We start from the raw sequence: 487587 nt of genomic DNA, 5'->3' as shown, positions 1-487587 counted from the left end.
CACTAATAACTCAGGGCCAGATGTAGGTAATCCAATTTTACAGACTCTAAAATACCGAATTATACCTATTCGGTATTTTAGATTCGGAAAATGGGATGTAGGTAAAAATAATCGGTAAAATATACAGAATCAGTAAAATTCGGAAATTCAGACTCGGTATTTACCGAATCGGAAAATACCGATTCGGTATAATACCAAATCAGTAACACCCATTCAACCCTATGGGCCTCCAGGCCCATAGGAATGCATAGGAATTACCGAATCGGTATTTACCGAATCGGTAAATACCGAATCTGTAAATACTGATTCAGAAATACAAAATACACCCAATTGAGCCTGTCAACTAATCAGGAACACCCACCACACCCCACAACAAAGCACCAGAGGAACCAACCAATCAAATGCAGCTACCCCACCCCACAACCAGGAAGTGGCCACAGCCAAGCAGGTGCAGAGCAGCTGAACAGCATTGAGAGCAGTGAGACACTGATGAACAGGCTGCCCAGAGCTGAGCTGAGCTGCAGAATGAAATCACAGGATGCCCAGAAGGATGGAGCTGAGCGCAAGAGAAAACTCAAATTCAGCACAGCTGAACTGCAGGTGCTGGTGGAGGAGGTGGTGAGACACTACACCCAGCTCTTTGGCAAGCAGTCTCTGCATGTTGCAGAGTCTGTGAAAAGGAACACCTGGCTGTGGATCCAGTCTAAGGTGAATGCCATCGGGGTCACAACCAGGGACATTGATGACCTGAAAAAAGGTGGTATGATCTTCGGATCATAACAAAAAAAACTGGCAGCCCACAGAAAAGAAGCTGGTGCCACAGGTGGAGAAAGGAATTGTGCACCTGCACTTACAGACATGGAGCTGATGGTGAAGTCCACCCTGGAGCTAGAGAGTGTCCATGGGATAGGGGATGCTGACAGCTCAGCCAGAGCTGCAAGAAAACAAGGTAAGTTGCATGGACTTAAATCCCCACCCCTTTCCCTGTCCCCCTTCCCCAATGTGGTTCTGTGCATCACACTGCAGTACAGGTTTTAGGATATACCTGCAATGCATCATGGGAGATGTAGTCATAGAAACATACATCAATACAGTCATCACAATAAAGAACAAGGCATGCCACACACTACATCCAGAAGCAGTTAAGGACTATGCAATTGTGTGACATGAATGTGATTTAATAATGATACACAGGTATACATCACCACTGAGCCAATGTTCATATCTGTCCACAAGAGAGTCATTGCGCAGTACAGCGCAGGAAAGGGAGGAGAGGGCACCAGCAACAGAGCGGAGTGAGGACGCAGCCAAAGGTGCAGGTCAAAGCACTGTACTGTCACCCACACCCACAGCGCAGGCAGCAACAACACCAGAGCGACCCACCACACCACAGCCTCTGTCACCACTGCTGTTTGACTCACAACAGTTGGAACTACTAGCACTGTCACCCACAACAACCTCAGAGTCATCTGTACTGGTAAGGCCAAGGAGGCATGATGTGCCTCCTCTAAGGATTTCGGAGACGTCCGATGAGGATGATGGGGTGGGTGACACACACACAACTCCACTTGAGGCAGACAACGCTGGACAGCAGAGTGCATCTGGAGCTGTGCGTACCGGTGCCAGAGGCCGGAGGGTACGGGAGAGAGGTGATGGCCAGGATGGAGAGGGGGTCTTCTGTGGTCTTGAGGCCACCATGGTCTAAGTCCAGCGCCTGCAAGCAAAGGGCATATTAGCAGTACAGAGACAGGTGGGCAACTTGAATACCAGGATGGGCAACATAGACCGGGGAATTGGCTCCATGACAGAGAGCATGCAGTCTTTGGCAGAGGGAATGAGGGACATGTCACAGTGCGTGATTGATCTCTGTGAGAGACTAGACTCTGACCACACAGAGAGGCGCCAGGATCGACAGTGCATGCGCCAACACACAAAGGCCATGAACCGGCTTGTCACAGCAACCTCCCTGCTATCTCGGCGCTCTATCTCCATGCAAGATGGCATTGTGCACTGCTGCACGGATTTGTCGAGGGGGATGGGGAGGGTTACCTCTGCCATGGAGCTACTACTCACAAACCAGGCAGCCACTGCTGGGGACACAGGTGTCGGGGACACTGAAGACTCTACCAGCAGGAGTATCTGTAGCACTCCTGTTCCTGACATTCGAATGAGCAGCAGGCGCCAACCTGCTGACCCAGGCTCCACTGCCACTGTTGCCACCCAGCCTCATGCATCCCGCACTGTTGTGCGTGGGCGCAAACAATGAGGATGCCCACAACCACAGGACATGTCACGGTGAGGCAACCTGTGACCACCCAGTGGGGTATTCAGACATTGAAGTACCATGGTGTGCTATCAGTAAATTGCCGTAGTGCCCATTAAACTACGTCATTCAAATACAAAGCCTAGCTGTGTCTCCTTACTTACTTAGAAATAGCTGCGTGTGATCTCTACCCATCTCAGTCTCCCCTCTGTGGCTTGCGCTGCTCCTGCTGCATAGGGCTCTGGCTGTTCAGTTCCATCATCAATGTCCTCATGATGTGTTATTTCCACTTCTGTGCCTTTCTTGGTGGCAAGGTTGTGCAGCATTGCACAGGTCGCAATGATTTTACAGCAGATGATAGGAGTGTACTGCTGTGCTCTTCCACTCTTGTGGAGGCAGCGGAACCTGCTATTTAGGAGTCTGAATGTGCGTTCTACAACGCTGCGTGTTGCTCTGTGTGCCACATTGTAATGCCTCTCACTCCCAGTAGATCGATTAAGGTAGGGGGGGAGCACAAAGGAATGCACAGCATAAGCGCTATCGCCTAGGTTGAAAAGAGAGTGCCATTAGTTACATACTCATCATACATTCATCTGCAGTTACTATCAGGGTGTGTCACAGTTGGTTACCTAGCAAGTATCCTTCCCCAAATTCTCCAGCAGCAAGGCATGTGTAGATCCCACTGTTCTGGAATATGTAAGAGTCGTGGGTGCTCCCAGGGAATTTGGCCACAATGTCTGTTATGATGTTTACCGCGTTGCATATCACCTGAACATTGATTGAGTGTGTTGATTCCGCTTCCTGTATATGTATTCTGTGGCTGCAGGTGGGTAGATTGTGATGTGGGTGGCATCTATACAGCCTATGACGTGAGGGAAGTGTGCCAGTTGATAAAAATCAGTTTTGGTCTTCACCAGTTCCGCTTGTGTGGCAGGGAAGCTAATGTAATGATGCATTCTCTGCATCGTGGCCTCCAGGAATTTCCTGAAGAAACTGGATAAGCAGCTCTGGGACACCCCACATACTGCAGCAATGACACTCTGGTAACTTCCAGAGGCCAGGAGGTGTAGGCTACACAGCACCTGCACATGGGGTGGGATGTAGTGCGCCCTTGGTGTTGGCTGCTCCAGGAGTGGGTGCAGGTCCCTGATCAAGTCCAGGATGGTTTGTGGGTCAAGCCTATACCTCTGCAATATCTCTGGCTCAGTGAGTTGGAAAAGCGTAATCCTCTGCCTGTAGACTTGCCCTTCTCCAGACCCTCTCTCCTGCTGCCTGTAGCCTTAGCCGCTTGCAATGACGTAGAATGCCGCCATTCTGGTCACAGTGTTGCATTTTGCGTCCTTTTTTATAGCCTGCACCTGGTTACCACCTGCTTTCACTCCATGGTAAATAACAACTCTTAAATACCGAATTTCATGAAATTTGGTATTTTTTAGCTTTGCTACATCTCAATGGTCAGTTTTTACCATTTCTTATTTACCGATTCGGTAAATAGGGATTCAGTAAATAAGAATTTGGTAAATAAGAATTTGGTACTTTCCGATTCGGTAAATTCCGATTCGGTATGATACCGACTTGTATTTACCGAATCGGTCTATTTTTTACTCCTACATCTCAATAGCCCAATACCGGTCGGTAACGGCCGAAATTCAGCCTTTTCGGCCGTTACCGACCGGTATTTGCTACCTACATCTAGCCCTCAGTATATAGATTTAAGTATTTACAAATTCTTAGCTGGAGTAAGGTAACAAGCAAGGAAATAACCTGGAATGGCGACTTGGTAAAAGATATCTGTACCAGACGAGCTCAAAAGGAAGTTTTTTAAATTCAGCATTTTCGGCCGTTACCGACCGGTATTTGCTACCTACATCTGGCCCTCAGTATATAGATTTAAGTATTTACAAATTCTTAGCTGGAGTAAGGTAACAAGCAAGGAAATAACCTGGAATGGCGACTTGGTAAAAGATATCTGTACCAGACGAGCTCAAAAGGAAGTGGCAGCATGGTATTGGCAAATGATCGAGAGTGGAGATAAGAAATCGAGGCCGTTCACAGAGAGCTGGAAGAAGGACATGCCGAACGACGACCTCAAATCTCTTGGGAAAGTATCCATGTCTACTCTTTGGTCGTATGTGAAAGCTGCCCCATTAAAAAGAAACCACCTTTTTACTGTCCATAAGGCACATTGGACGCCATTGAAACTTTCCAAACTGGGGACAAGAACGACAAAGAAGTTCCCGAAGTGCGAGGAAACCAGCGCAGATGAGGTACATATGTTTTGGCAGTGTCCTTCTATCAAGCTCTTCTGGGACCATGTGAGTAATACCATTTCTGTAATTATGGGTAGAGAGGTCGGGCTAACAGCGTCCACAGTCATTTTTGGGGTGGCGAGAGAAACAGAAAACCTACTCCTCTCAAGAAATCAGAGGGCACTCCTGTTTGTTCTGATCCATTTGGCGCGAAGGGAGATCTGCGTAAAATGGATCCTTCCCACTCCACCCACTAAACACGAATCAATTAGCTCAGTTCAACATGTCTCAACTCTTGATCGGACAAGTAAAAGGGTTAAAAAAACATAATTCTGGGATTTATGGGATAGTTGGTTGGCAGCCTTTACCCTCTCCCCTTCAGGGTTCACTTCGTTTTGTATTAACCCAATTTTTGATCTTTGGGATAAACACACCTAGAGCTATCTGTTTACCTAGGCGTTGGAACTTTATTTTTAGTTTTTCTTCTTTATTTTTCTTCCTTTCATCTTTTTTCACTTTTTCACTTTTCCTCCTTGTTTAAGGATAACACAATGTACACACTCATTGGTCCAATGATTACAAATTTGCTCATATGGAGAAATAATAGGAAACCAACAAGAGCCAAGCGTGAAAAGCTTACAAAAGAGGAAAAGCCCTGGTTATTCTCGATCAGTTTTGTAGGAAGTAGTACCCGGGGGTCTAACCCACCCACCCTTCAGTGAGAAGAGACCAGGCCTTCACTTTCCTTCATAAGAGACTGTAATAATCTGTTTGACCAGGGTTATATTCTTGAATTAAGATTTGTGTAGAATGAGGACTATAAAAACAAGCATTGGAAATGCAATAGGTCTCGCATTAGAAAAGTTAGAGCTATTGGTGTTGTAAATGTTTTATTATTTTTTTTGTGTGTAATTTCTCCAAATAGCTACATTGATAGATTTGTAATTTACAATGCCAATATTTCTAATTTTTGTGAATGTGTCACCTATAGCATTTGGAATGCCACATGATTTGTATAGACGTGATTTTATTTTTTTTGTTATGCCACCTTTCTAGAGAGCAGGAGAGTGCAGCAGGGGATAGAAGCAGAGCCCTGCAAGCTGAGCGTCCTCCCGGGTGAGTGTGAGTGAGTGTGTGTGAGGCTGAAGGTGTGTGATGGTGTGTGAGGGTGATGTTGTGTGAGTGTGATTGCGGGTGGCGTTGCATGTGTGAGTGGCGTTGCATGCGTGAGTGGCGTTGCATGCGTGAGTGGCGTTGCGTTGTTGAGTGGCGTTGCCTGGTTGAGTGGCGTTGCCTTTTTGAATGGCTTTGCATTTGTGAGTGGCGTTGCATGTGTTAGTGTTGTTGCATGTGTGAGTGGCGTTGCATGTGTCAGTGTCGTTGCATGTGTGAGTGGCGTTGCATGTGTGAGTTGCGTTGTGTGTGTGATTGGCATTGCATGGGTGAGTGTGGCGTTGTGTGTGTGAGAGTGGGCTTGCGTGGGTGTGAGTGGCGTTGTGTGTTTGAAAGTTGTTCTGTGTGGGTAAAACTGGTACTGCATTGGTGTGAGTGGCGTTGCATGTGTGAGTGGCGTAGCATGTGTGAGTGGCACAGCATGTGTGATTGGCGTTGGATGTGTGAGTGGCGATGCATGTGTGAGTTGCGTTGCATGTGTGAGTGGCGTTGCATGTGTGAGTGGCGTAGCATGTGTGAGTGGCACTGCATGTGTGAGTGGCGTTTAATGTGTGAGTGGCGTTGCATGTGTGAGTGGCGTTGCATGTGTGAGTGGCGTTGCATGCGTGAGTGGCGTTGCGTTGTTGAGTGGCGTTGCGTTGTTGAGTGGCGTTGCGTTGTTGAATGGCTTTGCATGTGTGAGTGGCGTTGCATGTGTGAGTGGCGTTGCATGTGTGAGTGTCGTTGCATGTGTGAGTGGCGTTGCATGTGTTAGTGGCGTAGCATGTGTGAGTGGCGTTGCATGTGTGAGTGTCGTTGCATGTGTGAGTGTCGTTGCATGTGTGAGTGGCGTAGCATGTGTGAGTGGCGTAGCATGTGTGAGTGGCGTTGCATGTGTGAGTGGCGTTGCATGTGTGAGTGGCGTTGCATGTGTGAGTGGCATTGCATGTGTGAATGGCGTTGCATGTGTGAGTGGCGATGCATGTGTGAGTGGCGTTGCATGTGTGAGTGGCGTTGCATGTGTGAGTGGCGTTGTATGTGTGAGTGGCGTTGCATGTGTGAATGGCGTAGCCTGGTTGAGTGTCGTTGAGTTGCGTTGCCTTGTTGAATGGCGTTGCATTTGTGAGTGGCGTTGCATGTGTGAGTGGCGTTGCGTTGTTGAGTGGCGTTGCGTAGTTGACTTGCGTTGTTGAGTGGTGTTGCGTGATTGAGTGGCGTTGCGTGGTTGAGTGGCGTTGCGTGGTTGAGTGGCGTTGCGTTGTGGAGTTGCGTTGCATGTGTGAGTGGCGTTGCGTTGTTGAGTGGCGTTGCTTTGTTGAGTGGTGTTGATTTTTTGAGTGGCGTTGTATGTGTGTGTGGCGTTGCGTCGTTGAGTGGCGTTGCATGTGTGAGTGGCGTTGCGTTGTTGAGTGGCGTTGCTTAGTTGAGTGGCGTTGCATGTGTGAGTGGCGTTGCGTTGTTGAGTGGCGTTGCGTTGAGTGGTGTTGCTTGGTTGAGTGTCGTTGCGTGTTTGAATGGCGTTGCGTGGTTAGTGGCGTTGTGTTGTTGAGTGGGGTTGAATTGTTGATTGGCGTTGCGTTGTTGAGTTGCGTAGCATGTTTGAGTGGCGTTGCATGTGTGAGTGTTGTTGCTTTTGTGATTGGCGTTGCATGTTTGATTGTGGTTGCATGTGTGAGTGGCGTTGAGTTGTTGATTGGAGTTGGAGGTGTGAGTGTCGTTGCATGTGTGAGTGGCGTTGCATGTTTGATTGGTGTTGCATGTGTGAGTGGCGTAGATTGTGTGAGTGGTGTTGCATGTGTGAGTGGCGTTGCATGTGTGAGTGGCGTTGCATGTGTGATTGGCATATGTGAGTCTTTTGCATGTGTTAATGTTTATTTTAATGTAATGGGTGTGCGTTTTTTGTGTATGTGTATTGGTATTATAAGTGTTTAGTGAATGTTTTTAAACAGTGTTTTATTTGTGTTATGTAAAACTGTCGTACGCTATGTATTCCCTTTACGTTTTTTACGTAAGGGAGATTAGCGCTCTAGTCTTTTTTTTATGGTGATGTAATGTTTACAGTGACGTAATTTGTAGCCAATCGCAGCGCTACGTTTTTTGACGTAGCGTTGCGTTTGACGTGCGTCAACGGGGAAGTTTCCAGATTGGTGTGAATGTTCGTGCGGTAAAGGCGTGTTCTTCTTCCGTTGTTGTAGCTGCGTCGTTTGACAGGTAAGATATAATTTTTATAACATTTACTACATGAATGTGAATGTATTATTACTTGTGTGTATATACTTATTAGTAGTAGTGTTTTATTATGATGTATTATTGTTTTTTTTGTATTGCGACTTGTGTATTTTCTCCCGTCTACTTAGAATATACTTTTGTACTGTTGTAAACGATAGATGCTGTAATAATTGTAATGTTTATAAATGTTATATATAGCAATTTATATTTTTGTATGTGTTATGTGTTTTAAATTTTTAACGTTGTTATATTTTTGGTATGTACTTGTTTATTATCTTTGGCAATACAAGAAGTTTTTGAATGGGAAAGTTTTGATTATGTATTTAAGTAGTATATGGTTAAGTGTATTCCTTTTATTATGTATTTTTTGTATGTATTGCTATTCGACCTTTAGCATATGCGCGAGTTGGTGCAACATACTGTTTTTATAGTCAAAAATCCATTTTTATAAAGATGTTGAGTGTATTGTGTTTTTATTGGTTTTTCCCTTGATATCTGTTATTTTAATTAAAATCAAATTTTTATGAATTTATTAAATATATTATTTGTCGAAAGTGCTTACACTAATTGTTATCGTCGAATATTTGAATGTAATACGTCATTCTTGTGGCACGTTTTTGACGCTAACGTCAGTTACGTATATCTTCCGTGTGTATTTGCAGGTAAGACCAATTATTGTTTGTTTATGTAATGTTTTATGTGTGAATTTTAATTCTTATATATATATGTTTTAAATTTTTTTTCTGAAAGTGTTGTCTCGCTTTTACTATGTAGCCAACTGCAGTGCTACGTTTTGTGTTCAACGTATTATGTATGCACTGTGGCTGTTTGTGTGTAGTTTGTCTGATTTCTATACTTTAGTGACTGATGTGCTACGACCGACAGGTAATTGCCTTTTTTGTAAAAATATTTATAAAGAGTGATTTTTTTTTTGCTCCTTAAAATTGTATAAGTTTTTATTGCTGTGAATGTAATGTAATTTTGGATTTTCCAATTTTTTCGGTCGCACTTGCCTTGTGTTTTCTTGTTATTTATGCTATTACTGGCTCGTCTTTAAGTTGATTGTTCGCCATGCATTGACTAATGTTTGCTAGTGTCTTCCTGGTATGCAGTTCCTGTAGTTTCGTTTCGCCTGAGCTCGCACTCTGATGTTTATATTTTCTCCGACTTGGCTTGTTTTTGTGTGGTTTTGACCCGTATGTGACTAGTTTCGCCGCTATGCTTTGGCCTTTTTTTTTCTTTTTTTTTATTGTTTTAGTTAAACGTATTATGTATGCACTGTTTATGTTCTGTTTGTGTGTTGTTTTTTTATTCTCTACATTTCACTGAATGAGCTGCTACGATCGACAGGTAATAACTATTTTATTTTCATATTATTAAAGAGTGCCTTTGTGAGTTGTTACACTTTTGGCTATGAATTTGTTTTTTGTGATGTGAATCTAATTATTGTTTGGGGTCTTGCTTTGCTCGCACTTGGTTTCTGTCCGGCTCCTTTCTTTAGAGTGTGTTTTTTCATGTTATCAATGGCTGCTATTTAGTTCGTCTTTTTGTTATGCATTGAGTTATGTTTGCGCGTGTCGTTTTGGTATGCGGGTCCTGTAGTGTACTTCCGTCTGAGCTCGCCTCCTGTAAAAAAAAAATGTATGTCGCTGTTGGCTATTTTTCTTTTGCGTTTCGCCGTACGTGTTTTGTGTCGCCGCTCTGCATTGTCCTTTTGTTTTTCACATTTAATTATTTTTATTGGTAGTATGTATGCACTGTTTATGTTCTGTTTCTGTGACGTTTGTCTGGTGAGTAATGTTGTAGTGGTGATGAGTGGTGGTGATGAGTGCTGCAGTGTCGTTGTAGAGTGTTGTCCAATGATTACCACCACAGCATAACTCTGCACCACAACAGTAGCACTGATCCTAACAACGGCATCACTGAGGTCCATTAATGCAACACGCAGCAATAGCACATTATCATTCTGCACCCCCACTGTACCATTGAGCAACATCAGATCATCACTCTGCACCACTAGAGCCGTATTTAGCACACCCACAGTTTCATTCATACATACTACTGCAGTACTGTACAGCACCAAAGCATGCTTGTATAGCTGTAATTGTGTGTGCTACGTTAAAAAATGTGTAGAAAGCGTGCACTTACGGCCGGTGGTGTGTGTGACTGTTGAAAGCGTGGACTGATGCCTGTTTGTGTGGGTGTATGCCTGGTGAAAGGATGCACTGATGACTGTTGTGTGTGTACGCCTGGTGAAAGCGTCCATTGATAGCTGTTGGTGTGTGTGCCTGTTAAAAGCGTACATGTTCTGATTGTATGACGTTTGTCTGCTGAGTAATGCTGTAGTGGTGATGAGTGGTGCTGTGGTGGTAAGTGTGATAGTGTGTTGTTATTGAATGATGCTGTTGTGGTGGTCTAGAGTGATGCTGGTGTGTTGCTGAGTGATTACAATCTTGACGACGGCGCTTAAAGTACTCTAGCATCCTGTAGTTTTGTTGACGAAAGCCTTGGAGTCTGTGGCCTGTGTGTTTATGTAAATGGGATTGAAGAGTGGTCCGAGCAGGACCGACGTATTGTTGGGGGTTGGGGGGGTTGGGAGGACTGTTTAGTCAAGTGGATGTGAGAGAGGCTCTGTCTTTGAATCGTTCTTAAAAATCAATCTCCCTTCTCACCCAACAGGCCTACTGTAAACGTTTGCATGTATTTATTGGTCCAAAGCATTGTAAATGTTTTAATAACGTAATACCAATGATGTCACGCTGTGTAGAGGGGGGGGGGGGGGGGGGGAATAGTAGGCCTGCTGAATGGGAGTGAGTCTGTGTCTTTTATTTCGTTTATAATGATGTCAAAATAGAAAATGTTTTTTAGGTGCAAGGCTATAGATACAATCGCAAATTTTTGCATAGCACGCTGTAGGGGGGGGGAAATAGTAGGCCTGCTGAATGGGGAATGTGTACGGCGAAGTAGTTTGTAATTCGTCTGTGATTATTTGTTTTTGTCGACGATTTCATTTTCAAGTCTTTCGTTTATTGTGTTGTGAGAGCCTGGCTGTGTGCAGGGACAGAGAGGGGAGGTGCTGGCGTCTGGGGAGGGGGAGTGTAATTGCGAGCCTGGCTGTGTCCGGGAAGAGAGAGGGGAGGTGCTGGCGTAAATGTTTTTTAGGTGCAAGGCTATAGATACAATCGCACATTTTTGCGTAGCACGCTGTAGAGGGAGGGGGGGGAAATAGTAGGCCTGCTGAATGGGGAATGTATACGGCGATGTAGCTTGTAATTCGTCTGTGATTATTTGTTTTTGTCGACGATTTCATTTTCAAGTCTTTCGTTTATTGTGTTGTGAGAGCCTGGCTGTGTGCAGGGACAGAGAGGGGAGGTGCTGGCGTCTGGGGAGGGGGAGTGGAATTGCGAGCCTGGCTGTGTCCGGGAATCTGTGTGCAGGGACAGAGAGGGGAGGTGCTGGCGTCTGGGGAGGGGGAGTGTAATTGCGAGCCTGGCTGTGTCCGGGAAGAGAGAGGGGAGGTGCTGGTGTTTGTGGGTTGGGGAACAGATGTCAAAGGCTGTCGAATTTTGTTAACAAAAAAGTCTTCCGCTCGAGGCAGAACAGACAGTTTCATGGAAGACAAGCAGTGCTAGAGTGGTGGGAGAGAGAGTGGGGAGTGGGCAGATCGGGAGGGGCATCGTGAGGGGAGAGTGAGTGGGTAGAGGGCGGAGGTAGAGGGCGGAGCAGGAAGAGCTGCTCTCGGCAGGCTGGGGAAAAGATGCTGCTGGGAAACTGATGAGAGGAGGTGCCGTGAAGAAATGCGACACGGCAGGCAGGGGAGGGGGCGGAGCGGGGGTGTGGGAGGGGTGCGCCTGAGGGGAAAAGACATGCAAGGCAGGCGGCTGGGGGCATGTGCACGCGCTTTTAATGTTAATGCGCATGCGCATTGAGCTTAAATTTCACGGGCACTGCAAGGAATCCCCACGATTCCTTGCAAGTTGGTTAAAGACTGTTTAAGCCCCCATAGTCTCGCAAGCTCGATGCGCATGCGCATCGACAGGCGAGACCTAAAAAACAAGGATAGGGGTTCAGTTGTTACTGCAGTCGCTGTTACACATATCCTTGGGACGATCTTAGAAAGGCACAAAACCAATACGCTTTGCAGAGAACGGGAGGATAAAGTGGCATGGCATTCCGGTTTAAACTGTGTCATTCGAGAATTCCATGAAAAATGAAAGCTCAGAAACATATTCTTTCATGCAGTCTAAACTTACACGATAGCTTAACTAAAGTGGACAGCAAAATCAGTCTTTATACCCCTTACACATGGAGCTGTCGAATTTGAGAAATTATTCAGATCAAAAATTATTAGCATGTCTAAAATAGAATGCAAAGGCACACTCAACAGTATCAAACGTAGTAAAGTCTCTAGTGGGTGTATTTTAATGAGACGAACTACCTTAGAATACCGAGACATATTCAATCTTCTGTAGTTACTTCAAAAACATTCCAATTAATCCAGTTTTTAACCACTCATTAGTCATTTGCTAGAAACTACCTATATGGAATGTATTCCATTAGTCAAACCTATTGTGCATTTAGAAAATTCACGAGCCACAGGCTGTTAAAATAAAAATTATACTTTATTGCTTTACAAAATGGTTTAGACTCTCATAGAGAAACAATACTTTACAACATACGAGGATATTACAGAATCCTCGTATTAAATACAATTGGTGGATGTGCCGTCCATGCAGAGGAAGTGAGTTGCCGGCAGGAATGAAGGAAGCAAAGGAACACACATGAGCAGGCAGTGCTTCTAATGCTGTGTAGAATAACATATGACAACACACGCATGTTGAGGACCACAATACCTGAGGGCTGCAGTGACAGGGATGGAAGAGCGGAAGCATCCTGAAGAAGGGCACCCTGACTCCAAAAATTGTAGTTTGGAATTATATAAATTCTGGACACCAATACCTGACCCTTGCCAATGGGCATTCGGAATTTCGATGACTTATTCTTAATTCTGATTGGTGAAATAGAACTTTGCTTTTTTATACCGCTATTGAGCATATTTGTATTTTATATTTTGGAAATCCCGCTCAACTGTGTCTTTAATGTTTCCAACATTAATCTAACTCTAATGGTGAATAAAGGATCTCCGGTTAATGGCCTTTGGAAGCAGAGACCAGCTAGGCAAACTGCAAGGCCAACGACTTTGTTCAGGAATTTTAGAGAAAGAGTAAAAAATATCTTCTGAGAAATTTATGATCAGGTTTGAGAGCTGGTGTCACCAAAGGATTATAAAGGATTGGAGGAACAACGGGAATGGGTAGTGTTTAAGACAGCAGCACTCTTACTCTATGTGATATAATGGGCAAATAATCTTGAAACTACTTTTGGACCATCCAAGCATCAATGCTAAATAATTGACGGGTGGTGAGATTCAATCCAGGGACACCTGAACAAGACTGGTTTCACCATCTGTCACAGGAGGAGGCTATGCCCAGCTCGTGTGCAAAATATTCTCCAGTGATTGATTTGTAACTCTTACAAACACAGCCATGCATAATACCTCAGGACATGGGAGTAAGAAAGGAAGTTTAATTGGAAAAGCACTGGAAAAACATTGGAAAAGTAGCTCCAAGTGGATTCTATTGAGCTGATCAGGCAAGGGTTAAGAGGAAAGGGAAAGTGGGGGTGTGACAGGTCTACAAGGCTGGTCCCCACTGCTATCTGCACAGATTACAGAGTGCAAGTTGTGCAGGGAGAACACCTTAGCCCATTGGTTGTTTTAGAAACACAAGTAGAAACAATAAAATCGTTGAAGGCCATGAGAAAAACACAAATTGTCAAAATTACACAAAGTACTGTGGACAAAGCAACATCTGGCAGGCCCTTAACTGCATAGTGTGGTCATGTTATAAACGTTCTTGCAAGTAAACTGCATCGAGCTCTGTGTTACCGGAGCAGTGTAGCTCGCGTACACTCAGCATAATTAGTATTGCAGTGCTCTTATTACTTAAACAGTCTTTATAACACTGTAATTCTGCAGCACTCTGGTTGTTAATAAGTCAGTATTCATGTGACTGATGTGGTCTAGTTATTGCGCTTTAAATAGACCTGTTGCGTGAGCTTGCTCCAATTATGCCGGCAGTGTATGTGCTACTGGAGTTATATCTAGGTTATAGTCTCTACAAGAAAAAAGGAGTTCCCTAACAATTGCTCGGCCAGCACAGCTAACACTGAAGTGCTTTCACTGAATGAGCCATCGTACAAAAACACTGAAGCGCTCTGACAGTGGGTGTATCTCACCCTTGGGTGCTCTGTGGTAGTGTCTTCTATGTTGAGGTTCTCCAACTGTCATATAGTTACAATGTGCGTTTGATCTCCTGCAGCTTTGCTCTTACCTCTTCTCCCCCTGTGATTCCACCTTGTGAGCATCTCTCCACCATGTTTCTGTTTTTTACATCTCGACTTGATCTTTTTTGCCTTGTGAACATCACTTTTCCACACACCCTGCCAATATCTGGCACACGTACACCAATCTCAAGGATGCTATCTAGCACAACCTTTTTGGAGCTTAGCCAAGGTTCCAGGGCCAGCCTGGTGGAGGGCCACGTGATACTCCATTTTGGGGACCAATCTTTCAGTCATGCCTGGACTCCTGAAGCTGAAAGGCTCCTTGTCCTGAGACCATCCACAGAGATTGGTTCTGGCACAGTCTTTCGTACCTCTTGATCCCGTCTATGTAACAGACATGCTTAACAATCAGTAAACAAATAGTGCCCCTTGCCAGAACCTGTGACCAGATTTTACTGCACGCTTGTAGAAAATGTACTTTGCATTACGCTGTGTCAGTATCTTTTTGTTTGAAGTCTGGTCTTCATCATGCACACACATCTGTAGCATAATGTGAGTAATGTGTAGATACGAGGGTGCAGATTTGACACACTTACATCTCACATGGGGCTAGGCATGCCAACCAGTTAACAATCGTAACAACATACCACAGCAAGGCAATTTTGTGTCCAGATCCAGCTACAGCCAGAAGTCCATTTAACTTGCAATGCTTGGCATTTAACCATATGCTCTCCTTTGGCAGTACTAATGCTTGAAAATGTGCAAGAGTGTTGGGTAGAGTACCAGGGTGCCAACGGTAAGCCTTTAGGGGCCACAACGGGATCAAGGATGATGACGTTCAACATGATACTTGAGTTTGCCACCATAGTTTAATCCACAGGTGGATTTGGGCTTCTGTTGACCCTTGACTCCAGACTACCTTATTGAAAAGGTTTCATCCAGGGACCAGTGGTCAGAAGATAACTTCCTCCGAACTACCATAGTCACTCTCCACCATGTCAGAGTCCTCATAGTTAGGGACCACCAAGGAAAGGGCCCTGAGAGTTGGGCCTGGACCCTCAACATCAGCATAAGAAGGCTGGGCCACACTCAGGCGCACACTGACCCGCTTGTAGCCAGGACTGGGCTGAAACTGCTTCCCCTCTGGTAAGGGGTAGTAACTGATGGCAGTGTATTCGTTCTGGCATTGGGAGGGTGGCGCCTCCTCTGGTCGAGGGATCATCAGATCTTCCAAGTTTTTATTGCTGTAGAGAGTGGGAAGGGGTGCCCGCTTGTTGGCCTGGTCCAGTGGGAATGGGAAACCTCCATAAAGGTTCACATGTTCAGAGTCCCTGGGAAGAGGAGGAAGTGGTGGAGGAGGAAGGGGCCGGTGTGTGATCTCGTAGCGCTGATACTCTTGAAGTGCAGGAGGTATGTAACTTGGTGGCCAGTACGTTGTTTCGGCAGGAGGCACTGGAAGAAAAAAAAAAGAGAGAGTTACTTTAATGGTACCTTTTCCTTTAACATCCATTTGATCTTATCCTGCAACCAATTAGTATATAACAGAGGTTCAAGCAGGGGTCTGTGGGTGACATTCAGATGTAATGTGCAAGCTTGGTGTTGGTCCCAAAGGTGGCAATCGTAAGGGCACTGAAGGTTGAATTGTCAAATGTGTTTTGCAGACAGTGCAGGATGCTAGAAAGGAAAAGGCTCTCTATACAGTTTAGAGTTGCTGCATAGTCCACTGCTTTGAGCATAGGTACTTGTAGGACATGAATGCTTACTTAGGAGAATATATATGCATTGGCTGTAGATTCAGAAATGGCTAGGGTAGCTAAGCAAGGAGGTGTCAGATAGGAGATGGACTAAGATGGTGGCAATGAGGTGGCAATCAGGCGCTGAGAATATGTAGGGCTGCACTGCAGCCTCAGTAATGAGTAATAGAAAACATGAGAGCAGAGTGAGAGGAAGCGCCCTCCACCCACAATGATCAACGAAAGCCACATTTTACTAACATATTAGTTTCAGAGAGAGAATCATTGATTTCTCTTCTGATATTGAGTTGTACATTCTACATCTCCGATAAACCACGTCTTGGTTACCAGTGGATGTTGACCTCGTGTCAAGTCACTCACAAGAATGGTGTGGGAACCGTTTAAACTAACTTGTAGCTGACAGTTCAAAGGTCACAGAGAGACCAGGGACTGGCCAGTGTTGACAACCGTCACTTCCTCCCTACTGGTTCACTCTTGAGAAAAATGTCTTCTAGGTTTGCCCATGAGCAAAAATATTTATTTTAGAAATTCACTCTTTTGTGAGAACAACTAGATTTTGCTTTCTAGAGCAATACAATGCCTGCTTTAACTGGCTCCAGGCTGGGTCAAGTTTGATTTATGTGGCCCTGGCATTCTGTAAGAATATCATTGGCTGGCAGAGATTGCCTTATAGGCAATTACATCTGAATACAGAACTTCAGCTGGCTTAAAGCTGCTAAAGACATGGCAATACAAATATACTATTCGGTCTTAGGCGGGAGTGGCTTTCAGACTGCCAATCGTCCTATTGTATTTGCACCGAACTGTGCTAATGGCGAGAACACGCACTACTTTTGGAATTCTCCTTCCTAATCCTACAGGGGCTTACTTTTTCATTGTGGAAAGTTAAATATTCAGAGTTCCAAATTGATGAACACTATACTTTTACGGCACAAAACGAGATGTGAAATAAGCTTGATTTAGGGTAGGCAAGCTCTGCTCAGTTTGTGCGCCTTCATTGTTCGTAAACATGTTTTTCATGTGCAGCTGTTCAGAAAAAATACTGCAAACTATCTGTGTGCCACATAGCAGTCTGGGCCAATGGCAGTGCGAGCTGTGAGTCACAGCGCATAGCAGACCTATGGCAGACAGAGTGAGGCAATGACAGATGCCTGACCAGAGCAAAGCAGGGTGTACACGCTGTGCGTACGCCTGAACGCTAGTCCAATGACAGAACCAGAATTGTGGAACGTTACGCGGTCTTTCAGAAACCTAAATATGATTATAACTTAGAAGAGGGGCAGAGGTCTAAGGAGCACACAGAGCATGCACAGACATCAGTGGCGGCTCCTCCACTATGGCGGAGGAGCGTCATCCCACTGCTTTGAGCAGTGCAAAACACAAAACATAAAATGATAATAACTTTGTGTTATTATCATTTTATTTTCTTCATGCAGCTTTGCAGATGGATAGGTGTGCGGGTCTGCTGCGCTCTGGGAGCAGAGCAGGGGAGGAGTGGTTTGCCCACTCCTAAGTGTGCAATGACTGTTTGGTTGGCCCTCTCGCGCAGCCCAAAGCAGTCATGCGCACTTTCCCTGTTCTCCATGCAGGCTGCATTACAGCCTACATGGAGAACACGCCCACCGCTTCAGTCCCTGGCAGAGCGCCGTGCCATGCCGCTCCGACCAATCACAATGCTGCATTGCAGAGCAGTGATTGGTCAGGTAAGCCTGGGTGCTTACCAATCACAACGCTGCATTGCAACGTTGTGATTGGTCAGTGGGGCCTAGCTGTACTTCCTGTTCAGCGGAGAGCAGGAGTAGAGACGCAAGACCGGTGCAAGGCAACCCCACCGTGCAATTCCCCCTCCCCGCTACTCCCCCCCACCATACCACCCACGAGCCATGCCGGCTTCCACTGACAAAGTTAAGTCAACAAATAAGAGGGGGGACCAGCAGCTTGTTCAGGTCCAGTGTCCGTGCTCCACAAATCACTGTTAAATCATAAGGGACACTGTTCCACGTTGAGGGTGCAATGTGTCACCCAGTCAGTAAAAAGAAAGATTGAGAGTAGAAAAGAAGAGGCAAGAAGGAGGAAAAAGAGAGAGGCAAAAGTTCATCCCCAGTATCAAGGATCCAATCCCGAAGGGGAGAGCCAAGTCTTGCCTCTTAGTTGCCCTCACACACCCCAAAGGATGTCATGCTTCATCATCGGGCTTTTGCTCCTCGTCGGGCTGGCGCTGCGATGCCCGATGGTACCACGAAGGTTCACTTTCACAGAGATCTTTTAAGAGAAAAGCTGTTAAGTAAGTGCGGGTGTGTGGGGTGGAGCCGGTGGATAAAGTGGTGTGGTGCGTGCAGGGGTAGATAAATAAAAATACCTGGGGAATCCACTGGTGAACATTTTAATAGTGTGGTGATCCTGGTAGGCTAAAGAACCAGAAGGCTGGGAGAGGGTAGGTGCTAAAGAGCTGGCACCCGACGCAACCCCAATAGTGTGCGGGCATCCAGCGGAGACTAGCCTTGGGAGACTGCTCCCTTTTACGTGAGGGTACCTACTGTGCTTGGGCATATCTACAAGTCGAGATTGCCGACCACACAGTAGGGAAAAGAACCCTGTGGTCAATCCCAAGCCACCCCTTACCCATGTGGGTAACCATCTCTATTCTGGAACCCCATGTTATGTTCACATCTACCACATCAGTCAGGTCCTGAAGAAACGCCATTGATCGTTCAGACACATAAGGCGTGTAACATGTCGACCTTTTGTTTAGTTACACGGGCACATCAGGCCTTATAGTAACTCACCAACCAGTAAACTCGTCTTTTATGTTTTGGAGCATCAATTGCAGGTCTCTACCTAAAAATAAAGATCACATTTTTGACTTACTAAATTCTGCTCAGCCAGATGCTCTGTTTTTAACAGAAACCTGGCTTGATACAAGTTCCGGGCCTGACGTTGCTAGCGCCCTTCCCCCTGGCTATGTCATTGCTAGAAGAGATCGAGATACTGGGAAAGGTGGTGGGATTGCGGTTATTTTCAAGGCTACACATTCATGTCAATTGGAGGCCCTTCCTTTTCCCGACTGTGAAGCCGCTTTGTTCAAACTAACGGTCTCTCCTCAATTGAGATTATCAGGTATGCTCATTTACCGCCCCCCTGATAAATCTACCCACTGGCTGTCGTCGTTTGCAGAACTTGTTGCTCCATTTGTTCTGAAGTCAGCTAATTTTACCATCTAGAAGATCCCCGCAATAATTTAAGCAAAACATTTCTTTCCGACTGTGAGGCTATTAATTTAATCCTGTGCAATCAAGGACCCACCCATCAGGCCGGTCACTTACTTGATCCCATTCTTTCTAACATTCTGCTTGACTGCAGTGTTCCTGCTCTCCCTCTTGACTGGTCGGACCATTTTGCTATTCAATTTAGCCTAGCTGTAGAGAGGGCTAAGATGCTGGCTTCTCCTGATATGGTAGGTAGCCATAGAGCATGGACTAAGTTGAACATTTCTTCTTAAAACAAATCTATCTTCGTGTTTGCAATGTTAATTCATCAGCAAACCCTCAGCAGTGCTAAATTAGTAATAGAATAATTCCGGACCTTTAGCGAGATTTCGTTCTTTGACACGCTGAAGGGAGGGCGGTTTAATTGTGATTATCGATCTCGAGTATTTCTGTAGTTATATATTTGTTCGTTTTATCATCACTTTAGGCCACCGACCCATATTCAAACAGAGGTTGGGTTTGACCTCAGCCAGAGGCACGATTCATCGTAGGGCAAGCAGAAGCCCGCACTAATAACCAGGTAACACACAGAATTGCGGTCTCACTTACTGTGATTAAAATTGAGGAGGTGGCAGACCTTTTGGGGTTAATATATGTTCTCCCTCTCTTTGATTGACTAGGGTTTTCAACCTGGGTGAGGAAGGAGCTATGACCTTGTCTTACAGCATCTATTAAAGGATTTTACTACGTGCGGGGCACTTTTAGCCTCCCTTTAAACAGAGGTAGGAGTTGTTCCTTTGTTGGTCCTTTAGTGAGCGTGTTTGAATTTTTGGCGCCTTGCTTTTATTAGGGATGTATCTTCATTGTGCTCCCTTTATGGCCCCAAGTCTTGCCTCATAGTTGCCCTCACACACCCCGAAGGATGTCATGCTTCATCATCAAGCTATTGCTCCTCATCGGGCCGGCGATGCAATGCCAGACGGTCCCCCGAAGGGTCACTTTCACAGAGATTTTTTAAGAAAAAAGCTGTTAGGTGAGTGCCGATGTGTGGGGTGGATCCGGTGGACAAAGTGGTGTCTCTCTTTTTCCTCCTCCTCTCCTCTTCTTTTCTACTCTCAATCTTTTTTTACTGACTGGGTGACACATTGCACCCTCAACATGGAAAAGTGTCCCCTATGATTTAACATCCTCCACTGACAAACATAAGGATTTCCCGTGCCTGCAAAATAACCAAGAGAGATAAGACTTGACTATTATGAGTTTGAGTGTGTGATAATTGTCACTTGAGCAAAGGAAAATATAAGAGTAGATATTGCTTTTGAGTGTTGCTGGAGTTTCCAACACCATTCCCCTGAGTTAGTAATTATGGGCATCTTTGCGATGCCGCGCAGTCAGACCGCCAAGCGTTATCGTGGCTGTCAGGAGACCACCTGACAGGCAGTTGGCAGTCCAACTGCAGCATTACAATGTGACCGCCATGATGGCAGTCGGAAACTGCTCCATACCACAGCTGTTTGTGCTGCAGCCGTTAAAAAGGGCTGCAGCACAAGCCACCATGGTATCGAGTACCTCCTACACATTCATGCACCGTGTGCCATGCACCAAATGGTGCATGGCACACAGTGCATGAAGGTGTGTGGGGCACCACATGTGCCCCAAGGACCACTTTGCTGTGGCCCCTGTTTGGGGCTCCTAAAACCAGTTTCCAACAGCCTTATCATGGTGGTCTATCTGATATGAAAGGGCTGTAGAAAAGGGGTATCGTAAACCGAACAGCGGTGTCTGCCTCGGCACTCTTTCCTGTCTGGACTGCAAATCCGACTGCCAACCCATAGGGATCTGAGGTTCTGGGGAAGGCGGCGGTCTTCCCTTCGATAGCTTGAGGTCCAACCGCTGGTACTGTAATCCGACGATCGCTCGAAGGGCTGTCTGCCAGTGGGACCGCCACCGATGGCCTGTTTGTGGCAGTCCCACCAATATCAAAATCAGCCCCTATGTATTTGTATTTGTATTTATTTTATTTGTAAAGCGCTAACATTCATCCTGAAAGGACATCACGGCGCTGAGAAAAAGTTTGCAGGTGATTTTAACGGCAGCACTAGTTGAGAATTATTGATCTGACCTGGGGAAGAGGAATGTCTTTAGTTGTTTCCTAAATGAGAGGAAGCAATCAGTTGTTCTGAGTTTGGGGGGTAACTCATTCCACTTTGTTGCGGCAATGTGAGAGAAGGCCCGTTCTCCCATCTTGACAGTCCAAGCTCGGGTGATGGATGCTCTACCTGACGTCATAGATCGTAGGTTTCTAGAGGGTTTATGAAATCTGATCATGTCATGTAGGATGATGGGGCCTGTATCGTGGAGTACTTTGTGTGAAATACACAACAGTTTAAAAATGGCTCGTTGTCGCATTGGAAGCCAATGAAGCTCACGCATACAGTTTTTGGCTGAGTCGTATTTTCTTTTATTACAGATGGCTTTGGCAGCGGCATTCTGAACCATCTGTAATTTGGAGAAGAGGTAATCTGCCATTCCCACAAACAGGGAATTGCCGTAGTCCAACCTACTCATCAATAGTGATTGGACTAGTGTTTTCCTGCAATCTGTCGGAACCCAAGGAAAGACTCGTCTAAGCATCTTCAGAAGGCCGAAGCCTCTGCCGCAAACTATGGAAACATGGGATTTCATGGATAAGTCCCTATCCAGTGTTATTCCTAGATTTTTGGCTTTTGCAGTAGGGTTGGGAGGCAAGCCCAAGTCGCTCGGCCACCAGCTGTTGTCCCAGGCCTGTGTGCCTCTGCCGAACAATAGAATTTCAGATTTGTCAGCATTTAGTCTGAGACAGTGGTCCTGCATCCAAATTGCCAACTCAGTCAAGCAGTTCGTAAGTCTGGTTTTAGAGTCATCTTTTTCATCAATGGTGACCATCAGCTGGGTGTCATCCGCATAGGAGCACATTTCGACACCCCACTATTTGCTGATGGTTGCCAATGAGGAGACGAACACGTTGAACAGGGTTGGGCTCAACGACGCCCCCTGGGGAACTCCGTATTTTATAGGTCACGGAGGGGATGTGTAGTCACCCAAGCGAACTGATTGGGTTTGATCCGCTAGGAACGATTGTAACCAACCTAGTGCTTTGTCTTGGATTCCTTTCTCTGCCAGGGTGTTCAATAATTGATCGTGAGGTACGGTATCAAAAGCCGCTGATAAACCAAGGAGTATCAGAGCGACTGTTTTACCTTGATCCACCTTGGTTCTAATACTGTCTGTCACCGCTAGGAGTGTGGTTTCGGTGCTATTGTTTGTCCGGAACCCTGTCTGTGAAGCGTCCAGCAAGCCATTGACTTCCAAAAATGTGGAAAGTCGTCTGTTGACCAACTTCTCCAGGACCTTTGATAAATAAGGTAACTGGGATATTGGTCTGTAATTGGCCGGATTGTTTACATCTGCCCCAGCCTTCTTTACTAAAGGGGTAACTAGGGCCTGTTTCCATGATTTTGGGAATTCGGCAGAACTAAGGGAGAGATTAAGTGCTCTAGTGACTTCTGGACATATTACAGGGGTTAGCTGGGAAAAAATGTAATGTGGGCATGGGTCAAGTGGTGAACCCGACTTGACCTCAAGCATGACTTTTTCTACCTCTTCTGTAAAAGGGCCAAAACTGTGACAGATGGTATGTGCAACGGTTGGTACATGTTGTTCGTTTTTTACCGTCCCTGGTTTTGGAAAGGAGGCATAGATGGTATCAATTTTTTCACAGAAAAAGTCATTACATTTGTTACAGTTCTCCTGTGAAGGAGTAAGATGTAAGGAGAGATTGGTTGAGTTGCATAATTCTCTGACAATTTTAAAAAGTTCTTTAGAGGAATTTTTATTCTCGGATACTCTGCGTGTGAAGTAGTCCTTTTTTGCATTTCTGATCGCTCTATGATAGAGTGTTTGTGCTTTCCTGAAGCTGTCTTTGGTCTCATCTGTCTTGGATACTCTCCATTTATGCTCAAGGGAGGTGCAATTTCTTTTTAAGAGTTTAAGCTCAGGTCCGTACCATCTCTCTGATTTTTTGTTGCCAGGTTTGTGACGGGATTGGGTGGTCGAACAATGTTCAAGTGCATTTTTAATGTTTTTTTGAAGGAGGTCTATTTCCTCATGGATATTAGTACTTGTACAGGAGGGATATGAGAAATGATTTCTGAATTTATCAGGTGTGAAGGATTTCCAATTTCTCGTGTTTGTTGTAAGTGCACTGTGTTTTTTGGTCTGGGGGATGGGGAGGTTAATGCGGAAGGTGATCATATAAGGATCGGTCCATAACAATGGTGTTAAAGGGTCAATGTCAATGGATTCGATATTAGAAAATATCAAATCTAATGTATGTCCTGCAATGTGTGTTGGTTGGTGGACTCTCTGAGATAACTGCAAGATAGCCATATCTTCCACTAATAGGTTCGTCAAAGAGCTGCTGCTGTTGTCCAGATGTATATTAAAATCTCCAAGGAGGAGGATGTTCTTGTTCTTTAAACAGACAGGCATGATTTGTGTGAGTATCTGTGAGCTAAAATTTAGTGTGCAGCCTGGGGGATTGTAGATTAAAATGCCTCCGAATAGCACATTGGTGTTTATGGACACCGTAAATGCCAGAACTTTATAGTTTTCCACCGGCACGATACTCTCTTGCCTGCATGAAAGGTGGTCTCTGAACAGTAGAGCTACACCTCCACCCTTTTTCTTAACTCTATTAACATTCAATATCTTATAGTCTGGGGGAAGGGCTGTGACTATGTCTGGGATATTGTGGTCATCAAGCCATGTTTCAGATAAACACACTAAATCAGGTTGATGTTCATTAAGAAGGTCCCAGATGTACGTAGAATGTTTGGGTAGTGATCTTACATTCATATAGATGCATTTAAGAGGAAATGTGGGTAGATTTAATTTCACAGGGTTCAGTTTAAGGGTACTTTCCCATCTACAATTGTGACAGCTAAATGGGCCGAAAGTGTCCATCGGACCCATGTGAGCACAATCAAATGTATTAGTGGTCGTCTTACCAATCAAATCCAGCAGTTCGCGGCTTGTATAGGTAATGTTTCCACCCGAGTCTGGTGCCTCACTAATAGTTTGGGCAGGGGTCATGGCCCCTGGCCCCGGTCGGCCGTGGACGGGCTTGCCTTAGGCGCGCCTTCGGCGCGCAAACGACGCGCCCGCTGCTCTCGTCCACTGCGCTTCCTGGGATTGCACATTTATATATGTGTGTCGGAAGATGGATGGGTGGGGGGCGTGGCCTAAAAAGTGGGCGTGGCTAGCGGCCTCGCCGCTGATGGCGGCGGCAAGATTTCCAGGTGGACACAGGTCCCAGAACAAGCAGCAGGTAGTTTTAAAATCAAATACCAAGTTACAAAATCAAATAACAGTTTTAAAAGATGTGCAAATTGCTGTAGTGCTTCCTCCCGGCTTTCCACCTCAGGAGAAGTAGTTTTAACAAGCGCTCGCAGGCAACGCTCTTAAATGCTTATGGGTGGGGGGCGTGGGCTAAAAAGTGGGCGTGGCTAGCGGCCTCGCCGCTGATGGCGGCGGCAAGATTTCCAGGTGGACACAGGTCCCAGAACAAGCAGCAGGTAGTTTTAAAATCAAATACCAAGTTACAAAATCAAATAACAGTTTTAAAAGATGTGCAAATTGCTGTAGTGCTTCCTCCCGGCTTTCCGCCTCAGGAGAAGTAGTTTTAACAAGCGCTCGCAGGCAAAGCTCTTAAATGCTTATGGGCGGGGGCGTGGCCTAAAAAGTGGGCGTGGCTAGCTCTCAGTGGATTTTGAAATGGCAGGCTGAAACTTAATACCCGGTGCTTCCATGCGAGATTGTGGTTAAGATATTTGGCAACAACGAAAGAGTCAAATAAACAATTGCAAGGGGAGGGTGGGATGAACATAGAGGTTCTTGAGGGAACCAGCATGAAATGTTAATTTTGGGGCATATTGTGGGAATGTTGTTAAACACATTTTCCTATCAATATTTTCTCTCAGGCTTGGTTTGGTTTGTTCTCATACTTTTTTCGTAAATATTATTTTATTAAAAAAAAAGCCACGGTGTACATTTATGAAACTTCTTAGTCAGTTTTCTGGTTCAAATACACATAAGAGATGGAATTCTAAAATTGGAGTATATGTGTTTATCAAAATTACAAAAAAAACAAGTCAAGGGGATGAATGTGGCAGTCTGTTGGCACCCCTGGCGTTCCCCTTGCTACCGCTGGTCTCAGGGCTCATGAAGGCAGCAGCAAGACTTAAAAGTTCTCAGCACTCTAAAAGTCCTGTTTATCATCTGTAGTTTTCACCCCTTCACCTGCACCTTACACCACTACAACAAATAGGATGCTATGGAGGGCTTGAGAGTGGAACAAGAGGTCAGTCAAAGAGTGACAATCTTGCAGGGTGACAATTTATGGACAATGACTTTTAAAATGCAGGAAAGGGGGCAAAATTCAGGATAGGCATTTAGGCGAATAGCTCAATTATATGGACACAGCTGCAGAGGCTGAGCAATCATACAAAAGAAGTAAGCAGCGACGGCTCGTGGAGGGAGTTACGGTGGGGCAGGAGGGCGGGGAGGGGGAGGGGCAGGGCGGAGGTTGCTAAAAACCGGCATATGGATAATTGCAGGTAAGTAAACAATTTAATTAATAAAACGAATTTCGTAGTGCGCCTTGCATCGCAAAATGCAATGCAGTGCGAGCTACGAAATTCGTTTTATTAATTAAATTGTTTACTTACCCGCAATTATCCATATGCCGGTTTTTAGCAACCTCCGCCCTGCCCCTCCCCCTCCCCGCCCTCCTGCCCCACCGTAACTCCCTCCACGAGCCGTCGCTGTAAGTAAGTGCATAGCGGTCACATGGAATTCAAAATAGGTTTATGGTTTCTGATTCCTATTATAGATAGCCATGTTGAGTAATCATTCATATGTAAATTGACTTATCTAAAGACGAAAAAAAAAAAGACAGAGCAGTTTTTTCAGTGACGAAGAGATCTGTCTGTGGACTTAAATCTGACCTTCGTCACAACTGCGAATTCGTAGATTCGACCATACTGCCCCCATTTTATTCCTGGAGTCATGACATTTTCACAGCTTTTATCAAAAGGGTGCAAAGAAAAAAGAGGGTCCCATAACGGGCATAAAATCCAATGAATTGCATTTTATATAGACTTTTGTATTTCATGTAGAGAGAAAATCATCAGTCGGAACGTTACAACATTTGGAAGGATTATATATTTTGGTGCGCAGATGATTCTTTGGGGTATTGTAGGTAAGTAGGCAAGTATTTTATATGTTTTAAGTGTTTTTAATTTAGCCATATCTGTGGCCGTGATAGTACTGTGGTACTCCAGAGGTATATAGCAATGACAAGTCATTAGCTGATTGTCTAATGACTGCCTTTACAAAAGTTAAAGGCAGCCATGTTGTTTTCAGTTCGAGTTTTCCTGTATTCTGCGTTATGCTACTCAATATAGATAAGTAGTGTTTGGAATTTTTCCTCACACATATTAACACTTTTTAAAAGTGGTGATAGGTTGGGAAGATTACTTATAAGTTTATATATATTTTTGAAAAATCGGGATCACTGCAGGAGTACCGCGGTAACAAAAAAAAGGAAAAAAGCGCAAATACACTATAAGGTACTATATTTTAGTGCTCTCCGTATTTTAAAAAAAAATATATAGAAACATATAAATATTTTGATCTACCTATTATACTTTACTAAAGCGGTAAAAGTTAGGGCAAAAATACCACTGCTAATACTTACCTACATCGGAAGGCATAACACAGGCAACTGTACCTACAAGCAACATCGCTGCATTTAACTTTTCTAAAGCCAGCGATTATAGAATCAACTAATGACTTGTAATCACTATGTACTGTGGTACTATTGTGTAATATCCCCACATTTCACTAAAATAACACAACATCTGATATCCCTAACTTTAAATACCTTATAACTTATAAATTAGTTACGCTTTGCACCTAAACTACACAAACTTTTCATGTGGGCACTATAATATGTAATCCTGAGACATTTTAACAAAATGCGACTGACTGTTTTCTCAGAACGGAAAATACAAAAGTGTGCAATTAAGCATGTTTTGGGACCACCTTTTTTCTCGGAACCCCCTTGACTAGAACCACACAAAACGTCTACTCCCTCCACAATGACAAAGGTGGAACAAGTATGCTAAATTTTGAGGATATTCGGCAAACCGGTCCAAAATTATTAAAGGAGAAAATATAAAAAATCCATTGGTCAATAATATATAAACATTTATGAACAAAATAAAGGAACACTTTACTACTCAAATAAAGTGGTAATAGGTTGTTAATCTCAATACAACTTAATACTTAATACCTAATTATACGTAACATCTCAGCCATAAGTCAGCAAAATGCTGACCGCACAATAATGGAAATTTGTGATAAAAACAATATGGCTGATTTTTACCTTTAGTAAAACACAGCCATGAACCAATCACATTCCCAGTTGTGAGCCCCATGTATCGTGGTATACCATCAATTAAGCACGGTACATCATAGCACAATTTTATATAATTTATATAATTTATACATGGAGAAGTGGAGAAGTGTGGCTCACTGGTTAGAGGAGGCAGATCTGGAAGCAGAGGTCAGCCCGGGACCAGGGTTCAATTCCCGGCTCGGCGGGGTCTTGCGTCCTAAAATGTCCATGGACTCGACAATTCTCGCTCTGGTGCCTACTCGATTCATGGGTTCACACTCTGCGACTCTGGGCAATAGCTTGCTTAATCTCCACAACGGCCCCTCGCGGCGGGATGCCTGGCTTTCACCTTGCAGATACCCTGCCGGGGTTATCTCACAGGGGAATACCAGGACGGGTTCCCTAAGCAAGCGCTTAGAAACCGCTCGGTGATTTGCGCTATATAAATTCCTGTACATTTACATTTACATACATTTAACATTACTTACACTATTAACTTATACAACCAGAAAATGTACATGTGCATGTTATAATATATATTTTGCAGCTATAAAATTGACGTTTTTTCACACACTTTAACTCTATGTTTCCTTTAAATTACACACTCTACTTAATGCCACTCTAATGCATAACATTTAACTTTACAGCACTACACTGTACTCTATTTAAAGTATGCCACTCCACTTTGACACTCTAGTATACACCACTATATTGTACAGTACATTAGTCCACTCTACTCTACCAGACTCCATTGAATGCCACTCCAATCTACAACACTAAACTCTACATTTTTATACTGCTCATCCCTGTCATCTATTACATGTTGTGTATGACAGTTTCTGGTCACCGCTACAATGTACTGCTCACAACTGTACACCATGCACTGTACGCAACTATAGTTTATGCTATTCCACTATATGCTTATCGACTATGCCCCACTTCACAATACAGTAGTGGACTGTGTGCTAGATCAGAAAAATTTGTTAAAATCAATATATATTTATTATCTTCACAGTAGCTATCCCTTAGACACCTTAAGTGAAGGGAACAGCATGCCTTTCTGCTGCCCCATTACATAGCTTTTTTTGCTTCATTTCCACAACACCTCCAATTTGTTACAGTAAATGGCAGCCATTTAATTTCTAACATTCAACCAAATCAGAGCGTTCGCAAGACCTGCGGGAGCCTCTCGCTCCTTTGATATGGTGATGGCTCATGGGAAATATGAGCCTCTCAACCCATAACAAGGCTCTATTTTTGATGTTGTGCTCTGGCAGGACGCCTGTGGAACTCTTGTGAGTTCAACTGCAAAGATATGCAATTATTTTTCACAATTAATATCTCAAAAACTACTGAACTGATTTACATCACATCTCAAAAAGCACAATCTGTGATCCAAGTTATAGCTTTATGATGAATTTGGTGGAATTCCGATCAGTTTTTGCTAAAACTTTTCTTAAAGAAGTCAATGGAAAATGCATGGAAATTTTATGTTTTGGGACCCTCCTTTTTTCTCAGCCACCGCTGGACGGATCACCCCAAAACTTTCCAGGAAGGAGCTGAGGTGGATGAACTTTTTTTTGGAAAGTTTTGTGAAGATTCATCAGACGGGGCGACAGTTACTAGCAAACCAAAAAGTACTGTCTATAGAAAAACAGACCTAACTACTTGTGACCATCTTCCTGTACTCTAAGGCAATTCTAGTTACTGAATTAAGGCAGTATCTTTTATTTTATTTAAAAATCTAGGTACGATTTTGATAGTAAACCACAATGAAATGCAAAAACCTACTCCTTCCTACCCTCCGTTCCTCCCCGCACACATAGCTGGAAAGACACCGAAAACAGGCCTTAAAATGAATATACACACTAGAAAACCTTGGCTAGCTGCATTATTTTCTCCAGGGAAGAAGGCAAATTTAGCTCAGAAAAGCAACAGTGACTGTGCTGACTCGGAATAAAATGTAAAAAAGGTATTTTTTCTTTGACACTTTCTCTTTCCTTTTTTCACTTTGATTTCCCTTTCCTTCTCTTTTTTCTTTCCATTTCCTTTTCAAGTTAACATTTCACCTCTTTCACTTTCTCCTCCCTCTTTCCTTTATGGTTATGTCTCGGGTGTTCTGGCTGCACAGGAAGAACTGGTAAAAGACAGAGGAATGGAGGGGCCTTTAGCATTTTATGTTGAGCCTGGCACTTGACTCTACATTTTAAATTCTATCTATGTGACTTGCTCTATTAGGAGTGGGCTAATTTCTTATGGAACGGTGTTAACAGTAGACCAATTCAACCTTATTTGAAATGAAGTAAAAACAAAAACAGTGGTAAGACAGTGATAATGTTACAATGAGAATAGACACGCTCACCGAAGTCATCACCTTCCCAAGTGCTCTTCACAATGGACTCATTGTCGGAGGTCGAAGGTGGAGCTGGTGGGAGGTTGGGAGCGACACTGCACACCACCGTTCCGCGGGCTTTCTGAGTGTTTCCAGAGCCAAAGGATGTGAATTCGGTTGCGTCCAGCTGTTTACGAGAGCCAGCTGCATTCAAATTGTTCTGCGAGCCAGTCCTTATAAGATTCAACTCAATAGGTGGTCCACCACCTTGCGTATCAACACCAATATTTTTGGAGAACTCATTCTTCAGGATAACGTCAGGGTCCTCCTTGGGGACAGGCTTATGGGCCATCTTCCGACGGCGTAGGTGCTTTTTCAGGATGAGGAAAGCACCTACCAGGATACCAAGCCCCAGGACACCAGCCACAATCTCTGCAATCTCGCGAGGCCCGGTCACCATGGTGTCGCTTCTAGTCTCAGGCAACTGCCTTACCTCACAGGTCGGGCCCCCATACCCATATGTACAGTTACAGTGTGGGGAGGCATCACTGTCGCTGTCCTCACAGTGGCCCCCGTTCATGCAAGGAGACTCTGGACACCCTAAGACATCATCCTCACATCTGCAGAGTAAAGGTTGGGAAGGGAGAAAGAGGCGAGAGCACACATTAGCCTTCTCACATCAACACACAATTAATTACATTCCGTCAATAAAAATTCTTAAATTAGCGGGTAGCAAAGAGTTTTCATGATAGCGTAGCAAATCAGAAGCTTCTGGGCAACAGTGGACAGATCCTGACACTACATGACTGGAGACCTCCAGCAATAAACACTTCTATGCAAAACGCCTTAAGCTGGTCTTAGCACATATCAACTTCTCCTTCTTGTAGGTGGAATGTAGAACCAGCAAAAGACAGTGAGACAGAGAATGCATGTCAACAGCACCGAGAAAGGAAACTTGTAAAGTGATTGTGAGCAGTGTTCGAGGGAGAAGAAGAAATACATGTAGACCGACAAAACAAGCATTATCAAAGCCAACAGGTCTCACTAGTTCTTAATTTGAGCCGGGGTTTCAGCTGGTGCTCAGCACCACTCGTTTTCGGGAGCCACCAGACTTTGACCCAGAGCAAGAGAAAAGAAAACACATTTGAAGGTAAGAAATAGGAAGATAAAGGCACAAAAAAGTGACAAAGGGAGTGTCTGAGGGTGGATGAAAGAGCCAAGAACTAGAATCAAGACTATGCAACCTTGATATTCGTCTCACTCAATATTCAATAGCACTGGCGGTAGGCTTCTGAGAAAAACTTTGGGCCACAGCACTTATTCTTTTAGAAATTAAGCACTTGGTCTTATTCATTTAAACTAATTACTCTGCCAATACTGTGCAGCATTAGCAAGAAAAGGAAGCTTATGCATCATGATGCTGTTAGTAGCTGCATAATTCCATGTGTGCATGTATACATTATGAAGCATACTTGCATACAAATGTTTGCTTGCAATGGCAGAATGATGTTGGTGATTTTTTTAATCTACCATATCAAGATGGCAGACACAACTTGGAGTGGTAGATTAAAATAAAAAATAATTTTTTTACATGCACGAAAGCATTTTTTTCTTCTAGGAGCGGTTAGATAGCAAATTGCATGCAAGACAGTGCCACAAGCTCATGGGAGGATACAAAAAGAGAAAGGGCTATACTAAGGAGGGACTACAAAGTCTAATGACCAATGAACGGCCACCATGTACAAAGGACAGGGACAGGAGCCAATTGAAAAGAGCGGGAAGTAGGCAGAGCTTTATGCACATATCCTGAATACAGCATGTCTCGAAGAGACAATGCAAGCGCTGCCTAGGCAAGACCTAAAAAGTAGTTTCCTGAATGTGAGCAGAAGGAGTATACAAGTCCCATACTGAATTCGTTGGTATCACAATGCTATGTATCGCACCTCATAAATAACCATAGGCCAGGTTATGTTATTTATTCTGTGCAATAAATAGCGCCTATTCTGAGTTTTTGGGGAATAACATGCGGATTTGGTCCTTGACACGCCGAAATCCACAAGGTACAGTAAATACTGTGTACTTTGCCCCTGTTCAATTTCGACAGGCTTGACCTGTAGAAATGTAGAGAGGAATTAGGTATTTAATGCACCAGGTGATTATTGGGTGTATTAAATAACCCCCACCCCTCAGAATTTCACCCCACACATAATCAGGGCCAAGTACCTTTTTTTGTGTGTGTTTTACAAAGTGAATTAATACTACAGCACAACGTATGCAGGGGAGGATGAGTGCATCGTCCGAGGAAGGCACTCTTTGAGAGGGAGGTGGCTAAGGAGGAAAGTGAAGCAGCAGGCGCATACACTGCAGAGGGTATAGGTGACTCCATGACAGAAGAGGTACATAATATTGTCTGTAGGTACAATTGTGGGAAGGGGATTTGTTGATGCTGATACTTTTGGCCAGTTTCACAATGATTTTGGGTATATTACTTTTGATAATTGGGGAAAATCCCGAACATCTGAGGAGTCTAGGTGAATTGTTGGAAACATGAAGTTTTGTTAAAATTTGACGCTGGGGTGTAAAGGGCTTCAGCTGAGGATTTGCTGACTTTGGGACCACGTTACGAGTGGGGTATTTTTATTGATCCCTACTCAAGTGTAGGTTTGTGCTCAGATTGAAATCACAAGTTTTCAGGTAATCACCCCATCCCTGCAATGTTTCCCAGAATAATTTTGTCAAATCAAACCTGCTGAAATTCACTGAGGGCAAACAGTAGGACAGGCAGATTTTGGTGTGCAAAGCACCAAGTCTAAATGTCACCGCCAGCCATATTGTGATGCTTGTATTTAGGTACCTTTCCGCGGTGGCGATGCCGCCACGGAAAGGCATGCGGTCTTCACTCTGGGGGCCCCCTGCGGGCCCCCAGAGTGAAGGAGAGGTGGGGGGTGCACACAGGAGGTACCTGTGGTACCCCCCTTCATTTGCATTTACAAAGTGGCAAGCACCGCGCGGTGCCTGCCGCTTTGTAAATGCAAATGCTGAAATGCATTTTTAGCATTGTGGCGGGCGGTGCAGAGAGCACCGCCCGCCACAATGCTAATAATACAGGATGTGCCCGCCACTGTGGCGGGCACATCCTAATACCACCCACGGGACCCCCGCCCTTATGGCGGCCGGTCCCCATTACCACGAGGATGGCGGGCGCCATCCTAATGACCCCCTATGTCTCCATCCTTTTCTGCAAGATCTATTTGCATTAGAACTGCTCTGATTACATTTACAAGTGTCTCGAAAATGCTATGTTACAATACTGTCCTCAGCTAAAGTGTAACATTTCAGTGATTTTTAGGGTGTTTAAATGTTTTTGGGGAAGCCATCAGGATGTTGTGCTGGTGAGATTTCTGGGACCTGGAACAAGAGGTACTACAGCTCCCTCGCCATATCCTGTTAATCCAAGGATTACATTTTTAGTTTGTATATGTTCAGAATTAAAATCTTACTTTCAGCACCACCCCGACAAGACAATGGTTTCCACTCTTTTGTGTGATGTAGCGCGTGCTCTTTGGGAAGCTGGATCTCACTGGTTTTGACATTCAAACGTAGGCTCGTAGGACTAGTAGTCATTCCTTTATTTTTTTAGAAGAGTATCTAGAGTGAAACTAGGTTACCAGTCATCCATCTTTTTTTAAGAAACCGGTGGAGCAGGAAACATGTGATATAACCTGTCTAATGCAAATTTAAGGCACCACACAGTATTCAGTCATTGCCACTGAAGAATTTAGCACCTCACAGAAGTTACTGGAAATCCTTATCACCCACTGAAGGCCTTCGGAAAATATATGCAGAATTTATTAGTAACAATTGCGCTACAGCTGGGAATCCATCAGCTTTTCTGCAACTTTTCTAAATGCAGCCGTACTGGCTCACAACTGTGCTATTAATACTTCAGGCAGTATCTGGGTGTAGCTGGGGTCCTCTACGTAAGGACAGAGGTGGTTTTGGCCATAGCAATGGAACTACCAGCAGTACCATTAGTAGCCTGTGCGAGGCCCACAATAACACCCTCCAACAGTCGACAAAAACATAAAATCTTGGCAACCCACAACTATGCAGGGGGTACCAAATTGGTCCTAAAAGCAGAAAAACAGTCTAATTCCTAACTAAAGGAGGATGGCAAAGTAACTACTTAAGGTCGTAAAAATCTTTGCACTGTTCGCCAGTCACAAATATTGTGTAAAGTATAAACGGGACCCCCAAAACTACTATGGCCAGCCTTCTGGTCTCACCTAGGTCCTTGGTGCTGGCTCAGGCATTTGCAGGTGTATCCGCTGTGAGTTGGGGTGCAGGTGCCACCCCGAAGGCACGGCTGGGAAGCACAGCTGTCTCGGTCCAGCTGACAGTGCTGACCAGTAAATGGCGGGGGGCAAATGCAGCTGTAACCTGGGGAGAAAGGTACAAATGGGTCAAAAAATGCAGGGCATTTACGTAACATATGAAATGTAATCAATTACGGTACATAAACTAGTCATGGAGAACCCATGGAGTTATCCAACTCACTGGTGTCCAGTCAGCTGCAAAAAAGAATACTTTGACTCATTACAATTGCATGATCTATGCCCGCTAAGAGGGCGATTCCTTGGGACCTGGGGAGGAATGAATTGCCATGTGGCATTTATACTGTTAATAAATAACATGTTCATATGAGCCTTTAGCAGCACCTACATGTTTCACCACATAAAGGATATCATTGGGATTGGGAGGGTGTCCATGCGCTTCTATATGGGCAGGTTTCTTCAACCTCGCATTCTTGGGGGTGCACCTGGTCTCACCCGTGAGTAGCAGGGGCCCCACCATCTTTGGCTTTCAGGAAAGCTATTCAATGATATGACATCTAGTGTGCTCTCTAGAGGCTGCCATGAGTTTCAGTATAGTGGCAGCTGGTAGCATCCCAGAGAAAAAACTGTTGGCCTCCTGGTCTACCGTTTACTAAATCTAGATGGAGATTGCAGGAAACCCAGGAGTAAGTGTGGATGGAGGTGTGCCTTCCAATGCCAGAACTCGTGTCTCTCTAACAGCCTCTACATCTCTCATATTTTTTGTAAACTAGGTCCCCTATCTAGTGCAGGGGTTTAGCCCCTATTGGTCTTAGGCCCTCACACCACACCACCCCATATGCCATGTGTTTGTTCTGGGCATCTGCGAAATCAAAGACCAGGCACAAAGACTTTCGAGAACATGGAGGCTGGCAGATGCCACGAGTGAAATTAATGCCCTGCCTCTTCCCCCGAGTGCCTTTCTGAGGATGAAGTGGGTTTTAAAAACCATTGTCATTGAGGTCCTCCAGTGACTTTTACCTCATTGAGCAAATATTAGAACGAGGATTCAGCAAATGGATGCCCTAGTCCTTGAATGACACTACTAGGTACCAAGAGGGACCTTTTACACATTCGACTCACTGGGTCGACTGTACAGGTCGGATTAGTGGTAAAATTGATATTTAAGCCTCAATAACCAAAGAGCACATAATCAAAATCCTTTCCCATTTGTTTCCGTGTGTAGAGCGTGCTCTGATATTCACACACAAGCACACACATCCACACACTCATGTGGAACCACCTTTAGAGGCCTTTGCAGAGACAGGTGTCCCAAGTAAATCTGTGCCATCTATAGGTGTGAACCTTCTCTGTTTTTCCCTGTGGCACACACTAAACACCTTTCCATACTCTCTGCTCTTTTAGGCTTGTTCCCTTCCCCTCTATAACATTGTCCCGACCCAGGCTCCCTCTTGTTGGGAGCTCTTCTGCTTTGGTGTGCCCCCTGAATATCAAATACTGTGGCATGGAAATACTGAGGACAAAATATTGAAACTGAGGGGTAAGTAAGTGCAGATTTTTATACCTAACCCCACATATATGTACCTTGAAAAATTATACATTTTCAAGGTATGTAGATGTGGAATTAGGACAGTAAATCCATATTTACCCTTTAGGGACTTACCTTTTGATATTTTGGTCTTCTATATTTTGTCCACAATATTCTTACATGACAGTATTTCTGTCTTCATTATTCAGTAGTACAATCCTCTGTAATCAGAGGGAAGGAAGCAGGAACCATTGTAGAGTCATCAAAACTGCACACAGTCAGCCTGTGGGGCTGTTCTTCTACCTTCCTCCAGCCTCCAATTCCACTGTTAAGGGGGAGAAAATCTACTGTCTCCATAGGTACTTCCATCATTTCCTGCCAAAGAGCAGCTCTCCGCCACTTTCCCCAGACCAGTTGATGACAGCCATGCTCACACTAAAGCTTGACTCGCACCATGCTGCCCGGGTTGCTTGCCTTCATACTCTGCCTTCTAGTCTTCGAGGCGCCTTTTACATAGAAGTTTGTGCATAAAACAACTTTTACGCCTCAGCGCTTGTGGGATCAGATCTTCAGGTGAACAGCTTATCCTGTCGTCCAGAAAAAAAGCTTGTTACTTGGCCTCAGTTCTTTTATCACTCAGCCCCAAGGCGCAGGACTGTTGTTTTCATCATGACGGGCCATTAGACAATGGGCCAGATGTACAAAGCATTTTGAATCGAACCGTTTGCGCCTGGAAAAATGCCTTTTCAAATGTACAAAGTACAAATTGCGATTGAGTAACTTGTTACCGAATAGCATTTTGCATTTGCAATTCGGTATTTGGAAGGCACGTGTTTAGGGTGTCTCTTCCAAATACCAAATCAATACTTTATTACTGTTTTGTGACTTAATTCTGGCCACAAAACCGTAATACTTTACCTCCAGTTTAAAACTGGTTGGTAACCCATTTGTAAAGCGTAAGGGGTCCCTAAAGGATTCACTTCCCCTTTGAGAATGTAAATATTATTTTTTTTAAGAGCACTACTCTAGAAAAAGGAAACTTCAAGGTTTCCTTTGATCTCTTTAAACACATTCCGTTTTCCTTTAAGGGAAACGAGTTGCATTTTTTAAAAAAAATGTTTTAAATGTTTGGTGTATAAAAGAGCTGTTACAGACATTGTGTTCTGCTGACCTCAGCAGGCCACCATTCCTGTGATAGCTGCGATTCCTAGTGGGTCTCAAACTGTGAACTTCCACATTAATATCAAGAGTTAGAACACTTTGCGACCCACAACGAATGCCTGAATGAAACTCAATGACTTTCATACATTAGGAATACTGATTGTGATTCGGAGAGAACTACAATTAAGAAATCGCTATGCCTAATGTTTGTACTTCTGGTCCTAAGTGAGATTAGTGAGTTAAATAGGCTAATGACTGAGAGAAATCTGTTCTATTCATTCCAGGACACTAACAACAACAGAAATAGGAGCATCCATAAGCAAGATGTTCTAACGTGTGGTGGGACAAAAGCACATTCTTAGATCTTCAGATCCACCTTTTGCATGGCAGACTTTTATTCTAGGAGATAATGACATCTACGACTTTATGCTGCCATTCTTGGTTTCATGTCTCATTTACACTTGTATGTTTTAGATATTTTGTTTGCCAGCAATTCCATTTTTGGTTCCAAATTGAATTTAGAGCTAGGAAATCTAAATATTTCCTTTTTCCCGTTGTCACTGTTTTTAGGTATCACCTGCGATGGCTCAAGTGCTGCATGAACGCTCGCTTGCGAGAGATATTGTATCCAACAAGGAGCTTGCAACCCACCCCTTGCTTAAATTTCATTGGATTTACTGTCAATCTAATTTGATGCTTTCTAAGTGGACAGTGCATGCTGGTTTCACTTAATCTTCTTTCAGCTGGAGAATGGGCCTAGCACTGATTGCTTCAGCTTCATTGCTGTAAATCCATGTGTAGCTATGCTTTACTATGATACATGTACTTCAAAGAAGCTCTTTTCTCATTTGAAATAAATGTTTTTGTGATAGCAGGATTCATCTGCTTTTATTGTGACAACTGATGCTACCTCCTTACAAATGTATTTTCACTAAGATATGAATATGGGTGCAATTGTTTTCTTTATGAGATAGGATTTTTTGTCAAACGTTGTATTTTTTGTTCATGTCTGGGTAGAGTAACTGATTTGCTCAAAATCACAGGGGTGTTGTGCTAAGACCTAACAAGCATTGGCAAAGCCAATGGGTATCGCCTTTCACACTATTGGCTCTGTCATTGGCTTTTGTTCATGCTGTACAGCAGGTCATTGTTAACTTTGGCACTTATTTGTAGCCATGCTGTATAGTATTGTGGCTACTGTGCAGCATAGCTAAAAATAATAATAATAAAGTACTATAATGCATCTGGCACTAAATTACTTTAAAAAAGAAAAAAGCACATTGACGTTGGCTGCCTAAGAGCATTTTTTAAAATTAGTTTTAGCCACACTGCAAAGCATTGCCAAAGCCAACAGCTCTCAGAGGATAGACCTATTGGCATTGCTAATGCTTGTTGTATCTTTCTCTTCCTCCTTTCTTCATTTTCTCCCTTCCTTCTTTGTTCTGTGGCAGAAAGTCTTTTTAAGACCTGGTGCCCACCTCTTGCAAGCACCGACACAAATTAAGTGACGCATTCCTCAAGATGATAGAAGTCGATGGGCCTCATTTATGAGGCCGTGCGTCACTATTACGCCGCCGGTGCATCACTTTTTGTGACGCACCAGCAGCATAAAAAATGTGCCTTGTTGCACCATATTTACAAAGTGACGCATCTAGGTAGATGCGTCACTTTGTAAACCCCTGCGCTACATTATACCTGCGCCAGGTATAATGTTTGCAGGGGGGCGTTCTGACGCTAGAAAAGGTCATAGAAGTGACGCAGTGAAATCTATAAGATTTCTCTGTGCCACTTCTAGGACGCAAATGCGTCAGTTTCTTACGCCTGCCTCACAGCAGACATACGACTGATGCAAGCCCTTTCACATGGGGCTTGCCCCATGTGAAAGGACACATTGCTGGAGTTGCGTCACTTTTGTGGCACACTCCAGCAGTGCGTCACTTTTGCGCCATACAGATACGTCAGAAATACTGACGTATCTAACTCCTTGTGCAATGATGCGTCATACTGTAAATATGACGCATCATTGGTGTCGCAAGGAGGGCTCAATGAAAAGTGACGCATCGCTGTTTTCACGCAGCGATGCGTCACTTTTCATAAATGAGGCCCGATATCTTTAATGTTCTTCAAGGGCTTGCAGCCTAAAGCAAACTATGAGGCAGCTTGTTTCCCACGTGCAAGGGAAGAACAGAAACTCCTAAATCACTTGACTCGCACATCAGGCGCAACTCTTACTGTGTACTCGGGACCAAGACTTTCCAATTGAAACTATTTTATTGTTAAGCTTATAAAAGCGTAATAATAGGTACAAATAAAATAAACTTAGATTACAATTTCTCTGTGATGTTCCATATGCATTATTAAAAACACATTATAAATCACACCCCACCATGAGCAAAAGAAAACAAATTATCTGTAGTTTTTTATGCCCCTACACTGCCTTTCTGCATTTTTCAGCAAGCTACATGAGCTCCTCTTAATTGTCAGGACATGTTAGCGTTGCTGCGTAATTTCGGTCCTGAAGCCTTTTATGTACTAAAAGCGAACAATCTAATAAAACCTGAGACTTTGTGCCTCCACGCCCCCTCCGCCCCCTCGCCCCGCCCGTACACGCACAGCCAAAGGGCTCTGGGTGACACTTGCTTGGCAGAAAGAACACTTCTGTCATTTCACAAAAGTCGTGGCTCTGGGTGGACTTTAGCAAACATTGGCACCAACACTAGGACCAAGTACAAGGGATTTTGAGAGGCACAAGGCAGCTGGAAAGGCGCACTGGGTAGGCAGACACCCAGACAAAGACAAGCATATTGAAAAGGAAATACACACTCATGGAATTACACTGTAGATGTGGTGACCGCCATAGGAAAACCTACAACATGCAGAGAGATCAGATACCGATATCAACAAGTAGATATGTTAAGGGTAAATGATGTATGATAGAAAACAAGCAGCACAGTATCATGGCTAAAGGGCACACACTTGCATTGAGACACACAGCCCACTTGAATGGTCCACTGACATTGCAATTGGGGAACACAATGATACATGCAAGAGGAATAAACAAGGAGGGGGTTCAGGCACAAACTGGGACAGAGACACTGGGACAACAACACTGGGACTAACACTGGGACAAAGAATATACACAGGACACACTCAGATAAGGAAACAATGGCATGCATATCCAAGCAGCTACCCATGAACCCTCTTATTACACTCAGATGGGCTGCATGGATGGTTGTATGACTCACTCTTGTGAAGGAGCCACAGAAAAAACAACAACCAAGCAGGCAACAATCTGCACGCATGCACAACGATGCCAAGAGGCCAATGAAATAATGTACACATGGAAAAGCAAAGCATAATGCAGCATTACAAAGGACCTACACAACAGGTGTGAGAGGTCCTTAGATGGCCTAGCTGGGCACGCTCGTGTGACAATCAGTCCATGAGGCATTCCTACTTACGGTACAGATGTGAGAGGTCCCTATATGACCTTTCCTGGAAATGCTTCCATGCACCATCAGACCATGATGTGCATCAGTTTGGGAAGTCCCTAGATGGTCTGGCCCGGGCGTGCTACCATGAACTATCAGATCATGATGCTCTCATGATTACACTGCAGGTGTGGGAGGTCCCTGGATGACCTGGGAATTCTCAACCACATCATCAGACCATGAGGTAACCGAATGCTGTCAATATCCACCATCCTAGGCACACGTCAGACTAAAGAGTGGGTAGTCATAGGTCACCAGCAAACTATTCTGATGTCCTCAGAGCAGCAGTACAACTAGGGATATGTCAAACTGCAGCACTTCACACAAAGTTCATGAAGTTCGGTGGAAAAGTTAACAAAATAGATTGAGATGTAGGAAAAACGTCTGAAAATTTACTTTGCATAGCATCTCCAGCAAAATAAGGAAAATACTTATTTAGTTGAAAAAGAAAAAATCATACTAACTGACTTTTTGGGAGGATATTCCTGGACAAAAATGGAGAATTTCACTAGATGTGCAATTGATAAAAATGTGAATAATTTCACAGTTTCACGAATTGTAAAATTATGATTTTTCTTTTTTTAGCAGCTCTACCACGAAAAGTTTAATTTCTTTTTTTTTTTATTTCAAAAGATTTTATTAGAAGAATTTTTACAAAATGGACAGAGTAGGCCGAAAAGAAGGCAATACTGGTCTGCTGTAGTTACATGCATGGATAATGATACATACTGGCTTGCTGAGGCGCTTGAGTGATGGTGATACATAAACAGCTTGAACCTTGGCGTTACATACAGGTACATATGCGTTGCCCCCGTCGGGCGAAAGAGATAGTGTATAGAGGTAAGTAGGACGAAAGACGAGAAGAAGAAAAGGAGTAAACGGACACAAGTGTGGTGTATTGTGGGTTGCATGACAACAGAGTTTACTGACGGGTGGCGCCGGGGGGGGAGGTTGGGGGAGGGGGCCGTGAGGGTGTCAGGCAGTGTGGTGCGTTCACTGCGGTTTTTGCGAGTCAAGGTATTTGTCCAGTGAGAGCCACATCTCATTGCCCCGTCCAACTTGTGATGTTTGATTTTTTGTTATGTTGTCCGCACCCCTTAGGAAGGTGACCCAGTTGAACCAGACTCTAAAAGTGGCCCTCCCAGTGTCCTCCAGTTAGAGAGGATTGTCTTGGTTGCCGCCGTGAGGAGTAGGTCAATGAGGCTCCTGTCATTGGCTGAGTGTATCTCTGGGGCCATGAAGGCATTTGTTATGCTGAGGAGGTCTAGTTGAGAAGTGTACCCTGTTACATTATAGACGAAATCTCTTACTTTCCCCCAGAATGTTTTAACTTTCGGGCAGTGGACAATCATGTGCGCTAGGTCTCCTTTCTGTTTCTGACAGTTCCAACATAGTTCGCGGTCTATGAGCCCGACCGCTGCTAGGCGAGCTGGGGTCCAGTACGCTCTGTGTAGGAGCCAGAATTTTGTTTGTGCCAGTGTGGTGGTGCCTTTGTTCCTGCTTGCCAGGGACCAAAGGTGAGCTTTTTCTCTCTCGCTAAAGCGCCCGGCGTTGTAATGTTTCCCAGTATTCTATGGCCTTACTGTTTAAACTGGATGTTTTTGCCCTTAGCAGTTTATAACGGTATGACGTTTGGTGCCCAAGTTTGTTGAGGTTTGTCAGTTATTGGTGTATTGTTGGGACTTCTTTGCTTAGTCCTGCTTTGGTGATTGCCGCCTTAATTTTAAGAAAGTTATATAGTTCTATGTCTGGGAGGTCGTGTTTTAGTTGTAGGCTGGCAAAGGTGGAAGGGGACCCGCGTTCCTCTAGTTGGGATGGGGTGTGGATACTCCGCTGGAGCCAGGAGGTTAAGGTAAGTATGCTGTTCTTGTATTTTATTTTTGTGTTGAACCAAGTGGATTCCCATTTTGTATTTTTTATGCTTTTTTTCATTCTTTTGTCTACTTGCAAGAGGGCGTTTTTGGTGTCCCTGAGAATTGTGTTGCTAGCTTCTGGGTGTTTGTTAGCCGTGAGGAGGGCCGCAAGGTTTAGGCCACCCAGCAGGGCTCTTTCTAGTTCCAGCCAAGCCGGCGTATAACCCTGTTCTGGCGTGAGCCAGTATATGCCTTGTCTGGCAAGGCAGGCTGTCTGGAAGGTCTTAGCCTCATAGATGCGGCGCAAATATCCCTCCCCAGTGCTGCGCTGTCCATTGGAACTAGTGCTGAATGGACGTCCAATGGTCGTGCGCAGCACTGGGGAGGTAGTGCTGCCGTCGGCCAACGCCCCGACGCAGCACTTAAGGGGTTAAAGTTTGTGACGTTGAGCCCCCCCTAGGTCCTTACTGAGCCTAAGTTTCTGGAGGCTAATCGTGACTTTTTTACCCCTCCAGAGCAACGTGTTAATCATGGTGTTCAGTTTTTTGTGAAAATCCTCTGTGACTGTTAGTGGCAGCATGCTCAGCAGGTAGTTAACCATAGGGGTTATCATCATTTTTATTGTTTCTACCCTTCCCCACCAGCTGACGTACTTGGAGGACCCCGTGTCTAGCCTGTCTTTTATTTTGTTTGTTAATGCCTTCTCGTTGTGGTCAAGTGTTGACTTGAGGTCCCTGTCAAAATAGATACCTAGGTATTTTAGGGCTCCCTTTTGCATGTGTAGGCCCGAGGATCCAAACACATCCCTGGTAGTGTGAACGGTGAGTGGCTTGCATTCGGACTTGCTTCTGTTAAGCTTGTACCCTGCTACTTTGGCATATACGTGGATGGTATTCATTAGTGCATCTATCGAGGGCTTGGGGTTCTCCGTCATGACGAGTATGTCATAGGCATATGCTGCTAGTTTGACCGTGTTGCCTTTGACCTTCATCCCTCTTATCTTGGTGTTGTCTCTGATCATGGCCAGTAGGGGTTCTAGTGTCAGTAGGAACAGTGCCGGGGACAGTGGGCAGCCTTGTCTGGTGGCTCTTTCCAGAGATAGGGCCTCAGATGTGCACCCATTCACTACAACTCTGGCTTTGGGATCCTTATATAGCGCCATCACCATTGACCTATAGTTCTCACCTAGGCCGAACTTCTGCATGCATTGGTCAAGGAAGGGCCATGAAACTCTGTCGAAGGCCTTTTCTGCGTCTAACGCGATCATCACTGCTGGATTCGTATTGGTAGAGGCATGGTTTATTATGTGGCATAGGAGTCTTGTATTGTCTTGGGGTAGTCTATTTTTAAGGTAGCCCACCTGCGTTTTGTGTATGAGGGTTGGGAGCTGTGTGTTAAGTCTCCCCGCTAATATTTTTGCGTATATCTTGCAGTCTACGTTAATTAGAGAGATGGGTCTGTAGTTCTGCGGGAATTGTGTGTCTTTCCCTTCTTTGGGAATGACTATGATGTTGGCCTCAGCCATTGAGTTTGTCATTTTCCCTCCTTTGATGCAGTGTGCGAAAACATCTTTCATTGTGTTCCTAATTAGGGGGAGGAAGTGTTTGTAGAATTTGGCTGTGTAACCGTCCGGCCCCGGTGCCTTGTTATCCTTTAGGCCCACTACTGCCATGTCTATTTCTGCTCCTGTAATGTCTAGCTCTAGAGTTGCGCGTTGAGCCTCTGTTAGCTTTGGTAGGTTAAGCTTGCCTAGGAGGGCTGCTCTCCCATCTGGGTTTAGGTCTTTGTCTTCTTTGTATAGTTACTCATAGAATTCCTTAAAAATCCTGAGGATCCCTTTGTTGGATGTTTGAGATGTCTTGTTGGCGTCAGTCATGGCTGAGATGGCATGTTGTCTTTGCTTACTTTTAAGGTATAAGGCCAGGGCCTTGCCTGATTTATTCGCTGAGCAGAGGTTTATGGCTTTTTACCCGTTTATCCATGTACCTGCTCGCTCGCTTAAAATCTTATTGAGCTCATAATTTTTCCTCGTCAGGGTCGTCAGTGTATTTCTGTCGGCTAGGTTGACCCTGTGATGCATCTCCAGGTCTTTGATCTGCCCCTCTAATTCTAGTATTGTTTTGTTCCTGTCCCTATTCATTCTAGACTTGATGCTTATTATTTTCCCCCTTATTGTGGCCTTCATAACATCCCAGAGTACTCCCTTGTCTATGTCTGGCTTGTCGTTGATTTCTAGATAGTCTTTAATGGCTTCCTCTATGGCGGCAGCGTTAGCTGGATCCCTAATGACATCGCTGTTGAATCTCCATCTACAGCTTGTTTGTTGGTTGTGACGACCGCTTAGTTTTAGGCTGATGAGGGAGTGATCTGACACTGTTCTTGGCGCAATCTCTGTGTGTTCTATAAGGTGGGTGTGAGTGACTGAGATCAGGATGTAGTCAATTCTGCTATATGAGTTGTGGGGGTGAGAATAAAAGTCTCTGGCGTCTGGGTTTTGGAGTCTCCATGGGTCCCTGAGGTGGAGTTTGGTGCATAGGTTCCTAAGTATGTGTTGAGACTGTGTTTGGTGTCTGGTTCTTTGTGGGTGTCTGTCTATGGTTTGATCTAGTACCTGATTGAGGTCCCCTGCCACTATCAGGAGCTCATCTTGGGGGAGACTGCCAAGTTCATCCCCCACCTCTTTCCAAAAGGGCTCGTTCTCTGTGTTTGGGCCGTAGATGTTGGCGATATGTATAGTTTCCACCCCACGCTTCAGACTGGTTATTAGCAGGCGCCCATCGTCGTCCGCATGGTACTCATGTAGGGTCAGTCTGGCTTTCTTATTTATTAGCGTTATTACCCCTCTCTTTTTGTGAATGGCTGGCGAGCATAGGGTTAGCCCTACCCAGTTCGCCTTTAGGCGCTGTGCGTCCTCTTCGGAAAGTTTTGTTTCCGGAAGGAAGCACACATCGCTTTTTAGTTTAGTTAGGTAGTCCATTATCTTCCTTCTCTTCATCGGGTGGTTGAGCCCTTTAACGTTGAGTGAGGTTATTTTTAGGTCTGAGAGTAGCTGGGAGTTGCTATGTATTCTCATGATTTATGCTACTTATCGCCCTTACTTGGTGTTGTCTATGGGGGGTTGCCCCCCCTACATTTTGTTCCACTCCACCCTCTCCTGGGTGCCTCCTTATGTGCCCAGTCGGGTTGGTCTGATAGTCGTGCTGGCTGGGTATGTATGTCTGTTAAGAATGTGAGAATTAGAGAAGGAAAGAAATAGAAGTATATGCTCTGTACTAGCCCGCCCCTCCTCCCACCTCCCCCCGCATTTCAAAAGTTGGGCATGCATCAGCAACGTTCCCTCCCCCATCCCTCCCCCGAGGGTTTCTTCATGTCCTATCTAGGGTCTTGGCCCCAGGCTTGACCAGGGATCATTAGTAAAGGATATACATTGGTCCATACGGAATGTCTTGCGTTGTTGGGTTCCCCCTGTCCCAGGGTGAATGAGGTAGGCGTGCTACCCTTGAGGTAGGACCAGTGTACTGAGTTATTGACAGGGTCCGCCCCGGGACTGAGGACCGTCTTCTTTTGCCAATTTAGGTTTTAGATAAACAACTATACAGTGAGGTAGAATGGTTGCTTGAGGTCGAGTAGTTGATCTAGTGATTTGAGTTCTCTTGTGTCCATGATTATTGCCCTTTGCAGGAGTGGTCCGTTGCACTCGTGTTGTCCGATGACGCTCTTCTCTTCGCAGTGTCCGAGCGTTGCGCCTCCATATCCTCCGGTGGAGGGCCGCGGAGGTGTCTTCTTAGTTCGCCCGGATCGTCGAAGATCAGGGTGTGCCCTTTGTCAACAATTCTCAGTCTTGCCGGGCCTGCGAAGCTGAAAGTGATGTTGTCCTTCCTCATTCTTTCCCTCAGTACCAGGAAGCCTTTTCTTGTTTCGACGGTTTGGCACGAGAAGTCTTGTGTAATTAATATTTTGTTGTCTTTCCACTTCAGGGTCTGGTTTTTCCTAGCTACTGCAAAAATGGCCTCCGTTTGCTGTGACCTAAGAGGTCTACAGATGATTGGGTGGGGGCCACGTGCGTTTTGGAGCTTCATCGCTGGTACACGATAAGCGTTGTCCAGTTCGAAGTGTCTGTCAAATTTAAGGCCCTTGATTTGTGGGATGAGCTCCTTAAGGAGGGCTGAGCAGGGTCCTGGCTTGTCCTCTTCCCATTCCGGTACGCAGAGTCGTCTTATGTTGCCTTATGTTGCCTCTTCTTGTGCGGTCGTCTTGCTCAGCCAGCTGCTTCTTTAGGCTGCTGGTGGCTTTGGAGACCGAAAGTAGAGCTATGCTTGACTGAGTGTTGGCATCCTCGATGTCGCTGATTCGCGATTCTGCTGTGTCAATCCTGCTGTTTGTGTTGCTAGCTCTAGCTGCATGCTGTCGATTGTTTGTTTGATGGACTTAGCAACCTCATTACCTTTGTTGACTTTCCTGACGCTTGTGTCCAGAGTTGTATCATTTTTAGGCTTCAAGGGCGAGTCTGGAGGGTTATTTTTATATTTCTTTAACTCATTGGGTCCTTTTCCCTCTTGGTTTGACATTTCGCTGAGGCGCCTTATGGCTAAGTAGCTGTCTAGCCTGCCTCCTTTCCGTTGTGCTGCCGAGCTAGAGTGCTCTCCCATGGGCCCGGTGGGGCATTACTTGTGTGCTGGCAGTCTAGTCTGTATCTGCTTGGCTCTCGGATGGACCTTGTTCTTGTTTTTGCACCTGCCAGTTCCGCTTCAGGGTACCAGCAGGAAGCCTTGAGGCAGGGTTATCTTTCCCGTTCTATGCCCTTTGCCTTGTTTGCTTTAGTTCTTTCGTGTCCTGGGTGATGTTGTGGGGCGTCCCTTCGCCTCACTCGTGTGTGTGTGCTTCTTTGCCTTTGCTTTGGGTGAGCGCTGCTGTGGGAGAGGCCCCTGCCTGTTCGCGCTACTGGTTGCGTTACTCCGCAAAGCTTGCTCTGCGTCAGCGTTTGCCCTGCTGTCTGGCCCGTTGGTTTGCATGCGTGCTTCTGCCTACCGTGCTTGGCGCCTGTTTCCTTCACAGTGCTGTATGCGCGCTGGATGTATGGCCTTGGATGGATGTATTGCAGCCGCGATGGCGGGTGCCCGCCTGCATCTTCAGTTTTGAATTCACCTCGGTGGTGGTTCACTTTTCGGCGTTAATGCCGTTGTCACACGCTGGCACTGATTGCACTCGCTTCTCTGGTCTGTTGGGTACGTTTGCCAGCTTGTGCCCACAGGGACGATTGCCCGATTGTGTGCTCTGTGCGTTTGCACGTCGATCGTTCGATCGTGCGCTCCCGCCAAGATGACTGCTGCTTGTCTGAACCTACAGTTTCATATTCGTCTCGCTAGTTGTTGCACTTCTCCGGCGTTGCTGCCGTTACCTCCTGCTGCACCTGATTGCACTCGCTTGCCAGGTCTGTTAGGTACCTACGCCAGATTGTGGCCACAGTAGCGATTGCTCATTTGTATCTTCTGTGAATTTGCTCGCCTATCCTTTGGCCTTGTGTAGGTTCTCGCCAAGATGGCCACTGCCTGTGTGCACTATCGGTTTCGTTTCTGTTTTCGCCGTAGTGGTTGATTCTCTTTTCCTGCTTTTGTCGTTGCCACCTTCTGCCCCTCGTTGCCCTCACTCGTCTGCTCTGTTAGGCGTGTTAGCCTGCTTATGGCCTGAGTGATTGTCATTCTTTTCTGTCCTCTGTGATTTGCTCGTCGAGCGTATGATCTTTGTGCGTTTGCCTGTCAGTCGTTGGTCCTGGGTGGGTGTGCCCACGCTGTGAAGGGCGCTGCCCGTGTGCCACCTCCGCTTCGTTTGCAACATATTTCTTGTTCCCTCTTTCCCGGCGTTGCACTCGCTGGTAATCACTTGGCTGGACTGTGCTAGCTTGTTGTTTGCTGGCTAAGATGGCCTCTGCCTGTGTACACCTTCAGTTTTGTTTTCGCCGCGAGTGGTTGTTGCCCTTTTCCAGCGCCTAATGTTCTCGTTCTCCCCCACTCCTGGCACTCACTTGGTCTGATAGCTCAGGGGAGTTGTTTTGCTGCCGGTTCCTCTCTCTCTCTCAGACGTCTGAGCCCTTTCCTTGCTCGGGCTAGCTCCGGTGCCGCGCCATTTTCTCGCCCCTACGCGCCTATCTTGGTCTGGTGTTGAGGCTGTTTCTTGGCTTTGCAGCTCACCTTGGCTTTGGTTGCGTACACCTGGGCGTGCTCCTGGTGTTCCGATGTCCTTACTTGCTATTTGTCGGTTTCAATTATGTTGTTTCGCTAATGTAATCGCGGTTGTTTCCCTCGGGTTGGTGGAGGTAATGGACTCAGGCGCCCGTCTTCATTGCTGTCCAAGCCACGCTGCCGAAAAGTTTAATTTCACATACAATTAAAGATAGCAAGAAATGAATTCAGTCAGAGGACCCGACAAATTCAACGTTTTCAACAGAGCACCTGCAACATATCAGGTCATATACCCTGTTTATGTGCAATGTTCAATTACACACTCATTTACGCACACAAAATTATATTCACAGTGATACTCAAATATGCAGGTAAACAAAAACATAGTTAGAAAACCAAAGATATTTAGAACAGATGCAACAATTGATATATGGAACAAAAACACACAAAACACATTGGGCCAGATGTACTTAGGGAATGGTTTGTAATTATCAAATAGTACATTTTTGCCATACGTCGTTTGGTAATCGCAAACACCTATGTACAATTGTGTATTTAACACATTTTGCGATTCTCAGTGGGTCTCAAATAGACCTACCTCATTAATATTCATGAGATATCTCTCGGTTTACGACCCATTGGGAATCATAAAAAATCACAAGTATTGTGGCCTGCTAGGGTCAGCAGACCACCATGTCAGTGAATGCTTTTGTGACTTTTTTTTTTAAATGCAGCCCACTTGGGATGCATTTAAAAAAGAAATGCCTGCCTGCTCTTAAAAAATGCTTTTACAAACATTCACGTAAAGGTCCCTTTCCCATATGTGAATGGGATACGACCTACTTGAAGTAGGTGGTAAAGTGTGAATGCTTTGTGACCCATACCACTGCGACTGCGTATTAGGAAGGGATGTCCCAAACACACCTTTCCTAATGCCGAATCGCAAGTTCGATTTGCGATTCGCTAATAGATTACCAAATAATTGGGCCTTAATACATTAGAAAAAAACATTTTCAATTCACAAACAAACAAAAAAACTTGTACATCTGGCCCATGGCATATACAGTTTATGCATACACACCTGTATGCACAAATGCACACGCAAACACAAATATAAAACTCGGAGGTAGAGAAACCATAGATATTTAGATAGTCATGTACAGACATATCAACACAAGATAAACAAAACGAGAGAAAAACACTAACAAATGCAGGGACAAAAGACATATGTACACAAACAGAGCACACAGATATGAATAAAAAGTTCATAAACCTACCAATACACAAACAGATTCTCAAAATGTCATACCCATACACAATGTGATGTAAACTTGTAAGCAGACACAAATAAGTAGAAGCTTAAACATTCAGTGATACTATCCATCGATAATACGCACATACGTGGTATACTATGTGCACACTTAGGTGCATAATTACACACAGACTCCAGGGGCTTGATGTACCTAGTGATTTTATTGTTGCAAAGGTCAAATTTGAGTGTTTGTGACCGCAGAATGGCTTTTTTAAATTTGCAATTCCCAAATTGTGATTCAGTAACATGTTGAGCTTTAGAATAAATACAGAATCAGAATTTGGAAGGAGCGTGTAAAAGGCATCCCTTCCAAATGCCGATTCTTTAGCTCATCTATTAATGTTTTGCAATGTAAATCCTGTAACAAAATATGAATATTTTATCACCAAATCAAAACGGAAGATAACCATTCGTAAACCGGAAAGGGTACCCCTACCTTTTGTAAATGTCGACAAAAACATTTTATATGACAGACAGTGGTCTCTGGGACCATTGCCTGCTCCGAATTTTTTTTTTACAAAAGTATCCATTTTCTGTTTTAAATATATGCTTTTTTCCCATTAGGAAAACAAATGCACAAGAAAAAAATATTTCTTTATTAAAAAGCGATCATAGACTTGGTGGTCTGCTGATTCCAGCAGGCCACCATGCCTGTGACTCTATCCAATCGTAGAGGGTCTTATTTTGTGACACACCTCATCCATGTTAATGAGGTAGGTCGAATTGAGACCCATTACAAATTTTGTGCACAAAGCTATTATTACATAGGTTGGCTCACTAAATAACAATCCATTCGGTGGACATCAGTGTGCAAATTGCACACAACTGTACCAAATCCAGGTTAGTAGATTTCTAATAAGAAACTGCAAATTGCAAATAGTTATGGATGCATTTTACAATTTCTTGATAAGAATCTAAGTACATCATGTCCCAGGTCCGCGGATATAGAAACAGATACATAGACACAGATCTAAAAAACACACACACAGGCACCGAAACATACTCACGTACGCTGCTAAAGTCTGCACACCTTGACTTGTTCCCTTTACACACACAGCAAACCAACAGTAACACTCTTCACATAAATGTCTGTCAGGGAGCTGTAATTAGACAGCCCTTTTGAATCCATTTAACTTTGCTAACAGGGACCTTTTGAGGCCTGAGGGGGTTGAGAGCCTGTAATTGCCACTCAGCCATCAGGGTGTGGGCCACTGAGCCCCAGGCATGTCAACAGCAATCTCCAAACAAAAGCAAGGCATTTTAAGAAAAGCCATGTGGTTTCTGAGCTCTCATGGCACCTACAGTCCCTATTTATGATACCCCATCCCCAAACAAACACAAAACCTTCCACCCTCACACACACACTTTATCCTCAACTGCATTAGTCTGCAAAGTTGAAATGTGACCTCTGTCTTTAAGTGACCGGCTCTGGGGTCAACTCTTCCCCTGACCTTTTTTACTGCTGCATCCCGGTAGAAAACTGCATACATTTGTAGATTTTTGCAAAGGGAAGAACTAAGATGAAAGAACGCACTGGAGGGAAGTATAAGGTTTGGACTAAAAGGCAATTCTTAACTATTTCCCGGCTAGAGAGAGCGCTTCAAAGTGTGAGATACCACTCATAATGCTCCAAGGAGAGAGAGGGTGCTAAACAGTGTGAGACACTACACCCATGGCTCCAAGTTCCCTCCCAATGAGAGAGTCTGTATTTCAATTCTTTAGATTCAGTGAGGAATCAGCGTTCTAAGAGATGCCACGCTCTTCGAAGCACTTTTAGGCCACCTTAAAGTGATATTTGGCACTTTACAAAATTCCAAATGAATTAAAAATAAAATCAATCAAGAGAGAGACTGTGCTCAAGGGTGAGACTCACGATGTTGGTATGAAAGGTCACACTATCCAGATGGTAGAGTATATTTCGGGGCCTATTTATGAGGGGGTGTGTGTCACTCTTGCACCACGTAAGGTGGTGCAAGAGCAACACAACCCTTAAGTCAGGTTTATGAAGCCACGCAAGGCCACTTTGCGTGGCCCAGAGTGGCTCCATAAATCTGGAGTAAAGCAGCGCAGTGCAAATCGGCGCATTGCCTGACTCGGCCTTGCGAAGGTGTTGCAAGGGTGTTCCCACGCAACTCCCGTGGTTTTTGGCACATTGCCAGACTTACCAGAACTGGTTGACCTGGGAATACGTCAAAAAGATATGCCTTCTCAGGAGAGGAGTAATGAAGAGAAAAATCTGTATTTATCTTCACTACTTCCTCTTTCTACGTGTGCTGTATCTTGCAGCACACATAGAAAGAGGAAAATGCCTCCCAGGATTTGCATGCAACACAAACACCCTTGCAGTGTGGTGCAAGGGTGCCTGTGTTGGCGCTAGGCTGCCAAAAGGGTGCCAGTGCAGGGGAAAAGGCAGGCATGCATTATATTCCCTCAAATATGGAACATTTCTGACCTTTCCCTGTCACACAGAGCAGCTCAGCCAGGTAACTCGCACTGCGTCACAACCACGTAAATAGGTTGTTGAGTTTCTTTGCTTTAAACAAGTGTTGATATTATCCTTAAAGATGCTTCAGTGCATACATAGGAACTATGGAAAAGGGAGAGACAACTCCTTCTACCACATGGGCTACATAAAGAGTATTGCGCATATTCTACATTTCACAAATAAGAATAAATGTGGATATCATAATATATATCTATATATCCGTTTTTGCTGTGTAGGCTTCAAATGCAGGGAACAAGAGAGAAGAGGAATAATTATTGAGGGTGATTCTATGAGAACAGCAACAACAGTTTCAATACTTTGAGTATCAAAATGTGTGGCTTTAACACGAGGGAGTGGGAAGTGTTGACAACGTGACCGTCAAACTGTGAGCCCTACTACTTAAACCATCGATAGATTAGGAAGATAATATATATTCCATCCTGCTCTTTTTTTAAGTCGAAGCCTACTAGACAGCACAGCTGTCTGGTTTCAAAGACATCATTGGGACATGCTGACAGCTTCCCTTGTAAACCATCTACCCATTGCTTACCGTTGGCTTTGTGTTATGTGACTCGCATCCACTTTAGTTTTAGGCTAATTTGCATGTCTTTGACCCTCCCATGGAGCATAGTCTGTTTACCACTTCTCTGAATGGCTCCTTGAAATCAACCACAAGTGCTTGCTTTCTGGGAACTCTTTTTTCATTTTTCATGAGGGACTCCACTAGAGTAGATGTGTTTTCTGGTGGTGCATTTCTTTGGAAATGTTTCCTGCATTTTACCTTTCTGCTTGACTGTTTCTTCTTATCTCTGCCACTACCAGTTCATTAATCTCTACCCCTGGAAGAACATTGTTCTGTCTACGAGCTTGTTTATTGTGGTCAGTGCTCTTTACTAATAGCATAACTTAAATATTCCTCTTTCTCAATTTCACTCCCATGCAATAGGTGCTAGAAGTAGGGCAATGAGGGTGCTGAAGCAACCCCAAGATAACCAGAGTGAGAGGATTTATGTGACAATCTTTCTGGGTACTAGGGGTTGAAAAGGAAGGCTGCAGAATGTTTTTTTCTAGCACACAACAACATTTTAATACCAGTAAATGAACGGTACAAACATTTCAGAACATATCAAAATTAGGAAAGCACAAATGAAACACATTTTTGTAATTCTGAGGTGTGGTAAAAATAAATATTTTAATACGATCAAAAGAATACACTAAGGGATTTTCACACATTATTGTTTGTGGACTGTATAGTTTTATCAGAAAAACTGTATAGCTGTGCAAATGTAATGGTAATTTCAAACAAAAAAGTGCAGTCTGTAATGGCTGTGTGCTACCAATTCTAGTACACTCCACTCTAAGCCACTCCACTCTACGCCACTCCACTCTATTTTGCTCCACTCTACAACACTGAACTCCACTCTACGACACTCTACACCCCTCCACTCTATGACATTTGACGCCAATGTATGCCACTCCACTCTACGGCACTTTAATCCACTCTACTCTACAATAATATACAACACTCTAGTCTACTCTACTCTACGACACTCGACTTTATGCCACTAGACACTATCCTACTCCTCTCTATGACACTATGCTCTATTCTACGCCACTCCACTCTACTCCTCTCCATTCTATTCCACTCCGCTCTACTCCACTCTATTACACTATAATCTACGTCACTGCACTCTATGCTACTCCACTCTATGTCATTCCACTCTACACCACTCAACTGTATGACATATTTCTCCACGCTACGCCATTCCATTTTACAAAAGTCACTCTACGCCACTCAACTTTACTCCAATCTAAGCCTTTCCACTCTACACCAGTCCACTCTATGCCACACCACTCTAAGCCACTTTACTCAACTTTACTCTACTCTACGCCACTTCACTCTAATCCAGTCTGTGCTACTCCACTCTATGCCACTCCTCAACACGCTACTCCACTCTCATCCATGACACTACTCTGCTCTATGCCACTCCAGTTTATGGCACTCTACTCCTTACCACTCTATCCTACGACACTGTACTCCACTATACAACACTCCACTCTTGCTCTCCACTCTACAACACTCTACTCTACTCTATGACAATGTTCTCCATGCCACTCCACTCTATGACACTCTACATCACTTTGCGCTACTCCATTCTATGCTACTATATTCAACAACACTTTACGCCACTCTATGCCACTCCACATATCTTTATTGCACGATATGGCTTTCCACTCTTCACCACTCTATGCCACACTAGTCCACTCCATAACACTCCACTCTAAACAACTCCACTCTACACCACTCTCCTACATGACACTCTCGTCCACTCCACTCCACTTAACACCACAGCACTCTATGACACTCCACTATATGACACTCCATTCTATGCCACTCTTCTCTACTGTATGCCACTCCATGCCACTTTACTCCACTCTACTCTACTCCATTCCACTCCACTCTACTCCATTCTATGCCACCTTAGTCTGTGACATTCTATGCCAGTTTATGACACTCTATTCCACTATACACCCCTTCTTTTCTATGGCATGTTAACCCACTACACTCCATGATACTCTACTTCACTCTATGCCATTTTACTCTACTGCACTCCACTTTATAAAACGGCTCCATATTACGCCACTCCACTCCAGTCCCCTCCACTCCTTGCTAAGACACTCTACACCACTCCACTTTACCACACTCTACAATAATCTACACCACTCTACACCACATCACTTCACTATACAGCATTTTAAGCCACTCCAGTCTACATCACTCCTCTCTATGGCAATCTCTATGACACTCCACTCCACTTTATGACAATATACTCTACTCTACTCTACACCACTCCACTCTATGACACTCTGCTCTACTCCACTCCACATCACACACCACCATGTAAGCACTTTATGGGCAAATGTTTAATCTCTTTAGCATCAATTTAACACACAAACACAACAATAAGCAATAAAAAGGTGACCTTTTCCAAGGGCCTTTAACTGCACTGCAATACTCCTTGCTGAATAACTTTTGATCCGTTTGTGCTAGAAACAATTTTTTGGTTAAAATCTACAGATTAAGCAGAAAATGATGGATTAAGTGGCAAACGAGGCAAATCCATAAATGTGCTGAACATGCAGCTGCCACAAAATCACATCATTCCAATGGCCCTAGTTACGACTCACTGAAGCAGATGCTCTTCTCCTGCCTAATCAAGATAACAAATAGCATATTACGCTCCAGGTATCTGCATATATCGTTAATGCCACGAAACACTAGCAAATGTGGTTATTTACAAACGTGTTCAATCATTAAACCAATCGCTTTTGCTCTTAAGATCTAACATCCACAAATCAGACAGAATCTGCAGACCCAACACCAAATCTTGCCTCTGTCTCCCCTATGCCACTTGAAGGAGGTTGATGAATGCACAGTTTAAGATTAGAAAACATAAAAAGCAGCCATCTAAAATTAATGTAGTGACTAGTTTTTGTCGCCCAGAACATACCTCCTCCGTGAATCTCAGCACAAATGCCGCCATGTTGGCAAGGGTCGCTCACGCAGGAACCTTCATGGGCACAGCACGGCTTGATGCCCACTTCCTCCACAATACCACCAGTCTTCTCCTTTGCACCAAGCACAATATCTTCCCCATCAATACTGACAGCAGTAAGGCAACCTCTCAATGCCTGAGAGACCCTCCTGGGCTGCTGTTGGAGAAGGCCCCCGATGATCAGCTCTGCCTCAGAAGAGGAGACCTCGCACGGTTCCACGAGGCGCCTGAAAGTTACACTGCCTGAGCCATCGATAAGTAGACGGAAGGACGAACGCTCCACCTCCAGTAACACCGAGTGCCACCTTCCGTCACTTACAACAGGCAGATGGGGTAGTACCTCACTGACGTTGTCTTGGCACATGAACTGGAAGTTGGGGATGCCATTAATGAGCTGAAAAGTAGAAAGGAACACATATTAGGTGCAACCATTTATGCAGAGTAATCAGCGTGCCCTAAAGATCTTCTTCTCTTATACCTCAAGTATGCAACTCAGGAAACAAATTAGATGGATGAATATGCATGAGACAAATAGAAGCATTAAGAAACATATTCTGACATCAAGTACAAACTTAAATACAAATGTATTACATTCAGAAATCAATTTTGATTGAACTCAAGCCAACATGTGTTTCGTCCAGAACAGGAATGGACTTTATCAAGGCTCATCAGTATTGGATTATAAGGCTCTCTCGCGCTCTGGGAACTGTAGAGTTTCCGAAAGGTATGTCACTCTTGATTCGGACACCTGGGTTGACAGGGTGCAAAATAACATTTTCACTCTATTTAAACTATAAGTTAGACTAATGTGTTGAAAACTCTTTGTACGTATAGTTATTAGTTTAAGGATGCGTGGAAGTGATTACTGTTGCCTTTTTACTCTGTTTACTACCAATACTTGCTTGAATTTATGTTCTGGTGGTTTTCCCCACAGGCTCCCAACATAGACTAAGGAGTACATGTTCATGGTTTAAAGTAGAAAAACATTTTAGTCAAGAGCCAAAACTACTCCCTATATCCATTACAGGACAAGTTTTCTTTCTTCTTATGCTCAGGCACAGCACAAGAATGTTCAGCTCTCCAGGCAAAGTAGCACTTTGCCACCTGTGAGCTCCCAAGCCACTTAGTAAAAGGGTGCTTTGGGGACCTTTATTTTTTTGTCACCTTATATTAGAGATGTACCTTGCCTTGAATGGGCCTCAATTTACATGGTCATGAACCATCTACTGTTGATGGATTACTTGCGTCAGAGCCGAACTCCAAAATTCTATTGCACTCCAATATTTAGATCACCCCAAAATGTACCTCACGCAGCTCGGCTCCTGCATACACTTGATCTTGAAATAAAGGTCACCATACTTAAGGGTGGGCGTAAAATCCGTTTCGCGGGCGAATTTGCGGATTTTCCGCGATTTCGCGATCCGCGAATCTCGCGAAATCGCGGTAAAATCCGCGAATCAGCGGGGACGAATTTTCAGCCAAGCAAGGGTTACAGCAGCAGGTGCAAAAGTTGAACCTAATTTCTTTGTAACCTTTTACAAAAGGGTTACAAACAAATTAACTTCAACTTGGACACCTGCTGCTAATAGCTTCCTGGCGCCTCGTTGCCTACTTGCAACTATTCTCTGACCCTGCTCTGACCCTTGAAGCAGGGTCAGAGAATAGTTACAAGTAGGCAACGAGGCACCTGTCCAAGGAATTAAACCTCATCAGGAAGCACTTAGAGATATAAAAAACAGAAAGAAGGGAGAGGATGGCAAATACACCCATTTTGAGTTGTCAGGAGGGGTTAAACTAAAAGAGACCTTTTCAGCACAATTTTCATATGCATTTTGCTAAAAATAAAAAGCTGTATGTTCTGTAGGGGCAACTCAGGAATCTGGCCCTTCAGAGATGCGGCCTCTCTTTCTTTCTCTCGTTCTCTCTCTCCCTCTCTCTTTCCCTCTCTTTCTCTCTCTATCTATCTATCTATCTATCTATCTATCTATCTCTCTCTCCCTCTCCCATAAACGACTGCATGGGTAACTTCGCTATGCAAGCGGCTCGCGAAGACGCAAAAATCCCCGCGAACACGCAAAAAACCCTGCGAACACGCAAAAAACCCGCGAACACGCAAAAAACCAAAAATTCGCACAAATTCGCGAATTTTGCGGATCGCGAATTCACAAATCCGCGGATCGCGAATTCGCCCATGCTTACTCAACATCACACCCAACCCAAATATTAACACGGTCTGCTCAATAACTGAGGTCGATATTGGAGAAAAGTTAAAGGGTATTTCAAAAATCTCATTTAGCAAGTGGTACAGAAAAATTATTAAATGCCATGAAGACATGAAAGCAGGGCACATAATCAGAACTCTGAATAATCCTATGAATACAGCAAAATCAATAGAGAAACAGATAGCCTCCCTAGAGGAAAATCAAAACTCATGGTTCACCTCGAAACCAAGGGGGTTTGAATACACATTTCTAACATAAGTTATGAGCAAAAGCTGCAAACTCAAAGTGGTCTGAATCGAGATAACACATTCTAAATGAATCAGAAATTGCCAGGTAGAATTAATGTTAATTAGAATTAACCCACCTCTTCAGTAGTCTCCAGCAGCTTCTACGCTGTTGCTGTCCAGAGATGCTCATTATGCTACATTAGTCAAGCAATAGCTCATACACTAGTGTCTTCTGTCAGGCCCATCATCAGAAAGCTACGGCGGAAGGCCTTCAAAACGATACATACAGTACACGAAGAAAGTTCCATTCATGTTACACGCTCTTGAAGGAAATGCAGATGCAGAAGATACCAAGCTTCACCAGCAGTTCTGTTCTACGGCTTTTCCAGAATTTGAAGATATTGCTTCCTACCACAACTCTAAGGACAGTCTGTCCACATCCTCGCACTTTGATCTGTTAGTGTGTCACCATCAGCGTTCAGAGCATGCTCTCAAATTCATCAACACTTCGAACTCAAAGGGAGCAAAATTGCTTGTATCCCTGGAATATTCAAGTGAGGTATTTTGGGCCTTTGTTCAAAATGGCCTTGAAGGAAATGCCCAGCCCCTCAAACTAAATAGGGTAAGCAAATCATAGCCATTGAAACATCTTCATGTTAGGGGGGGGGGGGTGTGCTACTAGCCGTTTCCAGGTTAACAATGCTATGCTATTCTATCCTGTCAGTATTTGTAGTGAGCACTTCTGCGCTTTGTATGACCTTGTAGCTCTTTTGATGTGTGGGTTTTCTTATCTGTATAGTTTGTGAATTTTCATTGACCAAAGTCATATTGGTCTATTTGCTCTCATTGTGTTAGTTAAATGAAGATTGGTCTGTTCAATACAGATAGTAAGGGTTAATTGAATTGCTTAATCAGAGCAAAATATAATGATCTACCTGAATACGGCTACCTGATCCTAGTAGTTATAAACGGAGAGAGGTTTCAAGTTAACTGAAGGTGGAGGTACTGGCTTTTGTTATCTCGGTGTTACATAGTGAAACATTAACTATGGTATAATCAGGCCTCAAAATTCTCTATGGTGGTGAGATGCTGGAAGGGTTGACAATCTCAAAGGGCATAGCTTTAATTGGAATAGATTCTGAGTATTTGGTTAAGATTATACGATTTACTAATGTCATCAAAGGGTAAAAACAAAATCATAAAACCACCAGTGCTTTGGTATGTCTGGCATAAAGGTGGTCTTCCATGCATAATGATGTTACTGGTATATTGAGGACTTCCTCAGCATCCTTGGCATTATTGTGGCTATACATCACATAATGATAACCATGCGAGGTATAGTGGTGATTATTGGAGTAATGGTAGTACTAACATATTGTGGTCAAGGAGGCTGGATTATTGTATATATTCGTTACATAATTACAGCATCGGTATTTAGTGATTGTTATCTCTGGCATAACAATGTCCCACGTATAAGGTGAACACTGCTAGCATTTGGTGGCTATCCTTGGTTTCTCGAGTGATTCCCTGGAATAAGGCAGGACATCACTGACATCTGGTGGCTATCACAGACTTACTTTGGGCAACCCTGGTATGTGATTGTGATGCTTGCAGCATGTAGGGCATACTTCGGCCTTATGGAACAGTAGCAAATGTGCTGTGACCTTCCTGGAGAAACACTGGACAGTCCTGATCTATATTGATATAGCATATTGCATTGTTAGTTGATTTGTTGCCTGAAGTCTATGATTGTATAGTTGGGCCCCAAGGATATGTTTGTTGTCTGAAAACTGTAGAGTTTATATGCAACCTAGGCAGTAGCTTGAAGGGCTGAGCCTAAGATTTGTGTACCCTATATATAACTCTGAGATTGTGAGCTCTGTACACCTTTTCAATTTTAAAACTCTGCATCATTCCACATAAACTCCCATACTAATTCACAAGTGAGAACCTTCGTAGAAGGGCGGAATGAAAAGTAAAAGGAAGATGAAAGAAGAGAGACATAGTGGCATAGCAAGGGTTGCCAGTGCTCAGGGCAAGTATTGTGCCCTGTAACCCAAGGGCCATTAGCAATGCTTGTGCTTCCTGAAAGCCATGCCAGAGATGTAAATTAGCCAGACTCTTCTTTTTAACTCAGTTCTCACAGGACCATAAAGACAATGGCTCGGAAAAGTGTTGGCAAATGGCAGCAGAGTCACCTCAGTAAAGTCGGCAACTTCGTCAAAGTCCCCTCAGTCCCCCAGATCCACCAGCGTTCAATCTAGCACGCCTGGAGCTGGCAGATCTGGGGAGTCTTTAATGCCCCTAAGAGTCTTAATGAGCTCTTAATCAAGACACAAACCTTGTCAGGCGTCGATGAGGCCACAAATTAAATTGGACAACGTCTGATTTCTCTGCTCAAGGACCCCACTAGGCCTCGCTAGACCTCTCCTCCACAATGGCATTGGGAGGAGAGGGAGATTGCCACCACTCCTCCCTGGGGGGACCGTTAGAACTCCCTGTAAAACCTGTGGCTTCTTGTCCAATTCGTTGAATAGTTTTGCTCTAAGATGCACTACATTGGGCCTTTGTTTACCTTTATGCAAGGTGTGATCACCTTTTTCACTCTCTCTGCAATACAACAGTCATTTATAACCCTTCAAATTCAAAGTTCACCAGCCATCTCTAGTATGCAACATTAGCTAAAGTCAATGCTGTTCTGCAGGAAGTTGCCCAAGTTGACTGCCTGGAGGGCTGGCTATGGTAAGAGAGAGTGGCATATGTGTATGCCTACAAGGAGACCCATTTGGGTGAGGTGGTTAGGCCAGCCAAGAGACTAGGTCAGAATGGAGGCAACCTACAGTTCAAGCCCAGATCTGTTTGGGGGCTGTCTCCGCACCACAGACTGGGAGGATGTGCTTTAGATGGAGAATGAAAAGATATGCAGGGGACAAAGATTGACTACAGCAGGAGATCCTGGGAATTAAACTGGCTGGTTTGCTTCTGGATGAATGGTAGTGTTAAATGAGATCAGATCTGAATGTGGTACACTGCCTTTGGCTTCAGGGGCAAGCAGGACCCCATCGCTAATTTAAATAGAAACCTCGGTCGGGGAAACTAGGGTGAATAAACCGGAGGAGGGCTCAGAGAAAAGAGATTGTTAGGGGTGAAAACAAAGCAAAAGGGAAGGCTGCTAAAATGTGGTTTTTTTTACAGACAGCCCAGGACTAAAGCCAAAACTGTCCAGAGACTCTGTAACTCCACGCCTGCCAGCTGTGCCAGGTGCTGGCAAAGAAACAATGGAATCATTGAAATGCCCGGACCCTGCAACAGCAAGCGTTGTATCCATTGTGTAGAGGTGTGGAGCCTTGCCTTGAGTAGGGGTGGCCCAACTCTGACAACTACTGTAAGAAAAAAAGTGAATGTTCTAGGAGAAAAAAAAATCAAGAAGGAACACTCTGTGGGCTTCTCAGACTAAGCATACCGGGAGAGCTGTGTGTACCGGAAACAGGAGAGGACATCCGGCAGCATCTGTCCGCACTGGCACACAGCTGCATCAGGTGTGGACTGCTGGGACCAGCGAGGAGGCACACTTTGGCTTCATTGTGGCGGTGCCAGTTTCATCCAGCTAATAAATACTTGCTGAAGAGTGTGCGAGTCTTCACATACTACTAAGGCGCGCTTCAACACCTCATCAGGGGTAGAAAGCGCTATATAAATTTAAACCCTTCTCTCTTCTATCCCTCCACTATCCTTTTTCAATCCAGATAACAATCCTACATGTCCACCGACTCAAATTAATTTCAAATCTCCCTATACTAATTTACCACTAATCCTCTCTGGGTTCCGGAGTAGCATGCTATTTGCCGAAAAGCGCTTTGAAGCATCATCAGGAGTAGTAAGCGCTATATAAATACAATTACAATTACCCTGAATACATTCATGTGTTGAATATGTTGTAACATACTTAATGCATGTCAACAAATTGAAAGTATCAACACATAATGATTGTATGTTGACATATTGAAGGTATAAATGTGTCTGTATGTACCTAATGTGTGTCCAAACACTAAACGCATTTATGTATGTGCACGTAATTCATGTTTGTGCATGTTAAGTTATTACAACTGTGCAGGGGTTGTCATACAAATGAGTATGTCATGAGGCCAAGAGTAATGAACGAGTACTGATAAACTAATCCAGAGCTGGTGTGGTATAAGAGAATGCTAACTTTGTGTTGCTGAGATTATAGGCCTTTGAAGATTTATCCGGAGACCCCGAAATATGTACAGCACTCCATTTACTCTCAAAACAGACTGCACAGCAGCAGTTCTACCATCAATATCATCATTAAATGTTTTCCTTTGCTCTCAGTTATTTATTTATTTATTATTCGAGTTTATTGCCCCTTCCGTCTGGCTTCTCAATATAGTAGGATAGGATGTGGGGTGGGGTGATTGGTGGGGGCAATTATTTTAGCCTTCCTTGCGCCTAGAATGATGCAAAACCAAATCAGATGAGAAGATACCTGGAGAAGTATTGGTATTTATAAGGGTTCAATCAAATTCATATTCAGTTTCTGGCGTTGTTCCAGAACTAGTAAAAATAGAGGTTGAAAACTCTATGTTTCTCCAAGTCTTTTTTTTGTCTTTTTGCTTATTACAAAACAATACTGTTGCAAGGTACAGCCAACACATGTTTCGCCCCCTGTGGCCTGCAAGCTGGGGCTTTTTTAAGGCTTTATGTCTAAGAGAATGTAAAACGAAATTTGTGTGGTGTCAATCATCCAGTATGGAGCTATAGTAGTGACGATAATCATGCGGCCAGATCCAATTGAAGAAAGCAAGCAGAAGAAGGATAGTTCTCTGAAGGGTAATATTATTTAACTCCTAAGCGTCCTCGTCCATGTCTGTCGGTCTTAGAACTATCCTTCTTGTGCTAGCTTTCTTCAATTGGATCTGGCTGCATTATCACTAAATCGGATGAAACTACAGTGCTGAAGGCAAGCTTTGAGATTGAACTCTCGTTATTCAAGGCCGCAGACAACCAGGAACTTTAGGGAACCTAAAAATTACTTTCATGTTTGAGGTGGTGGCTGGAGTGAAATCCCGAGGGAGGAGTTTGGAAGTATTTAGCTAGATAGATAGTTAGCACGAGCAGTGATGTTGACTTTAGGTATTTGATCTGCTGGTGCAGCAGACAAGATATGTCAAAAGAGATATACAAGGACCTTCTCTTGCAAAGAAAATAGAACTTGAAATGGTAGGAGTTTTGAGGGGAGAAGTCCCAAGCTTGAACAGCTAGACCTGCTTTTCCAGGATATAAGCAAACCAGTCAAGCACTGTGCCCTTAATCTTAGCTTGTGCAGTGAGGCAGCTTAAGTGCACCATGTAGCCGACTTCATTGTAAGGTGCCAAGAGTTCTATGGAAAAGGAATCTTAGGACACTGCTGGCAGGTTTTCAATATGTGGGGAGTTCCACATCTGGCTATGACTTACAATGAAGTGCTTGTTAATTGTTTGTGGCTGTTCCGATTTATTTTAAATATATACGTTTTGCCAGGAATAGGATACATAGGCATAGATGCATCAAGCTAAAATCCGCTCACAAAGGGGCAGATTCTCAGAATCTGCCCCTTTGCGACCGGTATTTTTGCATTTGGGATGCATCATCCCAAATGCAAAAATAGCAATTTAAGAAATCACAAAATTGTGATTACTTGCATTTAAGGAATCTCAAGTTGATTTGTTAATTTGTAGTCCCTCCTTTCATACTCTTGTGACCTCCCGCAAGGAATGCTTCTATTACATGTGATCTTACTCCATGTTCTTTTTACAGTTTCTGAGCACTCTTTTAGTGATTTTTCTGGAGCTCCTGTTGGAGCCACAACAGCAGCGCACTTTGTTTTATTGATTATTTTGTTATGCTTATGTTGTTTTTATAGGCATTCCTTTGTTGCTTTTTTATGTTGCAAGGGTCTGTTCCACCCCCCTACCTGGCCTCTGTCTTTATGCGACTGGGGGACGAGTGGCTTATTTGCACCATTTTACTTCAGGCAACTGCATGGGCCCCGTGCTCTGTGTAGGTGTGGCTGCCATGGTTTGGTTAGTCGAAGAAGCTCAGGAGCTGCACTTGTTGAGGAGCGGGCTCTCAGCTCCATGCTGCTTCATACAGCTCGTGCTCCAGGCTTATTATCGTTGCCTGCTTGCATGCCACTATAGTTCTCTTGTGAAGCCATGACAGCAAAACTCTTTTATTGCCATGTTCTGTTTCATTGTCAGTTTCATTTTTACATTAATACCACGTTTCTTTCTCTTGACCGTGCCAACTTTTTTTTTATGTTGCAGGAGTTTGTCCCACACCCTTCTCAGAATTAAAACTTTGTGAATAGTACCGAAACGAGGCATTATTATTTCATAAAAAAAAACTACTACCACAGTTCCTTCCTGTTAATGGGTGTATCTTTTCTTAAAATGCAACCCCCAAGATATACCGGAGGTATAGTGAAGGAGCCCTATTAATAAAACCGCTACAGCACAGCAGAAGTGCAAGCTCCCTGCACATAAAGCAGCTACAGCTCAACAGTAGTGCAAGCTTGCCACAATAAAACCACTACAGCAACAGTGTAGGCTCCCTGCACATAAAACCACTTAAGCTCAGCAGCAGTGTGTGCTCCTTGCACAAAAAAACCACTCCAGGTCAACAGCAGTACGCACTACCTGCAAATAAACCCACTTCAGCTCAGCAGCAGTACGCACTCCCTGAACATAATACCACTTCAGCTCAGCAGCAGTGCACGTTCCCTGCACATAAAACCGCTCCAGCGCAGAAGCAGTGCAAGCTCCCTGCACATAAAACCACTCCTGCGCAGCAGAAGCGCAAGTTCTCTGCACATAAAGCTGCTACAGCTCAAGGAAAGTGCAGGTACCCTGCACATAAAACCACTACAGCTCAGCAGTAATGCAAGCTTCCCACTCATCAAACACTACAGCTCAGCAGTGCAGCGCTACTGACACAAAAAATCGATTCAGCTCAGCAGCAGAGCAAGCTTCCTGCATATAAAACCGCTTCAGCGCAGCACTACAGCTGCCCACACATAAAATCGCAACAGCAAAGCAGCAGTGCAAGCTTTCCCCACACAAAGGACAGGTGCAGCATGGTCAGCTCTGGTACAAGTTTCGATAACAGTGCTATAAAAGATGTTTTAAAAGGGTAGAAAATTATACTTAATGCCACACAATACCATACCACACAACATAATTACACTCCACTACATAATTACACTGCACAGAAATCTACTCCATGCCACATAGCAACATTGCACATAAATACACTCTCCACCATACAACATAATTCCACTCAACATAATTTTATTTAATACCACATAATTCCACGCGGCACAATTCAGCTCCTCAATATTCCATTCCACAGCTCATAATTAGGGGTGGGCGTAGTTCGCGAAGTAACGCTACGCGAAGCTACGCGAAGTGCACTTCGCATTACGCGAACTTCACGTAGCACTACGCGAGCTGCATAGTAGCATGTTCGCACTGTGCAAGATGCGTTTTCAATGATTGCACCGTGCGGACAAGCATCCGGCACTGTGCAATCATTGAAAACGGCATCTTGCACAGTGCGAGCTGTAGTTTTCTGCTGCTCGAGTAGATTATTACTCGAGCAGCAGCTTTCTCAACGCGAACTGGTAGTTTCTCATTGAGAGCGGTCGCGAGCATGCGCAACCACTCACAATGAGAAACCTGACCTCCTCGCGTTGAGAATCTTGCCGGGATGTCATTTTTCTTGCTCACAGTCACGAACATGACGTTAAGGACCGCGAACAAGCAAAAAATGACCGCTGCACTATGCTACGCTGCACTACGCGTGTTCGCTCTGTGCTACGTGCAGCTCGCGTAGTGCGAAGTTGCGCAAACTTCGCAAACTCCGCGAGCGTAGCGTAGTGCTTCGCCCAGGGTTACTCATAATTCCACTCCATAACACATAATCCCACTACACACCACATACATCCAATCCACGTCACAAAATTCCACATAATGCCACATAATTCCCCACCACGCTACATATTTTCACTTAATATATGCCACTCCATGACACACAATACCACTACACATAAGTTCACTACACTTAATACCACATCATTAGTATCCACATAATTTTATTGCACACGAACGCACTGATCCAGCATTTGTCATATTTGTTCACTTCAGGTCGTTCACCACAGTTTCTTTACCATAACTTAAAAAAAATCCTAACCTCCACTTCTTTTGGTGTCTTCTGCGTACACAAGCGCAGCCTCTTTATGCGCCCAAAACCTTCTCTCCACTTTATTCTCTCTTTCTCAGACACTACTCTATCTGCAGTTCATTCACCACTTCATACACAAACTACCTATCACTCTCCATCTTACTTTCTATTTTATACAGCTCTGACCCCTATCGAATCACCATACCACATATTTGCAATACACAAATACGCTACACACCACAAAATTCTCCTCCACACAATTCCACAACTAACAATCCCAATTTAAACCACATAATTCCACTACAAAGAACATATATCTACCCCCACTACAAACAAAAAACATAGGCAAAAAGCATTATCATTTACAACATCAATTGCTCTAACTTTCATAAATGCATGACTGATTGCAGTGCAAATGCTTGTTATAGAAGAGATCAGTTAACAGGTATGAAGACAAAGGGTGGAACACTAAAGATTAAGAACAAATAACTCCTTACAATCTTTCTTTCAAGTTTCTCATAAAATCCAGATGCTTAACATTGAATCACACTCCGATATGTTTCTGCTTGCAGATACCTACGCTAAAAATAAGTGGGCAATTCAATCTCTTGAATATCACGTTCCTCTAAAGCTGTATACTCTGGTGTTTCTGCATAAAAAACACACACGTCTGTAGCATTGATGAAAAGTACATTGTTCACCAATTTTACGTAATGAAATAAAAAAGGATGTGTTTTTTTTCAATATTAAATCAAGTAGCTATGAGATATTTTGAAGACGAGAAGAGTTTATGTTTTGCAAATTTGTTCTAATCAAACCTAACTTCAAAATGCTATCACAATGATGGGCAGAATTCTCGAGTTTTTGTTTTTTTAAAGATTTGAGACATTCACAGAGGATTGGACAGGAATTCGTAAATAGTTTTTTAATTCACACGAAAGGGATTTCAAAAATATGTTTTGCGTGAGATAAACACTGCAAATTACAATTTTCAGTCTAAAGATGCAGAAAAAGAAGTGAAACATCCAGAGGATTTTTTTACTCGTTGTGGTGATAAAAAACACACACATTGACTTGTAGCAGGACCTACAAAAACGGGTTGTAGAAATAAATACTTTCCAAATGTATAACTGGACAACAGGTTCATAACTTAGCAATTCTGATGTGCCAAAAGTGTAACATTCAAACTAATCCACTGAATGCATTACATTTTTGCACCTGTCTGATCAAGGTGAATGTGGAGAAATATACCTTTGATTACTGGGAAATTGTAAACTCGATTCTTGTGGCATTTTTGCAATTTTATGCAATTGTGAACAAAAAGTACTTTCAGAACGTAATGCCTGAACACTTTCTTGAAAAGCATCACATCACACTGACATTGTTTCCATATTTAGTTTTAATATGGTGCCTCACAATATATTTTATTGTGCTAGACGTTTTTTCCATTGCATTGATACGTAGCCTGATGATAGGATGTACATATCTGACAACTCTTTCTGCATCCTTCTATATATTCTTTTCTCATGCACAGTTTTATGTTACTTTTGATTGCCATTCTTGTTTTTCTCAGAGACATCAGAAACAGTGGTTCTCCAGTATACCTATAACCTGAATTGTACAGAAGAAAATGCCTCTCTGATTCCATGTTTCTCCGACAGATTCTACAGCACCTGGGACCTCATTTATGAAAGTTTTGCATCGCTGCAATAAAACAGCGATGCAACACTTTTCAGTGCACCCTCTTTGCAACACCATGGATGTGAGGTATTCACTGTACGGAGTTTCATGTCACAAGGTTTGTCAGATACATCAGGAATCCTGACGTATTGGTCGGCACAAAAACGGTGCATTGCTGGAGTATGTCTGGAAACAGACACATCTCCAGCAATGTGCCATTTCCCATGGTGCAAGCCCCATGTGAAAAGGCCTGCGTCACCCCTTACGCCTGCTTCAAGGATTTGACGCAGTGAGGCTGTAGAAGTGGCACAGTGAAATCTCATAATTTTACAGCAACACTTCTACGAGGCTTTTCTGCGTCGGAACACCCACCCTGCATACATTATACATGTTGCAGGTATAATATAGCGCAGGGGTTTACCAAGTGATACATATGCCTAGATGCATCACTTTGTAAATATGGCCCAGTGTGGCACATTTTTTACGCTGCTGCAGCATCACAAAAGGTGACGCAATGGCAGCGTAAGGAACTCATAAATAAAAAAGGCCCTTGGTTTCTATAGATTTTCTTGTGACCAGTTTGCTGTGCAGTTTGTAATTGCTATGCCTGTATCTGTGGTGAAGCAGTGTGAAGGGCTGTAGTCTTGTTGCAGGTTCCTAGGTGTGATTTAAGGTCTCCCAACCCCATTTAATTACAAAGAAATCATGAATAAAAAATACATGCATATATACAAACATAAAGGAACCCCAGTCAGTCCTCTTCACCCATTTGTCTGTTCAACTGTCATTCACATTTGCTTCCACCTACCCCAGCATAAAGCATGGGGCAATGAGTCAGCTCCCTTCAGGCACTGGACTTTCTTACTCTGTGAGTAATGGTATTTTTGCTGATCGCAAGGGCAGATTCCCTTAAACAGAAGAATTCGTCAGAGCCTGGGCTTTTGGGCTAAAACTTTACTTTCCCAATGTGTTTCCCGTGTAAATCTTAATCCTTTATTTTTTATTTTTCAGTTTTGCATGCTTAAAGTATGTCTTCATGTTACAGTAAGTCAGAGCCTTTAGCACTTTTACTATACACGAGTAAGAATCATATTTTCCTGTGATGTCATTAAAAATAAAAAGGCTTTCTACCCCTGTCTGCTAAGAAGCCCACATGTCATTTTATTAAATTAAATACAATAGTTATTTTTTTCAATTTTAAATTTTTATGAAAGCATGTGGAAATCACTTGAGGCAGCAGCATGTTTTTTTTCCTGACCTATATTTGAAATAAAAAGTTAACCATTGTACCAACTTGCCTTGGCAAGACCTATTGTCTTTGCTAACACCTGATTAGCTTTGTGATGCTTGTTTCCTGTGTCTTGAGACAAGACTGAGCTGAAGAAGGCAGGTGATAGACCGGTTTGGAGATGCCTGGGTTTTCTGGCTGGAGTGGATGCTATTTAACTATTGGACGGTGTGATCAATAACAATTGAACAATGAAGCTATATTTCTGGTTTAGCACCAAGTCTGCATTAGAAAGTAGGACTGCGTCAAGCCAGATAGGAATAGAAGCCAGAACGCAGGCCAGCACAGTGCTAAGGCTAAAGAGAGTGGTCTGAGAACGTTAATCCTTCTTAAAATTTGGAACTCAATGTGTGCAGAGTTGCACACTTGGTTCATCGGAAAGTGCAAGAAGAAGCTGAGCGATTCGGCTGGTGATGCTAGCCTCTGGGCTTCAAGGCAAGCTTGTCCAATCTGGACTGATTTTTTATTCTTTCCAAATCTTTAATACTTTCCTCAATTTCTTTTTCCTACCTTTCTCTCTCTGCTCCTCGTGGGATCCAAAACTATCTTCCGTATCACATCATACTCCATTGCATACATTTTGTCTGAATCACCACTCAACATTTGCTCACAGAGAGCCTGAATGGGACATTTTTTAACCAACATGTTTCTTTTGGTAACCTATTTACTCCCCTTAAGACATGTTTCTGAAAACAGTCATGTTTTGTCATTGCACTTGGCAAGATAGGTCTCTAAAATGCCAACCACCTTAGGGCAAGATTTTTTCCTTATGAAACTGTGTCTCAGCCCTCCTATTTCCAGCATGAAACTGAAGGGTGCTATTGGACGCCAAAATCAGCCTCGGAAGGATGGGATGAAGCCAAACCTTAAACCGTACACTGGGAATGCCACTGTATACAAACAGTGTGGCAGTGTAAGGATTGTCTTTTAGTCTCATTGATCATCTAGATGACTGTGTTAGTATGGTACCGTGGATGCTGTGCACAACTTGTGTGATCAGCAATGCATTTATCATTTTCCTAGCATATGCTGGGTACGGTGGTTTAGTGGACAATTGCATTCAATCCAGAGATTGGTTGTTTGACCTCGTGCTCACAGGTTTAAATCCCAGTGGATACACTCTAGCTTTCAACATTCTGTGGATGATAACATCTGCTCTATTGAGTTGGACAGCAATAAACACATGTTATTTTAGTGGCAAGATACTTTCAGGAGGAACATCTGCTTACAGATACATATGTTACGTAATTAATGTATTCTTTTGTCTCAGCTGACGGAGGCCAAGGATAGGCCAAAGATTGGTGGGGAAGAAGGCATTGACGTTGATCACAGGCTATAAAACAGCCCAACATTAGCAGAGGACCATTCATGAAACTTTTGATGCAGCAGGAAAATTTGGCATTTGCCTTATTAAGTTAAGGGTGACTCCTTCCAGCTCACAATGAGTGGTTCCGGGGTTCAGTGGCAATGGGCCTGCACGCCACTCTAAAGTGGGGGTACCTTGGTCGCAAATGTAAAGGTGTGAATGGATCCCAAAACCTGAAAGGCTAAAGGAGGTATCCCTTCACGTGGAGAACTTGATACTAATATAGGATGAAACAGTTAATACAGCCATCTCCTTCTATGCCCAAACCTCAAGAACGAGTTACTTATCTAGAGTTCCAAAAAAGAAGAAGAGCAGCCGGGTCATAGAAGACTGCACAACCTGGGCTAGTCACGCGGTATAACGATACTGCCCACCTCAAATAACCAGCTGCCCCTTGATCATAAACATAAACATATATACTGATTGGATGAGAGGCAATATAATCTAATAACAGGTTACAGAATTTAGCACAGAAAAAAAGGTCATCAACATTGAGTCATTTCCGAAATTTATTTAAATCGGTATTAACCGTGTGGGAAGTACGGAGCTGTGTCCGGATAGCGTCCTAGTATCTTCAAGTCGAAGTGATTCCCAAGTCTCGACTTGAAGGCGCTAGGACACTATCCGACCCGGCTCCGTACTTCCTACACGGTTAATACCGATTGAAATAAACTTCGTCACGGGACTACGGAAAAAGTCTCTATGTTGATGACCTTTTTTTCTGTGCTAAATTCTGTAACCTGTTATTCGATTATATTGTCTCTCATCCAATCAGTTTATAGAGTTACTTATTTACTTGAGATTGCACGCCTTACTCTGGACCTTCATGAAAGAGTTGAAATGTCTTTTTTTACTCGCTCCCTTCCAACCACCTTTACTCTCACTCAGTACCTTGTCTACTTACCATTAAAGTCTTTTTTACATAATCTCCCAATGGAATTGATTCATTTACCTTCATAATATTGATCTTATGCCAACTGCCTGGTCTTGCTTTTGTTACACGACCATCCATCTTGCCATGTCCTTTTTTATACATATCCGTATAAACCTCAGCATGGATTCACTTGCCAGAATCAAATGCTCCACTGCCACCCTGGGCCAATGTTTGGAGTGCAGGAAGAGCAATCTGGGAACAGAGTGGCGTGTATACTTAATCCTGGCACGCTATCTGGAATATGTATTAACCTGGATCAATACCTGACATACATTTATCCTATCAAAATGTTAGGGATTGTTGTTCCCCACACTATAGCTGTGGACAATGTTATTGTTATCCAGCTGCAAAGTATTCATCTTGGTGTTGTTTATGAAATGCACTTTCCTGCTACTTTTTCTTTCAGAAAACAAAACCCTTTGCATTGTTGTTGAGAATACTAATATCCTGGTATTGTGTCTACAACAATTTTATCCTACAATTGTGGCTTGCTCGTGCATACTTTTCTCCCATATCGAGATTCTCATCTACCGGACTCAGTCAAAGGGGACACACTACATCAGAGTGCTGCATATGGTGAACATGTTATCTTGGGAATAAATATGATTTGCGGATCATTTTTATTTCAGGTACTAACTCTTCTATGTAGAGTTTCCTTTTTTAAAGTGTCCATTTAATATTTATTTATTTATTTTTTAAACTTGTAAGGCGCACCAGCTACCCAAAAAGGGTTTCCCGGCGCTGAGATACAGCACAGAAGGGGGCAAGGGTTTGCAGGGTCGTTCATGTTATTGCTCGAACAACCAGGTTTTGATGTTCTTTCTGAACCTAGCGTGGTTTTCCTCCTTGCGAATATAGGGAGGGAGTGCGTTCCAAAGGGTTGGTCCTAGATGAACAAAGGATCTGCCTCCCATTCTTGCAAGTTTGAACCTAGGCACACAAAAGTTGACTGCTGATTGCGACCGTAGGTTGCGTTTGGGAGTGTAGGGATGGGCTAGTGCTAGTCGGTATTTTGGTGCAGTACCTGCTTTTATTCTGAACATATAGTTCAGGGCTTTAAATTTAATTCGGTTTTCTACCCTGAGCCAATGCAGATCACGTCGGTAGTTCGAGACCCTGGTAGTTTTAGGAATTCTACACAGCAGCCTGACAGCAGAGTTCTGGACAAGCTGCAGCCGCCGAACTATGGCTTTATTTGAGCCTAGGTACAGGATGTTACCGTAGTCAAGCCGGGATGTAATGAGGGCATTGACTACGTTTTTTTGGGTGGAGATGGGCAACATCCAAAGGATTTTCCTCAGCCACTACATGATGGTAAAACAAAGGCCGACGACATTGCTGGCCTGTTGTTTCATGGAGAGGGAGCTATCCACAATGACCCCCAGATTGCGTACCTGTGTGGCTGGGGTTGGGAAATTTCCCATCTGGAATGGCCAGTGGGAGGGGTTCCACAGGTCATGTTTCCCCAGAAGGAGGATCTCTGTTTTTTCTCCATTAAGCTTTAGCTGGTTTCTAGTCATCCAGCTGAAGATGTTTTGAAGACCTAGTTTGAGGGGAGATGGGGATGAAGGGCTGGATTCAGACAAGGAGAAGATGATCTGTGAGTCGTCGGCGTAGGTCATGAGGGTGAGTCCTGATTTGTCCGCTAGGTCAGCCAGAGGGTCTAAGATAAAGATTAAAAAACAGTAGGCTCAGAATGGATCCCTGGGGCACTCCGTGTGAGGCATTAAACATTCCGGAGCAGGCGGAGGAAAATGTAATTTGGAACGTCCGTTGTGTCAGAAAAGACCTGATCCATTCAAGTGCCATACCACAGATTCCATTTTTTCTTAACGTCATTATGAGTCTTTCATGTGATATGGTGTCAAAGGCCGCGCTCAAGTCTAAAAGAATGAGAGCGACCGTTTGACCATCATCATGGAGTTTCCAGATGTTTTCGGTGACTCTCAGCAGAGCCGTTTCTGTGGAGAAACCAGCTCGAAAACCTGATTGAGACAGATGGAGGAGGGAATTATCTTCAGAAAAGTGGGTTAAGACCGAGTGGATGTGTCTCTCCAGTAATTTCGAAAAGACAGGGAGCAAGGATATAGGTCTATAGTTTGCCAATATTTCAGGGTTTGCTGTGGACTTATCATGGCATGTTTCCAAAGAGCGGGAACTGTAGAAAGTTCCAAGGAGGAATTTAACGTATCGACGATGATTTCAAGGGAGGGGGCATCCAGTTGTTTTAGTACTTTAATGGGGATGGGGTCACGAGGGGAGCCGGATTAGATGGTCTTAAGGATGGCCTTCAGTGTGACTATGGTAATAGGAGGCCAGTATTCCAGGGTATTCTCAACTGTGGGGACATAGTCCGTATCAGCCTGCGGGGTGGGATCATTATTATTGCTATTGATATCCCTAATTAGTTTGTCAATTTTGTCCGTGAAGAATACGACAAGATCCCGACATTGTCGTTCATTTAGCGGGGAAGCAGTAGCTGTAGTTTGCGCACCCGCTAGTTCCTTGACCGTTTTAAACAGAGTTTTAGGTCTGTTTGTTGCTTCCATAATGGTGTTGAAAACATACAAGGCTCGCGCTTTCGTGCAAGCTGTATGGTATTTGTTTCTGGCGTTATGGTATCTCTCCTTTTTGTCGTGTGCATAGTCTTTCCGCCACTGGCGCTCTAATGCCTTGCATTTCGTTTTCTCAGTTTTCAATGAGTCGTTGTACCATGGGACTGGGGGTCGATGGCTATTTCCCTTTGTGTGAGGGGTGGGTAGGCAGGAGTCAGCGGCGTCACTAAGCCACTGTTGTGTTGCTTTTGCTATGCTTTCCATATTATGACCTTTTATGGGGGGGTTTCGCAGAGTACCTTGTGGAGTTGTGCTATGTCGAGTGTTTTCCAGTTTTTCCTAGATGTAGCTGGAAAAACAGGCTGCACAGAAGTAATGGTTGGCAGTTTAAGGCTGAATTTTATTAGGTAGTGGTCCGACCAACATATGGGGGTGGTATCGTGCCATGCTAATTCGGTGAGATTGGTAATAATAGGGTCGAGTAGGTGTCCGGAATATGTGTGGGTCCGGAATTTAGTAGTCTCATGTTTAAAGCTATTAGGTCTTCAAGCAAATTGGAACATGTGGGGTTAGATGGATCCTCTAGATGTAGGTTGAGGTCTCCAATTAATGAGAAGTTTTTTGAGGCTACATAAAAAGGTGTGATGTAGTTAGCTAATTTGGAAGCCCATTGGGTGCAATTTCCGGGGGGCCGGTATATCAACAGGCCTGATAGCGTAAAATTGGGGTTCAAGGATATTTTTAAAAAGGTAGCTTCACAGTCTGGGAAGTCAACTGGGTCGAGGCTACATTTCAGCTCTGTTAAAAATTATTGCAATCCCACCTCCAGTTTGGTCCACTCTATCTTTCCTAACGATTGCATAGTTGGAGGGGAGGGCAGTGGCTATGTCGGGGCCTGCACTATCATGTAGCCAAGTTTCAGTCTATTTGAGAGATTCAGGGTGGTTGTGATCAGGTGTGAGTTTAAAAACAAATAGGCGAAACAACTGTAAGAAATTGGGTTACTATTTAAGGGGGTTTAAGGGGGGTGAATCCCTACTCAAGCAGCAACCACAGTCCTTGGCAGGGTAAAATCACAAGCAAGCCCCAAATTAACCTGTGCTAAACCCTCTGGTAGCAGCCAGGCTTAACTTAGAGGCAATGTGCGAAGTATTTATGCAGCAATTCAAACAGTACTAAAGTGAAACACAAGACAGTAGAACTTCCACACCAATTAATAAAAATAACGTAAAATGTAATAAATAATTTACAATCAGTAGAACTGGAGATGTGCAATTTTAAAGATTTAAATGAAAATAGTGCAATAAGCACACTTTTGGCGCTCCTCAACAGGCTGTGTGCCGGGGCACAGCCATGCGTACAATATGTGTGTCATGGATTGAAGTGAAGCCGTTTGTGTCATGCATTTGTACCTTGCATAGCCAGATGAAGGAGGGCATTTCTTACCGCGATTGACATCTTTTTTTTTTTTACAGTTTGTGAGGAGTGTCGGTTCAAGCAAAAAGTGGGATTTTAAGCATGAAAGAAGCATTTAGGACATGGATATCTTTTGCTGAGAATGTGTGGTATGATTTTAATTAATCTAAACACAATAACATTCCCTTTTTGTCGTTTAGTGGTAGAGACAGGGTGGCTGGACTATTTTCTCCAGCGGTGATTGGTGCAAACTTACTCATCAATATAAGGCAGGGGAGGTTGTGTTGTGTGCAGGAATGTCCCCCAGGTCTTCTGGAGGGATCACACAGCTGTCAGCACGAGCCCAGCAGGGGGGATAATGGTGCTGGCTGACGCTCTCAGACATGTCCTGACTTCCATCGCAAGCAGCCTGGGGCAGAGAAGGAGCAATTACTGTCCCTGTGAAGACAGAGATCAGATCCCTCTGCCCCGAGCGCTGGGACTCTTCACAGCACAGTTCAGGATGAGTTTAGAGGAGTGATATGGGCATGTCACTTCAGTGGTAAGAATTAACTTCTGTGCCCCCTTGTGCAATTTCATCTGGGACATCCCTAACGAGTCATTCAGTTGTGGTCTTGTATTTGCACACATTTCTGTGCAAGGGACGTGGAGCAGGGGCACATAAGGTGAGGAAATGTGCTCAATGGGTGATCAGTAATTGTGAGACAACACAAGATAGAGGCGTCACACACTACATGGGTGTCAATTTAAAGTGTGTGTGTGTATAGTAGCTTGGTCAGGACAAGCGACATGTTTTAATTCTCTATAGAAATCTATTACTATTTTTATTATTTGCCTATACTTATATATGTGGGGAGTTCTCCACTTGAACTGCAGAGGCTAATCACATGTAAGTATACATTTTAGTAGCAAGTGTGGGAAAAGGGCCAGCCCTACATTCAAAGAGGATGGGATTAGGGAGGAGTAAGAGGGCGTTTAGGGATGGCTAGGGAGGGGTTGAGGGAACTTACCTACCCATACATGAGTATGCCAACTGCTTTACTTTGGGGGAGTCATGTAATTTACACTTTTGTAGCAAGTTTATAATCTGTGTTTGTGAATATTGAAAGTAGTAAACTCTAACCGTACTCAAAAGCGTACCATATGTGTGTGAATCAGGCCCTGCATGTACAAAAACAGGTTGATTGATGACGATTATAGCAGTGATGTTATCATTGATGCCATTTAACATGTTAGGAGTGATGTAATGTGTTAAGTCATATGCAGTGCATGGTGGGGGCACAAGTTATAGTTAGCCCAGAAAACTATAACTGGTAAGTTTCACTATGTTTGTGTTTTTTAAAACAATAGTTTTTATATTATTACAAGGCCTAACTATACAATCACTTTAACCTTTGTTTTCAGTAAATATCCATCTATCTATCTTTCTATCTATCTATCTATCTATCTATCTATCTATCTATCGCCCTCCCTCTATCTATCCATCCATCCATCCATCATCCAACTATATTCTTTCACTTAAAAAAAAGGTTAAAGTGACATGATACCGGTATATTTAGGTGAAAATGTCACCTGTGCATACGGTTTAAAATGAACAAAATCACTGAAATTCACCAGTTATAGTTATCTCATGTAACTAATTCTAATGCCGTAAAGTAACTATAACTCGCACTCCTGCCATGCAGTGTTGCCATCAATCATGTCATTTCACATGTTGCAGGCATGTTATCAATGATATCATACAACTAGTCATTAGTGATGTAATATGGAAGGTAATTAGCAGCTTAAAGCAAGGGTGCAAGTTATAGGTATGTTAAGGCACGAGTGATTGATGCTTAAGATAACTGTAACTGTTAAATGTCAATGTTTTTTTCATTTGAAATGGTATGTTTTTACTGACAATTTCACCTAATTATAACTGCCCTTTAACCTTTGCTTTTGCTTTTTTCTGTGAATTTCGAAGACTTTCTTTAACAGGAAGTGACATACTAACACAATTCACTTTAAACGTTGTTGTTTTCAGTGAATTTGTATGTATTTTTAATGTAAAGTAAAATGTCTAAAGCTGTGTGCAGCATGGGGTTGGGCGCTGAAATCCCCAAAGTCAGTGCCAGGTGAAGTTGGGCAGAGGCCCTTCCCCGTGGCCAGATCTTACATCCAAACCTCCATGGGTGCCCTGTTCCCATGCAGTGCACGGCCTTCAGCAGTGCTGGCATGGAGTTGTGTGCAGGGCATGAGCCCAACCCCCTGCCAGCCAGTTACTGCTCGCAGGCAAGGCCCAGTGGCCACGCCCCGGCTGTACACAGCTGAAGTTCATGCTCAGCCTGGGGTAGGCTGCCTGCTGGGCAGTTGGCAACAGGGCCTGACTACAGCCTTGCAGCGTGGGGTTGGCTGTCTGCGGTCAATCCCACCCCCTTTTTATCAACCCATGCACGAATTAGTAACAAAATATTACTTTATGTTAAAAAAAATTGAAATTCACTGGGGAATAAAAGGTTAAAGTAATGTTTAATTAGGTGAAAGGTTCATTAACAGCATAACATTTTAAACTACAAACCACAGAAATTCACCGGTTATAGTTATGGTAATCTCAAGTATCTACAACTCATGACCTAAGGTAACTACAACTCGCGCCAAATTTGGCAGGAAGCTAGATCTTGGTCTCCATATTATGATTTTTGTGATTGGTGTAGATCCGTTCATTAGTTGTTGATAAGTAAAGTGTTCAAAATATGTATTTATCTTGACCATTGGGTCTGCGATGTTTCAAAATAGAGTTTTCTGTTTGACCCAAGGAGTTTTTTCTCTTTGGCCAATTAGGTTCTGCAGGAGTTAGACAGCAGTGGGAACGAGTACTCTATTTATGGCTTCCAGCAACATGAGAAAAATGTTGCTGACAGCCGCTGCAGGACACGGGTACTATATATATATTGAGAGAGAGAGATGGTACATAAAGGGTAACTGACTAAAATTGCCCAATATTAAAATAGAGGGGTTCTGATAACAAAATAAACCCAAAGCCAAAGGCCAAGTGGTTTGTGATATCACAAGAACCCAAAATGGTAATACAGGACCATATTATATTACACGTTAACTGTAATGTATTTTTTGTACTATGTTTTGGGGGATTTAACTTGACAAATGTTTTGTTTTCAAAGTGCAGCTAGCAATTGATTGAAATTTGAATGTTTGTTTTGTTTACCTTTCATGAACACATTTTTGATAAAGCAAGGGCGAATAGTGACGGCTACTGGATTTATGGGATTCTGCTGCTGAATTGTTGAATTATTTATTGCATACTAATGGTTTACTGAGTTTGCCACATAATTTGCTGATTTCTCAAACAATGTTGTTTGCAGCACCTATAGATTAACTAATACAACCAGAGAATGTGCTGCATAATTTAGATATCCTTGACACATAATTCTAGTAGCTTTGACAACAATAGAGATCTGCAGAGTGGTTTAGGGGTTGTTATTATGATGATGAAACCAGTATTCCAGAGGGAATCGTGAAACATTTCCATATTCACTGTTCCATTTGCCCTACGTCTCCTTTTCATACCTTGTTTGCCCTCCACAAGCCATTCAATTTTTTGTCTTTGAGACCTGAATATAGCAATCCTCAATAAACATTCCAAATGCACCAAGTTGTTCATTGGCTCTCCTCCGTGTCCAATTCCTATATCTCAACAACCACAGATGTGAATGCTTACCTCCAGTATCCCAGCATTGGTCCCATTGGCTGAGATGAGTACTGCGTGGGACTGATGGGTCTTCAGCTGGAAACGAATCATCCAGTCCCCTGACCCTGGGGGAGGATGGTACCGAACAAAGCTGTGCCCGTTAAATCTCGCCCCGGTATCTGGGGAGAGGAAAGACAAAAAGAAAAAGACTGTAAAGGAGAGTATTTAGTGTTTCTTGTGACAATAACTGAGGAACAAAATCCTATCACCATTTTGCTCAGGGTGGTGAAACCCTGGCACCTGAAGGGCACACCTTTGCTGTTTCATTTGAAACTAAGGTTAGTGAGTCACCTTTCCTAGATTCACCAGGGAGCCACAATTAAATGGTGGCTAATGGCTCATCAGCCAATCATCAAACGGTGCATAGCAAATTACCAAAAGCTGGGTGGAAGAAGCAACTGTCATTGACAATGCTTATAACTGACAGAAGTGAGTTATGATGCACTATAAATTAAAAAAGTTCTTATTAGTAGCATTCTGTTATTGCCATTTCAAAAAATCTTTTTCTTGCTTGTATAAACATAAAAGATGTTGTGCACAGCATTAAAACTTCATTAAAAAAAGCGGGTAGATAATATATCTCAAGAGTTCAGTAATAAACCCGGTAGTCTTCAGCCATAATAATATTAAAGTTCTAGACAACAGATATGTGAAAGTAGTCCCACAATCGTTCCCATATCCTACAATATTGGACAACCACTGGCTCAGTATATCTTTTATCTGGTATGAAATATCTATTCATGTGCTTTGTCCATGCCCCTATCTAAGGGGCTTGTCAAATTTCGAATGTTTAGCAATATCTCTTTTGGCTAATATTGTACCCAAGCCAATCAAAATTCTCTTTCCTGGGAGCCATCGGTACATTTTAATATTCCTAAAATGGTAAGCGTAGGAGAAGGGTCTATGGGCCATTCAACTACCTTAGATAACATCTGAAATATGGCATGCCAGTATTTCTTACTACCTGAAATTTGTAAAAAATTTGAACGAAATCAAACGTTTCAGAGTGACATCTGGTGCAGTCAGGTAAGAGTGGTTCTGCCAAATGGGCACCACCTGTTTGGAATGGAATTCACCCTATGTAAATAATTACTTTGGATGAGGTGCAACATAGCCAATAGAGATCATGAGGTGCCATTTTGCATTCTTTCTCCTCCATTGGGCCTAGGTTGCCCCCCCCCACACCCCCCCCCCCACCCCGCTTAGACCAGAGGTTTGCAAAAAGATTGTGGGCATTAGAAATTAAGGAATGATAGAGCTTCGAAATGTCTTTCCTGTCTAGCATGTATGCTATTCATTTTGCCTCCAATGGCTTGTATTCCCTGAGGCCGCTCACGTCTTCTCTAGAGCATGCATAATTTGTATTTTAAAACGGATACATGTGGAGGACAACATTCTTCCTGCAGATTGGCAAAATATTTATGTGGTCCCCTTTCCATAGGTTACCCACCAATTGAGACACATTTTTGATCCCATTTCGAGAAGCCAGATAGTCTGGCCGGGTGAAACTGGCACATGCACTGGCATAATGAGGTCTCTTGTGCCAACATGTTCCACCATCTGTTCCAACGGAGGGCTCCGGACCAGCACTCAGTAACTACTCTTGTAATGATTAGAGGGATTTAGGTACTGGAGCTACACAAAGACACCAATAAAGCCCTTCAAATAAGTCTGTTTCAAGGAGGAATGCCGGGTAAATCTTGAACCCTTGAAGCCCATCAATTACATTACATATGATCAATTGGACAGCCCAGTGGTGTAAGTGAATATCTGGAATTTCCAGTATTGCTTTGTAGACTGAGCAGGTACATTCATCAAAGGAAATTCGGGGGTATTTGCCTGTTCAAAATAAGGTACGTATGCTCGTTTGCAGAAAAAAAATAGAAGGATTTCATATGGAAAGTTTTGAAAGGCATTAAAGAGTTTAGGAAGTGCTAAAATTACTAACATCAAGTTGGGTCGCAGGTGCTATGTAAACCAATGTCTTTCAGGCATTCTGTTTGGATGCACAGCCTGTATTGCCTACTGACTGCATCCATCCCTTCTCTGACAGGAATTATTGTTGATTTCTCCAAGTTGATATCCAAAAATAAGTCCTCATCATAGAGTTCAAGAATCCTTATTAGCCTCTGACAGGCGCACCTACGGCAATGCAAAAAGAGGAGCATGGTGGCTGTGTACAGAGACAGGCAGTCTTCAATATCCCTTTCCTAGGAAGACTGAACCGAAGCAGCAAGCCTGATCCAGGTTGTAAGAGGCACCAAAGTCAGGACAAATAAGAGGGGCAACAGGGGTACCCAACCCTGGTGCCTCCAGAAATTATGAAAGGTGGCGACTCTAATGCAGGCATATACAATTTTGTAAATGATTTATATACTGGCTAGAAAATGGGGGCCAAATTTCATTTGGGTAGGTATCGGCTGCAAGAACAGAGGACTTCTCAAAATCCACCAGCATAAACTCACTGGGCCCAGAGATTTTGTGTGATTGGCCAGAGCCATCTGCGCCCATGTGATGCAATGCATAGGGATCAGCTCAGCAAAAAAAAGTTTTTTTCAGTGCACCAATGATGTGATCATTCGGTCAGCCTCCTCCCAAGTGCATTGGCGAAGATCTCAATTTCAAAGTTAATGACTGAAATCAGGAGGTTAGAAGCGCACCGACCTAGAGGCCTATCAGGATTCGACAGAACAGATATTGCAGCCATTTTGAGGTCTTCGGGTTTTGCTGCACATTTTTAGTAGCTGTGGGGCTAGCAGTGAGGTGCATCTCTTATCATATTTATTTGGGAACCAATTGGGTCCCAGTGTTTCTCCAACCTGCGTACCAGAACACACATCCACTATTTCCTGTACTAATTGGCCAAATTACATTAAGTATTATTATTAGTGAGCTATCAAAGGGATATTTCTTATTCTATTTTGAATGAGTTGATGTTTTGGGGGCAATCAGGATGAAGGAATTCCTTGACAATGAAATGTCTACCACACAATGCCACTGGCAAGGAATATGCAAAGGACATGTACTTGTCATGTCTAAGGTAGCCTGGAAGGTCTTGTCCATGCACCTATGGCATTTGGTTTCATTCAGTGCCAATGAATATAGAGCAGTGGTTCTAAAATCGAAAACGAATTTGACTCTAAAGTGTTGTTTTAGGAGTTCTAGAGCCATCCTAGAATCAAGAACTTGTGCTGCTCAAAACCCTTGTGCTGGCTTCAGAGGGGAGATATAATTGTGATTTTTGTTCGGACAGCCTAGTGGATCTGAAAAGTCAGTAGGGCTGTACACTGTAGATACCTTGTCCTATTCCCAGTCCTGATGATGTAATGTCATTCAATCATAACGTAGGCAAAATATTACTACCCAAATCTTGACACCAACATGTCAACATGCAAAGGTTTGACAACCTCATTATCAAGGATATGCACCAAATAATGGGACTGGAGATAAAACAATACAATTGCACAGAGCCAGTAAGTGTACAATTATGAGTCAGACAGAGCGGTACTGCTGGGTGGGATCCTTCCCTACTGACCAAGAGAGCTCAGGTGTTCCTGCACATGGAGTTTCCAGGAAAAGGAACACAAGACCCAATTTTATGGTCTGGGAAAATCTGTCAGCAATATTAACTTGGGTCACCCTGTATCTGTTTCCTCGCACCTAAATATGCCAAGATCAAAGAAATGTTTTTTTTAGAAAAATTGCTGCCAATGCAATGAAAACATTATGCTATGTTGAGAGTAAGTATGTGTAAAGACATTTGTATAAGTATGATTCAGAACAGTTTTAAAGTCCAAGGCCATCGTTCATGAAGGAAAACAAACATTTTCTGATTGAACACTCCCGTCCTCCATGACTCTGCAGCGCGTAGAGACTAATGCGCTTTTTGCTGCAAACGAACAAAATGCTATTTTGTATAACCATGGTATTCCCCCATAAGTATCACTCTACTTTAACTGAAACCAGAAAATAGGTTTGAGGAGGCATGTTTGGAGCTGCATACTTGGCAGCATGTGACTACCCGGTGACTCCTCAGGAAGGGAAACATATGAAAGCTTTCTGTAGATAATTGCAAGACATCCTGCGAAGAGGCACATTGCTGCGCCGCAGTTCTGGATTCACGCCCAAAGCTTAAGGCTGTTCCTCATTTCACATTGTCTTCTGCTTCAGTGACAAGCTGAAGGGTTCTCTCTTCAAGGTTAGACAATTCTTTACTGTTAACTGTTGGATTTTCTAATTTGTATTCATAAATGAACTATTGTTAATAGTCACATCTTTAGCATTATACGTTAAAAAAACAGCCTTTTTCTCTTATGAGCTTAGACAGTCATGTACCTGTAGAAGGACCATCTCTCACTATTCAACCAGATAAATAATGATTTATTTATTTAGTACTCATTCATGCATTTAGTGTATTTAACAATCTGCAGGAGATTGTGGCAAGAGATTCAGTAATTTACCTCCCCCCATTACGGGACAGTCTAGTTTAGAACCTGCTTCTCCTGCATTCAAAGTCATCAGTTGGACGTTACAGACACGTTCCTATGCCACTTTTTTTGTCTGTGTGAACCTCTTTATATAAATTAGTCATTATCTAATTATGCCATTATCATCCGAATAAGCATATTTTGCTTACACAATTAGGGTTGTTAAACAATGAATGGATATCATTTCTGCTGCATTTGAGGCCCTCAGTAATAACAAGATGAGAGATGCTGGGAAAACTACTAAGTTGTCCTAGTTGTCTATTGCAAACTATTCATCTTGTTTGTATGTGTTCCTCCAATCAACACTCATCAAGCGCCTAACATCCAAAAAGGAAAGTTACTTCATGATCTCCCGCAGATGATCCTGTGACCTCCAGAGGAATGTTAAGTTCCATTGCTGCTCTAACCAGTACATTTTGTAAGGGGGTTATGTCATCAATTCATAATGACCTCAATGGGGAGTTGCATTGTAAAGTTGGGGTACCCGACTCATAGATGCTTGTGTCTGAGGGTGAGACATGAGTAGGAAGTGACCGAGACATCTTTCTCTTGTACCTTTCAGAGAATACCTAATCTATATGTTCTTTAACTGGATAAATCTCTTGATTGTTCGAGGGTCACTGAAATGATGTGCATGACGTCAGTGACTGTCTTTTTCCTCTCTAGATCGCCCTCCGTGGGAGTCTTTATGAGGAGAAGACCCAGTCACGGTGGAAGGGGGACCTGCTCTGGCCATCTTGCAATGTTGTTTTGTTCCTTTTCAGCATTGGGGTATCCTAACTTGCCTTGGAGATTAATGACTCCCAAGTCCTTTCTTTGCCATTTATCTTGTGAAATTCACAATCCTTTACAGAGCGTGAGGATGGTTAACATCCCACACACAGCATGTGGGTCGGAAGCTGCCTTCACCCTCTCACAGGAGAGCCACTTCATGAAAAGTGAAGACATTGGGAGAAAAAAACCTTCAAATGGTATCAAAGGAAGGAGGAAATGTTTCACGTATTTAAAAAAAAACATCACATGAAGCATTTTGAATTCTGAGGAAAAACCTGACAACATAGAGGATTTCAGAGGAAAAACCTTACAACGTGTGTGAAAACCTCATTAGGTGTTATTTGATTCTCTAGGCATGAGACGGAAAAAAGAACTGAGGATGTCAGGCAGCTGACAGTACAAAGCATGCTGGGATATGGAAGAATTTTCAAAAAACGTAATCCTATGTTTAGGAGATGTACAATATGTGAGTGCAATAAACAACTGAAATAGGACTAAACTGACCTGCATCTGCTAGAGGGGTTGACTCGATGGCTGGTTCAGCATTTGAGAGGTCAAACCAGGCACCATGAGATCTATCTTTAGTGAACTCTGGTATCCTAGTTGTCAGGTGATTCTTTTATAGGGAAATAATTGTGTGTAGGACAGATCTGGTTCCTAATATTTCACGTACATCTTTCGCGCAGTTTTTCTGCAATGCCCTACACTCACACCTCTTTAAAAAGAACACGCCTTCTGTGCAGCTATAGCTGTACATTCCCACCACCTTGCTGCCTGGGAAGCCACACCTCACCATCAGATTGAAGGGTATTATACAGAAACCACAAGTCCTTCCTCTGCCGGGTGACGCAACATCCATAACCACAAAGTGTTCCCGGTAAATCCAGAGCCATGAAACATGGTTTCAAACCACGCCCAACCGCATGCAACTTGAGATTGAAAGTAACTGCACCTTACCACCCAGCATCTTACAGACATGCTGTTCCCTCAAGCAACATAGGCAAAGCAATTCATTAACACTCTTCGTTTACCACACCTCTCTGGTTCCCTTTTCTACCTCATAAATATTCATTAAATGCTCATTAAGTTACTCATTGGGCAATTCCGCAGGAATCTTACATTGTAGCAAATAAATAATTAAATAAATACATAAAGACAAATATATAAGCTCCACTTTGCTCCTTGGGTAAGAGGGAATGGAGCAAACAGATTTCGTTCCACGACATAATGGCATGGTTTGCACCTGAGCAAAAATGGAGAAAAGGCTTATGAAACCATTTGCAGCACATGCCTCTATTAGGGATCATTTAATATGAGTCACATAGATTTAAATTTCGAAATCCCAATTCATAAATAAACATTTATTTAAAAATATGGGAAACTGATCTTTCACTGTTTTTGCCATTTGTTCAGAACAAAACAGAACAAAACTGATGTCACAATGAGGGACGGGTATTTCTATTTTGACAACTGGATGAAATTAATTTTCATCTATTTCTTACAGATTAAACATGAACAATAGTGTGACATTGATATGGTCCTTGTTTTGCTCTGTTTGAAATATCTATCATATGCTCCTTTTCATTTTACATATGCAGCAAAAATGGTTCAAATCATTTTACCACATTTTTGCCCCAGTGCTAAGTTTCTTTGAGGCCTTCCAGAAAGCTTGGCATAAAAGTATCATTTCATGGCTTTCGTGATCTAAACACTGACTTGACGGCTACAATTAACATCAGAAGGCTCATAGATCTGATTGGTTGAATTATTTTGGCAGTGTAATGATAGTAGACAGATTTCTCACCGTTACACGTGCAGATCTGCTCCAGGCTGTGCCGTGGCGTTATGACGCTGAGCCGGGCGTTGCTGTAGGTAGACAGGGTGTACGGGTCCAGCTGCACATTTTCTTTGCAGGAGCTTCTTGCACAGTCTAGTCCTTTACAAGGCAGGTGAGCCACCTTCCGAACGCGCAGGCCAACCGCCTGCTCCAGCTCGCGAGCTGATGCTGAAATCTTCTCAGCCAGGAGGTGAGGCTCCAGGAAAGAACTGCCTGAGCCTCCAGCCACCAGGAGGAGGTCCACAGCATGAGCGCCGTCCACCTGCTGCAGACTCACCATGTGGACCTTCTGACGCGGTACAGCCAGGATATTTGACAGGAACCGCTGCAGGCTGCGCCAGTGGTCGCCAATAAACTCCTCTGAGGAAACATGGGTAAATCGCAGCTGGAGGGACCTATCTAGGGCCTCTTGGCTGAAGCACCAGACCTGGACCTGGACGGTGGCCAAAGTGGTGAAGGTGCCATCGCTAATGCTCACTGTTAAGTTGTATAGGCCTTGAGGGAGTCCCTCACCGGCGATGATCTTTCCGTCCGCACTGCCCACAGAGAAGAGTCCTTTCTGTGGTTGATCAGGCCCCAAAGTGTACACCAGAGCATCATGGGGGTCACGGTCTGTAGCATGGATTTTCCCCAATACCCCACCACGGAACACTCTCTCATTGGTTGTGATATAGATCTCCAGAGGCAGGGCTGAGGGTGGGTAGCGGCTGGGTTCAGTAACACGAATATTCACAAATGCAAACGAAGAGAGAGGAGGAACCCCACTATCGAAGACCTAGCAAGATACAAAATAAGTTAATAATTAAATTCACCATGTCATGAAACTGGAAAAAACACTCCACTACCTTCCTAGGCATAATAGTGACAAGACATTACCTGTTTTGTGTGTGATGGAAGTTTACACTACTGTTGCCTATGAGATGTGTGTGCATGTATATGTATTTGGTTTTTATACATACCTTTATGAATTTGTGTGAATGTGCAAATAAACTGCACGGCTGTCACCTTTGCTATGTATGTTCAGTGTATGTGAGGGAAACTCACTGCTGCTGACTGCACGGTTCTTTTTCGGTGAGAACAGAGAACTGCACGGTTGCACCCTGTACTATGCCTGCTCTTTAACTGTCTAAGGAAAACCTGCACTACAGTGCACCAACTGTTCTGTATGAGGAAAGGACATGTTCTCTCTCTCTCTTTCTCTCTACTCTCTCTCTCTCTCGTTCTCTCTATTTGTGTGTGCTTATGGGTATCTGTGTGTATGTGTGTTCTGTGTGTGTGTGTGGAATATATTCTTGCATCTGTGCTTTCTCTGTGCTTCCTTTACTTTGCTTACTTGTGTGTGCTTTTTTGCTTGCACGTTTGTGTGTCTTGCTTCAGTGTCTTTGTGTTTTAGCTTGCATCATAATGATTGTATTCTACCCCAGAAATTGCTCCTACAGATTATTAAACACTACTTGAAGCTGTACCTGAATCTGCAGCAGATAGTTCTCCTTGAGTTTCCTCCTTAGGGTCGATGACGTAGTCAGAAGCCCATTGGAGCCAACATGGAACGCATTACCATCGTTTCCTGCCACGATCTTGAAGCGATAAGGAGGGCCGTTCTCAGGGGAATCTCTGTCAGTCATGACGAGTTCCAGGACGCTTGTGCCAACTGGCGAAATCTCCTAAGATTGGGAAAGATTAAAAATTAAGCCTCAGTGGGATTAGTTGAGCAGCACAAGCAAGACTCGCCCTGTGCCAATGTCCTGGCTCGTTCGCCAGAAGGCCATGGAGAGGCTTTGTACTATTAAGAAACATCTCAATTTCATTGCACATAATCATGTGCCTCAGTCCTCCTTAAGCTTCAACCAACAGTGCGGCTTTAGTGGGCTCGGGACTCGCAGGCGGACTGCAGGCCCCAAGAGATTTCTGCAAAATCCAAATATCTGAAAATCCAAATAAATATTCTAGTTAAAGCAGTGGTAAGCTTCTGAAATCTCATAAAGAGTATAGGATATTCCATTCTGTTTTGCATTTGGGTGGTAACTGCAGAACTGGTGTTGTCTGCTGACTCAGCTCCATTGTGGATCTCTTCTACTGCCACACTATGATTGGCTTCTGATTGTCACTGCTGCATTTGAGTCTAGGTGCTTTCTCCAGTAACACCGTGAATTCCATACCATCATTGTCTGCTTGGTGTCACTGCTGCACACGTTTTTCTGATCCCTCGAGATCTTACATAATGTTGTATCTGATTGGCCATTTGGGGTCTCTGTGTGTTGACTGGCTAAGCCATGTGAGCACATGTACTACCTTTATGGGGCAGAGATCTACAGAGACAGAGACCCCTACAGCGAGCCTCACACAGGCACCTACAAGACATCTCAAAATGACACAAATACACCAAGAGGTGTTTAACATCCTGCCATAGTAAAATGCCCTAACTATTTTTTAAGAGACCCCCTCTCCCTTCCATGCCATCTTGAAGGGTCGCACAGACGGAATTCTCTCCCTGCCTTCGACATGCCTGGCAGACTGGGTCTATTCCCTCTAGTGAGGTGGTGGAGATTGCTGGTCAGTCTCACCTGCAGCATAAGACTATAGTTGAGCTGGAAGAAAGTTGGTGGGTTGTCATTGATGTCCAACACTCGGATGCTGACTGCGATGTCACTGAACAGAGATGGCTTCCCTCCATCTGAAGCCCGCACCGTCAGGGAGTAGTTGGGAATCTGAAATAGGAAAAACACGTGATATTACCAGAAATAACATGCATGTAAATACAAGTACTGTGCATGTGTGTGTGTTATATATGGTGAAGATATGATATATATGTTTTTGTTTCGAGTTTTGAAACTCGAATTCAGAAGTTATCAGTTTTCTAGCATTTATCAATGACTAGAACTGGAAAAGCCCTTATGACCATAGACTGTGTTTTCCGTAAAAGACCATGGCTTACCTCCTCCCTGTCCAGGTGCTTAGCAACATGGATTTCACCAGTATTTGGCTGGACAGTGAAGTGACCATAAGGATCCCCTCCGACTATAGAGTATGTGATTTGGTTGTTCGTAGGTCCATCCTGGTCATCAGCCGACACCTACAGGAAGAGGAAACAACATTTCACGTCAACAAAGGACGCAAGGGTGAGGAACTCTCAAAGATTGCAGGTCAATCTTGCAAAACGAAGATTTAAAAAAAAAAAAAAAGATCCAAAGTGATCCCATTCCTGGTGAGGGAACGCCAATGTTAATTTAAAAAGGATTATCCCACTTTCTGTCTCCAAACCACATGCACAGGAGCAGAATAAAAGTACAGGACAGTAGGTATCATACAAAGTTTTGCATTGGGATGAAAAGAGAACAGTGCTTTTTTGCCACTAATGTAAGTCAAGATAACCAGTTGTCTTGCCCACACTACATTCAACAGGCATCATGAGAGGATAATTATTTTATAGACACCTTCAGAAATAAAGTTTTCTACATGGTCCCCCTCTGGTTTTTTACCAGGGCCAATGGTAGTAATTGTGTTGTGTCACCCCACACTGCAGACAAACGAGAACAGCCTTGGCTGAGTCAGTTTACTGTAAGGTTCTTACCACCTGGTTCTGTGCTGATCAGTCTGCTGGGAGCGAAATCTGCTTGCTACCTGGACTATTGTTGACTATATTCCTTCTTGGTAGTTACCTCCATATGATAATGTCAGATGCTGTTTGTATATCAATGTTAAGCACTGCAAGCGTGTTAATCTCAGATCAAGTTTGCATGCCAAAGACATATGCTGCTCAGGTTACAGTGATACCGCGTGTGCATCAAACTCCGATCTCGATCATGCACCATAGTAAAACTGCACTTGCACGTGCAACTTACATGCTGCCCCTGTGCCAATATCAGATTCTGCATGCGTGTTGCTGGCTTACCAAGAGAACGACATCTCCAATGGCGGCATCCTCGCTGACCTCCACGCTGTGCGACTCCTCGGCAAACAGAGGTTTGCAGTCGTTGATGTCTGTGACATTAATCACCACTACAATGACATCACTAAGTGACACTGCATTGCCTCGCGTGCCCTCCACGGACAACGAGTGCTGATGGCACACCTCAAAATCCAAACTATCGTTTAAGTACAGTACACCTAAAAATAAAGTATAAAGAAAGAGAAGGCATCGGTAAAGAACCAAGGAGTAACAAGCATTAAATACCAAGTGATGTTAGATAAAAGCCTACCAGGCAATATTTCTGTTCACTTTCCACTCTATGTCAGATTCCATGTTAGAGAGAACATGGTGTAATCCAAACAACAATGTAGGACTACCTTCCCCATGTCAAACTTCAACCACAACAACATAGGAGCAATCACCACTTAGTCTCGACAAACCAGCTTCCAACCCACTTCGCTTACCTCTGCCATATGCTAATGGAAATTGTGGAGTTTGCAATGCTTCTCCCTAACACTGACTAAATACTATACTACATCATCTGGTATGCAGCATGTGAAAAATGTTTAATGCCTGGGAGCATCACGTGACTTTATCATAGCTTTTGCCTCTATGCTTGATACGTAATGCACCACATTATCAAAGTTGAACTTTTCAGCAATAGATGTGAATGGTCCAAACAATGAAGATTAATGTGGGTTATCAAGGGCATTGGCCAGGGATCTCGAGGTCAGAGAGCATTGGGCTGGGGCTCAGGGCAGGAAATAACTGGTATGGAGAGGTAGGCAAGGGTTGTAAAGAGCAGCCACATGTGAATTTTGGTGAGTAGTAGTCGACTGGACAGAACTATAATGGATTGAGGAGGTCGATGACATTGGCAAGTCTAGCAATCATTGAACAATAGGTCCTGGATAGAATCCTGAGCAATCATAGAGGAAAGTGCAATGACTAGAAATTATTGATCAGTTGGGAGATGCTGGTGATTGTTGGTTTGATTGGTGAGCATTGGACGATAATGGCCATGGGACAGTAAATCATGAAACAATTGGTGACGAATCACATGAAAATAAAATGGGGCAGGCAAAAGAATAGGAACCGGATGGAGGATTGGAAATAACTAAGGGGGTTGGTTGAAGAGAGGAAATGAGAAACATTTGTATGAATGAAGGAAATGAAATGGAAGAACATGGGTAGTGGCATTTGGTGGGTTTATGTAGGATATTGTGGTGACATTCCTTACCTGGTTGCCCTCCATGTCTCACTTTTGCCCGAAATTTCTTCTCTGCCTATATTTCTCTATGTATGAACAGGGTCACCAGATAACTTGGTAGGGGCTCTGGTTGAGGGTCAAATAACTATCAAGGTCCCCATAGGAATTCTTCTCGCCACTGGCTAAGTTATGCGAAGTATCATTCATGCAGTGATTACTTGTCTAAAGTAATAAAGGAATTAAAATGGACAAAGGCCTGGAGATTGAGATAGGACATCCTAACTGTGATTCCATGGAGATAAACTGCCTATTAGGCATTTTAAGGCTTGAGCGCAACCGCTTCTTTCAGACTTTCTTAAACATATAACCACGCTGTATCCAGAATGGGTCTGGTTTATATTCACGAAAATGTTATATATTACTTAGTTTGAAAAGAAAAGGCATTGAAGGGAGCTAATTGAAAGCTGGGTAAAGTCAGCAGATAGGAAACATACATGTTGAATGGGACAAGTGTTAAAAATTCGAAGCACCAGCAAGTTGGCTTCCAGAGTTTCAGTCAGAGACATAACAAGGTAATTAGATACTCTACCTGTCTTTGTATCCAGTCTGAACTTCATCTGCTCATTCCCACTGATAATCTCATATTTTATTTCTGCACTCTCAGTTCCTTCCCTCATGATGTTCACTAGGTTCAGCACCTCTGACCCGAAGGCTGCATTCTCCTGTACGGCAACACTATACTCTGCACAGCAAAACACTGGCCGGTAAGTGCCCAGGTCCACGATGGAAATGCTGATGGTGGCAAATGATGAGAGTGGGTTTGGGACGCCCTGGTCCATGGCACACGCCGTAAGCTCAACAGTCGAGAGCTGCATGTCTTCGAGAGGCTTCTCAAGGTGGACAACCCCAGTGGTTTCCTCAATGGAAAAGTGGCCGTTGGCAGAGGTGCTCAGGGAATAACTAACTTCTGCATTGATGCCTGAAAGATAATAAGGAGAAGGAGATTCGTTGGCAGTCAGGCAGCACCATGGGGCAGACTTTATTATAGTGAGACAAGATGTACTCTTCCCTGTTCCTCACCACTTTTCCCTTCAAGCACACAGCGATAATTGGCAACCATTAATCCAGTGAAACCTTTTGCAGTTTATCCCTCTACAACTCTTTTGATGTCAACGACACAGCATTTTTGCTTTGTTATGTTCTGGTCCTATATAGCGGCAGCAGTCTCTCTGCTGCAAAGATCTAGCCAATTCACTCAATAGTTCCAGTTGCAATATGTTTTGTGTATTTATTAATAAGCTCGTCTGCTAGTTATGCTAACTATCAAAATAATATTTTACTTTAAATGCAAAAGGAAGGGAAATTAAAGGCAGGACCATTATGATTCCTAAAGGAACGTTTATAGAAAAGACAATATCAACTTCTCAGAAAACAAAACAGGGTACATTATAAAAGGCTGTCCACTCCCACCTGATGAGTGCTGTCGGGAAAGAGCTGGTGTGATTACTTGGCAGACACTGTACTGTTGCTACCTCCAATCACATATAGTCATGAAGATGATCAGTATACCTTTTTGTGAAATGATTCATATGTCTAGAAGAGCCTGCCCCACCTATTAAAAACATATGGAAGCCTAATGTAGCATAGAGCTCACTCCTATGGGGATGTGTATCCTCCCCAGTACCAGGCAACTTCCAAAGGATCAGCATATCAGCTAAAAAACACATCTATGAATCCTGGCAAATGCCAGAACGGTAAGATAAAAAAGCAAAAATCCACTACATTATTTTAGAAAGCAAAAATACCTGCAGTGATTAGTTATGAGGCTTTCAAGACCAGCTAACTTTCCATGTACCAATAAATATAACTAATGACCTATAATGAAACAAGAGAACTGTCCCATGATTGTGTCATAGTAACATTGGTCATTTACTGTGCTTATTCTAGAAAAACAGCAATGCCAAAACAGTCTAAAATCAACCTGCTATTCTTCTTCTTATTATTATAACTATCATTATTATTGTTATCATCATGACAAGCATTATGCAATAATTCTTTCAAAATGTTCGGAGCGGTTTAACCTACACCAAATTCCACCCATCCACATTCAAACAAAGATCCATTTCAGAGGGCCATTCCCTAAAACTAGTATGAACTTGTACAAGAGCAGCAAAGATTTGCGCAAAAGCAGGGTAGCCTTTCACAAGAATAGCACATTCTTTTGCCATGAACATCATTCGCTGAAGATCAAAAGTATATCCCACAAAAGCAGCAGAACCATTCTCTGGATTAACCTTATTTCAAATCTTTTGTGTACTCCAAATGTAAAGGTGTTCGTTATGTTTCGTTGAACCTTGACATTTTGCAATTATCAGTGCAAGGAACCTTAAGCTTTTGCCTATAAGCCCTTTTGTTTCAGTTTTGTTAACTACTGTATGTTGCACATGTGTTAAGTAGGGTACAGGCTTGAGCCCCACTTTGTGTACTGTTGTGTGATATTCATCCTTATTCCCTACAAGTAAATATCAGACCTCTGTCTGGCTGGACATGTCAAAACCAATATAGTAAACGACTGAGTCTATATTTATTGTTCTTGATATCTCTCTTAAAAGGGACCATTGTTGTCAAAAAAGGAGAGTAAAGGTGAGCTAAATCACAGCTCGCAACAAAGTGAATATTGAAACACAACAGTACAATAAAGAACTCCAAATTGTTTGCAAAAAATATTATTATTTGCTTTTTTTGAGTTTTTCACAAAACATATTGAAAATACATGTTTTAAGGGCTGTCAATGTGAGGCACAATTGTAAAGTGACAAGTATTTCAAAGTGACAATGGGTGCCCAGTGCTGATGGTGCAGTGCATATATACAAGAGTGAAGCTATATACAAATATGTACAAGTTTATGACAACAGTGGTACTGTCTCGTATTCAATTAAATTCTTTTGGTTGATACCAGTATTATATTTCAAATGTATTTAATGATTCAAACGAAAAGCAACCAGCCAACATGTGTTTTGTCATATGCGGGAAGTATCCTGTGACTTCTTTCCGCATCCGGAAATCGAGACAGAGCCAGTGTCTTCCCTGTCGTCAACAGATGCTCTTGAGTTTTACAACCAGCACGGCGTACCCTCCCACTCATCCGCTGGCAGACACTGGACAGATCAGTATACTTTTCTACTGTATTTACAATCGCCTTGTTCACACATTGTCGCTGTGACACGTCGTATTAGGACGTACTACACCCACGTGGAGGTCCATTTTTTATCTGCGGCCCACCGGCCCCACTGAAACCCTTTCCGAAGGGTCTCGCCTGACTGGGCCCCCTTCGGTTTTCCTATTCAGAACTGTGACCTGGACCCTAACTCCACATTGACCCCCTGGCCCGGTTGGAATTATCACCGGCCTCGCGACACCGTAGTTTAGTTTTACATAGATATACAGGTTTGGTGCTGTCTTAGCGAAATTTCTCCTCGTATTAATATTTTCATTCAGTACCGCTTTTAGGACTTTGCGCCTGAGTTGTCCCTGATGAAGTCACGGGATACTTACCGCATGTGATGAAACACGTGTTGGCTGGTTGCTTTTCGTTTGAATCATTAAATACATTTGAAATATAATACTGGTGTTGACCAAAATGAATTTGATTGAATACGAGACATTACCACCGTTGTCATATCCTCATCAAGTGTACCCAGGACTGCGTTCCCATTATTGGTGTGGGTTTTTCGACTCACAAATTTGTAGGGGTTACAGGGTACTTCCCCCGACCTGGTAGCATGGTACACACTTTTAGCATAGTACACATAACGTGAATAAGTCTGAGCGCCAATCTTCCTTTCTTTACTAAAAACCCTACAGAGATAAACAGGTCTCACAAGGACCCCGAAGGACCCAAAAAGATTTTTTTGTTTAATTTTCAGTGGGATCTGTGGCTCCTGATGATTTAAAAAAAAAAAAGAGAAGCAGCCCCTGGGTGGGCATGTGCAAAATAAAGGAGGGTGGGTGCATAGGCCCCCCCTCCTGTGACTTATGAATGCCCCGGGGACCTCCACCTCTGCAGGGCTTATGTACTGATACTTGGGGTAGCCTCGTGGAACTCCTGCGCCCCTGGGCAGGCCCACCAAACAAAAAAGGAGGAGGCCACTAATGGCCTTGGGACCACCACCTCTCAGTGCCAGCTCCTGCTACGTCCTGGGGTGCCAACCCCCGGGAAATAGCTGTTTGCTATGGCTTGGGGGAGCTTTACCGCTCCCGCCAAGCCACAACAAACACTCTGCTCCCAGCAAGCGAGAGCATTGATAATACTCTTGCTTGCTGGAAGCAAAGCACAATTGCTTTCAGATATGGGGAGCTGCCTGTCCAGCAGCTCCCTATATCTGAAAGCAATGCTAGCTCCCGCAGGAGGCGAGGATGCAGCAGAGACCGTGGGGGCCTTCAGGCTCCCCCGCGGTCCCAGTGGCGAGTTGGTGCCTGAGGGCACCTATAATAAATGTGGTATTTAGACCATATATATTGCAAGCTATTAATGTTATTGAACATTTGACATGCTGTGTCATATTTTTACCACATCCATGCTTATAAATATTAAATAGAGTCTCCTCCATCCCCAAACACGACACTTGCCTTCATCTGGATCCTTGGCAAATACCACAGCAATGGGCGTCCCGAGAGTAGTGTTATCAAAGACAGCAACGGTGTAGTGATTGGTAAGGAAGACAGGTCCATTATCATTCACATCTTCCACAGTCACAGTCACATTGCTGTGACAGGAAAGTCCTCCTCCATCAGTTGCTTTGGCCAACAAATGGTATTCTTCCATTGTCTCCCGATCCAGCTGTAAGAAGGTGGTCAACTTTCCTGGAGGAAACAAATAGAAAGAATGCAATGGCTATTGGGAAGAAGATAGTCATAAGACCATTTGGCAATAATTGATAAACAGAAGACATTATTTGTTTTGTAAAATCCCAGGAGTCATAGTTAAAAGTACATGTGGTTATTGAAATTCCAAAGAAATTCATAGCAAAGACATATTGCGCTCAATTACTCTTACAAAGTTATAGTTATACCACTACAGAAGGAGATAAAAATCAATGTCCTATCATGTTAAGAAATCTTGAAATGTATGGAGTCTGTATGAATATTAAATTCACTGTATGTAATAATGTACAAAATCTACATGATATTTAGAGCATCACACCAAATTTCCTTGCAATGGCTGTGTAACCCTATTATTAATAAGTAAACATTTGTGAAAATTTCACTTGGAAACAAATTATATAAATTAAATACTAGCTCTTTTTCACCATATTAATCTAGAGAACAAATCCAGAATTGGGATTATTTATCACTGAAAGATGCGACAACTGAGCATCACATTAGAATTCTCACCTGTGTAAGGGTCTAGTCGAAACTTCTCAGCCCCACCACCATGGAGGGTGTACATAATCTGGGCATTACTGTCTACGTCAGCGTCACTGGCAGATATATAAAGGAGAGAGCGTGCAGTTGGGGCATCTTCAAGAACCCTCACTTTGTAGAACATCTATGAACGAGGAAAAACATCATGTTATCCCGCAATCACATCACAGCTCCACAATTAGTTACCCGTTTAATTTCCCCTTACTTCTAGACCCTGTCTAATTTTCTCCGCTTTCATCCAGTGCCTGTCCCCTTCACACTCTCCACAAACATGCCAATTTTTATATTTCACTGCTGCTGCTTGGCCAATTTTTTCCTCATCACTTATACTGGCCTAACGTCTTGCCACTGTATGCATTTCTACTCCTTTCTACTGCAGACCAGCTTCATCCACTCTTCGCATACATCTCCCACAGTCCCATGTGAACTTGCCTATTTGTGTACTCCATCAATGCACCCGCACATTTCTGACTTTGTCTTATCTACTTGTGGTACTTCCATCAAACAGGTAATTAAAGCTCACATGGAAAGTCAATTAACACCCTTCACACCTGTGCAATGTTTACTTTCTCTTGTTCACCTGCTTTTTCCTTTTTTTGCATGAGCACAATTGTCTGAGCCCAAATGCCTGTCAACGTTTTACATCAAACTTGACTTTCATGATCCCCACTCTGTGTTATCCTCGTGCTCACAACATTCCTCTTCTGCAGGGCACAAATACAAACGTAAACTTCTACCTCCTCTGGCACGCTTTTCGGCAAGGCTCTATTTCGCCATGACTTATCCATGAGTAATAATTTAAGTAGGTTAACATTCAGCCCGGTGGAGAATTTAATGCTCCTCATATGGTGCCACCACCCACAAACGACCTGTGCTCCCTCAATGGCATGCTCTCCAAAGCCCCCAGCAAAACCCCTGTGCTCACCTGAAGAGTGGGCGCATTACATACCATGTGTATTTGTAAAGTGCGCCTTCACCCAGCAGGGTAACTTGGCGCTGAATAACAGATGTTTATTGTTACCCAACTCATGTGGTACCAATTTTTATTGTTTATTGACCTTAGAAGAATGAAAGGCTGAGTGGGCCTGAAAGGCTGAGTGGGCCCGCCTGGATTTTAATCTGTGAACATGAGATCTAAACCAGGCCCTTAGTCCACTAAGCCACCTGACCCGGCCAGACCCGACCTAGACAAAGGCTGGACATAGCAGAACAGACCACACTCATGCAATGGCTGGTTTACTGTCAAACATGAAAGACCCCTTCTGGGCTCAGAGGTCATACTTTTTACTAAACCAGCCCACATCACGGGACTCAACCATTCAATGCTGCTTAAACAGGGGTTAAATATTAATCTCAGGCCAGTTTGCCTATGAATGTCCCGCATGCGCGACATCACACTCACCTCCTGGCATTCAGGGCCATTATCATTGATGTCGAGAACAGAGACCTCCACGTCGGTTGTCACTTGGAACTTGCCGTCCGAGGCTGTCACCTTCAGGAGGTATTTCTCCACTGCTTCTCTGTCCAGCGGAGCCTTGGAGGAGATCCTCCACTCACCTCCTACCAGATCAATGCCGAACTGCCCCAGCGGATCCCCCTCTGAAAGACACCCTGAGTTAGCTAATGAGTCATTCAATTAAGAGAATGGCAGATTTTCATGACTTCTTTCAGTCTATAAAATAGCCTTTTCCTTGCAAACAAATCAGCACTTACAGATTTGGAACAATTTTCCGGGGTCAAAAATAGCCACTTCTAAGTACATGAGGGCATTCTTGAAATTTTTTTTAAATTATTGTATTTGTTACATTTGTATTTTTAGGGTACATGTGCCTCTAAAAACAAATCAGAATTTAAAAAAAAGTTTGTTCTTTTTAGTCAGAAATCCAGAACTTTCAGTTAATCATCCTTTGCAGCATTCATAGGGTGAACAGAGCTCCTGCATTACATAGTGTTATTCATAGAACTGCTTTTTAGGTCGAGCCTAGCGGCAGCGGGCATGCACTAATCGCTCTGCGAGGCATGCTGTATTAGGGTATGCACTAGCAGCTCCGCCCACTATACGCCCATATTTGTCATTGGCTTTATGCCATTGTCTTTCATAAAGGCTGGCTTCCGATTTATTTTATGGCTTGTTAGTCCCTCCCTAGTACCGCCTTATCTCCATGTGTTACTGCCCATAAGGACTGGACCTTTAACTTGGCTTGGTACACGGGCAGCTTTATCTTGTGGGCGAGCACTATTTTGATAATGGACACTGATAGGGACAAAGGGGGCTGCTTTTTTTTGTATATGCATGCTGAGCGCGGCACCCGCTTTAGAGCCTCTGGCTCAGTTTGAATGTTTTTTTTTAAAGCTTTAATGTTGAGCGCGGTGCCCACTTCAGGGACACAGCGCTTTATTTTTTTATTTATTTTTTATTTAATACTGAGCGCGGTGCCCGTTTCACGGACACCGCGCTCTGCAATGCAATAGGTGTTGCTTTTGCGAAGGTTTGAGCTGTTGGTATTGTAAATGACAATACCTTTTCATTTTTTATAAACGGCATTGCCAATGGCTCGAAAACTCGCGATTGCACGACCTATTGCATTGTAAATGCTTGTGTAACAAGAACTACCTCTTTGCATGTTGATGTTTGTTCGCTATTATTGGAATTTGGCAGAAAGAAAGACTGGATATTTTGCATATTTTTTTAAATAAAACAACAAACTACAATTGACTAAAACAATAAGATCGGAATTAAAGAGAATTTGTTGTTCTTTGCATGGAGGTCGTTTTTAATAACTCTAGGCAAGATTTCATTTTAATTGTACACGTTTCTTAGGAGCTTGTGGTGGCCCGTGATTAAATGGGGACTATAGGTCAGATTTATAAAGTCCTTTTGCATCCTCTAACAGCCTGATTTATAAACCACAATTATTTTTTTTATTATGTGTGAAACCCAAATTGTGATTCGGTAACATATTACCAAAACGTGATTTGGGTTTGCAACTAAATAGCGATTTGTTATTTAAGGAGACGTGTCTAGGGCGACCAGTATTTTGCTACCAGAGATATGTATATCTGGCCCTATACTGCCACATTTGATAAAATTGGTTTAAACTTGGGAAGGCAGCTTTTCCTTTGCAGGATATATCATGTTAATTTAAAGGTCACGCACGAAAAACGTAGTTATTCAACAAGGCAAGGAATACTCTTCTTCAGACACAAAAATAAAGTAATTCAAAACTAGAATGTGTCTCGTTTGGGAAAGGAGGTCGTAGTATACGTGAGATTACAAGAGACGTTCGTAGCAGTGGACATTTTTGTATAGACAACTGCCTCTACCATCCTATAGGACTGGGAAATTGTCTTACGGTGGCACTAACTGCATATTCCATGACATTTGCCGCAAGCTAAATAAAACTGCCACAGGTCACTAATACACCATTTTGAATGTTTTCGGCTTAAAAAACGGAAACAACGAATTAAGTCCAATTCTAATCACATATTTAAATTGGAAGAATGTTTTTTCTCTTTCTTATTCTAGTGTTACTACCCCAAGTTACGAAATTGTGTATTTGCCTTGTAATACTAGTTCAGAATAGCTCACCTGTAATGTAACAGGCGATATGTTGATTGTGCTCCGAGATGTCAGCATCAGTGGTTTTCAGACCTACAATGAATTCACCAGGCTTGCCATTTTCAGTCACTGATCCCCGGTAGGTTTCCAAGGTGAACTGAGGTGGGTTGTCATTGTCATCCGTGACCGTCACCTCCACCAGTGTCTGTGATGATAACTGCACTTTCCGACCATGGTCAGATGCCACCACATGGAACTTATGCATTCGCTGGGTCTCACAATCGAGCTCTCTCAGTGTCGTGATCCATCCAGTCTCTCCATCAATGGTGAAAAGCCCTTGCACATCATCAGAGTCTGGAGTTAAGCTGTAGGTCACTTCTCCATTGCTCCCAACGTCTTGATCGTTGGCAGTAACCTGGATGACAGTGGTTCCTGCTGGCATATTTTCCATGAGGAAAGCCTTATATGGATTGGCTTCAAATATAGGATGGTTGTCATTGACATCCTTCACCTGAATACTCACAGAAGTCAGTGCAAACAGATCAGTCTCAAGGTGTGAGCACTGAGCCAAAACATTGATTTGATACCACTTGGTGGTCTCATGATCCATATTCTTACCAACCCTTATAGCCCCCGTTTGCTGGTCTAGAGTGAAGACTCCATCTTTGTTGCTGTCAGGAGTCGTTCCTTTGACCAGGCTATAGATGATAGGTTCAACTGCTAATGCTTTCACCAATCCTAACTCAGTTCCAGCAGGGAGGTCCTCAGATGCGGCAAAAGTGTACAGAGGTTCTGAAAATCTCGGCAAGGACACATCTTTGGGCACCACTTGAAGGTGCACAGGAACTGAAGAGTCCCAGTAGGGAGAAGCTCCATCTTGGGCTTTGACTTTAAAATAAAAGACTTTGTTTTCCAGACCTACAAGACTTTCTTTGGTTGTAATCATCCCAGTGGAGGGGTGGATCTCAATCAGCTCTTCTGTGGCCCCTTCAAGTGTATCAACAGAGTAGTTTACATCAGCATTCAGGCCTTCATCAGCATCATAAGCTATCAATTGAATGACAGGGGATCCGATGCTGACATTAGACTGAATTGACAATGTGTACTTGGGTGCCTTAAACTGTGGCGGATTATCATTTACATCTGTAAGGATTATTTTCACTGTGCAGAAAGCCACCTTGCCCCCGCCATCTCTAGCCATGACTTTGATGTCAATGACTTTCTCAGTTGGGTTTTCTCTGTCCAGTTTCTGCAGGGTGGCAATGCGTCCTGTCTGGTCAATGGAAAATTTGTCATATGCCAACTTGTTGATGATGGTATAATTAATGGAGCCATAAGGACCGTCATCTGGATCCACTGCCAGAAGGTCTATCACTGTGGTCCCCACATCTGCATTTTCTGTGAGTTCCACTTCAAATATGTTCTGTTGAAAAGTTGGGCTGTATTTATTGGCACTGGTGGTATTTATATAGACCGGTACTGCCGTTCTATGAACTCCATCTGAGGCAGAAACTCTGAGGCTGTAAAAACTCTCCATATTCTTCTTGCACAAGTTGGCAACTGAGATAATACCAGATGTGTTGTTGATTGCAAAATGCCTGCGGTCATTGCCTGACAGGATTAGATATTCCATCTTGGCAAGTCCTCCACTGTCAGGATCAAGAGCCTGGACCTTAATGATGGTGTGGCCACAGGTAGCTAGCTCATTCACGCTGGCTTCGTACTGGGGCTGCCTGAACTCAGGGGGGTTGTCATTGACATCAGATACCTTGACCGTCACTAGGGCCTCGCCACTCAGAGCCCTCATTCCATGATCTCTAGCTTGAACCCTGAGATGAAACTGCTGATGCGTTTCATAATCCAGTTCCTGAGTTGTTGATATTTCTCCAGTGTCTGGATCAATATGGAAGAACTTCAAGGAACCGTCCAAGCCATTAGGTAAGATTTGATAAGAAAGCACTCTGTTTTTCCCTGAGTCTGCATCTGAAGCATTAACGAAAACAACAGGAGTGTGAGCAGGTAAGTTTTCAGAGATAACAGCACTGTAAACCATCTGAGAAAATATAGGTGGATTATCATTAGTGTCCTCCACTTGAACTTCAACTGTAGCTTCAGAGAAGGACCCCATTGCGGTGTCTGTGGCCCTCACAGTTAACACATGCTTTGTCCTGTCTTCATAGTCCAAAGAACCAATAACACTCAGAACACCTGTCTTGAAGTCTATGTTGAACAGTTTCAGTGCATCTTTGCTTACAAGGTTGTAGATCAAGCGTAGTCCTTCTGGGCTGCGGGCCTGTATGTGAAGGATAGGCGTATTGGCAATAATATTTTCAGGCACTTTTACCACGTAATAAAGATTTTGAAATATTGGATTGGATTTATTTCTCACAAGGATTAACACCTGTTCTTCTCTCTGCAGGGGAGGTTTTCCTCTATCTTTAGCAATAACTTTCAGGATATATTTATTCAGGGTTAGGTAATCTAAGGGTTTCTTGATAGATATATTTCCTAGATTAGGATCGATCCAGAAGTATTTATAGTCCTCTTCCAAGGAGTAGGTTATTGCTCCATTATCTCCAAAGTCTTTGTCGGTGGCAGAGACCTGCAAAATGACATTTCCTTGTTCAATGTCCTCCTGCACTGATATCTGATATGGCAGATTCACAAATTCTGGAACATTGTCATTGACATCCTTAATGTGGATCTTGACATGGCTCCAAGTCAACCTTGGGGGGTTTCTGTTATCCTTAACCTCAACAGTAACATCATAGATGTCATGCTCTTCCCTGTCAAATGGCACACCTTTCGTTCGAATCAACCCTGAAGACTGGACAATTTGGAAATGATCTTTACCATTCAAGAGAGAGAAGAAAAGAGGCTCATTTAGTCGACTACCTGAAACTCCAAGAACCATCAGAGTCTCAGCAGTCAAAGAATTTTCCATTAACTCTGCTGTGTATTCTTCTTGATCAAATTTTAAGTCTGTTTCATGTGCTTCTGAGAAATATATTTTTACTAAGCTGCTACTTTTAAACAATCCATCAGAAGCCCGGACTGTGAGCTCATGATATCGTTCTAGACTAGTTGAATTGATGACAGAGATGAGACCAGTCAGTGGATGGATGAAGAAGGCAGTATTAAGGTTGCCTTCCAAAATACTGTACGCCACCTCTGAATCCGCATCCTTTGCCTGCACTGTCAAGATCTCCATACCCTGGAAAGGTGGCAGCCAGATGGTGACCTCATAGTTGTCTTGTAGAAAAACAGGTGGGCAATCATTGACATCAATGAGATGTATGGTGATTTTTGCAGGTCTAGATGCAGACAGCATTGGTGTCCCACTATCGTGAACTTGTACATGAAAGTGGAACATGGGGGTCTCTTCATAGTCAAGTTTGGAGGCAACTGTGAGAGTTCCCATACTGGGATCTATTTTGAAATATTCCCTTACCTCCGGCTCAACAATTTCAAATACAAGCAATGCATTGGAACCTCTATCAGCATCTGTAGCTTGTATGACCAGAGGTTTGTTGGCTTCATCCATAACAATGCTGTTGATACGAGATGCCTCACTAATCCGGCCATCATAGTAAGAGTCACGGAAGATCGGGGCATTGTCATTCTCATCAAGGAGGTAAAGTAGGACAACCACATCTGCCAGGCCACCCGCCATGTTAGTGCCACGTATTTTCAGCTGATAAGAGGAGAGCATCTCAAAATCCAAGTTCCTCTGAGTGGAAATGAGGCCTGAATAGGAATTTATGGAAAAGGCATTGTCTTTGTTCCCAGATCTTATTTCATAGCTGATGGCTGACAAACTGGTTGCAGAGACCAACATAACTGGTGTGCCAGCTGCTGTGTTTTCCTTGAGCTCCTGAAAGTATTCAGTAGATGAAAATTTTGGAGGGGTGTTGTCCGAAGCTTTGATGTGGATGTGGACTGTGCTGGTGTCCCAGAGCTGCGGCGCTCCCTGGTCTGCCGCCTGGACAGTGAGTACAAAACGTTCCTGCCTCGGCTGCTCCAGTGTTTTGGAGAGGGTGATTGTCCCTGAGAGTGGGTCCACTGAGAAGAATCCCTCCAGGTTTCCTGCAATGAGAGAAAAAGAAAACAAGTCATGAATGTTTGACTCATAGCTTTGTCTAGTGGTTCTTAAACGTTTTCCCTCTGTGGAAACCCGCTTAATCATTACTGAAAGCCCGGGATCCCCACTGAATCATTATTGGAATACAGTACATTCACTGAGTCATTACTGGAATCCAAGGACACCCGCATAAGAATTTGCGATTATTTAAACCGCAAAATAACACACTAATGATACAGAAATAAGCATTTATCAAACAAATACACAAATGAGTACATTTTGTATTTTATCTGGAAAGAAATAAAAAAAAACATTTTAATATTAATGGGAAGGTTGAAATGTTTCTAAATTCAACTGAGGCCACTCATCGTTGACACTCCATACTATGGCCCATATGTACTAACATATACACACAGAATCGGTAAAACCTCTTGATACATGAACCTATAATCTTTTTGATGCCCCTGCACTGGAACCACAATTTGCAGATACTAACTTAATAATTAGCCTCCAATTTCAGAGTCTTTCAATTCGCAAAATGTTTTAAAATTCTCAATTTTACATTGTACTCTTTATTTATTTATATTTAATAATCTGTTAATATTATTTAATTGTCTACGCAGTAGCTGACCCCATGAGTAGAGTTTACAGACGCCCAGGGGTCCGTGGACTACTGGTCAAGAACCACTGGCATAGCCATTTCCCCAACAATTTGTAATATTTGTGCATAGCCTATACATAGTATAGTTCCGACATACAACAGCAATGCCATTCACTGCTCATATGATTAGGCTGCCCCTTCAATTTTCTACCCCCATCAACAGCCATATTGGTTAGATGAAGGATAACCTCTATAAATGATTCAATTCTTGGCCACTTTCTGAAGAGATTTTGTAAAAGCATACATTCTGAAATCTCCTAAAACTCTCAGAACCCAGTCATATGAATTGGCTACTTTGATATTTGTGAGGAACTAAACGAAGGTCCAAAACTCATGAACAAAATTCACTGGCATGTAGACAGAAGTCACCACCAGCAGCCCACCGATGAAATACCAAATTAACAACAGCCTGTGAAAGATCGATCTGCTAACAACATGTTCACCAGATGTTAGGGCAATTACCTGTTGTACTTTGGGGGGTAGAGTTAAGAACGCCTTCACCCGACCAATTAGTCGTCTGCTACACTAAATGCCCATGCCCTATACCCCTGAATTGCTTCTTTCTAAACTCCGCTTTTCCCTCCACATGTATGGTTTTCTATCTCTGTACTCGCTCTATTGTCTACTTCTTCTATTGCCATTACTATTTGACATTTATATGGTGCATAATCTGCCATTAGTATGGCTCTACAGAGCTTACGTTCATCAGGGAGAGGCTTTCTAAATGGATCCGAGGTTTCTGAGACCGCATGGTCATGGATGGTCAGTAGAGTGAGTGAGTAACCAGTCCTGAAAATAAGGGGAATCCACCGGATCCCTTTTCGGGTAGCTATTTATGGTCAGGATCCACAGGGAAATATGCCAAATTTGTTGTGTCATTTTCCAACGGTGGGAAATAGTTCAGCAGTGCCCGCATGTTCACTGTATTTCGTTCGGAGCACCAACCGGTAGGCAGCGAGGACTTTTTTATTTCCAGTCGAGCCTCCAAATGCCAAGGAAACAAATGCACATGTCATATCACTTCACGAGTAGTTTAAAGAACAATGACTTACAGGCAGGATTTTTGACTTTGTTCAACAGCCTATTTGTTAGACCTGGCATTTCTTGGCATGGTTACCCCTGGCTTTTTGCCTCTACCTCCTCTATTTTTGAGGCTGTGATGGATTACGTTTTGCCGACTTAGGGGCATATTTACAAGGGCTTTATCTAATGAGATGTAAAGTGAGCGTTCCTGACATACACTACATGTCAGGACATCAATAGCGCGGCTTCGTGCTATCAGCAAGGATGCCCTAGCATTTTAGCAGAGGTTAGCTTTTGGAGAAATGTGCTGTTTTCTCCAAAAACTAACATCTGCTAAATTCTTGACTTAGCCACCCCTAACATAGGGGGTGGATTGTGCTGATACGATCCTGTGGGTCGTATCAGCAAGGTTATCGCCCTTTGGAAAACCAGCGATGTTCCCTGCAAAAGGGAGATAACCTCGCTATCTCTGGAATAATTATCGCCCTGGACTAACGCGTTGTTAATTACGTGCTACCAGGGCGATAAAAAGCAGAGATGGCCTGCAATAATCTTATTATCGCTAAGCACGGCCAGCGATAATTATCGCTAGTCGTTGCTAATATACCCCTTAGTGCTTTGGGCACTTTGCCACTGCTCATCAGTGTCAAGGTGCAAGTGCTCCCTGTATGAAGTGTTATGGTAATTGGTTGTCCATGATTGGTATGTTTGCCTTGCTAGTAAAGTCCCTAGTAAAGTGCAATATGTATGCCAGGGCTGGTAATGCAAATGCTACTAGTCAGCCTGCAGCACTAATTGTGCCACCCACACAAGTAGCCCGAAAAAGAGATCTCAGGCCTGCCACTGCAGTGCCTGTGCGCAGTTTGTGAACTGACAAGTGCACCCACTTGCCAGGCCTTACCTGTCCCTTTTTATGCATATTAGACGCCCCTATCGTAGGCCCAAGGTACCCCCCTGGGTAGGGTGCAGTGTATGTGAAAGGTAGGACATGTGATGAGGTGTGTATCATGTCCTGACAGTGAAATACTGCCAAATTCGTTTTTCACTGTTGCAAGGCCATCTTGCCCATAGGACTGAATGGGGAATCCTGTGTCACATGTTTCCAGCATATCTTCCCATAGGCATAAGATAGAGGGATGGAGTTTAGTGTGCCTGAACTCAGAATTTAATAACACATCTTTTTGTGAAGATGGTTTTTGAATTGTGTATTTAGAAACCACTATTGTAGAAGTGGCTGGTTTCTTGTCCTAACCATCCTGCATGCCTCTGCCTGGTTGTGTATTGACTGTCTGGGTTTGGATGCAACAGGGTTTGGGAAGTGTCCTGACACCAGAGAGGAGTAGGTGAGACACCAACAGGCTGGCCTGCATTTGGTGTGGTGGGAGGAGTAGCCCCATGATGCGAAGAGGGCTGTGCTGCTGCCACAAAAGAATGGCTCCACCTCCTGCGGAGTGTCTGAGGCCCAGACCCTCACTAGCAAAGAAAGAAGGTGTGAACTGGCAAGAAGACACCCAGAACTGGTTTGGACCGGGCTCAAAGCCCCCTGAACACAAAGACTTCAAAGGCATTTAGGGGTATAAATGTGAGAGCTGAAACCACTGAACTCAACTGAACTCAAGCCTGAAAAAGGATTGAAACTACTTTGGGATCAAGAGGAACCTCTGCCAAAGAAGAACAGCTGAAGAGACTGAAGAGAAGGACTGCCCTTGCTGTGTGTTCTGGCGCTGGCCTGCAGTTTGCTGATTTGACTAAGGAGAGTACAAGGAACTTTGTTGTGTGCTGTGTCTCCCTGCTTGGTAGGACTTTGCTGTGTGCTGTGTCCTGAAGTAACTGGTCTCCAAGGCCAGAGAGGAGCTGGCTCCCTGTTGTGGAAACTCAGGAACATAAAAGTTTCCAAGTGTGTCTTAGTGACCCTGTAATTAGCATACAGACACAGGGTATGGTGCAATATTGACCGCACCTAACTCCTTAGTTGGATCTAGTGATTATTTTGGGTGCCTGGGACCTGAGGCGCAATACCCTTCCTTCTCCTTATGGAACACTCCACAAAACACTAATTTAGCATACAATGATCCGGCACTCCATTTAGTGATTAGAACATATAACAATGCATCAATTCTCAAAAGAACAGAAAAAGCAGGTCATGATGGGACTTCTTTATTAAAAAAATTATTTTGTTTTCTTCTTTCTTATAAAACGTGTGAGGTAGCCAAACACGAGGTAGCCAAAGCGTTTCGTCCTTACGGACTTCTTCAGGGCAAATTTTGTTCCTCTAATGCGTCCTTTTTAATTATTGAAAACGGAAAACTCCACATGAGAATGGAAAATATATATGTTTTTCCAATAGTTTTCCTCAATAAAGTAATGGGGAAATCTTATGCGCAACAATAATCAAGCCAGAGATCAAATTCATCAGGAAATCATGATGCTATATTTGTATGTTTCAACCTTCTAGTCCAGCACCCTTGAAGTGAAACGATCCAACGTCACAGCGGCATTTTACTTGCTGTGTGCTGTGTCCTGAAGTAACTTGTCTCCAAGGGCCCGAGAGGAGCTGGCTCCCTGTTGTGGAAACTCAGGAACATAAAAGTTTACAAGTGTGTCTTAGTGACGCTGTGTGGTGTGCTTTTTGCAGCCTGAGACCTTCGTGAGAATTGCTCGTGACTTTGTGCCCTGAAGCAGTCTTGCGCTCTGCTTCGATTGATAGCATGACCAAAAGTGCTGTGATAGTTATCGCCATCGGCCTGGACAGTAGTCCCAAGGGGGACCGTGAGAAATCACCGCCGCTGGCCCGAGCCTGCCTTTGCCAAGGAGAGACCTATGAACCTCCACCATCATGGGTCTGAGGTCCTTTGCCCAAGATCAACGGAGTCGTGCTGGGAGCCGATCAGCTGCAAGGCCGTTGCCTGGTAGCCCGACTCTCACTGCGAGGAGCAGCCGCCACCAACCCGAAGCCGCACAGGGTGACGCCCAAGACGCGAGGAGAGAAGAGAGAGACTGCACCACCACAGGTAACGCTCAGCGAGCGCGAGTGTGACGCCGCCTGGGGCGGAGTGCGTGCTACGAGAGACTGCTCTCGTCCTTTCCCATCTTTGTAGCGCCAGCCTCCGCTCAAGTCAGCACTTGCCGAGGAGTGGCAGTACCGGGGTCGGATTGTGGAGCTGCACTGTTCCTTCATAACAGTATTGGGGGCATATTTTGTCCGCGAGTCAGCCAAGAGTGGCATAGAGACCTTCACTAGCACCGCAATTGGTGCCGAATTGCTTTTATGATCCGTATTAGTACTTGCACTACGAACTGCATTATTACTTGCTTTTAAGATCTGCTTTAGTACTTACATTACGGACTGCATTATTACTTGCTTTACGAACCGCATTAGTACTTGCATTAAGGACTGTCTTATTTCTACATTACGAACTGCATAGCATTGCATTAGGACTGCATTAGATCATCATGAACTGTTCATTAATACCGCAAGAACCTACAAGTGATTGTTGGCCCAAACTCTGGACCATTGAAATATTACGAATACGCATATGCTGGATATTTTTATCGTTTCGTCTCATCGTATTTCTTCTTGATAAAGATACAGCTATTTTCCTAAATCAGTGTGGTGTCTATTTGTGGTGTTATCACTGTGTTACTGGGAGTGTGGTTGCAAATACTTTACACATTGCCTTGGAGATAAGCCTGGCTGCTTGTGCCAAGCTATCGGAGGGTGAGCAGGGGTTATCTAAGAGGGTGTCCCTCCTTTCCCTGACTAGAAGCAAGGGTCCCTATTTGGACTAAGGTACCTACCTCAGCCAACTAGAGACCCCCAGTTCTAACACTATGAAAGAGATGTGTATGTAATGTAAATATGCAAGGTTTTAACTGTGTGTATGACTAATTGCAAAAATAATTATTTAAAAGAGACCTACTCATTTTTTTTCTAATTCTATTACGGCTCTGCTCGGCCCAATGTAGGGTGTCAGAGCACTTTACATCACACACAGAGGCACAAAAAAATCATACAAGACAGGGGTTTAAATCAGTGTTCAGGAAATCTAACATAAGACAATGAGGGTTATATGGTGTAGGAATCATCTACCGTCCACCCTTGCAGCCATATGTTAAAAGTGAATGGTCGGGAGAAATACAAAGTCAGGATATAAAATGTAAAAGAGTGATTGTGGTTGTCAGTACTATCTAGCCTTTATTACTTGCCAAGGAACCCTTCTTTATAATCTTAGAGAACAATAGATTGAGAAAGAAAAAAATAAGGATCTAAACCCATGACTTACAGTTTTCATGCCGTTCTTACATGCTGGTAAATATATCATTGGCTGTTAGAAGGAATGTAAATGTATAAACTGGAAGCAACAAAACGATTTCAGTGTCAAAACAGTAACACACTGACCTAGCTACCTAAAATACAAATCTGTGATCTGCATGTTACACAATGTACTTTGTAGGAGGAACATTTAACCTTTGTTCTACTTTATGAGTCAAATATGTAACTGAACAAAACACTCAACTCTACAAGAACTGTGTTAACCCCTAGAGATCTCTTACCACTATTATAATTCCCTCAATATTGCGGGGCATGCAAAGATCTCTGTAGCTGGTGTCTCAACTACTGTAGGATATTTTAAAATGCAGCCTCTTTCTAATCAATTAAGTAAGCTACAATATATTTTCTGTCACATATGACAATGTCAATTTCTTTGCAGCAGATTAAAAAAAATGTATACATTGAATGACTAACTCTGCGTTTCAAGCTCCACCCATTACGACTCCACCCCCTTTCCTCTGCCATACCTTGACCCCCAATTTATGGCTTCCTAGAGTCATTTCTTCTAATTCCAGCATCTAATTCTAGCACTATTGAGAACAGACGGCCCTGCAAACTTGCTTGCATATTTCTTGGCTGCTGGGACTTTGGGGGAAAAAGTATCCCTTGTTCCTTGCAAATCACTGTTTGGTGTTAATGGAGCAGGATTTTCGCAAAGTAAACCTGCTCGGATTAAACCTCTCTGTGAGTAAGGTATTAACAAAAGACGCGGAATTAACTGAGAAAAATATTAACATGGGGTATTTAAAAAGAGAATCGTGAAAAATGTTCGGGAGGAAATTACAAATGATTCCTGTAGGCCGTAAAGGATTTCTGCACAGAAGATAGCAGGGAAGAACAATGTTAGATGTTTTAAAGGGGTTTGTTTTTCTTCATAATTATTAAAGCTGCACTAAAACGTGAAGAGTGCAGAGTAGATAAATGTATTAATGAAAGAGCCTATGTCAGTGATACTAAGTGCAAAAACATTCAAGAGAGAATATTTGCGCTTATATTAGAAAAATAAATAAGGTGATGGAGCTTTTCATGTGAATCCTTAGTTTAAACCATATTTATTTTTTACTAGAGAAAAAGGCACGCTTTACAGAGGAGGCCTCAAACCACTGTTAGGTTTCATTTGCTTTTAAAATGTAGGCTTGCTGCAAAAATAATTGTTTCCTCTACTTAAGGATGATGACAACAGCATGTTTCTAACAAAGAACTTTTGAGAGCCAGGTGCAATGGAGATGGTATGACTGAACGCCCTACGTTTCTGGACCAATAAAAAGTGTGAATGATCAAAATTAGAAACAAAGTTAGGAATGGACTTTATAATTTAGGGTATAACTACTAGTGTTAGATTCTATTCAATTAGTCGAATGGTTTTAGGCGTTGGGAGTTTGGATTTGAGGGAGAGCGGTGTTGCGGTTTCCATTTCTTTGGCTGGCTGATTGATCCGATTCTGACTCATTGACTTTGCTCCTCATTACTTTGTGAGTTTGCCCCAGCTTTCCCTTCCAGCCAGGGGGTTAGCTCTTCTGACTATTAATGTAATGTATGTGGTCTTGTAAAGCGCACTGCTGCCCTGAGGCGTCGTGGCGCTGTAGACCGCTGGGGAACCCGTCCTGGCTATCCCTGTGAGATGGTCCCTGCTGGGTATCTCCAAGGTGAAACCAGGCGTCCCCGGCGAATGTGGGGGGCCGTTGTGGAGATGAGGCAAGCTAATGCCCAGAGTTGCCGAGTGTGATCCCTGGTTAGAGTAGGCACCGAGGCGAGAATTATCGAGTCCGCTGACCCTGGTCCATGACCCTGCCGCGTCGGGAATTGAACCCTGGTCCCGGGCCGTTCTCTGCTTCCGGGTCTGCCGCCTCTAACCAGTGAGCCACGCCACTCCACGCTGTGCTATAGTTCTTCTAGGTTTGTATGATTACACTGTAAATGACATGATCTTATTTCAATGCTCTTTTGTCTCTTCTCTTATCCACTCACTCATGGTTCGTTAAATGAGATGTTATTGCGAATTGCTTGTTCTCTCTCATGTGAAAATCTGTGATTCTAAGCTGTATCGCATGATTGATCATTCACATTCTTATAAAATAGATAAAGGCACGTTGATAAGTAATCAGAGTCTGTCATTATTGATTAATATGGTTAATGTGATTTATATTTAGTATTTTAGTTGTTTGTAGAATATTACCTTTGTTGTAGATCCTCATGAGGGGGGTATTATCCTTCTTACAATAGTCAGTCCCTAACAACTTTCAAAAGGTTCATCGGAGGACCAAATTGTTAGAGGTATGGTCCAAGTTTTGTCTTAGCGGAAAGTCAGGTGAGTTTGAAATTAGTCATTTGTGTAGAGAAATGTTACCCCCAGCTTCCACTGCATCAGTGTCTGAGTGTCATTCTCAACTGCTGTGATGTAACTGGCCTCGAGGCATATTCAGTCTTCAAACTGCAGAGAGAGGACACAAGGAGCAATGACAGTCTGACTCCCCCGTGTCTTCGAGGCAGTCACACCTAACACCACACCTCAGTGCCACCACTACCTCTATGTCCAACAGCTTACTCTACCATCCAGTTTTACAGAGACGTTCATACAGTTCTCCAGGCTAACTGACTGTGACCCACAAGTATGACTGGATGTGCGTCCAGCACCCACCATTTTCAAATGTGAGATGGATCCGATACCAGAGTAGTGTCAGAGCTTCAGAAGCTAATGGCAATCTTGGAGCCTGGAAAGCTCCACCCTCTTTGTTTTGAACAACAATGACCTCGGAAACCAGCCACTGAAATGTAGGTGGGTGAATCTTGGTATTTAATTTTTAGCATCAAAACTAAGCATGGGCATAACTGGATCAATTCTCTCTAGTTTGATTACTCGTAATTACTGCCCAATTACTTGTAATTATAAATAAATGTGTGGGAAGCGTAATCCAGTATTTAGCACTATGTTCTTAGTACAAAATGCATCCTTGCATCCAAAATGGGCCAGAGGATGCATTGTGTGCTTAGAAAACAGTACTAAATGCTACAGGACATGAACAGCAGTAGCCAGACATCGCTTGATCTCTCTTAGTTCATTGTTCCATGGGTCTCTAGTGGGGTAGAAGGTGTTCTGAAGACCCCAATGTGAGCAACAGTCCCTCTGATCTCCAGCCCACCTGCACTTACCGCCACCCACTGTCCTCAAACATTAAAGATGGTTCCGAAACCGGAGCAGTGTCGGAGCTTGAGAAGCCTATGACCATCCTGGATCCTGGCAAGCTCCACCCCTATTATTGTTTTTAATGACCTTGGAAGCTTACCACTGGAATGTAGTGGGTGAATCTTACCATTGTATTATTGGCATCAAAACCAGCCTTTAGTGAAATGAGCAATTGATTCTATTCTCTACGAGTGCGTGCAATGTACATTTAGCTAGGAATCACAGATATGCATTTAATTCCTCTTGTAGAAGCTCCTGTTTGACACATGGCGGTGCTTTGCTTTCAATCAATCATGACAAAACTGGATTGCTGAAAGAACCTTGGATGTGCTCAGGCAGGGAGTGGCAGTAACGTGCTTGTAACAGCACTTGACAACTCACTGTAAAGTGTTTTTGTATGTTTACATTATGCATATTTAGCATCTGAAGCATGAGGAAATACCGCAAAACCACAAGCTGTTCTGGTCTTGTGCCAAAACTGGATTATTCCCTCGGGGGAAAATACTTAAAGTCAGCACAGGTGCAAATTATGGAGAAATCACCTTTTGCCCCTTCTATGCTACTTATGATTCACAGCTTACTACAAAAAGATTTGATGAAAAACCTTGATATCTTACTCATCTGACAAGCACAAGCTCACAAAGGCTCTTGAAGCCATGTCCCAGAAAAGAATAATGATAGCTACTTAGACTTACATGGGAAAGAAAGTATGGGGCATATTTACAAGCCACTATCGCCACAGAAACGTCACTTTTTATGATGTTCCTGTGGCAATAGGGGCTTTGCTTTATTTACAAGGCAGCGATAAGCCACTTAACGCCGCCTTGTAAATAGGGCCCCCTTTCACGGCACACTTAGCATGAAAGGGGTGGTCAATGGGTGTTGAGGTGGGCATTCCGCCGCGACAGCCATTGATTTTGACGCTGCCTCCTATTTACATGGGTATCGTAAATAGGAGGTAGCGCCAAAATTAAGACCAGGGAAAACCTTGTCTGAACATGGCAAAACACGGAGAAATGCTTTATTTCTCCTTGTTTTTGCTGTTTCTAAGTGTGCTGCATTCTGCAGCACACATAGAAACAGCAAATTGCCATGAATGATTGTTTATGTGCAGGAAGGGACATAAACAATCATTAAAAAAATGATGATTTGCAAATTCTGTGTGTGCTGCACAATGCAAAACAATCATTCCTTCAATGCAGGCACCCTTGCACTATTGTGCAAGGGTGCCTGCATTGGCACCAGGCAGCTGAATTTGGTGCTAGTGCAGGGAGAAACGCAGGGTTATGCTGTATTATTGTAAATACAGCACATCCCTATGTTTCTAAAGTGATGGAGCGCGGCGTTAGCAATTTTGGAGCTAATGCAAACTCTGTTACTTTCTTGTAAATATGCCCCTTGTCTCTCTTTGCAGATCCCTTTCAGAATCGCTTTCTGTGGCACTTCACAGTCAATATACATTTGAGGAGCACTTAATGATGCGTGTGGTTAGTTATTCTAGAGCTCTGCTGCGTATGGGATTCAGGTCATGCAGACTCCTGGGCCTTCGTACGCAATTTACAAACGACAACCAGGCAATAATGGGGTCTACACTGAACATATGAAGTTGTAAGACACATATTGGTGCATCCTGTGGGCTATTCCGCACAGTATTCATTCCACATGTGTTTTACAAATATGCCTCTAACAGCGCTCTTAGACAGCATCCTAGTAAGAAACTGGTGAGTAACCACAGGTTGTATGGAATAAAACGCTCACGACCATATATGATGCAGGTGCTTCAAGGTTCTGTGACCCTATTAAAAAAACTCCTTTTGTCTTCTAATGCATCTATATTGTCACAGAACATCCAGTGACCTGCAACCTCGGGCAGGTGTAATTTACAACATAAACTCGTACAAATAACTGCAAAAACGAGTTAAAAGGGCCAGCTCCACGCTCACCTGTCTGTATGGAGTATCTGACCTCCCCGTTCACCCCTTGGTCTTTATCCAAGGCTTGGACTTTTAGGATACTGGTTCCTTTCGGGGTTGAGATGAGGACATCTTTTTCATATTGAGGGATCAGGAACTGGGGCGGGTGGTCGTTGCAGTCCTCCACGTTGATGACCACCCTCACAAAGTCCCGCTTAATGGGCACCTCCTGGTCCCGCACCTAGGATTGGGATGGCATAGAATAATGAACAAAAGTGGCAGATATGCTATGGAAGTCCCACCCTGCTGCCATCAAATGGCAGATTTCATCTTCACCTTCATCGGAGCAAGACAAACCTACAGACAAGCATTGCATCTAAAAGGCCTGTCAAATCTGGGGAGAGCCAGGTATGTCCTGATATGTACCTGAATTTCTGCCCATTGCTGTTAGCCGTTCATACAAATGTATCCATTAGAAAATCTACACATTTCTCTAGGATCCAGGCCAAAACTGGTCCTGAAGGCTTCAGCTTTCCACTTAGCCATCGTAAACAACCTAAAACACACCCTTTTGACTTGAGTGGCATGCATTTTAAGTTTTTTTTTATTGTTATACAGCACGGGACTTTCTGTATTTTCTGTATTATAACATGATACCTGTGCATCGAATACATTTGTGTGCGCATTGGAAGCATAACGCCTACAAAACATGCCTGCTCATTTTCTAACAAGGCCCTTCCATGTACTCAAGCTAATAAAATATGTGCCTGGTCGTCAAACTTTCTGAGGCTCCTGTTAACTAAAAGGAGAAAAGAACATTTCCAGTTTCTAAAACACGAAAGCTGAAATGTGGTTATGAGGAGATATGACCTTACATCTTCCCTCTAGAGGAAAGGAGAGCAGATACCGTAACAGGATGCTATCTATAAGTTATTCTTAAGTGTCCTGTAGCACTACCGGAGCTCACTCCTCACTCCAAACAGCTTCATGCATAAGAAAATGCTATACGTTGTCTGTGTTTGGAAGAGGATTAGGCACATGGACCGGTTGATGTAGAGATGTTGAAATAGGGAGTTCCGACTTCAGGCATAATAAGGAATCAGCGGGGCCTTTCATGACTTGGCATATATAAATGAAGTAATGTAATTAATCTGTTAGACGGCTGCACATAATTTAGATTGGTTTAAATTAATGGATTAGGGATGTGTGATGAAATGTGTTGGAAAATATCTAACCTTTGCCCTTATGTGCATGTGACTTACTGAGCTGCTCACAATATTTACAATCATTTTAATTCAAATGATGTGTAGATGAGTGGTGTATAATAAATCTATACTACTATTATAAAGAGAGAACTGTGTCCTTTCAGCCAGGTAAACTCGAAAAGTACACCACCAATCCAAACACCCAATACATGTTTGAAAACGTCAGGGCAAACAGAAGGACATAGGCTATATAAAATTAAAAAAATAAACGTTATTTACAAAATTTATATTAAAAAAAAAGTAGTCCCTTCAAAGTAGCGCTGGCCGCGACGTGCGTGCTCACGTCAGGAGCACTGGGAGGAGCGGCGTCCGAGGAGCGGTGGACATGGCGCGGGGGATGAGCGGTGACCTGAGGAGCAGCGGACAGGCCAGTGGCGGTGCGAGCAGTGGGGAGGCGGACATGGCGCGGGGGAGGAGCGGCGGCGGACAGGCGGTGAGGAGCAGAGCGGCGAGGAGCGGTGAACTGAGGAGCGGCGGTTGAGGTAAGGCTCCAGGGACAATGTCGGGGCAGGCGGGTGCCGGGCCAGGCGGGGGACGGGGAGTTACAACAACACAGGTGGTGAGGAGCAGAGCGACGAGGAGTGGTGAACTAAGGAGCGGCGGCTGAGGTAAGGCTCCAGGGACAATGTCGGGGCGGGCGGTTGTCGGGCCAGGCGAGTTACAACAACACAGATCGGCTGATGAAAGGCAATGTCGGGGCAGGCGGGGGTCGGGGCAGGCGGGGGTCGGGGACTAACAAGGTGACGGGTGGAACATTTTGCAGGTAGTACTGTCCAACCTCCATTGACTCAGGCCAGTCGGGAGTCGGGCCAGGCGGGAAAACAGATCGGCTGAGGAAAGGCAATGTCGGGGCAGGCGGGGGTCGGGGCAGGCGGGGGATGGGGCAGGCGGGGGCACGGGCTGCTTGCCAATGTCGGGGCAGGCGGAGTAGGGGAAGCCTGAATGCTCCCGGACAAGGTCGGGACGGGCTGCTACTAATGTAATAAAATGAAATACTATTCTGCGCGTCCGAATTCTGTAGATCGGGTGGGGCTATATTGTATCACCTGGAGATAAAATATTGTCTTGCAGGTTTTCTTTGACTCCTAACACTTTCGCCTATATGAGTATTAGTCAGTGAGGAGGGTTGTGAGATACCTGCCAGTTCTTCTTATCCCGTAAAGGTTGCACTTTCATTTTCGGGTTTAGGAAATTAACTGGGTGTGGCTCTTATAATTTGGGGGTGACACAACACTTAGCCAAGGGTATTGGCACAGAGGCATAGCTACCAATAGTGCAGCAGGGGCATTGGCACCTGGGCCCAAGGTTTGAGGGGCTATCTGGACCACAATTATGGTTGTGTTTTGCTACTAAACAGTAGTTGGAGTCCCCATTCCCCATGCTTGCATGAGGGCCATGGCACCCTCACCAGGCTACGGCAGCAGCTGGTGCATCTCTGCATGGGAAGAGTACAATGGGATGTTTTATTCATGATATACCCACCTATCACTGTTCGTACATCAAAATATAATTGCCAAAAATTGTCGGACATAAATTGTGTATCTTATAAATAGTTTTCAAAAATATCATTGATTGTCTATTATTAACTCCAACAAAGCAATACTTTTGTCTATGATACTTAAGACACAATGTTTATGCCAGAAAATGCTCTTGCTACGATATTCTACGACATTTCTACCACACAGTAACCTGACATCACCCAAGAAGCAAAGATGGTAAATGTAAAATGCAGTTTGCAGCCATTATTCACCTGTGAAGGACTTTGGGGTACTCTTTGAAGTAACAATAGCAGTGCTACCCAAACTTTTTGGAATCACAGCCCAATGTTTAGAACAATAAACTTTTGCGACCCGACTAGCTTTAATGGACAAGAAGTGGGCGATTTTCTATAGTAACTAAGTATTGTGTGCTAGCGCACTCTCATTTACAGACAGCACATTTTCCATTGAAATGGCCACTAAATTTGCACAGACATGCAGTTTTACTGATAAAACTAGATTGCACATAAATGATAATGAGTGGAAATTGGGTTTTAGTGAATATTTATCATTTGTGCATCACCATGTAAAGTGTCTTGATTTGTTTTGATCCTATTAGAGTCTTTGTTTTCATCACAATTAAGGGTTACAAAAAATGTGCGTCTGTTTTAGCTTTCTCAACTCAATGTGTACAGTTCATTTACATATACTTACATTTTGTTGTGTGTTGCAAAAAATAACATCCTACAGACCTTCCCTTCACATTCCCAGTCCCCAAGCAATATTGTAACATAATTCATGTTACTTTTCTTTCTCTGACTGTAAAGTGAGAGGAGTTTGAATAAAACAATCCCCATGTTTAAAAAAGAAGCAGCCGTTTGTCAGAAGATAGAACCTAATATTGGAGCTCCTTCTTTGAAGCTCAGCAAATGTGACAAGATGACTACGGAATTTAAAGCCATATTTATTTATTGGTTGGACTATCGCTAACCCCCAAAGATCTACTCGCCACCCACCAGTGGGTCATGACACACAGTTTGGGAAATACTAAACTATATAAAGTCTTTGACCAAATGGCCTGAGATTTCTTTCCTCATCCCACAACCCTTATTACGAGTGGCCTGTAAATGGTTTGATATTTTTGTACCTGGTGAAATCCAACTCCACATAGTAGAATTTATTGGGTGCTATGAATATCACCTGATTACACATTTTTGTGGAATTACATGAGGATGTTGGAGCTTACTGCACCGGATTCTGCATGTGCTGGTCAAGACCTGGCATTTTTCCCACTATAAATTTTGGAAAGTTTGGCCGATTGGAATTTATCAGGGGAAAACTCTGAGGGTGTGATAAATATCACACAAATCGTAATTTTGATCCCTGTGCAAAAGGTTTTGCATAGGGATAGGAAATGGACCCCAAACTCGTAATAAAGGCCCATGTGTCAAGATACCTAATATTTTTTTCAAAATTTCTTTTCAAAGGAAAACATGTAACCGTTTTCCTAGATGTGATTTTAAGTTGAAAATTTTACTTGCCATTATGCTTTACCTGCTGGAAAATACAACATACAAAGAAAAAAAGAGCATACATCACATACGTATTGTTTGTGTGTATCTTAAATTACTGAAATAATTTGGGGTCATTAAACATTGTGATTGTCTGTAAAAGGGTATTTCGCAGTTTCTAAAATATTTTTCATAATTAAATGGATTGGAAGGGTATTTGCTTTCAAATGTTGAAAACATGTTTGGGCATTTTTTAAAAACCCTTCGTAGTTTAAACATTTCTGAATTGTTAAAAGATTTCAAAATGACTTTCATACATGTCTGAAAGGTTAAGATTATTAAAAAGTTACATACGTTAGTAAACAATTGCAAAACGTTATGATAAATAGTTAAAATGTAAAAAAAATTAACAATACCTTTTAACAAAGTTAGTATTATTAACAAAAACTTTAATAAAAAAAATATGGATTTAATAAAATGCCATTTTATTTCCGAAATTGTTTGCAATTAAAATAAGTCAATATTGTCGATTAAAATGGTAATTTAAATATGTGGTTTGAATAAAATAAAAAACACAATCTAATCCATTATAAGTAAAAATCAAGCAAGAACTCCTTAGATGAAAAAAAAAATGAAATAATTTTTTTCTTACTTGAGGAAAAGAGTCCTGAAATTCAACCTACTGCAATGCCTTCATTTAAGGAGAACTATTCCAGTGGAACACATTAATGAAAACTGTATTTTTTTAAATTGAGGAAACTATTCCAGAAATTCATCCTACTGCAATGTCTTCATTGAAAGAGAAATATGCCAGTGCCCATACAGAAATATCACAAGCAGGGGAGGTAAAGTTCCTGTCCATCCTTTGACCCACGGAAAGACATGCAAGATATTTGTGCAGGAACCTGACCAATTTCTGAATCTCTAGAAGCTTTTTCCTTACCATCATTGTTAAGATGTGGTGCCTTGCCATCTCGAAGTCCAGTGTTGCTGCAGTAGCCAGCACCCCACTCATGGGGTCCAACTGGAAGAGCTTGGCACTCTCTGGATCTATTGTATCCTGAAGGCTGTAAACCAGCCTCGTTCCACTATCTAGATCACTTGCGCTAACCCGGAGTATTTCCTGTCCTGTGGATGTGTCCTCCGGGACTGTCACCTCGTATTGCCTTTCCAGGAATTTAGGGCGATGCTGGTTGATGTCAATTACGTGCACATAGGCCTGTTGGGCAGAAACAGATATAAGAACTCAACTATGTTGCCAATTTACTTCAAATAAATGCCTACTGTACAACAGACTCGATAAGTTTACTTATCTGGTTCCTGTGACATCCTAAATCAGTGGCCTTTTTCCCCGTATTTCTTTCCTTTCATTAAATCACAGTACACGCTAACCACAAGCCATTACCCAAGCAGTCAAATCACATTAACACGCACCTTGTTCAAATGTAGGCACCTTCTCTATCACACATACAGGAGCCAGGTTTATACCTGTACGCCTCTGTCTCTGTAAAGTAATACCTATCAGTACAGATAAGGTGCTATGTAGAATCAAAAGGAAATAAAGAAAAGGTACAGCTAGGGCCTGAATTAGAGTTGGGTGGTAATGGAAAATTCTTACCAGTGGATTTTCCTTTCTTCCTTGGAGGATTATTCATTATCATCCAACTCTAAATCCCACCTTTCATTTATGAGAAGAACATTTTTTGTGTCTTATTATAAACAAAAGCGTTTTTTTCTTTCATTTCAGCCCATCTTCCTTCTGTAGACCAGGAAAGAATGATGCCGAAATGGCAATATCTCCAGGAGGCAAGTGGGCGGAGCTCGCAGAGAAAGGATGAGTGAGCATCCAGCTCTTTAAATTTATCTGAAGTCGACTAAAGATCAAATAGAGCTAAGAGAAGAAAACAAGTAAGATGCACTAGGCTACATTTTGGTAACCTTGCGGTATTATGTTAATTTCCAGGTCATTTTTCAGTCCTTTTCTGTGTACTATCACAGTTTTGTGGAAATAGCTAGTGTCACCCTGTTACAGTAAAGAGAGGAGGGGAGAGCGAAAGAGAAACCTAAAGGGACACTGAAAGGGACAGAGAAAAAGTCGTGGAAGAGAGAGAGAGAGATAAACAGAGAAAGAGATATATGGCGGACATGCTGAGCGTTTGAAGGCACTAAATAAAGCACCTCTGTTTTAGCACCAAGATTGGGTTTCCGCTCTTCATCATTCTTTGCCGACAGGAACAAGTTGGTGGCGCCGTGGCGTCTGGCGAGAATTCTTTTATATATATATATATATATATATATATATATATATATATATATAGAGAGAGAGAGAGAGAGAGAGAGAGAGAGAGAGAGAGAGAGAGAGAGAAATGGGTAGACGAAAAGTGTCAGGTTCTGGCATATTGTGCCTATTTCTGGAGTTCGCACTTAAAGTACTGTACCCTGTTCGGCGGTGTGCTGTCCATGAAACCACCTCTTGGGAATTGTGTCAGTGTGTTCGATTACAGTTCCAGGGGCTAAATCTGGAGTATTTCCTCAAGCCCTAGACATCCAATCTCAAATGGTGTGGCTCATTTTGGAGGAGGACTTATCTTCAGAAGGGGACAAGCAGGCAGCCCAGAGGAGGCCACCAGAATAGCGCCTGGTCTGACACTACAGCACACACAAGGAGTGATAGCTACAGGAGAAAGACAAGAAGAAGACAAAGAGCAAGAGAGAGTCAGAGACAACGGTAGAGCTATATAAATAGAGAGATGGGAATGATAGGAAGATGAGAGAGAGCACGAGATAGGAGAGAGATACAGAGATGAAAGAGAAGATAAAAGAGGGAGAAGAGAGAGAGAGATGAAGAAGAGGAAGAGATATATTGAGACACAGCTAAATTAAAAGAGAGGGGAGAGAAAGGAGAGAGCCGTAGGGATAGATAGAGATAGCAGGGGAGAGCACGAGAGATAGAATGAGAGAGAGTTAGAAGGGCAGAGAGAAAGAAATACTGCAGGAGGCGGAGGGGAAATGTACAAACCTAAGCTAATGTGCTCAGGAAGATAGGCGACAAAAGGTTTAGAATACAGGCATTCAACGTACACGGTGAGAAACACAAGAAAAAATAGATAATTCGTATGAATTGCAGAGAAAAAAAAACAGAAGGTTAGACACCGTGTCGGATCATTGTTCAAAGACAACACTTAGAAATGGGCCATATTGATGAGTTATGAGGTCCTTGTGAGCTCTCACATCAAATGTTTCTTCAGTTCTATGAATCTAGAGTGTGGGAGTATTTTTTCTAGGGGTGTGTAGAGAGTTGTTTCCTAGAGTTTGGTAAACCAGCCCTTGCCCAAAGGTGTACCTTCTGTTCAGGGGATGAAAGTGCTGCCTACAGCAGCCATCAGCTACCATCTACACACAAACTTCCCGGCCACGCCTTTTGAGATCCCAGCCAACTTTCAAGTAGACGACATCCATGCCGGGAAGCCAACATCAACAAACGAGTACATTCCAGGAGTCGAAAAGGAATGCTGGCAGAACCTGCCGGGAGAACCTACTCTCTAATTCCCACAACCTGCTCGCCTGTCTCAAACATGACCAATTCCTCCTTATGGCTGCCACGACCCGTGTGCTTTGTTCACAGGTGCCCTTCATTACTGCAGTAGTAGCAAAAACCTAAGTGTTCTCCTCACGCCTTCAGCATAGCTAAAAAGACACAGAAGGTTCTGTGTATGAGGAAACAAAGTGGATCCTGATCAATGGCCAATGGTCAAATCTTCCTCAGACACACCCTGGCCTCAGCCGTGAAAACAGTCATTACAAATGCCGGTGTACTGGACAATGCAGAGTGGACAATTGGTCTTCTTTGCTTCAATTGGATTACCTAGGAATCCCTCACAACAAATGATCTAATAGTACAATCAGTAGACATTTTCCTCCATAACCACAGTGCCAGTAGTAGGAAAAGCTCCAGGGAGGTTTTATCAATGCCACAGAATACTTCGATGCACGTCGACTTTCATTAGCCACTGATGCAAGGGGGGAAGGAAAACAAACTGCAATAAAGTGTAAAAACCGAAGAAATGTCCAACTCAGTGACAGACCTAGAGACCATGTGCTGCTGTCTGGTGGTAGGGCGTTTTCAAAGATAAACTGGCTACATTTCAGTTGTTCCATGCTGTGTTAAAGAGGTAAACTGATATTAATAAAAAGAAACCTTTGCCCAGACAGTGTTAATTTGTATCAAGCATTGGGAAACTCACTGTTCCTGCGTCTCATGTGCTACTGCCTCATGTGCTACTGCTTGGGAAAGAGACCGCAGGTGTGGGCTCCAGCTGTAAAGTAGTCCCTGAATGCAAGCATGTAAGTTGAGGTGGAAGAATACACCTCAACAGCGAGTAGCATTAGGTGAGAAATAAATGCTCTACTGAGCTGAGGCAGAATATGACTGAAAAACTTCCAAACCAATGGCTTACAGGGGCTAGTTGAAGAAAGCCAATAGTTAAAATTGGTGACTCCAAAGCCCAGATTATGTATATTGCAAGCAACAAATCTCTGACAGCTACACTGTCAAAACCACGACTGAAAAATTACAAAATAATGAGGGAATACCGTTACCAAACAGACTTCATTGTGCCACATAATTGCCATTTCTAGTTGAATAATGTGCTACTCCCTTGCTGCATAATTCCATTAGCCCTTAAAGAAAGATGGTTATGACGGGCTAAATCACCCCTAATTCCATTGAAGTGCGCAGAGCAGTGTATTCAATGCATCTAAAATCCTGGCTTTTCAATAAAACTTCGATCTAAATCTTCTCTCTGCTCCTCAAAACCAAGCCTCTTCTGCTCAACCCATTATTTTTCCTCTACAGCGCTGGGACGCCCTTGGGTAGCCATCGCGCTATATAAATTCTCTTTCCATTCCATTCCATTCCATTCCTCTCCTTGTTGGCCTCCACCTCGTCCATCATTGACAATATCAATCAACTCCCAACCCCAAGCTACACGTTGAACTTCAGCAGGAGCGCAGCCACAGGCATTTACTCACCTGGGTTCTGATTACTCTGGTCCCATCCGTCACCTGCACAGTTAGGTTATAGTTTGACCTCTTCTTTGCATCCAGGACTCTGGCAATCATTACCCCACCTGTGCTCTTGTCAATATCGAAGTCCAAATCGCCATCGCCTCCTGGGGTGCAAGCAACATGGACAAGGATTAGATGAGGATACAGCTGGATGAGGACACAAGAAAAGGGGGGACCCAATAGGAAGCAGGGACGTCAGACTGTCTCTTCACAAGGAGCACACAAGCTTGTTCCCAATGCAGTTTACTAAAAGATGTCCCCATATTATGAAGTGTGCAGAAACATTTCCATTGGGTCTGATGCTGTGAGGGTGTGTTACCTTCTCCCTGTCTGTGATGTGCACATACAAACTGGCACTGGTGCCTAGTTGAGAAATGGCCTCTCCTTATGTTGTACAGATACAGTGCCTTATGATCTAAGGCTGGGCATGGCTTGTGAAAGAGATTCTCCCTGCCTCTGAGGTGTACAGAGACACTACTGCTGCTCTCTGGCTGAGAGTGGCTGTGATACTGAAACGCATTGTTTCTCATGTGTGCAGATAGACTGCCTCGTGTTATGATGTTGGTGCTGATTTATTGACAGAGAAGCTGCCTGTCTCTGGGGTGTCAGGCACACTGCTTCCTGGTGTTGGAGATTTGTTGTTAGCTACATGGGTCAGTTGTCACTGAGGTGTGCAGCCTTGGGCTCTGGTGCTGGGATGGATAATGATAGGGCCCTGTTTGTGCTCTGTGGCTGGCCATAGCTTGTGATAGCGAAACTCTTCGTTTCTCATTTGAGCAGATAGACAGTCTTTGGTACAGGTAGACTGTTTGGGATATAGCTAGACAGCCTCGTGTGAAGATTGTTTGGGGTGCAGATAGACAGCCGTGGGCACGTACAGACAGCCTTGCACTATGGGGGGTTGGTGATGGTTTAGTGATAGACAAGCTCCCTACCTCTGGGGTGTGCAGCACACTGCACCCTGGTGCAGGAGATGTTTTGTTAGATAGGTGAGCTCCCTCTCTCGGAGGTGTGCAGCCCTAAGCTCCGATGCTGGGGGTGGCTTGTGTAGGGAGCTCCCGGCCTCGGGGGTGTGCAGCCCTAAGCTCCGATGCTGGGGGTGGCTTGTGTAGGGAGCTCCCTGCCTCGGAGGTGTGCAGCCCGAAGCTCCGATGCTGGGGGTGGCTTGTGTAGGGCGCCCCCTCTCTCGGAGGTGTGCAGCCCTAAGGTCCGATGCTGGGGGTGGCTTGTGTAGGGAGCTCCCTGCCTCGGTGGTGTGCAGCCCGAAGCTCCGATGCTGGGGGTGGCTTGTGTAGGGAGCCCCCTCTCTCGGAGGTGTGCAGCCCTAAGGTCCGATGCTGGGGGTGGCTTGTGTAGGGAGCTCCCTGCCTCGGAGGTGTGCAGCCTGTTGTGTCGGGTGATGGGGACGGGATGGCCCTAGGGAGATCTTTCTGGGAACTGCACTCAGGGGCATCTAATCCTAACTAGGCCTGACACGTGGCCCTAGTATAAACTCAGCCGGACACTGGGAATAAGTTTGCTTGCTCGGTCGGCGCGTCCAGAAGCTCCGATGCTGGGGGTGGCTTGTGTAGGGAGCCCCCTAACTCGGAGGTGTGCAGCCCTAAGCTCCGATGCTGGAGTGGCTTGTGTAGGGAGCTCCCGGCCTCGGGGGTGTGCAGCCCTAAGCTCCGATGCTGGGGGTGGCTTGTGTAGGGAGCTCCCTGCCTCGGAGGTGTGCAGCCCAAAGCTCCGATGCTGGGGGTGGCTTGTGTAGGGCGCCCCCTCTCTCGGAGGTGTGCAGCCCTAAGGTCCGATGCTGGGGGTGGCTTGTGTAGGGAGCTCCCTGCCTCGGAGGTGTGCAGCCCGAAGCTCCGATGCTGGGGGTGGCTTGTGTAGGGCGCCCCCTCTCTCGGAGGTGTGCAGCCCTAAGGTCCGATGCTGGGGGTGGCTTGTGTAGGGAGCTCCCTGCCTCGGAGGTGTGCAGCCCGAAGCTCCGATGCTGGGGGTGGCTTGTGTAGGGAGCCCCCTCTCTCGGAGGTGTGCAGCCCTAAGGTCCGATGCTGGGGGTGGCTTGTGTAGGGAGCTCCCTGCCTCGGAGGTGTGCAGCCCGAAGCTGCGATGCTGGGGGTGGCTTGTGTAGGGAGCTCCTGGCCTCGGGGGTGTGCAGCCCTAAGCTCCGATGCTGGGGGTGGCTTGTGTAGGGAGCTCCGGCCTCGGACGTGTGCAGTCCTAAGCTCTGGTGCTGGAGTGGCTTGTGTTGGGAGCTCCCTGTCTCGGAGGTGTGCAGACCTAAGCTACGATGCTGGGGGTGGCTTGTGTAGGGAGCTCCCTGTCTCGGAGGTGTGCAGATCTAAGCTCCGATGCTGGGGGTGGCTTGTGTAGGGAGCTCCCTGCCTCGGACGTGTGCAGGCTCAGTACATTCTGGTGCTGGCGAAGGTTTGCTAATGACAGACAGACCCACTGGGCGGATACATCCAGACACAGATGCCATCACCCAGGGAGGCGTGATGTCAGGAGGGATGCAGCCAAGTTAATGTCGCTGCTGAAGGTCACGTGCTTGACCTCCAGCCCCCTCCCTGTCTGCCGGGATCGGCCTTCCCGCCTGCAGCCTGCCGTGCACAGGTGGACGGCCGGACTCGGGCCTAGCAGGGTGGGCGTGTTCTCTACATCCCCATATGTCCAAGCCTCATAGGAGCTTGGCTGTGTTTCCAGAGCCCAATAACAGAACGTGTGTCATGGAATGACCGTCGCCATCAAGGGCAGGCACACGTCATTCCTAAAGACATGTTCCAACAGCTTGCGGGGTTGGTGTCGAGTAACTAAACCGGGACCAATGGAACCTGAGAAAACGAATTTAAAGCCCAGCTTCTGCACTTAACTAGACTGCGCAGCCTTCAGCGAATGGATGTGTTTGCGCCACAGGCACCTTATTTTTCAAAGCAGCATGCTTGGAGATGAGCTAAACAGCACTATTAGCATATATGAAATAAAGTGTAATTGTATATCCACGCTACGCAACCCCAGGCTCTTTCCACTTCCCTTCAGATCTATTCCTGCACATTGGATATTCAAGAAAACGCTTCATTCTTCATTCCACCATGCCGCTTCCCACCACCTCACTACCACAAGCACACATGGTCCCATAAGGCTACCTTCTCTCTTTAGCTTCCTGGGAATTCATATTGGGTCTGATGGTAACTGGGGTGCACGGTCTGTCATGCAGGGAATGTTCGTTTTTCAACATCTTGCTGGCGGGGGAGTGGGAGGGGGGCTAAAAGAAGTGTTGGAGGAGGCCTCTAGCACTTAACACATTTCATGCATGGCCCTGGCCAGATGTGTATTGCTCCTTTCGGAGCATAGTCTCGATCAAAGTGCTAACTTCAGTTCTGTCCGTGCTATAAAAAGGAACAGATGCCAGAGCAGCAGTGACACCCAGTGGCCAGTCAGAATCGACACATACTGCAATAGGGACCCCCTGTGGCCACTTAAACTTTGACATACATTGAAGGTAAGATATGGTGGATACAACACTAGTTGCCAGCCGTAGCATGATCTTGGCTATGGACGGATGCAGACTCAAACACAACACCTCATTGACACTCAGTTGATGATAACAATTTTGCATTAGTAGATGTCCTGGAGGAAGCAGGCCCTGGAACACCTGCAGTGCCCCAGGCTGTGACCTGACGGAAAATGGCACAGATTGAATGTTCCCACTATCTCTACAGACCTGGCCAATCTGGCTACAAAGATATATGGGACGACCCTGGTGTTACCACATGGATAGTAATGCATCTGCTGTGATGGAAGGACTCTGCGTTCTAACTTGGGTGTTTCGTGCCACGTTGACCTCTTTTGAGGGCTAAGAGTGATCCCGCCCAGCCTCCTTCCAAGGGACCGGTGTGACCCATTTACCAGTGATCTCGAACCAGAGCTGGCTGCTGGTGATCTCCGTGCTGATGACGCCCACCATTTGATTGACTGGATCTGTCTCCATGATGGCGAAGTCAAAGTGCGGCTCGTCAAAGGCCAGTGGCTGCGCTGATGGGGAAGGAAGGGGGATCCACTGGACATGCAGGCGCACGGTGGAGGACCGTGGAGGACTACCGCCGTCTGTTGCTTTCACCTGCCGGAGACAAGAGCTGAGATTAGATTGTGGAGATTCATGCAGGAGATGGATTGTGATGGGGTTTGGGCGATGGATGGACGTATAATCCTGGCCCCTTATAAAAACCTTCTTCACAGCAGAAATGATGTACAGTCCTGAAGGGCCTTTACATAGCTGTAGAAACGTTTGAGACTTTTGGATGGAGCCGATGCCCCTAGGGGGCAAAGGGTCTGATCCAGAATTTGGGAGGTGGTCAGCCTTTTGTCATGGGGAGGAGGTCTTTCCTCCACAATCCTGGCATGACTAGCCCTTCCATATTTTGAGATCTCCAACGCCCCTACAGAGATCTCGTTCTCTTCATAGAAACTGCTGCTATGGCAGCTCCTCTGAAGGCATTGAAAATGTGTTGAGCTGATGCTGTTTTTTTGTTTTCCATAAACAAACCTCTAAAACTTGAAGTTTGTTTCTGAAGAACAAAAAATAAATGACACTGACACCCAGGAAGTTTTTTCTACTTTTTCTGTTTGGGACTATCAAACTCAAAATAGGGCAGGTGGACTATCAGTTTGGCACAGAGGGTGCACTGTCACAAAAGTGGCAGAGTACACACTCTTGCAAATTCTAAATCAGGCCCCAAATCTTCTTAGTCCAAACATAAATACCATTCTGCCACGATGTAGATGTCTTTCATGACCAAGCATCAATGTATTCTCTGTCCCAGTGTCCGTGTTTTCTTAATTCCTATAACAGTATGCTCACTTTCTTCACTTGGTCCATTAGTAGGTATTGAACCTTTCCAAAATCTGAGAACTTCCTTGGCACAAAATGTTAGTATACCCCTTCAGCTGCAAGTGCCTCTCTGCACCAATATCAGTGTACTACTTGTCTATATCTACATGCTGCTCCGTCCCAATGTGAGTGACAGTCAGTCCCAGTGTGAGTGACAGTCAGCCCCAGTGTACTAGTGCCCTCTCTCAATTAACATGTGTTCCATTCCCAATGTGTGTGCCCTGCTGTCCTATTGATGTCTCTGTGATGGAATTTCTGTCTCCACTGGTGCATATGGTACTCTATCTGCTTCTATGGGAATGTCTCCCTTCCCCAATATTGTTGTACACCGTGTACAGGTGCACATGTTTCCAGGCTCGAAGTGTATCCCTCTGACCAGGGGCATAGTTTAGTCAGTGAGATTCGAGGGTATGAATCTCAAATTTCCCAACTAAAAAGTGGTGGGGGGCAAGGTGGATGAGATAAATGACCAGGGTTTGGATGGACTGTTCCAATGAATTGAATTAGGTGGGCTTCCGTTTGGAGCGGCTCTCGTGGCACAAAAGTTGGAATGCTACTCAAAGCATGGGAAAATAAACACAGAGCAGCTGAAAATAAATGACGGCTCTGAGGCAGTGTGCTTAATCTCCTGGGTGAACTCTAGTAAACTTTGCAGATGTCCTACTGTGCAATAGCCAACTGTTCACGGTTTTGTTCGACCTGCCGGAGTGCTGAATTAGAATGACCTGGATCCGTTGCTTTTGGGGCGCATGAACAGTGGCCCTGGGAGGAGTTACAAAACTCCATGCACTTCAATGACTGGGAGTGGGGCAGGCCAATGAGAACAAGGAGGGAGCTGGTTGCAACAATTTGTGGATTATCACAGAGGGGCCGGCTATAGGAGGGGTGTAGGTGGCTGCTCTTCTGGCAGTAACATGTTTTTAGTACTGCATATGTTTTCACTTTGAAAAACACATTGTGGGGCTGAGCATATTGCATGAGTAGACTAAGAGGTAAGTGTGCAGTTAAGCCTCTGCATCAGAGGCATCCTCACCCCACCTCATGCCCCTCCCTGCTTTAGCAACTACAGAGGGAGTGGGGCACTTGATGGGCCTCTTCTGTCTGAAGGTTGGCAGACAAAGACTCATAATGAACTTGGGAGGCGAGTGAATGAAAGGAAGGATAGATGGATAAAATGGTGGATGGATATATGCATGGATGAATGGTTGAAAATATGGATATAAGAATGGAAGCATGAAAGGGAGAGAGGGTGTATGAGTGAAAGGGAGGATGGATGGATGTAAGGGTGAATTGATGGAGGAGTCAAAGGATGGATTGATGGATGATGAGAGAAAGGATGGCTGGATGGAAGAATGAGTGAAAGGATGATTGGATGAGTGGAAGTGCAAAAGGATGGATGAGTGGATGAATGGATGGAGTGAAAATATGGATGGATGAGCAAAAGGATGGATGATTGAAAGGCAGGGTAGATGGATGTCTGTATGAAAGGATAGATGTATGGGTGAAAGGGTGAATTGCAGGATGGATGACTAGATGAATAGATGGATGATTGAGTGAAAGGATGAATGACTGAGTTAAAGGATATATGGAGGGATGTTTGAGTAGCTGGATGGATGGATGGCATGAATGGTGGATGGATGTTGTAAGGATGAATGGCTGAGTGAAAGAGTGGATAGATGGATGGATGAGCCAAAGGGAGGATGATGTATGGATGTAGTGAAAGGATGGATAGATGGAGCGTAATGGTGGAAGGATAAGCAAAAGATTGGATGGATGATTGATAGGATGAATGAATGGAATAATGAAAGGGGGTGGATATGTGAAAGGATGGGTGATTGAGTGGATGGATTGGTTCGATAGATGGGTGTTCATGGACCAGTGGTGGTCCTCCTATATGGGCTCCACCGCTGCACTACACCCTCCTTGTTCTGTGGTCCATTCCTATTGTATCAAGAGTGAATAATTATTCACTCTTGGTACAGTAAAAATCTAATACAGACACGCTTTGGGTTCAGCAACAAACTGAGGCAGCAAGGCTATTGTTTGATTGCTGACACAGGTGCATGAAGGTGCCTGTGCCATTCCAGCACTGGGAGCACGTCTGTGTGACTATGTGTGTGAGTTAAAGTGAGAGTCAGTGAAGGAGTACGTCAGAGTGATTGAGAATGAGTGACAGTAAAGATGAGTATGTGTGAGAAGGAATGTGACTGAGGAAGAATGACAGGGAGTGTAACTGAGTGTTACTGTGTGTGAGGCACAGTAAGACTGAGTATTTCAGAATGAGTGGGATGTAGTGAGACAGAGTGGGTCAGAATTAGAATGAGTGAGACAATGTGAATTAGTGAGTCTGGGTGAGTCCATGTGAGACAGTAAACTTAAGGGTTATTTACAAGAAGCCTGGCCCCGCAGATGGTCACTTTTTTTAGAAGCTCTGTTGGCGCTAACCTCTCAATTATATCTATGAGGCCATGCAAAACCACCCTGCATGGCTTTGCCTGACCTCATAGATGTGAAGTAAAGCACGGCAGCACAAAGTGCTGCATGCCTCACTCTGTGTCAAGGAGGCGTTCCATGGGCGTTGTGGTGAGTGTTCCCATGCAACACTCATGAATTTTGATGCTGCTCCAGATTTTCAAAGTCATGTAAATCTGGGGCAGCACCAAAACCTTACACCTCCCCTGAGCAGGCGTAACAAGGAGAAATTAAAAAATTTCTCCTAGTTTTTCCTCTTTTCATTTGTGCTGCATTCTGCAGGACACACAGAACGAGGACAATACCTCCATGGATGTTTTTGTGCAGGAAGGTGTCCCTTCCTGCACAAAACAATCTTGGCAGCACATAACAAGGGTGCCTGTGTTGGTGCTAGGCACCAAACTGTGCACCATGCACCTTATCTTGTACATACAGTGAATTCCTGCCCTTTCGGTTTGGCGTAGAGCAGCACAAACAAAAAGACTTGCAATGCTGCCCTACACCAAATCTTTGTAAATAAGGCCCTTAATGTAAGAAACTGCAAGAGAACCCTTCAAGAAGCCCATTGGAATTTTAAACAATGATCACGCCCCATCACTTTTAAAGGTCACCAGCCGCCATTGATACTTACCTATTTGCAGTTACCTTCTCGATATTTTGGTACTTGATATTTTTGACACAATATTATGGCCAAACCACATTTCCGTTTCCGATATTCTGTAAGTGATTCTGAATCTGACGACTGATCTTGTTATAGTAGTTATATATTTACCTTAGTTTTAGAACCTGCTAATTCTGCTCCTTACCAGTCTGCTTATTTACATGTCTCAGATTCAAGTTTTTGATGAGGATTGTTTAAAAAAAAAAAAATGAAATGCCCATCACTGCGGACAAAAGTTTCTCGTCTGCCCCAAACAAGCGTTGCAAAATATTTTGATATGAGTAAAACAGGGAATAAGTGCAATTTTAAGTCGGGAACAAAGAACATACTAACAATCTACAATTGACAAGTGTCCAGTGATGGAAAGGTAGTCCGTTTTCAGACAAGTATGGAACATAGTAATATTTGGGCAAATAGCACCGTCAAGGGTTGGGGCAGAGTCAGTAACATGTAGGGCAGAATTGATAGGTGACTTAGGCCCAAGTCTACAACTCTTTTACAGAACATCCTAATGCGTGTTTGACTCTGTCTGAGCCCTCCTCGTATTTCAGAGACCAGTCTGGCATACAGTTGACTTTTACCCAACCCAACCAACCTTTCAGACGCACAGACGCATGGAATTCTACAGACTTCTCGAGATAATAGCAAGCCTCTAAGCTACAATGCTAATGAAAACACTAAAAAGAAAACCTGCAGCTACTGTTCAGTTCTGGCTTGCACTGGCCCCACATTCCTAAGTAAGAAAAGAAAGGGTGGAAGACCCTGCCAAGGTTCCCTTTGAAGATCGCTTATTGAAGTTTGTGCCTGTCTGGGCACGGATTTCACCAGCAGAGATCACTTCGTGTTCCCTAGTATGCTTTTGTGGTCAGTAAGTGGCAGAGTGTGAGGCGCGGCTGTGCAGTGCCATTGTGTGTTTTCAGTAATCCTTAGGGGGCACAATGCCCAGAGACAAGCCTGTTCACCACCCAGGGCAATGGAGAGCCTCGGGGAGCGACGCAGCTGTCGGGCAAACTGAACAACAAGTGGTGGCCACCTTGAGGCAGGACGCGATCCGAGACCAGGGGAAGGCCGTGCACTAGTTTCTCCATGGTCCTGCGCGGGGTACTGCTAGGGTTAGGGAGCAGGATAGATCCCAGGTCTGCAAACACAGCCTTAGTACAGACACCCAAGTCAGGATCGTTGCTAGTTCCGAGCATGGAGGCAGGGCCATATTTACAGTGGTTATGGGTTATGATGTTGTAAGATTTTAGCTGGTCCCAGGTGTGCAGTATTCACTAAGATCCAGCACATTCCGTTTGTGCATATAAATTGGGTAGTCCTGGCCCAGAGTAAGATCTCCAGCGGTTCCAGGAGTAAAGCCATGACACTACACACTAAGCCTCGGAATGCCCGAGCAGGTCCAGGCACACCAGCAGGACAGGGTCTCCCCAAGGCTGAGATGGATAAGACTAAGGTATGAGGATGGGGGAGACCCCCTGGATTGGGTTGATTCAATTCCTGAAGCTACCAGGACATAGTTATAGTTCTGTGTAATTCTGATGCTGAGGAAAGTCTTGAGAGAACAGGAGCATTTTGACAGTCAGAACACAATATAGTTGTTATTTGAAAAACACCTCTATGTAACAATCACTAATGACAACACTTTGTATAACGGAGACCGATCAACTGTGAAAAGTAAGTAAACAGCACTTCCCTTTTCCACAGTGGTTGAGTGGCTCTTCTGCAGCAGTCAGGTCCTTCCTTTCGATCTATGAAGGAAGTGGGGCAGGGAGTCAAATGGATTAAACGCGGTTGGCCAATGATGGCTGCACCGCCGCACCACTCTTTATTCTTCCTTTTGGCTTCCTCGTGCGCTCCCTTGCAGGAACTTTTCTCCTTCAAGTGTGGACGCTCATCATCCGTCGCCGATGATTTAAAGTCAACTCAACTTATAGGAGCTATCTGTGTGACCATAAACTGTTGCTCTATAATATGCAAAAAACAATTTGATGGACAGAATGTAGATCAATGTCTTACATTCACCCCAGTACAAGGATCTGCGCCTAAATCCATCGTTTTTTGCACTCCACACCACCCTGGGTCAGATAACGGCTTTATGCAAATCAGCTCTGACCCTGTGCCCCATGGGAACAGTCCAGTCCGAACTACAACAGCCATATCTTTCCCAGACCGGAATCAAGCATCCGAGGACCGGACCGGTTTCGAGGTAACACCTCTCATCAGCCCGGCTAGCTTGACTCCAGTGGTGTGGAGGCTCTGGGACCCACGTCTGAGCTACCCCAGTACACTCAGGGAGAAAATTACAAAAAACAATTTGATGGACAGAATGTAGATCAATGTCTTACATTCACCCAGGTACAAGGATCTGGGCCTAAATCCATCGTTTTTTGCACTCCACACCACCCTGGGTCAGATAACGGCTTTATGCAAATCAGCTCTGACCCTGTGCCCCATGGGAACAGTCCAGTCCGAACTACAACAGCCATATCTTTCCCAGACCGGAATCAAGCATCCGAGGACCGGACCGGTTTCGAGGTAACACCTCTCATCAGCCCGGCTAGCTTGACTCCAGTGGTGTGGAGGCTCTGGGACCCACGTCTGAGCTACCCCAGTACACTCAGGGAGAAAATTACAAAAAACAATTTGATGGACAGAATGTAGATCAATGTCTTACATTCACCCAGGTACAAGGATCTGGGCCTAAATCCATCGTTTTTTGCACTCCACACCACCCTGGGTCAGATAACGGCTTTATGCAAATCAGCTCTGACCCTGTGCCCCATGGGAACAGTCCAGTCCGAACTACAACAGCCATATCTTTCCCAGACCGGAATCAAGCATCCGAGGACCGGACCGGTTTCGAGGTAACACCTCTCATCAGCCCGACTAGCTTGACTCCAGTGGTGTGGAGGCTCTGGGACCCACGTCTGAGCTACCCCAGTACACTCAGGGAGAAAATTACAAAAAACAATTTGATGGACAGAATGTAGATCAATGTCTTACATTCACCCCAGTACAAGGATCTGGGCCTAAATCCATCGATTTTTGCACTCCACACCACCCTGGGTCAGATATGGGGACGTGGGTCCCAGGCACTCCACACCACTGGAGTCAAGCTAGCCGAGCTGATGAGAGGTGTTACCTCGAAACCGGTCCGGTCCTCGGATGCTTGATTCCGTTCTGGGAAGGACATGGCTTTTGTACTTCGGACTGGACTGTTCCCATGGGGCACAGGGTCAGAGCTGATTTTCATATCGCCATTGTCTAACCCAGGGTGGTGTGGAGTGCAAAAAAACGATGGATTTGGGCCCAGATCTTCGGACTGGGGTGAATGTGTGACATTGATCCACATTCGGTCCATCACCTGTTTTATTTGCAAATTCCGCCCTAAGTGCGCTGGGGATGCCCAGACGTGGGTCCCAGGCACTCCACACCACTGGAGTCAAGCTAGCCGGGCTGATGAGAGGTGTTACCTCGAAACCGGTCCGGTCCTCGGATGCTTGATTCCGTTCTGGGAAGGACATGGCTTTTGTAGTTCGGACTGGACTGTTCCCATGGGGCACAGGGTCAGAGCTGATTTGCATATCGCCATTGTCTAACCCAGGGTGGTGTGGAGTGCAAAAAAACGATGGATTTGGGCCCAGATCTTCGGACTGGGGTGAATGTAAGACATTGATCCACATTCGGTCCATCACCGGTTTTATTTGCAAATTCCGCCCTAAGTGCGCTGGGGATGCCCAGACGTGGGTCCCAGGCACTCCACACCACTGGAGTCAAGCTAGCCGGGCTGATGAGGTGTTACCTCGAAACCGGTCCGGTCCTCGGATGCTTGATTCCGTTCTGGGAAGGACATGGCTTTTGTACTTCGGACTGGACTGTTCCCATGGGGCACAGGGTCAGAGCTGATTTGCATATCGCCATTGTCTAACCCAGGGTGGTGTGGAGTGCAAAAAAACGATGGATTTGGGCCCAGATCTTCGGACTGGGGTGAATGTGTGACATTGATCCACATTCGGTCCATCACCTGTTTTATTTGCAAATTCCGCCCTAAGTGCGCTGGGGATGCCCAGACGTGGGTCCCAGGCACTCCACACCACTGGAGTCAAGCTAGCCGGGCTGATGAGAGGTGTTACCTCGAAACCGGTCCGGTCCTCGGATGCTTGATTCCGTTCTGGGAAGGACATGGCTTTTGTACTTCGGACTGGACTGTTCCCATGGGGCACAGGGTCAGAGCTGATTTGCATATCGCCATTGTCTAACCCAGGGTGGTGTGGAGTGCAAAAAAACGATGGATTTGGGCCCAGATCTTCGGACTGGGGTGAATGTGTGACATTGATCCACATTCGGTCCATCACCTGTTTTATTTGCAAATTCCGCCCTAAGTGCGCTGGGGATGCCCAGACGTGGGTCCCAGGCACTCCACACCACTGGAGTCAAGCTAGATGAGAGGTGTTACCACGAAACCGGTCCGGTCCTCGGATGCTTGATTCCGTTTTGGGAAGGACATGGCTTTTGTAGTTCGGACTGGACTGTTCCCATGGGGCACAGGGTCAGAGCTGATTTGCATATCGCCATTGTCTAACCCAGGGTGGTGTGGAGTGCAAAAAAACGATGGATTTGGGCCCAGATCTTCGGACTGGGGTGAATGTGTGACATTGATCCACATTCGGTCCATCACCGGTTTTATTTGCAAATTCCGCCCTAAGTGCGCTGGGGATGCCCAGACGTGGGTCCCAGGCACTCCACACCACTGGAGTCAAGCTAGCCGGGCTGATGAGAGGTGTTACCTCGAAACTGGTCCGGTCCTCGGATGCTTGATTCCGTTCTGGGAAGGACATGGCTTTTGTAGTTCGGACTGGACTGTTCCCATGGGGCACAGGGTCAGAGCTGATTTGCATATCGCCATTGTCTAACCCAGGGTGGTGTGGAGTGCAAAAAAACAATGGATTTGGGCCCAGATCTTCGGACTGGGGTGAATGTGTGACATTGATCCACATTCGGTCCATCACCTGTTTTATTTGCAAACTCTATAATATGCTGCATCGCGTGAGTGTTTTCCATTCAGTGGTTGCTTGGGGACTTTCCTAGAGGTCTTTTGTCTAGCCCTGGAGGTGGTCAGTTTCATCTCCCTGTGTCCTTTATGTACTTATGTCTTGACGATGACCTTCTAATGCATTTAGGAAGTCAAACGGTGTTAAAACTGTAGCGGAGTAGGACCTTTTCTGTCACTTATTGACAGAGCTGTGGTTCTTTTTAAATAATTAGCCCAGCTTTTGCTTTGGATTGCAGTCGCTTGTTACCACACTGTAAATACACACATTCAAATACTTTCTTTGATTTCTTGTTGTGTGATCACTGGAGACACCGAACAAGTTTACCCTTGACTTGAATACTAGTCGTCTGGCGTTTTCTGTTTCCAGATAAATATAAGCACTATTCAAAGGAGTCTAGTTTGTTTTCTCTCTTTTTTGACATTTATTAACGGCAATTTGGTTCTGTTATTATAGATTCACGTCTATGATCAATGTCTTTGATTAATAGTAATTGCTTTGATATATTGGTATCCATTGTCTTTAAATGAGTCCCTGTGAACCACTATGTTCAATACTTATAATTACACAGGTTACCTTGGAATGTGGATTGATCTCATATATTATACTCTTACAACATATGAGCATGAAAAGGGTTAGCACTTAAAAAAAAAACAATGGTCATGGAGGTGAAGTTACCTGAATGCCAGAGGTTGTAGGGTGCACTCTATTTACTGCAGCAGCGCTCATGCATGAGTGTAATCCACTGAAAGTGAAGTGGGCTCATTAAGTCGTGTATACGTTTTGTTCTTCATATTGCTTTCACGATCTCTGACACCAAAGGGAGAAGTGCCAGGGATAACAAGCATTGGCAAAAACCAATAGGTCTCGCCTATGCAAGAGCCATTGGCTTTGGCAATATGTTTTAGCAAGGCTGTACACCAGAGTGGCTGATGTTCAGCATGGCTAAAAGTTAGTAGGGTAAAGGAGAGTGGTGTGGAGTGGGGTGTGGTAAAGTGGAGTAGAGTGGAGTGTTATGAAGTGACATGGAGTGGTGTGGAAGGCATACAGTAGAGTTGAGTGGCGTAGAGAGGAGTTAAGTGGAGATTCATAGAGTAGTGTACAGTGTTGTGGAGTATTGTGGAGGGAGTAGAGTATAGTTGAGTGGAAGGGCAAAGAGTGGCATCGATTGAAGCACAGTGCCAGAGTTGAATAGAGTGTCCTAGAGTGGAGTGGCACTGAGTGTCGTGGAGTGGTGTACAGCAGAGCGGAGTGGCGGAGAGGGTGTTGTGTAGAGTAGAGTGTTGTAGAATAGAGTGGTGTACTGCAGAGTAGATTTCCATAGATTGGAGTGACTTGGAGTGGAATAGAGTCGAGTAGTGTGATAGAACAGAGTGGAGTAAAGTGGCATGGAGGGAGCTGGTTAGATTGTCTTAGAGTAGAGTAGTATCATAGAATGGCATAGAATGGAGTAGAGTGCTGTAGAGTGTAGTGGCATAGAGTGGAGTAGAGTGTCAGTGGAGCAGTAGAGCATCATAGAGCGGAGTATCGTGGAGTGGAGTATCATAAAGTGGAGTATCATAAAGTGTAGTAGAGTGGCCTAGAGTGAAGAGGTGTATCTGCTTTGCACATTGGTGCAGAGCAGATTGGAGTAGAGTGCATTGGTATTGAGTAAAGTGGTGTAGAGTACATTGGCGTAATAATAATAAAATAATAAAGATACTTATAAAGCGCGCAGCTACCCCAGATGGGGTGTCCTGGCGCTAGTATGGACAACAGTAGCAATAGTGATCAGTATACCTTAGTCATTGCGACTAAAGAGCCAGGTTTTCAGGGCCTTTCCAAATTCCTATTTGGACTGCAATGCGTGCAATTGAGGAGGAAGATTATTCCAGCATTTAGGAGGTCCCCACCTCGAATGCCCTTCCCCCCATTCTGGCTTTCGCAAACCGGGGTGTGGTGAGGTATAGTTTGTGGCTAGGCCTAAGAGATCTGTTCTGCTGGTAAGGACGAAGTCTCTTCCTCAAGTAGTTGGACCCCCTTCCTTGAAATGCCCGAAAGGCAAACGTAAGGGCCTTACATTTGATGCGCTTGGCCACAAGTAGCCAATGCAGCTGTCTCAGATAAGGGTAAATACATTTGCTAGGAAGGACCTTGCAGACCAGGCTGGCAGCTGAATTCTGCACTATCTGAAGCCTACGGATCAGTCCAATTGGCAGACCCATGTAGAGACCGTTAGCATAATCAAGATGGGAGGTGATTAGGGCATGCACAACGGTTTTGCGTGCTGACTCAGGCAAGTAATCAATAAATGTTCTAATGGCATAGAGTGCAGAGATGTAGATTAGAGTAGAGTGCAGTGGCGCAAAGCATGCAGAATAGATTGCAGTGGTGTAGAGTGCAATGGAGTAGAGTGGAGTGGCGCAGAGTGGAGTAGAGTGGTACAGAGTGGAGTTGAGTGGCATAGAGTTAAGTAGCTTAGAGCGCATTGGCATAGAGTGCAGTGACAGAGTGCAGTGGTGTACAGTGCAGTGGTGTTGAGTGCATTAGAGTAGTATAGAGCGGAGTGGTGAAGAGTAGAGTTCAGTGGCATAGAGTGCAGTCATGCAGAGTGGAGTGTCAGAGTGCAGGGTCGTAGAGTGCAGGGTTATAGAGTGTTGAAGAGCAGAGCGGTGCAAAGTAGAGTGATGCAGAGCAGAACAGTGCATAGTAGAGTGGTGCAGAGAGCAGTGACCTAGAGTACAGTGGTGCAGAGTAGAAAATAATGGCATAAAATCGAGTTACATAGAGTGCAGAGGTGTCGAGTTACATAGCATGCAGTGGCATAGAGTAGAATGTTGTACAGTATAGTGGTGGATAGGGCATTGGTGCAAAGTAGTTGGCACAGGTGCAGTGGCGTAGGGTGCATTGGTTTTGAGTAAACTGGTATAGAGTGCATTGCCATAGAGTGCAGTGGATTAGAGTACAGTGGTGGAGAGAAGATTGTTTCAGAATAGAGTGAAGTGGTACAGGGAAGAGTATAGTGGTGCAGGGTAGAGTGTCACAACATTGATTGCAGTGTCATAGGGTAGATTTTTTTAGAGTAGAGTGGAGTGGTGTAGAGTGCAGTGGTGCAGGGTAGAGTGGAGTTGGGCTGAGTAGAGGGGAGGGGTATAGTGTAGTGGTGTAGAGTACATTGGTGTAGAGTGCAGTATTGCAGTGTGGAGTGGTGTGTATGGTGTAGAGTGGAGTGGCCTAGACTGGGATAGTGTAGAGAGAAGTGTCATACAGTATAGTGGTACATAGCAGATCAGGGGGGCATGGAGTACATTGGCGTAGAGTTGTGCAGAGTAGAGTGAAGTGGCATAGACTAAGGTGGCTAAGAGAAGAGTGGCATAGAGTTCAGTGGCAGAGAGTGCAGTGCTGCACAGTAGAGTGGCATAGAGTGCAGTGGTGTAAAACAGAGTGGAGTAGAGTACATTGGTGTATAGTGCAGTGACTAATAGTGGTGCAGAGTAAAGTGACAGAGTTCAATGATGTAAAGGGGCTTAGAGGGCAGTTTCATAGAGTAGAGTATAGTGGCATATAGTGCAGCTGTGCAGAGTGGATTGGTATAGAGTGCAGTGGCATAGAGTGTATTGGTTTTGAGTAAAGTGATGTAGAGAGCATTGGTGTAGAGTGGAGTGGCATAGAGTGGATTGGTGCAGAGTGGAATATAGTGGTATAGACTGAAGTGGCACAGAGTAGATTGTTTCAGAGTAGGGTGAATTGGCGCAGAGGGCAGTGGTATAGAGTAGATTAGAGTGGGTTGGCGTAGAGTACAATGGTGTACAGTGGAGGGATACAGAGTAGAGTGGTGGAGAGTTCAGTGGCCGAGAGAGCAGTGTTGCAGAGTAGAGTCACGTACAGTGAAGTGGCGTAGTATGGAGTGGTGCAGAGTAGAGTGGAGTGGCATAGCGTACAGGTGTAGAGTACACTGGCATAGAGTGCAGTGGTGCACAGTGGTGTTGTGTAACGTGCTGTGGCAAAGAGTGTAGTGGTGCATAGGATATTGGGGTAAAGTGCACTAGCATAGAGTAGAGTGATGCAGAGGAGAGTAGAGAGGCATAGAGTGCAGAAGAGTGGGGTAGAGTGGTGAAGAGTAGAGTGTAATAGTGTAGAGTGGTGCAGAGTAGAGTGGCGCAGAGTAGAGTGCCATAGAGTTCAGTGGCAGAGAGTTCAGTGACAGAGTGCAGTGGTGTAGAGTAGAGTGGTGTTGAGTTCATTGGTGTAGAGTGAAGTGGCATACAGTGGTGCAGAGTAAAGTGAATTAGAGTGTGATGATGTAGAGTAGAGTGGTAAAGAGTGCAGTGGCATAGAGAAGAGTATAGTAGTGTACAGTGCAGAGGTGCAGAGTAGATAAGCATAGAGTGCATTGGCGTAGAGTGCAGACGCATAGAATGCAGTGGCGTGGTGTGGAGTGGCATGGCGAGGAGTGATGCGATGTGGTGCAGAGTGCAATAGAGTGCCGTGGCAGAGTAGATTGTTTCAGAGTAAAGTGAAATAGCATAAAGTGCAGTGGTATATAGTGTTGTAGACTGCAGTGGTGCAGAGTAGATTAGAGTAGCTTAGAGTGAATTGGCCTAGAGTGCAGTGGCATAGAGTTCAGTGGCTTAGAGTTAAATGGCGTAGAGTTCAGTGGCATAGAATGGCATAAAGTAGAGTGGCAGAGAGTGCAGTGTTGCAGAGTATACTGTCATAGAGTGCAGTGGTGTATAGTAGAGTGGGGTGGAGTGCATTGGCATAAAATGTAGTGGTGCAGAGTAGAGTGGCGTAGAGTGCAGTAGCACACAGGAGAATGCAGTGGCATATAGTGCAGTGTTGCAGAGTAGCGTGCCATAGAGTGGAGTGGTGCGTATTGGTGTAGAGTGCAGTGGCGAAGAGTGCAGTGGTGTATAGTAGAGCAGTGGGGAAGAGTGCATTGGCATAGTCTAGAGTGGAATGGTTTAGAGTAGAGAGGCGTAGAGTGGAGTGGTGTAGAGAAGAGTGCAGTGACGCAGTGTGGAGTGGAGTGACGAAGTGTGGGGTGGTACAAAGTAGAGTGCTGTGGCATGGAGTGGTGGAGAATAAAGTGGAGTGGGGTAATGTAGTATGCATGGTATTGATAGTGTGCTGCCATTACAGATAACACATCTTGAACTGATATAACCATTACATTTGCACTCACATACAGTTTTACTGCTAAAACATACAGCGCACAAACGACAATGTGTGGAATTGTCATCACCCAGGGTATTGATTTGATCATCAACATAGTTAATTTACAGACATTTAAATTTTGTTGTGTGTTACAAACAAAATATATCATCTGTACAGCCTTCCTCAAGCAGATCCTCACCAGCTAGCATGACTGTCACATACATCCTCTACTTTGAAGTCAGAGATAGAAAAATAAACTCCAAGCTCCCCGGAAGACACAGCCTGACATTTGACCTCTTGAATGCACAGAAAATATGACAAGATTAAAACAAGTTTTAAAGGCCTATTTACTGAAAGCGAGTTTGTGGTAGAATACAGTAAACAAGATTTGGGGAATGGGAGGGACAAACTTGAGCTGGACAGCCTATAGGATATAAAGTCAGCAAATAGAAAGCCACAAAATGTGAACCTAGGTCAACTTTCTGAATGTTTTCAAGATGTCTTTAGTAAACCAGACAGCTGTGCTGTCTGGTACGCTGCAACCTAAAAAGGGAAAGCCTGTGGTAGCAGTTGGTTCTCAGCCCCCTGGCTTGCCCAATTTACTTTCACTCTAAGGGATGCAACAGAAAGGAATGCAAGGAATGGACGAAGGAGGTTGAAGTGCAAAAGTACATGGTTTCTCCACAGAAAAATGTAAGTGAAAACAGTGCAAAACAGTAAAGTGAAAAGGGCAGAAACCAATAAAAGTACACAATTATTATAAAGATTAAATGATTGTGAAAGAAAATATCATTTGTAACCTCAGGACAGACTCTAAGAGGTTACATGATTGGTGAATGAAAAGAGAGTCCTGGGAAAAAGAGGTGAGTCTGATATATGAGATAATTCCCAGGATCAGTGATACATCTACAATTCCTAGACAGGAGGCGAGCTTGAGATTCCTCAAGTGCTTATTGCACACATCTGGATTTGCAAAACTAGGGCTCTGATTACGATGCCGGTTGGACGAGCATCCGAGCGTCCGACTGGCATCATGTCAGAATATAAAATGACCAACTAGTAGTCGGCGGTTCCATCCGACTCAATTAGGATGCAACCACCCATGAGGCAGTTGGAAACATCAAAGGGCATATTTACAAGGGCTTTATCTCTGCTTTTTTGGCTCAAAAAGCCCAAAAAGCAGAGATAAAAAAATCGCCCAATTTACAAGAGGGTGCTAACATGCATAATCGCATGTTAGCACCCTTTTGCACTATGCCTACCTTTGCCTCCCTAATGAGATGCAAAATGGGCATTCCTGACATACACTGCATGTCAGGACATCAATAGTGCGGCTTTACGCTATCAGCATGGATGCCCCAGCATTTTAGCAGATGTTAGTTTTTGGAGAAAACAGCAGTTTTCTCCAAAAACTAACGTCTGCTAAATTCTTGACTTAGCCACCCCTAACATAGGGGGTGGATTGTGCTGATACAACCCTGTGAGTTGTATCAGCAAGGTTATCACCCTTTTGCAGGGAACATCGCTGGAAAACCAGCGATGTTCCCTGCAAATGGGAGATAACCTCGCTATCTCTCGAATTTTTATCGCCCTGGAGTAACACGTTGTTAATTACGCGCTACCAGGGCGATAAAACCAAAGATAGCTTGCGATAATCTAACTATTGCTAAGCACAGCTAGCGATAATTATCGTTGGCCATTGCTAATATGCCCCCAATTATTTCAATGCGCCTTGTGCAGCGGCCGGAAAAGGTCCGCAGTTCAAGCTGCATTGAGAAAATTGATGTTTTCAAGCATTCATGCCCCGTGTGCCAAGCACCATGTGGCGCATGGCACACAGGCATGGATGTTTAGGGGGGCATCACAGGCACCCCCAGGCCTCATAGCGGAGGACGTGGAGGGATGGAGACCCTGCTAGGTCCCCCAAATTCAGTTTCTACCTGAGAGGGGCATCGTAATCCCTACCAGGTGCCTGAGCAGGCACCTCCCCATTCTAGGGGTTTACATTTTGTCCAACGGTCGTACGGGCTTCTTGAGCCAATCAGATTAATCGGTCAGTCCCTCCGCATGCTGCCTCCGATTGCCACGCATCATAATGCGGCAGTCAAATCACAGCACTAGATGTCGGTTGGACCACAACAAACAGGCCATCGGTTGCAGTCTGACTGACATCATAATAGGGCCTAGGAGTTATATGTTACACTGGACATTAAAGCAATTCACTGTGAAATGTTTAGGCATTGTTTTACCATTTCATGTAAAGTGAAAGAGATGTTTCTGAAATACATTACTTAAAATTCTCATTAGTGAATCCTAAATGCTCGGCACCACACCTGGAGCCTCTGGAGATCTTGTTTCTTGCTTGTCCTCACTCTCTACTGGCTATGCCAAAAAGTGGTCCTTCTATTCTTTGGCAAGGCATAGCTTTGCAGTATCAATATTACATACATTGCAAGTCACTCTTGAATACCTCTCAAGTGCGTCACTTAGACTTACTGTAAGTATGTTGTACTCTCCAGCACGAAAGGTACTCCTGGAGAAGACAAGACCAGAGGTGGGGTGGATGGAGAAAATGTCATCTTCTTGGTCCTGCAAGCTGTATGTAACCTGGGCATTCAACCCTTGATCCTGGTCAGAGGCCACCAGCCTGTAGATATTAGTAGGGTCCTCAGAACTAAGTCTTTCTGGGAGTTGGACACTGAAGCGTTTCTGGAGGAAGGTTGGGGCATTGTCATTGGCATCTAGGACCTGGATGATGACCCGGGAGTTCGACTGCAGTGGAGGGTTCCCATTGTCTGAGACCGCGACCTACAAGAAGAGTGAGTTAGCAGAAAATATTCAGTCAGTCAGGACATCAGTTTAAGAATGGTACATCAGGGATTATACCATATAATTTCTAGATTGTAAGTACAAACTCATTCTCAAAGAAACATCAGAGCAAGTTTAAATATAATCACAAAGCTGTAATTATTTAATGAAAGAAAAATAAAACATTCAAGTAACAACTAAATGTAATATCCAAAACCATAACTGAACAATAGTTCAATAACAATAGATTTTCAGTTATTGCCAACCAATAGAAATATAACCTATTTTTGTTTCATTCAATGTTTTCTTATAGTGTGAAACTGTTAACGATTGGCTACAATGCTTTGTTGGTGAAAGGAATATTTACAATTACACACACAACACTTTATAAGTCAATTAAGATGTTTCTTCGGCATTAAATTGAATGAAAAGTGCTCTTTCTACAATACAAAAAAATAGTGAAGGGTCTAGTGGAGCAAGACCAAGGTTAATGTGCCTATGAATGCTCTCTGCCTGGGGTGGCACACTGAACAAAAAATCATGGAATAAAAAGCAGCCTAGAGTACTTTCCAGTGACTAAGATTAATTCAAGCCTCCCACCCATCACTTTTTGTTCCTCTCATTGTGATGCACTAAGTGCAATGATACATGCCCGATCCCGTAGCTCACTGTACCATAAGATTTAAGTTGCACCTCACTCATGAGGCCCAATTACACTAAAACTAGCCATGGGCTGCTTTTTTCACTCTCAGAGGTGTAGCTGGAAGTTTATTCTAACTCTTCCATTTGGAAAAGGATCATTGTAGATATACATACCGTTGTGCCCAATCCGGAGTGATTCAGTCAGCAACAAAAGATGTACTTAAATCCAGTCAAGAGCAATCACCAGTGGCTGATGCTAGTTCAAATATCCTACCATCACTTGTTTTCATCAGTGCAATGCACTAACATCGACAAATATCATCATGCCCTGTAGCCCACTGTGTGCCATCAAACTCAAGCTGCACCTCACTGATGGTACTCAACAAGACTGGAACCATTCCGAAGTAGCGTATATCCTCATTCAGACAGGAGATGGGTTTGCAGTTCGGGCTTCACTGTTCCCTCGCTGCAGGACCTTGGCTTACTGGCTCATGGTTGTTCTCTGTCTGCTGTGGCATAATGCAGAGTTATGAAGTGAAATCCGGTATAACACCAGTGGCTAAAGTTAATTCAAGAATTCCATCTTTCACTTGTTGGTCATCGAAGAACATTGAACTGTAAAAAACACGATGTGGCAAGACAGAGATGACTTAAGGGGCATATTTACAAATAAAGTGGCGAACCCTGTTGTTAAGCCAAGAAGGCTAACGACACACTCCGTCACTTTAGCAACCCAGGACATCACCATATTTCCAAGAATATGATGCAGCCCTGCCTTTCCCCCTGTACTGGCGCTAAATTTAACAGCCTAACGCCAACGCAGGCACCCTTGCACCATAGTGCATGGGTGTGTGCTTTGAGGGTTGAGGGGAAGATTGTTTATGTGGAGGAAGGTGTCCTTCCTGCACATAAACAATCTTTAAAAGGTGTTTGAAACTTCTATGTGTGCTGCTCAATGCAGCACACATAGAAGTTACAAAATGTAATTTTTGTTAAAGATTGTTTATGTGCAGGAAGGTGTCACTTCCTGCACATAAACAATCAATGGCGTTTTTCTGTTTCTATGTGTGCTGCACAATGCAGCACACATGGAAACAGCAAGAATGAGTAGAAATAAAGCATTTCCCCTTGTTTCGCCTGTTTAAGACCAGGTTTTCCCTCGTCTTAAATTTTGGCGCAGCCTCCTATTTATGCTGCCCTTGTAAAAACGGAAAGCTTCAAAATCAATGGGTGTTGTAGTGAAACGCTCACCGCAACACCCACTGCCCTCCCCTTTCAAGCTAAGGACACCGTCAAAGGGGGCCTTATTTACAAGGCAGCGTTAAGCCACATTAAGTGACCTTCCTGTGGCGATAGGGGCTTGTAAATATGCCCCTAAGTCTCAGGCCATCAAACATTTGAACCAGTCTCATGGCTCTGCCCCCATTCATACTAGATCCTTCCACAATCCTTTCCATCTCTTTCCATTCAGTGTCTTTGAGTGACTGACAGTGACCAGGTCACAGTCCTCACAAGAACTATCAGTATTGCTTGTCAATAACTCAGCCATAGGTGCCTTTCTAAAATGATTAGCTAGACGTTTCGTATAATGCACCAGCGCACTGGCCCACAGATAAGAGTGAGAAACTACAGGAACCCTTCCGCCTTCGCAGCAACTGTACGCACAAGCATCATGGTAGAAATGTGAAGATTTTATTTTTCTGCAGTCAATATTCTGCACAAACAAGGCCTAAGCAAATTTATTAAGATGCACATTTTGCAAAATAATTGCTTCTTACTTCATTTGTAAAATGCTCCTATATAAACAAGTGTAGGAAATTGTAAACATGAAAAAAATCAACAAGGAAAAGTTCATTAAACGAACAAGTAATGAGCAAATAAACCTTACTGAAAAAAACCCATATAAACGTTCTTTTAGATATTTTAATACTCAAGCTAAACTACTTTTAAACTTGTGAAAGGGATGTAGGAATTTCAAATATTTCATTTGTTAATATTAACATTTATAACGAGTCTATTTATTGATATGGAGTTTTTGACTCCCGCATAGACCTGAGGTCATCACAGAACTGTAGATCGCAATATCAGTTTCAACAATATAAAAACATACACTAGACAACAATTGTAGTCTAACTGAAAAGGAAAACCACAAATTCCATATAACATTATTCTAACAAGTAAAAAGAAAATCCTTTACTCCCTAACGAAAGGCTGATGAAAGACAAACAGTGATTTATGAAAACAAAAACCCTCATTGGGAGAGGCTTGATCATTTCTGATATATGCAGTACCCCACATACTGTAATTAGGAGGTTTCAAGTTTTTGTCGCATCTGGCACATGTTCAGTGTAGTAAACACGTCTCCCTTTAAATTTCAGCAGGTCACACTTGCCGGAATTTAAATTAAGAAAAAAGGCCAGGAAATACCAGAACGTGCAGATTTTAATGCAGTAAGTATCACAATTTGCATAGTATTCCATTTCATAGGCAAACATTGTAATAAACTGCAGTTATAACACCTGATAAGTTCCCAGCACCTCGATGGCCGATTTTATTAGGTGCATTACGGATCACTTCTAAAACTAGGCATTCGTAACAAAAGTGTTGCAGGACGAGGTTACCACCCCAGCAAAGAGACGGTTCAGAGTCTATCTCTTTCTAAAACTTCAAAGTTTCTGAAAATTGAATCACAACTGGTCTGAAGAACAGTGAGCAAAGCAAAGTTTCAGGATTGTGGCCTTATTTAGAGATTGACAGACTAGGCACTCCCTCAAAAATGTGGCTACTTAACCGTCCACTGTATTACAGGTGCATTATAGGCTATTGCACTTATAAGACATTCTTGAAAGAGAACCCGTCTGGAAAAATTCAAATGAGGTCCTTAAACTGTACACCCAGGATTGGATCGGGCGGCTCTCGGCTCATGGTGGCCCTGGGCAGGGAGCATAGGTAGGGGGCCACGGAAGAGGGGGTCAGGGCGGGGCGGAGCGCGGAGGCCAGTGAAGAGGGGGGTTTCAGGGTGTTTGGAAGTGGAACAGAGCCGGAGGCCGCCAAATCCCTACCAGGGGCCACCACGCAAATATGTATCCATCCTCAGAGGATTATTATATTAAGGATATATATTGGCATGGTGGCCCCTGGGGTTTGGTGGCCCTGTGCAGGTGCACAGCTTGCACATACCTAAGGCCGCCCCTGATTGGATGCCAATATCACAGGTAGGTTCTTCCACACTGAATAAGCCAATGGTGTCCTCATGTAACGCAGCTGGTGCAATGTAAAGCGATCTGATACCCGATACCTTCGAGTCAAGTTCGTGCAATATAAAACTTCGTAAGAAAAATAAAATAGAATAAAAAATGGTGAAGGGGTTTTGGATGTCAGGGATAGTACTTAAAGGTATAACAATGTGTTGACAGCATCCTGATACCTGGAGATGCCCAGCTTGTCAACCAGTACCAGTGGCTCTAGGCTAAGATAAACAGGATAGGGAATGGGGAGAAACTATGAAGAGGAGTGAAGCAGGACCAGATATGACCTCTCCGCTCAACCACTGAGAGAGATTAGACAGCATAGAGGATAAGCAAGCTAAGTCTATCTTCATGCATTTTTTGGGATATGAACGGTCAACTGTGTTAAAAACCGCTCAGAGACTGCATAGGACCAAATTACAGTCATCCCACCATCAAGCAGTCCTGTAATGGAACTGACGCTTATGTCCCACGCTGGCCTCACTTACCTCAAGGTTATGTTCTTCTTTGAATTCACGATCAAGTGCATGAGAGGTAGTGGAGATCCAGCCTGCAAGGGAAGGAGAGAACTGGTGTTAGTAATGCAAGAAAGAGGTACCAGGACTTCTTCGGATTATTAGAACCAAAGAAGACTACTTCAGTAGTGTTTATAAAAGAATGGGCATATGACAGAATTCATACTGAACTATACTAACAGTAGATGTCAATAGAAACCAATGGAATAATAACCATTCAAACAAGGAGCAGCCACACTACACACTATGCAACGAATTGTAACTAAAACTGAGAAATTAATGGTAATATAAAACAAGCACAGTTACCTCTGGGGCACAGCAACATAGGGGACAAAGTTTACCTATAAAGAGGAATTTTTTTGTTTTTTGTTTTGGGAGGTCTTATATAGCGCTCGATTTACCCTTGGGCATCTCGGCGCTTGCACTGGGAATCCGTCCTGGCCTTTCCCTGTGAGATAACCCGTACTGGGCATCCCCAAGGTGAAGGCCAGGCATCCCGCCACGGGGGGGCCGTTGTGACTTAACATTTGTCCAAAACCACTGGCATTCACATTATCCTACGAGTCAAGGCTAGTCTAAAACTGAGGTATCCTCAGTAACCCATGGAGTAATTTTTGTTTCATTTTTTTGATTATGAGGTTGTCTGCACTACTTAAAAAGTTACAAATATTTAAACAGTTTGGCCAGGTGGGAGTCCCACAGGACTCCCACAGTACCATGAATTAAAAAATAGAGTGGCCTGCTTGGCCAAGAGGGTCTTTTTCCCATTGGACATCTTAGTCCTATGGGGCCAAACCTGGTTCTGAGGGAGCGAGAGGCCTGATTGGCTGGCTGCAGCACTGAGAGAAATATTGGAGCTCCATTACAGGACACAGGGACTTGGTCCCTGTGTCCTGAATCTGTATTGAAAATTGGACATAAGGTGACAGTGTAGGTTACCCTGACCCCCCATGTCCTTTTGAGGGTGGTCCCAGAGACCCTCCCTTGGTGCAATTTAATTGTGTTTCTTTTGGGGTGCTGGTCCTGCAGAACTCCAGAGGGACCAACTGAGGCCTCCCGTGAGGTACTGCAGGACCTAAGGACTCAGAGCAGAAAAATATGGAATGATGTCTGTGGGGAGTAGGCCACCGGTGGATGGATTGGGCACAGGGCCTGCAACCAACCTGTGCTTTGCACGACAAATGGTATGCTCAACTAGGGATTTGGGTGAATATGAAAAAAAAACTGAAATTCACTGAAAACCCAAAGGTTAAAGTGACATTATAGTTAGGTATGATAATGAAATCTTAATTTCCTTTATTAAAAAAACCTTAGAAATTCACTGAAAAAACAAATGTTATTACCAGGTTCAAGTGACGTTCCAGTTAGGTATGGTAATAAGATCCTATTTTACGGGTATAAACAAAAAGAACTTCACTGAAGAAACAAAGGTTAAAGTTATAGTGAGGTATGATAATAATAATAATATCTATCTTTACCTTAAAACAATCCTAGACATGCACTGAGAAAACCCTTGTAATAATATAAAAAGTATTGTTTTAAAACAAAAGAATGGTGAAATTCAACAGTTATAGTACAGGCCACAGTTAGGGCTGAAACCTGTTGGCGTGTCGGATGTAGTAGTGATAATACTCTCCAAGTGCATCCTCATTCTTGTTTTCTTCACCTCATCACCCCATTATTAAAGTGATTCGTTTCTTCGGGTAGGCGAACAAGATTTGTATGTTTAGGCTTTGTCTGGATCTTCTACCCCTCATCCCTGCAGGTACCCTGAACACGATGTGTGGCCCGCCCACCTTTAGAGGATTCTTTTGTGAGGTATGTGAGATCATCCCATAGATTTTAAGGAATATTCTAAGGGTACGCTTTTTTGAAAACTCTAGGAACATCTACACCACAAGAATAAGGTTTTGTCCGGAACCAGGAGCACAGAGGCACTAGTACTAAGTCTCTATAGCACTACATTTGCTTTATGTGGTAACAGTGTTTGGGAGGATGCAGGCGAACTCAGACCTCCCTTCTCTCTCATTCCCTCGCCTCAGAACTCAAGGAGTCACTGTTGTGGTATCTGATCATTTGGAAGCAGGTTATTATTCGACTTTACTTTCTGACATACAACTATTGCTCTAGCCTAGTTTTTTTTACCACAGCTGCTTAGTATACTGCAGTTATCCAATTTTAATAACGGATTAGCATTCCCAAATGTTTTAATGTTTTGTTCAGATTAATATGCTTCCTTGACAGGCACTTGGAAAGACTTTCTAGATTATCCACTTTTTGTAATTTCAAACATTGTTTTCTGTAAATAACTTACAATACAAACACTGAGCCTGTTTCCAAGTCCACGCCCTTTAATTATATGGCCATGTGATAAGGTTGGTTTTAGGGCTCCTGTTTTAACAATGAGCAGTTTAACCACACAGCCTCATCTTTCTTGAGTATGCGTGCCTAATCGTTTAATTCCATAATCTTTTGTGAGTTGGACTTTAAATCCAAGAACACCTTCACTATAAACTAGTGCTTAGAAGGCCCATCCCATCTGGCAATGACACTTATGCATTTCACACTAGAGTGCTGTGGCCTCCAACATCCGAGAATCCTGACCTGGAGTAACCCGTCCAAATCTGGACACCAGAGCTTCACACCAATATTAACATTTTACTGTTTTGATAGCATTGACAAATAGCAGGTGTAATCATTGGCCAATTTTGTGATATTCAGTTTTATTGAATTGAGAAGTCCTGTCTATGGTTTGTTCCAAAAACAAATGTCAGTAGTGAGTGCTAAACAGACTCAGGCACTTCACTGCATTAGAGAAAACCCAAAGGGTGCTACAAACATGATGCAAAGTCTGATTTAGAAATTCTATCAAGCACGTACTTTACATTGTATACACTAGCGACTTCTAGAGCTATTTAATTAACTCCCAATATAAACATCGTAAAAGAGGGGGCAGACGAGTGGGTCTAGAGGAAAGACTAAAGAATCATTAAGTATTATTGCACTGAACTTTAGTGACACTTGTTTAGGGCTTTCTTGCTGCTTGTGAACCCTTTAAATAGTTTAGTGGAATGCTACTCTGTTCACTGCGCGTGGACGGTAAAAGGTATGTTCTTGCATGTGGTCTTTATAGGAAACGTTTAGACTGCTGCCCATAATGTTTGAAGACTGGGCTCTAATCCTGCAACAACCAATGTATAGCTACTATGAAGCATGAGGTAAATTGAAGATATGTAGGAAAGACCGATGTGCTATTATGTATGTTTACTATAATGTAGTGCAAGTCACGGCCTATGGGCAGGAGCGGTCATCAGCAACAGAAATAACTAATCAATTTGGCTGAGATTAGTGAATAACTGGACTATGAAACCAAAAACTGAGGGGGGCATTAAATGTATGCCAGTATCCCTGGAAGGTACTACTGGGCCCCAATATTACCATGGGATCATAAGTCTGCCGCATCCAGGCCCCTGTGAATGGAGCTTACTACGGAGCAGCACCGAATTCCTCCTGCGAGCCTGTAATTCTAGGCATGTTACTGAGAACAAGGTCCTCTAGGCATGATGACCTATAGGACTTGTGGTCGTGACCCTTGGATAACCGAATATTGTATGGTGATGTAAACTCCCCATATGAGGTAACTTATGGAATGTATCTAATCTCCAGAGCTGTGAAGGAAACCCAGAGCCAAGGGAAAAGGGAGTGTGGAGGAGAGAGACACTTGTGCCCCCAGGCCGTTTGGTGGACTAGATTCTCAAATTACGGGTGGCACATTGTCAAATACGGCTATGGTGGTGGTGGCACAGAGAGACAGGAAAAAGATAAGTTTAGCACCAGATATAAAATCAATGTGCATAAACCCGAAGGAGATAGGTTATAAACGCTTATCCGTGAGCGGAGGAGTTTCACTGTAACTAGCCAGTGGGAAAACCTAGAAACTCGTCTGAGAACTGAAGATGATCGAACCCCCTCCAGTTTGGGGAAATGCTGAGTGGTGCTGGGATGCCAAAAAAAACTGCAGGAGGGGATTCACAGAAAGGCAAGAATCGAATCAGGACTGGACGAAAGCACCATCAGTCAATGGGGAGAACTTAGCAGGAGGGACCGAGGGGAACAGAGGAGGAGAAAAACAATAAGTGTGAGGGAACAAGGTTGGGTGCAAACTGATAATATAGCGAGAGAGAGTTGTAACATCCACTATTGCCAGACGCCTCTTCCCTAGTCTGCTGAGTTTTTTTTATTGGACATTACCTATTGTGACCTGGAAGTATCAACATGGCCTACCAGCCCTATAAGGGCTGGGGCAGCATGCAATTACCAAAGACCTAGAGGTGTCTCAGAAAACGGTACAACTTGTAATCCTGTTCCGACCGAAACTCCTGCTTTCAGCCAAAACCGAGAATACTCGGCCACTCATAACGAGAGTCTCGTTATGGTTTCAAGAACCAGGATAAAGTTCAGGATAGAAGGGCTTGGCAGTCATTATTAGATATGCATCTATGTTTGTGTACTATTTGTTTATCGGGTGTGTCATTTCCACAAAGCTTGCTGACGTTACTACTGCTGTCATTATACTTTTATGACAGCAATATCCTTTCGATTGTCGCACAGGATAAATTGATTATTCTTTAATTAGCTGGAAATAAAAGCCACCGAAAGATCATATTGGATAAAGAAAGTGGTAATAGGAAAAGGCTAAAAATGGGCCTTTATACCCACTTCATCAATGAGGTAACGGTAGCAAAAACGGAAAATGTGGTTATGCATGGTTGAAATGTTAAAATGCTGGCAACCAAAAAATTTGGAATGCTATATCTTTGATGTGTCATGTTGTACAGTGCTTTGCTCCTTCCTTGGGCCAGCACTCTAGATCTCTCTGTGTGTTCCTTGTTCTGGAGTTCTCCTTCGCCCTGTTGGCAGTTGGAGCGCTGGTCGGATGAGGGATTGACCTACCTATACCTGTGCTGCAATAAAGCTCTTACTTCACTTACCTGCTCCTGAGATCTTCATTTCCTTTACAACATTTGGCGACTTGGGCTGGCGAGGTGTCCGACCACTGCTTCCCCAGTTGGTGCTGCAGCTTTGGAGGATTATACAGTGCGGTAGTGTTTCATCTCCCTCAAGAACCCTGTGTGGTACACAGCGTGGATGCAGACAACGTCTTCCGTGTTGGCGGTGACTATTTTATTCCAAAGATAGTCTTTTGTGGATTTCTTCACTGGATTTCCTTTCCGTGGCGGTGAGTGACGTCATCCATATCAACGTCTAAGAACCCGGTGAGTCGCTTAGCAACCCAAGCGCGCAGCCGCACAACAACGCAGGCGGCAGCGTCACCAAAGCGAATCCTAGCGTTGGTGAGTCACTTAGCAACCCAACGCGCAGCCGCACAACAACGCAGGCGGCAGCGTAACCAAAGCGAATCCCGCTCCAACGCGAGTAACGTCACCGAAGCGCGTCACTGAAGCGCATCTTCCATGCGCGTAGATTCACGCTGTGGCTGGAACGTCTGACGTGTAACAAAATACACGCACGACGTAATCGGCCATTTTGGAAGTGCTTTTCTCCGTTGTTGACAGTTACCTAGGATACACTCGCAGTGAGGTGAAAAGCATCGTTAACTACCAACAGATCTTCGCTACACATTGGAGTAAGCGCATATTCTAAAATTTATCATTGCTTTACTGACTGGTTTACTAGTATTGACATTTTGTTCTTTACCCTATTTTGTGGTGCATAAAAGAATATTCCTGACTCATGGCTCAATCAATTAACGTTGCTCTTCCTCCGCAATTCTTATCTGAGCCAGGCAATCCACCAATAGCCTGGGAAGACTGGATAGTCATGTTCAACAATTACATTGAAGCCCTAGATGGAGAGGATTATTCACCCAAACGTAAAAAAGCTCTATTAATGACCACTTTGGGTAAAGAAGGACAGCGCCTTTTCAGATATTTACCACAAGTACTTCCTGCAGGGTCACAAGTTGACTTAGATGAGTTTAAAGAGGCGGTAGCAAGACTAGAAACCCGGTTTGGCAAAGAAGAAAACCTTATTCTTCAAAGAAATAAATTTTATAAAAATAAACAATTGGCTGACGAAAGCATTGATGAGTTTGTAGCAAGACTGCGCGAATTATCAATTAAATGTAACTTTGGTCAGATGGCGGACGAACTGATTAGAGACCAGCTAGTTGTCCAAGCTAACAACAGGAAGGTCCAAGAACGTTTGTGGGCGGCGAGGAATCCAACTTTGAAAGATGCTATAGAACTCGCTAAAGTGGTGGAAGAGAGTGAAAAGTGCATGAGAGAGTTACAGAAGAGTGGCCTAGAAACAAAAGTTGCAGAAGTTTCAAATAAGTGTATTGTTAGTGATAACAGTGATGATGAAGCTACAGCTATTGCTATTGTTAGGACAAGCATTTGCAATGCAATAGGTCTCGCATTAGGAAAGTTTGAGCTATTGGTACTGTAAATGACAAATTTTTTATTTATGTGTTGGTTTTGAAAATAGCGAAATTAATAGCTTTGTCATTTACAATGCCAATATTTTTAACTTTCGCAAATGTGACACCTATAGCATTTGTAATGCAATATGTGTTGTATTTACGCGACCTACATGTATTGATATTACAAATAAAAATGGCTTTTAATTTTTTTAAGAATTAATACTTAAATAAAAGTTATTGTAATTTATAATGGCAATAGCTTTTGTAAATATTTAACGATTATGTTCATTGTATTTTATTGTGACGGAAATCCAAGAACAGAAGTGAAATATTAACATCTTTTTGTGACATTTGTAATAAAGCTTGAAACATTGAGAGAACATATTTGAACCAGTTGTTGTTGAATGGTTGCACATATTGATGCTGTGGTGGCGCTCAGTGATGTTGTGGTGGTGACGAGTGATGCTGTGGCATTCAGTGATGCTGTGGTAGCGCATAGTGATGTTGTGGTGGCCCTGAGTGATGCTGTGGTGGCCCTGAGTGATGCTGTAGTGATGCGCTAGCTAGATAGAGTGAGTGCGATAGATAGAGTAAGTGCAATAGATAGATAGAGGGAGGGCGATAGATAGATAGACAGATAAAGTGAATTTATGTTGCATTGAGTAGAGTGTAAGTATGAGGTGTGCAATTATGTTGCATATAATTATGTGGCACTGAGTGGTATTTGGAGTGTATGTTCCATTACAGAGTGTGTGAGGGTGCAGAGTGTGTGAGGGTGCAGAGTGTGTGAGGGTGCAGAGTGTGTGAGGGTGCAGAGTGTGTGAGGATGCAGAGTGTGTGAGGGTGCAGAGTGTGTGAGGGTGCAGAGTGTGTGAGGGTGCAGAGTGTGTGCGGGTGCAGAGTGTGTGCGGGTGTAGTGTGTGTGCGGGTGCAGTGTGTGTGCGGGTGCAGTGTGTGCGGCGTGTGAGGGTGCGGCGTGTGAGGGTGCGGCGTGTGAGGGTGCGGCGTGTGAGGGTGCGGCGTGTGAGGGTGCGGCGTGTGTGAGGGTGCAGCGTGTGTGAGGGTGCAGCGTGTGTCAGGGTGCAGCGTGTGTCAGGGTGCAGCGTGTGTCAGGGTGCAGCGTGTGTCAGGGTGCAGCGTGTGTCAGGGTGCAGTGTGTGTCAGGGTGCAGTGTGTGTCAGGGTGCAGTGTGTGTCAGGGTGCAGTGTGTCAGGGTGCAGTGTGTGTCAGGGTGCAATGTGTGTCAGGGTGCAATGTGTGTCAGGGTGCAATGTGTGTGTTCGGGTGCAGTGTGTGTGTTCGGGTGCAGTGTGTGTGTTCGGGTGCAGTGTGTTCGGGTGCGGGGTGTGAGGGTGCGGGGTGTGAGGGTGCGGGGTGAGGGTGCGGGGTGTGAGGGTGCGGGGTGTGAGGGTGCGGGGTGTGAGGGTGCGGGTGTGAGGGTGCGGTGTGTGAGGGTGCGGTGTGTGTCAGGGTGCAGTGTGTGTGCGGGTGCAGTGTGTGTGCGGGTGCAGTGTGTGTGCGGGTGCAGTGTGTGTGTTCGGGTGCAGTGTGTGTGTTCGGGTGCAGTGTGTGTGTTCGGGTGCAGTGTGTGTGTTCGGGTGCAGTGTGTGTGTGAGGGTGCGGGGTGTGAGGGTGCGGGGTGTGAGGGTGCGGGGTGTGAGGGTGCGGGGTGTGAGGGTGCGGGGTGTGAGGGTGCGGGGTGTGAGGGTGCGGGGTGTGAGGGTGCGGTGTGTGCGGTGTGTGAGGGTGTGGCATGTGAGGGGGTAGTGTGTGTGAGGGTGCAGTGTGTGTGTATGGGTGCGTTGTGTGAGGGTGCGGTGTGTGTGGGTGCGGTGTGTGTGGGTGCGGTGTGTGTGGGTGCGGTGTGTGAGGGTGTGGGGTGTGAGGGTGCGGGGTGTGAGGGTGCGGGGTGTGAGGGTGCGGGGTGTGAGGGTGCGGGTGTGAGGGTGCGGTGTGTGAGGGTGCGGTGTGTGCGGTGTGTGAGGGTGTGGCATGTGAGGGGGTAGTGTGTGTGAGGGTGCAGTGTGTGTGTATGGGTGCGTTGTGTGAGGGTGCGGTGTGTGTGGGTGCGGTGTGTGTGGGTGCGGTGTGTGTGAGGGTGCGGTGTGTGTGAGGGTGCGGTGTGTGTGAGGGTGCGGTGTGTGTGAGGGTGCGGTGTGTGTGGGGGGGCGGTGTGTGTGGGGCGGGGGGCGGTGTGTGAGGGTGCGGTGTGTGAGGGTGCGGTGTGTGAGGGTGCAGTGTGAGGGTGCAGTGTGTGAAGTTGCAGTGTGTGAGGTTGCAGTGTGTGAGGGTGCAGTGTGTGAGGGTGCAGTGTGTGAGGGTGCAGTGTGTGAGGGTGCAGTGTGTGAGGGTGCAGTGTGTGTGAGGGTGTGTGTGAGGGTGTGGTGTGTGTGAGGGTGCAGTGTGTATGAGGGTGCAGTGTGTGTGGGTGCAGTGTGGCTATAGACATGATCTATCAGCCATAAACAGGACCAGGCAGCTGTGCTCAGATCTTAAAGGGAGCAAACTTTCCAATGAATGAAGAAAATAACAAATAAGCTGTGTGTGAGGGCGCAGAGTGTGTGAGGGTGCAGAGTGTGTGAGGGCGCAGAGTGTGTGAGGGCGCAGAGTGTGTGAGGGCACAGAGTGTGTGAGGGCGCAGAGTGTGTGAGGGCGCAGAGTGTGTGAGGGCGCAGAGTGTGTGAGGGCGCAGAGTGTGTGAGGGCGCAGAGTGTGTGTGGGTGCGGTGTGTGTGGGTGTGGTGTGTGTGGGTGCGGTGTGTGTGGGTGCTGTGTGTGTGGGTGCGTGTGTGGGTGCGGTGTGTGTGGGTGCGGTGCGGTGTGTGTGCGGTGTGTGTGTGGGGGTGTGGGTGCGGTGTGTGAGTGTGTGAGTGTTCAATGTGCATGAGGGTGCGGTGTGTAAGGGTGCGGTATGTGAGGCTGCGGTGTGTGAAGGTGCAGTGTGTGTGTGAGGGTGCAGTTTGTGCGTGAGGGAATAGTGTGTGCGAGGGTGCGGTGTGTGAGGGTGCATGGTCTGTGAGGGTGCAGTGTGTGTAAGGTTGTGGTGTGTAAGTGTGCGGTGTGTGAGGGTGCGGTGTGTGTGAAGGTGCAGTGTGGCTACAGACATGATCTATTAGCCATAAACAGGACCAGGCAGCTGTGTTCAGATCTTAAAGGGAGTAAACTTTCTAATAAATGAAGAAAATAACAGATAAGCTGTGTGTGAGGGTGCAGAGTGTGTGAGGATGCAGAGTGTGTGTGTGTGAGGGTGCAGAGTATGTGTGTGGGTGCGGTGTGTGTGTGTGTGGGTGCGGTGTGTGTGTGTGTGGGTACAGTGTGTGCAGTGTGGGTGTGGGTGGGTGTGGGTCAAACTCACATGTGCTTCTAAAGCAATTATGTGGCTTTAAAAATCTTTCCGCTTTGATATGGATGCAGACTGCCTTTTGTCTCATTCACTATGAGCCCACGCTGTCCTGCAAACATACTGCAAGAGTGAAACCCATCACTTACATGTTGTGAAGCTATATGAAGACATGAATGCGAACCAGCCACAGCAAGATAATCATGTACAGGGGAGAGACCGGAGTGTGAGTGCTACCGTTCAAGATATACCCAACTAAATACACAACTGTGACCAAGAAGATGCCAAGTTGCATTGCTGAACGACGCCGGTCTAAAGAGGTTTCCTACATTTTTTCAATGTGGTCAGACATTGTCAATGAGCAGTTCAAGAAACAGGGGAGTGTCTCGTTTTTTTCAAGGCATAAATGCCCAGAAAATAGTTCTCTATGATTTTGGTTGGTTTTTATTATGAGGATCATGGTTCAAGCCTGATGTAACAGGAAATGCAGCCGACACATGTTTCGCCCAAAGTGGCTGGCACACCCAGGTCTTTCTCAAAGCAAAATATCAGAAATAACAGTGTTTCAGTCTTAGTTTAGTCTTCACAGCACATGAAAATATAAAGAGCTCTACGCTTGTCATAGAGCAGGAGGGGCTGGTCAACAGAGGCTCAGGTGACCCTACCTGTTGGCAGCGGGTGGTTCAGCGTTAGAGATACTAATCTTTCAGCGATTCTAATGAATCAGTTATTATTACAGTAAGTAAACACACTGTTACACAACTGCTGGGGTGAAAAACAGGTGTGGCACAGGCATGTGATTACCCTACGAGTCAGTGTTCTAATAACAGTGTTGTGCACAGTGTGAGTTTTACAGGTTCTCTTAAACATATGTACATTTTAAGTGTGATGAATCCGCACGGGGAGATTCCAAGGTACGGAATGTTACCACCCGTGCTCCGTGTTATTCCCAGGACTTCCGGTCGTGATCCATGGCAGACTAGGAGGGATGGGTTCAGAAGCTGTCTGTCTCCATGGCGCCTCAGACACAGTGCTGCGCTGGAGCCTTGAAGAAGGATGCTCTCCTTGCAGGCACTACTTAAGATCAGACCTTCTGTCCCCGTGTCTGCCAGCCCGCAACCTTGGTGACTAGCGCGAGGCCGTACGGGCAGCAAGAGATGCTACGGTGCCTGTGCCCAGTGACACTGCCCTGCCTAGCACAACATTCGCACTCGTACACGGAGGCGAGAGAGTGGGGCTAAATGCCCGCAGTGCTGCAATGAGCAAAACCGTAATTTGGACAAAGTCACAGCTCGACAGGACTCTATGTTCAGTTTAGGTCACAGGGCAGCAGAGTCCAGAAAACGTCACTAAGTCCTGAGCGTAGAGCAGTTAAGGCGACTGGCTTCTTTCAGGGCAAGGGGCCTTTCAATCGGCCTCATTATCTGAGGGAATATAAACTGGTGCCACAGCTCTCTCTATAATATCCCCACACTGGACACCGCGTCAGGGGAAGCCTGTCCTCCCCAAAGTGTGACTTAGCTCCGCAGGGTTCCCCGCTCTAGTCGGCTAATGACATCGACACTCGTTAGGCCCCCTGGAGGGCTCGTCATCTACATCTTCATGTGTAGGTAGACTTCTGATGTGCGGGGCGGGAGCATCGACTTCATCGGCGTGACGTGTACTCTAAGGTCATCTGTGACGCCGATATGGAGAGCTGTTTCGAAATGGGGTTTACCTTACCTTTGGAAACGAGCATTTGACGTCAAGGAACACTGACCCACGTATGGAAAAGTCAACGTTTTAGCAGCTGCAGTGGAAAGATAAGAGCCGCTGTTGCTGCCGGCGATATCGACAGTAATGACACGTTTTTGACGCAAAGGAAGTTAAATCGGAGAGAAAAGTTTCTTTAGAGATTGAACTCCCCTCGGAGATGCTGACTTCCACCCCGCCCTTTCTTTTTGCTGGTGGCAGCTTTGTTTTTTTCTAGATTTATACAGCGGGAACTCGACCCGGAGTTATCGGAGAGCCTACATGAGCACCAGTTACACAGGGACACATTCGGGGAGAAGCTGAGTAGACGCCGAGCTCAAACCTGGTTCAACAGCTTCGAAGTCGGCAGCTCTGGCCGTAAGGCAGCCTCTCCCCATGGCAGTCTCGGAGAAGAACCTCGCTTCACATACCAGCCAACGGGACAGGCGATAACGCCTTCAAAATGTGGGGCCTGCGACACGTGTGTCCCTCAGCCAGAAAAAAATGGGATCCTCCTATTCTGAAAGACTACCCAAAATAAAATGCCAACAAATGCAATTCCTTTTCCATTCATAGTAACTTCAAAAACATCTTTGCAACCTAGCGCACTTATACTTATTCAAAAACAGCAAGTAGTGCGACGTAAAACACAGACAACTAATGCACCCTAGAAGAGAAAAATGCATAAATAAATAAATAAATACCGCAAATCTCTGCCGGCCTGCGACCAGGAAGTCAGGCAGGCCGGCGCGACAACAGGAAGTAGGAGGGCGGGAGCCTACCCCGCCTCCCACGGAAGAGCTGCGATTGGATGGGGCCGTGTTTGGAGCACCGGAGCAGGCAGGAGCCTACCCTGCGCCCCGGTGCCGAAGGAGGGAAGAAGAGTCATGCTGCCGGGCCCTGCAGCTGAGAAGAGCCGCCGCAAGAAGAAAGCCGGTGAGTGGGTTGCTGGGGGGGGGGGGGGGGGTGCGCGAGTGCGGGCGGGGGCGGGCGGGCTTTGTATGTATGTGTGCGTGCGTGTGACTGTGGGGAAGGTGTGTGTGTGTGAGCGAGTGTCTGTGTGCCTGTATGTGTGTGCCTGCGTGTGCATGCGCTCGCCTGTGTGTGCGTGCGTGCATGCAGAGGGGTGGGGGCTGCCTGCCTGCGTCTGTGTGAGCAAGGGCTGAGTTACTCTGCGCATGCGCGGGAACTCTGCGCATGCGCAGGTCAGACGCTCGCTCCCGCGGTGAAAACTGCGAGGAACGCTCGTGACAGATTGGTGTCCTCATTCCCAATAACACGGGCCTACGGGCCACAAAAGGTCTGAAGCAGACACTCTCAATGCTCACGCATTGAGAGTAAGGTCTGCTCGACCTAAAAAAGGGCTATGTCCTTCAAAAAAAGAATGTGCAGCAATCATCTTATACTAAGAATAATCAAAAGATGTGTTCTAGGTGTGGAAGTTTCTCATACTTCTGATGGAAAATTTTGTTTTGCAAATAACAAAGAGTGTCTACGTTGTGGTAAGGCGGGACACTTTGCTAAAATGTGCAGAAATAGGAATAATTCTAGGGTAACTGTTATTAATGAATGCGACGATTTGAAACGTGATGTGAACAAAATTTTAGTTCTAGCTGATACTGTAAGCTCTTGTAAGAACCAGAGAGGTAATCCGTTTAAGGATGACTTTGTGATTGATGGGAAAATAATTTCACTCATGGTAGACACTGGTTCCAAATGGACCATAATTCCTACTTCATTAATGAAGAGTGTGTGGGGTGAAAGAGCACTGAAGGCATGTGACATTTTTCCGTCTGGCTACCAAGGCGAGAAAATTGACATGCTGGGTTTCTTTGAAGCCAAGATTGACTTCAAAGGCAGATCAGCACATGGTAAGATATACGTTTCAATTGATGGACCGGCAATTTTAGGTCGTCACCATCAATATGATCTGCACATTGTGGTTGATCCTAGGACTGATAATCCAATTTCTATTGTTGAAACCTCATCTTTAGAAGACATATTGGCCAAATTTAAGAATGTTTTTAGAGATCAGTTGGGTGAACTTATAGGCTACTCACATCGTATTATTCTCAAGGAGGGCAGTTCCCCTGTTCAACACAAGGTGAGGAGAGTGCCTTTTGCTCTACGGAATGAAGTTAAGGCTACCCTAGAGGAAATGCTCCAAGGGGGAATCATAGAACCCATTGAAGCGTCTCCATGGGTTTCGCCTGTTGTGATCTCACAGAAACCGGATAACAAGATTAGGTTCTGTGTAGACCTTCGTTCTCTAAATAAGTGTGTTGTAGCTGATGTGTTCCCTCTACCAAACATTGGTGAGTTGGTCTTGACTCTCAAGGGGGCAAGGTTCTTCAGTAAGTTGGACCTTAAACATGCGTACCATCAAATTTGCCTAGATGACAGCTCCAAACACTTGACTGCCTTCATCACCAGCGAGGGAACATTCCAGTTCACTAGGCTACCCTTTGGGCTAGTCTCTGCCGCTAGCGTATTCCAGAGACTTGTCACTGAAGTTTTTAAGGGCCTTGACAAGGTGTTGTACTTTCAAGACGATATCTTGATCTACGGTGATTCTTTACAGGAACACAATAAGATTTTACAGGATGTGTTACATAGAGTGGATGTGGCTGGTTTAACGTTAAGAAAGGAGAAGTGTGCCTTTCTGTTGAAAGAAATAGAGTATTTAGGTTTTTGCTTATCAGAAGAAGGCATTAAACCAAAGAAAAATCTACTAGAGGCCATTGAGCTAGCACCTTCCCCTGTTGACAAGGATCAACTTCGGTCCTTCGTGGGTTTGATCGAGTTTTACTCAAAATTTGTGAGGGATTTTTCGTCTAAGACTGCTTCCCTGAGATCCTTGCTAAAGAAAGGTGTCAAGTTTAGTTGGACTACTGAGCATGAATCCTGCTTTAAGATGATCAAAGGGGAACTTAAATCTGCAAATGTTCTTACCCCTTTTGACACTGCTCGGTCCTCAATTCTAATGGTTGACGCCAGTGCCATAGGTCTTGGTGCAGTTCTCTTACAAAAACATGGAAGTATAGAAAAAACCATAGCATTCGCGTCTAGGCCTCTATCTACCTCAGAGTCTAATTACTCTGTTATAGAGCGCGAAGCTCTTGCTGCTGTCTGGGGCACAAGTTACTTTAGAACCTACTTGTGGGGATACAAGTTTGTTCTGCGTACGGACCATAAACCTCTCTTAAATGTTCTAGCTCCAGGTGGGGCTGGAAAAGGATCTCCAAGGTTGGCGAGATTGGCCTCTCGCTTACAGGACTATCAATGTGAGATCGAATTTGTTCATGGGTGGAAGAACATCCAAGCAGATTGCCTGTCAAGGCTTCCTATCCCTTCCACTAGCTGTGATTCTGAGGTTACGATTGATGATCTTGCTGTTGCTGTGATAGAGGATGTTTTGTTGGTGGGAGGTGGTTCGTTCTCTCATGATGAGTGGTCAAAAGGCATGGAGGAAGATCTGACTTTAAAGGCTGTTATCAATCTTGTCTCAAAAGGAGCAAGAAGAGAAAGTACAGTTAGTCCTTTAGTCAGACCGTTCTTGAAGGTCCTGGATGAGCTTTCTATAGAGGGGAAAGACGTTTTGATGCGAGGTGACCGCTTTGTTCCTCCCAGTTCTTTAAGAAGTAGGATTCTTGACTTAGCCCATGAGGGACACTTGGGTCAAAGTCTCACTCAACGTCGCGTCAAACAGAACTTTTGGTGGCCCTCTATTGACAATGATGCAGTAGATTGTGTATTAAAGTGTAGTTTCTGCAAAGAAGGGGAGAAGCGTCTGAAAGTTTTGGGCTCTCAGTCTCCACAAAAAATAGTGTTCGAAAATGCTCCCTGGCATAGTGTCTGCATAGATTTCATAGGCCCCATGAGCGAGTTACCTTCTGATCACCGTTTTGCCATTGTCATAATCGATTGCTTTTCTAAATGGCTTTGTGTGCAATTTGTAAAAGAAATTAACACTGACACCACCATTAACTTTTTGAAGGGTGTTTTTCTTAACGAGGGTTATCCTTCTGTCCTTATTTCAGACAACGGGACTCAACTCACATCCTCGAAAATGACTTCTTTTGTACATGAATGTGGCATCAGGCATCAGAAGACAAGTCTTTACAACCCACAGGGTAATGGCCTTTGTGAAAGGGTGAATCGCCTTGTAAAGGGGGTTATTCAGATGTTTGTAGAGACTGGTTGCTTTTCACATGAACGTGTCCAAGAACTTGTCTGGGCTTACCGCTCTACACCACATAAGAGTGGTGAAAAATCTCCTTTTGAACTAATGCGTGGACGTGCACCAGTGACTAAATTGACTCTTGCTTGGTTGAAGGGTTCGGGTAGTGAAATGCCTTTAACCCAAAACAGCACTCCCTTACCCATCTCCGTGGGTGACCTTGTTAAGGTTAAGCCGGGTAGGCACTCTAAGGGTCTTAGTAAATTTAGGGGTCCCTACAGAGTCAAGAAAGTTTTTTCCACATTTCGTTGTCCTGGCTAATGGGGAAAGTTGGAACTATAGGAGGGTAGCACTCTACCAAAAGCGGGAAGATTCTTCTTCTGATGACCTGTTTGCTACTGGGTTTGGTGGTTGTAATGGCTATCTGTTGTCCTCTGGCAGTAGTCCTTCTCCCATCCTCTTGCCAACTGGACGTGGGGAGGTGGGTGGTGGAGATGCTTCTACATCTTTATGTGCACATAGTAGTTCTTTGGTTGATTCTGCTCCTGTCTCTCTTGTTCCTGCTCCTGCTTCTCTTGTTCCCACTTCTTCTTCCTCTTCCTCGTTTGAAGTCAGGTTGAGGAGCCCTCGCTCTCGTCGCCCACCCATGTATCTGAATGACTATGTACATTAATACTTTCTTTCCTTTTCTTTTCTTGTGTTTTCTTTTCTTGCAAAGAGGGAAGATATGTTGTACAGTGCTTTGCTCCTTCCTTGGGCCAGCACTCTAGATCTCTCTGTGTGTTCCTTGTTCTGGAGTTCTCCTTCGCCCTGTTGGCAGTTGGAGCGCTGGTCGGATGAGGGATTGACCTACCTATACCTGTGCTGCAATAAAGCTCTTACTTCACTTACCTGCTCCTGAGATCTTCATTTCCTTTACAACATGTCACTCCTTCAAAAAGCCATTCCAAACTACCTAGACTTTGAACTAATCAAAATAGATTTATAAAATGAATAGCGCCACCGGCGGATGCTAGTGCTAGGGCAAAAGCTCCCACGAACACCTACAAAGACTTCACAAAGGCCATCACATGAAATGTCTTGGGTTGCAACATGGAGGGTGATATCTCCTTTCATTGTAACTTCTAAACTGGACTCCCTGCTCCACCTCCTTATCGGTTTAATCGCCTTAATCCTTACAATTGCTGGCCCCACCTCTGTTTAATTAGCACTTTGGGAATCCAAACTTCTGCCCTATTCCTTCCCTACCTAGCTAAATATGTAGCGGCACATCAGTCAGTTAATGCACTCAGCGATAGCTGATATCATCATGTCAGCATCAATTGAGCAGGCAACAGCTGGCAGCTGGGGCACAGCCAGATCAACCTGACTCCAAGTGACCAAAAGCAGGGTGCTCAGCTGCTAGCCCTGCCTCATTGATCCCAGGGTTAAAATACTTTCAATTGGCGAAACCACTTCACCACACTGCAGACATCTATGACCAGATATCCTACATGAACTATCACTATCATCTGCCAAAGGGTAGGACTGGTACAAGAAATAGACCTTGTCATCAAAATAAAAGTGGCCCCATTATAGGGCCAGAAAGCTACAAAAGTGGTCCAAATTTGTAAATCAGGCCGGTTTGAAATTGTAAAGACAGGCTGCATGGGTGGACTATGCTACCCTGCAAATTCATGAGGAAACTGAAAGCCTTGTAAATTGCCACAGAAACATTAATCTTGACATGGGTCGTAAGGAACATAACAAGGGATCCGTGCCACACTATATTAGTCACTAAGTAAAGTGTTCTGGCTGGGGATGCCTATCAGTGCGGATTAAACTGCACTTATCAATACAAATAATGGAGAATGAACTAACCACTTGCGACACTCTGATCACCAAAAGACTGACTGATCAACCTTTAACATGAAGGAAAACACTTTTGAGGTGTCAAACTTTGAAATGATTCGTTCTTCATTGAGACATTGATCTCATACACTGTCGTAAAAGAAACAACCATTCGCTAAAGCCCACCAACCAGATCAAAATTAGGCACTCCAAATCACTCTGCTCACCATCCATACAATGCGGAACATGCCGCTGCCACAGGGCCTAAACCCTATACACATTGTAACATTTCTTTTTATTTTATTTAACTTCAATTTTATTGTTTCATGTACTACTGACTTGAATGTACAAAAATTATTAAAGAGTTGTTCATGTTTACCTAAAAATGCAAAGCTTGGGTTGAAATACAGCAAAGACATCTTCAACACTTTAGTAGATGAAGTTAAAATACATCCACAGGAACAGAATTTAACCATGTTGGTTATCACCTAATCAACTATACACGATTAGTGCCTTGTACAGTCGTTTGATATTCATATTCAAGCCTCCACTGCATGCCAAGAAACACTGTGAATCTGCTATGGAAGAAACTTCTGTACTGCACAAATACAAATTATAACTACAATTACAAAAGATGAAAAAAAGAAATATTTGTTTACAATTTTTCTCCATTTGCTTCATATTTTATTTTGTTCATGATCAGAAATGTCAGCTACTTCTATCCAATATGCTTATTCTCTACAAACACATACACTTAGAATTCGCTTTGTATTTTTATACCCATTGTAAAATATTATTTAAAGACACTGAAAGAGAAACATTCAGATCTGTCAAAATATATATGAAGCCACTGGTTCATGTTTTGCTTGACATATCGACTTTGATACCTGTCCTATACTAATAGCAGTTTAAGGTTACTGCAGATGTCTGTAGGTACAGCCTTTGACCAGTTCCAAAGCACATGAAGTTTTGGAGACAATTCTCTTTGCTGTAATCAAAAACTTGTAATCGGAGTCATCAACAGAACGGCAGGCTCATAATGTTTGACTCCTAATCTGAAGCAGCTTAGTGATGGGACATCTGAATCGACCCACTTTGGGTATTGAACTATTATTCACTTTTGGAGCGACAGCAAACCCACCAGGGTTATAATGGATTGTTGTTCCACAAGCACTTGGATGCATTGAAACTTACAGCAAGGTCCACTGTGGGTGGAACTTCTATTTAGTGTATCATGTGGCTGCAATCAGTTTGTAGTTTGCTCTTCTCTGGCCTGTGAGCAACGCGTGTTAGGCTTTTCTTTTAAAGAGATCGGATGCCAGTTGCTGGCCTAGCTTCAGTCTGCATTAAAGTGGAAAACCCATCTGTGAGTGTATCTTCGTTCGAGGGCAACTTCTTATTTTGTGATATATATATATATATATATATCCATACTAATATAATAAAGAGAGAGCCCAAACCTTTGAGGCGGGTAATCTCAGAAACCACAGCATCAATCACAACACCCAATATATCGTTGGAAAGGGCAGTTGCAGCAGAAGGACATAGGCTATGCAGACGCCCACCATATACATTTAAAAGGTAAAAGAACTGTGCCAGCAAAGTAGTCCCTTGTGGGCGTGTCTGCGTTGTGCTGTGGGCGTGACAAACTCTGGGGGCGTGTGGTACGTTCCGCCCTTCATGCCATGTCACATATCGTGTGCTAATCCCACCCAGCTCCCTTCAAATACCCCTGCACCCCATAATCATAACCCACCCTTACTCCTTAAAATACCCTAACACCCTTAAACACTAACCCATTTTAACCCTATAAATATACCCTGTACCACAAAACCCAAACCTATCCCTAAACCCTGAAAATACCCCTGTCCCCCAAAACCCAAACCTAGCCCTGAACCCTATAAATACCCCAGTACTTCAAAACCCAAACCTAGCCCTGAACCCTAAAAATACCACTATACCCCAAAACCCAAACCTACCCCTGAACCCTAAAATACCCCTGTACCCCAAAACCCAAACCTAGCCCTGAACCCTTAAAATATCCCTGTACCCCAAAACCCAAACCTACCCCTGAACCCTAAAAAACCTAGCCCTGAACCCTAAAATACCCCTGTACCCCAAACCTAGCCCAGAACCCTAAAAATATCCCTGTACCCCAAAACCCAAACCTACCCCATAACCCTAAAATACCCCTGTACCCCAAAACCCAAACCTAGCCCTGAACCCTAAAAATACCCCTGTACCCCAAAACCCCAAACCCCAAACCTAGCCCTGAACCCTTAAAATACCCCTGTACCCCAAATCCCAAACCTACCCCATAACCCTAAAAATACCCCAAAACCCAAACCTAGCCCTGAACCCTAAAAATACCCCTGTACCCCAAAACCCATACCTATCCTATATATTTACTCATACATATACTCACCCATCATATGTAGTGATACACATATACATCCTGTTGCACACCGACAGTCTTCCAAAAGTTACTCACACACATACTCACACATGCAAATAAACTATTGAACATCCATTTATTAGCATATACAACTATACACACACTACCACCTTACTTCTAAAGAAACTTACACATACTTACTCTCTTAAACAATCACTTATAGAAACACATACTTATTTAAACAGGAACTCTTACAATCTCTCACTCTCACATATACTCACTTATATACATCAATACTCACATATACTAGATTAAAACATATGTTGTTACTGATAAAGACACTAGTGAGACAGTCATTCACTCACTAACACACACATATACACACTCATCCACCCATACAGTCCTGCACATATGTTGTGTTCAAAACACATACAAACAGAGAGTCAGTCATTGATGCATCTATGTGCTGTCATACCCCCACCAAACCATACAGACACTCATACTGATACTAAAAACAACATCTAATAACCCATATACACACACATGTAGCTACTCACCAACCCATGCAGCCACTTATACAGAAAGTGAAACACTAATACATATATTTAAATATTTAAACATTTCTCACTAATATATGTATTCATTAAGATACACTTAATAAGCCAGTTAACTAATCAATTTTATTTTAAAAAACATCCATTTAGACACTTATTTAAACATTTATTCTTCCATTGACGTTTACATGTTCATATATAAACATATTTATTTTTCAGAAAGACACACATTCCCTGAATGGTGTCATAAGTGATGTTATGAGTGATGTCACTGACCATGTCATGAGTGATGTAATATGGGATGTCATCAGGGGTGCATTGCAGGCGCGCAAGTTATAGTGAGTCCAACTAACTATAACGTGGGAATTTCAATGGTTTTATGTCAGTAAAATTTCCAGCTAACTATAACTGGTGTGAAACCTATGGTTTTTCAGTGAATGCAATAGGTTTTTTAAATGCTAATTCCTAACTATGACTGGTGTGAAACCTATGGTTTTTTCAGTGAATTTCATAGCTTTTTTAAATGCTAATTCCTAACTATATATAAGGCCCCAAACCTATGTTTTTTTCAGTGAATTTCAAAATTTTGTTAATAGCAAATGTCTATAGCTATGAAATGTAATATTTTTGAAAATGAATGAATCCTATATTATATTTGTATTTAAAACAATTTTTTTAATGTATATATATTTTTTTTTTTGCAATGGAGCGCTACCGGGGCGCGCCCCGGTGAGCGCCACGGAAAGCGTAGTCTTTTGAAGCGACCCGGGTTGCGCACCGGGGAGCGTCCCGTTAGCGCCAATGCCGCGGCCGAAAACATCATTGTGATGTACTGCGTAGCCACGTCCACGTGATACGCACGGCGTAAACGCACCCGGAAGCACTCGAGCGCATACGATCGCGCAACGTAAGCATCCGACGCGCTTACGCGGCGCGCCCCCGGGCGCGTCGCGTAAGCGCGTCGGGTCATGTGACCTGAAAATAACACTTTTAATTGGTGCAGAACAGTTTTGCTTTCATAATGATGAAACCCCTGGTCTTGTGACCTGAAAATAACACTTCTCATTGGTTCAGGGATTTTTTTTTTTATAAATGATGAAAGCCCCCACCTTTTTTCCTTATTCTGACTTTGTCCTTTGACTGAGGAAGACCTGTTTTGAAATCTTTGAGGTATATTTTGTACTTTGAAATGGCTACAGTAGCAGCATCAGCTGGAGCATCTGCACCACCACCACCACCACCACCAAGAGGACCACCACAACATCACATTGGTGGTCAAGAAGAAGAGGAGGAGGAGGAAGAGGAGGAGGGGAGGAGGAGGAGGTGGCTGGAAGAACACAATACCCCATACCAACCCAAGCCACACATTGTATGGGAGTTTTTTTCCATCCCTGAGGGAAAAAAGAAAGTGAATGCGGCAAAGGTGACTTGCCTTATCTGTGACATGGAACTTTCAAGGGGTAACCCAAATAAAAAATATTCATTTGTGAATAATACCATGATTAGGCACATGCAGCGCAAGCATCCGAACAACTATGCTGCCGCAGAGATGAGAGAACTGGCCAGCAACCCTCCCCAATATACACCCAGCACCTCCGAAACAACCCACTCCATCGGGACCAGAGACAAGGGAGACAATCCCTTGCATACAACCACGGTTTGGAGAATTTAGGGTAACATGTATTTTTTGTGGTAAGACCATCTCCTATGGTGAGCAGAGCCTAAAACTCATCCTCCTTGCTGGTGACAACCACAATTGCCCCAAAAAACCCTAATTTTTTCCTTATTTTTTTTTACTCCAGTTGAGCCATTTTCAATTCCCTGTTTTTTGTTTCTCCCCATAAAAATAACAAAAAAATATATAAAATAGTTCATAAAAGCCAAAAAAAGTACAAAATGTTCAAAAAACATAAAAAAATATAAAACAACAAAAAGAAGAAAAAAACTGTTCTTTTTAGAACTACCTCCAAATTATAAAAAAAGGCTACATTTTTTAAAAACTCTATCATTCTTTTTTCCCCATGGAACGCTCCCCGGTACGCTCCGCGGTGCGCGTACCGGGCACTCCCCCCACGCAAATCAAAAAAAAATGTTTTTGCCCTGCGGGGCCCTTTTATAGCCCCCACATCAAACCTAGGGGGTCAGGGGGGGGGTCTACTCTGCCCCTTATGGTCATTTCCCCCTTTGTTTTTGCCTTCTCTTGTGTCTCGATCCTACCGAGACACAAGATGGCAGCCGCTCCGGACTGTTTCGAATGTTTACAGACACCCGAGAGCCAATCAGCTTTCCGTGCGCACCTCGCGTGGCGCGCCCCGGTGTGCGTACCGGGGCGCGGCCATAGATATATATATTTTTTTAACCTAAATTACTCAAAAACCACTGGAGCACATTTCTTGAGACATAGCAAAGGCACATCGGGCTACCAGTCCCTACAATTTTGCCAAGTTTGGTGGAAATCCATTCAGCCGTTCGGGCTAAAAGTGAGGTCGACCGCCCTATGGAAATTAACATGGGGAAAACACGTTTTGGGACCCCCCTTTTATCTCGGCCCCCGCTTGATGAATCCCCCCCCCCAAACTTTCAAGGGAGGACCGGAGCTTCGCGAGGCAAATTTGAGGAAATTTTCAGGCAGATTCGTCAGATATGTGACATCATCAGCAGTGGATTGCGGGTGCGCGATATATAGTTAGTGCAACTAACTATATATGGAATTTCAATGGTTTTGTGTGAGTAAAATAAGGTTTTGTAAATGCGAATTCCTAACTATATATGGTCTATAACCTATGGTTTTTTCAGTGAATTTTCAAGGTTTTGTAAATGCTAATTCCTAACTATATATGTTCTATAACCTATGGTTTTTTCAGTGAATATATACTAAAAGGCATATGCATGGCAAAGGTATGCATTGCAAAAAATGCGTGGGAAAGGTATGTGTGGTAACTGGCAGCGTTGTGGTGTCATACAAGCGCCCCAGCCCAGGGGGCTACCATAAGCCCTGGAATGTTGACAAATCTCCTCATGTTAAGAGCAAACGTACCACCTCTGGATAATTCCGTTCTGAAAATGTCTCCTTGCTGAATAATTTCACGTGTGCTTTTATCTTTCCCCAAAATGGCTGACAGGTGGACAACCCAAACCAGCAAACCGGATTTAAGGATCTGTGGCATTGTGGGACTCGGTTTATTTTTTTGTTGCTGTTCAAACAAAGTTGGTGGGTGTAAAGTATCACAAAATAAATGCGTACACCCACACACCTCATGCAGTCACCCTCTCGTGAAAGCACATACCCCACCCACATCCTTTCATTCGGTGGGACGGCAGCTGCAAACCCTTGCGTGAGGCAGATCAAACATTCCCCAGCTGTTCATATATAAAGACTTGAAGACTGCGCCAAACTTGTGTCTTTTTTTTATCTAAATGACAGCCTTCCGTGTAAAGCAACAAAGCACACCAATACCCAGACTGTGACAGGAGCTGAGATAGAGAAGGCGCTCCCAGCCATGACTCAGACACTCGAAGGGCAGCACTGCACACCATGGGGGTTCTTTGGTGTTGGAGGGGAATGCGGAACAGAAAGGATTCGCTCACGTGGGGTGGGTGCACAGCAGGCACGCAACACCCATTGGACTCACCGGGCTTCAGCCCCCCCCCCCCCCCCCGCTCCCCGCCTTCCCCCCCTCATGAGTGCCAGCCGGGGATGAGACAGATCCCGGGCACACACAGAGCCGCACCCGAACGTTTCACAGGTCTTTAAAAGACCATTTGAATGTTAATTAGGCCTTGCAGTGGTTTCACCCCTCCTAAGAGCCCCTGCAGCTCCACTCTGCCTACTGATTAAAGGTTCAGCCCCCCAAAATTTGGCCCTAGTTGCGCCTCTGGTGCACAGGGATCACTAGAATTGAGTCTCCAGGTATCCATCAGCTGCAGGAGAGGAATCACCTTGAGCGGTGTCAGGGGATAGAAAGAAGGGGTCCCCGGTCCCTTTAACACCACTTGAGCAGAGGTCTCACACTAAACTGACCAACTGACTCCAAGGGCCTCATTACGAGTGCACCGGTAACACCCACCGCTGCAGATACAGATGCCAAAGATATGAATACCTCCGGAGGGGGCGCACATACTGGAGATCACAAATAGGACTCTTAGGTGTCTCAAAAGAAATGAACATTTATCAGGGGAATCTCAATCCAATTTCTCCGTTGTTCCTCGTTTTTGCACCTGGTATTTCACATGGAGAGTCTACATGCTCTTAGTAGATGGGGTCTCAGGGCGAACAACACCAGATATGTGGTGTTCCCATGGGGTTCATAATTCTGATGGGGCTAGTCACTCCTATGTTCAGTCCCATTAGAATTTAACAAGCATTTGCAATGCAATAGGTACTTATAGTCCCGGCTTCCGAGAAGCAAGGCAGGCTGTAAAATAAAAGCTGTTACTGCCTGCCTTGCTTCTTGTAAGCAAGGACTATGAGTACCAAGTGCGTGTTTATGGACCTTTTGCAGGCTTTCAAATTACTGAAATAAAAGGCATTGCCCTTTACAATGCCAATAGCTCAAACACTTTTTGCAAATGTAACACCTATTGCATTGCAAATGCTTGTTTCTGTTATTGTGACTCATAAAGTACTGTCATTCTCGGAATAAGGGAAGAATGCATAAATTGAAATATATGAGCCGGAGCATGTGAGACGGAGCGCACCCGACTACTATCACGCTCTCTTTCGCTGCTGAAAAGGGTAATTGCTTCACAGACAGGCAGCTACAGGCCGCCTTTAGATGCTGCAAGGTGTCACATCTGGAGCAGGTCAGGAGACCTCGCAGCGTTTTTGTGTAGATTATCCGATTCTAAAGCTGAAGTGTTCGGGTGGCCAAATATAAATTAAGATTAGTAACTGAAAATCGGTAGAGAATGAATGTATTCATTTTAAAAGAAAGGCAAATTGGCAGATGTGTCGGATACAATTCATTGAAAATGTTAACTTTATTTAAAATCGTGACACCCCGTTGGAAAAAACCCTCCTGTGATTTATTGAATGAAGCCTACCAAACTAACCAAAGTCTCAACATTAATTCTTGAGAGGCCGAAATAACAGAATGTCATTCAGGTGGGCCGGGCGCGCTGCCTAACATCCATCCCTGATTTCCCCCACAGGAAATGCATGTCCCTGTGACATAAACAGGCTGGAACTGGAGCCAGTGCCCTCAGCCGGTGCATATGGTACACCGCCGCTTTGTGTTTATGTGCAGCTGACAGTTTATGTAAACGCCTCTCTTGCAAGAATGATCGGTTAGCCGATGGATCCAAAACAATCTGCCTGAGGAGAAGAAGACACGCTTGGGGTCCTGCCAGCAGGACCCCCCCCAACTTACCGAAGACACGAGCGGCGGCCAATGACCTGAACACCATATCACCACCATTGGTGTTTATATTCAAAACCACTACCACGCTGGGATTCCGAGGTCATTATGACAAATTAAGAAATATCAGAAACTGAAGAAGGCACTGCTAATAGGGTTGACGCATAAAAAACTTAGTTTCTTCAGAATACTGTGATAGATTGGTTGAGGTACTACATTTTGTTAAGTGAAGCATCCCGCCCTGTATTCTTGGTTTCTTTAATGTAAGACACTCTCCCCCACCTCCTCTCCAAATGTTCGTCCGGCCATCCCGTTCTTTACTACCAGAAAGAACCTCTCAAACGCCCCACGCACAGCTTCCAAGAGCGCTTTTACACTGTGTAAGTTTTATTTACTGCAAGTCTCCTATGTCAGCATGTCTGGGCTACCCACATTGGCCCTCACCAATAACACCACACTGTACCGCTCACAGACAGTGGTTCTCCTTTCAGCGATTCCAAAAACCCGTCCCACAAGACATACCAATTGGTTTCTCAGCCCAAGCTACGAGCCCAGCGCAGTTCTTTGATTGGTAAGTATCCAAGCCTTTCTGTTAAAACAAGCATTGGAAATGCAATAGGTCTCGCAGCATTAGAGTTAGTGCTTTTAGAATTGTTTATGGGTTTTTTTGTAAATCTTTAGCATTTTTGTTTCCTGTAGCCAATGCTAAAGAATAAAAAAAAAAAAAGCCATAAACATTTCTAAAAGCTCTAACTCAAATGCTCCGAGACCTATTGCACTGTGTGAGGGTGAGGGGTTGAGGGTGAGTGAGGGTGAGTGAGGGGTTGAGGGTGAGTGAGGGTGAGTGAGGGTGAGTGTGAGTGAGGGTGAGAGTGGGTGAGGGTGAGTGAGGGTGAGTGAGGGTGAGTGAGGGTGAGTGAGGGTGAGTGAGGGTGAGGGTGAGTGAGGGTGAGGGTGAGGGTGAGGGTGAGTGAGGGTGAGTGAGGGTGAGTGAGGGTGAGGGTGAGTGAGGGTGAGGGGTTGATGTTGAGGGGTTGAGGGTGAGTGAGGGTGAGTGAGGGGTTGAGGGTGAGTGAGAGTGAGGGTGAGTGAGGGTGAGTGAGAGTGAGGGTGAGTGAGGGTGAGTGAGGGTGAGAGTGGGTGAGGGTGAGTGAGGGTGAGGGTGAGTGAGGGTGAGGGTGAGTGAGGGTGAGTGAGGGTGAGTGAGGGTGAGTGAGGGTGAGGGTGAGTGAGGGTGAGGGTGAGTGAGGGTGAGGGAGGGTGAGGGTGAGGGAGGGTGAGGGAGGGTGAGGGTGAGTGAGGGTGAGGGTGAGTGAGGGTGAGTGAGGGTGAGGGTGAGTGAGGGTGAGGGGTTGATGTTGAGGGGTTGAGGGTGAGTGAGGGTGAGTGAGGGGTTGAGGGTGAGTGAGGGGTTGAGGGTGAGTGAGGGTGAGGGTGAGTTAGGGTGAGGGGTTGAGGGTGAGTGAGGGTGAGGGTGGGGGGTTGAGGGTGAGTGAGGATGAGTGAGGGGTTGAGGGTGAGGGGGTGAGTGAGGGTGAGTGAGGGTGAGTGAGGGTGAGTGAGGGTGAGTGAGGGTGAGTGAGGGTGAGTGAGGGTGAGTGAGTGAGGGTGAGTGAGGGTGAGTGAGTGAGGGTGAGTGAGGGTGAGTGAGTGAGGGTGAGTGAGGGTGAGTGAGTGAGGGTGAGTGAGAGTGAGGGTGAGGGGTTGAGGGTGAGGGGTTGAGGGTGGGTGAGGGTGAGTGAGGGTGAGTGAGGGTGTGGGGTTGAGGGTGAGTGAGGTTTTTTTTTTTTTTTTAAAAGGCACAAGCAGGCTCTTTGGAGCAAGTATACTGCATTCCTCTTTCCTATAAACGCTCACACTTTGAAGTTAGCCTAGAGCAAAATAAAAAGGTTCCCATGTAAACACAGCTTGACATTTTACCTCGGTCTTTGAAAACCTAAAAAAACGAAAGTAAAAAACTTAAAAGCGGACTGTTATTCACTGCAAATCGGAATGCCTTTTCTTCCTCAAGTCTAAATCCTTTCAGTCACCAACAATAAATACAACTTTAAAGCTCAAAAGTAACTGTTACACAAGGTCAGGGGAGGGGCGAAGGAAGGCGCCATCGAGGGTAAAAACATAGCCTGCACGAAACATTCGCCTCTTCCTGCATGGGAGTTTTTTTTTTTTTTTTGCTCCAACGCGCAATCCTTTCCCAGCATTTATGTGGAGTTACAAAGGCACATCTGTGTACGTTGGAGGGCCAGCCTGACGTGTTTTCTGCTCTAGCAGCAGCTGCGGTTTCTGAGGAAACGAGGCTGATTTTCGAGTCAGGCTGGGAGCTTTTTTTCCCCTCCTTTCTCCAAGAGCCTACGTGCGGGGGAGGGGAGCGGAGGGAAGGGAGCGAGCGAGCGAGCAAGCTGCATTAAAAAAACTCCACGGCTTCTCAGAAAGGGGAGGGCGGAGAGAGAGAACAGGAGCAGCCTGCTGGGAATTTGCCTTGCGCTTTTCTTTCTCAACGGTTCTTGCGCTGTGTTGCAATCTTTGCTTTAAAAAAACATCCATTGTGGAACCGGTTTATTTATACATGTTCGGCTCGTCTTAGGTTCGCAGATAATGAGAGAAACGACCATTCAAATCAGAAAGAAAAGAGACCCCGCTGGCTCAGATGTATCTAACTTAAAATATTTGTAAAACTCATAGCCTGTTCTATGAGGGGATGTGCTAGCGTGTCTACCATATCAAGTGTGTATATATATACATATGTTTTTACTTATCTGTTGTATGTCTAGATTTCCAGCATTTGCTTCAAATAAGTTTACGAAGAAATGTTTTGCTTCTCCTGTCCTCCTGTATATAAACCTGTATATAAATTTGTTATATAATAAGAGTGATGCATGTTCTTTCTCCATACCCTATAGAGCAATAGACGGTCACCTGAAGAAGGCCCAAGAGCCGAAACGCGCGTAGTGTTATCTACCGTATTGCCTTCAACTCAATTGCTGAATTCTTTTAGTTTTTTGATTATGTCTTCTATCGTCTGTGTTCATGTTTTTTAAAAAAAAAATCTGAATTTAGATAAATATGTAAATACACGAATCTTATGTATAATATCAATCACTTCAACACTGTATTGTTCTTCATAAATTGCTAATGTGACAAAAAAAGAGAAATATACAAAAAATCAACAAAAAGATATATAAACATTTTTCGTATGTAAAACACAAATCATTAATAAAATTTAATATCAGATAAATAAAAAATTTATTTGAAGTGTCTCTCTACAGTTGGACGATATATGTTAATATACCTATACATTCGAATATTGAAATCTAAAAAAGAATCTGTACTACTTGGCTATAGACCTTTTTCAAATGTCTTGTTCCTTCCCTATGTATAGCAAGTAGAACTATAATATATAGGGGTCCCCTTTTTCCAAAATATTTGTAAAACTCATAGCCTGTTCTATGAGGGGATGTGCTAGCGTGTCTACCATATCAAGTGTGTATATATATACATATGTTTTTACTTATCTGTTGTATGTCTAGATTTCCAGCATTTGCTTCAAATAAGTTTACGAAGAAATGTTTTGCTTCTCCTGTCCTCCTGTATATAAACCTGTATATAAATTTGTTATATAATAAGAGTGATGCATGTTCTTTCTCCATACCCTATAGAGCAATAGACGGTCACCTGAAGAAGGCCCAAGAGCCGAAACGCGCGTAGTGTTATCTACCGTATTGCCTTCAACTCAATTGCTGAATTCTTTTAGTTTTTTGATTATGTCTTCTATCGTCTGTGTTCATGTTTTTTAAAAAAAAATTCTGAATTTAGATAAATATGTAAATACACGAATCTTATGTATAATATCAATCACTTCAACACTGTATTGTTCTTCATAAATTGCTAATGTGACAAAAAAAGAGAAATATACAAAAAATCAACAAAAAGATATATAAACATTTTTCGTATGTAAAACACAAATCATTAATAAAATTTAATATCAGATAAATAAAAATTTTTTTTGAAGTGTCTCTCTACAGTTGGACGATATATGTTAATATACCTATACATTCGAATATTGAAATCTAAAAAAGAATCTGTACTACTTGGCTATAGACCTTTTTCAAATGTCTCAGATGTATCTAACTACCACCAATGTTCTTTTACCTTTTTTTTTTTAAATAACATGCTTTTCCAAAAACAAGACGCAAAAACATCCTTCCCATAAAAGGAGCACTGATTTCTATTGGAAGATATCTGGATTATATGCACACTTGGGTTAAACAACAAGCCTTTCACCGTAACACGGCGGGCAGGGGAGGGGGCGGAGAGGGGAGAGGTGCGACACGGCAGGCAGGCAGGGGAGGAGAGTAGGAGGAGGAGGGGGGAGGAGAGTAGGGGAGGCACGGCCTAGCGGCAGGCAGGCAGGGGAGGAGAGGAGGAGGGGGGAGGAGAGTAGGGGAGGCACGGCCTAGCGGCCGTGCAATCAAATAGTGAGGGGGCGGAGCTGGGGGAGGCTGTGAGAGAGAGTAGGCAAGGCTAGCAGCAGGCAGGCAGGGGAGGAGAGGAGGAGGGGGGAGGAGAGTAGGGGAGGCACGGCCTAGCGGCCGTGCAATCAAGTAGTGAGGGGGCGGAGCTGGGGGAGGCTGTGAGAGAGAGTAGGCAAGGCAGGCGGCTGGGGGCATGTGCACGCGCATTTAAGCTCAATGCGCATGCGCATTGAGCTTAAATTTCTCGTGCACTGCAAGGAATCGCCACGATTCCTTGCAGTGTGGATAAAGAGCGGATAAGTGCCAATACTCTCGCCTTGCTCGATGCGCATGCGCATAGACAGGCGAGACCTAAAAAAGCAGCGCTTGGGTTTTACCTCTAGTTTTCTGGGATATGAAAAAACAAGTTAGCTTATGAACTAACAAGCAGAGCTCCTGACTTTGTGCCAGGGGAACCGGGTTTGAGTCTCTGTGTCGGCTCTACAAAACACATGGGGACAGTATCAATTCAATTTAAACGCATAACAACTATAATACAAAAATATAAATATAGTCACAGAGGGGCGCTAGAGGTCGCACATGCAGAATGGCCGCACTTGAGTGAGGCTCCTGCACGCCTGGAATTATAATCCTTAATTTATCCTACAAAACCAGCATAGTAGCCTGATCGGAGCGCATATGAGGGTCAAGAACACTGATCTCTGCACTCGGTGAAAGTTTGGTGCGAAACCGACGTGGCAATACGAAGAAAGCAGTACAGGTGCCTCCGGCCGACAGCAACGCCAAAGAGTGAAAGTGCGAGAGGACGGCAGCCGGGAGCTACGATACACCGCGGTTCGTCGCCGGAAGTACAGGCCCGGTGGATGGCATCACTGCAGTGAACTCAGGGCGCATTATCTCTCTTGATAAAGCAATATAAAAAGTACCGAAGTGGCACGAACAGGAGTGAGCTGCTGTCCACTGTCTCGGGGAGGAGGTTTGCCGACTGCAACAGACGAAAGGTAAAGCGGCGGGACAGGGACGCGGAGCGCGACCGGAAGCTGTGCTGGTGTTGGCCGAACCGCCATCGAACGGGGGGCAGGTTGAACTCATAGCGGGGGGACAATAGACATTCGCGGCTTCAGGCAAGACTTGGGAAAGTTCCACACAGAAGGGGAGTTGCTAAACCACTCTGCGTCTGGACTGCCGTGGAATTCGACCTGGCGGGACTTCCACTGCCCGACTTGCGATCCCCCCGCGATAAAGACACCACGGTAAAAAGAGCTGCCCCGACCGCAATTGGGGTCCGTGGATTGGACGCTGCAACGCATGGTGGAAGTGAAAGGATCGCTTCGGGGCTCGTGAAGGCTAACGCTCCGGGACTGCCCGGCTCATACAGCGGGGCTACTGTGGTGCTGCGATCAGTGGCGGTATGATCCATGGCCTAATGGTGTGAATTGCTGCTGTGGTGCCTTTGCAGACCCTGTGGAAATTGCGAGGACACGAGTGGAGTGTCAATACATATCTGATGTAGATCCGATTCAGACGAAGAATATTGGTCGGACTTTGGCGGCAGCGGTTACCTTCTCTAGTGTACAACTTAGGATACACAGATGTGGATAATTGAAAATTCCGAACTGAGTTTGGTCGACGATTGGGAACACCAGCTCTGTAAGAGATATTTTTAGATGCCTGGACATTGAGGTCCACTTGGCGAATTGAAACTTCCGGCTGGGAGTATTAGGGATGTGCAACGTTTACGTCCTGAAGATGGTCCTGGGGAATTCTTAAACCAATATTGGACCGAAACGTCGATGCTTAAACATCGATTTGCTCACAAATGAACCTTTGTGTTTTTTGAAACGGTTATATGTCCTATGGAAAAATCTGTGATGTATGGTATTTTATTTGTCCATACAAATGAAGCAAAAGATGTTTTATACTACTTACAATAAGATTTGAAATGTTAGTAGTATTGTTGTTGCCATACTGAATCTTGATCAGAATAAATAATATTTGAGAAGAATTCCATGTATTGTTCAACATATGTTCACTTGCTGTGACTATTTATAATTAAGAAATAATTGAGAAATAATTCCTTAGGGGACACTTATGTAGATTTGTCAATATTGTACCTAGTCCTCGCGGGATAATTGGGTGGCTCTGTGTCTTTTACAATACATTTAAGCGGAGGCTTCAAACAAAGTGGGGCTACGTCAGCCTGCTATACGATACCTCAGATCCAGGTCGGGGATAGGTGCTACTCTCAATCACCAGACAGCGCAGCTCGGTGGCGCTCGGATCACAGACAACCTGTATCCTATATAAGCTATCGTCTCTAGGGCTCTACGAGGCGGACATAGATATAGCACTAGCAGTTCCTACATCCTTGCCGTTGCGGTCGCGACACCGCAGATACCACATAACTATCCTGAGTGCAGATTCGTGAGACGACGGTGATGCACCCCTGACCCTCTTCTACTGACATAAATTTTGATAATACCTGATCAGAAACCACGAGCTCATTCCCACCGGCGACTCATAGACAAGCCACTTGGTGTATGGGAATATAGGCTCCGGCCTTCCCCGAAAAACACGTATAAAGCAAAATCCATCTAATGCTAATAGTCCAGGCAACAAAAAACACTATGGGCAAACCGGACTATCATCAAACTAAGTTGTCCTTTGAGACTACAGCTCCCAAAAAAGTGACGAGGACTGCAACGGATGTAGGTGGATCACAAAGCCCGTCGACGACAGGAGCAGGCTCTAGCTCCTCCACCACAGATATACAACAGCTGGTGCAGGAAATGAGGCAAGGCTTTGCCACTGTTGTAGATAAGGTGGACCGCATGTCATCTCGGATGGACGCTATCGCACACAAGTTAAATGTCCATGAAGAGCTACTCACAGAAACTTTAAAGGCGAATTTCTGATAACAATGACACCACAGCCTCACATACCACACAGCTTACGAGAATGGACAATATCCTCAGAGTAATTGCTGCCAAGAATGAGGAATTGGAGGCGCGCAGCAGGCGGAACAACATCCGCGTTATAGGTGTGCTGGAATCCACCAACACAGGGCGTATGGAGGATTATGTGGAGAAGATACTCCTTGCTGCGATTGGACCGGAGGCATTTTCCAAGCAGTTTATAGTCGAGAGAGCACATCGCTCGCTTGGTCCATGACCTAAACCCGGTGCACCACCAAGACCCATCATTGCACGACTCCTGAACTACCGGGACCGTGATGTGACGTTGAGGTCTGCACGTGCTAACCACAAACTATCATGTGAAGGCGTCAGCTTCTCCATTTACCCTGATTTCACACCAATAGTACAAGAGAAGAGACGTAAATGTTTAGAGGTAAAAAAGAAACTCCGTACTCTGCAGATAGACTATGCACTTTTGTACCCGGCAAAATTGAGAGTGGCTCACCAAGGAAAACAGCACTTTTTCATGAACCCGCAACAAGTGGAAGATTTCTTAAAAACTCTGAGACGTGCACGTGCGGGAAATGGAAATCGTGATGAAGACAGGCAGGAGGATGAAAATTTGATGGCAGGTGACCTCTGACACGGAGTACTGGCAGATGGGATATTGCGATGTCCCGGTGGCATTCACTAGGAGGTCTCTATGTGAGCTTCTATGGAGTATGACAGATGCTGCAGAGCCGGAATGGCGTGGACTGATATTGGACTGCTGGTGGTAATGTATTCCAGTCACCACCCCCTTCCCTTGAGTGAGCCCGCGCAGGGCTACACAGGACGAAGGGCAAAGGCGTAGGGGGTGGAGATGTGCATACCTTGGATGCCTCCTGTAGGGTATACCCCAATGTTGATGCTTATTGCACTACTGTTATTGAGGTGTTTTTCCAGTGTTATGGGCGGGGGCGGGTTAGGAACTCTGGCAAGTTGGGGATGCTTCAGTGGGAGGGTGATGGGGAGGGACTTTCCGAAATTTGCATAGCAATGCATGTTGACATGAGAAGTTGTGTAGTTTTTTTGCAGGGAAGACAGGGTTGTCGCAGTATGGAATATAGGGTACGTAGATTACTGTATGGTGGGCAGATGCTGCCAGGTGAGGCAGGACAGAGTACAGACCTGCCTGTACAAGTTTACTTTGAAGCTACTTGGACTGAGCTACATCAGTCAGTAAGTGGGGAGGAGGGAAGAGACAGGGACTATGTGGTAAAGGGCATGGCACAAATCAATATTAGCAAACTTTCAGGGGACCATGTGGGTGAGGCACAGGGGGAATTCTTTGCTAAAGTGCTTACCATGATAATATTCGGATATGGCTGTTGATAATGGAATGTCTTACATAACTGTTCTCTATTGGAATGTCCGGGGGCTTAACGATGCACGGAAAGGCAGAAATGTTATAGCTTACCTGGAACGCCAGCAGGTGCACATAGCACTATTACAAGAGTCTCACCTGGCACCCGACTGACTCATGCCTTTGCGAGCATATGAAGTAAACAAAAACAAATGGCCGGGCAGATTGAATTATTAGAACACTGCACCACCTAGTGAAATCAGTTGCTAGGTTGGACAACCGTTTGTGTTGAATTAATTCTAATTTTATCAAGTTTTTAAAACAGTTTTTTGACATCAAAACACAGCACGATATTTACATAAATACATAAATACATTCAATTCACTGAAATAAACATGTCAAACAGAGTAATTAAACAAAAGAATTGACACATAAATAGTCACATAGACAACTGTACTATGCCTCGGATAGATCAATTGTTGAGGCACCAGTCCTGAATGATAATGAACAAGTGGACTAACAGATTGTTATATTGGCCTACTTGTCAACACCGACACAAGATACATAGTAAATTTCATAGTAGAGTGCTATGACTAGGAATGACACATAAAATGCTGGGTGATTGCAAGTGTGTAAATTAATTCCTATCAAGCCTCATCTATTTTGTATCTTGGAGGGAAGGACGTCGACGCGTTTCGAACCCCATGTGATTCTGCGGGTTCTCCTCAGGACACGGACTGGGGGGTCGCTGTCACTTATTGATGCAGGGTTAAAGTTGCTCACTCATTAATGCGCATAATATGCGGGAGGCGGGTGCCGGTACACGTTAATTTTTTCAATGTTCAGATCATGGTTACTTGGTGTTCACGTAGAATTCTACCCATCTACATTAGAAGTAGATGGGTGCCGGACCGAAGCGTTTGCAACCTCGCTGACAACTGACAAGCCCGTGCGGCGGCTGCCGCTTCTTCACGCGTGCAGTCACAATGAATTCTACGTGAACACCAAGTAACCAAGATCTGAACATTGAAAAAATTAACGTGTACCGGCACCCGCCTCCCGCATATTATGCGCATTAATGAGGGAGCAACTTTAACCCTGCATCAATAAGTGACAGCGACCCCCCAGTCCGTGTCCTGAGGAGAACCCGCAGAATCACATGGGGTTCGAAACGCGTCGACGTCCTTCCCTCCAAGATACAAAATAGATGAGGCTTGATAGGAATTAATATACACACTTGCAATCACCCAGCATTTTATGTGTCATTCCTAGTCATAGCACTCTACTATGAAATTTACTATGTATCTTGTGTCGGTGTTGACAAGTAGGCCAATATAACAATCTGTTAGTCCACTTGTTCATTATCATTCAGGACTGGTGCCTCAACAATTGATCTATCCGAGGCATAGTACAGTTGTCTATGTGACTATTTATGTGTCAATTCTTTTGTTTAATTACTCTGTTTGACATGTTTATTTCAGTGAATTGAATGTATTTATGTATTTATGTAAATATCGTGCTGTGTTTTGATGTCAAAAAACTGTTTAAAACAAGCATTAGAAATGCAATAGGTCTCGCAGCATTAGAGTTAGTGCTTTTAGAATTGTTTATATTTTTTTTGTTGTAAATCTTTTGCATTTTATTTTTTGTAGGCAATGCAAAAGATTTACAAATCAAAAAAGCAATAAGCAAATGTAAAAGCTTTAAGTAAAAATCCTGCGAGACCTATTGCACTGTGTGAGGGTGAGGTGTTGAGGGTGAGTGAGGGTGGGGGTGAGTGAGGAGTTGAGTGTGAGTGAGGTGTTGAGGGTGAGTGAGGTGTTGAGGGTGAGTGTTAGTGAGAGTGAGTGAGGGTGAGAGAGTGTTATTGTGAGTTAGGGTGAGGTGTTGAGGGTGGATGAGGGTGGGGTGAGGTGTTGAGGATGAGTGAGGATGAGTGAGGGTGAGTGAGGGGTCGAGGGTGAGTGAGGGTGAGTGAGGGTGAGTGAGGGTGAGTGAGGGTGAGTGAGTGTGACTGAGTGTGACTGAGTGTGAGTGATTGTGAGTGAGGGTGAGTGAGGGTGAGGGTGAGTCATAGTGAGTGAGGGTGAGGCGTTGAGGGTGAGGCGTTGAGGGTGAGGTGTTGAGGGTGAGTTGTTGAGGGTGAGGTGTTGAGGGTGAGTGAGGGTGAGTTAGAGTGAGGGTGAGTTAGGGGTTGAGGGTGAGGTGTTGAGGGTGAGTGAGGGTGAGGCATTGAGGGTGAGTGAGGGTGAGGTGGTGTTGAGGGTGAGTGAGGTGTTGAGGGTGAGTGTTAGTGAGAGTGAGTGAGGGTGAGGGTGAGAGAGTGTTATTGTGAGTTAGGGTGAGGTGTTGAGGGTGGATGAGGGTGAGGTGTTGAGGATGAGTGAGGATGAGTGAGGGTGAGTGAGGGGTCGAGGGTGAGTGAGGGTGAGTGAGGGTGAGTGAGGGTGAGTGAGGGTGAGTGAGGGTGAGTGAGGGTGAGTGATTGTGAGTGATGGTGAGTGGTGAGTGAGGGTGAGTGAGGGTGAGGGTGAGTCATAGTGAGTGAGGGTGAGGTGTTGAGGGTGAGGCGTTGAGGGTGAGGTGTTGAGGGTGAGGTGTTGAGGGTGAGGTGTTGAGGGTGAGGTGTTGAGGGTGAGGTGTTGAGGGTGAGGTGTTGAGGGTGAGGTGTTGAGGGTGAGGTGTTGAGGGTGAGTGAGGGTGAGTTAGAGTGAGGGTGAGTTAGGGGTTGAGGGTGAGGTGTTGAGGGTGAGTGAGGGTGAGTGAGGGTGAGTGAGGGTGAGTGAGGGCGAGTGAGGGCGAGTGAGGGCGAGTGAGGGCGAGTGAGGGCGAGTGAGGGCGAGTGAGGGCGAGTGAGGGCGAGTGAGGGCGAGTGAGGGCGAGTGAGGGCGAGTGAGGGCGAGTGAGGGCGAGTGATGGTGTGGGTGAGGGGTTGAGGGTGAGTGAGGGTGAGGGGGTTGAGGGTGAGTGAGGGTGAGGGGTTGAGGGTGAGTGAGGGTGAGGGTGAGGGTGACTGAGGGTGAGGGATTGAGGGTGAGGGATTGAGGGTGGGTGAGGGTGAGTGAGGGTGAGGGGTTGAGGGTGAGTGAGGGTGAGTGAGGGTGAGGGTGAGTGAGGATGAGGGGTTGAGGCTGGGTGAGGGTGAGTGAGGTTGAGGGTGAGTGAGGGTGAGTGAGGGTGAGTGAGGGCGTGTGAGGGCGAGTGAGGGTGAGTGATGGTGTGGGTGAGGGGTTGAGGGTGAGTGAGGGTGAGGGGTTGAGGGTGAGTGAGGGTGAGTGAGGGTGAGGTATTGAGGGTGAGGGGTTGGGTGAGGGTGAGTGAGGGTGAGGTATTGAGGGTGAGGGGTTGAGGTTGGGTGAGGGTGAGTGAGGGTGAGGGTGAGGGGTTGAGGGTGAGTGAGGGTGAGGGTGAGTGAGGATGAGGGGTTGAGGGTGGGTGAGGGTGAGTGAGGTTGAGGGTGAGTGAGGGTGAGTGAGGGTGAGGCTGAGTGAGGGTGAGGGTGAGTGAGGGTGGGTGAGGGTGAGTGAGGGTGAGGGGTTGAGGGTGAGTGAGGGTGAGTGAGGGTGAGTGAGGGTGAGTGAGGGTGAGGGGTTGAGGGTGAGGGTGAGGGTGAGTTAGGGTGAGGGGTTGAGGGTGGGTGAGGGTGAGTGAGGGTGAGGGGTTGAGGGTGAGTGAGAATGAGTGAGAGTGAGGGTGAGTGAGGGGTTGAGGGTGAGTGAGGGTGAGGGTGAGGGGTTGAGGGTGAGTGAGGGTGAGTGAGGGTGAGGGTGAGTGAGGGTGAGTGGTTGAGGGTGAGTGAGGGTGAGGGTGAGTGAGGGTGAGTGCGGGTGAGTGAGGGTGAGGGTGAGGTGTTGAGGGTGAGTGAGGGTGCAGATCTCAATACAATACAAAATTCACAACTGGGAGTACGACGTGAAATTCCATGATGGACTTATAAGTAGGTCAAGCCAAGCCCCAGTGAATAACCTATGTAAAATGAACCACTGATAGAGACCACCACCAAGAAAGAATTAATATCGCAGGACAGTTGTGTGTGAATTCAAACTCTAGATTAAAGCATTTGTGTGAATGTGCAAGTTAAAGTCCCAATTACCAATGGAAGTGTGTACTACCTTGTATTTCCAGTACTTACTTACTTCTGGAAAAGTTTAATCTCACATGGAAATAAGATGGCCTAGGTAGTGTCTGTGTAACCACAGTCACAAACTGGTGCAACCTGAAGAAGTATAAGTACCTCTGATTAGGTGAAAGAATTCCTTTAATAGTGTATTGCATTCAAAACAATGTTCAGTCGTGGTAAATGTTTAAATGTGTAGGGAGCTCTTGCTACACAATAATAACTAATACTGTCACAATATGTGATCCACTGTTGCTATTGACATAATCATGAAAATAAATCGTCGCTATGTTCCCATGCTGGGAAAAGAATTACTCTGTCTGTCTGCTAATCAAAGAGCAACTCACACGTGAGACAACCATTCCTACTCAGACAGCGTGTAAGTATGGAGAGATGCTAGTTGCTCAACTCACCAAAGTACTGAGCGATAACTTCTATATGGTAACTGCTGTTTTAGCCAGTGAGGTCACACCCGACCTTTGGAACGCCAGTCCGCATAAGTTACTCGAGCGAGAGTCTTTAACTGCGCTCTGAAAACAGAGAACCACAGTCACCCACTGCAATAATATTCTAAAGAAACTGGTGAAATGTTAAATCCACGCAGTGTTTACACTCACCGATGGAAGACCGTCAGACTGTCGACCAGCTACATTCAACACCGAAGAAACACGAACCTGTCTAAAAAAACGCGCTCTGAAACAAAGAGACGCAATAAATGCCTAAACTGTATTGCTTGAAGACGACTGATAGCCCATAACCTCCCAGCGGAGTAGGTACTCACCGATAATCAACCGTGACAGTCCTAGTCTGCTACGTTCAACAAACAAGGTGAATGCTTGAAGCACCAGATCGGCTTAAAGCCGCGCGGGCTCGCGATCGTTTTGAATCGAGAGTGAAAGAGGACTACACGATAGCGCCATGTCGGAATGGTTTAGATGGCGTAAATAAATTCTTGATTCTCCAGGTGTTCTATTTTTGTACCAAGCTCCGAAGAGGAGTGCAAAAAGCTTATGTAGCCTGCAATAATGAATATTGTGGTACTAATTAAATGTCGAATTGTTTAGTTGGGAAAAACGGGATTCAAATACCAAAAGTAACTGTGTACTGCTCACTAGCTAATTATTATAATGAAGACGGGCTGTTAGGTGCAACCTAGAAAACCTGACAAGAACGTTGCTCACAAGCAGAAGATATGGAAATGTGTGCCAGGGGACTGCTTAAATAAGATGCTTTGTATGTGTAAATGTATGTGCTGTTTCGAAATGGAATCAAACGTGGACAGAAGGAAATGAGTGTGTACACAGCTCCAACAAGCCGGAGGGAAGAGAGGGGAGGGGGGAGGAGAAATGCGACACGGCGGGAAGGGGAGGGGGCGGAGCGGGTCAAATCAACAAACAAGCCGGAGGGAAGAGAGGGGAGGGGGGAGGAGAAATGCGACACGGCGGGAAGGGGAGGGGGCGGAACAGGGGAGGGGGCGGAACGGGGGAGGGGGCGGAGAGGGGACATGCACGCGCCCGTGACTTTTAAGGTCAATGCGCATGCGCATAAGCTTAATGCGCATGCGCATTGACCTTAAAAGTCACGGGCACTGCAAGGAATCGCCACGATTCCTTGCAGTGCAGATAAAGTGTGGATAACTCGCAATACTCTCGCCTTGCTCGATGCGCATGCGCATCGACAGGCGAGACCTAAAAACTTGATAAAATTAGAATGAATTCAACACAAACGGTTGTCCAACCTAGCAACTGATTTCACTAGGTGGTGCAGTGTTCTAATAATTCAATCTGCCCGGCCATTTGTTTTTGTTTACTTCATAGCAGTGGTCCAGGCCGGACAGTGACAGGACCCAAGCCTTTCCTTGTTTTCCTTTGCGAGCAGATGGGCGGCTGTTAGGGTATTTTCTTCTTACTCCTCGTATTCCAGAGGCACTGTTATTCTGGTCAAGAAGACCGTACTGTTTACAAAGCTTGGTGAACTCAGTGATGCAGAGGGCAGATATGCCATACTATGGGGAAGGCTGGGTACCAACACAATTACCATTGTTAACTGCTATTATTATTATTATTATTATGTTTCTTATATAGCGCCAGAATCAACCCCCGAAGGGGTATCTCCGCGCTTGCCTTGGGAACCCGTCCTGGTTTTTCCCTGTGAGATAGCCCCTACAGGGCATCCCCAAGGTGAAAGCCGGGCATCCCGCCGCGGGGGGGCCGTTGTGGAGATTAAGCAAGCTTAATGCCCAGAGTTGCAGAGTGTGAACCAATGATTAGGTCAGGCACCGAAGCGAGAATTATCGAGTCCGTGGACATTTGAGCTCAACACCCTGCCACGTCAGAAATCAAACCCTGGGTCTGACCTCTGCTTCAGGGTCTGCCTGCTCTAACCAGTGAGCCACACTTCTCCACTATGCACTTAATGTGGACACACCAGAGTTTTTTACAATATTGTGGGGGAAAGTTGTTGATATTGGTTCAATGCACATACTTTGGGGTGGGGATTTCAATGTTGCACTGATACCTGCATTGGACAGAGCAGGTGGCTATGCGCAATATAATAAGAAATCCACGTACTAAGTGGTATTATAGAAGAGGGAGGCTTAATTGACAGCTGGCGGTTTTTACATCCTGGTAAGAAAGAAGGTACACATTTCACATCCCATACCAACACATGGGCCCGGCTTGATTACTGTCTCCTCTCCAAAGGTCTCAGCGTAGACATAGGCAAGGCCCTTCACTTAGCCAGGACCTACTCGGATCACGGCCCCATACTAGTTCAATTGAAACTTCCAGGATATGACGGAGTTAGACCCACGTGGAAATTGCAACCCACAGCCATGCTGGATAATGTTTTCAGCACGGAACTGGGAGAGGAAATTACTAGTTTCTTCTCCTGAAATGAAGGATCAGTGAATAGTGTTGAAACAACATGGGAGGCGTTTAAGGTCACAGTGAGAGGGTTCTGTATATCTAAAAGCTTTGGGATATTGAGAGACATCAGGGGCACTATACGTACACTGGAGCGTGAGCTGAAGGTATTTGAAGTGCAGATGGTAAGAACTAGTGATGGGAGACTTCATAAAGAATTTAGGCAGAAACTGTCGGCATTTGAAGCAGAAGCGGATAGAGAGGTGAAGTTCAGAGGGAAACACCGCAAGTACTGTGAAGGTGAAAGACCAGGACGTGCACTTGCGGAAATTGTTAGGCATCCTCGGTTTGGAAACAATGTGCAAGAGGTCGTTACAAAGGATGGTGAGTACTGCCGAGACACGGAGGGCATGCTTAGTGCCTTTCATACACATTACAGAACGCTTTACATGACTCAAGGGCACATAGCGGAAGGTACCGAACGGTATTTTGATGAAATAGCACTGTGTTGGCTCCAGGATTGGCATAGGCAGTTCCTAGCAGCCCCCCTGGAACTTGATGAGATTAGGGAAGCAATTATGTCACTTAAAAACGGTAAGGCGTCGGGAAGCGATGGGCTGCCGGCTGAATTTTACAAACATTACATAGACATAATGGCACCAGTTCTCAAGGAGGTTTACGAAGAATCTCTAGAAGTTGGTATATTACCCTGCTCGATGCGAGAGGTGATTATTACCTCCCTCCTAAAACCAGGGAAAGATCCCTCAGATTGCAATTCTTATCGTCCATTGTCCCTCATCAATTGCGACGCCAAAATATTGGCCAAGGTACTGGCCACACGTCTCTCCTTACTTATGACCAAAATAGTGCTTCCAGACCAGGCTGGATTTGTTCCGGGACGCTCCACAAGCCACAATTTGCGCACCCTTTTTTCACTGATCCAAACCATCGCACCTGACCTGCCTGTGGCCGTTGTATTCCTAGATGCTACAAAAGCATTCGATTCGGTTGAATGGTATTACTTATTCACCGTATTACACAGAATGGGGTTTCCCAAATTGTTCATAACATGGATCCGATTGTTATACACACAGCCCACAGCTAGAGTTTTGATTAATGGCCGGCTGTCACCACACCTCTCGATCACAAGAGGCACTCAACAAGGTTGCCCTCTCTCCCCTCTGTTGTTTGCTATGGTAATAGAACCCCTAGCATGTCGGATAAGACAATCACATAAAGCAAGCGCATTCAATTGTTTCCAGAGGCAAATAGGGTTATCACTATACGCGGATGATTTGACACTATACGTCAAGGACCCCCAAATGAACCTCAATCCATTGCTAAGAGAGATCCTGGTGTATGGAAGGATGTCAGGCATACAGATAAATTGGAAAAAGTCACAATTTTCCCCCCCCACCACTGCTGTCAAGCAGTTTCAGCTAGATTACCCACTTGAGTGGTGCGACTCTGACCTCCGATACCTGGGCATACAGATATCTACAGATAGGGAAGAGACGTTACGATTAAATTATGGGACGGCGATCACCAACCTGACAGATACAGTGACACGCTGGATTTTACTGACGATTTCCTTAGCGGGCAGGGCATCTCTCATAAAGATGATGATTTTAACACGCTTCCTTTATTTATTCTCGAATATACCCTACTATCCAGGTAGGTTTTTTTCTTCAAAAAACTACGATCAGAATTAATACGCCTGTTTTGGGGAGGTAAGCAACCGCGCCTTAAATGGGCTACGGTAACGCTTCCATATGATAGAGGAGGGTTTGATGTGCCAGATTTCAAGTTGTACTATTTGAGTGCACCGGCCACAATTAGCAGCAGAGGATTGGGTGGCACATCTGCTCCCATTATCTGGCCTTATACACGGTCCAGTAACAGCGTTTGACACCAATTCTACCACGGTCTCATGCACGATAGATGCCTGGCAACAAATAGCACGTAAATTACAGGTGGAGCTTGTGAGAAGTTGGCCTGATATATGATGCTCACTAGTTCTAGTGATCACCTTGTATCAGTCCAAACAACCCTTATGGTGATTGGTTGTAAGTCAACCTTATAGACCAGCTATCCTAAGGGTAGCATGGACAAAGCAGTCTTAGGCTAAACTCTTTTGGCATGTGAAGCCAGCTCTTTTACCACATATAACCCCTTGAATACCAAGTGAAAGGACACCACACAGGTTGTTATGAAAATAAACAAGATATTTATTAACTAACATACACCTCTGAACTCTTTATGAGATCAGAGGGCTAAGCACATGACAATCTCTTAGGAAAAATACGTTTAAGTTGCACAAATTACAATGGTGCCCTAGGGGCACGACAAACCATATACAAGTGGAATGTGAAAGTCGATAAAAGGAATGGAGCTGTCCAGAGGCTGTAGGATCGCTGGGACCACGCTATCCTAACTCTAGGTAGGTAATAGGAGGCCCACGGAACGCGTGTGCAGAGTGTGAACTCACACGCGAGATGCATAACAGTGTCTATGGACAGTACAGTTCAAGAAAAAGGTGAGTACGGACAATCCTGACTAGGTAGAACTAAAACGACTGTGGAACTGGACACTAGGAGAGTCAAGCTACCCTTGAGCACCGAAATGCTCGTGTTACCTCACCCACAGGCTGCGGGTGCATAGGTGCCAAGTCGTGTCGGGTTCCGGCGTTGAAGTCTATGGAGCCTGGAAGAAAAGATGCTGCAGGCGATCAGGAGGAAGATGTCCGGTGTGATCCAAGGGTGGATCAGTGAAGAGAAGATACTGAAAGCAGAGGGGACAATGTTCAAAGTCACTAGCCAGTGACTGGAGTGGAACCAGGAGTGGAACCAGATGTCGTTGTCGCGATCAGGCGAAGGTGGACGCTTGTCTCTGCAGCCACGTGGACCAGGAGGTGTCTTCGACGACCAGGATGGAGGCACGAGCTGTCCCACGCAGGCTCTCGCTTTCGGCGGTGTCGGATCCCGGTTTGGAGTCAACAGGCCTTGGCAAAGGCAACCCACGCGGTGAGTGGAAACGGCGTCTGGAGTGGACCAGGAGGGTCCGGGGTGCTCCTCTTTTGGAAGGGAGCAAGGGCCAGTCTGGAGCAACCAGACCAGCAGTGAAGATTTCGGAGTTCGTCGTCTAGGATGTCACTAGCCAGCCGGCAAGTGACCAGACAACGCGTCGAACAGCAAACAGGCAGAAGGGCCCCACGCAGATCTCGTGGATGCTGGAGGGCTGGTCTTCGGTGCAGGAGCTGCTCGGGGTCGGGGCTTCTCAGTCCCCAAAGCACTTGGACGAGGTTACCTCAGAAGTTGTGCTGGAGCGAAGTGCTGCTTCTTTCAAGATGGCCGGTCCCACGTGTCTCGTCGCACCCACGGATCTCAGCTGTGCTGCAGATGTAGGTAGAGGTCGGAGAGGTCTGGGAATCCGGGTCTCGTCGGGCTCTGAAGTCTGGATCCTCGAGGGAAGACGACAAAGGGAAGTCGCTGGACGCTGATGGTGCCTGAAGTTGCAGGGTGGACACTCCTTGCCCACAAGGGAGATTCTTCAGTCTTCTGTGGAGCAGAACGTCGAAGTCCAGAGTTTCTTCTTGTAAAGTTGTTCAGGATAATCTAATCTGGAATGGGACCAGCTCCTACCTTTATCCGGCTAAAGAGGGCTGTACTACGACTAGGTCCCTCCTCTGGGTGGGACCAGGAAGGGGGGTGGTTACACCCCCTATCCTTTGTCCGGTCTTGTGCCAGCTCTGGGGCTGGAGGGCCCCAGGAACTGGTTTAGACCGGAGTATGCACAGGGACACCTTGTGTGCCCCAGACATGTCTCATTCCTTTCAGCCCTGTCCTACCTAATACACAAAATCCTGTCTGGGGTGGTGCTAGCACCTCCCAAGGCAGGAAACCCTTTGTCCAAGCCTCCCTCGCTGGAATGACTCCCAGCAGCAGGAGGTCTGACTTGTGTCTGTGGTGGCAGCATCCATTTTGTGATGCTGAGGCTCGAGTTAACTTTAACTGGGGTTCACAGTTACATACATGTCGTGTCCCTCTAGGAATGCTACCACCGTCGCCAGAATTGGCGAGGGGGTAGTATTCCAATTCGTATGACACCTTACTCGACATGTTTTGATAATGTTATACCAAAGTTAGCAATAACCACGAGGATTATTATGCACTTAAGAGTATATGGTATAGCGTTATCATGGAAACAGCTAAAGGACTTGGTTCCGAAAGCTGCAGACAGGCTCAGCTCATGCTAGAGCACCATCTCACATAATTCCAAGCACTCTGCCTTCAGGATTGCTAAGGCCTGCCATAGGAGTGACTGATAGGAGGATATGTGTCCATTTTAGGGTTAGATAAAGGGATACTATATCTAAAGCAAAGGGTGATTACACCACCTTGCCCCAGCTGATCGATCAGCTAGTTGTGTCAGATTTGGATGGCCAGCCAGGGGTGGCATAATACATGCTGCAGCCCCTGGTAGGCCCTGGGTGCACCTATGCCCTGGGTACCTAAGGTACACTGTACAGAGGCTGATAAGGTGACTCAGTATCCAATTAGATATGTACCTAGAGTACATGGAATCAATTTTACAGAGAGAGCAGTGGGCCTGGGGTCCTGAATAGCAGGGCCCCAGGTCAACTAAGTCGAAAAACCAGCTAAACACCAGGCAAAAAGTTGGGGGCAACCATAGTCAGATATCCACCTTCCTACAGAGCTGATATATTCCCCGCAGATGCCACTCACATATCATCCACTGATGCCTCTTTTACATGAATCAGGATTTAAAGCGATGTGCAGACGTCTAGGGATTGCTACATGGGGAGATTTATTCCAAGATGGGCAACTTAGAAAGAAGGAACAACTGTTCCAGGAACTTCAGCCTACCCCACTAGAAGTGTTCTATTATATACGCCTCTCACAGGGATTGAGAAAGGTACTACCGGATTATCCAACTGAACCTGAGATAACCGCCCCATTAGATAAGATGCTGAGCTCGGGTATAAATGGGCACTTAGTGTCAAATATATACAGGAATATAAGGGTGCACAGCCCAGAGGCTGACAGCCCGGCCCGTACGAAATGGGAGATGGATATGGGATGTGAAATCACAGAAGAACAATGGCATTACTGCTGTGCAATGACCGCTCACATATCAGCGAACTGCCGTCTAAAAGTGATACACTATAAGGTCTTGCAACGGCTTTATTATACGACGGTGCTGAAGCTTAGATTTCGATTATCAGAAGACGATAGATGCCTGAGATGCAGGGTGGAGGGTGCAGGCTTCATACACCTAGCATGGGAATGCCCTGGAGTATGGGATTACTGGACGGAAGTACATACAGCACTTCAGGCAATCACTGGATGTTCCTTTGAGAAAGACCCACTTATTATGTTACTGGGATACACAATGCAGATACCCAAGCAACATCGTAAATTCGTAGACATAGCGTTGCTACTAGCCAAACGTAGAGTGGCATGTCGATGGGGACGGGGAAGGGCGCCTAAATTCAAGGATTGGTTATTAGACCTCACATATAGCCAGGAACAACATGCGGTATATGCAGATACATTACCAATGAAATGCAGACCTAAGGATATCTGGGGACCCCTCCAAGTATATCTGTTGAGCACTGCAGATACATCTAGTGATAATGAGGGGATAACTTATGAGGATAATGTCACCTCGACCAGTTAAGAAGGGCTCTAAGCCACGATTAAATGTATATGCTTTGCACTAGCTGGGGTAAACATGCATGACATAAGCTATATCACAATCCCACTAGTAGGAGACAAATGATTGTGCTGAGAGAAAGCTTACATTATCACTGTCAATAGAAATATTGCACTTCATTGCTCATATTGCCAGATTACCAGGATGGGAAGCTTTGTTGTAAGATACAGATTTAAAGGATGAATAACCCCCTCTCCCCCCTTTTTTTTTCTCTCCCCTTCTGCTCCTGGACTTTTATCATTGTTCATATTACTGATTGATGATTCATATGCTATGTACTACACTTGTGACGAAACTGCATCTGTGCCTCGTTGACACCTAATATGGAATCCCATTGTTTTTATGTATTCCCACATTAGCGATGTCTGTGCAAATGCCCTATTTCCGTACCTGTTTCTATATTGAAAAACGTATAAATAAAGTTTTAAAAATAAATGTAGTCACAGGATCGGGGAATTCTGGCTGATAGGAGGTGGAAGTACACAGAGCAGGCACCATCGGCATCTGATGAGTAAAAATCAAAAACATGTAAATGCCAGGATATGGTAAATTCGGCTTTACAAAAAAGATGCCAATCGGAGAGGGGAGTGTATGGAGCAGAAGGGGAAGAAGTGCAAAGAGCAGGCAGGACAAAGCTATTTAAGAAAATGGTGCTCAGAAGCTGTAATTAAAGCCTACCGAGTAACAACACATGTAACGGGGTGCCCTCACTGGAGGTTACAAGATGAAAAAAGGCAGTACTAAGGAGGGACTACTAAGCCTATTGACCAATGAAAGCCACCATTTACAAAGGACAGTGACATGAGCCAATTAAAAAGATGGGCGTAAACTGGGAGGAGCTTTATGCCCTTATCCAGAATGCAACATGTCTCGAAGAGACAGCGCAAGAGCTGCCAAGGCGAGACCTAAAAAGGGCTTGTAAATGAGCCTTAAGTATTTAAAACTGCATGTTTCCACACCTCTACTTTCACTCCACAAACAAAAAAGAGTGCTGGAGAATGCATGATTGGTCAATTATATGTGAGAATTTTAGTACGTTGTAGTGGCGGAGTGCTTATAAATGTTTTAGAATACACTGAACCAACAGGAATACCTTCTCACATAAGAGATTGTGTTACAAACCTAAGTCTGCACCCATTATCAATGGTACAGATATTTTCTTTAAGTTGCTGATGGAACAGTGTAGTAACTTCCTTGATTTGTCCAAGAAATAGGCATGCGTTGTGCAAAGGAGTACAGCACATTTCCTTTCCAGATTTTTATGTATCTTATTTCAGTCTACTTATTGAATTTCCTGACAAAATATTCCCAGCTACGAAATAAATGCAAAATAAACCTCTGCATCTTATTTGACCCCATTGAACTATGAAGCCCTCCTAGAAAGACTTTCTCCAAATTCAAGCACTGCAGCCTTTCCCCAGTACTTCTAGGACACTGAAAACAACCACTTAAGACCGAGGGAGTCTAGTCGAGCTCCACGTTTACTACATCATACACATTGCTAAGGCTCTGCCCTCTTACCACAAAGATTTAACATTTTTTTTTGGCTGTTTACAGATTTGATCAACTCTTTCAACTGTAACTCTTGGAGAAAAGTTGAGCACTGATTAGCGTCATGGGCACAAGAGTACAGACCATGTTGAATCAGTCAGTTCCTCTAAGCAATTGAAAAATGGATGCACAGCGTGAGGTTGGCTGTGCCTCAAATCCAGAAGATGTTCATCTTCTAGCTGGTGATGCAGCCACTGCATATCCTACTCTACCATGGTCAGACATCCTTGGACCATCACCACCTCCAGTTAACTAGGTCAGAAACGCACCTGCACAATTCATTTTATAGCTGTACTTAACCTGCCCCATTAATAGATTGACAGTGGTAATGTCAACATAAATATTCTCACCATGCCTTCTACTCAACTGTGGGATTCCAGAATTACAAGCTATATTAATTTCTGGACCTGACTTCTCCGGAGGCTTCAATGTAGGATTCATATGAAAATTGGGTAGAGTTACACTGGGCCCAAGATGACAAGAAACGTTGGTTCAATGTCCTGCTCCTCAGGAACAGAACACAATTAAAAGTAACCTCTGAGTACACACAAATCTCTTTGAAGAAATGCCTCACCTTTCTGTCTATGCCCTGGAAAGTCTAGCAACCGATGTATACACTCTTATTGGCCAAAGACAAGAAACTAGTTCCCTCAGCAATGTAAAAAAACACTCATGTAGGAAGAAGGATCGTGAACATCTGGGATGTAAAACTTTCCCAAATCACTAGAGCGGTCAATGAGCGCGGGGGTGCGGTGGGTGTGGGCCGCCCCGGGTGTCATCACTGAGGGGAGTGGTAAAATGGCAAAAATATGTGTTTTAAACACATATTTTTCACATTTTGTCAAGCTGGGGGTTACAAGAAATGTTCTGCACCGGGTACCACCTAATCTTGCTACGCCACTGTCTGTGCTAACGCTTAGAAAAATAGGATACTTTTCCTCTGTTAACTATTTACATTTACCCATATTTACTTGAGTGCCAACCATTTTGCCCAAAGTCGAATCGGCAACCATTTCTCTCTGCCACCCTGTGCTCTTTTGCTTTTGTTTCTTTAACTCAGTGGCAAGCGCTGCACAGGAGCTGAATGATTAAACTGAGATCAGATAGGAGTCCTGATGAATAGAACACGTTTCTTGTGGCCCTGAGGAGAGGAGCGGGCACTCCGCCAAAGGGACACGCTGACCCAATCAACCAGGCGAATGCTGAAAGAGGCACCAAACACAGAACTCCCCTCAATCCTACTAATGAATCAAACAGATCTCAGAAGCTGTGAGTGGGAAGTAGGTCTGGTCCTGTAAAGCGCCTAATAAAATAGATAAACGCATATCTAAAATGCCAATAAATCACATGTGCTATTATGAAATGCTTAATATCTAAATGAAAAAGGATTTTGATATGCCCATTGTGAATTGTGATAGCATCATATGGAGATCATACCGATCACAGAACGATACGATTAAAAGAAAGTAAAAATGTGGTCGACAATAATAGGCAACTTGAATTTCACACCCAGCGCACCAGACTTTAAACAACAAATAAATAAGAGAGCTTGTTATGAAGGGGCTGACGCAGTGAGGGAACATCTAACCTTCCCGCCCTCAGGAGCAGAGACGCGCCCGCTCGCTGCGAGGTTAGAAGGACTGACATTTGAAAGGAGAATGTCCCGGGCGTCCTATATTTGTCTCTCGGCGCTGCTTTTGGTATCGCACGTTCATTCATGCGTGGAAATTCTTCAGGTTATTTTCACAAAACTCCCAAAACATGTCTCAAAATATACATCTCCTTTTCAAAGGCAGATCTGGGAGGATGGTCTCGATGAATGGAAACATGTACACAGCGACATAGGGGCTCGCGGCAGCTATTTGGGAACATGTTTCCTGGACAGAAGGTGGGGAAGGCTTCCTGTTCCCGGGCTGGAATGCGTACGGGCCCTGCACAGACACACTACAAACAGTGCCTACGTGAGGAGCGGTGAGAGAGGCCGGGCCTGCCTGAGGGAGCTTTGGGCGCCATTTGCATTTACCACATTGAAGCTGCTCTGGCAGTCGTGTCGGAACAGGCGCAGGGACATCAATGGCACCTCATTGTTTGCTAAAGGTACGAAAATCTGCATTCCTGTAGCTGTTGGGCTGAAAGTGACACTGGTTAACCACCGGAGAGCTGGGCAGGTGCCAGCCAAGCTCCCGCCGGGCACAGAGGAGAGCGGGAATCTCAGAGCTGGCCCCAGAGTCAAAGGCTGGGCTCGGTTTTTTAAGGAAAGTGAGAGGCGTATTTGGAGCTGTACCTAGGGCGTCAGCACAGGTAGGTTTCTAGGACAACTTTGCTCTTGCTTCGGCAGAGCGGATCCCTGGCTCAATGAGTGGGTCTTTCTCTAGCATGATTGTGTGGTGTTCCTATGGTATTAGAATGTCATTTTGCATTCTATGATTACTTAAGCTGGCTTCTCTGAATAAACTTACCCTGCTTTCATGGTTCAAGCTGTCTTGGAATTACTTCAAATTGGGCTCTCACACTGGTGTGGTTGGTCCAGATCTGATGTTGGTTCTCTTCCAGGTCAATATTTCTCTCTCGGTTGCTTCTGCATATGCTTTGGTAGGATCCAGTACAGCGATAGGTCTAGTCTGTTCTATTGTTGTTCTAGCCTCGTTCTACTCATGTTGAATTGGGAGCTTATCATGGCTATAATCTGATTCAAAATTATTTTGTTCAAGACAGAGCTTTAGAATACTATGCTCTGGGTGCCTTAGCGAGCATTTTGGCTCTTGTAGTATCATTGAAGTTTGAACTCGAATGCGGACATGGGCCTACCTGAAATGAGGCCTCCAGAACTGCACACACTACTCCAAAAGATGCCTCCATTCCAGAACAAGAAACACTACTTAACATGGGGCTTTCAGAACTGAAGCCACTTTTCCAAATAGTGCAGGCAGAACTCAACGCAACGCTCATGGGCTAGTGTTCTTTAAGGGCCACAAATCCTGTGTTTCATTTTTTATCATCTGTATAATGAGTTCTCTCTCTTCTGTAGTTGAACTCATTCTGTTATCGTAAAGTTACGGTACCACGCCTTTTCTAATTGAGATTGAATCTTGTTTCATAAAAGCAGTGTTCTCTGTCCTTCAAGGTTGACTTGTGGGTATTATAGTAATTCTGTCATTTATTCTCTCTTACTTGTTCAGTTTGAGATACTGTAGGATTGCATCCATATGCTGCCCCTTCCACTTTATATCATTACTGGGTTCTGACTTTGTTAGAAAAGGCTCCAGATCTTTCAGTGTTGACCCTGGCAAACACAGAAAAGTATTTCTACTGGAATTGAGTTGTCCAGCATTCACTGCTGCTATCGAGGAACACTGAGTCCATCCGGATAACATACCCAATGCAATAACAAATGGCGGACCATATTTAAGGGTTGGTCACATATACAAAAGACCTGGCTTTATAGGAACCCTATTTTGTGTGTTAGTTTGTGTTCCACACACTGTGGTCTCTCAGTAGTGTGACCTAACTGATCAGTGTTCACGGGTGACGCTGATAAACATCAGAGTATTGAGTATGAAATAATACACTGAAAGCTGTAGCGTGCTGAATCCCGCCACAGGAGCTAGTTGAAGCATCATTATTTTTTTTTCAAAAGACAAGGAAAGAATCCCCAAAACGTTTTTTAATTCATCATGCATCTTGGAAACAAGCTTCAATGGGAAATACAGAAACATATACTTTGAAGTTGGTGAACTCTTTGTCACGCACTCACCATGACAGTGTTCTAGCTGTTTTGACACACATGCCCCAAATGCTCTCTAGCTTCATCCTTTAGTACCCAATGCTGTAGGTGCTTCATCTAATCATTTCTTTTCTGAGTTCTTTTATTTTTTTCCCACCACTTTGGCTGGGTGCTAATTCCATTCTGTCAGTATCGTTATTGTGAAAGGTTTTATAATGTTTCGTTTTTCTTAAGACTCCTTTTTGACCTAATGACCTCTAGCTCTAAGGGTTCTTCCCACCTGAAATAGGCATCTTCTGCAGTTGTGTTTACCGCTTCCATTTATTGTCTCCAACGTCTCCATCTTGCTGTGGTGGCCGCCTGACTTTAGACCTCTGACAGACTTTCCGGATTATTCTTGAGCATTGGCTCGTGGAATAGGACATGCTACCCAAAAATAATCCCATAAGAAAATTAAATACAGCTACAGCCAAAATGGATGATCAGAATTTCACCAAGTTTGGCAGGAACTAGGGAGGCCTTGGGTCTCCCCATGTGGCACCCACCTTTTGTAAAAGGGCATGAGTGCCCCAGGTGGCACTGGGGCACCCACAGTAAAAAGGCAAATGGCTCGCTCCTGCAGACATCCAGGACGGGCGCAGGCTGTAGAGTCTGCAGGTATAGTGGGGCCTTGGTGCTCCTCCCATATTGAAAAAAGGTGTGGGTGCCACAGGTGGCAACGGGGCACCCATGGTAAATAAAGAAATGGACGGCTTCCACCGGCACCCAGGATGGGAGCTTGCTGGGGAGGTGGCAGGGGCTCGTCGGAGGTATGGTTTTCCCCCACGTGGTCCCAAATGTACATAAAGTGTGGGTGTGCCAGGTGGTACCAGGAAACACACAACAAATACAGAACCAAAAACAGTAGCAGCATATGAAAGGCAGGATATGCTTATTTTATTATTAGAGTGCTTTTGAATTATATTATTTGATCATAGTGGTGCTCCTACAAGTGTCTGGGGGTATCAGCAAGCATTTTTTGTAATGGTGTGGAGGGCTGCAGGGAGTGCAGCAGCCCCCCAGCAACATAAACAAAAAAACACATTACGTTTCCAGGGTCATTGATCCATGGCCCCAGGAGAACTTACCATTATCTTTAAAGCACTCCGAACTGGTGCATTATCTCTTCAGCTGGAGAGCAGGTTCACCTTGTAGTTGGTTGTATGGATGCATTTTGTGGCCTGAAAAATGTTTTTTTTAAAGCCTAAAGCCTCGGAGAAGTGTTTATGGTTGGTTTACTAAAATGATTTATTTGAAATATTGTATTGTACTCCCATGGAGTGCTTCCTTAAAATGAAAAATAATTCACTCAATGCAAGCAAGAACAGAGGTACAAGGATACAAGTCAACCAGTCATAGTGCTGTGAGACAGAAATGCTCGTAGGTGGGACACACACATGAATTTGGAGGAAGGTTGTGAAATTGGAGCAGTTCAAGGAAGGCAGACACAAACCAACACAGTCGTGAGCAAAGTGTTGCCCTAAAGTCAACTATATGTGATCCGAGAACCCACAGCTTCCAATGATATTATCAGATATGGAAGAATATTAAAAACAAGCATTGGCAAAGCTAGTACATCTGCCTTGGCAAACTGGTGTGGTGGTTATTTATGATTTTTCTATTATTAAATGAGGATAGTGAAACAGCTAAAGGTGTCTCTATGCTAGACCCAAAGATGCATCCACAGCTGAATATGATATTCCAAATGATGCCACTACTATGGAACACACTACTTCAAAAGATATCACTAGAACTGGACCCAGTAATGAAGATATTGCCTTCAAGAACTGGTGATAATCATCAAGGCATGACCATTAGTAGTGAAGGCTAGGCTTCAGATCTGGCTTTCGCAATAGTTGACATTGGTGTGTTTAATAACACAACTATCACCACTGTAAATTCAGTACTTGTATAGCGCATAAATCACCCCCGAAGGGGTATCTCAGGGCTGGCGGCCGTTGGGAAGATTAAGCGAGCTATTGCCTAGAGTCGCAATGTGCTGCGCAGAACCCTGCCGCCGGAGCCAGGGATCAAACCGTGATCCCCAGCGTCCAGCATCGTTCGCCCTAGCTGCAGCGCCACACCTCTTTCCTCTTGCACTTTTGTGCAACATAGCCTATGTGTAGCCTACCGAACTAGACACAAGATTCCAGACAGCACAACAATAGTGATGTCTGGAGAGTGGAGAGGTGACACAAGCTCTCTTTTTCTGCTAGTATAAGCCAGCTTTATTACAATGTAATTTTAAAATCATTAACCCGTTTGGTGCGTCGGACGGACGTCACAGTGGGTGTGTGCGGAGGACGGTCGGGGGCTGTCCGAAACACCCACTCCATAAATCACCTGCGCCGCGGTCAATGGGTTAAAGAGAACCCAAATTATAAACTTGTTGGATGGATAATCTGCCCCTCCCCCCCATTGCACTGTCCCTATACTCCAAAGTATTCTGTGATCAATACAGGATGCAAATAGGCTATCAACTCCACAGCCTGATGCTGTTCCTACTCTCATTTTCTGCACTTGGAATATTTACAGCCCTAGTAATTCTCTGCACCTCCTGCAGCTCGCCTGTCAGTCAGCCGATTCTCTCATTAGACTGATCAAAAAGCAAGGAGGCATGCTCCCAGGGGGCAAAGACTGGACGCCCTGTGTGATAAGGCTGCACTCTCATCCCTGGGGACGTGAGAGTGAGACCTGATCTGCTTCTCCAAAAATGTTGTTTCTCTCTCGGCTCTGGTTATTGTGTTTCTACGGTTTCTAATCCCAGGAGTCAAGACCCAAGAATGTGAGGTTTAAGGAACAAAAGAGGGGATTTTCTGCTGAAGGAGTGCACATTGGCAGGTAGGGACATGTCAGTCTGGGGAGAAGAGGTTAGAGGCAGTGCAGAACCATGCCCGCTCTGTCTCTTTCTACATGGAATAAGCACTGGAAGATGCATTTCTTTTTGCCTACTTGGTAGTGTGGGAAGCATGTCAGAAATGTTAATAGTCCAATATGTGGGATTTTAGCACTTCAGATTACAACATATTTTTTAAAAACATAGTGATTCCTAGCATGAGACTGCATTAAAATCTTCCACCAGAGTGAGACTCCAGTTAACTCACTAAGCCCAGCTAGAAGAGACCTTCAATATGCATGAGATCACAGAAACTAGGAATGAATTAGAGATTGGCCTATGCAGTCTTTGATACCCATGTTAGATGGTTTTTCGGGGTTACATTTTTGTGCATTAATAATAACAATGAATACAATATTTTCATAATTGATTTTGTAAATATATATCTGCTAACTTAACATGATTACAGTTGAATGAATGTCATATGATGCTTAGAAGCGTGTTTATTAAAATGTTATGCTATATTTTTTTGTTAGACGTCATCTTAGACAAGATGGATGCCTTCGTTGTCACTCACTCTTCCTTCCCCCCAGACTCAGCAGAGCACAGTAAAGTTGATGTATATTGTTTTTTTCACTGTTAAGAATACATCGCTTTCAATAAACTTTTTTCTGTTCTCTGTGACTTGAAACATTATCAGCGTCGATTCCGCTGCCTTCCATTGCGCTTACTAGCTCATTCATTCACTGAAAGTTCCATTGTTTAAATGTTTAATATTTGTTAGAAGGTATTAGCATAGCGAAAGCTGAATATGTGTTTTGAAATGAGAAAGTGCTTATGTATTTAGGTAATGACGTATAATGTTCTATGTGTTCTTATTTGCTAATTCTGTGGATTTTGGGGGTGAGCTAGAAGACTTTCCTGTTCTACTAGGGAGGCTGTCTGACTTCTTTTTGATTTTGTTGCTCATTTGGGACTTAGAATAATTCTGATTCTGCATACATTGGATACCTTTGCATACGAGAGCCTTTATACCATTTACCATGTATTTCTGATTTTCGAATTTTGTAATAAAACCTCTTAACTTACTATTCTATAACTCAATTATTGAATGCGCCCATTAAATATTTGATTTTTTTTACTTTGCTAATCAATGTTCAACATGTGCCTTAATATGCAATTCATCCTGTGGGAGAACCAGATGAGGTAACATGTTGGGCTGTCCATATTTTGGGGTACAGTTTTGCTTCCACCAGCCAAGTGCCAGAGGCCTAAATCGAGTATAGAGAGCTATTGAGTCTCACTACATTTAGTCCATTAACATTTATGGGGCCATTAAAGCTAGCTATGACTTAGAGAGTTTATATAAGACCTTGAGGCAGTTGAGCCTGGCTAGATTGGAAGTCCTATAAAGTCTTTATGGCAATTGAAGCTAGTCCAGGATTACAGGTTTAATTCTTGTATATCGGGCCACTAAGGCTGATCAAAGTGGTAGAACATTAGAGTCTGTCAAGCAATTTTGAAGGAGGCTAGAAGAAAGACTCCCTTAGAACAGATGAGGCAATTGGAGCTGGCCGTGACTGCCAAACAAAACTTAATTTGTGACTATAGGGGCAGAAGTGGAATATGTCATTGCAATCAATGGACAATTGAGGCTGGCCAGGATTTAGAAAGGCCAGAAGTGAATATGTTTTGAAGTCTATTGGGCCTCTGAGGTATGCCAGAAGTGAAACTATATTAGAATGTATGGGACCATTGAGCCTGGCCAAGGGTTAGAGGTTGTATTAATACATACATATGGGCCATAGAGTCTGAAAAAAATCATTGGAATATACAAAGCAATATTCTAACCTATGGACCATAAGAGTTAGCCATAAATGCAAGACTCTGCTAAAGAGTAGGAGCCTTTGAAACTGTTGTAATAGCTTGTATTCCCTTTCACTTTGCCCTTTTTTCCCTTCCCTTCACCTTTTCACCCCCGCCTTTCAGTTCCCATTGGAACTTATCATTTTTAGAATCTTGAGGTGAAGCTCACCTTAGAATGTTCTGTGTAACTTCATTCTACAGTTGGTGCATGAGGATCTCTATGAATAAATTTGTTCTCTTCAACTCGGAGTCTTTTTTCTTAACAAATTGGCGGCGATTGCTGCGCTGGGGTCAGCCTGACATCCTCTCCATTGGTCTGTACATCACCAACTGTCAGCGACATTCCTGATCTTATCTGGATTTTATAAAGTTACTGGTCGCTGTGATTTTATTCACACTTAGTACCTGGGTGAGTCCTTACTCATTTGGGCTACTCTTTGCCAGTTTGGAGGTTTCCTGGTACCGTCTGTGTGCAGTCAGTTTTCCCCTTGGTTTGCAGTGGTTGTGGTGTTAGGGGCATGTACCATGTACACAGGTGCAATAAAAGCATCCCACCCAGAGGCATGTACAAGCGTATTATTGTAATTGCTCATGAATGTCATCCTGGGAGAAGTTTGACAATGAGTAATGCTAGGAACAGTTACTGGTTCCCTGAAATGGAAGCTGTGATAGAAAATGTGGTGAAAGATTGTTTGGCCTGTGGCTCCAGTGATATAACTAAGATCACTCACAAAGCCCCACTCATTCCGGTTCCTGTACCTTCTAAACCTTGGGATAAGTTGTGTTTGTTGATACAATAAGGGGGCGTGTGAGGGAAATGTTTATTGACCTAGCATTGTTATAGTCCCTACAAATACTGAAAAAACCAAGTATAACAATGAGTCAGAACAAACATAATGTAGCTATCTGAATAACTGTGTGTGTATTGATAGAACACAATCCCTGAATCCAAGGTATTCCTGGTGAAAAAATGTGTTCCCATCAGATACCCGTCCTGTACCGCCCTACATCATTTGGGATCCTTCACCCGAAGGAAGTGGAAACAATATCCACTGAGGATTAGGTAGATAGTGTCCTAATCGTATGTGAAGGAATTAAGGATGTATAAATGTAGACTATGAAATGGTATCAGGGGGCAAAGAATAATTAGCAGTGCAATAAGTGCTCTCTGTAGGGTGCGATAAAGTGAAATTAATATTGGGTTGTGGGAGTGGAAAGAAGGAATTTATTAGGGTCCTACCCACACCCAAGGTTAAAAAACAGTGCAAAGTAGTGTTAACAAATAACTACTTGGGTCTTATCTAGGTCGACATGTTTCTGCAGTTTTTTTGGCTCACAAGATACCCATCTGCTTCATCAGGACCTTAATGATCGAGTGCTACTGCTGATAAAAATGAAAAGAGTGTACAAAAATCATATCACCTGAGATCGCCGGTTGAAATGATCCATTTGGTCACCAAAGGACAAACAAACATACACATAATATAAAATGCACACAGTTAGTGACGATAGCTACAAATACACAGAGAATATCTCGTGATGTTAGTGTATCTGCCAATTATTATTGGTCAATGGTTGTTAAGCAATCAACTGAATGGCCAGGTAAAGGAATCCTGGAGTAAAAAAGGTTGTATACACTCACCCACAGTCTGGGGAATGAACTCTCCACCTCACCCGGCAACAGCTCAGGTACAAATGGAGAACCGCTCTATTAGATGTGAAAAGAAAAAATAATGAAAGAGGAAGAGTTCGCTAGAACTCAGTCAGAAACACAAGCTTTTCCCAGCGTGTTGGTTCTGTCGCCGTTTTGAATTCCAGCCCGGTGCAGGGGAAAGCAAACGGTATTTGCAATATAGCCTTTAAGTGTTCCAAGTACAACTAGATTACGTGCTTAAGTAAGGTGTTTGTGCTCCGTCGCTTAGTTGTAGGGAACCAAGCACCCGTAGATGTCTGTCGGGTATCTGGGCTTAATGGAGGATCGAACAATTTAGCAGTCAAAAAAGGTTCTCCCTCTCAAATCCAAAATCCTCTCAAATCCAAACAAAGTAACTGGACACCATCCTTGTGGACAGTGTGCAGCATGCCCCCAGACCCGTAAATCTACTACACTCAACATTGGGACAGAACATCCGTGGGAACAGCGTAGGTTTACGAACTGTAATAGCTCCAACCTTATATACTTAATTAGCTGTCCCTGCGAGAAAAAATATGTGGGGATGACCACGAGAAAAATAAAGACCAGGATCTCAGAGCATAAGAGCTCAATACGCTGCAATAAACAGACAACACGAATGACCAAACATTTCTTAGAGGCTCAACATGCTCCCACCGACTTACAATGGACAGTGCTGGAACAACCTATAATCCCTAAGCATATAACAGATATCAGCACTTTCCTACATCGAAGAGAACAAAGATGGGTGCGCAAACTTCAAACCGATATAACAGGTCTGAATGAGGACATCCCATGGATGTCGCTATAGGTTATTGTCCATTGAATACGGTGAAGGAAGTTTTGCATCTATGAGCCATAATGTTGCAGTTCTATTCTTCCACCTCCAACTATGACTATTGACATCTCTTCACAGTAATCATTGTAATGAAGAATGTATGATAATGTAAATAGAACACATAGAAGCGAGCAATTGGGTCTCAAATCAGAATATAGGTCCACTGGTCCTCCCAAACATCACAATACAACCCAATGGTGAGCATAATAGATCAAGCTGTAATGATACTCTATGTGCCGAGTTTCAACATTCATTACTGCTTTCAGTAAAACCTTCTATAAGTTCAACATGTTCTTGTTACTACAAGATTGGGCATTACATGTTACAGTAAACCAAGGCGCTGAAACGGTTCAATACAGCATTGAGCGAGAGGTTATAAACAAATAAACTACACTACCCATCTACGGCGTAGTTTTGGGGCACACGTGACAGGGAACGTCACGTGCTACCTCCTGGCTCGTAAAGCACTGGTGCGGTCCCTCATAACAGGTATTCATTTCACTAGATATCCACTACTAGACCGGGCGTTGTATGATTAAAACCATCAACGCCATATGTTGCCCAAAAAAACGACCTCCTACAATCACGGGCGAGGGACTAACAGGAAACAAACTACAATTCCCAGTTTTCTGTAGTTCTCTGGCGTGCGTGACAAGGCGCGCCACGTGGTTCCTCGCCGGCCAATTAGAAGTGGTTTAAATATTCCGCTTCCTGCCCGGTCGGTACCTCCCACTGTCAGCCTAGAGGAAGGCGAGGAGTACCGACGGACAGGTAAGCGGGTGGGGGCCACAGAATTAACGGAACGGAATGGGCTACGTTGACGCTTCCGTTTAAGTAAGGATTTTGGATTTGAGAGGGAGAACCTTTTTTGACTGCTAAATTGTTCGATCCTCCATTAAGCCCAGATACCCGACAGACATCTACGGGTGCTTGGTTCCCTACAACTAAGCGACGGAGCACAAACACCTTACTTAAGCACGTAATCTAGTTGTACTTGGAACACTTAAAGGCTATATTGCAAATACCGTTTGCTTTCCCCTGCACCGGGCTGGAATTCAACAACGGCGACAGAACCAACACGCTGGGAAAAGCTTGTGTTTCTGACTGAGTTCTAGCGAACTCTTCCTCTTTCATTATTTTTTCTTTTCACATCTAATAGAGCGGTGCTCCATTTGTACCTGAGCTGTTGCCGGGTGAGGTGGAGAGTTCATTCCCCAGACTGTGGGTGAGTGTATACAACCTTTTTTACTCCAGGATTCCTTTACCTGGCCATTCAGTTGATTGCTTAACAACCATTGACCAATAATAATTGGCAGATACACTAACATCACAAGATATTCTCTGTGTATTTGTAGCTATCGTCACTAACTGTGTGCATTTTATATTATGTGTATGTTTGTTTGTCCTTTGGTGACCAAATGGATCATTTCAACCGGCGATCTCAGGTGATATGATTTTTGTACACTCTTTTCACTTTTATCAGCAGTAGCACTCGATCATTAAGGTCCTGATGAAGCAGATGGGTATCTTGTGAGCCAAAAAAACTGCAGAAACATGTCGACCTAGATAAGACCCAAGTAGTTATTTGTTAACACTACTTTGCACTGTTTTTTAACCTTGGGTGTGGGTAGGACCCTAATAAATTCCTTCTTTCCACTCCCACAACCCAATATTAATTTCACTTTATCGCACGCTACAGAGAGCACTTATTGCACTGCTAATTATTCTTTGCCCCCTGATACCATCACATAGTCTACATTTATACATCCTTAATTCCTTCACATACGATTAGGACACTATCTACCTAATCCTCAGTGGATATTGTTTCCACTTCCTTCGGGTGAAGGATCCCAAATGATGTAGGGCGGTACAGGACGGGTATCTGATGGGAACACATTTTTTCACCAGGAATACCTTGGATTCAGGGATTGTGTTCTATCAATACACACACAGTTATTCAGATAGCTACATTATGTTTGTTCTGACCCATTGTTATACTTGGTTTTTTCTTAAGTTGAGTTTGGACATCATTGGTCCCCTAAACTCACTCAATATTTCTCAAAGATTCATGTTTGTGTTAATTGATTATCACTCTCATTGGATTGCCACTAAGCCCATCTCCAATATCGCCACTCAAGAACTCATTGAACTTCTTAAGGACAATTTTTCAAAAGAAAGGATTCCTAGCACAATAGTTACTGACAACTGGCAATTTGTTTCTAATGAAATGAAAGAATGTATCAAATTGTTGTCCATTACTCACGTAAGATCTCCCCTTTATTGTCCCAAGGCCAATGGGTTGGTGGAGAAGGCTAACAGAATAATAAAAGACACCATTGAATTGGCTCTTGCCTCCAAAGGATCTGTGGAAGATGCTGAGAGAAAAATATTGTGGTCATACCACACTACTCCTAATAGTGTGGCGGGTGTATCTCCTTTTGTTTCTCTCAATGGAAGAAATCCTGGTTCAAAGTTGACCCCCAACTTGCTTAATGGGGGGGAAGTCCTGTCTGGGTTGACCGTGCGACTGTATTAGACAGAGTGAAAAGCCATCAAATGGAATACAAATCCCGATACAACCAGAAATGGGGCCCACGCAATAAGGAGTGGAATGTTGGTGAGTAGGTTGTTTTAAGAGACCAAATGTGAATCGCTCTAAACCTTCAGCCTTCTCTGAACCACTAAGAATTAAACGGATTAACAACAACTCTGTGATATTGGAAGATGGTAGTACTTGGAGCATGGACAGAGTTGCGAGATGTACTAATGTGGACACTCCTGTATGTGTCAAGGACGGAGGTAAAGACACTACCAACTCCAGCATGGGTAATTCCAAGGGAGTTGGGAACCGTTGTCCTCCCAGTTGGGTAACGGATTATGAATAGGGCTCCCGGTTTTATGGTATTTATTTTATTAACATTTCCGTCTGTATGTATCCATATTTATTTTTTTGCCATTTTACCTGTATTTATCCATACTTATTTGGTGTTTTGCGTATAAATGTAGTTGTAATACTGTACATTTCTATATTTATTTAAATGCTAGACGCGCACTCATACTTTGATGTCTGTCTTGTTTTAGGTATTTAAGTTGTTAAAATATTACATAACAGTACATCCACTGGCAAATATTAACATTATACCACAAATGTATGTTGACAATGCAGTTATTTAAAGAAATTTCATCCCATTTTTTAATTTCACATGCTGTCCATCTGCTCAGCTGTTGGCCTAAATTCATGAAAGACAGCAGGAAGAGTCACTGAAAAGAAGCACATTTTCTGTATTTAACCATTTTTATAAATAAATGCAGACAGAAAACACATTGTTTTCTGTCTGTATTTATCCGTAAACATCCATAAAAACGGAAAACAGGAAGCCCTAATTATGAAATGTAATGACTACATTTTGGCTCTTTGTATCTGTGTTTTGCAACTTAGATGAACTGTTTTCCTTCGTGTTCTCTTGCTCTCCCTGTGTACGGGAGATGTATTGTAATATCTCGTAATCCCTTTCACCTTTCCCTTTTTACATTCCCTTCACCTTTTCACCCCTCCTTTCTGTTCCCATTGTTAGAATCTTGAGGTAAAACTAACCTTAGAATGTTCTGTTTAACTTCATTCTACAGTTGGTGCATGAGGATCTCTACGATTAAACTTGTTCTCTTCACCTCGGAGTCTTCTTTCTTGACAGAAACTAGCATAGAATCTATGCTTGTTGAGGACTTTCGAGGTCATTGAGGCCAACCGTAAATTAAAATACATTGTAGGGGGCCCTTAAACTGACCAGGGGCGAGAGTACTATAGATGATAGGGCCTTTGAGGCTGGCCAAGAATAAAACTCTGTGGCGCCAGAAAAATGTGTCTAAAGTGAAGGAGATCATTACAGTCCAGGGTAATCGAGGCAGGTCCTGAACGACACTGCGAATATGTGGGATTGTGTTCTATCAATACACACACAGTTATTCAGATAGCTACATTATGTTTGTTCTGACCCATTGTTATACTTGGTTTTTTCTTAAGTTGAGTTTGGACATCATTGGTCCCCTAAACTCACTCAATATTTCTCAAAGATTCATGTTTGTGTTAATTGATTATCACTCTCATTGGATTGCCACTAAGCCCATCTCCAATATCGCCACTCAAGAACTCATTGAATTTCTTAAGGACAATTTTTCAAAAGAAAGGATTCCTAGCACAATAGTTACTGACAACTGGCAATTTGTTTCTAATGAAATGAAAGAATGTATCAAATTGTTGTCCATTACTCACGTAAGATCTCCCCTTTATTGTCCCAAGGCCAATGGGTTGGTGGAGAAGGCTAACAGAATAATAAAAGACACCATTGAATTGGCTCTTGCCTCCAAAGGATCTGTGGAAGATGCTGAGAGAAAAATATTGTGGTCATACCACACTACTCCTAATAGTGTGGCGGGTGTATCTCCTTTTGTTTCTCTCAATGGAAGAAATCCTGGTTCAAAGTTGACCCCCAACTTGCTTAATGGGGGGGAAGTCCTGTCTGGGTTGACCGTGCGACTGTATTAGACAGAGTGAAAAGCCATCAAATGGAATACAAATCCCGATACAACCAGAAATGGGGCCCACGCAATAAGGAGTGGAATGTTGGTGAGTAGGTTGTTTTAAGAGACCAAATGTGAATCGCTCTAAACCTTCAGCCTTCTCTGAACCACTAAGAATTAAACGGATTAACAACAACTCTGTGATATTGGAAGATGGTAGTACTTGGAGCATGGACAGAGTTGCGAGATGTACTAATGTGGACACTCCTGTATGTGTCAAGGACGGAGGTAAAGACACTACCAACTCCAGCATGGGTAATTCCAAGGGAGTTGGGAACCGTTGTCCTCCCAGTTGGGTAACGGATTATGAATAGGGCTCCCGGTTTTATGGTATTTATTTTATTAACATTTCCGTCTGTATGTATCCATATTTATTTTTTTGCCATTTTACCTGTATTTATCCATACTTATTTGGTGTTTTGCGTATAAATGTAGTTGTAATACTGTACATTTCTATATTTATTTAAATGCTAGACGCGCACTCATACTTTGATGTCTGTCTTGTTTTAGGTATTTAAGTTGTTAAAATATTACATAACAGTACATCCACTGGCAAATATTAACATTATACCACAAATGTATGTTGACAATGCAGTCATTTAAAGAAATTTCATCCCATTTTTTAATTTCACATGCTGTCCATCTGCTCAGCTGTTGGCCTAAATTCATGAAAGACAGCAGGAAGAGTCACTGAAAAGAAGCACATTTTCTGTATTTAACCATTTTTATAAATAAATGCAGACAGAAAACACATTGTTTTCTGTCTGTATTTATCCGTAAACATCCATAAAAACGGAAAACAGGAAGCCCTAATTATGAAATGTAATGACTACATTTTGGCTCTTTGTATCTGTGTTTTGCAACTTAGATGAACTGTTTTCCTTCGTGTTCTCTTGCTCTCCCTGTGTACGGGAGATGTATTGTAATATCTCGTAATCCCTTTCACCTTTCCCTTTTTACATTCCCTTCACCTTTTCACCCCTCCTTTCTGTTCCCATTGTTAGAATCTTGAGGTAAAACTAACCTTAGAATGTTCTGTTTAACTTCATTCTACAGTTGGTGCATGAGGATCTCTACGATTAAACTTGTTCTCTTCACCTCGGAGTCTTCTTTCTTGACAGAAACTAGCATAGAATCTATGCTTGTTGAGGACTTTCGAGGTCATTGAGGCCAACCGTAAATTAAAATACATTGTAGGGGGCCCTTAAACTGACCAGGGGCGAGAGTACTATAGATGATAGGGCCTTTGAGGCTGGCCAAGAATAAAACTCTGTGGCGCCAGAAAAATGTGTCTAAAGTGAAGGAGATCATTACAGTCCAGGGTAATCGAGGCAGGTCCTGAACGACACTGCGAATATGTGTAAAACTGCTGCAGAATGAGGCGCGAGATCACTGGATTATGTTCAAGAGCAGTGAGTGCTTGGGAGGACCGTCCTCTCCAGTAATGAAACTTCTCCCTGACTCTACTCCCAAGCTCAGGCCTACCATTTACACCAGCCTCCCGCAAATGAAGGTTGGATCAACTGCCCAACAGCCAGCTGTACAGACCTGCAAAACATCTGCCATTAAGCAGTTGGAATTAGCATCCACCTTTGCATATCGAAGTGCGATTTCGACATGTGCCTACAGTGACTGCTGCACCTTTTAATCATTCTTAATTCCCTCTCCACACCCTGCCTGCTCGCGGGCTGTACATGAGAAACAAATCCAAATGTACACAGAAGCTTCACAATGTACACAGAAGCTAGAGAGAATTTTCAGCATAACTATTTAAAAAGTTCCCATGAAACTTCAACAGAACCAAGATATGTCAAATTCCAGGCTCGAGGTAGAAGGGGAGGAGAGCAAGGGAGAGGCTCAAAAGAAGCTGATTGGAAGCCTCAAGCACAAACGTCACAACTGTACAAAATGGAAAAAAATTTACCACGACCTCGGTTGTGTTTTAGTGCCTAAACAAAGGGTGCTATCATTGCCAATCTCAATGGGGCTCATTTTATAAACCTCAGAAGGATGAACGGTTGTGACAGGCCAGTAAGGATTTGCACCTGTCACACATACACCAGTCGATCTAGGATAAATCTCGGTCAAAAAGCCTCCTGCTGAAGTCCAAAAGAACCTTGAATGGCCAACACAGTGCTGAGCCACACCTTCAAGCCACAAGGGCACGTGGTCTAACCTTATTAAGAAAAAGCTCAAATACTCAATTTATAATCCCGCATACTGCAATGAGCGATTATTATGAAGCAATTAGAGTCAGCATTATCCATAAAAAAAACAAATAAGCCTGACTACTATATGTACACAAAGATGACAACAGCACTAGCAATACCTACCTGGAGAAAGTCACTAAGTATGCAGGGACCATTATGAGAACCAACCCTCCCAGGACATCAGTGTGCCCACGCACACAGGTACACAAGTGCTCAACGTGTATACACACATAGTCAGAACCCCAATAAAAAACCCTCGGTTATATCTGAGGTTCTCCATTGTTCCATCTAACGTCTGTCTCTAGTTTTGTCTCGAACTGGTGCCTTTTCTCAATCTTGGGTATTTGTTAACCACCTGAAGTCCACCCTCTATTTTCAATCTACATTCTTTCCTGGTATCCTCACTTTTTTCCCTGGTTACATTATATCCTTGATGCCCTGGGTTTATTTTCTGTCTACATTGTCCCCCTGGTGTCTATGATCTACCTTATGATCTCTCTCGATATCCTCAGTCTATTGTATATCCAGAGATTAATTTGAGCCGGTGGTTGCAGATGGGGCACACCAGCACTCATTTTTAGAGACCAGCAATTAACTTTCCTCATTAGACTTTGACCCACAGAACAAAACAAAAAAAGGGAGGGAGAAAAACAAAAAAAGGGGGGGGAGAAAAACAGAAAGTAGTGAAAAAGGGAGAGCAGGCATGAAAAAGAAGAGAGATGAAGAGGCAGGAAGTGTCTGGTGGTGGATTAAAGTGGTGTGAAGTGGAATAATGACTACACAGCTTTGGTGCTCAAAACCCATACCTTCAATAGTACAGGCCGTGGCCTTCAGAGCAAAGCTTTGAGCCCCAACACCTATTATTTTACAAATTAAGCATTGCTTCTGTCTATCTCTAGGATTTATTTTGCCTATCTTGTCTCTGTTGCCTCTGTGTGGAAAACTTTCTGTCTTTTGTCTGGAGTTTATTATCCATCAAGTGCCCTTTCTAAATGCCTTAACCATGGCGGCAATTCTGCCGTGGTGCGGGGCGTTCCATTGAGTGGTTGGAGCCGCGTCGGACAACGGACGTGTGCAGCACTACCGAGGTACTGCTCGGGACGGCCGTTGGCCGACGGGCGCACTTAAAGGGTTAATCAAGGTGACCTCTCTGTATCTGTTCTCTCAATGCTGACCATATTGTAATCCACTCGGGTGAAATGAGAAGGCATAATTTTCCAGTGACTGGTGCCTGTTCACCACCATGTCCTAGAAACAGAAAATGTAAAATATAAATTAAAATATTTTGTATACCATTTTCCACTGCTCTGTCTTTTTATCTTACGGACCCTATATCTGTGACATCAAAGTTTGTGGCATGTTTGTGAAAGGGTGGATAGCTGCTGGTGGCCGATATAAGCAGTAAGCGGGGGGTTTATTACAGACATAAAAATCCCAATGGGATGGAATGTTACTTTCACAAATCTTATTTTTCACTATTACTGGAAAGTGGAATAAACAATTTACAAAATCATTTTGTTTTTCGGATTTCTAATAAGTCGATAGGTCTACTGAATGTACTATTATAAATCTACACACTGATCAGTACACATTAAGAGCAGTTAGAATGTATTGCTCCTTCAGAAATGTGATAGTGTACGTTCCCTGCTGATGAGTATCAAAGCATTCAGAATTCTGATTGGTGATTTAGAATTTTAGTTGCTAATTTTGATAATTAACGGTGACTCAGAAAGGAAAACGGTCTTCACCTTCAGTCTCAACATAAGTTTGCCAAGCAAGTCAACAATAAATTTCAGTTTCTCATGATCTGGAAATCTGATTCTGCATTCGATTCTGAATTGAGGGATTTTTTTGAAAATGTCATTCAGTTTAATCTAGTGCCGACATAGCCATGGATATTAAAACCACACAGAGTACAAGGGGAGGAAGGCAAACCCAGTGATAGTAAAATGCAACCCAAAAATATGCTGGATAGGGATGAAAAGGATAAAAATGGAAAAGTGGGGAGTGTGAGCGTTTTGAACTTCTACCAAACCTGGCTACAACATTGCTTGTCTGTTGGCATGAGAGAGGAGCATAGCCTTGAAAGTCATAAGGAAGTGTAGGCTAGATGGTGAGCACAGGTGAAGGGCGTGCACAAGATTGTCTTTCATGTGCCTCCTGGATCCTCGCCGAGCTATCCCATGCACCATGGCTCCAAAATCACACTACTGTTTGCTTTTCACCTGGCCTTCGCCAACACATAGACACTTTCTCTACATTTGACAAGCTGAAAACCGAGGGCAGGTCGCGACCCATAATCTGACAAAGGTGCCTGAAGCTAATTCTTTGGAAATGGCCAGACTAGAGACTCATAAAAAAGCCCACTTGACAGATGGATGTCACATCTGATTTATTTCCAGGGCTCGCGAGGTCATGTGTTGAGGATACCCTCGCATCCTCAAGTATGTTGGTCAATGGACTTAGACTGCCGTTTTGCAAAAGGGGACATTTTATTTATTTTGCAGTTTATAGAATTAAAATGTCCCACATATATTTTCATCATATTTACAGTCAGTGGTAAAGACAAAAAGTAAGACTGGAAAAAACTATTGAAAACATGTTAACCGCATCGCTGCTGCGGTGATTTTTGCGCTGTGCGGCTTTTTTCTGAAAACCGCATTACATGACAAGCTCAGCTCGTCATCCGCACACGTCACCCGTGGCTGATGACGAGCTGAGCTCGTCATCAGCATCGAAGGGGTTAACTTATAGAACAGAGAGGTCATACAATGACAGATAAAGAAAAGATGCGCATACACTGTGGGGAAAAAAGCAGCAGAAAGACAGCAAATTTTATGAGCAGAGACAAAACTTCAGGTGGAAAGGGAAAATCAAACATTTCAGATCACCAGCAACTAAAAAACAAAAGGAAAGTTGTAAAAAGCCATAAAAAAGGCACAAGGCAGAGGCAGCTCCTCCGCTAAGGAGGAGGAGCGTCACCCCACTGCTAAAGCAGTGTAAAAAAGGAAAAATAAAATGATAATAACACAAAGTTATTATCATTTTATTTTCCACTGCAGAAGAAGTTTTGCGGGGTGGAGTAGTGGTGTCACTCTCTAACTGCTCATGACTGTTTGTCCGCCAGTCTTAGGCCGGCCAAACAGTCAAGCACACTTTGCATGTTCTCCATGTAGGCTGTGTTACAGCCTGGGTGGATAACATGCCCAGACTCCCTGTCCCCATCTGAGTGCCGAACCACGGCGCTCATACCAATCACAATGCTGCAGTGCAGCTTTGTGATTGGCTCAGGGGAGCCTGGGTTCTTCCTGCTTGGTTCCGGCCAGAAGAGACACCGAGAGACAATTGAGGGAGGGACGAAAGGAAAAGGTACGTGATTTTTTTATTTTTCTCCCCGCCACCCTCAATCGGCGCCAGCCACCAATGGCGCAAGGTGTGAAAAACCTAGTGGAATCTGATAGTTGCCCACAGGGATGTCTTTGTTCAGAGATTTTGTTGATGTCCAGCAATGAAGATTCTAAATTCTGATTACAATAGGTAGCATGGGTACAATCTTTCAGTTTGCGGAGGTTTCAATCCCAATCGTCTCAGTTACTGCCTTCATCCCACCCCCACACACATTCATATGGGTCTTCCTGAATGTAGTGTCTTAATGTGCTGGCTACACACTTTAAAAAGGTATTATTACTTTTAAAGATGATTTTATTAGAACTTTCTAGTGTAGGCTTCATCATCCAGTAGCTCACGAGCTACTGGTAGTTCTCCAGCTACCTACAAGTAGCTCTCCTGTGTGCAGCCCAGTTAATTAAATTAGAAGCCATTGCTTCGTTGAATTAATATGTCTATACCAAATTTGGAAAGCGTGTGTTCAAGATGGAAATATGTGTGTTTTGTCTTTAGGTATAGTTCTTATATTATTGCTTTTCCTTTTCTTGGAATACTTGTATGTTTATTATAGAGTTTTATTTGTCATTTATTCCATCAAATCATCTAATCAGTTTGCCAACACACAGCTAATTTTTCTATAAGCCTTGTTATATTTTGTACCTATGTTTATAATTCTTTCAATAAAGCTTCTTAAACTCAAACAACAAAAAAAGATGGAAATGTGTGCATGTTCAGAATTCATAAGCTGATGTCTGGAGAAAAGCAGCTGAATTGCCAAAATATATTTAAAGCTGATATTTGAGCGATAAAAATTAAAGAGTGTTGGGGACATTAGTACTAATATTAATACCTTTGTTCTAGGGGCACTGCAGCTGTGATTATTATGTATTACCCATGTAAAGGCATTGCTCTTTGACAAGTATTTTTGACATTACTGCTGGCAACCGTGAGATCCACTAAGGTTATTGCTGCTGGCAACCTTGCATATGGCAGGCACTTGATTGCTGTGGTTACTATTACTTCTGTAGTAATATTAGTAGCTCAGGAGGATTTTCATTGAACATAATAAACTCCTATTACAGAAAAGGTTGGTGACCCCGCTTTAGTCCCCCACAGTGGTGAAAAGAGGCTTTGTTTGTACTTCCTGTGCCCAAAGCACAATAGGGATATGAGTGGTGTTCTGCTGTAGCAAGTACCGCACTTTACTAACCCGCCATTCGGTTGGATAGTATGACAGCCATAATTGGGGCGCAGTAGGCCCCCCATTACCCTGGACCCTGATGTTAGTGCACCTGCTGCAATAAGAATTCAAGTGATTATCTATTAGGGTTTTGCTGCTCCTTGCCGGGAGCTCCGTAAGGTGGCTGCATGATCTTGCCTTGTGGCTACCACTTGTGCAGCTACAGAATGCGCGTTCCCTTGAAGTGCCAGGGCCTGCAAGCACACTCAGGAGACTGAGCAGAACACGTGGCAACGAAAGGGCAGGGCACCCTGGCTACCGAACTCACTAAAGGGGAGAACGTTTACGCCAATCACACGACAGTTCACTTAGTATTTCTCCGAAAGACTAAGCAAAACCTGGAAGGAAAATGTGGGAAACGTTCATGTAGTGACCACTGAGATAGGGCACTAGGACCCTGTGGGTCACAGGGCAGTGACCAGGTCACTGGACAGGACTTCCTGTGGACGGACAGGAAGTGGGCAGGATATCGAGGGACAAGGACGAGGGCGGACGTGCCTAGAGCAGCGGAACACATATGCCAATAAAGTTGTGTACCAACCTCTCCACCGTGTCCAGTGTGCTTCCTGATGATCGTGTGCACAGGGATCTGACAGTTCAGTTTCAAAGTATTAGGGGGACTCCTACAAAGAGTGGATTTAATTCCCTCTCAATTCAGAATTCTGAAGAAAAAGTGTCCTCGAGTGGAAAGAGAGGGAAGGCGGCGGTTCTAGGCACGTTTTATTGCGGCCCAGGCCAAGCCTGCATGCATCTGCTTGTTAGCGTCTCCTCGGAACTTCAAAGGAGGAAAGGGCAAAGTGTTAATTTCGATTTCTTGACTGGCAACAGCGCCCCAAGCACTTGTTCGATGCAACAGTAAATAGAGAGACGTCAGCCCCCCTGAAAGGAAAGGAAAAGAAGTGCTCCTGAATTAACAACTGCATTGTTTCCGGGGGCATGCGTGCTATCGCCCAACGCCCTGTGCACCCCTCTAAGTCCCTGAAATACTGCCAGCAGGGTTCTTTTGTTTACTGACACGCGTCTCGATTCTCTCTGGGTTGACTTTTAAGGAACAAGCAGCCAATGATCTTTTAGCCCAGATGCCGACAATCATCTTGCCTGTAATGTTCCCTAAAAATGTCCAACTTTCATGGGCGATCCCCCAACACCTTGCACCTGGTCCATCGCATAAAGGAGGAGGAGGCAAGCTGTACTATGCACCGGGCCTCACTCACCCGAACCTCAGTGGGGTTGAGAGTGATTGACCCCTGAGCACCACAGGCCATGGAAGACATGACAAAAGGCCAGCAGGAAGACTGACTGCCAGTCCCTCCTACACACCTGGCGACCATCTCTTGATGGGATAATGTCCCTCGCGAGTGCCTAAAGTGCTTAACAAAACCTGACATCCTGCCCCAAGCCTGACCCCTCAATTCTAAAGCTGGGCATCCCAAGGTGTCTGTGCCCGGGCAAAGGGCAACTAGCAGTGGCCTGCCAGGGCTGCATTGAATACCTGTGGCCCGTGATTAGGCTTAAATGTGCCAACTCTCAATCTACAGCTGTGTGATGGTAAAATCTGCAATTATAATTGTTTATGATAATAAGTGACGTATTATTTGAATGTGCTTGAAATGTAATCGCTTTTTTAATCTACTACAAGGGTGACTTTAGATTTGTATGCACACTGCTAGAGTCATACCATTATTTAATCATGTCATTTTATGCCATCGCCTGTGGCCATGAAACCTTGAATTGTAGCCTTATTCCCATAAAAATATTCCCCAGTAACACAGACAGCATCGTAAAGCGCAGTTCTGTAACTGTGCACTGCATCCACATTACCGCTTACATCTATTACAATACACATCATCGGGTTCATGCCTAATACAAGCTCCATCCTCCTTCTATGCCTCTTAATCCAGAAAGTCAAGAAACTTTACGCCCACTCACCGTGCTCTCTACACCTCTCTTCCGCACTTGCCAACTTTCACCCTCACATTCATCTGCCCCTTCGCCACCTTTTCATCAACCTTTCACCACCCACGGCGTCTACACCCTCCTAACACAAAGCAGACATCTGATCACACAACCACAACACTGAACAATAAGCCAACCTACATTGCTGATTCTTTGGACTCTCACAGCTTCTCGTTACCCTTGTTACTGTCATCATTCAGATTTGGATCAATCCGGCTTCCATCATCAGCAGCCCTTCATACCAGTTCCACTACATCATCCTATAGGACTCATAGCAACCATAAGGCCAGAGGAGTGGGTATCCATCTCAACAAGTTACCTTTATAAACCTCTGTTGTCTTCCGAGCACCACTCTACAGTGCTAATATCAATATCCCATTGAACATCCACATTACTGTCAACAGCCAATTGAGAACTTTGGTTTCTTTTTTTGACCTTGATAATCCATTAAAAGCTATGTCACAATCTAAGTCACTAACATTTCTTGGTGAGCCTGATCTCAGAACCAACCAATCACTAGCTAAGATCATATTCAGCCAATTTCTCTGTAACTGCTCATGGAAAAACGCACAGTCCTTTCAGATATTCTCAAATGGCAGTCTATGTGATCTGATTTGTAAAACACTCCCCGCCTGCCATTAGCTTAGCTTCCCCTTACCATGCAATTATACTCATCTTGGCTTCTAACACTTTCACCTGTGCCCTTGCACCCAAGAACCTTAAGCCCAAATACATTTACACACCAAATCCTCCACCATCATTCTAAGGCGAAATGTACAATGATCTTTGATCCATATTGAACTGTACCTCTATTGAACAACAACACACTGAGAATATGACTTGCGCTGCCCTATTGTCTTCATATCTGCACTGCTGCACTACATATCCATAACAATGGTTTATTCACTTCATCAAAACATTAAAGCCAAACACTGCATACACTCCTTCCTAGATAGAGGGAGACCCTGTTCATGGAACAGCTGGAGTCCTATACACTTGCCTTGAATGTTTTTGGTATGCTTTCAACAGTATACATAACACAAGTCTCCATATTACCAGAATCTTATCTCCTCGGTACGCTCCAACTCTTAACGCCTTGCCCGCACCATAAACATTACTAGTCTCCTCCCGACACACTTGTTACTCATTTCTCCCTCTTACCTAAAAAGATCTAAGAAATTAGAACTAACTTTGCAACAGTCTTTCTAACCCCACATTCTTCTTCTTACATCTCTCCTAACCATACCAGTATAGAAACAAGCTCCAGGTCTTCATTCACAGATCTCCCTCTTAACTTACACTCACACTCAACACTAGTTGACCTATCATGTGGACCACTTGGTCACTTCATCCTGGACATTATCAAGTATCTGATGTCCTATTTTGCCTATTATCTCTCTTCAAATACTCTTTTATAAGCAGTGCCAATCCACACTGCTTTAAGTCTGCTGACAAGGCTCCAGCTAACCTCTAGTGATTAGTGTTTAATCCTCCTACTACCTTACTCATGACCCATAACATGTTTTATCAGGTCCAACTTGTTTTCTGTGCTCTGTATCTGACAGAAACTGCCCTCTCCCATTTGTCAAGCTTCACAGCCTCTGCCCATCCCACTCACCTACATCTTTTCTCATACTTGGCAATCCCTCTGTTGAAACTTAACTGCCCCACTCTTTTGTGCACCCCATACAAACTTAGTACCATAGATTTACTATTACGTTTCGTTCCCTATGTCAATGATCATTCTTTCTCAGTTTCATGGTGATCTTTGCTCCCTCACCCCTCAAGCCTGCCATCATGCATGCATCTCACAATGGTCTGTCCTGGGCCCTAACCTCTTCTCCTCCTACATGTCATCTCTCAGCAAAATCATCACTCCCATAGAGTTTCCTATTACTATTAAGCAGATGATGCCAAAATCATTCCCTCATTTCCCACTTTCACTGCCTACCTAGAATCACAGATCTGACATCGCCTCACCGTCGTTCACCACAGGGTGGCTGTTAGATCACTTAAGATGTACTCTTCAAAAGCACATGAAAGCTTCAGAACCCCTCATTTGCCTACCCTTTCCACCCCACCCTTATATCTTAACTCTAACAACCACAGCCACAAACCTCAGAGTGCACTTCAATCCCTCTGGGAGTATGAATACATTTATAACCAAAATGGCTGCAAAAACCACATTACAATTACTGAGCACTCAATAACTCTCCACATATATTTCCTTCCTCACAGCCCATACAATGATATCCTTTCTTGTCTTCTGACAATTCTACTTTCTCATTGAATACATTTCACTCACAAATGCCTTCAAATTAGTACTGCTCTCTTACAATAACATAGGGATGACTGAGTGGTGAAAAAATAATTCAGAACAAAGTACGCCAAGGAAGAAAACCCACTTACTGAATAGCTACTTCCATGTGGCTGCAGTGGTTTCAGATAGGAGGTAGGGATTTCCTGTCTCACCGCCCTGCTGTCTACCACTCTGCCATATCTAAATACTCAGGGCTGCAGACAACTGAGGTGCCTGAGTTCCTGGAGAGATCCATTAAATCGACGATGCTCCCAAGCTGTATGTTAAGGTCTGTTTCCACCCCATTCACTAATGCTACTGTGATTACCTCTGCCATTCAGCAATCATTTCGACACATATGGCCAGGTTACACGGTGGTCGGCGGTATATTTTGTCTGGTGCATAAACCCCTGTCTATGTATGGGTTGGAATTACGGGTTGGTAGGTATTTAACTCATCTGATAGTTATCGGATGCACTAAATGCGTCAAGCTTCATTAAATGTTGGCAGGTCAACCCTGCCGAAATTTAACGGGGGAAAAGCATTGGGTATTTACCCTATCTTGCAGATTTTGTGCTTTAAACACCAAAATCTGAATGTTATTTCACACCAACTCGTAATAGGTGTTCTTTATCACACTCGATAAATAACATACCCTGTACTATCGTTATGTATCAAGTGCAAAAAATAGCACCTAAACTTGTAATATGGGCATATAGTGTAAACAATTGAAAATATATTATCTCCCCACTGACAATATCATCTTATCACCCCACAGAAATAAATCCAAGCGTGCGTCCAAACAACTTTCATTTAGCAACTGACAGCAGGAAATGGTGGACGATTTTGTTGTCACTAAATATTACAAGCATCTTCCCCCACCTGGGATTTTCACACAAGGTCCAGGCTACTATCTCTCTTATACTGTCTAAACTGGATTGCACCAATGGCCTCTACCAAGGATCATCTTTATCAACTATGAAAAGACTATAATGGATTCAGAACTCCACTGCCAGAATACTCCTACATGTAAAGCCACAAGCGCACATCTCCCCTTCCTTGAAAGCTCTACATTGTTTTCCAGTTGCAGAAGATTCAAATTCAAGCTGCGTTGTTTCACCCACAAAGCAATACATGGAACAGGGCTGCTTTTCATCAGGAAAAAAATCACCAAATGCATTCAACAAAGGAACATCCACTCCAGGTTGACACCTCGCCTCAAAATCCCAATATACAAGAAAAAAAAAAACATAAGTGGCACATCCATCTCTTTTCAAGCAGGCAAACTATGGAACTCACTACCCCCAAACATAAAATCCATGGGTAGCTATCTTATCGGCAGAAGACTATTCAAGAGTTGGCTCTTCCCTACATAACCAACGTACTCAAAAACACATGTACAACATATCCCAGTGAATATAAACATTTAATTGGATTATATGTATACATCTAGATATGTTATTTTCTTGGTATAAATATGTATAATAATTATTTTTATAAAAATATATGGCTATTCTGTAGGTCTGCTTAACAAATGTATGTATCACTTAAGGTTATATTATTCTATGCTTAACATGTATGTAGGTTACTGCATAGTTTTCAAGTTATTGGATTAAATACTTGTATTTCTCTGTTGATCTATCTATCAAAATTGTAAATTCTATCATAACTATTTATCTACAATTGCTTCGGTATTTAATTATTGAACAGAAAAACAAACACAAAAATAAATTAGCTTAAAGTACAGCAGCACTTGAAAGTCAGTTTATTAAATGCAACGTAAATGTATTGCACATTTGTATAGCGCAAAACTGTCAACCCGAGGGTATCCTGGCGCTTTTGACTCTGCTGAACCAGCTACATAGTCACGTTATTATGCTAAATCTGGATGTATTACCTTCCTTTTTCATGTTTACCTTTTCATGTATTTATGCATCTATATATTTATTACTTTACTCCTACTGTTAATTAAAAATAAATCTTGGCCCTCTAGGGCATTACCCTATACATCTTTCAGTATATCCTCTACCGCCACTGTCTGACTCATCCAAAACCTCAGTCTACTAATATGATCTCCAAAATAACTCTTTCTAGACTCTTCCCTCCTCTGTCCCTCCTTGAATTACCCCAACCTCGTTTTACTACTAGCATCTCCCAAACAATCCTTTCTGAATTTTTCCCTCATTTATCCCACCTTAGACTCATCTAAGACAACATTTTACTACTAGGACCTCCTTACTAATACGAATTCTCAATAAGCTCCTTATAGGCTTTTCCCTCTTCTAGCCCTCAATTAGCCTTTTCAACCCAACTAACAGACGCACATGTCCACCACTCAAATTAATTCATATTTCCCTATACTAATTCACCACTAATCCTTTTTGGTTCTTGAGTAACGTGATACTCACCAAAAACTGCTTTGATGCCTCGTCAGAGGTAGTATGTGCTATATAAATACAATTACAATGAGAAGTGCACATCTTTAGGACTGAAAAGCAGTGCACAACCGAGTGAACCTCAAAGTAATACTTTTTCCCCCAAAATCCTTCTCCTAAGGGCCACTCTCGTCTGGTCTCGACGCACCATGACGCAGTTTACGCTTCTGCATCTGAGAAATTAAAGCAGCCATATTGCATAAGCTAAACAATCATCTGCGCTCTACAGGTGCACATGCTCATCACATAAATAAGCTTCACCGAAAATAAGAGTTAGCTCGCAGTCAAGAAGATGCAACGTTAAATAATTCAACAGGTACTGTTAATTTCACTGCTAATTACATTGCCTTTAATCTCAGTCCTCACAAATTGAACGGTAAATTCCACTGCCAATTACGTTGCTTTTTACTTCAGCCCCGGCAATTACAAGCACACATTGTTAGTGATAAGAATAAAGAATGCTACTGTCAATCTTCCGTTGCGCCCTCAGTGAGACCTTTCGACATGACACATAAAGGTAGACATGCCCTGTCTAGTCACACTCTCCACTAGGCCGAGTGGCCCTAGTCACAAGGCTAACTCAAGACAATAAACCAGCACCCCATTGTTGTTTGTATCCTGTACCAGACTAAACACTTGTGGATGAGACTAGTAACCATCACTCTGCTTCTCAGCATAAAGGACTATCAGAAGGCAGTGCTGTACAGCAGCATATAAATGCTCTTACCCCTGTGTCCTTCATACAGTTCCGGATCCAAACATCTGGAGTTCTTCTCTAAACATCCAGTATTTATATGCAGCTTCCAACCCTCGACACAGATGTGAAGATGTGTGGCTATGATCTACCGCACCATATCCACAGGCGCAAACATCACCACGAGCCATCTCTTCAGGACACTTATCAGTTGCACCCTGTCCAGTTATTTATTTTTGTACTATATCAGTGCAGCAATTCATTTTCCTCAACATAATCACTGATGTAGATAACCTGACTTCTTATTTCCAGCTAGCAATTATATTCTGAAATTCAGATCTCCATATTAGCATAATCTGGGCTCCCATTCACCCTCCCACATAGCTCTCTGACAATTGTACTTTCATTTTCATCCATATAGCTGTTTGAACAGTTACTCATTGTCTCACTTTTTCTTGGCACACTGAATACCACTATTCCCATCACCTCCTTGCACTTATCATTACACTGTCTTTAACCCCTCTCCTTTATCTTTGATTCTGTATAGTTTGTCTTCTCCCTTCTGTTGGTTGCGCAGCGCTTGGCTTCTGCCCCTCGCCAAAAGCCTTATTCCCTCATTGTCTGCTCCATCACATGCCATATCTCTTCCACAATCTCAGCCTACTGGTTTACTGCAGTGCATCCCCTATGAAAAATGTTCTATTTTTCCCAACCTCCTACCTCTTTGAAACAATGTCCTCACTGCCTCACCTGTTCTTGACATACACACTACAACAATTCTCTTCACCACCCTCCACTTGCACATCTCAGCTTCTTCTCCCTCACATATTCCTTGCTAACACTCCACTCTAGCTCAGCTGCATATTCTTTATTGTTGGTCCCCCTTCTCCTTGTGACTTCTCAGCGCTTTTGCACCCTATCTTCACAGATAGCCTCATTTACTCACTGACTCTACCATCACCCGCCCGCCTTACCTCTTTCACACAGCTTCTGCATATGACCTCACCTGTCCTGTGCACTGACTCCTCAAAACCCGTTGCCATAATTTAAACCAGCCTTCTAGACATTGCACATTACCACCGTAACTCATTAAGACTATGCTCTTTTACTGTACAAAATAAGTAGCTAAACTTATCCCTCAGCCTTATCACAGAACTGTGTCTCACAGAGCCTTCAGTTCCAGTCCAACCACTCTGACAAGTATGGACTTCTTCAACTCTGATGATTATAAATGCACAATTATCTGTCAAACACGCACTCCGTATCTCTGAACTCATCGAGCAAGCCACATTCTGCCCGTCTCTGAAACATGCTTTGAACACTGAAGTGAACCTAAAGACATTGTTACCACTTGTCTACCTTGCTTGGTAGAGAAGGAGAGGGGATCACCATCAGACACAACTTCCAATACAAATACCCAGACCCCATTGCCTCCTTCTTTGAATATTTATCTGTGAGATGCTCCCCTGAATCAAATTTCTCAATGCTCATAACAATAATTTACCATCCTCCGAAACACTGCTGTACTTTCGTGTCAGAATCCTTAAACCTTGTGAGCATTTATAAGGCACCAGAAACTAAATTCTATTAATGGTTGTCTTCAACATTTAACTTGACAATGCTAAATCGCTCACAAAAGACTTCTTATCATAAACACTATCTCAGTATCACCCAAGGGTTCAACCCACCAAAAAGGCATCCAATCGACCTGATACTACCCTATCTGTCCCTAGCTCTAAATCACTCTGGTGTCATAGATTAATATTGACCCCCCATTAATAAGATTCTCCATTCCCACACCCAGGTACCAGGTGTCACATTCCATTACAGATACATTACAGCTCAACAGGAAGATACAAAAACATTCCACCAATTGCATTTTTCTTAGTCTACTGCACATCAACTCATCACAACATCTCCAATAACCCTGACCACATCACAAATCAGTTCAACTCCAAATGGCAGAAGATTCCTGATCACCTAGCACCTCTAAAAAAAAAAAAGTTTTCTCGAGGCAAAAGACATACAGAGCATGGTTCACCCTTCATGTTTCCCAATGAAACAAGAAGATAGAATGCTGATTGACACTGGTTAAAAACCAGCAAAAAATCTGATAAACAAGAATGTAAATCACACTACACAAAATATAACTGATGAATCTGCACAGCCCAAAAATCTTTCTACAGCAACAGTATCTATTCTGCTAAACACTTCAAAACAAAACATTCAGAATTAATAAACAAAAGTATCATACTTTAAAACAGAGTAAAAACTCAAAAAACCAACCTCTCAAACACTATGTGAAAATGAAGGTTCCATCTTTCTTCAAGAAGCCAAAATATTAGCAATAAAATCGCCAACTGCTCCCTCAAGTTCTCCGGTCAGTAATCCACTCACTAAGCCACACCAGTAGCAATGTAATTTCTTTATCCTCATTTCTAGCAAACACATTATCAAGATCATCAAAGGTGAGACCATGTGGATCAGTCCCGAATGCATGGCTTGCAATACTCATAAGAAAGAACATTGATGCATTAGCAGAGGATATCAACTTAATTGTTCATGCATCCCTATAAAGATGTAATTTTCCTGACGCTCTAAATCATTCCATTTTACTACCTCTACCGAAAAAAAAATGTAGACGCCTCCATTCCAGGCAACTATCATCTCAACTCTATTTTGCCTTTCCTGTCGAAGATCATTGAAGCAGAAGTTTCCAATCTGCTCACTCACATGCAGTATTTAAGGGGTAAAGAAACAATGGTGATGGACACCAGAACAAAAACCTAACAGACTAAAACTACCCTCCATCTCTCGTCATACTAGACTTTTAGTATCATTGGACACTGTGTAATGTTCCTAACCTGTCTGAAACTCCAACATTGCAGGAAAAGCATGGGGCTAGTTTAGCTCATTCCTGAAAGAACAAAAACAGCTAGTAAATCTGGCTCACCATGACTCAGTACCCAGTAACTTAGTATGTGGCTTCCCCCAAGGTTCAAAACTCTCCTCTGTTTTTTCAACCTACATACACACACGCACATACACATATATGTATAATTACAGTTAGGCTCAGATTTCATTTGTACAAAATCACTGAAATTCAGCAGTTATACTTACCTGAGCTAACTATAACTTACGCCCCGCAACATAGAGGCCTATGTTTTGTACAGTAAGGCTTTTATTTATTTATTTCGAGTTTTATACACCACAAACGAGCCGTTCTGGTGACAGGGGGCTTTACAAGAATAACAAAGAAGGTATGATACAAAACAGTAGCCAGTATACAAATCATGGTATAGGTCATGAGTACAGTATTTACATGAGCAAATGATAAAAAGAGAGACAATAACACACAATCAATTATAAGTACTGGTGTGAGCAGAGTCCTATAGGTGTCAGAACGGTGTGAAGATGGCTGGGAAAATGCAGGAAAATATCCCAGTTCTCGGGGTTATGCGAAAAGGAGTGCCAAGAAGCAATGACCAACAGGCAGGAAAGGTAGGCATGTCCTTAGCGTGGGAGGAATTTGTTGGATAGGAGAATTTGTACTTCTTTCCTAATTTGTACTTCTTTTCTTTTGTGGTGAAGCAGCATCACCACAAAAGTAAGTGGACACCTATCAGGCTCTTCAAACAGCGCCAATGCCTTGTTCCAACTCTGGTTGCAAACTGATAATTCCAAAATAGAGACTTGGGAAATTCAGAAGCAAAACTAAATGTAGCAAGAGAGAAACTTTGGAACAAGCTTCCCAGAGAAATAAAGTCATTAAACAATTTCATATCCTTCAAATACCCATTTAAACAACTCCTACACGTGAAACAAAAATGATCTTTCAGACTTCCCTTCATTAAAGCAAGAAGGGATATCAAACCAGCTGTGTTCTCAAGTTCCTCATCCATTCTTAAAACCCTCTCCTTCTCAATGAATCTCCCATCCTAGGACCTCATGAACTCTCTGATCTTACCAAAGTAAGTTACTCTCCCCATAAAAGGCACAGTTGTTACTGCTTGCTCAGCCCCTCTCTTCATGTCACAGCACCTTTCCCTACCCTTCTTCATGCTTCCCACTCCCCCACCTCACATCTTTTTTCTAGTGTTATGTTCTTCCTCCGTTTTAATTGGCTTTCACACCTTCAATCTGTATTGCATTTCCATAGTACAATGTTGTTTTTCTACTTTCATACTTGAATGTTTATTTTCAGACACCGTAGTTTACTGCATCTAGAGGCTAGACCCTTGGTATGTGTTCTGCATGTAAAAATGTATAAACCAATAAATACCTTCACTTATCGTTAGCAAATCCCACTGATCTAACATGTTTCTGATTGCTCTCTCCCTGAATACTTTTCCCCAACTGGACACGGTTCTAAACTTTGCCGAAAGGATGTTTACACTCTTCCCAAAAGCACCTATCTCAGTCTACTGACACATACCTAGATGGCTGTCGGATAAGAAGTGAGCTCTTTAGAATGTACTGAACCTAGGTTCAGCTCACTCAGAACTACCGCTCTTCAATTCTGAGTTAACAAGTCCCAACTCGGAATTTACAATTGCTAACCTTAATCTCCTTTTCATATTCAAAACACCATGGCCCTCATGATGTGGGTTTCTGAGGAGCGGATGCTATTCATTGAACCAGATAAAATCCTACTCTCCGGGGTACGGAATGTATCTGTTGTGAAAAATAGCGCCTATTCTGAGTTTTTTTAGAATACCATCCGAACTTTGGTCCTCACCACAGCAAAATTGTCATGTTACAGAGAATCCTGTACTATTTTCCACTGTTAGATATTGGCAGGTTTAACCAGCCAACATTTAAAGAAAAAAACGAGGCATTTAACACACCAGGTATTCACTGCATGCAATAAATACCACACATCTCGGAAATACAGCCCCTGAACAAACAGGTTTTTTGTTGCATGGGTTAAAAAACGACCAACGCATAGACAGGGCGATGTCTGGCATCTGGGGGTTGGCCCATACGTTTACTAGGATCCCAACTCCTCGAGTTCACCTGCCCTGAATGTCGGCTCACCTCCCTCCAGACTGCCCATGAAGAACAATTCATCTTTCAAGTACGTCAATAATTATCCATACACAAACCTTACTTCTACAACAAACCTGGCTCTGTCAATACGTCTATATTAAAAAAAACTGTTTATACTGTCATTGAACTAAGTTTGTTTTTATTTATAAAGCACAAACAAAGGAACAAACTATCTTGAGCACGCTACCAAACAAAATAATACACAAAAAATTAAAATTAAATAATACAATCAAGTCAAGAAAAAATTAATTAAAAGTAAAACAGTGAGTTTAATAGTTAGAAATAACAGGTAGTATGCGCACTGGAATGAAACACGCAGGGCTGAGACAAATCTAGGCTCTTCTATGTATGCATGCAGCTTACATTGCAAAGTGTTTGTGGCCTGTTAAAAAGCTTGTGTTGCCACGTCAAATAAATAGATTGTGAATTGTGGAGATTGGCACCTGGCAATAAAGTTATGCAGCTCACCCCTGACCTGTCAAAGCGCACTACCACTGCATGGAGAGACTCTTTATTTAGGCAAACACTGTCGATCCTGAGGGCCAAAATGTAATTACATAACTAGTTATTGTAATTTTGGGCACCAATGAGTATTTGAGAGGTTGTGATACAGGCATGACGCTACAGAGGAACAATGACAAAATTACCAATTTCGAAAGCAGGAAATGTAAGGGGTAATTTAGAGATGAGCAGTAACAAGCTGCACGCGCACATCCGCTCATCTATATGTCCCCCTTACCTCATGTAGATTGCAGGGGAAGGAGATACTGATGGCTCTGCCATCAGGAAACACTGGCTCAGCCTCCTTGATGTTCATGGGAATGACATCAGATGGTCTGCCAATTAGGGGAGCTGCCATTCTGTTCAAAATAAGAATTCTGTGTGGTCCCAGACCGGAAGCATTTTCAGTGTCCCTCATGTGCAAGGAAAAAACTCCCAGTGCGTTTGGAACATGTCCAATAGAAATCTTGAAATAGACACCCATCATGAAGGCCTGTCTTCATATATCACAAAATGACAGGCCCTCCACATCAACTTGGCAAGACAGAACTGTCCCTCAGTTATTTTTGGTTGGAAGAGGCTTATATAATACTCGCAAGAACCATTTTAGGGGGGAAATGTGTGCATAGCAGCAGACATCTTTAAATTTGGCGACACACCTGCCATCTGCCAATGCAGCGGAAGCAGCCACTAAAATTAAAATGATGCCCTTGATTTCTCCTCAGAGTTGCGTCACTTTAACAAGAATGTGATCTTTCAGAGCCACTACCTCTCAACACCCAGAATTGGTATACAGTCAGGCCATAGACCATCTATTAGAAAAGAAACTTGCCCCTTCGGTTCAGAAGTCATATCTATTCTCCTACCTCTGCACTCACTATGTTCATTGTACACCTACATACCACCGCCAAGAGAAAGAAACTCTAAATGTACTGTGATTATATTGCTAGTAACGAGAAGTAAGGGCGAAACCTAAATAAAGGACTGCTTCTGGGGTGGTTTCTGAGATTGCTATATCCGTCTCGGAAACTGGCACATCATTTTCCACAGGTAGCTCTACCCCTGAACGCTCAGCACTAGGCAAGCCGTTGACCAGGTACTTACCGGTGACCGGATCAATGGTGAAGAATCCCTGGACATTCCCATTCACGATGCTGAAGGATAGGTGACCAGCCGAACAGGCATCAGAGTCTTTGGCCTCAAGTTGTAGGATGGAAACGTTCTTTGGGGAGTTCTCCAGCACCGCGGCATAGAAGACAGGCCGTACAAGTTGTGGGATGTTGTCGTTAACGTCAACCACTTCAATGTACACTTGGGTGACAGATGAAAGGGGGATGGAGCCAGAGTCCACAGCAGTTATAGACAACCAATAGCTGGAGACAGACTCATGGTCTAACGGAGCAACTGTGCGGATTGTACCTGAAAATGTAAACAAACATGGTGGATATATAACATCGCAAGGATAACATGCAATGGTAAATTGACAGATAAGTGATAATGGTGCTTAATTACTGTTCAATAGCTGTCTACAGGGCATACTTGTGGTTTCTAACTTTTTGGGGTGTGTGGGAAAAGATGTCACCTATCTCGTGCCCCAAATCCAGGCGCCATCACAGAAAATTTCTCTTGCTTCCCTTTTCTTCTCTGCCCACTGTCACTGTTCAAGTGGCAGTGCTCTCTCCAAACGTGCTCCCGAACAGAAAGTTTGGCATCTACTCTCCCTCGATGATATATAATGGCCATCCTGGCTAGGCATCGACCAGAGGTGGTCCAAAGAGGCAAGAACGATAGCCACCCTCTGCATACAGCTGCTGGGCTGCATGAAAGGATGAACATTCGCTCATTAAAGATATGGATACAATGGATCGTGCTTATGAGTTAGTTTCAGATAAGAATGCAGCTACAATGCATCCTTTCATGATCCCAAGTTATACTTCTCTCAAGCTCTGGGGTCGGAGAAAGTGTTGCTGTAGAACAGGGGTCTCCAAACCGGTCCTGGAGGGCCGGATCCATGCCAGATTTTTTGGATATCCCCATTGAGATACATTTAGTTATTTTAAAAATCTGGCATGGATCCGGCCCTCCAGGACCGGTTTGGAGACCCCTGCTGTAGAATGTAAACAGAAAAGGCAACCCTTGAAGTCTGCTGCCTCGGAAGGTGCCTGCAGCTGCACTCTGCTGATGTGGTGCAATAATGGTGGGTGGGGTACCAGTGAGGCAAACACTATTGCAGACTACTGCATGCAGGCAAAAACTGATCCTACTGCAGGAATGCAGGCAAAAGTTGATCCTACAGCGGACAACCACAGACATGCATGCAAGAATTGATGCTGCAGCAGACATGCAGACAAACCTGCATGCTGGGGAGTGGGCAAATCCACAGGCTGACAGAAAGGTGACTCAGTTTCCAAGCTCAGCTTGAGGGTCCGCTGGTACTGTTGTTTATCTTTAAAAAAGAGTTTACAAGGGGGAAGGACGAGAAGGTAGAGGGGAACCTACACCTTATGGACATTAACACACTGCAGTAACTAGGTAGATTTGGTACCTATGTCCAGGAGGTTAGACAGAGGCCTACGCAGCCTGCATATTAACTCCTTACATGAGCCTATTAGGATTCGAAATATAGTTGCTATTTTAGAAATATATTTTTCTCGGCTAAGCTTTTAGGATAAAATGCTGTGATTCAGGGCACCTTTGGAAATTTTCAATAGATGCAGTATACTAACAGGCATTTAAAAGGCAACATTTTGTACCATTTTTATCCATGGCTTTCCTCTGGCAGTTAAAGAGGAATACATTTGGATTCCTCTTAGTACCAGTTGGTTGAAGGGTATGAACATTTTGTTTCATTGAATCAACTACCCAATAAATAAGCATCTATTAGTTCGGAACTCCATCCACTCACACCTGTTCAGAAGTCAAGCAACCAATAGGCAGCTTCTGCTAACTTTTGCTACTGTGGCCACATTCTATCTCGTTTTTCCCTGGACTGGACAAGAAATGGAGAGAATAGATCCGGCTCAATTTTCTCAGCGGATAGAAATTATAACTCATAGAATTTATAATGTGTCCGTGAACAAGCTTGGTTTACATGCTTTTTAAAACTTTTCTTGAAAATGTTGGTATACATCAAGTTTATAAATGGAGTAAACCATTTAGTTACGCAAGCCCATTTGGGCCTTCAGTTCCCAAGTTTTGTAACCTTTAGGTTACTAACGTGTAAAAAACATAAGTACTTTGAAAACCTACAGGACATATGAAGTGATTATTTTAGATACATCTTGCAAATTTGTAAACATTTTCAAGTCTATAATACAATTAAAATTATTTCATATTTTTGTAAATCTTTGCAAACTCAATGAAGTATAAGACATTGATATGCCAGTAGTAATATGTCAACCTATACTAAAATTTGATCCTACGTAGTACAGCAACCATAGGGAGAGAGAAAACCAGGGGCATACTTGGTACTATTTTTCTCTCACCATAGTGCAAGGGTGTGTGCATGATGTCATGCATAGGTTTTGCACTCCCACTACAAAAACTATTCTCCGACATAGATCAATTATTTCCGCACCTTTGATGTGTGCTATAGAGTGCAGCACACACGCAAAATTTGATTTTTTTTTAAATAAAATAATTTCCCTCAAACTTTTAGCCTGCTTCGAGGAAAAGTATATTTTTGGCACAAACCCCTGCCGCACACCTGGTGCAACTTGTTAATTTCCCCCAATTGTGCACATTTCTGAGTAACTGTTTAGTTTCCTAATAACAACAATTTGTGAAATTTCTGGAGGCAACATGTAATAGAGAAGTACTTCACCCTTTGACAATGCATCAAGTATCATTTACAAAGATGCAAAACGTTATAAACACGAGATTTGCATGTGATTTGCGTGCTACAGAAATTGTACATGCATAACGCACATTCAGTAAAATTGTGTATGCACATTGTAGACAATGGGCATTAATAAGTTTGCAGCATCTCTTAAACTGTTGTCAATTTATGTTTTTATTAATATTTCTCAAGTAAGTGAATCTTTCTTAGTAATCATGCGGAATTTCTCCTTACATACTAGGAGTCAGCTAATTTGGATTCGTTTGTTCTTTTTGTTCCTTATTCTGTTTGCAGCTAAGAGTACCTAATCAAGTTTATCTGTATTTGCCCAGTACAAATATTTATGGAATCTTACCCGGATTGAAAATGCGGCAAGCCATTTTACTCACTTCCTTGCTCTACAAACTGTAAGAAGGGCATAAAAAGTATTTACTGCAATTTTTCCAGGTGCAACATTGTATGTAGTGTGGTGGTAAAGTTGAAGATATTTGCAACTGTGTAGTAGAGGGCCTCCAACTCCCTGCCCGCCATTGTCTAATTACCCTTCAATGCTGTTGTCCCTATTCCCTAAAGCTGAATAACCTAAAGTAATAGGCCATAGAAGGTTATAGGCCATGGATGCAAACAAGGATCATCCCGGCCAACTCCCAAAGAAAGATCTTAGTCAACCGCTATTGAAGATCCACTGGAATTACGAGAGTCTACTCGGTACACTGAGTGAACCAACCTAGGCAGATCTTTGGGTCAGTATTTGCCAATTCAGGCTATCAACTCTAGAAATTCCTCTGTTCAATCCTTGCAGTCGCTTAAGACCATCTAACAAAGGTGCCTTCTGCGAAAGGGTTGCTTCATTGTAGCTTTTAGGGTTTTTCATCTATTATGCCTGGAGATATGCAGACCTCGTCACCACAGAACAATAGTTTACATAATTAAAAAGCAACAATATTATCAAGTTTTCAAAACCTTTGTTCATTAATCCATGTTTGGCATTTTTCTAACTTGTATTGATTTTTGCAGCTACATCTTTCCAAAAGAAAGTATTAGAGGGCTTTTAACTTAAGAGAATGACAGCTTTAAACCATAATTGTTTAGCAAATAATACCAACTTTTAAAAAAAGTTGTAGAAAAGTTATTTTAGGTGTTGTTTCAGGAAGAAGTCCAACTTTTGGTAAATATTATAGCTTTTTAGCAGTGTGAATAAAGCTTCACTTGTCAATTAAAACATGCAGAAGAAATTAAGAAAAATTGTGGAGATTGTTGATTAAGGTAGTTTGTACACCATACACTTTAATTCTACAAAGAAAACCATTTGCTAAAAATGACTGCAAAATGTGATTTTAATATTTCTAATTATGTGTACACATTAATTTCCCATAACTCCTAAAACAAATATTTTAAGTGTTTACAAAATAAAATTGGACAGCAGGGGACTGAATGTCAAATTGCCCGTGTGGGTGTTTGACCCCTGAGCCACATCCATATTTCAGTAGGGGCTGCAGACAGTTGTGCATCCCATTCTGTAAACCCTATTATGCATGCGAACATTTCACACTATCACAATGTCATGGAGAGGGTTATTCATTTGAAAGAGGTCACTGACCGGGTTTGCATAGGATGCATCAAATGCACCACTGCAGATCAGGACTATGTGACCAATTTGATAATACAACCCAAAGTCTCTCGCTATTCATGTCACAACAGTGCACACACAGATATTGTCATGTTCTTACCTGTATCTTCCTCGATACTGAAGGTTGCAAGATGAATGCTGTCTCGAATGATGTACATGATCTTTCCATCTCTGCCTTTATCTCCGTCTTGAGCTGTCACGGTTATCACAGATGTACCTGCTGCAGCATCCTCCGGAACCTCGCCTCGAAAGACAAAGGAAGAAAAACAAGGAGGCAGCAGATTCTCATTAACATCTGTAACCTCAATTTCGACTGCACACCGTGAGGTACGCGGTGAGGGCCAACCACCATCACTTGTCAGCACTGTCAAGTTGTAAGATGGTCTGGTCTCAAAATCTAACTCCTTCTCAAGGATCAAAGCTCCGGTCTTCTTATCCAGCTTGAAGGTCCCCTGTTCACTGTTGGTGAGCATGTAAGTTACTTCCCCGGCAAGACCAGCATCTGGATCAAATGCCTCAAGAAAGAGAAGAATTGTACCTTTGGGCAGATCCTCAGGCACTTTTACTTTACTGCGGAGCGGCTGGCAGCGTGGGGAGTTATCATTGACATCTTCTAATAGCACAGTCAGCTCTGTAACAGAGACAAGCTGATGACCCACTTTGGGCTGGTCTCTAGCTTCAATCTTTAACACAAAGTGATCAAACGATTCCCGGTCTAAGGGATGAGTTACAGTAACAAAGCCTGTGACTTCATCAATGCTAAATTTGTTATTCCAGGTTAGCAAAGCGTATTTAACCAGACCCATGTCCTCACTGTCGGCATCTTCAGCTTTCACCTGAATTACTGGTGTGCCTACTTTTGCATTTTCTGGGATTGTTGTCTGGTACCCACCTAGAGGAAACTTGGGGGCATTATCATTTACATCTAGGAGGTTCACCACTAAAATCCTCCATGATGACTTCTGAGGGGTACCAAGGTCAAAAACGCTTATGTTAAGGGTATAGAAACTTGCTGTTTCACGATCCAATGGAAGCAAGACTTTAAGGTATCCTTTCTCTGTATCAATGGCAAAGCAACTGTCTTCATTCCCACTGGTGATCACATAGCCTAGTTTCCCATTAAAACCAGTGTCTGCGTCAGAAGCTCCTAGGTGGATGATGGTGGAGTTGGCTGGAAGGTCTTCCACTATATTAATGGAGGTGGGCAAGCTGTCGTCAAACTGGGGTGTGTGGCTATTGATCAGATGAATATTCAAAGACGTGTCCTCGTCTTCATGTTGCTCTTGGGACTGTATCGAGTCAATCACTGCTTTTGTTAGTTTCTGAAGGACTCCAGTCTCCTGGCATTGCATGGAAACTGGAAGACCAGAATCAGCAACGCTGATATTCACAGTTGTTGGTAAAGCATAGTTTTGACCATCTGTCGCTGTCACTTGCAGAGAGTAAAAAGGCCGGCTATCAGAAACAAGTTTCATAGATTTCTTCAGAGAGATGATGCCTGTGGTTGACCCAATTTCAAATATCTCCTCTTCATTGCCAGATAAAATCTCATATTTGATGTGCTGGAGCTCATCCACATCCACAGCAGACAAGACGGTTATGTGCTTCCCAATGGAGAGGTCTCTTGGAACACTCCCAGTGCAATCTACCTGCTCAAAGGCTGGAACATTGTCGTTCAAGTTGTTTAGCATGAGGGAGATATAAACCTCCGTCTGACGAGAAAATGAGTTTCCGGAGTCCGATGCACATACATGCAAGCGATACACTCTCTGTGTTAGCTCATAATCAAACAGTTTGGAAGTGGAGATAATGCCAGATGTTTTTTCTACGGTAAACGGAAGGTATTGTTGGTTAACTAGAGAATACGTGACAAGACCATTGTCCCTTTGGTCATCATCACTTGCTTGCACACGGAAGACACTAGTCCCAACTGGTAGGTTCTCGTTAAAAGTGCCTTGATATGATGACTGTGTGAAGACTGGGGCATGGTTGTTACAGTCAACGAGGTCCACCACTACGGATACAGAAGCTTGCCCATTGGCAGCTGTGACTTCAAGCTTAAAGCGAGACTGATCCTTCACATCCATTTGTGAACTTGTCGTAATCAATCCAGTTTTAAGGTTTATTTTAAAATGACTGCTGTCAGGGGTTGGTTTTAGAGAATATCTCAGGTTAGGTATGTCATGCGTAACCTTGACAATTGCCACATGGCTCCCAATTGGGGCACACTCGCTATGCTTAACTTTGTAAACCTCTTCTTCAAATCTCACAGGGATGTATTTAAAGGGATCTATGTTAATCATTTTGATTTCAGAGTACTGAGGTGGCCTACTCTTATCTTTAGCTTGCAGGCTAATATTAAAACCACCAAGGTTTTCTAACCAGTTGATTTCTTTGGTAGGCACAATCATAAACTCATTGTTTCCTCCGTAGGATTTAACAACCTTGAATTGTTTGTCCGGATCCCTAGTCATAATGTCTACAGAATCAACCCCAGAGCCATTGGCAATCACAGCAATGGTTGCATAGAAAGGTCTATCTAAAGAACCAGTTTCCACTATGTTCACAGACGTAATAATTGGGGACATCTTTCCACTGATCTCTACCTCGACCACCAGACTCGCTAGGTTACCAAATGCTTTGCCCTGAGAAATTTTGCTCATGCGGTCCACAGCCTGTACCCAGAGGTCATACTTCTTTTGAACAGTGGCATTTAGGTTTCCAGTCAACATCACAACACCACTGGTAGGGTGAACATTGAACAAGGAGTTCTGAGGGTGAAAGGAGTAATAAAACTGGGCATTCTGACCCAAGTCAGCATCAGTGGCACTGACCCTGGTTATTATGGTCTTCAGGGGGGCATCTTCTTGGACGCTAGCTTTGTAGGAGGGTGGTGAGAAGAGAGGCTTCAAATCATTGATGTCCAAAATGTGGATCTTAACTTGTGTCCAAGCTTCATAATCAAAGTTCCTCTCAGACGCTTGAATTGTCAATAAGAAGCTGTCCTTGACCTCTCTGTTGAACATGGCAGTGTTTCCACTCTTAATCCTTAGTCTTAGAAAGCAGAAATCACCAACAGTGTTCTCCTCTGTTTTGAAGAATCCCAGGCTGTCTCCGGCTATGATTTTGTACTTGATGATCCAATGTGGATCAGTAAGGAAGATGCCCATCTTGACTTCTGTCTCCACGTATGTCTTGGGGGCAGAGTTCTCATAGACAGTTGCATTGTACATCAGATGCGTGAAATGCATTGGGGATGTGGTTGTTTTCTCCTGAGTGCCAGGACAGGCCATGATACACAGCAGAAGAAGCAACAGGCACATGATCCGTCCCTTCTCTGACGATTCCATCGTGATGGCCTCCCTGTGAAGAGAAAAAAGAATAGATTATTGTTGAGTTTACAGAGAGCAAAAACATGAAATAGTACTTAAAGGGATAGCCCTGGTTCACCTCACTTCTTCCTGCCACTCCCCAGCACTTTGTAGCTCGTTCGTAAAGCCAGAATTAACCATCCACCCAAAACCATAGGCTTTCTTTCACTCCAGTTTTGGGCAATTTGCACAGTTCGTGCTTTACACACCACAGAACTTAGTGGTAAAATTCTACCCCTCTATAGTCAGACAATGCTAGTGAGGCAGGACTGTGATTTTCATACACAAAGAACATTTATAGCATGGGCAGCCACTGTGAAAGCTTTTCTCACATAAAACCAGAGCAGGTAATGAAATGGCAGCACAAGCTTCCCACTGACACAAATAACAGGTACAACACTAGCAGCAGAGGCTTATGGTTCCCTCACACGAAGTCTGAATGGGCAATACACAGATGGCTGCAATGCAGGCTCCTCCTACACTTTAAATCAGTACTGCACACGTACCATTGCAGCTTTCTATACTGAGCACATATACAGTAGCGACAACGGCTTCACGTAGGCAGTGCTTCATTTGTAAAAGAATAAGTGACGGGGATCAAAGTTTCATTCAGAGACCCACGGGTGGCAATGTTGACGGTCAGGTGGCAGCCGATTACGAAGGCTATGTAGTGTTGATTCCAGGTCATGCCTCTTTAATCCACCACTAGATACCCCCTTCCTCTTTATCTCACTCTTGTAGGTTATTCTCATCCCTCCTCTCTCCCTTTGTCACTGTTTTTCCTGTCTTTCTCCTGTCCGTTGAGGAAAAATAAGGCCTGATCCTAAAATGGAGCGTTGATGGTCCCCAGATTTAACCACTGACTCAAGTATGCACTGAGCAAGTGTCCCTTACACACAGGTGGCACATCAAGTGTCCCTTACACACAGGTGGCACATCAAGTGTCCCCTACTCACAGGTGGTACACCAAGTGTCCCTTACACACAGGTGGCACATCAAGTGTTCCTTACACACAGGTGGAACACCAAGTGTCCCTTACACAGAGATGGCACATCAAGTGTCCCTTACACACAGGTGGCACACCAAGTGTCCCTTACACACAGGTGGCACATCAAGTGTCCCCTACACACAGGTGGTACACCAAGTGTCCCTTACACACAGGTGGCACATCAAGTGTTCTTTACACACAGGTGGAACACAAAGTGTCCCTTACACAGAGATGGCACATCAAGTATCCCTTACACACAGGTGGCACATCAAGTGTTCCTTACACACAGGTGGCACACCAAGTGTTCCTTACACACAGGTGGCACACCAAGTGTCCCTTACACACAGGTGGCACATCAAGTGTCCCTTACACACAGGTGGCACATCAAGTGTCCCTTACACACAGGTGGTACACCAAGTGTCCCTTACACACAGGTGGCACATCAAGTGTTTCTTACACATAGGTGGCACACCAAGTGTCTCCTACACACAGGTGGCATATCAAGTGTTTCTTACACATAGGTGGCACACCAAGTGTCCCCTACACACAGGTGGCACATGCAGCAGCAGCGCAAACTTCACTTACACACACAGGAAGTACAAGCTTCAGCAGTGCAAGTTTCACTTACACACAGGCAGTACAGACTGCAGCAGTGCAAGCTTCACTTACACACACTGACAGTACAGGCTGCAGCAGTGCAAGCTTCACTTACACACACTGACAGTACAGGCTGCAGCAGTGCAAGCTTCACTTACACTAGGGGTGGGTTTGACAAAAGTATTGGCACTCTGCGTTACTCTTTAATGCAGAGTTCCGGCCAAATTCCGCCAAATGCCATGTGGTGGAATTATTCTCCTGCGAGGCTTCAGAAAATGTGAGCTGCTGAGCAACATTTGGTATCCACTAGTGTGATTTTCTAACGTGGGTGGTAGTGAGCGACAGCGTCAGAGGGCTGCTGCTTGAGTAGATTTGCTGCTGCTGAAGTAGATTTTCTACTGGAGTGGCAGCACAATCATCATGAATGGCTACATGCTCTTGCGCAATGGATGGTGCCTTTCGTGCTGTCTTTTCTATACTATTTACAACAAGGGGTGGTGAGGGACAGAGTCTCTGAATTAAGCAGAAAGCTCTCACCCAGTCAAGAGATCAGGGCTAAATCCAACACCGTTTTTTAGCTCACTGCACCATCCCAGTTTCAGAACCTGGCTGTATGCAAATTAGTCTGTTCCTGTCCCAGTGCATGATGGGAACAGGGCAAACCAAACTACAAAAGCCAATTCTTACACTGGGAAGGAAACAAGCTCCCGGGGACCGGTTTCTGGCATTACAGCCGTCTTCGGCCCGGTTTGCTTGAATCCTGATGGTGCAATGAGCAAGGGTCTCACATCTGAGAATACCCTTCCACGCTTAGGGTGGACAAAAATATTTACAACAAGGGGTGGTGAGGGACAGAGTCTCTGAATTAAGCAGAAAGCTCTCACCCAGTCAAGAGATCAGGGCTAAATCCAACACCGTTTTTTAGCTCACTGCACCATCCCAGTTTCAGAACCTGGCTGTATGCAAATTAGTCTGTTCCTGTCCCAGTGCATGATGGGAACAGGGCAAACCAAACTACAAAAGCCAATTCTTACACTGGGAAGGAAACAAGCTCCCGGGGACCGGTTTCTGGCATTACAGCCGTCTTCGGCCCGGTTTGCTTGAATCCTGATGGTGCAATGAGCAAGGGTCTCACATCTGAGAATACCCTTCCACGCTTAGGGTGGACAAAAATATTTACAACAAGGGGTGGTGAGGGACAGAGTCTCTGAATTAAGCAGAAAGCTCTCACCCAGTCAAGAGATCAGGGCTAAATCCAACATCGTTTTTTAGTGTGGATCAAGCCCTGATCTTTGGACTGAGTAAGAGTGGTCTGCTTAATTCAGACACTCTGTTCATCACCACCCCCTTTTCTGAATCGTTTTTGGCCACTATAGGTGTGGCAGGGTATACTCAGACATGAGTCCCTTTCTCACTGCACCATCAGGATTCAAGCAAGCCGGGCCGAAGAAGGCTGAAATGCCAGAAACCGGTCCCCGGTAGCTTGTCTCCTTTCTGGTGAAGAATTGGCTTGGTAGTTTAGTCTGCCCTGTTCCCATGATGCACTGGGCCAGGGACAGACTGATTTGCATATAGCCAGGTTCTGAGCTGGGATGGTGCAGTGAGATAAATAACGGTGATGGATCAAGCCCTGATCTTTGGACTGGGTAAGAGTGGTCTGCTTAATTCAGACACTCTGTTCATCACCACCCCCTTTTCTGAATCGTTTTTGGCCACTATAGGTGTGGCAGGGTATACTCAGACATGAGTCCCTTTCTCACTGCACCATCAGGATTCAAGCAAGCCGGGCCGAAGAAGGCTGAAATGCCAGAAACCGGTCCCCGGTAGCTTGTCTCCTTTCTGGTGAAGAATTGGCTTGGTAGTTTAGTCTGCCCTGTTCCCATGATGCACTGGGCCAGGGACAGACTGATTTGCATATAGCCAGGTTCTGAGCTGGGATGGTGCAGTGAGATAAATAACGGTGATGGATCAAGCCCTGATCTTTGGACTGGGTAAGAGTGGTCTGCTTAATTCAGACACTCTGTTCATCACCACCCCCTTTTCTGAATCGTTTTTGGCCACTATAGGTGTGGCAGGGTATACTCAGACATGAGTCCCTTTCTCACTGCACCATCAGGATTCAAGCAAGCCGGGCCGAAGAAGGCTGAAATGCCAGAAACCGGTCCCCGGTAGCTTGTCTCCTTTCTGGTGAAGAATTGGCTTGGTAGTTTAGTCTGCCCTGTTCCCATGATGCACTGGGCCAGGGACAGACTGATTTGCATATAGCCAGGTTCTGAGCTGGGATGGTGCAGTGAGATAAATAACGGTGATGGATCAAGCCCTGATCTTTGGACTGGGTAAGAGTGGTCTGCTTAATTCAGACACTCTGTTCATCACCACCCCCTTTTCTGAATCGTTTTTGGCCACTATAGGTGTGGCAGGGTATACTCAGACATGAGTCCCTTTCTCACTGCACCATCAGGATTCAAGCAAGCCGGGCCGAAGAAGGCTGAAATGCCAGAAACCGGTCCCCGGTAGCTTGTCTCCTTTCTGGTGAAGAATTGGCTTGGTAGTTTAGTCTGCCCTGTTCCCATGATGCACTGGGCCAGGGACAGACTGATTTGCATATAGCCAGGTTCTGAGCTGGGATGGTGCAGTGAGATAAATAACGGTGATGGATCAAGCCCTGATCTTTGGACTGGGTAAGAGTGGTCTGCTTAATTCAGACACTCTGTTCATCACCACCCCCTTTTCTGAATCGTTTTTGGCCACTATAGGTGTGGCAGGGTATACTCAGACATGAGTCCCTTTCTCACTGCACCATCAGGATTCAAGCAAGCCGGGCCGAAGAAGGCTGAAATGCCAGAAACCGGTCCCCGGTAGCTTGTCTCCTTTCTGGTGAAGAATTGGCTTGGTAGTTTAGTCTGCCCTGTTCCCATGAAGCACTGGGCCAGGGACAGACTGATTTGCATATAGCCAGGTTCTGAGCTGGGATGGTGCAGTGAGATAAATAACGGTGATGGATCAAGCCCTGATCTTTGGACTGGGTAAGAGTGGTCTGCTTAATTCAGACACTCTGTTCATCACCACCCCCTTTTCTGAATCGTTTTTGGCCACTATAGGTGTGGCAGGGTATACTCAGACATGAGTCCCTTTCTCACTGCACCATCAGGATTCAAGCAAGCCGGGCCGAAGAAGGCTGAAATGCCAGAAACCGGTCCCCGGTAGCTTGTCTCCTTTCTGGTGAAGAATTGGCTTGGTAGTTTATTCTGCCCTGTTCCCATGATGCACTGGGCCAGGGACAGACTGATTTGCATATAGCCAGGTTCTGAGCTGGGATGGTGCAGTGAGATAAATAACGGTGATGGATCAAGCCCTGATCTTTGGACTGGGTAAGAGTGGTCTGCTTAATTCAGACACTCTGTTCATCACCACCCCCTTTTTTGAATCGTCTTTTCTATACTGCTCGCACTACTGGTGATAAATTGCAGTGCAAGCAGCACAAGCTACATATTTTTCACCCGTTGTCAGAGCTTCACACAATCTCACTGAGTTTTTATGTAACTGCGGAATTCAGCGGAGCAAAAATCCTGCGAGTTCTGCCCACCCCTAACATAGACTCACTGACAGTACAGGCTGCAGCAGAGCAAGTTTCACTCACACACAGACAGCACAACCTGCAACAGTGTAAGCTTCACATTCACAAAGGCAGTACAGGCTGCCGCAGTGCAAGCTTCACTTACACCCACTGACAATGCAGGTTGCAGTAGTGCAAGCGTCACTTGCACACAGTGCAGGCAGCTGCAGTGCAAGCTTCACTTACATAATGTCAACACAGGCAGCAGTAGTGCAAGATTAATTTACACACACAGGCGGCAGAGGCAAGAGCAGTGCAAGCTTCACTTACACACCGGAGGCATAGGCAGCAGCAGTGCAAGCTTAACCAACACATGCAGACTGGAGAGTCAGCAGAAGCAGCGTACACCTGAATTACAAAACAGAACAGGAGCCAGAGAAGTGCAAGTTTACACTAAAAATCATGTGCAGCCTTAATATGATACATACATAGTGGCGACTCATAAAACACAGGTTTACCTTCATAAAGCATGCACTGGGATCACTCTGCCATCAGCGAGGAGGATAAAACTATCACCGAAAGCGAACAGGAAATATTCAGAGAAGTTCATTCGAATCATGTACTGTACCCGGCTTCCACGCCCAAACTGATGGGACTCTGGAGCTATGCACGCGCTATTACCTTGCTCCGGTTTCCTGGTTTGATTTGTCGAATGGTTATAAAGGGAACCAACCAATGAAAGAGACGCCTAACTTCGAACAGGAAAGACTTGTTCTTCAAGCTGGAGGTAGGTTTCTTTTTGGCCAGTGGTCCCTTCAGAAGTTTGGTGCCAGCAATACGTTCTCTCTGACAGCCAGATCCAGGTAGCAATGTGAGGCATTGCAGAGCACGGCCAGGATGAATGAGTGACTGCCAGATCCAGGAGGCAGTGTGAGGCATGGCAAAGCACGGCCAGAATGAATGAGTGACTGCCAGACTCAGGAGGCAGTGTGAGGCATGGCAAAGCACGGCCAGGATGAATGAGTGACTGCCAGATCCAGGAGGCAGTGTGAGGCATGGCAAAGCACGGCCAGGATGAATGAGTGACTGCCAGATCCAGGAGGCAGTCTGAGGCATGGCAAAGCACGGCCAGGATGAATGAGTGACTGCCAGATCCAGGAGGCAGTGTGAGGCATGGCAAAGCACGGCCAGAATGAATGAGTGACTGCCAGACTCAGGAGGCAGTGTGAGGCATGGCAAAGCACGGCCAGAATGAATGAGTGACTGCCAGACTCAGGAGGCAGTGTAAGGCATGGCAAAGCACGGCCAGAATGAATGAGTGACTGCCAGACTTAGGAGGCAGTGTGAGGCATGGCAAAGCACGGCCAGAATGAATGAGTGACTGCCAGACCCAGGAGGCAGTGTGAGGCATGGCAAAGCACGGCCAGAATGAATGAGTGACTGCCAGACCCAGGAGGCAGTGTGAGGCATGGCAAAGCACGGCCAGAATGAATGAGTGACTGCCAGACCCAGGAGGCAGCGTGAGGCATGGCAAAGCACGGCCAGAATGAATGAGTGACTGCCAGACCCAGGAGGCAGCGTGAGGCATGGCAAAGCACGGCCAGAATGAATGAGTGACTGCCAGACCCAGGAAGCAGTGTGAGGCATTGCAGAGCACGGCCAGGATGAATGAGTGACTGCCAGACCCAGGAGGCAGTGTGAGGCATTGCAGAGCACGGCCAGGAGGAATGAGTGACTGCCAGACCCAGGAGGCAGCGTGAGGCATGGCAAAGCACGGCCAGAATGAATGAGTGACTGCCAGACCCAGGAGGCAGCGTGAGGCATGGCAAAGCACGGCCAGAATGAATGAGTGACTGCCAGACCCAGGAGGCAGCGTGAGGCATGGCAAAGCACGGCCAGAATGAATGAGTGACTGCCAGACCCAGGAAGCAGTGTGAGGCATTGCAGAGCACGGCCAGGATGAATGAGTGATTGCCAGACCCAGGAGGCAGCGTGAGGCATGGCAAAGCACGGCCAGAATGAATGAGTGACTGCCAGACCCAGGAGGCAGCGTGAGGCATGGCAAAGCACGGCCAGAATGAATGAGTGACTGCCAGACCCAGGAGGCAGCGTGAGGCATGGCAAAGCACGGCCAGAATGAATGAGTGACTGCCAGACCCAGGAGGCAGCGTGAGGCATGGCAGAGAACGGCCAGGATGAATAAGTGACTGCCAGACCCAGGACGCAGTGTGAGGCATGGCAAAGCACGGCCAGAATGAACGAGTGACTGCCAGACCCAGGAGGCAGTGTGAGGCATGGCAAAGCACAGCCAGAATGAATGAGTGACTGCCAGACCCAGGAGGCAGTGTGAGGCATGGCAAAGCACGGCCAGAATGAATGAGTGACTGCCAGACCCAGGAAGCAGTGTGAGGCATGGCAAAGCACGGCCAGAATGAATGAGTGACTGCCAGACCCAGGAAGCAGTGTGAGGCATGGCAGAGAACAGCCAGGATGAATGAGTGACTGCCAGACCCAGGAAGCAGTGTGAGGCATGGCAAAGCACGGCCAGAATGAATGAGTGACTGCCAGACCCAGGAAGCAGTGTGAGGCATGCATGGCAAAGCACGGCCAGAATGAATGAGTGACTGCCAGATCCAGGAGGCAGTGTGAGGCATGGCAGAGCACGGCCAGAATGAATGAGTGACTGCCAGACCCAGGAAGCAGTGTGAGGCATGGCAAAGCACGGCCAGAATGAATGAGTGACTGCCAGACCCAGGAAGCAGTGTGAGGCATGGCAAAGCACGGCCAGAATGAATGAGTGACTGCCAGACCCAGGAAGCAGTGTGAGGCATGTTAAATCACGGCCAGAATGAATGAGTGACTGCCAGACCCAGGAAGCAGTGTGAGGCATGGCAAAGCACGGCCAGAATGAATGAGTGACTGCCAGATCCAGGAGGCAGTGTGAGGCATGGCAAAGCACAGCCACAATGAATGAGTGACTGCCAGACCCAGGAAGCAGTGTGAGGCATGGCAAAGCACGGCCAGAATGAATGAGTGACTGCCAGACCCAGGAAGCAGTGTGAGGCATGGCAGAGAACAGCCAGGATGAATGAGTGACTGCCAGACCCAGGAAGCAGTGTGAGGCATGGCAAAGCACGGCCAGAATGAATGAGTGACTGCCAGACCCAGGAAGCAGTGTGAGGCATGCATGGCAAAGCACGGCCAGAATGAATGAGTGACTGCCAGATCCAGGAGGCAGTGTGAGGCATGGCAGAGCACGGCCAGAATGAATGAGTGACTGCCAGACCCAGGAAGCAGTGTGAGGCATTGCAGAGCACGGCCAGGATTGATGAGTGACTGCCAGACCTAGGAAGCAGTGTGAGGCATGGCAAAGCACGGCCAGAATGAATGAGTGACTGCCAGACCCAGGAAGCAGTGTGAGGCATGGCAAAGCACGGCCAGAATGAATGAGTGACTGCCAGACCCAGGAAGCAGTGTGAGGCATGGCAAAGCACGGCCAGAATGAATGAGTGACTGCCAGACCCAGGAAGCAGTGTGAGGCATGTCAAAGCACGGCCAGAATGAATGAGTGACTGCCAGACCCAGGAAGCAGTGTGAGGCATTACAGAGCACGGCCAGAATGAATGAGTGACTGCCAGACCCAGGAAGCAGTGTGAGGCATGGCAGAGAACGGCCAGGATGAATGAGTGACTGCCAGACCCAGGAAGCAGTGTGAGGCATGGCAAAGCACGGCCAGAATGAATGAGTGACTGCCAGACCCAGGAAGCAGTGTGAGGCATGGCAGAGCACGTCCAGAATGAATGAGTGACGGCCAGATCCAGGAGGCAGTGTGAGGCATGGCAGAGCACGGCCAGAATGAATGAGTGACTGCCAGACCCAGGAAGCAGTGTGAGGCATTGCAGAGCACGGCCAGGATGAATGAGTGACTGCCACACCCAGGAAGCAGTGTGAGGCATGGCAAAGCACGGCCAGAATGAATGAATGACTGCCAGACCCAGGAAGCAGTGTGAGGCATGGCAAAGCACGGCCAGAATGAATGAGTGACTGCCAGACCCAGGAAGCAGTGTGAGGCATGGCAAAGCACGGCCAGAATGAATGAGTGACTGCCAGACCCAGGAAGCAGTGTGAGGCATGTCAAATCACGGCCAGAATGAATGAGTGACTGCCAGACCCAGGAAGCAGTGTGAGGCATGGCAAAGCACGGCCAGAATGAATGAGTGACTGCCAGATCCAGGAGGCAGTGTGAGGCATGGCAAAGCACAGCCACAATGAATGAGTGACTGCCAGACCCAGGAAGCAGTGTGAGGCATGGCAAAGCACGGCCAGAATGAATGAGTGACTGCCAGACCCAGGAAGCAGTGTGAGGCATTGCAGAGCACGGCCAGGATGAATGAGTGACTGCCACACCCAGGAAGCAGTGTGAGGCATGGCAAAGCACGGCCAGAATGAATGAGTGACTGCCAGACCCAGGAAGCAGTGTGAGGCATGGCAAAGCACGGCCAGAATGAATGAGTGACTGCCAGACCCAGGAAGCAGTGTGAGGCATGGCAAAGCACGGCCAGAATGAATGAGTGACTGCCAGATCCAGGAGGCAGTGTGAGGCATGGGAAAGCACGGCCAGAATGAATGAGTGACTGCCAGATCCAGGTAGCAAGGTGAGGCATGGCAAAGCCCGATCAGGGTGAATGACTGACAGCCCAGGCGGCAATGTGAAGCATGGCAAAGCACAGCCCTACACACAAGAATAGACTAGCAAAGGGCGGTGTCCAACCGATGTGGGCCCACAGTAAGAGATGCATTTGTTACTTGCTATTGTGTAATTCTCCTTATGTAACGTACTGGGGGGCATATTACCAAGGCAGGCGAAATGAAAGTATCTCCACTTTTGCGGTCGTTTTCAGCCGCAAAGCGGCGATAATTTCATCGCCCTATTAGCAAGCTGTCGCTAACATCAGTTAGCGACAGCTTTTAGGTTATAGCGAGCGGTTTGGGGCCCGCTTTGAATGTCCGCGATATTTTTCGCTAATGACATGCAAAGTGGGCGTACCCAACCTGTTAGTGACTGAAAGCAGTCGCTAACATCGCTATCGCCTATTATCAACGCAGGCGTAGCGATTAAAATATTTGTGCTAAGGGCGAATATCGCCAAATCCTAACGCCTGCTCAGACCACTTCTTAGCCTGTATATTCAATGGGAGGTGGATATTCAGGTTAAGTCCCTATTAGCGATAATGCCTGAATATTGCTGAATTTCCAGCAATATTCACGCATTTCGCCGCTATCGCCGGATATTTTATCGCTTTGGAGATAAACGTTGCTAATAGCACGTTATCTCTGCGATAAAATCCGGCGATAGGCGGCGATAAAAAAAATTCCGCTAAGCCTATTTAGTGATAAATATCGCTAGTTCTTGATATGCCCCTGGGTTCTATTGTAAAGCTCTCTGACACCTTTGGGTAAAGTCTGTGCTATATAAAACTGCATTAAATAAATAAATAAATAAAAATGGCCTTACTGCCAATATGCAGGAAGTAGGTGGCACCTCCAACTGACAAGACTCTTATAGCTAGATGTGGCTCTTACTGATCATGGATGTACATCAAGAGGTGCTTCTTACACATGCCAAACAGACAGCGTGAGGTGCTGCCTGCTGACCACAGACAGAAAGCAAGAGCTGCCTCTTACAGACCAGAGACAGACAGGGTGAGGTGCTTCTTATAGACCACAGACAAACAGCAATGGGTGCCTCCTACAGACCAGAGACAGGCTGTGAGAGGTGCTTCTTATAGACTAGAGACAGACAGGTTGAAATGGCTCCTACTGACCAGAGACAGATAGCGAGATGTGCCTCACAGTACAGAGACAGCAGAAGGTGCCATCTGCCTACCACAGACAGACAGTAAGCAGTGCCTCCTGCTGACCATGGACAAACAGCAAGACCTGCCTCTTATAGACCAGCGGCAGACAAGGTGAGGTGCTTCTTACAGACCATAGACAGACAGCAAAAGAAGCCGCGTACAGACCAGAGACGGGTAGCGAGATGTGTCTCACCGGAAATAGACAGCAGAAGGTGCCTCCTGCCTACCATAGACAGACAGTAAGAGGTGCCTCCCACAGAAGGTTACCTGCAGATTCCACTTTGTGGTCATAGACAAACAGGAAGATGTGCTTCTTACACACAAGAGAGAGGTAGCGAGAGGTTTTGCTTACTGGTGATACACAAACATCGAGCAGTGCCACCTTACAGAACATAGGCAGCTGGTAAGGCTTTCCTCTTAGTGTTCATAGACAGACTGCGAGAGGCGCTTCTCACAGCTAATAGACAGACCACGAGATGCTCCTCTTTCCAACGAGAAACAGCAAGCTAGGTGTTCCTATCACTGGGCTTAGACAGACATCAAGAGGTGGCTATCAGAACCCACAGACAGTAGCGATGTTTGCATCGACGAACAGTGCGTCTTGCTTTTTGGTTGCCTGACAATTGATAGAGTTGCCTATTTAGGGCAGAGATGCCTTATGCGTTTTTATTTCTGTCACCAGCCAATCCCAGGGCTGTCTTTTCCCTATGCTTGGAGGTGCAGATCCTGCACCCCTCGTCATGTGTGAACAGCATTCCTTCACTTTTCTGTGTGCAGCACATTCTGTAAAATGGTGTTGTTAGTGTGCCCCTCCGACAAAGTACATGTGACAGGCACTAATCGAAAGGTGGGGAGTAGGGCAGATGTGCCCTCCACAGCACTATGCCACTCTCATTGCACCATAGTGGCATACCATGGCGTCGGTAGCTCACCACCACTTGCAAGGCTGGGGCATGCAAAAGTTCACTACTGAGCTGCATCAGCAGTGGCGAGTGATGCTGTCCGCTCTGGAGTAGCTGTGGGTGCTAAAGGTGAGGTTAGGGTGCATCAGCAGGGGCGGAAGGAGCTCTTCACTCTGGAGCAGCTGTGGATACTTCGGGTAAGGCTGGGGTGTATTGGCAGTGGAGAGTGATGCGGTCTGCTCTGGAGCAGCTGTGGGTGCTGGGGTTGAGGTACATCAGCAGGGGCGGAAGGAGCTCTTCACTCTGGAGCAGCTGTGGGTGCTTCGGGTGAGGCTGGGGTGTATTGGCAGTGGAGAGTGATGCGGTCTGCTCTGGAGCAGCTGTGGGTGCTGGGGTTGTGGTGCATCAGCAGGGGCGGAAGGAGCTCTTCACTCTGGAGCAGCTGTGGGTGCTTCGGGTGAGGCTGGGGTGTATTGGCAGTGGAGAGTGATGCGGTCTGCTCTGGAGCAGCTGTGGGTGCTGGGGTTGTGGTGCATCAGCAGTGGTGGATGGAGCTCTCCACTCTGAAGTAGCTGTGGGTGCTGCGGGTGAGGTTGGAGTGCATTGGCAGTGGCAAGTGATGTTGTGTGCTCTGGAGCAGCTGTGGGTGCTGCAGGTGAGGTTGGGTTGCATCAGCAGTGGCGAGTGATGCTGTCTGCTCTGGAGTAGCTGTGGGTGCCCTGGGTGAGGTTGAGGTGCATCAGCAGTGGTGGATGGAGCTCTCCACTCTGAAGTAGCTGTGGGTGCTGCGGGTGAGGTTGGAGTGCATTGGCAGTGGCAAGTGATGCTGTGTGCTCTGGAGTAGCTCTGGGTGCTGCAGGTGAGGTTGGGGTAGATCAGCAGTGGCGAGTAATGCTGTCCACTCTGGAGTAGCTGTGGGTGCTGCGGATGAGGTTGAGGGGCATCAGCAGTGGTGGATGGAGCTCTCCACTCTGAAGTAGCTGTGGGTGCTGCGGGTGAGGTTGGAGTGCATTGGCAGTGGCAAGTGATGCTGTGTGCTCTGGAGCAGCTGTGGGTGCTGCAGGTGAGGTTGGGGTAGATCAGCAGTGGCGAGTGATGCTATCTGCTCTGGAGCAGCTGTGGGTGCTGGGGGTGAGGTTGAGGTGCATCAGCAGTGGTGGATGGAGATCTCCACTCTGAAGTAGCTGTGGGTGCTGCGGGTGAGTTTGGGGTGCATTGGCAGTGGCTAGTGATGCTGTGTGCTCTGGAGCAGCTGTGGGTGCTGCAGGTGAGGTTGGGTTGCATCAGCAGTGGCGAGTGATGCTATCTGCTCTGGAGCAGCTGTGAATGATTCAGGTGAGTTTGGGGTGCATTGGCAGTGCAGAGTGATGCTGTCTGCTCTGGAGCAGCTGAGGGTGCTGCAGGTGAGGTAGGGGTGCAGTGGCAAGTGATGCTGTGTGCTTTGGAGTAGCTGTCGGTGTTGCTGGTGAGGTTAGGGCGCATCAGCAGGGGCAGATGGAGCTCTCCACTCTGGAGCAGCTGTGAATGCTGTGGGTGAGGTTGTGGTGCATTGGTAGTGGCAAGTGATGCTGTCTGCTCTGGAGTTGCTGCGGGTGAGGTTGAGGTGCATTGGCAGTGGCAAGTGATGATGTGTGCTCTGTGTGCATTTGCGAAGTGAGTGAGATTCGCTTTAAAGTAGTTGTGGGTGCTGAAGGGTACAGTTGGGCTCGGTGCCAGAGTGTAGTATGTACCTTTGCACTGCAAGAACAAGTGGTGATGCGGATATGCAAACGTGAGCTAAACCGAGAGATCCGTGTGGGAATCCACCATATGAATCATCAGGGTCCTGCATAACATGGTTGGGTCATACTGGCACAGCTGTGTACCGGATCCGGTATCACACTTAGCAGAAATTTCAAAAAGTAATGATTTAGAGCTGAGATAGCAGGGATGCTGAAGGCAAGCTTGAGGAGCCTTGGCAGAGCTGTGTTTTGAAATATGAGTGATGCTGAAGATGAGGAGTGAGGAAAACGAAAAATGTGATGAATAGAGTGAGAGTGGAGGAGTTAAGCATATTGTCAGAGCTGTGTATTGGGTTGAGTACAGGGATAACAGGAGTGCAGAAGGTGAGGACTGGTGAGTGCTTTTGTAGAGCTGTGTATGGGTTTTGAGTGCTGAGGTAAGTGGAGTTCTGAATGTCTTGACTGAGTGTGTACTGGTGAATGGCTGTTTGTCTCAGAGCTGGTGTAACATGGGTGCTGAAGACTGGGGGAATGGAGCAGTGTCAGTGTTGGTGGCGGGTCTCCATGCTGGGAAACACTGTGTGTTGAAAGTTAGGTGTGGGTCTACAGTCAAAGCTGTGCATGGGTCTCACTGTCACACAACTATAAAGCTGCCTGGGGTCTCTGTTCTGGGGTGGAAGGGGATGAAGAAGGTCACAAGTGCATTCCATTGCCATAGTCCTCATTGGGCCCCACGCCAATTGGTTTTAGGTGAAAGCCAACATTTGCAGGCTCCTAAGTTCCCTCAGAAAAGCTATTGTTGGACCGGCCCCCACTCCTCTCAGGAGCCCTGCCTGAACTGGAGTGCACTTTGGTGCATAAAAAGGGAGCTTGGGGAGTGCCGGTGCTTCAGATCAAGTACAAACAAGCATTGTTATAGCCAATAGGTCTCGCCTTCGGGATCTTATAAGTGTTTAGCCATGCAACAATTGATGTTGCACCAAGGATATTGAGCTGCATAACTAAATACTTATAAAGTCCCAACAGCGAGACCTATTGGCTATGCCAATGCGTGTTGTACTTGTAGCATATCTTAAATGTCAGTAAACAGATTGAAAGTAAAGTGTTCATGTTAGTGGGTTCCCAGAGATTACATGGCACCGACGATGTGTGGATGTACTGTGAGTTTATGTAAATTCATCATTTCTGCACCAGTGCTCTAAATGGAAATATAAAAGTGCAGGTACTCACTCTTTAGAGTACCTGTTTGCCCCTGGGAAGTGCCAGTACTCTTACATTAAATGTATTTCAGCTGTGCTGAGAAATGCAGATACTCTGATTTTTACATTAAAGAAGTGCAGGTTATCAGTACTGGATGGTTCCTCTCCATTTAAAGCACTATCTACACTAATTAAGTAGAAAAGTTCCAAAAGTGGACTCCAAAATATGTCTGTGCCATATGCCCCCAAATACATATTGTGCTGTTACTGGCTCCTATAGAGCCATGAAGATACACATGTTTCACCTTTCAAATGTGTCATCCACCCTTATTTCCTTACTTTCAGTGAAGATTGGACATGTTCTGTCATGTGCACACACTTTGCTTAGTATGTGCTGTGAACATCCTGTCTGTCTGTACATGCTATGGGAGCACTGTCTATCATCAAGTCTGTTAATTGGAACCCCAAGCTTTATAGGCGAGATGTAAGATTTCACCATCAAGATTTTCATTTGTAATCTTTACCCTTAACACTGCTCCAACTGTAGTTGCCCATTATATACTCACACGATGTGCAGGACAGATTTGAGTTTTCAAGAAAATAGCGCAGAGGTTACCCAAAGGTGTCAGAGCGCTTCACAATAGAACCAAGACCGTTACATGAAGAAATATACATACTTACAAGTTACAAATACACACGAGGAAGATGAAAAAGTATTATAAAACAATAGATGGCAGTCACACAAATCAACAAGCACTGTGCCGGACAGAGTGCGCACACAGGCTGGAGGCAGGCAAGAGAAACTCGGAAACAACTTACCACAGTCATAAAATTTCAGGGCCTCCACTAGCGAGAGAGGCATAAGGCGAGGAGGCACAGGCTTACTGCCAGGACAGACATCTTCAGCACAGGCAGAGCCACGCTACACGACGGTGCTGGGGCTGAGGAAGTGGAAAACGGCAGAAATGTCATGTGACACAGCATGGCCTGATCAAGTGGGAGGGGAGGAGTGCAGTCCTAGGGCGCTCGGGAGCAAGCAGCAGCCATGACAGAAATGTCATGTGACACGCATGGCCTGATGGAGTGGGAGGGAGGAGTGCAGTCCTAGGGAGCGAGCAGCAGCTGCTGCTGCTCATAACCACAAGCCGTAGGCCGGAAGTCCAGAGCGATTCCAAGAGGTCGTTTTCCTAGAGCAGCGCATGCTCGTGGCGCTAGGCTCGACCTAAAAAACAATATGACCCAATGCCATAATTTTCGTGGTTTTTCATTATCCAGAGCATTTATTAAACTCATGGTTGGCCTCTGAAGGGGTGTTCCGACACATCACACACTGGCCCGTCGTACAAAGCAATGGTCCAGATCAAAGATAAGAAACACTCTGTTCCCCATCCGAGAAGCAAGGCCCACCCTTATGGACTTCAGAAAACTATGCCAGAAGTGTCTTTAGCTACAACCCTGACATCATCCTTAGAAATAGGCTTGGACAACCAGGCCATAACTTAAGCCCCTGGCATAGCCCATGTCCCACCTCCCTGTAGGGAATAGGTGAAGTACACAACAAAGGGATAGACCAGCCATGTAAGTGCCACTCCCGTCGCCTGGTACCAAGATTCTCCCAAAAACCCACCCCTGGGGTAAAGAAATCCATTTTACTATTTAGTTTTACTGCAAGTTGAAAAAGGGGTCTGTGTGTATCCAAGCCAATGAGGAGCCTACCCCGCCCCATAATATGATGGAATAAAAGTCCTTCCGAAAACTCAGAGAGCTGAAGATAGCACCATCTACTAATGCTCCATAACTCATAGGGTTAGATGGATGGGAAAAAGGTAGATCTATGGCGGGGATTGCTGAGGTGAGGAAGCTGCAGGTCACAGAGCAAAAGGTGCTTTAAATGGGTCGGTACTGTCCGGTACGGAGTTACCAGCACTTTTTTATTTTAAGAGGGAGAGTACCGGCACTTCTCAAGAGAAATGTAATACTTTTCATTGGAGAGTACCAGCACTTCTCTGAAACAAGCAGGTACTCTGGCACGGAGTACCTGCACTTCTATTTTTCCATCTCAAGCACTGGACCAACTGATCTCTGGCATGCACTTAAAAAGCGGAGTAAAACCTGTAACCCCTGCTGCACTCTCTATAAACTTCGGATATTGTTCCTAAACATCATTCCCTTTTTATGCCTACAGATAAAACGCTACCATCGGCTGTATTTCATCTTCCAGATTGCTGTAAAATATGCGACTGTACAGGAAATATATAATTCATAGAAATGCAAGTTATATGTTGAAAGGCTTTGAAATTCTTTGCAGGATTAAATCGAGAAAAAAAAATGATATGGCATGAGCATTCTTTCTCCGACGTTTTACTTTTATTACTGGGGCACCTGAAATCAAGGCCAAAATATATATTTTCAATACCTTCCCTTTACTTTTCAATTGTCTCCCTTTAAAGGGCGTCTTGGCAAAAAGGCATGGTGTAGCTTTCACTCAGTAATGGTTAAATGTGTCCCGCATATATAAAAGCCCCAATCAATCATGTAATGCTGCTCTTACCCAGTCCTGGGTAGTTCTACGTTCAAAGCCTGGGCGGTGGGTGGAGCTTCTCGGCAGTCCTATTGCCGAGTTCACAGCACCTCGAGCCTATGTCGATTCCTGATTTTGATCAACAAATCGGTATTCTCCAGGCAATGCCTCTATTTTTAACAGCACGTGATCCCGCTTTTCGGAATGAGGGCGCCCCTGCCGGTCGGGGTGAGGTCTGCTCTTAGTTCCATGCCTGTACCGTCTTCTGCTCAGCAGGAAGCAGGGTAGGGTCAGAGGTCACGGGAAGCCGTGTACAAATCTGTGAAAAGCAAATCATGCAGCGTGTGGGAACGTGTCCGCGGCGCCACTCCTGAGAGCGGAGGCGGAGCCCCCCACCCCCTGGACGAGGTGTGGGGGTTTGTGAGGGAGGGGCGGGCTCTTATCTCACAGATAACCCCGGAGTCAGCGAGGACCGAGGGGAGAGGAGCGTCACGTGGGAGGACTGTGCACACTTCACACATAATTGGAGCCAATCTTCTATCTCTGGATAACACTGGCTGGAGCCTGCATTGTGCAGGAAGGTATAATGGGCCCGCCCCGAGGTCCCGCGCTCGCTGCCTCGTCCCCACGTGAGGCGAGAAGCAAGCCACGCCGGTACATCTGTTCTGCAGCATAGCCTGCACTTTTAACTCCGTCATACGCAGCTCGGTGAGCTAAGCCCCTTCCGGGCATGCTGTTTTTCCCGGTTCTTCCGGTACTGGGGCCAACACAAACATGTCAAATGCAGGTGAAATCAACCCTGGCCTGTAGCTGCACACAGCTTTGCAGTACTGGTACACGTACGCTATGCCAAAGGGCACGTGCTGCTGGTCTAAGATGTAGACTTCCACGCGCTCCTGCCAATGGCTCTCAATCCGGAGGACACTGGACGCCGCAGCTCAGCCAGTGCGCCTCAGCCCTGAACCCAGCCCCTCCTTGCTGTTCCAATGCTTGTTTGGCTATGACTGGACCGGCCTAACGGGCAATATGGCAGTGCCAGAAGGGCTGGTCTGACAGGCCTGTGTGGAGCCGGTTTTAGCCGTTTGTGGGTGTGTTTTATGGTCTGTTTGGCCAGTCTTTACTGTCGCTTTCCTCATTTCCCTGATATTATCACAAACATTAACTGCTGCGAGCACAAATGCATGCCGCCTCCGGCATCTTGCAAAACACGTATATAGCGTATTTTTGCACATTCAAAACTAACCTGATTTGGGAACGAGAGCCGCTTTTGTAGATGTCTGATTAGCTAATGGTGCCAGCTTTATTTTGGTGAACAGACCTATTTTCTGCCCTAGTCCGACCCTGCCTGCAGCAGCACCCGGTGACTGTTTACAGCCAGTGACATTGATTGTCGTCTAATGTCCGCCTCCAGCGGATCCTGCACTGGCTGGACCAGAGGGAGGAATGTGAGACCGGCTCACCCCGGCTCTCTAGCAGAATTACCAGGGGGAAGCAGCGGAGTCAAATGTCTCACGAGAAGCAGAAGCTGGGCCTCCCTCCCTCCCCTGCCCTTTAACACGATTCATCAATTCTTCTCGAGGGTTAACGTGAGTCAGGGGTGGCCGGAGGCGCCGGTACTATCCTTGGAATGAATGCAGTCTGCTGGGGTGCTGTGATCACATCAGGAATGTGTGATGTTATGTCATGTAATGCTATGTCATGTTATACTACGTTATGGTACGCTATGTTATGCTTTGTCATGTTATACTATATTATACATTTTTATGCTGTTATTTTATGTTTGTATAGCGCACAGTCTCATAGAGCTGCTGGTTCAGTGATTTGTTTGGTTGCGTAGTCTCCCAGCAAGAATGTGTTCGTTCATCTGATGCATGGGTTGGTTTGTAGGGTGAGGTAGGCGTCAGATAGCATGGTAGCACTGTATTAGGTTGTAGCTAGCATGGCATTGTGTTCTTGATTGTGTGGTACTGTGGTGTGTGGTAACATGGTACCACGGAGGAGACAATATTGGTACACGTGGCCTTGTATTTCAGGGTATGGCTGCATGACACGCACTACTTCCGTACTGTGGTGTATACTATTGTAGGCAGCATGTTATAGTTGGCACCCTGATGGAGGATAGGAGGGAATAGTGGGTTGTGGTACACATGGTTTGTTGTATAAGCAATGTAGTGGTACTGGTGAGTAGGTAACCTAGCATCACGGTGCAGGTACAATACTATTGTAATGCGTTGTAGAGCCTATCCTGGTGTAGGTAGCAAAACACTGATGTGGATAGCATAGTGCAGTGGGGTGGTAGTAGTATATGCTGGCATTGCCCTGTGATAGGTACTGGTGTGTTCTGCTACCGGCGCCATGATTCTGTGGTGTGTTACCAGCATAAGTGGGGAGTTTGATTTTGTGAACTCGTAGAGCCAGCTGGCAAAGGCGCTGTACAAAAAAAATTATATTTACAAAATCTATGACGCTTAATTTGTCGGACCAAACCCAAGCGTCTAGAGGCGATTAGAGCCAGTCAGTGTGCTGCACACGAAAGGTGAACTGCAGCTTTAATTATTTACTGCCTGTCTTCTTGTACAGCCTCCCGGCACCAATTGCGTGCAGTATAAATGGAACGACATCAGTCAAAATCCCTTCTAACAAGCTCGGGTTTTCGTATGTCCTTGCAGCAGGAGACCGCACTTGCCACATATATTCTCTCCCTAGTCCCCTCCGGCCATGGAAACTGAGCCAGCATGAAGGAAACAGGAGCTCGAACAGAACTACGAGAGTGCAAAATTCCAGATGTACTGTACAGCCCTTCCCCTCCCTCGGTGCTCTGCTCCAGATGTTCTCACACACAAGAAATGCTGTGGTGTCACAGCGCACACCCAACCTCAAACCTTCTCAAAAGTCCCTGGCACTAAAGCGAAACCCCACAGGTATCTCTTCCCCCTCCCCCAAAATCCGCACCTATAGCTATTGAACATTATCCTGGAACAAAAAAAACCTGTTTTATACTCTGTCTCCGGCCAACCTGTCGGCACACGCCTGTCAAACCCTGAGCAGAGCGAACAAAAGGGCCCGCACTGCTCCCATTACTGCGGGTTTTATTGCTACACGCCAGCCCCGGGGGAAGGGGAGGCGAGAGGGGGCAGGAAAAGCAATGCCCTCGGTACAATGAAGGGGCCCTGAGAGGATCGCACACGTCAGTGCGTTTTGTGTAAACGTGAGGCAAGTTTTGTAAAGTTCCCTTTTTTTCACACTTCCTGCAGGCTTCTACCTTTTCTGTTGTTGGTAATCTTGAAACCGTCAACCATGCATATTTTATCCCATGAGCGTGATCATTTTCTCTCTGATGGAACCCAGAGTTTCCGAAAATGGCTCGTGGAAGCTAAGGCTCAGATTGGCTACAGGTGTGTGCAGGAGCTTGCTTGGGCAAAGTAGCGTCAGCAGCAGCAGCAGAGTTTATCAACTTTCTGGCCTTGTTCAGGCCCAATATCGCTTTGACATGTGTGTGCTTCTATTAGTGCAGGAATTTGTGCTGGATATTGTACCTCGACTACACAATTTATGATAGACATTGCTGGTTTATCACTCCCTGCCTTATAGTGCTAAGTATTGTATTGTAATTACTTTTAAATAGCGCTTACTACCCCTGACGAGGTGCCGAAGCGCTTTTTCAGTGGGTAGCTTGCTACTCCAGAACCCATAAAGGATTAGTATTGAATTAGTATAGTGAAATATGAAAGTAATTTGAGTGGTGGATAGGTTAGTCAGTTATTTGTATTCAGGTTGATAGTGGAAGGATAGAAGAGGGAAAAAAGGTTTACATTTATGTAGCGCAAGTACATTCTGTTTTAGCAAGAGTGCCGTCAAAGACCTAATTGGAAGGGAACTCTCTTTAAATTTGGTGCTACACGGTTTTCTATGGAGCAATGCAGAGTTGTAATTTGCGCTCCGTTTCAGTGAAATATATTAAATCTGGGCACAGGTTAATGTTCTTGCATATTTGTTAGAATCCCAAGCTCTAAAAAAATATACATACTTTTCTTTAAAGTTTACATATTGCTGATCTTTTCTATGCAAAGGGGCACTGCGGAAAACCACACTGATATCTTCTGTAGAACCATTTTTATTAGTATGAAACAAGGAGGCAAGCTCATAATTTTTTATGAAAGTGACATTTTTCACAGTTGAAGTCCTAAAGTGAAAAACCTTACAAAATATCTGCAAATGCACTTGTGAATGTTGCAAACAAAATTAACGTTTCAATGCTGCAAATCCCTGGCTTAATGCTAAACCCTTCCTGGGTTGTCTACTGCAGAGAATCCATGTTTGGTTGAACATGTGATAGGCTTAAGAATAAATGATGAAAAAAAGACTGAGTTGTGCACATGCAGTTTGAATCTTCTGGGAAGAATAAGGTCTAAAACCTACAATCCCAATCAACTTCCTGCGAGTCCATTCTGCACCACCCATCTAACACCTGTTCAGCTACTATGGAAAGTCCAGGCAATAACACAACCATAATCCTATAACAACCAGCCAAAACATGTTTACAAAATATCTTCGCATTACTTCATCGACGCTAATCCAGTAGCATCGGACAACACTCATCCAACACCCATAGAACGTCACACGAAAAACACCGAAACAAAAGCTATCCAAAAAACTCCATACAACATCCAGTCAAAACATCCATACAACATCTCTTCAAAGACCGCAAACTACATCCATCTGACAACACACCCAACACCCATAGAACGTCCTTGCGAAAAACACTGAAACATTAGCTGTTCAAATACCTCCATATAATATCCAGCCAAAACACCCATAAAACATCACTTCAAAGACGTCAATCCATCTACATCCAGTGACAGCACCCATCCAACACCCATAGAACGGAAGTGCGAAAAACACTGAAATAATAAGTATCTGAAAACCTCCATGCAACATCCAGCCAAAACATCCAAACAACAACAGCACTTAGAAGACAACAAACAACATTCATCTGACAATACCCATAGGATGTCTGTGCGATAAACATCAAAACAATACCTATCCAAAAACCTCCATACAACATCCAGGCAAAGCATCCATGCAACATCACTTCAAAGATGACAATCAAACAAAATCCATCAGAAACACAGATGAACGTCAGTGCAAAAACAACGAAGTAACATTTATGAGAAAACATCCATGCAATATTAATTCACAGAAGTCACTTGAACAACATAGATAACAACCATCCAACATCCAAAGAACGTCCGTCCAAAAACACTGAAGAAAAACAGCTATTCATAGGGCCCGGACCCCCCAGGATGCTCCCCCTCCCCACACTCCAAGTGATACAACTCACCATCAAATTTAGTACTACAAGATAGTGGGTGTAAATTGGCCTTGTTTAATTATCGACAATCATAAACCTGACCGAACATTACATATTATACATTGATGAAATTAATATCATACTTTTAATATCGACATTCAAAATGTCATAAACATCCATTATGAACAATTTCTTTTCCCCCAGCACTAAGGGGCCCTCTGGCTCGCATATCCAAATCTGAGAACCCACGCAAGGCGCAACCCACCTGCGTCCTTGAGTGGTGGGCCCTAGCCCTTTGGTCCTTGTACGCCATATTCGGGGCCCACCCCTCTATACCAGGCTGCTGATTGAAACACGAGGGCAGTCCAGTGGTCTGCCCGGCGCAGGAGAGAAAGAGACCGAGCCTGGGATTTCCGAGGCCTAAATAGGCCTCCGTCTCCACCCCCTCCTGTATCGGACACTTGTCACTGCTGCCCCGGAAGGGATTAACGCAGCCGGTCTCCATTGGGCTAACTCGGCCGCAACGAGTAAAAGGGGCATGGTGAGGAGCCAGGAGACCCGGCCATAATGGCGCGCTCTTCAAGCCTCGCGCTTTCCAAAAACATCCTTACAACATCATGTTGAAACATCCATACAACATTATTTCAAAGACACAGTCCAACAATATCCAATTACACCCACCAACACCCATAGAATGTCCATTCAACACCCATAGAATATGACCCATAGAAAAACAGAAGAAACACCTATCCAAAAACATCCAAACAGCATTATTTCAAAGACACAGTCCAACAATATCCAATTACACCCACCAACACCCATAGAATGTCCATTCGACACCCATAGAATATGACCCATAGAAAAACACAAGAAACACCTATCCAAAAACATCCAAACGGCATCATCCCAAAACATCCATACAGCATTATTTCAAACAGGCAGTCTAAAAACATCCAATAACACTCATTCAACACCTATAGAATGTTCGTGCAAAAAACATCGAACAAAAAATAATCCAAAAACATCCATACCATATTCAGCCAAAAGGTCTATACACCAACATTACTTCAAACATGCCAATCAAACAGCATTACCTAGTACAGTCTTCCAACAAAACAAATTCACAGATTTTTTATAAGTACATTTTCAAAAGGAGCCACGATTAATAAACTTAGTTTTGACCAACTGCACAGGCAATGTCTAATCGGAAGTAATTGGCATGGGTGGGGATATATAACCTTGAAAAAGGGAGAAAGTAAGCACACGTGTAGGTCTAGGAAATATGGTGAATAGAATGTAACTGGAATTTGCAAAGGATTTAAAAAAGGTACCTCTCAAAGTTTAAAAGAAAAGTCTAGTTTAAAGAGCTATCAAAAGAGGATTCTTTATCAGTTGTGTAAATGAACTGATGACTGGATAAAAGGGCGGCTGGGGGTTCTGATGCAGGCTTCAGAGTATGGCCTTTTTATCGACTTCGGTAAGAGGAGAGGCGGAATCAGTCCTGCGAAATTCACACGTGCGACCTGAAAGTTACCCTTTTATATCGTCAGCAGGTGCTGTCCCTGATGAGCTGTGATCCGTGCTATTTTATTTGATTCCAGCTCCCTTCCTGGACTTCTGCAGGTACTAGCGTGGGAATTGCTCCCTGAATGAAACGAATAGACCCTTATTCTGGGCCAGCGTGAGTGAGGGGAAGGTGTGCTGCAAGGGCACGGAAGATGGAAGCGGTGATATTCAGAGGACCCCTTCAAATTATACAAGAAGAGGAGGACCAAACAAAGAACGAGGGCGGACTACATATTATGCGGCAAGAACATGCAAAATATGCAACATTATGCGCACATTAACGCTGTGTGATTTGAACGCTGTATTATTTTAACATCGAAATACCACATTTAGGGCCCGATGTAGGTAAACGCGATTTTCCGATTTCAAAATACCGAGGCGGGCCGAATCGGTATTGTGAAATCGGAAAACGAGATGTAGGGGAAAAAAAACGAATGAATACCGATTCGGTCGGCATCGGTAATGAGATTCGGTACGTTCCGATTCTGCTCGGTCCGAATCGGAAAGTACCGAATCGGCCAACAACGATTCGGAAATCACCGAATCGGCTACCACCGAATCGGATATTCCCGATTCGGCGAATACCGATTCGGTAAAAGCCGAATCGGTAAAATCCGATTCGGCAATCATAGATTCGTAGGCATGAAAACAGACCCATGGCGAAAAAGCCCATAGGAATGCATTGAATGAACCGATTCGGCTTTTACCGAATCGGATAATACCGAATCGGATTTTACCGATTCGGATATTACCGATTCGGTAAAAGCCGATTCGGCAATAGGCGATTCAGCCAATGAGGTGGCTCCCCCTCCCCCACCCAAACAGGGAGTGGCAACCCTGGCAGGTGCAGCTAATTAAGAAGTTTCTGGAAAGCCTGCCTGAGCCCAACACACACAGTTAGCAGCAGTGGGAGAAGGAGGTTGCCAACTGAACAGGAGAAAATGGCAGATCAGGCAGGAAGCCAGAAGTCCTCCCAGAAGAGGAAGCCCAAGTTCACCACCACAGAACTTCAGGTGCTGGTTGAGGAGGTGGTGAGGGTGCACCGCCAGCTGTTTGGCAAGCTGTCCCTCAACGTGCCAGACAGCACCAAGAGGAGAATCTGGGCCGACATCGCCCAGAAGGTGAATGCTGCGGGTGTCACCCCCAGGTCCATAGAGGAACTGGAAAAAAGGTTTTACGACATCCGCAGCCTCACGAAGAGGAAGCTGGCTGACATACAAAGGCAGGCTGGACTCACTGGAGGAGGCAACAACCCGGCGCCACCCCTCACCGAGCTGGAGGAAATTGTCTCCAGCACCATTGAGAGGGAGAGTGTCGTAGGAATCGGGACCCTGGACAGCTCTGCGAGAGCCACAGCTACAGGTAAGAAGCATGCGCATCATGACACACCCTACCAGACACCTCCCCATTAGACACAATGCATAGGCAAACACCAGCACTGTACTGTCACCAACATACAAGAGACAAGCATCATGGTACATGTAGTCAGCAGAAGTCAGCCAAATATGTCAGTGCAGAATCACAAGACAGGAAACAGTGTGACACGGTGTAAGGAGATGCAAGGACATGTGGAATGCCATAATTGTACTGACTGTAATACATCGGCACTCAGTTTACAAATGCTTCTTTGTACCTAGGGGCCCCATCAGGCGGAACAACTGTGCCAGCAGAGGGAGCATCAACGTCCAACACTGCAGTCGCAGGGCCGAGCACCAGCCAGGCTGGCCAGGAGGAGGAGGAGGATGAGGAAGGAGACACCCCAGGGCTAGGAATGGAGGGAGTCCTGGTCATTGACTTCCAAGCAGTGCACTCCCCAGTACTGCCCAGCACACCCCCCTTGCAATTCTCACCTGAAAACTCCCCTACAAGGCAGACCATTCCGCCTACACCAGCTCCTGCCACAACCGTGGCCTTGCCACCTGTCCAACCTGTCCTGGGAGCAGGGGCTCAGGGACCGGCCAGCACCACACCCCCACCAGTGGCACCCCAGCCCACTCAGCAGGCCGGAAGCAGCAGTGCCCGACGCCGTGCCACCACCACCACTGCTGCACCAGCACGGGAGGGCAGTGTGTTCCTGGGCCTGGAGGGACAGATGGTTAAAATCCAGCGCCAACAGGCCAGATCCACCATGGCCTGCCAACGCCAGCTCCTGCAGCACAACATGCAGATGGGGGAGTTGGTGAAGGGATTCCAGGCTGTTGTGGAAACCAACAAGGAGGTGGCAGCAGGGTTAGGCAGGCTGACCACTGCCATCACCCACTCATCTGCCAGACAGGAGGAGCATGAGGTGGCGCGCAGGAGGGATGCCCGTGTGCTGAACCGGGCCATGGCCCGCACTTCCACCTCTACGCGGACGACACGCAGATTTACCTGGAAATCTCCTCTCTTAAAGACATCCAGAGACTCAACGATATCCTAAATGAAGTTCAAGACTGGCTGACAAAGAATCACCTGAAACTCAACCCCGATAAGACAGAAACACTCCTCATCTCAAACAAAGAAGATAACCCTCAAATCACCGAGTGGCTAAAGTCGATCGATGCTCTCAAGGGTAACCTCACGCTAGCAGACTCCGTTAAATCCCTGGGCTTCACCTTAGACCCTAAACTAACCCTGACAAATCACATTAAGAACTCAGCGAAAAGCGCATTCTTCAACCTCAGACTTTTGAACAAAATTAAACCTTACATTCCCAACAAGGACCTCAAACTAGCCACGCAATCTCTAGTTCTATCAAGACTGGACTATGGGAACTCAATCCTAACAGGCATCCCCAAATCCCACCTGGCTCCACTAAAAACAACACTTCACGCGGCAGCAAGAATGATCACAGGCTGCAAAAAATATGATCGCATCTCCCCGGCTCTTAAAGAACTCGAATGGCTCCCTGTGGAAATGCGAAGTAACTTCAGAACGACCTGCCTAACCCACAAGGCCCTCCACACCGGCAAACCGGAATACCTGGCTAACAAGCTCAAAAAAGCAGGCCAAGCCAGAAATTTGAGAAGCTCTAATTCCCTACTGCTCATCCTACCAAAAACCAGAAGGAAGAGAACTGCGGACTGCTCTTTCTCAGGAAATGCCCCCAAAATATGGAACGCCATCCCCCCGCACATCAGAACTCTACCGTCCTATGCAGAATTCAAGAGCCAACTTAAATCCTTGTGCCTGATCCGCTCCCTTGGTTATGGATAACTTGGAGCTGCAAACGTCTCAGAATCCATGCGGTATTGTTGAATCCAGTACTGAGAAGCCCTGCTGTCCGAACTTTTCTTCTTTCCAAATTGTCTATCGCCGATTGCTTTTATTGGGTTTGTTTCATGTTGTTCTCTTTTTCATGCCCACTACTGTGAAGCGCTCTGATACCTTCGGGTCTTGTTAGCGCTATAGAAAACTTCTAAATAAATAATAAATAAATAAGAATCTGTGCTCAGTCAGCATACGGCTGAGCTCACTAGGGGGATGGCCAGGATCACCACGGCCATGGAGGCCATGATAATATCAAACACCGCCTCCAATCCTGCCCTGGACCTGGGTGATGCTGGAGACAGCAGCAGCCGCAGCAGCCCGGCCAGCGCTGCATCTGAGCCACAGAGGAGCACCAGGCGATCCGCTGATGCTGCTGGGCATTCGGAGGGGGCCGAGGGACACCCCAGTGGGTCTGGCAAGCGGGCCAAAAAATAGCCTGGCAAGGGGGGATGAGCAAACCAGAACCCTGGACTTTATTTGATTTTACATACTCCATTTTTTGATGCACATCAGTGCTGTAACTGTGGTGCATCACTATTAAAATTTGTTTTTTGCAAGCAACATTTAGCTGTCTTTGCATCTGTACTCAGTCAGAAATAGTTCTCAGTGATCTCCTCACGTCTGTATCTGCCATCACTTGGCGTACACACCCCAGCTGGCTGTGTCAGTGGCACAGCTTCGTCGTCGTCATAGTCCTCGTAGTCAGACAACTCCACCTCAGTGCCCTTCTTGACCGCAAGGTTGTGTAACATTGCACATACAGCTATGATCTTGCAGCAGGTGATGGGGGTATACTGCCTTGCACCTCCACTCTTGTGCAGGCATCTGAATCTACTTTTCCAGATGCCAAAGGTCCGTTCAACAACATTCCTTGTGCGTATGTGGGCCCGGTTATACCTCCTTTGGCTGGGTGTGGAGGGGTTGAGGTAGGGGGTGAGTATGAATGAGCGGAGGGCATATGCACTGTCGCCTGGAAGACAAAGGGGTCACATTAGACACATGCATACATGTATTCCACCTACCTACTATGTGTTATGGGGGTCTGATGATGTGTCTCACCTAGGAGGTATCCTTCTCCAAATTCGCCAGCCATCAGCCGTGCATATATGCCGCTCTGTTGGAATATATAAGAGTCATGGGTACTCCCTGGAAATTTTGCTACCAGGTCTGTGATGGTGCACTTGGCATTGCAGATCACCTGCACGTTGATGGTGTGTGTAGATTTCCGATTGCGGTATATGTATTCGGTGTCCGCTGGTGGGCAAATCGGAATGTGTGTGCCATCTATGCAACCGATGATTTGGGGAAATTGTGCCATCTGGTAGAAGTCAGCTTTAGTTTGTAGCAGTTCTGCGTGGGTTGCAGGGAAAGAGATGTATTGGTCCATCCTGTCTATCATGGCGTCAAGGAATATGTGGAAGAACCTTGACAGGCTGCTCTGGCTCACCCCTCCTGCTGCTGCTACTCCACTTTGATAGCTGCCAGACGCAAGCAGGTGTAGGCTGCATAGCACCTGGACGTGCGCAGGGATGGCGTGTGCCCTTGGGGTGTGGTGGTCCAAGAATGGCTTAAGGTCCCTGATGAGCTCAAGTATGGTGTCAGAGTCCAGCCTGTATCTCTGTAGGATCTCAGCCTCAGTGAGCATGAACAGGGTTACCCTCTGTCTGTAGACCTGTTCATTTCTTAGCCATTCTCTCTGTCCTTCCTGCTGTAGCCGTAGCCGCCTCGCAATGACATAGAAAGCTGCCATCCTGCAAGTTGCAATGCATTTTGGGACTGTTTATATGGGTTGGAGTTGGTTACCACCTGATTGCAATCCATGGTAAATACCGAGTGAATTCTACCGATTTTGAGCCGATTTCGGTGTTTCTGTGCCTCCCTACATCTCCCCAACTGTCGGAATCGGGGAATTTCCCGATCGGAGATTCATACGAATCGGCATGTTTTCCGATTCGGATCATGTCCGATTCGGTATTTGTACCGAATCGGTAATTGGACCGAATCGGTGATTTTCCGATTCGGTGTCACTAACGAATCGGTAATTGGACCGAATCGGTGATTTTCCGATTCGGTGTCACTAACGAATCGGTAATTGGACCGATTCGGTGATTTTCCGATTCGGTGTCACTAACGATTCGGTAATTGGACCGATTCGGTGATTTGCCGATTCGGTGTCACTAACGATTCGGTAATTGGACCGATTCGGTGATTTGCCGATTCGGTGTCACTAACGAATCGGTAATTGGACCGATTCGGTCTTTGCATCCGATTCGGTGTTTTTCCGATTCGTTACATATCCGATTTTCGGTATGTACATATCGGATTCTTTCCCATTCGGTACTCATTCCGATTCGGTTTTCTATCCGATTCTTTCTGTTTTTGGTTCCCTACATCTCGATGGCTGTTTACCGATCGGTAAGGGCCAAAAATCGGTATTTTCGGCCGTTACCGATCGGTAACGCCCTACCTACATCGGGCCCTGAGCAACTAAAAGGAGACCTCCCTCTGCGCATCAAAATGCCTGCCACTGGAGAGCAACAACGCCTGTGCTGATGTTTTTGTTACTAACTTTGGATACGTTTGAGATAGAAAGATCTTTGTTTTATAAAATCTGCAAAGTATGTGGAATATGATGGGTTATGTGGCGAATGATCCGAATTCATAACTGATTGCAAATGCAACGCCACGGAATCGCATAATTCCAGTGCCCCTGCGTATTTATCCCACATCTGTAATGCTAGCCATGAAGGCGCAGTCGCCCAGGGCCTCTTCAGCCCGCAGCGTCGAGAGCTGGCACTGTGCCCAGCACACCGCGGCACATGCTTCCAGGTATCAGACCCTGCTGATAAGATTGGACGGGTTTATTGCCTTGGTGAGCATTTTTGCTCAGGATCTGGCAGAAACAATGGGTATTTTGTTTGAACATGGGCTGCACTTGTGTGGAGGAACAGCGGGACTGAGGCACTAGGCAGAGGTGGGTCTCCAAAGCGTCCGTCTTCGGAGAAGGACTGAGGGGCGAAGGCGGGAGTGAGGTGTCTTATAATCACCGAAATCTGGGGCTTTTAATACACAGTCCCATGAATGCCGCAACCCAGGGAGGACCTGGCCTGGCAGTTTGGGCTGGAACGTTCCCATGGGGAACATGGTCAAGACTGATTTGCATATGGCTGGGTCTGAACTGGAAAGGCATGGGGAGCAAAACAACAATGGATTTAGGCTCAGACCTATGTACTGGGGTGAATGTTTGACATTGTGCAGCAAATTGTCCATCAATTTTTTTTGTTGCATTGATCACCCCGAGTGGGACGGGTATGCCCAGACGTGGGTCCTGTGCTCTCCATGCCACTGGAGTGAATCTATCTTGGCCGAGGAGGAGTGATCAGTGGCGGCTGGTGGCATTTGAAAGTGGTAGGGCGTAAAATTGGTGGTTGAGCACACCGCGTGGATTGAGCGTCTTAAGGCGGGTTCAGGGGGGATTGTCCCCCCGAGAAAATTTTGAAAAATTAGTGGGCAAATAGTGCATTTTCAAACAAATTTATCTAGACCAATGCTCACCTCCTTTTTGACTATGACTAGTAAAGTGCATGTGGTTATGTAGATGCACAGAGAGGTAAAAGTTACTAATCTTAACTCCACACCTACGTACTTTGAAGATGCAACACATACATTGACACAGAAAGTCCACAAGTTAGTATATGAGCTGCAAACAGTGCATCTTAGAAACCTGAAGAAGCAGCCCTTGCTCAGTGTTTCCTAGTAGGTACTGCAAATAGCATAATTTGATTAGAAACCAGTGCCTGGGCAGTTCTGAGCCTAAATTTAGTTAGAACATGTTCTTGATACAGGCTCTGGATCACCAAGTTCAATATTCACTGTTACTTTGACCAGTCAAATATTTACTGTAAAAATGATGTATGGAATTGATAGTGCCGAAATAAATCCTGATACTTGGCAAATAACCTGCACATACAACAATAACTTTATTTATTGAAAATAAAATGAGCTGAGCTTATTCTTCCCCTAATAGAGAAAATATGCATATTTAGTCCCCTCCATATCACCCTCCATCTGTGTCCCTATCTTGGTGTTCTTTATATTTTCCATATTTCTTCCCTTTGTACATGCTTTCACTCTGCTCGTAACATCTGCCCCTCTTTGTTCTCTCCTCTAAATCCTTTCTGTTTCTTTATGTGCTTCTTAGCCATCGCCTCACCTTGCCTGTTTTCTCTTCTCCTGTCCCGTATCTGTGCCGGATCTCTACTTTCTTGCCTGTCTCCTCGTATCATTCATTCGTTTCCTGTATCTCCGTCTTATCTTTCTTCTTTAAAATGTATTGTGTATCAGTGACCCAGATGCAAGCGACATCTCTCCTTTTCCTAGTTTTCACTGCTCGGCAATGTTTGCATTTGTTCCTATGTTTTCACTCTCCCCTTTCATCGCCCCAACATGTAGCTCTTCATTCTGTGTCCCTTTACATGAATGTCCTCCTCGTCACTGCCCTATGCCTCCTCTCCCCTCTTTTATTCACCCCTTGTCTGCCTCTCTTCATCTCTTCCCATCTCTCTCCTCCTTTTGCTTTTCTCCTTCACATGTCTCTCCTTTATCCCCACCTCTTCTACTCATGTCTCCCTTTGTCTCACCCATCTCTGTCCGTTTAATTCCCTCTTTAACCACAATGTGCCCCCTCGTCAGCTACTTTCTTGATGCCCATCTCCTGCCCCATTTCCCTCCCTTTTCTAATTCTCTGAGTTTCTGTGTCTCTTTCCGTATTCCGGTGCCCTTTATCTGCCACTCACCCCCACCTTGTATCTACTCTTCTTTCTCCTGCTCGCCCCGTCAGCCTCATGCTTCTCCGCTGCCATATCTTAATCTTTTCCCAGCTCTCTCTCTCTCTCTCTCTTTCTCGGTATGTCCAGCCATGTCTCCCCTATCGCCGTCGTCCCCCCCCCCCCCCCCCCCCCATCATCTTCTTCATAGGCATTACCTACCTACTCCCCTTCTACTCCCAAAGAGCTCTTACTCCTTCCTTTTGCTTGGCGGTGCCTGCACTAGTTCTTATCTTTAGCAGAAACGCACCCTGCCTTCAGACAGCAGCCATCGCCTTGAGGCCCCAACAATGGCAGAGTAGCGCTGTATAAAATCAAGGAATTATGGCTTCATACTTCCCGATAATCTTCACCCCCATTGCACCCGTCCCTAACCTGTCACAGGGGGGCAGACTTTGAAACCAGAAGACTCTTCGGAGGCTCGGAGCCCTGTGAACAAAACTTCGTCTGACAACAAAAGAAAGAACCATAATGTAACAGAGAAGGGTATGAAAAAAAGTAAAACTTTAAACTTACCGCCGGTACCGCGTTGCATCACGTCTTCTAGTCCGAGTCCTCCTCTCACAGTGACGTCACGTTAGCAAATCAAAAGACTGGATGCGACTGAGGGTGGCTACATGGCTAGATCCTGCCATTTGACAGGGCATCGGGCGAAAGTACGTCACCGCCCGACAGGATCCTATCTTTAAACTCCTGCATTACACTGTGCATGCGCAGCATACCTAGTGTAATGTCAATGGAGTGGCCGAGCAGAAATTAAACCGCCCTCAGCTCACACTTGCGCAGTCAGAGTCTGCTGGACTGCTGCTGCTCTGCCGTCGCCTGCGTGCCTGCGCGGTGCGCACGCACTGCTGTGAAGCACAGGCCAGAAATGTAAATAGACGATTTGCGTCTGCTTACATTTCTTGCTGCCCGTGATTCTGTTGCTGATTCTGCCTATTGGGGCACCGCCCCGGCGCCCCTATAGACCAGCCGCCACTGGGAGTGATCCCCTGGATGCTTGTTTCCAGTCCATTTTACCTGGCCTAGCAGTTCAGGTTGGGCTGTTCCCATGCATGGGGAGCAGGGACAAGACTGATTTGCATATGGCTGTGTCTGAATTGGAATGGCATGGGGAGCAAAAAGACACCTGTGCATCACATGTGGCTTAGCGCAGCGCAGTGGGCAGATCATGGGGAACCAGGTTAGAATTTGGCAGGCAGATCAACATCCTGCTATTCTGGGCAAATCACTTAATCTTCCTGTGCATAAAAATGAATATGTCCACCTGTAATGCAACTGGTGCTCATCTAAAGCACTCTGATCTTTCAGGCTGAGTTTGCCCTATATAAAACTGCAAAAAACACTGGGCAGTTCTAGAGCTGGCACGCCCCGGCATCATATGCCCATCCTCTGAACCGTGCCAGCCCTAGACGTGGCATTCCCATAATGTCTGAGACAATCTCCTTTGCTGAACAGTCCTAGAGCTGACAGTGAGTGTATCCCTTGTACGAGTCCCCTGAGCCTATCAAGAGCAGGAGGTGACAGGTCCCATGTCCCACTGCCAGTCGCTGGCCCCCTCCCAGTCTGAGAGGCGAAAGGCTTTATTTACTGGCCCATATGGCCTGATCTGAGCCAGCCTGGGGGTGGCACGATCCGTGTCCCTGTGCCAGTTTCTGGGTCCCCTCGCAGTCTGAGAGACTCTGCATCCTGCAGCGCAGGCCATGGTCCGAATCAGCCCCAGAGACGACAGGTCCTGTATCCCAGAGGCAGTCACTGAAGCCAGACAGCACTCGGAATGAGATGCTCTCCATCGCCGCTCCAGCGCTCCCCTCTCGGTTATTGCTTCAAAGAGCTTTGGTGTCACACACAGTTACCGAGGTAATAAACTGCACCGCCTGGGTCGTGCTCACTCTTTCAGACAGGCAGAGACACCCTTGAAAGTCGACCCTTACTTTGTGCACCTGTCCTATAATAACACAAGCTAAGGTTTAGAGAGAGATTTAGTCGATTAAAGCAGACTGCACATCCAAACCACAGGACAAATTACAGGCCGGGCAGCTCACCACAAACACTGTTAACCACAAGAGAGGAAAATGGCCCCCGTTCCTGTCACCAAAGAGCAGGTTTATCCTCAGCCCTCTGTTTGTTTCAACCACAGTGAGAAAAGGCTTCACTTGGAGAAGGAGGGCTTCTCCTCACTTGTCCTGTTTGTGTTTTTTTCTGGCCTTCCTTGTAATTTACCCCAGTGGACTCGACTATCTGTGATTCCTCTTTGAACTCTTGACAATATAGCTGTTCTACAACTAATTAATGAGAAGTATGTGGCTTCTAGAGGAGGGGTTGTATATGCCGCATTTATAGACGTTTCCACGGCATTCGATAAAGTACATCGCCCGGTGCTGTGGGAAAAATTGACAGATCTTGGAAAGCCAGGTACCTTACCGCATCTAATCACCGCCCTTTGTGCTTCCACATGGTATAACGTTTTACTAGAGGGTGATAGTGGTCTTTCTAGTGAAATTCGGATGAAGGATGGTTTATAACATGGGTGTTTATTAGACCCACTGCTATTTTTCCTATATATCTCGGCCCTATCTACCTCTCTCTCACAAAGTTCTGGCAATTTTCTGAATACTAGAGGGTGGTCAGTGAAGTCTTCTGTATGCAGACGACATACTGATTTTGGATCTTACTCCTAAAGGTATAAATAACCAGTTGGTTGCTTTACAACATTAAGCTCACGTTCATTACTTAAAAATGAACACCTCTAAAAGTAAACTACCTTGTTTCTAATGGAAGAAAAAACGTAAATATCCCTCATTTCTCTGTTACTTGGGGGGTCTCAATAAATGGAAGTGGTTAAAACCGATACCTTCTTAGTGAAAAATCATGTGCAGCAATTTGAGTGACAGTGATCGCATTAAAAGCAATACGTGTAAGGCCCTATCTCAGGCCAAGGGTTTGGGTGCACTTTATGGTGCCAGCGGAGGGAGACATTTTTCCCATCTCTTAGAAGTTGACCGGGCTAAAGTCCCAGCCACCCTACACTATGCAGTGGAGCTCATTGATATTCTTAGATGGGAATGCTTGAATAGAATTGAAGAGTAGGTGTTGAGAAAGCTCGCGTCTTGTAACAGCTTAATACTAGTTGCGGGAATAAGATTGGAAATGGGAATCAGAAGTGCATACGTTCAGGGCTTGGCAGGGTTTTTTTGCTGGGTGGCTTGTCTTGGGAGGAGTAAAGAGGATAGATTAAGACGCCACACGAGAAAGGAAATCCTGATTGAAAAGAAGGATAAAACACTAGTTTTCAAGAACTATAAGTAAGCTACATCTGAAATGGCTAGAGTCAAGTTTGGTGCTTAAGGAACCTCCCTCTCTACTGAAGGTTAGTTTGAAGCATTCTTAGCAGGCCTTAAGATTTCATTTGGAAGTGTGGCCTCTGCCAAAAAAAGGGGATTCCTAAAGGTAAAAAACACCGTGTTAATGAACAAAGCACAACCATATGTAAAATGGAATGTGTCTGGCGCCTTTGGTTTCTATTGTGATGGAATAGCCTTTCTCTAAATTGTTTAACTTCTAACTGGTATGTAACCCTTTAAGTTTGTAACTTTTGTCAGTAAGGGATTCAAAATTGGAATTATGTATTATTCATCTGCCCAGCTCTATTATTGCATGGCTGTAAATGGTTGAGGCCTATTTTCCTAAAATTGTCAGTTCAACCTTCTTCTGACGTTTTACAGACTCTAACTGACCCTCCAAACGAATTGTTTATCACATTTTTAACTTTTTTAAATGTTTCCAAAAGGTATATTAGTCTAGCTTTGAACCATGTGCTAATAGATTTGAATTGAGATATGTCTTAAAGTATTTGATGTATTTTAATGGTTCAGAGAAATAATGCAGGTTCAACTGATTTTCTATGGATTTTCAGCTAATAACCTGATTTTGTATATGTCTCAATGAATTTTACTAATCTTAATTTGAAACAGAAATTTTATATGTAGTATGTATTGGCATGATTTTTCTATGTGGATCTCTTCGGAAACGTGAACGCTTAAAACTTGAGGAGGCGCTCCCTACTTTTCTTCCATTCCCCAGCAGAGCATCAACCTCTGCCACCAGGGTTGCACCTAACGTCCACCCTGATCCATAACCGAGGGAGGTTATTGCTCTCCATACAGGTAATAGGGAGACTAATGGCTGGTGGCAATGGCTCTAGGTTCAGCGGCACCAATTATTTAAAGGTACAATAATGGTGTTAGTCATACGCTGAAAATAAGTTATTATCTGTCCCCCTGCTGGTTCAGATGTTGTCCAGCAGCTGTTTTATAAATTCCCTGTAAATCCTACAACTTTAGCAGGGTTGCCTGAAGCCATAGTATGTTGGCATGTTCAATCTGGAAGAGTGCAAGGGGGGTTATAGCGTGAACCTTTCCAGGGAAGCAGAGATATGGGAACATTTTGTAGAGGGATGTCCTCACGCAGAAGCTTCCTTTGGGGTTTGATTTACTTGTCATACAATGGCGAGAGGGAAGACTTCAATCAGCCCTAGGCTCTTCACTTTGTCTGAGTGGGGTGGTGGAGGTCCTAATTGTTGAAGGATGACAGCTGATCTATTTGCCACATGCCATTATCTAGAATTTTGAGGGCTATAACTGGAGGTGGTTGACAACAACAATCAATTTCTTGTACACTTTGTCTGATAGTGCTGGGTTCAAGATCTGATGTCGTTTCAAGCTTATCTGTGTTTTGTCAACATAGTGAAAGCAATTAGGGTTACATTCAGATAAGAGAATCTGGTACATGGTAAACACTGAATGAGAGGAGCCATGGTTGTACCTTTCGTGTATGCCAACTGTGGAGTTGAAAGGCTCTAAGAGAGGGAGGGCAATGATGCGTAATCTGTCAGTGAGATTGAAGGCAATCCATTTTAGGATATATTATTGGACACCTATATCATCAAGTCTCTATGGGAAATAAGGCGTTGAACCATGTCTAAGACTGACGAGAGATCCCGTTTCTGAGTACTGGTAATCTATTTGATTAAATGGTAGATTTGATTTAATGCCATGTGGCTATCATTGCTGCTTCAGAACCTTTGCCAGAATGGAGTCCGTTTGGGTGCCCAGGAGCATATTATGGTCTTCAATGGGTGCTAATATTTGATTCAAAACTGACTTTTCAATGATTTTGGCTACAAATGGGGCATTAGCCATTAGTCGATGGGTAGAAGGGTTAGTATAATCAAGGAAATGTTTTCTAGGAGTAGGTTTTATATCCACCTCATTGAGTTCACTTGAGAATGCCCTGGTACTAAGGGATGATTGATGATGGCTCTGACTGGAATGACAGAAGAGCTTTTGATAAGAATATCCTTGAGTATATGAGCCGGACATGAGTCAGCTGCGGAAAAGGATGTGCCAAAGGCTTTTGTGGTGTGTGTGAAGACTGCTAGGGTACATAGGTTTAAAGACAAACAGCTTTGTGTGTCAATTTATTTTATGAACTAAAAGAGGTGTGGATGTGGAAGTAGGATCTTCTCTATTTTAGGTCTCGGATACAGATAGCTTTAGCTGTCAGTTTTGTATCTATTGCTTCCAATACATCATATGTACTTAGAGTGGGTTTTGCGCCTGTCCCTTGCTCATGATTGGTAGTTTGTATTGTATACCCCAGGTGTCTGCTTTTGATTTGACGGATTTCCTCTCTATTCTTGTGTGTATGCTGCCCATGGATATTTTCGTTTCACACTGTGTAGTTTGGATGATGTATGCTTCAGTGCTAACATCAGACCTTGCTATGAACTGTGCAGGAGGGACTTTTTTTCCCCTCACCTTTCTCTCTCCCTCTTCCTCCCCATTACTTTCTCTTCCCGTCCTCTTAACCATCCCTTACCCAGCATCCTTTTACCCCCAAGCCCACTTTTGTATTTTACTCCATCACGACCCACCGTGCTATCGAGAAGTGGTCCATCTTAAAATGCTTTTCTGCGTATTCCTAGTTGGCCGTCCACACGTGCCCATAAACACAGGTGTGGTGGGTGTCAAAGAATGGGTTTTGCTTCATTTTTAACAAATCCCATCCAAAGATCGCTTGCAGTAGATGTGCGTCCACAGCAGTGGTCTTTGAACCATCTCTATTTAAATGAAATACATTCAAATATGGCCGATATGCATGCCCGCTCATCTGCAGTGGGCATATTGTAATGCACTTTGTTATGTTTTACAAATCTGTTCGAAGATAGTCGCTGCAGATGCTTGCACACTTGTGGTGGCTAAGACATAAAAATCATTTGCAAAGTTAAAAGGTTTCGCAGCAGGGACAATTGTTTTCCCAAAGCTTGTACTTATAAAGGTATGTTTTCAGGACTTTTGCAATGAGGTGCTCAGCCAGAGCGTCAGATATATTGTTCATGAGATTTCTTCACATTTGAGTCATGGTATTTCGTGTTCTGTAATTCATTAATAGTTTTATGTAGCTCCAATGACGAGAAAGGGGCTTCTGAGACATGGCACTTGTCCAGCAGTCATTGTAGTGTGGCTGTTTACTTATAGACTCTGGAATGGCACTGAAGTGCCAGAGCCAGGTTTAAGGCTTGAATATAGCTCCAGCTTTCAGTGGCTCACCCACCTCTAATTCAATAGGCTTGAAAGAGTGGAACCCACATACAGTGGGTGTCAATTTAGGCGGAAGGTGCCCAGGTGTCTCCATATGTCCCCCATTCTTGTGAGTCTTTGGCCTTGGCAAGGCCTAGGATCATGGTGATCATGGGTACCTGGGCCACCAGCCCCTTTTTCTGCCTAAGAGCCACTTAGGAAAATACTGGTAGTGTAACTAACTGTTCCTGTAAGAGTGTATCTCAGGGTGGAAAAATGGCACAAGGAGAAGTTGTGCCCTCGCACACCCGTGACAGTGTCATGCTCCATCATCTGGCGGAGATCCTCGTGGGGCCGGTGCTGCAATACCTTATCGGCCCAGCGAGTAGGCACTCCAGCGGAGATCTTTTAATTAAATAGCCATTATGATGAGTGAAGGTGTGTTTGATAAGTGAAAGGGTGAGTTAAAAATACCTAAGGTGCACCAAAAAACAATGTAATTCTTAATAGAGATAACATCTATGTGTTGATTGCTTGCTCCGAGTATATGAAGAAAAACAATTAAGCAAAGTGTGCAGATTGTGTAGGTCGAAGGGCACGTGGGGTATTGCAGCGCCGAACCCACGAGGAGTTAAGTCCAATGATGAAGTATGACACCCTCACCGGGTGAATGTTTGCATTGTTTCGCCTTCCCCCCATCATTTGTTCCTTGTGCCGTCCCAAGTGGGTAGAAAAGGCCCAAATGTGGTGTCCTGCTCAATTGCTACTGGATTCAAACTAGCCTGGGTGATGAGTGGTGATGCACAGAAACCAGTCCCAGGATGTTTGTTTCTGGTCCAGGTAGGTCCCCGTTCAGCAGTTTGAGCTGGACTGTTCCAACGAGGGGCAGGGTCAAGACTGATTTGCATATGGCTGGGTCCAAACTGGGGTGGCATGGTAAGCAAAAAAATGATGGATTAAACCCAGATCTTTGTGACTGGGGAGAATGTTTGCATTGTACAGCATTCCGTCCATCTTTTGTTCCTTTTGATTTTGTCGCCCTAAGTGGGAAGGGTATGCCCAGAAGTGGGTCCCTTGCTCCTTTCACCACTGAATTCAAGTTAGCCTGGCTAATGAGTGATGCCCTAAAACTGATCCCAGGATGATTGTTTCTAGTCCAGGGAGGATCCTCCTTGGCAGTTCACGCTGGGCTGTTCCCATGAGAAGCAGGGTCAAGATTGATTTGAATTTGGCTGGGTCCAAACTGAAGTGGCATGGTGAGCAAAAGCACAATGGATCAAACCCAGATTGATCCATCATGGAACTTCACCCCCAGGTGACGGGGGGTGAAGTTTGGCATTGTTCAGCATTCCGTCCATCATTTGGTCCTTTTGCACATGCTTGATGTAGGCAGACAACCTACAGGCAGAAAGACTCTGGCATCCAAGAACTTGTAATGAGAAATGGCTTTAAGGACTTCCTGTCATGTCACTTAAATCACTGCCTGTAAATCTCCCTCTTATTACAACCCGTTACACTGTCTGAAGTATGTAGAAAAAGCTGAACTGTTGATTTAGTTGGTGTGGTAACGGTTTTTAAGATGTTTGGGATTATCATTTTTCGATACCACCTGAAATTTGGCCATTTATGCCATCTTAACATGAATTAAGATGGGTATTTCCCATTAAACCTAAATGTGCTGGTGCCAACCTGTAATTTCCTTTCTAATTAGGTTTTTAACAGTGTTTTGACTCTCTGTCAAGTGATTTATCAAGGGAGGTCCAGAAACCAGCCTTTAGGAGGCAGAGAGCAGAACTCAGCGTTCCTAGTACTAAGGCAGCTTTCCCACAAAACATGGCTGAAGTAATCCAACACACATATGGGATGTTAACCCTACTTGAATTTTTTCCCCATTGTGGGGGAGTGTGTGGGAAGCACAATTGAAAGAACAGTGGAGAGAATAAAACAAACGAGAGCTATCTTCCAGTTCTGAAAGGAAGACAAGAGCATCCATACCAGGATGGTAGAAACATTTAAAATGCCTAATACCTATACATTTATCATGTTCCCAAAACCAGCAACTTAAAAAAATCTTGTTAAAGCCCAAAAATCAGTCACGATCTACAGTAACCTCCCAAATGATGTTCTAATGTGGTACAATAAAATCCTACGGACCTTTTGCTTTTAAAGTTAGAGTAAGATAAGGGAACACAGTTGTTCATATGTCTCCAGCCTGCAACTAAGGGGTCCTGGTTTTTTTTGCTTTCTTAGTCAATGCCCCCCCTTATGAATTTACCAGAGGCTGGGGATGGGGGATACTACTTTAGGCAACTATGAGTGAGCCAGTGTTTTTATACCTGATATTTCTGGGTGAACGAACAACAGACTTGGTTTTTGTGGGCCCAGATCTGCACCCTGTAAAGCCACGGGTGGAGATGGGCCAGGGGTGCAGGCAGCAGCATAACTTGGCACCAATCTGCCTCCTCCAGTGCCATGGGGGGAGCAAACAGTGCTCTTCCTAGAAGAGCCACAGCCTTCACTTCCATCAGATGCCTGCACAACTTCCCCTGTCACCGGTTGTGCGCTCAGAAGCACCTTATCTGCTCTGTCTTCATTGTTCCCCTCCCGCCTAGAGTTTCTGATGCCGATATCCTTAATCTCTGGTGGATACCTTCATCTATTGAATTCAAGGTACACACCTTCAGTATTTGCACTACCTCTTGACCCCTCAATAACAAGGTGCAGAATTTCACACTTCTTCTCTCAGGCCATTGTACTTTTTACTTACAACTCATTAAACCAACTTTCAGCCAAAAGACACCAGCACCTACCAGGATCATCTTGGAGGTAGTCATGGTAACATGTTCTCCACATCCTGCAAAGTAATGCCAATAGACTTCTCCAGACACTATAAAAAACAGCGCGAGGATGCAACACATGGGTTTCCTCAAAGTATTCCCACATCTCCAACAGAAAGGAATTTTTCCCAGTGCTTTACCCTACGATCGTTTGTGTATCAGCAGGTCAATGTAAATGTAAATGTATTTGAGCTTATATAGCGCACAGCTACCCGCAGTGGGTTTCCCGGCGCTTGCTTAGGGAACCCATCCTGGTATTCCCCTGTGAGAGATAACCCGGCAGGGTATCCACAAGGTGAAAGCCAGGCATCCCGCCGCGAGGGGCCGTTGTGGAGATTAAGCAAGCTATTGCCCAGAGTCGCACAGTGTGAACCCGTGAGCCGAGAAGGCACCGGAGCGAGAATTATCGAGTCCGTGGAATTTTTTTGAGCCCAAGACCCGCCGAGGCGGGGAATTGAACCCTGGTCCAGGGCCGATCTCAGCTTCCGGGTCTGCCGCCTCTAACCCCTGAGCCACACTTCTCCACGGTACGGTCCATAGGTACAGAACTATCCTTCAGTAGAAGTGACAGCAGACAGTCTGTTGCATCCAGGTTCCTAAAGAATGTAGATTGTCTTCCTCGTCTGATGGGATGTTCCATGAGACACTGGTCATATCTTGGACCTCTCAGCTGCGAATCCATGTGGAGCTACTTCTTAGCAAGAACATCTACACGTTCCTGTTCCTCCAAGTGGCACTCCTACAGTTCAAAATGGCATCATACATTCTCACCCAAATGCATCCCTAATTAGGAATGTGTATGGGAGAGCAAAGGTAGCCGCACTTCGTAACTATTTCATCATGTATTTCGATGAATGCCTTCATCTCTTGGGACAAATTATGTTCAGGAAATGGGCGTGGCATAAGGGAGCAGAAAAGTCCAAATACTACTCACCTTCATACCAAGAGGAAGCTAAGATTTCTTGTATCTCTGCTTAGTTTTCATCACAAGTCAATGGACAAGCTAGCTTTGGGGGTGTTACTCTCTCATGGAGATAGATCCACTGCACTCAAGCGTGATGTGTTGTCAATCCAAATATAAGCCATCCTGAGGTTAACACCGATGCAATAACTGGATTAGTCGGAGGAGGAGAGCCCCAATGTGGATTTAAAGGCCAGGGTGCCTAGTTGTGCTGGACGGTTAATGAGTCTAGGAGTCGCCCAGGTACACTGTAAGCAGAGGGCCATCACACATATATTCAGCGTGCACAATGAAGACTATACTCACATCCATATGTTATCAATGAGCCAAATTCAAGTGTCTTAATATTCTAAACATAACACTTTATATGATTAGCTATCACTACCCTACATGGGGCCACATCATGCGGCTATGGTCCTCAAAAATGTAGTTAAAGGGAAGCTTGTATCCGGAATAGCGGATTGTGAGTAGGAGATCAGCTGGTCAGGGATTTATCAAACATCTCAAGTTAAAAGGCCCAGAAATATGACAAATGCCAAAGTTGTATGATGAGACGTAAAAAAGGCTTGAAGACATGTATTCTATAATAATTAAAAACAACAGTACTACTAATAGTGCTACTAATAATTGTTATACAGTGTTCTGCAGCATGCTTCTGCATTATAAATACATGTTTATTTCTACTTTTTTCTCTGCTGGAGAAAGAAGTCCAACATGTTCCCAATCATGTCTTGATGTCCTTATTTTTGTGTTTGTCGGATGACACTAGTTTGTGCGCTTTCGGAAAGCTCTTGAATCGTGCATTTAAGTGATAGTTCATCCTCAGTGAGTCCCAATGAATTGGATTATTTAATTTCTCCACTGTTGGGATAGGAGCATTACAGCTCTGTTACAAAGGGCGAGGCTAGACGAGCCCGCCTTTAGGGCCCGGCCCCCCGGCCCACGCAACGCCATTGGTCAGGGTAGCTGGCCGGCCGCCCGGAGGAAGTGCTTCCGGAGTAGGGGGGTGACGCATGTCCGGTGGGGGCGTGGGGGCAGAGGCCGTGACCTATTTAGGTCAAGATCACAAAGAACTCTGCCTCTTCCCTCGCCGGCACCGGACCTGCTCGCACCCTGCTCGACCTCACTCCCCTCGCCTTAGGATAAAGCTTCTAAACTCCCACCCACCCGTCCCTTTAAGGCAGTAGTTTGAATGGGTGTGTTGCGGAAAAGAGACATTGGACCATTGTTATAGACTGACAAAATGGACGGGAGTCCGCCTTGCGCACTCCCTAGGCCAGCACTGAGGGGAGAGAAGGTAAGCTCTCCGCAGGGGGATGGAGGCCACCAGCTGGGGAGGCTAGGGCGACCGGTACGAGCCTCCTAGGCAGCCTGGTGGACGAGAGGTGGGGCCCTGGAAATGGCGGACAAGGACCCGAGGGCTGGGGCCCATCGCTCAGGGGCGCAGGTGGGTTGCACCTTGCATGGGCATCTCAACCTGGGGAGATGCGAACCAGAGGGCCCCTTGGTGCTGGGGGAAAGAAGAAGATTTTATGAGCAAATACAGTTTGAATAATGAATAATGCAAGTTGATAATATGCTTCAATAATAAATGTTGCTTATAATTTGATAATGTGTTTTAATAATCATGTTTTGTCATGTTTATGAGTGTTGTCATTAAACATGGCCTTTTTACACCCACCCTATCTCAAAGTCCTGATTAATTGTTGGGTTGGGCGGGCGTGGAGCATGCTGGGGGATACGGGCCCTATAGGGTCTGTTAGATATCTGAAAGCCGTAGCCAATACAAGTGGTGATGGGCAGGCTCACCATGAACCTTGGAGAACTGACTTGCAGCGAGACTGTAGATATTAACTTTGTGTACTGCCAGCTGATTGATCAGGAGGTGTATATTGCCTTGTAAAAGGTGCATCTTAACCAGGACCCCCTCGGAGTTTTCACGTCAGCTCATATGACCAGAGCACCCTTGCCAGATCTTTAGTTCAGCTGCTATCCAAGCTGAGGCTTGGGAGGGTTCCTTACGCAAGCTCGAAAGCGTCTTTGTTATTCTAATTCCTGGACAACAAAGTGACTCACCTACTTCAGGTAAAGCATGAAATCCCTACCTCCAGCAGCTAATCTTGGAAATCTGAACATGACAGACGATTTAAATGGATTACGTCTATCCACCGTTCTTTAAAACTGGGATAAGTTCTCAGCCGACTCGTGTGAAGGGCCAAACTCACATTAAACAATGATCTATTTGCCTATAGAACATCTCCCATTTTCAGCTCCGAGCATCTGAAACAAGCGCGTGATGAAACCCAATGAAAAAACTCGATTGTCCGTGTTTTTAAAAGGAAACGACCACAATCAACCACGTCCGACCCCCCTCAATGGCTAGCCCCAGCTTGCAGGATTCAACAAGACATGGCTTGGTACGCCTCTCAGTACGCCCAGTGGACAGTGAGCCTTTAGGATAACAGGACAGGCTGGCTTTAGGGCAGTGGGACTGATGCAGCCAAACCAGGCAATCACATGGGGGATGGGGGCGCAATTTAAAAATAATTTATGGCTTAAAAGCACTTCCTTTAGAGACCCTTGTGTGTCCAGCAGGTTTCAGGCAACAATAAAAATGTCAAGATAGCTCTGGTGATTAATGTTCCTGCTGGATAGAGATCGGAGTTTTGCTTGCGGCAGTTTTGACTCATCCTAAAGTAGTGCAGAGGGTTAATGTGCCTGCTGCACAAAGCATGCACCATGCAGATCACCGAACTGAGTGTGAGTGAACTATCTAGCATTATTAAAGAAACTGAAATGCATGTCAGAGAGGAGGAGAAATGAGGGGCCCTGTTGGAGGGTGGTAGTGCGGGAATCCATGGAGAAGGCGGTCACTGGGGGCACCAAAAAAGAATGTTGCACCTGCGCCACCAGTTCTGTACCAGGTATTGCACTATCCGACCCACACTGAGTTAAAAGCATTTAGTAAGAGAGAGGTTGCTATTATCCCAGCAAGTAAACAGAGTGTACAGTCATTAAGCGACAAGCCATTACCCTGTACCCAGCGCACTGCTTGCATCTGTAATTAGGACACGTGCTATTAACTTTTCAAAACTCACAACATAGTCATTAGGTCCTGGGTTAGTGTCCCATTCAGGTCAAGGACTGTGCATGGCATTCCTAGGATAGGTCATTGCCCGTGGAGTGTACCCAGCCTATGAAAAACATTATCAGGCATGTTATTATTCCTCTAGTATATACAAGCTACCGGACATCCGTATAAATAGTGACTAACAATTCACTGCACGCACTGTGAAAGGAGGAAAATAGTACTTAAACTGTCGGGTACAAGGAATATGCAATTAGTCATTTGAGGAAATACTAATAACTGTTAAGTGCATGTAGCACAGCATGAGACATCAGGACTTAGGTCAATGCCCTTCCAATATACCCAGAGTATTGTACTAGGAGTCAATGGGAGGGGGCATCACACCTTCCAGCTCCCCCAAAGTCCTGCATTAGGTGTTATTGTGAGATGATCATTGCTCCCTAGAATACATTCAGATTAAATGGAGTAAAGTGGAGAAAGGCATTAACTCTCCAAGCATTCTAAGCATTAATTTGAGGGTTTTTAGGTATTAGTTATCTGGAAGACATCTATTGACCCTACAAGTACAGTGAGAGATCAAGGAGGTCATTGACAGACCGATATTGACCCTTCTGGTACACCCATGTGCAAGGAGTCATTAACAGACAGATATTGACCCTTCTGGTACACTCATGTACAAGGAGTCATTGACAGCCAGCGATTGACCCTTCTGGTACACCCATGTGCAAGGAGTCATTGACAGCCAGAGATTGACCCTTCTGGCACACCCAGAGTACAAGGAGTCATTGACAGCCAGCGATTGACCCTTCTGGCACACCCAGAGTACAAGGAGTCATTGACAGCCAGCGATTGACCCTTCTGGCACACCCAGAGTACAAGGAGTCATTGACAGCCAGCGATTGACCCTTCTGGTACACCCATGTACAAGGAGTCATTGACAGCCAGAGATTGACCCTTCTGGCACACCCAGAGTACAAGGAGTCATTAACAGACTGATTTTAACCCTTCTGGTACTCCCATGTACAAGGAGTCATTGACAGCCAGAGATTGACCCTTCTGGCACACCCAGAGTACAAGGAGTCATTAACAGACTGATTTTAACCCTTTTGGTACTCCCATGTACAAGGAGTCATTACCAGACAAATATTGACGCTGCTTGTACACACAGAGTACAAGGAGTCATTGACAGACAGATGGACAGTACAGTTTCCCGAGTTAGACATGATACAAAGTTCGGTCACATGGTTGATACCCCAGTGTGAATGGCAACAACGAGGGTCTGCTTAGGAACACCAGATGAGTGGCACATGAAAGGGCTTAGTGTCGTCAGGAGGGTCAGGAAAAGGTGTGTACTGAGGACATCAGTGCGGGGAGGCTTGTCAGAGGATGGAAGGGCAGGGGCTCCCTAAGCTCATGGAACAGCAGGTTCATTTCGAAGTTCGTAAACGGGTGGGTTTGAAGAGGACAGATTAGGGTCACTTATAGGCAGGGCAAGAGGGGTGTGGGTAGGGCGGGGGTGGGGGGCCACCCAGAGATCTATAGCCAGCAGGGAAAGGTGGGGCTGACTCCTGAGACCACTTGGACTTGTGTTCGGGTCAGCAGGTCTCCCCTGCAGACTGCGCCCCGCTGAAAGGCCACGCGAGACTAGTCCAGAAGCGGTCAGATCTGCAGCGCCGGGTGCAATTCAGAGGCCGCATCCCGAGTGTTGTCCAGATCTGGGTGAGTCTGGCAATGGCACAGGCTCTGCACGAGGATAAAGAAAGACTAGCACGAATGAGAGAAGGGCGGCCGAGAGGTAAATGGTTAAAACAAACACTCCTCTGAATATTAAAGTCTACATCCATAAACTGGATTGAAGTACAGGGAGATAGAGAGACCCCGGCCAGACCTTGGGGAAAACACACAGAGCGGAAGAGCCGGACCCGGAGACCACTAAGACCAGTGCGAGGGATGGGAGGGGAGTGTGAAGGGTGCGCGCTCCGAAGTTATGATTTACTTTCAAAGCAAGAGTAGTCTTTGAGCACGAAGCACGAGTATAAACCTGGGCAAAAGGCACCTCCGAGAGAGCACAGAGGGCAGACTGGGGGCCGTGGAGGGCTCGTGCGCCGTAAAACAGTCGTGCTGGCTCCAGCCTGTCTATGCATCCGTGACAATATGCGCGTGACCCACGTATACCAAGTATGACCATGACAGTGCTGCACGCGTGATGCTGTGCACCTCAAGTAACACGCGACACTGCCACACACATCAAGCTTGTGACTGTTACATTGTGCATGACACACTGAGACAGGCGGACCACACACAAAACACCACGCAGCCCATTTCACTGCATGTCAGTGGAGCACACAAAATGCCCACATGTCAGGGCATTGCACACAACACGGCGGGAAATACAATGTGCACATCAGGCACGTTCATGTCACATTGCACATATAGTTTAGGCTTGCAAACTAATCCCAGATCGCACACCAAACAAATGTGTGTCATACAACCTGCACACATATACCTGACTTAATCTATGGACAGTGCGGATAGTACAGAGTGCAAGGCAGCGCACACACACATTTCTCAGATGGCACCTACACATCGCTGTAAATAGGAACTAATGTGCAGTGTCCCCCAGCGTTCCCTGCCGTGACCCCACTGCTCCTCACTGCGGCATGTGCGCCCTCGCCCTCCGCACTCTCCTGCCTCTGTGCCTGTCTCTGGTCATGCTGCCTCTCTCTGTGTCAGTAGTTTTGCAGCTCTGCACGCGCTTTATGTTGTTGGCCCTTCCCGGCGCTGCACCCTCCCTCCCCATCCCCGTACATAGTCGCCCATCTCCGTGTCCTTCCTGCTGCCCCGTTGTGCCTCGTTGCCCCTCTCCCTGCCTCCTGTTGCCTCTCGTTATGCCCTGTTACCCCTCTGTGTGACCAGCTGTGGCTCTCTCGGATTTTGCCGGGTTACTCCTTTCCCTGGGTCTAAAAACCCCCCACCAATCCCCCCCCCCTGACCCCCCCCCCCCCGATTGTCCCTCGCCCTGTGACCCTGGGGCGTGCCGTGTTGCCCGTCCCCGGTGTCCTGCTCTGTCGCTTCTTCTTACCGCTCTCTCTCCCTGGGCCCTGTCTCTCCACTCTGCGCCGGTCTCAGTTGCCCCGTGCCAGGGTCCCGTCTTTGGACCCCCTCGGTCCGGTGAGCTCCCTCTCCCAGCCCAGGGTCAGAAGGCTCCGTACCTGTCCGCAGGGCTGCTGCCGGTCTCTAGTCGCTGCCTGTCCGGGGCTCCTGCGCCGCCCGGGCCCCTCCTGCTGCCATTTCCGCCCTCAGGTGAGGCGCCCTTGAGATGTGCCCCTGAGGTGATGTCCCGGTTGAGCGGGCACCGGCTGAAGCGAAGCCCCTGCCGAGGAAGTCCTGAGGAGGTGTCGCGGAGGCTTCTTCCCGGCTCAGGTGAGCGCTCTGTGTGAGTGAGGGCAGAGAGGAGAGGTGGGGCCAGGTGAGAGCACTCCCCGCCCTCTCTGCTCACTGACATCCCATCGCCCGTGTCTCCCTCGCGCTGCCTCTGTGGTGATTCTGTTGCCCACTGCTGCGCTTTACAGTCCCACTCATTTTATTAACTTTATGCCCAGAGCTCCTCTTTCTTTCCGCCATTAACTATATTGAGTTAACTTGGTCTGAATCGCTCTCTTTTTGTTCTCTTGCACTTCAAGGCATTCTCGTGTCCCGATCACCACTTCTACCGTCGCTTTCTGCCCTCTCTCACTATCCCCCTTGACCCCATCTTTCTCTCATCTGGCAATGCCCTTTACCTCGCCCTTACTGCCTAGATATCTCTCTGTCTCACATTCGCTCCATCTCTATTCTTTCCTCCCCTCCCTTTCTCTCTTTCCTCTTGCACCTCTGTTTCCCTCTTGTTCAATTCTCCTTTCACTTCTTCGCTATCTCTTTTGCTCTACCACCCTCTCTTAATATCTCCACTTCATTCTCTCGCTGCCTCTATCTCGCTCTTTCTATCTCCATTTCTTTCCACCTTCTTTCTCTTACAACACCCCTTCCCTCTGCTTCTATCACTGTTCCCTTCTAGCTCCTGTTTCCCTGGGGCTGCCTATCCCGAATCTGTGTCACCAACCTGTGCCCCCTTTCCGTGAACCCCCTCATCTACCGCAGCAGTCTTTCTCGTATTCCTTTCTCTGGCTCGCTGAACCGCCATGTTTATCCATTTCAAGACTCTAGCTAATGACTCTCTCTATCCCTCTGTTACTGAGTGTCATGAAGAAGGGAGTAGTCAGTACACTAAAATACCCCCCACTTTGAACCCAGGCTTTTATGGCACAAAGCAAGTGAAGCAAGTCACCACGACCCTCCCCAGAAGAGCATGCTTGACTCTTCCATCCAAACATCTATGCATTCATCCTTAATCCTTCCAACCACTCACTGATATCCATCATTTCACCTTTATGTTCTGTCATCTATTCAGTCTTTCATCCAACATTCAGTCTATCACCATTACGTTATGTATGTCCTTCCATCATCAACTCTATCCATCAAACATATATCTCCATCCATCTTTTTACACAGGCATCCACCCTTTCACATACCCAGCCCCTTTCATTCATCCATCCATTCAATCATTCATCCTTTTGTTCATCCACCCACCCATTCATTCATTCATCCATCCGCCCTTTCACTCATCATTCACCTTTCAACCATCCGTCCGTCCACTCATCCATTTATTTACCCATTCACTCATCCATCCCTTCTCTCACTCATCCATCCATCTGCACTTTCATCATCTATCCACCCACCCTTTCATCCAGCCATGCATGTACCCTCCCTTTCACTCATCAATCCATCCTTTCACTCATCCATCCATCCAGCTTTCACTCCGTCTATCGATTCAGCATTTCACTCCATCAATGTTGCCATCCACTAATCCATCCATCCATTTACCCTTTCACTCATCCTTCCATCATTTCACTCACTCATTCATCCATCCTTTTTTCATCCTCCATCCATCCACTCTTTCACTCATCTATCCATTCACCCTTTCATCCATTCATCCATCCCTCCTCCCTTTTGCTCATTCAGCCTTACATCCATTCTTTCACTCCTTCATCCATGCATCTATCCATCTACCATTTCACTCAGTCATCCATCCATTACTCTTTCACTCTCCCATCCATCATTTCAGTCACTCATCCATCCAACCACCCTTTCACTCATCCATCCATCCATTTACCCTTTCTCTCAAGCATCTGCCACCCTTTCATCCAGCCATCAATCTGCCCCTTCCACTCATCCATCCATTTTTTAGGTCGAGCCTGTCAATGCGCTTGCGCATTGAGCTTGCGAGAGATATTGGGGCTTAACCAGAGCTTAACCATCGGGCGATTTGATGCTGTGCCCATGAAAAGCAAGCTCAATGCGCAAGCGCATTGACCTAAAAAGCGCATGCACATCAAAGCCACCAGCCTCCCTCCCACAGGCATCCCCCAGCGTGCGCTCTGCCTCAGGCATTTCTCCTCCACTAATTTATTCACTGCCCATGGCCGGCCGGCCGTACTTTCACTTTGACGGCCGCCAGGACGTCTCTCGCGTTTCTCCTCCCCCCTCCCAGTGTACTTTTATTTTTTTTAACTTGTTTAATTTTCCGCCCTCCCACCCTTGCTTGCCGTTCATTTCCCGCCCTCCCACCTTTTGCCTTTCATTTCCCGCCCTCCCACCCTTTGCCTTTCATTTCCCGCCCTCCCACCCTTTGCCTTTCATTTCCCGCCCTCCCACCCTTTGCCTTTCATTTCCCGCCCTCCCACCCTTTGCCTTTCATTTCCAATTTCTTGCCTATTATCCCTTGCCCACCCTTTCTTGTTTAATTTGAGGTTGTCCAACAACAATGCGCTTATCTTGTTACGCAGAGCCTCCTCTAAAAGGCTGGACCATGTTTTTGCTTTCAGATGCTGCCAGTGTTAATGTGTGGGCACTAGTATGAGAAGTGGATAAGACCCAAGGGGACTCTTTAAAGCAGTCTGCTCGGTTTTTTATACAAAGAAAATTAGCTCACCTGCCTTGCCTGTGTTTTTATTACACTTTGGTGCAGTTTCATCTTTAATCGCACTCCATTGCTGCATTGTTTTTCTTACACTGAGCCTTTACGGGAAGGCTGGACCGCACTTTCCGTTTTAGTTATAAGCTTGGTCATGTTAAATGTAGGCTAACACCTATGTGTCCACTAAAATGATGGGACGGTCATCCAATTGAACTTCAGCCACCAGCACTTCTAAAACGGAGGAGCTGGCTGCACATGAGTCCAGTTATTGTTGTACAATTGTTGTTTCATTTATTTGTTTGGGCAATAAACACTGGTCGATTTGTTAACATTTTATTAAGCAGATCAGATTGTCGTTGTTGGCCTCAGGTGTTCGTCTTAGCAAAAAAAGTAAAATAGTATGTATTTTGGTTGCCTCAAGATATTACTTTCACTTATCGGAAAGTCATGTGGTTTGGCCTTATGCGATATGCAGCGATTAGCTTAGAAGCTCCCACAGATTAAACCGACTAACATTTCTGTCTCACCGGGCATGACAAAGTGGGCCGATTTGTAAATGTAAACTTGTGCTATTAGTTACTTATTTTTCAAACTAATAACACTGTATTGAGGGAGACTGTAAACATTGCTAAGGCTTGGTAATTGGGCGAGAATTCTCATACTACAAATTCACGAAGATTACAGTTGAAAACTGCCAGCGGTGTGCACTTCAATCAAACATCACAAATCTCCGCATTTGTCTTATTAATACGATCCGGACAAAAAGTTCACTTCATTTGTTCCAGTTTATCATCGGAAACAGCAGACTTGAACAGTTAACCTGTTCAACACGCCAACCACTGTATGGTAGCAGTCATGTAACTTATGAATTGTTTGACATTGAAGCACCAATCTCCAAATTAAGGAGCAAAAGTTAGATTATGGCATCAGACCGCATAATTCACGCCACATAATTACACTGCACTCAATGCAACATACACTCCAAATACCACTCAGTGCCACATAATTACACGCCACATAATTACACTCCAAACAATACCACTCAGTGTCACATAATTGCACGCCACACAATTACACTCTACTGAATACAACATACACTCCTCATAATACCGCTCAGTGCCACATAATTATATGCTACAAAATTACACTGCGCTCAACGCAACATACACTCCAAATACCACTCAGTGCCACATAATTACACGCCACATAATTACACTGCACTCAATGCAGCATACACTCCAAATACCACTCAGTGCCACATAATTATATGCTACATATTTACACTACACTCAATGCAACATACACTACAAATACCACTCAGTGCCACATAATTACATGCCACATAATTACACTGCACTCAATGCAACATACACTACAAATACTGTAGGAGAGTAGGGTCTGCAATCCTATGATCACCCGGACTTTTTGCTTTTGTTTCACTGGTTTACGACTTTCTCGGGCTGTGGGCCTGCCAATCAGACCCACAGCCTAGCTGTTCTCTCGCTAAATTGATGTGTGTACACTAGGTGCATTACCCAATTGGAACTGGGCCACCCTGTCAGACCCTGTAACTCAGGGCATCGGTGTACCCAGGGCCTACCAGGGGCTGAAGCAGGTATTATGACACCCCTGGCTGGCCATCTAAATCTGACACAACTGGCTGCACGACAGCTGGGGCTACGTGGCGTACGCGCCCGTTGCTATAGGTATAGTATCCCTATACCTAACCTTAAAATGGACACCCGAGTTCCTATCAGTCACTCCTATGGCAGGCCTTGACAATCCTGAAGGCAGAGTGCATGGAACCGTGTGAATTGGGCTCTGGCACGAGCCGAGCCCGCTTGCAGCTGGCGGAACCAAGACCCAATGGCTGTTCCATGATAACGCGTATCATATCGGTAACTTCGGTATTGCGTTATCAAGACATGTCGAGTAAGGTGTCATACGAATCGGGATGCTGCCCCCTCACCAATTCTGGCGACGAGGTTAGCATTCCGCCCTTCTAGAGGGACACGACATGTACGTAACTGTGAACCCCGGTTAAAGTTAACTGAAGCCTCAGCTCCACAAAATGGACGCTGCCACCACAGACACGAGTCTGACCTCCTGCTGCTGGGAGTCCTTCCAGCGAGGAGAGCTTGGACAAAGGGTTTCCTGTCAGGGGCGGCGTTCGCACCGTCCCAGACAGGGTTTGTGTATTCTGGGTAGGTAGGGCTTTGCAAGAAGGTGACTGCGGAGTGGCACCCCGGTGCTCACTACGCATCTGCCGGCTAGAACCAGTTCCAGGGGCGCGCAGCCCCTGACCTGGGGAAAGTCCAGCAGGGGGAGAGGGGTGTAACTACCCCCCTTCCTGGTCCCACCCCTAGGGCAGGACCTAGTCATGTACCCACCCCTTTCTTTAGGATAAAGGCCGGAGCGGGGACCCTTCCAAATTAGATCATCTTTGAATCAAGAACTACTTTCTACGAAAGGACATTCGAGACTCTTCTCAAGATTTCTCCCTTGTGGCTAAGGAGTAGTCACCCTGCATCCGCAGGCACCATCTAAGAACTCTGCGGTTTGCTGCAAGTCCTTCCTCAGGAATCCGACGACCCAGCTCGACGAGAACCGGCTTCCCTGGCACCTCTGACCTCTACCCACATCGTCAGCTCAGCTGAGATCTGTGGGTGCGACGAGACCTCGAGGGACCGGTCATCATCAAAACCTGCACGCTTTCTTAATCCAGCACGACCACCGAAGGAATCCTCTGGTGAGTGCTCTGGGGTCCGAGAAGCCCGATCCTGAGCAGCTCCAGCACCGAAGTGCAGCCTCCCAGCATCTCCACGATCTGCGTGGGGCCCTTCTGCTCGCCGCTCAGCACGTTGTCCGATCACTAGCCGCTGGCTTGTGATCTCCTTGACGACATCCGACAACCAACGCTGCTGGTCTGGTTGCCCCAGACCGGCCCTTGCTCCCTTTTCCGAGAGGAGCACCCCGGACCCTCCTGGTCCACTCAAGACGCCATTTTAGGCCCACCACGTGGCCCTGAAATCTGCCAAGGCTTGTTGCCCCAATCCTGGGCCCAGCGACGCCGACAGCATCAACCTTCGTGGGACAGCTCACACCTCCATCCTGGTCGCCGACAACGCCTCCTGGTCTGTGAGACTGCAGAGCCTAGCGTCGCCCACTCACCTAGTCGAGGTGACGGCCATCCGGTGCCTTCCTGGTACCCTCTGACTACTGGCTAGTAGTACGAACTTGGTCCCCTCTGCTTTCAGGTATCATCGAACTCTGATCCAGGCTTGGATCTCTACGAACTATTCTTCACTGGTCGCCGGCCAGCAACTCCTTCCTTCCGGCTCCTGGCTCGTCAGCGAAGACCCCCGACGCCTGTAAGACTTGCGCAGCCGCAGTCCTTGTGGCTAGGTAACTCCGGCATTTCGGTGCCCGCATAGCCTCCTTACTTAAGGGTCCTGAGTCCCTCACTTCCGACTTGCCTTATCGGGTCCGCCCGAGACCACTAAACTTTCCGTGCCCTCGGGCGCTTGTATTGATTGTGCCCTTGAAGTATTTTCCTAAGAGTTTTGTTCTGTGCTTAGTACCCTGTCCTCATAAAGAGTACAGGGCTGTTGTGATTCTAATAAATACACTGTTTATTTTCATAACACTTGTGTGGTGTCCTTTCACTTGGTGTTCAAGGGGTATGTGATGGTATAACAGCTGGCTTAACACGCCCTCTAGAGTTTAGCCGAAGACTGCTCGTATCCACGCTACTAGGATAGCTGGTCTAAGGTTGACTTACAACCAATCACCATAAGGGTCGTTTGGACCGATGCATAGTGGTCACTAGAATAGTGAACACTGCATATCGGGCCAACTTCTCACATTGGTGAGCAGCGGTTGGGATTTGAGCTTGCTGTTGTTTTACCACGCGTATCCTAAGAATCTCTTGTGAAAGATCGCATAAGTACTCCAGGTACATATAACTTAGCTTAGAATACTCTGAGTTCTACTGAACCAGCTGTTGTAGCTCCTCAAGGCTTAGCACACCTTGGCTACAACTCTTAGCAAGGGATCAGTAGGTAAACATATAGTGTAGGTAGGTGCATCACTTACACCACACTAGAAGCAGCATGTCCGACAAAGGAGGAAACTCTGAGTCTCCCCTTGTCAGTCGACCTTCCACAGGTCACGTCCAGATATGCTGCGCTTAGCTTCAAAGAGATGCGACAGCTCTGTACATCTCGGAAGCTAAAACAGGGTTCTAACCCTACAACTCCATTTCTGATTGGTCTCTTGGAGACTTATGATGCCAGGAGGGCGGGTAACACCGACCCTTCTCATCCAGAAGAGAGTATGCCCCCCTCGAGGGAACCCGAGGTGACCCTGACCTTATCCATCTCTCCGCAGAAAGTGAAGAGGAGGACGAGGAGCCAGAGACATCTGGGGACGAGGCAGACAAAGGTCCAGTCATAGTTAGCCAGCTAACCCAGGACAACTTAAGCCGGCACGAGAATGGTACTAGGAGACCCCTGGGGCCTCTCTCGGGCCAGCTTAACATTGGGAACGGACGAGTTAGGTCTCTGTCGAGAGGCTCTAATAGATCAGTTCGAACCAATGGCTCTCGAGACTTTCCCCTCAGAGGAGAGTGTACGAAGCGAAGGAGCAGGAATTCAATCTGCGGATCGAGAGGGAAGAACTTGCCCTAGCCAAGGAAAGACTCGCCTTTGCTCGAGAGCAAGAATTGAGTGGGACAATTCCCACTGGTGGCAGCATTCCCCCACGGGAAAACAGGAGTTTAGACACTAGGCACCTGAGTAAGATAGTGCCCCCCTTTAAGCAAGGGGACGACATCCACAAATGGATTACTGCTTTGGAGCGGGCCTGCACAGTACAGTGCATCCCCCAGAGTCAGTGGGCGGCTATCTTGTGGCTCTCCTTTGATGGTAAAGGTAGAGATAAGCTCCTCACTACTAGAGTAGAGGACGCTAACAATTACCAGGTCCTGAAGAACACACTGATTGATGGGTTCGGCCTAACCACTGAGCAGTACAGGTTGCTGTTCAGGGATACCCAGAAAACTCAGTCTCAGGACTGGTCTGATTTCGTTGATTGTGCCACTAAGGCTTTGGAGGGCTGGTTGCTGGGCAGTAAGATTACTGATTATGCAGGATTGTACAATTTGATCATGCGAGAACAAATTTTAAACAATTGTCAGAACCAGTTGTTGCATCAGCACCTTGTCGACTCGGATCTGACCTCTCCCCAAGAATTGGGAAAGAAGGCAGACAGATGGGTCAGGACAAGGGTTAAGCAAAACCAGGGCCAGAACCAGGGTGGTCAGAAGAAAGCAGACCAGAAGGGTAAAGATTCGAAAGGGGAACAAACTGACCAGAAGTCTTCGACAGGTCCCCAACAACCCAAAGAGGGGGGGGGGGGGTCAGGCTTCCCAGAAAAAGAAGAATCAAGAAGGCCAATCAAAAAGGTGGTGCCAATACTGTAAAAGTAAAACTCACTGGTTTAGTGAGTGCACCAAGAAAGGAGGGCAGACTCCTGCTACTGCAGCCCCTAAGGCACCTGTGCCCCCTAGTACAGCCAGCAGTAGTAGTGCGCCTCCCAAGGGACTAGTTGGGTTAACCTTGGGTTCTGAGGGGTGTGACAACTTAGTTGGTACACTCACTCTGGCTGTCCTTGTCTGTACAGGGGATGTGGATATATCCCCTGATGTCAGTCCCAATACTTTGGGCAAATACCGACAGACGCCTTTAATAAATGGAAGAATGGCTCAGGCCTACAGGGACACTTGTGCCAGCGTCACCATGGTGACGCCTAACTTTGTGGACCCTGGACAGATCATGCCAGGTACAGATTTCCTGGTGACCAATGCCAGCAACGTCACTACCAGTCATAGTATGGCGATTGTTGCTTTCTCCTGGGGAGGGGTAAATGGCCAGAAAAAGGTTGTTGTTAGTTCAGACCTCCCAGTGGATTGTTTGTTGGGCAATGATTTGGAGTCATCGCAATGGTCAGAAGTGGAGCAACGGACTCACATGGAGATGTTAGGCTTGCCAGCACACGTGTTTGCTGTGACCAGGTCACAGGCCAGACGATGCCCCACTGAACAGGTGCTGGATCCTGGAACAACGGACCAGACACCTCCCAAGAAGAAGAGCAGTCGGGTTAAGGCCTCGCCTTCCCCCTTGCCCCAGGTCGAGGATCAAGTCTCAGAGGAGGCTGACCTCCAGGAATTGCGGGAAACTGAACCTAAAGAACTCGAACTTGATCAAGTTGAGTTTCTGGGCTCAGGGGGACCCACACGAGAAGACCTGGGGAAGGACCAGTTAGACTGCCCTTCCCTTGAACCCCTCAGACAGCAGGCTGCTGCTGAGGCTGCTGGGAACGCCACAGGTACCCACAAGGTATACTGGGAAGATGGACTACTGTACACTGAGGCAAGAGACCCCAAACCTGGCATGACCAGGAGGCTGGTTATCCCCTTGTCTCAGCGTGGTTTCCTCCTTACCTTGGCCCACGAGATTCCCTTAGCAGGACACTTAGGCCAGACGAAGACGTGGGACATGCTTGTCTCGCACTTTCACTGGCCTCACATGAACGAAGATACCAATGAGTTTTGCCGCTCCTGTGTCACTTGCCAAGCCAGTGGTAAGTCAGGTGGCACGACAAAGGCCCCCCTTATACCAATGCCTGTGGTGGGGGTGCCCTTTGAACGGGTGGGGATTGACATCGTCGGTCCCATGGAACCACCAACAGCATCAGGGCACAAGTTTATACTGGTGGTAGTGGATCATGCCACCAGGTATCCTGAAGCTATTCCCCTTAGGACCACTACAGCACCTGTTGTGGCAAGAGCCCTAGTTGGAGTATTCTCCAGAGTGGGCTTCCCTAAGGAGGTCGTCTCCGACAGAGGTGCAAACTTCATGTCGAGCTACTTAACTGCTATGTGGAAGGAATGTGGTGTTAGCTACAAGTTCACCACACCCTATCACCCACAATGCAATGGGCTTGTTGAGAGATTCAACAGGACCCTGAAAGGGATGATTCATGGACTACCTGAAAAGCTTCGGCGTAGATGGGACGTCCTGATCCCCTGCCTTTTATTCGCTTACAGAGAAGTCCCACAGAAGGGGGTTGGCTACAGCCCTTTTGAACTTTTGTACGGGCATCCTGTAAGAGGACCCCTGTGTTTGGTGAAGGAAGGATGGGAGAGACCTCTCAAAAAGCCTGCAACCAGCATAGTGGACTATGTGCTTGGCCTCCGCTCGCGGATGGCTGAATACATGGAGAAGGCATCCGAAAACCTTAAGGCCAGCCAAGAACTCCAAAAAGCTTGGCATGACCAAAAGGCTGTCTTGACTGTTTACCAGCCCGGACAGAAGGTGTGGGTGTTGGAGCCAGTGGCCCCAGCAGCACTCAAGGACAAATGGTCCGGGCCCTACACCATCCTGGAGAAAAAGGGAGAGGTCACCTACTTGGTAGACCTTGGAACTCCCCGGAGCCCCCACAGGGTGCTCCATGTCAACAGGCTCAAAGCATATGTCGACAGGAAGGACATGAGTTTGCTCATGGCCATAGATGAGGGACAGGAGGAGGAGAGTGACCCTCTCCCCGACCTGCTCACTCAGAATCCTGACGATGGGTCGGTAGACAGTGTTGTCTTTTGTGGCAGCCTCTCCGAACATCAACAGGAGGATTGTAAACAGGTTCTTCAATCCTTCCGGCATATGTTCTCTCTAACACCCAGTCAGACCAATTGGTGCACCCATGAGGTTGACACTGGTGACAGCTTGCCCGTCAAGAGTAAGATCTACAGGCAGCCCGATCACGTTAGAGACTGCATCAGAAGTGAAGTGCAGAAAATGTTGGAGCTGGGAGTCATTGAACCCTCGGATAGCCCTTGGGCTAGTCCCGTAGTTCTAGTGCCGAAACCTCACACCCCGGGCGGTAAGAAAGAGATGAGGTTCTGCGTAGACTACAGGGGTCTCAATGCAGTCACTAAGACTGATGCCCGCCCAATACCAAGGGCAGACGAGCTTATCGATAGATTGGCGCCGGCCAACTACTTAAGTACGTTTGACCTGACAGCTGGGTATTGGCAAATCAGGTTAGCTGAGGACGCCAAGCCTAAGACCGCATTTTCTACCCCTGGTGGGCATTATCAGTTTGTGGTGATGCCCTTTGGTTTGAAAAATGCACCTGCCACTTTCCAACGGTTGGTGAATCACGTTCTCACTGGGCTGGATGACTTCTGTGCGGCGTATCTTGACGATATCGCTGTCTTTAGCTCCACCTGGGAGGATCACCTGGTCCACCTGCGGAAAGTGTTAGAGGCTCTGCAAGCAGCAGGTATCACTATCAAGGCTACCAAGTGCCAGATAGGGCAGACACAGGTTGTGTACTTGGGCCACCTTGTCGGTGGAGGCCAAGTTCAACCACTGGAGAGCAAGATACAGTCAATCAGGGACTGGGCTCCTCCAACCACCCAGACTCAGGTTCGAGCTTTCTTGGGCCTGACTGGTCACTACCAGAAGTTCGTCAGGAATTACGGATCGATTGTGACTCCGCTCAATGAACTGACGAGTAAGAAAATGCCAAAAAAGGTCCAGTGGACAGCGAGCTGTCAAAAAGCATTCGATGACCTAAAACAGGCCATGTGCACGGCACCTATCCTCAAGAGTCCAGACTACTCCAAACCATTCTTTGTCCAAACAGATGCTTCTGAGTTGGGTGTGGGAGCTGTTCTATCTCAACTGAATTTTGATGGTAATGACCAGCCCATTGCTTTTATAAGCAGACGGCTGACCCCCAGAGAGAAAAATTGGTCAGCTATAGAGAGGGAGGCCTTCGCTGTGGTGTGGGCCCTGAAGAAACTGAGGCCATACTTGTTTGGCACTTATTTCAAGATTCAGACCGACCATAAGCCCCTCCTATGGCTAAATCAGATGAAGGGTGAAAACCCCAAACTGCTTAGGTGGTCCATTTCCCTACAGGGGATGGACTTCACAGTGGAGCATAGACCTGGCACTGATCATGGCAATGCAGATGGGCTCTCCAGGTATTTCCACTTAGAACAAGAAGACTCACCTGGTCAAGGTTAGCTTATTGTCCCAACGTTTGGGGGGGGGGGTCATGTAGGAGAGTAGGGTCTGCAATCCTATGATCACCCGGACTTTTTGCTTTTGTTTCACTGGTTTACGACTTTCTCGGGCTGTGGGCCTGCCAATCAGACCCACAGCCTAGCTATTCTCTCGCTAAATTGATGTGTGTACCCTAGGTGCATTACCCAATTGGAACTGGGCCACCCTGTCAGACCCTGTAACTCAGGGCATCGGTGTACCCAGGGCCTACCAGGGGCTGAAGCAGGTATTATGCCACCCCTGGCTGGCCATCTAAATCTGACACAACTGGCTGCACGACAGCTGGGGCTACGTGGCGTACGCGCCCGTTGCTATAGGTATAGTATCCCTATACCTAACCTTAAAATGGACACCCGAGTTCCTATCAGTCACTCCTATGGCAGGCCTTGACAATCCTGAAGGCAGAGTGCATGGAACCATGTGAATTGGGCTCCGGCACGAGCCGAGCCCGGTTGCAGCTGGCGGAACCAAGACCCAATGGCTGGTCCATGATAACGCGTATCATATCGGTAACTTCGGTATCGCGTTATCAAGACATGTCGAGTAAGGTGTCATACGAATCGGGATGCTGCCCCCTCACCAATTCTGGCGACGAGGTTAGCATTCCGCCCTTCTAGAGGGACACGACATGTACGTAACTGTGAACCCTGGTTAAAGTTAACTGAAGCCTCAGCTCCACAAAATGGACGCTGTCACCACAGACACGAGTCTGACCTCCTGCTGCTGGGAGTCCTTCCAGCGAGGAGAGCTTGGACAAAGGGTTTCCTGTCAGGGGCGGCGTTCGCACCGTCCCAGACAGGGTTTGTGTATTCTGGGTAGGTAGGGCTTTGCAAGAAGGTGACTGCGGAGTGGCACCCCGGTGCTTACTACGCATCTGCCGGCTAGAACCAGTTCCAGGGGCGCGCAGCCCCTGACCTGGGGAAAGTCCAGCAGGGGGAGAGGGGTGTAACTACCCCCCTTCCTGGTCCCACCCCTAGGGCAGGACCTAGTCATGTACCCACCCCTTTCTTTAGGATAAAGGCCGGAGCGGGGACCCTTCCAAATTAGATCATCTTTGAATCAAGAACTACTTTCTACGAAAGGACATTCGAGACTCTTCTCAAGATTTCTCCCTTGTGGCTAAGGAGTAGTCACCCTGCATCCGCAGGCACCATCTAAGAACTCTGCGGTTTGCTGCAAGTCCTTCCTCAGGAATCCGACGACCCAGCTCGACGAGAACCGGCTTCCCTGGCACCTCTGACCTCTACCCACATCGTCAGCTCAGCTGAGATCTGTGGGTGCGACGAGACCTCGAGGGACCGGTCATCATCAAAACCTGCACGCTTTCTTAATCCAGCACGACCACCGAAGGAATCCTCTGGTGAGTGCTCTGGGGTCCGAGAAGCCCGATCCTGAGCAGCTCCAGCACCGAAGTGCAGCCTCCCAGCATCTCCACGATCTGCGTGGGGCCCTTCTGCTCGCCGCTCAGCACGTTGTCCGATCACTAGCCGCTGGCTTGTGATCTCCTTGACGACATCCGACAACCAACGCTGCTGGTCTGGTTGCCCCAGACCGGCCCTTGCTCCCTTTTCCGAGAGGAGCACCCCGGACCCTCCTGGTCCACTCAAGACGCCATTTTAGGCCCACCACGTGGCCCTGAAATCTGCCAAGGCTTGTTGCCCCAATCCTGGCCCCAGCGACGCCGACAGCATCAACCTTCGTGGGACAACTCGCCCCTCCATCCTGGTCGCCGACAACGCCTCCTGGTCTGTGAGACTGCAGAGCCTAGCGTCGCCCACTCACCTAGTCGAGGTGACGGCCATCCGGTGCCTTCCTGGTACCCTCTGACTACTGGCTAGTAGTACGAACTTGGTCCCCTCTGCTTTCAGGTATCATCGAACTCTGATCCAGGCTTGGATCTCTACGAACTATTCTTCACTGGTCGCCGCCAGCAACTCCTTCCTTCCGGCTCCTGGCTCATCAGCGAAGACCCCCGACGCCTGTAAGACTTGCGCAGCCGCAGTCCTTGTGGCTAGGTAACTCCGGCATTTCGGTGCCCACATAGCCTCCTTACTTAAGGGTCCCGAGTCCCTCGCTTCCGACTTGCCTTATCGGGTCCGCCCGAGACCACTAAACTTTCCGTGCCCTCGGGCGCTTGTATTGATTGTGCACTTGAAGTATTTTCCTAAGAGTTTTGTTCTGTGCTTAGTACCCTGTCCTCATAAAGAGTACAGGGCTGTTGTGATTCTAATAAATATACTGTTTATTTTCATAACACTTGTGTGGTGTCCTTTCACTTGGTGTTCAAGGGGTATGTGATGGTATAACAGCTGGCTTAACACGCCCTCTAGAGTTTAGCCCGAAGACTGCTCGTATCCACGCTACTAGGATAGCTGGTCTAAGGTTGACTTACAACCATTCACCATAAGGGTCGTTTGGACCGATGCATAGTGGTCACTAGAATAGTGAACACTGCATATCGGGCCAACTTCTCACAAATACCACTCAGTGCCACATAATTACATACAACATAATTACACTGCGCTCAATGCAACATACACTCCAAATACCACTCACTGCCACATAATTGCAAGCCACATAATTACACTGCACTCAATGCAATATACACTCCAAATACCACTCAGTGCCACATAATTACACGCCACATAATACCACTGCACTCAATGCAACATACACTCCAAATACCACTCAGTGCCACATAATTACACGCCGCATAATTACACGGCGCTCAACGCAACAAACACTCCATATACCACTCAGTGCCACACAATTGCACTCCGCAAATTACACTGCACTCAATGCAACATACACTCCAAATACCACTCAGTGCCACATAATTACACGCCACACAGTTAAACTCTACTGAATACAAAATGCACTCCACACAATACCACTCAGTGCCACATAATTATATGGTACATAATTACACTGCGCTCAACTCAACATTCACTCCAAATACCACTCAGTGCCACATAATTACATGCCACATAATTACACACTATCACAGCACCACAGCATCACTCAGCACCACCACAGCATCACTCAGGGGCACCACAACATCACCATGCGCTACCACAGCATAACTGAACACCACAGCATCACTCGTCACAACCAGAACATCACTCAGAGCCACCACAGCATCAATCTAGGCAACCATTCAACAACAATTGGTTCACATATGTTCTCTCAATGTTTCAAGCTTTATTACAAATGTCACAAAAAGATGTTAATATTTCACTTCTGTTCTTGGATTTTCGTCACAATAAAATACACTGAACATAATCTTCACAACAGTTATTTACAAAAGTTTAAGCTATTGCCATTATAAATTACAACACCTTTTATTTAAGTATTAATTATTTCAAAAAATTAAAAACAATTGTTATTTGTAATATCAATACTTCTAAGTCACATAAATACAACACATATTGCATTACAAATGCTATAGGTGTCACATTTGCAAAAGTTAAAAGTATTGGCATTGTAAATGACAAAGCTATTAATTTCGCTATTTTCAAAACCATCACATAAATAAAAAATGTGTAATTTACAATACCAATAGCTCAAACTTTCCTAATACAAGACCTATTGCATTGCAAATGCTTGTTTCACTAATCGATCCTTACATCCATAATTTCACTCTTCATCTATCAATCCTTTCACTAATCCATCCATTCTTTCAATTCGTCCATACATCCAGCCTTTCACTCCATCCCTTTATCCATCCATCCCTTTATCCTTTCACCCATCCATCCATCCACTGTCACTCATCGCTCCAGCCATTCTCCCTTTTACTCATCCATTCATTCACCCACCCTTCCTCCCTTTCACTCGTCTATCCTTTCACTCATTCATCTATGCATGCATCCATTCATCCTTTCACTCATTCACCGTTCAACGTCCCTGACACTTATCTCCATTTATCTCTCTCCTCTTCTATCCCTTTTCACTCTCTCTCTACATATATATATGTACCACACATACACACACATGCGTGCGTGGCATGTGTGTGTATGTGTGGTACATATATATATTTTTTCGTCTTTTTTTCCAGGTGTTCTGGTGACATTATAAAACTCAAGACTGATCGTCGAGTGGTCTGTAAACGTCTCCTGGAACCCGAGATAACAATATCGTACTATATTACGCATTTAAGCCATTAAATACTTTTTGTATTGCAATATACAGCAATTAATTTTGTATTTTTAGGTGTTTTGTAAACATTTTTGTATCAGCCTTAATTTACCTTTTCGCATTTTTTGCCTGAGACGATAGTCATGTCTCTCAATGTTTTGATACATGCAGGTTTCTTTTCTTTGTGAAATATATAAAAGTGGAAGTATTTGTATGTGCTTTTCACTCTTAAATGGAAAGCAGCGTTTTAAGGGAAACATTTAATTTCTGGATTTGTGTTTCTGTTGTAACGCAGTTTGACGTATTACAGTGTATACGTATTAATACTTGGGAAAGACCAGGAGACATTTTACAGAGGCCTGCTTTCACGAGCATAATTTTTATGTGTTCAGACCTGTGAGCAATTAATTCAATTTTTTACATCAAATTGGAGAAATGCGCAATTGAAGAGAACGGAAACTTCAGCTACGTAAAAATGGAGAAAGAACATCTGTTCTCCGAAGACACAGACTGCGTTTGTTTTCCTTCAGGACTACATTAATGTAGTGTGTACTTCCGGAGCCAGGACACATGAATTCTGCTACGTCATCATTAAAGGAGGGGAGGGGGGTGATTGAGTTGATATTCAGAATATATTTAATGGGGAGAAAATGAAAGCTAAAAGGTATAGAGAACCCTAAACGTATCTTGTTGCTGAGAGCGTTCTGCATAATACCACCCCACACCAGTACTGATTGTATCAATCTGACACAGAGTTGAAAAAGCCTGCAAGACACACATATTCTGGTATGGTATTTCACACCCTTGAGCAGCGGCTCTTAACCTTCTGACTTGTGGGGACCCCATTGAATCATTACTGGAATCTGAGGGCGGACACGGGACCCCCGGCTTAAACAATTTCTGTGATTTGAACCTCCACACAATACAAATACAGATACAAGTATACAATAAACAAATACTCAACTATTGAAATATTTGGTTTAGTTCATAGAAAAAGTCTTTACATTTTCAATTTTGCTTCTTTATTTATATATACTTTATTGATTTTAGTGTACTAATTTTAATATTATTTGATTTTGTAAAACAATTTGCGGACACCTTGAATATGATTCGCGGATCTGTGGCGGTCCTTGGACCATAAGTTAAGAACCACTGGCCTGAGTACAGTGCCTGTGAGCCCATTTTAGGTATTAAGAACGAAAATGCTCAGTTTGCAAATATTTCACTTCATAATTTCTTTTGGAAATCTGTATTTGTTGTATTAAGGTAATCTCTGTGAATTACGAAAAATATTTCAAACTTAAGACTCCTACCTGTGAAATATAGACTTTGAAACCATTAGGAAGCATTCTATAAAATGCGTGTCTTGCCATCCTTTCTGTCTTTATCTCTCTCCCAAGAATGTTCTCCCCCTCCCTTTTTTCAGTTATGCTCTAAGCCTGTCCTGTCATCTTTTACCATCACCCATTGCCTGCCTTGTTCACCCTCCTTCCCTCCAGGACTTCCCTACCTCCCTCATCCTCCACTCCCTCAGGTGAGTGAATTACAGGCAATAGCCCATAAAAGAACCACAACCACAGAGCCTAAAAATTATAGAGCTTTACAATTCCATTCTTTGCAGAAAACCCTAAAATCCAGACTTTAAGCTGCTTGAACAGTCAAGCTACTTGGTAATGAAGCTCATGTGACAAAAAAATGATTGTAGTAGGGTTCAGAGGCCCGAGGAATACATTTCACACATGTGTGATATGTTCTAGCTACAAAACTGTTTTGGGGTCTTCACCTCTATTGTCTCTCAACCAAACATCACTAATTTAAATCTAGGAAGTTGATATCTCTGAACTTTGGAAAAAATAATTTGGGGAATGTCTATCAACAAGCTCGCCATTCACCTAAATACATTATCAATGCAAAACCTAACTATTGTTGAACCTTAACAGCTATTGTGTAACTATTCACAAATACCCTGAGTGGGGGAAATCCCAACGTTGCGGTTTTATAGCTATCTCTGCTCACTGTGTAAGTAATTTAAGTAATTTTGAATCATTTTCTAAATATACACATTTATTTCATTTTAAAGATTAATGGTGTCTTCTTAAAGTTATAATTTTACAGTAGGTATATAAGAATATGTGAAAAGGAAGTAATTTATTGTAAATCTCTCTAGATCCACCAAATTGAAATTAACCATTTAAAAAAGTACCTGGACCAGACAAATCTTTCACAGCGTTCCAAATTTAGTACCTTCCTTGATCCAAATTAAGTTTTATGGAAATTTGGAAAAGGCAAACAATCAATTGAGATTCATCCTTTAACAGCCCTGTCTTTTAGTGAACTTTAGCAAACATGACACAAATCCAGAGTGAGCTAATCAAGTTTTCGGGACACTTTACTGAAGACTCTGCATGACAAGTAAAACACATAGACCATTAAAATATTGGCAAATATTACAGCTGTTAACTAGCTTGCAGTTTTTTCTCCATGAATATATACATATCTGGAAATTCTGGTTATTTCAGTCCCTTATACCTTTTGCTTCTCAATCCAGCACCTCGTAACTTACAAGGGTACCCAACACAATAAGATACCCACATCTTGGTACAACCTTAAAGAGGTCTTGCCATCTCCTATCACCCCGCAGGCCAATACACACTTCACAGCCGAGCAGAGTACTGTTAATCCCTAAGGTATGAAAAACCAATGGTGTTGCTAAACAAGCACAGAGTGTTGAAGGGACATAGGAGTACTGTTCCAATTAACAAGAGTTCAGCCAGTCAACATACATATGAACTAGATGACTCTTTTTGTGGGATAGTGAACTAACTCATATCCATAAAGGAGGCAAATCATGTAAAGCAACACATATTAATATCTGCCTGCATTTATTGTTTTAAGCAGACTGAATTAATTACTTACATTTCTTGTTGTAAAACTAGTTACTGCACCAAGGGTGGTTTTCTTCTAGGACGTGTTTATACTTGTCTCTCACACAAGACAGTCTAGTAAAATTATTCTTGCTCCTGTGGTATGCTCTCCACTCTCTTAAGGAGCCAAAACATTGCTTTAAGCTTTTTTGATAACATGATATCCTTGATAAAATGAGCATGAATATTTGTTTGATGTTGTTGTGACTGGTTATGTAAGAATTATTTACACAGGGTTGAATGTGCGTGGAATGTTATTTACCCTTTTAGATTCTGTATGTAGAGATGAGGCAACGTTGTGATTATTGAGTGTGTGGGAACTGGAATGTTAATGAGGAAAATGGTTGATGGGTCTACTCGGTATAACTTTGTGAATGTAGAATAGATATGAACCAGATATCACCATGTCCTTTTTCTACACATGTGAAAATATGTGAAAATTAAGCAATAACAGAATTTAAGAAGATTGGTCCTTCCTGTGTGAATACGGTCATATTAAGTTATTCTCAGTTCATGTGGGACGCACGTGGCACACATCCCTTTACAGATATGCTTATGTTATGCATAGATGTGCCTTCCACACAGGGGCAGACTGAAACCACTTCTCATGTTAAAATCCTGCTAGGGACACAACACTCAAGCATCCGCTGGAAGCGATTTGTAGGTAAGAAATGCGTGCCACCGAGAATCGTTCAGTGCCAATGGGTTTGTTAATAGTAACTTTTAAAAAACATCTGCACTACAAGACTGCCATATTATTATTGTCACACAGTGCTGTTTAGCAACAAGCAAAATCCATTTTAAAGCTGAAGGCAGCACAGGTCAAAGTTCAAGGTACTTCAACAATCCCTGGAAGGGTTACAAAACATCAAGGCAAGGATGACTCTAGCTGCCCTTAAGGCTTAAAAACAAAGGGAATCTTATCATTTGACATTAACCCCTTGTGACCCTCCATAGTATCTCTTCTATCCCTGCCCTGTCACTGCCTCACTCTGAAGCTAACAAGTACCTAGTGGCAATGCAAGGTGTGCTGTATGCATCTTCTTTCATTGAGTACATTCCTAACGTTTCTGAGACCCCAGGGCCAGAATCAGCTTCAGTTCATCTACCCACTACAACTAGAACGCGCTGACCAATTACAAGTCAGCTATACTATAACTAGTTGGGCACTTCGGGAGTGTAGTGAAATAATCTCACCTCTAAAAACACATTTGACAAAAGTGGATTGTGCAACAGGCAGACGTGGTCTTTCCAAGTTCAAGCACCCCATACATGACTGTACATGTGTTTGGAGAATTTCAACGTCGTCACAAATCGACGATCTGTTCTAGTATCGAGGGGGGGGATGAGTAAGACGAAATTGCCTCTTGGATAAATTCAAGGAAACGCTCGGGAAGGAACAATCTGTATTAGTCTCGAAAGTTCTCTGATCGCGGGAGGTATCAGCCGTCGCTCTGCGCAAGAGGCAATTTCGTCTTACTCATCCCCCCCTCGATACTAGAACAGATCGTCGATTTGTGACGACGTTGAAATTCTCCAAAACCCTGCGAGGCGGGACGTTTCAATAATAACATATTTTCTCAATTGCGTGTGCCCTTGAGGCTACAGAGATAAATACCTTCCCTGGCTTAATGCACTAGATCTTCCCAACATAGGAAGAGAGTCTTTTTCGTTTTAAGGGAGTTACAATATTAATTTACCTTCGTCCTGATGATGGTCTTAGAGAGTTACCCATAAAGACCGAAACGTCGACTCCCAACCTTATCCAAAGAAAATTGTCTACATCCTTTTGGATAGGTGTTCTACAGGCTTTACAGTGATTTTGATTTACTTCCTGATTTCCATCCTGTATTCCTGTTCTACATATTTTTCTGTATTGTATTTTTCCCTTGATGACTGAATTTTGATAAAATCTATTTTTTGCCTATACACATGCTCAAGAGTCTTTGTCTCAAATTGTATTGTTTCAATGTCAAGTCTTGTTTTGTTTAGTTAGTCCTAAATATATACCTGTTTATTCAACTGTTAATGAATTAAATTCACTCAGGTTAATTAAGTTTCCTGCATATTAGTTACAAATCACTAACTCACTTTTATCAACAAACTCCTTTGGAGGCTACATTACCCATTCTTATTACGTTTTACCCAAGCCCCCAAAGGTTTATTGGGTTGCTCACTAGTATTTCCTATGTTTTTCAGGAGGGCATTTCTTAAAGTGGGATGCATTGCGGGTGACTCGCCGATTTTCTGATTCTGCGGTCACCATGGTGCCCTTTTGTTGCACAATTGTGAGAGGCTCGTCCTTGAAGCGACAGTCTGTCTTCTGGCGCTGTTCTTGTTTGACGAAAACCTTGTCGCCTTCCTTGAGGGAGGGTGACCGTGCCCTCCGTTTGTGGTCAGCATGTCCCTTCATCTTCTCTTTGCGATACTGATCCGTTGCAGCCATGTCTTTGAGCTGCTGATCTGAGAGGGATTTCTTCAGCGCTCCTTCCCATGTTGGGATCCGGTTTCTCATTGTCCTCCCAAGCATGAGAGTGGCAGGGCATATGCCCGTCGTGGAGTGAGGAGTGGTTCTGTAGGCACAGAGGACTTCGTTCAGTGCCGACTGTAGATCCTTCTTCTCGGCTGTGGCCTGTTGGAAAGTTCTCTTGATGGTGGACATGAACCTTTCAACGGTGCCGTTGGCTTGCGGCCAGAGTGGGGTGACTCTGCGGTGTTGGAAATCCATTTGTTTCGCAAAGTCGCCGAATTCGTGCCCGTTGAATGGGGGCCCATTGTCTGTTTTGATGATTTTGGGGACACCCCAGGTTGCGAAGACTTCCTCAAGTACCTTGAGGGTGCAGGTGGCACTAGTGGAAGAGATAAACTGAGCTATCGGGAACCGGGAGTACTCATCCACGATGACAACTATGTATTTCCCTGATTGTAGGGGCCCATAGAAATCCATTGCAACTTCTTGCCACACCCCGTCGGGTAATGGGGTCATCTGTAGTGGTGCAGGCGGATTGTTGTGGCTGGTCAGTTGACAGGGGTGACAGTCTTTCAAAGTGTCCTCGACCATCTGGTCTAGAGCTGGAAACCAGACACGCTCTCTTAGTGCTCTCTTGGTGGACACGACCCCTCGATGACCCTCATGCGCTAGGTCGACTACTCCTTGTCTCAGGATGGCTGGGATGACTATTCTGTGATCTCTTAGAAGGAGGCCGTCCTCGGTTATTGAGAGTTCGTCAGAGACGTGTCGGAAGGCCTGGAGTTCTTTCTTGGTGTCAGGATTCTCTTCTTCGTCTTGTGGGTGATGTCTCCACCTGTTGGATTGTATGCGTTTCATTACAATCTGTAGAGTGGCGTCTTGGTTGGTTGCTTCCCTGATGGTGTGCATGGGTATGGCTGGTGGGCGAGCGTGACTTGCCACGAAATGAATGTATTCCTCCGCGATGGAAGGAGTTGTCTCTGCAGAGTCCCGGGGGTGGCGGGACATGTAATCAGCAGGGTTCTCCCACTTCCCCGGTTTGTGGACAATTGTAAACGTGTACTCCTGCAGGCGGAGGCCCCACCGCTCGATCCTGGGGGGCATCTTGCACTTCGGATTGCCATAAATTGTGACGAGCGCTTGGTGGTCGGTTATGAGCGTGAAGTGTTTCCCATAGATGAAGATGTGGAAGTGCTCGCACGCCCACACGACGGCCAGGCTCTCCTTCTCAGGCTGGGAATACTTCCTTTCTGGATCAGTGAGGCTTCGACTGGCGTAGGCGATGATTCTCCGTTGTTCCGAGTCGTCGTCATACTGAGCCAGGATCGCCCCTAAGCCCACTGGACTGGCGTCTACAGTGATCTCCGTTTTCCTTCTGGGATTGAAGTACGAAAGGCAATCAGACGATTCCACGGCATGTTTGATATCTCTGAAGGCGCGCTCGCATTCCGGGGTCCAGTCAAAAGGCTGGTTAGCCTTCGTGAGGAGTCTCAGTGGGTGGCTGATTGTGGCATAGTCACGAATGTAACGAGCGCAATAACTCGCCATTCCGAGAAAGGAACGCAGATCGTTCACGTCGGCCGGGCTCTTGGTGTTGTTGAGCACAGCTACCTTGTCGGGGTCTGGTTTCATACCACTCGGTGAGAAGATGTGACCGAAGAATTTGAGTGTTGACTGATGAAATTCGCATTTGTTTTTGTTGAGAGTTAAGTTGGCGTCCATTAGGGCATGGCAGACACGGTCAAGGGCGATGTCGTGCTCTCGGAGGTCCGTACCATATACCAGAATGTCATCACTGTAGTTAAGGGAATTTGGAATGTGGTGGATGATCAAGCGTATCGCCTCTTGGAAGATTTCGGCGGCTGAGGAGACGCCAAAACGGAGCCGTTTATAGCGGAAGAGACCAAGGTGCGTGGCAAAGGTGGTGATGGGACGAGAGCTGTCATCCAGCTCGAGCTGATGGTAGCCCTTGTTGAGGTCCAGCTTGGAAAATACCGTAGCTCCATTGAGTGCCGTAATCATGTCGCTCAGGTGTGGACCGGGGTGTCTCTCCCTTTCGATTGCCGTGTTCGGCAGGCGCATGTCCACACAAAGACGGACCTTGTCGGGAGTCCCTTTTTTGGGGACAATAACCACCGGGGACACCCAGGGAGTGGGCCCTTCGGTGCGCTCGATGATGTCAGCGTCCAAGAGGTCCTGCAATTCTTGGGCCACAGCGGATTGCAGATGAAAAGGCACTCGCCGCGGATGTTGAGCAACTGGCTTGACTCGTTCATTGATGTGCAGATGCACTTGCCGGCCTTTCAGTTTGCCCAGGCCCTGGAACAGTGATGGAAATTTCAAGGCATAGTTGGAACTGTCGTTCACGTTGAATAGGATATGCACCAGGCGCAGGCGTTCAGCAGTGGGGAGGCTCAGTAAGCAGTCCGCATAGGGCCCTTTGATGACATGGATGACTGCTGGGACAGTGATACCGCCATGCGTGAGGGTAGTGTCGAATTTGCCTAGGCACGGGAGTGGTTTTCTTGACATCCAGGTGTACACCCGGACGGGTGCAAAACGCAAATGAGGCTTGGGAACCATTCGATCGTGTTCGGCAACGGAGATGTAGTTGAGGGATGCGCCACTGTCCATTACGAATTTTGCTGCATGATTACCCACCATGATGTCGAGCCGTGGGTAGCGCTTGAGCTGATCGTTGTCTGCGATATTGATGTATTCTGTGGTGTAGGAAGATCGCCTGGATGATGAAGATCTGGAGTCTCTTGAAGGAGAGCGACGATCCCATCTGGAACGTCTAGATTCGTGACTGGAGTGGGAAGACGCAGGGGATCGAGCAGGTTCATCCTGAACGGCTCTGACATGGTGCCGTTTGGTTTCAGGTCTCGAGGGTCTTTGTTGGCTGGCACGCCGGTCATTGCTGACGCGTTTCTCTCTGTGGTAATCACTGCACATAGCCTCAAAATGATTGGATCGTCCACATTTTCGGCAGCGTTGGCCCATAGCGGGGCAAGAGTCAATGTGAGGGTAGTCGTACCCGCATCTGAAGCACCGCCTCGTGCGTTCAGGCCGTCGATCTCTCCTCTCCGAATCCTTTGGTCGGTTCGACGTCTGGGTGAGAATCTGGATCTGCGTGACCTGTCACGCGGGTTGCCTCTGTATTCCTGTCTTCCATGTCGTCGGTCAGAGACACGGTTGGCATGTTCGCGGCTAGTGTTAGGCTTGACCTCGATATCCGCCGCATTTTCTTCGGCCTGGTCATACAGCCGGGAGTTCTCTTCAATTTCCGCAAGCTCTTGCGGTTTCCTCAACAGTCGTCGTCTCAGCGACTCCGAGTGGCATCCAGAGATTATTTGGGACTTGATGGCTGCATCCGGTGAGAAATTTGTAAAGTCACAGTATTGGGACTGACGTCGCAGTCGATGTATAAAGGAGGTTAGTGGCTCATCTTTGTCCTGGCGCTGTTGGTGGAACTTGTGTCGCTCGTAGTCAACATTTCTTTTGTGCAAGAAGCGGTTGTTCAATACGTCTCTCACTTTGGCATAGGTGTCGCCGTCATCAGTTGGGATTTCTCGCACTATTTTGCTGATCTCACGCCCTCCTAGATTGCGAAGGGTTATTATCTTGTCTTTGTCTGTTTCGATTCTGGAGCCTTCAATATAGTCCTCAAAGTCCTCTAGCCATTCTTGCCATTTTAGGCCCATGCTACTTCCTGTTGTGATCGTTAAGGGTTCCGGCGCTCGCAGGTGTGTGCCTCCTTTGACTTCCTTTTGCGCGGGAGGGTTTTGGGCGTTTTGTGCGGGAGGGTTGGACATCTTGGCGGTGGGCCTTCAGGGCTTGCGCGTGACTCTGGTCGCGGTTACTGACGTCTACTTCCACCACTGTTCACTGTAGACACCAATGCTTGTTTGTTTCCTGTTACTAGCGCTCACTTGATAGCATTTGCTTGGTTATCAGGACACAGTACATCAGTTTAGTGTTGCCAGTGCTTGTTTTGGGTTTTCGCCTGACCCAAAGATGGCCGCCCTTCAGTCAGATAGGGTTTGTCCTTCGGGCTGCCTGACCTTAAGATGGCCGCCCCCTCTGAAGCCCACGAGGTTTCTCTCTCCCCAGGCACACACACACTCGGTGCTGCTGGACTCACTTTTGTGCTGTGGCAGGTCTCCACTCTTCCGGCGGGGATTGGGTGAGTGCAGTCTATTCTGCGAGGATTGCTGGCCTCGCGCGCCGCGTACCAGGCGGCTGGGCTTCACTCCTGCCGGCCGATTCAGCGCTGGCTTTGAACACTCTGCCACGCGCACTTGGGGCACTTCTCTCGCCTTCGCGGCGCTGCAGGCTCACTTGGGCAGCGTCAGAGTGGGCTTCCGGCCCTCACTCGGTCTCGACGCACTTCAGGTTTTTTCCGCGCGTCCAGCGCGACCGGCGTTCCGGCGCTCTCGCTTGGCGCCTTTTCCTGCAGCGTTTCTGCGCTTTCACTCAGCGCTCCTTCGTGTGGCGCTTCAGCGCTTGTCCACTGCGCTGTCGTCCTCTCTCGACCCTCTTCCGCTTGCGAGGGGAGATCAGGCCACTCCTGGGGGGCTCGCTACTGGCGCCGCAGGGTCAAGGTTGCAGCGGAGCTCTGGACGCTCCACGCTGCGGGACGGGGCACTCTCGGGTGGGTTTCTACCTGATCCCACCCTCGTCGCCAGCTGTCGTGTCCCACAACAGTAACACACGGACACGACTGGTATATCTTGAAGCCCTTTATTATTGCTTCTACACAGGTCCCCGTCCCTACTCTAACTGGCTCCTTCCTGTCCTGTCCCCACCTCTTCCCCTCTGACCACCTAGCTCCGCCCACCCCAACTACTGGACTGTCAACTCTATTACAGTCACCAGACCTGGAATAATGCTACATTGAAGTCACAAAGTGTGGAATAATGCTGAAGTGATAGGACCAAGCATTGTGTGGGACTGTAGTGTTGTCACTAAGCATGGAAGAAGGCTGTGGTGATGTCACCAGTGTTGGATCCAAATTAAGACGTAAGTAATGTCACTTAGCCTGAAATAAGGCTGCAGTGATGTCAGCAAGCACTGAATGAGGTTGATGTGATGTCTCCAAATCTGGCCATGACATAAGACTGCTGTGCTGTCAGGCAGTGTAAGCTATCAGCGATGCGCCCATACCTGGAGCAAGGCTCGCGTGATGTAAGCATCGCTTCAATAAGTGCAGGGCCACTGACATTATACGATTTTGCAGCTGTGGCATTTTCCGCATAATTGTAGTTTTGACACATATGCCATACACAAACCAGTCATCTGCAGCATTATATGTAGATTTTAACAAGAAAAACATTTTCTTTTTCAAACAGGTCCAAAGTTACTTAAAAACTCAGTGACACGTTGTGCGCAGTGGAAGCCCCTTCTCATAGGTTGACCGGTCACCCATCTGTTGCCTACTGCTGTGTGTGGATCTTAAATCAGTACTAATGAGGGGAAACCTTTGTTCAGACATGACACAATAATGAAGTATTGCTCTCACAAAATGTGCCACATTACGCCGCATGATTGAGCTGAGGTGAGGCTGCTCGCCAGCAATAATGCTCTAGTGAGACAGGGACTGGTCGAAAGCGGTGTTTGAAAACATCATTTAAAACTCTCTGGCACTTTCTCAACCTCCTCCATTCACCGATAGTAACCGAGGTCAAGCACTCAGGGTCTCGACAAATTAGGTACTGACAACTTTCCCGATGGATAGTTATGAATGTGGGCAGAGACAGGTGCGGCTATCCGAACGTTTCCATCCTCAGGTCTTCAAACAATCCTGGCATACGAACGACTACTGTGTACCTGGTCGTGCTGACCTGTCCTTTTTATTGTGCTAAAGTCGCTCAATAAGGTGTGGAACGTTCTATTAGTGCTGTTAAAACATCCCCATAAAGGCATGCTGCCTCCCCTGAGAAAAGTATGTTTCACGAGCAATTTCGTGGCTTTTCTGAAATAAGGGCCCCCCTCCCCCCCTGCAGCTGTGGTGCCCATCTGACGGGGCTCCTCTGTGGCTTCGCCCAGAGATGCCCAGTCCCTGCCCAGACATGTTTTGTGTGTGTGAATGAGGTGGACTTCCTGCTGGCTGCGGCCTGTGAAGCCATGATGGGGGAGAGATTACAGGCCTCGCTCGGGGCTGAAGGAGATCCTGCCCCCTGCTGAGTAGGTGCCTGGGAGGCATCTGCATAACAGAGGAGCGCCTGGAAGTCGTTAGATGGCCTTTCCCTTCAGAAAGACACATTAAGGAGGTGGTGGGATGAATTGGTCAGCGGAGGAGGGGGGGACCTTGTCAGCAGAGTTGACCTGCTGGTCACGGATGCACGGTCCCGAAATAATGGGGATTATGGTGCACTCCAAAAAAAACAGGTGTTGTGAACCCAGCGATTTGTTTGAGACATTTCTCATATTTCTTTTTTTGCAAATTTATATAACGCGAACTCGACCCGAAGATATTGGAGGCTTTACATCTGCACCAGTTATGTTACACAAGGACATACTCATATTTTTGGTAGGCATGGGGACATTAAGTGATCTGCCCAGAATCTCAGGATGCTGAACCGAGGCTGGGGCTCGAACCTGGTTTCCCAATCCCCAGCCCCAAAGTCGGCAGCTCTGGCCGGGAGTAAACGCACGGAAGAAACAGCTTCAGAGCAAGTAAGCAAGCACACAGGAAACAGCAAAGACGGCCAAGCCCTTCCGCTTCATGTCAACTCCTTTATTGAACCGAAGGATAACCTTTGCATACGTCACCCATCTATATCCCCGTATATATTCGTTCCAAAGAAATCCGTTCCCCCCACCATGATCAGATAACCCCCTCACCTTCAGTAAACAGAAACGTAGTATTCTCAGGGTGACCAACTGGCATTGGTGCAAATTCAGGACGGTAAGTGTAAAAATTCAGGACAAAGGGTCAAAATTCAGGACACAAATTTAGGACAGGAGGTCAAAATTCAGGACAAAACTTCAGGACAATTGGATAAGTTTTACAGACACATCAGAGGTCGCGCAATTGTATATAAGTAAGCCCAGCCATATCTAGACATATTCAGCCATTTGCAAACCTATCCATCATGTATCCTTGCATCTTTCATTTCACTCATCCATCCCTTCATCCATCCTTTCACTCATCCATCCATTATCCATCCATCCGCCCTTTCACCCTATCCATCTGTACACTCAGCCATTCACTCTTCTACCCATCCATCCATTCACTCATCCATCCAGTGATTTACCCTTTCACCTTTCCAGCCATCCTTTCACCTACTCATCCATCCACCCAGTCACTGATCCTTCCACCCATCCACCCTTTCAGTCATCCATCATCCTCCCTTTCTCTCTCCATCGACTCTTTCACTTAGCAATCCTTCCATCCATCCATCCACCCACCCTTCCTTCCATCCATCCATCCATCCACCCACCCATCCATCCATCTACTCATCCGCTCATGAATCCATCCATTGACCCTATCACTTATTCATCCTTTCTCTCATCCATTTATCCTTTCACTCCTTCACTGGTCTATTCATCATTTTGTCCATCTACCTTCTCTTTCACTCACTAATCCATCCTTACATCCACCCTTTCACTCATCCGTCCATCCATTCGCCCTTGCACTTATCAATTCATCAATCCATCCATCATTTCACTCATCCACCCACTCACTCATCATCCACCTTTTCACTCGTCCATCCTTTCACTCATCCATCCACCCTTTTACCCATCCAGCTACCCTTCCACCCATACATCCAGCTTTTTCCGTTTTCTCTCTTCCATCCTTCCACTCACTCATCAATCCATCCATCCCCTCCCATTATCCATCTATTCAATCTTTCATTCATCCATTCCCCCTTTCACTAATTCATCCAGCCATCCCTTCACTTACTCACTCGCCCACCTTTTCATATTAATTTTGAGCTGAGCCTTTTTGAAAAGAGGCCCATCAAGAACTTCACCCTCGCTGCAGGAGACATTCCAGGACTGGGACAGAAGCCACCCAGGGCAGAGACAGGATCCACTACAGGAGGGGACAGGAGCCATCACAGGCGGGTGGGGTTTGAGCTACCACATGGGGGGGCAAGAGCCATCACTGGAGGGGGAACAGGATCCACCAGGGTGGACACGGGTGGGTATGCAGTATTCTAGTATCATCTTGGTCTCTTCCAGGGTGGGGGAGGGCTTCTTACCCCCTCCTGGATAAGACAACGAGAAGACAGGCTCTGTTTCCAAAATTTTAGTTTTGCCCCCCTCGCCCCACACTGATGTACAGTACTGAAAGGAGATACTCCAAGAGAACTGATTTAACTGATTGTCCTCCATACTTTGTTAATCAGTGTGAGTGTGATTGTGCCATTTCTCTATTTTATTGCAATATAGACTGCTTGTTTGAAGAATCGAGGTTTGTTTACAATTTAGTGACAGTAATTAAGCTCTTTGAAGTGAACCACGTGCTGCCTCGGTGTAATCAGGGCTGGTTCTAGGATATTTGGAACCCTGGGCAGAAAGGGAATGTCTCACACCAATTGAAAATACAAGACGCATTCAGTGCTGTCTGCATCTGAATAGATGCCCCTGCTCCGAAGCTGCTGCCCCTCCCTCTGTCACCTTCAAGCACCTCTTAACAGCTCATCAAGGGCTGAAGGTGTGAGGGTTGCCATCCCGCTGTGCCTCGCCTATGCTGATGGGTATCTGAGCTTTTGTACTGCCTCGGAGTCTGTTACACCCGACCTCAGCAGCATTGCAGTCAAGAAGGGAGGTGGGGGCCAGCTGTGTCGGTTGTGTGACCAGTTAAAATTACGGACAAATGGCGTCAGTTAAACAATCCTTCACGGACAACGGACAGACGGCCGAAATTACGGACTGTCCGTGAAATTTACGGACGGTTGGTCACCCTAAGTATTCTAAAAGCTTTCAATGTCCTCCTCCTCTTCCATGAATCCCTGAAGTCAGAATAACCGCCGAGGACTTACCGAAATCAATTATTCCTGATTGATGAATATAGTTGGAACACTCAATGGTTGGTTTGTATACAAAACGTTACGGGCAGTATCGAGAAATAGGCAGTAACTGAACTGTCTTTTTCAATAGTATGGGTACTCTTTTTAGGTTTGTACCCATTGGGCAGAGATCCTCTCACTCTCTTCATTGTGTACTGGAAAGGTGGGATTTTTTTCTCTAGAATCAGAATAATATTTCTAGAATCCCGCCACAGGTCGACTAGACCTTTTTATCTGTCATAGAGTGTAGAAGGCAATCTTTTCAACATCGTAGTATCAATTCAAACTGTTGCCATTATTTTCCCCAAAGAACCACTGACAAAAAGTCAAGTTTAAAGATTTATTATAAAGCCAGAAGCAATTGTGTATATAAACATCTCAGTAAGAGATTCAGAAGATATACAGGCACTAATACAAACATGATCCTACGGAAAAGTCTCAGTCGACTAAGAAACAACACAAGTATAATTTTCAAGACCAGTAAACTAGCCAGAATTGCTATAATCTGGGTCTTGGTAGGCATCGAAGAAAAGAAGAAATACATTCAGATTAACCTGTCTCTACACTATACTAGGTGACATCCCTACTTAGCAAGTTCCTTCCTAGCAAAGGTGTCAGCAGTGGTGTCTTCCAAAGAAGCTCACTCACTCCGTTCGGACTTAGCTTAGGAACCCATCTCGCATGGAAAAGCTCTCTGCCTACCCAGCATCTTTCTTCGCCCTCGTGCGCACCTGCTCTGCTCTCCTACCGGGGTGCTGTCCCTAATACAAACCCCACAATATGGGCGACACGCCCTGAGGTACGCCCCTCTCTGAGGTATTAACTTTTAAACAAAATTCATTACGACATCTTCATCTTTGTTCGTTGGAAAAACGTCCTTGGGTCCCAGAGTCTTCTCCTCTTGAAGTTGCTTCCCTAAATTCCGCAGCCACTCCTCCATGTCTGGGACTACCATCGTAACGCTCATACACAATGGGCCCTTCTCTACTATCTCTAGTTAACCTTGCACCTGCAAAGGAAGGCACATAAATCGGTTCACAGATCCATGCTACTTGCAATTAATTTTCTAAAGCAACCTTCTAGGAAAGACATTTCCATGATTTAATGTTAAAAGAAACATTCCTAGTTCGGAATACACAATCCTCTCTCCCCACCTGGGCCTCTGTACTTTCAGGATATCACCCCCTAACATTGGCAAACATTTTCGTTCATTAGGCCTACATCATTATAGCAAAAAGAATACATTCTCTAACTAAACATTTCTATGTCGTTTACATGTATACAATAATGAATTTCTAAACATGCATTTTAATGTCTCAATGCCTATTCAAGCATCCTTTAACTGATTTAGTATTACACTACAAACACATTTCTAAGTTAACATGACATTATTATTTTCAAAGCACTTTACGTTACAGCTATGTAAATTCTGGTACATGGGTTCATAGCTCGGTGTCATATTCAACATGATTATAATCCTCTATATATGCGGGTGCTGATTACTCGTGAATATGGTGCACCCCTACAATTTCTAACACAGTTTTGCGCTCTCTCAGTACTTAGCTCTTCGGGGTTTCTTCGCAGCAGATACCAGCTGCGGCTCCTCCAGTAAGGTGGAGGAGCATCGCTCCATAGTAAAATAAAATGATATACTATATACCCCGCAAGAGTTCCTGAAGGAGGACCTGATCAATCGCTTTATAGAGGATATACCGCCCGCACTCTAACTGACGAAGCGCAAGCAGATATGGAACTGCCGTTTGCCGTAGAAGAGATTTGTATAGCACTGGGGGAATTGAATTCCGGCAAAGTGCGGGACCCCAAAGGATTCTCATGCAAATTCTTTTAGAAATGTTTTCCCCAGCTTGGGTCGCACTGCCTCCAAGCTCTTGAGGAAGCTAGAGACCGGGGTTGCCTGCTGAGGGACTGGCGACATGCGGAAGTTGTTGTATTTAATAAGCCATGCCGGCCTCCAGACCAACATGCTTCTTACCGTCTCATTCTTAAACGCTGAGGCCAAGATTCTGGCCAAACTGCTGACCAACCATCTGCAGCCCCACATAACCACATTAATTCATCCGGATCAGGCGGGCTTTATGCCTCAGTGAGCCACGCGCCACAATATTTGGCAGGCACATAACGCAATAGCTGCTATCCAGGGTAGGGGGGTTCCAGCAGCTCTGCTGCTGGCGTACATGGACAGGGCATTTGATTCCCTCAGTTGGGTATATCTATTTGCACTCCTGGAGCGTCTTAACATGGGTCCTCGATTCTTGATGTACCTCAAACTGCTCTATATGGACCTCACGGCATCGGTGCGGGTGGCAGGTTCCGTGTCCTCTACGTTTTCTGTGGGAAGGGGCACTTGTTAGGGGTGTCCGCTGTCGCCGTATCTCTTTGCATTGGCAATGGAGCTGCTAGTGGTGTAGGTAAGACTAGACAGCAGGTGGTGGGATTTGAGTGGGACCAGGGGCTCTCTGATTGTATTGCTCTCTATGCAGACAATGTCCTCCTTTTTCTAACGGATGTGAACAGGACAGGGCCACGGCTCCTCCGCATTATGCAAATCTTCAGAGAAACATCAGGACTCTATATGAACCTGAGCAAGTCCACGCTGTGGGTCCTGGGGAGGCGCTGGTCTTGGGGTCTTGGGCCACGGCGGTGCGAGTGTTGTCTGGTGGCATGAAATACCTGGGAGTCTTCCTATCGAACTCGTCGAGAGTTGCCTGGGAAAAAAACTATAGTTCCAATCTGGGCACGGACAAAGGAGGAGATGAAAACCTGGTCTCACATGCCCCTTTCTATATATTGCAGATCCGCAATCTTTAAAATGGTGTCTTTGCCTCGTCTGTTTTACCAACTACAGAACCATCCATATCAGGTACTCCCCTTGTGGTTTTACGAGGTCAGTGCGGCACTGGGACAGTTCTTGTGGGCAGGGGGGGCATCTAGGGTGGTGATGCAGACCTGCTTTCCGTCCACATACTGTGGTGGGCTGGCCACTTCTGATATTCAGTCTTATTATATGGCTTCGCAGCTACTTGTATTGAATGAATGGTGGTATGGTAATCGAGAGGATCCCGCTTATGCAGTGGAACTTAGGATTATGGGTGAATCACTATGCATACCATTCTGTATTCGGCGTCACTGCGCAATTCTGTCTGCTACACAGGTGATGTTTCAAGTGTGGAAGCAATCACTTCGTCGGATGGGCTGGTGGAATAAACTAACTAGAGAGACCCCCTTGTGGCACAATGGCCGGCTACCGCAGCTTGCTGCACTAGCTGGATACAAAGGTTGGGACAACATTGGTATCTCCACATTGGGAGATGTAATGTGTGGCCCTATACTCAAATTGTTCCCGGAGCTTCAACAAGAGTACCACATGCCAAAAATTCAATTTTATAAATACTGCCAGTTTCGATATGCTATCTCCCTGACGATCTCATGGTTGGTGGCGCTTCCTGAATTCAGTCCGATTGAGACCAAGGTATTCATGGGAGATTTACAGGATCATGAGATCTCAAGGATCTATCAAACCCTGGTGACTCACAGTTCCACTACGCTAGACAAACTCAGAGTGGCCTGGGAGGGGGATGTGGGCCAATTGGATGGGGACGACTAGGCGGACGCACTGGCCTCTCCTAGAGCAGCAGCGATATCAATACAGCTACGTCTCATTCATTCAAATATCTTCATCATGTTTATTATACACAGCTTTGGCTGTGGAGGGCTGGTCTGGTAGCTGTGCCTGAGATGTGGACGCGAAGAGGGGTCCCTTATTCACACCATCTGGCACTTTACAGCACTTACACGATTTTGGAGGAAAGGGGGGTCGGAGCACCCTGCCTCACCGAAACTGACGATCCTGCACGTTATGGAGGATATTGGGGGTAACCTTTATAAGAGTGTTGCTGGGACTGACTTTAGCAACGAGAGACATAGCAAGTCTGTGGAAGGAGGCTACCCTACCATCACTGTCGGCATGGAAGAATGGGTTAGATTTCAGCATAGGGTTGGAGATCCCGATATTCAAGGCTAGGAGCTGCTCGCAAAAACACACTAAAATCTGGAAACAATGGGCAGACTACCAAGGCCTGTAATTAGACCCATGATTCACGATTATTAGAACAGGGGACTGGAAACGTTATGGTGGGACGATGTTGCTGTAGATGGGATTTGTGAAAATGACCGAAATGTGGCTGTGTGTGGGTGCACTGGGGGAGGGGGAAGGGGCTTGCGGTGTTCCTGTTATATCATATGTTGGATGTAGTTGGAAAAAAAAAGTGCAAATCATCTGTCAGAGTAACTGACTTGTAATGCTTGATATTGCAGTTGCTTCCTGGGCTAAGGAGCACTGCATTGTATATGACTCTGTGACATAATAAAATATGTGAACTTTTTTTTATTTTTCAGAAGGCTTTGAAGGTCCGGATTGGACTGCCCACAGAGCCGGGCGAGGAGTGGAAAACACTTTCTAAGTACACATGATGATTTGGACGGCTGTCTCGGGCTGTCCAAACAGACATGTGCACTTAGAATGTTCTCCACCCAGCTGTATTGTACAGCCTAGGTGGAGAAAATGCACAGGCTCCCACTGCCTGTCTGAGCACCGAACCACAGTGCTCAAACGAATCACGATGCTGCTATTATGCTGGTGAAGGCAGTGTCTTGATTGACTAGGGGAGTCTTCGTCCTGCGTCACCAGAAGAGGACAGGAGAAGCAATGGCCGGCAGATAAATTATTTTTTTTCTTCTTCCTATACCTCTCTGTCTCCCCCCACACCACTACTGCCCCGTAGCAGCTGCTACTGACAGACACTGAGGGCCAGATGCACTAATGGTTCATCTGCAAAAAGTAGTCACTATCTATGCACCAACATTTTGCAAATGAAATCAGATTTTGCAAACTAACCTATCTACTAATTCGTCAGTTAAAAAAAATTAACATTTGGAATGAATCGCAATCCGACCTACTTCTTGAATATTAAAGTGGTAGGTCGCATATTGCCATGATGGGAATGGTGGCATGCAAGGGTCAAAAGATCACCAAATCTGTGATCTCATTTAAACAAAGTACTTTTTTAATGCTGCACTTAAGAAAAAGAGGAATGAAAAATTTGGCCTGTGACTCCTTAAAAGAGAACTGAATTCCAATCTATCTAGTGTGTGTTGCATTCCCATTCAACACTAGTATTTAATACCACGTAGAGAGACCACCACGTTACATGGAACCAAGATTATATTTCAAAAGCACACAATGAATGTAAAACGAGAAGAAGCGCCAGAAAAAATTCAGTTAAAGTCTATTTATTCCATATACCAGAAATTAATCACAATTTATGTATTTGATACAAGGTTGCATAAAGGAGAAAGAAGGGGGTAATGGGCGTGCTCGTGATGGGTAGGTGTAGGTGAAAGTCACTGGTTGACGAGTACACAATTCAGATAATTTAAAAAACAAACTGGTAAGAAAGACCAGTGTAGAGAGACCTCTCGTTTGCAAAACATATTTTACAACATTTTATTAAAAAATGTAAGCGTCAATGCAATTTTGGAAATTGGGCGGGGGAAGCGGTACAGGCCTTGTGTTGGTGGAGAGCATCGACGTTTCGACTCGACTAGTGCGGGCAACCTGGGGATAGAAATACTAGGTTACTAGGCGCCAAGAGACTCATGGGAGGCTGGGGATGAACATATTGGTGACACTGACCTATTCCTGGTGCCGCGCCGGAATCACAGGTGTGCCAAAGGATCCAAGCTGGGCCGGTAACATCTGCGAAAGACCATGCCAAGGTCAGTGTGGTAGAGGCTAGAATGACCAGATGCTCAGTAAAAAGATTAGTGTATCATTGACCCCCTAGTTGAGGTGACTTCCACTTGGGCGGACCAGTCTTGTGAAGTCCTCAATGGATAGCTGAGCCCTAGAGCTGGGCATCCATAATTATGCAAGGCCCGAATTAATCGGGAAGAATCTGCAGGAAAACAAACATACGGGCAGACATTAAAGATCCCATATGTTGGAGTGATCAGGGTTAGCTAATTAAGCATACATATCACTAATCCGAATGGTAACAACCCTAAGAACAGGGCTGGAATACTTGATCCCATGTATGGGAGTAATGTAGGCATATCCATACCACGATTACAAGTATCAAGCCAAAAGGGTTTCAATACAGAGGTTACCTTAATAGAAGAATAGGCATTGTGCACCTTGCAGTAGTCATCCTGCCGAGTTCAAGACAAGGAATGAACTGGCAGACGGCAACCGGTTATATCCAATTCGACCGATGAGTGCCTGCGGAGTTCGCACAGAGCGCTCACGTTGCTAGGCGTCAAAAACTTTGAAACGTTCACACAATTAACCAAACTTGATAAACTAGCTCGTGATATACAGCTTTACGACAAAAAGGTTACCTATCCCTACCTACAAGAAGGGTACCATAAACAAGACGTACAAGGAAGATACTCTAGCAGGGGACGAGGAGGTGACAGGAGAAACGCCACCTTCTCAGATTCCTTACTGAGCAACAGTTCTGGCTGTGAGAATGAAGGACCAGGGACCAGTGCAGGCACACACGCACAGGGTTACACTTATAACGTTCACCAACACACTTTTTTAGGGAAAGAACAATGATCAGAACACAGGGGGAGGGGACGACCCAGGGGATTGAGAGAACCAGTATGGAACAGAGGCAGGGCCAAGAAGCAGGTATACTTCCCCTCCGAGACACACAGTGACATTCAGACAGGCCGCCAATATTACCGTTGGTAAACACGACCCAAGCTGACAAAGAGAATCTAGTAGTCAACCTATCCGGGTACACTCTCAGTCTGGACAAAGAAATGGTACTCCAGAAGGGCCTATCTTTTGTCCTGACCAACTTACCTGACAATTTCAAACTGAAACTAGAGTTACATCAATTCTTCAGAAAAGTAAGATTGAAATATTATTTCACCAACATACCTTTCAATCCATCCTTCAACAGCACAGGCTGACGACCTCCCTCCACCTTCAATCCTCCATTACAGATGATGTCTCATAAAACCCTGGCTTTTGAGCAGGTGGTCATGAGGGATGTGATGCACTCTCTCAATTAGAGGTAGTATGTCAAATTCAACATTTCCAAAAATGAATGAGCAGCCTTTGACTCCCTTAAAAACAATTCTAATATCATTAAACCTCCGACAAGTTAGGAGCCATAGTTGTTCAAAATACCTCTGACTACAAACTGGAGATCCTTAACCAACTTGGCATAAGTGATAACTACACCAAACTCAACTCCGACCCTAGTACTGAAATTGCCATATTCATAAAGAACATCACTGGCAAAGGCCTAGATGAGGGGGATCTAAGTAAACATGAACATGAGTATTTGAATAACAAACAACCCTGCATGCCCACTTTATATTAAGTATGGGCCGAAAATTATTTCTGCTCGCGGAATTTGCGGAATTTCCTCAATTTCGCAAACCACGAATCTCGCGAAATTGCAGAAAAATCCGCGAGTGGGACTAATTTTTTCCAGGAAGCACTTACAGGGTTACAGCAGGTGCCCAAGTTGAAGCTAATTTTTTTGTAACGATTTACAAAATGGTTACAAAGAAATTAACTTCAACTTGGGCACCTGCTATAACGCTGTAAGTGCTTCCTGAGCAGCGCCTCGTTTCCTACTTGCAACTATTCTCTGACCTGCTCTGACCCTCGAAGCAGGTTCAGAGAATAGTTACAAGTATGGCACAAGGCTCCAGTCACAAAAATTAAACCTCAACAGGAAGCACTTACAGATAAATAAAGCAGATGCCCGAGTTGAAGCTCAAATTCAGTAAAGTTTTAATCAGCCCAAAACCTTAGTGAGCACGGTCCAGGCCTGGCAAGTGTGCTTTAACCCCATATCTGCCGTCGAAAATTTGCTGTAATACTTGAGGAAGGTTTTTGCATCCATGAGTTTCTCGAGTGCAATCCCCTTGTAGTTCCTGTGACCAGGAGGCTGCTTTCTCCTCACCTGCTGCCCTGCTCGCTCTCTGACCCTTTACACAAGAGGCATGTGCACACGCATAGAAGCCCGCACCACACACTAGCAGTATCAAACGTTTTTCCCGCCCTTTCCCAACTATGATGGACTGATGGACAGCTCACTCAAGGGACCTCGGCGCCTTTTGGCGTGGTGGCAAACTTACAGGTACACATGGTCACTGGGGACAAATCATCTGGCCCTTTAAACAGCTGCAGTGTAGTAGCACTTACTGATTAGCTAGTAGAAAGTACTCCAGTTAAGTATGGTGCAAATCGCAAAAAAATCTGCGATTTTGCGGGAAAATCCACAAATTTGTGGATTTTTTTGCGATTTCGCGTGAATTCGCGGACCGCAGATCAGCAAAATTCGCCCATTCTTACTGTATATACACTACCGAAAATCCACAACCCACCTGGGAGGCCGATTATTTCAGGGTGCGGTTCGATAGTGGAGCCACTGTGCAAGTATAACGACTATTTTCTAAAACCCATTGCTATTAACACCACCACTTATCTCAGGGAAACTATGGAAACTATTAATTTGGTTGATGAGCTGCCTTTTGACCCTAGTGAAGAAATACTTGTAACCATGGATATAGCCTCGCTATATATGAGCATTCCCCAGGAGGCAGCCCAGGATGTCATCAGAACTACTTTAGACAAAAGGCCCAGACCTACTCAAGTGCCCACTGAATGTATTTATTTTATTTTATTTTTATTTTATATTCTTCTATAGCGCATGAATAGACCCCCGGAGGGGTATCTCCGCGCTTTGCCAGTGAGAATAGCCTTGGATGGTAGTGAAGAGTTGTATGGTGCGTTTTGAGAGAGGGGGATCAGTTACTGGGGAATAAATGTGTTTTTAGGACCTTACGAAAGGTCAGATGGTTGGTCAATGATCTCATCTCAAGGGGTAGGGAGTTCCAAAGCTTTGGTCCAAGATAGGCCAGGGCTCGCCCTCCTTGTCTGGCCTTTTTTATTCTAGGCACCTGCAGAAGCTGCTGGTTACCAGAGCGCAGGGTTCGCCCAGGGGCGTAAGGCTGGAAGATGTTGGTCAGATATTTAGGGCCTTTGCCTATCACACTTTTGTGGATTGTGCATAAGGTCTTAAAATGCACTCGCTTCCTCACTGGTAACCAATGGAGTTTAGTCAGCAGTGGGAGGGAGGGAGTCCTGGGGGGGGGGCGTTGAGGACTATCCTTGCTGCCGTGTTTTGGATTACCTGCAGTTTTTTGAGCTGCCCTTCATTTGCTCCCAAAAGAAGGCCATTGCAGTAATCCACTCTGCTGATAACTAATGCCTGCACTAGTGTTTTTCTATGGCAGTCTGGCAGGTAGGGAAACACTCTCCTTAGCATTCCGATGGCTCGGAAGCAGGTACTCGCCACCTGGTTTACGTGGTCCTTGTAAGTAAGTGTTTGGTCTATTAACACTCCTAGGTTTCTCACTGTGTTTTTGGGACTAGGAACAGGACCTAATTCCAGGGGACACCAGTCCGGTGTCCAATGTGTTACTGCTTGTCCAAACAGCATGACCTCCGTTTTTCCTATATTGCATTGGAGACAGTTTGCTGACATCCAAGCAGATATTGCTCTCATTCCCTCTGCGAAAGATTTTTTTATCGCAGGTGTCAGTTCTATAAAGGGAAAGAGGAGTTGGGTGTCGTCAGCGTACGACACTGGTGTAAACCCAAATGTTCTTGCTAGGTTGGCTAGGGGAGCCACATACACGTTGAAAAGTGTAGGGCTTAAGCAAGAGCCCTGTGGCACACCCTTATTGAGCTCCCTGTGGATGGATTTGTGGGAGCCCAGCCTAACCTCTTGAGAGCGTCCTGACAGAAAGCTTTCCATCCATGCCAGTGCCATACCCTCCAGACCTACGTCTTTTAGTCGCTCAAGAAGCACTTTGTGAGACACCGTATCGAAAGCGGCGGAGAGATCCAGCAGCACCAGAATCATAGAGTTGCCCCCATCCAGTGCCATTCTGATGTTATTGGCTACTGTTTGGAGGGCAGATTCGGTGCTGTGGTTTGGCCTGAAACCAGATTGGGAGTAGTCCAGGCCCTCCGTCGCTTCTAGATGTTGTGACAAGTAGGTGTTCACATGCTTCTCGGCTATCTTACTGATGTATGGTAAGAGCGAAATAGGACGCTTCACACTTTTGGAAATAGCAATGACAAAAAACTTTTTTGTATTCCAAGGTGACCATTACTTTCAAACGAAGGGTGTAGCTATCGGAGCAAGTTTTGCTCCCAATCTAGCTATCATCCACATAGATGCGTATGAACAATCATTTGTACTCATCCCCACGAATCCTGGCGAGGAATGCGCATGCGCAGGCTCCCGTGCATGCGCAGTTTCCAGAAGAAGGCGCGATAGAGTCGGAAGAGATGTCCCCGCTATAAGGTAAGTGTTTTTAATCTTATTTAAGGCTTTATTCTTTTTAATATTGCGGGCGGGCAGCGGGCGGGTGCCACGTAACGGAAATTGGTTCAATTTCCGTGCCTCTCCGCGAAAGTCCATTACACGGCTTCCGCCCACCCCTAGGTGCAACCCCCATGGGGAGTAAAACAACAATGGATTTAGGCCCTGATCTCTGTACCGGGGTGAATGTATGACATTGCTCTGCATTCTGTCCATCAAGTGTTCTTTTTGCATTTGTCAACCCGAGTGGGACGGGTATGCACAGACTTTGGTCCTGTGCTCTCTATGCCACTGGAGTCAATCTATCCTGGCTGATGAGATGTGAAACCCGAAACCGGTCCTAGGATGCTTGTTTCCATTCCAGGGAGGACCTGGCCTAGCAGTTTAGGCTGGACTGTTCCCATTGGGTACAGGGTCAAGACTGACTTGCTTATGGCTGGGTTCAAACTGGAATGGCAATGGGAGCAAAAAAAATGATGAATTTAGGCCCAGATCTCCATACTGGTGAGAATGTATGACATTGTTCTGGATTCTGTCCATCAATTGTTCTTTTTGCATTTGTCACCGCGAGTGGGACGGGTATACCCAGACATGGGTCCGGTGCTCTCTAGAGTCAAACTATCCTGGCTGATGAGGAGTGTCAAGTTGTAGTCTGGGCGTTGAACTCTGCTCGCGGAATTTGCAGAGTTTTATGCACTCCGCTTTACGGGGAGCTTGCGGAGTTCCATAACATTTCGTTTTTCCCTTGTTCTCACTCGTCAGCGTCAAGTTGGCAAGCGTGAGTGTGGAAAATCCACCTTAGGGTGAGATTTCTCAACATGGGCGGTCGGATTTCTCATTGTAAGGGGTCATGTATGCTCGCGACCACCAGCATTGAGAAAACATCTGTTCATGTTGAGAAAGCTGCAATTTGAGTAAAAAATCTACTCCAGTGGCAAATTCTTGGCTACAATTGGACCGGCTTCCTATTTAGTTAGATTAGTGCTGTTGTGGAAGTGCCAGGATTGCAGCACCTAGTGAACTGCTTGCATTAGTGTGGGTTTTGGACGATTTGGGGCTTCCAACTCGTTTGCACATTTTATTGGATGTAGGTTAGCTTTTGCCAGTGGACTTGTGGTGTCTTATTTAGCTGCGGGGCAGGTATGGCAGCAACACACTGGGAGCACTGTCATTGTAGTGCCTTAGTGGTGGCATTGTGTGGCTTTTTCTGTGCTGGCATGCAATTTAAGTGCAGGATAGCAGGGTTTCCTGGGTGCTTCCTACTGCGATTCCTACCTAAGTGGCCAGTGGCATAGCAAGCCTATGAGTTTTGTTTACTTACGCGATAATTATGTCTGGAGTGTGAAAAGACTCTAAGCGATCGAGGACTAAGGTGCTCCTGGAGGAACTGGTCCATAGGATGGATGCTATGGATGAGGTGATTGCGGACACTATTGATGGTGATGACCTGGAAAAGGCCAGGTGCTTGATGGCTCACCTAAGTGGTGGTGGGGAGGCAGGTGTCCCAGGGGAATGCCGCAGTTGGGGAGGGCGCTGCAGGGAGCAGTTGCGATCCTGCGGTTACCCCACTGGCTATGCTAGGTGCCGTCACCACAACAGGACTCGTGCCTCCCCAGATGGTGGGTCAAGTGCCAGCAGCGTTGGGCCCTGCATCGGGGGTAGCGCGCCTGTGAGTTCTACAGCAAAGGTAACGATTCCCCTGCTCAGGCCAACCGCTGAATCAGGTATGGGGGCTGATTTACCGCCCATCGGTTTGGTTCAGGTGCAGACAGAGTGTGAGCAGTTAGCAGACATGATTTCATAATAATAATAATAATAATAATAATAATACCAGCATTTGTAAAGTGCGCGAGGTCAAGAAAAAAATCTGGAAGGAGTCATATGTGGATATCTTTGAAGTGACCAAGCAGTGCAGGAAATGTCCACACTCTAGGGAATTTAATCATTGGCCGCAGAAAAAGAAAGTCAAGGAGACTTTGGGGAACTGGATTAAGGCATCTCAATTTACCAAGCTATATTAGAGGAGCGTGTAAAGTACACTACTCAAATTTATGTAAAGGTTGAATCTTTATTTGGCAACTCCGCATCTCCCTTTGCCAGCTCGTATTCATAAAAATCTACGCAACTGTCTTTTCCACGAACTCCCACCCCGCAATCATTCTATATTCTATCTGGTGATGTAGGATACATTCCAAACATAGAATGTATCAACACCATAGAGCGCTTTAGTAATCTGGGAGCCCAACTCGCTTGTTACCAGAATAGGATTCTGTGCGCTCACGATTAGTATGGTGGAGTGGGCTTGAAGGAGTATGATAAAGAGTGCCGGATGGGTAAGGCTACAAACCCAGCATTAACATGGGATCAGATTGAGGTGATCATGTGGCTCTGTCACATGAATTATTCCCACTCTGACACTACCTTTATCGCAGGATCCGGGTCCACTAACAGCCCAGCCAGTGGGCTGGGGTGCGATGACGGGGGGGCCTGTTGAGATTTCAACAGATCCACCTGTATCAGACCAATGGGGACTTGTAGGTTTATGTAAAGAGGACAGTGGTTCAGGGGTGTCCTAAAAGTTCCAGGTTAGGGTAAGGAATTGTTTGGCTTAGAAACTAAATCAAAAAGGGGCAGGAGAAGTAGTGTAACATGTATAGTTTTTAATTACACATAAATAAAGTCACAATTATGAAATTATGTTCAGGTGCTCACAGAAGTGACAGGGTGTGTAATGTGACTAAGTAGCAGTGAAAAGTATACGAAATAACACACAAACAACAATACGAAATCCACAGGGAATATTTACAATGAGGGGATTTTCATTGGGGGTCGACGACGTTTCGATCTTTACTTATTGAAGATCATCATCAGGACAACGTGAGCAGTCTGAATCTAAAGTAAAAAGGAAGCTTAAATTAGCACTGTTTCCTACTTGATGTATATATCTCTTAGTGCTTCTGTGCTCCCAGTGACATGGGAATAACAATTGGCATGCAATTTGCTATTTGAAAGAATATATTACTATTTGGTCCCATGTGGTTTAAGGGATGCGCGGGGCGTTAATGGCATGCTAAAGTGTCAGTCTATTCAAGCTGCGTGCATTGAGCCTCCGCTCGACTTACTATTTGGTAAGGATGATAGAACAGATGGAGTGAGTCCGTAGTTCTATAGGTCAGTTCCTTCAAACTTGATCATTTGAATTTGAATTTTTTAAATTTTTAAAAAATTTATAGAGCGCACGTTCACAATGCAGTTTCATGGTGCTAGAGGGGTTCCTAGGCAAGAGAGAATACAGAGGACTATAGACTGAAAGCCTGCTGGAACAAGAGAGTCTTGAGGGTCTTGCGGAACTCCATGTAGGAGGGAGAGAGTCTGATATGGGGTGGGAGGGTGTTCCAGAAAGTGGGCGCAAGGACCGCAAATTTCTGGCCTCCCGATCTTTGTTTCTCATCATGAGGGATCTGAGATATATAATAGACAAGGTGTCAAACTACTGGTTTATAGTTAGAGGGAAGGAATAGAGGCGGTATATTCAGCCTCTTACATAAATTTCTTGACAATGTTGAACCATCAATTTCTGGTTCTAGCGTTCCAGGAGCTACGATGAGCTTACTAAAGAAAAGAGTAAAATTGCATTACTAAAACGGTGGATCGGAAAATGAGGGTAGAGAATCATGAACAGCAGTATTCTTACTTGGGTTGCTAGTGAGGTGATGTGGGACTTGCACTGGGAGTCAATTCCAAGGGTGGGTTCTGAAAGTGAGTAGGAAATTGTATATGTATTGAATGCCCTTTTAACTGTAAGTCATCCTTTCAATTTCGCGTTGGCATGACTATGAAGGGGGGAAAAGTAGTATTGAACCTATTTGGTTGGAGCTTATCTCAATTGGGCCCGACAGCTAGCTTGACTATCTATATTTATTTGCAGGAGGATTAATCGGTCATCATACATTTGTTATATCTTAAAGTGGTGTCTCCTCTGTTGTGGTGATCTAAAAACGTACTACACTGTCAGAGAATTCCAGCCTATGGGATGTGAAGCCACCGTGATTAAAATAGATAAACAAAGTGTGCTTTTTACCAGTCCGATCGCGGCGGCGTTTCTCGGGTTTTTCAATCTGTTGGGGAAGGCCGGAGATAATCAGCGATCTATTGCCAAAATACACAATTTACTGTGGGCCGAGTGGCGGGGCGCACTTACTTCAATTCTTGAATTAAGCGGCAGTGAAGGCCATCATGGCAACCGCGGTCAAGTCTTCGGACGCTGTGAATGTGTTAGGAAGCGAGGTGTCGGGAGGCCGCGGTTATAACCACTTCCGGGGTCAAGAATAATTACGCGCATGCACTGAAGTGTCAGAACGTGTCACTATCCCGGCTAGTGTTCGTATTGCGTGCATGGGCCCTGGGTGCCTAGGTAATGGGGTAGTTTGCTGTTGGATTCCTTTATTATGTTTAGAATTGCCGGATGGTGACGCGGGCCACATATATATATTTGCTAAAGGCTTAACAGACCATTGAGTTTCGATTGTTTTTTACCTAAATTCGGTTCCTAATATGGGAAAGTAATTGTAGTATATAATCATGTTTTGGGAGCCTGCATGGAGTGGTCAGTGTGTGGATAGACCTTACATACTATATGTATTGTATGCTTACAATGGCATATGGATAGGGCAGGCATGCATTTACTAAGTCAGCCATACAGGTTTAGTACAGTATGGAACAGCCACAATTTCAGTATATCACAGTTATTAGGCAAGCACAGTACTCCGGTGGTAGTGGATACTGTCATAGTGAAACAATGCAGTGTGAGCAAAGGTCCTGAAATGCAAAATTGAAAAGCATGGTCAGACAAACGTGTTCCTCTCATCAAGAGTGTTTAGTCCCCTTTTAATTGTCTTACAGTTGTAGATCCAATTGCATTCTAAACCGTTCAGTATTGACAGTTGGGTGCCGCCCCTTGTGTTGGGTACTAGGCTATCTATCACCTGCCAGGTGAACTCTAATTCAGAATGTCCCATTGTTATAAAATGTTCCACTAATGGTGCCGTGAGCACTCTGCAGCGGATGCGGCTTCTGTGTTGTGCGATCCGGGTCTTGATCTGCTGAGTTGTCTGGCCGATGTAACGTAGATGGCATGGGCACACAATGCAGTATATTACATTTTTTTAATTAAAGTTTGTAAATGACTTTAGCACATGTTTACAATGATCATATTCAAACGTTTTTGTATTCATGGTGGAGTTGCATGCCGTGCAGTGGTTACATTTGTAGTGTCCATGAATTACGGACAGTTTATAACACGTCTGGATAGTATTCTTTTTTTCTAGCTGGTGTGTATGCCCTAACTAAGTGATCTTTAAGGTTACGTCCTCTTTTAAAGGAGAAGAGGGGTGTTCCTGCTGTTAGTTCTAATGGGTCAAGGACTGCCCAGTGTTTTTTCACTAGTTTGGACAGTTTATTGCTTACTGTGCAGAATGTAGTGACACAGGTAATCCTTTTTAGGGGTACTTTTTCTGGAGTAAATGTTCACGGTGAGCATACCACGCTCTCTTCATTGCGCTTCTAACTAGCTTCCTAGGGTAGCCTCTAGAGGTCCGTTTTTTTAATAGGATTTCAGCCTTCTGGAAGAAATCTTCCTTGAATTTACAGTTGCGCCTGATCCTACGAAATTGGCCGTAGGGCAAGTCGTCTCTGAGTGCCCTTGGATGTGCACTGTGATATTCAAGCAGGGTGTTCCTCTCTGTTGGTTTTCTGAATAGGGTAGTGTATAGCTGACCATCTAGACACTTGATAGTTACATCTAGATAGTCCACTTGATGTGTATCAAAGCTATATGTAAACCTTCGGTCCGGTTGGCTGGTGTTAAGCCAAGCACAGAACTCATGTAGTGCTATCTGGTCACCATTCCAAATCATGAGGACATCGTCTATGTACCTGCACCAAAGACGGATTTTGTCATAGTAGGGATTCGTGTCATTGAGAATGATGGTAGTTTCCAAATCATCCACGAACAGAATGGTAAAGTTGGGAGCAAAAATGGCCCCCATTGAAGTGCAATTTCAAGTAGTCTGGTTATGAATTCTGTGGGTACCTGATGGGGTGCTGGACGATCATTAAGGTGTTTCTTTATTACGGCTATACCTTTTTGCTGTGGGATGTTTGTATACAGAGACTCTATGTCTAGAGTGACAAGGAGTTCTGTAACAGGATCGAAAGGCTGGTATTCAATCAGATTGATTAGGTGAGTGGTGTCCTTGACGTAAGTTACCGTATCTCTGACGAGATTCTTGATGAAAATATAAATATACTTTCCTAGGGGTTCCAGGATAGAACCACACCCTGACAGGATGGGTCTGCCTGGAGGTGCCTCTGCATTTTTATGAACTTTGGGAAGCGTATATAGTACCAGAGTACGGGGTTCCTTGTTATCTATTAACTGGAATTCATTCTTGCTGATGAATCCACCTTCTAGGCCCTTTTGGGTGACTCGGAGAATATCCTAACGGATACTTTGCACAGGATTCTTGTTTAGTTTTTCGTAGTGCAAGGTGTTGTTCACATGGCGTAGGATTTCAGACTCATAGGTGGATTTATCTTGGATTGCGATACCGCCCCCTTTGTCACATGTTTTATAACAATTTCTTCATTCCCTTTCAATTTTGCCAGGCTGTTCTTTTCTTCTATGGTGACATTATAGGATGTGAATCTATAGTTGTCTTTAAGTTTTGCCAGGTCTCTCAGGACAAGGTGCTCAAAGGTGATTACCTCAGGGGGCATAGTGCCATTGGAAGGATTAAATGTCGACACCGGACGAAGCCCTGTGGTATCCACTTTTTGGGGGCTGTCACGGTCTTGGAAGAAGACCTGCAGCCTCAATTTTCTGAACAATTGTAGTATTTCGGTTTGAATGTTAAACCAGTTAGGTTTCTCTGTGATTACAAATGACAGACCTCTGCTTAGTAGAGCTAAGTCTGTGGAGTGCAACTGGTGCTGGGAGAAGTTGAAGATGGGTATTGATTCCATGTAGTTGGAGGTTGTAGGTCTCTTTTCAGTATTGGTAACCCCACAGGTAATACCTGTTCCTCGTCTGGCGCTCGCCCGTGGGAAAGTTGAATCTGGTTCTGCCTCTCCCTCTCCCCCTGCCTCTTCCCCTGCGTGGATCTGTTTCTCAGAATGTGACAGGTACTCTATCTCTGAAGCTTCCCCAGGTCCCGGTTGGGAATCTCTGCTATTCTTCTATTAATATATTCTATGTTTTATATTAAAAAACTGACCTCCAGAGGCTACCCTAGGAAACTAGTTAGACGCACAGTGAAGAGAGCGTGGTATGCTCACCGTGAACATTTACTCCAGCCACTGGAAATAGTACCCCTAAAAAGGATTACCTGTGTAACTACATTCTGCTCAGTAAGCAATAAACTGTCCAAACTAGTGAAAAAACACTGGGCAGTCCTGGACTCATTAGAACTAATAACAGGAAGACCCCTCTTCTCCTTTAAAAGAGGACCTAACCTTAAAGATCACTTAGTTAGGGCATCCACACCAGCGAGAAACAATAATACTATCCAGACTTGTTTTTTTTTTCAGAACAAAACAATATCCAGACTTGTTTTAATCTGCCCGCAATTCTTGGACACTACAAATGTAACCACCACATGTCATGCAACTCCACCATGAATACAAAAACGTTTGAATATGATCACTGTAAACATGTCCTAAAGTCATTTACAAACTGTAATTCAAAAAATGTAATATACTGCATTGTGTGCCCATGCCATCTACGTTACATCGGTCAGACAACTCAGCAGATCAAGACTCGGATCGCACAACACAGAAGCCGCATCCGCTGCAGAGTGCTCACGGCACCATTAGTGGAACATTTTATAACAATGGGACATTCTGAATTAGACTTCACCTGGCAGGTGATAGACAGCCTGGCACCCAACACAAGGGCCGGCAACCAACAGTCAATACTCAACCGTTTAGAATGCAAGTGGATCTACAACTGTAAGACAATTGAAAGGGGACTAAACACTCTTGATGAGTGGAACATGTTTGTCTGACCATGCTTTTCAATTTTGCATTTCAGAACCTTTGCTCACACTGCATTGTTTCATTATGACAGTATCCACTACCACCTGAGTACTGTGCTCACCTAATAACTGTGATATACTGAAATTGTGGCTGTTCCATACTGTACTAAACCTGTATGGCTGACTTAGGAAATGCATGCCTGCCCTATCCATATGCCATTGTAAGCATACAATACATATAGTATGTAAGGTCTATCCACACACTCACCACTCCATGCACGCTCCCAACACATGATTATTTACTACAATTACTTTCCCATATTAGGAACCGAATTTTGGTTAAAAACAATGGAAACTCAGTGGTCTGTTAAGCCTTCAGCAAATATATATATGTGGCCGGAGTCCCCATCCGGCAATTCTAAACATAATAAAGGAATCCAACAGCAAACTACCCCATTACCTAGGCACCCAGGACCCATGCGCGCAATACAAACACTAGCCGGGATAGTGACACGTTCTGACTCTTCAGAGCATGCACGTAATTATTCTTGACCCCGGAAGTGCTTATAACCATGCCCTCTCGACACCTCGCTTCCTAACACATTCACGGCGCCGGAAGCCTTGACCGCGGTTGCTAGGATGGCCTTCGCTGCCGCTTAATTCAAGAATTGAAGTAAGTGCACCCCTGCCACTCGGCCCATAGTAAATTGTGTATTTTGGCAATAGATCGCTGATTATCTCCCGCCTTCCCTAACAGATTGAAAAAAACAGAGAAACGCTGCCGCGATCGGACAGGTAAAAAGCACACTTTGTTTATCTATTTTAATCACGATGGCTTCACATCCCATAGGCTGGAATTCTCTAACAGTGTAGTACGTTTTTAGATCACCACAACAGAGGAGACACCACTTTAAGATATAACAAATGTATGATGACCGATGAATCCTCCCGCAAATGAATATAGACAGTCACGCTAGATGCCGGGCCCAATTTAAATAAGCTCCAACCAAATAGGTTCAATACTCCTTATCCCCCCTTTATAGTAATGCCAATCCGAAATTGGAAGGATGACTTACAGTTATAAGGGACTTAAATACATATACAATTTCCTACTCACTTTCAGAACCCACCCTTGGAATTGACTCCCCGTGCAAGTCCCAGATCACCTCACTTGCAACCCAAGTAAGAATACTGCTGTTCATGATTCTCTACCCTCATTTTCCGACCTACCGTTTTAGTAATGCAATTTTACTCTTTTCTTTAGTAAGCTCATCGTAGCTCCTGGAACGCTAGAACCAGAAATTGATGGTTCAACACTGTCAAGAAATGTATGTAAGAGGCTGAATATACCACCTCTATTCCTTCCCTCTAACTATACACCAGTAGTTTGACACCTTGTCTATTACATATATCAGATCCCTCATGATCACGTTTGACGGAACTGACCGATAGAGCCACGGACTCACCACAACTGTTCTATCATCCTTACCAAATAGTAAGTCGAGCGGAGGCTCAATGCGCGCAGCTTGAATAGACTGACACTTAAGCATGCCATTAATGCCCCATGCATCCCTTAAACCACATGGGACCAAATAGTAATATATTCTTTCAAATAGAAAATTGCATGCCAATTGTTATTACCATGTCACTGGGAACACAGAAGCACTACTTAAGATATATCATGTAGGGAAGAGTGCTAATTTGAGCTTCCTTTTTACTTTAATTTCAGACTGCTCACCCTGTCCTGATGATGATCTTAAATAAGTAAAGACCGAAACGTCGTCGACCCCCTTTTAAAAATCCCTTTATTGTATATATTCCCTGTGGATTTCGTATTGTTGTTTGTGTGATATTTCGTATAATTTTCACTGTCACTTAGTCACGTTACGCACCCTGTCACTTCTGTGAGCACCTGAACGTAATTTCATAATTGGGACTTTATGTATGTGTAATTAAAAACTATACATGTTACCCTACTCATCCTGCCCCCTTTATATTTAGTTTCCAAACCAAACAATTCCTTACTCTAACCTGGACCTTTTAGGCCACCCCGAACCACTGTCCTCTTTACATATACTCCAACCCCTGGTTCGCACAACGGGGTACCCTTGTCATTCATAACCGACTTGTAGGTTTAAGCACTGCGGTTCCTTCTGTGGTTTTCCCCCACACCCTGAAACCAAGTATTTTAGAAAGTCCAAAGACAAAGGTACCAAGAAGCAGGATTGATTATCTGGTTTTGGGAAAGCCTCCCTCGCTGGTTATCTTGTCAGCAATCGTTCCATGGCCCAATATGTACAATAATAAAATATAGTAGCTCAGATATAGTATGAAGGCTTCAAGGACGGTTTTAGGATTCCCGCAGTGGATTATGTGAGTTCTTCCTACTGTAAAAGTCAAGAGTCACTCAAGCCTAACCAGGCGTTGGCTAGGGCGAAGATCTTTAAGGTGTTGGGTCTTGGCAGGGTGGTGGATCATTCACTGCTATCCCCTTAGATGGTTTTGTGTGATCCCTCTTGGAGTGGTTCCTAAGAAGAGCCATGGGGGTTTAGGTTTATTCATAACCTGCAAGCACCCAGAGGGCAGTCAGTGAGTAATGCTATCAATGGGGGGTCTATTCTCAGTGAAGTAGGCTTCTCTTGATGAAGCGATTCATATGCTGCAAGAAGTAGGACCTTGCTAGCTAAGTCTGACATTGAATTTGCTTTTAGCATCCTACTTGTGCATCCACAGAATTTTCACCTGCTAGGTTTCCAATTTGAGGGTGCCATCTATTTTGATAAGTGTACACTACTTGGTATCTAGCTCATACTTTGAGAGGTTCAGTACCTTCACAGAATGGGTGTTCAGGTGTAGGTGGGGCCATCGGTAGGTGTTTCATTATCTCAATGATGTCCACTTTCTGAGCCAGCCTGGGTTGGAGCGCTGTGCAGAGGCCCTGCAAACTTTCCAAGAGCTGATGTGTGAGTTCGGGTTACTGCTGCTCAGGGCAAGACAATGGGGCTTACCACCATGGATGTGTTTATTGGAATAGAGTTGGATTTTGTGGCTGTGGTCTCCAGGCTTCCAGTGGAGAAAGTCAACACTTTCTTCCAAGTATTGCAGGCACTTCTGGGGCCTAAGACGTTCATGCTGCATCCCTTGCAGGTCTTGGTCGGGCAGGTGAATTTCACCCTTTGGATCATTTCCATGGGAAGCCCATTTTCACGGTCTATCAATCAAGCCATGTCTGTCTTGGAGGTTAAGCATCATCATACCAGGCTGTCTGGTGAATTCAGGCAGGAAAGGAGAATCTGGGAATCATTTCTGCAGGATCTCAGTGGGTCGGTGGTGTGGCCTGGACAACCCAAAAGCAGTGAGGAGCTCAGTCTTTTCTCTAATGTGGCAGGTGGCGAGGGTTTTGGCCCCTTCTTATGATCTGCATGGTGTGCACAGTGGTGGTCCCAAGAGTGGATGTGATCTGAGCTGCTTAACAATATAGGTTTCCTTGAGTTGTTTCCTATTTGGTAGGACTCTAAATGTGTCCATACCAGTTCTGCATTCAATCAGTCGTGTTCTGGTCTGACAGGTGGAGTACAATAATCAGCAATCTTAAAAATGCAAGATAATTCTAAGGCTGCTAAAGGAAATTGTTTTGTTGTGTCTGAAGCTGAATGTGCTGTTTGAAGCCAAGCATTCACCTGGCATCTAGAACAACGCTGTTGATGCATTATCTCATTTCATGATTTAGGCTTTCAGGTTCAATCACCTAGGAGCAGTGGATTCACATACACCCTTCCCGGACCACCTGTGGCAGCTTGGCGCCCAAGCTTACCAGACCTGGTTGCAGGCAGCTTATCTCCCAGGACCAGATGGGCTTATTAAGGGGTGTTTCTTGCTGACTGCGACTTCTTGGGGAAGGCAGGGGCCAGGATTTGGTTTACATTCTCAGCAGTTATGGGATTCCTTGGGGCTTTCCGGGGTGAGGGGCACTTGATGGCTTCCACCAGCGGTCACATAGCTGCAATTTCATTCTTAGCAAAAATGCTGGGGAACACTGACAGGACCAGGTCTTTCCTGGCTCAAAGGGCCTTGAGGGGACGGGGGTGCCTAGAGGACTCAAAGTCCGATGCAAGGTGTTCCATTGATACATGCAAATTAGCAGCGATTCTGCTGTACCTTTGGCCTGTCTGTGGGTCATTGGAAGAGGTTAGTTTATTTAAGGCCTTTTGTGTTGCTTTCCGGCAGGGCGAGGTGGTAGCCAAGAACAAGAAGAACATTGGTGGGGGATTGCAACTTGCAGATGTCCAGTGACAGGATGGGGTCTGGGTCTCTGGCAATTGATATCCCTAGGTCCAGGATGGACCAGGCTGGGTAGGGTAACCACGCTGTGCTGCATAGAGCCACTGGTAAGGCATGATGCCCAGTTGAGGACTCTAGGTAACAATTCTGCAGAATCCTTCACAGACCAAAGTTTATGTCTTTCCAAGGCGTCACCGGGAACTTGGTTACGCCACCAATATGGCGGTTTGTGCCGGACCCCGAGACGCTTCTCCTGTGGGGGTCGGGGCCAGCGCCACGGTGACAGGGCTGGTGCCTGCCCCCGCGGGCAGTGATTGGTCACCAGGCATGCCTTGGAAGTGGTAGCAATTACTTTCTGGGTCAATGTACGCGAAACAGGTCCCGGATCGAGCCGGAACCTGTTCTTTCCTATTCTGGGGGCCATAGCTCCTTTAAAAGGAGCACCGAGCGGCGACACAGTCTTTTCCTCGCCGCTCCGCTTCGTCAATCAGCTGTTTGCCCCCCACGCGTCGGAGGCTGTGGGAAGGCTCAGTTTGTTTTTCTCTCCTTGTTTCTACAGGTTGCTGGCGATTTTGTGGGGCACTCTTCTGTGGAGGGGCACTCTTCACTGGCATCCAACATCACAAGTAGCAGTTTTGTAGTGAGGAAAAAGCACAAGGCAGCTAGGACCCTCCTTTTGCAGCCCTGGTGGACCCGCAGCCGGGAGCCACTCAGGTTGGAGTACATACTCATCTGACCAACTGGATTGGCTTTTGGGAGTGGCTCTGACTATGTGGGTGTTCGTGGTTGGCTTGGGGCCTGCGGTGAGTCAGTTGAGAGGGAGGTAAGGGTCTGGGAATTGTGCCAGACCAGACCAAAGTAGTTTGGGCTTGTAAGGAGTATTTGTCTAGTGCCACATTGAAGTAGGCTGCAGTGTGGTTGTGGCGCAGGAGCCAATTTTGTTAGCTAAGGCAGGCAGGGTTATTGAAGTTTGCCAAAGTTACCCTGATTATAGTGCAGTCGCTGTTGAGGTTTTTGACCATATTCTCGCCATGGCACCCTAGGCTAAGAGGGGGCAGGTACCAACCTGAATGGAGTATTGGATGGCAACAATAATGCGCACAATAAATGATTTGGGTGGCAGAGCTACGCAGGAAAATGGATGGGCAGGAAGGCAGTGAGGACAGGCCCAGGCATTCCGAAGTGGCACCCAGGGCGGCTTTCCCTCCAGTACTCCAGAGATCTATGCTTAAAAGTGGGAACGGGGTGTTGTGCCAATAGATTTGCCAAGCCCAACAATCACAGGACCTGTAGTCCCAGCCGGGGGCAGAGGGGGGGCACAGCAACAGGAGGGGAATGGTGCGGTGACAGTGGGAGTAGCGCCACCTGATGGCGCAGGGTACCCAAGTCAGCATAGCGCACCTGAGGGTCCTGGTTTCCCAAGTTAGCCAAGCACACTGGGCGGTCCTGGTGGCCCAAGTCAGCCTAGCGCACCGGGGGGGCCTGGTTCAGAGGGGACTCCATCCCAGCCAGCAGTACCCCCTGCGGTACCCCTAGTTTGGCTCCATGTCAACCTGATTTAGTATCTAATCTAGCGGCAGTGCTCCCATAGCTAGCCAAGGCGGGGACTGTAATTCCTTCTGCAGGAAGTGGGGCCCAGTTAGCTGAAGGGGACGCAGTGGAGAGGGCCAAGAGTTTGGTAGCGCAGGTAGAAAGGGCAAAGCAGGTGGTGCCGAAGGCGGTTGAGACGAGCACACCAGCAGTGGTAGGGCCGGCAAGTGGGGCAGGGAAAAAGAGTTCACGGAGCAAATAGAGTGGCCCGAGCTTCCCAATCTGGTCATGGCTGCAGGAACTGAGCAAGCAAAGACGCAAGCAGGCACTTCTGCAGGTATGGACCAAGTATTACCAATTTTGGGTTTGGGGGAGATGCGCACACCTAGAGAGCGTATGGGAGGCAAATCGCACAGGATGTGAAAGAGCAAATATGGAAAGGGGAATATGTGAACATGTTTTCTTTGTTAGTGGACAAGGATGAGAGTGAGGAGGATAAAAAGTTGAGGAGTGGGCTCACCCAAGGGACTGGGGCAATTGGCCCAATAGGAAAAAGATTGATGAAATGTTAATTAACTGTATAAAGGCATTTTCGAACTTCCATGCAATAATGGTGGAGAAATTCCCTGGGCTGGGGTCAGAATAGGATCAAATGTGCACATGATGAGTACGGGGAAATGTGTTGGGAGGAATATGACAAGGCATTTAGGAGGGGGAAGGCCTCTGACACGGCTCTGGCATGGGATCAAATGGATGTAACTCTGTGGTTGAGGCACATGAAAAACACAAGCCAGGATGCACCAAAGGGGCAGTCCTTACGGCCAAGTACACCTCATAGCGGGGCAGGGGGTAGCAAGAAGGGAGCTTGTTGGGATGTCAACAAACGGTCAAGCACAAAGCCCAATGGCTCCTGTAAAGTCAGGCATGCCTGCTTTTTCTGTGGTTTGTCCTCCCACCCAGAATCCAAGTGTTTCAAGAAATAAAAGGACACAGGAGGTAAAAAACAGGAATAAGGATCTATCACTTACTAATGCACACTCACCCATAAACACAATGGCTTTAATTTCCTGGCTAGATAAATACTGCTGCCCAAGCACAGCCCAGTTGTTATTGGAGGGATTCAGGGATGGTTTCAAGATTCCTGCACCTGGCTATTCTGGGGTTCCTTACTGTCGCAATCAGCAGTCAGTGAGGGGGAACATATCTGTGACAAAAGATAGTGTTGAACGAACTGTATTTGGGGAGGTTGGCCGGTCCTTTTGACTCAATCCCTGTTGATGATTTTGTCTGCTCACCTCTGGGTGTAGTACCCAAAACAAACCCGGGGGAGTTCCGAATGATCCATAAATTATCTGCTCCCAGGGGTCATTCACTGAATGATGCTATTGATGGGGCTTTGTGCACCTTGGGATATGCATAATTGGATCAATGCCGCAATCGCTTGGCCTAGGCACTTTGCTAGCAAACCTGACATAGTATCTGCCTTCCGTTTACTACCAGTTCACTACCAGTCCATCCACAGGATTTCCATCTTTTAGCGTTCCAGTTAGAAGGGAAGCTCTATATGGAAAAGTGCATGCTAATGGAGTGCTCTTATTTTGAGAAATTCAGCTCTTTTATGGTGTGGGTCTTGAGGCAGGTGACCGGGCACCACTTGGTATTGCTCTACTTAGATGATTTCTTGTTGGGGGCGCCACAGTCACAGGAGTGTGGCAGGGTTTAAAAGCATTCTGCGCACTCATGAGGGATTTTCGGGTCCTTCTGGCACACGGAAAGACAGTTGGGCTGTCCACACAGATTGAGTTCCTGGGCATAGAGTTAGATTCTATTGAGGATGTGTCACGCTTGCTATTGAGTAAGGTAAAAGGTTTCACACTAGCATTATCAGACTGTTTGCGCAAAGAAAAGGTCACTTTGCATCAGCTGTAGAAGGTAGTAGGTATGCTCAACTTTGCATTAAGAATCATCCCTATGGCCCGTACTTTTTCACGTTCCATCGCACAGGCAATGTCAGGGCTGAAAGAAAAACATCACCACACTCGGCTGTCCAGAGAGGTTAAGCAGGATATGCGGATTTGGATGGAATTCCTGCGTCATTTCAATAGCTCAGTAGTATTGTAGTGTAGTTCCTATTTTCCCAATAGGCCCTGCGCATTGGAATAACATAAACAGTAGTATCGACGTAGAAGTGCGGATCTTCCAGGCCTCTACTGACTATGCTAAACTTAATTGGGTTTGTTACCAACTAGCTCAGAGGTCACTGGAAACTTTCTTGACTGAATAGGAAGTGATCAGCTTCCCTGGCACAGCCAAGAAGGGATTCAGTTTTCCAACAACCGTGCAACATGACAACTTTGCTCCTCAGATAAGAGTCAATCTCTAGAGTCGTGTGAAACAATAGACAGTTATTTTACTCAGTCAGTTTTTGTGCAGATTACTTTCACAATATGTAGAGAATAGAGAGACAGGCGTTTTCAATAAAAGGTATTATTTATTGAACAGTCTTTCTTCTCATACAAGAGAAATGAATTGCCACAATTGCAAGACTTGTTATTATAAAAAGTGCGTACAGTAAAATGAGTATTGCGAAATAATACTGTAAAAGCATTGATATGGTTTCTTAGCCATACAATGGTTTAAAATGAATAAAACATATATGCATTCATATATACATTTGACTAACGTACTCAACTGGTGCTTCTAACTATGCCTACCCCAGTGTACCTGACCTAAGCCTAACACGTGGAAGGGAGTAAGTAGCTTAAGTTAAGTTGGTTTTTCCAAGGTTTGCTTCAAGAATTCTCTCTAAGGGTTTAGTCAACACCATACCTCTGGAATAGAATGTTGGAGGGCTTGTATCTCCTTCAGGACTCGATATTCCAGTCACTCGCAAGAGTAGGCTGGAAACGCCGGAGCTGGATTTTCTCAGCAGGAGAAAAGACAGCGTCTTTCTCAGCGCGTCAAAGAGGAGGAGCAGGGGCAGCGTCCGTGGGCTGGTTGCATCTGCTGGGCTCTGCAAGGGACGGCTGTTCAGCTCCTCTGTTCACCACACCATCGTTCGCTCGTTCGCAGCGATAGCATCAGCAGCGATAACGGCAGCGATGTCTATGAGGCAGCTAGCATTTGCTTAAGGCAACGTTGGTAATATTTATACCTGAAAGGTGCCTTGTTTGACGTACGATTTTGGACATAAGACGTCAATAAAGATGTCACTAGGAAGTGATCATCTCTCAGTGCTCATTAGAGTTCTATTACTAATCAAAACATAGCAAGCGGGGCTTTCCCAGGTTGCTGAGTTTTTATCTTGTTGAAGAACTCGGAGTGTTAATCTAGGAATCTTAGATAGTGGCTTCTGCTGTGTCATTTACTAATGAGCTACAGAGGAAGCTGCATAGGAATGTGGCTCTGAACGTGTGAGGCCAGAGACGAGATTCTGAGATTTTACACTTGAACGTTTATGCCATTATATGGGAATAAATGGATTATAGCCGTATAGGGGCATAAGGTCATAGGGTTGATCAGGGTCCTAGATTAGAACGCGACACCCACTCAAAAAATTTATGTCCATCAAATTACTAAAACTAGAGCAATAAGATGCATGTGTAACATTGCCCACCCCAAAATACATATTTGCATTTGAAATAGGCGTATTTGAAATACGTGAAAATATAGGTACTGTATGTCTTTAAGCATAGGAATCATTCAAAAAATGATAGCATATGTAATCAGTTTGAACGATTTTGCGAAAGAATTACACATGAAATATCTCTTAATACAGAAAAGAAGGGCGAGATAATTTCAATACATATAAATGCATTTGTTGTAAAATGAGCTAGAGGCTGGTGTTAAGTTATTATGTCTCTAGATTTACCTAAATAGAAGTAGAAGCTTCTGTTCTTTATGAATAGTTCTATTTTAAGCAAAGAATTCGTGCCAGAAAAAGGGGAAAATATTATGAAAAATAGTTCAATCCAAAAAATATTTTCTTGTGAACGGGGGAATAAAGTTCCAACGCTTTTAGCAGTTTTTGTTGATCAAAACTGAAGGCCGAATTCAGAGTTCATGGGAACGCTGTGTGTCGGAATGCTTTTCAAAAGTTATTGTTTCTGTTCAGGGGAGAACATCATATCAGACAGTCTCTCAAAAAATTGGTCTACAAAATCAGGTGACAGTTCGACCAAATTCGATAGTGCTGTAACTTGGCAGGTGTAAGAATGATTGCTATCATCAAAGTCTGGATCAGCAATGCTCACAGAAGGTCGTACCTGGGTGATGTTGCTTTTGTCACTCGCTCCACTGTTACCACCTAGTCGTAGTGCAGGAGTCTCAACGAATGCCTTCATCAGGATTGGTAGCCTCTGGGGACAACACAATGCGTGAGCCGTTACAGGACTGAGCAAAGTATCGATATCCATTGGTACTGCTGATGGAAGTGCAAGACAGATGTCCAACACGCACTCATCTCCGCATAGCATACATCGAAGCACAGGTAAGATGCAGGATTACCATATCGGTCTGAATGAAAGAAACCAGGTCATGTTTAGATCTCTCAGCCTGGCCAATCCAAGGACTCTAGTTATTCTGTCCCGGTAGCGGATTGCTAGGATCGTTTCTTCCATTCTTGTAGGAGTCATGTCTGAGCTTTAGCTTGCCATATCGGAGCAGGAGGGTCAAAAATAAAATCCCTGCTACAAGTCCCAAAATCATGGGTATGCCGCCAAAGACTGAATGTACAAAATTAGGAATGATTCCCAGAATTGCTTTGAATGGTGTTAGCAGTCCCGTAAAAATCGTCTTAAATATGCCTGGGATGCCTATGGCACTAGACATGTTAAGAATTTGGCTAAGCATTTCTGTGAAATGCACTGGGCAATTTGTTGATAAAAGGTCATGTATCTCCGTAGCCGTCCTTGCAACTAGGAGATCATACGTCTCTTTTGATGACGTGATTGGCACTGTTGTCTGAAAAAGCAGACTTCATTTTGCTTAAAGTATCAATTCGTATAGAAGAGAAATTCAAACAAGGCCAAATGGGAGTCTCTATGTCTCCAGGGCTGCTCGGAAACAATGCTTGCATACAGCATTTGACCATGGAAGTTACGCTTACGAGATAGGCTTTCCCTGGCAAAAGGCCACAACAGCTGTGATCCGTTATTACAATGTAACTACCCTTCGAGAGCTGCATAAAGAAAGGCTCTATCTGCGTTGCGGGTGTGACATGTTGGTGGCATGAAAGGTTGTTAGAATTTCCTTCACAGGCTCCGTGTAAATTAATACCCTGGCACAAAAGTATACCGCTTAGTGAATGTTTACAGTTTTCACCACTAAGAAATACATTTTTGTTGCTGTCACTATAGCATGTGTGTGTGTATGGTAATTTCCATGCTGACTTAATGTAACCTTTACCCAATCGTTCATACTGGCCAGTAGGTATGCATTCAAGGCAATTTTTAAATCGGAAAGTTGTTATCGGAATTGTGATAATCCCGTGTATTATCCATTCAATGACAGGACTTTCTGACATTGTCAATGGTAATCTCTCAAGTTTTTCGATGCTCAGGATTGTATAGTCTGCTCCTTTCTGTGCCAAGCTGATTTGTTTATCAGTAAGGTTAAAGATGGAAAACAATGACGTTGTGTTGATTAAATGCCAAGGCATATAGCCTGAAGGAAGATTTTGCAGCGTCCAGCCTAACTGTACAATAGAACGTAATTGTGACTGGCCATGCTGTAACATAAGCAAGTCTTTATCTATTATATCTATGGCAGATGATACAATACTGTCCAGTGAATATATTCTGGAGGACAGAGTCATTAACCCATTGTCCACTACAGAAAGCGATTTTTCCAAATTAATACGATCAATTTCTCGTATTTTCTCTGCTGTTTCAATTTGTGTGATTTTCCAAGCCTCGTTGTATACCGCATATATACTGGTCGCTATGAAACATTTTTGACGCTGTTTGCGTGGTCCCAGAATGAAATCGCGCAAATCTGCACCATCTTTAAGTAAAGACAAGTGTTGCTTAATTTCTGCCAGTGTGGATGATCCTAGCCATTCGAGGCAGAGTTTCCATACACTGTATGTTGTTACTATCCCTGGATGTTGTCTCTGGGAGTATCTAGGGTCTTGTCTGGTCATTTTTAACCCCTGTGTTTTATTCAGGAATCTATCTTGACAGTTGTTTGTGTCAGTAGGCCAGATTAACCACTTTTTCCAACCAGGATGTGTTCTGTTTAAATGTAACATTTTAGATACGTCTATCTCAATACCTGTTGTTGTATTCTCAGGTATTGGCTTTGGAATAGACGGTTTGTTAAGGTCTTTAATCTTAGCTAGGCCAAGACAGGATGTTTGTTGAATTGTTTCATTTAAAAACATAATTTGTTCTGGGATCATGCAGGCTCTGAATAATGCTTCTAGGCCTTGTACCTGCCACTCTTTTGTACCCCAGATGGTTTTTGTTTCAATGTTATTTTTCCAATAATCAAAACCAAATGTCATCATATTTTCATAAAATGCTTCTGAATATATCAATTTAGTATTTGTCAGCATTGTTTTCAACCCTGTTTTATCTAACAGTTTATAATAAAACGTTTCTGCATCACTGGTGTTAAACCCTGAGAAGTACTGGAATTTCTCATAGAAAGTTTTAGAACTGCTTTTAGGTGGTGTAGCACAATGTTCCCATTGACTATACTTAAAAACATTTCTAGGTTGTGCAGAATTATGCAAGTAATGATCACCATATTGTGTGTAGCAGAACATCTGTTCATAACTAGACGAACCTTGTAAATAATCATGTTCTGTGAATCTAGCTGACATTACTAAATCAGACATCATATTATTAATACTTTCAAAGTCCCAATCATCAGAGAATGTACTAGGTTTTACAAAGTCATTTAAGGAAACCATGAATTGATGAGGATACTTCAGGATTTCGACCGACCATAATTTCATAGTCAGTTTTCTCCCATACTACCCCACCGGGTATTGGAATGGCTTTGACATTTACTGTTGACAGTTCTCTTTTCTTCACGTGGGATGATCTGTGTGGTTTGAGGACTAAGTTGATGTTCTGACTTGCTGTGTCCATTGTATTGTAATAAACTTTCCTAAAATTAAAACTAAAATTAGGCATAGTAGGAGTATGAATACCCCTGAAATAATCCAATGCTCAATCAATGGTGCATCCAGATATACTTCTTTGATTTGTTGAAAGAGTTCTGTTGCTTTTTCTTTAAAAGTCTTTTTTGTTTCTGGCATCACTTCGGGGTTGCTTTGATCCTCAGAAAAGTTATCGAAGTTGATGAAATAGCCAGAGGCAGTTCTGTCAATTGTTGGGATTGTTCTTTCAATTTGTCTTTCGGTAGCACATTCTGATGCCACATCATTGTAGACTGGTGTTTCTTGACGAACTGTTTCAATCTGTGTTTCAAGAGGCACGAGTTCCATGGCATTATTGCATAGTCCCTCTCTGTGCACTGCAGGCTGATCGAATGTGATTAGTCTTTCAGTTTGAACCTCTTGGGTTGTTGCAAGTTTGGGTATTCTGTTGTTTCTTGGGAGTCCACTGGGCCTACTGTTGATTATAGGTAGGCTTTCCTGTTTTCAGTTTCTATTTTTGGTAAATTCTGGTGGTGTTTTTTCAGTCTTTTCCAGTGATTTCCATACCTTAAAAAAACAGTGCTTTCCAGTGGTTACTCATTTTCGCGCCAAAAAAATCAACTGAAACAATGTTTTACCGGTGTTTGTGGAACGCTTCGCTTTTATTATTGCCTTTTCCGTTTTCTTCAGAAATGGTATCATACTCTACATTTCAGAAGTTAATACAGTCATGAAATACTTTCCATTGTCCTTTGATTCTGCAGCTCAGATTTAACATGCATTTGCAATGCAATAGGTCTCGCACTTATGCGATTTTAAACTATTGGCATTGTAAATGACAAAGCCTTTTATTTATGTTTTAAAAACAAAAACAAAAATAAAAGGCATTGTTATTTGCAATGTCAACAGCTCAAACTTGCGTAAATGCGAGACCTATTGCATTGCAAATACTTGTTTCAAATGTAAGCTTGAATTGGTGATTCAGAGTTTGTCAATAAATATACGTAGAGAATTTTTTTTAATGCTATAATGAAATTGCAGTGTGGCCGAAAAGGCATATGCAAGTCAAAAAATGGGGTTAAGAAAAAGACTTTCTGTAGCAAAAAAAAATAATAAGTATTTGGGGCTTTGTTTTTTGCACTTGATTTTTTTTGTCCGACAGTGATAGTAGCTTTTGCTTTTTTGACTGCTCTCCAACAGGATTGTGTAGCAAGTGCTGAAATGCAATAAGGTACTGTTAGGTGCACCATGACAATAAGTCTCGCCTTTGGGACCTTATTAGTATTTAGTTGTGCAGCACAATATCCTTGATCAACAACTTTTTTTATTTTTTATTTTATTTTTTTATTGCACAGAGTAAGGGATTTCAGTTTACACAGCTTCTAGCTGACAACCCCTCCAGGGCCGGCCGCAACCCAGTTATTCGTCTCAAGTTCTTCACACACAATACACAGCCTTGTGGCCGACAACCCGGGGGTCCGGCGACGCATAGGTACATCCGAGGTCCATTGTGTAATACAGGTTGTACAAGTGGGCGGCTGCCCGCCTTTCTGTGCGTTTTTCAATTTTCGCCCTTCTCAACAATCCCTAAACTCCCTCAAGACAACACCCCCCCTAACCTTGCCTATAGCCCTACCAGTGTACCTCGCTCCCTCTAGCCTAGCCAGCTCTGCCATGACCATGTCTGCTCCCAGCTCCTCAATCCAATATTGACCCACCCATTGGTAGCACAGGGGCCCTGAAGGGGGTCTGATCCCAAGCCTCGCTTCTAGTACCTCTGCTAGTGGAAAGATCGAACAGTGAGTGGACAACCCTGTAAGTCCCACCTCCATGGAACCTTGGTCAACAACATTAACTGTTGCTTGCCCAGTCGTTTTCTGGCTGCCGATATACGCTGAGTGTTATACATAGAGATATTATTTTTGAGCCAAAGTCAAATGGGATGTAACACAACATACGTATAAAATCCTGCTGCCTACCTTATTTGCTCCCAACACTAATCTATCAATAGCACATTAGTTTGTGAATCTAAGAAAGAAAAAAACAAAATAATTTATAATTGTACACAAATAAAACGACTTGAATTTTAAAAAAGCAACAACACATTGTAATCTATGTGGTGCTTGTTTGTGTAATTAACGGCTGAAATGCCAGAAACCAGTCCTAGGAAGCTTGTTTCCGGTCCAGGGAAGGCATGGCTTGGCAGTTCGAGCTGGACTGTTCCCATGAGGCACAGGGTCAGACTGATTTGCATATGGTCATGTCTGAACTGGGGTGGCAGAGCGGGCTAAAGAACGGTGATGGATTAAACCCAGATCTTTTGACTGGGTGTGAGTGTTTGATTGGTTCAGATGCTCCGTCCATCACCACCCTCTTTTGTACCGGTTTGTGTAATTAGCCATTTTTTTAAAGCGGAAAGTAGCCAATGTAATCACATCGGAACAACTCAACAGTGCTCATTTTATCGACTTTAGAAGGATGAAGGGTGGAATCTGCCTTGTGGTGGTTGCTGCTGTGGCCTGTAGGCTAACTCCGGAACCCGCGTGGGAGCGTTTAACTGAGCTTTCTTTATTGCCTGTTTAACTGAGCTTTCTTTATTGCCTGTGTGGCAGTTTGCATTCCTATCAGTAACAATTACGATCCCTTAAAATGTTAGTTACATTTAAACACTCACACTTAGAGTTGCAGGAGCACTGTTCATTTGATTCCAAATGTGACCATTTCTGTTCAATCATAAAGCAAACCCTCTTTATTTTTTAAGTCCTCTGCCCACGATCCCAAGACGGGAAGGAGCAAGGGAAGTTGATCTGTGCTTTTTTTCCGGAGTTTTATACAGCGCGAACACTTGAACCTGGTATCGGTTATCAGAGCGCTTTACATAGCACCAGTTGCGTTACATGAGGACATATTCATTATTTTGTTAGGCATGGGGAGATTAAGTGATTTGCACAGAGTCACAAGATTTTCAGTGTAGAGCAAAATGTGGAAACCACAAAGTATGGACAAGGCTTCTGCCATGACCCTGCTATAGTATGCTACTGCTGGCTCTCTATCACAGATACTCAAATGTTCTCACTGCCAACACATTAGCTGCAGAAATTGGGAATTTTGCTGAAAACTACAGATATTGCAGTTGTTAACTTCTTTTTGCTCTGGTTGTGCTGTGTAGTTGTTTTGGAGGCAGACTGACCATTGCACTCCAGAAATTCAGTATCCAAAGCTCCTCTCTATGAAAACGGAGTTCTCAACATTGGAGCACAGAGTATCTTGATTTCACACAAACCAGGCGTGGACTTAAAACCACTTCAACCCCTAGGGACAAGAAAATGCAGGCAGGGATTGGCTGAAACTGTGAAATGAGATTAAAAATAATCAACTGTTTGGCTTTTCCATATCAAGAAAATGACAAAGGAAGAGGCCATGCCTGGAGGTTTGAGCCATAAGGGAAGATAAGCGGCCTTGACTAAGTGCATATTCATAGAAGTGCAATTCTAGCTGACACAGAGCCCTGAGGTACTTCTGGAACTGAACCATGGAAAAGGAACAGGTACTGAACACACATCTTTTCTGACAATGCATTGCTCTATGAATACACATAAACGCTGCCACCACCCCTCCATCCCCCCCAAAAGGCAATGGTGAGCTGAAATGTGCTACACTATGGCAACAAATAAAAAAGGCACAACAATGAAAGGTTTTTTCTATTTAGGGAGCTGCTTTGATAAAGGTCAATAATGCAATAGAAATGTTCTGGTGTATGATTGGGCGGCAGAAAAATCACAGCAACCATGGACAAGAAAGATATTATAGCAATGTGATAGATTCAATAGTAGTTGCTGGGGTGGGAAAATGTTCAAGAAGTAAAACAGAAATGACACGCAATAAAAGAAAGAGCTTACACAGATTAGGAAAAGGTGACCTAAATTACCAGCAAACAACGATGCTCGGTGCTTGTTAAGTTCAAAGCAGTCCTAGACGTGACATCAGCCTCATGTCTCCTCAAAGCGGCCACATCTGTTAATAAGCATTTTCCTTCGGAATCGCAATGGTTTTCAGGTCGGACACAAATTTGCCTTCACAAAAACATATTCTGGGTCTGCTTTATGACACCTCGGTGCTCTCCGTGACCCCTAACACTGCTGCTGTTTAACCTAAAGGGGTGGGAGTGCGTGAAAGGGAGTGAAGGTCGGGTCGGATAGCAGTGCCACACTTCGAAATGGGCGTGCTTTTGTTCCTGCCTCAGATAGTTTTGCGCAAATACTTCGCCTTAATAGCCCCCTGCCAGGAAGTGTTAAACCTGCCAAATGAGACAATTACAGGCTGGCTCAACCGCGAAATGCAGGCAGGGCGATGACTGATGCAAGGCCTCAGAGCTAAAGGGGAGGTGCTTGCATTTCCTTTGGCTTGCAAATGTTTCTTCGATTTTCGTATAAATGCAATGGGGGGGGGGGGGCTTAAGTTCACTGGTCTGGCAATTGCTGAATATTTCGGCAGATAATCATTCCAACATACAGTGAGTGCTGAGTGCTCGGGTGCGGCTGGCCGCAGTAGGACGATTAAGCACAACAGCTCATCTCCCCCCAAGTGAGCCAGACAGGGGAGGGGGTCTGGTGTTGCTCTGCTCTGGGGCTATAAACACCACGGCTCCCCATGTGCGGACCGGCCCAGAAGCAGTGTTTTCGCCTGACACCTCCGCGCCAGGCACCACAGTTTATTATGCGTTGGCTCCCTCAAGTGGACAAAACCTGCAACAATGATGAAAATCAGTGACACTCGGTTTAAACCAGGTCAGCTGATTTTCATCCGGTAGAGTATTGTCGTTTAGAGTCGGTTTAAACCGAATTCCGAACAGCCTAATTATAGGCCACATGCTTGTGGTTTTACCAGGTCGATTGATACAACTCTGTTCTCCTTTTTACCAGCAAGGGGCGGTAGTACTACTGATCTTGTTCCGTTGATTGCTAAGACAGGTACTGCTTTTCTGTAAGAAGGCCCAAATTCCTTCTTCACCGCTATTTTTTCTCTGACTAGATCCCCAATCTTTGGAATCCAGACAGGCCTTGCTGGGGCTGGTGCTGGTGGTGCCTCGTCAGTGGTAGCTGGCTGTTGCTTTAACTTTATGTTGCTTAAGGATTTTCTTGTTTCATTCAAGTCCTGTAAAACAGCCAAACTGTCTTTGATGTCAAAGTATGTTTTCTTATCTTCTACCAGTGATACCTCACTATCTAAGTCCTGAATTTGCATTCTAGTTCCGAACAATAGTTCGTATGGGCTGAAACCTTTTAGAGAATTTCTTGACAAATTGTTAAGACTTAACTGGACACTTATTAAATGTTTGAACCACCCAGCACCCGAACCTAATACCTTCGCTGTTATAGATTGCTTTATGTCCCGGTTTTTTCTTTCTACCACACTGTTCCCTTCGGGGTGTGACGGACAAGAATACCGCAACCCAACTCCCATGCTGGCCATGGCCTCCTTATAAGCTCGAGAGCTGAAAGCAGGACCCTGGTCAGAATGGAACATGGCAATTGCGTATGTGCCGATAAAGACTCGCAGATCTTTTAAAACCGTTCTGGCGTCAGCCGAGCGCTGGGGCCACATTTTTTAAGTGGGTTTAGTCTAAATGATTAATAGGACACTGGATGGCATGTAGACAGCATTATGCCTACCATGGCATTAATGCGCTTGACTCATTGCTGCGATCCCTGTCGCAGTCCGGGCAGTTCTTTACATATTTGTAGTGGTGTAGGCTCATTCCTGGCCACCAGTATACTGATTGTAATTCTTTCAGAGATTCCTTCATCTGTATGTGCCTTGGACCTTCACCCATGTGTGCGTCTGCTATTAATAACTTTCTCTGGTTCATGTTTGGAATTACCCTATCCCCCACTCCAGGGATTCGAGCAAAAGGAACGGAGTTTGCATCAATTACGTATGCATAATTGAGTGGATAGTTCACAGGTGATGCTGCACAGTCGCCTTTTACGGACGTTTTAACTGCCAGCATGGTTTCCCCGTCTATGTATTTTTCAGAACGCTTTTTTGTGGCTACGGAAGCCGGTTTAGTTGCTTCCGCTGTGGCTGTCTTAGCCAATGAATTCCCTGCAACGTGAACGCCATCACGTTGATGACTCAGAGTGTGTATCACGTGAGTCTTTTGTAGTTCTTTCTGTAAAAGAGCTACCTGGTTCCAGAGCAATTTATGCTTTATTGTGGCACCTGTGTCATCTTTGTAATCGTTTTTAATCCAGCTCTGCAACTTATTATTGTAAGAGTTGACGCATAAATGAGAATCGCACACGATAAGTGTCGGGAATTCACATTCTGCATTTTCAAGCGCCATCTTTAAGCATCTGATTTCAGCTCTCTGAGCCGAACAGTACTTCACTGATTCAGGTTTTTGTTATTTTCGGTCTGAATTTACCGCACAGCCAACGACCTTTAACAATCGCGTATGCTGCATCGTAGGATTTGTTCTCTACGTTGAAATGCTGTACAAATCTATCTGTATAGATTATACAGGCGTACTGTGGGAGAGGCAGAAGTTTGATTGGCAGAGGATATTCTTCTTCATATTCTAAATCATTCAGTTTTTCGAATTGCGGGGCGAAATAGTATTTCACATCTTCCGCTCCAAGAGAATTTTTACACTGTATCCATTTCGGATCCAGTGACACTGTAGGCAGGTTTACTGGGCTGAATAGCGCCTCGAAGGCAGATTCTGCTGTGAGGATATTGATCCTTTTGCCATGTGCTAGTTCTCGTTCATTCGCTATTGCAGTCTGCACTGCTTTCACAGTATTTTCTGTGGGACTGAATGTTTTTTCTGCTTGTGTGTACAAGTGAGATTTAATAGAAATTGGTACCTTTTCTCCCTCATTAGAGGTCAGGTACGTGAATCTGCATCTTCCTGGGATGACTCGGATTACAAGATTGCGTGTGTTGTCACGTGTATCTAATTTTGTTTTTGCTAACATGTCTGTTTGCAGTGATCTCAGCGTTTTTGGAGCTTGGAGTACAGCGCACTTCTCTAAGAAGTTGTCCGCTAGGCTTTTCCCTTCACTTGATAATTCGTATCCTAAAAATAATACTGTGAGATGGGCAATTCGAGACTTTTTAAAGTTGAATTTGTAACCTTCTGCAGCGAACCCAAGTATTATGGTGTTCACTCTTTTCAAGTGAGTATCCAAGTCGTCGTCTGTGAGATAGATATCATCTACGTAAGATAATGCCTCATCATCATATATTTGTAGTAACTCTGTTACTCTAGCTGAGAATAGTCCTGGGCTGTTCTTGAAACCCTGTGGGAGCCTACAGAAATTTTTCTGAGACCCCATTACTGAGAAAGCGGTCAAGTATCTGCTTTCTGGTGCAATGTTTTGACAAAAGAAACCATTAGATATGTCTAATGTCGTTTTATATTTTTTCCTAACTATGTTATTCATTAGTGCAGCACTATGCGAATTTTGTACTGCAAATGTTTTGCAACATGCGTTAAGGTGTCTGTAGTCCAAAACTAGACGATATGAATTGTCTGGCTTGGAGACAGGAAACAAAGGATTGTTCATTTGAGAGGTGCATGTTTCAATCACCCCCTGGTATTCAAGTTGATCTAAAATCTCCCTGACTTGTTTTTTAGCTTCTTGCTTAATGGGATACTGCCTTTGTGCAGTTGGTTCACTTTTTAACTGGATTTTGTGAGGAGGAGAGTCCTCATCCCATCCTACATGATTTTTATATAATGCTGGTGCCTGGGCTACTGCCCATTTCCTTGCATAAGTATATTTTTTGTGAATCGGAATATGATTCGAGAAGGCAGGCATAATCATTTCTTCGCCACGAGGGCACTCCCTGACAAACTCTGGGGGCCAATCTTTTCAGCTAACAGAATATCATAGCCTTTTGAGAGTTTATCCCAAAATAGACCCCTTATTTTCCTAGTCTTATCACCCTCTATACGCAATGTTATTTCGTATATCTTATGGGGCTCGCTAACTCTGGTGTCGGCAGTTTCAACCTAAATGTATTCATTCGTGATAATCAAAAATAGAATGGACACTGGTATCTACAAAACCTTTGGTTTGTATCCGAAAACCCTCATAGACATCCTGGTTTTATCGTTGCGGTGTATCTTTTATCCGCCCCCTCAGGAGTCATGGCGTAATCATAGGGTAGTCGAGTAACGTGCTGGATGCCTGACTCACCCGAGGCTACCTCCGGTACAGGCAGAAGTGTCCAGAGTTAATGGAAAAGGATTAAAATGGGATAAAAATAGTGTCTCACCTAAGAATTTATTTATTAGAAAAAAGAGGGGTAGGCACTATTGATAACGGAAAGTGCGATATGATGGTAATCGTGTTACTAGATTACCGCATGTCTTGAAAAATGTGTCAACATGTTTCAGCTCTCTCGGCCCAGCCGGGTCTACGGAGCTTTCGTCAGGACAAAACACAAACGAAAAAAGGATAGAAAGTTAATAACTCACACCACTTGTGTAGTTTTGATGAAAAGTATGGTCAACTTATATGGTGGTGAGTGAGCAGTGGCAGGGCTCATAGCTGCTTGGGTTGCGCCAGCGCGCTGATATTTTAAAACTGGTAACGTTGTGCTTTTGAAACCGGACTGTGCTGCATAGTTATTTTAAATAATTTTCTTCTTGTGGCTGTATTTTAACGGAGAATCTGGTGGGGCCAAGTCCTTAGCAGGCTGAGGCTTCCCACCCCCCCCCCCTGTATTCCCCTGACTTACCGGACGTATTCGGGGTGGCTGTCTTGTCTTTCCTTCCTCCACGCCTCGGTCCGACAGGGTGGCTAGCACCGTTGAGCGGAGGGCGTGGAGGTGAGAGACAGTCACTTCCGCTTCCGCTTTGCGAGGGACCGGTTAGCGGTCTAGTGGCTGCGAGGCAGACGGGCTGAGGGCTACAAAAGGAGGATGTCTCCCCGGAAGCGCAGTGGACGAGCGCAGCGGGCACGACGAAGGCGCGCCAAAGTGTCGCCAAAGTCGAGCCCGTCTGCGCCCGTCCGCGGCCGACTGCGGCCTAGGGCGATAATCCCTGCTCCACATGATAAAATCCACTGGGACAGGGAGTTGCTCCTTAGCTTACGTCCGGAGACTACTTACCCGTGCATGCATGGTATGACAGCTGAGGACGCTGAATGTACTCACTGTCGGTACCGCTTCGTCACCGCACTGCAGGGCCCTGAGGAACAAGCCGCGTTAGTATGTGGCCTCCTTAATGTGAGATCGCTACGGAAGCATAGGCTGGACATATATGATCGGCTTATGGAGAGACAGTTTGATCTTTTGTTCCTCACGGAAACATGGTTAGACCAGTTCTCCGGTTCAGATATTATCGAGGCTATGCCGGAGAATTACTCCATGGTTAGGCAGGACAGGCCAGTGGGGAAAGGAGGGGGGATTGCGATAATTTTTAAACAACATTTAGGTTGTTTACTGGAGATGGCTCCAGTCGCAGATAGCGAGGCGGGAGCCTTCACCTTAAAAATTAATGGGGGAATGACGATCAAGGGCTTTTTAATATATAGACCTCCGGGAACCTGTACCAAGTTTAGGGAGAGCTTGTTAGACAACGTGACAGAGGCAGCGTTACGCAGGGATAGATTCCTATTACTGGGAGATCTTAATCTGCATTTAAACAGCTCAGGGGATAAAGGAGTGGAGGAGTTCTGTAGGGACATTCATGCCCTCCAGTTAGAACTTAAGAGCTCTAGCCCCACTCATCGCCAGGGCCATCTTTTAGACCCGATTTTTGCAAATTGGGAAGGGGTCGAGGTCTCTACAGTTGAGCCGATTCCCTGGACAGACCACTTCTTGGTGGTATTTTCCATAAACATCTTTAAGGCCATAAAATATACTCAGGCGCCCCTGAACTATCTGAGGAGGAAGTGGGCAAAATTCTCCCTGGAAGATTTTAATGAAGCACTGACGCGGGAAGGTCAGCCAGGAGGAGAAGACATAGAATCGGCTGATTTTAATCTGAATATGCGTATTAAAAAGGCGCTAGATCTTACTGCTCCACTTAGCCGTACATCTGCGGGCAGCCGCATGAAGAGAACAGCTCCTTGGTTCAATGGAGAACTACGGCGGACCAAGGCAGAGTGCAAGCGAGCGGAACGTTCATGGAGGGTAGCATATAATAGTCAGGCCAGGGAACTGTTTTTAGGAAAAAGGCAGATACATCATAGGCTGATTAAGAAATCGAAGGCGGCCTTTTACGCAGATAAAATTCAAGGGGCAAAGAACTCGGCTAAGGAGCTCTTCTGCATCTACAAGTCCTTGACCATTATAGACTCCTCTGCAGACCCGGAGAATTGTTCGATCGAAACATGCGATCGTATCGCTGACTATTTTTCCACCAAGATTGCAAAGATCTATTCGACCTTCCCCAACCCTCTCTCCACAGGGGCTGAGCCTGGTGTAACATCCGAGGGCACGGAGAATCTGGGGCAGCTCACAATGTTTTCCACCCCCCTCCGGAAGAATTAGTCAGGATATGTCTTTCTGTAAAATCTGGCTCTCCTTTGGACCCGGTGTCCCCTAAACGTCTGGGGGATAGCCTGGAGGTCCTGGAGCCTTATATAAGGCATGTCCTGGATGTTTCGTTTAAGGCGGGCATGCTGCCCAGGGGGTGGAAACAGGCAGTGGTGCTCCCCCTCTGGAAGAAATCTAACATTAGTTTTGACGTGTTAGAACATCTGAGGCCCATTTCTCTCCTACCTTTTATGTCCAAAGTGGCTGAGAAGGTGGTAAACATCCAAATCATGGAATATGTGGAGGAGGTAGGGTTGCTCCACACGACGCAGTTCGGCTTTAGACCTCACCACTCGACAGAGTCTGCCCTATTGATGGCAACAGAACATCTGAGACAGGGTGCAGATGAGGGGCAAACGATGGCCTTGATCCTGTTGGACCTCAGCGCGGCGTTCGACACTGTAGCACATTCCACCTTGCTACAGTGTCTGAGCAGAGGTGGTTTCGCTAACACTGCGCTGAGGTGGATCCAGGCCTTCTTAACAGGCAGAAGCTTCCAAGTGAGGCATGGAGATTGCTACTCCAAAGGGGTACCTTTGGGCCAGGGTGTGCCCCAGGGTTCGTCTCTGAGCCCGACCCTTTTTAACTTGTATGTAGCGCCCGTTGCTTCCATTGTTGAGAGCTATAGCCTCCAAATGGTATCTTATGCCGATGATACGCAGCTGGTCATCTCCCTGTCGCATGCGCCCTGTCTTGCTGCAGATGGCTTCCGGTCGTGCATGAAAGATCTGGCCGACTGGATGGCTATGAATTGTTTGAAACTGAACGGCAGCAAGACAGAGGTACTTGTGGTGGGGAGAGACCAGTCTGCTTGGTCGTCGGCCTGGTGGCCACCTTGTTTAGGGCCGACCCCCACCCCTGTCAGGAGGCAAAAAAACCTGGGGGTTTGGTTTGATGCGGGCCTTACCTTCGGCCCCCAAATCAACCGTGTGGTGGGCTTGTGCTTCGGAGTTTTGAAAAAACTGAGGAAAGTCCTGGAACTACTGCCCATGGAGGCCCGAAAAACCCTGGTACACGCATTAGTGACCGCAAGACTAGATTATGCGAACTTGCTGTATCTGGGGGCACCTGGGAAGAGTTTTTGTCGCCTTCAAGTGCTTCAGAATGCGGCAGCACGTTTGATTCTCAGGCTGCCCAAAAGGGCGTCCTGGAGGGAGGCCTTGCAGAAGCTGCACTGGCTCCCAGTGAGGAGCAGAGTAGAGTACAAGGCTCTCTGCACCTGCCATCGGATTCTGAATGGCAGGCACCTCGACCATTGCAGAGCTTGATTGAATCCTACGAACCCACCCGTGCGTTAAGATCTGCAGGTGGGGGACTGCTGAGAATCCCCAGGGTGAAGAAAGCCCGCATGGGAGGCCGATCGTTCAGGCACCTAGCGGCAAAACATTGGAATAAACTTCCGATGGAGTTACGTTTGGAACCAGTAGAAATTAGGTTCCGTGCGAAATTAAAAACGTACCTTTATGTCAGATAGACCGCTTGCTCTCCAGCTAAACTCTCAGCTTCTGCCTCTCTCATCCTAGCGCGGGGACACGCCGGTGTGCGTCACTCAGCGCTCTACAAATACCCCTATTATTATTATTATTATTATTATTATTAGATTCCCTGTGCTGTGGAAACAAAAGCCAACAATATCCATTATATATGTGGCTCCAAACATGAGGTGAACAAGCAGACATGTCAAAATTACATGTGGAGCACAAAACTCCTCATCAGGAGCGTACGCCATTCTAGTGGCATTCATACCGTATCGAGAAAGGAAAGGATTAAAAACAAAGTCTAATACAGGAAGTACATTCAGGATTGCAACGTGTGCGATGTTATTTTTATAAAGGACCCACTGAAGTAGGAAGTCCGCGTTTGTAGAACTCATTGTGGACGGAATATTAAACCCTTAGTCTAGTGACCTATATACAAAACACTTCAACAAGGTGCGATGTAATTACCTGTATTGAGCTCAATGATAGCTTCAACAGGGGTCGGAGAGTCGCTTGTGGTCTTTGCTGTTGTGGTACAAACGAGCCTGCTGTATTAGTAAAACAGTTATATCACTTACCAGATAGTAGAAAACAGATCCTGCTGCCATTCTTACCCACGAGGTTCGGTGCTGTGTCCCCTGTGCTGACTCTGCCCCTGGCTATGGGCGTGTCTTGTTTCACCCTTCTTTTAAATTGGGTTTAGACATAAAGAGTGGACTACTTGTGGGTAAAGAGGCTCCATGTAAGATGGTTGCCTCCCGATGCAAGAGAGTGTACACATTAGGTGTTATCTAATCATAGGAGAGAAAATACAGGATTAAATGCTTGATTTTATGTGGAAAAATGTCCACAACATTCGAAGTGTATGTACAAAGGGCAATTCCGTCTAGAAAATTTGGTTATCACAAAGACTGGGACTCATAGTTAGTGCACCCTTGACTCAGTAGAATTGGTGCCACGGGATGTTATCGTTCATCCCCACAATGTCTGTTCTGAAGCGGTCCACCCACCTTTGTTCTTTTTCAAATAGGACTTGTTCGGCGTGGTTGTTTTTGTCTAGTAGCATTTCAAGAACCGTCCATCTCAAATCGTCACATGAATGTCCTGCTTCCACGAAGTGAGTACACAGTTTGGTGGTGTTTTTCTTGAGTCTTACATTGCTTCTGTGCTCTCCTATGCGGAGTTTGATTTTGCGACAGGTCATGCCCACGTATTGTCGTTGGCAGGGGCAGGTCACTAAGTAAATTACATGTGTAGAGTTACAATTTGTATGTTGTCTCTGGGTCCACAATAATAATAATGTATTAATTTGTGTCCACTGTCTCCAGATGACTCATCAAGATCTTGCGAGCTATACTGATTTCTGCTGCACTGTCTAGCATTGTCTGTGCCCACTCCCTGTTTTTCAACTGTGTCCTCAGTATTCTCGGCATGTTCGATTACTCTAATACTGGCTACCTTCTTTCTTGGAAATTGTAACTTTTTACTTTGAGCAGGTTCCTTGTCTTTGGACTTGGTGTGCTCTCCTGGGTCTGACCGTCCTCTTCTTTCCGATTTCTGCGAAAAAGATCGAGAGGGACGTGTAGCAATACTTTGATATCTATCAGGCTTCTTCAAATTATCCCTATTTCTAAGGTTATATCTTTTCTCAGAGGGCTCTCTCTGGGGAGACTGGTGTTCTCTAGTCGGAGTTCTTTCCCTCCGTCGAGGAGACCTTCCTCTGGACTGGAAAACTTTTTCCTTGGGAGTGGATTGTTTATTTCCATTCCAGCTCTTTTTAGGAGTGTTTGAATTATTTTTAATAAATAATTTTTCAGGATTTTCGAGCAGTTGGGGCTTTACTGGTTTTCCACCCAAGCTGTCTCTACCTAGTTCTTCATAACATGTTTCTATAATTCTGGCAAGCTCAATTGGTTGATCTGTTATATCTGTTTCCTTCAACTTCTGGCGGATCGCCACAGATGCTGCTTCTCCTTTTATGTTGGCTAGTAATATAACCAAGACCTGCTTTAAATCTTTCAGTAATTTCATACCAAGAGTTAAAGCAGGTTCTGGACCGTATTCATTCTGAATCTGTTTTAGCACTTCTGGTATTACCGCCATGGACGGAACACCATGTGTTTTTGTGTAAATGGAAGCAAAGACTGTACCCCAAGTGTCACAGTCCTCCACGTGTGGTGCGACCCCCATTGGAAGGCAGATGGTCAGAATCCTGTGTTTCTCAATAGGGGTAGTATTCGGAAATACTGCCTCTATTTGAGTAATTTTCTGCGCTAACCAGAAAGGAATTTGTTCCCGTTTTACGGGTGTTTTACCAAGACATGATTGTATGTTCTGTGGTGTAATTTTATTTGTGCTCCCCTGATGAGGGGTCAGCTGTGCTAACAGCTCTTCTCTAGACATTTTTGCAATGTATGGATGTGGTATGTAGCTGGCTAGAACCGGCCACGTTGCTCCTGGTCTACCTAGTGGACCGAGCCTGGTAATATGATCATTGTGTTTTAGGGCGCCTTTAAACCAGAGCAGGTGCTCTTGGAATTTTAATTGGATTTCAGTCTCCTCGAAAGGAGCGTACTCTTCCGGTGGGTCCCCTATTTTGTAATAGTGGAACTCGTGTGTTGCGGCGTTTGCCGCTGGAAATTTTATCCAAGAATAGAATACCTCTGTCTGCCGATATTCGTGTGCCTCTATCACGAAGACGACTGTGCCACCTTGTGTGGTCAGTCCATTTTCTATAAGTTTTGAAGTTATAGATTTTCTTAAATGTGCCGGGATGATTATTGCACCCGGTTCAGTAGTACCGGCGTCCCGTTGATTTGCATCTACTGCGGTTTCAACGGTCCCGTTTTCTCCTGGCATTGTAAAAATGCAAGGTTTGCAGAGCAGGTCTCCAAGGAGACAAAGATTAGGTGCACAATATTTTGGAACACTGTATCCTTCAACGTTGAATAAACCAGAGCTTTACATAGGAATCTCTTCCTACTAAGGTCGGCGGATTTTAACCTTTCACCCACTCCAGACGTCTATTGGAGTATTTACGGGAGAAAGGGGTCTGTGTGAGAAATGCACGTCTGAGTTACTCTAACGTCTTGCGTTAGTTTATCGCCTTACCAAACGTTTGGGCGCCATGTAGTGTAGTTCCTATTTTCCCAATAGGCCCTGCGCATTGGAATAAAATAAACAGTAGTATTGAAGTAGAAGTGCGGATCTACCATGCCTCTACTGACTATGCTAAACTTAATTGGGTTTGTTACCAACTAGCTCAGAGGTCACTGGAAACTTTCTTGACTGAATAGGAAGTGATCAGCTTCCCTGGCACAGCCAAGAAGGGATTCAGTTTTCCAACAACCGTGCAACATGACAACTTTGCTCCTCAGATAAGAGTCAATCTCTAGAGTTGTGTGAAACAATAGACAGTTATTTTACTCAGTCAGTTTTTGTGCAGATTACTTTCACAATATGTAGAGAATAGAGAGACGGGCGTTTTCAATAAAAGGTATTATTTATTGAACAGTCTTTCTTCTCATACAAGAGAAATGAATTGACACAATTGCAAGACTTGTTATTATAAAAAGTGCGTACAGTAAAATGAGTATTGCGAAATAATACTGTAAAAGCATTGATATGGTTTCTTAGCCATACAATGGTTTAAAATGAATAAAACATGTATACATTCATATATACATTTGACTAACGTACTCAATTGGTGCTTCTAACTACGCCTACCCCAGTGTACCTGACCTAAGCCTAACACGTGGAAGGGAGTAAGTAGCTTAAGTTAAGTTGGTTTTGCCAAGGTTTGCTTCAAGAATTCTCTCTAAGGGTTTAGTCAACACCATACCTCTGGAATAGAATGTTGGAGGGCTTGTATCTCATTCAGGACTCGATATCCCAGTCACTAGCAAGAGTAGGCTGGAAACGCCGGAGCTGGATTTTCTCTGCAGGAGAAAAGACAGCGTCTTTCTCAGCGCGTCAAAGAGGTGGAGCAGGGGCAGCGTCCGTGGGCTGGTTGCATCTGCTGGGCTCTGCAAGGGACGGCTGTTCTGCTCCTCTGTTCACCACACCATCGTTCGCTCGTTCGCAGCGATAGCATCAGCAGCGATAACGGCAGCGATGTCTATGAGGCAGCTAGCATTTGCTTAAGGCAACGTTGGTAATATTTATACCTGAAAGGTGCCTTGTTTGACGTACGTTTTTGGACATAAGACGTCAATAAAGATGTCACTAGGAAGTGATCGTCTCTCAGTGCTCATTAGAGTTCTATTACTAATCAAAACATAGCAAGCGGGGCTTTCCCAGGTTGCTGAGTTTTTATCTTGTTGAAGAACTCGGAGTGTTAATCTAGGAATCTTAGATAGTGGCTTCTGCTGTGTCATTTACTAATGAGCTACAGAGGAAGCTGCATAGGGATGTGGCTCTGAACGTGTGAGGCCAGAGACGAGATTCTGAGATTTTACACTTGAACGGTTATGCCATTATATGGGAATAAATGGATTATAGCTGTATAGGGGCATATGGTCATAGGGTTGATCAGGGTCCTAGATTAGAACGCGACAGTATGGCCCAGCCAGCCAGGTCCAGTCCAGAAATTGGGCTCATGACGGGTGCGGCAAAGAATTAGGGTTTTGAAGCCATTCTGGGTTCTCAATGGGTGGCGCAACGTTGGCCCGCATGGTGGGTTGACACCAGTGTAACAAATAACATTTAATTTCTGGAACTCTTCCCCATTTTGGTGGCCTTGACCATTTGGCCACACCAATTTCACAATCAGTTTGTGGTTTTCTGGTCAGACAATATGGCGGTGGTGGAATGCCTCAATCAGCAGTGTGCCAAGCATAAGATAATGCTTTGCCTGCTTAATTGAAATTGTGCTGCAATGTCTGAGATTAAATGTGATGTTTAGACCTAGGCATGTCCCTGGAATACTCAACCACGCAGCTGACACATTGTCTCGTTTCAAGATGCAGGTTTTCAGGTCCCACCATACGGAAGCGGCGGACCGTCCCACCCTTTTTCCAGAGCATCTGTGGCAGCTTGGTGCCCCAACCTACCAGACCTCGAGGCAGCTAGCCTAGCACCCAGCACTAGGCGGGCCTATGAGGGGGCCGTTACCGCATACGGCGCATTTATGGGGGAGGGCTGGGAAGGGGTATGGCACAAGCCAGGGTCTGTCATATCATTCATAAGGGAATTGAGGAACAAAGGGCATTCTGTGGCATGCACAAAGTGACACATGGCAGCAATAGCCTTTTTCGCAAAGATGCTGGGGCATAAGGATACCACAGGCTCATTCTTGGTTCATAGGGCTCTGAAGGGGTGGCAACAACACCAAGGTGCCCAGCCAGACATTAGACTTCTGATTAGCATTGAAGTGACCTCAGCCCTCATGGGGGCATTGGAGAAAGTATGTAGATCCACCAGTGAGGTCTTCCTTTTCACTTGCCTTCTATGGCGCTTTCAGAGTGGGGGGATTGGTGGCACACAATAAACCTGATTGGCAAGGTGGGATGCAACTTTCCTATGTGCACCTACAGGAGGGTCAGTATCCCTATCAATCCCCAGATAAAAAATGGATCAGAGCAGGAGGGTGGATCACATTATCTTGCACAAAGCTCTGGGGAGCTTGTGCTGTCTGGTGGGCAACTTGGAGGTGTAAGTGGCCTGCAGGCCACGGGGTTCAGGGGGTCATTGTTGATCCACCAGGATGGGACTCCCCTCACAAGGTTTCAATTTAGGAGGATCTTGACATTGGCGCTGGGGGAGGCAGGCCTGGATGCATCCAAATTTGGTTCCCATTCCTACAGGATTGGGGCAGCTACTGAAGCAATGGCTCGGGGAGTGATGGAACAGGATCTTTAAAGAATAGGGCGGTGGCCTTCGGACTGCTACAAGCGATACGTGCGGCTACATTTAGGCCTAGTATCATTACTATTGTTTGGTCTTGTTTCACTTCTCTGCAGTTTCCATGTCCTGTCCCCCAGGAGGGGAGCTAGCCTTCGTCTGCCGGTCAACTGAACCTCGCCCACGCCAGGTACCCACCTGGGGGCCAGGCCAAAGGTAAGTCATAGGCCATTCCTATGTGAGCAGGTTGAAACAGCATTTTCTTGCATGAAATTGCGCGGACAGAGCCCGCCAGGCGGATTTTAAGGTGTCATTACACAGAGATGGGGGATTGCGATTGAGTCAGTTCTGTAATGTGATGGGTGCTTTGCTCCTTGGGTCCCCAGCGACACCCGCTGTGGTAATAATACACCTGGGAGGTAATAACGTGGTACACATGGGTAGGAAAGGAGCGGTGGAGGCAATAATCACAGAAATAGGATGGTTGGCCAAGCAGTGCACTCACGCAGTATTGGTATGGTCTCAAATGATCCTGAGGTTCCAATGGAGGGGTTAGTCTGTGTAGGCTTTGAATCACTATGTAAAGCAGATTAATAACAGGATAAGTACACTTTTCTGGTCTCCTAAATTGCTAACGATTGTGCGTGGTTGCATCCGGGGGGAGCGTTTTTTTTTTGCAGGATGGGGTGCACCTTTCCAAACTGAGCAATGATTTTTTCATGGAAAATGTGTTAGCCTGGATGTTAGCGGTACCAAACAGGGCATGACCTTCGGGTCAGCAGCGGATGGGGGCGGCCAGATAGTCAGTCAACTATACTGGCTTGTGGCAGTAAGGTTATGATTGCTAGGCCAATTATACATCTCTTAGTAGGCATCCCATTGTTAATTGGGGATGCATGGGGGGACAGTGGTCCCTCATCGCACTTCAGGGGGTGTTTTCCGGCTGGTAGGCTGAAGGGTGTGGGGGTCGGAAGTGCCGCTTCCGGCAGGACCTTTGCGCCAACCCCTGCGCAGGCGCATGGCTGCCAAGGTGGCATAACATCAGTCCCTGGGAGGTAGTATTGGAGGGCGTAGGGGGTGCCCGCTGAAAGGAAGCTGATGGGCAAATGGGCCTCCTGCGCAATGTCACTCAGTTAAAGGGGGACCTGGAAAGTAGTTGGGAACAGTCATGACCTTCCACATAGGCTCATCGAAGATACGCAGAAAACAAAGTGTACATATTCTAGTTTTAGGTTAGGTATGGCTATTTATTAGAATCATGTTAAGGTTAGCCATCAAAGATGTGTATATAAGTGTATTTGAAATGTTATTGAATATGTTTTGGGTGTTCTGCGTATTAAAATTGTGTTATGAAATTGTGTAATTATGATTTATTAATTTTAATAAAATACGTCTGTGGTTATCCGACCCCTAATCCAAGTTCTGTGTTTGGATGATTTTATTATCGATGCCTCAGGGGAAAGAGTGGTTTTGGACGCAACCATCCCGGGATCCCTGTTGGGAGTGGAGTTTGGGTTCCACAAATCCACTAATCGCAGGGGACTCGGCAATACCTGGCCATATTGAGGGATGAGGTGGATGGATGTGCCTGGCTGTGTGGTTTGGGGTGGAAGGCTTTGGCGATGCCAGGTCATGTAGAAAAGGCTTCCCTAGCTCTTGGGAGCCGCACACAGGGCAGTTTTGCCGGGCCAGCATTGGGGGTCGGCAGCTCATTCCCCTGCCGCCCCTCAATAATTCCGGCTGTGATTGGACGTTGATGGGGCCATGTCCCTGATGTGCAATTGGTGTGCCTCCAAGGTGCGGACCTGGAAGGACAGCGAAGCTCCGCCCATAAATGGAGGCGTGAGGCGGCGGTTGGGTCTTTCACTCCCACCAGCTGCCTTGTAAGGATGTCGCCCGTGCTGCTCCTTCAACACAGCAACAAACAATTTCTTTGTCTCACCCACCATCCCCTTAGCAAATAGAGTTATGCTTTTCATGTTTGTGGGACTGCTTGTTTTTATTGTTACCTAATATTTTACTTCTGGATCCACTGCTATTGACATATTTTGTCTTGTAGCCTTGGTCCTGATTGAGGAACCAATTTGACATTACCTTTCCTTACATTTGCACAATAGCGCGGTCATGGGCCTCTTCCAAGGGGTGCTGGCAGGAGGTCGAATGGAGGATCCAGAGGCACAAGGGGTTGTGAGCGATCGCTGGCAGCTGGCCCTTCTGGCACATGTTGACTGGGTATGAGGCTTTCACTGGCCCTAGCGAGGGAGAAGTGATGGGTGCAGGTGGTGTCCGAGGTAGGTATCCGGGCAGACAGATGGGCCCCCTGCACAGGTGTACCCCTAAGAGGGAATGCAGGTGGGTGGGGTCCTCCCTTAAGGAGAACCCCACCCACCCACTAGTTGGCCTAATGGCTAGGGCCGTTGACCTCAAATCCGGGGAACCAGGTTCACGTCTCGGCAAGGACACGCAACATCCTGTGATCCTAGGCAAATCACTTAATCTCGCAGTGTCTAACAAAAATGAATGTGTCCTCATGTAGTGCAACAGGTGCTTGTGTAAAGCGCTCTGGTACCCGATATCTTCGGGTCAAGTTTGTGCTTAAATTCCGTTAAAAAAAAAGAATTTTAAAGGGGGGACTCGCTACAGCTCACTGGGTGGAAATGCTGGGCCTAGACCGGTAGACATCATGGAAACCAATCATGATCTCACTCGAGGGCATACATTGGGGTATGTAGGAATATGTCTAGATAGTAGTAAGAATCTGATGTCTAGCGTCTATGTTCAGGTTAGGCATGCACCACCTTGTGTAACTAAAACTCTAAATATTAAGGGTTACTGCGCATGAATAATTGAAATTATGTGTTTTTTCTGCTCATTATGTTTGTAATAAAATACAGCCGGGGTTTACGACCCCTAATCCAAAGAATTGTGCAAAGTTTCTGTCTTGGGGGGTGGACGTGGCTGGTTGTATGGTTTGGAGTGGAAGGCCTCCTCGATGCCCGGCCATGTGTGAACAAGGGCCGCTGACTTAATTGACCTTTGAGCCCTTATGAATAGTCTTCATTTGACAACAGATCCACTTACAAGCTCTTGCAGAATTAATAGCACGCTAATTCTTTTGATGCTCTTCAGGGGCTGTTTACGAATGTGGCAGCTTCTCCCACCCACTTTCATGGGTATTTTGTGATTTGAATGCAAAATGAGGAAGGCATGTAAAAGAGCATTAGTAGGAATTGGAAACAAGCATTGAGAAAGCAGATAGGTGGTAGATATTGCTTTTCCAGTGCCTTTGCAAAGCTGTACTGCATGTACAAAAGTAAAACAAAGTGTGCAATGATAGTCACAGAAGACATGTCAATTTGTAGAAGTAAGCATCTGTGATGTTGTATGCAGGCACATGTGTCATAACGCATGTCGCCTTTACAAAATGCCTGGGATGCCATTTCTTTTATTTACCAGTCCGAGATGGATCAATAAACAAGTATTGGAAATACAATAGGTCTCGCATTAGGAAAGTTTGAGCTATTGGTCTTATAAATGACTATTTTTTTATTTATGTGTTGTTTTTTAAAATAGCTAAGTTAATAGCTTTGTCATTTACAATGCCAATAGTTATAACTTTCGCAAATGTGACACCTATAGCATTTGTAATGCACCATGTTTTGTATTTACGTGACTTAGATGTATCGATATTACAAATAACAATGGCTTTTAATTTTTTAAAATAATTAATACTTAAATAATTTATTTAATTAGTAATGTCAATAGCTTAAACTTTTCTAAATAACTTTTGTGAAGATTATGTTCAGTGTTTTTTATTGTGACGAAAATCCAAGAACAGAAGTGAAATATTAACATCGTAATAAAGCTTGAAAGCTTGAAAACAGCTTGAAACATTGAAAGAACATATTTGAACCAGTGATGCTGTGGTGGTGCTGAGTGGGAGATAGGGAGAGGGAGAAAAAGGAGAGCAGGGAGAGGGAGAAAGTAAAGAGAGGGAGAGAGGAGAGAGAGAGGAAAGAGAGGGGGAGAGAGGAGAGAGAGAGGGGGAGAGAGGAGAGAGAGACGGAGAGAGAGGAGAGGGAAGAGAAGGAAGAGAGGGAAAGGGAGAGGGAAGTGAGGGAAAGGGAGAGAGAGAAAGGGAGAGAGGGTAGAGGGAGAGAGGGAGGGTAAGAAGAGAGGGGGAGGACGAGAGCGAAGGACGGAGGGGAGAGAGAGGGGAGGGAGAGAGAGGAGAGCAAGCAGAGGGGGAGATGGGGAAAAAAAGGAGAGCAGGGGGAAGGTAAAGAGAGGGAGAGAGGAGAGAGAGGGGGAGAGAGGAGAGTGAGAAGGAGAGAGTGAGAAGGAGAGGGTGAGAGAGGAGAGAGGAAAGTGAGGGAAAGGGAGAGAGGTAGACGGAGAGAGGGAGAGGGAGAGAGTGAGGGGAGGGAGAGAGAGAGAGGGAGGAAGAGAGGGAATGAGGTAGAGGAGAGGGAGTGGAGAGAGAGAGGGAGAGAGAGAGAAGAGAGCCTTTCCCTGTGACTTCCGGGAGAAGTACAGAAGGACCTTCGCACGCCACTGAAAGCGTCCAGCTCTGCAGTAGGGCAGAAGGCGTCTACCCTCTGATAATTGAAAGTAGACGGTGTCCACTCTCGACTCGAGCCCGTGTACCCTCTAATGGAGCCCTGTCTATCTGAACCGTGACTCTGCTGCACTGTTCATTAGGAGAAAAATGCATTCTAAATGTTTAATACTCCCGGACCTAAACACACCATGCCGCCATTTAGTTGGCTAGACCAGAATAAGCAAGTACATGCAAAGTCAGCAGCTTTAGCACTCGGATTCAAGTGGTTACATAGACGCCTGCAGTAGGGCAAAATCATTTTAAATACATCATTTGCACATACAATGCACGGATGATAACGAATTAAATGTGTGATGAGAGTGTAGTTTTCAGATGAGAAATAGACCTACTTGCATTCCAGTGGAGGCCGAAGGATACACACAACAGCCAATATAAAGGTGTGATTTAAACATTTCCCGTGGCATGATCCTAGATGCGAATGATGTCCCAAGCCAAAGAGTGAAGGTTCCTGAAGCAAAGCCCTAAATAGACTCGCAATGGATGGTGCAAGCTACACGTCAAACCACAAAATGCTAACTATCACTTGTAACAAGTGTTTTCCCAATTTCAGAATCTGCTTCAGGAGTCCTTGTACATATGCATGCGAGAAGTTTTTATGGTGCTAGGAGCAACAAAATGTTGCGGGTCACTCTTCAGTTCTGGTTCCAAGGAGGGATTCTACTCACCACAGTATTTGGCGCCATCTAGTGGTGTTGCCGAGTTAGCTGCACAACAACAAAAAATGTCAGGGATGCTTTTTATTGTTATAAATCATAAATGCGCGTTACATACAACAGGAGGGGATAGCCCCAGAATAGCACAGGGCTGAGGCGGTTGCCCTTCCTTTGGGACAGCCATGCTTGCGAGCGTTGAAAGAACTATCCTGTACTGGCAAGGGTAGAGGGCCGAGGAGCTTGCCAACTCTGAGACAGACACTCGCAAAGTGGATTACCAAGATTTCACAAATCTACACTTAGCGCGCAAAAGGAGCAGCTATAAAAGGGAAACTCCGAAGGTGAAGAGTGCACGGCAACGGTGCGTGGTATTTCCTGGCACAGTCTGGTAAACAACGAGGGGGGGTTCCGGTGACAGTGCCACATCCAGCAAACCAAGGAAATACCAAGAATAGGAATATTCCCGGCAAGCGTCCTCGCGTGGAAAAAATAACGAACACATTACGCAAGTAGACCATCATCTGTTCTAGAAATGCTGGAGAATTTCCTGACTAAATGAAAGTTACTTAAAACCCTACATATCAACGAGACACAATCGTTAACAAGAAAAATACAATTGAATTGGATGGGCAACTCACGAGGAAACGCTATAAGTGTAGCGAAATAAAAACAGTCAACTCCAGACTAAGAGTACCACCGTAACACAAGATAGATCCAGTGGTCGACAGAGGGTGTTATTACCTACACATCTGCAAATCCACATGAAACAAGATGGAGGGAAGACAGAGAAGGGGAGGGGGGAGTAGAAATGCGACACGGCAGGCAGGGGAGGGGGCGGAGCGGGTAAAAAAAAAAAAACATGACGGAGGGAAGGCAAAGAAGGGGAGGGGGGAGGAAAAATGCGACACGGCGGGCAGGGGAGGGGGCCGAGCGGTGAGAGCGGTGAGAGCGGCGAGGAGGGTGATAAGCAGCAGGGGCCTTTGAAGTGAAGCTAAGCTTCACTTCAAAGGTGTGGGAGGAGTGCTGCTGGGGAACAGATGGCAATCTGATGCTGTGCACGCGCATTTTAGGTCAATGCGCTTGCGCATTGACCTAAAAGCCACGGGCACAGCATCAAATCGCCAGTCAATCGCAGGTCTAGGTAAAGCTTATTTAAGCCCCTATAGTCTCGCTCAATGGGCATGCGCATTGAGAGGCGAGACCTAAAAAAAGAAAAAGAAGTAGCGCATAAAAAGTGCGTTTTTAAGTATGAGGGGCCGGCAGCAATTTTCTGGATGGTTTCATTGTGCCTCATGTGGAAGGCATGTCTGTGCACAACACAGGGATATCTGTGAAGGGAAGTGTCCCACATCTGTCCCACGTGAGGTAAGAATAACTTATTCTGACATTATTTACATGGGATAGACCAATCTTCATGAGTACTAATACTCTCACCACCCCATAAAAATAAAACAATTAAAAAAAGGGGATGGCATGGGGAGCAATAAAGGAGTAGGTGGGTGGAAGCATCAAGGAGTTGGCAGGGGAAGGGGAAGGGGAAAAGTAGCACATTACTATAGGAAGCTGAGTTTCTGTTGCAGTAACCCCCCACCACTTTTTGCCAGATTTCTGATGCACCTTGACTTGATGTGCCCTGGGTCTCTGCCAATCAGGTTCTGTACCTTTGAACACCAAATTGGCAACTCTCTGACCACATGTAAGTCCCTTACAATAGGTACCATGGGTACCAAGGGCACTGTGACCAGGGAAGGACTGTAAGGGCTGCAGCACATATTGTGCAACCCATTGAGGCCCTGTACCTTAACACACACACACTGCCATTGCAAGCTGCATGTTGTGCTACAGAGAAAAGTGAAGAGTTGACATGACACACATGACATGACTGCAATCCACTGCCTATGGTATAGGTAAGAAACCCCTTCAGCTGGGTGCACAATACCACTTATGAGGGTACAGTTGCATGAGCGCCATACCCCTACAGTGTTTAGGTCCATTTTTAGACATTCTAAGTGCAGTAAAGCCATAAGATTATATGGTCTGGGAGTTTCATTACGAACTTCACAACACCATAATGGCTTTCCTGAATTCTGGGAAGTTTGGCAGCAACTTTCTCAGCATAATAAACCCAGACTGATGCCAGTGTGGGATTTAATATACCATGCACTCAGAGGGCATCTTAGAGATGCCCCCTGAAAAATGACCAGCCTCTGGTGGATTACCTGTCTGGTAAATACCAGCCTGCCATCACGAGACAGGTTTATGGTGGGAGCCTTCGCTCCCTGAGCCCAGAAACAAACCGTTCCTGGGCGGAGGTGTTCACACCTCGCCCACGTCAGACAGCCATCTGTAACAGAGTAGCTTCAAAGGCCATGCTGCCTTTGTAACGTGACCCCCAGCCTCTCCTGCTATCAGGAGCAGGCCCCCTTCCTGTCTCACCCTCTTTTCGGTGGGAGGACAGGTGGGAAAAAGTAGCACAGTCTAGAAGGTGTGTCCATCTCTGCCAGCCTCACCCCTAAGGTGGAGAAGGCGAGTTGAAGCCCACTGTTCAGTACCCGCCATCTTGTAGATGGCAGGCACTCTCCAAACCAGGGGTCTCCAAACCGGTCCTGGAGGGCCGGATCCATGCCAGATTTTTAAAATTACTACATGTATCTCAATGGGGATATCCCAAAAATCTGCCAGGATCGGGCCCTCCAGGACCGGTGTGGAGACCCCTGCTCCAAACATTGAAAGGGATTGTGCCCACACCCCCACATGGGGTGAGCACACAGAGGGTGCAGTCACCCTAAGGTCAGTAACCCATTGGTAACTGACCAAGAAACCCCTAAAACGCCCCCTAAATACAGTATTTAGGGGTCAGCCCTGAACCAGGAAGCCAGATTTCCACAACCTACGGAGAAGAAGGCCAAAGAAGATGCCCAGCAGAGGAGAGTACAGAGAAGAACTGACTTGGCCCCAGCCGTACCCTTCCGTCTGCACTTTCCAGAGATCCTGTGGCAAAAGTCGCCTTGTCTTGCACACAGTGCCCTCCAGAACCCCTGGGAGGACTGACTGCCTTCAACAAAGACCGGATCTCCTGTGAACAGCAGCTCTGTTCAAAAGAAAGACGCTGAGCCTGCTGAGGAAAAAGAAACCCGACGCCTGGAACCACCACTGTACCCAATGCCTACGGCTCAAGTCTGAGTGGCCCACCAGTCCCAGCAAGGTGGTCCCCCAGTGCTCCAGAGTCCGTGCCCACCATGGGCCGACCCCTTCAGGACTCCCCAACATCACCTGCAGCCTCTGCGCAGAGACCTCTCCAACCGCAAGTGCCCGGTAAAGTGAAATCTGACCTCAAAAAGCACCCCTGCATCCGGCCACCCTGGAGTATAGCACCTGAGGTGCACCTACATCCCTGAACCCTCCAACTTACCTGCCCAGGTGTTGGTTCCTCCCGGAAGACTTCCTGGACTGAGCCTGAAGTCAAAACCCAAAACCTGCAACTTCCATTGAAATCAACAGGGCAACAGATTAGAAATCAGCATGCTGCACCCGGCCGCCCCTGCGCCGCAATGGGTGCACCTTATGTGCTAACTCGGATCCCTTTTTTTTACCCTGAGCTAAACCCTTGGAGCTTTGCTCTCATAACCTTGTGGCCTGCTCGTGAGCAGCCACCAATAGGAGGCCCTCTATCCCCCATTGGATAACATTTGGTTTCAGCACTCTGCACTCGGCTGCCAGAGTGGCGCTGAGGGGGGCTTTGAGAGTGCATCCTTGACCCTAGGGGAACCCTTGTTCATACCCCAGAAAACCAACTCCTAAAACTAAGTTTTCACCTGTAAAATGATAACTTCATTTGCCTCCCATAGGATTGCATTCACTGCTTTTCTGTGAAAGTGTGGAGTTGGAAAATTGTATGAAACCTTAAGAAACCATCTATTTACAAAAACTGATTTACTAACCTTTTATCTAGGAAATGTCCCAGTGTGATATCTAGGCATATCACACTGAGTAGAAAAGGTAACTTAAAAAGTAGTCTGAAATGTAACTCACAAAGTAATCTCGATAGTAACTGAAAACTAATTCCAACTGTTTATGAACAAGGGACTTACCTGTAACCAATCCAATTGCATTCAACTGCATTTAAACTGTATTTACCTGCATTGTTCTTGAAAAGTATTATTACACTTGCCTGTACCAGGCCTGGCTTGGTTCTAGAAATAAAATACAACTAAATAATATTTTTATACAAAACAAATTGGTCAGAGTTCAGTCTTTGAGTGTGTGAAATCATTTCTTGCCTGAGTGTGTACAATAAATGCTTAACAATACCCTTCGATAAAGCTTTACTGCTTGCCCAGACTAACACAAATACAGAGTAAGGTATTATCTACTTTAGCCTCTGCCTACCTTTGCGGATCCACTGGACTCTGTGCACACTAGACCTTACTTTGGTGTAATATATACAGAGCCAGCTTCCTATAATTACAAAGCGCAAGAAGGGGTACCGGGGGTTGTAGAAGTGCACCTGTGAGAAAGCAACACAGAACCTAGGGGACACATTGAGTTTGATAGCGGGCAAAACAGATAAGAGCAAGTTTGCAACACAAGGGAGACAGCAACATGGCATTGAGACGCAGAAGGATAGAAGACGGCAAATCAAAGATGGTAAAGAGACTATGATGCAGGTGATGGACAAACCCAGGATGGGCACACTGGGGAAAACAAGGCCCTAAAACAAATAGCAAGAAAATAAGAGAGACATTAAAGTTAATCAGTGATAAGCAATGGGTGAGCTGTAAGTACTTCATAACCCATAAGTAGGTATTTTGCAACCAGATAATGACTGGTATGCTCCATCTAAAAGTAGAATGTTCAGAGTGGCACTGGAGACAATTGCGTGGCAGATTGCAAGAAATGCCTCTAATATGCTTTCTGCTTTTTAATGTGATACAGTCTGTTTGGTAAGGTGTGGAATGTTCTGATAGCATTAATCTCTTCTGCCTTGGACTCTATCAGTCAAATCAAATCAAATCAAATAATTTTAAAAGATTTTCTTAAAGACACGGAGGCTAAGATTATGCAAGTCTCCTTTATTGCGCAGCTCAGAGCGGCATCATATGAAGAGATCTAGAACTTTAAAAACATTCCAACAGTGTACATAGTCCCGCCACACATAGTCTTCTCCCTTCTTTGTGCAGCAAACAAGATAACTTTAATCTTCTCTTTTCAAACTTTAATGTAGTTATTCTTTAGATCTTTGAAAATTCTAATCTGAAAGAAAAAAAAACAACCATTTAATCATTTACCCGGGGTTGGTACTTAGTGGAGGGATAATCGTAGCCTCCGTATCTTTAATAAAATCCAGTTTTTCTGTCACCAGGCTGTGAAAAATCAAATGTTATGGAATGACACGGAGGCTAACATTATGCAAGTTTAAAGTTTGTTTAACCCCTTTTGAATAGCATTTGTTACGGGTTTAAAATAACATCTTTTGAAGATACTTTCATTAGACCAGTCCGCAGCTCTAAGGATGTCTTGTAGACCTCCATGAGGCCCTTCTAAGAGACTGTGCACCAAATAAGGATATATCTATTCCTGCTGCTTTCATAACATATTTCTCCCATCTTGCTAAGGTGGGTGAGGAAATGGGGAGTCTTATGCGAAATTAATACTTGTTCAACATTTCCCATTAACCTTGCAGTCCTACTTTCGTACTCCAACAGACACTTTACTACACACAATCGTTCATTCTGTGGAAAGAAGGGTAGAAAACTGAGGTTGACAAGGTCTTAGTTCGTCCTTTTAGGTGAAAGCAGACCGCTTCTGGTTAGTTTGCTCTGCTGGTGATATCTAAGCCTTTCACATCAGATGTTCGCCTGAAGGATACTAGGCACAGAAAAACAGTGAGTTTATAAGATAACTGCTTTAGGAAAAGTCCAGAGTTCTCACCCCAGTTTGTAATCACTTGAAGGACTTTCCTCACATTCCAAAGGGCAGTGTATTTGGCAGATGGTGGGTTTAAGACATGCACACTACTAATTGATTCCTTAGTTAGTAGGTTTTGACCCACAGACGTTCCAACTACAAGGCAATGGCCTGCTGTAATGGCCGATCTGTAGACATTTACTGTCCGATAGATACTGACCCGATGCAGAAACCTCCAATAGATAGTTGATTACTTGTACTAGATCAGCCAAAACGGGATTGTAGTTCTATTGAAGACACCAACAAACCCATTTGTGCCAAGTAAGCATGGGCGGAAAATCCGTTTCGCTCGCGGATTTTGCGGATTTTCGGTAAATTCGCAATCCGCGAGATTCGCGAATCTCCCGCAAAATCCGCAAATCCGCGAGCAGCGGATTTTGCTCGCACTGTTCGCGTGAGTTTGCGGCTTCCCAGTACAACTTCGCGCCCCGCGAATAAGTGCAAAATTGCAGAAATACGATCTTAGCAAAACTGAAACTACTTACCAGGTTCAAAAGTTCAGGCTCATCATTAGTAGCCATTTCCTGTAGTGCTTCCTGAGGGGCCCCTCCAAAGTTCAGTTGCCAGTTGCAACTATTATGTGACCCTGCTCTGAACCTCAGAATAGTTACACATATGCCACAAAGGTCCTGAATTACAGCTAAGGGAGACAAGCAGGAGCCAGGCTGGAAGTTCAAATCCATTAATCAGCCCCTAATTCATTATTGTCAGTTGGGGCAGGGCAGGTGTTGTAACTAATTTTGCAACAATGAAAGCACTTAGCAAGTGCAAAAGATCACTAATCAGGAAGCACTAAGGAAGCAGGTGCCAGCTAAAAAAATATTCTGTGACACATTAATCAGCCCCAAATTAATTCAGGTCACTTGAGGCAGGGAAGGTGTGCTTGCGTTGCCACAATAATGTACACTGACTGGACAACCAGAGGGTGCTGTGATGAAACAGAGGGTGGCATGGGTGGGCCAGAGGGTGGCATGAGTAGTCAGAGAGTGGCAGTGGTGACAGAGAGTGGCAGTGATGAAGAAGAGTGTCCCAAACAGGCTGGACACGTAGAAACAACAAGTTTGCGAAACTTGCGACCCGACAGGTAAGTTCGCAATTTGCGAAAGTGTACAAAACCCTCGCGAACTGGCAGAAACCCGCGCAAACACAAAAAAAAAAAATCCGCAAATTCGCGAGAATTTGCGGATTGCGAGTTCGCAAATCCGCAAAATTCGCCAACGCGAGATTCGCAAAATTCGCCCATGCTTAGTGCCAAGCCATCATGCTTTTCTAGTGCCAGGTGCCCATGACTCTGATATGAGACTGAAAGCATTTGCCAAACGTCCTGGCAGCTGCCACTGTCTCCTGAATTGCTCCAGGCCATCAGAGATAGAAGGGCCTACTGTACAAAGGGGTGACATTCTCCCTGAGGACCTGTAATTATTTCCTCGAATGTAGGTATAAGGACTGGTATGTCTATACTAATTTCCATCAGGATTGAGAACCATGCCTGGGACCTTCAGAGGGGAGTTATAACTTCTGTTCCTTCCCTGTTCCTGTGAACTTGTAAGAGAAGTCTTAGTAGCATGACAAAAGGAGGGAAGGCATAATGTGCTAGTCCTCGCCAATTCTGAAGGAAGGCATCCACCCCAAGACCTGAGGGTCCGGCCTCCAACTGAAAAATTTGAGTAGTTGAGGGTTCAGTATGTTTCCAAAGAGATCTACCCCAAAAGGTCCCCATATCTTCTGAATGATCAAAACGATTTTCCTGTCTAGCCCCCAGTTGCTTGAATCCCTGAAATTCCTGGAACACCAGTTGTTAAGTCCCAGGATATGTTCTGCAATCACTGAGATGCCCTTGGTGAGACAGTAGGTCCATAAATTATTGGCTAGGTCTTATAGGCCTTTGGAGTGGGGTCCCCCCATCTAGTTCACGTATCTGACTGCAGATACATTGTCCATGCGAAGCATGACTGAACACTGCATTAAGTCCCTGAAAAAGCTGCAAATTGCAAAGGAGCTTGCCAGTGGCTCTAGGCAGTTGATATGTAACTCCTTCTCTTGTTCTGTCCATCAGCCCCTGTCGATGAGTTGCCACATGTGGGCACCCCATCCCTCCAAGCTCGCGTCCAATTCAATTATTATTTCTGGTTCTTCCCCAAAAATGGCTCTGCCGTTCCATGCCTCTGCATTCCTGAGCCACCAGAGTAGTTCTTTCCTCGAGTCCGAGTCCAGGGCAACTCTCTGGGAATAAGATCGATTCAATCTCAATGCTTTGGCCTTGAGTCTCTGAAAGGCCTGCTAGTGCAGGGGACCCGGATATATGGCTTGGATCGTTGAGGACAAGAGGTCTAGAACCCTTGATTATGTTCTCAATGGGAATCCCTCTTTCTTCAGTACTTTTCTTAACTCGATCCGAACTTTCCTTAGTTTTTACCCAGTCAATTTTATCTCCGCTTGAACTGTATTTACTATACAACCCAGGAACTGAGTGTCCTGAATTGGGATTATTGATGATTTTTTTATGTTTATAACAAATCCTAGGTATTCTAGGAGCTTTAATGTGAGATCTGTGTGCTGTGACGCCACTTCTCTGGATTGTGCCATTAGTAGTCTGTTATCTAAGTGCAATATCAGTCTTATCCTACTTGCTCTTAACCATCTAGCTACTAGGCGCAGCACCCTGGTGAAACACCAGGGGGCTGATGAAAGGCCGAAGGGGAGGCTGCAGAACTGCCAGAATTTGCCCTCCCATGTGAACTGGAGAACTTTCTGATATGGAGGTCAGATAGAGATAGTGAGGTAAGTGTCTTTTAAGTCTAGACAAGTTAACCAAGCTCTTTTCCTCAGTACGTCCCTGAGCAGGTGGATTGCCTCCCTTTTGAAGTGGTGGTACAACACCCAGTTGCTCAATTCTTTTATATTTATAACAGGTCTCATCCCTTTGTCTTTCTTCTCCACTAGAAAGACATTGCTGACGAAGCCTAACTCTTTTGCTTTTCGTATTGCCCCTTTTGTGTACAAGTCTTCTATCTCCTTTGCCGCTAGGGTTGATCTTGTTGTGAAAAGGATATCTTCCGGGGTGATCTCTTTTGTATTGGTATGTCTATAAACTCTATCTTGCACCCTTAGACTGTATCCAGTACCCAGGGATCTTGGCTCACCAGATTCCAGTTCCCACAGAATTGGGTTAGTCTTCCTCCCAACTTTATTGGGGTTTCAAAAAGGTCTTTCATAAGTTTTACCTAATGAAAAGTCTCTTCGTCTTGGATCGCCCCTGAAGCCTCTGGCACGGAATCTTTGTTTTTGAGGATAGAAAGATGAGTGGCCCGTAAATTCTGCCTGGGAGGATTTTGTTCCTCGTCCTATTAAGGGTCTTGATGAGTTCTGGGCACGGCCGGGGAACCGACCTCATGTTTTCCTGGCCCTGCCAAAAACCCTAATGTGGAAGACCCTCTTTATGCCTTTTGTGATTTCTGAATGGAGTTAAATACTCCCACATACTTGGCCATTTCCTTGATAAATTCCTCCCCAAAGAGAATGCCTTGGGAGGCTGCTCCCCTTTCCTTATTAGGTAGTTCCACTAGCTTGGGGTTGATTTTCAAGAGAACACTCCTCCTTCTTTCATTGGAGCAGTGTTGGTGTTACCAAGTAGGCAAATGGCTCTTTGCACCTACTGGCACAGCTCTCTGGGGTCAATGGGGGTTTCTTCAAGATATGCTCTTTCAGCTAGTTCAAACATCTTGGTTAGAGGGCCACTTAATATCCAAGAGTCTGTCTTGGCAAGATTTCAGGCCCTTTTCAAGACCTTTCTACACTTTCCTCAGGTCTTTTGCACTTTTGGCGATGAACGCCACTACCTTGTTGTCTTGGTCAGGGGTTGAGGCCACTTTGTCTAGGAGGGATGATAGAGGGCATTCAGATCTGAGGCCGGACCCCACCTCCTTTCTTAGGGATTTCCTTACGGAGCCAGAAGGAGAGGTGTTCGCCCGCGTGTTGCGATGGCACCCACTCAGGGGATAGACGGTGTTTAATGAGGAATTGGTCGAACATGCACTCTCCAAAGGGGTCTACAATCCCCATCTTTGACCCTGAGGCCTTTGATGCCTCATCAGATTAACCCACATTCCTTAGCTCTCCCTTTTCCTTGGAGTAAAACTCTGAGGAGTGGGAAAGATTAATCTACTCCTCAAGAGCATTGTCACTATTGATGGGAATAGGTGGGGCTGGGCCTTTTTGTTGCCCATCTGATGTGCCCCAGACACTGTCTCTGTCATCGCCACAGAGTGATCTCAGTGGGTTTGAGATTTTGGCCTTTTTCGCACCCTTAGGTGGGTTATCTGTGGTAGCTCTTTTCCTTTGAGTTCTATCCACCTCCGTAGCCTCTTTGGGGCATCCAGTACATGGCCAAACTTTATTAGATAATACCTCCAACTTCTTAATAATGGTGTCATCAAGTGACCCTATTACCCTATTTTGGGCCTTATTAATGAGACCCTCTAATCTATCCTCCATTGAGGTAGTCGAGGGCTCAGTGGACATAATCAATAGAGAGTGGAAAACAGGGAGCTGGTGATAAAAGGTAGTTGTTCTGGTAGTTAGTCAAATTCCAACTGTCAAAAACAATTTCATTGTCCAGTTAGATAAGATGGCCACTCTAATTGCAGTAATGACAAAGCAAGGTTATACAAAATGGATGTCAGGAGTTGCTAAGGATCTTTCCTTAGATTTAGGATTGATCCTAGTGTCCCTCTTCTATTTTGTTAGTCCATGTGACCCTTTACCCTTATTCTCTCTTTTTTTCTCTTTTTTTTGTGTCTACTTTATCAAAAGAATCAGCAACCACTGTCAGAGAGGGTTAACCGGCGTTGAGAAGAGACGGGTGACTCAATGTAGAGCTATGGAGGAGTGTGTCGCCTTTTGTCGTCTTCTTTTAAACTTTAATTTTATGAATACGCAGAGTGAGGCTTTCCACGCACTGGTCTTTTGATATGGCTTGCAGGCATGTCTTGCTCCTTCCTTGCTGGTATCGCAACTCAGCGGAGTACTTGTTAAAGACGCTGGGTTGTCATGGAAGCTGGAAGACGCCAAGAAACGAAGGAGCCGCTTAGCACAGGATCGGATTTGAAAAATGCCGATCCAGTGTAGCGAGCTCTTCCATCGGCCTTAGAAAGCAAAGAAAAGCACAAAAAGGACTTGTGGAGGAGGTGGATCGCTTCCACCCCGATTCCAAAGAAGAAACCATTTTAGTTAATTCCCACAAGAGAAGGGTGATTAAGAAGGTGGAGTGGAGACAGGAAGTCTCCGCTTCTATTGGGAAAAAACAAAACGATAGGTATTAGCGAAATGAAACGGCGGCAGGGAGTCTATAGATTGGAAGCGATATAGGCATACTGGTCGCAAGAGAGTTCCCCTCTAATAAAGAAAAGGGCAGAAATAAACAATAGATTATAAAGTATATCCCTACTAACATGCAGAATACAGTTGCGGGTATGGTGGGAGGGGGAAAGTAATCAGCAATCAAACAATACTCAATACTCAAACAAGCATACAATATGGATACAAGTATGAGAAATATACTTATCTTGTGAGGAGCAGCAACAAAGAAGGGAAAAGACTACGTGTAGAGGGACTACATACACTGTTGGAATGTTTTTGAAGTTCTAGATCTCTTCAATTGGGGCTCCTGTGAGCTGCGCAATGAAGGAGATTTGCAAAAGGTTAGCCTCTGTGTCATGGCATAAAATTAATGCGCACAGAATAATGATATGCAGAAGGAGCATCGTTTGGGGGTGATTTTTTAACCTAAAGGACTCTACGTCCCAGGAGACCGCTGGCCACACGCCGCTTGCAGCAGCCCCTCCCACCAGCAGCAGCCGCTACTTTACTCCTTGCGGCACCCGCTGCGCGGAACGTTCGCGGGCGCGCGCCGGGCGAAGCCTGGATCAAGGGCGGGCCCGTTTCAGTCCGTTGGAGACCGGGCTGGGCCCCCGCCCTCTTTCATCAACAGTTTGCAAGGTCTGCTATTTTATCTACATTTGTTTTCACCAACTTGCACTGCTATCTTGTGTGAAACTACAGTGCTTCACCCAGTTTGATATGTCTGGACGCGAAGGGAAGGGGAGGAAGGCAGCAACGAGTGGTTATGTAGAAGGAACACTCAACCAGTTCATTACAAGGGCCACATTGGTATTGGCGCATGAGATCGCAATCACTGAGCGCCGCCTTTCACAGGATCCAGCTTTCGCTAAACGTTCATCTTTGGGGAATCTAATGCTGGCATGTACTCCAGAGCGGCATATACATTCAGCCATCGATCTAGAGTCCTCAAGTCAGACTAGTAACCAATTACCACAGGAAACGGTGATTACCAGGAGTGATGGGGACTCTAGTTTGCCGGCCCAAATTAATCATAATAACCAACAATCACAGCCGGCGGGGTAGCTACCCGCGCATCTAAGGGGTCTGCTTCCAAAGCTCTGCCTACTCCATCAGGACATACACTGGGAGCTGTCTCCAAGAGGAAGCGAGGTGGGGTTGCACAGAGGGGAAAAAACCCTAAGGTGGCTAAACCAAATAAACCAGATGAACTGGCATGCGCTGCACCTATTACCCTTGGGCCTACATATGTGACTACATCTGCACCAAGTACTCCATCCATGATGTCTTCTGTCGGTTCTCTGACCACGATGGACGAGGGTTTCTGGTTAAAAGTAGGTGGTCTCATCACATCTTCCATACAGCCTATTCTTGCTAGGCTGCTCTCAATTGAGGACAGACTAGCGAAATTTGAACAACTGACCACAACCAATCTTGAGTGCATCAAGAAGAATCTGCCAAAGAGTGTCTAAGATAAGGAATTGTCGATAAATGGACCTAGGAGCATTCATTACACTAATTTGATCTCCCATGTGTCGGTTTCCGATCAAATGGAAGGCACTTCTCGGGGGAATGCTGGAGCTGGGCTCAGTGCTAAGGGTGGTGCAGATCCACAGGGAATTTTGGATTCCGCAAAGGGCAAGATTATAGAACATCACCCACTGGGAGAGGGTATGGCCAAAAGCTTGCAGGGAGGCGGGAAGGGACCATATAATACCAATGATTATAAGAATATGCTGCCACATATTGATTTACCTCCAGAGTCTGAGGTGCCAGGTTTTTAGGAACCCGGTGGTGCCAGGGGATAACACCCGAAGACCTCTGAGTTCTCCCTGTTCCGGACCACAGAAACACAGAGTCTTCTAGGTGAAGTCAGAGAGAGAGTTTTATTGACTGCAACCAAGTGACAAGTGTCCTAGAAGTACAACAGCATGGGATGTAGATTCTCAGGAGACTGTTTGTTTTTACAGAACCAGCCTTCTCCTTTTATACAAAAATAACAGCTGCAGGCAAGAATTCCTCAGTTTATGATACGGTCATATACATATTTCCACAATAAGGCAAAAAGCAAAGTCATGACGGCCAACCCATATTTTAGATGTCCAGTTTGTGATAGATGACCCAGCTCGGTCCAGAACTACCATCAGATATCGACGAAACCCCAATAAAATCAGGCACCTCCTCATCGTAAAACCGGCCATAAACAAGAAACATGGACAGGTGTATGTGTGTGGATAACATGGTTTGTATGTAGTGAATGGTTTATGGCATGTTGTGCCTTGATACTATCTTACTCGGCCACTGGGCGAGGGACTGCCCGAACAGGTTTGGCTGGAGGCAGTGGAGTCAGCTCGGCCAGGTCATGGGGGAGTCAGCTAAGGTGGACGTGTCCTTTCAGATCAAACTCGGCCTTAATCAATTGACTATATGAGGGCAAGCTACAAGATGGATGCCGTTCACAAAATGGAGTCTGAGGGTTCGAGACGGAAACCATGATTTAGGGGTGATAGCATGAATCAATCACAACGCAAATGCATAGGGATGATGTCCTAATCATTACCGGTCTGCCGATACCAAATTTGTTATGGTACAATGATATTTTGTGACACGAGTGTTGTACCATGGTACCCTATTATGGCAGGGTCCAGATTTTCAGAACCACAGACCCTCCTTTTGCCCTCATATTCGGCAATAACTCATGCTAGTCTGAGTCCACATCTGTATTCATGAAGTCATGGAGATGCTGCTGTAGCATCATCCTGTTGCTCAATTCGTCCCTTGACACAGGCTTCCTTACACATGATGTAGCACAGAGGCCACATATTGCAGGAGCGCACTGCACAAACAGGCAGAACAGGAACAGAATAGCTAAGATCATCCCAATAAATATCAGAATTTTCCATCCCCAGGCAGATATCAGTTCCCAGAACCACCCTAGCAGGGACCAGTCCCCTTTATCCATGTGAATGGAATCAGAGATTTTGTGCAGTTTGGAGATGGCCTTGTACACTGTCGGAGCATTATCAGGGATGAAAATGCAGCAACTGGATTGGATCACTCTGCATACCCCACCACGGTCTGCAAGTATGACATCTAGGGCAACCCTATTTTGAAGAGTCATAAGTCGGTCCGACTGGAGCTCAGCAGTCAAGTTACTAAGGGCACCGGACGTTTCAATCACGGCGGATTCAACTATCCTCGTCAATTGGCGGATGTTCCTGCTGTTCACCATAGGCCCCCAAAACGGCAAAAAACCCTTTGCGAAGTCTCCAAACTCTTGACCCGCAGTGTCGTCTTGACTCACGACACCCCTAACTGTCCTTGTCCGATGGTAATCTGCCTCGGCCGTTTAGGTGGGTGGCAGCAGAAACGAGAGAAAACATGTGCCCGAGAAGTCAGGGGGCAACCATGTATATGCTCTGTCGTGGCAGACGAAGTAGGTACCCTTAGCTGCTAGGAATGAAGGGGAGGTCTGAGATGAGAGAACATAGGTCTCAGTACAGACACTCTTCCCTAACTGGGCTCGAGGGTTGTTGCCATTTCCCTGCAGACATAGATGACCTTGGTGGGGTACTATCCAGATTGGGGAGGATTTGTCCGCCTTCTGACTTTCAGCCAAGGAAATTCCATACTTAGTTATATTCCATCGACTGTATGGTATAAGCTCATCTTTGGGAGTCGTTCTAACCGTGTCGATATCTCTACTCATATTTCTGATCCCTGCCACTAGTGCCTTGTTGTTTGAATTTTTCCCTGGAACATATGGTTTAAGGGAAAACAGGAACATGGTCTGGAAAGCCCACAGAGAACCAAAATAACTAAATGGCAGGACAAAATACGGAATACCCTTATCTGTGGTGTGTGGCATAAGTCCACATATCCAACAGTTCGTAGAGTTCATTACAGATTGGTGCTGGTGTTGGAGTTGGACGAATGAATTATTTTCAAATTCTAATCTTCTGGCAGACTCGTGTTCAGGTAGGGGGTGAAAGGAATGCGGGGAAATAGTAGGAGGAGGTGTGGGCTGAGTGTTGTGTATGAATGGAACTCGAAAAATGAACAGAGCATAGCCAATTAAAAACATTATTATGCTACACAACATTAAAATGCATATTACTAGAAATCGTCTTCTTGCCATTACAGTACATATTTTCTTTTCAAAGTTCGTAGATCTAGCAGGTCTCTCTACCCTCGAAAACTCCATCCTCTAGTTGCTGCCCGCGTTGGGAGGTTGATTCTGCTCAGGGGTGCTTCCGTTCAGTCCAGGGTAATTCCCTTAGACCAACCAGAACCGTCGACCTAAACGTCTCCAGCTGCACTTCCCAAGACTGGCAACCGTGACCCTAGCAGCAGAACCGGATGGCGGTTCGAAAATCAAAAATGAGCAAGTTCCCTGGGCGAGAGAGCTGTATAATCAAAAATAGTTCTTGGGGAAAAAAACCCTTATTAGTTTAATTTTATTAGTTTGTTTTTCTTGGCCTCAGATTATACCGTTGTTTCCCAGGTATGGTGTGATCTTCAAACAATATTTCAGGTTCGCTAGTGTCCAACTTCATTGACGGTGGCACAAATCCTTGCAGAATACGATCACTCTCTTTATCGGTACCAGTTCCTTTCAATTGTGCATCGCTGAAGGGTGCAAAGCGTGGTACGGACTCTGTTTCAGAGTCAGCAATTCCCTCCTGGATCCACCGGTCATATGGAAGGGGCAGCGGGACCCGTTTGCAATGGGCCCCGTGCACCCAATTCCTCTTGCCGTGGACACGAACGGCGGAGCGGGTAGTCAGTAGGACTTGAAAGGGTCCGGTCCAGCGAGGCTCCTCGTTCTTGGTCCGCTGGAAATTCCGCACTAGGACCCAGGAGCCGGGTTCAATGGCGTGGCCTGGATCATCAGATGCTGGCGGAGAGGAGCTGTGGACCTGTTGGTGTAAAACACGCAATTTAGTTGTCAATTCGTGCAAATAGTCAAGCAGTACAGGGTGCTCTATCTCACCTAGTTTCTTGGGCCTTGGCATGCCCCAGATGTTGGCTGGGCGGCCAAACACAATCTCTTGAGGGCTAAGTCCTAATCTAGAATGGGCAGTTATTCTGGTTGACAGGAGTGCTAAAGGTAGGGCGTCAGGCCATTTAAGACCTGTACTGGGTTGGATCATGGCCAATTTCAGCTTTAACGTGCCGTTGTAGCACTCGACTAAACCAGCTGATTGGGGGTGATTTGCAGCGTGGAACTTCTGGTGTATGCCTAGACACTTGCCCACTTTCTTCATCACTCGTCCCACAAATTCACTTCCATTATCACTCCAGACAATTCTAGGCATACCAAATCTAGGGAAGAATTCCTTGACAAGGGCTTTGGCTGTGGACAAAGCAGTATTGTCCTCAAGGGGATACGCTTCCACCCACCTGGAGAAGGCGTAAACAACAACAAGCACGTATTTCAGACTGTTGCACCTCTCCATGTGGATGAAATCGAGCTGCAAAACCTCGAACGGATACGTTGGAGGCGAAAAATGACCAGATGGAGTTGGAGTTCCCCTACCGGGATTGTACTTCAAACACACCATACAGTTCTTGACCAAGTTCTCTGCACATTTTGGGATGCCACTATTCTGCCATACTGGGGCCAACAACTTACAGATTCCTTTCACGCTGATATGAGCCATCCCATGAGCCATTGTCACCACTGCAAGTACATATGCGTTGGGTAACAGCCATCTTTGATGCTCTGACAATTCGACCCAACATCCATTCGCATCCAATCTTCCCTTGCTTTCTCTCCATTCATTCACCTCTTTCTCAGTGGCCTCGGACTGTATGGACTTCACACTTTCAATGGTGTCCTCACACATACCCACATCAGCAATCCATGTCGCAGGACCCACAACATACATTCGACTCATTGCGTTCCTTGCAGTCTCTTTCGCAACTTCATCTGCAAATGCATTCCCACGACCAACATCATCTTGAATCTTTCTGTGTGCACTGCATTTCACAATCGCAACTTGTAGTGGCAAGGTCAGTGACTCGAGGAGCTCGTTAACTAGCTGACCATGCTGTATCTTTGCACCATGCGACGTCAGGAACCCACGTTCACGCCACAATCGTCCAAAACTATGAGCCACGCCAAAGGCGTATTGGCTATCCGTATACACATTCACTCGTTTCCCTTTTGCCAACACACATGCTCTTGTAAGTGCAATTAACTCTGCTGCTTGCGCAGAGTCGTGTGGTATACGTGCAGTCTCTACAATCGTGTGCAATGTTGTCACAGCATATGCTGCAGTCGTATCACCATTTGGCAACTTGAAGCATGAACCATCAACCCATAAAGCATTATTACATTCAGGAAGGGGAGTGTCCTGCAAGTGTACTCTCCCTTTTGTTTCTTCTTCTGTCCTAAAACAGCAATCATGTGTTTCGTCCTCATCTGTCTCTGCTGGAATGGGCAATAACGTGGCGGGGTTGAGTGTATCGCACCTCTTTATGTATATGTGACTCGCTAATAGTGTCAGTTCATAACTCGACAGTCGAGCACTAGTTAAGTGCTGTGTCTTTGTCCTGTTTAGCAAAATGTCTACTGCATGTGGGACCCTAACGATCAGTGTATTATTCATTATTAATCCAGCAGACTGTCGAATACAGACAGCTGCTGCAGCAGTGGCCCTCAAGCAACTTGGTAAGGCCTTAGCTACAGGATCTAGAGTTGCGGAAAAGTACGCGCATGGACGCTATTTGTCCCCAAAGGGTTGTGTCAGGACTGATAATGCGCAACCTTCCTTCTCATGGACGTATAATGTGAAAGGTTTACTGTAGTCGGGGTTACCCAACACAGGAGCTGAACACAACGCATCACGCAACTCGTGAAAACTCTTCTGACAATCTTCAGACCAAGGCATAGGATTGGGTGTATCTTTACAGATTAGTGCCAGCAAAGGTTTAGCCAACAGTGAGAAGTTCGGTATCCATTGTCTGCAATATGATGTAATGCCCAAGAAAGCACGCACTTCTCTCTGTGTCCTTGGGACACTCAATCTTGCAATTGCCTATATTCTCTCTGGGGTCAGTCTCCTTCCCTCCTTCGATAAGATGTGACCTAAGTAGGTCACTTCTTGTCGACAAAATTGCAATTTCGAAAGAGAGACTTTGTGCTTCATGTCGCATAAATGACGCAGCAATGACAATGTGGCTTCCTTGCAGATCTCTTCAGTATCTGCAGCGACTAGCAAATCGTCTACATACTGAATAAGAGTCGCACTATCAGGTAGAACAATTGTGTCAAGTTGTGATTTCAGAGCTTGACTGAATATAGATGGACTTTCACAGTAGCCCTGAGGAGCGCGTTTGAAGCGGAAGCTTCGTCCTCCTAAATTGAAGCCAAAAATATCTCTGCTCTCCTCTGCAATCGGGATGCTGAAGAAAGCGTTCTTCAAATCAATCACCGAAAACCAAGTGGCTGAAGCTGGAACCATTGTCAATAGGGCAGTAATGTCGGGAACAACTGGAAACTGTGGCACAACAATTTTATTTACTTCTCTAAGATCGATCACAAATCTGTACACAGGTGGCTGAGACGGATCAGTACGCTTTAAAACTGGCAAAATAGGACTGTTACAAATGTTGCTTGTCGTCTCTTCAATGACATCTTTCTCAATCAGATCGTAAACGATCGCTAACAAAGCCTTTTCACATTCGCTAGAGATCTTGTATTGGGAAATACGTGGCAACCTAACGTTGGCTCGCAAAGTTATGACATATGGTGCTATCTCCAAAAGACCCACATCGTTAGAACCAGTAGCCCAAAGTATATCTGGAAGAGATGACAATTCAGTTGGAATATTTTCCTTAGACAAATACATTGGAGAAATCACTTTCTTACCTAGAGTAAGTTGTACTCCCGAAGGAGAACAGTACAAAGTCGCATATAATCTCTTTAACAAATCCAAACCTAACAAGTTTTCGCCACAACCTGTGGTAAGAATGAGGGGTGCTTCTAATTCACAAGGTCCAACAGAAAGCAGACCCTCCAGGATTTCGCGATTTCGCGATTTGCCGCGAAATCGGCACTTTCATAAAAATGCCGCGATTTTTACAAAAATGCCCGCGAAATCGGCACTCTTGTAGAAATCGCGGCATTTTAACAAAAGCCGCTATATCCTGGGGGTCTGTTTAATGTGGTTTGTGTAATTGTTGCTATAGAAACAACCAAAAAGGTCCTGCTAAAGGAGCTGAAAGGCGACATTGTTTCCTGCAGTTTGAATTGTGCCTTTTTTTTCTGTAAAAAAAAGTAAAGCCATGTGTAACATTAGTTGTCCTGCCTTCAGGGTACGAGGTAATGAACGCCCCTGCCCCCCAAAGAGCAGCTTGATTTGGTTAATTGCAATCACTTCTCAAGTGCTCGGTTTCTCACCCCTCTGTTCAGCCGCAGGAGCATATGAATGGAGGGCTGGTCGGAGGTGGGGGCGGAGAGGCAGAGAGGGAAGATTGGCAGGCCTCTTGACTTAATCCTATTTATGGCAGTTTCAGTTGTCTGCAAGTAAACAGGCATCCTTTTATACGCCGTCCGATTTGGGAAGCCAAGATGTTAATGGCATTCCGTATTGTGATTTGTATGCAAATGCTTCTCATAACTAACGAATGGCAAACAGCCCCGGGGGGGAGGGGGGCTCTTAATCTTGAAACCTGGGGCTCCTGTTTCTAAACTCCTGGCCTGGCAGCCATGTGGCGGCCCTGCTCGGGCCTCCAGGTTCCTCCGGCTCCTCAGCACAAATTAAAAGTTAATGCTTTGAGGCAAAGTGTGGTGTGGGGCATTTAATTACCACCTGAGGTTGTCAATTGCCAGTTGGAAATCGTCTTGCAGCATTCATTGCTTTATTATGCAGCAGAGCTAACTACCTGTTTCGCGGATTGCAACTATGAGACAAAATAAACAAAGATAAGACGCCTTCAAAATTCATCATAGATTATTGTATTTTATAATACCCCTTATTATCAACAACTCGACCACATGGCTCTGTCAACTCGCCCTATGAGCAGGGCCGGGCTGGAAAATAAAATCTCTCTTGTCATTTTTTATTTAAAAAAAAAAAAGCTGAACTCTGTAGGCGGCCTCACCCAAAGCGTGGCATGAGTACTGTGCACTGTGCACGACGCCTCGTTGAGGTAGTAAGCGCTATATTTATCCAATTACAATACACTACCATGCACCTATGTTGCTGCTTGCAACTACTGTGATTTTATCAGCCTGGCTGTTGGTGATTTAAAAGTCCGTATACCTTTGGCTTTTGTTCGATTCGGAAGCTGGTTATCTGTATTTGTTATAGACTCCTGTTTATTAAGACGCTGCAGCCTCGAGGTTTCAAAAAATCAATTGTGGCCTATCACTAAGGTCATTCAGTGCCCCTTTCTGAGATGGCATCAAGGTCAAGGAGCATGTGATGTCATTTTCGCTGTCCCTAACTATAATCAAGAGTGTTTCTATGGAAGAATGCTTACATTAGTATACATATATAGCTTCATGTTGTTAAATAACTAAAAAAACGAAGATATCTGTGTTTGTTGTAGGAAAAATGGCCAAATAAAATGCCGCAAAATTGCCGCTAAATTTCCATATTTGTGCCGCTAAATTTCCATTTTTGTGCCGCTAAATTTGCTACTCCATGCCGCTATATCCTGGGGGGTCTGAGAAAGGGACATAGGACTAGAAATCGGGTTTCTAACAGGGGCGCCAGAGAAACCTACTGAAACGTTCATTTCACTAGACAAAGGTGCGCCAGGAAGTTTTGAGTGCATAATAGAACTTTTTGTAGCACCAGTATCCAGTAGAAAAGGTTCTGACACACCTGATGTAATCACCTCAACATAAGGTCCATTCTGATCTACTGGAACTGAAACAACTCCCTCTCTTTGTCCATGGCTGTCCTAGCAATTATTGCCCTCATTCTCGTTTTCTGCGTAATAGTCATCAGCATAGTACTGAGTTGACCTAGAAGACGCATTATTCTGTTGATCAAAGCTATTCATAGAATTCTGAGGCGGGAAGGGACGAGCATTCTGGGGACATTTCCACGGCCCCAACCCTAGGAGCCTGTTGAACACCTCTACCTCTTGTACCAGAAACACCATTCAAACGTTGCGATAGAGCTGGACAACTACTCTTGAAATGACCCTCTTCTTTGCAATAAGCACACTGATTCGGACCATAAGGTAAACGCGGTTGAGAAGACTCATTTCTTTGTGAGTTTCTCGAATACTGCTGAGGTTGCTGATAATCAGGCTGATTATTATTACGGGGTGGATAGGTTTGCTGGAGAAGGACTTTAGTTTTCAAATCTTTAGTCTTTTTGTCTGCTTTATCTAGCTCGTCTTTGCGCCTATTTTCGTAGTACTGGGCTGTGGCTAAAATCTGCGCTGACGTGGAAACAGCCCAAGCACTCTCTGAATCTTTCAATTTATTACACAGTTCGGGAAGCAGATTATGTACGAACTTGTCTACAAACAATCTTTGGCCACCCTCGGTAGCCATATCCTGACCACTATGGTCGACGAAAGTCTCTTCAAACCTCGTGAAAAAGTCAGACACATTCTCATCTTTTTTCTGCTTGCACGTGGACAACTTGTCCCAATTCACACGCAATTCAGGCATTAAAGTCTTCATATATGTGATAATCCTACCAGGAAGTTCAGCTACCAAAGGCTCGGTTTAAAACCACCAACTTGTCTAGCATCAGCAGCAGTGATATTAGCCCATGTGTCGCCTAATTCTTGATCATGATCTGCATGACGAATCTTACTCCATAAAGGCTGTGGAACAACATTCCCAAACAACATGTCTACATCTGCTAAATTCATTATACATGAGCTGGCAGTCTGTGATAGTTCCTTATAATACCCTGCAGGATTTTTACAAGGATCAGGCAATGTCTGTTTTAGAGCTAAAACTTCAGATCTTTTCCATGGAACATGTACCCATACACGCTGGAAATGCGGCGGAATCGCTGGATTCGCGTTCGCATCACCTTCCCTCCAAACTGGAGGAACCTCTCTCATGGGGTACTGTCGCGCCTTTTTCCTACCTGACATGTCATCCTCATACAGTGATCTAGAGACCTTTCCCTTACTCCTATAAGATAACAATAAGTCTATTGCTCATTCAAAATCAGCACCTTCAATCATGCCTTCGTAGAACTTGAAACGCATACGGAATAATTCCTTCATTTTGCGTTTTGGATCATTTGTCTCCAAATCTTCGCAAAGATATACACACATCTCTTCGAATACATATCTCTGAGTGGGTGCATCCCACTGACGGAAAACTTCCATAACAGACTGAACATCATACTTTACAGTATCAGTAACCCATTTACGTGCTAACTCATTCAGCACTACTCTTTCCTCATAATCGGGTAGTTGACTACGCAACTGTCTACGTCCTGTTTTAGGAGTCGTTTTAGGCGACCCAAAGAAAGGTGAGAACAGACCAGTGACAGTACTTGCCACTCTCTGTCGAACAGAAGGAGAAGCTTGCGGAGAGGCAGATGTGCCAGAAAAGACAGGCTGATGTAAAGAGGAAGTCGAGGCAATGACAGAGGAAGTCGAGGCAGTGGCAGAAGTAGTATCACGATAAATAGTTGGAGCAGTAGGCAAAGTAGTAGAAACAGCAGACAGAGTATGCAGCAAAGGCGGCGGCCCTTGAGAGGGCTGCACCGGAGAAGTAGGAACCAGCTGAAGAGGAGCTGGTGTTTGTGTAAGAACTGGAGTTCGTGCACCGGGGCGCGGTATAACAAAGCGCTTCGGGGGTGCAGTAGCACTTGGTGCATATGGAGGTGGTGAACTCAGTAAATGGGACATTAATTGATCCTTCTCTGATGTCTCTTTCGAACCTTGTCCTTCATGTGGTAACATTGGATAGCATTTATCTATTGCTAACTTCTTGCTTCTGAGCATTTGTTCACTCTCTTGCTCTTCCTCATTATCCCTGTATGCAATGGCGGCTTGCACCATTGACATACCTCTTTTATTTTTCTTAGCTAATTTCATTTCTTTCTGTTTGGCTTCTTTGCGCCATAAGCGAAAAGAATCAAACATCGCCGGCCGGGTTTTCTTCTTGAACAGTTTGACCTCGAGGTTATCTAAAATTTCTGCGTCAAAGCTACCATATTGGGGCCATTTTAAAACACCATCCTTTCTGGTGTATTTTATCCATAGTTCATTATATGTGATAGGGCCTACTCCATGCTTTATATAGAGCTCATATGTTGGAGTTCCGATCAGAGGAACCGGACACGAATCCTCTAATCGGGAGTCCTTACTACAACCAAGACAAAACAAGTTTCCAAGTCTGCTAAGACCAGGCATCTTCGCTCACTAGTCTAGCTTCAAACTTCAAAGGATTATCGAATACGATATTCTCGTGAATACACGAATCCCTTGGTTTTGGCGCTTGCAAGTTCCAAACAAGGTGTATCTCAAGGATACCAAAACTAAGAACAAACTAAGGACTGGGAGACGCTCCACTTATACTTAACTGAAGTATTGATGATCGATGACATCACTAGAAGACTCGTCTATCGTTTCGCTCTACCAAGGATCACTGGGTCCAAAACAGGGCGATAGTCAGGGCAGCAGTCCTTCGTAGCCATCGGGACGCTGGGAACCTTGCAGCAAAGACCTTCGGAACCACGTCGACATACAGGGGTCACTGAAGTGGCTGGCCGTCCTCTGGAATTTTCACACGAAGCTCCTCACGAACATCTGGCTTGGACCGTCACCGCTTGATACTGCCCCGAGTTGGGCGCCAACTGAGGTGCCGGGTTTTTAGGAACCCGGTGGTGCCAGGGGATAACACCCGAAGACCTCTGAGTTCTCCCTGTTCCGGACCACAGAAACACAGAGTCTTCTAGGTGAAGTCAGAGATCGAGTTTTATTGACTGTAACCAAGTAACAAGTGTCCTAGAAGTACAACAGCACAGGATGTAGATTCTCAGGAGACTGTTCGTTTTTACAGAACCAGCCTTCTCCTTTTATACAAAAATAACAGCTGCAGGCAAGAATTCCTCAGTTTATGATACGGTCATATACATATTTCCACAATAAGGCAAAAAGCAAAGTCATGACAGCCAACCCATATTTTAGATGTCCAGTTTGTGATAGATGACCCAGCTCGGTCCAGAACTACCATCAGATATCGACGAAACCCCAATAAAATCGGGCACCTCCTCATCGTAAAACCGGCCATAAACAAGAAACATGGACAGGTGTATGTGTGTGGATAACATGGTTTGTATGTAGTGAATGGTTTATGGCATGTTGTGCCTTGATACTATCTTACTCGGCCACTGGGCGAGGGACTGCCCGAACAGGTTTGGCTGGAGGCAGTGGAGTCAGCTCGGCCAGGTCATGGGGGAGTCAGCTAAGGTGGACGTGTCCTTTCAGATCAAACTCGGCCTTAATCAATTGACTATATGAGGGCAAGCTACAAGATGGATGCCGTTCACAAAATGGAGTCTGAGGGTTCGAGACGGAAACCATGATTTAGGGGTGATAGCATGAATCAATCACGACGCAAATGCATAGGGATGATGTCCTAATCATTACCGGTCTGCCGATACCAAATTCGTCATGGTACAATGATATTTTGTGACACGAGTGTTGTACCATGGTACCCTATTATGGCAGGGTCCAGATTTTCAGAACCACAAGTCCGCACCCTACGTTGTTGTTCTGACAGGGGTTTCAGATTTAGATAAGGGCAGTGTTGAATCGTACACGGAATTAAAGAATAAAACGATCCACTGGCTGAATACCAACAGACCCCTCCCCCCTTATATGCACAGTCAAATTTTGTTCACACGCAGAGTGAGCTGGGTGGGTCGGAGAACGAAAGATATAGCGGGTAACTGCATAGTCATCAATTTTAGAGATAGACGGGTAGTGCACCACATTTGTGAGAGGCCCTTCCACACTACAAGAACTAGTATTCAAACATTTGACCTCACCTATTTCTATACCCCTCCAATGCAAATGGAGAACTTTGGTTTACATGGAAACACATGTGGAAGGGGATTTTTGCACGGCTATGTCAGTAACAGAACCGGGCTAGATGGTTCTGGCTTTGCTTCCAGTATCCCTCTTCGCAATAGATTCAGTGTGCTTGACATGGTGGACTGACTAATTCCAACTAGGTCTAACCAGCAGAGCGATATTACTCTGGATATGGGGGCTGAGGTCACGAGAAAACAGTTAGAGCGAAGTGACGTGTCGGGGCCTATAGATAGATCCAGAGATACTATAGTTGATGCCTGTGGGGAGGTGGGGTATCCTTTAGCTGTTGCTAAATCTAATAATTCTATATCTAGTAAGGGGGATTTTATACCTGAAACAACTACAACTATTGACAACAACTTTGGGTCTCTTGCAGTTATAGATAGACGAGATTTGGAGGTGACCCTTGAGAGTAAACAACATGCAAGTGAACACAGACCTAATAGAGGAGATTCCCAGAGTGAGATAGGGAGCACACGAGGAGATATTACTATTTCAATAGATTCAAGGTCAACATCTAAGATCTTAGAAACAGGTAATATTTTTAAGATGCTATTGTGGAATATTGCAGGGCTTGCATCCAAGGTGAGAGACCCCTCTTTGCTAACATTCATAAAGGATTATTCTATCATCTGCCTGCAAGAATCATGGGCAATTGAGGTGTCACATATAAATGGCTATCGTACTTTACATACCCCTGCCAGTCTTAGTACAATGGGACGTAATAAAGGGGGATTATGTACCTGTGTGTCTAACCTGGTGGGTGAACTGTTAGTGAAACTTGAGAACGGGTCCGAATTTTATCAGATATTGTCAGTAAGTATTGGGGCAAGAAGGGGACAGTTCTAAAAAAAATTTATAATAACATCCTGAAAACTGAAACCAATAAGGTTCTAGGAGAATTATGTCAAACCCTGAAACACATAGAAGAACATTGGCCGGGTGATATGTGCCTAATATGGGCTGGTGATTTTAACTGTTCTCTATGCCCATACAGCCATTTGGGTATCTGTGGCATGGACAAAGATAAAGAAGACCCTCTAACACATTTTCCCATACTATTGTGGGGGACTTGCTGAATTAAATAATTTTTCAATTTGATTTGGGCTATGCTAACGAACTATGTATACCCCCTGTACCCTTTGAGACAACCTTTATTGGGAGGGGGTGTAACTCAGTAATTGACTTTGCCCTTATGTCAAAAGGGTATTCTTGCAATGTTTTTACTTATAAAACATGCGAAATAGCGATGACTGACCATCACCTGATTAGGATACATTTTTTCCTTGCAGGGGGTAAAAAAACCTCCAAAGCAATAAAAACAACATAAAATTACAAAATAAATCTTGCAAGGATAAATGGATATACTATAAACTGGACCAAAGTAGACCCCGTGGTTTTTCTTGAAACCCTAGTAAAAAACAAATATAGGGATTTTGAAACATGCCTCTCGCAGACAGGTGATAATGCACTATTGTTCGAGGGCTTCCTTAGAATCTTAGAGGAAACACAAAATCTTCTCACAGGGAGGCAGAAAAAGGGCATGAATAAGGAAAAGGGATGGTTCAACAGGGATTGTAGTAAGGCACATGCTCATTTAATGAAGGTCCTAAAACAACAGACCAGAAGTAAGGATGAAGTGAGACTGGCCAGAATTGACTACCAACTAGCAATTAAAAAGCGTAAGACCCAGTTAAAAATGGAAGCATGGCAGGCGTTACATCAGGCCTGTATAACTAAGGATAACACGGGCTTCTGGAGGGCTGTTAATACGCCCTTTTTCATAGATAGGGAAACCGATATTATTGACGTGGCAATTTCAGAAGACAAATGGGTTAATTATTTTGAGGATCTCTACGAGGCTTACATCTTAACCCAGAGTGAGGTTATTGCTGCTGTAGAAGGAGAAGATAATGTTCACATTACATCCTTCCAGTTGAACATCGAAATCTCCTATGAAGAAGTTTTAATAGCCATTAACGAGAGTGCCTCAGGGAAAGCCCCAGGACCTGATGGTGTGCCAGTGGACGTATACAAGTATAATACTGAGCTATTGGCCCCGCTCCTAACAAATGTTTTGAATAGCTGTAATAGACATAGGTTTATCCCCACTTGGCTAGATGCTATTGTGGTTCCCATCTTCAAAAAGGGAGATAGAAATGAACCTAACTGCTATTGTCCAATGTCATTACTGGACTCACTTACGAAAGTCGCTGGGATGGTTATTTATAATAAATTACAATCTTGGGTAGAAGAGATTGGCTTACTTTCGGGTTTAGGGCAGGACTGGGAACGACTGAACAGGGATTAAATCTAGCTCTAATCATGGGTAATTATGTATTAGCAAAAAGGGAAAAACTTTTTTTTAACGTTTGTCGACTTAAGTTCAACCTTTGACTGTTTAAACCATGATAAACTCTGGAGCACCTTGAGAGAGAAGGGTGTTTACCCGAACTTTCTACTATTTATCAAGGAGTTATACAAGGGAGCGGGGGAGAGAGTCCGGTATGGGAAACAGGGAGAATGTACATCTAAGTTTAGCATAAACAAGGGAGTAAGACAAGGGTGTATACTTGCCCCGTTTTTGTTTAACCTATACATTAACAGTGTAGGTTTTTACTTGGCTCAGGACAGGCAGGATTATCCTGATTGAGAACACCTCAGTCCCCATTTTACTATATGCGGGTGACGCAGTTATCATGGCGCGGATGCAGATAGGCCTCCAAAGAGCTGTTACCAAACTTACGACCTATATGCAAGATAGAGGCTTAAAAATAAATAAAAGTAAAACCTTTACTATGTGTTGTGGGATAAAAAAAGACAATACATGTACATTTTTTATTGAAAAGACAAAAATAGATACGACAGATAAATTTTCTTACCTAGGTATTAATTTTGAGAAGTCGGGCTCATGGTCATCAGCTGTAAATGTGAGAAAATGTTCTTTTTCTAGAGCTATAGGTGCAGTTCGCAATTTTTCAAACAAATTGGGCGGCCGACCAGTTCCAGAGCTAGTGCATATTTATAAATCCAAATGTGTATCTACTGCGACATATGGGGTGGGGATTTGGGGAATAGCGGATGTTCAAAAAATTCAACGCTGTGAGAATGAGTTCTTGCTCTATCTGTTAGCTGTCCCGGGTTCTACTGCTACATTTGCATGTCATAAGGATCTCAGCCTGCCTTATATATCGGATATTATCAAAGTGAATCCCCTTTTATTGTGGCACAAGGTGTGGTCCTCTGCTGAGACTAGTTTTAATAGTGATGTAATCAAGGACTGTCTCAAATTAGAGGGGGTATCCAGGATATTATGGATTAAATATGCAAAAAAACTATCGTATGACTTTGGTCATCCTGAATATTTTGATTCTCCAAACTGTTTAGAAAGTATATCGAGGAAAAACTTGAAAGTAACGTGTTTGAATTACTTAGAGAACAAGCGTTGGCTGTGCGAAAAATAAAAGATATTAGTCATGGAGAATCACTTGATGTTGCAATGTAATGGTATCCAACCCTATTTGATACAGGTTCAAAGTTGCTACTCTCGCATGCTACTAACACGTTTCCGTGGCGGATCCTTTTTTAGAATGGTTACATTCCCAGAGATAAATTCATGGTCTAAAAATCTGTTACCATGCCTGTGCGATGATATTTCTACCCAATGTATGTTACATTGCATACTCTTCTGTAAATTTTATGATTTACCCAGGAGAAGATTTTTAATATCTATCTTAAAGAAGTGGGAACTTAGACAATGCAGAACAGCATTTTTGAGGCTTCAAATGCTAGAGAACGAATTGATTATGTTGGCTATGTCATCATTTTTAAAAGATATTATCAGACACAGGAACACCATGAATTAATTTTTCATATTTACTGGCTGAGTCTAATATTCCTGTGTAAATAATATGAGCTGCTTCTTTTCATATTAACGTATTTGGTATAAAAAGTATAATGATGGTGAACAATACTAATGTTTATGTAAATGTGCTTGTCACTTTTTATTGTGCTTTTATGGTTTTTAAGAAACAAAATCGAATAAAGCAGTTTTTGACTCCTTGACTCTTTGAGACCCCATTCAAGTGCACTGAGCCAGTGATCTGAGGAAGGAGCAAGGCAATACTGAGGTGCACCAGACCAGCAACAAGGAACAGGTGTTGTCTGTGGTATGGCTTTTGTATAAGAATATTAATGCATGAGGCATGCATTACATGTAAGCCTGGCTGCATTTAATACTAAGGAATGCATGTAATAGGCATTAGGCCTTGGAAAGAGGACTAATCCTTTGAATGGTAATGCTAACAGTGTGTGCTTGAATACCATATTTTTGTCTAGAAACTCACTGCTTTTGACAGTTCAAACTAACAGGACAGAAGAGGAAACCTTTTGGCTCATCTAGGCCGTGCATTATAACTGTGGCAGCAAGGGAGATGACCCTGTGGAGACCTGACTTAAAAGGAAGATGAGGGGAGTAGCATTTGCTTCCATAGCATCTGTATGCCTCTGGAAAGGGACATTGCTAGTGCGTTTTCGTTTCAAAACAGGAACAGAGCATAAGTGACTCCTCCTTGTACCCTAAGACACCACTAGTGATAAAGGTTTATTGGTTTCCGGTGCAGGTGCTGGGTTAGAAACATGGCTGCTCAGTACGGTGGTGGAGGGCTGAATTGCAACTGCTGACCCAAAAACAGTGTAAGGTATGCTGGGAATCTTTACATGTCTTAGCATAGTAAGGGCTTAGTTAACTAATTCAGCCGTGCATTTTAGATGGCTGTCAACATTTTCACAGATTAGGTATGGAATAGAATAGGAGCATATGGATGTATGACAAAATATGATTGGGGATTCGAATATTATCTCATGAGTTTTTGTATCCTAATTATGATCATTCGGATACACATGATTTGTTCGCAAATACAGCATAATAAATCACCATATAATGGTACAATGCCATTTATTGTGTGTGTGTGTGTGTACTGATTTGGCTGTTAAAGGGTTATATTATGCAGATTTGTAGAGCACACTATCACCTGGGAGGGTATCAAGGTGCTGAGCTGGTATGAGCCTAGTCAAACCAAGAGCCTGGTGGGACTTCTCCAAAAGCTGGGTCTTCAGCTGCTTGCGGAATCCAAGAAGCAAGGAGGAGCCTCCTATGTGTAGTGGCAGGGAGCTCACGCTATAGGCGTGAAAGACTCCACTGCTGGGTCAGGTTTTCAATATTTGGCTCCTCCCACTGAAGCAGACCACAAGAAGAAGCAGAAGAAAACAGCCAGAGCTTCCAAAGTCAAGAAGCCACTGAGGTTGGCACTGCTGTAGAGCACCAGACAGGCGACAAATAAGTAATTCTCAATTCAAGCGCTCTTGAGTCCAGTTATTTGAAATCTGAGCGAAGAACTTCTGAAGTGCACCAGAGCAGAGGAAGTGAGACTCCATTCAAGTGCACAAGGCCAGAGATTTCATATAGGACCAAGGCGCCACTGAAATGTCCAAGACCAGTGATGTGTGAATGAGCGACACTCGTAGTGTATGCGGCCGGTGATGTGAAGGATAAGCAATGCACCACTGAAGTGCACTGATCAGTAATGGTGTGAGATTAGAGATGGAGAGTGAGACTGCATTGTAACGTGAATGGGTAGTGTGAAACGGGATGAGGAAACTGGTGAACTCATTTCCATCAGTTTGGGTGGTTGAGATTCTATTGAAAAGCACGAGAGGGCAGTGACTTAGGGATTCGACCAGGCCATCGTGTTACTTTATCAATTCATGGTGTTTGAGGTAGACTTGGTGGAAATGCCTTTATCGGCTACACAGCCCATGCACTGCTCACCACGTGCCGACTGCTAGCACTTCCAAGAACACTTCACATACGGGTAAATAAACGCAGCAAAATATCGACAAATCATTAGAGGGGACTGTGGCAGGACCAGGGATGAGACGGAAGTCGTACTTAAGATGGCGGGCCCCCTTCTTAAGGGCAGCGTGCCTGACTCCACCCAGAGGTCGGGTGACGGCAGTGCTTTCCTGGTATTTACTACGTGTTCAGGCCGGTCTCCCCGGGGAGAGTGTCGCCCGAGACCCTCAAACCACCACACACCCTCGCCGGTTTTTAGTATTGAGAAATGGCGAGGCTGCGCCTCAGAAAGGCTGGTAGGGCTGGGAACCGAACAGTATCGACACTTGTCAGCAAGGCGGTTAGATGCCATATACCCATAACGGGGCGTAGCAGCACTCTCTGAGGCTTTCACTCGGACGGTGCCGAGCAAGCACTTCTCATCGTTGTTGCTGCACTTGCGTCAGCAGGGTTGCTGTGCTTCAAAAGGGGATTGTACAGGCACTTCTCATCACTTCAGCAATCCCTAGCAGTGCCGTCATGTGTGTCACAGTACTGTCAGTACCAGCACTTCACAGCTTTCCTCAGGAATCACACCTAGGGTGTAGGTTTTTACATTTCTACAGCTCCCCTATCTTCAAAGTCATTTCTAATCGAATCAGCAAAGCTGGGGCCTGTGACTGGGCGAGGGGAGGGTTGAGCTATCAGGTGTGCTCAGAGAACCTGGCCTGAGAGTGCTGCAATCTCAGTTTTACGGGTCTGCTCATCTGCTGCACCAAGTGAGATTACCTGAAGGGTCTCATGGCAAGTCATCCCGCGAATCCTCCGTAGACGCAATCAGGCCTGGGAGTCACCTGCACTGCCAGTTGAAGCTGCACCTCAAAATGCTGCACTTCACAAGCGCTCTCATTCCAGAACCACCCATGCCACCAGTCCAATAATCACTCAGCCAATCCAGCCGTGCACCACTGCTGCCAGTTGACACTGCACTGCAACATACTGCACTTCACCGGCTCTATCAGTCCAGCGCTGCAACCCTGCTGTCAGTTGATGCTGCACAGTCTGCAGAATACTGCACTTCACAGGATGTAATAGTCCAGAACCACCTATGCCACCACACCAGTCCAATAATCACTCAGCCAATCCAGCCGTGCACTACTGCTGCCAGCTGACACTGCACTGCAGCATACTGCACTTCACAGGCTCTCTCAGTCCAGAACCCACCTGCCCATCTGGAGCTCTCTGCTGTCAGTTGTTGCCGCGCTCTTTCTGGATCCTGTCACTACAGCGATAGCAACCCTACTTTCGTGTAGTTCTGTAACGTATCAACCGGGGGCGCGGGGCGCCGATGACGTGTCTCAGAACCCTTCATTTCCTAGCGCCTCTGGCTCAGGCTGGCAGCCTTGGCGGGTTCTGTTGCACAGCCTTACACAGTCCTACCTTCACGAATCCTAGAAATCCAATTACAATGAATATGTCCGGTCTGTCCAAGGGTCTGACGAGGCGGTGCCACTCTGCGGGGCTGGTGGCAGGAAGCCACTGCTTCTGCAGACAACTGCACGTCACATGTCCATGGAGTGTGAAAAGAGTAAAAGGCCCACATGCTGGCCTTCACCCCCCCCCCCCCCCCTCTGTGGGAAGAGGGATGACTTCGAGTGAAGATTAGGATCTCTGTCCACAAGAACAAGGGCGGGGTGCATGAAGTGTTTGAGTTGTTGTCCGGTCACTCTGCACTGAAGGGCACCCCTGCAATCAGAGCATTGTCACGGGGATTACACCAGCTGATAATAACGGACCATCCTTGAGAGCCACAGAAGGTCCCACCCCAGTACTCAGTCACACAATGGGTGGCAGCATGGTCTCTCCTGCTTCACAGAGTCTTGAGGCAGGGCAGAGGCGTCGAAGCACTGTGCAGAGGGTGAGCAGGACACATGGAAGAGGGCAACAGCTTCCTTCTGAGAGGCCTATGGCAAGACGAATGCACAGCATCCAAGAGTGGGAAGAGAGTGCGAGAGTAAAGGGCAATCTTCACCCCCCCTGACAGGCTAGAGCAGCTGATACCCAGGGCCACAGGGCCAGGATATAATGAGTAATGTGCCAGACAACGGTCCGGTGCAATTCATAGGCCAGTCGGGCTGGGGCAACGCCTGTCACAGGAGAAGTGACACTCTATTGTCACTGTAAAACAGGTAGGATTGCACACAAAGTACGTTTTGTTCTTAATTAGTCTGCTATAATAAGAAAACATCGAGAAATTGTGGCTAATACAATACATGATATTGACGTACATAGTTTATTCAATGATTTTATATGAACGTAAAAGCCTGCACAAGACAATGCAAAAGGTACCTGAAGATGGCCTGTTAGTAGGTAAGGCTGAAACAGGTTTGCAATATTTGTTGTTCATGATTGCAGACACAAAATAAACAAGCATTTACAATGCAATGGTTTCGCCTTTGTTAAAGTTAGAGCTATTGGCATTGCTCTTGACATTATTTTTATTTATGTATTTTTTAACATAAATAAATGGCATTGTCATTTACAATGCCACTAGCTTTATCTCTCGCAAATGACACACACAGAGCCCCCCCCACACACACAGCCACACAAAGCTCCCCACACACACAGCCGCACAAAGCTCCCCACACACACAGCCGCACAAAGCTCCCCCCACACGCAGCCACACAAAGCTCCCCACACACACAGCCACAAAGCTCCCCACACACACAGCCACACAAACCTCCCCACACACACAGCCACACAGAGCCCTCCACACACACCCACATGGCAGAAGCAGGCAACAGGGGCACACTGAGGCACAAGCAGGCAACAGGGGCACACGGACGCACAAGCAGGCAACAGGGGCACACTGAGGCACAAGCAGGCAACAGGGGCACACGGAGGCACAAGCAGGCAACAGGGGCACACGGAGGCACAAGCAGGCAACAGGGGCACAAGCAGGCAACAAGGGCACATGACAATGGGGGTCCCTGCCGAAACGCGCCCTCGCCCCTCACCGGCGGGAAGCCACGCAGAGAGGCGTTTTTGTTTTTCTTACCCCTATTTGTTTTTTTTTCATCAAACACCGGCCTTTCAGCAGCCTGGGGCTTTCTCTTGAAGTAGTGGGGCAGGGAAGCAAGCACAGCGAGGGGGCAGGGAACTAAAATTAAAATACTAAAAATAAAATATTCCATGTCGCAATTAAAGTTACCATCACCCAGTCACTCGTTAATGACTGTAAAAACAGCATCATCGCCTATGTACTAAAGGGAGGAGTAAAGAACCTCAGGATGCCCTTCAGTGTAAAAGTCTTCATTGGCTTAGGGTGCAGGTGAGCCTTACTTTTGTTTGAGAAAATGATTTGAGCAGGCCCTGTTCCGTCCTGATGCTCTATTCATTAGGTAAAGACAGGCACCAAGAAACAAGTTAAAATAATACAATAAGATGCACACATGCCACATCAAAATGTTGCTATGATATTTTTCATCTTGGGGTGCATGATTCATAAGCTGGACTTTATTGCACCCAATAAGTACCATAAAGAGAGAGATAAGGGGCCTAAGATAGAACGTCAAAGGCTTCATTAAACTGGAACGTTTTAAAAATGTTGCTAAAATGTATGTGTTCTTGCTGTTTTCTGCAATCCTGTGGTAGGCATGTTACAGAACAACTGTTGTACTAAAACTGTTTTGCCCCCAAAGCTGCAACGTGCTCTGCCAGAGTCCTTGGATTTGTAGTGTGCATATCTTTTCATCCCTTTGTTGTCCAAAATATACTGGGGTGCGGGGAGTTGCAAATATTGTGTATAAGGGAATAGCGAGCAAGGAAAGAGGACTTTCTCTCGGAGATAAATAACAGGGCAAGTCTTATGAAAAGCTTCCTGTTTATGGCAAAGTTGAAGTTCATCACAATTCCAATGTTCTTCACCTTGGAGGCCATATAAAATTCCCAAGAGGTACACACCATGTAAATAGTAATAACTGGGAAAGTTCTGAGGAGTTTGTATGCCGCTGGCAGCATTCTTGTATCTACCATAAAGGAGTCATGGATGGTCAGAGACTCAAACAGTTGCATAAGCACCTGTTGGCACATCAGCCTCAAATTCCAGACAACATGAACTAAATGTTAAGTTGCTCTGAGAACCAGAACATTTAACAGACCCTGATATCAAACAAAACAACCTAGGTCTGGACTATAGTCTCTATTAACATTAGGAAATTTCTTCTTGGATTGCAACTAGTAGCAACCTGCATGAGTCTCAATCTGAGACCTTAGCTCTCAAATCTCCTAAAAAGGCATCAGTACTTGCATGAGCATTGAAATGATTCTTTACAATTAACATATTTTGGGGCTGAGCAGCATGTAGGGGCATAAAAATTCACTTTCATCTTAGCTGACGGACAGCACCACCACAGTAGAAATATTTCCTACAAAGTTTAGAATGGACTCCAACCGTCATCAACAACTGATGGAATGCAAAAGCGCACAGCAGAATGCACCCAACATATGAATCCTCAAGGCAGCCATTGCCAGGCTCACACGTTTACCAGGTGAACATGCAGGGTGAATTAAGAGATCACAATAAATAGTACAAAGAAACAGCACAATGACATTAAGAACAGTTCGCTGTGGTCCTGCAAACTTCTTTAAAGAACATATACAATGATGTGAAGGTTTTAGAATGCAATTGCATGTATTGTTGGAAAACATCAATAAGGCACTTGAGGATGTCACACTGAACGATGCATAAGTACAATATTGCACAGGGACTTTACTAGTTTGGAAAAACCATAAGTTCTGAAGAATCCATAGATTGATGTTAAATGTTGCATGGATGACTGATGGATGTGTGAAAACGTGTGTGTATGTGTAAAGGATGGATGGATGTATGGAAGGATGAAAGTGTGGATGGATGCAGGTTGGATTGTTGAAAGTGTGAATGGATGAAATGTTGGACGGAAGGACGTATAAAAGAAAATGTAGGTGGATGGATGTATAAAATGTTGCATGGATGAATGATGTATGGATGTGTGAAAAGGTGGTGTGATGAATGATGGGTGGATGGATGAAAGTGTGAGTTAATTGATGGATGTGTGAAAAGGTTGTGTGATGAATGATGGTTGGATGGATGAAAGTGTCGGTGAATTGATGTATAGATAAAATGATGGATGTATGAAGGATGTATGAAGGATGGGTGGAAGAATGAAAGGATGGATAGTTAAAGTTGCATGGATGTATGATGCATGTGTGAAAAGCTATGTAAAAAAAAAATTACACATTAACATTTTTGCATGTAGCTCAATTTGCTATAGAATAATTACATTTGTTGTAGTCTTTTTCAAGTAAAATTGTCCATTAACATATCTTATGTACTCTGTAATAATAATGCAAATACAAGATAAAAAGCTTTAAAAAGTTTTATTTAAGTAAATATATATTTAGTATTATTGTTTGCAAGCAAAGTAAACTTTAATTAAAATACTGTATTTTTAGCCTTTTAACTGAAACATAATTTGAATATCTCCCATTTTTAATTAAAGAGAGTCTGTCAAAGAGATAGTCTATCAAACAGAGAGAGAGTCTGTCAAAGAGAGAGAGTCTGTCAAAGAGAGAGAGTCTGTCAAAGAGAGAGTTTGTCAAAGAGAGAGAGAGTCTGTCAAAGAGAGAGAGAGTCTGTCAAAGAGAGAGTCTGTCAAATATAGAGTCTGTCAAAGAGAGAGAGAGTCTGTCAAAGAGAGAGAGAGTCTGAGAGAGAGAGTCTGTCAAAGAGAGAGTCTGTCAAAGAGAGAGAGAGTCTGTCAAAGAGAGAGATAGTCTGTCAAAGAGAGAGAGAGTCTGTCAAAGAGAGAGTGTCAAAGAGAGAGAGTCTGTCAAAGAGAGAGAGAGTCTGTCAAAGAGAGAGAGAGTCTGTCAAAGAGAGAGAGAGTCTGTCAAAGAGAGAGAGAGTCTGTCAAAGAGAGAGAGAGAGTCTGTTAAAGAGGGAGAGTCTGTCAAAGAGGGAGAGTCTGTCAAAGAGGGAGAGTCTGTCAAAGAGGGAGAGTCTGTCAAAGAGGGAGAGTCTGTCAAAGAGGGAGAGTCTGTCAAAGAGGGAGAGTCTGTCAAAGGTGGAGAGTCTGTCAAAGAGGGAGAGTCTGTCAAAGAGGGAGAGTCTGTCAAAGAGGGAGTCTGTCAAAGAGAGAGAGTCTGTTAAAGAGAGAGAGAGTCTGAGAGAGAGAGTCTGTCAAAGAGAGAGAGAGTCTGTCAAAGAGAGAGATAGTCTGTCAAAGAGAGAGAGAGTCTGTCAAAGAGAGAGTGTCAAAGAGAGAGAGTCTGTCAAAGAGAGAGAGAGTCTGTCAAAGAGAGAGAGAGTCTGTCAAAGAGAGAGAGAGTCTGTCAAAGAGAGAGAGAGAGTCTGTTAAAGAGGGAGAGTCTGTCAAAGAGGGAGAGTCTGTCAAAGAGGGAGAGTCTGTCAAAGAGGGAGAGTCTGTCAAAGAGGGAGAGTCTGTCAAAGGTGGAGAGTCTGTCAAAGAGGGAGAGTCTGTCAAAGAGGGAGAGTCTGTCAAAGAGGGAGTCTGTCAAAGAGAGAGAGTCTGTTAAAGAGAGAGTCTGTCAAAGAGAGAGAGTCTGTCAAAGAGAGACAGTCTGTCAAAGAGAGACAGTTAGTCAAAGAGAATACAAGATAAAAACCTTTTAAAAATTTTTTTTAAGTAAATATATATTTAGTGTTATTGTTTGCAACCCAATGAAACTTTAATTAAAATACTGTATTTTTAGTCTTTTTACTGAAACATAATTTGAATATCTCCCATTTTGTACATTGATTTACAGTCAAGTATTGTGTTGTTTTTCACAACTCATGTATTTTCCGTATGTATCCATTTTGTAATATTACATTGACATTTTTGGGCAAGATTGGCATTAGTGCTTCCTGAATGTTGTCAATGTCCGGTGGTATTTGGAAGTAGTCCAGTAGAATATTGTTATCTATTTCGACTGATTGTAAATTTTCTGCATTATCAATATGTACATTTAGTGTACTGTGTTCCTGATTCGCATTTTCGAGGCTATATATAGTCATATTTATTTCTTCTTCTGGCGGTTCTATTTTCTGTGAAGGAAAAAGAATTTAGTTAATTTCATATTTATGAAGTTATTTTATTTCTTTTCTTGTGTTGACCTACGGACAAATTTCTTGATATATGCAGTCTTAAATAATGTTAATAAGTAGTGAAGATAGTTTAAGAAAGGATAGTTTGTGAGTACGTATAGTGAAAAGGTATAATAGAGGATTATAGACTGTTTTGTAATGTTATAGATACTTTAGTAAAAATACGTTTTCATAAAGTGGAGAGTATAAGTTAGCTTTATAGTAGTGATTAGTATAATACATAGTGTAGCTTAATGCATTTAGATAGAGAGTATTAGAAGCGATAGTTTGAGTGAATTTTAATTAGTGAATATAGAGTTTGATGGTGTTTGAAGAAGTAGATAGTATAGATTGAGTAGTAGAGCAAGTTATTAATATTTTCATAATTTGTACTTACTTGAAATTGTGTATTCCTTGTTGTGTTTAACATTTTATTGTTGTTAAATTCATGCACTGTCAAGTGCGTCATCTTAATGTAGGATCCAATTTCAATGGGAAAGTCTGTGGCATCTCTCCAAAGAGTTATTTTTACTGAGTCCGTTGTGTCTTTTACAGTTATTGATTTAAGTTTTGTATCTTGTCCGGCAATAACAATTGTTTTTATTTCTTCTTCCTGTAAGATAAAATTTGTAATAGAAATTAAAGAGAGTCTGTCAAAGAGATAGTCTATCAAAGAGAGAGAGAGTCTGTCAAAGAGATAGAGAGTCTGTCAAAGAGATAGAGAGTCTGTCAAAGAGAAAGAGAGTCTGTGAAAGAGAGAGTCTGTCAAATAGAGAGTCTGTCAAAGAGAGAGAGAGTCTGTCAAAGAGAGAGAGAGAGTCTGTCAAAGAGGGAGAGTCTGTCAAAGAGGGATAGTCTGTCAAAGAGAGAGAGAGTCTGTCAAAGAGAGAGAGAGTCTGTTAAAGAGAGAGAGAGTCTGTTAAAGAGAGAGTCTGTCAAAGAGAGAGCGAGTCTGTCAAAGAGAGAGCGAGTCTGTCAAAGAGAGAGCGAGTCTGTCAAAGAGAGAGCGAGTCTGTCAAAGAGAGAGCGAGTCTGTGAAAGAGAGAGCGAGTCTGTCAAAGAGAGAGGAGTCTGTCAAAGAGAGAGAGTCTGTCAAAGAGAGAGAGGAGTCTGTCAAAGAGAGAGAGGAGTCTGTCAAAGAGAGAGAGTCTGTCAGAGAGAGAGAGAGTCATCAAAGAGAGGAGTCTGTCAAAGAGAGAGAGTCTGTCAAAGAGAGAGGGTCTGTCAAAGAGAGAGGGTCTGTCAAAGAGAGAGTCTGTCAAAGAGAGAGAGAGTCTGTCAAAGAGAGAGAGTCTGTCAAAGAGAGAGAGTCTGTCAAAGAGAGAGTCTGTCAAAGAGAGAGTCTGTCAAAGAGAGAGTGAGTCAAAGAGAGATAGTCAAAGAGAGTCTGTCAAAGAAAGAGAGAGTCTGTCAAAGAAAGAGAGAGTCTGTTAAAGAAAGAGATGGTGTCAAAGAGGGAGATAGTCTGTTAAAGAGAGAAAGTCTGTCAAAGAGAGAGTCTGTCAAAGAGAGGGAGTCAAAGAGAGTCAATGAGAGAGAGTCTGCTCAAAGAGAGAGAGTCTGTCCAAGAGAGAGAGACTCTTTGAAAGAGAGAGAGAGGGAGTCAAAGAGAGAGTCAAAGAGAGAGTCAAAGAGAGAGTCAAAGAGAGAGTCAAAGAGAGAGAGAGTCTGTCAAAGAGAGAGAGAGTCTGTTAAAGAGAGAGAGTCTGTAAAGAGAGAGAGAGGGAGTGAAAGAGAGAGTCTGTCAAAGAGAGAGTGTCTGTCAAAGAGAGAGAGAGTCTGTCAAAGAGAGAGAGAGTCTGTCAAAGAGCGAGAGTTTGTCAAAGAGTGAGAGTTTGTCAAAGGTGTAAGTATTGTGTGCAAGACTTTTTGGTATATAGTGTGTGTGTAAAAGGGTGAATTTTTTTTTATAAGCTTACCTCAGCAATAGTCCCAGAAATGCTCATTAATGAGCGTAGTGAAGCTGCTTTTACTGTTTTTATCGGTGATATTGGTGGAGCAGGGGGTTGTAGTATATATTGTGCCTCCTGTATTATTTCTTGAGGTATAGATAAGGGCATCATGCGTGATAGTTTTGTTTGTTTTGTGATGATAATCACATTGTTTTTGGCTAAGAAATTGCGAATCATAATTCCATTCCCTTCTTTCGTTTGCTGGTAAAATGGCTCATTGTAGCACGTTGCTTTAATGCAACTACTTTCATCAGCTAGAGCTAGATGATACATTACTTTGTGCTCTTGTTTAGCATTTGTATAGTTTGTTTTTGTCGAACATTTTATTACGTTGGCTCGGATTGTTTTTTGGTAAGGTTTGTTGTCTTCATGTTTCATTTTTTTGAGGTCTTCTATGGAAATCATCTGAAATGAGAGAAAATGTTAGTACACATTCTGAGCATACATTTTTCCCCTTTTGCTATTACCTGTAATAAAATAGCATGTTAATGAAGTTGTTGCATTTTAAACTGCCACCCATAATGCTTTGTGATCACTGTAATATGATTCTAATGTACCGTAGTGCATGATGTTGTCATTAGTATAGATGTGATCTAGTGTAGAATTGTAGTCTGTTGTGTATTGTTCTATTTTTTGCTGGCATTGAAATTGCTGCAGCATATATTCTAATAGCAAAGTTCTGTTTGGTGACATTTGTGTTAAATCTATATTGAAGTCTCCCATGATGACATATTTTGAATTTGGATACAAGTAAATTATGCTACTTAAAGCTTGTAATAATGTCTGCAAAAGTACATGTGGTGGTTTGTACAGTATAATAAATAAGTATTCAGAATCATTAAGATGCAGAGTGAAAATTAAAAAGTCAATTTCGTGTTGTGTTTGATATATTGGCGATAAAAGCATGTTTTTTTTGTAGTAAATGGCAATACCATGCTTAGTGTGCTGGTTGTGAAATTTATCAAATAATAGTAGGTGATATTGTTCTATTAAGAACGTATTCTTATCTGCTTTTCTAGTTGTGTTGATTTCAGTAAGGCATATAATATCACTGTTCATGATATTTTTGTCTGATTTCATAGCAGTGTAATTTCTTTGCAAGGACCGTATGTTATGGACAATTATATTACACTGTTGTCTATAGCTATGCAATTGTGGTACTGATATTTGTAATAGCATGTGTGTTCTTAAACGTGTCATTTCTTCATGCACTTTTGGATGTACAGCTATTTTGTCTTGCTGAAAGTTTCTAATGTATATGTTGTCTAAAGATTTAGCTCTGCTTAAAGCTACATAATGTAGATGATGTACTTTACTGTTGTTAAAGTGAATGTAAATGGGCTCAATTGTTTCTCCTTGTGTTCTATGTATAGTTCTTGCAGATGATTGTCTCAATGGGAATTGTTTGCGTATAATAGTTATAAATTTCTGTGTATATTGGAAATGCCGTGTAATAGCATGAATGGGTGTCCAATGAGGCAAAATATTACTGTGATATATGTGTTTGTTTTCTTGTCTTGTTAATTTGCCTACTGTTTCTTTATCAAAATTAATCCAAATTACATTTGGGCTGTTATTGATAGTTTCCACAAATTCTACTATGCCTGTTGCACCATTTGTTAAACCATCATTGACATTTATATTGTTAGTTAAATCATATCTTAATTGCAATGCAATATGTAATATTGATGGCAGGCTCATTGTTTTAGTAGAATCTGTGGGCAACTGTTTTAGTATTTTTTTTTTTACTGCTTCACTTAAGTCTGCTGCAACTGTATCTATTGCTGTAGCTGTGTAAACTGGGTAATGGGTTATATGTTCTAATAAAACTGCATTATTTACGCTATTGACTTCATTGTTAGTTCCCATAATGTAAGGGATCGTTTTGCTAATGTTTTCAGGTGGCTCTATTTCTCGTGTTTTTATCTGTATAATATCCTCATTTGTTTGTTTCCCTTCTCTTAATCTGTTTAGTAGTTGAGCAAATGGCAAGTCATTTTGTTGTCTCATTATTTTAGTCAACTCAAATAACTTGAAATGTGTCTGCCATAAATTAGTACTTACTGGCCTATATGAATGTTTTGGGTTGTCAAATATGTATGGGTCAAAAACTGGCTTCAATTGGTAAAAGTCTCCAATTGCTAAAATAGATATACCGCCAAAAGGGAGATCAGACATTTTTATCTCTTGCAATCTATTATGTATAAAGTTGAATACATTAGCCCCTACCATTGATATTTCATCAATTATTAGCAATTTAAGATGCATTAGCTGACCTTGTAGTGTGCTTCTATTCTCATGAGTTAGCTGTCTATGAGTTAGTGTTTGTGAAATAGGTATTTTAAAAGTACTATGTAGTGTTTGTCCTTGAATGTTATGTGCTGCTTTGCCAGTTGGAGCTGTAAGCAATACATATATGTTATCTGGGTTTTCTCCTGCTTTTGTATTGTAATAACGTACTAATGTTTGGTAAAGTGCTGTTATAAGGAAACTTTTGCCTACTCCTGCACCACCTGTACAAAATGTGTAGCATGGTGTTTCTTTAGTTTTAACCCAATGCAAATGATGATATATAAAGTTAAGTTGTTCTTCTGTTAGATTTTGCATTATACTATCATATTGTTCTTTTGGCATTATGTTATTGCTTATTGATTCTTCTCTACTTGTACTTCTAATCCCTAAATCAAATGATAGGTCATACAATGGGTTTTCATTATTTTGCACTTCATGGCATATGGTGTTATCTTCTTCTGTATCTATTGGTGGTAGCAATGTATCTAATATACTAGTTTCATTGCTATTAGTTGTTAGTTGTTTATTATGTTTATTATATTTATTATGGTTTGAATCAACTGCATTTTTAAGTTCTAGATAGCGTTCATAATAAGTTCCCTTGTTATTAATTATATTATGTTCATTTCGCCATGGGTAAAAAAGCATGAGCAATTCTCTATAGTAATTTTCTGAGTCATTTTTGATGTTAAATCTGCAATAGCGAATTACTCTTGCTTTTTTTCTTTTTATGCAGTTTGTTTCGTCTACTAAATTTATCTCAAGTTCTTCGTCATCTGAGCTATGAAAGTTATTTTCAATAAGGAAATTGTCATGGCCTGTTTCTTCTTTTCCTTTACATTTTTTCTTTTCATTATACATAGATGCATAGTCAGCTAATGTACATGTTTCTAATTTTACAGGGCGTTTACTATACCTGACTATAATATTATCATATTGTATTTTACAAGACTCATCTGGTAAAGAATTGATAGTTTCGATGTCTTTTAATAAGTATGTACGCTTTTCATTAGGACTTGTATTGATAAATACAAAAGATCTTGAACTTTTCCGTAAAGGAATTTGTAGTATTAGATATGCTGCTTCTTGTGCACTTATTTCTGTACAGTTTAAGAATTTGTTCCCTATATGCTTAAGTTGTTCCTTAATACTTGGATTAGCATGTACTTCTTTAGCAGCTTGGGCAATTAGTTTGCTCATTCCTCGCTGTGATTTACTAATGTATGAAACAATATACACAGCACATGCATATGCATCTAAGATGTATTGTATATCTATGTTTGCTTGCCATGCTTTCAAAATAGTTGGATTGTAGTTATTTATAAAGCATTCAGCTGGTGTTCTTTTCAAGAAAATAGTATTTTTTTGTATAATAGATTGTATACATAAAGTATATTGTTTTAGATCTATGTTCATTGAATGCAAAAACTGTTCAAAAGTATAATTTGAAAATTCTTGGCTATTTATAGTTAGATGTATTAGTTCAATTTGCTGTAAGAGCTCGTTATTTGTTTTGTCTAGCTCTATTGGTTCTAGTATAAAAGTTTCAGGCATTGGATATCTGGGATAATGATATTTGCATGTTCTTTTATGTTTGATACGGCAGTTCTTGGTATGGCCGTGTCTTTGTAGAGGTAGTAAAGACTCTATATCTGGTTCTTCTGTTTTTGCACATGTAACATACTTATTTATGAAAGTAGTGACTTCATCTCTATCAGAAGTTTCATATAGTGGAGCATTTTCTATCCATATTATAGCATGTATATGTGGTGATCCCCGTTGTTGGAATTCCACTCTATAAAAGTAATCAATAATTTTGCCAATTGGATTACTTTCATGCAATAAAACAGAATTAAATAATTTCCGAACTTGAAAGTCAAAATGTCTTGCACATGTAATGGGATTCTGCTGTATTAATTTGCATTTTGTTTCCCATGACATATTGTTAAATTCTTCTTTTGTGCATTCTGGTCTCTTTTCTGTACGTAATAATATGTTAATTAAGTGATACCATTTCGTTTCTGCAGCAGATAACGTTAAAAAAAATGTTGGTAATCCTAATTGTCTAATCATAGCAAAGAGGTCTTTTTTGCATTGCTCCCAATATGGTGGTGAACTACGGATAGTTTTAAGTATTTTGTATCCTTCATTATACTGCAAAATTGTATCTAATTTATTCTTTATGTCTTTGGCAGTTATAATGTTTCCATTATTAAAGTATTTCCTAAGAGATATAAATATTTTGCTCTGTAATTGTTTAATGTGTAATGTTTTTAATTTAAAGAAAAGATTAGTAACACACTTTGCTACTCTTAGATCATTACTTCTTACTTCTGATTGACAGATTGTGCTGTAATGTATTGGGACATGCCTTTCTTCATTAGTCGGCCTTCGTTTCCCGCCAAATATAGTTGGGAATGCCAAATATTCAGAATCTTTGTCTTCATACAGGCCTCTTGGTGTGTTATATTCTGCAGGTGCTAAACTTAAAATATTATTTGTTTCTGTAGTAATAGTTTCATTATCTAACATAGTATCTAAATTTCCTGCTGGAATGTTGTCTGAGGAATCTGACGTATTACTTGTATCTGAAGTCTCATCACAAGAATGTATATCTTGTGTTGTATAATCCCAATCTTCATTAATAGTGATTCCATATTCTTGAAACAAAGTGCTTGTAGTGGCTAAATATAAAGCTGCACGTTTAACTTTGTTTGGTCTAACATTTTCATAATGGGTATAAGATTTATAACTTAATTTCCTTTTTAATTTTATTGGAATTGTCATGTTATCATTAATTTGCCTTGGTAAAACAGTTACTGTTGTCATAACGTCTGCAGGGACATTTACTACTGCACCTGATAGAGATTTTTGGAATCCACGTGGTAATGTTCTAATTTGTAAAAAAGGTATTCTTGGCGATACTAATCTTTCTTCTAAGTTATGCAACTGTAAGACTGGTGGGATATCAGGAAATGTCATCCCATTATATACTGAACATGGAGGTATTTTGTCTTTTGATATATATGTGTAACATGTTCTGCATATCTCATTTGTTCTGTATTTGCTAATATTACATTCTATGAATTTAGCTCTCTTACTAATACTGTGTGTATTTTGAAGACTTTGCTTATGCCAGAGTTGATTGCAAATAGTGCATGTGTACTCGGGTCCATATCTTATTTCTTCCTGAAATATCCTAATTATCTCATTTGTTGTTTGACCTGTTATATGTCTATGATTAAGTTCATTCTCTTTGTTTTGTGTCTGTTTTCTTTTTCTAGTACTGTTTACTTCTCGAATTTCTATATTTGTTGGTTGAATTAGTGATTCAACATTAGCTGTTAATGTGTTTATTATCTCAGTATTGTTAAGAGCTATGTGTGAAGCTAAAGAACTGTCTTCTGTTACATGCAGTCTATTGTCCTGACTATTGCTGTTTTGTGTGTTTAGTATTGTATTTTCTACTTGTAAGTTATTCGAAGGAATTTCCCCTAATGCATTTATAGATATATGTGTCGTATGAACATATATGCTTTTTCTCGACTTTACATTTCCTTGTCTATGATTCCGTTGTGTTTGGTGTAAACCTTTTTTGCTAATTGTTGTTATGTTCACTGTAGTTAAATCTAAAGTAATACTCTCAGAATTAGTAATTTGTTCTCTATTGCCTAATTTTAGGATGTATTCTATAATAAGATTAATAGAGTCAAGGTTGATAGCAATACATGTTCCATTAGGATGTTGTATTGCATTTTCATTTTGGCTATGTGAATCAAATAGAGAGTATGTATGTAGAGTTTTGAAGACTGAAATTATATATCTACCTATAGAGATCAATATACCAGTTTGTGAATTAATTGTAGAAGTTAGTGCAGATATAAATTTACTATGTAAAGTTTGTGCTGATTTTGTTAGTTCTTCGCTAAAGCATTTTTTGAGCTTTGTAGAATAGATTATGTCATTGCTAACTATGTAATTTGGTAACTTTAGAGGTTGCATACAATCTTGTTCACCGACAGAGTGCATTTCAGTGTACAAAGCATCTCCAAGATTCATAATACAGTGCAAGTCTACACTATCCCAAATATATGCTGGTTTACAGTAGTTCTTTAGAATAGCAAATATACTATTTTGAAGACAATGTGTATAGTGACTAGTTTTATCACTATGTGTATTTTTGTCCTGTGGATGTGTGTTATGTAAAAAGGGAATTTCTTGTGGTGTTTGTGTTAAAATATGTGAATCTATATTGGTATTATTTGTGCTACTTTCCTTGTTCTGCAATGTGCTATTGTGTATATTATCATGAAGTAAACTGTCATTACTTCCAGTAATAAGTTTATATGTATTATAGTAATCACTTGAATATGTGTTTGTATGTACATTACTTGTGTTTATTGTTTGTTGTACATTTATGTGTGTGTTATTAATTACATTAGTAGAATATGTGTTGGTATTTAACTTACTTGCTGGTATTGTTTGTTGTAGATTTATGTGTGTGCTATTAATATGTTGTCTTTCTGTGTTGCTCTTAAGTGTTTTCTTAAGTATACTTGCATATGTGTCAGTAGGAGTAGTCTCTTCTGGTGTATTAGTATATTGTGTTGTGCTGATCTGCTTGCTGTTCTCTTTAGATTGATTATTAGGCCCTGTTGTAGTGAGAATTGCACAGGAATACGTACTAGTACTAGGAGTATTATCTAAAAATGCTAATGGCTGTTCCTTATTCCAAAAAGTTTTTTTTTTAGATTGACATCTCTGAATGATTTTTTTGGCATTTTCTATACGCATTTCAAATGCTTGTGTGAAAAAATTTTCACTACCTTTAGTAGAATACACATAAAAAATTTTCGGTGCTACTGCATTCTTATTTTTTTCATGACGCACCATTGCTTTTTGAAGTGATTCTTTTGTAATCGTACTTATTTGTATTGGAGTTAATTCATACGGCACACAATTCAGGTTTGGTTTCTTAAGATAGTGTGCCAGATTAGTGATGTACTCTAGAAGTTTTTCAAATGTGAACTGTATAGTAATACATGTTCCATTTGGATGAGGCATTCCAGTCTTATCACGACTATGTGAGTCAAATACAAAGTATGAATCATTTTTCTTAAAAATGGAAATAACATAAATTTCCATGCAAAGTATAACACCGGAGTTGGAATCAAGTGCAGGTTTTAATATTTTGTTGAGATTTGGAAACAAAGGGTCACATTGTTGTAATATGTCTCCATAATAAGGTTCTTTAAGTTTAAGAGAATAGATAGTAGTATTGTGTTCAATAAAATTAGGTAACTCATCTGGATGCCTAAGTTGTTCGCTATTAAGTAAATGCATATCTATATATAAAGCATCACCTAATTTCATAATGTAATGCAAGTCTTCTTTAGTCCATGTATGTGCATCTTTGTAATAGTTGTGTATAATTGCAAAAGTACTATTTGGCAAGCATTGATAACCTCTCGAATTGCATGTAAATTTGTCATGACCTTGATGATAATCTGCTGCTAGTATTTGCATGTTAGCTAATCTTATTTATGAAATAATTTGATATCGCTACAGTATTGCTAGATTTTTTTGTTATCCGCGAGTCTATTTTCGTTCTCTTATTTAATCTATATATATATATATATATATATATATATATATATATATATATATATATATATATCTATTGCTAATTTATATTTTATTTTGTACTTAACTATAATGCAAGGCAATTAATTGAACACTATTTTTTTGCATTGTATTTTAGGTAGCAGATTTAGATGTATTTTGTTTACAATTTTAGTGATGTACTAGCTATAAGTTATACTATTAGCATATATATATATATATATATTTGGATATATATATATGTATATATATATAGTTATTTTACTGTTAAATATATTCCAAGTTACAGGTTGATAGCTTATTTAAAAAACATACTTCTAATTGTATATATTTCCAAACAATTAGCAATTGTCTTTATAAAAGAAATAATTTTCAATGTTAAGTATATAAATATATATATAATTTTTTTAATAACTAATTATATATCTGATTTTGTCTAGTTTTTTTTCTCTAAATCCACTCTATTGTTGTTTTGGACTTGTTTTATAGTTGGAGCTGCTATCAAAAGAAAAAGCAATTACTTTTACTTTTTTGTTAACTATTTTTTTTTCTTAAGATTAATGTTACCTATGGAAATCTTCTATATGATCTTTTCGAATTCTAAGTATATACTATATATATATATATATATATATATATATATATATATATGGGTTTGTGTTGATATGTGTTTTGCTTTTTCCCTGCTATTTCTATACTTACTTTTTCCCTTGCTATTTCTATACTTACAAGTCAATAAAGAAGCAAAATAGATACTTTTACCGTGATGATGTTTTCACTGATGTTGTGTCAAAGAATTACGTCTGATGTTATTCAATCAATTGGCAATCTAAGGAAGAATGAAACAAGCATTAATATTGAGTTGACTTATTAATATAATAAAAGCGGCTCGATACTCAAGACTATGTGTAGAAGTTGTATGTGTAGTATGTGTGTGGACTGAGTGAAGCATATTAGTAGTTGTAAATCGAGTATTAGAAGTGTATGTAGTATAGAGTAACTAGTAATGTATAGTAGTAAGGAGGATAAAGTGAGCAAGATAGAGAGAGATGGAGGGCAGGAAGAAGAGATGTTAATAAAGAGGGGTGGTTAGGCAATATTGAGAGTAGTGGAAAGATGAAGAGAAAGATAATGAAAAGAGAGAAGTCTGATAAGGAAGAGAGGATATAGAGGTGTAGAATGTAAGCTACAAAAAAATAGAAATGTAAATTACATGAAGTGATTTTTATGAGAAGTTGTAAAGAGTGTATTAGATGCATTGTTTGTAATTTTAAGCAAGTACAAAGGAATAGGAGAGGTAGTGAGATTAAGGAACACTTAATCCCTTGTTAAATCTAAATAAACAATAGAAGAGACGTTAAATACATCTGAATTTGCCACAGAGACTGAGTGATGCAACTGGGGAATTGCACACTCACTTTAGGTGGAAAAGAAAGCCCTCACACACCGACCTAGTCAGTGTCATGCTTCATCATTGGGCCCCACCAAAGAGGCCGAATGCCTCTTTGGTGTGCTACGACGCCAGAAGACTGCGGAGCAGGTTTTGTGAAAAAGGCATGTTGTGAGTTTTATAATTAAAACTGCCTAATGTGTAAGTAAAAATCTATAATTCTTGATGCTTAGTACACAAATGAAAGAGTTATGTGTCTGAATTTAATGCCCAAGGTAATGGATTTGTTAATTTAAAATACTAATTAGTCAGTCAACATGTTTCATGTTTTACATTTGTTTACATTTCCTTAGGCATTTATAATGACAGAATTATACCCCGGCGGTATGGACTCTCTAATCGCCCACCCTGACCTGGGGGCGTGAAAGTGAAAATATCAAAAAAATGATTTAGTGCATAAAAAAAAAGGGGAAGAGCAATTGCTCATTCCAAAAGTGTTTGTGCACCTGTAAAAGAAATAACAGACAAACATAAAACTTTCACACAATTAGTTGTAAATATAAGTCATTGCGTTTGTCCAGTGTGTTCTATAGTTGTTGCATAGTGTTCCTAAATAAACACTATAGTTAACATCATCTATATAGCCTTATAGGGATGCTCACACTAACTTAGTGAAGTGGAAAAATGTGTGTAAAGCACACAAAGTAGCTCGAAAGTGTTGATGAAGAGAGGAGACACATAAGAGATCAAGAGGGCTAGAAAGCAAGAAGAGAAGTAAGTGCAGAATGGAGTGAGAAGATAGCAAGTAAAAAAAGTGCAAGATAGAAAGTGAAGACAAGATGGAGACGTAGATAGAGTGTGAAGACAGGAAGGAGAGAGGACATGAGAGAGAGAAAAAGGGAGGGAAGAGGGTGCAGGAGAGAGGGATGGTAGAGAGAAAAGAAAGCATAAAGGAGATAGAGATAAGAATGATAGATAGGGAGGAAGAGGAACATGGAGAGTATTAGAAAGAGAAAAAAAAGAAAAAGGAGAGTGCAGGACAGAGAAGCATGATAGATAGAAAAGGAGCTAGAAAAAAGAAAAGAGCAGATGTAATAGGGGGCAGGAAGAAGGAAGAGAGCATAACGGAGAGATATATAGAGAAGAATGAATAAAGAAGTAATTAAAAAAAGGAAGAGAGAGTGCTAAGAAAGAACGGAGTATGCAGAGAGGAGGTGAAAAGAAGTTAGAGAAAGATAAGTAAGAAAGAGGAAGAGAGTGCTGGAGATAGAAGTATGATAGATAAGAAAGTAGAGAGGATGCAAGATAAATGGAGATCATGAGAGAGAACGTAAAATGGGCAAAAGACTGCAGAATGGAGCCGGAGGTCCAAAAATATAAGGAGTGCAAGATGGAAAGGCAGAACAACATAGGGAAGGATATAGAGAGCAAAAGGAAGAGCAAGAAAGAGAGAAAGCAGGAGTTAAAGGGAGTGTGTCCATGAGGGAGAGTGATGGCAAAGGGAAAATAGCAGAAGGGAGATAAAAAAAGAATGATGATAGAGAGTGAGGAAGAAGGAAGGAGAGAGAGCAGATGGAATAGGGGTCAAGAGTAAGAAGAAAGGGAGCAAAAAGGAGAGAGAAAAGAGAAGAGAGTGCAGAATGGAGTCAGAGGGCAAGAAAGAGAAGGAGTGCAAGATGGAAATGTAGCACAATATGGGGAAGGAGATAGAAAGTTAAAGTAAGAGAGAGGGCAAAAGGGAGAGCAAGGGAGAGAGAGAAAAAGCATGATGTAAAGAGAAGGATGGAAGAAAGAAGGTGAGAGGGTAGATTAAGAAAAGCACAAGAGTGTGAATATAAGATGGAGTGGCCAAAATAAAGAGAAATAAAGAAGGAATACAAGATAGCAACATAAGGAGCAGAGAAAGAAAGGAGAGAGATGGAAAGGGTATGCAAGAAGAAGAGAGGGGCAAAAGGTAAGAGCAACAGGGAGAGAGATAAAGATCGAAGGAATAGGAAGAGAGGGCAGGAGAGATAAGCATGATAGAAAAGGATGGAGAGAGCAAGCAGAAAGGAGAAAGGACGCAGGGCGCAAAGGGAGCAGCTTTTTTGCGCAAGCCAAAACCTAATGAGAACTGTAGTGTGAGTTTGGGTCGGCCCTCGTCATTCATTGTCTGGCTCCATAAATTGAGCCTAGCCATTGGACGAGGGGCCTGTCCGTCAATTTAAAGCAGACTCAGGGGCGTTCAAGATTCTTTGGCTTTTGCCGACAAAACGACGCCGGGAACGCCCCCGATTCCAGCCCGGCATTGCCGGGACCTGCCTTTGATGACGTATCTGGTTTCTTTGTCTGTGGCGGAACAAATTGCAGGTAAGCGATGATGCGGACCCACCCCTTTGGTCCTGCTGTAAGAAGTGGAGAAGGGTCACTGCCCCAGAGCTATCTTAAGCCCCACTGCCGAGTTGGTTCCTGAGTACACTGGCACATTAGGTAAGGCCTGCACACTTTTCTCAGCGAGGCTTGCACTCTATTCACTCTGCTGCACGTTTAGCCCTTTAATTGCTGGATATATGCACTCCTCTGGAGTCTGGAGGGTGCTTAAAAAAAAAAATAACTGTGTTACTTTGATTAAACAAATGCACCTCTTTCGTCTCTGTTCACCCAAATGAATTATATGTGTTTTTCAGCACAATCATGGCTATTTATTGGTGCCCAAACCGCTTCAATATCTTATTACATCCTGGTTCTATAATGAAAAATGTAGAGGCATCTACATGTTTTGGCAAATGTGTGCAATATTTTTATGCATTCCTCAAACAGACAAACATAAATCCCCAAACATTAACAAAGGAAATATTGCACTTAATGTCTAGAGTCTGGCAATACTGAATATGTGTGGATTTTCCTAGGGGTTATACTCTGCACAATTAATTATGTAAAAAATACACGAATCACTATATATTGTGCCTGAATCACTGTTTATAGTATATACTGTTTATTTGATGACAGAAATAAAACTGCTGAGAGAACAAAACTATTTATTTTTCTATTCTGTACACCCTTAGGAGTCTATTGGTGCAAGCAAGACCTTCTGTGCCCTGCTTGGCCAGTCTGGAGAACATGATGAACATGACCTTCACCAGATTTGTTGCATTTTCTTCCAAAAATGGTTAATTCGCTTCAATTGCCTTGCACAGGACATAGCCCTGTCTAAGCTTGCAGCCCATTTATGTTCTTATGGGTCTCCTGAATGTGGGAGTGCCAATATGGATTTTCTATCGGATGGAAAATTTGGAAAGCAAGGGAAAGCGAAACTCTTGTTTATGGTACCTCCAGTAGAACTTGTGTTTCGTGAGGTTTTTCCGATTTTTATCATTTTTTCGCAAAACATTTGAATTCCCTCCAGTCTTCCTCACGCAGGAAGCCAAGGCTTTGCCCTGATATATGTTCCACTGGGTTTCCTGAATGTGGAGTACCAGACACATATGAGTTTGTGGTGTCCGCAGGAAATAAACTAGGTGTAGTGCATTTAGGACATTTTGGACAGTTTGAAAGGAAATGCCAGCCGAGGATGCCTGTCTTTAGGTCGCTGGTATTGTGAGTGCCTTGGCCACATAAGGAAAAAACTAAACCTGGTACAGCATTTACACCATTTGACATCAACAATTGTTATCCATGTACCAGGAAGTAGTTGTTATCTATGTAATGAATGTCCCTCTGTTTACCATACTTTAGAACTTAATTTTTGAGTAAATTGCCATTGTTAGATGAGAGTAAAGCTACTTGCGTTTGGAGTTTTTTGTCAGACATATCACTGGAGCTCCCATGTCTTTCTGCTGAATAAAACTTCACTCTCAAAGAATAATCCTGCTTATGAATTTTGTTTAAGGTTTAGGTGTTGAGAGTTCTGTTGGAGAAAAGTGGCAAGCTGTCAGTACTTCTTGTCAGATTGGAGGATCTGCAGTAGCTGGATTGCAGAAGGTGCACGGGCAGAACCCTTTTCAGAAGGCCACGGGACAAGCAGGGATTACTAGGCCCAGCCATCGCGGCTTTTACTCCTCAGTCAGTCACTCAGTCAAATATGGTTTATTCTTTAATAAAAAACATAAACATGGAAACATGCATAATAACTTATCACAGACGGTAAAACCAATTTAAAAGAAACACGAATAGGGTATGGGCTGAAGTGCAACAGTCAGACCTTAGCAGCAGGAATATGCAATCCCATTAAGGTGTGCAGCAAGAGGAAGAGAGCTTGGTTTTTGAAGATGGCACCTTACCCCAACTATTACAACTATTTTTAAATAGTGTACTACAACGCTAACAGAGTTTTAAGCACTAAAAAAGCGCAGCTAACGTGCAACAATGAGGCCATAGCAGCAAGAAAAAGACAGCCCCGTTGAGGCTCATGTCGAGAGGGGAGAACCTGTTTTTTAAAGAGGGAAACTTACCCTAGATGTTGCGTTAGATTTCAAATAGTGTACCACAACGCTAACAGGGTATTGAAAGATAAAGTGCACAGTGCAGTACGTCAATATTAGTACTTGCAAAAAGTACAAAGTACTACCCGGTCTCCACTCTAAAGAGGAACTCCCACGATCTCACTTTTAGAACCCAAGGCAGGAAAACCGCCGCCGCCTGCTATGGTCTGCTGCGAACCGCACAAAAAGTACTTCCTCTTCTACCCTGCCACTCAAGAAAGATCCCGATTCAGGTGCTTATCCTCTCCAGGCTGGACTACGGCAATGTCCTCTATTTGGGTGCTCCCAACTCAGCCATTTCTAAACTGCAAGTGGTTCAAAATTCGGCAGCAAGACTTTTCACGGGCACAAAAAAAACCCTGCTCAGCCTGCCCTAAGATCGCTCCACAAGGCCCTTTGCATCACGCATAAAAATCTAGAGGGCAACGGGCCGCCTATCATCAAAAACCTGATCAAACCATACAAAGCCACCAGAAATCTCCGCTCGGATGAGCTCCACCTGGCTGAGGTCCCCAGAATTAAGAAGGTCCGGACAGTTGGCCGTCATTTTTCCCACAACGCTTCTAGGCTTTGGAACTCCCTCCTTCTCTCTATCTGCAAGAAAGCTAACCATTTGACATTCTGCAAACACCTGAAGACATGGCTATTCCCATAATCCCATCTGGTCCTCTATCCACCTCCGCAGCGCTGGGATGCCTCCAGGTAGCCATGCGCTATACAAAGCATTTTTCCTTTCATTTCATTTCCTTGCACCTTTAGATTTCTTAATCAGGGCAAATCACGAATAAAAATTAGAAAGATAAAAAGCTATAGTGCGTAGTGGGCCAATGACATAGATCCCAAATGTTACAAAATTAGCAATAAGTTGCAACGTGCAGTGGAACAGTTTTAATACCCATTTTTTATCAAAATCAGGTTTCACGATGCTTCATCCAATTAGTTCATTGTTTTAGTGCCCGCAAGGACTCTTATGACCTTGCCAGCTTGGACAGACGGCCCCAAACGTCTCCCAGTTTGTACATGATGCACCCTCTAGCAAAGCAACTGTCAAACCTACACCATTTCTTGACTTGGGCTATCCAACCCTGTTCGACAGGCACTTTTGCCCATATTAGGTATTTGAAAATGTACAAAAATGTCACCATCCAAATGTTCAGTATATGATTTTGCGGCTTTAAGGACACTATACCCGCCGACCTGCAAGTTCCTGTTCCCAGGAAAATGAATTTCTGGTGTAACAGAGCCCTTCAGTTGACGACTTAGTGCGAGCAAAGACAGATGATTGTAACAATGATTCTTGTGCCCCATGGTAAGTCAACAGCTCTTACTCTCCAATTGACCCTCAACTTGCCATTTAGGTATACAATCCAGAGTGGGGAGCACACCAAACTGTCATAACTTATTATTGATCTTGACAGATTATGCTGCCTCAACTTGTTGCTGCTCCTTTTGTGCCTCATATGTATTTAGCACCAGCCACCCGTGTGCTCGCTTGGCCAGGATCCTTTATGAAGGTGCCAACGGGAACTCAGTCACACCGCCAATATGGCGGTTGTGCCGTTACCCGGGATACTTCCACGGCGAGGTGGGGAAGGTGGGGTCATTACTGGCGACATGCTGGGGGCCCGCCATCCCCACACTCGCCCATTGGTCAAGGCAAGCAGTCCAAACGCTTCCGGGGAAAACGCAAGGAAAATGGGTCTCGGATCTCACCAGGACCTGTTTATTTAGATTTTGGCCTCCGCCGGAGGCCCACACCCATCAAGCGAGGTTCCCAGGCTGAGGAGCGGCGAAAAAGAGAGGCCATCCTCTCCGCTCCCCAGCCCTTTTATAACCTTAGTGGAGAGCAGACCAGTCACGACTGGCTTGCCCAAGGTTGCCCGAGCGGGTGGACCTGAAGCACTAAAAAAAAGTGCCTCCGGTTCACGCGGGCCACCAGCCAATAAAGGGGAGGCCGCTCTGTCACTACTGTGCGTGGCGCACCCCGCCTCCCATCGATGCGCGGGACTGGCGCGTCCGCCATAATGGCAGAGTGCACGTGTTCGTGCCCTGCCTTGCAACGATCCTTTATGAAGGTGCCACAGGGCCAACCGCCAATATGGCGGTTGTGCCGCTCCCCGGGACACTTCCATGGCCAGGTGTGGGAGGCGGGGTCAGCATTGGTGAAGGTGCTGGGGGGCCACCCTCCTCGCCATTGGTCAAGGCAATATGCCCCTGAAGCAGTCCAAACACTTCCGGGACAAACACAGGGAAAACGGGTCCCGGATCTCGTCGGGACCTGTTTTTTCCGGTTTTGGAGTAAAGCGTTCTTTTAAAGAGCAGGAGAGCGGTGGTAGAGTCTCTTCTTCACCGCTCAGCTCTTGAAAGACAACCACCTCACTAGCTACAAGCAGACGACTGCAAGAAACTTCTGTTGTTTCTTTCGGGATTTCCTTCAGATTTTCTTCGGATTTTTCCCCTGCACGCCTCCGTCCACGCGGTGGAGGCTTAAAGAAATTAATCGTTTTCTTGTTTGTTTCCCTCACAGGCTCTACGAGGCGGCCGGGAGCTCAGAATCGTGGGCTGTTTTTCCCTCCTTTTCAAGGACCGCAACCGGCAACATCTCTCCTATCAGGATGGTCAGCATTATAGCACAGCTGGGAGCCACGCGTTTTGGAGGAAATCCACACTTGGCCCACTCTCTTGAACGGGTGGGAGTGGCTCTGGCTGTTGCTGTGCTCGGGGTCCTCGTAGGAAGGTAAGGGGGTCGTTGTTGGTCTGGCTGATTTTGGCTGTGAGTCCCGGGAGTGAGTTGGGCTGCATTGATCAACACATTCAAAAAAATAATTGTGTGCAATTCCTGGGGCAGGACATAGTTAGTTCTTGTGCATTCAGGCCGCTGCATTTATTTGGGGTAGGCAAATATAAGGCTGAAAGTTTTTGGCTTAGTGGTATATTGCAGGAGCAGGGTATTAGTGGCCTGGCAAGGGGGGGTGAGTGAGGTTGCCATTGGCCTAGGCCCGCAATTTTTGCAGTATAGTCTAGCGGAACTCTGGTGAGCAGGATACTTTTTTAGCGATGGTACCAAAAGCCAAAAGGGGCGGGTTCCAACTCAAATGGAGGAGTGGGTGGCGAACATGATTCTCCCTATGAATGATTTAAATCAGACTGTGGCAGAGATGCACAGAAAAGTAAATTGGCGGGAGGAGGCCAAGGATAGGCCCAGGTGCTCTGGGGTGTCGCCCAGGGCGGCTTTCCCTGCGGTATCCCGGAGATCCAAGCATAAACATGGGGATGGAAGGGCTGTCCCAGGGGAGGCAGTACCAGTTGATTTGCCAAACCCGGCAATCCCCTCAGTACTGGTATTACCAGGGCCGTTAGTCTCAGCTTTCCCACTAAACCCAGAGCCTGTAGTTCTAGACATCCCAGGACCAGTGGTCCCATTACCTGTAATCCCAGCCCTCCCGGTGCCTGTAGTCCCAGTACCTGTGGTCCCAACGGGGAGGGGGGATGAGGGGGGGTGACGCCAGTGGGAGCGATTCCACCACAAGGCATGAGAGACACAGGGCAGCCTAGCACTCCAGGGGGTCCCAATTTTAATGAGACCCCAGCTCAGCCAGTAGTACCCTCAGGCAGTACTCCCGATTTGGCTCCAAGTTGGCATGACATAGTGGCAAGTTTAGCAGCGGTGCGTCCATGGCTAGCTAAGGCAGGGGCAGTGATTCCATCTATGGGTAGTGGGGTCCTGTCAGCTGAGGGGGATGCGATAGAGAGAGCCTAGAACGTAGTAGCGCAAGTTGAGAGAGCAAAACAGGTGGTACCACCACCAGTTGAGGGCTCAAAAAGCACAGGGAGCACCACGGGTGGCTCAGTACCCCCAAAGAAGGCCACAGCTGCGGGACCTGAAGACGCAAATATGCAAGCGGGCACATCGGCAGGTGCGGTACAATTGTTGCCAAGTTTAGGGTTGGGGGAGTTGCGCTCCAACAGGAAGCATCTGGCGAGGCACATTGCACAGGATGTAAAAGAACAAATTTGGAAGGGGGAATACGTGAACATGTTTTCTTTGTTGGTAGACCAGGATGAGAGGGAGGAGGCCAAAAAGCTAAGGGAATGGGCTCACCCAAGGGACTGGGCCAATTGGCCTACTAAGAAAAAGGTTGATGAAACGTTAATTAACTGGATATAGGCATTTGCAAACTTCCATGCTGTTATGATAGAGAAATTTCCAGGACTGGGCACAGAATTGGTGTGCTACCAGAATAGGATTACATGCACACATGATGAGTATGGGGGAATGTGTTGGAAGGAATAAGACAAAGCTTTTAGAAGGGTGAAGGCCTCTGACTCAAAAGGGCAGTCCTTTCAGTCAGGGGCACCCCAAAGCGGGGGAGGGGGCAGCAAGAAGGGAGCATTTTGGGATTTAAGCAAAAAGACATGCATTAGGCACAATAGTTCCTGTAAATTCAGACATGCCTGCTCTTTCTGTGGCTTATCCTCCCACCCAGAGTCTAAATGCTTTAAGAAATCAAAGACAAAGGAGGTAAGAAACAAGAATGAGGGTTATGTACTTGGTAAGGCACACTCACCTATAGACATAATGGCTGATACCCTGGTTATGTGAGCCCAGACTTTGTTGGAATGCTTTAGGGATGGTTTTCAGAATTCTGGCACCTGGCTATTCTGGGGTCTCTTACTGCCACAATCAGCAGTCAGTGAGGGGTAATATGTCTGTGGCAAGAGTTAAAGTACTGAAGGAACTGCGTCTGGGGTGACTGGTAGGTCCTTTTGACTCAATCCCTGTAGATGATTTTGTCTGCTCAACCCTGGGGGTGGTACCCCAAAAGGACCCATGGGATTTCCACCTGATCCATAACCTATCTGCTCCCAGGGGCCAGACCCTGAATGATGCCATTGATGGAGCTCTGCGCTCCGTGAAATACGCATCATTGGACCAGGCAACTGCTATGCTGCAGTCGCTAGGCCTAGGCACTATATTAGCAAAATCTGACATAGATTCTGCATTTCGCTTGTTACCTGTCCATAGGATTTCCATTTTCTGGGGTTTGAGCTGGAGGGGAAGTTCTACATTGACAAGTGCATGCCAATGGGCTGCTCTGTCTCTTGCTCACATTTTGAGAAGTTCAGCTTCTTTTTGGAGTGGGTTTTCAGACAGGTCTCTGGGCACCGCTGGGTATTGCGCTACTTGAATGACTTCTGGCTGTTAGGGGCACCACAGTCACAGAAGTGTGCAGGACTTTGGAAGCATTTTTTGCACTCATGGGGGAAGTTGGGGACCCCCTGGCACAAGAAATACAGTTGGTCCGGCCACGCAAATTGAGTTCCTGGGCATTGAATTGGATTCCATTGAGGATGTGTCACGCTTGCCATTGAGCAAAGTGGAAGGTTTCTTGATGGCGTTAGCAGACTGTTTGAGCAAAGAAAAAGTGACTTTGCATCAACTACAAAAGGCGCATGCTGAACTTTGCCTTAAGAATGTTCCCTATGGCCCGCCCCTTTTCACGTTCCATTGCGAAGGCAATGTCAGGGCTAAAAAACAAGCATCATCACACTCGGTTATCCAGTGAGGTTAAGCAGGATATGCCGATTTGGATGGCATTCCTGCGTGATTTCAAAGGTGCAGTAGTGTGGCCCAGCCAGGTCCAGTCCGGAACTTGGTCTCATGACAGATGCTGCAGGGAGTGAGGGGTTTGGAGCCATTCTGGGTTCTCAATGGGCGGCAGAACATTGGCCCACTTGGTGGATCGACACTGGTGTAACAAATAACATTTAATTTCTGGAATTATTCCCCATTTTGGTGGCTGTGAAAATCTGGCCACACCAGTTTCGCAATCAGGCCATGGTTTTCTCATCAGACAATATGGAGGTGGTGGAGTGCATCAACCAGCAGTCTGCCAAGTGTAAGACGATGCTTCGCCTGCTTAAAGAAATTATGATGCAATGTATGAGATTAAATGTGTTGTTTTGACCTAGGCATGTCCCGGGAATACTCAACCATGAGGCAGATGCATTGTCTCATTTCAAGATGCAAGTTTTCAGGACTCATCATCCGGAAGCAGCGGACTGTTCCACGCCTTTTCTGGAGCATCTGTGGCAGCTTGGTGCCCCAATTTACCAGACCTCGTGGCAGCTAGCTTAGCACCCAGGATTAGGCGGGCCTATGAGGGGGCATTTACTGCATACTGGGCATCCCTAGGGCAGGACTGGGAAAAGACATGGCACAACCCAGCATCCATTATATAATTCTTAAGGGAATTGAGGGACGGAGGGCTTTCGGTGGTATGCGCAAAGCACCACATGACCGCAATAGCATTTTTTGTTAAGATGATGGGCATAGGGATCCCAAGGGCAGATTCTTGGTTCAGAGGGCTCTGAAAAGGTGGCAACGCTTGCAAGGTACCCAGCCGGACATTAGACACCCGATTAGCATTGAGGGGCTATCAGCCATCATAGTGGCTTTAGGGAAAGTATTTTGCTCCAGCAGTGAATTCCAGTTATTAAGGTGTGCTTTTTCCCTCGCCTTCTATGGCGCTTTCAGAGTTTGAGAGTTGGTGGAGTGTAACAAAAAGGATTGGCATGGTGGGATGCAATTTGCCCATGTTCAAATACAGGCTGGTTCAGTATCCTTATCAATCCCCAGATCAAAAATGGATCAGAACGGGAGGGGGGATCAAGTAATCTGCAAAGAGCGCTAGGGAGCTTGTGTTGTCTGGTGGGCAACCTGGAGACTTATATGGCCTGCAGGCCGCGGGGCACAGGGGGCCTCTATTGATTCACCAGGATGGTTTCCCCCTTACAAGGTTCCAGTTTGGAAAGGATTTGGCATTGGCTTTGGGGGCAGCAGGCCTTGATGCATCCAAATTTGGTACCCATTCTTTCAGGATTGGGGCAGCTACGGAGGCCACGGCTCGGGGAATGACTGGACAGGATGTTCAAAGAATAGGGCGTTGGTCTTCAGACTGCTACAAGCTCTATGTGTGCTTGCATTTGCTTGAGGTATCATTGCTAACGTTGGCATTGCTTCCATTTCACTGCTGTTTCCACGCCCTGACCTGCAGGAGGGGAATTCGTCATCACCAACTGGTCAACTGTGCCTCACCAACTCCAGGTACCCGCTGAGGGGCTTAGCCGCAGAAAAGTTTGGATTATAGGCCATTCATACTTGAACAGGTTGAAGCAACATTTTTTCACAGGCATTTTCGTGGACATGGCCCACCCGGCGGGTTGGAATGTATCAATGCATGGTCAAGGGGGATTCAGATTGAATCAGTTCCAAAACCTTATTGGTCCTTTGTTGCTAAGGTGCGATAATAATACATCTCGGAGGCAATGATTTGGTCCACATGGGTAGGAAGGGAGTGGTGGCGGCTATAATCACAGAGTGGGATGGTTGACCAAGCAGTGCCCTCAAGCGATTTTAGTATGGTCTCACATGATCTTAGTGTTCCAATTGCGGGGGGGGGGGGGCAGTCTGTCTGGGCTTTGAATCACTCCGTAAAGAGGATCAATAACAGGAATGATAGACTTTTCAGACTCCTAAACTGCAGACAATTCCACATGGGTGCATCTGGGGGGAGCGTTTCTTTTTACAGGACGGGGTCCACCTCTCTAAACTGGGCAATGAAGTATTCCTAGAGTATGTGCTAGCCTGAATGGTAGTGGCAACACAGAAGGCATGCCCTTTGGGCCTCTAGCCGATGGGGGGAGCCAGATAGTCGGTCAACTATGCTGGCATGTGGCGGTAAGGTCGTGATTGCTAGTAAAAAATGTACTTCTATTAGTAGGTACCCCATTGTTTAACGGGTATGCCTGGGGGGGGCGGTCAGTGGTCCCTCATCACACTTCAGGGGGTGCCTACGGCCGGTAGGCTGAAGGGTACGGGGGTAGGAAGTTGAGCCAACCCCTGCACAGACGCATTGGGCGCCAACGTGGCATAACATCAGCCCATGGGAGGTAGGATGGAAGGGCGTAGGGGACAACCGCAGAAAGGAATCTGGTGGGCACACGGGCATCCTGCGCAAGGTCACTCCGGTAAAGGGGGACCTGGCAAGTCATTAGGAACAGTCATTACCTTGCTCGTAGGCTCATCCAGGATATGCAGAAAACAAATTGTACATATTCCAGTTTTAGATGAGGTAAAGCTATGTATTAGAGTCATGTAAAGGTTAGCCATAAAATGAGTTAAATATCTGTATTCTAAATGTGATTGGATAAGTTTGGGTTTTCTGCGTATATGTTTAAAAAAATGTGAGTTATGAATTTTAATAATGTTTTATTCATTTGTAATAAATACGGCCTGGTTTATACGACCCCTATTCCAAATAATTGTGTTTGGATGCTATTATTGACGCTTCGGGAGGGAGAGTCTTTGGGGTAGGGGTCAACTGGTCCTTTCAAAGGAGGGGACTCGGCAATACCAGGCAATATATGAAGGCGCCACAGGGAACTCTGTCACGCTACCAATATGGGGGTTGTGCCGGTCCCCGGGACACTTCCATGGCGAGGTGTGGGGAGGCAGGGTCAGCGCTGGTAACGCGCTGGGGGCCCACCCTCCCCGCACACGCCCATTGTTTAAGGCAAGTATGCCCCGGAAGCAGTCCAAACACTCCCGGGGCAAACGCAGGGAAAACGGGTCCCGGATCTCGCCTGGACCTGTTTATTCAGGTTTTGGTGTAAAGCGCTCTTCAAAAGAGCAGCAGAGCGGCGGCAGAGTCTCTTCTTTGCCGCTCTGCCCTTGAAGGACAACCACCTCACCAGCTGCACGTGGAAGACTGCAGGATGCCTCCGTTGTTTCTTTCCCCACCCATCATCCCCTGAGGCAGCAATGCTTTACGAAGTAGTTATGTTAGGCTTGAGTAATGGTTTTGCTTTTAAGGTTTAAAGTTGTAAGCTGGTTGTCATTTACCAAATAATGCCATTCATTATGTTTTACATTACAGGTTAAATGCCAATTTTCTTGTCTTGTTTATGTCTCTGAGTATCCTTGGTCTGCGGTAAGGTCATGATGCTAGGAACAAATTTACTTCTCTTAGTAGGCATTCCATTGTTTAACGGAGAAGTCTGGGGGTGGGGGGCAGTGGTCCCTTATCACACTCCAGGGGGCGCTTACAGAAGGTAGGCCAAATGGTACGGTGGTAGGAAGGGGCCGCTTCCAGTAGACCCCTTGGGCCAACCCCTGCGCAGGCACATTGGGCGTCAACGGGCATAACATCAGCCCCTGGGAGTTATGATGGAGGGGTAGAGGGGGCACCCTCGGAAAGGAATCTGGTGGGCACACAGGCCTCCTGCGCAAGGTCACTCCGGTAAAGGGGGACAAGGCAAGTAGTTAGGAACAGTCATGACCTTGCACGTAGGGTCATCCAGGATACACAGAAAACAAATTGTATATATTCCAGTTTTAGGTTAGGTATGGCTATGTATTATTCTCATGTTAAGGTTAGTCATAAAATGTGTTAAATATCTGTATTCTAAATGTGATTGGATTTGTTTGGGTTTTCTGCTTATATGTTTAAAAAAATTGAGTTATGAATTGTAATAATGTTTTATTAATTTGTAATAAATACGACCTCCAATCCAATGAATTGTGTTTGGATGTTATTATTGATGCTTTCAGGGGAGATGGTTTGGGGTTGGGGTCAACTGATCATTTCAAGGGAGGGGACTCGGCAATACCAGGCCATGTTGGCAAAGTGACACACATATACGGGTTTTCCAGTACCAGTCCAAATTTGAATGATCTTCTCTAATGATCTGGATAACATCCATCCAGACCTCACATGACTTGATCTGCTAAAGATAAACGCGATTTTCGACCTTTGACTACACCTACTATTGGAGCCTTGAAAAAGTTGCAAATGGCAACGAAACACTTGTCGGCTGTAGCTGTACCAATGTTGTAACAACTGAACAACTGTGATGAAGATCGCTTGCTGAACTTATCACTTACAGAATTTTTTGTATTAAATATTTTTGCTGATTATGGTAAATCAGCCGTTTACTTATTTGTGCTGTGCTCTGTCTATGTTCTAAATAGAGTCAAACACTACGGCTATATATTTTGCCTAGAGTGATGTATTTTGTTTTAGAAGGGCTTGGGAATTCCATTTGTTTTTTTGTTTTTTTTTAAAAAAAACAGTGGTTTTTGGTGGCCTAAAAAGGTACTAATATAGTGAGATATAACTATGTTACTTAAATCAATCCTGGGAGAAAGGCTTTTTTGTAGGGTAACATATAAATGAATACTTAATTTTGTTTTTTAAAGACATATATTTCAGGTGCTCACAATGGTGACAAAGTGCTTAAAGTGACTGAGTGAAAAGAATTAAAATAAAACTATATACAGAATGTCACAAACAAGGATCTATTCCACAGAATTATATACAGTGAGGTGGGGGAATTTCCTTGATTGGGTCAACGGCGTTTCGATCTAGGCAATTTTAGATCATCATCAGGACATGGTGAGCTTTCTTAAAATGATGGCCGAATTTAATTTCCATCAGAGTAAGGGAGTTGATAGTCAGATTGCTCAGTCGGTAGATTGTATCAGGTATTGTCATGGTTAGACAATTATTTATCTTAGTCTAGCGTTTAAGTTCTCTTGTCTTTGCGTCACGATCAATAGTATTTTGGGACTGTATGATGTAAGGCAGCTAGGGTAGTTTTTAGTTCGTGATGAATGGATCAATTATTTGTACATCGTCCCGGCGGGAGTGGGTCACCGCGGTCCGCGGTTCAGATGTGTCTGCCTCGCTGCTCTGGCGTTCGATGGAACTCTGGACCCCCCTTCCAACCAGAGTCCTGAATGCATCATGTGCAACAGGCCTTATGGAATCATGGTCCAAATCCGTACTAGTTCCTATTTTTAAAAAAGGGGATCGGGGGTCGGTAACTTGCTATCGTCCAATCTCCCTTTTAGATTCGCTTGGTAAGGTAGCAGGCCGAGTTATTCTTGAGCATTTGCAGGGTTGGGCGGACGATGGCAGGATCATCTCAGATCTCCAGTACGGGTTACGGCAGGGATTGGGGACTATTGATCAGGCTTTAAACCTGTCACTCTTGATAGACAAGTACGTTCACATTAAAAGAGGAGACCTGCATATGGTTTATATGGACTTATCTTCTGCGTTCGATTGTGTCTCCCATTCCAAACTTTGGTCCCTACTGTTGGACATGGGGGTACCATCGAACCTGGTCAAGTTTCTGAGGGAACTCTATTCAAACGCGACAGCAAGGGTGCGTTACGGGTTGGGAGGAGAGCTAGCAGCGGAGTTTGCAGTAGAAAAAGGGGTTAGGCAAGGCTGTGTTCTGGCCCCCTTCCTCTTTACATTATACACCAATGGTTTGGAAAGAGAGATGAATAAGGGGTGCCAGGACCTTCCAGCAGTGAATAACCGCCCAATTCCCACGTTCCTCTACGCAGATGACACTGTTATACTAGCTCGTACCCCCCTTGAACTCCAAAAGGGTTTGAATAGATATTCCACATTTATGGCAGGCTTTGACCTAAACATCAATATTAGTAAAACCTTTGTCATGAGGGCAGGTACTGGTCATAAACGTAAAATGAGGGACATCTACCTGAAGCAGGATAAATTAGCGACCACACAGAAATACCCGTATTTGGGCATAATGATAGATCACAAACTATCCTGGAAACCGGCAGTAGAAACTAGGAAACTCCTTTTTATAAGAACTACTACGGCCCTTGTTAACTTTTCCAGGAAGTTGGGTCAGAGAGCTCACCCTGAAATGATCATGATTTATAAAGCTAAATGCCTTTCTGTGGCTCTTATGGGGGCGGGTCTCTCTGGGGATTTGTGGCCACGTATAGAATACAGAGGGTGGAAAACATCTTTGTGAGGTATCTTCTCTCGGTCCCTAAGAGCACGAGTACCTTTGCTTGTCACATGGAGTTGGGACTTTCCCATGTGACGGACTTAGCAAAAATGGAACCCCTCTTATTATGGCACTGAATTTGGATATCAGAAAAAGCAACCCTTACACAGTCTATCCTCTCCGATTGCCTAGCCATGGAGAACGTTCATAAATCTAGGTGGTTGTCTTATGTAAAAAGGTTCTTTCACGATTTGGGTTGGGACAAATTTTATTACGACCCCCCCTCAATTCGTGAGGTTCCAAGGAAGGCACTACAGGCGAAATGTCTTGCACACCTTGAAGAACTGAGACTGATGAGTGAGGTTACGAAACCATCAGTTGTACATAGCCTGATGATCCAGACGACAGCCGCTATACAGCCCTACCTCACATATAACACCACGAGCTATGATCGTTATCTTCTGGTTAGGTTCAGGATGAACTTTTTCCACCAATTGGTTGCATTCCCAACTCGAAACAACTGGGCTAAAGACCTTCCGGTTTGTCCTTGTGATAACACCTCTATGCAGTCCACTCTGCACACTATTCTTTTTTGTAAATTCCATAATGTTTTTAGGAAAAAATGACTTATTCCATTGCTACAGCAAACTGGTTATAGACAATGTCGTCCGGCACTACTTTTTTTGCAGCTCTTGGAGGGAGAAGGGTTGGTCTATATAATAGTTAATTTTCTCAAGTGTATTGTTTGTCATCGAATGAACTTAGACTGAATTTGCCCATTTCGGGGTCTGTGTAATCTTAAATATAAAAGACGTTTTTTCGCCTTATAATGTTATAAATTTGTAAGTTTTAATCTGTCTCTTTTGGATGGTGCTAATCACCTCAATTAAGCGACTGTAAGTTGCAAATGAAAAAGTCTCTATCTCTACTTTTAAAACAGAAAGTTATTAAATTGATGGATTGATACTTCTGAGACTGGTCGCACATTTTAACTTGTAAATATTGTATTTTTATCTTAATGTACGCTTTTTTATTGTATTGAACTGTTTTACACTATGCTTTTATGATTTTGCAACTTAAAATCGAAATAAAGCTTAATTGACTATCAACTCTCTTACTCTAATGGAAATTAAATTCGGCCATCATTTTAAGAAAGCTCACCATGTCCTGATGATGATCTAAAATTGCCTAGATCGAAACGCCGTCGACCCAATCAAGGAAATTCCCCCACCTCACTGTATATAATTCTGTGGAATAGATCCTTGTTTGTGACATTCTGTATATAGTTTTATTTTAATTCTTTTCACTCAGTCACTTTAAGCACTTTGTCACCATTGTGAGCACCTGAAATATATGTCTTTAAAAAACAAAATAAAGTATTCATTTATATGTTACCCTACAAAAAAGCCTTTCTCCCAGGATTGATTCAAGTAACATAGTTATATCTCACTATATTAGAACCTTTTTAGGCCACCAAAAACCACAGTTTTTTCTAAAAAATACTTCAACCCCAGGTTTAACTTATGGGGTACCCTTGTTTTCCATAACTGGTGTTAGAACTGGCTATTTCTGGTAGGCTAAGGCGGTCGCCAAAGCCAGGCAGAAACCACCAATCTAGTCAGGGCAAGGAAGTCACACGCCAAGATAACCCCTGCTCACCCCCTTGGTAGCTTGGCACGAGCAGTCTAGGCTAAACTCGGAGGCAATGTGTAAAGCATTTGCGTCAGCGCACAACAGCAACAACATACTAGGTACACCACAAAAGAGACTCCACACAAGGTTATTATAAAAATACCTTTTGTATTGTAAAAGCACATCAGATAAAATCACACATATACATGGTGCCAATTGGCACGGGCAATATTCACATGGGATTATTCACAAGACAGGGCCACATGGGCCACTGTCATATTCAACACTTTCCGAAATAGAAATACTTGTCAGAAATTAGAATAAGCATATAAAATCACTGTAGCACAAAGTAACAGTTATGAATCACATCCAGTAACTACTGGGAAAAGGTAAGTACACACTACGCAACCCTAAACACCTTAGGAGCATGTCACGCAGGTAACCAGGACCTCCCTAGGACCACCTGTACTAGAAAGAACAACCACCTAAGGATAAAATCCACTTAGGGGTATAAATCAGAACACATTACCCATGATGCATGAATATACATTCAGAGGAGTAGTAAAGAAAGAAAACACATGATGTATAGACCTACATATTCAGCGGTGTTAAGGACAGAGCACATGATGCAATCAAAATACATTCAGGGGTGCAGCGCAAGAAGACACATGATGACTAAAACATTCAGAGGTGCAGCGCATGAAAAGAAAGACACATAATGCAGAAAACATTCAGAGGTGTCAAGAGTTATACCATAGCGCAAATATCACATGAGGCCTAAAAACCTTCAGAGGTGCAGGAATAACACATGATGCAAAAGATCACATTCAGAGGTGCAATAACCATACCATTGCGCAAACTCACATAAGCCACCACCTGTGGCAGTCCCTAGGCCAATGGCCTTGTTGGGGCTCAGACGCCCTGAGTCTCAGTGTCAGGGTGCGCTGCCATGCAGCGCCAGTCTCGAAGTTCAAAAAGCCTAAACGTGGCAGGTGTCCACTAAGTGCTGGGCACCTGGAGAACAATAAAACTGCGCCAGGGCCCTCACTGGCCCTTAGGAGCAAACTGCGCCCATGCTGGAGCCACACAGGCTCTGAAACAAACACTGCGCCCGTTGGAGCCACACAGGCTCTGACCAACACTGCGCCCGTTGGAGCCACACAGGCTTTTAAGCAACAGGCCCCCTGGAGCCTCACCGGACTCTGACACGTTGGGGCGACCCACTGTCAACTGGGGCCGCCCTTGAAGCCCTCCTCACGGTGGAGTCCCCTACGGGGGACTCTAACTTCTCAAAATGCCCCCCAGAGCCTCTCAGGGCTCCAAATACAAAAATGCGGCGGGGAGCCTCTCCGGGCTTCGTGCACGTTGGGGCGACCCACTGCCCACCGGGGCCGCCCTTGAAGCCTTCATGGCTTCGCGATGGCACTAGACGCGACGTTGGGGCGGCCCACTGCCAGCTGGGGCCGTCCTATTGCTCTCGCTCCCGGTGCCGCTCTCCGGCACCAACCACAGCCGCGTCGAGCCCCCCCCTAGCCCTTCCAACTCACCGGGCTGTCTTCGGGGCGGGGCTCCTCCGGGTGGCGGCTGCACGCGAGGGCTCTCTGCTCCTGCCGCCGGCTTCACTGTGGCGGCGGGGGAATCTCCGGTCTCCCTCTGCACACGGGAGACCGGCAACGATCATCAGAGCTTCCCCCAGGCAGGGGGAAGCGGGAACAGCTCTCTCCCGGCCGCCATGCGTCCTTCCTCCTCTTCGGCCTCCGGGCGGCCCAGCCAATCGCGTCGCGGCTCCTGCGACGAGCCCCTCATGACGCGAGGCCGCCAACCAATGGCAGCGCGGCCTCGCCGATCCACGGGCCAATCAGAGCACGGCTCTCCTCGGGTCTCGGCCAATCCGGTCGCGGCCCCTTCGTGGTTTGTTTTCACCACGGCAGAGCGAGGTGGGCACTCGTAGATCATTAAATCAATGCAGGCAGGCGTCCTCAGCGCATCCAGCGCTATAAACGGGCAGGAAAAGCGCTAGACAGCAGGCAGAGCGCTAGAAAGTCCAGAGAAAGCGCTCTCAAGCGCTTGGGGGAAATGAAGCGCTCCAAAGCGCTAGACAGCAGGCAGAGCGCTCCCAGGTGCTCAAGGCGAAGCACAGCGCCTCCAGGCGCTAGGAACCAACTCCAGCGCTTTCCCCAGGAAAAGGCAGCTTCTCCATGCTGCCAAGGTCCCAGAGCTTCCCCAGGGGCAAAGCCAAGTCCCCCCTTCAGCCCAGGCAGGGCAGAAGGGTCCCCCAGGAGTCCAGGAATCCAGGCACCCAGGGGCTGGGCAGCGCCCACCCCTGGTAGATCCAAGTCAGCCACAAGAGCTAGCACAAGAACAACTTGGAAGGAGACTCATCTCCTTCTTATACCCAGAAATGCCTTTGAAGTACTTCGTGCAAGGGACCCTGAGTGCTGGAATGTTTCTGGTTTTCGTCTTCCTGACAGCTTCAGGGCCAGAGGTGACAGTGGGCCGTCAGGAAGGAGAGCTAGCAGGGTGGGTGACAGGCACGGCCCGGCACCACCAGACGCTCTTTCCTCCCATCCCTGACAGCAGAGGGGCCTTTCATCCACGGCTGACTCAGACCCCCTCCTCTGGGGCCTTGCAGACCCTGCAGACCCTGTCCTACTCAAACCGGACAGTCCATCCACCAGCAGGTCCAGGCACTCCTGGGCAGACTCACCAGCCAATCACACGCTAGCACCAACTTACACAATTATGCCAACTTCCAAAAGTGGTACTTCTAGACTAGACACAGTCATGCTGCATACATCATTTTGCAGCATTCATTCTCACGAGTTCACACATATCAAACTCGACCCTGCACTCCCCACGCATCAGGAATCTACCATGGGCATACATATTCCCCATTCATTCCTATGGGAGGGCAGGCCATTCACCCTTCATACAGAGAGCTCCAGCACTTTACACTGTACCACAGTGAAAAAAGTGCGCAGAGGCCTAGAATCACCAACACCAGGTTCCAGAAACAGGCTAGGAAAAAGCAAAAAGTCTAGGGGTGAACCTGCCCAAAGGGCCGGGTCCAACAACTGGGAATACCATTTGGGCCTGGCACTCAGCTGGAGCGGGAACTCTATGACTTTGATTATTATTGCTGTGGAGTATTTCAAAAGAATCTTTTTTTGCCCGGATGTCAGATTCCGTGGGGGTTGGGGGGGCAGCTGGCTTTAGCTCGGTAGAAGTTGGACCACCTGTACATCCTGAAAAGTGAATCTTGAGATTCTTCACCCAGGTGTCCTCACATATGGTTGCATTATGTGCTCCCAGCGAACCTTTCTCAATCGCATTTAATTATTTCCAGAAGCTTCTCGAGTTGCTTTGCCTTGAGGAATATAATAGCTTGGCCCATTGAGATTCGTGTTTGCTTTTCTTAGTGGACCATAGCTCTTTTTTTATAAGATCTGCACTCATCTCATATTTTTTTAGTAGCGCTGGGTTACATGGAGAGAGTCTCCAATACTGGAATGTTCTGTTAATCCGTGTTCTTATCAAGTGGATAACCCTTGGCATGTGAGTGATTCGTTTTGGATCAATACTTGTGCATTTTTATAGGCTTTTTCTGGATATTTTGCAACTAAACACGGCGTGATGCTTTTCCAGGCGTTAATTGGGTTTGGTTCACTGGATGAAGTTACTACAAGGGTATCCACAACGGCATCCACCAGCTCTTGAATATTGTCTACATCCCACTTGAGACGTTTTAGATATTCTGTATGTGACCCCTTTAACAGGGTTCAAGCCTGCCCAGATGTTTTGAGGCTGATGGTCGCTCTAAGGACATTGGTCAGTTTTAAAGTCTGTAATTTGACTTAAAAGCAATGATTTACCGCGGTATAGTCCAAATAGAAAAACATCTTTTCCGACGACCTGGTCCATTTTGGTGAAATGTTTCCAGGGAGTCTGTCCTTCAATGTTATTAACTATGCCTGGTGGCAGGCCCCCAGCAGTTTCCGCTCTGATTTCATCAAGTCACATGTTTTATGGAGCACATTGGGGTGTCAGAGCGTTATGAACATAACCGCGCATGGCATTGTGGTCCTCCTCTAGGAGCTGGACTAGATAGGAGCTGGAATAGATATAAATTAAAGTCTCCTTTGATTAACAGGTTCCCAATCATGCATAGTCCAATAGTTGTTCAGCTAGTTTATCCACCACCATAGATTTGTCTTGTGGGTTGACATAGATGTTTACTAATATCAGGGGATACTCTGACTCCTGTGACCAGACATCCAGGAGTAAAGCCAGTAGCCATGGTTCCTGAATAGCCAGTACAGTGACCTTCACTGTTACATTGGTGTTAAAAAAACAGATTGTCCTCCATTTGCTCCCCCAAATGAAGTATTTTTCTGTGCTGGTCTACTCTATTCCACAAACCCTATTAGTGGTAAACTGGATAATGCCCATGTCTTTTGAACAGCGATTACATCAAAGTATTTTAGCTTTTTCATGGAGGGCATCCTTAATTTTTGCTGCTAACCCCCCCAGATTGCAGGAGCATATGCTTAGTTCTCCCCGTGCTGCTGTACATATCTTTTGATCTTTCAATTTTCAATCCTTTGGATGTTCCATTGTTATGGAAGTCAGCTCTAACTTTTGGTTCACACTGCGTAGTCACTATTCCTCTTTATACACCAGCTATTTGAATACTGGTTGCCTGAATTGTCGACCCTGGATACACAGATGCGTTCGACCTACCCACTGTCATTATCAGAATTGAGGTTGTTGTTTTTTCCCCTTTATTGAGTGATCTTGCTGCGATAATAAAGCAGGGTAATGGTCTTCCTGAAAGATTACAACCTTTTATACCCCAACTTTCCATTAAATCTTTATTTGCTATTAGTTTAGGTTGAAGACATGGAGTGCTGAATGTGAACAGGGTAGACTCCGAAGCTTGTTTTCCCTGGGTGGGCAGGACTCTGATGGAAAAAAAATCCTGAAACTCCGCCTGGGCCAGTCCCGAAAGACCCTTTATGAGTTTCAGAAAAATGTTTCTATTTAATATATCCTGGTTTTACCTTGATTTAAGTTCTGGGATTCATAAAAGACTTGACTTGGGGCCGTTTACTTACTTGATCTTGCACATCTCTTTTGTTTCTTCTCGTGGATAATGGCATGGTGACTAGGGCAGGCTTTTCCTCGGCATAGCTTCTGCATTGACGACACCGAGTCTCAACTCCCCGTGTCTAGATATTTAGTGCTATGTACTGACTCGCTTTCTCTTTGGATGAAATCCGGTTCTTGGGCCCCTACCAGTAGACTGGGCATATTCTGGTTCACGCCCCCTAATTCCAGTGCCGTTTTTTGACCGGGGAAAGAATTTTGTAAACCATAAGTAGTTACATGTCCACAGCGATCACATGTGCAGGTCTGCGATTGTTGACATTACTATCAATGGCCTCAGGGTGCATTGCTGTGTCCTCTAGAGTCATAGCCTGTGTTTGCCCACATTCCACCAGAGAAACTAACAGTCCTGTATTTCTCACTGCTGAATCATTGCTATTTATATCAAGGTCTGTCGGTGGGGTTCATAGCGTTTCAACATGCGCCTCCTCCTGTCCTGTGTCTTCTATGTGTGAGCTGCTGTGAACATGAAAGGGGGGAGATCTCTTAGCCTGTTCCCTATTTCTATCTTTTCTGGCACTCTTTCGTTCCCGCTTTGTCGGTTGGGGGCCAACCAGCTTTGTAACAGGTTGATCTCTTGGTGCTGACCAAACCAATGATTCTATCATCTCCTACCTGGGGGAGGTTTGCCCCCTCTTCCAGTTGATGCTTGTAGAGATTAACTCCTCTGGCTTCCTTTGTACAATTATGTTGTCCGAGCCGTTGACTATCTTTTGTATTGGCTGCCCAAGGTTTAACTTAGGGGTTGCTTTTAGTGCTCCCATTATTTTCTCCAGAGCTATTGGTAGCTGTACCAGTTTATCAGTCACTTCTTTACATGAGCACATCATGAAATTTGTTTCATTCTTAGATTGAACTCACACTTTAAGATCATTTATTTTCTCTAGCTTTTCATCAATGCTTGAAACAAAGACAGCTAAGGTGTTGCATAGGTCTACCTGAATATCCATTTTACTAGTGTGGTGGTTTAGTGCTGCCACCGTTGCTTGCATGGATCTAAGGATAGTCCCTCACAGTTTATTGCTGTCAATCAATGTATCCCTTGTCTCCTTTCTTCTGCTTGTGGCTCGGTTCCTGTGCCTTGGGCTGCATTACCCTCCTGAAGTCCTGATTCGAGTCATGCAGTTTTCTTATAGCTGAGTTTGCTTTTTCATCACTGCCGGCTTGTGCGTACGGAGTACTGCAGCTAGCGGACATTTCCCTATATACTGGAACACACTCATAGAGTATTGAATAACTTCTGGGCCTGGAGTTACAGAAATATTTATGAAAGTCGAAATACTTGTAATCATGAATCAATTGTTGTACATTCTGGGGCTGCCCTCCAAGAGTCTGTTCAGAGCCCGTTAGGAAAAGTAACAGCCTTTCTATTGGGTTGCAGAACCGTTGGTGATGGGGGACCAGCAATGGTTTTCTAGCACTCTCCTCGTAGTTATCATGGGCGTCCTCTCTGCCTTAAGTATTCCCATAGGGCAACCTTTATCCTTGCCAATGCTAAAATCAGGACAAATTGCATTATCTCCCGTTAGCAGAATAAAAAAGTCTGAGATTTTTAAGGGTTTTCCTAACCTTGAGGTTTGCTCATGCTCAACCCCTTAGTAGAATTACTAGCTTTGCATCTACTGCTCTCTTTAGGTGCTAGGGGCTTGTGATGGCTTACAGTATTTTTATTTTTACTATTTTACCCTTTATGCTCCTTTTGAGCAAACCACCTCTGCGTGTGTAGTTTCACACTTTCTTTTCTTGGGACCAGGTTTGTTGTGATATACGAGATGTAGCTGAGGAGTGTCTTTCAAGATTCTTTACTACGTCTAAGTTACAGGTTGGTATCCATGTGAAGCAGCCCCACCAAGAGCAGCCTGCCTGCTGCTCAGCCCATACTCTAACTGTCACACCTCACCACACAGGAACCCACGCATTCCATTCATCATCACCACACCAACATTCCACTCAGAACACTCACACTGGCTGAGCAGCCAGGACTCAAAGTAACAGGGAAGATGCATTAATACATAAGTAAGATATAACAAGGCACACATGAACGGATCTTTCCCTATCTCATCTTTAAAACTGCAAGAGATCGTGGTGCAGATAATCTTAGATTGACTTATCACACTCTGTGCGCTCTATAGTTCAGTCTTGCACAATGCGCTGGGTGAATGTTTCTCTTTCACATCCCTCAAACGATGAATGCTAGTGTTAATACCAGATACTAGATGCTAGCGTTAATCCCAGGGGAGCGGATGGGGAAAAGGGAGAAGTCCTCCTTTGCCTCTCCTTTCGAGCATGTGACCCCTTCTCCTGCTCTTGCATTGTTGATTACTAGCATCAAGTTTTGCAGCAAATAATTCCTTTGTGCCGGGCTCACGGCCCCACCCTACCAGGCACCTTAATACCTTGATACTGGGGAACTTGCAGAACAAACAACCAAGTCGGGTGACCGGACTGGGCTGGCTGGGCTTTCAATCATTTGTACACACAGAGGTGGCAAGTGATAGAAATAGGAGCAGAAGCAATTCAAGGCAAGGGAAGGAGTGCAGGAAGCCAATGAATCTGCCAACCAGCACCAAACTGTGAATTACCGGGTTAAGGTGAGGGGGTGGGAGCTCACCTGGCACCGCAAACCGCACCTAAACTTTCACCAGGCTGCTTCTGCGGGGCACAGGGCTCAACCTGCAGCTGCTGCGGATCCAGCCGCAGATATCCCTGCTCACCTCACTCTCCCCAGCACTCACCAGGTGGCCCAGGTCGCCCAGCTTGACTCCAACGCCAACGTTCTTGCTGCTCCTGCTCGGGGGCTGACCCTAACCTAGTCAGATCTCTAAACACTTACTGCACCGACCAGTTGGGGGGCTTGGCATGTCTGGTGGATTACAGCTGGATTGTGACATTGCCTACTTGGCTCCAGAGCAGAGGCGGCCTGCACAGGTAAACGCGGTGAGGCGGGGCGCATTGACAGAATAGGTATAATTAAATAAAGAAATATTACATATTCCGTTGTCTTTCGGCTACTCCCCTGCTGTGCCCTGCACCACCCCACCACCCTACCGGGCTTACCTGTGCCAGCTGCTGCTGCTGCAGAGCCACAAAGCTCTAAGTGCTCCCAGTATCAGTCACCACCCCCTCTGTCGCGTCGTGTGGACCCCACAGACCACGCAGTAGACAGGAAGGCTGTGGTAGGCAATTACTTTATTTCAAACAATGGCATCGTGGTACAGCCTGCCCTATGCCCTGACCTCTTGCTTCGAGGTCCTGATCCCGAGTGTCCTCATCCCCTCCCCTGACCGGATGTGGTGTCCGGTGTCCCTGTCCCCAGGCCCTGAGTCCCCAGGGTCCTAGTGCCATCGTGTGGGCACGACATCTCCCCCTTTGTTGTGAACAAAAGTTATTTGCCAATTGTCCCATGGCTCACATCAGTGATGGAGAAAACGTGGAAGTAAAGAGAAAGAGAGAGAGAGAGAGAAGAGAGAGAGAGAGAGAGAGAGAGAGAGAGAGAGAGATGTGATGTTGCTGATATTCCTTTACATCTCTGCTATCAGTCTCTTGGTCTTTTTGCATTCTCTCCTTGGTCGTTGTTCTCCGGCCTCTGGTGTTGGCTCTTCCTGCGATGTCTCTCTGGTCTCTTCCTGCTTTGGCATCTCTGTTTCTTCTTCTGTTTTTACTGCCTTGAAGTGGGAGCTGTTTCTGGTGATCTGTTGTTGGCCGGCTGTGACTGTGATCATGGGTCCGTTCACTTTCACCACTTTTACTGGTTCTCTTGCAAATGCGCTGTCCGACTTTTTCACCTGTCGCTGCTTCACAAACACCATGTCTCCTTCCTCTATCTTTTTGTTCGTTGCGTGTCGTCTTTGATCCACGTATTCTTTCATCTTTTCTTTCTGCCTCTTGTCTTTGACGGCAATGTCTTCTTGGTCCACTTTTTTTTTTCGTTTATCTGTGGCAAACGTGTTCTGTTCACTCGCCCTAGTACTAATTCCGCGGGACATCTTCCAGTGGAGCTGTGGGGCGTGTTCCGATAGTCCCTCAGTACCTGGCATAGTGCTTGTCCAATTGATATTTCTGTTAACTTTGCTCTTTGCACCGCCTTTTTGATGGTCCCCATGAACCTCTCCGCCATACCATTTGCTTGCGGCCACAGGGGCGTTATGCGTCTGTGATATATGCCTAGGTATGCCATAAATCTCTTGAATTCTTCTCCTGAGAACGGTGGGCCATTGTCTGTTTTTAATGTCTGTGGCGAACCCCATGTCGCAAAGATGTCATCCAGCACTGGCAGTGTTGCGTTCGCCGACGTCGACGACACTGCCTTTACAATGGGGAACCTTGAGTATTCGTCGATCACTACTAGGAAGTAATTTCCTGTTTCTAGAGGCCCATAGAAGTCCGCGGCCAGCTCCGTCCACACTTCTGTTGGTAGTGGAGACATTTTTAGTGGTTCTGGTCTTGAAGGTGACCCTATTATTTGACATTTGTGGCACTTTGTTATCATTTCTTCCACCATGCTGTCAAGTCCTGGGAACCACACCTTTTCCCTCAGCATCTTTTTGGTGGCCACCATGCCCAGATGTGACTCGTGTGCCAGTTCCACTGTCCTTCTTCTCAGCGATTGAGGCATCACTATTCTCGTGCCTCTCATTACTGTTCCATTTTCGCATTCTGATAGTTCCTCGTGTATCCTTTTGAATGCCAGCAGTTCTTCTTTGTCTACTCCTTTGTCTGCATACATGTTGTTGTTTACGTGCCTCCATCGTTGAGCTTTGTTGATCCTCATCACCTCTTGCATGGTGTCGTCCTGTCTCGTTGCTTGTTCCAGTTCACTCACTGTTATTGTCGCTGGTGTACTTAGTTTTAGTGCAAAATTTAGGTATTCTTCTGCCATTGTGGTTACCTGGGAGTTTTGTGGTAGTGGGTGTCTTGACACGTAGTCTGCTGGATTTTGTTCTTTGCCTGGTTTGTGGATGATCTTGAAATTGTAGTCCATGAGCCTTATTCCCCATCTTTCTATTCTTGGCGGTATCTTTGCATTCGGGTTGCCATATATCGTGATCAGGGCCTGATGATCTGTTACGATCGTGAACGGTTTCCCGTACACGAACATGTGGTAGTGTTCACAGGCCCACACTACCGCCAGACTCTCTTTTTCAGGTTGTGAATATCCTTTCTCAACCTCTGTCAGACTCTTGCTCCCATATGCGACGATGTGTCTTGGGGAATCCCTCCCAGGTTGGTGTTGCGCTAAAATTGCTCCCAAACCCACGGGGCTTGCATCCACTGTCAACTCTGTGCACAGTTTCGGGTCGAAATAGGCCAGGTGATCCACTGCTGTCACTGCCTTTCTTATCTCCTCGAACCCTTTGTCACATTCACTGGTCCATCGAAAATTCTGTCCCTGTTTCGTCAGCTCTCTCAGCGGTGCGCTGACGGTGGCAAAGTCCTTGATGTAGCGCAAGCAGTAGCTCACTAATCCCAGAAACGATCTCACTTCTGCCACATCTGTGGGCTTCTTTGCTTTTTCCAAAGTTTCCACCTTACTGTGGTCTGGCCGCATTCCTTTTTTTGAAAAAATGTGACCGAAGAACACCAGCTCATTTCGCCCCAGTTCACATTTTTCTTCATTCAACGTTAAACCTGCTTCCTCTAAGTGTGAGCACACCTCTCTCAGGGCGGTGTCATGTTCTTCATCTGATTTGCCGAACACTAGGATGTCATCACTATAGTTCAAACTGTTCTTGACGGGCCTGATGACTTGCCGAATTGTTTCTTGGAATATTTCCGCAGCCGACGAGATCCCGAAACTCAGGCGCTTGTATCTAAATAACCCCAGGTGGGTGGAGAATGTCGTAATGTACCGTGACTGGGGGTCAAGTTCCAACTGGTGGTAGCCCTTGCATAGATCTAGCTTTGAAAATCTTCTTGTACCCGTGAGACAGCTAATCATATCGTCTAGGTGTGGACCTGGGTGTCGCTCCCGTTCAATTGCCTTGTTTGGAATCCTCATGTCCACGCATATTCTTATTTTTGATTTGTCTTTCTTTGGGACGGCCACGATGGGTGACACCCACGATGTCGGTCCATCTGCTGGTTCGATGATGTCCTGGTTTAGGAGGGCTTTCAGCTCTTCCTCCACTTGTGGTTGTAGATGTATGGGCACCCTTCTGTGATGTTGCGCCACCGGTCTCACCGTTTCGTCAATGTGCAGTGTTATCTGCCGCCCTTTTAGTTTTCCTAATCCTTCTATCAGTTTTGGATATTCTTTTAAAATGTTCTTTTTATCTGCCATGTGATATGTCATTTCCATCAGCCCCATCACTTGTGCTGTGACGTTACTCAACAAACATGGCGCGGGGATGTCTCCTTTGAGTACATGTATCTGCTCCGTTATCCTTTGATCCTTGTACCTTAGTTCTTCCTTGAACTTTCCCAGGTTGATCACTGGTCGCTTTGCTCCCCACGTGAAGACTTTCACTCGTGATGGCTTCAAGATCGGCTTTATTTTCATTTTTTCATACTCCGAGACGCACATAATGTTGCACGTTGCACCACTGTCCAGAACAAAAGTGGCGTCATGTGGCCCCACTTTTATTGTTACCGATTCCGTTTTCCTTATCTTTTTCTTGTCTATCAGGCATATTGTTTCATTACATTCTTCCTCATTGTCTTCTGAGTTCGTTGTGCCCTCTGTCATGAGGTATAGGCGCTCTGTTTTCTCTTCTTCGTATTCTTCCTCTGACTCTGCGGATGAACCTCTCACTACAGTCTCGACATGCCAGATGTGTCTCCTTGTCGACGTTCTTCCTCTGCTCGTTCTTCCCCGGTCGTTCCTGAACTGTGCTCCTCGGCACACGCTTGCGTAGTGGTCTCTTCCGTTGCATTTTCTGCACGTCTGGCCAAATGCGGGACATTGTCCTCGGTGTGGGAATTCTAGTCCACATCTGTAGCATGTTCCTTCTTGCGGCTTCCTTGCTGACTGATCCCCTCTGTCTTGTCTCCAGTTTCCTGTTTTGCCATTGCTTGCCATTCGATGGATTTGTTCTCCACCTCTTCCTTTGCCACGTTCCATCACTTGAGCGTGTGTTGTTGCTCGTGCTTCCGCCCTCCCAAGCGCGAGGATGTTCTCTAGAGCTATTGGTTCTTTTAGTATCCTTGTTCGGAACTCTATGTCTCGACAGCAGGTTATTATGAGTAATCGTATGGCCTGCTCGTTGTCGAATATGTCGAACTCACAGTGAGTCACTAGTTTCCTCAACCTCGTTGCGAAGTCGTCTAGTGATTCCTCAGCTTGTTGGAAGGCAATCGTGAAGCTGTATCTCTCAAAATCCACATTTCTTTGCGGGTCGAACTTGTCTGTTAGGCATTTTATTAGCTTGTAATAGGTGTCAATCTCTTTGGTTGGCAGTGTCACCATCAGGTCCTCGACCTCATCGCCCACTAGATTTATAAACAGTCCTCGTTTCTTTGCTGCTGTGACATCTGTTGCCTCTGCATAATTTTCAAACCGTCTGAGCCATTTCTCCCATCTTATCCCTGTTTGCGGTTCGGAAAGGCTAAATGGCAGTGGTCTTCTATATTGCGCGCTTTGTTTTGGCTCTGCCATCACTTGTTTCTGCTTCTTATTATTTTCTTATTATTCTTAATTTTCAGTCTTTGTCGTGTCCTTGTTTCTTTCTTTGTTGCCTTTGTCAAATTTGCTTCATTTATTTCTTTTGTTGCCCTCTATTTCCTTTATTTTGGTCCTTCCTTACTTTGTTATGTCTTTTATTTGGCTTATTGAGCTCTTTCCTGTTCAATATTAGCACTTTCTGTCCAAAATCGATCTATTCCTGACTTTAAGATGGCCGCCGAGCCTTTCTGGCTTCCTATTGGTCTGTTTGCCTGTTTCTAAGATGGCCGCCGCTAATCTCGCGGGACTTCGCGTCCACTCACAGTGCTGCCTGACTCCAAAATGGCCGCCGCGTGCATTCTCAGTTTCTATTGGCTATCGCGCCTGACCCCAAAATGGCCGCCACGACTCTCGCGAGAGCTCGCGCTGCCTTCTTCTCTTCAGACCTTCAATTTCGCGCTCTTTGCTGGCGCTTACCGGGTCGCTGGGTCGCTTTTCCTGGTCCTCCTGCAGCGATTGGGGTGGGCTCCTGTGTCGCTGCTGTTGCCTTGATGTCGCTGTGCTCCTGCACTCCTTCTCTGCTCACGACGCGATCCAGGGTGGGCTCCTGGTTAAAATCGCTTTTTCTTCACGTCGGAGTCTTCCGATCCCGCCTCGTCGCCAGTTGTCACGTCGTGTGGACCCCACAGACCACGCAGGAGACAGGAAGGCTGTGGTAGGCAATTACTTTATTTCAAACAATGGCATCGTGGTACAGCCTGCCCTATGCCCTGACCTCTTGCTCCGAGGTCCTGATCCCGAGTGTTCTCATCCCCTCCCCTGACCGGATGTGGTGTCCGGTGTACCTGTCCCCAGGTTTCTGAGTCCCCAGGGTCCTAGTGCCATCGTGTGGGCACGACACCCTCTCCTGAGCTCCTCCCACCATGCCTCAGAAACACATCATATGTCACAGAAGGCTGAATTATTTTACTTCTGATGCTCCTGGGCCTACTATGGATCTTGAGCAACTGGGGGAAGTACCCCTTCTGCACTTCACTATTAGAGGCGGTACAGGTTGAACAGTGCGATACTTCTCAGAGGCGAGAGGTAGGAGGGGGGAGGTAGTTACAGGAGGGAACACCGGGAGCTCGCTATTTAGCTACTGAAGCCCAGTGGCGTATGGATGGCTGTGGCACTCTTAGACAGGGCTTTAAGTGGGCCGGGTCTCAATGGGTCTGAGCACCGGCAGTTTTTTAAAGGGGGCGTCGAAACGGGTCTCTATCGGGCTCTGTTTTGAGCCCTGGCACAGGTGGTCCGTTTTTTCCGGACTGAAGTGACAGTAGTTTGCTGTCACTGCAGTCCGGAAAAAAGTGACAGGGCGCAAAACAGCCCGATAGAGACCTATTTTGAGACAGCAAGCACATCGATGTGAGCTCCCCACACTGCTCACTTCTCACTAGTGGAGAAGTTAGGGCATGACGTCATGCCAGGTGAGCGTTGTGGGGGGAAGGGAAATGCTTTAAAGAGTCATTTTCTTTCTGGATTTCCCTTCTTTTTCTGAAACGCAAGTGCAGCAACATTGTGGAGTCACCAGGGCTTTAAGCTGAAGCTTTTTCAATATTATATGTAACAAGCCATAGTTGCAGCTTATTTATCTTATGCAACTAATAACCATTGACAAAGCCAATAGTCCTTACTTGTTGTAGGTATGATGTTACTTGTATCACATATCTGGATGCAATGACAGAAACTGAAAAATACAAGTCAAGCGGCACACTATGCTAAACACAGATTTTTGCGAAAGTATTTTAAAGCCACGCCCCTAATTACACTGGCCACGCCCCTTTGAGAGACCCCCCCCAGTTTTTTCATCCCACTTAAAGCCCTGCTCTTAGAGACCTATACCCTGGGGAGACATTTATAACATTTGAGGAAGCATGCACCACATTTACACTAGGACAAGGTCCCTTCTTACATTGTGCTTTTTTGGTGGACATGGCCAGGGAAACCTGGCCCACTTTCCCAGAGGCTCCCAGTGCCTTGCACATCCTGGGAATACTTTTGTCCTGTTGTGCAAGTTGCCACTTTATCTCATTATTATATAAAGCAATGTGAATGGACGAGGGGCCTATACTGCGATCCCGGGCAGCTTTGGAACTTAACTTGGACGAACAGCTGGGGAGGTGGACTGGTCGCACATTAACGCATTTACGCACTCGGTCTCATGCAATGCCTGCTTTAAGCTAATCCATTACAAGTTCTTCTCCACAGAATGTCCGCCTCACATGCAGATAGCTGCCCTAGAAGCGGGGACGGGGTGTGTGGGCTTCCTACATATGGTGTGGCACTGTAGGGAGGTTTATAACCTCTGGGAGCAGGGTGTACTAGACCTAAAGAGGACTTTGAATATCAACCTGACACTCACACCACCATTGCTTACTCAGGAACATATGCCTCATGAAAAGGAGAAAGGTAGCACACAAGTTCCTGCAACTGGTGCTGATACTGGACAGGCACTGGGTAGCCATTACATGGATGTGCCAAAAAGCCCTTGACCCTGTCCGTTTGCATAGCGATATAAGAGAATGAGCATTCGCAGAAGAATTTCATATGAAACAAAGTTGGCATGATGACAAGGTAGTGGAGGACCTTGAGATCTGAAGGGATCGCTCTGACAAACTCCTGAATTCAGAGGCCGTAGCTGGGTCTTCCGATGATGACAGCATAACAGACATCAGGGATGAGGATACACTGGGAGGGGAAGAATGAGACTAAATGTGGGAGTATGAGTGGGACTGAAGTGTGGAAGTGTGGGACGGGTCCGGCCCCCTAGCGGGGCAATTCTAAACTGTGTGATTGATGATCACTTGTTCATGTACTTTCTCGTAATTTGTCTGGAAAGACCTGCTTCTTACACTTTATACACTGCTGTATGTTGTTTTGTTCAAAATCTGGAAAATAAAGTTTAAAAAAAAGTTGGTAGAGGAAATAGATCAGTTCTCATACATAGCAACATCAGCAGATTTACCCAATGCAACATTCTTAGCAGCTGAATTGGCTAGGACATTGCCCCTCGTAATATAGTCATGAGGTGCTGGTGTGTAGCACACTTCACCACTACCATCTTTTCTGGTATGTATCACACCCAATGACCTCTTGCAGTCGACGAACCACCCAGAGTGACCCGTGTAGGACTTGGGCAGTTAGATCAGAGGGTCTCTTTCCCTCATTCATGTTTTCTTTCTCTCACGCATACATCCTTCAAGGGTCTTGCCTTGGTTCCTAACACTCCTAGCTATCTTCTCTGTTGCTGCAGTACGTCTAGAGCCCCCACACGTTATACCATAGGTCCTACCTAACCAACAACGGTTCCTTTTATATTCTCCATCGTCTCCCACCCATTAATATCAAAACAGTATAAGCCATGAAAGCAAGCAACAAACAAGTTGTCAGTGCAGTTTTGTACCTAAAGGTTTGGTTAGGTTTGCGCTCATACTTTTTAGCTAATTCACCAGGTGCACCACTGAGCTGTTCTCCACCCCACTTCCCCCAACACACAGTTCTCCCATACCTCTTGTGGGGCATTGTGTGAAGGTTGGTCCAGTTTTACCCTGAATTCTTTCTGTTAAAAATAAAACACAACACGTCAGGAAGGCCAAAGTCGGACTCGGGTTTAATGCAAAATAGAAAGCAATATAGCAAAATAATTAAAAGAAAATTGTCATTTCAAATAACCAGGGCTCTCGATATGAGGCCAGTTGGAGTATAATGCTAAAATACATAACAGTTAGACCAGTATATAAATGTTTACGTTTAACACAGGACTATAGAACCAAATCATGTGATAGAAACTTGTTGCTTTCAACAGAAAACATAGCTAATGAGCAGGTGCCAGCATCTTCTCCTTAAGGAAGTGAAGGTTTTTTTGTGGAGAATATATCATTCAAAACTATATTACTCATTCTCCTAAATTCCTACATCTAGTTGATAGTAAGTAAGTAAATCTTTATTGCTCATTTAATTAAAACCATTGCAATCAGTAGCATATAATACATTAAATACCAAATGATCTGGTGCCGCCGTTCTTATAAATACAATTACTATTTTTTTTTATAAAAGAGCATTAAAACAAGTTTCGTGTGGCTAAAAAGTGCTTTCTGCAGAGGTTAAGCTTCTTTCGCACTGTGCTTAGATTAAAGATAGAGAAAGTCCTTACTGTTGCCTGAAGTGACTGTGTTAAAAGTCTTGCACCTGCGTGGTCTTGGGCCAGGTAAGCAGCACTGTCGGGTTAGATTGACGCTTGTAAGATTGGTTTTCAAGGGAGCCATAGGGTTCGTTGCAGACTGTTTCTGCTGTTTTGTTATATGCAAACTTGCATTCGGGTGGTTGTTCCTTGTCCGTGCTGAGTGAGTAATTCTGTCCTTCTTGTTTCATTTCCGCTTTCTCCAGAAATTTTCACACAATGGTTTGCTAGTTGAATGTTTTTGCCATCAAAGCATGCCTTGACCGCCTGCCAGCATGTTTTTATTCCTAACTTCTTTAGGAATGGTTTTAGATGGTATCTGCGCTCAATGTCCAGACCTTTGCAGGTGCATATTAAATGGACGATGTCCTCTTTTGAATTGCCGCATATTCTGCAGTTCATTGTCGTTTGGGGCCTTTTCCATGGGGAAAGATGGTTTTGTGACGGAATTATGCCCAGCCGTAACCGTATAAGCTTCTCCTTTGTGCTCCGAGTGAACCCGACTCCTAAATAGCTTTGGCAGGAGCTACTGGTGTAGTTTTGGATGACTGTCCAGCCGTGAGCCCTGTTGGCAAGACTTGCTTTGTCCTCTATTAGCGAGATTATTCTTACTGATTTGTTTACTAGCTGTTTAAAGGTGTTATGGGACCCAATGCTCTTCCAGGCTTCTTGTAATTCCAAGGAGTCTATCGAGTGCTTTAGATAGGTTTGAAGGTGAGGAGGTGAGGTTACACTTTTCAGTAGTGTGCAACCGTGAAAAACATGGCTTCTGAGTCTACTTGAACCATGGAAATTACCAAGTATACTCAAAGCTACTGATGTTTCAAACCAATGAGAAACTTCATCCACATTTGCCTATAAAATATTGGTATTTCCTTGGTCATATATGTAAACACAAAAATACTGTTATGCACCGGAATAAATATGTATAACACAAGAAGAATATATGATTAGGTTTTCACACCCACCTTCCCTATAAAGATGTAAGTATTGTAAGAAATTGGAGTACTAGTTCAGAGGGGCAACTACCCTCCTCAAGTAATACGCACAACCCTTGTCAGGATGAATCACTACAATCTCTAAATAAGCCTGATCTCAACCCCCTGGTAGCTATGGCACAGGGCAAACAGGCTTAACTTAAGGGTAATGTGCAAAGTATTTATGCAGTATCAAAACAGTAATAAAGTCAAAACCCGAAACAAGAAAAATCGCAAGCCAATTTAGAAACTTAGAGTACATTTTAATAAATAAAATGATACCAAAATGACAAGAATCCAATAAGGAAAAACTTAAATGTTAAAAGAGCATCAACTGTGGTCATCTTATTGCTCTTGATCAGTACCTTGGCACAAGTTGAGGTCAACCATGATGGAGCACGAGTCGGATACAGACACAGGTTCAACCAGTTTGGATGCTTTACCTTATGACATTTTCTCTGAAATCGAAGTAACAAATTGCCAGCATAGCAATACAGTAGGCTGTGGTCAAAGAGGGATCAACAACATCGGATTAATACAAAAGAGCAAAGGTGCACTACATAAATCTAAAGGTCTGATATCAATAGTCATAGACGTAAGTTTCTTATAGTTGTGATTTTCTTTATTCCAAAAAACAGGACAGGTGTACAATCAAAACACGATTGCTTGCAGCTGACACGTTTCGTCCTCATAGGACTTCTTCAGGGCAAAGTTCTTAGAAGATGTGCATATCCGAAGAAGGATTTTCTCAATGAAGGTGCGTGTCCAGACGGTCTTTAGATGCAATATATTAAGAAGCCAATGGGTCGTCTATATATGCAGTATTAGAATCACTGTATGTATTCAAAATATTTAAAATTCTGCAAGTATACCTTACTAATTCAGGTGTAACTCTGGAAATATTGGAGGAGGATGAACTGAAGGAAAGATATTCCATCAGGGTAGACTCTTAATAAAGTATATAAGGTCTAACATCCTCCTCCCTGATACCACAACGCGTAGTGGTTCGACTTCCTTCCCGCCCTGGGTCTAATACTGCATATATAGACGACCCATTGGCTTCTTAATATATTGCATCTAAAGACCCTCTGGACACACACCTTCATTGAGAAAATCCTTCTTCGGATATGCACATCTTCTAAGAACTTTGCCCTGAAGAAGTCCTATGAGGACGAAACGCGTCGGCTGCAAGCAATCGTGTTTTGATTGTACACCTGTCCTGTTTTTTGGAATAAAGAAAATCACAACTATAAGAAACTTACGTCTATGACTATTGATATCAGACCTTTAGATTTATGTGGTGCACCTTTGCTCTTTTTTATTAATTCATCAAGTTCTTGATTGAACCTACACTGTGACAGTGGGTGTTAATCAGTGTGCACACATCTTGCCCACACAAACTATCTAGGGCTTGTTTTTCTTTTCCCATAAAAATACCTTGGAGGAATTTGAGTTAGGTGCTGTAATTAGGAAGTTTCCACTGTCTCCTCAGTTGTTTAAAAATCAATAACATCGGATAGCTGCTGGACGAGGTCACGGTGAAGCCACTGACCTTTAATGGGAAAGCTCTGAGTAGGGGAAATTCCAATTTTGCACCTAAGGGGAAGATTTCTGCGTTTGTCCTTAGTCACTTTTTTGAAGCTCAGATCTTCCAGCCGGGCAAGGCTGAAGCAGTAGCCGAAGACGGCTTCCCGAGGCCTGACACCTTCTCCATGTGGCCCGACAGAATCATATTTGCTACTGCAGAAATACTCCAAGTGGGAGCAACCTAAACCTATGGCCCAGCAGAAACAATCCTTCATCGGATTGTCTTGGCAAGTTGGTTTAGGTCCTCTGGAGGTTTTTGAAGTCAAAATATTTCTGAGTCCTAGGTTTCTGAACATATTAAGAGTACACTTTGATACCAGCCAAGGGTTTAGGACCTTGAGGACAGCACTTGGGGGTCATGACTCACACCAGCAGAGTCCAGCAGCAGGGTCCAGTGTATGTCCAGTTGAAACTGGTCTGCTGAGCAGTTGCAGAAAAAGCCTTCTTGTAGTTTGTTGTGTTCCAGTAGATTGAACAGGAAAGCAGTGTTATGTTCCATGGAGTCCAATTATTTATCCCGGGTACAAGAGGGAGTGCAGGTTTAGTCTTCTAGGATCCAAGTCACAGGCAGCAGGCTTTAGTCCTCTTCTGTTCTTTCACAGATCCAAAAAGCAGTCTGAGGAGGGTACTATGGGTGCCACACATTTGCCTCTGGGTGAAGGTGACTTCTGGCTCTCACCCGATCAATGGGCTAAAAGTTCCCAGGGGCAGCCCTACCCACATTTGCAGCACTTCCTCTCTCTGTGCCCTACTGGAAGCAATCACTCATTACCACTCTCTACCTAAAACCAAAATGACAGAACCTTTCTTCCCCTGTCAGAGCTCCTGTGCCCACTGCAGAGGTGTGACCAGGGAAATTAGCAACAACTCCCCTGTGGTCACTCCAAACCGGTTCTGGGGGCAACTCCTCTCCCATTGTGGTTGGCGCCTGTCTGTCTGGGGTAACAAAAGAGTGCCCTGCGTAGGTGTAAGTTAGCATTTGCCTGTGACACAGTAAGCCTTTTTGAAGTTCATCAAGTTCCTGAGCATAGCCCAGATGGTCATCCTACCAACGGAACAGACACAGCCCCCACACCTAAGGCCGCCTGTCCTGCTCTAGGAGCAGTTCAACATGTCCTCAAGGGGGCTATTCAGCTGCCAGTTGACAGTTGGAGCTCATGCATAAGGGCCTCCAAAGGCTATAGGCAGGGAAAATCTGACTTTCTTAAAGGTCTTTCCCCAAAATATTTATTAAAAACCGGACTTTACCAGTGAATTGGGCTTTCAATACATATTTTAGAAATTATAAGAATACAATTTGTAGCCATTTCCTAACCGGAGAATACAATATTAAATATTGCAACCCCATGCTTTCCTATAGAACAGCCAGCCTTGATACAGTGAAACTATTGTGTAAGGCTTTTTCATTATAAGGACATGTGTAACATTACATTTTTACATGTCCTATTTATACATGCCTTATGGGAAATAGGGACTACGAAGGGGTGACATTAATATTTAAAAGGAAGGTTTTGATCTGTCAAAAGGGGTTATTTTTACAGTTCAATCTACAGTTTAAAAACTGCAAAGTCAGTCTACAAATGGTAGGCCTAAAATTAGTCAGATTGCACTATCACTTTTGTTGGTGGCACGATGGGTGCTGCTGTACAATATTCCAATTAGGGGTATGCCAATTTCATCATGAAGAAAGAGGGAGTAATGGCACTTTACCGCTGGTTAGCAGGGGTAAAGTGCAAAGAGTTCTACAGCCAGCAAAAACAGTCAAGGCAAAAATCTGGTTGTACACCATGCAAAAGAGGGTCCTTTCCAACAAGTATCACCAGCATATGATTGACATTATAAATGAATGAAAGGACTGGTTCAGAGGGATATAGGGCATCCAGGGATAACTGGGCACCAACTGCATCAAATAAGGTTGTGTACCGCTGACGCCTGGGGGTACTCATATTATTGTCAACCCATATGAAACCAAGCACGCCCCTTCAATGTTTGAATCTCAAGGTAGGGAAGGCAGAGAAGTCCGAGACTTCCTCAGGAAGCTAATGTTAGTTAAAAAAATCTGAACTCAGCAGCACACATAACACTCTTTGTTCACTCAGTTGTATTTATTTACTCATCACATTTCTAAAGCACAGCTGTCACCTAATAGGTATCCTGGCACTAGTGTACCTTCTAAGAGAAAAAAGTAAATTTCATACAGTGTCACAATTCTTAACCATGCAAATCAGCATTAAATGTTCTTCGAGAAAAGCCATGATTTTAGACCCTTCCTGAAATGCAATAAATCAGGAGAGAGTATCAAGGTGTCCGGAAGTTGATTCCAGAGTCGGGCTGCTTCAATCGAAAAGGTCCATTCCTTTTGTCTAGTTTTCCTATATCTGGCCACACAGGTCAGGTTGGCAGAGGCGGAGCGCAAACGTCTGCCAGGAACATACCATTTTAATCTCTTTTGCAGAGGGGGTGAACCATAACCATGAAGAGATTTAACCCATTCGAAGCTAATGACGAGCTGGGCTCGTCATGGCGCTTACCTGCCGTGCGCGGATGACAAGGCCAGCTCGTCATCAGCCCCACCCTCGGGGGAAGCGCTGGCGCTCCCCCCGAGGTTCTCTGATCTTCGTTGTTTTGCTGGGGGCGGCAGCGGAAGACCTTCCGCTGCCGCCCCCGCCCCCCCCCCCCCCCCATGGGAATCCCTGATGACGTCAGCGCGCACAGCGCGCGCTGACATCATCAGGGATTCCCAGCGCTCGGGAAGCCATCTGCTTCCTGCGCGTCTGGGGAAAAGGTAGGATTGCAGTGTCTGGCGGGGGTTTGGGGCAGCGAAGAGGCATCAGGGGAGAGGAAAGAGTTTTTCCTCTCCCCTGATGTCTCTTTGCAGGGCATTTCTGCCTCACGATCGCGCACAGCGTCGCGATTGTGCGGCGGAAATGCCCCCACTAGCACCAGGGATGTAATTTTAGATTATAGGGAGCGACCCCTTGGGCAAGGGTCGCTTCCAGGCGGGCTGTGATAATGTTTTCGTTTTTCTGCCCCCCCTGGGGGCAAATCGGCCCGTTTTTTCGGCCGTTTTGCCCCCAGGGGGGGCAGAAATTCCCCACTAGCACCAGGGTTGTTTTTTGGAGCCAAGATGGCGGCCATATTTTTTGTTTACGTTTTTCTGTCCCCCCTGGGGGCAAATCGGCCCGTTTTTTTTGCCGTTTTGCCCCCGGGGGGACAGAAAATGCCCACTAGCACCAGGGATTTCGTTTTTAGCTTTTAGGAAGCGACCCCTTGGGCAAGGGTTGCTTCCAGGTGGCCTCACACTTAACTTTTTGTTTTTCTGCCCCCCCTGGGGGCAAATCGGCCTGTTTTTCGGCCGTTTTGTCCCCAGGGGGGGGCAGAAATTTCCCACTAGCACCAGGGATATTTGTTGGGGCACTGTGTTTGTTTTGGGAAGCGACCCCTTGGGTAAGGGTCGCTTCCAGGTGGCCATGATTGTGTTTTTTGTTTTTCTGTCCACCCTGGGTGCAAATCGGCCCGTTTTATTTGCCTTTTTGCCCCCGGGGGGGGGCAGAAAATACCCACTAGCACCAGGGAATTTAAATTTAGTTTTTAGGAAGCGACCCCTTGGGCAAGAAGTAGTGCTTGGCTGGCGGTGTGTGTGGAGTGGCACTTGGCTTGCAGTGTGCGTGGAGTGGTGTTTGGCTGGTGGTGTGTGTGGCGTGGTGCCTGGCTGGATGGTGTGCGTGGAGTGGTACTTGGCTGTCTGTGCACGGAGTGCTGTTTGGCTGGCGGTGTGTGTGGAGGTGCGCATGGCTGGATGGTGTGCGTGGAGTGGTACTTGGCTGTCTGTGCACGGAGTGGTGCTTGGCTGGCGGTGTGCGTGGAGTGGTGCTTGGCTGGCGGTGTGCGTGGAGTGGCGCTTGGCTTGCAGTGTGCATGGAGTGGCGCTTGGCTTGCAGTGTGCGTGGAGTGGTGCTTGGCTGGCGGTGTGTGTGGAGTGGCGTTTGGCTGGATGGTGTGCGTGGAGTGGTACTTTGCTGTCTGTGCACGGAGTGGTGCTTGGCTGGCGGTGTGTGTGTAGTGGTACTTGGCTGTCGGTTTGCGCTGAGTGGTGTTTGGCTGGCGGTGTGCGTGGAGGGGTACTTGGCTATCTACGCACGGAGTGGTGCTTGGCTGGCGGTGTGTGTGGAGTGGCGCTTGGCTGGTGGTGTGCATGGAGTGGTACTTTGCTGTCTGTGCACGGAGTGGTGCTTGGCTGGCGGTGTGTGTGGAGTGGTACTTGGCTGTCGGTGTGCGCTGAGTGGTGTTTGGCTGGCGGTGTGCGTGGAGGGGTACTTGGCTATCTACGCACGGAGTGGCGCTTGGCTGGTGGTGTGTGTGGAGTGGCGCTTGGCTGGTGGTGTGTGTGGAGTGGCGCTTGGCTTGCAGTGTGCGTGGAGTGGTGTTTGGCTGGCGGTGTGTGTGGAGTGGCGTTTGGCTGGTGGTGTGCGTTGAGTGGTACTTGGCTGTCTGTGCACGGAGTGGTGCTTGGCTGGCGGTGTGTGTGGAGTGGCGCTTGGCTGGATGGTGTGAGTGGAGTGGTACTTTGCTGTCTGCGCACGGAGTGGTGCTTGGCTGGCGGTGTGCGTGGAGCGGTGCTTGGCTGGCGGTGAGTGGCGCTTGGCTGTCGGTGTGCGCTGAGTGGTGCTTGGCTGGCGGTGTGTGTGGAGTGGCGCTTGGCTGGCGGTGTGTGTGGAGTGGCGCTTGGCTGGTGGTGTGTGTGGAGTGGCGCTTGGCTGGCGGTGTGTGTGGAGTGGCGCTTGGCTGGTGGTGTGTGTGGAGTGGCGCTTGGCTTGCGGTGTGCGTGGAGTGGCGCTTGGCTTGCAGTGTGCGTGGAGTGGTGCTTAGCTGGCGGTGTGTGTGGAGTGGCGCTTGGCTGGTGGTGTGTGTTGAGTGGTACTTGGCTGTCTGTGCACAGAGTGGTGCTTGGCTGGCGGTGTGTGTGGAGTGGCGCTTGGCTGGATGGTGTGCTTGGAGTGGTACTTTGCTGTCTGTGCATGGAGTGGCGCTTGGCTGGCGGTGTGTGTGGAGTGGTACTTGGCTGTTGGTGTGTGCGCTGAGTGGTGTTTGGCTGGTGGTGTGCGTGGAGGGGTACTTGGCTATCTATGCACGGAGTGGTGCTTGGCTGGCAGTGTGTGTGGAGTGGCGCATGGCTGGATGATGTGCGTGGAGTGGTACTTGGCTGTTTGTGCACGGAGTGGTGCTTGGCTGGCGGTGTGCGTGGAGTGGTGCTTGGCTGGCGGTGTGCGTGGAGTGGTGCTTGGCTGGCGGTGTGCGTGGAGTGTCGCTTGGCTTGCAGTGTGCGTGGAGTGGTACTTTGCTGTGTGTGCACGGAGTGGTGCTTGGCTGGCGGTGTGTGGAGTGGTACTTGGCTGGCGGTGTGCGCTGAGTGGTGTTTGGCTGGCGGTGTGCATGGTCTGGTGCTTGGATGGTGGTGTGGGTGGACTGGCGCTCGGCTGGCAGTGTGCGAGTACTAACTTTCTGTTGGTCATTACACACACTGCTAGTTGAGTGACACTCTACGCAGTCCATCATTTTGTGTAGTTGCTGTGGCAGATACGTAAGTGATGGGCCCTTGAATGGCGCTGTCTGCTGGTGTGAGTGTTGTAATGTGATGGGTCCGCGGCTGGCGGTGGGTGGGCCAAAGGCCTGTGACTAAGGCAGGGGGGCTTAACTTGTAAAACTTACATACTACTTTTTTCAAAATTCATTTTTGGCCTGTTCTGCTTTGGGGCACCCACACAAGTGAGGTATCCTTTTACTCGGGAGAACAAGGGGAACGCTGGGTGGTAGGACATTTTTGCCGGCACGGAGATCCCACGCAACAAAATTTGGAAAATTGATATTTTTACCTAATTTTAAGGTTTGCAAGGAGTTCTGGGTAGGAAAACATTGGGGACCTACGCATGCCATACCTCCCTGGACTCCCCCGGGTGTCTACTTTTCAGAACTGTTTGGGTTTGGTACTTTCCAAAGAATACCACCGAGCCCCGGGCCAAAAACTCAGGTGCCCCCCCCCCCCCCCAAAATCAAGGTTGTTTTGCAATTGGGTATTGTAAATTCACCACCGTACGATTTGAACCGTTTCCTGTTGCAGCCACTATGCCTACCCACGCAAGTGAGGTACCATTTTTATCGGGAGACCTGGGGGAACGCTGGGTGGGTGGAAATTTGTTGATCCACGCAGATTCCAGAACTTTCCACCACAGAAATGGTAGGAAAATGTGTTTTTTTTTTCAAAATCTTAGCTTTGCAAGGGATTCTGGGTAACAAAACCTGGGGGTAGACAGACGAGTCACCCCATCCTGTATTCCCCTGTGTGTCTAGTTTTCAAAAATGTATAGGTTTGCTAGGTTTCCCTAGGTGCTGGCAGAGCTAGGGCGCAAAAACAAAAGGTAGTCTTTTTTCCAAAAAGTCCAAAATTTCACTGGGAAAATGAGGTGCGACGATGTTGTGTTTTGCGCTGTTTCATGTCGCAGCCACTATGCCTACCCACGCAAGTGAGGTACCATTTTTTTCGGGAGACCTGGGGGAACGCTGGGTGGGTGGAAATTTGTTGACCCACGCAGATTCCAGAACTTTCCACCAAAGAAATGTGAGGAAAATGTGTTTTTTTGTCAAAATCTTAGCTTTGCAAGGGATTCTGGGTAACAAAACCTGAGGGTAGGCAGAGGAGTCACCCCATCCTGAATTCCCCTGGGTGTCTACTTTTCAAAAATGTATAGGTTTGCTAGGTTTCCCTAGGTGCTGGCAGAGCGAGGGCGCAAAAACAAAAGGTAGTCTTTTTGTACAAAAAGTGCAAAATTTTACTGGGAAATTGAGGTGCGACCATGTTGTGTTTTGCGCTGTTTCATGTCGCAGCCACTATGCCTACCCACGCAAGTGAGGTACCATTTTTTTTGGGAGACCTGGGGGAACGCTGGGTGGGTGGAAATTTGTTGATCCACGCAGATTCCAGAACTTTCCACCACAGAAATGTGAGGAAAATGTGTTTTTTTTCTTCAAAATCCTAGCTTTGCAAGGTATTCTGGGTAACAAAACCTGGGGGTAGGCAGACGAGTCACCCCATCCTGAATTCCCCTGTGTGTCTAGTTTTCAAAAATGTATAGGTTTGCTAGGTTTCTCTAGGTGCTAGCAGAGCTAGGGCGCAAAAACAAAAGGTAGTCTTTTTTCCAAAAAGTCCAAAATTTCACTGGGAAAATGAGGTGCGACGATGTTGTGTTTTGCGCTGTTTCATGTCGCAGCCACTATGCGTACCCACGCAAGTGAGGTACCATTTATTTCGGGAGACCTGGGGGAACGCTGGGTGGGTGGAAATTTGTTGATCCACGCAGATTCCAGAACTTTCCACCACTGAAATGTGAGGAAAATGTGTTTTTTTTGTCAAAATCTTAGCTTTGCAAGGGATTCTGGGTAACAAAACCTGAGGGTAGGCAGAGGAGTCACCCCATCCTGTATTCCCCTGGGTGTCTACTTTTCAAAAATGTATAGGTTTGCTAGGTTTCCTTAGGTGCTGGCAGAGCTAGGGCGCAAAAACAAAAGGTAGTCTTTTTGTACAAAAAGTGCAAAATTTTACTGGGAAATTGAGGTGCGACCATGTTGTGTTTTGCGCTGTTTCATGTCGCAGCCACTATGCCTACCCACGCAAGTGAGGTACCATTTCTTTCGGGAGACCTGGGGGAACGCTGGGTGGGTGGAAATTTGTTGATCCACGCAGATTCCAGAACTTTCCACCACAGACATGTGAGGAAAATGTGGTTTTTTTGTCAAAATCTTAGCTTTGCAAGGGATTCTGGGTAACAAAACCTGAGGGTAGGCAGAGGAGTCACCCCATCCTGAATTCCCCTGGGTGTCTACTTTACAAAAATGTATAGGTTTGCTAGGTTTCCTTAGGTGCTGGCAGAGGTAGGGCGCAAAAACAAAAGGTAGTCTTTTTGTCCAAAAAGTGCAAAATTTTACTGGGAAATTGAGGTGCGACCATGTTGCGTTTTGCGCTGTTTCATGTCGCAGCCACTATGCCTACCCACGCAAGTGAGGTACCATTTTTTTTGAGAGACCTGGGGAAACGCTGGGTGGGTGGAAATTTGTTGATCCACGCAGATTCCAGAACTTTCCACCACAGAAATGTGAGGAAAATGTGTTTTTTTTGTCAAAATCCTAGCTTTGCAAGGTATTCTGGGTAACAAAACCTGGGGGTAGGCAGACGAGTCACCCCATCCTGAATTCCCCTGGGTGTCTAGTTTTCAAAAATGTATAGGTTTGCTAGGCTTCCCTAGGTGCTGGCAGAGCTAGGGCACAAAAATAAAAGGTAGTCTCTTTGTCCAAAAAGCACAAGATTTCACTTGTAAAATGAGGTGCGTCCACGTTGTGTTTTGCGCTGTTTCATGTCGCAGCCACTATGCCTAACAACGCAAGTGAGGTACCATTTTTTTCCAGAGACCTGGGGGAACACTGGGTGGGTGGAAATTCGTTGATCCTCGCAGATTCCAGAACTTTCCTCCACACTAATGTGAGGAAAATGTGTTTTTTTTGTCAAATTCCTAGCTTTGCAAGGGATTCTGGGTAACAAAACCTGGTGGTAGGCAGTCGAGTCACCCCATCCTGAATTCCCCTGGGTGTCTACTTTTCAAGAATATATAGGTTTGCTAGGTTTCCTTAGGTGCTGGCAGAGCTAGGGCTCAAAAACAAAAGGTAGTCTCTTTGTCCAAAGAGCGCAAGATTTCACTGGGACATTGAGGTGCGACAACGTTGCGTTTTGCGCTGTTTCGTGTCGCAGCCACTATGCCTACCCACGCAAGTGAGGTACCATTGTTTTAGGGAGACCTGGGGGAACACTGGGTGGGTGGAAATTTGTTGATCCACGCAGATTCCAGAACTTTCCTCCACAGAAATGTGAGGAAAATGTGTTTTTTTTGTCAAATCCTTAGCTTTGCAAGGGATTCTGGGTAACAAGACCTGGTGGTAGGCAGTCGAGTCACCCCATCCTGAATTCCCCTGGGTGTCTACTTTTCAAAAATGTATAGGTTTGCTAGGTTTCCCTAGGTGCCGGCAGAGCTAGGGTGCAAAAACTACAGGTAGGCACTTTGCTAAAAAAGGGTCAATTTGTAACTGCAAAATTTAGGTGTCACCACGTTGCATTTTGCGCCGTTTCCTGTCGCAGGCACAAGGCCGACCCACACAAGTGAGGTACCGTTTTTATCGGGAGACTTGGGGTAATTCAGATTTGTAAATCAACTGTTATTACCAATTGAGCTTTCGCGCATTTCTCCCTTTCAATGAAAGACATTGTGTAAAAAAAAAATATTTTTGAAAAATGACCAATAATTCTCATGCTAGTATGAGTATTCCCAATTTTGAAAATTAGCAATTATATACTGTTTCTGAACTCTATAATTTGTACCCAATTCAGAAATACATAGGTGTCTTTCATACAGATTTTTCCATGTATACATTTTCCAAGACAAAGTGCTCTATACCCAGTAAATGAAAAAATACCATTGCAAGTTGCTGCTCAGTTTTTGGATCTGGGTTCGTCGGGTTCTTGGTGAAACTACAAGTCCTATATATCCCCACAACCAGGAAGGTCTAACGGATGTAACGGTATATTGCTTTCCAAGAGCAGTCAAAATTAGAAAAAGTTATAGGTGAAAACGTTGAGACAAAAGGCTGTTTTTTTCAACAAATTTTCAATTATTCCAATATTTAACTGTTAGTTTCTATAAAGAAACCTTCATGGATTTAGACAAATGACCCCTTTCTGAATTCAGAATTTTGTCTACTTTTCGAAAATGTACAGCTTTCTAGGATCCATTATTGCTTTCAAACTCATTTCTACCATTAACTGGAAGGAGGTGGAAAGCTCTAAAAATAGCAAAAATAGGCTATGTCCCAGAAAAATGCCAAAACTGTGTGAAAAATGTCAGTTCTCTGACAAAAGACTGTCATTTCCTAAAAGCAGAGAAAATGGAGATTTCAGCCCCACAAACCCTTTTTTGATAACATTTTCAGGGAAAAACCCAGAGGCTTTCATTTGCAGCCCGTTTTTCCCATTTTTCTGAAAAAAACAAAAAAATCACTATATTTTGGTTAATTTCTGGGACCCCTCCAAGGAAATCCACAAACCCTGGGCGCCTTTAGAATCCACATGATGTTGGAAGAAAAGGACGCAAATTTGGCGTGGATACCTTATGTGGTCAAAAAGTTACAAGGCCCTAAGCGCGCACTACCCCAAATCGCCAAAAAAGGGCTTAGCACAGGAGGGGAAAAGGCCTAGCAGCGAAGGGGTTAAAAGCAATGCAAAGGGACTTAAACTGTATTCTTTGTTTAAGTGGTAGCCAATGTAAATATTTCATTGACAATGAGACTGATGCCCTTCCTGGCTACTTCAGTGCCAGCCTGATGTTACCCAGAAACCGGTCCCAGGATGCTTGATTCTGTTTCAGAGAAGGCCTGGCTTGGCAGTTCAGGCTGGACTGTTCCCATGAGGCACAGAGTCAAGACTGATTTGTGTTAGAAATGGGATCCCTGGCTGGCTAGGGCTTGCGCCAAGGTCAGTCAGAGACCACCACTCCTAAGTCAGGGCAAGGGAGTTACACGCCAAGACCCCTGCTCACCCTCTAGGTAACGTGACACGAACAGCAAGGCTAAACTTGGAGGCTATTTGCGCACGCACCCCAGCAACAACACCCAAGGCCCACCACAAAGGAAACTCCACACAAGTTTATATATATAAATAGCCTTTGTATTATACCAAAACACATTAGATAAAAACACACACTTTATAATGTGCCAACAGGCACGGGCAGAATTTACAGGGGATATGTACAAGACAGGGCCACATGGACCACTGCCAGGAATATGCACTTTCAGGCTTAGTACTTGGTAGAATTAGCACTTGTAGGAATAATAATTTGCACATAGCACATGTAGTAATAATCACTGTAGCACAATATAGAACATAAAGCACACAACCAGTAACTACTGGCAAAGGTTAAGTACCACCTACGGAACCCTAACCACCTTAGGAACAGGTCACGCAGGGAACCAGGACCTCACTAGCACCACCTGTACTAGCAAGAACAACCACCTAAGTATCACAATACCTGTAGGGGTATAAGCACATTACACATGATGCATCACAACACATTCAGAGGTGTAGGGAAGGAAAACACATGATGCAGAACCTACATTCAGCGGTGTAAAAACAAGGCACATGACGCATAAAAACACATTCAGAGGTGCAGCAACACACACTTGACCAAACTCACATGAGCCACCACCTGTGGCAGTCCCTAGGCCCTCTGGCCTTGTGGGGGCTAGGAAGCCCTGTGTCCCAATGTCAGGGGCCTAAACTTGGCAGCTGCCCACTAAGTGTTGGGCAGGTGTGTGAGGATGTGGCCACACGCTGGGGCCTTGCAGCCTCTGGCCAAATCACTTGTGTCCCCTTTGGAGCCTCTCGGGGCTCTTGGCACCAAGGTGGGGGGGGCAAGGTGGGAGTGGCCCGCTGCCTTCTGGGGCCGCTCTACCAGAAACAGAATGCCCCCTGAGCCTCTGTGGCTCGTAGAAATAAATAGCGCCTTGAGTCTCTCTGGGCTCCTAATAAGAATGCGGCCGTCGCTGGAGCCTCTCTGGGCTCCAAGAAATGCCACTGAGCCTCTGCGGCTTGAGATAACCAAAAATTCCCCCGGAGCCCTCTCAGGGCTCTAGAACAATATTGCGAGCAGGGAGCCTCTCGGGGCTCTCAGATCCAATGGCGCCTTCGTTGGAGTCCCACTCCTGGGGACTCAAAAGACAATGGCCCCCGTGACTTGTGAGCCTCCTAGGCTCAAGGAAGGAATGCCCCGGGGCCCCCACTCACCGGCTTCCTGTCGCGGGGGCTCCTCCTCGCAGGGGGCAGGACTCCTTAGGCCTCCTCCGGTGCTGCAGGACTCTCCCTGCCTTGCTCGGGGCTCCGACGGCGTTGTCTCTGCTCGGGAGGAGAGCAGTGTGTCTCCTCACTCTGCGGCGGGGGCAGGCACCGGCAATGTGCCTCGGGCCCCCTCCACCTCACTTCCACTACTGCTTCCGGGCACGGGGCTCTCTCCGTGTCCCGCCGGCTCTTCTCTCTCTCCCAGGACGTCCGCGAGGCGGGGTAGGCTCCCGTCCTCGCTTTCTCCTACCACTTCCTCTTGTCCCGCTCGTCCCGCCCTCGTGTTGTAATTCGACCATGGCCGTGTTAGCGCTTAGCTGAACTACACGTTTTCCCGCTTAACTTGGCTATACACGAAACGCCATTTTGAATGTTACGGCGGCCATCTTAGACCATAAGCGGCCTTGTGGCTAGCGTGCCCTTTAGTCCGTTATCTGAACCACTGACCACTTGAGTTTGCCTAGCAACAGGCTATTTTTAGCACTGGTCAAGCCTGTACATGCGCAGTCCCCACTGACCAGTCACCCCTTAGGAATGTGTCGCCAAACTGACCAGCGGGGTTGTAACCCTCCAATGAGCTGGCTGTGTTCCAGAAAATGACCATATATGTACATAATGCCTTGTAACTTTGTGCCACCTATCTTTTATTACCTGTAAATTATATAAAAGACCGAGTCACACCGATGTTCGGTGTGATACTTCTTGCATTACCGAAGGGTGCTGTAGGAATGTACCACCACCCCATGGGGTCTTAATAAACTTGTCCTTTGAATTTTACAGTTTCCGTGCCAACAGTTCTTGAATGTAAGTGGGTAATCTACGGAGCATGTAGGCCTTGGGAACCCAAATACTACAAATTGGCGACCACGAAGGGACTCATCGGCGACTCGGATGCCCGAAGGAGAGGTCGTGACGAAGGTTTGGAAACTCGCCATGGACGCGTACGCTGCCACTGAGTGACCCGAGTCTTGGCACCCGCGGTGTTTCTTCCTTTCCTTCTGATCTGACCTTCCAGGTGGCGCCGGTCTCCGACTGAGTTTTCGATCGTCTGCGTTGCTGGGAAAGTGCCGTTTGGCTGATTCGATTACAAGACCTTGGCAGTTGGAATCTGGATATTTGAGATTTTGGGTAAGATTTGTGATCGGTAAGGTAGTCTGTGGACGCTTACTGAAGTCCTATGATTTGTGATCGGTAAGGTAGTCTTCGGACGCTTGCCGGAGTTCTATGATCTATGATTTTGATTTGAGTTAGCTAACGTTTGTGAATTTGTGACCTTTGAATCTATATGTGTAGTGCACTTCACATAGGCAGGCATGTAGAGATGTTTCTCTAACTTTGTTTCTTTCCTTTGAGCGGCACATTTGTGTGAAGTACTGTAAGTGCCATTTTATACGGTGTCACGCTTTCGTGATACTTTTTGAGCATGCCTGTTTTAAGCACACTCCGAGGGATGTGCTGTCTTGGAAATGGTACCACAATTAGGTTAGCGGAAGCACAGCAGGCTCCCCCAGAAGGAACACCAAATCGTGATATGTACATTAAATTTGGCCTTCCCCCTATAATGTACAGTAAATTATGGCATAAGTATACAAAGTCAGATCCTGAATTGCTATGGCCTCTACATGGGTCGTTCGATTTACGTAAAGTACAGTTTGTGGAGCAATGTTTGTTTCAACGACGGTCTAGACAAAACATGTTTGATTGTGTGCGAATGTGGGAGAAAGCGGTGCGCGAACGAATGAAGCGTGAAGTTGCCTTGGCGGACAAAGAGCAGCGCAAGGCTGCTCGGGATAAGGCTTTACAGCTTGAGGAAAAGGAGGCTCAGGAGAGGAGAGAGAGAGAGGAGCGGGAACGTAAATTGCAAACGACTGGTCAATTCCCTATTCGTCGACCGCTTTATCCTGTCCTTAATAATGAAATTGATGATTTTTCATTGCTAGATCGGTCGCCGCCTCCGTACGTTTCGCCTACGGCTCCAGCTGCAGATTCGGAGGATGAAGGACAGGATAAGCCGGGAAAGAAGGGCGTATCTGGTCTCAGGTTTTCCGCAGAGAGATCCGCACATTTACGTAGTTGGGCTCGTAAAGTGAATACGAATTTTGTTTCTCAATCTGACGTTGTTGCGGAAAGGGGTAATTGGACAGATCAAGAATTATTGTATTTTCTGGCTAATTTGACAGATGAAGTTGTTACCGCATATCGTCAGTTTTCAGATACGTTAGAAGATAAAGCTGTGTCAGTTCACCGTGAGAATCTGGATAAAGGTTTATTTGATCTTGCAGATGTTGATGCCCTTTACAAGCAACTGATCCGGCTGCGAGATGAGACTACCACATTGCGGGACGAGCGGAAAAAGAATAAGGAGTCCGGCCCGGAGTCTAATGGGCAGTCTAAGGAGTGTTCTCTCCGGGGTTCAGATAAGAGTTCTGCATTGCATGTTATGCCTATGCGTGAAGCCGCACCCTTGTATGTTCCACCTAAAGGGGAAGGTACAGACGATGATAAATTGTCGAAGGATGCTAAGGGATATTTTGTATATAATTGGGTATATACGCCTTGGAACAGAGCAGATGTTATGGCATTGAAAAATTCTTTACCTGATCTTCGTAAAAATCCAGCGGCATTCTATGAAGGGGTGGAAGGGGCTATTTCGTCTTGTGTGATGACTCTTGTTGATATAGATCTGTTTTTTGGGTTAATCCTTCCGCCAGATATGTGGAGACAGATTCGTAAAAATAATGATGAAACGATACTTGGGGGAACTTGGAAGGAAATAACGGCAGCCGATTTAGACAGGGAACCGGCATGTAAGCCTTGTCAGTTGATTTTGGACCTCCCGGCGGCTATTTTAAATAAATTAAAAACGCTCGTGCCTTCTAAAAAGATCGATTGGACTATGTTAGCTTCGTGCAAACAAAAGCCAGATGAAACGGTTTCAGATTTCTTTACGCGCTTCGAAGAGGCGTTTCATGATTACAGTGGTCAATCTTTGACGGAGGATACGGGTAGGCATTTGTTTGTAGATAAGTATGTAGCTAATCTCCTACCGGAGATTGCAAAGCGATTGAAAGCGAGTGAAAGTTCCTGGGCCACGGCGACCCCTGCGTCTTTGTTAACTATGGCTCAGTATTATGAGCGGCAGGAGTTGGAGGCTAAAGAAAGTATTGATAAAAAGGCGAAAGAATTGAAAACGAAGGTGATGTTGGCGCAGGTTCGGGGAACACAGGGTAGAGGGAGTGATAGAGGTAGACGAGGTGGAGGAAACACGTCGTACGGTCGTACGGATATAGCGGAGGATCAATGTGCGTACTGTAAAGAGTTTGGGCATTGGGCTGATGATTGTCCGGTACTTCGTGAACAACGTAGTCAGCGTGGTCGTGGAGGTGGTAGGTCGAGAGGAAGTTATACGGGAGTAAGAGGTGGTGGAGGTGATCGTGGAAGGGCTGAGGAGAGGGGCCGTGGCCAGGATGAACGAAATACTTTCGATAGACGAAACCAATACCAGATATCGGAGGGTGAGAATGTGGAGCACCAGGATTATGTGCATGCATAGGACTGCGTAGGATGGGGTGCGGAATCAATTGAAGTGCCGGTAGATCAGAAGGGTCCATATGTAACAGCGGGCATTTTGGGTTCTACTGATCAATTTCTAGTCGACACAGGAGCTACTCGTAGCGCTTTGTCAAAAAACTTGTTTCCGAGGGCTCCCCTGTCTGGCGAAATGATAACATGTGTAGGGTTCGATGGCACACCCTCCCCTAGCCCATTGTCAAAACCCCTTGCACTTTGTATTGACAAATTTTTTAGTTTTGGCCAATTTTTGTTATCACCCCATACACCGGATAATATCCTGGGTATTGATTTGCTTAAATATTTTCGAGCAACGATACGGTGCGCTCCTGAGGGAGTGCGGGTTATTCTGAATGACAATTATCCTGACTCAGACAGATTTTGCACTATACTAGACATTCCAGCTTTGGCCTCTCTCCCACACACGTTATGGGCGACCTCGGATACGGATGTTGGAGAGATGCGTATTCCACCTATTCATATTACTGTTAAGGAGGGGGCCTCTCTGCCACGGGTACCACAGTATAAGATCTCGAGGGAAGGTGAAATTGCCCTGACACATATTGTCCAAGATTTGATAACTGCAGGAGTGGTGGAGGAGGTTCCTTATAATGTTTGTAACAGCCCTATTCTTCCGATCCTTAAGAGAGATACAGACGACAAAGTCTATCGGTTTATTATTGACTTGAGAGAGATTAACAAAATTGTCATTCCTCAATACCCGGTGGTGTCCGACATTACGACCTTGCTTACATTGGTCCCACCAACAACCACGACCTTTAGTGTAATTGATTTGAAAAACGCGTTCTTTTCCATCCCTGTCCATCCTGATAGCAGATATTTGTTTGGCTTCACGTTAAATAATAAATCGTATAGATTTTGTCGTGTTCCTCAAGGTTACACTGAGAGCCCTAGTATCTACAGCCAGGCTCTGAAAAGACAGCTTGATTCCTTTGAGTTACAGTCTGGGGTTGTCCTTATCCAATACGTAGATGACCTTCTGCTTGCTGCAGACTCTTATGCACAATGTGAGGAAAGTACGATTGCGTTGCTTTCCTTTCTGGCACAGAACAATCACAAGGTTTCTAAGAAAAAGCTCCAATACTGTAGACCCAAGGTGACCTATCTCGGTCATCTTTTGTCTAAGGAGGGGCGTGCATTAACATCAGATCGAATTCAGGCGATTTTAGATACACCAGTCCCCCGCACACAGAGAGATGTACGCGCCTTCATAGGGTTAACGTCCTTTTGTAGGCAGTGGATCATGGGGTTTTCGCACATTATAAAACCTCTGCTAGCATTACTGTCCAAAGCTACACCAATGCCCCTTGAGTGGACAGATGAATGTCAAAATGCTTTTGAACAATTGAGACAGGCCCTCTGCTCTGCCCCCGTATTAGGTACACCAGATTACACGAAGATTTTCCCATTGTACGTGCACGAGAAAGATGGGTGCGCGTTGTCAGTGCTGGTGCAAGCACACGGGGATAAGCAGAGGCCCTGTGCGTATTTCTCTGCCATTCTTGATCCTGTAGCACGAGGGTTACCTGGGTGTTTTCGAGCAGTTGCAGCAACAGCAGTAGCCATACGGCAGAGTGAGGGAATAGTGTTATCGCACAAATTGTTGGTGCTGGTTCCCCATGCAGTGGATGCTCTGTTAAATCAAACAAAGACCCAATATCTCACGAGTGCTCGTTTGACAGGATACAAGCTTACACTTTTGGCGCCACATATCACACTGAAAAGATGTGCTACCCTGAACCCTGCCACTTTATTGCCCTATCCGGTCGAGGAGGGTCAGGAAGAAAAACATCATGACTGTGTTTTCCTGACTGAGGAACAGACAAAGGGTCGTGTCGACTTACAGGATATGCCACTTCCAGATGTGGATGGGGAACTGTGGGTTGATGGATCGTGTTTGAGGCTGCCAGATGGTACGACTTCCTCAGCCTATGCGATCACGACACTTAAAACGGTGGTAGAAACAGCACGGATACCCCAGAAATCGGCTCAGGCAGCAGAGCTGATAGCTTTAACAAGAGCCTGCGAGTTGAGTGCTGGCCTATGTGTGAACATATACACGGACAGCCGGTATGCCTTCGGAGTAGCACATGACTTCGGGCTACTCTGGAGAGAGCGTGGGTTTTTGACTTCTCACGGAGTACACATTATGCACGGAGAACTAGTGCGTGATCTCCTAAACGCGTTGCTTTGTCCAAAGAAAGTAGCGATAATAAAATGTAGCGCCCATAAAAAGGTCATTGATAAGGTGGGGCAGGGAAATGCCTTCGCAGACAGCATAGCGAGACAAACGGCTATGTCTCGAACTGACTCCCCCATGTATGTGACACAATCACAGGCTGAGCGATGGAGCGATGCTAGAGCAGAAATCTTAGACATTCAGAAATCAGCTACTGAATCAGAACTTGCGGAATGGGCATGCAGAATTATCGGAAGTAGCTGCTGTGTTTATATACCTGACAATTCACCATCTGTTTATGATGCCATTTCCAAATTACATAAGATAGCTGCTGAAATTCATCCGGACAATGGAACTTGGACACTTTCAGGATGGTTCTGGTCAATGCTTACTGCTTGGGGTTGGAAATTGCTAACGATTCTCTGTATTATTGTGGGGATACTGTTCTTTGTATGCTTATGTATTCAATGTGGCCCAGCTTTATGTTCTATGTGCTTATCCGCTTGTGTACCATCAAGACGAGCTCTTGCCCATGACCACATGATGCTTCATAAAGAAGTAACTCAAATAATGTTAATAGATATTGAGGACGAACACCCTGATTATGTTCACTATGAGGTAGCTTCAGCTAAACGCTAAAAGGGTCGTCTGTTGTAATTCGACCATGGCCGTGTTAGCGCTTAGCTGAACTACACGTTTTCCCGCTTAACTTGGCTATACACGAAACGCCATTTTGAATGTTACGGCGGCCATCTTAGACCATAAGCGGCCTCGTGGCTAGCGTGCCCTTTAGTCCGTTATCTGAACCACTGACCACTTGAGTTTGCCTAGCAACAGGCTATTTTTAGCACTGGTCAAGCCTGTACATGCGCAGTCCCCACTGACCAGTCACCCCTTAGGAATGTGTCGCCAAACTGACCAGCGGGGTTGTAACCCTCCAATGAGCTGGCTGTGTTCCAGAAAATGACCATATATGTACATAATGCCTTGTAACTTTGTGCCGCCTATCTTTTATTACATGTAAATTGTATAAAAGACCGAGTCACACCGATGTTCGGTGTGATACTTCTTGCATTACCAAAGGGTGCTGTAGGAATGTACCACCACCCCATGGGGTCTTAATAAACTTGTCCTTTGAATTTTACAGTTTCCGTGCCAACAGTTCTTGAATGTAAGTGGGTAATCTACGGAGCATGTAGGCCTTGGGAACCCAAATACTACACCCGGCCTGCCTGACTTCTGGTTCGTCCGGGCGGCGACGGTGACAATCTCGGGGTTGGCTCCCGATTAGGGAATAAAATAAATAATACTGCCGACAAGGTCCCTGGCAGGGCGGGCACCCGTCAGGGGTCAACAAAGGGGCAAACACACGGCAAAACGCGGCGTGGGCAGCCGTGAAAGGGGAATCAGGCGCTCTCAAGCGCTAACGGCACACAGAGCGCTCCCAGTGCGATACAAAAAGATAAAGCGCTCCCAGGCGCTATAAGCAAATAAAGCGCTTCCAGGCGCTTAGGGGAACCAGCAGGAACCAAAAAGTCCAGGACAAAGGTCCTTCAGTAGAGCAAGGTAGGGGGGGGGGCAGGGGCCAGCTCACTGGGCCCTCCAGGCAGGAAGGCAGTCCCAAGTGGCGGTTCCTCCTGGCCTCCAGCAGCAGCAGCAGCCCCCTTTCAGATAAGATCCTGGAAGAGAACAACTTGTAAGGGGACACAGCCCCTTCTTATACTACTAAATCCTTTGTCTGGCACAGGGTGAGGGGGCAAACCAGTCGCAGCTGGTTGGTGAGCACTCTTGATGTGCTCAGCCTCTCACTTTATTCACTGGCAGGGCTAGGGTCGTTAGACGCCCCACAGGGGGCGGAGCCAGCATTGTGTGGGGAAAGCCCAGCCCTATTCAGGAACCAGGTGCACTGCTCCCCAGCCATCAGCATGCTAATCTCAACACTCACCACTGGGCAGACCCATCCAGACATCCTGGAGCCAGGCTCCAGCCAATCACGTGTCAGCACACTCACTACACATGCACACCCATGTCTAGAAGTGGCACTTCCACACTAGACACATTCATGCCACATACATCATTACGCAGCATTCAATCTCACGAGTTCGCACACGAGTTCGCACATACCAAACTCGAGCCTGCACACCTCATGCATCAGAAACTACCAGGGACACAGACATTCCCCATGCATTCCTATGGGAGGGCAGGTCAACCTTACTCCACGCACTCAGAGTGCGCACGCACTTTCCACTGGGACACAGTGAAAGTGCGCAGAAACCAAATATCACTACCTCTAATTCACATTCACAAAGCAAAAAGTTTAGGGGTGAACCTGCCAGAAGGGCCAAGTCCAACAATTTGCATATAGCTGGGTCTGAACTGAGGTGGTGAAGTTAGCTAAAGAATGATAATGGATTCAACCCAGATCTGTGACACGGGGTGAGTGTCTGAAAAGTGTCAGCGCTCCGTCCATCATCTCCTTGTGTTTACCTTGTTCAGTGCCAATCTGACCGTTACTGCATGGACCGTCTAATCAGATAGTCCGGAGCCCTAAGTGGTAGGGCGTGGTAGGGCATTACAGTAATCTAGGTGATTAAACATCACACTGCTCTAGGAGAGTTGGGAAGCAGTGGGAGAATCTTACGCAGTGCTTTGATTAAGACGAAACAGGTCCCTGCTGTCTTATTGACATGGGATTCCCGGCTAAGCCTCCAGTCAAAGGTGACTACCAGATTCAGGTGTCAGCCTCTGGAGGTATGAGAGCCTTATCAGAGGGCACTGGCCAAAAGTCAGGTGGAAGTGAGGCAGGACAGGAATTCCGTTTAATCTCTGTTGAACTTCAGGGAGTTGAATTCGAGCAAGTTGGTTATATTATTCATACAGTTTTGAACATGTCAGCTGTTGCTGATGGATCTCCTTCTAGTGAACAAGATTAGCTGGATGTCATCCTGCATAGTTTACCAAGCTAATCTTATGTGATGTAATAAGTATTATCAAAGGGCTCATGTATATATTAAAAAGTATAGGACTAATTGATGAGCCTCGCGGAACACTGTGTTTAACAGCTCTAAACTCAGAGCAGAAAGGAGGGGGATACTGCCTGCTGTTTGTTCAACAGATATGAGTGAAACCATTTTGCCACTGAGCTCTTGATTCCAATTGAGTATCGCCTGTCCAGAAGTATGTTATGATTGACAGTATTGAACGCAGCAGAAACATCTAATAAAATCAATACCACTGAAGTACCATTGTCTACGTGCGTTCTTAATTTGTCCATAACCATTAGCAACGCTGTTTCAGGCCCATGGCCTGGTCGAAACCCAAATTGCTTCTCCTCTAAGGACTGACTTCAAGATAACGGGATAAGGTTTTACTCACACAACGTTCCAGGATTTCTATAGAGTAGGGGAGAAGAAAAATATGCCTGTAATTGCTTAGAATAGCGGAGCCCAAAGATGTCTTCTTTATCAATAGTGTAATCAAGGCTCTTTTCCAGGTTATTTGAAACTCCCTCTTATACAGATTTTTTTGGGCCACAAATTTGCCAGACGGCTGGGAGTGCTTCGTCTGCCAATTCTTTCTAAAATTTGTATGGTAAAGGATCCAAAGGAGATCCAGAGGGGGGGTGGCTAAAGCCAGGTCTCGGAAGTAATCTTCTGTTAACTATTCAAAGTGTTCTAACTCGCTTTTCTTCTTTGGATTTACCCCATCAGAAGAGGAATGAGTATCTATGACATCAGATTGAAGGACACTGATTCTCGCAAAAGGCTTGGGACACTACATTAGAGCTGACCCACTCAGTGGTTTTACTTTAAAACTAAACATACTTTAGTGTACACAAAGCTAAAGCCTTCTTCAACCCTCACCCTGCACATAACTGCAATGCTTTCATATAAACAACCTATATCTCTCCTCCATTTGCCTCACCTCTCTCAACGTTATCTGTCTTTTTACCACACGCCATCTCTCTCTCTCCACCTTTGTAAGCCTCACCTCTCTCTACTGCTTTTTCAGCCATTTATCTACCTCTTACTGTATCTTATATCTCTGTTTTTTGCACATCTCTCTAACTACCTTTTCTCTCTCACTTTACTCCACCTCTCTCTTTTAGTACCTAACCTCTCAATTTACCACACTATTTGTTTGCATCTTCACCTCTACTCTGCTCTCTCTTTCTACTTCTGTCCCCTTTACATTCTCCTTCTCAGTTCGTTGCACCTCTAATCTCTCGGTCTCAAACACATTCCATTTACCACCCGCTATTCTGCCCTCGGGGATTCCAAAACAAACATAGAACAATACAAACGGGTTTTGGTTAATACATAAAATCAATGCTATTTCAAAATAATCAATACACGACTAACTACCTATCTTAACTAAACCCTAACCATCAAACTGCTACCAAAAGGAATACTGATAGAGCGCGGGTTCACCTGCCCAGAATTTTACCATACTCACCTCGGCCCATAAAAACATACACACTTTGAACAGGTAAACCTATGCTTAACCAGTGATTAATTAACTTTTTAGGGCCTATACCTTTGACTTACCAATCCAAGTCACCAGTACCTAGAGTCCTAAGGGATCAAGGGAGTTAGCAAGAAAATAGGTAGTAAATAAACATTTGCACTCATAAAATAACCACAGAAACTGTCAATGTCCATACTAGATAATCCGAGCTTGATCAATTAGAAAGAATAAAATCAAAGCAAGATGATGTGAAAATATCATGAAAAGTTCTTTAAGCATTGAAGCATAGGAAGGGTAAGAAGAGGGAAACAGCACAATGACATATCCCACTCAGCTTTATATTTACCTAGAATGGTGTGAAGACCAACCCAGGCCACGGGCTTGGATAAAGGACAGGACCCCCGATAGTGCAGGTGCCAACAGGATAGAACAGGTGCAAACCAGAATCGGGATAAGTACGGGCCAAATTGGATCAGAACAAGACCACCGCTGGTCAGAACCGGCACCCACAACTAAAGTGCAACCCCAGCGTCACACCCCTCTCTGCAGCTAACAGTCGGAACCCGATTGGGTTAGCAAATCATCTCCCTTAGGAACCCCGATTGGGTTATCGATCTCCTTCCCAGAACCCTGAATGGGTT

General features: G+C 45.0%; 1 protein-coding gene across 1 annotated transcript; it reads right to left on the bottom strand.

The window, feature by feature from the left end:
- Positions 1 to 12496: 12496 nt before the first annotated feature.
- On the bottom strand, positions 12497 to 243711 carry FAT2 (FAT atypical cadherin 2). Its single transcript, XM_086931273.1, has 23 exons — positions 240454 to 243711; positions 235990 to 236304; positions 150704 to 150765; positions 146014 to 146325; positions 129216 to 129426; positions 125286 to 125425; positions 121198 to 121473; positions 116031 to 116241; positions 100836 to 104891; positions 98649 to 98845; positions 97217 to 97370; positions 96452 to 96685; positions 92412 to 92801; positions 90595 to 90809; positions 89638 to 89775; positions 89267 to 89410; positions 88169 to 88366; positions 86670 to 87477; positions 79575 to 79723; positions 55886 to 56324; positions 34317 to 34470; positions 30061 to 30650; positions 12497 to 15690 (listed from the first exon to the last, which is right to left on the bottom strand). The coding sequence occupies exons 1-23, from the start codon at positions 243701 to 243703 to the stop codon at positions 15191 to 15193; spliced, it is 13143 nt and encodes a 4380-aa protein (XP_086787399.1). The 5' UTR covers positions 243704 to 243711; the 3' UTR covers positions 12497 to 15190.
- Between the last annotated feature and the right edge of the window lie 243876 nt (positions 243712 to 487587).

Source organism: Lissotriton vulgaris, chromosome 7 (genome assembly GCF_964263255.1).
Source record: "Lissotriton vulgaris chromosome 7, aLisVul1.2, whole genome shotgun sequence".
Taxonomy (NCBI): domain Eukaryota; kingdom Metazoa; phylum Chordata; class Amphibia; order Caudata; family Salamandridae; genus Lissotriton; species Lissotriton vulgaris.
Note: the sequence above shows the minus strand (reverse complement) of the source record. Positions and strands in the feature narration are given on the sequence as shown.

Bases quoted from the DNA above. Each gene is read 5' to 3' on its own strand.
- FAT2 (XM_086931273.1), bottom strand. From the start codon at position 243,703: ATGGAATCGTCAGAGAAGGGACGGATCATGTGCCTGTTGCTTCTTCTG. The intron at 129,427-146,013 runs GTAAGTCTAAGT...TGTCTCCGGCAG, and splicing joins GAGAGTACAACATACTTACA to GTGAAAGCAACAGACGGCGG. The intron at 88,367-89,266 runs GTGAGACTGACC...TCCCAATCTTAG, and splicing joins ACTATAGTCTTATGCTGCAG to GAGATTTCGCCAGTTGGCAC.